At 46.4% G+C, this 500,344-nt stretch overlaps 1 protein-coding gene across 5 annotated transcripts; it reads right to left on the reverse strand.

The window, feature by feature from the left end:
* Nucleotides 1-21,752: 21,752 nt before the first annotated feature.
* Nucleotides 21,753-458,388, reverse strand: foxn3 (forkhead box N3). Of its 5 annotated transcripts, XM_072493781.1 has the most exons (8): nucleotides 458,194-458,388; nucleotides 457,994-458,081; nucleotides 297,938-298,503; nucleotides 225,241-225,377; nucleotides 161,844-161,905; nucleotides 41,887-41,955; nucleotides 33,522-33,630; nucleotides 21,753-24,660 (listed from the first exon to the last, which is right to left on the reverse strand). In XM_072493781.1, the coding sequence occupies exons 3-8, from the start codon at nucleotides 298,487-298,489 to the stop codon at nucleotides 24,114-24,116; spliced, it is 1,476 nt and encodes a 491-aa protein (XP_072349882.1). In that variant the 5' UTR covers nucleotides 298,490-298,503; nucleotides 457,994-458,081; nucleotides 458,194-458,388; the 3' UTR covers nucleotides 21,753-24,113. The 5 variants fall into 5 exon arrangements, with proteins under 5 accessions (XP_072349882.1, XP_072349874.1, XP_072349900.1 ...); XM_072493773.1 differs by lacking the exons at nucleotides 457,994-458,081; nucleotides 458,194-458,388 and adding an exon at nucleotides 420,368-420,531; XM_072493799.1 differs by lacking the exons at nucleotides 457,994-458,081; nucleotides 458,194-458,388 and adding an exon at nucleotides 411,188-411,356.
* Nucleotides 458,389-500,344: the final 41,956 nt, after the last annotated feature.

Consider the following 500,344-nt stretch of genomic DNA (forward strand, 5'->3'; position numbering starts at 1 on the left):
AAACCAACCAAACTTTCAATAAAAAGCACATCACAAAACTTTGCCTCAGAACATTTAAAAAGAATGTTGCCTTATTTCCCAAACTGTGAGACTGAAAAAAAAAAATCACATATACAAGTATGCGGCTTATTAAAGCTTCATCAGCAGTTTGGCAATTAGCACCATCAGGGAATGCAATTAATAATAATCTAATAATCTTTATTGGTGTCACAAGTAGGCTTACATGAACACTGCAATGAATATCCAATTCGCCTAACAAGCATGTCTTTCAGGACTTGTGGGAGGAAACCGGAGCACCCGGAGGAAACCCACGCAGACACGGAGAGAATGTGTAGACTCCGCACAGGCAGTGACCCAAGCTGAGAATCGAACCCGGGACCCTGGCGCTGTGCAGCAACAGTGCTAACCACAGTCCAAAGATGTGCAGGTTAGGTGGATTGGCCATGCTGAATTACCCCTTGGTGTATAAAACGTTAGGTGGGGTTACTGGGTGGAGGTATGGGCATAAGCAGGGTGCTCTTTCCAAGGGCCGGTGCAGATGGGCCAAATGGCCTCCTTCTGCATTGTAAATTCTATTATTTTATAATTCAACACGGACATGGACAAAGCTTCCTGTGCTCCTCCCCATGAATTTGGACACAAAACTATATTCACTTCAGACTGTAGTCAATACCTTGGGTTAATCTGATCCCATTCTTTCTCCTTCCCCCATCTCTCTCTAAAAAGCTTGGAGTACTTATTCAGGAGAAACCTATTTACACAGTGTGGTTAACATGGAGTGGTTGAAATAAATGGGATAGGTACATTCGGGAGAAAGCTAGTTAATTGTGTGAGGACGAATGATATGTAGAAATAGGGGGCAAGAGTATTCTGTGGGGAATAAACACTAGCATCGAGCAGTTTGTCTGAATGACCTGGTTCTGTGCTGTACGGGTACATTATTTCACCGCCTCGGTGTTAAAGGAGTTCAGGAAATGATGTTCTTTGAGTTTGCACATTCTCCCCATGTCTGCGTGGGTCTCACCCCCACAACCCAAAGATATTAAAAATTTAAAAAAAATTAGTGTACCCAATTCATTTTTTTCCAATTAAGGGGAAATTTAGCGTGTTCAATCCACCCACCCTGCACATCTTTGGGTTGTGGGGGCCCACGCAGACAAGGGGAGAACGTGCAAACTCCACACGGACAGTGAACCAGAGCCGGGATCGAACCTGCGACCTCGGCACTGTGAGGCAGCAGCTGGCCTCTACCACCATGCCTGAGCAACCTTACTGTCAAAGGTCACCAAGTAGGACTCATTATCTGATTTTATGCACGTCAATGATGTAACAAAAGACCCTCTTGTGATCTGACCAAACTAGACACTGTATCTTTTGCACAGCTCCATCATGTGAGCTTATCCAATCTTTTCAAAGGCAGCCTGAAACGATAAAGACAAATGTAAATCATTAAGCAGCATAACTTGCAAGTTAACATATAGAGTAACAAATGTGATCAAAGCTCACCCTCGACCAATGTACAGAACCTGAACTTTTCCTGGTCAGTCTTCTGATTAGCTCTGGGCTCCCCGTTGCTCGACCAGCTTCGTCCCCAGTTCCGGTTGTGCGTGCCCCTTACTGGGTTCCCAATATTGGGAGCGGAAAGCTCCGAGTTCACCAGTGGGGCTTGTCAATAAAACTTGCTTGTGTATCAAAATGCTATTCTCAATCAGAATATTCTCTTGGAAAGAGTCAATTTGCTCATTTTTATGCTCTATTCCTTCTTTTGTTCATAGGTTTCAGTCTCCAATTTTGCAAACCTGCGCAAAGCCATTGTTTGAACCTAACTCCTTCCCAAATCATCTCAAGGAATGTCCATAATTTTTTTTTAAGTCTCAGAAAGACAGATTTGAAGAGACAAAGCGTTTTAATTTGGGGGATATAGTGGCTCACAATTCAGCTGCTGATTGCAGAGTGAAGGAGGTGACCAGTGTTGGAAGGGTGCGAGCAGTCAGACAAAAATGAAGGCGTTGCACTTAGGAAACAGTGAGGTGTGGAGGGATTTGAAGCTAATGTACTAGGGAGTTAGAGAGTAGTGAAAGTGGCACATGGGATAGGATTCAGGCACTGCAATCTTCGCTTAGGCCAATATTCAACAGATTGACAATAAAACCCAATACATGTAGCATAGCACCACAAATTCAGAATACTAACAGTATTTTAATTTTTACTAGAGGGAGACATCAGGAAACTGGGTCCAGAAATGGGATTGAAGATGTAGAAGGCAATTTAGGAGTTAAAGAGACTGAGGGAAGATCTGCTAGCACGGTGTCAGAGGGATATGCCCACATTATCCCATTCAGACTTCAACTCGTGGGAATACACAGGATGCCCCTGTTCAGCAAGGGTGATTCACTCGAGATCCATTGTCCTTCAGGACACTCCTGTCTGACCAGCTATTGGCCCATTACAGAGTCTGATCGTCTCTTTGTCAGTCATAGGGAGGTTAGTTGCATATCAATAGCTTGGCTCTGTTCTTTTGTATAAACGGGAGTGGGGAATCAAACAGCCAAGATAACGCTGATGGGTTCAAGTCTGGACACCCCAGGAGACTACCTTTGTTTCAGGGTTTGGGTGGAGTGGAGAGAAAGAAATAATCTGTTTTGAAAAGGTGAGAAGGATTTGAAAAGCCACCAAGAGAGGTCATGAAACAATTGTCCCAGTGACAGCCTTTTGAAAAGGGTTCTAAAGGAACTTGGCTGACAGCAAACAAAAAGTATCATCTATGCCTGCCTATATAAGTGGAATGAGAGTTGTATGTTCATTTCAAGCGATATTTAATGGGAACTCGTGTTATGGTTAAGAAACTACCTGAAATCTGTTATTGTTTAGGTTTGGAAGTTTAAATATTATTTTTCTTCTGTTTTAATAAAGTGTGCTTAGAAATTAATCAAGCCCCATTTCTTACGATATCAATCCTGGAACGAATCGATCTTTCCGCATGTCATGATAAGGAGACATTACGAACTTGGATCTAGAATCGGAGTCCAAGATCTAGAAGGCAATTTAGGGGTTAGAAAGACGGAGAATGAGTGAGAGTGAGAGAGAAAGAATGAGAGAGAAAGAGTGTGTGAGAGAGAGCAAGAGAGAGAGAGGAGTGAGTGAGAGGAGTGAGAGAGGGAAGTGACAGAACTGAGAGGAGAGAGAGAGTCCGTAACATAATCTCAACATCTCACAAATTAATAAAAATCACTTAGATGATCTTATGAAACTTCACTTTCAACACGGAGCAGTTTCACGCTGGATTAAGAATCTTTTCATCAATTTAACAAAATACACATCCAGAACTTACTACCAGTTATTTCATAAAACAGCATAACTTTACTCATTGTTTTACCTCACTTATTTTCCACTTTTAATCATTGTAATTGCTCCTCCTCATCATTGCTGACTCCTATAAATCCAGTTTACTATCAGGTTGTTCCAAAGATTGATCGAAACTTGAGGACTCTGTTGATTTGATTAAGAAACTATCAAGGTAGTTAAACATTTTGATATCATGCACATTATTACAATCCTGTTACCGAGTTACCCCGAGTGTCCTAATTTAAGATAGAACTTTCATCTTGGTGGTCACTGTTGGTGTCGTACCAAGCCAATCTTAAATGTGCAATGGCCCTGCAAATATTAATTGAATCAGTTTAATGGTGGAAGTCAGTTTTGTTCTGGAATGACTAGGGAGCTTGACATATGAAACAATTGGCCACTGCCTTGCATTCAATTCACTTTCTTCCTGATTTAAACATGAGCTGGTGTTCAAAACCTTACCGAGAACTATACTGCAAGCCTGGGCATTTTTCCAAACAAAATATTATGAATAAATCAATACTAAGTGATTTTTAAATGGAAAGTATTATATTTTTTACAGGAGAATTTATGAGGCACAGACCAACTCAACTCTCAGTAACCTGGGTTATTGATCCAACTCTCCCTGTCCCCCCAACCCAAACACTTTCCTTATTTCTAATTATGTGAAGTATTTCTGGCTTGTATCCTCATTGGTGTCCAAATTACTGGTTTGATGTTCTAGAAGGGATCATAATTTAAAATGACCCTTGTTCAATCAAGTTTCACACAGTCTGTTAAACTGCTGGTGTGGCTTCTCTCCTCCAGGGTGTGGGTTATAAAAGGGTGAAATATTGACGAGGAGTATATCCTAATGTGGGCAAAACCCAGGCAGACTTGCGACTGAGAGGGACACGACATTCATGTCTCCCAGGACATTGGGGCCGCCCTGGCTAAATGCCGAGCAGAGTTTTACAAAGCTAGGACGGCACTTTTCAAAAGCAAAGTACGATTCGGCATGCTGTACCCGGCAAAACTTTGGGTCACTTATAACAACAGGGACCATTTCTTTAACACGCTGGAGGAGGTAAAGGACTTTTGTATAAAAGAATGGTCTGGGAGCAGAGGGCACATGGCCAGGGTAGTTTTTCCATGCTCTTGTTTTCCTTTTCTTTGTGTGTACGTCTTGTGTCGGAATGTGTTCTGGTATCTTTCCTGCAGATAATGTTGGTTTCTGTAGTCTGAGGTTACAGGGCTGGACCGTACAGTTATCGGGGTCAATCCATTGGGGAGAATGGGGATGTGGCACTCCTCCTTTGGCTTCTTGTTTATTCCTCGGCCAACATGGGCAACTTTAAATGTGGAGAGAGGGGTTATGGAGCGGTTGGGGATCAGCTGGGTCTGGGTTATTGCTTAGTTTCCAGGGGGCACCATACTAGTGAGCTTGCTAGTAAACTAGTGTAATGTGAGAGATGGGGCCGCAACAGGTCTCCTGAAGGGGAGGGAGTGTCTGGCAGGGCTGGGGGGGTAAGTCAGCGGGCTGGGGCAGATTGGTGCCCTGGGGAACAAGGGGGATTGGGGGGTAGGCTGTATGGGCGAAGGGGGACAAAGGGGGCAGCGGATGGTGAGGGTGGAATGCTCGTCACACAGATTTTGTGGCTACACAGTTTGAATGGGGATGGTGGCCATCTTAGACAGACTGAGGACAAAGGCAAGCCCAGGTGTGACCCCAAGGTGATCATAGCTGACCCTAAAGAGAGAGGGTACAGAGGACCCCATCAGGATAGTCTCCTGGAACGTGAGGGGACTCAACGGCCCAGTCAAAAGATCCCGAGTTTCTCCCACCTGAAAAATCTGAGGGCTAACGTAATCTTTCTACAAGAGACACACCAGAGGACCAAGGACCAGATAAGGGTAAGGAAGGGCTGGGTGGGACGAGCGTTATCAATCAAACTTTGACTCAAGGGCATGAGGCGTGGCAATCCTATTTAATAAGTGAGTAAACCTTTACGGCGACCAACCCCATGACGGGCCCGGGGGGACGGTACATAATGTTGAATGGGGTTCTGGAGAGGGCTCCGGTGGTACTGGAGAACACGTACCCCCTGAACTGGGAAGACGCAGAGTTTATTAAGAAAACACTGACGGTGATCCCTGACCTCGACTCCCACCAACTGATCATGGGGTGGGGTGACTTCAACTGTGTCCTGGGCCGAGGGCGGATAGGTCAAATCGCAGGTCAACTGCAAGGGCAGGGAAATGGGGAAGGAAGTGACCATCTTCATGGCACAGATGGAGGGGGTGGACCCCTGGAGGAGGTTCAGGCTCGCAGGGGACAAGGAGCTTTCCTTCTCACATGTTCACAGGGCTTACTCACAAAGTGACATTTTGTAGTGGGGAAAATTGGAGCTTCCAGGGGTAGTAGGGACGGAATACTGAGCATTAGAGATTTCAGACCTGTTACCACACCCTGGGCGAGTGCACTGTCAGTTCCAGCGTCACAGATCCTGGAGGAGTCCCTACACAAGTGAATTAATGTGTGAATTTCCCTGAGATCTTTAACTCTTGACTGCTCCAATGCATTGCAGGCACCAGATTTATAAGAAAAACATTAACAAACTGTTTATTTAATAATAATCTTTATTAGTGTCACAAGTAGGCTTACATTAACATGGCAATGAAGTTGCTGTGATTATAACAAGAGTAAAAGATGACCATATAATGGAACAATGGTCTACTAGTCTAACCATTCCCAAAATCTCATCCCACCCTCTGCCCAGAAGCCAAACATACAGTAGGGGGGGGGTCATTCAGACAGGGGATTAAACTGTTATCGACCAGGTGGGAGAACCTGCTCGTAGCCTATCAAACCGGTAGTTCCCTTCACAGGTCTGGCTGGGAGCCTCTTAAATCGCCCGGTCAAGAGAAAGCTGACAGAGAGTGCCTTTAAGCTTCTTCCTGCCTGAATCTTGACAGAACGGAACAAAATGGGGCTTGCTTCTGCTGTTCCAGAAGTTTCTGAGAAGCTCCACCAATCCCAAATGAGAATCGGCCAAAACCTGTATTGCAAACAAGCTGATTGGTTGCTTGCCAAGTCCATCAGCATGATATCAAAAGCTATGCCACAGAGCATACTAAATCAGAGGGGATCTGCCAGATCAGTCCACATAGCAGCTTGCAGTTTTTGGGGGGGGGGGGGGGGGGCGGGGGGGTCAGTTCAAAACCAGAATTCGAAGATTTTAAAACCAGCCAGCAGGATAGGAAATAAACAAGAAACAGAGAAGGATTTTAAAAAGTTAACATGTTTTTTACAGATCATACACCACACTATGTGGATGTGAGGTTGGAGACAGGCCGGGCCTAGTGCGCCCCTCCCCCCCCCCCCCCCCCCCGGAGGTTGGACCCGGCCCCTTTCGCTGTCAAGACTAAACAGTGGTTGATTGACTCCATACTGGAGGTAAATCAGCAGTACTCCGCGGCCCCGATTTTGGAGTTGCTAGCGGAGAGGAAAAGACTACAAATGGAATTTGAGTTGATCTCAGCTGAGATAGCGGTGAGGCAGCTCTGCCGGGCACGGGGGACCTTTTATAAGTATGGGGACAAGGCCAGACGCTTGCTGGCCCACCATCTGAGGAAGCAGGCAGACGCTCAGAAGATAGCACAGATCAGGGATGATGGGGGGGGGCGGGAAACGGGTGGTCACAGCTCCAAAGGAGATCACTGGTGCCATTGGAACCTTCTATCGAGGGCTGTACACATCTGAGCCCCTGGAGGACTCGAAGATGAAGCAATTTCTGGATGGACTAGACTTCTTGGTGGTCGGAAAGGGGGGAGGGACTGGAAGCACCGTTGGGTCTGTAGGAGGACTTGGAGCATTATTAACAATATGAGCAGAGGGATCTAGGTGTCCATGTACATAGATCCCTGAAAGTTGCTACCCAGGTTGATAGGGTTGTGAAGAAGGCCTATGGAGTGTTGGCCTTTATTGGTAGAGGGATTGAGTTCCGGAGTCGGGAGGTCATGTTGCAGCTGTACAGAACTCTGGTACGGCCGCATTTGGAGTATTGCGTACAGTTCTGGTCACCGCATTATAGGAAGGACGTGGAGGCTTTGGAGCGGGTGCAGAGGAGATTTACCAGGATGTTGCCTGGTATGGAGGGAAAATCTTATGAGGAAAGGCTGATGGACTTGAGGTTGTTTTCGTTGGAGAGAAGAAGGTTAAGAGGAGACTTAATAGAGGCATACAAAATGATCAGGGGGTTGGATAGGGTGGACAGTGAGAGCCTTCTCCCGCGGATGGAAATGGCTGGCACGAGGGGACATAACTTTAAACTGAGGGGTAATAGATATAGGACAGAGGTCAGAGGTAGGTTCTTTATGCAAAGAGTAGTGAGGCCGTGGAATGCCCTACCTGCTACAGTAGTGAACTCGCCAACTTTGAGGGCATTTAAAAGTTTATTGGATAAACATATGGATGATAATGGCATAGTGTAGGTTAGATGGCTTTTGTTTCGGTGCAACATCGTGGGCCGAAGGGCCTGTACTGCGCTGTATTGTTCTATGTTCTAACTCCATGCCAATCCAGGAAGGTGCTGGGACCAGATAGGTTCCCGGTGGACTTGTACAAAACGTTTGCGGAGGTGCTGGCTCCGCACCTGCTGGGGATGTTCAACAACTCGCTGTCGAGGGGGCCTTGCCGCCCATATTTACACAGGCTTCGATCTCATTGATACCAAAGAAAGACAAGGACCCGGTGGAATGTGGGTGATTCAGACTTATCTCACTCCTGAACACCAACGCAAAGGTTCTAGTGAAGGTTCTGGCAAGATGATGATTGGAGAGCCTTGCTGCCAGAAGTGATTGTGGAGGATCAAACCAGGTTTGTCAAAGGCCGACAGCTGTCAGTTAACATGAGATGACTGTTGAGCGTGGTCATGCCCCACCCAGGGAGGAGACACCAGAGGTGGTCATCTCCTTGGATGCAGAGGCCTCTGACTGGGTGGAGTGGTTCGAGTTACTGGAATGGTTTGGGTTTCACCTCATGGGTGAAACAGCTGTGCAGTGCTCCCATGGCGAGAGTCCAGATCACCTCCGCAAGCTCGGAATACTTCGGGTTGCACAGAGACATGGGACAGAGATGGCTGTTGGCCCCGCTGCTGTTCGCTCTGGCAATTGATTCATTAGCTATCGCACATAGCTTTTCCACTCACTCTGATGGCCTTTGAGAGGAGGCAGGGCGCATAGAGTCTCTCTCTATGCGGATGACGTGATGCTCTGGGCCTCAGACCCTCTAGCCAGCATGGAAAAGATAATGGAGCTCCTGAGGGAGTTTGGAGCCTTTTCAGGTTACAAACTAAACCTGAGTAAGGGCAAAATCTCCCTGGTCAACCCCCAGGGAGAGGCTGGGAGTGCTGCCGTTCAAATTGGCCAAACTAACTTTGGGTACCTGGGGATCCAGATAGGCCACACCTGGGCCCGGCTCCACAAATTGAACCTACCCAGTTTGGTGAAACGGGTGAAGGGGGCTCAAGACGTTGGGACTCACTCCCCAGCAGGCAGAGTGCACACGATAATGATGAACGTCCGGCTGAGGATCTGTTTCAGTCTATCCCGATCTTCCTCCCCAAACCATTCTTCACCAAGATAGACAAGCTGATCGTTGCCTTTGTATGGTTGGGGAAGATCCCCAGGATAGAACCATCTTGCAGAGGGGACGACGCTTGGGAGGCCTGACACTGCTAAACCTCCTGTACTACTATTGGGCAGCAAATGTGGAAAGGGTGTGGGGTTGGTTTGGGGAGCCGGAGGGGGAGTGGGTGCAAATGGAGGAAGCATCGTCCCACTTCAAGCTAAGGGACATGTCAGTCTTGGTATCAATCTGTAACCACCACAGATTCAGACCAGCAGGAATGGACACAATCTACAAGACGGAGGGGGTAATTATGTTTAAGGACACGTACATGGACGGCAGGTTGGCAAACCTGGAGGAACTAACGGATAAGTTTCAACTGCCGAAAGGAAGAGTTCAAATACCTCCAGGTACAGGACTTTCTCCGCATGGAGGCCCCCTCGCATCCTCAGCTGCCTAAGCACAGTTTCCAGACAGACCGATATCGCAGGATGAGTTGGGCGAGGGAAAGAGTGCAGACATTTCTGGGCAACTGCCGGAGGAAGTAAGGGCCCCACTGGACGAAACAAGGGAGAGGTAGGTGGAGGAACTGGGCCTCGAGCTAGAGGGAGGACTCTGGAGCGAGATTCTGCACATAGTGAACTCCACCTCCTTGTGCGCCAGGCTGGACCTGATGCAACTGAAGGTGATACTCAGGGCATACCTGACCAAAGTGCATGAGTGGACTGGGGTGGAAGATAAATGCGAGAGGTGCCAGAATGAAATGAAAATTGAAAATCGCTTATTGTCACAAGTAGGCTTCAATGAAGTTACTGTGAAAAGCCCCTAGTCGCCGCATTCCGGCACCTGTTCGGGGAGGCTGGTACGGGAATTGAACCGTGCTGCTGGCCTGCCTTGGTCTGCTTTAAAAGCCAGCGATTTAGCCCAGTGTGCTAAACCAGCCCCCGAGGGGGCCGGCAAATCACTCCCACATGTTCTGGTCCTGCCCAAGATTGGTCAAACTCTGGGCCACCTTCTTCGAGACCATAGCACTGTGGGTAACAGCACCCCAAGCACAAATATGGTGTTCATGATCAATAAGGGGATTATTTGATTAAAATGAGGATCGGGGTTATGGGGAAAAGGCAGGAGAATAGGAATGAGAAACATATCAGCCATGATCGATTAGCAGAGTAGACTCAACGGGCCAAAATGCCTAATTCTTCTCCTATATTTAATTAACTGATGAACTGTGGGTGACACGGTGGTGCAGTGGTTAGCACTACCACCTCATGGCAGTGAGGACCTGGGTTCAACCCCAGGCTGGGTCACTGTCTGAGGGTAGTTTGCACCTTCTCTTCGTGTCCGCGTGGGTCTCAGCCCACAGCCCAAAAGATGTGCAGGGAAGGTAGATTGGCCATGCTAAATAACCCTTCAATTAAAAGAATTAAGAATAATTTTTTTTTCTAAAATGAACTTGTGCCCAAGGTCGTGGGGTTTAAGATCAATCCATGTCCGCTGGTGGCTATCTTCAGGGTGCCGGACCAACTGGAGCTTTTTGAGGAGAAGGGGACTGACATCTTGGCCTTCACCTCCCTGGCAGCCTGGCAACAAATGGTACTTGGGTGGAGATCGGCAGCATCACCTCGGGCCTCAGACTGGCTGGCGGGCCTGCCAGAATTCCGAAAAGTAGAAAAAAAGTCAAATTTACTATCAGGGGGTCGGAGGAAGGGTTCCGCTCCAAGTGGAGGAAGTTCATCACCATCTTCAAGGACCTGATCGTGAGGGGGGCTGGTTGATGCTGCTAAACTAAAAACTACAACTGTTTGCACTACATGTGCCTGTTTTATTGATGCCCAAGAGTTGTATTTTTTTAAATTTAGAGTACCCAATTAATTTTTTTTTCCAATTAAGGGGCAATTTAGCGTGGCCAATCCACCTACCCCACATGTTTGGGTTGTGGGGGCAAAACCCACGCAAACACGGGGAGAATGTGCAAACTCCACACGGACAGTGACCCAGAGCCGGGATCGAACCCGGTTCCTCAGCGCCGTAGGCAGCAGTGCTAACCACTTCGCCACTGTTGTGCCCTTATGGACTATAATCCTAACCGACTCAATCTCTCCTCATACGTCAGTCCCGCCATCCCAGGAATCAGTCTGGTAAACCTTCGCTGCACTCCCTCTGGAGCAAGAACATGCTTCCTCAGATAAGGAGACTAAAACTGCACACGATATTCCAGGTGTGGCCTCACCGAGGCCCAGTATAATGCAGCAAAACACCGCTGCTCCTCGAATCCTCTCGCAATGAAGACCAACATATCATTTGCTTGGGGCTTGGCGGCTCACTTGAACCCACCACCTTCTGGCTCAGAGATATAAGTGCAGCACTTGCCTGAAACAAAAGACTGAGAAATCTATAACAATAACTTACATTTATATAGCACCCAGTAAAATGTTCATGTTCCATAGGAATGGTGATCAAACAAAATTTAATACCGAGCTAACTGAGGAGACATCAGGACAGGTGGCCAAACGTTTGGTTGTAGAGGTAGGTTAAAAGGAGCATCTTGAACGAGGTGGTGAAGTGGAGTTAAGGAGTGAACTCCAGAGTTTGGAGTGTGGCTGGTTGAAGGCACAGTCACCAATAATAGAGGGAAATAACAACTCTAAAATTGAGACACACGGAATTTTAAAAATAGACATAGGGAACTAATATTTTAAAAATAACTATTTCTTACCTTATTTGATGTTTCCCAACAGTTAGTGCTCGGACCACTGTTCTTTTATATATACATATAAATAAATAACTTGGATATAGAATTGCAGAATTTCAAATTTGCCTATGACACCAAACATGAAGACAATACCAAGCGACTGAAATAGACAGGTGACAGATGGAATTTAACACAAGAGAAATGAGGTGATGCATTCTGGCAGATGGAATATGGAGAGGCAACATAGACTTAATGGCAAAGTTGTGAAGAGTGTGCTGGAATAGAACCCGAGGGTGCATGCACCTATTAGTGAAAGGTGACAGGACATATTGAGGGCATGGTTAGCAAAGCATATAGGGTCTTGGGCTTCATAAATAGAGAGATCGAGTCCACAAGCAGGGAAATTATAAAGCTCTGTTTTGGCCCCAATTCCTGTGCACCAGACTTAAGGATGTGAGGATCTTTGCGACGGTGCAGGGGAGATTTCCCAGAATCGTTCCAGGGATGTTTTTTTTTAGCTACACAATTAGGGTTGAAAAACTGGGATAGCTCCCCTTGGAGCAAATGAGATTGATCGGAGATTTGATAAAGATAAATAAGATTATGATACCTATAGAGTAGGTAAATCAGGGAAAACTGCTCCCGCCAGCTCAACATACAAGGACTAGGAGGCATGATAGGTTTTTAGCAAGGGTTGTGGGAGGAATATTTTTGCGCAGAGTAGTAATGACCTGGAACTTGCTGCCTATAAGGGTTGTAGAGGTGGGAAAAAACAATGATTGCAAAGGGAATTAGATGGCCAGTCAGAAATAAACCTGCTTGGCTGTGGAGGTAGAGCAGAGAGTGAGGCGGACTGCATCACTCTCCAGAGAGCTGTATGTACCCAATGGCTGTAAACGACTCTGACAACTAAAATAAAAGGAAATGCTGCGGATGCTGAAAATCTGAAACAAAATAGAAACTGCTGGAAAGCCTGAGCAGGTCTGGCAACATCTGTAGAAAGAGAAACAGATCGCATCTCGGCCTTTTGGCAAAGATCGAGCGTGAGGTAATGCCTGGATCAGGTATGTCTCTCTTGTGGGGACCATGAATTGGATTAAATTTGAATTGTTTTTTTGGAGCAGGCAAGGGGTTAGGGGTTCGCCCCTGACCACACCTGAGCCCTGGCTTTGTAGCTCTGCGAAAGGAATAAAACAAGAGAAACAAGAGTTAACATTTTGAGTCTATGACTCTTTGATTAATCTTTAATCCTTCCGACCTGCTCTTGTAGCCACAGTGTTTATATGGTTCACCCAGTTTAGTTTCTGGTCAACAGTAACGTCCAGGATATTGATTGTGGAAGATTCATCAATGGTAATACAATTGAATGCGGAGGGCAATGGTTAGAATGTCTCTTTAGAGATGGTCAATGCCTGGCACTTATGTGGTGCAAATGTTATTTGCCACTTGTGAGCACAAGTCTGGATATTGTGCAGGACACACTGCATTTGGACATGGATTCGTGAATGGTGCTGATATAGAATTCCGACAGTGCAGAAGGAAGTCATTTGGCCCATTTGAGTCTGCACCAACCCTCTGAAAAAGCACCCTATTTAGACCCACTCCTCCGCCCTATCCCCGTATCTTGGGAGTCCTTGTTCACGGTTCTCTTAAGGTTAACGTTCAGGGCAGCACGGTGACGCAGTGGTTAGCACTGCTGCCTCATGGCACCGAGGTCCCAGGTTCGTTCCCAGCTCTGGGTCACTGTCCATGTGGAGTTTGCATATTCTCGCCGTGTTTGTGTGGGTTTCGCCCCCACAACCCAAAGATGTGCAGGGAAGGCGGATTGGCCACACTAAATTGCCCCTTAATTGGAAAAAATGAATTGGGTACTCTAAATTTATTTTAAAAAGTTAACGTGCAGGTTCAGTCGGCAGTAGAAAGACAAATGCAATGTTAGCATTCATGTCGAGAGGGCTAGAATACAAGACCAGGGATGTTTCACCCCCACAATCTAAAGATGTGCCTTTATTAGCCGAGGCATAGCGTTGAAGAGCAGGGCGGTTATATATATTTTTTAATTTAGAGTACCCAATAATTTTTTTTCCAATTTTAGGGGCAATTTAGCATGGCCAATCCACCTAACCTGCACATCTTTGGGTTATGGGGATGAAACCCACGCAGACATGGGGAGAATGTGCAAACTCCACACGGACGGTGACCCAGGGCCGGGATTCAAACCCAGGTCCTCAGCGCCGCAGTCCCAGTGCGAACCACATGCTGCCCTAAAAGCAGGGAGATTATGCTGGAACTTTATAAAACATTGGTTAGGCCACAGCTGGAGTATTGTGTGCAGTTCTGGAATCCACATTAAAGGAGGGATGTGATAGCACTGGAAAGGGTGCAGAGGAGATTTACCAGGATGTGCCTGAGCTGGAGTGTTAGTTATGAAGAGAGATTGGATAGATGTCGGTTATTTTCCTTGGAGCAGAGGAGACTTGATTGAGATGTATAAAATCATGAGGGGCATAGAGCGGACAGGAAGAAACCTTTCCCCTTGGTGGAGGGATCAATGACCAGGGGCAGAGATTTAAGGTAAGGGGCAGAAGGTTTAGAGGGGATGTGAGGGAAAACCTTTTCACCCAAAGGGTGGTGGGAGTTTAGAACTCACTGCCTGAAAGGGTGGTGGAGGCAGAGACCCTCATAACATTTAAGTAGTATTTAGATGGGCACGTGTGATGCCAAGGCATACAAGGCTATGGGCCAAGCACTGGAAAATGGGTTTAGAACAGTTGGCTCTTTTTGACCAGCACAGATGGGCCGAAGGGTCTGTTCTGTCCGGTAGATCTCTATGACTCTACGGTTGGGTCTCGGACATTACCCTGAGGGACTCCTGCAGTAATGCCCTGGAGCCAAGACGATAGACCTCCAACAACCGCAAGCATCTTGTGGGGTGGCAGTGGTTAGCACTGCTGCCTCAGTGCCAGAGTTCATTCCAACCTTAGGTGACTGTTTGTGTGGAGTTTGCATATTCTCCACATGTCTGCATGTGTTTCCTCCGGGTGCTCTGGTTTCCTCCCACACACTAAAAATGTGATGGTTAGCTAGATTGGCCATGCCAAATTGCCCCCTAGTCTCCAAAGGTTAAGTGGTGTTACAGGGCTAGGGGAAGGGGGCCTAGCTAAGGTGCAATTTTGGATGGTCAGACGCAGGCTCGATAGACTGAATGGCCTCCTTCTGCACTGTTCTATTCTATGATTTTCCTTTGTGCCATGTACGACTCCAGCCAGCAGAGAGATTTCCCTCGGATTCCCATTGACTCCAGTTTAGCTAGAGCTCCTTGATGCCACACTCGGTCAAATGCTGCCTTGATGTCAAGGACAGTCACTCTCACGAGTTAAGTTCTTTGTCGATGTTTGAACCAAGGTTGTAATGAAGTCAGGAACTGAGTGATCCTTGACGGAACCCAAATTGCAAATTGGAAAATGATCGTTATGTTCAAGCTGGAACTCTCAATTTTAATTGCACTTTGGGAAACGATAGTGGTATTGAAATGAAATGAAATGAAAATTGCTTATTGTCACAAGTAGGCTTCAAATGAAGTTACTGTGAAAAGCCCCTAGTCGCCACATTCCAGCGCCTGTCCGGGGAGGCTAGTACGGGAATTGAACCGTGCTGCTGGCCTTCCTTGATCTGCTCAGGGAACCCGGGTTCGAATCCCACCTCAGTAGATGGTGTAATTTTAACTCAATAAAAAGCTAAAAAAGACTAACAATGATCACAAAACCATTGTTGATTGTCGTAAAAACCCATCTGGTTCACGAATGCCCATTATGGAAGGAAATCTGTCATCCTTACCTGGTGTGGCCTACATATGACGCTTAAATGCCCCCTCAGTTGTACCCCCTACAACTAGGGATGGGCAATAAATGCTGGCCCAGCCAGCGACACCCAGGTGCCATGAAAGAATAAAAAAATACAATTTGATGCTATCTTTTTGGTTCCATCTCAGGGTACTGGCAATGCGGCATTTCCACCTCACCAGCAAATCTTTGGGTTGTGAGGAGGAAACCTATGCAGACACAGGCGAATGCACAAACTCCACACTGACAGTCACCCAGGGGGAATCGAACCTGGGACCTCGGCGTTGTGAGGCAGCAGTGTTAACCACTGCGCCACCGTGCCGCCCTGGCATTCCATTTTTCCCACCCTTAGCAGCTCTGTCAAAGACTCGAAGGATATAAATACCTAGCTGTGTTTCGGTTTCATGGTAACTGCGCAACTGAATTGACTTGGAGGACATGATGAACCAGATACAAAAGATGAGTCACCATGTGAGGGCAGCAGGTTCTCATCTGCGAAGGATTTTGGTGAACTACTTGTTGTGGCTGACAATTTGGCAGCTTGCATCGTAATTTCCTGGTTGTAGCCCAGAAAATGAAAAAGTTGCCTGGTGGGGCTTAAATTCAAGGTTACTTGTTCAGTACCATCCATAGCAGACACCATCCCGTCTTTGTGTGTAGGAAAGAGTTTCAATTGTGATTCATGCCCAAGATTTTAAAGCAAGTGGAATTGTGGCATTTTTCTCAGAAAATTAGGTAAGGTTATACATCGGATTCAGCCCGTGTCCAATTAAGGAAGGTAAGACTGTTTGCAGCAATTTTAATTTCCTGAAGTGATCATATTTTGCTTGTATTGCATCCATTCATTTAAAGAGGGAGTGAACTTTCGCAGTGGTTTCTCTTCTGTGGCTTTAATGAAACCTGAGAAAGTTAAAGTGAAGACCAAAGACATTGCTTTAAATCAGCAATACACGCATGTTCAATCCAACCGGAATGGAAACAAATTGAACAAAGAAAAAGGGTTGTCAAACATATTAACAATATAGTTGTTTCAGAATTACGCCCTGACCCATTAGTTCTATTGTATTTAATCACGTATAAAAAATAAATTTGTTTTATTTTATTCGGAATATGGTGCTCCTACCACCTTCACTGAGACATGTATTTCAGTTCAACATTTAACACTTCAAATCTTCAACCTTTTCAATATTACCCATCAAGTTTAAATGCGCTTACAATGTCGATCCCTCCTCTCCTGTCCAACTGAATTTAGTTTAACACTCATGACATCTTCAATCATATTCAATTGCTCCTCATAATTGCCATGCGTCTTTTGGCCAATTTCAAAATCCAACAATGTATAGCCCCATTTATTAAATATATCTGGTACTTGGCCAAACTAAAGATACCATTCAGTACCTGCCAGGTCAATTCTGACAGCAGTCACTATCGAACTGGTTCGGAAGACTGGACAACACAATTCAAAGAGCCATTTGTTTTTTCAATTGATGCAACTTGTAATTTTTTATTGCAACTGGAAGACAATTACATCACAGAAACTTTATGGTAGGTTCAAGAAAAGTTTTTTTTTCATATATGGACAAGTGATATTTACAATTGATGATTTTTTTTGTCTTTGGCAAAATGATTAAACATCAAGGAAATGTAGAATGCAAGTATGCCTCTTGTGTTGACTCTGTCATATTTCTTGAAGGTTGGTTGATTGCCTGTGCCTTCTGACTGCTCACATTGTGAAAAGAAAACTATTAAAAAATTCAACATACTTCTTGCAAAACAAGAAAATGGCAGTTTATAGATCATTAAATATCAAAGTAAACAAACTTGGCCTCTGATGTAACTATTAAGGTAGACCACTTGCCTTGGATGTAGCACTCTTCAATCTTTTAAAGGTGCAACAATCATACAAACACCTATAGGTGACGGTTTGGTACCACTAAATTCCACCTTGCCTATTCTATACAGTAGCTTCTTGTTATTTGATCATTTTCCATCATCTTTATTCCAAAGTCATCAGTGTATCAGGTATTTGATCCAAATTCATCTCCCCCATAATTTTAAGCATACTCACAGAACCACATTATGCTGTTGCATTATTAACCTAATTCAATAGTGTAAATGCTGAATTTCAGCCTCCCAGTTGGTAGCCCACATGACCTAGAATCTGATTTCAGAGGAAGATAGAATATATGGAATGCCAAAGATAACTTCACTAAAAGAAAACGCCAGAAAAAGGCTGAAATCTACATTCCATTTGTTTTTATTTAAAATACATTCTATGGGATATCCTCCTTCCATCAACAAAATCACTGGAGAAAGAGGGCTTAGTCTCTTATTACAAAAAGCAGAAGCCAGCATTGATCTCGCTGGGGAAGCTTGAAGGTTACTCCATGGGGTTACCCTGTAATTATCAAACAGATGTCTAAAGATAGCCGACATGGGAGCAATTAGCTGCACAAAAGGGCCTCATCAGGGTTAACCACTTCAATTAGCTGGGAGCAAGCTCTTCTCCACTATAGGTGCATTCATACCCTGCTTTGGATGTGGAACTTAGTTCAACGAGATACTGAACAGGTTTTGAAGTTTCTTGGTGTCTGATGCTTTTGGGGGCAGGGGTTTCCATCCTCAATTGGTTCCGGGTAGGGAGAGGAGGTCAAAACTGCAGATATCACAACCATCCTAGTGCTGCTATAAGTCCTGCTATCACTTTTGGCAAAGACTCAAATGGCAATCTCCTCATACCAGACAAACACGAACAGTGTCTATAGCTTCTTGTGCTCCTGATGCATGATCAATCACTACTGAAGCGAGATTGTAGTCAGTCATTCTGTACCGCAGCTGTTGGGGTAACTACTTGTTCATTAAATTGATGCACGATCAATCACTACTGAAGCGAGATTGTAGTCCAATTGAAGGCTTTAATGAACAAGTAGTTACCCCAGCAGCTCCGGTACAGAATGACTGCTGTGGGTGAAACACAGACTCTTATGCTCCGTCTGCTGGGCGGAACCAGCAGCAAGTTTTACCACTCATACTACAATATAAGGTACATCCCACCTAGGCACCGCGATGCCCCTAATATAGCCTACCACAGCTCCCAGCCTACATCACAATTTATTTTGGGAAGTTCAACTGTGGAAATTGGATGAAAATCTAATCAAGGAGACTATCAGCTGAAAGATCTTGCTATGTAGCTCTGTGTACACAAGTCTTGCAATAATATTTTTAACAAGGATAATTGTGAAAGGTTTTACAAGCTTTATACTTCCCATTCCCAATGTAGCAAGTTTCTGCTGCTAACTGTGCTGTTTGCGGTAGTGTGTATTTGATGGCAGTGAGGCAAAAAGATTGGAGATGGAGGTTTGGGAATATGCAAAATAATTGAGTGTAACACAGCCTGCACCTTTGCATCTCCATGAAACCACATAATTTATATGAGACATCAAAGAGCCAGGTAGCCCCCCCCCCCCCCGCCCCTGTGCAGTATTTGATCTGTTACCATTACTCCTTTATCAAGGTATCTGAAGATTTGAAAGGCACAATTTTAATTGTTTCCTTTTACCTCTCCTGCGCTGAAGGTAGTGATTCACACTGAAGCAAACCTCAAATGAGGAGTACCTTTCCCAGTGGGTGTTTGACAGAGCTGGCTAATTTTGGCAGGTTTCATGGAGTCAGTACATGTAAATAATTCCAATTGGAGTTGTTGGTTAGTGATTAGTACTGGGATTCTATACCAGATTTACTTCTCACAAAGCTGGGTGCAGGAAAACTAACGGTACCATTCTTGGTAAAGTTGGATGGATGCTTTAAGTTGGCAGGAAAGGAGCAGTTTCTCATGTGCAAGGATGAGCCTGATACAGTTTAAGGTGGTGCACAGGGTGCATATGATTCGGGCGAGAATGAGTGGGTTCTTTCAGGGGGTAGCAGCTGAGTGTGAGAGGTGTGGGCGGGGGCCAGCAAATCACGCGCATATGTTTTGCGGTTGCGGAAAATTGGGAAGATTCTGGGCGGGAGTGTTCGCGGTCTTAGCCAGGGTAGTGGAGGAGGAGGTGGACCCGGACCCTTTGGTGGTGATATTTGGGGCCTCAGAGAAGCTGGAGCTCATGGAGAGGAGGAAGGCCGATGTCTTCGCCATCGCCTCTCTGATTGCACGGTGGCGAATTTTGCTGGAGTGGCTGTCGGCAGCGCCACCGGGGGTAGCGGCTTGGTTGGGTGACCTGTACGACTTCCTGCGATTAGAGAAGATAAAGTATGAGTTAAGGGCCTCTGCAGAGGGGTTTGAGGAAAGGTGGGGGATGTCTGTGACCGTGTTTGAGGGGCTGTTCGTCACGGGGGCAGGGGGTGAAAAAGAAGAAAAATCTGTACAATTGTATAGTTGATTGTTGGGAAGTATGTTTCGCAGGGTGGTTGTTCGCTCTAACCTGTTTTGATACATGTTTGTAATAAAATACATTTTTTTTTAAAAGGAAAGGAGCAGTTTATGGCTTGGTTTAATGTTTAAAGCTTTGCTCTTGTGCTGCACCTTTTGCCAATTTAATGGTTCTGTCTTGCTCGTGCTCAATGGCCTCTTTCCAGTTAAAGGCAAACATACCAGCTTGTTCTGAACATCATTCAGCTGTGGCCTTCAGTTTTACAGACTAGCCTGACCCCTACCCATATCTATTAATCATAGTGCAGCCACCTTTTCACAGAATGACATTTCGGCTCACTGAGCAAAAGGTGCCTTCTCTGCCAGATGATTTGAGCTCTGAAGAACCACTATAATGCTCTGTTGGCGAATTAGAGAGGTTAGCCAGCAGAACTGGTGCATGCCCACTGGAGCCTTGAAGATGTTAGCTTGAGTTGGTGCACTTAATAACTTAACATTTCCAATCCGCTTTCAAGGGCGGTTGTCTTTGCTCAGCTTCACTGGCTTTGCTGTGGCAAGAAAATCAACTCCATAACTGGGCTCCATCAGCACTGACTGATAACACTGCGGCAAGGAGGAGGTGTTGTTTCTCAAGGCAACTGTGCAGAGATTGACATTATTGAAACAGGCCCATTGGCTGCTACCCCATCCAAATCAAAGATTTCAAAGCCCAGTGAAAAAGTGTGCTGGCTATTTATTCTGAGTTGATAGAGTCATGAATACCTCAATAATGATTAGCATTGTTAAAATAACAGAAAAATGGTGAAACATACACTTCAGTCAAAATCTGGGAGAGAAACAGATTCACATTTCGGCGAGGCCATTTCATTTAGCCTCTCTCTACAAACGTCACTCTAGTTGTCTTTCCTAAATACTGACTGACCTACAACTGTCCATCTTCAACCTTTAACTGTTTGCTTTTAAATGCCTTGCTCTCGCGGTTTTATAATCATCCCTACTCGTGCTACCAAATCTCGATATCAACTCGTGTGCACCACAATCCAGGGGCCCTTGATGAACGTCAATCCTCAGCATTTAACAATTTACAAGCAGCACTCTTTTCTCTGGGATTTCAATGTAAGGTGGGTGGAGAGAACCAAGCTCCCCAGTGGATTGAATCTTTAACCATTTTCCCCAATCTCTGCTTCAGAGTCTAGCTCAACAGAGACATCATATTATCCATTTCCTTTACGCATTTCAATAAGGAGGAGTGCTTAGGGATATGTGCCTACCTCAACCGTAAGCAGGGGAATGATTTTGACTTGTGCTTCGCTTTACCAAGATTTTGCTTTCACCGTTTCACTTTGGGTTAACCTCTGCTTTTTGTATATAGGAAGCTAGAATCCCAATGTTTTCCAGTTCTATGGCTTGCTTTACCCTATAGGATGTAATAGCTAACCAAAGGAGGATTATAGATTTGCTTGGTTGGTTTTGGTCACATGAGTGTTCAATTTCAACATGTCACCCTGGAGGTTTGAACCAGTCTTGGTTAGCAATTTTATCCCCTAATTTCAAGTCTTTCGCCTCCTCAACCTTGCGGGGGTTTTGCCTTTCATGGAATATTAATGCACATGATTTCTAAAGCCTTCAGAGTAAAGATCAAATATTTGCACAAAATAATCCATCATTGTAGTAATTTACCCAGTTAAAAAGGCAGTGTCCCCTTTGCCAAATGAGGCAATTAAAAAAAAATCAAAACCACAACACCCTGGTCACAAAGTGTTCACTATGTTACATAAACATAGCCCAGATGACAATAGTTTTGCAAAATCCAGTTGCACTGTTCTCCTTTGTATGCCTACGAATAACTACAATAAGAATTCCAAATGGATTTTTTCCAACCCCCCCCCCCCCTCCCGCCCCAAACAATGGCTATTGTCATTCAACCCAGCATGTTCAGGAATAATTAATATCAGTCTACAATTTTAAACTCTGGCATACATGGGCCAAAAAAAAATTAAATAAATTGACTGGATTTGGATTTGGTCTCCTGGTTGACAAGTTTTCAGAAGGAAGATGTTGAGGAGTGAGTGTGAATGAACACCTTTATTTCTGCCAGGGTAGCGTCACTTGCGAGAATGTCCGTCAGGCTGCCCAATCTCGGAGGCAAATTACAGAATGTCGGAGCAAGTTCCTCAACAGCCAGCGCCACCTGGCCATCACACTGGCAGGCCGCGTTTTTCATTCTTGATCTCCAACACGCACAAAGTTTAAATTAAATAAAAAAATTAGGAATCCAATGATTGCCCAAAATGGCGCGAGTTAATCAGTTACTCTCCAGGGCCACCCTTTATCAAATTTGAAAATAAAACTGACAAAACTGTTGAAAAAAAAAACAATAAAGGAGGTGGTTTAATTTTCTTCTGTTAGTTCTAACAAGCAGCACTGCTAGGTGCCTTTTTGTGACATATTGCCAATATATGATATTGATATTCAATACATCACTCCACCCCAAATATTTAAGATAAATTTGAGGAGATTAGATAAATCATGCACACTCACTACTGACTAGCTGAGAACAGTCTTATCCCCCCCGCCCCCCCCCCCCTTCCCAATCTATACTTGGGGACAGTGTTATATATTACCTGTCACTGTTCTTCATATCTTACAAGCCTGTATTGGGGCCCAAATGTGTAGACAAGGCAGTGCACTCAACCATCCAAGCCCTATCAGAAATGTGAAGTCTTCATATTGCAGAGTAAGTTCCCCAACAGTCAGTTTTTTTTTCCCTGAAAAAAAGGTTAAACCTTATCACCTGCTTCAAAAAAAAAATCTAGGCCTAAGGGCTTAAAAATTAGAGGCATAGCCTTTTCTCTATTTTCTATATTTATATGAAAATAATTCATGCTCATGCTAAATACATTATTTACCTTACATGAACTCTTTTTTTCATCTTTGAATAAAAAGCAAAGTTTTTGTTCAAAGAACCCATGCAACATGGATTGGAAAATCCTGCTGGCTACGTAGGTTATATTCCAAAATCAATGGTCTTTTTTATCATACACGTATCCTGACTGAGAGAGAAACTGCTTACTCCAGTTCCAGGGCAGTGGAGGAGCTCACCGATATCACTGTTAAGCAATTCTGTTTCAGAATAATACTAATGGCAGGCGTTAGAGCTTTTATTCTCTTTTTTTTGTGTGTTTTGTTGTCTTCCTCATCATGGCCAGATCAATCGCTTTGATCGGTCAGGATGGATTCGCATCGCTATCTTGTTATCGCTTGATTATGAATTTCTTTGCAAGACTTGATTGCTTTCACATCACTCAGGCAGTTTCGAAGGCGGTGTGTTTTCTTTCTCTTTGCACGCAGTGCCATCCATCAGGCCTATGGCTTTGAACATGTGTGTGTGCGCGTGGGGTTTAAGAAGACAGAAATTTGTGGAACTGACCAATGGCAGGACTTTTTTTTCTACTTTAAATAGACTGTTTCTTTCCCTGTTTCGCTTTTCCCCAATAATAATGGCGGTTGTCTGCTATACTGTTAAAGATCCAGAGCTCTGGGACTTAAGTGCAGTTGCCTCCAACAAATCCATCACAGTCTTGAGCAGCACATTAATTTTCGTCCTTTTGTCCAGATGCCTGGAGATGGCTCTCGGCCATAGTGCTATTCAGGCTGGCTGTCGTTCAGCATGGCTGGATCAGAACGGTCCATCACTGACCCATCTTTTCACATTAGAACATCGCGGGATTCAAAATGCAAACTCAATACGTGTCAGTGTAATGCATCCTGTGTGCACCTGCACAGTCAGGCTGAAATAATTAAGAGAGAGGGGGGGGGGAGAGAGAGAGAGAGAGAGAGAGAGAGGGAGAGGGAGGGGGAGAGGGAGGGGGAGAGGGACAGAGAGAGAAACAGAAACAGTGAGAGAAGAGAGGGAGAGTGAAAGAGGGGTAAAAAGAGAGGGAGAAAAAGAGAGCAAGAGCACGAGAGTGAGAGAGAAAGAGAGAGACAGAGAGAGAAAAGGTGCAGTGATTTTGGCTTTTGTTGTCAGTCAATGAAAAGCTTTTGCAAATTAGCTGAGTGTCAGTAAAAGTTCTGCTATGGCTTCAATCTCCTTAAACGAAAATTACTTTTCATATTTAAAAAAAAACTCAAGGGGGCTTAAAATAGGAAAACAAAGTGATTGCTGATATTGCCACAAATCATTATAATTCACCTGACGTGCTGAAAGAAAATAAATTTCTGCCAACAATCTTAAAGAGGCTGTGCATTACTGTCTTAATTTTTTGCTGAATGTTGCTGCTCTTTCTGCCCTTTTGAAGTGCGGTTTGTGATGTTGTCCAAACAGGACCGAATCCCCGCCAAGTGCAGGAGTGAACCCGCTGCCTCTTTCATTTCCTCATCATCACTTTCTGGTGGTTTCTCTGTGCGCCTCTTTTTAAGCGGCAGTGTCTCAGTTGCATTTTTTTTTGCCTTTGTCAGGTGTTGCCGTTTCGTGTGCTGAGATAAGTACCCGCTGTCAGCCAAGGAATCCTTGGTTTCCTTTTTGTTTTTTTTCTCCTCATCCTCCGTCTCACTGTAGCTCTCGTGGCTGCGGTAACTCCCTTCGCTGGCCTCGCTCCCGTCGTGGCTGCCCTTTGTGGCAAACTCGTAATGGTCGTCGGCAGAGGAAGAGGACGTTGAGTCGCTGGTAGGGGATGTGCTCCTGTGATCGGAGGATTTTGCCACGCTGTAGTTGTGATCCTCTTTAGGGTCACTGCTGACCACCGGGGAGCCACAGGACTGTTCGCTGTCATTCCGCATCCGACAGTTGGCAATTCCATTCCTGAAAGGGAAAAGAAACGCCAGGTCAATTCAGTTATTCGCCACACGATACTCTCCTCAATAATGGTGCCCTGCAGAAAAATGCAATGAGGAAATGAATGCACATATAGGAGCACTCGACTACATTTTCTGTAGGGGAGTGCCTTTGATTCCTTCATGTAGGAATTGGAAGTTTTGGCTTTTTAATCGTTCTTTTCTTCTTTCACAGAAACGTTCTATTTAAGGATTATGTTTTATAGCAAAACATACCGTACTTACACATGTTTTGACATCAAAGCAGCAGATTGATGCTGAAGCTGCCTCCTCAATGACAACAAGCAATGTGTTTGTGAAACAAGATTTGCCTCATTGAGTTAAGAGATCTCTAGACTCGGGTGTTCCGCAAGACTTGCCTGGCCTCAGCCCCGTCTCTCTCTCTGGCTGTGGTCAAAGCGAGATAAATATTCTACAGGTTCCCCCTTTGTCCTTTTTCTTTTGGGTGAAATAAAGAAGAAAGTATCCGAAGGTTTTGCTGCTGGGTGAGATGGAGTGGCTGAAGGTTACTCCTGAGCATAACCTCTGGAATAACCATTTGGAATGACATTTTCTTTTGCTTTAATTTCTGGGAACAGTGTCATGCTGGCAAGACCAACATTTACTGCTCATCCCCAACTGCCGTGAGAAGGTGGTGGTGAGCTGTCTTTGTCAACCGCTGTAGTCCCTGTGGTGTAGGTACATCCAGTGTGCGCTTAGGGAGAGTTCCAGGATTTTGACCCAGCGACAGTGAAGGGACAGCGATATATTTCCAAGTTGGGAGTTGGAGAGGAGTTTGCAGGAAGTGGTATTCCGTCACGTGTTGCCCTTTTCTAGGCAGTAGAGTACTTTGGTTTGGAAGATGCTGTGAACGGAACCTTGGGCAAGTTGTGCCACTGAAACTGGGTGCTGGTACACACTGTTACCTCTGTGTGTTGGTTATTGAGGGGGTGAATGTTTAAGGTGGTGTATGGGGGGGTGCCAATCAAGCAGTTGCTTAGTACTGGACGGTATGAAGCTTAATTAAGCTTCTAGAGTGTTGTTGAAGCCGCACTCATCCAAACAAGCACCAACCTTCTCTTGTAGTCACAGTAATTTATATAGCTAGTTCAGTTAATTTGCACCCCCCCCCCCCAACAATGTGAAGTGAACCCCTGCTATGGGGCTACCAAAGGCCCCACTCCCTGGCAGTGCCCTGCCAGGAGGCACCTTCTGCCATGTCTCTGACAACCTGGGGGCTACATCGGCCTCTGAGAACCCATCGTGGGTATCGCGTCTAGCCTCCGTTTTTGGAGACCACTATTGATTCCCACCAGTGTCACGTCACACTGGCGGATGGGAACATCTCATGTTCCCGGGGGATTTGGCATTAAGCCGATTTTGAATGCCAAAATATATTTAAATCGCTATTAATCAGGTTCACGCCCCCGCTGGGCATGAACCCGGTTACGTTGCCGGTGGGGGAGATTTGTAGCAATAACAGGGTCTGCGCTTGCACCAAATGGGGGTGAAAAATCGCCCCCTCTTTCACCTTCCCAAAGTGATCAAGCAAGATTTGTTTTTTAAAAAAAGGTTCAGCAAATAACAACGGACATGCTAATATTTAAAACAGAGAGGGAAAAGAATCAGGACCTGGCAACAAGAGTAATCTGCTGTGCCAAGCAGCTCCCTCTGATCCGCTGATAAGGCCTCCAATCACAATTCTGTGTGTCACTCAGGGAAATTAGTGTAGTTGTGTGGTAAATTCGAAAAACAAACATCGAATTTACAGCACACACTCGGACCGTTTGGTCTAACTGGTCCGTTCCTGTGCTTACCCTCGACATCAGCCTCTCCATGCTCTATTTCATCTTGCTCTTCTACTTCTTTCCCTCCTGTGCACTTATCGAGCTTCCCCTGAAAGGCAACTCAACCAACCCATGTGGGAGCAAATCCCACATTCTATGAAATCGGTTTCCCCTGAGTTCTTCACTGGGTATATTAGCAGCTGCCTTACATTTGGTCCATATTGTAAATAAAATCAGTCTGCCAAAACCAGGACTGTCACAGTCTAATTGTCAGCTTAACAATTGCATCCATTTATTGGCACCATGTTGTCAATACCGTGATACTCAAACCCACTTGGTTCACCAAGGTTAACCCGCAGGTCTTTTAGATTTAATTGTTTAGGACCAAATCCGGTTTGACAGGTTATATTGGTAAACAGTGCTCATAACCAGCAGAGAGAGAGTTTGGCTCCAAGTTATTGAAACTTTGACTTGAGCAACAATGCTGAGCACCATTAATAGCACAGTGGTTAGCACTGTTGCTTCACAGCGGCAGGGTTCCAGGTTCCCGTCTTGGGACACTGTCTGTGCGGAGTCTGCACGTTCTCCCCGCTGCGTGGGTTTCCTCCGGGTGCTCCGGTTTCCATCCACAAGTCCCGAAAGATGTGCTGTTAGGTGAATTTGACATTCTGAATTCTCCCTCTGTGTATCCGAACAGGCGCCGGAATGCAGCAACTGGGGGCTTGTCACAGTAACTTCATTGCAGTGTTAATGTAAGCCTACTTGTGACAATAATAAAGATTTTTTAAAAATATTAAGCTTAACACCCACTAGCACCGACAACAATGCTCTGTTCACACGAGTACAGATTTATTCTGTATGAAATTCTAAGAAAAATTTATTAGGAACACGTTTGTACAAGTAGAGCTGCATTGATATAATGGCTTTAAGAAAGCAAAACAGATTGAGAATATAACAAGATGAGATTGATAATGAGAATGTGAAAAATGATAACGCCTTTGCCTTTGCACATTGTACATTATACCAACTTGTCAGCTTTAAATATCTGGACAAATTTAAGGTTATTCCCATTATGCAGGCAGTTTAGGTCAGTAATTACATATTGTAGCCTTCTTATTAATTTAAATATAGAGAGCTGTTGTAACGTAAAATATTAAAAAGGTTAGAGTTGCACTTTGCATGACAACTAATACTTTAAAAAATGGATTATGTTGACTAAAAAGCATTTTTAGCTGAGATTTTCAATAAAGAATAAGCGATTTACAACAGTAATAAATCACGAAAGGGTGTTTTCAATGAGATGTTGGTACACAGCTAAATTACTAAAAGTGTTAAATAAATTCCAGCAAGAGTAGACATTGAAATCTAATGAGGCTCAATTAATAAAAATAAATCTCTTTCTATATTTAACACCTGATAAACCCACTCAAGTTCCGTGTAAATATTACAGGTTTATTGCAAATTATTATTTTAAAAGTCCTCACAAAACCAACCACCAACATGAGGATAGGAGCAATCTGCTGCCTCTGGAAGGGGTTATAAAATAAAAGGACAGCACTGTGCTCCCAACATTTACTCAGTCAGAATTGAAAGGGGGCAATGGGCTGGATTCTCCGTTTGGTTCCCCCGCCAGAACTGAATTGCTTCGGGTTTGCGCTGGTGGTAAGAGTGGCACGCAGGAGATTCACACTCTCCCTAGCCGTTCAGATTTACACAGGGACCTCAAGGGATGCTGTTCGGAATCCCGTTATCGGGCAGCCATTTTGAACTGGTGTCCAACAGCGAGGTCCAGCGGCTGCTGTCCCCCCCACACCCCAATAAGGGCATCCTACCCTGCACCCCCCATGGTACATACATGACGGTGACCTGACCCCCCCCCCCCTCCCCAAACACCCATTAACAGACACCCCAGCCTGGAAGCTAAAGATCAGTGCAGACAGAAACAGTGAAAACTTTAAAAGAAAAAATTTAGAGGAGCCAATTATTTTCTTCCCAATTAAGGGGAAATTTAGCGCTGTCAATCCACCTAACCTGCACATCTTTCGGTTATGGGGCTGAGACCCACGCAGACAAGGGGAGAATGTGCAAACTCCACATGGACAGTTACCCGGGTCTGGGATCAAACCCAGGTCCTCAGCTTAATAGGCAGCAGTGCTAACCAGCGTGTCACTGTGCCGACCCAGGAAACAGTGAAAACAATGACTGCTTTTTCACACCTGTCCCTTACACCTGCTGCGTCAGACAGCTGTCCAGAAAACAACAGCTCATTCTTCATAGAAAGCCAAAACCCTATCATAAGGCTTTAAACACCCCTCAGATTCATTGATCTGCAAGGCTTCTTTTCACTTCCAAAGAGGAAAAGCTTTTCGTAGGCTGTAACGGACAGCTTCCAGACAGCCAGATGTCTGGATTGCTTATGTTCATTTCCATTCACGCTTGAATGCATCTTAAACAGCTAGCTTTGAACCTAACTGCAATTTAGAAACATTTAGGTGTTAAGTGTTTTCACTTCCTCTTTCTTAGCAGAAAGCACTTAAATGCATTTGTTGTAGTCAGAAGCTGTCAATCACGGGCAGCACAGTGGCACAGTGGGTTGCACTGCTGCATCATGGTGCCGAAGTCCCAGGTTCGATCCCGGCTCTGGGTCACTGTCAATGTGGAATTTGCACATTCTCCCCGTGTTAGCATGGGTTTTGCCCCCACAACCCAAAGATGTGCAAGATAGGTCGATTGGACACGCTAAATTGCCCCTTAATTGGAAAAATGAATTCGGTACACTAAATTTATTTTAAAAAAGAAGCTATTATAGCTAGATGTTTATAAATGCTGTGGTTAGGTTCACAGCAGGGTACATGAGATGTACTGTTATGGGAGGGGAAGGTTCTTGATATTGGAGGGAAGGATGCTGGGGAGGATTTGCATTGGGTGGGGAGGGGGGTCTTCCGATGCACTATGGAGGCACCTACCTTAAATACCTTGCCCCAGGCCCGAGGTCCACGGTGTCAGGGCCACTCTGGCAAATACTTGCACCAATGCAACCCATGTGAATCCCGGCCAAGAGGGCTGGAGAATCACTGAGGCGTGGAGAATCTGATGTCCAGCCCGGAGGATGCAAATAGGTCAGTTTGAGACATTTGCATCCTCCGGCTGGCACAGGGTGCGAATTTGGAAGCCGCCGTCAGAGGGGGACTGAAGCATCACAAAGAGTTTTGCGCACTTTCCCCTGACACTGGAGTCTCAGTGCATCGGGAACTCCACTACTGGTGTGGATTTTGAAGAATCCCCCCCCCAGTACTTAGATTGTGTTGACACACTTTAAACATTTAAATACAATTACATATATTAAGTCAGTTCCATTGTTGATGAAAATGCAGGAACAAAGAGGGGTAGGTTACATTCAGGCTGTCAAAAAGTATGGGATCCTCACCTTTATGATCAGATAATAATCTTCATTGTCACAAGTAGGCTTACATTAACACTGCAGTGAAGTTACTGTGAAAATCCCCTAGTTGCCACACTCTGGCGCCTGCTCGGGTACGCAGAGGGAGAATTCAGAATGTCCAATTCACCTAACAGCTCGTCTTTCAGGATTTGTGGGAGGAAACCGGAGCGCCCGGAGGAAACCCACGCAGACACGGGGAGAACGTGCAGACTCCGCACAGACAGTGACCCAAGCCGGCACTCGAACCTGGGACCCTGGCGCTGTGAAGCAACAGTGCTACCCACTGTGAGATGCACAGGGTTTAAAGGACGAATGTTAAATCTTTATAATCATTAGTTGGGCTGCAGCTGGAGTCGGGTGTCCAATTCGGGAGAGGCAACTTGAGAAATAATGTCAAGGCCACGGAGAACATAGAGGAGATTTAAGGAAATGGTACCAAGGATGCAGAAGCATGGAAGACTAGAGAAGCTGGGACAGTTTTCTTTACAGCAGAGAATTAATAAGTACAGCAAATCTTGAAGGGTTGTAACAGAGGAGAAACTCTTTCCACCGGCTGGATCAGTGATCAGATTTAAGATAATTGACAAAAAGGACCAGAGTTGAGACCAGTGAGTTTAGATGACCTGGAATGAAGTGTCTGAAAAAGAGGAAACTTTTGCAGGGTTACAAGCAGAGAGGGGATAACAGAACTAACCGGATAACTCTTTTGAAAGTGTTGCACAGGCCCAGTAAGCCAAATGGCTTTGTATCAGCCAAGGACACAATACTAATTTAGCAAACAGACCATACTGGGTTTAGAAAAAGTCATTCTGAAACAAGATGGATGACGGAGATGACGGAGTAATCACTTGCTGAATGTTCGCACGCAGTTTAATTCTTGGAGCAGCAAACACAGCTGGCTCAATGCATTTCTAATATTTTACATATAGGTGCAAGGTCATGTGAACGCTATTCTCATCAATACAAAGGGTAACGCCATGGAGGCACTAGTTTGCCAGCAACGAAAATGCTTGCATCATTAAGATCACAAGAAATAAATGGACTCGGCCATTTGGCCTCTCTAACCTGCTCTGCCATTCAGTAAGAACATGGCTGATTTGATTGTGGCCTGAACTCTATTTTCCTGCCTGTCCCCCGTAACCCTCGACTCCCTTGTCGATCAAAGATTTAACTCAGCTATGTTTATATTCAATGACCTGGTCTCCAAGGCTCCCTGGGGAATGGAATCTAAAGACTAACGAACCTCTGAGAAAATTCTTCTTCATCACAGTCTTAAATGGGAAACCATCTTGTTTTAAAATTGGACCCCAGGGCTAAATGGTAAGAAGTTACACTGTGAATTACAGCATTATTTTTCTAAAATATACCATGTGGGAAAACGGTGAAATAATGCTGGACGTGGGAGGGCAAAACTACGAACTTGGCATAAAATTGTTATTTCAATCCCTGAAGAGTTGTAACACAAATATTTTTTGTTTACAAAAGGAGAATGTTTGGTAAATTACCAAACTCCATATATATTTGGATGGTGCCATTCATTCCACACATGTAGGTTATAAGCAACACCAGATTAAACTTGCCGCATCTGTAAAAGCCAGAAGCCACAAACTGGGGCTTCCTAGCAGTCAACCTTGGTGAAGGTGCCACGTTTTTGTGGCCAGGAGCTGGCAGCATCAATACTGTATAACCACAAGGCAATGCAGCACAACTTTACTTGATTCTGCCCTACTGAAAACTAAGAAACACTTACCAGTATGGTTGCACTCAAGACTTAATTTCATGTAACTGACTAAAACAAGCTAAACAAGGAATGAAAATCATTGTACTCCATGTTTAATGGCTGGTAACACAGGGAATACCAACAAGACTAAGGGTGCGGCGTTCCTTATTTTTCTTCCGATTCTTGCCTGGCTGCCAGCCAAATTAGCTGGCAGGCAGGAATCCGCGATCAGGGACAGTTCCAGATAATCAGGAAGGGAAGGAGCAAGAAATCGGGGCTTGCAGGTGGATAGACCGTCGTGATCTTCAGTGTTGATGGAGAAGAGATTGTCACTGGAGGGAGTGAGCGGAAGGCTGGGGCTGGGGGCGAGGAGAAGGCAAAGTTCAGCACAGGAGAATAGGGTTGAAAGATTGGGTGGAGGAGGTTTGCGATCGCAGCGAGGCAGAGATGAGAGACTGCAGCAGGCAGAGGGGAGACCGGAGACGTCCTGAGGGACCGGAGAAACACTCCTGTTTCTCTTGGTCCACAAGGTGTGCTGTAAAATCACTTGTCTTCTTGAACTGGCAGCTCCCATTTCCTTGTTGCTGCCATGTTCCACCAACCTCGGAAAACCCACCACAGCCTCTGCTAAATTTAAATTAAGACTCCCACCTGCACTGTGGGACCACAATATAAACATGTTAATGGACTCTCCCACTTCACAAGGGCAAATCATGAAAATCAATCATTCCAATATAGCATCAGGTGCTTCCATGGTAGGTTGGGGACATGTTCCCATTTTATAATTTTTAAACCACATCCCAACCCTCTTCTTTCCATTTTGTGGGGGAAATGGGGTTAATTGGGGCACTGTCAGAGCAACTGAAATAGTCACCAATTTTCATCTGTTCAGTGGATCTGCAGTGGAGGGGGGGGGGGGGGGTATTTTCGACCTGTTCTTTCAGTAATTTCAAACTTATGTTAGTCAAAGTGGAAAATACAAAGTAATTTAGCTGGAATTCAAATTTACGTATCTAAAAGTTTCAGGAGATTTCATTACATTGCATTAAATGAAAAGATAATAATTGGAACTCTTGTAAGACACAAACATAGATAAGTGGCTGACTTGAAACTCAGATGCGAGTGTATTATAGTTGACATAATTGTGACTTGCCAAGCACAAAATGAGACTCTCTTTCTGTTTGTAGGTATGGGAGAGATTGACATGGATCTATTTCCAAAGCATGCTCCTCCAAATTCTATCTTTTACTATAATAATAATAATCTTTATTAGTGTCACAAGTAGGCTTATATTAACACTGCAATTAAGTTACTGTGAAAATCCCCTAGTCGCCACATTCCGGCGCCTGTTCGGGTACAGAGGGAGAATTCAGAATGTCCAAATTACCTAACAAGCACGTCTTTCGTGACATGTGGGAGGAAACCGGAGCACCCGGAGGAAGCCCACGCAGACACCAAAGATGTGCAGGTAGGTGGGTTGGCCATGCTAAATTGCCCTTAGTGTCCAAAAAGGTTAGGTAGGGTTAAGGGGATAGGGTGGGGGTGTGGGCTTAATTGGGGTTGTCTTTCTAAGGGCCGGAGCAGACTTGATGGGCCACATGGCCTCCTTCTGCACTGTAAATTCTATGATTTTATGACACAGGGAGAACGTGCAGACTCCACACAGACAGTGACCCAGCCAGGAATCGAACCTGGGTCCCTGACGCCGTGAAGCAACAGTGCTAACCACTGTGCTACCGTGCCGCCCCTCATTGTACAACATTATAAAATTTACATCCAGAATGCTGGATGGCTTCATTAGAAGTCACATGGCCAGCTTTGGCACCAATAGCGAGCTAAGGCAGCTGAATACTTCAATTGCAACATTTGTAATTAACGTGAGATAAGTGCTAACTCTTTACCTTACGGCAGCAGCCATACTCCCAATGCTGTTGATGGGCAGTGGCTTGATCCCCATGAAAGGCCCTCGATTGTATGCTCGACCTCCATTTGGCATAACTCCCACAGCATCTGGACCAGAGAGAACTACAATGTCAGAGGAATCCACAGTTACACAACTCAAATCGTAAAGCAACATGTCTAGAAATTAAAATAAACCCATTTAAGTAAAATACATCAAGAGTCTGCTTCAATATTGTGGCTAAAACTCATGATACCCGGGCTGTTTTTTGACCTTGACCAAGTATAACGCATGAATCAATAGCAAAAGTGGATGCTTTTTTAAAAAAACCTTTGCTTGCATTGGATTGCAGTTATGAATGCCATTATTACTTTCAAATTTGAGTAAGCATGGTGTTTTCCGGGAGTAATATTTTGAGAATGCTCCTGTTTGAGTTTCTACCGGATTATTTACTTTGTATTATATCGAAACCTCAATAAAATGTCTATAGTCATGTCTATCCATTAATTCTTGTAAGGGTATTCTAAAAAGAAATCAAATATCCACCACTGAGTTGTTTCATTTTGAGTTTCTGCCACAGTATTAGAGCTGGACATACATGTTGGCTTTCTCTGCTTTGTTAACAACTTCATGGTCAGTCCCATCGTTTTCGTATTGCACACTGGTACAGTTTTTAAAAAAAACACATTTTAATATTCGATACACTTAATTCATCGCCCCAAATTGCTCCCACAGTCAGCACTTCAACTTTCTGCTCAATGCTGGATGTTCTTTCTAGATCAATACTTGAAAGTACATGGTGTATAATTTTAATGCTGGACGTTCTCTACAGACAGATGAAAACTTCACAGACCGAGATAGCGTAGCTTTTTTTTTTAACAAGTCAACACTACTCATTATCCATAGTTACTTACACTCCAGCAATAATCGTATGCTCGGCTCATCAGAAAGAGTTAAGCTGGCCTTGGACAGGTACTAGAACACAACAGTGCACAACTAGAATTGGTTTTCTTCTTCTGCTCACGAGTACTGACTGGATTGTTGTTTAACCCTCCTAGACCACAGTAAGTCTGTGGTGACTTGATTGATTATTAGTACGGCCACAAATTTCCTCTTGTGCAGCGTTTCAATGACAGCTTGTGCTATGAAGGGAGGGTGGGGTGGAATCTTCATCTGATAGTGCAGGGGCGGGGTGGTTCCAGGCATTAAATAGGACGACCTTTATTATAACTTGGTATTTAAAACAGTACAAGCTTTTCTTTAAAATAAGACTCCTCATTCGTATACTTCAGCAGTTACATTTTTCCAGAAAGAAAATGTTTCTCAAGGAGGGTAAATACGTATTAAAAAAAAAATTAACCCTTCTAAGGGGGTTTGAAATTTCATGAGTAACATTTCTGTCGCTGGACATGAATACCCAATTCTCCACGAGCCAGAGAACAGAATGAATGCTTCAATTCAACAGATACAAATATGGACAAAAGTACCAACTTATCAAATTTCGATTAGTTACCTTTCAACCTATAGAAATGTAAGTATTTTCTTGAGAGATTGTTGAATATGTCTGTTCTAGCACATTTTTAAAAGGTGTGCTTTTTAAAAAAAATCTGCCCGATTGCCTCCCTCGAATTAAATTTGCCTTTAACCAAAGTTCATTGCTAAACATGCCTCATTTATCCATTGCCAACTTGTGCACGGAGGACTCCAATCTACTGGAGCTGGATTGAAACAAATCACAATACGCATTTCACTGAGTGTTATTGGCAACCACTAATGGAAGGAGGCAGCCTCCTCCTCTGGGGCTGGATTTTAATCCATGTCCCAAAGGTGCGACAACATCGTTCTCGTACAGTTCGCCATAAATATTCCCGAGACTACAATTTTCCGCTTTGACGGAGAGTGCCCTTTGAGTCATCAGTTCTCCCGGAAATAAAACCAGAACAAATATTTAGTGGGGAAAATAAACATAAAAACGAAATCTGTAACAGATGTCTGAAACACGATGGAGAAAGAACATGCTCAGAAGAGAAGAAGTTGTCGGCCCCTAGAGATGAAGTACAACATGCTTTCTAGAGGTGGACCAAGGAAAGGGCAAGGGATTCCTATCTGAGGTAAATACCCCATCACGAAATTAATGTACAGGTGTCATAAATCTGAAGTCGAATTTCCTTCTGTTAATCCGGCTCTAAAATACCATTTTCAATTATTTGACAGCATGAATTTCAAAGCGCAAGGTGCACTGAATGCCTCCATGCCCGTAGATGCAAATTAGAAAGGAGCTTGGTGCCGACCAACCCTTATAAAATGTATTCGCGTGCATTGGTACAAGCTGTCTACTTTCAAAAACTATCAAATTACATTTGCAGCAATGTTGGCATCTTAAAAGTGCTCAACTAGTTTCTGAAACAAACAGGAGTTTATTTACAGCCCATTGCTCAAGAGAGTATAAAAGGAGAAAGTCCCTTTCTCCCATTCACAGCTCAGCTGCACATTTCAGGAAACAAAACTACAATTTAGGAAAATGCCAATTTGCTTCCAGATGACATAGGGCAAGAAAATCTGACATTCAAGTGCGCTGGGTGACACCCGAGATGATGTAAGTGCTGCGGGATGCTGGAAATCGGAAATGATCTCTGAACAGTCGAAAGGTGAAACACTTTTCTCTCTCCACTGACGCTGCCAGACTTGCTGAGCTTTTCCAGCATTTTCTATTTTTATTACTGGCAACCATGCGCTCAATGATGCATCCAAAGTATATCAGTAAGCTGCAATTTCTTTGTAAAATGGCAAGTTACTATTTATTTCCGGTTGGGTTTGACTCTTTATTTTTTAAATCTGGGAGATGAAAATGTCACCGAGATAATTCTTGGGTTTTGACTGAAAAATTCTGCACTGCATATAAACTTATTGGACTGTAACATTAATCAGTTGATCCACAGCTCTACATTTTGATTACCTGATGATACTCTCGTGCAAAACTAAAAGCTTGCACAAAGTTAACAGTCAGTCAGTCACCTAGCCCCATTTACACATCACAATCAATGGACTGTAACAAGTCACACAATAAATCAGCTAAAATCTCGGAACTTCTACCGAGCTGTGAAATTAGAAGAGTGAGCAGCACTTGCTTTGGAAAACGTTGGTTGAGAAGGTTACGAGAATCATTCCAAACGCAGCCAATACCAGGAGAAACAAACACCAAAGCAAACTAATATGATCAGAATAAATGCAGTTTCGGGACTGTCATTTTACAGTATGTCCGGCTTGCATTGCAACTCGCATCTCAACAAGCAGTATCAAGTGACACAATACACATCTATAAATATATTGAAAACATTCCATTGTCTCAGTTTAGTAAGTATAACTGGATTTATTTATCTTTCCACACATTACTCTTTTTGATTTGTATAACAAAAACAAGTAGGAGCGACTTTTGATTAAAAAACAGCATTCCCCTCTCCTCCACCCTCAAACCCATGTAGCATATTTATTCTCCTGTATTACAATAACTGCAAGCCAAAGGTTCTTCATTCACTATGAAGCACTTAGGGATGCCCTAAGAACTTGCAAGGTTCTATATAAATGTACGTTCTTCCATCTTTAAGGTAGTAAATGAAAGTCCACTCTTGAATTTGTACTGTTGGGTGTTCCTTGGTGGTACATCCATAGATATTTTCTGACTTTCTTGGTCTACATGTGTCCTGTCTGTCAATGAATGGCCAAATGGTGCAAATACAAATGCAATTTATTCTGCTAGTTTGCCACATTCATTGTTTTCCTCCCTGACATGTTTTTCTTTAATGCTCTCCTCCTGAAGACAATGATGTCTTGCTGAGGTACCTTTTAAATTTTTTTTTTTTTTTTTTAAAAGATGTTGAGTACCCAATTAATTTTTTCCGATTAAGGTGCAATTTAGCGTGGCCAATCCAGCTACCCTGCACATTTTTGGGTTGTGGAAGCGAAACCCACACAAACATGAGGCGAATGTGCAAACGCCGCATGGACAGTGACCCAGAGCCGGGATCGAACCTGAGATCTCGGCACCGTGAGGCAGCAGCGCTAACCACCGCACCACCGTGTTGCCCTTTGCTGAGGTACCTTTGAGTGCCTAAACCAAGTTGTCTTTGGCAGCAGGTAGACAGGTTATTCAATATCAATGGAACTTGGGCGGACTAGAGAACATAGAACATAGAAAAATGTGGACTGCATCCACATTTCCAGCCATTGACTGGAGGAGTGGACTGGAGGAGTGGGAACACACCTTGATTTTCCTCCATGCCTCGTAGCAATAAAGTCAATTCTCAGAATTCTACCACTGTTGTGAGAGATTGGTTGCCTTAGAGCAAACCAAACTCTTTTGCCCGTTTGATCACAAACCTTGCCATTAAACTCAACATCCATCCATGTTACCTTAAATATGCTTTGGCTGCAGCATGTACTGTCTACAAAAGGCACGGGTCAACTCGTAAAGTTGACTTTGCCAACACATCCCGGTAACGTAACCTCGATCAAGGACATGAGAAACAATGTCGTGGGAGCACCATTACCTCCAGGCCACATATTACCTTGACTTGATAGGTCAACACTCATTCAGTTCAATGGTTATGGCACTGGATGAGCAACCAGAAACCATGAATGCAAAGCTCAAGTTATGAAATTTGGCAATTGTAAAACTGAATTACAAGTGGTAATTTGCCATAAGACCATCAAACTCAAACACCAATGCCCTTTGAGGAAGTCCTACTTGGTCTTGTGACTCCACTCCCAAATTTACATGGTGAATTCTTAATACTCTTCAGGACAATTTAAGGTAAAGCATAGTTTATTTGATTCAATTTCCAATCAGGATGTTGTTTATTTGAATCATTTTTTAAATGCACACATGCACTCCCCAGCCACTACCTCAGATTGAAACAGGCTGTTCATAATATCAGCATCAACCCTGGGCTGTGCTTCGCATCCTACAGTCTCGCCATCAAAATGGCTGCCAGCTTCCATTTCTTTTTTTGTTTTGTTTCTTAAATGTTTTTATTAGGGGCATAACATATCATAACATGCTTTAAACAAGACAAGATCAAGTCATGTATTTACAAGAATTTTAAAACCACTATACTTTTAACTATTATACATTGGGTGTATCATCACGGGGCCTGTCATACAAAGTTGAGTAGTCGAGGTTGCTAGGTGACCGAGACAGATACAGAAAGAAGTGGCTTACACAACAAGAAAATCTGCTGTTGAGCACTGACTGGGCCAGGCCATGGCCCGGTCCAATCGGTCATGTGGGGGCCAGTGACTGACTCTGCTCCTCACAAGAGGGAGAGGGGGGGAGAGAGAGGAAAGAAGGGGGGTGGCCCCCACGCAGCTATGGAAGGTCCCTGCGAGAGAGCCCCCGGTTGTCGACCATTGCTGCTGTGTGGCCTGCCCCCTACATAGCAGCCATGTTTTGGGCTGGGGGGGAGAAAGGGGGAGGAGAGTGTTGGACAGCTAGTGTGCAGCCTTGGGTGGTGCTGCCAATCACTAGCCGAGCAGGGGTCTCCGCCGGGCGATCAGGGAGGCAAAGGCCAGGGCATCTGCCCCCTCTCCCCATGAAGAGCTCTGGCTGTTCTGATACCCCAAAGACCGCCACCAGCGGGCAGAGCTCCACTCTTACCCCCACAACCCTGGGCATGGCGTCGAAGAAGGACATCCAGTACCTGAGAAGTCTAGTGCAGGCCCAGAACATGTGGGTGCAGTAAGCCGGGCCCTCCCTGGCAATTGTTTACACTTACAGCTTTCATTTCTTTTTTTTTTTAATTTAGAGTACCCAATTAGTTTTTAAAAATTAAGGTACAATTTAGCGTGTCCAATCCACCTACTCTGCACATCTTTGTGTTGTGGGGGCGAAACCCACGCAAACACGGGGAGAATGTGCAAACTCCACACGGACAGTGACCCAGAGCCGGGATCGAACCTGGGACCTCGGCGCTGTGAGGCAGTAGAGATAACCCACTGTGCCACCGTGCTGCCCTTCATTTCTTTCTTTAAAAAAAAAATTTAGAGTACCCAATTCAGATTTTCCAATTAAGGGGCAATTTTAGCATGTCCAATCCACCTACCTTGCACATCTTTTAGGGTTGTGGGGGCGAAACCCATGCAAACACGGGGAGAATATGCAAACTCCACACGGACAATGACCCAGAGCCGGGATCGAACCTGGGACCTCGGCGTCGTGAGGCAGCAATGCTAACCACTGCGCCACCGTGCTGCCCAGCTGCCCCTCATTTCTAACTTAATCTGCTGCCGAAATCCTCATCTCCAGACTTGACTATTCCAACAGTCTCCAAGGTTGCCCGCCACACCCCCAACACAAATGTACCCCACCGCCCATCACCACTCCCTTCCCTCCATAATCAGCTGTTCAAATCTTTCTCCGTTTAATTCATTACTTTTTTTAATTCAAGCTTGCGTCTCGATCAAAATCCTTTCTGAACCTCAGTGGTGGCCTGCAATATTTGCCTTGATTCACAAAAGATTCTTCTAAAAAGCACCAATCCCTTAAGTTCACACTTTCATGGCACCAGAAAGAAACTGTGATCTGCGAAACTGAAAAATGTGGATTTACAATTGCTCACAAAAAATGTAGTTGTCAGCAATAGACAATAAGATAAACAGGCTCTTCCCATACAACCTGTTTGTCCAGTGAATAGCTCACCCACGTATACTAAGAAAGGCAAATGTTTGATCTCAGTTTGCAGCCACTTAGCTGAACTTAGCAGCAAATGGGACAAGACAATTTGCTTCAGAACCCAGTGGTGAGGAGGTACCCGCAAACCGAGAGCACTGCTCTGGGGTCCTTGGCTCCAATCCCCACCACGGGAGGTGGCAAAATAGTCCTGTGGAAGGCACGGGTACCAGAAAGCTAAGTGCAACCTAGGAAGGAATTTGAGTCAACACTCGAAAGAGGGAAGAAAACGGACCAGAAAAATACACCCGCTTACAATGTTCCTTCTTCTAAAATACCAAAAGTAATCGCTCTCAACATGTAATCCTGTCACCTTCACATGAATTAGCCACTGTCTGTTTCCCAGCAAGGCTAGAAGGCAATAAACGCCCACAAATGGTTTGAACACAGACATCATTTATTATGTAGGCGTTAGTCAAAAGATGTTCTCAGTCAAAACAAATTTACAGCATCACAACTGCGGAACGCTGGATTTCAAATGACTTTCTTCACAGAGGCGTAGGACAAGATATGTGCACGCTCCATTGAAACTACTGTGGGTTAATAAATTAAATAAATTCTTTGTCAAAATATATAATCGCAATAACTTAATAAATGCACATAAAACCAGAGATAGAATCTGTTCCAAACTTGCCATGATCATGAACAGACCTGATGTATCAGGTTTCCCCATATATATAGTACCGTTACTAAAACTACTTTCTTTTAGGAAATGATTGCCAAGCACAAAGATGAAGCAGCCTGGGATTTATATCCAGACGACTTTGCCTTGAATATGTCAACTTCATGAAATACTAAAGCAAGAAGTAGATGATTTTCCCAGCTTTCCCAACACAACATACATTTTTGCCGTCTTTAAAGAGTTAGGAATGATTTACTGCTTCTTTTTGCTGGGTACTACACGAGTTTAATCAATCCATGAACAACAGATGTTTCTCAACACTGGTTGAAGCTCCAATAGAGACAGAAGCACATCTCAAGCCTTGATGAGATGACCTGCTGACGAGATGTTTTTATACGCATGTTTCAGTAGCTTTGAATTATTGAAATCAAGACAAAGCTTTATGCAGCGCCACATGTGCCACAATTATACAATCTCTACCTTTCACCTTTACCACATCAATCGAGAAGGATTATGAAGAGAGATAAGTCAACTGCAGAGGTGTACAAGTGGGAGGCTACCAGAAGATTCTGTCAAGTGGTTGAAGAGTGTCACAGTTGAAGCCACAAAATTCGAAAAATGAGGCAAGGACAAGTGAGGGTTAGAAATTCCTCCTGAGTGAAAATGACTATACCGAATGCTTAAATGTGGTACTCGTTCCCAATTTCAAAACAGACACCCTTGCTTAATGCATACGTTAACTTGGACCACACAAATTGCACAACCCTGGTAGATTGAATTGGCAGAAAGGTGGGAAACTTGGCAGACTGATATTGAATCCAACCGTGGAAAAATCCACAGGTTGGTCCACTTCCCAACTGAGGAATACACAAGTGCACAGGAAGAAGCGGGGCAAGATAAAAAAAAGCGGAAGAGGTGTAATAAATGTCGAGGACTTGCATCACAACAGAACAATATCTGGAGGAGGCCGCACTGCAATAAAAACCTTTCTCTTTCTATTGCAATGTACTGTGTACTCACATTCTGCTCCTTTCACCTCAGGGGAAGAATTCAGCAGCATCATTGCAGTGGCTGCATCAATATCAGAATCTGAAATGAGAAAAAAAATCTGCATTTATTTTTGACAAATATGTAAGAAAACGTTGCCGGCCATTGGAAGTGGGAAGTGACCAATGTTCAGGAGAGACCATCTTCATAAGCTACAGCAGGTGAGCTTGTTTCGAGCTTTCTTTCATTGTGTTGTTGATCAAAATTTAACACTGTTGTCCAAATTAAATATTCAGAAGATGCACAAAGCATCACAGTGTGACGAATGCTTTGTCAAGGCAGCCAAATTTGTCTTCCCTTCCAGTTTCTGAAATAATAGGAATATTGACATGCAACAAAGCAGTGTTTGTCGCCTTCATATAGAACCACGGCCAGGGCAGGTGAAACTGTAAAATCTCGTCCAGCTCTGGGGAAAGCTGCAGGTCTGATCACAGGCATTTCTCCTCTCCTCAATTCTCTGGATGGGACGCCAGATTACTTCCCTTGCTATGCCTTTGCAAATGTGGCCAAATATTCTTGAAATTTAAATAAATTTAAACAAGGACCGTCACTCACTTTTCCTCAGCGTGCTATTTAAGGGCTTCCAATTGTGAGATTTTCACCAGTGTTTGCCAGTCAAGCAATCACATTTCAAGTTCCAGACAGACACTGGAGAGGCAGGAATAGCGGTGTTCATGAAGTGTTTTGATTAAGTAAATAAGTAGAAGCAGCTTCAAAAGTCAGGAGGGTCAGCGACTAAAGGACCCAGATTTAAGGTAATGGATAGAAAAAGATGGAGGTTTTTTTTAAGTGCAAGTTTGGATGAAAAAGAATTGGATAAATACTGAAAAAGTAGAAATTTGGAGGTTTATGGGAAAGAGCAGGGGAGAGAAACTAATTGGATAGCTCTTTAGAACAATGGGTTGAATGGCCTCTGGTGTGCTATTCTATAGCCAGAAGCTGCAAACGCCACAATAGGTTGTCTACCTATTTGTTTCCACCTCCCAATGGAGAAACAACCATCTTCTACATCTACCTCCCATGACAGCCAATGTAGATAAAACTGGGAGCTTGCAGACATGAACCCCAGAGTTTGTGTATCAAAGTAATGCACGAGAAAATTGGAAATTCACAGAGTAATGGTTTTAAATCCTTTCGGATCAAGCATTGATACTGTACTGCTGTGGCTTCTTGCTGCAAAATGACCCATCAACACCCTTTACTATTAAACTAAATATTTGTGTAGGTAAGTGATTTACCAAAAATAAAGTAAACCCAAAAGAAGCTGGCATTTTACCATGTGTTCAAGTAGCAGGGTTTTAAACGTTAAGCAGTGCTCGCAAGAGTCATTCAGACTCGAAACATTAACTCTGTTTCTCTCTCCACATATGCTGCCAGACCTGCCGAGTCTTCCAAAGCATTTTCTGTTTTTATTTGCTGAGAATTGAGGGAAATTAGGATTAAAAAATGAAATTGAGATGAAAGAAAATAGAACAGGGAGATGTCGGAGATGTTGAGATGCGAATTAGAATATCAGTGAGAAAAGCAAGACTGGAGGAAAACATCGAGGATAGCAAGATAAGGAAATTGGCATGCAAAAACCAAAAGCTGACCCCACAGGGTCGACAATATCAAAGGGCAAGACCGGTATATCCGTAGCATGATGACTGGGCGTAAAGGGAGACAAACACAGACACAGCTACGATCAGCCATGTCCAGCTGCAGAAACAGTCTCCCGAAAAGGGGCAGCCAGTTATCAGAACTCGAACCAGGCAGATTTTGCCTTCGCCTTCCCCAAACGTGGCCCCATAATCTGTGTGGGGCAATTATTTGCTGGACTTAGCTTGTAGATTTATAGAACATTGAATTTTTTTTGGGGGGGGGGGGGGGGGGGAACCAAGGGGTGTCTCAGAGTTCAGGGAAAGTAGGAAGTTAGGAACCAAGAGGAAATTTCATGTAATACTGTGTGTGTCTAGCCATCAATGTGCTTGAGTGTTGTACTGTATTATAGTCCTTCTTTTCCTGTGTTTTAAAAAAAAGTTAATAAACATTATTTATAATTGTTCACACAACGACTGAATTATTCCCCCCCCCCACATATTTTCCGTCCTTGGTTCACATATTTTTCTCAGAAAGTACAGGACAGCACGGTGGCACAAGTGGTTAGCACAGTTGCCTCACGGCGCCGAAGTCCCAGGTTCGATCCCGGCTCTGGGTCACTGTCCATGTGGAGTTTGCACATTCTCCCTGTGTTTGCGTGGGTTTCACCCCCACAACCCAAAGATGTGCAGGGTAGGTGGATTGGCCACGCTAAATTGCCCCTTCATTGGAAAAAATGAATTGGATACTCTAAATTAAATTTTAAAAATAATAAATTGAAAGTATACCCCACTAAGAACCGGTGTTCAACGTGACCGTTCCAGGTTTTGGGATGTTCTTGCATTTAACATCGAGGCTCTTTCTTTAAACTCAGATCTATGTTACAATATTAATAGTCGATAGGAAATTGAAGTGAAAGTTTATTCCATTCCGCCTCAATGTCCAAAACACTTCTCAACCAATAGTGTAGCCACAAAAACAGCAGATAATGTGCACACAGCAAGATCCCGTAAACAGCAAAATGCCAATGGCCAAATACTGTTTTGTGATGTTGGATGAGGGATAAATATTTCCCAGAACAACTGCTCTTCTTTGAATAAAGCGGAAGGATATATTTTATGCCCATTTGAAAGGTCAGATACGCTTTATATTTTTTTCCTTTTTAAAATTTAGAGTACCCAATTCATTTTTTCCAATTAAGGGACAATTTAGCGTGGTCAATCCACCTACCCTGCACATCTTTAGGTTGTGGGGGCGAAACCCACGCAACACTGGGAGAATGTGCAAACTCCACACGGACAGTGACCCTGGGCCAGGATCGAACCTGGGACCTCGGCGCCGTGAGGCAACAGGGCTAACCCACTGCGCCACCGTGCTGCCCTCAGATACGCTTTATTAATAGGGGCATAGAATACAAGGTCAAGGAGATTATGTTGAACTTGTACAAGACATTAATTCAGCTTTAGCAGGAATACTGCAGTCAGCTCTGGGCACTGTACTTTAGGAAGGATGAATAGAAGAACCAGAAAAGATTCACAAGAATGGTTCCAAGGCTGAAGAACTTCAGAGATGAAGTTAGATTGGAGAAGTTATGACTGTTTTCCTTGAAAAAAAGGCAGCGGAGAGGAAATCTGATGGAGACATTCGAAATCATGAGGGGTCTGGACAGATTAGACAGGGGGAAATTGTTCCCACCTGAGAAAGGATCAAGAATGAGAGGGCATAGATTTAAAGTAATTGGTAAAAGAAACAAAAGCAACGAGGAAAACCTTTTCACGTAGTAAGTTGTTACGGCCTGGAATGCAATGTCCGAGAGTGTGAGATGGAGGCAGCTGTAATTGAATCATTCAACAGGGAATTAGATTGTTATTTGAAAAGGAAGAACGTTCAGGGTCACAGGGAGAGGGTGGGGGAGTGGCACTAAGTGAATTGTTCACTTGACGAGCCGGTGTAGATACGATAGATGGGCTGAATGGCCTCCTTCTGGGATGGACTGAGTTTTAGAATGGAAAAATTCTGCTCCACTGACAATAGATGACTGAATATTTTTTTTCCAACATCTTCCCTTGAAGGGCAGCACGGTGGCGCAGTGGGTTAGCCCTGTTGCCTCACACAGGATCACCAGGCACCGGTGACATTCGTATAGGTCACCTGTGAACCAGGTTATTCATTCTTTGAACTCAGCTCAAGGATATCTTGATCTTTGAGGGAGTACAGCATAGATTTTGCAGAATGCTGCCTGGACCCTAAGGGTTTGATTACAAGAAGAGACTAAACCAATGGGGTGGCAGTGGTGTAGTGGTATTTTCACTTGACGAGTAATTCAGAGACCCAAGGGTCAGGGGTCCCGAGTTGGAATCCCTCCATGGCAGATGGTGAAATTCGATGGTGAAAAATCTGAAATGATAAGTCTAATGATGACCATGAAACCATTACCGATTGCCATAAAACCCATCTGGTTCACTAATGTCCTTCAAGGAAGGAAATCTGCCGTCCTTACCCGGTCTGGCCTACATGTGACTCCAGGTCCATGCAGCGATGCGCTTGACTCTTAACTGCCCCCCCCCCCCCACCCCCTGCGAAATGGCCTAGCAAGCTATTCAGTTCAAGGGCAATTAGGGATCCCAGTGAGATCCATAACCGAGGAACGAATTTTAAAAATATATCTTTGAAATTTAGAAGCTAACCGGTGGTTTGATTGGCAACAGATAGGGTAGATGAACAGAACAATTTTCCCAGTTTGGGACATAGTCTAAAAATTAGAGCCAGATCGTTCAGGAATTAAGCTGAAAAATTTCTACATGCAAACTGGGAGAGGTTTGGAAATCTCTTGCGTAAAGATCAATTAAAAAAAAAAAAATTTAGAGTACCCAATTCATTTATTCCAATTAAGGGACAATTTAACGTGGCTAATCCACCTCCTCTGCACATCTTTGGGTCGTTGGGGTGAAACCCACGCAAACACGGGGAGAATGTGCAAACTGTACACGGACAGTGACCCAGAGCCGGGATCGAACCTGGGACCTCGGCGCCGTGAGGCAGCTGTACTAACCACTGCGCCACCGTGCTGCCCCCCGTCCCCCGTAAATATCAATTGATGCCAGATCTATTGTTATTTAAGGGTGGCACAGATGCAAGCACTGCTGCCTCACAGCGCCAGGGACCCGGGTTCAATTCCGCCCTTGGGTGACTGTGGAGTTTGCACTTTCTCCCTGTGTGCGCGTGGGTTTCCTCCGGGTGCTCCGGTTTCCTCCCACAATCCAAAGATGTGCAGGTTAGGTGGATTGGCCATGCTAAATTGCCCCTTAGTTAAGTTAGGATAGGTGGGGTTACTGGGTTAAGGGGCCAGGGTTCGGGCCTGACCCTAGGTAGGGTACCCTTTCAGAGGGCCAGTGCAGCCTCGGTGGGCAGAATGGCCTCCTCCTGCACTGTAGGGATTCTATGGTTCTCATTATAAATCAATCAAGATTTAAATGAACTAGATATGAGACAAAGGCATGAATACAGAGCCAAGATCTCATTGAATACTAGCACAGGGGGCACAAGAGGCTGAACGGCTGATTCCTGTTTCCATGTTATGACCCCAATCCTTTACTCATTCGATATCCATACAAATGGGAGCTGAAATCTGTCTCCGGTAATAGATCAAAACAAGCAGCATAATCCTCGACTGACATTCACTCTGTTAATCAAACAGGCGCAAGCGTATACTGGGGAAATCGCTGCCATATCACCTGTTTGCACTATCCCATCATTTACATTTCTACTCCATGAGGTTTTTTTTTTACATGGAAATTTAAAATGGCTAAATGATTTCTCCCAAGCCCATGAGGACTGAGTTCAATTTCGATTGCCGAAACTGAAATCTACAAGCCAGTGATTGAGCCTGGGCCCTTCAAAGAAAGGTTCAGCTCCACACTGGTCACACTGTCACCATGTGATGGGCTTCTAAAGACGTAAAGAAAAGATTCAGTGATAGCGACAGGATACGTTGCCATCGCCGAAGAAATGCAAATTTAGCGCATGTTGCTGTTTTGGGTCCAGCTACCTCCTACTCCATTCCCACTTCCCCCAAATTCTTCCACCTCTGCTAAAGCATTCAATAAGCAAACGATCCACTTGGTGAAAATGTTCCCGATCTTCTCTATTCTTCTTCTTCAAGTGACCATCCTCAGTATGTTCCCTTGTTACTGGTTTGCTCATCAGCAATACAAACTACCTTCACTACTTACCTTCGTAAAACCAGTACAAAATCTTCAACACTCAGTTAATCCCCATAGCTTTCCATTTTGGGGAAGTGTTTTGAAAGCATTCCACGATCTTGGTATCCCCCAGCTGCTGTTATTTTTACCAATACCTTTCCCATAATGAGGGGTCTAGTCCCACTCTTGATACTCCAGCTGTGGCCCAATTAATGTCCTACACAAGTCAAAAGCGCATTCCTCATGTTTACATTCAATCCCTGTGGATAAAACCTGGGATCATCACTGCCCGAACATTTTCCCAGATAAGATCCTGGTTCCTAATATTTCATTTCACAGTTTTGCACAGAAACTCAGCCTGCACAATATTGATTTGCAGCGCCCTATTCCCAGCTCAGATTGGAGCTGATGTGCTAGGATGCCCTGCTCACCATCACTGCTGTCCCTCTCCATACAAATGCTTTGCTGGAGAGTCCTGTAAATGCACACATGCTCTTATTATTTGCCTGTCAGCGCCAGTGGGAACAGCCTTTCAAAGAGCCAGTGATAATGTTAGCATTCAGACCGCGGAAACAAAAAAAGGAAGTTAATCCGCACAACAAATTCTGCATCAGCACCTGTTAATTCTACATTCAGCTGAAACAGTCACGTCCATGTCGGCCTGTGAGACAATGTGAGGCTTCTTTACATGCACTGCTCTGCCAGTTCACAAATAATCTGAAACAGATGGTACATTCAGGGAAGAGGAAAAATTATCTTTTTATAACCATATTCCACGTCACTTATTAAGGAGCAGCGTCGCCGTGACAACAGAGGCTGCCATAGCAACAGTAAACAAGCTTCCGACCACCAGTGAACGAGCTGAATGGAACATCTGCCCTGACAGAGACCATCTCAGCTGCCCCGGGCGCAGTGATGCTGGATGACAGCCCGGCTCACTCTGAACAAATGAAGTGCACAATCGTCACTGGCACACAGACGCCAACTTGCTCAGATTTCAACCTTGGCTTGGCTTAGACTAACGACCGCTCCTGCAGCAAACTAATGACAAGGTTCATTCACAAACATTCCCGCCCAAGAACTGAGGCTGAAATTGACCAGATTGGAAATTACACACTGCGGATGAAACGACATTCACCCATCAACCATTGCCGCAGCAGATTATCAAATCTGCTTGGCGGAAAAGATTTAAATAATAGTTCCAGCCCTTTAATCAAGTAACCTTTGCTTTGCTCATCCACAATTGCATTTTACCAGTTCAAAATGCTGCTGGGTTTAGAGCAGGGAAATAGGACAGACTTATCAGAATAAATCTTTGACTGATTAAATATCTCGTGCCCAGCCGCAGCATAACTATTTTTAAGATAACCCTTCAACTCTAATAGTATCCTGAAATCTAAAACCAGACGGTCACCAAAAATCCATGAATTTATTTCAACAGTCAAGCTTACTGACTCTAACCAGCCACTAGATGGGGCAATGTCTTTGTGTACTAGCGTTTACGGTTGTTTGGAATAAAGCAGCAAAATGCATGTGACTACCTCTGCATTGCAAGGGACCATCTGCTCTGGGGCAATTATTAAACATTAGTATGGGGCACGATCATGCTACTCCACCACAGGTTTGATAATAAACTGTTACCCAGCTAGAAGGTGCTTTGGAGATGTCCTGAAGTCAAGAAAGATGCAACCTATCTAAATGTGTGTACCATCTACAAAATGCACCGCAGGAACCCACGACCCCGACTTGGAAACATAATCGCTGTGCTTTCACTGTAGCTGGGTCAAAATCCTGGAACTCCCTCCCTAACATCACTGTGGGTGTACCTGCACCTCAAGGGCTGCAGCGGTTCAAGAAGGCAGCTCACCACCACCTTCTGAAGGGCAACTCGGGATGGGCAATAAATGCTGGCTGAATCAGCGATGCCCACATACCATAAGTGAATAAATTAAAAAGGCAAACATTCTTTCACTCAAACGCAAACAGAAAATGCTGGAAATGCTCAGCAGGTCTGGCAGTACCTCACCACATATATTGCCAGGCCTGCTGAGTATTTCCAGTGCATTGTTTCATTCAGATTTCCAGCATCCGCAATACTACCCTTTCTTGTACTCTGTTTAAAGCACACAGCATGTAGGGAGTGAGAGAATCAGGCAATGAAAAGTTTGAATATCTTTCCAAATAAGGTGGACTAATTGACTTCTCTCTCATGTAGCACACACCACACTTGATGTGTTTAGAATATGTTCAGCAGCTACCCCTTTTTTATTTTTCATCACCGATTATGTGCTCTTTGTTGTAGCCGCAAAGAGATAGAATCAGAGGTGGCTCGGGTCGGGTTTGTACAACACAGTGCGAGAGGTTTATTTACAAGATGTTGCTCAAACAGGGCACAATGGTGAACTCCACAAAAGCCTGTGAACGCTCCGATGATGTCGTTGTGTAACATGTGACATTACACCAGCCAATGGTGTTACTCTGATACACAACACCACCTACCTGTTCTCCATTAAAAGATGGCACCAAATGCAGGTCCTCTAATTCTAGCCTCTTGTGCATTCCCAATCAAAGCTGTTCCACCATTGGTAGCCTTGCCTTCAGGTGTCACGGACTCAAGCTCCAATATCCCTCCCTACACCTCTCCACCTTTCAGCCTTAATTTCCACTTTTTTTTTTGTTATAAAAATTTTGAGTACCCAATTCATTTTTTCCAATTAAGAGGCAATTTAGGGTGGCCAGTCCACCTACCCTGCACATCTTTGGGTTGTGGGGGCGAAACCCACGCAAACACGGGGAGAATGTGCAAACTCCACACGGTCAGTGACCCAGAGCCGGGATCGAACCTGGGACCTCGGCGCCGTGAGGCTGCAGGGCTAACCACTGCGCCACCGTGCTACCGACTTACCTTCCGCTTTTAAGACACTTCATGAAACCTATCAACTCTTTGACCAACCTTTTGGATACCTGACACCTCCTGTGTGTCTCGGTCTGATACCCTGTTTTATAATGTACTTGTGAAATTTTCATTCTGTTAAGGGTCCTATATAAAGTTGTTGTTGATCTCAGTTCAGTGGTTCAGAGTAGCACATCATGCAAGTGTTCTGCATGTGGGACTTATCAGACGGGGGAGCAGACGAGAGTTAGGTTAGAATCACGAGTCCAACCACCCAGTGTGTACACATTTATCTTTATATTTCATAAGCAGATTTCCACAGCGATTATTGTCATGAGGTGCACTGCAGCCCTACTTACAAGTAACTAATACATCTCGTTAACATTTGAAAAGGATGTTCCCAAGAAAAGCTTCTAAAAGATGGTGTGAATTATATTAACCCATGTAGGCAGAAGAACTAGGGTTCAGACTAGAGCACAGGAAAGGCCATTCAGTCCCGTTAATGCTGATGTTTCTGCTCCATATGAATGACCTTCCATCCCACTTCACCCAATGCCCCGTCAGACCATTGCAGTGCTATCAGACGTATGGAGCCGGGGAATCAGCAGGTGTGTCAATGGTAGCCAAGCTCTTGCAAGGCCTGGCCTTCGGAAGGAGGGGAAATGTTTAAGTTGCATAGTCTGCATAATTAATCTCGGACGCGGAGTCTCAGACTTCAAGTCCCAGCAAGCACAAGTTTTTGTTGCCATAGGAACAATCAACTCTCTCGGGGCAGAAATCTAAACAGTGCGCAGCACTAAAATAAATTGCGAAATATTGAGGGCGCTCTTGTCGCAAAATGACTCCAACATAACCGAGTGCATTAAATGGACAGCTTTATGCTGTGGACCACAGGCCGCAAGTGAGCTGGTCCAAACGTATCTCACATACAGACTTGTAGACAGTAAACTTGTCCGAGATTCAAACTTGCTTCCAAAAAAAAAAAAATGAAAGGAATTGCACACTGACCGAATGACTCGAAACATTCTTACTCACCTGTGCACGTGCTCAGGTCACTGATACATCATCTTGGTTAAAACTACGCAAATGTTTTATGTTAGTTTTATTTGAAAATGATTAAAAGTTACATGGTTGTTAACATTATGAGAATGGGGGGACTTCCGGGTGCGGCGATGACCAGCTAAGTCGCACGTTTCGGCAGCTCCCGGTGGAACGGACTTTTGGGCTCTTAATAGGAGCCCCATCAGCAATTTTAACGGCAAATAACACTGTGCGGTAATCCAGAAGGGAATCCCCCCTGGACACGGATGGAAAAAAGAGAGGAAAGTAGCCGGATTGCGGTGGATCCTCTAGAGCAGCGGCCAGGAAGGCAGGCACAAAGCAAGATGGCGTCGGAAGGATGCAGTTTAATATGGGGCCCTGACCAACAAGAGTTCCTGCGGCGTTGCGTAGATGAACTCAAAAAGGAGATGAAGAAGGAGCTGTTGGCCCCGATATTACAAGCGATTGAAGGGCTAAAGGAGGAGCAAAAGACCCAGGAACAGGAGCTTCGGGTCGTGAAGGCAAAGGCTGCTGAGAATGAGGACGACATACAGGGCCTGGTGGTGAAAACGGAGATCCACGAGGCACAACACAAAAGATGTGTGGAAAGGCTGGAGGTGCTGGAGAATAATGCGAGGAGGAAGAACCTAAGGATTCTTGGTCTTCCCGAAGGTGCAGAAGGGGCGGACGTCGGGGCATATGTGAGCACGATGCTGCACTCGTTAATGGGATCGGAGGCCCCGACGGGTCCGCTGGAGGTGGAGGGAGCCTATCGGGTTATGGCGCGAAGACCGAGGGCTTGAGAAATTCCTCAAGCAATAGTGGTGAGATTTCGCCGATACAAGGACAGAGAGATGGTCCTCAGATGGGCAAAGAAAACTCGGAGCAGTAGGTGGGAGAACGCGGTGATCCGCGTATATCAAGATTGGAGTGCGGAGGTGGCGAGAAGGAGGGCAAGCTTTAATCGGGCCAAGGAGGTGTTGCATAAAAGGAAGGTCAAATTCGGAATGCTGCAACTGGCAAGACTGTGGGTCAGACGTCTAGGGAAACACCACTACTTCGAAACGGCAGATGAGGCGTGGACATTATTGTCGAGGAGAAGCTGGAGTGAGCGGGCCAGAAAAAGAACGTTTGGGACAAAAGTGGGGGGGTGAATATGTGGGATGAAGGGGGGAAAAGAGGGAAGAGATGACTTCCCAAGTTGTTAAACCTGCGACCCTGTAACTTCCCTCTCTTCCCCATGTCGTGGGGGAGGGGGGGAGGGAGGATGAGGAGCTGAGGGCGCCGGCCATTGGGGGCGGGGCCAAAAGGGAAGCGCGGGCTTTGTTCCCGCGCTATGGTAATCATGGCGGGAACAGGGAAGCAGGAAGGAGGGGGCCTCGCACAGTGTGTGAGCCGAGGTCACGGGGGGAAGCCGAGGTCGGCCAGAGTTCACTGACTTCTGGGAGCAACATGGGGGGTGCAATTACAGGCGCAGCAATTTTGGGTCCCGGCCACCGCTGTCCCCGGAGAACAAGGAGTCCTGCGCGTTCTAAACGCTCCCCAACCCCCCAGCGCCCCATGTGCGACCCGCAGGCGCCGCCATTTTGGGTCCCGGTCACCACGAGGGGAGGAGGGGCGCCGCCATCTTGGGACCCCCCAGCCCTGTGCGACGCATGGGGGTGGCCATTTTGTCCACCCCCGCCGCCATCTTGTGACCCCCCAGCCATGTGCGATGCATGGGGGCGGCCATTTTGTTCACCCCCGCCGCCATCTTGGACGGCAACAATGGACCCCAGCATCGACGCTTCAACGGAGTTCGAGGAAGACGCTGAAGCACTATGACCACGTCTGGCCTCAATGATGCTGGACCAAGCACGGCCCCGGACGCTCCAGACGACGACAACAACGGTGCTGATCAACGGGCACGAGACACCATGCCTGCTTGACTCCGGGAGCACAAAGCTTCATCCACCCTGACACGGTAAGACACTGTTTTTTCACCATCCGACCCAGTGCGCAAAAGATTTCCCTAGCTGCAGGATCCCACTCCGTACAGATCAAAGGCTACTGCATAGTGACCCTAACGGTGCAAGGGAGGGAGTTTAAAAACTACAGGCTCTACGTCCTTCCCCAACTCTGCGCGCCCACATTACTGGGATTAGACTTCCAGTGCAACCTGCAGAGCCTAACTTTCAAATTCGGCGGCCCAATACCCCCACTCACTATCTGCAGCCTCGCAACCCTCAAGGTTGAGCCCCCATCCTTGTTTGCAAACCTCACCCCGGATTGCAAACCCGTCGCCACTAGGAGCAGACGGTACAGCGCCCAGGACCGGACATTCATTCGGTCCGAAGTCCAGCGGCTACTGAAGGAAGGCATAATCCAGGCCAGCAATAGTCCCTGGAGAGCACAGGTGGTAGTAGTAAAGACAGGGGAGAAGCAAAGGATGGTCATAGACTATAGCCAGACCATCAACAGGTACACACAGCTAGATGCGTACCCTCTCCCCCGCATATCCGACATGGTCAATAGGATTGCCCAATATAAGGTCTTCTCCACCGTGGACCTCAAGTCCGCCTACCATCAGCTCCCCATCCGCCCAAGTGACCGCAAGTACACAGCCTTCGAGGCAGACGGGCGATTATACCACTTCCTAAGGGTCCCATTTGGCGTCACAAACGGGGTCTCGGTCTTCCAACGAGAGATGGACCGAATGGTTGATCAACACGGGTTGCAGGCCACGTTCCCGCATCTCGACAATGTAACCATCTGCGGCCACGATCAGCAGGACCACGACGCCAACTTCCAAAAATTCCTCCAGACCGCTAAAGCCTTGAACCTCCATACAACGAGGACAAGTGCGTTTTTAGCACAAACCGGCTAGCCATTTTGGGATATGTAGTGCGCAATGGGATAATAGGCCCCGACCCCGAACGTATACGCCCCCTCATGGAATTTCCCCTCCCTCACTGCTCAAAAGCCCTAAAACGCTGCCTGGGGTTCTTTTCATATTACGCCCAGTGGGTCCCCCAGTACGCAGTCAAGGCCTGCCCCCTAATACAGACCACGACCTTTCCTCTGTCGACAGAGGCTTGCCAGGCCTTCAGCCGCATCAAAGCGGATATCGCAAAGGCCACGATGCGCGCCATCGACGGGTCCCTCCCCTTCCAGGTCGAGAGCGACGCCTCCGATGTAGCTCTAGCGGCCACCCTTAACCAAGCGGGCAGACCCGTGGCCTTCTTCTCCCGAACCCTCCACGTCTCAGAAATCCGCCACTCCTCAGTGGAAAAGGAAGCCCAAGCCATAGTAGAAGCTGTGCGACATTGGAGGCATTACCTGGCCGGCAGGAGATTCACTCTCCTCACTGACCAACGGTCAGTAGCTTTCATGTTCGATAATGCACAGCGGGGCAAAATTAAAAATGACAAGATCTTAAGGTGGAGGATCGAGCTCTCCACCTTCAACTACGCGATCTTGTACCGTCCCGGAAAGCTGAACGAGCCGTCCGATGCCCTATCCCGCAGCACATGTGCCAACACACAAATCGACCGTCTCCAAGCCCTCCACGAGGACCCCTGCCACCCGGGGGTCACTCGGTTCTACCATTTTATAAAGTCCCGCAACCTCCCCTACTCTGTGGAGGAGGTCCGTACAGTCACCAGGAACTGCCACATTTGCACAGAGTGCAAACCGCACTTTTTCAGGCCAGATAGAGCGCACCTGATCAAGGCTTCCCGTCCCTTTGAACGCCTCAGTCTGGATTTCAAAGGGCCCCTCCCCTCCACCGACCGCAACGCATACTTCCTGAACGTGGTGGACGAGTACTCCCGTTTCCCCTTCGCCATCCCCTGCTCTGACATGACAGCGGCCACAGTCATTAAAGCCCTTAACACCATATTCACACTGTTCGGTTGCCCCGCATACGTCCATAGCGACAGGGGGTCCTCCTTCATGAGTGACGAGCTGCGCCAGTTCCTGCTCAGCAAGGGGATAGCCTCGAGCAGGACGACCAGCTACAACCCCTGGGGGAACGGGCAAGTAGAGAGGGAGAACGGCACGGTCTGGAAGACCGTCCCACTGGCCCTACGGTCCAGGGATCTCCCAGTTTCACGGTGGCAGGAGGTCCTCCCGGACGCCCTCCACTCCATCCGGTCGCTACTGTGTACCACTACTAACCAAATGCCTCATGAGCGCCTCCTTGTCTTCCCCAGGAAGTCCTCCTCTGGAACGTCGCTGCCAACCTGGCTGGCGGCCCCAGGACCCATCTTGCTCCGGAAACATGTGCGGGCGCACAAGTCGGACCCGTTGGTCGAGAGGATTCACCTCCTCCACGCGAACCCGCAGTACGCCGACGTGGAGTACCCCGACGGCCGACAGGACACGGTCTCCCTGCGAGATCTGGTGCCCGCCGGCAACACGCACACAGCCCCCTTCCCGGGAGGATCGGTCCTCCTCCCAGGTCCGACCAGAAGTGAAGCTGAAGCAGAAACCGTAAAGCTCCCGGAGGCGACAACACTGGAACAAGCACCACCACCACCAGGGCTGAGGCGATCGACAAGGACGACCAGACCGCCCGACCGACTTGTGGCATCTGTGTAACACTAGAATGTTGTGGACTTTAACGAGAATTTTTTTTTTACCCTTTTCCCTCTTACGAAGACTGTAAATAGTTCAAAACAAAAAAATACCCTGTACATACTGTGATGACATGCAAAAGTTTTTCCTCCCAGGACCAGCCTTGTAAACCTCTACCACCATGCGAAGCACCACCCCGCCGGGTTCATTTTTAACAAGGGGTGAATGTGGTAGTATACATTAGGGGTCATGTGGGACTGTGAAGCCGTGATGTCATTGGCTGACAGATCCCGGGTCCTGGTTGGCTGTTGACCTCTAGCTCCGCCCTGAAGGCGGAGTATAAGAACCAGGAGTTCTCCCCCGCAGGCCAGTCTGTTACTGAACTGCAGGGAACAAGTCACGCTTAATAAAGCCTCATCGACTTCACCTCTATTCGTCTCTCGGGAGTCTTTGTGCGCTACACTTGGGATCTAGCGGGGGGGGGGGTTAACTGGGTTGCTGCTGCTGGGGAGAAGGGGGAGCTGGTATGGGAGGGGGGGTCGGGGCGGGGGGGGGGGGCGCCGCCTGGGGGGATACAGCTACGTGGGAACCGGGTGAGGAGCTGGATTGAAAAAGGAAATGGCTAGTCGTCGAGGGGGGGGGGGGGGGGGGGGGGGGGTAAAAGAGCCCCCCAACCTGGTTGATCACGTGGAATGTGAGAGGGCTGAACGGGCGATTAAGAGGGCACGGGTACTCGCACACCTAAAGAAACTTAAGGCAGATGTGGTTATGCTTCAGGAGACACATCTGAAGCTGATAGACCAGGTTAGACTACGCAAAGGATGGGTGGGGTTGGTGTTTCATTCGGGGCTAGACGCAAAAAACAGGGGGGTGGCCATACTAGTGGGGAAGCGGGTAATGTTTGAGGCAAAGACTATAGTGGCGGATAGTGGGGGCAGATACGTGATGGTGAGTGGCAAACTGCAAGGGGAGGCGGTGGTATTAGTGAACGTGTATGCCCCGAACTGGGATGATGCCAATTTTATGAGGCGTATGTTAGGACGAATCCCGGACCTAGAAGTGGGGAAGTTGGTAATGGGTGGAGACTTTAATACGGTGCTGGACCCAGGGCTGGACAGATCGAGGTCCAGGACCGGAAGGAGGCTGGCTGTAGCTAGGGTGCTTAAGGATTTTATGGAGCAGATGGGAGGAGTAGATCCCTGGAGATTTAGTAGACGTAGGAGTAAGGAGTTTTCGTTTTTCTCCTATGTACACAAAGTATTTTCACGAATAGATTTTTTTGTTTTGGGAAGGGCACTGATCCCAAAGGTGACGGGGACGGATCATGCTCCACACTGGGTGGACCTGAAGATAGGGGAAGAAAAACAACAGCTTCCACCCTGGAGAATGGACATGGGATTATTGGCAGATGAGGGGGTGTGTTTAAGGGTGAGGGGGTGTATTGAAAGGTACTTGGAACTTAATGATAATGGGGAGGTACAGGTGGGAGTGGTCTGGGAGGCGCTAAAGGCAGTGGTTAGAGGGGAGCTGATATCTATTAGGGCACATAAAGGAAAGCAGGAGGGTAGGGAAAGGGAGCGGGTGTTGAAAGAACTTCTGAGGGTGGACAGACAATACGCGGAGGCACCGGAGGAGGGACTGTACAGGGAAAGGCAAAGGCTACATGTAGAATTTGACTTGTTGACTACGGGTAATGCAGAGGCACAATGGAGGAAGGCACAGGGTGTACAGTACGAATATGGGGAGAAGGCGAGTAGGTTGTTGGCCCACCAACTGAGGAAAAGGGGAGCAGCGAGGGAGATAGGGGGGGGGGTGAGAGATGAGGAGGGAGAGATGGAGCGGGGAACGGAGAGAGTGAATGGAGTGTTCAAGGCATTTTACGAAAGACTATATGAAGCTCAGCTCCCGGACGGGAAGGCGAGAATGATGTGCTTTCTGGATCAGCTGGAATTTCCTAAGGTGGAGGAGCAGGAGAGAGTGGGGCTGGGAGCACAGATTGAGACGGAGGAAGTAGTGAAAGGGATTGGGAGCATGCAGGCGGGGAAGGCCCCGGGACCAGACGGATTCCCAGTTGAATTCTATAAGAAATATTTGGACTTGCTGGCCCCGCTACTGATGAGAACCTTTAATGAGGCGAGGGAAAGGGGGCAGCTGCCCCCGACTATGTCAGAGGCAACAATATCGCTCCTCCTAAAGAAGGAAAAAGACCCACTGCAATGCGGGTCATACAGGCCCATTTCCCTCCTGAATGTGGATGCTAAGATTCTGGCCAAGGTAATGGCAATGAGGATAGAGGATTGTGTCCCGAGGGTGGTTCATGAGGACCAAACTGGGTTTGTGAAGGGGAGACAGCTAAATACAAATATACGTAGGCTGCTAGGGGTAATGATGATGCCCCCACCAGAGGGGGAAGCGGAGATAGTGGTGGCGATGGATGCCGAGAAAGCATTTGATAGAGTGGAGTGGGATTATTTGTGGGAGGTGTTGAGGAGATTTGGCTTTGGGGACGGGTATATCAGGTGGGTACAGTTGCTGTATAGGGCCCCGATGGCGAGCGTGGTCACGAATGGACGGGGGTCTGACTATTTTCAGCTCCATAGAGGGACGAGGCAGGGATGTCCTCTGTCCCCGTTATTGTTTGCACTGGCGATTGAACCCCTGGCCATAGCACTGAGGGGTTCCAGGAAGTGGAGGGGAGTACTTGGGGGGGGGGGGGGAGAGAAGAACACCGGGTATCTCTGTATGCGGATGATTTGTTGCTATATGTGGCGGACCCGACGGAGGGGATGCCAGAGATAATGCGGATACTTGGGGAGTTTGGGGATTTTTCAGGGTATAAACTGAACATGGGGAAAAGTGAGTTTTTTGTGGTGCATCCGGGGGAGCAGAGCAGAGAGATAGAGGATTTACCGTTGAGGAAGGTAACAAGAGACTTCCGGTACCTGGGGATCCAGATAGCCAAGAATTGGGGTACATTACATAGGCTTAATTTAACACGGTTGGTGGAACAGATGGAGGAGGATTTCAAGAGATGGGACATGGTGTCCCTGTCATTGGCAGGTAGGGTGCAGGCGGTTAAAATGGTGGTCCTCCCGAGATTCCTTTTTGTGTTCCAGTGCCTCCCGGTGGTGATCACGAAGGCTTTTTTCAAAAGAATTGAGAAGAGCATTATGAGTTTTGTGTGGGCTGGGAAGACCCCGAGAGTGAGGCGGGGATTCTTGCAGCGTAGTAGGGACAGGGGGGGACTGGCACTACCGAGCCTAAGTGAGTACTATTGGGCCGCCAATGTTTCAATGGTGTGTAAGTGGATGGGAGAAGGGGAGGGAGCGGCGTGGAAGAGATTGGAGAGGGCGTCCTGCAGGGGGACTAGCCTGCAAGCAATGGTGACGGTGCCGTTGCCGTTCTCACCAAAGAAATACACCACAAGCCCGGTGGTGGTGGCTACATTGAGAATTTGGGGGCAGTGGAGACGGCATAGGGGAGGGACGGGAGCTTCGGTGCGGTCCCCGATAAGAAACAATCATAGGTTCGTTCCGGGGAGAATGGATGGGGGATTTGGAGCATGGCAAAGAGCTGGGGTAGTACAACTAAGAGATCTATTTGTAGATGGGACGTTTGCGAGTCTGGGAGCGCTGACGGAGAAATATGGGTTGCCCCAAGGGAATGCATTTCGGTATATGCAAGTGAGGGCTTTTGCGAGGCAACAGGTGAGGGAATTCCCGCAGCTCCCGACGCAGGAAGTGCAGGATAGAGTGATCTCAGAGACATGGGTGGGGGACGGTAAGGTGGCGGACATATACAGGGAGATGAGGGACGAGGGGGAGATCATGGTAGATGAGCTGAAAGGGAAATGGGAAGAACTGGGGGAGGAGATTGAGGAGGGGCTGTGGGCTGATGCCCTACATAGGGTAAACTCATCGTCCTCGTGTGCCAGGCTAAGCCTGATACAATTTAAGGTGCTACACAGGGCGCATATGACTGGAGCACGGCTTAGTACATTTTTTGGGGTAGAGGATAGGTGTGCGAGATACTCGAGAGGCCCAGTGAATCACACCCACATGTTCTGGTCATGCCCAGCACTACAGGGGTTCTGGGTGGGGGTGGCAAAGGTGCTTTCGAAGGTGGTGGGGGTCCGGGTCGAGCCAAGCTGGGGGTTGGCTATATTTGGGGTTGCAGAAGAGCCGGGAGTGCAGGAGGCGAGAGAGGCTGACGTGTTGGCCTTTGCGTCCCTTGTAGCCCGGCGCAGGATATTGTTAATGTGGAAGGAAACCAAACCCCCGGGTGTGGCGACCTGGATAAACGATATGGCAGGGTTTATAAAGTTAGAACGGATTAAGTTCGTGTTAAGCGGTTCGGCTCAGGGGTTCACCAGGCGGTGGCAACCGTTCGTCGACTACCTCACAGAAAGATAGAGGGAATGGAAAAGAAGTAGACAACAGCAGCAACCCAGGGGGGAGGGGGGGGGGAAGGGGGGGGAAGGGCGGGGGGGGGGGGGGGGAAAATCGGACGGACTCTCAGGGATGTTATTGTATATGTATAGGTATTTGGTATATGTAATTGTATATTGGATTGCTGGATTGTATTTTTGGAGAGTATTTATTTTGGACAAGGCAGTTGCCATTTAGTTTTGTTTTTGTTTATATATTACTTATTTATTTGTTTAAAACTGGCCACAGTTATTTATATTGCTTTATTGTCGTGTAAAAGAAACACTACGTATTGTTATGTTTGGCCAAAAAACTTGAATAAAATATATTTTTTTAAAAACATTCCGAGAATGGATATGGCGGATGCGTTACCTGCCAGCTGACCATTTAATGCCACCTGTCTGGCAGTAAGTGTGACTTCTGAACTATATCTGCCGTTACAAAACGCTGCATTAGCCAAGTGTTGCGAACTGTCAGTCATTGTCGGAATGGGAACTCTTATCGGGCATTAATGCTTGCTGCCTCATCCCAGCACATCGCTGGTTTGAATTAATCCCTGGCTCAGAAATCACATTGAAATGAAATGAAATGAAAATCGCTGATTGTCACAAGTAGGCTTCAAATGAAGTTACTGTGAAAAGCCCCTAGTCGCCACATTCCGGCGCCTGTTCGGGGAGGCTGGTACGGGACCATGTGAGGGAAAATATGTTCTTATGCATTAGAAAGATACAGCACAAACAGCAAAGGATCTAAGATCGACAAAACGTTAACCCATTTGCTTGTGGCGACTGAGCAAAGTTTTATTTCACTATTTATAGAATGAAACAGGTTTGGCCACCGACTCCCCCCCCCCCCCCCCCCGCCGCCGGGAAGAATCTGCATAAATGGAAAGGCCTCGCTGTTAGAAGCTCTTATTTATAACAGAGAGATTTCCGAGCTGTCATGCGCTGGACTTTCTACTGTTGCCAAGTTGGCCGACCCACCGATTTCTTTAAAGGAAGCCCTGGGTCAGCAGTTCTATTCCATGAATCTGGGCACAGCTCAAATGAGGTTAACAATAATGTATACATTCAGGAAGCTCGACATTGTTCCCGTCAAATTTACCTGCACACCGTAGCAACCGCAACCAGAATTATTGTTAGGGAACTAAACAATAACTACCAACCAATTACGGCCGTGTGCGTATAGACTACCGTTCTTGAAAGACACAGTGAGACACATCAACCAGCTGCTCTAACCTTCACTTTATGGACTGTAAAATGGGGGTGGGAGCACAGGCCTAAGTAAACGTGCAATATCCATCTGCGTTAAGAGTGAAAAAGCGACTTTCACCTGGAATTGGCCCCTCCAAAAATGATGTTTAAAAAAACCAATATCCTATTATTATTATTCCACGGTCTTTTATGCTTTATAAAAATTATTTTTTTTCCAATTAGGCGACAATTTAGTGTGGCCAATCCACCTAACCTGCACATCTTTGCCCAGTCTGTTAAACTTGATATCAATTTCTCACAAAATACATTGCTGATCCTGGTAGACTGAGAATCACATCCAACACGAGGAATTAATTCTCTTAATTAATTTAGTCCCTTTATGTTTGGGAAGGAATACAATAGGGGGGGGATAAGATTATATTTCAGCTCCCATTACTGACATCCAATGCGGCACACTTCTGCTTCCACAGTACATAAAAATGCAGTCAATGGAGTTTAATTATTGTTTTCTCCGATCATATGACAATCTGCTTCTGGATAAATAGAACAGATGACATTTTAAACCTCAGCAGATTTTTTTAAAAATGCAAATACGTACACGAGTGAAAATATGTTCAATCTTTTGTATGAAAATTGAATTAATACAGAAATAATCAGAAACAAGGAGAACAACAAAGAGGCCAGGACAGCCTCTGGGAATGTGCCACAGATGGCACAACTGCATTATGACTGGCTCCCATTAAGAGACCGCTGTGCTGTTTACAATCAGCTATCCTGATAATGTTTGGATGGAATCAGTTAGGCAGCTGAAAGTGCAGCTCCCTATTCACCTCTCTCTAGAGATGGAGAGACGCTCCGCGACCTCCTGGAAACAGACGCTGGAGGAACAGTAAACGACAGGGACAGGTCCCAATAGTGCACTCGATAATCTGCTCTTGTCTCATCGCAGACAATGAGACTTGCTTGTGTACACGCAGAAGCTAAAGACTTTGGGCTGCCCTACGGGAGGGCTGTTGTATGTGATCTGTGGAGAGTGCTGCAGCACTGCTAGGGTGCAAAGCCCTTTCCAAACTCGAGCGCATTAAGAGGTCAGTGCTTTTCACAGTAACTTCATTTGAAGCCTACTTGTGACAATAAGCGATTTTCATTTCATTTCATTCAGATGGCTGCAGTAAGCCAATGGCTGCATAATAAAATGCTATACGGACCAGCCTTTCATGTTTAACGTTACACTCCCCCAGTTCACTGAGCCTTCTTTCAAGAGGGCCATATTCCCCAAAGTAAAAAAATGAGAGAATGACCCAACCATCAAAAAGGTTTGCTCCTGTGCTTTTAGAGTACCCAATTCCTTTTTTCCAATTAAGGGTCAATTTAGCGTGGCCAATCCACCTATCCTGCACACCTTTGGGTTGTAGGGGTGAGACACACGCAGACACGGGGAGAATGCAAACTCCACCTGGCAGTGACCCGGAGCTGGGATAGAACCCTCGGTGCCGCAAGGCAGCAGTGCTAACCACTGTGCCATGCTCCTGTGCTTTTAATGGCAGACGTCACGCTGAGCGTACATACACAGAAACCTTTAAACTGGCCCTCAAAAATATATCCATACTGTTTGTGACAAATGTACAAGGGCATTGCTGAATCACATAGCACACCTGTCATTTCCTAGTTTAGAACAAAACCTCAGCAAGACTATTTCCTCTTGCAATAAGCATTGAACTTAAAATGATCAAATTGGGCTCTGAATGAGCATGTGCAGCTTTCCCTCGACACCCAGAAGGATGAGGCCATTTTGTCCCTATTGATGCAGTTAGCATTAGAATAATTGAAACAAGTAACAATGCTCAGATCTTAGTTGAGGATTTTTAGCGTTTTAATAACCGCCAACATTAAGATTGCAGGCTTTATTTAGGAGGTCCAGGAGAGAACCAGAACTTAAGTTATAAAAAGTGACTTTGTCTAACTTAAGTGCTTGCTAATTTTATCCTCCAGAATCCAGCATATCTGCCTGCTTCTTTCACACACAATATTAGTGGATTAAGCTCCATTACCAGTGCATTTCCTGTGCTGCTGCATACGGCGAGTGAGGTAGTGGTATAGTAGTTTTCAGCTGAGAAGGCAGGACCAAGTTACACAGCAGTAATTCAGTTCCCATTCTAAATTCTATCACCGGCCATTTTTGAAACACGTTGACTGTTTTATAATTTTTAATTAAATAGAAAACATACAGCAATTTGGGCTGCACACTTGTTGAAGCTTAGGAGTTCCTCTGCAGAATTGAAGAGCTGGAAGGTGAAGAACTGTCACACTTCAAAATGATTGCAAATTACAGTATGTAACTACAGTGTGACAAGTTACATTGTGCTTATTACAAATGCTGATACCAAAGTTTGACATTTGATGGCAGGCAGCAAAGTTTCATAGGTAGAAAACGTGTGCAGATACAGATTTATAACAAGTAACATTCTCGCTACACATCTTCCAGGCAATGACCATCCCAACAAGAGAGAATCTAACCATCGCCCCTTGACATTCCATGGCATCACCATCACTGAATCTCCCACTATCAATATTCTGAGGGTTAGCATTGACCAGAAACTCAACTGAATTAGCCATATAAATACAAGGGCAGCAGACATCTGGAAATTCCATCCAAGCCACATACCACTGTAACGTGGAAATACATATCGTTACTTCACTGTGATTGGATCAGAATCCTGGAACTCACTCCCTAACAGCACTGTGGGCGTACCTACACCACACAGACAGCAGCGGATCAAGAAGACAGCTCACCACCACCAAGGGGGATGAATGCTGGCCTAGGCAGTGAAGCCCATATCATTTATGGAAAGGGGCCAGAGAGGTTTCATTCATGGTGATAATATTAATAATTTAATTTGGTGTTTGATTTTCACAGTGCATCAACTCAAGGATTGTAGAATAATTATGCAGTAAGATTGCCAAATACACATAAGTGCAACAGCATTCAAAGATCACGGAGAAGCGGTGGTATAGTGGTATTGTCACGGGACTATTCAACCAGAAACCCAGGGTCATGGTCTGCGGACACCGGTTCGAATACCGCCACTGCAGATGGTGAAATCTGAATTCAATTTTTTAAAAACTGGAATATTTTCCTTTATTTTTTTGAATTTAGAATACCCGATTATTTTGTTTATATTAAGGGGCAATTTAGTGTGGCCGATCCACCTAACCAGCACATCTTTGGGTTGTGGGGGTGAGACCCACGCAGACACGGGGAGAATGTGCAAACACCACATGGACAGTGACCCGGGGTTGGGATCAAACTCAGGTCCTCAGCGCCATAGGCAGCAGTGCTAACCAATGTACCACCATGCTGCCCTTAAAAATCTGGAATTATAAGTCTAATGATGACCGTGCAATTGTCATAAAAATCCATCTGGTTCACTAATGTCCTTTAGGGAAGGAAATCTGCCGTCCTTACCCGGTCTGGCCTACATGTGACTCCAGACCCACAGCAATGTGGTTGACTCTTAACTGCCCCCTCAAGGGTAATTAGGGATGGGCAATAAATGCTGGCACAGCCTGTCACGTCCACGTCCCATGTACGAATTTAAAAAAATCTGAATCTCCAACAGTTATTTGCTGGCATTTTAAATGACAATGGCATTTGGATCAGGCAGAAGAGAGTTCTGCTCCAGTATGTAACTAAAATATGCAGAGTTCCGCACTCTCTGACCTGAAACCAATGTAGAACTCCAGTGTAATTCTGTGTTCATGACTTGGACTATTCCAAAGCAGATATATGCATTGCTATAAGGAACATTAACACCATCCAACTGCTCTCATTTGTTCACACTCAGCAACCACGGTTTTAAAAATAATCTGGATTATAAACGAGAAGATTCTGTACTTGAACTAAATAAACTAATGATGTGGAGATGCCGGCGCTGGACTGGGGTGAGCACAGTAAGTAGTCTTACAACACCAGGTTAATGTCCAACAGGTTTGTTTCGACGTCACTAACTTTCGGAGCGCTGCTCCTTCCTCAGGTGAATGAAGAGGTATGTTCCAGAAACATATATATATATAGACAGATTCAAAGATGCCAGACAATGCTTGGAATGCGAGCATTAGCAGGTGATTAAATCTTTACAGATCCAGAGATGGGGTAACCCCAGGTTAGAGAGGTGTGAATTGTGTCAAGCCAGGACAGTTGGTAGGATTTCGCAGGCCAGATGGTGGGGGCTGAATGTAATGCGACATGAATCCCAGGTCCCGGTTGAGGCCGCACTCATGTGTGCGGCACTTGGCTATAAGCTTCTGCTCGGCAATTCTGCGTTGTTGCGCGTCCTGAAGGCCGCCTTGGAGAACGCTTACCCGGAGATCAGAGGCTGAATGCTCTTGAATTCTGAAGTGTTCCCCGACCAGGGGAACTAGGAACATTCCTCGTCACAATGGACGTCTCGGCACTCTATACCAGCATCCCCCATGACGACGGCATTGCTGCAACAGCCTCAGTACTCAACACCGACAACTGCCAATCTCCAGATGCAATTCTGCAACTCATCCGCTTCATTCTGGATCACAACGTCTTTACCTTCGACAACAAGTTCTTCATCCAGACGCACGGAACAGCCATGGGGACCAAATTCGCACCCCAATACGCCAACATCTTCATGCACAAGTTTGCGCAAGACCTTCAACCGACGTTATACACCAGATACATAGATGACATTTTTTTCCTTTGGACCCACGACGAAGAATCACTGAAACGGCTACACGATGACATCAATAAGTTCCATCCAACCATCAGACTCACCATGGACTACTCTCAAAAATCAGTTGCATTCTTGGATACACTCGTCTCCATCAAGAACGGTCATCTCAGCACTTCGCTTTACCGCAAACCCGCGGATAACCTCACGATGCTCCACTTCTCCAGCTTCCACCCTAAACACATTAAAGAAGCCATCCCCTATGGACAAGCTCTCCGTATACACAGGATCTGCTCAGACGAGGAGGAGCGTAATAGACATCTACAGACGTTGAAAGATGCCCTCGTACGAACGGGATATGGCGCTTGACTCATCGATCGACAGTTCCAACGCGCCACAGCAAAAAACCGCACCGACCTCCTCAGAAGACAAACACGGGACACAACTGACAGAATACCCTTCGTCGCCCAGTACTTTCCCGGAGCGAAGAAACTACGACATCTTCTTCACAGCCTTCAACACGTCATCCCCACACCCCCATTTCTTGCCTTCAAACAACCGCGCAACCTCAAACAAACCATTGTTTGCAGCAAACTACCCAGCCTTCAGAACAGTGACCACGACACCACACAACCCTGCCATGGCAATCTCTGCAAGACGTGCCAGATCATCGACATGGATACCACCATTACACGTGAGAACACCACCCACCAGGTACGCGGTACATACTCGTGCGACTCGGCCAACGTTGTCTACCTCATACGCTGCAGGAAAGGATGTCCCGAAGCGTGGTACATTGGCGAGACCATGCAGACGCTGCGACAACGAATGAACGGACATCGTGCGACAATCACCAGGCAGGAATGTTCCCTTCCAGTCGGGGAACACTTCAGCATTCAAGAGCATTCAGCCTCTGATCTCCGGGTAAGCGTTCTCCAAGGCGGCCTTCAGGACGTGCAACAACGCAGAATCGCCGAGCAGAAGCTTATAGCCAAGTTCCGCACACATGAGTGCGGCCTCAACCGGGACCTGGGATTCATGTCGCATTACATTCAGCCCCCACCATCTGGCCTGCAAAATCCTACCAACTGTCCTGGCTTGACACAATTCACACCTCTTTAACCTGGGGTTACCCCATCTCTGGATCTGTAAAGATTTAATCACCTGCTAATGCTCGCATTCCAAGTATTGTCTGGCATCTTTGAATCTGTCTATATATATGTTTCTGGAGCATACCTTTTCATTCACCTGAGGAAGGAGCAGCGCTCCAAAAGCTAGTGACATCGAAACAAACCTGTTGGACTTTAACCTGGTGTTGTAAAACTTCTTACTGTAAAAAAACTACCTAATCTTAAGCCAAAATGGTAACTTCCCTCATTTTGATTCCACGAGATACTTTGTAACAATCAGCATCGGTACATACTACTGAGAAAGGATGTACCATCTGCGGATAATTGGTAATGGGCCGAAGGGTTCAGAGGAACAGGCGAGAAAGTGGAGTTCAGGCCGATGAGATCAGCCATGATGGTATTGCATGGCGGAGCAGGCTTGAGGGGTTGAATGGCCCACTCTTGCTCCTCGTTCTCATGTTTTTAACTGTGGATAACTAAGAAACTATTCACAGTGAAAGAAAAAGCATAGAATTTCATAAGATGACTGGCATCAGAAGAGAACAGCAAATAGTGACTAAAAGGTGGGGGAAATTAGAGGACAAGAAAAAACAGCTGGGAATATAAAAACAGGAAGTGAGAGTTTCTACAGGTATTTAAAAAAGGAACAAGTAATTAACGTGAGCATTGCTCCTCTGGAGAATTAATATCGTAAAATAAGGAAATGGCAGATGAACAGATATTTTGCATTTGTCTTCAATGTAAGGATACAATTAACATCCCAGAAATAAGTGTGTATCAAAAGGTGAAAGGGAGGAGGGAATAACTAAAAGCTATTACAATCATCAGGGAAAGAGAAAACTAATAGAACTAAAAGCTGAGGAGTCCCCAGGTCCTGATGGACTTCATCCTTGGGACTCAAAGGAAATAGTACTGAGGCACCAGGTGCACTGGTTTTAATTTTCCAGAATTTCCTAGGTTCCAGAAAGGTCCCTTGAGGTTGGAAAATAGCAAATGAAGCTGTTCAGGAAACTACAGGCCAGTTAGCCTAACATGGTTTGTAGAGAAATTGCTGGAATCTGTTGTCAAAGAGTTTACAGCGGAACACTTTGAAAATCACAACGCAATCAGGTCCGGTCAATATGGTTTTGTGAACTGGGGTGGTAAAGAGCCCGGAGGTGGCAATCTTTGGGGTTTCGGAGGACCCGGGAGTCCAGGAAGAGAGAGAGGCCGACGTTCTGGCTTTTGCTTCCCTGGTAGCCCGGCGACGAATACTGTTAGCATGGAGGGACTCAAAGCCCCCGAAGGCTATCGGACAGGGCGAGCTTTCTGGGCCCAGAGAAAGTCAAGTTCGCCTTGAGTGGTTCGATACTAGGGTTTTCCCGAGGGTGACAGCCATTTATTGACTTGTCGCAGGAGTAAGCGACAGCAAGGGGGAGGGGCTCACGGGTAGAGTAGAGTAGAATAGGGAGATATTGAGGCAGGTCCGTGGTTGAACAGAGCTGTGGTTTGCACTATGTTCAATTTGTAATTTGTGTCTTAACTTCTTTTTTTTTGTACTGTACAATGTCACTTTTTCTATATGCCTAAAATACCTCAATAAAATTGTTCGTTTAAAAAAAAAAATGGTTTTGTGAAAGGGAAGTCACCGTTGACTATTCATTAGAGTTCTTTGAGGGAGTAACAAGCAACAAGGGGAACCTTTGGGCGTGATGCACTTAGATTTCCAAAAGACATTTGACAAGGTGCCACATGGGTGCGGGGAGTAACACTAGCATAGATAAAGGATTGGTTAGCTAGCAGGAAACAGTATGGCTAACTGGGCATTTTGGGTTGACAAGATGTAATGAATGGAGTGTAAGGGGGTCAGTGCTGGGGCCTCACAATTTACTATCTATATTAATAACTTGGATGACAGGACCGAATGTATGGTTGCCACATTTGCTGATGACACAAAGATGGATAGAAAAGTAGGTTGTGAAGACATAAGGAACATAGAACATCGAATATTACAGCGCAGTGCAGGCCCTTCGGCCCTCGATGTTGCGCCGACCTGTGAAACCACTCTAAAGCCCATCTACACTATAGAACTAAGGAGTCTCCAAAGGGATGTAGGTAAGTTAAGTGAGTGAGCAAAAAATTTGGCAGATGGAGTATAATGTGGGAAAATGTAAAATTGTCTACTTCAGCAGGAAGAATAAAAAGGCAGCATATTACTTAAAAAGGGAGAGATTGCAGAATTCTGCAGTACAGAGGGAGCTGGGTATCCTGGTACATGAATCACAAAAAGTTAGAATGCAAGCACAGCAAGTGATTAGGAAGACAAATGGAATGTTGCAGTTTATTGCAAGCAGAATGGAATATAAAAAGCAGGGATGTTTTGATATAGTTGTGCGGATAGTGGTGAGACCACATCTGGAATAAGTGCACAATTTTGGTCTCCTCATTGAAGAAATAATCAGTCCAGAGAAGGTTCCCTTTTATTGCCTCCTGGGATGAGGAAGGTTATCCTCTGAGGAACGATTGGACAGGTTGGACCTGTATCTATTGGTGTTTAGAAGAATGAGAACAGTGAAAGGTGGAATATCCTGAGGAGGTTTGCCTGGGTGGAGGCAGAGAGAATGTTTCCCCTTGTGAGACAGAGTAGAACTAGAACAGTTTAACGATGAAGCCGAGGAGAATCAGTTTCACTCACGAGGGAGAGTGGAAGATGGGGGTCATTAAATATTTTTAAGGCAGGAGTTAGGCAGATTCCTAATTAACAAGGGAGTCAAAGATAGGGGAAGGAACATGGAGTTGAGGCCACAATCACATCAGCCATAATTTTATTGAATTGCAAAGCATGTTCGAGGAGCCGGTGTGTCTTCATGTCAGTTTGATCCCATCACCCACACCCTTCCACTTATAAAAGGTGTTTGCCACATCTCCCAATGACACGCCTCAGTTCTGCCAGTAGGTACACGGTAAATATCAAACCAATTTAGGGGATGGTGTAGTGGTAAAGTCACTGGACTAGTAATCCTGAGGCCCATGCGGATGCTCTGGGGGACATGGGTTCGAATCCCACCATGGCAGTGCTGGAATTTTAATTAAATTAAGGATTTGGAACTGAAAAGTTAGGGTGGGGATTTTCCATCAAGATCGTCCAGTCCCGCCGAAATTCGGGAAAGTTTTGGGCAGCACGGTAGCATTGTGGATAGCACAATTGCTTCACAGCTCCAGGGGTCCCAGGTTCAATTCCCGGCTTGGGTCACTGTGCGAAAAAAAAGCAGGGGCTGGTTTAGCACACTGGGCTAAATCGCTGGCTTTTAAAGCAGACCAAGGCAGGCCAGCAGCACGATTCGATTCCCGTACCAGCCTCCCCGAACAGGCGCCGGAATGTGGCGACTAGGGGGTTTTCACAGTAACTTCATTTGAAGCCTACTTGTGACAATAAGCGATTTTCATTCATTTTCATATGCAGTTAGTTTACAACCATGCCCCGAGCATCATGCTGGTGAATCCCCAATCAGGCTGCGGGAGCTGACAGTTTTTTAGCTATGAGGAGCGGTTGAATAAACCCGGTTTGCTCTCACTGGAACGAAGGAGGTTGAGGGGAGACCTGATAGAGGTATACAAAATTATGAGGGGCATAGACAGAGTGGATAGTCAGAGGCTTTTCCCCAGGGTAGAGGGGTCAATTACTCGGGGGCATAGGTTTAAGGTGAGAGGGGCAAGGTTTAGAGTAGATGTACGAGGCAAGTTTTTTACGCAGAGGGTAGTGGGTGCCTGGAACTCGCTACCGGAGGAGGTAGTGGAAGCAGGGACGATAGGGACATTTAAGGGGCATCTTGACAAATATATGAATAGGATGGGAATAGAAGGATACGGACCCAGGAAGTGTAGAAGATTGTAGTTTAGTCGGGCAGCATGGTCGGCACGGGCTTGGAGGGCCGAAGGGCCTGTTCCTGTGCTGTCCATTTCTTTGTTCTTTGGTATGCCTCAGAGGCATTCTGTAAATGGTTGGAAGGAAGAGCACTCCCTTTCTGCGAGCAGATTATCAGAGAATTCAACATGTAGAATACACAAACTAAATTCCTCCCAATGTGGTGGGTAAGTGCAATCAGTAGCTGTGCCAGAGCGTTGCATTCCAAATTTGTCATTAAATCTGTTTTTATCCATCGTGACAAAACTTTCAAGAGTCCATCTGTGAATGGAAAAGGTGTGGGCTGTTAACAAAAGGGATGTTCTCAACACACTCAGGACTACAGATGAGAATACTAACTTGTAGAACTATTCTGTTGCAGCTATAGAACAGGGGCCCCTGATATCCTCAATTAGAGATCTTAGTTTGTGCACAGTTAACTGCTTCAGATTACAACTGACGTTATGTTCTGATCGTTCCAATCCTTAGTTCCTGCTGAAGTCAAGCGATGGGCATTTGGTCAGAGTAGTTTTAATCTGGTCTGCACCTCCATACTTGCCTCAGAGAGCTGACAAATTAAAGGTCAAGATTACACGCTCAGGAGTGCAGCACGATGGCACAGTGGGTTAACACTGTTGCCTCACGGTGCCGAGGTCCCAGGTTCGATCCCGGCTCTGGGTCACTGTCCGTGTGCAGTTTGCACATTCTCCCCGTGTTTGCGTGGGTTTCGCCCCCATAACCCATAGATGTGCAGAGTAGGTGGATTGGCCACGCTAAATTGCGCCTTAATTGGAAAAAATGAATTGGGTACTCTAAATTATTATTTTTTAAAATTACACGCACAGTACCAAATATGGTGCAGCCATTGTACAAGTGAAGTCTTCCATTTCTATGACTTTTGAAGAACTTAACTGGCTTTATTTAAAGAGTCTCGAATGATATTTATATGCATATATGCACAGCAGTAGGGTGTTTTCCACTGTGTTCAACAACTCCAGTTCCAGAGCACAAGACATTAAATATAAAACAAAGTGCCATTCTACTCAGACTCCGAGTTCCAGCGGCACTAAAATGGCCAAGAATACTCCATCACTGTCGTAACAGAAATAAAAAAGGAAAAATGTTGGAGAAGAGTTAAATTCAACACGAGGGAATGGAACATTTTCAGTTTGGTCAAGTGCCTGCATCAAACATTTTGGGACAGGGGGGCCTTCTGTCTTTTTTAATTAAGTTATGTGGACGTCACTGGCAAGGCCAGCGTTTGATGTCCATACCAAATTGGCCTTGAACGGAGCAGCTCGCTAGGCAATTTCAGAGGCAGTTAAGCGTTGACCACATTGCTCTGGGTCGAGGCATATGTCGGTCAGACCAGGAAAGGACGGATTTCCTTCCTGAAGGACATTGCTGAACCGGGTGGGGTTTTATGACAATCGCTGATAGTTTCATGGTCACCATTACTGCGATTTGCTTTCTATCCTAGATTTGTTCATTTAACTTAAATTCCACCACCGCCAACTTCTCAAGGGCAATTAGGGGTGGGCAATAAACTCTGCTCACAGCCCACAAATAAAAACAAAGCCCACAATTTCTTTACCACCGGTTTAAACTTTCATCCAAAAGAGGCATTCCCAACAGTCTAGAGAGCGCTGCCGCAGCTGTCACTACAGGTGGACACCACAGTTCAACCCCACCCCCTCCCAAACAGCTGGAACAGTCCTGCACCCCTTACTAATCTGACTTGAGGCCTTTATAGTTAAACTCATGTGAAGGAAAATAGCCCAATGTTGTTCTTCCTTCTCGGAGTTGAAACAGAGTTATACACATAACAATCATTCTGCAAAATCACTTCATCAACCATGAGGGGCATCACAACGGAGATGAATCCTGCTCTTACTCGATGACTGCACCCATATAGTTTCCAGTATGGAGTACATGCAGAGTAATCGGAAGAAGCCTTGGCTGTTTTCACTCCGACCTCATCGGGGGAGCACTGAGCCCAATTGAAACAACCCGTCCATTTCCCCTCCACCTCCACCCTGTCTCGGTCCATCTATGAGCATGGCCATGAACTGGAGACCTTCCAAATCCAGGTGTCTCAGTTACTCAATGGGTAAATGAAGCCCTTTGGGAGAGACAAATCATTTTTTAAAGTTTCTGTACATTTCTGTGCGCCTCCCTCCTTCTTTTAAAGCGGATTTTAAATTCTGTTTTCTGAACATAAATTCCCACAACTAATACTGCATCTTCAGAGTGCTGTTGCGACCAGCTCGCAATCATGTTATAATAAACACTCAAGGGACCACAGCATTTTCACAAGTGGCTACAATAACAACTTGCGTTTACACAGCACCATTAATGTAATCACACATCCCAGAAACATTATCAGACAAAATTAGACATCGAAGCACAGGGGGGGGGGGGGGGGGCTAGCCCTCCCAGACCTGCAACATTTACACTGGGCAGCGACTGAGGAGAGAGTAAAGGGGTGGATAAAGGAGCCAGAAGCCGACTGGGTGCTTTTGGAGGAGGGCTCCTGCAGAGGGACCTCCCTCCGGGCCCTAGCCATGGCGGCACTCCCATCCCCACCTAACAAATACTCAACAAGCCCAGTGATTGGAGCAACGCTCCGGTCGTGGAACCAGCTGCAACAGCATTTTGGGTTAACCAAAATGTCTGATAAAGCCCCCACCTGCAACCACCACAGGTTCACCCCGGCGACTATGGACGCCACCTTCAAAAGGTGGAATCAGGACAGGATGGGGGTGGGGGGGCAACGTTCGAAGAACTGACAGAAAGATTCCAGCTGACGGGGGGAAATGATCTAGGTATCTACAACTCAAAAACTTCCTACAAAGGGAAACAAGGACGTACCCACGACCATCATGACAATCCCTGCTGGAGGACCTGCTGGACGCGGACATCTTAGCGAAAGGGAACTGTGGTGACATGTACGGTCGACTGTTAAGGAGGGGCCAATACCCAACTGGATGAGACGAGGGAGAAGTAGGAGGAGGACTTGAGGTTTGAAATAGGTGGGGCCTCTGGAGCGAAGCACTGCACAGTTAATTCCACCTCCACATGCGCAAGTCTAAGCCTAATACAGCGAAAAGTGCTACACAGAGCCCACTTAACCAGAACCCGAATGAGCAGGTTCTTCCCAGAGTGGAGGATAGGTGTCAAGGAAGCCCGGCCAACCACGCCCACATGTTCTGGTCTTGTTCTAGACTCGCTGGGTTCTGGGCAGCCGTCTTCAAGGCAATGTCCAAGGTTGTGGGGATGAGGGTGGGGGTGAGGGTGGAGCCGTGCCCGAAAGTGGCGGTCTTCAGGGTATCAGAACAGCCAGAACGCTTCAAGAGGAGGAGGGCCGATGCCCTTGCCTTTGCCTCCCTGATCACCCGCCGGAGAATCCTGCTTGGCTGGCGGTCAGCAGCACCACCCAAAGCTGCAGACTAGCTGTCTGACCAATCGGTATTCCTCCAAACGGCGAAAATTAAATTCGCCATCCGAGGGTAGGAGGAGGAGGGCTTCCCCAAAACGTGGGAGCCATTCACTTGGTTGTTCCATGACCTGTTCGTAGCCAACAGCTAAGAATCCAAAGAAGAGGATGGAGTAGCCATGACACAGCAAGGGGGGGGGGGAAGAGCAGGAAACATGGGACCCAACCATGCCCAACAAAAGAAGCATGGTAAACAAGGGGGAGGGGGCAGGAAATGAGAAGGGGGGGGCAGGGCCAACAACCTGAACCAAAGGGGAAAAAACGAAAACCGGTGGGGAACGAAACGCAGGAAACCACAAACACCACTGCAAATAATGTGAGAGAAAACACTACGATGTATCTTTGTAAATAGTTGTAACCGGCCGATGTGTAAATATTTTTCTTTTTCCTCTGTCATGTTTGTCCATATTTGATTTACCAGGATGCTGCCTGGGTTGGAGGGTAGGACTTATGAGGAAAGGTTGAGGGAGCGAGGGCGTTTCTCATTGGAGCGAAGGAGGATGAGAGGTGACTTAATTGAGGTGTACAGGATGATGAGAGGGATTGATAGAGTGAACGTCCAGCGACTTTTTCCTCGGGTGGATGCAGCTGTTACAAGGGGGCATAGCTATAAGGTTCATGGTGGAAGATATAGGAGGGATGTCAGAGGTCGGTTCTTTACTCAGAGAGTGGTTGGGGCGTGGAACGCACTCCCAGCTATAGTGGAGTTGAACACTTCAGGAACTTTCAAGCGGTTATTGGATAGGCACGTGGAGTGAACTAGAATGATTGGGAGTAGGTTGATTTGATCTTAGTTTCAGACTAGTTGGGCACAACATCGTGGGCCGAAGGGCCTGTACTGTGCTGTACAGTTCTATGTATGCAACATTTATCCTCGCTTTGTGTCTCACAAAAAAATCAATAAAAACATTGAAACAAAAATATTAAGACAGATGACCAAAAGTCCAAGATTTTAAGGAGCAACTTTAAGGATCAAAGAGGGGCATAGTCAGAAGAGGTGTAGAGGGAATATTTCCTAACTAACAAAATGTATCCTTTTTAGGGAGGGACTGGTAAAGCATATGCTCTGTTATAATTATAGCTGAGATATCAATATTCTCGGTGGAGTGACACTGGTGCCAAACTTCAGTGTTCCCAGAAACCACAAAGTGAAACAAGCCATAATGAACCCATTTTGTAATGTGGAAAATAAGCAACAGTATTTACACAGAACAGAATTTATTCTTCCTCAAGGAGTTACAGTCAGGTCAAATTCTGGTGACTAGGATAATGGAAAATAAAAGCTTCCTTTCAGGACGCAGTAGCTCTGTGTTTCCATCCTTTTAACACAGACATGCACAAATCTACACTACCAGAGCCCCAGTCAGCTGGTTAAAAAAAATACATCCTTCGTGTCATAAATAAACTGCACAGCCCTCACCCTGAATGGCGAGGGAGAGAGACTGGCTAAAAGTGGAGCTAAAACCAATGAAAACCATTGTGCAATTAAACTAAAAGAAAGGCACTTAGGATAGAGGCGTGGATTGGAACAACGTTGGCTGAAGGTGCTTCTGACCGGCCCATTCACCCAGTTTGCTGACGTCCTGCAGTTTCAACATCACAAAGGACAACGGGAAGACTTCCTTCGCTGTCTCTTTTTTAAAAAAAAAGGATTGTGCACGAATCCCTGCAAGTGGACATATAAGCAACAAGAGGCAAATGGAACAATGTCCTGCATACACCTTTCATTCAGACTTCTTGTCACTGCTTATATTATTTCTAAATGAGAGCATCTTGAAAGTATGGAAGGAGGAGCATTGATTAAAAATGACATGCAACATTAGGGCATAGATTCAGTTCATTGTCTTTTACTGTTGGGACTTCATTTAGTGGGAGCACAAAAAGGAGAAACTTTGCCATGACAACCAATGATACTGCTCCTTGTTCAGATTAAGAATGGTCAATTGCAAGATGACAGAAGCCCTGCCTCCAGGGAGAAACATTATGGCATCATTTTCTATCACATGGTCGAAGGAATAATGATAAAACTTTGGTAACACTAGCAAGCAGGCTCAAACGGCTCTGAACCCGGAAATATTTGAGGAGCCAAAACCCCTTACACCTCCTTCCAAGAAATACTCCTATTATCACAGAATCATAGAATCCCCACAGTGCAGAAGGAGGCCGCTCGGCCCATCGAGTCTTCACTGACCCTCTGAAAGAGCACCCTACCTAGGCTCAAGCCTCTGCTCTATAACCCTGGGATTTTCACAGTAACTTCATTGCAATGTTAATGTCAGCCTACTTGTGACACTAATAAAGATTATTATTACCTACCCGTTGGACAATTTAGCATGGCCAGTCCATCTAACCTGCACATCCTTGGACTATCAACAGATTCCACTGAAGAAAACACAGCAGCATTCCAAAATAATAGAATCATACAGCACACAGAAGGAAGAGTTTCAGCCCATCATGACGATGTCACTTCTGTGAAGGGGCTATCCAATTGCCCTGCAATTTCAGGTATTTATCCAATCCTCTTTTGAACGTTTCTATTGATTCTGTTTCCATCAGGCAGTGCATTCCAGATCACAACCACTCACTGTGGAAACAGATTTTTCACCCAACCTCCAGACATTTTAGCCAATTGTGCTAATCATGTGGCGTGCCCATTGGTTACCAGCCCTCTTGCTCGTGGAATCAGGGACCATAGATGACATTTGCCGATATGTTTGAAATCCACGGGCGGCACGTGGCACAGTGGTTAGCACTGTTGCTTCACAGCACCAGGGACACGGATTCGATTCCCAGCTTGTCTGTGCGGAGTCTGCACGTTCTTCCCATGTCTGCGTGGGTTTCACCCCCACAACCCAAAGATGTGCAGACTAGGTGGATTGGCCTCGCTAAATTGCCCCTTAATTGGAAAAAGTAATAATTGGGCACTCTAAATGTATATTTAAAAAAATGTTTGAAATCCACAGCGTCGGGTTTCAGATTCATTATTAAATGAATCACAATAGTGACTAACAATTGGACCTCAACAAACATTTTTCTCATCATACAACAACCTGTTAAGTAAAAACTGACCCCACCAAGAGGGTAGTACTTTGCTCAAATGATGGTAAAATATAATAGCGAATGTGTGCCATTCTCTTACTATGGTCATTTGAACCATGGGAGAACAACCAGGAACACTTATGGATTTTGTCACTCTAAAGCTACGTTTGGACTAAAGGTAACTTTGAGTTATTCAGTTAGAGTATTTCTGGTAGAGCGGCAGAGTGGTGTAGTGGTTAGCACAGCTGCCTCAGGGCACCGAGGACCCGGGTTAGATTCCGGCCCGGGGTCACTGCCCGTGTGGAGTTTGCACATTCTCCCCGTGTCTGCACGGGTCTCACCCCCACAACCCAAAGATGTGCAGGGTAGGTGGATTGGCCACACTAACTTGCCCTTATTTGGAAAAAAAATAATTGGATCCTCTAAATTTTAACAAAAAAGAGTATTTCTGGAGTGGAATTTGCAGCTTCACGTGAGCAGCATATGAGCTCAAATGCACTTTTCTTCCCTGTAGTATAATGGGACCCATGTGATTAATAAGTCTTGTGACTAAAGGCAGTGTCCATTAAAATATCTGTACAGTACAGATTAGGGATGTTTTGCAGTGCTGCATCCCCTCCATTATGTACTGCCTCCATCTCAGCTGCATCTTTGGTCTGTGGCTATTCCCCTTAAGATCAAAATAAAATCAGTCAACAACTACGGCACAACAAAACATTCTCACTGATCATCATGAAACAGCTTCAAACTTAATGGCCAATGATTCAGCTGACTTACCTTCTTCCCAACATTGCACGCAGAACTATAGTGCGTGTGTTCATAAGCTACACGTGCTTCATAATAGAATTAAACTGCTGAAAATCCCACAAACTAGTAAAGGCTAAAAACAGCAAATGATTTCACAATGAATCAAAACACCAAAAAGATCTGCAACTGTCCACAAGGTTTCCAACTTTTAAGCTTACTGTTATTTTTTTTTTTTTTAAATGAAATTTGTTTACTCATAGTTTGTGCAAAATATTGAGAACAAGATCAGCTCAGCTATATTTTCTTTTATTCGTCCATGGGATGTGGGCGTCGCAGGCTGTGCCAGCATTTACTGCCCATCCCTAATTGCTCGAGGAGACGGTGAAGAGTCAACCACATTGCTGTGAATCTGGAGTCACATGTAGGCCAGACTTGGTAAGGACGGCAGATTTCCTTCCCTAAAGGATATTAGATGGGGTTTTATGACAATCGACAATGGTTTCATGGTCATCAGTAGACTTTCAATTCCAGATTGCATTGAATTCAAATTTCACCACCTGCAGTGGCGGGATTTGAACCTGTCTTCCCAGAGCATTACGCTGGGTCTCTGGATTACTAGTTCAGTGACAATACCACTAAGCCACCACCTCCCCAATACGTCAATCCAGCACTTTACAGTTCAGAAGTGTCCCCCTGCGGTGTTTCACTCCTCACAGGTGTATTTGTACTTGTAGGTTAACAGCCAGAAGACCTTTTTTGCTTAAACCTGAATTGTGCTGGTAAATGACAACGTGCATTCGATAAATACTAACATCTGGAGTGATTAACATGTGGTTTCCTTAAATGTGTTAAAATGCTCCCAGGCAATTCAGCAGGACTTTTGAACAAAAATGGCCCAATATTCAAATCCTCGTGAAACAGATCAACATTCTCGTATTACTTTTGAATCTCCAAAAAAATACTTTGAGTTGGGTTTGAATACAATCCCAAGTACATAAATATGTTACCATTTTCTCTACAGCAGTAACTAAGGCCCCATTGTGTCTACACAGCATCCAGGATAGGGAAACTCTTTCCATGTATGAACCACAGATGGAAACAACTTCTCAATGTAAAGTAAACTGTGTCTTATCCTATTTCAAAGATGTGCAATGATACTTCCCTCCTAGAACTCTACGTTTCTCTAACTGGTCTTTTGTGCACCCCCCATATCCTGTCATTACCGGCCTCCTTACTGTCAACCATCAAGGCCATAAACTCTGGCATTCCCTCACTAAGCTTCTCTGCCTCTCCTCCTTTAAGATACTCAGCTCGCTGGCCAAGATTTTATTCACCTGCAGTAATATTTAATCTGACCTGGTGTCAAAATTTGTTCGAAGTATTCCCAACTTGGTTTTAAAAGACTAATCAGGAGGGCAGCACGGTGGCGCAGTGGGTTAGCCCTGCTGCCTCACGGCGCCGAGGTCCAAGGTTCGATCCCGGCTCTGGGTCACTGTCCGTGTGGAGTTTGCACATTCTCCCCGTGTTTGCGTGGGTTTCGCCCCCACAACCCAAAGACGTGCAGGGTAGGTGGATTGGCCACGCTAAATTGCCCCTTAATTGGAAAAAAATGAATTGGGTACTCTAAATTTATTTTTAAAAGATTAATCAGAATTGGAGTACACCCTCAGAGTTGAGGGATACACACTCGGGATTTTATGATACAACATGGCTGCAGGATTCCACATATAAAACAAATATCAAAGAATACATATTTTCAAACTAACAGCATGACACCAACAGCTCACTGAAGAGGGGGGGGGTGGAGGGGAGTGTGGGGGAGAGGAGGGTGGTGGAGATGTGGAGTGGAGGGTGGGGAGGGGAGGGTGAGGTGGGAGAGGAGGGTGGTGGAGAAGTAGAGTGGGAGGGGAGGGGGCGGAGGGAGGAGTGGGAGGTGGTGGAGGAGTGGGAGGAGATGGAGGGTGGGGTGGGAGGAGATGGAGGGTGGGGTGGGAGGAGATGGAGGGTGGGGTGGGAGGGGAGGGTGGGGTGGGAGGGGAGGTAGAGGGTGGGAGGGGAGGTGGAGATGGTGATGTGGAGTAGGAGGGGGGTGGAGGGAGGGGAGGTGGTGGGGGAGTGGGAGGTGGTGGAGGGTGGGGTGGGAGGGGAGGTGGAGGGTGGGAGGGGAGCTGGAGGGTGGGTTGGGAGGGGAGATGGAGGGTGCGGTGGGAGGGGAGGTGGAGGGTGGGTTGGGAGGGGAGATGGTGGAGGGAGGAGTGGGAGGTGATGGGGAGGGTGAGGTGGGAGAGGAGGGTGCTGGAGATGTGGAGTGGGAGGAGAGGTGGTGGAGGGAGGAGTGGGAGGTGGTGGAGGAGTGGGAGGTGGTGGAGGAGTGGGAGGTGGTTGGGTAGGAGGGGAGGTAGAGGGTGGAGGGGAGGTGGAGGTTGGGAGGGGTGGTGGAGGGTGGAGATGTGAAGTGGGAGGGGAGGTGGTGGAGGGAGGAGTGGGAGGTGGTGGAGGAGTGGGAGGAGGTGGAGGGTGGCGTGGGTGTGGAGGGTGGGGTGGGAGGGGAGGTAGAGGGTGGGAGGGGAGGTGGAGATGGTGATGTGGAGTAGGAGGGGGGTGGAGTAAGGGGGGGTGGAGGGAGGGGAGGTGGTGGAGGAGTGGGAGGTGGTGGAGGGTGGGGTGGGAGGGGAGGTGGAGGGTGGGAGGGGAGCTGGAGGGTGGGTTGGGAGGGGAGATGGAAGGTGCAGTAGGAGGGGAGGTGGAGGGTGGGCTGGGAGGGGAGATGGTGGAGGGAGGAGTGGGAGGTGATGAGGATGGGGAGGGTGAGGTGGGAGAGGAGGGTGCTGGAGATGTGGAGTGGGAGGAGAGGTGGTGGAGGGAGGAGTGGGAGGTGGTGGAGGAGTGGGAGGTGGTGGAGTAGGAGGGGAGGTAGAGGGTGGGAGGGGAGGTGGAGGTTGGGAGGGGAGGTGGAGGGTGGAGATGTGGAGTGGGAGGGGAGGTGGTGGAGGGAGTAGTGGGAGGTGGTGGAGAGTGGGGTGGGAGGAAAGTGGAGGGTGGGTTGGAGATGGCCGATGATGGAGGGTAGTCTGAAATGAACAGAGTTTCAACATCTATCCTGGAATGGGATTCTTAATTTTAAAGTTATTACTCTGACCGCCCAAAAGAGTGCGACCCCCCCCACCCACCCCCGCCCCGAGTATAAAGGAAGAGTTCGCCATATGTTCACTCTCTTTTGGCCTTGGTACCCCGGTCACGGCCATTGCCAACTGCAGCAACACCAGAAGCAAGTTTGAGTTCAACGCCCACTACCAGACGGATGAGCCCAGCCGAGCAGCAGTTACCACTTTGAACCCCAGAGATCCTGAACAGCGGCCACTGTTTCCTGACCTAAGCCGGGTGCCCGAAGTTAAGTACAGGTTGTCTTAGTAACAGGTGTAGTTGACTAGTATGATGCATGACTGATTGTATGTAAATAAAGTATCCTTGACCTTGAACTAACTAACTGGTGTTTGGCTCTTTGATCGATAGCCGGTTGAACCTTGTGGTGGTATCATTTGATACCTAGAACATTACAGCACAGTACAGGCCCTTCGGCCCTCAATGTTGCGCCGACCTGTGAAACCACTCTAAAGCCCATCTACACTATTCCCTTATCGTCCATATGTCTATCCAATGACCATTTGAATGCCCTTAGTGTTGGCGAGTCCACTACTGTTGCAGGCAGGGCATTCCAAGTGCTTATTACTCTCTGAGTAAAGAACCTACCTCTGACATCTGTCCTATATCTATCTCCCCTCAATTTAAAGCTATGTCCCCTCGTGCTAGACATCACCATCCGAGGAAAAAGGCTCTCACTGTCCACCCTATTTAATCCTCTGATCATCTTGTATGCCTCAATTAAGTCACTTCTTAACCTTCTTCTCTCTAACGTAAACAGCCTCAAGTCCCTCAGCCTTCCCTCATAAGATCCTCACTCCATACCAGGCAACATTCTGGTAAATCTCCTCTGCACCCTTTCCAATGCTTCCACATCCTTCCTATAATGCGGCGACCAGAATTGCACGCAATACTTCAAATGCGGCCACACCAGAGTGTTGTATAGCTGCAACATGACCTCATGGCTCCGAAACTCAATCCCTCTACCAATAAAAGCTAACACACCGTATGCCTTTTTAACAACCCTCTCAACCTGGGTGGCAACTTTCAGGGATCTATGTACATGGACACCGAGATCTCTCTGCTCATCCACACTACCAAGAATCTTACCATTGGCCCAGTACTCGGTCTTCCTGTTATTCCTTCCAAAATGAATCACCTCACAGTTTTCTGCATTAAACTCCATTTGCCACCTCTCAGCCCAGCTCTGCAGCTTATCTGTGTCCCACTGTAACTTGTAACATCCTTCTGCTCTGTCCACAGCTCCACTGACTTTAGTGTCATCTGCAAATTTACTCATCTTCTACGCCCTCCTGCAGGTCATTTATAAAAATGACAAACAGCAGTGGCCCCAACACAGATCCTTGTGGTACACCACTAGTAACTGGACTCCAGGTTGAACATTTCCCATCAACCACCACCCTTTGTCTTCTTCCAGCTAGCCAATTTCTGATCCAAACTGCTAAAGCACTCTGAATCCCATGCCTCCGTATTTTCTGCAATAGCCTACCGTGGGGAACCTTATCAAACGCTTTACTGAAATCCATATACACCACATCAACTGCTTTACCCTCATCCACCTGCTTGGTCACCTTCTCAAAGAACTCCAAAAGGTTTGTGATGCACGACCTATCCTTCACAAAACCGTGTTGACTATCTCTAATCAAATTATTCCTTTTCAGATGATTATACATCCTATCTCTTATAAACCTTTCCAAGACAGAAGTAAGGCTCACTGGTCTATAGTTACCAGGGTTGTCCCTACTCCCCTTCTTGAACAAGGGGACAACATTTGCTATCCTCCAGTCTTCTGGCACTATTCCTGTAGACAAAGATGACTGAAAGATCAAAGCCAAAGGCTCAGCAATCTCCTCCCTAGCTTCCCAGAGAATCCTAGGATAAATCCCATCCGGCCCAGGGGACTTATCTATTTTCACACTTTCCAGAATTGCTAACACTTCCTCCTTATGAACCTCAAGCCTTTCTAGTCTAGTAGCCTGGATCTCAGTATTCTCCTCGACAACATTGTCTTTTTCCTGTGTGAATACTGACGAAAAATATTCATTTTGCACCTCTCCCATCTCCTCGGACTCCACGCACAACTTCCCACTACTGTCCTTGACTGGCCCTACTCTTACCTTAGTCATTATTTTATTCCTGACATATCTATAGAAAGCTTTAGGGTTATCCTTGATCCTACCTGCCAAAGACTTCTCATGTCCCCTCCTGGCTCTTCTTAGCTCTCTCTTTAGGTCCTTTCTAGCTAACTTGTAACTCTCGAGCGCCCTAACTGAACCTTCACGTCTCATCTTTACATAAGTCTCCTTCTTCCTCTTGACAAGTGTTTCAACTGCTTCAGTAAACCACGGTTCCCTCGCTCGACCACCTCCTCCCCCGCCTGACAGGTACATACTTATCAAGGACACGCAGAAGCTGTTCCTTGACCAAGCTCCACATTTCCATTGTGCCCATCCCCTGCAGTTTTCCCCTCCATCCAATGCATCCTAAGTCTTGCCTCATCACATCATAATTGCCTTTCCCCCAGATATAACTCTTGCCCTGCGGTATATACCTATCCCTTTCCATCAGTAAAGTTGTTTTAAAAAAAAAAATTTAGAGTACCCAATTCATTTTTTCCAATTAAGGGGCAATTTAGCGTGTTCAATCCACCTACCCTGCACATCTTTGGGTTGTGGGGGCGAAACCCACGCAAACACGGGGAGAATGTGCAAACTCCACACGGACAGTGACCCAGAGCCGGGATCGAACCTGGGACCTCGGCGCCGTGAGACTGCAGTGCTACCACTGCGCCATCGTGCTGCCCTTTCCATCACTAAAGTAAACGTAATCGAATTGTGGGGTCACTATCACCAAAGTGCTCACCTACCTCCAAAGCTAACACCTGTCCTGGTTCATTACCCAGTATCAAATCCAATATGGCTTTGCCTCTCGTTGGCCGATCTACATACTGTGTCAGGAAACCCTCCTGCACACATTGGACAAAAATGGACCATCTAAAGTACTAGAACTACAGCGTTTCCAGTCAATATTTGTAAAGTTAAAGTCCCCCATAACAACTACCCTGTTACTTTCTCTCCTATCCAGAATCATCTTTGCAATCCTTTCCTTTACATCTCTGGAACTTTTCGGAGGCCTATAGAAAACCCCTAACAGGGTAATCTCTCCTTTCCGGTTTCTAATCTCAGCCCATACTACCTCAGTAGATGAGTCCTCATCAAACGTCCTTTCTGCCACCGTAATACTGTCCTTGACTAACAATGCCACCCCTCCCCCTCTTTTATCGCCTCCCTGAGCTTACTGACATATCTAAACCCCGGCACCTGCAACAACCGTTCTTGTCCCTGCTCTATCCAGGTCTCCGAAATGGCCACAACATCGAAGTCCCAGGTACCAACCCATGCCGCGTGTTCACCCACCTTATTCCGGATGCTCCTGGCATTGAAGTAGACACACTTTAAACCACCTTCCTGCCTGCCGGTACACTCCTGCAACTTTGAAACCTTACTCATGACCTCACTACTCTCAACCTCCTGTATACTGGAGCTACAATTCAGGTTCCCAAGCCCCTGCTGAACTAGTTTAAACCCTCCCGAAGAGAATTAGCAAATTTCCCCAGCCCCTCCCAGGATATTGGTACCCCTCTGGTCCAGGTGTAGACCATCCCGTTTGTAAAGGTCCCACCTACCCCAGACTGAACCCCAATTATCCAGGAATCTGAAACCCTGGCGACTCTAAGCACTCGGACACAGACAATATAGAAAGAAGGCAAATCTACTGATTGCCCTAATTGGAACAGAGCCACAGAAAAGACCAAGTAGTAGAGAAAACGCACAACATTCTGAGTCCCTTATTAACCTCCATTCCTTACTACACTGATTTAGTGAAATAAATCAAAACCTCAAGATTTAATGTCTCGTGAATAATGATTGAATTTCTACTGCAGCAAAATTTGGTCCCATGGTTTGAAGCTGAATAAGCTGAAACTATGGGCATTGCAGGAGTAGATTAAATGATTAGAAAAGTAAAATATTTGGTCTCTTACGAGCTTTTGTTCTATTGATCTGTCTTAAAGACAGCCCACAGGGCAGCACGGTGGCGCAGTGGTTAGCACTGCTGCCTCACAGCACCGAGGTCCCAGGTTCGATCCCGGCTATGGGTCTTGCTCATTCTCCCCGTGTTTGTGTGGGTTTCGCCCCCACAACCCAAAGATGTGCAGGGTAGGTGGATTGGCCACGCTAAATTGCCCCTTAATTGGAAAAAATAAATTGGGTACTCTAAATGTATCAAAAAAAAATAACAAAAAAATAAAAGGACAGCCCACAATTACTCACGAGGCGACTTGGGGTGAGCAATAAATGGTGACATTGCTCGCAATGTTCATATGCCAGGTATGAATCTTTTAAAAATCAGAAACTGGGCACACAACATAACACACAAGCTAACATACCAACACCAACTTTATTACCTCTCCTGGCCCAGCTGTCAGATAGTGTGGTCACAGGTCTAGTGCTTCCCAAGTAAGAAACAAGGATGAAAAGAAAAATCACAAAATCTCACTGATCAAAAGGCAGAATCAGAGAGAGAGAGAGAGAGAGAGAGAGAGAGAGAGAGGGACAGAGAGACACACAGAGAGAGAGAGAGACAGAGGGAGAGAGAGACAGAGGGAGAGAGAGACAGAGGGAGAGAGAGACAGAGGGAGAGAGAGACAGAGGGAGAGAGAGACAGAGGGAGAGAGAGAGAGAGAGAGAGAGAGACAGAGGGAGAGACAGAGGGAGAGAGAGAGGGAGAGACAGAGGGAGAGACAGAGGGAGAGACAGAGGGAGAGACAGAGGGAGAGACAGAGGGAGAGTCAGAGGGAGAGTCAGAGGGAGAGTCAGAGGGAGAGTCAGAGGGAGAGTCAGAGGGAGAGTCAGAGGGAGAGAGAGAGAGAGAGAGAGAGAGAGAGAAAGAGAGAGAGAGAGACAGAGAGAGAGAGACAGAGAGAGAGAGACAGAGAGAGAGAGAGACAGAGAGAGAGAGACAGAGAGAGGCAGAGAGAGAGAGAGAGAGAGACAGAGAGAGACAGAGACAGAGAGATGTGGATAGGTGGATTGGCCGTGCTAAAATGCCGCTTAGTGTCCAAAAGGCGTGGGCTTAACTAGTGTGCTCTTTCCAAATGCTGGTGCAGACTTGATGGGCTGAATGGCCTCCTTCTGCACTGTAAATTCTATGATTCTATGTGCAGGGTAGGTGGATTGGCCATGCTAAATTGCCACTTAATTGGGAGAAAAAAAAGAATAGTGGAGATTGCAGCGTGATTTGAAAGAAGGAATGAGAGAGGGGGCAGATTAACACAGCCTACTTCCAGTTGCCGATGGATTCTAGGAAAATTGGACATCGAGTAGAGTATGAGATTTTAAAATATATACCATATATAGAATGAGACACCCTGGAAGACACTACAGGAGCTAGCGATTAAATCAAATACCATGCCAGCATATATATAATAGCTGAGATCAGGGTTTTTCAAACTGCAGTGCATGACCCACGGGTGGGTTGTGGGTGGCTGTTGGGAGGCTTGCAGAGCGATTGGTCGAGGCATTCCCAATCCCAGGAGAAGCGCCCAACGGCCACGACCAGCTTTTAAGAATGCCGGCCACCCCATGAATGCACGTCCCCTCAGGGAGTGCAACAGCCCGGGATCTGTGTCCGTCCCCCTCCTGTCTCCATTCACCCAGCAGCCTGTCCCGGCCCGGCTCCACTCTCCGAGCCCCAATTCCACTCACCACGGCTCACATGCCACAACCTGGAGAGCGGTCCGAAACCCGGCAGAGCCAACCACCTCCTCCTGACATCAGCGTGCTGTCCCAGGACCTAATTTTTTAAAAATACATATAATGTCGGCCATGACCGGCCTTAAACAATGGAATCTGCCTGCCAGAAGCAGCGGCAGGGTGGTCACGTGCCTGGCACGTACATGCGCCTTGTATGTCTATGCTTTGGCCGCGATATTACGGAGGACAGATTCCTCCATTTTGTAGCTGCCAGCTAGACAGGCAACAGTTGAAGGTAGATCATTTTGTAATAAGGAAGAGAGTGCCAGAAATACAAAGAGGCCAGGATCTCTCAACTGAATCGACTGGAGAGAGTTGTACAGGAGAGTCCGCGGCAGGACAGAACAATGCTAGTGTGAGCTCCAGGGCCTCTGGTGAACAACTCATTAAAGCAAAACTGAAATCAGGAACAAAGCGGTATGAAGACCATTTTTTGAGGTATGGCTTTGTTAATTGTGCCAATGCAAATCGGGATGCAAAGCCCATCTGTGTTACATGCAGGGAAGTACTGGAAAATGAAAGCTTAAAATCCTCAAAGCTTCAAGGCATTTGAAGACTAAGTCTGGGTCTGGTTAGTTTGAGGTCAAACCTCTTGATTTTTTTCAAAGGATGCTGCGAGAACTGTCAGCTGTAGTTTGTAGCAGAAATTATATATTGAATGACAAAGCACAATTAACCTCTTACATGGTAGCGTAACGTGTTGCTAAAGAGAAAATGCCCCACACTGTAGCCAAGAGGTGAATTTTTCCTGCAACATTAGACATGGTTCGTATGGTCCAAGATGAGACGTCAGCTGAAAAACTGAAATGCACGTTGTGATATCACAATGGCTGGCTGAATTTGTGACATTGCTGAGAATTTAGAAGCCCAGCTTATTTTTTGTGTAAAGTCAGCACAGGAATTCTCAATACAACTGGATGAAAGTAAAGATGTTTCAGATTGCGCAACCTTGCTGGCTTACGTTAGGTCTGTTTAGCATAATTAATTTGTTGAGGATTTGCAGTGCTGCCTGACATTACTAACCAACACGACTGGTGCAGAGATTTGGCAGATCGCTCCATACATAAAAAACATAGGACATACAATATAAACACATAGATATGGTCATTTGCAAAGCAAATGCAGTATAGCGCCACAACATTAGAGAGAGTGCGTAGAGAGATCAGTTCAGTCCATAAGCGGGCAATTCAGGAGTCTGGTAACAGTGGGGCAGAAGCTGTTTTTGAATCTGTTTGTGCGTGATTTCAGAGTTTTGTACCTTCTGCCCGATGGAAGAGATTGGAAGAGAGAATAACCCGGGTGGGAAGGGTCTTAGATTCTTCTGCCCACTTTCCCAAGGCAGCAGGAGGTGTGGACAGAGTCAATGGATGGGAGACAGGTTTGTGAGATGGAATTTTCACGACTCTTTGTAGTTTCTTACGGTCTTGGGCCAAGCAGTTGCCATACCAGGCTGTGATGCAGCCCGATAGGATGCTTCCTATGGTGCATCTGTAAAAGTTGGTAAGAGTCAATGTGGACATGCCGGATTTCCTTAGTTTCCCGAGGAAGTATAGGCGCTGTTGTGCTTTCTTGGTCGTAGCGCCAACGTGGGTGGACCAGGACAGATTGTTGGTGATGTGCACACCGAGGAATTTGAAGCAGTCAACCATCTCCACCTCGGCCCCGTTGATGCTGACAGGGGTGCGTACGACACTTTACTTCCTGAAGTCAATGACCAGCTCCTTGGTTTTGCTGACATTGAGGGAAGAGATTGTTGTTGTTGCACCACGTCACTAGGTTCTTTATCTCCCTCCTGTACTCTGACTCATCGTTGTTTGAGATCTGATCCACTGTGGTCGTGGTGCCTCATGGTGTCTCAAAAGCACACAAATATTACCTGAATTTTTAGGAGAAATGAGCCACTTTAGATATGTCTAACTTTACAGTCTAACACAACAAGTTCTGGCAAGATTTTGTGACATTCCAAACCAGTTACTGATTCCTAGTATGGTAAATCTATACAGTCGACATTAATTCAGCTTTAATGCTCATCAGCTAAGGTCATCAGTGAAGCTTACAGCCACTTCAGTGAGAACCTTTAGCAAAACTGAAGTCTGTAGGATTAAAGGAACGGGGGCAGCATGGCTATGAAATTGGTTAAGCAGAAAGTAACAGGAAACAGCCCATCTTTTTTAAACTGAAGGGAGGATTACAGCGAGGCACCCACAGGGGTCCATGCAGGGGCCACCGATTCTTTTGATATATAGTCATAACTTGACCAATATACAGGGCACCATACAAAAGCTTGCAGAAACATAGAACAGTGAGGAGAACAGTAACAGACGCAGGCAACCGGCTGAAATGGGCAGACACGCGACAGGTAAAATTTAAAACCAAGGTGTGAACTGATGCAATTGGTTGGATAAAATGAGGCAATAGAAGCTAAATGGCACAATTTTAAAGATTTCCGGACAGAGACGGAGGGGCGTATGCACACAAATCTTTGAGGGCTAGCCATGAAGGCCTTTTTAAAAAAACATACAGGATCCTTGCCTTTATAACTAAAGGCATGAATTACAAAAGTAAGGAAGTTGGCCCAAATGCTTATTAAAAAAACACTTGACTAGGACTTAGCTTGAGTACTGAAACCAATTCTGTTTTTAAAAAAAATTTAGACTACCCAATTCTTATTGTTTTCCAATTAACGGGCAATTTAGTGTGGCCAATTCATGTACCCTGTGTAATGATATGTATAGTCCAAGTATAGAAAAGGGTTAACAAGATGATGTTCATGTATATAAACACTAGATGGCATCACTGAGTAGTCTTATAAAAGGCTACGTTTCTAGGCACGCTGGGAGAAGCTGATGTGAGGTTGAGTTAGAGTGTAGTTTATATATTAGAGAGATTATTAATTGCTGTATCACAGATTCAGTACTATTATTTTGTTAACTGTTACTCAGTAGAGTGGGCGAACCAAATCACGTTAAGTCGTGTAAAATAAATTAGTTCTGATTTAAACATACAGTTTTATATTCTTTGTCAACACTACATCTTCGGCTATCTTGGAGAACAAAACAAGGAACATAACACCCTGCACATCTTTGGGTTGTGGGGGTAAGGCCCACACAGACACAGGGAGAATGTGCAAACTCTACACGGGCAGTGAGCCGGGGCCGGGATCGAACCAGAGTCCTCGGTGCCGTGAGGCAGCAGTGTTGACCACGGCGACACTGTGCTGCCCAGCGAAACCAACTCTGAACACCATTCTTCAGTTTGTCAAAGCCTTATGGAGGACGCAGAAGATTTATTAGAATAGTTAGCAAACATGAGGGGGGGGGGGGGGGAATTCAGTTACATGGGGAGGTGGGAGAAACTGGAGTTGTTCTCCTTACAGCTCAGAAGGTTAAAAGGAGTCTTATAGGGGTGCTCAATCATGAATAGCTTTGATAGAGTCAATAAATAGAAACTTGCCCGTGGCAAGAAGATAGGTATTTACAGAATGAACCAGAGGTGACACGAGGAGTGAAATGAATTGTGATGATCTGGAATGCAGCACCTGCAGCTGGAAGCTGATTCACTAATAACTTTCAAAAGAGAATTGGATAAATACTGGAAGTGGAAAGAGCAGCAAAGTGGGGCTCTTCTAAAAGGCCTGCATCGGCATGATGGGTTGAATGGTCTCCTCCTTTGCTAATAGGATTTACCATTCCCTATATGATGCTCTGCCCCCTTGTTCCACACAGACCCCTTTAAATGGACAACAAAAGTCCCCAAACTTACTGCACGCATTACAACATTGAAATACCCAGTTAAGAGTATTTATTTTCTATTGTTATCATTTTTGATTTTCAAATTCTAAGCTGAAAATTTTCAGATCACTGAATTTAAATGCTAACGTATTCACAACCAAGAATTTCCACAAAACCATTATATGCATCTTATGAGTGAAGCTAACCACCTACTCACGCCTGGCCATCCTCCCACAATCTAGTTTATGTAAACTTGAAGTCAACCAAAACTCTACAAACCGCATCCTGACACACACCAATTTGCCCATCACCTCAGTGTTCATTGGCTCCTGGCTAATTAATGTCACGCAACTCACATTTTCAAATCCCACCATGACCACCCATAGAACCCCCCCACTCCACCCCCTCCACCCCCCCACCCACCTCCCTAATCTTCTCCAGCCCCACAATCCTGATATCGCTGTGCGCCTCGGACCTCTAAAGCACCCCAATTTCAATCGCTCTACCCTGTTGGTCGTGCATTCAGCTGCCAAGGACCCAAGCTCTGGAACATGTTTGTAAATCTCTACATCCCTCCTGAAGCACTTTGGGACATTCAATTAGGTTTAAAGGCATTTTGTAAATAGGGATGTTGTTATTAATGTACAATTGTTTTTCTAATTAGAATTCATTAAAATCTATGACTCTATTCTGTGCTTCTATGACGTATTAGTTATCCTTCAGCGCAGTGAAACATGAGACTTTGGGATGAAATGTGCTACACAAATGCACGCCCTTGCTTCAAAAAGGCAACGGAACTACATTATAGGAGGGCAACATGGTGGCACAGTGGTTAGCACTGCTGCATCACAGCGCCAGGGTCCCGGGTTCACTTCTGGCCTTGCGTGACTTGTGTAGAGTTTGTATCTTCATCCTGTATCTGCGTGGGTTTCCTCCGGATGCTTTGGTTTCCTCCCACAGTCCAAAGATGTGCAGGTTAGATAGACTGGTCCCTTAGTGTCTAAAGATTTGTAGGTTAGGTGGGGTTACAGGGACAGGGTGGGGGCCTAGGTAGGGTGCTCTTGCAAAGGGTCGATACAGACTCGATGGGCCAAATGACCTCCTTCTGCACTGTAGGGGTTCTATGATGGCTTCTAAATGTCCCACAATTTGTGCACACTTTTCTGAAAGTCAAGAGTGATGACTATTTACCACCATTTAAATTGTTTGCCCACAGTGAGGCTGTTCCTCCCCTATGGTTAATGGCAGAGAAGATTACACCCCTACCATATTCGTACTACTTTTCACAGCGGGAAACCTCTTTTTATCCGCTAAGGTTTGATAGATGCACTGAAGAGCTGAGTTATTAGGACGGTAATATAGGAAACATGTTAGGAATGCCTTTTTTCTAGATCACTGTTGATATAACAACACTAGAGATTTGAAAACTTTTACACTTAAAAGATAAAGAAATGAAAGCAGCTCAAAATGTTTGGGCGAGTTTATTTCTCAACCATTGTACCTTTAAAATTTTTTTTTTTTTTTTTTTTTAAAAAGAGTACCCAATTATTTTTTCCCAATTTAGCGTGGCCAATCCACCTAGCCTGCACATCTTTTTGGTTGTGGGGGGTGAGACCCACGCAAACACGGGGAGAATGTGCAGACTCCCACTGTTTTTTTTATACAATCAAGATTACACCAGTAATTTCCAAGCCACTTTTAATACAGAACCTCTGCTGAAAACAGCACAACACTAGTCCCTTAACTATGGAACATAAAAGCAATGGTAGGCTATATATCTGTTTAACTGATATTTTACATTTTCAGCATGGTGGCAGAGATGAAGGACCTCTGTTATGTGGAAACTGGGAAGCTGAAATTGCTCTCGTTGGAGCAGGGGAAGCTGTGGGCATTTGATAAAGGTGTTCAAATTTATTAACACCCCTACAATAAATCAGGCGAAACAAGCTTCTAGTGGCAGGTGGTCAGTAATCAAATGCCATAGATTTAAGATAATTGGTAAAACAATCAGAAGGCAGATGGTGGGTAAAGCTTTCTTTTAAAATACAGCGGGGTTAAAAACTGGAATTACCTGCCCGAAAATTGGTATAGAATTGAAAAGGAAAAAATTAGAAGGCCTATAAAGAGAGAGCGGGGAGTAGGGGAGTCAATTAAATGATTAGCTCTTTGAAAAAACATGTACAGTAGAGAGGAAAATAATTGGGAAGAGAAAATCAGGAGGCATCAAAAGGATATATAGATAGGTTAGGTGAGTGGGCAGAAATGTGGTAAATGTGAGTATAATGTGAGAAAATGTGAAATTGTCCATTTTGGCAGGAAAAATAAAAGAGAAGCAAATGATCTTAATGGTGAGGGGTGGCAGAGTGCTGGGATGCAGAGGGATCTGGGTGACCCAATACATGAATCATAAAAGTTTAGTATACAGATAAAGCAAGTAATCAGAAAAGCAGGGGGGGGGGGGTGCAGCATGTGGCGCAGTGGTTAGCATTGCTGCCTATGACGCTGAGGACCTGGGTTCGAATCCCGGCCCTGGGTCACTGTCCATGTGGAGTTTGCATATGAAATGAAATGAAAACCGCTTATTGTCACAAGTAGGCTTCAAATGAAGTTACTGTGAAAAGCCCCTAGTTGCCACATTCCGGCGCCTGTTCAGGGAGGCTGATACAGGAATTGAACCGTGCTGCTGGCCTGCCTTGGTCTGCTTTAAAAGCCAGCGATTTAGCCCAGTGTGCTAAATGGCAGCACGGTGGTGCAGTGGGTTAGCCCTGCAGCTTCACGACGCCAAGTTCCCAGGTTCGATCCTGGCTCTGGGTCACTGTCCGTGTGGAGTTTGCACATTCTCCCCGTGTCTGCGTGGGTTTCACCCCCACAACCCAAAATGTGCAGATTAGGTGGATTGGCCACGCTAAATTGCCGCTCAATTGGAAAATAAAATCAAAAAAAATAATTGAGTACTCTAAATTTAAAAAAAAGAAAAGCAGAGGCAGCACTGCTGCCCTCATGGCGCCGAGGACCCAGATTCGAACCCGACCCGGGGTCACTGTGGAGTTTGCATAGTCTCCCTGTATCTGCGTGGGTCTCACTCCTACAACCCAAAGGTGTGCAAAGTAGATGGATTGGCCACGCTAAATTGGCCCCTTAATTGGAAAAAAATAATTTCATAGAATTTACAGTACAGAAGGAGGCCATTCGGCCCATCGAGTCTGCACCGGCTCTTGGAAAGAGCACCCAAGGACAACACCTCCACCCTCGCCCCATAACCCAGTAACCCCACCCAACCCCAAGGGCAATTTTGGACACTAAGGGCAATTTATCATGGCCAATCCACCTAACCTGCACATCTTTGGACTGTGGGAGGAAACCGGAGCACCCGGAGGAAACCCACGCACACACAGGGAGGATGTGCAGACTCCACACAGACAGTTGGGTACTCTATATTTTTTTTTAAGTATCAGAAAAGTTAATAGATTGTTAAGATTTATTGGAAGGGGAATTGAATATAAAGTCGGGAGGTTATGCTTCAATTGTACAGGGCATTGGTGAGAACACATCTGGAGTACTGTGTACAGTATTGGTCTCCTTATTTAAGGAAGGATGTAAAAGCATTGGAATCAGTTCAAAGGAAGTTTACTGCACTAATACCAGGAAGTAGTGGGTTGTCTCACCAGGAAAGTCTGGACAGGCTAGGTTTGTATCCATTGGTTTTAGAAGAGTTTAGAAGAGCAAGAGGTGACTTGATTGAGATGTACGGGTTTAGCACACTGGGCTAAATCGCTGGCTTTTAAAGCAGACGAAGGCAGGCCAGCAGGACGGTTCAATTCCTGTACCAGCCTCCCCGAACAGGCGCCGGAATGTGACGACTAGGGGTTTTCACAGTAACTTCATTGAAGCCTACTCGTGACAATAAGCGATTTTCATTTTCATTACAATATCCCAGGGGAACTTGACTGAATGGATGTGGGAAGGATGCTTCTTCTTGGAGGACAATCTAGAACTAGGAGTGATGTGGAGATGCCGGCGTTGGACTGGGGTGGGCACAGTAAGAAGTCTTACAACACCAGGTTGAAGTCCAACAGGTTTGTTTCCTCAGGAGGAAGGAGCAGTGCTCTGAAAGCAAGTGTTTGAGACAAACCTTTTGGACTTTAACCTGGTGTTGTAAGACTTCTTACTAGAACTAGGGGGGGGTCACTGTTCAAAAATATGAGGTCGTCGGTTTAAGAGCGAGATGAGGAGAATGTTTTTCTCTCAGAGGGTCTTTGGAACTCTTTCTCAAAAGGCAGTGGATACAGAATCTTTGAATATTTTTCAGGCAGAGGTGGATAGATTCTTTTTTTTTTTTTATAAATGTTTTATTGAAAATTTTTTCCCAAACAACAATTTTTCCCCTCTTACAAAGCAAACGCAACAATAACAATACAGAAATTTTAAACAATACACAAGTAACAAAAACCCCTTTATCTTTGACCTAAACTAAACCCCCCCTCCCCCCCCCCCCCCCCCCTCCCCCTGGGTTGCTGCTGCTGGTCATCTGTCTTCCCTCTAACGTTCCCCTAGGTAGTCGAGAAATGGCTGCCACCGCCTGGTGAACCCTTGAGCCGATCCTCTCAGGGCAAACTTTATCTGCTCCAGTTTAATGAACCCCGCCATATCATTTACCCAGGCCTCCAGTCCGGGGGGTTTCGCCTCCTTCCACATGAGTAGGATCCTGCGCCGGGCTACTAGGGACGCAAAGGCCACAACGTCGGCCTCTTTCGCCTCCTGCACTCCCGACTCTTCCGCAACTCCAAATAGAGCTAACCCCCAGCCTGGTTTGACCCGGGCCCTCACCACCCGCGAAATCACTCCCGTCACTCCCTTCCAATACCCTTCCAGTGCCGGGCATGCCCAAAACATATGTGCGTGGTTTGCCGGGCTCCCGCCACACCTCCCACATTTGTCCTCCACTCCAAAGAACCTGCTCAATCTTGCTCCCGTTATGTGTGCTCTATGTAGCACGTTAAATTGAATCAGGCTAAGCCTGGCGCATGAGGAAGAGGAATTTACCCTGCTTAGGGCATCAGCCCACATACCCTCCTCTATCTCCTCCCCTAGTTCTTCTTCCCACTTTCCTTTTAGTTCGCCCACCGACTCCTCCCCCTCTTCCCTCATCTCTCGGTAAATCTCTGACACCTTGCCCTCTCCGACCCACACCCCTGAAAGCACCCTGTCCTGTATCCCCTGTGTCGGGAGCAATGGAAATTCCCTCACCTGTTGTCTAGTAAATGCCCTCACCTGCATATATCTCAAGAAATTTCCCCGGGGCAACTTATACTTTTCCTCCAATGCTCCCAAGCTCGCAAAAGTCCCATCTATAAATAAATCTCCCACCCTCCTAATTCCCAACTGGAACCAGCTCTGAAATCCTCCATCCATTCTTCCTGGGGCGAACCTATGGTTGTTCCTGATTGGGGGCCCCACCAGGGCTCCCCGCACCCCTCTCTGTCGCCTCCACTGTCCCCAGATATTCAATGTTGCCGCCACCACCGGGTTCGTGGTAAACTTTTTAGGTGAGATCGGTAGCGGCGCCGTCACCAGCGCCTCTAAACTCGTCCCTTTACAGGACTTTCTCTCCAGTCTTTCCCACGCTGCTCCCTCACCCTCCATCATCCATTTACGTATCATTGCCACATTGGCGGCCCAATAGTAATCGCCCAAGTTCGGTAGTGCCAATCCTCCTCTGTCCCTACTACGCTGAAGGAACCCCCTCCTTACTCTCGGAACTTTCCCTGCCCACACGAAGCTCGTGATGCTCCAGTCTATTTTATTAAAAAAGGTCTTAGTGATTAGTATAGGGAGACATTGAAATACAAATAAGAACCTCGGGAGGACCATCATCTTAATTGCTTGCACCCTGCCCGCCAGCGATAGAGGCTGCATGTCCCACCTCTTGAAGTCCTCCTCCATTTGTTCTACCAACCGTGTCAGATTAAGTCTGTGCAAGGTTCCCCAGCTCCTAGCGATCTGAATCCCCAGGTATCGGAAGTTTCTTTCCACTTTCCTTAGAGGCAAGCCTTCTATCTCTCTACTCTGGTCCCCTGGATGTATCACAAATAATTCACTCTTCCCCATGTTTAGCCTATACCCCGAGAAATCCCCGAACCCCCTCAAAATTCGCATAACCTCTATCATTCCCCCCGCTGGGTCCGACACGTATAACAATAGGTCATCCGCATATAACGAGACTCGGTGTTCTTCTCCCCCTCTAATCACCCCTCTCCATTTCCTGGAGTCTCTCAACGCCATGGCCAGAGGTTCAATTGCCAACGCGAACAACAATGGAGACAGCGGGCATCCCTGTCTTGTTCCCCTATATAGTCGGAAATACTCCGATCTATGTCGACCTGTAACTACGCTTGCCGTTGGAGCCCCATAAAGAAGTCTAACCCAGCTAATAAACCCGTTCCCAAACCCAAACCTCCTTAACACTTCCCATAAATACTCCCACTCCACCCTATCAAATGCCTTCTCTGCGTCCATTGCCGCCACTATCTCTGCCTCCCCCTCCACTGGGGGCATCATTATCACCCCTAATAGTCGTCGCACGTTAACATTCAGTTGTCTCCCTTTTACGAACCCTGTCTGGTCTTCGTGCACCACCCCCGGGACACAGTCCTCTATCCTCGATGCCAGTACCTTTGCCAACAATTTGGCGTCCACGTTCAACAATGAAATGGGTCTATAGGACCCGCACTGCAACGGATCTTTATCCCTCTTCAAAATTAACGATATCGTCGCCTCCGACATCGTCGGGGGTAGAGTCCCCCCTTTCCTGGCCTCATTGAACGTCCTCACCATCAACGGGGCCAACAAGTCCACATATTTTCTGTAATACTCCACCGGGAACCCGTCTGGTCCTGGGGCCTTCCCTGCTTGCATGCTTCCCAGTCCCTTAATAACCTCGTCCACCCCAATCGGTGCCCCCAGGCCTACCACCCCCCGCTCCTCCACTTTCGGGAACCTCAATTGGTCCAGGAACTGCCGCATCCCCTCCTCTCCCTCTGGGGGTTGAGACCTATACAGTTCCTCATAGAAGGTCTTGAACACCTCATTTATCTTTCCTGCCCTTCGCACCGTGTCTCCCCTTTCGTCTCTAATTCCTCCTATTTCCCTCGCTGCTGCCCTCTTTCGCAATTGATGAGCCAACAGGCGACTCGCCTTTTCCCCATATTCATACCTCCTCCCCTGTGCCTTCCTCCACAGTACCTCCGCCTTTCTGGTGGTCAGAAGGTCAAATTCCGTCTGGAGTCGTCTCCTCTCCCTGTACAATTCCTCCTCCGGGGTCTCTGCAAATTCCCTATCCACCCTTAAAATCTCCCCCAGTAATCTTTCCCTTTCCTTGGCCTCTGTTTTCCTTTTGTGGGCCCCAATGGAGATCAGCTCTCCTCTGACCACCGCTTTTAGTGCTTCCCATACCACTCCCACAGGGACCTCGCCGTCGTCATTGACCTCCAGGTATCTCTCAATACACCCCCGCACTCTTGCACACACTCCCTCATCCGCCATCAGTCCCACATCTAATCGCCAGAGTGTTCTCTGCTCCCTTTCCTCTCCTAATTCCAGGTCCACCCAATGTGGGGCATGATCCGAAACCGCTATGGCTGAGTACTCAGCTTCTTCCACCCTAGAGATCAACGACCTTCCCAAAACAAAAAAATCTATCCGGGAGTACACTTTATGGACATGGGAGAAGAAGGAATACTCCCTAGCCCTAGGTCTAAGAAATCGCCATGGATCCACTCCCCCCATTTGGTCCATAAACCCCTTAAGTACCTTGGCCGCTGCCGGCCTTCTTCCGGTCCTTGAGCTGGATCTATCTAGCCCCGGGTCCAGCACCGTATTAAAGTCCCCTCCTAAAATCAAGTTTCCTACCTCCAGGTCCGGTATACGCCCCAGCATCCGTCTCATAAATCCCGCATCGTCCCAGTTTGGGGCATACACGTTAACCAACACGACCTCCATTCCCTCCAGCCTGCCACTCACCATTACATATCTACCTCCGCTATCTGCTACGATGTTCTTTGCTTCAAATGCGACCTGTTTCCCCACCAAAATGGCCACCCCTCTATTCTTTGCGTCCAGTCCTGAGTGGAACACCTGTCCCACCCATCCTTTCCTTAGCCTAACTTGGTCCGCCACCTTTAGGTGCGTCTCTTGGAGCATAACCACGTCTGCCCTTAGTCCTTTCAAATGCGCGAGCACTCGGGCCCTTTTTATCGGTCCGTTCAGGCCTCTCACGTTCCACGTGATCAGCCTCACTAGGGGGCTACCTGCCCCCCTCCCGTGTCGACTAGCCATTACCTTCTCTAGGCCAGTCCCATATCCCGCCTCCGCGCTCCCGCTCGCTCCCCCAGCGTCGCACACCATCCCCGCCCACCCACTCTTTAGCCATTTCCTTTTGGATTTCCGCAGCAGCAACCCAGTTGTCCCCCCCCCCCTTCTCCCTCCCTCCTCCCCTCCCCGCTAGATCTCTTTCTAGCTTGATTGCTCCCCCCATATTACTTCCGTAAGTCAGCTGACTTCAACTGACCCCGGCTACTCCTGCTCACTCCTCGACCCCCCCCATGTGGGGAACTCCCATCCGCCTTGCGCCTGTCTTCCCGCCTTATTCTTTCTGGTGCGGGAACATCCCTTTACCTGACCCGCCTCTTATGGCGCAGCTCCCTTTCCCCTCCCCCTCCCCTTCACCATTCTCCAACTATGTCCCGTCTTTCCCCCCTCACCGGCGCCCACATTTCCCCAATGTCTCCCCCCTTCCCTGTTTACTTCTCAATTAACTTCCACCGTAACATTAACAATAACATTTCCTGCAGCATCAGTCCCTCAGTTCCGATCCAATTTCTCTTCTTTGATGAAGGTCCATGCTTCCTCCGCCGTCTCGAAATAATGGTGTCTCTCCTGATACGTGACCCATAGTCTTGCCGGCTGCAGCATCCCGAACTTCACCTTCCTTTTATGCAACACCTCTTTGGCTCGGTTGAAGCTCGCCCTCCTTCTCGCCACCTCCGCACTCCAATCCTGGTATACCCGTACCACTGCATTCTCCCATCTGCTACTCCGCACCTTTTTAGCCCATCTCAGGACCTCTTCTCTATCCTTAAGGCGGTAAAATCGCACGATTATCGCCCTGGGTGGTTCTCCCGCTTTTGGTCTTCTCGCCGGAATCCGATTTGCCCACTCCACCTCCAAGGGGCCCGTAGGGGCCTCAGCACCCATCAGTGAGCTCAGCATCGTACTTGCGTACGCTCCACAGTCCACTCCTTCCACACCCTCAGGGAGACCCAGTATCCGAAGGTTCTTCCTTCGCGCTCCATTTTCTAGGGCTTCGATCCTTTCAGTACACTTTTTATGAAGTGCCTCGTGCGTCTGTGTCTTAACCGCCAGGCCCAGGATCTCGTCCTCAATATCTGTCACCTTCTGCTCCACCACACGGAGCTCTGTCTCCTGGGTCTTTAATGTCTCCTTGAGCCCCTCAATTGCCTGTAGCAACGGGGTCAGCACCTCCCTCTTCAGCAGCTCCACGCACCGTCTCACAATTTCATGCTCAGGCCCCCATGTCGCCTGCGCTTTCTCCGCCGCCATCTTGTACTTCTCTCTTTCTGACCCTTTGGTCGACGATTCCTCGCGCTGCAGCCGCCGCCGCCGGTTTTTTCCTCCTTCGTTTGGGGGGGACTCCCTTCTCACACGCCCCACACCGGGTTGCGTCGTCGAAAAATTCCCCGTTGAGGCTCTTAAAAGAGCCCGAAGGTCCGTCGGAGCTGGAGCCGCCGAAGCGTGCGGCTAGCTAGGCATCACCGCAACCGGAAGTCCCTTCAGTGGCCTTGATGAGGTCTTTTCACAGTTGTTCCCTCTGCTGCTAGAATTCACCTTTGATACAGGCCCTCAGGTCAGCTTGCAGCTTTAAGCTTGCCCTTCCCCCGCCTGCATGCTGGAAGAGGCCCTGTTTATCCTGTAGTTGCAGCCAAATCTTTCACTGTTTCTGTGTGTGTCTGGCAACCAAGAGACATACCCTTCCTGGGGGACACTGTCGGGGGAATATTGCCGCCTTCTTCCCACACCGGGAAATGTCAAACAAATGCCGTGGGGGCCCTGTAAAAGAGCCCAAAAGTCCGTTCCAAGCAGGAGCTGCCGAATATGCGACCTAGCTCTGCATAGCCGCACCCGGAAGTTCCAGGTGGATAGATTCTTGATAAGCAAGGGGGTGAAAGATTATCGGGTCACAGGCAAAAAATGTGGAGTTGAGGTTAAAATCAACCATGAATTTCCTGAATGTTGGAATTAGGAAGGAAAGCTAAGTGGCCTCCTCCTGCTGCTAATTCGCAATTCCGTATGCACGGCCTCTTTCTACTGTATGTTTCATGCTATGATTCTGTCCTCGTGCTGCTCTCTTCTTCCATGCAGTTCTACAGGTATTAGTCCTCAGCCAACTTGGCATTCTTAGTGCCTCATTAATAGCAATGAGCAACGTTAGTCAGAACCCAGTGCACCAAGGCTGACTGCTGTGTCAAAGAACAAAGAGAACAAAGAAAAATTACAGCACAGGAACAGGCCCCTCGGCCCTCCAAGCCTGTGGTGATCCAGATCCTCTATCTAAAACTGTCGCTTATTTTCTAAGGATCTGTATCCCTCTGCTCCCTGCCCATTCATGTATCTGTCTAGATTCATCTTAAATGCCGCTATCGTGCCCGTCTCTACCACCTCCGCCGGCAATACATTCCAGGCTCCCGCCACCCTCTGCGTAAAGAACTTTCCACGCATATCTCCCTTAAACTTTTCCCCTCTCACCTTGAACTCATGACCCCTAGTAATTGAGTCCCCCACTCTAGGAAAAAGCTTCTTGCTATCCACCCTGTCTATACCTCTCATGATTTTGTAGACCTCAATGAGGTCCCCCCTCAACCTCCGTCTTTCTAATGAAAATATTCCTAATCTACTCAATCTCGCTTCATTGCTAGCGTCCTCCATACCAGGCAACATCCTGGTGAACCTCCTCTGCTCCTTCTCCAAAGCATCCACATCCTTTTGGTAATGTGGCGACCAGAACTGTACGCAGTATTCCAAATGTGGCCAAACCAAAGTCTTATGCAACTGTAACATGACCTGCCAACTCTTGTACTCAATACCCCTTCCGATGCAGGTGAGGGCGTTTACTAGACAACAGGTGAGGGAATTTCCGCGGCTCCCGACACAGGGGATACAGGACAGAGTGCTTTCAGGGGTGTGGGTCGGAGAGGGCAAGGTGTCAGAGATTTATAGAGAGATGAGGGAAGAGGGGGAGGAGTCGGTGGGCGAACTAAAAAGAAAGTGGGAAGAAGAATTAGGGGAGGAGATAGAGGAGGGTATGTGGGCTGATGCCCTAAGCAGGGTAAATTCCTCTTCCTCATGCGCCAGGCTTAGCCTGATTCAATTTAAGGTGCTACATTGAGCACACATAACGGGGGCAAGATTGAGCAGGTTCTTTGGAGTGGAGGACAAATGTGGGAGGTGTGGCGGGAGCCCGGCAAACCACGCACATATGTTTTGGGCGTGCCCGGTACTGGAAGGGTATTGGAAGGGAGTGACGGGAGTGATTTCGCAGGTGGTGAAGGCCCGGGTCAAACCAGGCTGGGGGTTAGCTCTATTTGGAGTTGCGGAAGAGCCGGGAGTGCAGGAGGCGAAAGAGGCCGATGTCGTGGCCTTTGCGTCCCTAGTAGCCCGGCGTAGGATCCTACTCATGTGGAAGGAGGCGAAACCCCCCGGACTGGAGGCCTGGGTAAACGATATGGCGGGGTTTATTAAACTGGAGCAGATAAAGTTTGCCCTGAGAGGATCGGCTCAAGGGTTCACCAGGCGGTGGCAGCCATTTCTCGACTACCTAGGGGAACGTTAGAGGGATGACAGGTGACCAGCAGCAGCAACCCAGGGGGGAGGGGCTTAGTTGAGTATAGGTCAATAGAGAATGAGGTTTTGTTACATGTATATTATTATTATTATTATTATTGTTAAAAAGTTTTTTAAAAATCTGTTTTGTTATTGCTATCGTTTCGTTTGTTTTGTAAGCAGGAAAAATGTTGCTCAGGGAAAAAAAAAATTTCAATAAAATATATATATTTTTTAAAATACCCCTTCCGATGAAGGAAAGCATGCCGTATGCCTTCTTGACCACTCTATCGACCTGCGCAGCCACCTTCAGGACCTGAACACCCAGATCTCTCTCATCAATTTTCCATAGGGCTTTTTCATTTACCGTATAGTTCGCTCTTGAATTGGATCTTCCAAAATGCATCACCTCGCATTTGCCCGGATTGAACTCCATCTGCCATTTCTCCGCCCAACTCTCCAATCTATCTATATTCTGCTGTATTCTCTGACAGTCCCCTTCACTATCTGCTACTCCATCAATCTTAGTGTCATCTGCAAACTTGCTAATCAGACCACCTATATCTCCCTCCAGATCATTTATGTACATCACAAACAACAGCATGGATCCCTGTGGAACACCACTGGTCACAGTTCTCCATTTTGAGAAACTCCCTTCCACTACGACTCTCTGTCTCCTGTTGCCCAGCCAGTTCTTTATCCATCTAACTAGGACACCCTGGACCCCATGAGACTTCACTTTCTCCATGTTGCAGGTGCTCATCTGGTTTAGATCAGCAAACTCTATCTGCAGACTGAAATGAATGAAAAAGTCAGACTCAAAATTCTGCTCTGTGGCTTAGAACCACGTTGCCCGAGACCTTTATCCAGGAGGCAAGCAGGAACGTTACAAACCTATGTTTGTGTACTTATGGTGCTAACCTGTTCTCCATTCTCCTCATTTTTGTTAGCAACTTGCAGGAAAAAGGGAAAGACGAGACAAAGAGCAATGCCAGCACTTCATGCGTACACAAGCCATGTTTCACTCCTTAATCTTCCCTTTTATAGACCCGAGAACGCCTTTTAAAAAATATCACATCAAGAATAAGCAGCTTTCCTCTTGCCCTCACCTAGAGCAGTGGTTCCCAACCTTTCCAGTAACACGGCACACTTCAATGGAACAAACAATTCCATGGCACATTTATTTTTTTTCCAGCTGAATCAATTGCTCATAAATGTCCCATTTACTATGGTTACCATCTGACTGAAGAGGGTTGCAACATAGTGCACACAGCAAGCTAAATGAGGATCAAATGCATTCATGTTTCAAATCCACCACGACAGAGAGCACAGACACGTTTTCAAAAGCTGCTCAACTCCACTATTTCGAACTATTCCTAGCCCTAAATCTGTTTGCCAACTTTCCTCTGCAGATGAGACATTCAGGGTAAAGGGGAAAGTGGCATCTCCTGCCCATGAAAATTCAAAGGCCAGATAGCTCTCATTATACTCTCTCTGACTATTTTGCTTGGGATTCGGGTGTTTCAGCAAGGATTGAAATAAGCGGAGGAATCAACTGGATCCATTTCTTCTTCGTCAGGGGATATAAAATAGATCCGGCAAAGAAGAACGGGGACAGTCAATTTTGCTGCGTCTGCTAGCTTGTTTTGACTTGTTATGCTATCTTTATAAAAAGAACCTCGCGAACACCGTTGCTTGGTTTCTATGGTGATTAGTAAAAACTATCACACCTTCTCAATTCCACCTTTTGGCCACCGGCATTTAGAATGTTCACATTTTAGAAGCGAAAAACCAATTCCTCGCTTTTAGTATCATAGAATCCCCCAGGCAGGAGGCCGCCATTCGGCCGATCCAGTCAGAACCGACCCTTAAAAAGACCACCTTACCTAGGTCCAATCCCTTGACCTATTCCAGCGACCTCACCCTGAGGGGCAATTTAGCGTGATCAATCCACCTAACCTGCACATCTCTGGACCATGGGAGGAAACCGAAGCACTCGGAGGAAACCCTCGCAGACACGGGAGAATGTGCAGACTCCGCACAGTCACCCGAGGCCGGAATTGAACCTGGGACCCTGGCGCTGTGAGGCAGCAGTGCTAACCGCCGTGCCGCCCCTTAAATACTTTTAAAGTATTTGCTGATTATTTTTCATGAGTTTTATGAGTTGCAATTTAGGTCGGGTTGAATATTATTTACGATGGAACAACATGTTTGTTTTACATTGATCTTCATTATCTTGGTACAAAATTTCACAGCACACTTGTTGAAAACCACTGCTCTAGAGAAGGAAAAATACAAATATGCTGTACTGTATCTTTAAATGAAGCCTGTGGCTAGGGTGCTTACTTTATATCCTGCAGAGGCACGAGGAACAGATAAGATTACAAAGACAAGTTGAAGCAGAATGCAGGAAGGAACGGAATGGGAGATCAGACTCTGCTCACAGCAAACACAAGTGTTCTTGATACAGTGCCTGGTTCTTTGGATATATTTATACCGTTACCATGTGAACAGAATAGCAAAGACTACTGCACTTCATTCAGCAGTTCCAAAGACAGAAGAAATGCCCAGTTGTGCGTTTCTCTTTGCCTTTCCAGTTGAATAAGAGCTGGTGGTTCAAAAAGGCTAATGAAACACAAACAGGAAGCCTGTTTTACAGGGGTAGCTGTTTTCTTCATCAATTACAGTCGTGAAGGACCAGAAGTGCGAGGTGGTCATGATTAAGGGTTTACGGCACCATTTATCACTGCTTTCAAAGCCTTTCTGTAGTGCATTAGTCCTTGTCACAAAACAAAGAATCACAAAAATCATGACTTCATTTAAACTGGAGCTGAAAAATATGCAGCCTTGTAGAATCCCATCGTATTTTAATCTGAAAAACGGGGTGGCAGTTGTGTGGAAGAAGTGTCACCAAGCCCAGCATTTTCTCAGCTAACTAATGTGAATAGAAAAGTGGAAGGTCACCATTAAAATACTTTTCTGAAAGACGGTATTTGCCAAGTCAGGAATCCGTCACCATAGAACATACAGTGCAGAAGGAGGCCATTCAGCCCATCGAGTCTGCACCGGCCCTCTTAAGCCCTCACTTCCACCCTATCCCCGTAACCCAGTAACCCCTCCTAACCTTTTTGGACACTAAGGGCAATTTAGCATTGCCAATCCACCTAACCTGCACGTCTTTGGACTGTGGGAGGAAACCGGAGCACCCGGAGGAAACCCACGCAGACACGGGGAAAACGTGCAGACTCCGCACAGACAGTGACCCAAGCCGGGAATTGAACCTGGGACCCTGGTGCTGTGAAGCCACTGTGCTATCCACTTGTGCTCCCATGCTGTCCATATCATGGAGGATCCAATCATTTGAAACAGATTAAAATATATACTGTACTTTCCAAAGTTATCAAAGACACAAGTTTGGGTCAGTATCACATAGCATCAGTGGCATCGAACAAAAGCGAAGCAGAAATGGAGTCCCTTCTGATAACACGCGCGTCCTGACACAAGAAATTTAATCGTCTCAGCTGTTTGCAGCACGGGCACAGCATCTTAATCTGATGGCGACTAAATAATGCTGAAATTAAAAACAGTGGCGGTGATTTCGTAAACTTAGGACAGCAACAAGTCGGAAGAAGTCTCTTAGCTGCACCGAATGGGATGTTCAGTTAAGCAAATTGTAACACCAAGAATTCAAGAATCATTAACATTCCCTTTTTCCACTGAAAAGGAATTTTAAAAAAGCATTCAAAAGGTCCAATAGGATTCGATTTGGATTTGTTTATTGTCACACGTACCAAGGTACAGTGAAAAGTATTTTGCTGCGATCATTTAGTATATGAAAAGAAAAGGAAATAAAAGAAAATACATAATAGGGCATAATAGGATCATGAAGTGGCTAAGCAGTAGGAGACCACTTGACCCGTCAAGCCCAGGCAACCTCTGCAGGACGAATTTAGCTCGTCCCATTATACACCCTTTACCCTCTGGTTATTTTGCCAAGTGATCAACCAATTCTTTTCTGGAAACCACATTTAAATCTGCCTCTGGCTCATTTCCAGATTCTCCTTTGCTCTCCTTAGCAGTGCATCCCAGATCCCAACCATTCACTGGGTAAAAAAAAGTTCTCTCTCATGTCACCTTTGGTGGGTGTGATTGCAGGATTGTGGTGCTGCCTCCCTGGTGCCTGGGTCAGAGGTATCACTGAGTGACTGCAGAGGGTGTGTGTGTGTGTGTGTGTGTGTGTGTGTGTGAATAGCCCACGAGACACCATCCACATCAGTACATAGGAGGGAGGGATTAGCTCCTGCAGGCAGATTCTGGGGAGCTGGGAAGCAAACAAGACCCTAAATTCCTGGAATACTCCCGATGCCTCATGCTAGTGAGTAAAGAAATAGGAAGATAGAGCATATGAATGCGGAGCTGATGCATGATGGAGGGTTCTAGGTTCCAGTGATATTGCTCTGGGGAAGGTGGAACACGCTAGGCGAGTTGCACCTCAGAGCCAGAATCAATGTCCGCTTCGGGGAGTTCGCTGGTGCTCCTGTGGAGGGTTTAAACTAATTTGGCACTGGGGTTAGAACCAGCATTAGAAAGGAGATACACGGCGCACAAAGGATTGATCGAGTCAGACAGCACTAGAGTAAAAAAATTCTAAAGTATTAGGTGGGTCAGAGTAAAAGATACTGCAATGTAGGTTTACTGTGCATTCATGTAAACGCACAATGTAGGGTAATTAAGGTTGGTGAGCTGCAGATAACCACATGGGAATATGATGTTGTGGAGATAACTTAGTCTTCACTTAAGACAGGGAGGACTGGATCCTATACATTTCTGAATACAGTGCCTCAGGAGAGATAGGGAAGGAAGGAAAGGGGAAGGATTGGCAGCAGCATTGATTAAGGAGAATACTACAATGCTGGTGGGAGAAGATGTCCTGGAGGGAATGGAAAACAAAATCTACTTGGTTAGAGTTAAGAACCAATAAAGTTACTATTGCACTAATGGGTCTATTCTATAGGACAACTACTGGGAAAGCTACAGAGACACAAATTTGCAAGAAAATTAGAGAGTTGCAAAATCTATAGAGGAGTTAGATTGGGGATTTCAGTTATCCTAATATAGACTCGGATACCAATATTGTAAAGGGCAGAGAGGAAAGGGTTTCTCAAGGAAGCTTTTCTTGGTCAGTATGTTTCCGCTCCAGCGTGGAAGGAGACATTGATGGATCTGGTTCAGGGAAATGAGGTGGGTCAAGGGGATCAAGTATCAGTAGGGGAAGCTCCGGGGAAACAGTGATCCCAGTATCATAAGATTTTGATCAGCCATGGAAAAGAACAAGAGTGAAAACACTAATTGGAGGAGGGCCATTTTCAGTGGGGTAAGAATGGATCTACCCCAGGTAAATTGGAATCAAAGATTGGCAGTCACAACTGTAAAGGAACAATGGGTTGCCAGTGTTGTAACCTGCCTGCTTACCATTGGCTGGGGACTAATGACAACCCCACAATCCTGTGGGAGTATGAGCTTCCCCAATGAGGGGGCGGAGAAACCATTAGTAAACTCCATGTATAAATAAAGCTGGCCAGTTTGGAACCAGCAGGAAGGAGTGTGCAGCAAGGGAAGTTGCTGCTGCTGTTTTATATATATGTTATTGTAAATAAATGTTATTACTTTATATCCTTAAAACTCGTGCTGGATTCTTTGTGGCCCTCACAAAAGCCGGACAAACTGAACTTGTGTTTTGAATATCTGCAATAACTGTAAAGTGAATAAAGTTGATGAGACATAGAATTCAACATCAATGCTCACCAGGATGAGGTTTTCGTTTTGTGATGTATTAAAAGCCGAGGAGGAACCTCTGACATTAATAATTGGCTGGCATCTTGAAGATACGTCAATAAAAGGGAGGTGAAGTTCCTCCACTGATCTCTGCGTTGGAGCTTTTAGTCTGACCATGCCCACTCCAGATAATCGCTTCCGTCACACATTCATCAATAAAGGTAGCATAGCAGCAGGTCAATATGATGACAGGAAAACTGTGCATAAGCATGTCTTGAGTGTTGAAAAATGCGAACCCAAACCTCTCTCAGCAGCTGCATTCGTCAATGATCAGGTTAGACTTGAATTGTGCAAACCAGCTTGCTTCCTGTTCAACAGACCTGCTCTATTGCTGATAAAGATATCAAACTATTGCCGTGGTAACAGGGCAATTACCTACCTTCCTTGTGTAACTGGCATCCTCAACTCCACACAAAGTACACACGTTCGAACTTAGCAAGCCAAGAATCATTTGCAATCTACACTTCATGACTTAAGGCAATTGTGTTGCTCTGTTCATTGTTTTCACTGAGGAAACCCTAATCCAGCTGTTGTAAACCAACCTGAAGTTGATGCGATAATGATCTAAGTTTACAGATTTTATTGGGAAAACAAAAACTGGTGCACTCCTTCAGTGAAAATGCTGCTGCAAAGCCTATGAGCTATTAAGATGTAATTGATTTCCACAAAATGGTGGAGGAAAACAAACCACAGTAGGTTTTTAGCTGTCGCCCCAGGGCTGTCATTATAGTTACTCAAGCAAAAATCAACACAGCATTTGCATTCAATCTGCTACAAGTCCACCAATCGCGGTTACTCTAATTCACAGTTCCACGCCAAACTGTTCTTACGCACAGTACCAACAAGCCATCTGAGTAAAACAAAAATCAATTCATCAAATTAGTTAAGTTCTGCTGTGTTTCTTATTTCATTGTTGGTCGAAGTTTGAATGGGAAAGTCAACTTCTTTTTGGCAACAGGAACAATTAGAACTGGTCTCTTTTGTTTTAGAGTTCCTCCTCCAGTGTTGATGCATCACAAAAGAAATCCTCAGCCAGATAAGCACTGACGTCAGATTCTCTCTCCTACCAGCTATAGTTACCTTACAGTCATTACAAATATTGAAAAGGACAAGTTCACGTTTTCCTGCCCCAGTGTGGATTTGCTGGTGAGACTGTCAAACCTCATCATCTGAAGACTGAGGAAATAGTCGGAATGAAGGCTTTCCCTCAGCAATGATTCCTCCATCTGCACATTAATGGAATTGTGAGGGGGGGGGGGGGGGGAGGAGAGACAGAGAGAGACAGAGACAGAGAGAAGAAAATACATAGTTCACTGTAGTCAGCCTGGACTATTATCAACCACTAAGCAATTGCTGATAGAAAAATCTGCAGTTTTTAAGTTGTTTAATCGTTGATTTAGTGATCACTTATCAAGATTTACTCAAGCAAGGGAATAAAAAGGATAAGATCTTTTTAACTAAAAAAATTTTTTTACTGAAGCAAGTGGCATGTTTTTCATAGAATTTACAGTGCAGAAGGAGGCCATTCGGCCCATCGAGTCTGCACCGGCTCTTGGAAAGAGCACCCTACCCAAGGTCAACACCTCCACCCAATCCCCATAACCCAGTAACCCCACCCAACACTAAGGGCAATTTTGGACACTAAGGGCAATTTATCATGGCCAATCCACCTAACTTGCACATCTTTGGACTGTGGGAGGAAACCGGAGCACCCGGAGGAAACCCACGCACACACGGGGAGGATGTGCAGACTCCGCACAGACAGTGACCCAAGCCGGAATCGAACCTGGGACCCTGGAGCTGTGAAGCAATTGTGCTATCCACAAGGCTACCGTGCTGCCCCTTGTCTTGAACACATTCCTCATTAGAACCTTCCTTTCCAGCTCTGATTTTAACTAATGACTCCATGGTAAAATAACTCGCAGACCAGCAGTCACCTGATCTGTCTGCTCCATTAGCTACAGAAACAGATGGCGCAATAATTTAATTTAAACAAAAGAGCTTCTAAGCACTATTTTGCTTGCGTTCCCATGTCACATTGCTCACATGTATCTTTCCGCAGCAGTAAAAGGCTAGCATTAATCTCAGAATAGGTTGGCAGAATGGTGTATGGTATGAAGGGACCCAAAAAAGGGAATAGAAATGGGATCGGGGTTGGGGGGTCGGAAGATGAGGGCTTATTTTAGATGTTCCTGTTGATGCCATTTAGACAGAAAAAAATCTCTGCTCTCCTCCTGGGGAGGTAGAAAAAGTCAGAGAGGGACTGAGCTATCACGGCAGTGGTAGAAGCCTCACTTCTAAATTAGGAGACCATTAATTCGAACTTCATCCCATCACCAGCCCCAGGGAGTGAAGGTGAATTTCAGTTTCTGAATACCGAGGAATACATTCCCCCCCCCAATCAGAGGTCCAGTGAAGCAGGTCATCAGTGGAGCCTCATCTCTGATGGTAATGGAATTGGCACTGCACTGCATTGAGTCTGGTCATGCAGGTGGAAGGCTAAGCCAGACAGACCACCTACTCAATTGGAAACAATCCTGAAAACAATGGGCGGAACTGTCCCAAAATTGGTCGGGCTCACACTGAAAACCGGTGTGCACCTCGCCAGATTCTCTGCTACTTAGCGCAGAGAGAATCTGGGAGTGTAGTTTGCGTCATCACTTTGGCGGGGCCTCGGGTGCCATCTTTAAAAAGATGGCCACTAAATCGCAGCTAATATTTGACCTGCTGAATGCAAAAAGAATCGTGGAGAAAATGGCTCGTCTCATGTGCCACTTGGTTGGCTGTGAGTTTCATCTTTCTCTTCTGAACCAAGTGGCAAGTGACCAGGAAACCTCCAGGACCCACTGATTATTTTCAAAGATAATTCATTCTCATCTTACACATGGTCTGACCACTCGTTTTCAAGAAGTCCAGCTGGAGCTTACTTGAAACCTTGATTACTTAATCTGGAATCCTGTTCATAGGTTGATAATTCTCTGGGAAAAGCAACATTTCTGAACATTCAACTGCATCCCTCCTTCCTCAGTTTATATGGATGGTTCTCAGTACTCCCTGACACCATCATTTCAAACACACTCACGACATGTATGGTGTCCATGTCTTTAATAAACACCTAGTTCAGATCCCCATTACCTATTACTGCTGCCTCACTTGTATTGAACCTGTATGAAATTATTTTCCTCCTACAGTTCTGAACAAGAACCATGAAGGTTTTATATGAACATATTTTGTACACTAAAATGAAGAAGTTTTTAACTTCAATTAGTAAGAGCACAATTCTCTCCTACTCTCAAAACAAAAATCAATGAAATGTATTCACCATCAGATCTTAACTAAGTGGTGGAGTCCGTCTATGGGTATTTCTAATTACAAAGTTATTGAACAAATTTGGTGAAGCATGACCATCTCAACAGGTACCAGCATTTTAAAATAATTCAGTACATGAATTCGAAAAGTAAAAAGACTTCATTTCTTTCCCAGCACAACGGATGTAACAGTCTCTTGGGTGAAATTTGTTCAGCCTAATGGTAGTTGTGCATCATATTAATAAAATATACATTAGACGTCCAACGCTAGCCTGGATAAGTGACAGCTACACTCGAGGTTAAGGGTATCGCAGTACCATGGATTTTTTTTCCCTCTGCATATCCTTAATCAGGAGCATCACCAGGATTGTCTGGAGTAGTTGGTGGTGTAACAGCCAATCCTTTGCTTGGAAGAATTAACTCTACAACAGGTTCCCTGCTAATAGTACATCATTCTTCATTTTGAAAACATGCTTTTAGCAATAACTTGTAACGTTAAACATGAAAGCTACAAGATGTTTCAGGGTATTCTTAAAGTATGAGATTCATAATCATTAACACCTTTGTTAATGTAAGGTTAATCATTTTAATAGCCTGCACTGGGCTAACTGTTTGGTAAGGATACCGCACACATAGGCTGTGATTTTCTCCGATGGTAATAACGGCTTTCTCTGCCATATTGTGCGGCACTTAGAAACAAAAACTTGAAGTCACAGGTTCCACAACGTATCGCTGGTGGGCAGCCTCCGATTCGCCAGCCCTGCCATCAAACCAGACACTCCACGATCTGGGCACCATTTTAAAGGCCGTCCCAGTGCACAGCTAGCAGACCAGGAAACAAACCTCCCTATTATTGGGGGGAGGGGTATTATTCCGGCATATGGGCGTAGGAGATGTGGCCGGGGGAGGCGACAATCCCTTCCTGTTTTGACGTGGTCGTGAAACGTGACTTTGGCCGTCTCGCAATATTTTTTAGCTTCCATTGCCAAATGTGAACGGGAGGGAAAAATCCCCGCCTTAAAAGTGAACTTGATGTTTGGATGGACAACATAATATTTTTTGTAAAGACTTTATTGAAAAAGAAACAAAATCATTAGCCTCAGTTTGCACTGCATTTCCTAATGCCAGGTGTTATTGTGGAAATAGACATCCTGCCTGGTCCATGACGTTGATGCACAATTTTGCAACTGAAGGATACATTTTTTTTAAAATTTAAAGTACCCAATTATTTTTCTTTTCCAATTAAGTGGCAATTTAGCGTGGCTAATTCACCTAATCTGCACATCTTTGGGTTATGATAGGCAGCACGGTGGCGCAGTGGGTTAGCACTGCGGCCTCACGGCGCCGAGGGCCCAGGTTCGATCCTGGCTCTGGGTCACTGTCAGTGTGGAGTTTGCACATTCTCCCTGTGCTTGCGTGGGTTTTGCCCCCACAACCCAAAGATGTGCAGGGTAGGTGGATTGGCCACGCTAAATTGCCCCTTAATGGGAAAAAATGAATTGGGTACTCTAAATTTATATTTAAAAAATCGTTGAGTTGTGGGGGTGAGACCAAGGCATACATGGGGAGAATGTGCAAACTCCACACGGACAGTGGCCGGGATTGAACCCGGGTCCTCGGCGCCATGAGGCAGCAGTGCTAACCACCGTGCTGCGCGCAGACTGAAGGATTAATTACTGCAAAGCAATTGTAGCACATTTATCAAGTTCTGCGAATAAAGCAGTAAAGTTTTTTTACACTCCAATTCTGCTTGTTGCCTCACGTTTCCTGCTCTTCTCAATTATTTCTTTACAGGGCTTTTTTCCTCTCGATGAGCAGAACTAGTTTGGAGGCTTTCATTATAACTCGCGGGCCATTATTTCCTTTTAGTAAAAAAAATTCGCTCTCTATGCCAACAGGCACCCCGTGTGCCATCTACAAGATGCATCGCAGCAACTCACCACGCCTCCTCCGACAGTATCTTGCAAAACCCTTGATATCTACCGCCTAAAGAACAAGGATAGCAGGTACATGGGAACACCAACACCTGCAAATTCCCTCCAAGTGTTGGAAACATATTGTTGTTCCTTCGCTTGTCGCTGAGTCCCAAATCCTGAAACTCCGTACTGTTTGAGTGGTTATACAACATGTGCTGCAACAGTCCAAGAAGGCGATTCGCCACCACCTCCTCAAGGGCAGTAAACAGCTTTGCTAATTAATCCTATATTCCATGAACAAATACAATTTATATATACACACACTTACATCATTTTGACTGGATATCACTAAGTAGGTTAGAAACCGTGCCCAAGCACAGAACAAAACACAGGAAAAATATATAATTTTGAGAAAAGTAGCATTAGTAAAGAAATATTTAGGAGTTTGCTCCCATTTAAACGATTCACCCATGTGCACAGGAGTGCCAGCCAACACAGCAATGTGGGTTTACACCCTGATCATCCTGCAATTAAATTAAAAATTAGAAATTAAGGAAATAGCAAGAGGTTTCATTGCTGATGGGTTAATTTGATTATTTTGAACAAATATTTTTGACTGAGGAAATCTTGAAATTCTTTAAAGCAAGGTTAGCTCTGCAGTCTCGGAGAGATCAACGCACACAACCTCCCTGAAACGGGAGCAATTGTCACTTACTGATTATTCAGTTCCTCTAACTAAATGAAACTCCATTCTAGCTGGCAGGGACTCGACTGGCCGAATGGTCCCCTTTGCTGTGATGATTCTACAAATAATAAAAGGCATGTCAAGCGGAAGGGAGGGGTGGGGGAAAAGGATATTGCACTCATTCACTGTCTTACACAATTCGTAACTTCAGACAGCTACCACCAAATTCTGGGGGGGGGGGGTCATTGTGTAGCACAGTGCAGGCAAAACCCATTAAAAATCAAACAGCTCGTTCTGAATACAACCTGAAATTGGCTTGCTTCAATTTGTAGGAAGAGGAGGACGTGCATGTTCTTCCCAATAACTGCAAAGTTTTGCTAAACAGCGCTGACATTTTCATCTTCTGCAAAGCACATTTCTAGGTTAGGTTCTTTAACCCAGCCTACATCAGGTGCTTTTGTCCTCTCACAATTGCACCCAGGACCCATTTCATGCATAAGCTTCAAAGTATTTTTTCCAGGAATAACAGTGACTCAACACTCTTGGATTATAAAAAGACTTTTCTCCCTTTTACCAAGTACAGATAACGTTAAAAATATTTGGCACATGAAAGGGGTGTGAAGAATCATCTAAACTGTTCTAAAATAGTTTATTCAGAGAAAGATGGGAAGTTGCTGTGCTGCACTTAACTCTGCAAGACACCTGATGCAGGAAAAGGAAATTATACGCTGGTGCAGCAAAGGGTGTTTTGCTGGTATTGGGGCTAAGGCATGGTGTGGACACACCAGCAGTTCGTTCGCTCTGCAGTTGCGTGTGCTGTACCTGTCCCGAGAACCAGGAATGGGAAAGAGTTCCACTCGCCTGCAGCCGTACCCGTCACCTTGATGAGCACAAAAATGTTGCAGACACATTGCTTCAGAAAGATGTTCAACATTTCTGAAAAGAAAGATCCTGAAATCTTCTGAAGGCCAATTAAGGATGGTCAATAAACCCTGATCTTTCCCAGCAATGCTGGCATCCCATTAACAAGTTTTACAAAATTAAAATAGCACGAGACAGGTTTCTTAAACGTTTGCAGAACAATTACATGGGTGTGCACCTTTACCATCCTCCAGGACTGGTTCAATCTACTCAGGTTTGTGCAGTATGACGGCAGACTGTTGCAAAGCCAATGTTTTATATTTCATTTTAGCTGGGGGCCAATAAACACAACTGGGAATACGGAGTTCTACACTACACTACCCAAGCTGGGAACTGGCTCAGTTGGTGCAGGTTTGAGATTGTGGATTGCCAATGCTAGGAGGCTCTACAAATATCCCCATCCTCAATGCTGGAGGAGTCCGGCACATCCGTGAAAAAGACAAGAAGCATTCGCAACAAAATTCAGCTGGAAGTGCTGAGGGGATGATCCAGCTCGGTTTCCTCCGGAGGTCCCAGCATCACAGATTTCAGTCTACAGCCAATACGATTCACCCCGCGTGATGTCAAGAAATGGGTGAAGGCAAAGGCTCTGGGCCCTGACAATATCCCAGAATTTGCACTGAAAACTTGTGTTCCAGAGCTTGCCCCGCTTCTAGCCAAGCTGTTCCAGTACAGCTCCACTGGCATCTACCCAGCAATGTGCAAAATTGCCCAGGTGTGTCGAGTATAAATGAAACAGGACAAATCCAACCCAGCCAATTACCACCCTCTCAGTCTACTCCCCATCAGCAAAGTGATGGAAGGAGTCATCAACAGTGCTACCAAGTGGCACTTACTTAGCGATAACCTGCTCACGGACGCTCAGTTTGAGTTCCGCCAGGGTCATTCAGCTCCTGACCTCATGATAGCTTTGGTTCAAACATGGACTAAAGAGTTGAATGCCAGAGGTGAGGTGAGTGACTGCCCTTCACATCAAGGCAGCATTTGACAGATTATGGAATCAAGGAGCCCTAGCAAAACTGGAGTCAATGGGAATCAAGGAGAAAACTCTCCACTGGCTGGAGTCATACCAGGCAAGAAGGAAGATGGCTGCCGTGGTTGGAGGTCAATCATCTCAGCTCCAGGACATCACTGCATGAGTTCCTCAGGGTGGTTTCCTTGACCCAACCATCTTCAGCGGCTTCTCCAATGACCTCCCTTCCATCACAAGGTCAGACGTGGGGATATTTAGGGCAGCCCAGTGGCGCAGTGGGTTAGCCCTGCTGCCTCACGGCGCCAAAGTCCCAGGTTCGATCCCAGCTCTGGGTCACTGTCCGTGTGGAGTTTGCACATCCTCCCCGTGTTTGCGTGGGTTTCGCCCCCACAAGCCAAAGATGTGCAGGCTCGGTGGACTGGCCACGTTAAATTGCCCCTTAATTGGAAAAAATGAATTGGGTACTCTAAATTTATTTATTTATTTTTTAAAAGAAACAAAAAGAAGTGGGGATATTTGCAGATGACTGCACAATGTTCAGCACCATTCGCGACTCCTCAGATAATGAAGCAGTCCATGTCCAAATGCAGCAAGACCTTGAAAATATCCAGGTTTGGGCTGACAAATGGCAAATTACATTCACGCCACACAAGTGCCAGATAATGATCATCTCCTACAAAAGAGGATCTAATCATCATCCCTTGACATTCAATGGCAAGGGACGGCACGGTAGCACAGTGATTAGCACTATTGCTTCACAGCTCCAGGGCCCTCAGTTCTCGGCTTGCGTCACCTGTGCGGAGTTTGCACGTTCTGCCTGTGTCTGCGTGAGTTTCCTCTGGGTGCTCCAGTTTCCTCCCACAAGTCCCGAAAGACGTGCTATTAGATAATTTGGACTTTCTGAATTCTCCCTCTGTGTATCCGAACAGGCGCCGGAATGTGGCGACTGGGTGCTTTTCACAGTAACTTCCTTGCAGTGTTAATGTAAACCTGCTTGTGACAATAAAGATTATTATTATTACCATCGCTGAATCCCCCACAATCAATATCCTGGTGGTTATCATACTGTGGCTACCAGAGCAGGTCAAAGGCTAGGAATCTTACGGCGATTAACTCACCTCTTGACCATTCCTCCTGCCCCCCCACCAAAAGCCTTTCCACCATGTACAAGGCACAAGTCAGGAGTGTAATGGAATACGCTCCACTTGCCTGGGTGAGTGCAGCTCCAACAACACTCAAGAAGCTCGACACCATCCAGAACAAAGCAGCCCGCTTGATTGCTCCCCCTTCCATAAACGTTCAAACCCCCTACCACCGACAAACAATGGCAGCCGTGTGTACCATCTACAAGATGCACTGCAGTAACTCGCCAAGGCTCCTTAGGCAGCACCTTCCAAACCCACGACCTCTACCATCTAGAAGGACAAGAGCAGCAGATACCTGGGAACCCACCCCCCACCCTGGATGTTCCCCTTCAAGTCACTCACCACCCCGACTTGGAAAGATATCGCCGTTCCTTCACTGTCGCTGGGTCAAAATCCTGGAACTTCTTTCCTCACAGCACTGTAGGTGTACCTACACTTCAGGGACTGCAACATTTCAAGAAGGCAGCTCACCACCACCCACTGAAGGGCAACTAGGGATGGGCAATAAATGCTGGCTTAACTAGCGATGCCCACATCCCATAAATGAATTTTTTTAAAACTCCTTGGCCTCAAAAGAGTCCTTCTAAATATATAAATCATAAATTGTGCACCAAAGCAAACAATGCAGGCTTTGAATTCTCAGTGAATTAATTTTTTTAAAATTTAAAGTGCCCAATTCATTTTTTCCAATTAAGGGACAATTTAGCGCGGCCAATCCACCTACCCTGCACATCTTTGGGTTGTGGGTGCGAAACCCACGCAAACACGGGGAGAATGTGCAAACTCCACACGGACAGTGACCCAGAGCCAGGATCGAACCTGGGACCTCGGCACCGTGAGGCAATAGGGCTAGCCCACTGCACCACCGTGCTGCCCACAGTGAATTAATTTCAAACTAAAGCTCCACAATGGAACTGAATGTACATGATCTAACAAAGCAAAGGTTTCTGCTAAGCAATTAAACACTAGCTTCTTTTCTCTGCTTTGCAAACTAAAAAGAAAATCCACGGAAACCATTACTTACACAGTGCTGATTTGCTTCACAGTCTAGTGATTACTGGCTTAGTTACAATTGCACCAGTTTTCCACTAACAAAATGCTCCCGTGTTAAAGAGGAATTGAGTAACATTGGTTAATTGGTGGAAAGAAAAGTTGAATAATGAGGTTATCAAAGAGATTTGTTACTCTCCCCAAAAGGCTTTAATTGCCGTTATGTTAGAAAAGGATAAGGTATGTACGATCATGGCATGGTACGGTCACTGGACTGGTAACTCAAAGGTCTGGACTAAATCCAGAGAATGAAAATTCAAAGGATCACACCACAGGGGTGAGAGACTTTGGATTCAGTTTTCAAACAAGACACAAGAGGCTGCTATCAGTGAAACCTGATCATAAAGCTGTCAATTGCCGTAAAAAATTACTGACCAGTGTCCTTGAGGAAATCGGCTCTGCCGATATGCAACTCTAATTCCATGCTACTCAGCTCTACAGTCAGATTTTCAGGACAACTGGGATGAGCGTTAAAATTCTGGCCTTGCCAATAACACCTGTAGCCAGATGAATAATTTAAAAGAATGCTTTCTTCTGACAATAGCAACTTGAACAAGAACTTAAGTCTTTTATTTCTCTTCAAAGCAGACTCTCAAAAACTCTTGGTTGCCTACAGTCACTGCATCGCAAAAACAATTAAACTTAAAAGGCTGTTTTAAAACATTACAACGGGTACTGTATGAACAAGGGAATCCTTCAATAACAAATAAAAGCTATTTTTAAAAATAGGAGCCCTAACATGAGGGAGAAGCTGTAAAATTGCCCAGGGTTACATTAAGTGTTAGGCTCATTAGTTACTCTTTCGTATTTGATACTGAACTTCTATCAATCATGTTGCAAATTGTACTTTGAGAAATGGCCCAAATTATTTCAAGGTCACTTGGGTCAGCTTCAATGTCAAAAGTAGTTGTCTTATCAGGTTTCACACTAAACTCCTGTTTTCTAGTATGCTGGCCAACCTTGGTCATGAATGCTCAGAGGCAACAATGTCAATTACAACTCCTGGGCACAATAGTAATCTGTTTTAAAATATCTGTTTTCTGGTGATGTCTTCTGCTCAGAAGGAACTCCACTAAACAATACAAACAGTTTTATTTTAGGTCAGCAGTAGTTGTAGACAATGTACATTTATTTTGTACTATCAATGCTAAAGCTTTGTCAAGACACCTAACCCTTTGTTCGGTTAAGGATATCAAAGGGTGATGGAGTCGAGGCAGGTAAAAGGAATTGAGGTACACATCTACCATGATTGAGCAGAAGGGCAGGGAAGGCTCGAAGGGTTGGATGAACTGCTGCCACACTCTTAGAGGGGAAAAGGAATGTGGGACAAGAGTTAGAGGGAGAAGGCCAAAAGGCAGGAATGAAACATAGGTTTTCAGGAATTTTGTTAAAGGCAGGATAGAAGTAACATGACAATACAACATGGAGAAATGCTGTTAAACAGACAGACAGCTCTGCCGCCAGTAATAGGTGAAAGAGGGGCAAGAGGGAGAAAGTTTGAGTTAGCCGGGATTGTCACCTCGGTGTCGTCAGTAACACTATTGAGGAGCGTAACAGACATTGAAAGATGCCCTCGTACGAACGGGATATGGCGCTCGACTCATCGACCGACAGTTCCAACGCGCCACAGCAAAAAACTGCACCGACCTCCTCAGAAGACAAACATGGGACACAACCGACAGAATACCCTTTGTCGTCCAGTACTTTCCCGGACCGGAGAAACTACGACATCTTCTTCACAGCCTTCAACACGTCATCGATGAAGATAAACATCTTGCCAAGGTCATCCCCACACACCCACTACTTGCCTTCAAACAACCGCGCAACCTCAAACAAACCATTGTTTGCAGCAAACTACCCAGCCTTCAGGACAGTGACCACGACACCACACAACCCTGCCATGGCAATCTCTGCAAGACGTGCCAGATCATCGACATGGATACCACCATTACACGTGAGAACACCCACCAGGTACACGGTACATACTCGTGCGACTCAGCCAACGTTGTCTACCTCATACGCTGCAGGAAAGGATGTCCCGAAGCGTGGTACATTGGCGAGACCATGCAGACTCTGCGACAACGAATGAACGGACATCACGCGATAATCACCAGGCAGGAATGTTCCCTTCCAGTCAGAGAACACTTCAGCAGTCAAGGGCATTCAGCCCCTGATCTACGGGTAGGCGTTCTCCAAGGCGGCCTTCAGGACGCGCAACAACGCAGAATCGCCAAGCAGAAGCTTATAGCCAAATTCTACACACATGAGTGCGGCCTCAACCGGGACCTGGGATTCATGTCGTATTACATTCATCCCCCACCATCTGGCCTGCGAAATCCTACAAACTGTCCTGGCTTGACACCATTCACACCTCTTTAACCTGGGGTTACCCCATCTCTGGATCTGTAAAGATTTAATCACCTGCTAATGCACACATTCCAAGTATTGTCTGGCATCTTTGAATCTGTCGATATATATATGTTTCTGGAACATACCTCTGCATTCACCTGAGGAAGGAGCAGCGCTCTGAAAGCTAGTGACATCGAAACAAACCTGTTGGGCTTTAATCTGGTGTTGTAAGACTTCTTGCTATTTTAAAAGACACATCTCCCTCATCAGCAGCCAGCTTGCCAACGCGTCCCACCAGAAACATTCAATTCCTGGCCTTGTCATAGCACTGGACATGGATCCAAGAGCTGATTGACAGACGAGATGTGAAATACTCTGCCCCAACTTCAAAGCAACATCTGACTGAGTGTGAAGGTGAAGGCCAGGGCTCAGGAGGAGGAGGGGTGCAAAAAGTGCCACACACGAGGGTTTGTGGAGCCTGGGCTCAAAGCTGTTACTACACAGGACAGGTCAATGTTAGACCAGCGTACACAGCTGTGATCACACTCTGTTCAAGGCTCACAAGTACCACTTTAACCCTCATGATGCTGAATTTAATTTTTAAAACGTTACATGGTGCCATTATATTTTCTGTTATAGTCTGAAATGCTGATTGGGAAAAATAACGATGTTTATATAATTCAACATATCGGAACAGTTTCCAATGGGGATAAGGTTTGAATGAAAGATAATTGGGGCAGGCAGCACTTGGCGTAGTGGTTAGCACTGGGACTGCGGCGCTGAGGACCCGGGTTTGAATCCCGGCCCTGGGTCACTTGTGGAGTTTGCACATTCTCTGTGTCTGCGTGGGTTTGAAATGAAATGAAAATCGCTTATTGTCACGAGTAGGCTTCAATGAAGTTACTGTGAAAAGCCCCTAGTCGCCACATTCCGGCACCTGTTCGGGGAGGCTGGTACGGGAATTGAACCGTGCTGCTGGCCTGCCTGTGTCTGCTTTAAAAGCCAGCGATTTAGCCCAGTGAGCTAAACCAGCCCCTGGGTTTCACCCCCACAACCCAAAGATGTGCAGGCTAGGTGGATTGGTCACGCTAAATTGCCCCTTATTTGGACAAAAAAACAATTGGGTACTCTAAATTTATTTTTTAAAAAAGATAATCAGGACTATATATGCTAATCATTACGATAAGGCCATACACTGGGAAACACTCCTCTTGGTAAAATGTGTAATCCATCATTGTCCACTTCCATCGAAAACACCTTCCGAAGACTCTCTGGACGGGATTATTTGGCCGTTCACCCCAGTGCAGTCTTCCGGTACCGACGACAATGCACCCCTCCCTGCCTCGCGTTTCTCAGCGGCGAGGGGTGCATTCAATGGAAAGCCCTGCTGACAATAGCGGGAGCAGGAGATCCCACCGCCAGCTAATTACAGGCCGTCTCCCGGCACCAGGAAAGATGTGGGGGGTTGCTGGGTAAATCCCGCCCATCAAATAAGACAGGACGAGTGGTACAAAATGAGTTGCAGCCCACTCAGTTCACACTGGTACACAGACTCCAGTAGTCCTGGGATTAATTTCACTAAGATCGACATAGAGATGATAACTGCAGTTGAGACACCTCTCTTTCACACACAATCCACCTCAACCCTCCAACAAAAACTTAAAGTTGGTAATCGTGAATTTGATGTTTTGGGTAGGAGCAATGTTACCTTTTGTCTCAAAACTAGAAGGAACACTACAAATGTACAAAAGACGAAGTAGGGCGGGACGATGGTGCAGTGGTTAGCACTGCTGCCTCACGGCACCGAGGAACGTGCAAACTCCGCAGTCACCCAAGTTTGGAATCAAACCCGGGTCCCTGGCACCTTGAGGCAGCAGTGCTCACCACTGTGCCACCCCACCCATGACAAAGAAATCGCCGTGCGATTTGGTAGATGAGACAATGGGCTGAATGGCCATCTTCTATGCTGAAAACCTTTATGGTTCTAGTTTAACTGGTGGCAGGATTGCAGGCTTACTCCGGGTCCCTTAAGTTGCAATATGTTCAAAGACGCGTTTGCAAATAGTCGAAGTTAAAATGTTCTGGACTTAAACTCATTAATTCATAGATCAATAATTAGTGCTCTACAAATCTCCAAATAGCCATTGAAGAGTTGAGCAGTCCACATTTATACTTGTTGTTTACTATTTGCTCACAGCCTTCAGAAAGTTTTTTTGAAAATCTCTGAAAGTCTCATGACTGGAGTATTTCCTTCCGTAGATCATGCTGGCTTTGCAGTTCCCATAGCAACCAGTCACATTTTACATACCACAACATAGTGCAACAGGAAATGCCAATATATATTTATAGCTGCCTTTTAAGACAATCGCAACACTGCACCTGCTGGTGGCTGAAGGCAACACAAGCACAGATTTAACGCAAAACAATAAAAGCACTGATTAATAGGGACGGCGGGCATTTTCACCAAAGGCATTTTTAAAAGTTGTATGGTATTCTTTTGCGCATTGAGGTTATTACGATTATAAAAAGTCTTTCACTCGATGCTGCCAAGTGAACCAATTCAGAGTACATGTTTCCTTATTCAGCTGGGGCTCTGCACGGATTCATTCCCGAATGGAAACTACATTAGAGAATCCAGCACAATTGATAAGAGGAGCAATTTTCATCTTTTAATGACAGGGGAATCTCACAAAGAGTAAATCCTTGCAAGTACTTGAGAGTTCAGACCCTTAATTGTCCTGAAGATATACAAGTAACAGCCGTCTAATAAAGTAATCAGTGTCTTGTTATGAAATACAGTTTTAATTTTCTCTCTTTCGGAGAATCCGGTAAGCAGTAGAATTAAAGGGTTGAACTGGGGTCAGGTACTGAACTCAACATAAATCTGGCGGGTTTACTTGAAAGCTAAATTTCTTAAGCTATAAAGCCTTCCTATAATGTACTGTCTTGTGGCAAACTGCAGGATTTAAAGGCACATGGCAGTTACTGAACAGGAATCAATGGGGCTCGTCCAAATACTCAGCTTTTGTCTTTCTCCAGGATTACAGCCGAGAAAGAGTTTCAAGACTGCAAGCCCCATCAGACATTAGAGCATGGTATCACAACATGATACCTTCTCGTGTGCCAAGTATTTTTTTAATAGAAATTTAGAGTACCCAATTCATTTTTTTCCAATTAAGGGGCAATTTAGCGTGGCCAATCCACTTAGCACATTTTTGGGTTGTGGGGGTGAGACCTACGCAAACACGGGGAGAACGTGCAAACTCCACACGGACAGTGACCCAGAGCCGGGATCGAACTTGGGACCTCGGCGCCGTGAGGCAGCAGTGCTAACCACTGCGCCTCCGTGCTGCCCTGTGCAACCTTTTCATTAAGGAGGAAGGAGTGTAACAGCACCCTTGTAGCTGTTTGTGTATGTATGTATGTATATAAGCAAACTGGAATAAACCAGTTTTCATTGGGCACTTTCCATGTAGCACACCATCTCTCCCTGCAAAGGTATCACAGATACCATTTCGATTGTGCTGAACATTGGAGCCGTGATATCAATGAAAAGGTTGCACAGGGCAGCACGGAGGCGCAGTGGTTAGCACTGCTGCCTCACGGCGCCGAGGTCCCAGGTTTGATCCCAGCTCTGGGTCACTGTCCGTGTGGAGTTTGCACATTTTCCCCATAACCCAAAGATGTGCAGGCTAGGTGATTGACCAAGCTAAATTGCCCCTTAATTGGGGGGAAAAAAGTTTAATTGTAAATAAATGAGAAAATATTATTTATACATACATTAGACAGCATGGAATTTAAACTTTTGCGCAACCTTTTCATTTTTTTTTTGTTTAAATAAATTTAGAGTACCCAATTCATTTTTCCCGATGCCGGTATTGAACCCGGGTCCTCGGTGCGATTTACAATTAAACCTAACCATTGGTTTCCCACTCCAGAACTTGGCGAAGGACCTTGACCCATTTGGGCCACAGTTTGAGGAGAGGTTTTCTCCAACAAAGACTGATTTTGACCTTGACCTTCAATTTAATTTTCCACTTCATCAGACATGTTTGTCTGATTCGGACTTGAATCTGAACTGGTTTCAAGCACAATTTATGTTGGGGTAGCGACTGGTATTCTACTTGTATCCCAACTATCCAATTCATTGACTCATTTGATTCTTCCCAACTCCTTTCTTCTTCGTTAACGTCAAGGTAAAACATAGCCGAGACATACAGACCGAACCTTTCCAGTACCAAACATCTTGACCAAATATGCGCCAGGACCACATACTGTTCTTGACAGCCACTTATGATAATGTTCTTTCACCTTAACACCTTTTGGTTCAATTAACCAAAGTTGAACTTATTCTCTCCCGATCATGGCTCTTTCTGCCTGTATTATTTCTTCTCTACAGATTGTGCCAAATGTGGCTTCAGCGATGAAAACCTTATTCTAAGCTATCTTCAAACAGTACAGCTGGTGTTCTCTCAGTAGTAGTGTGATGTGTGCAATGATAAGTAAACACAAAAGGAATCACCAATTTGTGATTTAATGACAACTGACATTTCTTCCAATTTGTATCTAGCATACAAGAGGATGCTGAACAATCTGTGGACACTGAAATGTGTGGTGACTTCTGGGTACTGACGTCAGATGTTTTAATCCTTCTCAAGTCAGTGACAGCTGAGAAAGCAGGTAGCTGAAATGTAGTTTCAAGGTGAGTTAGAAAGTGACTGGTAGTTCTATTAATATCCCAGGAATTTAAGATGCAGTCAATAGAGGGTGTAGAGTGAGTGCCGCTTATTAGTACTGTTGATGACCCCTTCCATCAATTTACCGATGATCTTATAGTAATTGATGTGGTGGTTATTGGTGGAGTTGCATTTCTCCTCCCACTCCTGACATTGCCCTTTGGGCAGCACGGTAGCACAATGGTTAGCACTGTTGCTTCACAGCTCCAAGGTCCCAGGTTCGATTCCCGGCTTGGGTCACTGTCTGTGCGGAGTCTACATTTTCTCCCCATGTCTGCAGGGGTTTCCTCCGGGTGCTCCGGTTTCCTCCCACAGTCCAAAGATGTGCAGGGTAGGTGGATTGGCCAAGATAAATTGCCCCTTAGTGTCCAAAAAAGGTTGGGTGGGGTTACTGGGTTAAGGGGAAGGGGTGGAGGCGTGGGCTTGAATGGGGTGCTCGTTCCATGGCCCGGTGCAGGCTCAATGGGCCGAGTGGCCTCCTTCTGCACTGTAAATTCTATGATCTATGATTGTGTACAGGACAAACTTGGGATCTTTTCCACATTGCCGGGTAGATGCCAATGTTGTAGCTGTACTGGAACAGCTTGGTTGGGGTGCAGCAGGTTGTGGAGCACTTCAGTACTATTGCTGGGATATTGTCAGGCCCATCGTCTGTAGTATAAGTGCCTTCAGCCGTTTCTTGATATCATGTGGAGTGAAATCAAGTGGAGTGACCTGACTACCTGTGATGCTGGGATCCTCCGGAAGAGGCCAAGATGGATCATCCACTTGGCATTTTCATCTGAAGATTGCTGAAAATGCTTCAGCCTTCTCCTTAGCACTAATGTGCTGGGCATCCCCATCGTTGAGGTTGAGGATATTTGTGGAGCTTCCTCCTCCAGAGAGCTGTTTAGTTGTCCACCACCATTCACGACCGGACGTGGCAGAACTGCAGAACTTAGGTCTGATCTGTTGGTTGTGGAATTGCTTAACTCGGTCTATTGCTTGATGCTTATAATGTTTGGCTGACATGGAGTCCTGTGTTCACCAGATTGGTACCTGTGAAAATGGATTTTTTAATACTTTTGGGAGGATGGTGGTTATCTGCAAAGATGGCTGTGCATTTGTGTACATGATTTAATTCAACTGGGGAGATTAATAGAGACAGCTCGTCTGTGAGAGGTGAGAGATAAAAGGAGTAAGGTTGTGAGGTGTACGCATTTGGAATGAGCGACCAAGTAAATAGATGAGGGGCTGGATTCTCCGCACCCCGACGCCAAAATTGCGTTCGGCGACAGGGGGGCGAATCCATTTTCCTGCACGAAATCGGGACCGGTTCCGCTATTCTCCGCCCCCGCCCCGCCACCCCCCCACCCCCCCCCGAAAAGCGGCGAGTATCCACCACCTCAGGCCATTGCCCGAGGCCCGTCCAGCTATTCTCTGTTCCCAAGCCACTTTTGGCGATGTACATTGAAGGCCCCCACCCAGAATACATTCTGTGCCCTTGCCACCCTCGGTGCTTCCTCCAAGTGGTGGAGGAGCACTGATTCAGCAGCTGAGGGAAGGCGGTACATGGCAATCAACAGGAGGTTTCTGTGCCCATGTTTGACCTTACCTAATTGCAACAGGACATGAAATTCATGCAGCTCTAGGTTAACATAGCAGGGCATGGAAATGATAAGTTGAGAATACAAAGGTCAAGAAGGATTGTCTGGGGGGGATAATGTTCAAAAACTAGCAGACTGAAGAATTTTAGAAGAAATCTATCTTTTAACAAAGCTTAAATCTCCTCTTCAGTCCTTTATTCATTAGAGTTTGTGCGGTGTTGAAGATCTTTTTTAGTGAAGGTGGTAAGGAAATTAAATGTGGCGTGGGGGGGTGGGGAAGAGACACAAAAATTTAGACGGGTGCATTTCGAAATAAAGAAACAAATTGTTTCATCTGAAACGGTCCAACTCTGGTTGAAATTAGGATAGATTTTGGTCATATTTAATGGCTGAGTCAGTGAGTAATGAACAAAAATTACAAGTGATAAAAGAAAAATATAACTTTTTCTCCAAAAGAATTTAATGTGCCCCAAAGGTGTGCCAAGATTAGCTTTTTTCTTTAATCCAAGAGATCCACTAAAACCCATTTGTAGCACACAGCGTGCAAAGTCCAGCCCACCATGGACCCTATTTAATCAGCTTAGTCAAATTTCTTTGAAACTTCTCTCAAAATTCATCACGTGAAACTCCCGACGATCAATTATTCAGAAGCAAACCCCTGGTCTACCAGCCGCAAAAAGCTGTTGTTTCTCATATAATTTGATCACTCGTCTATACTTGTCCCTCAACTACAATCTCATTACTAACCAAATTTATACCCAACCCTTATTAAAAATGAGTTAATTTTCAAAACATTAGCTGTCTCTGCCAAGAGGAAGTCCTCCTTATAGCCCCTATTTTACATGTTAGTGGAGCGGATAGTAAAAATGGGGGCATGTTTGGGGAAAGGGGGCAGGGGGGGGTGGTGACTGCTTCGACTAACCTCCATCCAGTCTCTGCGATTTGTTAATTTTCCACTTCCGCCCCTTCATTCTGAACTTGAAATCCAAATTAAATTGTCTGTTAACATCTGCATCACCGTGCCTCCGAGCTACTTACAGAACTGAGCACCACCCCCCCCCCCCCCCCCAATAAGAAATTAGGTCAATTTTCTGAGCCTTGAGCTCCAGGACCATCGCCACATTCACGCCAGGACATTCAAGTGGTTGTTGCGAAAGTGCAGTGCCCAAAGTCAGATGCAATATTTTGATGTGCCCTCACAAATAGTCTAGTGAAAATTCAACACATTTTTTGTTTGCTCAAACCGGCCAAGCTTTCAAATCCCCCAGCAAGACAGTGAACATTTCACTCTTTTCAATTAATATCCTACCAGCCAATCTCAACATCAAAGACAGAGATACACTGGTACATATTTAACATGGAGAAGGAACAAAATGACAACAGGGGAAGTTTTACCCAGCAGGAAACTGACATGAGGAGTTTGGGCATCTGTTTTATACCTTGCCTGGCTTTCATCAAAGTTTTTTGGGGGGGAGAGGGGCGGTAAAACCCCCAATCCGTCACATTCCCACCAGACTGGTCTGCTTCAAATTACGTCTGAAAATCAATTCTGCTGAACATGAAGCACAAGTTGAAAATGCTGGAATGACTCAGGAGTCAGTCAATGAAATGTAAATCAAGGGACACCCCGCCATCTAGACCCTTGCTCGCTCACCCTCTTCATCAAGTCCATCAAGGGAAGTGCTGGTGTAATGTGGAAAGACAGAGTACATTAGAGGGAGACATGCGAGAGAGTTAGTGAAAGCAAGTGAGAGAGCGTGCAACATGGCGAGAAAGCAGTTGTAAACAATGTTCAATCACCTGACTACCCAAATGATCAAATTCTTTAACAGAAATGAATAATTGAAGAATAGAAATGCTAATTGGAGTATATGATGTCCACCAATGTATTCTTCGCATGGAACAAGGTCAGTGTTGAGAGGTCCTTCAAAAAATGAGTTCTCAGTCTGAATTATTAGAAGAGTCACAAAGCAGAAGCAAAGAGATTATTTTGACATGGGATTAATGGATGGATGTGACGGAGAGGAAGGGGGGGGGGAAATGCAGAGATGAATCAACAGCAGCAGATACATTAGCCCCAGTCACAGTGGCACATCTCGTTGGAACAGGTTAATGGCCGCAACCTTCCCATTCTTCAAGCAGGGATCAATGTCCCGCACAGTGAGATGGGCAAAGAGGTGAAGGTTACGGAGGCTTTTTAGCAAACCATAGGTAGGAGGAAGCAATTTTCCACAGACTGCAGGGCGCAAATCCGAATTTGCTGAAGACGGGACCTCAAAGACAGTTTCTTGCTTCAGCGATTTGATTAATTCAACAATTAACATGACTCACATAACAAATTAATAAACTGAATACAAAGGCAGATGTGTTTCCAGCAAAGCATGGAAAATAAATCACATGCAGCTGCAGTCAACTTGTGGAAAAATCTGCATCAGCAAAGTTATGAAGCCCAGGTGTTAACAGAACAGGAATGCAAATAATAGGGGCAGCACGGTGGCGCAGTATTGCTGCCTCACGGCACCGAGGTCACCAAGGGACACCCCGCCATCTAGACCCTTGCTTGCTCACCCTCTCATCAAGTCCATCAAGGGACGTTCAATCCCGGCTCTGGGTCACTGTCCGTGTGGAGTTTGCCACATTCTCCCCGTGTCTGCGTGGGTTTCGCCTCCACAACCCAAAGATGTGCAGGTTAGGTGGATTGGCCACACTAAATTGCCCCTTAATTGGAAAAAATGAATTGGGCACTCTAAATTTATTTTAAAAAAGGAATGCAAATATTACAATCCCGTTGATTTCAGTTTAAAACCTCCCCCTTCCATCATCAGTTTTATTTATTTTGTTTGATAAGGACCAGAGAATAATATCACCATGACTCAAGTATTATTAGAGGGGAAGGAAATCAAAGAATCTGCCACACATCAGCAGTTTCCAAAATAGACCCAATTGTTTTTATATAACAAACATTGGGACATACAGGGCAGTCAGCATCTTAACTAGAAATACGCATACATAAAATGTGTTTGTGAATGCATATCAAGCTGTACAATTTTTTTTTCCCTTTATAAATTTAGAGTACCCAATTCATTTTTTCCAATTAAGGGCAATTTAGCGTGGCCAATCCTCCTACCTTGCACATCTTTGGGTTGTGGGGGTGAAACCCACGCAAACACGGGGAGAATGTGCAGACTCCACACGGACAGTGACCCAGAGCCGGGATCGAACCCGGGACATCGGCGCCGTGAGACTTCAGTGTTATCACTGCGCCACCGTGCTGCTCATCAAGCTGTACAATGACCTCAAAACACATACAGATACAGTAAATTTTACAACTGTTTCCCAATATCGGAGTAAGTGTGCAGGCAGTGCGCGCGCTCATTGTGTGCATGCACTTTGAGGATCTAATAAAGATGGGACAGAAACAGACCTCAGTTCAGTCCTAGTGCCATTGGCTCCATGTGTTTCAATGCAGAAATAACTACATTACTTTTACTTTCAAATAGGATTTTGTTCCAAAAATAGGGGGGAAAAAAATCAACTTATATAACCTAACTGAGTAATACATGCAGCTCAAGGGACACAGTCTCTAAAGATTAATTAAATAATAACTTTATCCCTCACTCTTCTGGATTCTGGGAGATTAGTTCAGGGAAAGGTTCAAATTCGCAATACTCTTACAGATTTATTCCAATGGAGGATTGCGACTGGTAGACAGGTTGAGCTGGGTTGCAAAGATGAGAAAAAAAAATGCATGTGTGATCAGCAAAAATTAAGTCTTTACACTGAAAATTAAGCATTCTTGTCCAAATTTATGCCTCCTAATAAACATCTGCTGCTTTATTCTTAGTGCTGTGCGTCATGTGCAAATGCCAGTTTGGAAGTTAAATAAAATAAATGCATTTCAGTGACAGGGTGGCACAAGGCACCACAACACTGTAGGGTTCAGGATCACAGCTGACTGTTTGATGTACTATTTATATTGTAAATCTGCCTTACTTGATTTTGCAATACCAGCTGGTGCTTTGGATTCATACGGCTCACACTGCAGGAGAACATTCAGACCACCAGCCGCCAACAAAGGGTGCACATGTACAGTTATAATCGTGGCTACCTTTCTGGCTGCAGCACGCAGAACAGGCCAAAAAGGGCTAAAACGACTTAGCTTTCAACAGGGGCCCTCTGTGCCCAGCTCACTTTTAAACTGAAAGAAAGCTGTACGTTACTCTCCAACTGCAGAACTGCTTGTTTTAGGGGAAGCTTTTAAAAAATCACCCTGAGATGGTCATGTCTCTATAGGAGGTAGCAAGATTGCCTCATTTACGTGACAGCACCGCCAACATAGTCAACACTCCTGTCGAAAATAACATGACAAGATAATGGGAGGAGGACAGGCCCATTTCAACAGGAGCCTTGTGGGTGATGAGGAACAAAAGCGAAATTGTTTGAAGGGAGTGGGACGTAAATGGTGCTGCAGTAATGTTTGTACTGGGAATTGCTTCTTGAAGAACGGAAAAGGCTGCACAGAAAACATACAGTGACTAATCCTATTTTTAAAATACATTTCTGCCTATCTTGGTATTTCCATTCTGCCACGGCAAGTCTGGGAAGTCACACGGCTGCTTCCTGTTGGGTCAGTTAAGTTTATCCATGGCGAGTGAGCCATGAAAACCAGGAAAATCCCAGGTCTAATTGATGACCTTTGCCGTTGACTGATCTTTCCTGAGGTGGTGACAGGAACTTTACAATCTTGTCTGGATTACAAAAACAGTCGGCAGTATAACATCGCTGAAAGGAACGATGGACAGGAGAGGATCAGATTTGGCTCCCTCTTCCTGCCAAATAGTACGCCGACACTGGAACCTCGAGGTTTTACACATGAACAACACACACTTGGGGTGACAACATAATGCAGGTGGCCTGTAGCTCAAAAAATCACCAGCTTTAGCACAGAAAAGGGCAAAATAAAATTAATAATAGAATAAAGAATATTCAAACTGAAGAACCACCACAATCCACACAACTCGAGCCAGAATCAGAATGTCTGGCTTACATTTGTAGGAATTCATACACTATCAGCTGTAAACAGAAAGAAAGATGCTCAGATTAGTCGCAAAGTAATAAAGCAGCATCGGTATTTGCTATCAGGGAGGTACAGCAGCAGCTCCAATCAGCAGCCAACAGCATAGTTCAAGCTACTGTTAAAATTCTTCTAACATATTTTGAGAGCATTAAAAAAAGTATTGGATTGTAAGATTTCTCGTGAAGACCAAGAGACAATGTTGCTATTTTCTTTTGAAGTTTGATTGGCAGTGTTACGGACACCTGCTCAGTTCTCAACAGTGGCTAAGCGATTGGACCAGAACCATAACTTTAAAAACGTTTTTAAGGCAGAGCGGAAAATCGATTCATTCCAGGAGCGATACCAAGTAGGGCTTGGTTATATTATAATCAAATTTAATTGTAACAAAAATAAACAATATTTAAACTTTTACACTTCGACCATGACAATAATAGATTGCAGGTCGTTTCTTAACCTTAGCACATGAGTTCCCATTAAACATCACTTCTAATGATGTTTAACACACTGGGCTAAATCGCTGGCTTTTAAAGCAGACCAAGGCAGGCCAGCAGCACGGTTCGATTCCCGTACCAGCCTCCCCAAACAGGCGCCGGAATGTGGCGAGTAGGGGCTTTTCACAGTAACTTCATTGAAGCCTACTCGTGACAATAAGCGATTTTCGTTTTTTCATGAACACACAGCGTTCATTCCACTTACATCGGCAGGCAAAGATGATACATGTTTATGAAGCAATTTTCGACAGTTAGCCAAGTTCCTTTAGAACCCTTTTAATACTCAACACGCCCACAGCTAGCTATGGCGTTAGAAATTATCTTGAGGATATTTGCTAACCCCACTTTACAACGGGACACTGCCACTGTCAGAGCTTCTGTCAGTAGCAGTGGGCATCGTAGTTCCCTATCGGTGTAAAGAAATGTATACAGAGCACCTTAAACAGAAGAAAATAAAAGATTGCTGAGAAATACCTTCAGGTCAATTTCATGTAGCATTGCTTACATTAACATTTTTATAAACTGTGCATCATTCCATGCCTGCCCGACTGCTCCGATCTACAATTTATTTACTTGCAGTCTTCCATTTCATTTTCTCACACACGTGCCCTCGAAAGTGGCTGAACAAGTCACTCAGTTCAAAGGACTAACAAACGCTGACCTTGCCAGCAGTTCCCACATCCCATGAAAGAATAGAGAAAAAGAAAGATACTTTCTCACGTTTAAGTCTCATTCTCTTTTATTTAAAACCAGTGTCTCCTTCCCTCTTCTGTATGTCATGCACACGTCATTTTAATTATGATCCTGGACCAGACCAATATTTTCTAGGATACTGCACAAGAACCCCAATCACTTTCTTTAAATTTGTAAAACGATGAGGAAAGGATACTTAGCTCCAGGAATGATCACACGCACAAATAGGGATATGATATATTAAAACATACTTTATTAACACAGTATTAAACTATCTTAATATCACAGAAATAGAGCTTACAATTACCAGTTAAACAATACTTAGCAATAAATTAAAATACAAACTCTTAACTGCTGCCTTCTTTATCTCCAATCAAGCAAAACCCATCACTGGTCGAAACCCACATTTAAATAAAGTTAACACACACAGGATTACTTCCCTGTCTTTGGGCAGAAAGATCTTTTGAGAAACTTCTTGAAGAGAGAGAGACAGAGATCCTGTAAGATTAATGCTAAATCTCTGACAGCCTTTTGCAGAAACTTGTTCAATTCACAGCTTCCAGCAACATTAACTCAAAACTGACTGCCATAGACCTGGTCCCTCCCGTTACTACATCATCATTATCCCACTCAAATACCATGACCTAATTCCTTAAGTTTAAACACAATGCCGCTCACTATCTACTCCCCAGCAATCATAACAAAAAGCCATAGGCCTCTGTTTGTAAACATAAGCATGACCTGAAAAAACAATGATCTTGCCTTTTACGACATCTTAATTTCTTAATTGCACTTTTTGCAGCCACGGTGTCTGTCTTTCTTTTAAGCCAGTATTTAAAATACCAAATTACGGCAGCAGATATATATACACACCCTAACCCAGGCTCTGGAAAGCCCCTTTACTCCGATCTGGAGGGTATATATTTGTTGTCATCTTGTGAATTTTGAAGCATTGCTTCAACCTGTACAGACATATCCGGAAGCAACTAGGGAGGTGGGGTGGGGGGGGAGAATCACTCACTGAACAAAATGGCATAATTCCCCAAACAATAACCAGGATGCAAATGATCACATGAATCATATTACATTATATTATTATATTACATTACATACATAGGATATATGGCACGGAAACAAGCCATTTGGTCTAACACTGGCATTTATGCTTCACCCAAGTTTTCTCCCATTTTCCCTGATATAAATCTACCATCATAACCCTCCATTGCATTTCCTCCGATACGTCTGCCTAGCTTCCCCTTCGATGCATTTATACTGATCATCTCAACCACTCCATTCTCACCACTCTTTGGGTGAAGAAGGTTTTTCTAAATTCTCTATGGGATATTTTGCTGACTATTTTACACTGATGGTTTTTAGTAATGCTCTTCTCCATTGGTTGTGAAAATCAAATTGAGATAAATTTGGTTCCATGATAACACAGTTGGAGCGTATTTAATCAGGCAGACGAGACCACAGCACTCATTTTTTTAAAAACATTACATGTTGATTGTTTAATTAGGAACATGGACTAAGAAGAATTAGCAGACATCTTTCCAAGTGCTCTTTCCAAGAGCCGGTGCAGACTCGATGGGCCGAATGGCCTCCTTCTGCACTGTAAATTCTATGATGCATCTCAATTAAAATGCATAATTTGACTGCTGAAGCACCTAATTTTTTATTTTTTTTACATGGTATCACCACATAATAATTCAGCTCTCTCACATGATCTACACCCAGTAACTCCTCCAAGCCAAGAGAGGGGATTTTGACAAAAGGAAAATCATTTCTAAATTTATTCTTTCATGGGATGCAGGTCCCATTGGCAAGGCCAGAATTTGTCACCCACCCTGAATTGATTGATCGATTGATTGATTTGATTTATTGTCACATGTACCGAAGTACAGTGAAAAGTATTTTTCTGCGGCCGAGAAACGTACACAGTAGACACAAGAATAATCAACAGAGAACATTGACAAATGGTACTTGGACAAAACAGTGATTGGTTACAGTGTGGAACAAGGGGCCAAACAAAGCAAATACATGAGCAAGAGCAGCATAGGGCGTCGTGAATCGTGTTCTTACAGGGATCAGATCAGTCCGAGATGGAGTCGTTGAGGAGTCTTGTAGCTATGGGGAAGAAGCTGTTCCTATGTCTGAATGTGCGAGTCTTCAAGCTTCTGTGCCTACTGCCTGATGGAAGGGTCTGGAAGAAAGCAATTATGGGAGGGATCTCTGATAATGCTGTCTGCCTTCCTGAGGCAGCGGGAGGTGTATACAGAATCAATGTGGGGGTGGCAAGTTTGTGTGATGCGTTGGGCTGTGTTCACCACAGTCTGCAGCTGTGCCCATTGCCCATGAACTGAGTGGCATGTCGCACCATTTCAGAGGGCAGCTAAGAGTAAACCACATTGCTGTGGGTCTGGAGTCACATGTAGGCCAGACCGGGTCAGGACGTCAGATTTTCCTTCCCTGAAGGGCATCAGTGAACCAGGTGGATTATTCCGACAATCGACAATAATTTCATGGTCACCATTACTGAGACTAGCTTCTCAATTCCAGATTATTAATTGATTTTAAATATCACCAGCTGTGGTAGGGTTTGCACCCTTGTCCCTAGAACATTAGCCTGGGCCTCTGGATTACCCATCCAAAGATATTATTGCTATGCCACCATCATCAATCACACTTACCCATCATCAAATTCTTCGCCATGAGTTAAAGATTAAGGCGAGATTAAACAAATACTGATTGAATGATCCCAATCCTACACTAAACTGTGAAGTAGAATAAGCACTCAGGCAGTGCCTAGGCCAGGATTTTCCGCTTCATTTTCGCAACTATTTGCTTCTAATTTATCTGTTGCATCCAGAGTATTACTGAATAAGAGTTAGTATGGAATTGATCCTACGTGCAGCTGCCTTTAGTGGTGCAGCTCAGTGCAAGCAGAACAAGATAAACCTCTATTTTTATTTATGGATAATAGATCTGTTGCCAGTCTTGCAAAGTATTCAGGAAACACAAGCCATCTGCTCCCTGAAAATATGGTGATCGCGGAATTTCATTAGTTGTTGAAAACCGGTGGAATATTTTAGGTATTCACTGTATTTCTGCTATTCCTATTTATATTTACACTCTGACAATTACCCAGCAATGTAAGATTTGTTCAGTAACCCATCAATTACAGTGTTAAATGGTGCGTACCATAGCCTCCCTGGGGTCAAACCAAGCTTGGAAATAGAAGACGGACAGTTTTTACTCTATCTACCATGGAACAGCATCATGCTGCACAGTTAAGATGGGTCCCACGTGTGATTTCCATCAAGTTAATTGCTTCTTGGAACACACCTGGCCTCGCATTTGGGATATCATTAGTTTCAGACAATATGTCCATCTGCCAAGGGATAAACTGTTTCACCGAAGGGAAGCTTGCAAACCGTCCTCTCCTGAAGATGCAGATTCTGCTTGGACTCCTTGGGGCACTCAAGATAATATAAAGTCTAGACTGGTGCCTTGGCCAACATTCCTCCCTCATGCAATCTTCATTATTGTCACAAGTAGGCTTACATTAACACCGCAATGACGTTACTGTGAAAATCAAGCACCACCACCACCTCCAGAAACAAATTAAGCGTTCATTCCGATACTTCAAAAATACTTCAGTGGCTGTAAAACGCAGACAATCGACGGTTATGAAGAGCACTATAAAAATGCAAGTGTTTATTTCCTTTCATTCCTTTTGCTATTTGTGGAAGCTTAGTAAGCACAAACTGGCTGTTGCATCTGCCTGCATAATAATAATAACAATCGCTTATTGTCACAAGTAGGCTTCAATGCAGTTACTGTGAAAAGCCCCTAGTCGCCACATTCCGACGCCTGTTCAGGGAGGCCGGTATGTGAATTGAGCCCGCGCTGCTGGCTTTGTTCTGCATTACAAGCCAGCTGTCTATCCCACTTTGCTCCTGGTTAACCATAGTGATTACAGTTTTAAAGTGTTTGGGTCACGCTGAGGACATAGGTGCAATATAAATATATGTTCTTTCACAAATGTTGCTGATTTCAACACTGCATTCAAATAAGAAGCTTATTATTTCTGATAAGGTTACCTCTACCAAGCTGTACACCAAGAATTAATTAAATATAAACTTAAGAGCAGTTTACACCGATTCTCTGTCCTCCCCCCATTTCTACCACTGGGGACTGTAATGATTTAATAATAACTATAATGCACGCTGAAGTGTTTTGAACTATGCATTGTTTCCAATTTAAGGAACGGTTTAGAAGATCACTGCAACTCCTTCAGCGATATTCTGAAGCTATGATGTTCTCTCACTGATGCCAACGTTATAAGCCCAAATCATTTTCTCAGTTTGAAGGGCTGGATAGCCTAGTCAAGAGTTCCTAAGTATTGTTAAACCAGTCCCAAAGAACTCGAGTGGTCAATCCACCTAGCCGGCATATCTTTGGGTTGTGGGGGCGAAAACCACACAGACACGGGGAGAATGCACAAACTCCACACGGACAGTAACCCAGAGCCAGGATCGAACCTGGGACCTTGGCGTCGTGAGGCAGCAGGGATAACCCACTGTGCTACCATGCTGCCCCGGCTTATCCTACCTATTGATGTCAAATCGCAGATTCCAGTGTAGCGATGAGATACAGTTTGTTGTTCAGACTTGCAAAACATTCTCCTAAGGAAGAAACAGTGCTGTGTTATAAGACTGTTTAGCTGATATTCAGTATTGGATGAGCAGAGGTTTCCTCCAATTTAATATTGGGAAGAGTGAAGCCATTCTTTTTGTTTCCTGCTCCAGATTCCCTAGCTACCGACTCCATCTCTCTCCTTGGCAAGTGTCTGAAGCTACCTTAACCTGTTCACAATCTCGAATGACATATTTGATCCCAAGATGGGCTTCCAGCTACATATTCATGCCATCACCATTTCCACCTCATTAACATTTCCCAACTTCATTGCTTTCATTGAGATGGCAGGGCCATGAAGAAATTTGAAAACAAGGTTGAGAATTTTAGAATCACAATGTTGCTTACCTGGGAGCTAATGTAGGTCAGAGAGGGGACGGGAGGCACATTGGCGCTGAGGACCCGGGTTCGATCCCGGCCCCGGGTCACTGTCCGTGTGGAGTTTGCACATTCTCCCCATGTCTGCGTGGGTCTCACCCCCACAACCCAAAGATGTGTAAGGTAAATGTGTAAGCCACACTAAATTGCTCCTTAATTGAGACCCACTCAGGTACAGGGAGAATGTGCAAACTCCACACAGACAGTGACCCCGGAGACGGGATCGAACCCGGGTCCTCGGCATCGTGAGGCAGCAGTGCTGACCACTACACCACCGTGCCGCCCTCCACAGTGAAGAAACACGCACAATATAAGTTCTATTCATCTGCCATATCCTTACTTTCGATTATTAATTCCCCAGACACACTCTACAGGACCAATGCTCACTTTAATTACTCTTTTTTCTTTTTAAATATCTGTAGAAGCTCTTACTCTCTATTTTTATATGTCTAGCTGGTTTCTCTAATTTTTCGCTCCTTATTAATCCTTTAGTCACTCTTTGCTGTTCTTTACATTCTGTCCAGCCGCTCATCTTTGCAGAATTATACACGTTTTCTTTCAATATGATACTTTCTTAGTTATCCACAAAGGTACATCCTTCCCCTAATCTTTCTTTCTCACCGGCATCGTTTCGGAGTGTTCTGAAATATGCTCTTAAATGCCTGCCGCTTCATCTCCACTGACCTATTACAACCTCATTTTCCAGTTCACTTTAGCTAGCTCTGCCTTCCTAACTGCCCTTAATTAAGTTTCAAACACTGGTCATAGATCCACTCCTCTCTCCCTTAAACTGAATGTGAAATTCAATCATATTATGATCACTACTACGTCAGGGTACCTTCACTATACGTTGCTGTTGTTGCACCTGACGTCAGGTGGTTTGACAAACCAGGGTGAAGTAGTTCCCAGGGAGAAGGCAAAACAAATGCTGTGCAATACTTAGTCAAGGCTAAGCTGCAATGACTGGTTTGGTCGAGGCAGCACGGTGGCGCGGTGGGTTAGCCTCACGGCGCCGAGGTCCCAGGTTCAATCCCGGCTCTGGGTCACTGTCCGTGTGGAGTTTGCACATTCTCCCCGTGTCTGCGTGGGTTTCACCCCCACAACCCAAAGATGTGCAGGCTAGGTGGATTGGCCACGCTAAATTGCCCCTTAATTGGAAAAAATGAATTGGGTACTCTAAATTTATATTAAAAATAAATAAATGACTGGTTTGGTCGTGCAAGTAAATTCTGCCAATTATAACAAGGCAAAGTACCTCCACATTAAATTATCAAAGACTCAGGTGGTGAAACCAATTTGCAGGCAAATCAGACACAGGCACTTCTACTTACTGGAGTTGAAGAAACAGCTCTCATTGGAAAAATTCAGATGCAGATATTTTGGGGGTTAAAATTACATTAACATTTATGCTTTGTATAAAATGCAGCTTCAAAACGGCGTCACACTAGAAATCAATTCACAATTTCAAAATGATCAGGTTTTGGAAGTCACTGAAGAATCTGTCTCAGCCTGAAAACATCATTAAAGTTCACTATAACCCAAGAATTTTATGCAATTGGTTTCCAAACATGAAGAAAATTGGGCGGAAAACATACTATACTTAATTAGGCAGTAACGTTTACATTATAATTAAGCTTATTATACTTTCCCATTTTTATAACAATATTTACAAAGGCACACTATTCCTTTGTACAGCCTGATTGCTTCCCTCAGTTCTTGCAAAAGGTACTGTACTGTACAAACTTCAGTAGGTATTCACTGATGCGTGTGCTCATAGCCTTGTCATTTCTTCAGAATCAGAACGTATGGGCAGTAAATCTCTTCCCAGTAATGGAAGTTTGCAATGGAAGTTCTGGAAAATTAATGGGCTTTTTGGGGAGGGGGGAAAATAATTAATTTGCAATGGGCAGAATGGGAGTGGGAAGTATCATCTCAAGAACCGAACTTACCTTAATTGTGATGACTCAATGGAGATGTGACACATTAGATGGAAGTAAGTTTCATTGTTTGAGACAACTTGGTAACGGTGATTCATAAGGATGCACCTATCATGAACTTCTGCTGTTTTAACACTGCACAAAGCAAAGTCTAAAATTGATGCTTCAGCTTTAGAGCCAAGATTAAATTCTCACCTTCTGAGTTCATGTAATCGGGGATGCTTTATTATGGAGAGAGTTTGGACAGCTTATTGCTTTATGATAGATTTTCAGGTTAATGCTGTTTAGAAACATAAATAGGTCATGCATCATAGTTGCTGGGTGCATAGTTGCTGCTGGATGATTTTTGATAGCTATTACATTTATTTGAGAGGATTCGTGGCTCCCCTGGGAATGGTAGCAGCAATTCTGTGGAGTGAAACAGCATTGGCAGAAGTGTCCATGGAGAGGGAGATTAGGTCAGGGCAGACTGCAGTTTATTGCCACCGCAATGAGCGGCAGCTATTATCAATTTTAAAATAATGTCAATTAATTTCAAAAACATTAAGAGGAAAAATAATCTTACAGCAAATAGGAAGGTTTTACCAAGACGCTCTCCCCCCTCCACCACCCCCACTTCCCCATCACTCTTCATTTTTAGTTCTGATTTGCTAAATCTGCCCTCCCCAATTAGAAGATGTCATGGGAGTGTCCCTTTAAGAAATGTTTTGTCTTATCACATGGATTCAGTGATGTCATTGTGTGGGTGGAGCTGGGCTGTGGCTCGGAGTTTTACTTTCGCTTTGGTTTGGGGCTTGTTTTGTTGCTTTTGTTTTCACATTTGGCTGTTGGATTCAGACAGAGAAGTCTTGTCTCTCTCTGCAATTTAAAAGCTGTTTCCAGGTTATTTGATAACTTGAAATGAAATGATTGTTTTCTGGAAGAAGTTCAAACCTGCTGTTTTGGAAAGGACACTTGAGCATCTAAACCAGGTCTTGAGTGCTGTGTGCTGGGTCACACCTTTGAAAAGGGTTTTCTGGTTTATGGGATCTTGTTATTAAATTGGAACAGTTTAAGGGTGAAATTTATTAAGGGTTATATATAGAGGACTGTAGCTGTGTGGGGTATTTATGTTGTAGTTGATAAAAATGCCTACTGTGTGTGTTTATATTAATGTTAACTCAATTTGTAGAATAACTTTATTTTGATTAAAGCGCTTAAGGCCTCTGTTGAATCACACCGGAAAGGTAGGCCTTTGTGCGCCTCATAAGCAAAATTAATAAACAGTTGTAGGTCAGGTGAACTCCATGATATACTGGAGTTTCCTAAACCCTGACCCATAACAAAGGCTACATCTGAAGTTGCAGGATTCCAATGATATTAGACCTCTGGTACCTCGCCCAAATCATCACTGTGGGTAGACAAGCCTGGTGAGTGGGCAATTCAATAGAGGCCTGCCACAACTCAGCGTGATCTCATCTTCATAAACAGACGCTGTGAACATGTCCAAAGCAGGAGATGCTGGTTAGGATCTGGGAACAAACGTATAGGCCAAGAATATCAATGATGACTGCAACATTCTCCTCCCAGTTCCAGCCGCATAGTTCAAGTTGGTTAACACAGTTTAAACTCTTGGATTGTTCCCAAAACACTTGGGTCTATATGCCAGTATTATTGCACCTATCACATTTCTCCACTCAGCCAGCGTCCTGACTGCTCCCTCCCCTGGTCAGTTCTGAATTTGTCCGTCAGGTTGTGTCGATACAAATTATGGCCCAAGTAAAAAGCTTAATTTTTAAAAATTCTTTCAGGGGATGTATTGCCAATCCCTTTTTAAAAATAAATTTAGAGTACCCAATTATTTTTTCCAATTAGGGGGCAATTTAGGGTGGCCAATCCACCTACCCTGCACATCTTTGGGTTGTGGGGGTGAAGCCCACGCAGACACGGGGAGAACGTGCAAACTTCACACGGACAGTGGGAGTTTGCACACGGCCCCGGGTCACTGTCCGTGTGGAGTTTGCACATTCTCCCCCTGTCTGCGTGGGTCTCACCCCCACGACCCAAAGATGTGCAGGGCCGGTGGATTGGCCACGCTAAATTGCCCCTTAATATAAAAAAAAAAGAATTGGGTATTCTAGATTTAAAAAAACACAGCATGTAGGAAATAGAAGCAGGAGTAAACCATTCAATAGGATCATGGCTGTTCTGATTGTGGCCTTAACTCCACTTTCCTGTCTGCCGTTCTCTCCCGCCCACCCCTCGCCCATAGCCATGACCTTCCCAAAGGCAATGAGCAATCAATTTGTTAAAACTAAATGCCCATTCCAGAGTTGTCGGATAAGAGTAGAAAGGACGACGATATTGGTGCCACAATAATCTCAAATTGCCTTGGTTAGAAGGTGGAGATGCAGGAGGTGGGGAATGTCAGCAAATATTTTCACCTGACGTTTTCTCGTGATTTCTGCTGGAAGTGGACGCATTTCCATGGTCCTGGAATCTTTTTCCTCTTCAGACAATCCTCCAATTCCCTTTTGAAAAGCACCACTGAATCTGCCTCAATTACGCTGTCAGAAAGATCATTCCAGATCCTAACCGTTCACCCTGTCAGTAAGGTTTTCCCCGTATGTTGCTGTTACCTCCTTTGCCAATCATCTTAAATTAGCGCCCTCTGGTTCTCCACCTTTCTGCCAATGGAAACAATGTGGGAACATTCACCAACTGGCTGGGCTGCCTCATGAGGAATGTTCGGCTGGGGAGAGATGGAGGGCTAACCAGAAGGTGTCTGAAGAATTCCAGCTCACTGTAGTCAAGGTTTCGGGGCACACAGCCTTTTTTTTTTGGGGGGGGGGGGGTTGTTGGCAGACAGGGAAGAATGCAATCTCCACCAGAGTTTAGATTTCTAAATCCTCACTACAGCAATCAATCCAATAAATCAGAAAATTGAACAAATCCAGTTATTACAATTCCAATTAATGAAGTGGGAAGAATTTGAGTAACACACCATATCAAATACTCAGATTCAGCAGATTACAAGTGAAACAGTCATCTTTCTGGTTGCAGCAAATTAATTTAGACAATCTTCTTGCCTCCTACGCAAATGCTCATTGCCTTGTCTCTGCTCTGTTTTTCAACCTGTTTCTTCAAGTAACCAAAGCTGCCACATTTAGCTATGTAAATCAAGTCAAGGAGGTTCCAAGTAGGTAGATACTTGCACAGGGGGCCCTGTGTTGGGAGGAGGGGGCTGTGCTGGGAGGACAGGGCTGCGCTGAGAGGAGGGGGCTGCGCTGGGAGGATGGGGCAGTGCTGGGAAGGGGAGTGACAATCTTTATAACGTCAAGTCTATCTTTCTCCCTATTTTGTGCTGCTTTCATTTGTGCCCAAAGAACAATACAGCACAGGAACAGGCCCTTCGGCCCTCCAAGCCTGTACCAGTCAGGATACCAACCTTTGCCAAAACCCTCAGCACTTCCTTGTGTCGTATCCCTCTATACCCATCCCATCCAGGTGTTTGTCAAGATGCCTTTTGAACGGCGTTAATGTATCTGCTTCCATAACTTACCCTGGCAACGTGTTCCAGGTACTCATCACCCTCTGCGTAAAAAGCCTGCCTTGCACATCTCCTCTGAACTTTGCCCCACGGACCTTAAACCTATACTCCCTGGTGACTGACCCCTCCACCCTGGGAGAGAGTGCCTGCCCATTCACCCTATCCATGCCCCTCATAATCTTGTAGACCTCTATCAGGTCACCCTTCAACCTCTGGCTTTCTAGAATGCAGAAATAAGTCTTCAGTTAACCACCTCGAGTCTGGTTCTGCTCTCCAATCACAATTAGTAAAGGGGGAAGACACATGTGATATTAAAACTACTTTATACAAAGCGGATATAAAGTCACGGGGATGCAGGTAACAACCTGTGTTAATGTCTTCTCTATGTTGTGTGCTCCGGTCACTGCTCCCTGTTTGTTTCACTGATCCTGTATTTCGGATATTTTACTCTATAATCTGCTCTGCTGCAGAGATTATTCATTCATTCTGTTGAAGAATGGAAGTACTCTGAGCAGAGGGGTGCTCAAGGTCAGGTTGCACGTGCCTGAAGATCAGGAGCAATGAAAAAAAGGCATGAAGTTATATGAGAGGAGCACAATGGAGAGGACTGGGTAAGATAGCAGGTATGCGCAGCGTAGAGAATGATCAAATCAATACTGGATGCTGCAAAAGATTGTCGATATATAAAGAATAGCCTCTGACTAAATGAACAGGCGGAAAGCTCAAGTGAAAAAACACCTAAAAGGCGAGGACAAAAAAAATGTTGAAGGCTTCATTTACGCAGAAAGCGGTGGGAACGTGGAGGACATTAGAAGGTCGGTTTATGATTTTAGAAGTAGCTATTGAACTTTGTCTTAATGTCACAATGGCTATTTTCGTGGCTGCATACATTTCTGAAACAACATCCCGATTGTTACTGATGCGCTGTGTACCATTGGACCCAAATGACTGAAGCTGCTTGTGAACTGCATGGTGTACTGTACTTTACTGCACAGTTTGGCTCGCTGCCCGGACAGGATTACATAACATATCTATACAGCTGGGTCAGCAATTGAGGTGGCAGCTCAGCCACTGGAGAAATAAATTGACCGTGGAATGCCCAAAATTGCAGTAATTGGTTAGATTTCTATGGACTAGTTGCTGATCTACATTTTAGCAAAGTCGTAAAGTTATGTTGCTGACTGGAGCAGCGAGAAAAAGCACGTTTCCAGTTTCACTATGATTCAGCATGCCTTTCTCTGCTTAACTGTGAGGCTTAATCATCCAGATAGATGGTTATCGCCACTAACATTCCAGACAGTGCGCTTGAGAATAATTACCTAGTAACTAAATATTATCGGTGTTGCTATGTTATTCACGGGTGTCACTAATTGATCGCATTGTCCCAAAGTGGAACTTCTAATTCGAGTGCAATGTTAAATGCTGTGCTGTGTTAAGTTGGATTTTCAACAGGTGTGTCCAGTGATGTATTCCTCTGAACTTCATTGTGATTGATGACACTTTCTCAAAGAAACTATGTTTCTGCAGCATGAGCAACAAAAAAATACATCTACATCAGCAGCACACTTTAATCAGGACGTGGGTATATTATGTTTGCTCTTTACTGGCAGGTCATGGGTATGTTGTCCACCATCAGGATGGCAATAAAGAAAACAAACTTTAAAAAAATAAAATTTGAGTACTCTCAATTCTTTTTCCCCAATTAAGGGACAATTTAGCATGGCCTACCCTGCACATCTTTGGATTGTGGGGGTGAGACCCACGCGGACACGGGGAGAATATGCAAACTCCACAGCGATAGTGACCCGGGGCCGGGATCGGACCCGGGGCCTTGGCACCGTGAGGCAGCGGTGCTAACCACTGTGCCGCCCTAACCTTTTGTTTTTACACACACAAGTAGTGTTACTCTTGGAGAGATTCAACTGCCAATGAACTTATGTTTTTTGAAACCTACCAGCTGTTATTATTAAATCACGGGAATGCAGGTAAGAAATCCATCAACTCGGTCATTGGCAATTCCCAGAGCCGGGATTGAACCTGGGACCTTGGCGCGTGAGGCAACAGGGCTAACCCACTGCGCCAACGTGCTGCCCCCAAAAAGGAAACACTGTTGAGGAACAATTCCAAAACACTTCAAGTCTGCAGTCCATGGCTTTCCGTCTTTAAAATACTTCTGACAGCAGTCAGGATATGACTGTCCCTGGAAATTAAAATGACCCTCTAACATAGTACCCCTAGGCAGCACGGTGGCGCAGTGGGTTAGCCCTGCTGCCTCATGGCACCGGGGTCACAGGTTCGATCCCGGCTCTGGGTCACTGTCCAGGTGGAGGTTGCGCATTCTCCCCGTGTTTGCGTGGGTTTCGCCCCCATAACCCAAAAATGTGCAGGGTAGGTGAATTGGCCGCACTAAATTGCCCCTTAATTGGAAAAAAATAATTGGATATTCTAAATTTTTTTTTTTTTTTTTTAAAACATAGTACTCTTAGTTCACTAAGGCGACATACAACGAAGAAGCTATTCACGCAATAGCAGTCGTAGCCGATTCAAAAGCGTGTATAGTGTAAAACAAATCGCAGGTAATTGACTGTGAAGTGACAAGGTTCAACAGTATTTTATGCATTGATACATCTTTACTGTGATGGCGTGAGCAAACAATTGTCTGACTGGGCCGGGGAGGGGGATTTATTCGATAGAACTTCGTTTTACAGCGCCTCAAATCAAGCCATATCCCATTAAATACTGCAGACTTGTTCTGTATCGTCCCAAAATATCTTGACAGATACTGCAATTGATAAATATTGCACTCTCATCTTCTGAATTGCTTTTCCTATAGCTCAGGGACTTTGTAAAATCCGTCCAATCTCGGAGGCACTGTTTCAGGTCAGCTAAACTGACACTGTCTGGTCCCATTGAATGGTAAAATCTTGGCACCTGGATTCACAATGTCTATTCTCTTTTTAAAAAAATGTATTTTATTACAAACATTTATCAAAACAGGTTACAGCGAGCAAACACCCCGGGAAACATGCTTGTCTACAATCAACTAGTCTGTGTGATTTTTCCTCTTTTTCACCCCCCTCCCCTCCCCCTGCGACGAACAGCCCCTCAAACACTGTCACAAACATCCCCCGCCTTTCCTCAAACTCCACTTCCCATTTCTCCTTGATCTTCACCACCCGCTCGCCTCCCTGCTCCCCCAGCCACTGGTATATATCCCCAATTCTTCCCTCCCCTTCCACATCCGGAAGCAGCAGTCGCTCCAATAGGGTGTATCCCGGCAACCTAGGGAACCCCCTCCAGACCTTTTGCGCAAAGTCCCTAACCTGCAGATACCTGAACTCACTCCCACTCGGCAGCTCTACCCTCTCCCTTAGCTCCTCCAGACTGGCGAACCCTTCCTCCAAGTACAAATCCGTCACCTTGACCAGCCCTACTTCCCTCCACCTCCTGCAGACACTATCCATCCTCCCCGGCTCAAACTCATGATTCACAATGTCTATTCTCAATGCAAATTCTTGACGTGACCCAGGAGCTAAATTGATGAGAAAAATAAGAATGTGAATCATCCAGAAGTATTCTCACGTTGTTGTTATCTTCTGTTCCAAAAGCACGTCGGTAAACACACAAGAAGCCACAAGCCACACGTCAGCGTGTTCATAAAACGGGAAATGGCACTTACCACTTTGTGTGGGAAGGAAAGCCTTAGGGAAAAAAAATCCTTCAAATGCGCAGAAATAGGCTTGCAAAATCTTTCTTTTTAACCTTGCCAGTGACAAAGGTTCAACCTACATGGCCAATAGAAAAACATTTAGCTGTACCTGAGAAGTGGCAATGCTTTTCAATATACAACTCTATTTAAAAGATTTTTTTCCCCCCCAATTAGGGGGCAATTTTTAGCGTAGCCAAACCACCCACCCTGCGCATCTTTGGGTTGTGGGGGTGAGACTCACACAGGCACGGGGAGAATGTGCAAACTCCACACGGACAGTTACCCGGGGCCGGGATCGAACCCGGGTCCTCGCCGCTGTGGTGTACATTTTTATATGACTCATAAGGGCAGCTGTCCCTCTTATTGCACACCTGAAAGATCAACGTGCGTTTTTTTATTTGATGCCAATGGCCTTGCTATGTATTTTTGGTCCTCTTTCCATGTTCCTAATGAACCGTAAAACCATAAAATTCCTTCAGTGCAGGAGGGGACAATTGGGCCCATCGACTCTGCACCGACCCTCTGAAAGAGCACCCTATCGAGGCCCATCTCCCCCTCCCCCCCAAAAAAAATAATCCCTGTAACCCCATAACCCCACCTAACCTGCACATCTTTGGACACTAAAGAGCAATTGATCATGGCCAATCCACCGAACCTGTCTTTTGGGATGTGGGAAAAAACCAGAGCACCCGCAGGAAACCCACATAGACACAGGGAGAAAGTACAAACTCCACACAGTCACCCAAAGTTGGAATTCAACCCGGGTCCCTGGTGCTGTGAGGCAGCAGTGCTAACCATCGTGCTGCCTAATGCTTTGAACAATTATGGCTGAACATCATCACGCTTCCCAATTTAATTGTTGGCCATGGGAACTATAACCTCAACCTCCTATTTGAAAAATGTTGTGTCCAGTTTTTTTTTTAAAGTATGTCAAATGGGACCAGAGGTACAACGTAATGCATCAAAAGAAAGTCAACAATCAAAATAAATAGGAGAGGACTGAGTGGTTCTTTTACACTGAATGTGAATATTTTCCAAAGTTACAAAGAAATTAGTGATGAGTATTGTTTTAGTTTCCCAAACTAGATTACAGAATCTTCTCAAACATATTGGCCGAGGACAAACATACACGCTCAAAAACATAACGTACATTGCTCAATCACCATCATTTTAAAAAAAATGTATTTAAATATAAATTTAGAGTACCCAATTAATTTTTTCCTATTAAGGGGCAATTTAGTGTGGCCAATCCATCTATCCTGCACATCTTTGGATTGTGGGGGTGAGACCCACGCAAACACGGGGAGAATGTGCAAACTACACACGGACATGTGCAAACTACACACGGTAATGCTGTGGTTAGCACTGCTGCCTCACGACGCCGAGGTCCCAGGTTCGAACCTGGGACCTCGGCGTCGTGAGGCAGCAGTGCTAACCACAGCATTACCGTGCTGCCTTCTCAATCACCATCATAATGGCTTCAGCAAAAGCATCAAGGTCAGAACACTGATTAAAATTACTTGACTTTTCCTTGTTCCGTCAGTCAACTGTTCAACATTTTAACACAAAAACATTCTGCAAGATTTGATGCAAATATTTTATAGAGGGCATAGAACGAGTGCATAAGGTGTAATTTGCCACTTCCACATGTCCCTCTGCTGTAACTAATGTTAAACTACAAATTTCAGTGGGCAGATTGGGTTATTTCTGTCACCCAATCCAAGGGGCCATTCTCCACGTGTGAGGCTAAACCGTGAGCAATCAACACTTATTTGGAGGGTGAGGGATGGAGGACACCTCAACAGAAGCACCAGTCATTGGGTAGCAATTGGTAGTGGCAGGATTGCTGTACCCTCCCCCATCATGCTTCTTGCCCAGGATATTGAGGACTTCCAATCGCAGCAGAAGTCAATAAACAGCGTTCTGTTCTCCAAAGCTCTGTACTGCGCTCTGGGAAGCATATTTACCAGTCAAACCAGTCAGTTTTGCAACCTTCAGAAGCAATTGTGCACTATTCATTTGCGTAGTACATCATAGGGAATTCTCTTATAACTTGCAATTAACAACCCTTTTCCTCGGCTTCAAGAACAATCAATGCTGCCCAGAAAGTATTTAACTCTGGCACACCCTGTTTCTCTTGATTGAAAATCTCCCCAGATGCTGGCTGTACAATTTTGAAAATATACTTCAGAAATCCCTTGTGTTTTAAGACTGAAGATACATTCCACTGTACATTATGAACTGAATTGAAAGTTACTAATCAGGTTCGGTAAAATCACACTCACATAATTTTTATTCCATTCGGTTATGTGGGAATTGAAGTCTTGACATACGGCATTAAAGAAAATGCAATGCTTCTTTCATTTTGTGTAAGTATTAAGGAACAGGAAAACCATGAAATCGTAACAAGCCTAACCTTTATTGATACCTTGGCCACCATAGGTAACCTTACCTATTACCTAAACTCCTCTTCACAGAAACTCATATCTAGGTGAAAACACCTGCCTAATTTTCCTTTTTAAAATAATTCACATTTGAATAGTACTTTAGGTATTCCAACATCTTAGCTTACTTAATGTAAAAAAAATGCCAATATCCCACAAATGTAGAATTTAAAGAAAGATGCCAAGCCCAAGCTGGGGAAATTAGTAAGTGTCCAAAAGATTGGCCAAAGATGTGGGCTTTATGGGTGGCACGGTGGTGCATGGTTAGCACTGCTGCCTCACGGCATCGAGAACCCGGGTTAGATCCCGGCTCCGGGTCACTGTCCGTGTGGAGTTTGCACATTCTCCCCGTGTCTGCATGGGTCTTACCTCCCCCACAAACCCAATGATGTGCAGGGTCGGTAGCTCGGCCATGCTAACTTGCCCCGTAATTGGAAGAAAAAAGAATTGGGTACTCCAAATTTATATATAAAAAAGATGATGGTTTTAAGGCAGGTTAAAGGAGAAAAATGAAGGGGTGGGAGAAAATTCAACAGCAACAGGCCAAGCTGGCATAAAGTAAGACCACCAATGGTGGGCATAGGGGGCATGCACAAGAGGCTGGAATCAGAGGAATTTGTTTAGGAGGAGGGGAGGAAGTTGCAGCAATATGGTAGGACGAAGATAGGAAGGGATCTAAACGAGTAATGGAACATTTTAAAATGTGATGCTCCTCAGAAGGAACAGGTAGTCAAAACACAAAAGCAAATTTGTAAGAAGTGAGGTCCACAAACAGCAACTTTTGAATGACTGGGTAAGCAGTTTTGGCAGGCTAAGGTGGAAGAGATGGGCAGAACTCTTAACAGCATCATGGGATCTGATGTGTTTACCTTTTTGTAAAAAATAAATTTAGAGTACCCAATTCGTTTTGTCCAATTAAGGGGCAATTTAGCGTGGCCAATCCACCAAGCCCCTGAGTTTACCTGAGCGTGAAGCTACTGCACTGGGACAGGAAATGTGTTTGCCGGGTATCTGTCCATCACATTTTGGTAGGAATAACAGAAAAAAGGATTATCATTTAAATGATAAAATATTAAAACATGCTGCTGTGCAGAGAGACCTGGGTGTGCTAGTGCATGAGTCGCAAAAAGTTGGTTTACAGGTGCAACAGGTGATTAAGAAGGCAAATGGAATTTTGTCCTTCATTGCTAGAGGGATGGAGTTTAAGACTAGGGAGGTTATGCTGCAATTGTATAAGTGAGGCCACACCTGGAGTATTGTGTTCAGTTTTGGTCTCCTTACTTGAGAAAGGACGTACTGGCGCTGGATGGTGTAGATTCACTAGGTTAATCCCAGAGCTGAAGGGGTTGGATTACGAGGAGAGGTTGAGTAGACTGGGACTGTACTCGTTAGAATTTAGAAGGATATGGGGGGGATATTATAGAAACATAGAAAATTATGAAGGGAATAGATAGGATAGATGCGGGCAGGTTGTTTCCACTGGCGGGTGAAAGCAGAACTAGGGGGCATAGCCTCAAAATAAGGGGGGGGGGGGGGGGAGAAGTAGATTTAGGACTGAGTTTAGGAGGAACTTCTTCACCCAAAGGGTTGTGAATCTATGGAATTCCTTGCCCAGTGAAGCAGTAGAGGCTCCTTCATTAAATGTTTTAAAGATAAAGATAGATAGTTTTTTGAAGAATAAAGGGATTAAGGGTTATGGTGTTCAGGCCTTAAAGTGGAGCTGAGTCCACAAAAGATCAGCCATGATCTCATTGAATGGCGGAGCAGGCTCGAGGGGCCAGATGGCCTACTCCTGCTCCTAGTTCTTGTGTTCTTACATACTGTTCAATGTTCTTTTTCAGTGATGTCAGAATAGATCAATTTTAGGCGTCAGCTAACACTATCTGCTCAAATCCACAGCCCACTGACTGAAAGACAACAGTGTTACAAGATGACAACACTCCTATCTTTTCTGTGCCCATTGCCATTTGAACACTTCAACATAAATGAACATTTTGCCTGGATCAACTTTTCATGCAAAGTACCGATAGGATGGCAAGCTGAACTACTTTAATTGAGTCTCATTTTAAATTCCTAACATCTGGAATTATCTTTGCGGCATACCTTTCCAGCCTCTCGAGTGCAATTCTTGTGGTTGGGCAGTCAGAACAACACAGGAGTGAAGGATTGTTCTGAACAATATCTTGTACAGCAAGAGGAGTACCTCATGTGATTTGTATTTCCCCCACTGTTAATGCAACCCAGTATTTTGTTCTTGCATTTTTGACTGTAGTTAAAGGGTGTGTTGATATGTTCACAACAACGCCAACATTTATTTTCTAATCACCACTTGCAACCACGATTGCATTCATCAGGTACTTCCTGTTTTGGACCAAGAAACATATAACTGATACCTATTGGCCCAATTACCCAAAAGATCCAAATCATTCAGACTAGTGACACCGCTCCATGTTATTTACTTCGGCCGAGAGCTTGGCTTAACCTGCAAAAACATCAAACTGATTTTACCGACTATATCTTTGTTGTAAGCTGGGAATGCATAACTAAAAAAATGCCAAGACTTTCTATTGCCATATTCAGAACTTGCCCTAACCTGAAAACATACAGTTTTATTAATATTTTTTTTTGCTGCAGCAACTGTTTTTAATGCCAATTATTATTCCATTATCACGTTTCGCCACCACCCAACGCTTTCTCTCAGCATTTTGTAATGTCGAAAGTTTGTTTTGCGGTTTTGTTTTACGGGGACTGAAAAAGTAAGAGTGCTGCAAATTGTTCTATCAGACATCATGCCCGAGCTATACAGCCGTGAGTTAGTTTGCTTTTTAAAAATGGAGGCTGCTCTTAAATCACCTTCCCTTCACCTCCACTTTTGACGTTGCTTGCTTTCTATTTGTATCATGGAAGAATGGTTGCAATAAGAAGGCTGTGAAAAAAAAAATTCTGCTTGTCATCAGTATCAAAGGACACGGGTATCTTGAAACTGGTGGTGAGTTGCTGCGGAGATTCTTGCATGCTGCTGGCTGACCTTCTCAGATCACACCCATTTGTCACTATGACAACCAAACAAGCCTTTGTAAACTTCATGCTGCTTTTGGTTTACAGGTGGATTAAATTTGTGTTCAACACGCACAAGCTGAATGTGGTTTTTTTTTTTAAATCACCCCCCAGGAATTTTTTATTTAAAATTTCCAATTAAGGGGCAATTTAGAGTTGCCAATCCACCTACCCTGTACATCTTCGGGTTGTGGGGGTGAGGCCCACGCGGACACGGGGAGAATGTGCAAACTCCACAGGGACAGTGACCCGGGGCCAGGACCGAACCCGGGTCCTGGGCACCGTGAGGCAGCAATGCTCACCACTGTGCCACCGTGCTGCCCTCATTCATCCCTGTTATATTAAGCAGCTGGACAATTACAATTCAGAGGTACTTCAAAAGTCAATTTAGCCCTAAAGGGAAACGGAAGCAGTACCAGACACAACATTCCCATATCATCATGCAAACTTGTTAAACACAGAACTTGCTTTGAGTGGGGCATGAGAAGGAAAATAGCAACACTGTCAACTAATAGAGATTTATGGTTTTTGTTATTTTTGAGTTGAAAAATTGCTCTGTTATGCTTCCAAAATGGAACTGCAGGCTGTGTAGAAAGTTAAATGACACCAGAACCACATTGAGAATTTGAAACATATGTAATTGATCATATTTTTTATTCAACAAACTATCTGGGAACCTTTTCACTTAAGGGTCGGGTAAAGGAAAATAATCAAGGATTTTTTTTTTTTAAATTTAGAGTACCCAATTATTTTTTTTCCAATTAAGGGGCAATTTAGCGTGGCCAACCCACGTAACCTGCACATCTTTGGGTTGTGGGGGTGAGACCCACGCAGACACGGGGAGAATGTGCAAACTCCACACAGGCAGTGACCCAGGACCGGGATTCAAACCCGGGTCCTCAGCGCCTTAGGCAGCAGTGCTAACCACTGTGCCACGTGTCGCCCCCCCTAAACTCGGCAAAGTTGAGACAATGGACTCTCACTCACAGTTCGGCCATTGAAAAGAGGAAACAGCTCCTCTCAGGATTTTGGAAAGTAAATTTAGGCTCGGAAATAAGAGTTTGAAATTGCAATTATAATTTTGGCTAAACATGGAACAGTGAAATTTAAAGAATTTAGACAATGGAATCTTTGAATTTGCAAGTGATTATTTGAATTATCCACCCTTCATTTTACATAGTTAAAATGAAAGCCCCCAAAACTTAGCAAATTCCCAACTTTATGAGACAGAAGCAGCCCAATGCACTCTTTTGCCTCTCCTGAACTATTCCTTATGGCTAAATAAGAGCAAAGGAAAGGCCAGCAGTTCACTTATTTTTGTTCCCCCAAATATGGGGGAATTTAGCGTGGCCAATCTATCTACCCTGCACATCTTTGGGTTGAGGGGGTGTGACCCATGTGGATACGGGGTGAATGTGCAAACGCCATTCAGACAGTGACCTGGGATCGAACCCGGGTCCTAGGTGCCGTGAGGCAGCAGTGCTAACCACTGCGCCACCATGTCACCACAGCAGTGCGCTTATCTCTAATCACACAGGAAAATTTTCATTGAACACTTACAGAGCTCCACACAATGGGCAGCACCTCCTGCCATCCCAGCAACAGCATTGTTCCAACAATGCTTTGGCAGAATACAAATGACACACACTGAAGCCATTTCTGCTCCCATCTACTCTCACATGCACAATGTTACAGAACCAGACATGCTACCACCAGAGAATGTCACCCAAGTGATACTATGATACCAATGATACTGTGATACCAAGTGATACTAGGGGGCAGCACGGTAGCATTGTGGATAGCACAATTGCTTCACAACTCCAGGGTCCCAGGTTCGATTCCGGCTTGGGTCATTGTCTGTGCGGAGTCTGCACGTCCTCCCCGTGTCTGCGTGGGTTTCCTCCAGGTGCTCCGGTTTCCTCCCACAGTCCAAAGATGTGCAGGTTAGGTGGATTGGCCGTGATAAATTGCCCTTAGTGTCCAAAATGGCCCTTAGTGTTGGGTGGGGTTGCTGGGTTGTGGGGATAGGGTGGAGGTGTTGACCTTGGGTAGGGAGCTCTTTCCAAGAGCCGGTGCAAACTCGATGGGCCGAATGGCCTCCTTCTGCACTGTAAATTCTATGATGACATTTAATTAATCCCTGAAGTTTAACAGGAACATTAGGTAATGACCACCATAACATTGAAAATGCCAACAAGTGTTTCAAAAAGTGCAATTAAAGCATGGTAGCCAAGTTGAAGATGATGATATTAAGAGGGATGACTAAAACTATGATCAAACTGATGTTTTAGAAGTGGATTCTTAAATGAGAGGGAAACAAATCGAGAGCTAGAGGTAAAAACTGAAAATGTTGATAAACTCAGCAGGTCTAACAAGCATCTGTGGAGAGAGAAACAGAGTTAACATTTTGAGTCCGTATGACTCTTCTCTTAATCCATCATTTTTTGTTTTTATTTTAGATTTCCAGCATCTGCAATATTTTGTTTTTATTATGGAGAGCTAGAGGTGTGTGAGATGTGAATTCCAGAATGTGAAATGGTGGTCAATATAAAGCACGTTGACCGAGGGCTCAGTGGAGGTAGCAGAATCAGTAGAAGTAGGGTCAGTGAAAGTGAGATCTGAGGGCGAGGGCAGTGTAGGGCTTGGACTGATCATTGAATTGAGGAAGGGCGAGTGTGCCATGGAATCCAAAAGATGAATATTCTAAATTTAAATTTGGGGACAGAGTGCCAATGCAGGTCGACAATGTTGGGAAGGAGAGTGGGACTTGTAGCAAAGGTAGAGCTGGGCAGCACAGTTTCAGATGAGCTGCAGTTTATGGAACTTGGAGGACGGGTATGACTGGGAAACCATTGGAATAGTCAAGCCTGGCGGTGACAACTGCTTTGAAGAGGGTTTCAACAGATAAGCTGTGACTAGAGAGTAGGTATGTGACATTCCAGGGATGGAGGGAGCCTGTCTGTGATGCTAAGGGTAATGTATATGGTGGCCAGCTCAGCCTGGGGTTGAACAGGACACGGAGTTTGCAAACAGGTTGCTGCAGCCTGAGATAACGGGCATATCAGTGTTGAGTGAATTGAGTTTGAGGCCCAGGGCAATAGTCTCTGACTTTGCAATGTTTTTTTTTTTAAACTACACTTGATCTTAGCCAAAAGGCCGAGAAGCAATGCAATGTTTTAAAAATAAATTGAGAGTACCCAATTCATTTTTTCCAATTAACGGGCAATTTAGCATGACCAATCCATCTATGCTGCACATCTTTGGGTTGTGGGGACAAACACGGGGAGAATGTGCAAACTTCACATGGACAGTGACCCAGAGCAGGGATTGAACCTGGGACCTCGGCGCCGTGAGGCAGCAGGGCTAACCCACTGCGTTACCGTGCTGCCCGACTTTGCAATGTTTTGCTAGAGGAAAGTACAGCTCATCCAGAACCGCATATTGGACCAGCAATGACAAACAGAGAGGGAGAAGTAAAACAAATGCAAGTCACTGAGCTACAAAGAATGAATCTTTCTTCAATAATAAATCTAAATAATTTTAAAGGTTCTTATTTTTCTTCGTGAAATGTTCAACACGATTATTGCTCACGGGACAGAATACACAAAGTATCCTTGCATGCAATTTTCACGTTTTTAAAAAAGGACGAAGGCTCTCCATCTTAACAATGTACAATGTTGGGCAGCACGGTGGCGCAGTGGGTTAGCCCTGCTGCCTCACGGCGCCAAGGTCCCAAGTTTGATCCCGGCTCTGGGTCAATGTCCATGTGGAAACAGTTTGCACATTCCCCCAGTGTTTGCGTGGGTTTCGCCCCCACAACCCAAAGATGTGCAGGTTAGGTGGATTGGACACGCTTAATTGTCCCTTAATTGGAAAAAATGAATTGGGTACTCTAAATTTAAAAAAAAAAAAAAATTTTTTTTAAACCAATGTACAATGTTTTAAATTGAATAATACTTTTTTTTAAAAAGAAATTTAGAGTACCCAATTATTTTTTCCAATTAAGGGGCAATTTAACGTGGCCAATCCACCGACCCTGCACATCTTTGGGTTGTGGGGGCGAGACCCACGCAGACTCGGGGAGAATGTGCAAACTCCACACAGGCAGTGACCCAGGACTGGGATTCGAACCCGGGTCCTCAGCGCCCTAGGCAGCAATGCTAACCACTGTGCCATCGTGCCGCCCAAATTGAATAATACTTAACATATGCCGCAACACAGATGTACACATGCACTGTTTAAGGAAAATCAATAACGCAACACAGCAAAGGTATGCTCTGCACTGGAGGTACTTTCCAGTTTATCAGACTAATGGTTTTGTTGAGATGTTGACCTAATTACCTTGGTTACTATCTTCAATACAGATATACAACTCAATCTGAAACTCAAATCACAAAAGCATTCTTTAAAGATTACGAGGGTAAATAAATTCAGGAATAATTTCAATTTCTAGTCACCTCAATACCATCTCTTCCATAGCACCCAACGTTTTGTTGTGATGTAATTCCACAAGACCCTCCAATGCTTCCCTTTTGTGGTCATTATTCATGCAAGTTTCCACACTAAGAGTTAGCAGGCTATTTGCTGTCGGCGAACATTGAAAGATCACCACCTTGCATTTACCCCCCACGCGTGCAGCAGATTTCTGGATACCAATTAGGCTCGTGCCTGGACTGGGATCAGCTCACCCAACAGGGGCTGACTCACCTGGTTCATGTGGCTCAGTCCTGCAAAGAAGAAACGTGCACCCACCAACCACTAATTTGATTTTATTCTTTGCTCACTCGCATATTCGTACTTCTGCACATTGCAACCATTATTTCAGATCAATGTTCCAGTCCAACTGCTGTACAGAGACATAACCCACAGAAAAACAGACGGTGCTGCAGTTTGAGAATTGGATACCCACGAAACAGGCCCTGGTTGCAAAAGTAGCTCTCAGTTTTCGATACCTCATTGCATGCTTTGGCATATATTGCTGGCATAGACGGCATACATTGTGGAGATCCACAGCTAGCAGAATTAGATAGCTACTGCACAGCAAAGACACTAACGCATATGAATACAAAGAAAACAGGATTACAAGTTTAACTGTGTTAAAAATTATTCGGGTCACAAAATACCAGGCACAAATTCTGCTGATGATTTGCAACATTCATCAGGAATGCACAATAGTTACCATAAAAACTCCATTTCAAAACGGCCACACATGGCAAAAATATCAGCTTAATCGAAATGGCTATTATAATGTGTTAATGATGGCCTTTTGATCATCAAGTGGCCATCAAAACATTCACCTCGGTGGACAGCTGACCTGTCATAAAATACAAGAACTATTCATCAGCCACCATGTCAATTGATCATCATGTTCTGTCAGATAACTAGACAGCTGACCTTATGTTTTCTTGTTCAGCACAAAAATTTCCATCGACAACACCCTAATTCAGCTAACAAGGTGAGCAATTTGGGGGATCAAAGTGCTTTGTCCACTAACCCAGTAAGACAGCAAGCTAAAAACTCAAATGACTGAACAGACTATAATTCTCAACAGAAGGGAGTTGAGATGCTCAATCTGCCAAGCAGCATCTATGAAGAGAGAAACAGAGTAAACGTTTCAGGTCGATGACGTTTCTGTTTCTACCTCGAGTATATGTAGGGGTGCAGAAAGGGGGAAATTACTGTCTGTTGAAAAGGTGGATTTTTTTTTTCTTTTTTAAAATAAATTTAGAGTACCCAATTATTTTTTTCCAATTAAGGGGCAATTTAGCGTGGCCAATCCACCTACCCTGCACATTTTTGGGTTGTGGGGGTGAAACCCAAAAATGTCTCTTGCCATTGTAATTCTCAATCCCACTCTGTCGTCAGTCATTTCCATGGTCAAGATGCACATTTAAAGGGGAGGATAGTAGGAGGGGGAAGGAAATTGAGGGTTATGGAGGTGGACAAGGATAGAAATATATTTTCTTTCTAGACGATGAAGGATGGGAGGAAACAAGTGGAGTGTAAATGTCAGCATGGATTGATTGGGCCGGTCTGCACTATATTCTATTTAACGCTACAAAACTGTACCAATAAAGTTCATTTCTCAACTAAGTACTTCACAGGACGGCACGGTGGAGCAACGATTAACACTGCTGCCTCATGGCGCCGAGGACCCGGGTTCGATCTCAGCCCCGGGTTACTGTCCGTGTGGAGTTTGCACATCCTCCCTGTGTCCGAGTGGGTCTCACCCCCACACCCAAAAACATGTGCAGAGTAGGTGGATTGGGCATTATAAATTGCCCGTTAATTGCAAAAAAGAATTGGGTACTCTAAATTTATTTTTTTTAAAAGGGGGGGGGGGAAATCAATTAATTACTTCACAATCTTCACACACCATAAATTCAGTAATTTTAGATCATAATCTTTGATCCTATTTATTTTGGGCATCAGATACTGGTAAGAATTCTGTTGTTCATTTAATTCCTCCTGCATTCCACTCTACTATAGACATTCCCATTTGTTCCTCCCGCCCCTTCATTGTACTGTACTTTCTAAGCCCGTTACATCTGTAACATTTACAATTTCTAATGGCAGGCAACACATAAACTCAGTTTGTCTCCCATCAGATGCGGCCTGACCTGCTGGGTGTTTCCAGAATTTTCACCATCCACAGCATTTTGCCTTTAGACTAACATTCCAATCTGGCCTCTACTTCTAAAGAAGCAGAGTCATGAACTGTTCTTCCTCAGACTCGAGAGAAGACTACAATGGTACTCTCCAGAGATTAGGTATTTGAACCTCTGCTCTGATATATGTTAATGAACTGGATTTGGCAGGGCAAGGCACGATTTCAAAGTTTGCAGAAGATACAAAACTTTCAAAATATAGCAAACAACTAGGTGGGCGTAAATTGCTAAAATGGGCGGACATGCGGCAAATGAAATGTAACCATTAAGGGTGAAGTGATACATTTTGGTAGAATTCCTTGCTTGGGTCACTGTCTGTGCAGAGTCTGCACATTCTCCCCGTGTGTGCATGGGTTTCCTCCGGGTGCTCCGGTTTCCTCCCACAGTCCAAAGATGTGCAGGTTAGGTGGATTGACCATGCTAAATTGCCCTTCGTGTCCAAAAAAGGTTAGGTGGGGTTACTGGGACAGGGTGGAATTGTGGGCTTAAGTGTGGTGCTCTTTACTAGGGCTGGCGCAGACTCGATGGGCCGAATGGCCTCTCCTGCACTCTACATTCTATGAGGGGGGGGGGGGGGGAAATATTCTGGCAGGTAATGATAGGCAATGTGAACATGATGGGCCAAAATGTCACCTCCTGCACTTCGACGATTCTGAAATTCTATGCTATAAATGTAATATGTCAGGAGCCAAAAAGCAAATTATTAATCGCTCCAAGACATCTACTAGGCTCATCGTGCATTGCAAAGCTCCATTATCAGTTTACCCCCGTTTCTAGCTATTCTACCCATTGGATCGTGTATATACCTGCTGAGAAAGCATCTAGCCCCCTAGACATTAGACTCAAAATCAGTTGGGACAATTATCTGAATTTAGTTTCCTATTTCTGAATGGGGTAGCACCAGCTTTGGACTGTTGAAGGTGGAAACTGCAGCTTTGAACTGGTGTTCCTAATGTTTTGATTTCATGTCGGAGATCTTGCTGCTCCCACAATAGACGCTGCCCTTCCCGCAGACTTTGAATATCCATACAGTCATTTGCATTTAGCTGACTAACTCTTGGTAGGTTAGCAAACAAAACATACAAAACAACTGTACTTTCAGTCATTCCAGCACACAAGTTAGGAACTCCAACGATGTAAACAGTCTTGAAGTTAGTTCAAGAGGCATTAAGAGACAAAAAAAAGTCACCAATCGCTGATCAATATACACCAAAGATCCTGGAGTGTTTTCTCTTACCTTGGAGTGCTCCATTCTTCTTGAAGAAAGCACTTCCCGGCCAACGGGGTGGACTTGATGTGCTACAAAGCAAAGAAACATTGTTTGAGGAATGTTTTTCTTAACACATTTCAGGACAAAGCAGTTCAAGTTAACTAAGGTAACACTTGTGCAAGGTTGGAAAAGAAATGAACGATTAAGTTGCTCACATGCTTTTCAGAATTTCATTCCACCCAATTGGAAATTCCAAACTTTCCAACAATTGAAAACAATCCTCTGTTCACCGATCGGACCCTTTTGAATAAGGGTTAACCAACATCCGGAGACCAAACTAATAGCAGAGGAACATCCAGAGGGGAACCTATATATAAGGGAACTGAAAGCGTTGCCAAATGTCTAAGACTCTGCCACAAGAGCAAACTGTAGCCATAACAACAGAAAAATACAAACAGCACACATCCAACCTGGGAAGGAAGGAGGAGAAACACTATCATAATGAAAGACAACCCTGAAGTTTGAAAAACAAAGAAACTTTGCTGCAACAGAACTAAATGATAAGTTAATTACAAACAAAGAACAGCCCCTCCAGAGCTTGTTTGATCGACTTGTTTCATCTTATTGCCCAGTTGTTGAAACAATCCCAAAATAAAGACTAAAGCTAGTTCAACCCCTTTCTTAGTCACACATTCAATCCCTAATCCAAAAACTATTTATCACAGGAAAGTGCAGAATGATGTATCGCAATCTATAAAGAAACCAATTGGAAAGTCAAAGGAGAGAGGAGACTATTGTCTTCCATTGTTCATCTGGAGATCAAACTTTTCCTCTCCTCGGTGAGATCTATTCAGCCTGTCGTAAAAAATAAATCAATAACCAACCAAGTTAGTGTACCCAATTCATTTTGTCCACTTAAGGACAATTTAGCATGGCCAATCCACCTACCCTGCACATCTTTGGGTTGTGGGGGTGAAACCCACGCAACACGGGGAGAATGTGCAGACTCCACGCGGACAGTGACCCGGAGCCAGGATCGAAACTGGGACCTCGGCACCGTGAGGCAGCAGTGCTATCCACTGCGCCACCGTGCTGCCCTGGCATATTTGTGCCTACAATCTATTTAGCCCTATGTTCATCAAATAAATTATCTTGTTCAGGTGACATTGAACGACATGATCAGGTTGTGCAGAAATGCAATCGTCTCAAGTCTCGCAACCATGAATCTTACTTCTCCCGGTTCCAGGTTTAGTGTCAAGTGAAAATTTCCCTTCAAGCTTTTTGAGGGAGCAGGTGCGGTGGTTTCAGTGATATTTAAAAATTAATGATTTGCCATTCAGGGTGTTCAGTAGCAGGAAGACTATCAGAGACAAAGAGGCACTGAAACAATGTAGGCAGAAGTGCCAGAAAGAATGGCAGCACGGTGGCGCAGTGGGTTAGCCCTGCTGCCTCACGGCGCTGAGGTCCCAGGTTTGATCCCGGCTCTGGGTCACTGTCCGTGTAGAATTTGCACATAATTATGATCATCTTTATTGTCACAGGTAGGCTTACATTACAATGAAGTTACTGCGAAAAGCACCTAGTCGCCACATACCGGCGCCTGATTGGGTACAGAGAGGGAGAATTCAGAATGTCCAATTCACCTAACAGCAGGTCTTTCAGGACTAGTGGGAGGAAACCGGAGCACCCGGAGGAAACCCACACAGACACGGGAAGAACGTGCAGACTCCGCACAGACAGTGACCCGGCCGGGAATCAAACCTTGGACCCTGGAGCTGTGAAGCCACAGTGCTAACCACTGTGCTACCGTACAGCACATTCTCCCCGTGTTGCGTGGGTGTTGCCCCCACAACCCAAAGATGTGCAGGGTAGGTGGATTGGCCACGTTAAATTGCCCCTTAATTGGAAAAAAATGAATTGGACACGCTAAATTTATACTTCAAAATTGTTTTTAAAAAATCTCCCACCAAGGTTACAGTTGGAGGGAGAATCGATGTGATAATTACAGTCCTGAAGGGATTCTGCATAAAAGAAGTTGAAATTATTTCCGTCAGTCTTTATATTTTGTAGCATGACCCTTGCTGCTGTTTTGTGCACAACGACTTGGGTATGTTCTCTGAATTCAAAAATGTATTTTGCCAGATAGACTTATTTCGATCAGTTGCATTTTTCTGAAGGATTTTCTTTGGTGAACCCCTTCTATACTGCACTGAGCACTCCATGGATTTATTTTATTTTCTACGCACGAACTCTGCTCCAGCTAATGCCACAGATTTGGGCATTTTTCTGCCCCCAAGCACTCGGTGCAAGCTCAAGTCAAATCACCGCTTTCCACAAGTGTAAACTACTGTTGATCATCGAGCCACGTTTGAAGATAGTGGCCAACTACAGCAGCTCCTCAAAACTGAGTTTAACTCAATAAACTAACGCAGGCATTACTTTGGGATTGAGAAAGTATACTCCTTTAAATGTAGTGGGCTATTGCCATTAACACCTCTTTAAATGACCCATGCTCACAGTTTGCCATTGCAGCTGAAAGTTGAGGCCTTGAGATTAGCACTGCATTTTGTAACTATTTGACACAAATTCTCTCCCTTTGTTTTACAGCGTTGGACTGGGGTGAGCACAGTAAGAAGTCTTACAACACCAGGTTAAAGTCCAACAGGTTTGTTTCGAATCACTAGCTTTCGGAGCGCTGCTCCTTCCTCAGGTGAATGAAGAGGTGAGTTCCAGAAACATATATATAGACAGATTCAAAGATGCCAGACAATACTTGGAATGCGAGCATTAGCAGGTGATTAAATCTTTACAGATCCAGACATGGGGTAACCCCAGGTTAAAGAGGTGTGAATTGTGTCAAGCCAGGACAGTTGGTAGGATTTCGCAGGCCAGATGGTGGGGTCCCGGTTGAGGTCGCACTCGTGTGCGGAATTTGGCTATAAGTTTCTGCTCAGCCAAGTTCCGCACACGAGTGCGGCCTCAACCGGGACCTGGGATTCATGTCGCATTACATTCATCCCCCACCATCTGGCCTGCGAAATCCTACCAACTGTCCTGGCTTGACACAATTCACACCTCTCTAACCTGGGGTTACCCCATCTCTGGATGTGTAAAGATTTAATCACCTGCGAATGCTCGCATTCCAAGCATTGTCTGGCATCTTTGAATTTGTCTATATATGTGTTTCTGGAACATACCTCTTCATTCACCTGAGGAAGGAGCAGCGCTCCGAAAGCTAGTGACATCGAAACAAACCTGTTGGACTTTAACCTGGTGTTATAAAACTTCTTACTGTGCTCACCCCAGTCCAACGCCGGCATCTCTACATCATGGCTACCATCGACACCGCAAACTGTCGGCTCAAAGTGGAGAGGATCGCCAGGACAATCGCGCATATAGACACTGACATTAAGTTTCTACAAAGGTGCAAGAAAGCAGACAAGATCCCGAAAGGGCTACAGATCACAAACCCTCTCAAATCGACCTACAACACAGACTATGCTGGGAGACTCTGCCGTCGCACCTCTCTCACACTCCTCAACCACCTCGTACGCCAGCTCTGCAGCAGACGACGCAACCTGGAAACCAAGATAGAGGCCATATTCGCAACTTGCGCTCAGGATGCAGCAGACCAGCTGCAGGACACCGCCAAACAGATGAGACAACAATACTATGCCACCTATATGCACACCAAGACCAGGAAGTTTGAAAAACTCGGTATCACCACCAGCAGCAACCAAGCCACCCCCAGTACCACAGTAGAAAATACTGGGAAATCTATTGACAACTTGTCGGACTACACCCTTCAACCAGACGAAATCAAAGTCCTCAGCAGAGGGCTCAATTTCTGCACCACCACCAAAATGGACCCCATCAGTCTCGCGGCAGACACGGAGGGATTCATCAGGCGAATAAGGCTCCGGGAATTCTTCCACAGGCCCCAAGAGGCCAACAGCGAACCCAAGCAGACTATCAATGAACCAGAACAGCAGACCGAGAGATCTGCGGTGCGGCAACCGAAGAGGAAAGAATCGAATTGGACCCCTCCGGAAGGCCGCTGCCCTAGACTTGACATGTATGCTCAAGCCGTCAGGGGTCGCGTCAATGCCAGATTCATCAGTCGCATTCACAAGACAGCCCCGAACGTCACCCAAGCACAACGCAACGCCATCCGCCCTCTCGACCAACCGCAGCATCGTCATCAAACCAGCAGACAAAGGAGGGGCCACTGTCATACTGAACAGAACGGACTACTGCAAAGAAGTATACCGACAACTCAACAACCAAGAACACTACAGTTACCCGCAGATCCGACCAAGGAACACATCCGCCAACTTAACAGACTGATCAAGACCTTGGATCCAGATCTTCAGAGCATCCTACGTGCTCTCATCCCATGTTCTTCCCGCATTGGAGATCTCTACTGCCTCCCGAAAATACACAAGGCCAACACACCAGGCCGTCCTATTGTTTCAGGCAATGGGACCCTGTGTGAGAACCTCTCTGGCTAAATCGAGGGCATATTGAAACCCATCGTACAAGGTACGCCCAGCTTCTGTCGCGACACAACGAACTTCCGACAGAAACTCAGCACCCATGGACCAGTTGAACCAGGAACATTCCTCGTCACAATGGACGTCTCGGCACTCTACACCAGCATCCCCCATGACGACAGCATTGCTGCAACAGCCTCAGTACTCAACACCGACAACTGCCAATCTCCAGACGCAATTCTGCAACTCATCCGCTTCATTCTGGATCACAACGTCTTCACTTTTGACAACAAGTTCTTCATCCAGACGCACGGAACAGCCATGGGGACCAAATTCGCACCCCAATACGCCAACATCTTCATGCACAAGTTTGAACAAGACCTACTCACCGCACAGGACCTTCAACCGACGTTATACACCAGATACATCAATGACATTTTTTTCCTTTGGACTCAAGGCGAAGAATCACTGAAACAACTACACGATGACATCAATAAGTTCCATCCAACCATCAGATTCACCATGGACTACTCTCCAAAATCAGTTGCATTCTTGGACACAATCGTCTGCATCAAGGATGGTCACCTCAGCACTTCACTTTACCGCAAGCCCACGGATAACATCACAATGCTCCACTTCTCCAGCTACAGACGTTGAAAGATGCCCTCGTACGAACGGAATATGGCGCTCGACTCATCGAACGACAGTTCCAACGTACCACAGCAAAAAACCGCACCGACCTCCTCAGACGACAAACATGGGACACAACTGACAGAATACCCTTCGTCGTCCAGTACTTTCCCGGAGCGGAGAAACTACGACATCTTCTTCACAGCCTTCAACACGTCATCGATGAAGATGAACATCTTGCCAAGATCATCCCCACACCCCCACTACTTGCCTTCAAACAACCGCACAGCCTCAAACAAACCATTGTTTGCAGAAAACTACCCAGCCTTCAGAACAGTGACCATGACACCACACAACCCTGCCATGGCAATCTCTGCAAGACGCGCCAGATCATCGACATGGATACCACTATTACACGTGAGAACACCACCCACCAGGTACGCAGTACATATTCGTGCAACTCGGCCAACGTTGTCTACCTCATACGCTGCAGGAAAGGATGTCCCGAAGCGTGGTACATTGGCGAGACCGTGCAGACGCTGCGACAACGAATGAATGGACATCGCGCGACAATCACCAGGCAGGAATGTTCCCTTCCAGTCGGGGAACACTTCAGCAGTCAAGGGCATTCAGCCTCTGATCTCCGGGTAAGCGTTCTCCAAGGCAGCCTTCAGGACGTGCGACAACGTAGAATCGCCGAGCAGAAACTTATAGCCAAGTTCTGCACACGAGTGCGGCCTCAAAAGGACCTGGGATTCATGTCGCATTACATTTATCCACCACCGTCTGGCCTGCAAAATTCTACTAACTGTCCTGGCTTGACACAATTCACACCTCTTTAACCTGGGGTTACCCCATCTCTGGATCTGTAAAGATTTAATCACCTGCTAATGCTCACATTCCAAGCATTGTCTGGCATCTTTGAATCTGGCTATATATGTGTTTCTGGAACATACCTCTTCATTCACCTGAGGAAGGAGCAGTGCTTCGAAAGCTAGTGATTCGAAACAAACCTGTTGGACTTTAATCTGGTGTTGTAAGACTTCTTACTTTGTTTTACAGGACTGGATCACCCTTGGAAAGTCTTGCAATAGAGAAATTCTTGTTTTTTGTGTACCCGTAATTTTTTTCAGGCTGAATTTCTGAAGCGTCACAAAATGGTTCTATAATGCCGCCCGTTTTCTCACTCGTTTCTTCTTTTTGAAAAAAATAAATTTAGAGTACCCAATTCATTTTTTTTCCAATTAAGAGGCAATTTAGCATTGCCAATCCACATAACCTGGACTATGGGAGGAAACCCAGGCAGACACCAGGGGCTGGTTTAGCTCACTGGGCTAAATCGCTGGCTTTTAAAGCAGACCAATGCAGGCCAGCAGGACAGTTCAATTCCCGTACCAGCCTCCCCGAACAGGCGTTGGAATGTGGCGATTAGGGGGCTTTTCACAGTAACTTCATTTGAAGCCTACTCGTGACAATAAGTGATTTTCATTTCATTTCATTTTCAGAGACAGGGAGAATGTGCAGACTTCGCACAGACAGTGACTAAGCAGGGAATCGAACCTGGGACACTGGCGCCGTGAAGCCACAGTGCTAACCACTATGCTACCGTGCTGCCAAGATCAAGACGTTCAGAGGTACTGTACATTCAAATCAATAATTGAAACCTGTAATTACAAAGAAAAATTAAAATATTTTAAAAACTTCACACTATGAATTATGACCATCACCAGGCACATAAATTTTTTAAAAACTCTGCAACCTTTATTTCTGCGTGAATTTCCCAGCGAACGCAGCAGCTGATAAAGATGTGGCACAGCATGGAGGAGGCATTAAAACAAGGCCCCAGGTGAACGTAAAAGATTTCACTGCGCTCTTCTAAAGAGCGGGGGAGTTTACCCTGCTGGCTTGGCGAACATTTATTCCTCAGCCAACACCACGAAACAGATTATCTGGTTGTCGAAGTATGGTTGTTTGTGGGAGTTTGTTGTGCACAAATTGGCTGCTGCGTTTTCCATATCACAAGTGGCTACACTTCAGCAAGTAGTTAATTGGCTGTGAAGTGCTTTGGGACATCCTGAGGTGATGAAAGGCACCATATAATTGCAGGTCTTTCTTTTTGAATGGAAAGTAGAATCAAAGTACACATGGTCATTGCCTGTCCCTCAATTCGCGGATATCGTCTGTTCAGGATCACGAGTTTCTACCAATGGTCTTCATGTGACTGAATAGGCCGATCCTCCGATCTCGGAGTCATGGGATCCGGAATGCATGGGATCCGGAATGCATGGGATCCGGAATGCATGGGATCCGGAATGCATGGGATCCGGAATACAGTACTCGTTTCCTTTTCTTTGCTTCCTTGCCACCACTCTGCCTCATCATTAAGACTTTGTGACTCAAAGAACGATACAGCTGACATTACCGGTGACAACAAGCACCCCGACCACCCCCAAGAGTGGCCAAAATTAAATATCCTTCAGTATTGTTATCGTTTAATCTGACTTTTCTCTCCCACATTTTCACTGATGCTTCCCTGAAGCACCAACACTTGCCAGGTTATAGTTCCATCAGTGCCTCTACCAAGTTACCACCAACACGTCACCTGTTCCACCAGAGGCCCAAACATCCTGGACCACTGCTACACAAATATCAAACATGCCTACCGCTCTATCGCCCGCCCACACTTTAGCAAATCTGACCACAAGGCTGTGCTCCTGCTCCCGGCTTATAAGCAAAAACTGAAGCGGGAGAACCGTCAAAGAAAGTTGTGCATTGTTGGTCTGAGGAATCGGATGATCTCCTACGGGACTGCACAGAGTCAGTGGACTGGTCAGTATTTAAAAACTCTGCGACCAGCCTGAACGAGTACGCCACTACAGTAACTGACTTCATTAGTAAGTGTGTAGAAGACTATGTGCCAAAGAAGCAAATTTGCGTGTTTCCCAACCGGAAACCCTGGATGAACAGGGATATCCACGGCTTGCTGAAGTCTAGGTCTGAGGGGTTCAAGTCAGGCGACCCTGACCTCTACAAGGAAGCCAGATATGATCTAAAGGAATCCATCAAAGATGCCAAAAGACAGTACCGGACCAAACTCGAGTCCCAGGCTAGCCACACGGATCCCCGCCCTCTATGGCAAGGTCAGCAAGATGAAGGCATGTAAAATCGTCGGCTCCAATGCACCACTCCCTGAAGAGCTCAACGCATTCTATGCCCGCTTTGAGCAAGAGGTCAGCGAGAGGGAGCCCTCCACCCCAGAAGCCGTGGATGAACTTGTATCTGAGATCACCACTGCAGACGTCAGAGCAGCCTTCTCGAAGGTCAACCCACGGAAAGTCACCGGCCCGGATGGGGTACCCAGACGAGCACTCAGGTCTTGCTCGGATCAGTTGGCGGGGGTATTCGCAGATATCTTCAACCTCTCTTTACAATAATCTGAGGTCCCTGTCTGCTTCAAGAAGACGACCATCATCCCTGTACCAAAAAAAAGTCAAGCAGCATGTCTTAATGACTATCGTCCAGTGGCTCTGACATCCATCATAATGAGGTGCTTCGAAAGGTTAGTCATGGCACGAATGAACTCCAGCCTCCCAGATTGCCTTGATCCACTACAGTTCGCCTACCGCTGCAATAGGTCCACAGCAGACGCCATCTCCATGGCCCTGCACTCTACCCTGGAACACCTAGATAACAAAGACACCTATTTATCGACTACATCTCAGCCTTCAACACCTCCAACGAAACTCATCTCCAAACTCCGTGGTCTTGGCCTCGGCTCCTCCCTCTACGACTGGATCCTGAACTTTCTAACCCACAGGCCACAATCAGTAAAGATAGGGAACAACACCTCCTCCACGATCATCCTCTACACCAGCGCCCCACACGGCTGTGTCCTCAGCCCCCTACTTTACTCCTTATACACCTATGACTGTGTGGCCAAATTCCCCTCCAACTCGATTTTCAAATTTGCTGATGACACGACCGTAGTGGGTCGGAATTCAAACAATGATGAGACAGAGTACAGGAATGAGATAGAAAATCTGGTGAACTGGTGCGACGACAATAATCTCTCCCTCAATGTCAACAAAACGAAGGAGATTGTCATCGACTTCAGGAAGCGTAGTGGAGAACATGCCCCTGTCTACATCAATGGGATCCAAGTAGAAAGGGTCGAGAGCTTCAGATTTTTAGGTGTACAGATCACCAACAGCCTGTCCTGGCCCCCCATGCCGACACTATAGTTAAGAAAGCCCACCAACGACTCTACTTTCTCAGGAGACTAAGGAAATTTGGCATGTCAGCTACGACCCTCACCAACTTCTACAGATGCACCATAGAAAGCATTCTTTCTGGTTATATTCTTGGTGTGGAACCTGCTCTGCCCAAGACCGCAGGAAACTACAAAAGGTTGTGAATGTAGCCCAGTCCATCACGCAAACCAGCCTCCCATCCATTGACTCTATCTATAATTCCCGCTGCCTCAGAAAGGCAGCCAGCATAATTAAGGAGCCCACACACCCCAGACATACTCTCTTCCATCTTCTTGTCAGGAAAAAGATACCAAAGTTTGAGGTCACGTACCAACTGACTCAAGAACAGCTTCTTCCCTACTGCCATCAGACTTTTGAATGGACCGACCGCACCACCCTCCCCGAACAGGCGCCGGAATGTGGTGACTAGGGGCTTTTCACAGTAACTTCATTTGAAGTCTACTTGTGACAATGAGCAGTTTTCATTTCATTTTTTCATCTACCTCGTATTAAGTTGATCTTTTCTCTACACCTTGCTATAACTGTAACATTATATTCTGCAGTCTCTCCTTCCTTCCCTATGTACGGTATGCGTTGTCTGTACAGCATGCAAGAAACAACACTTTTCACTGTATACTAATACATGTGACAATAATAAATCAAATCAAATCTACCCAGCTGCTATTCAAGTTTGAGTTTAGGCCCAGGAGCACCACCAAGGCAATTCAGCTGCATACAGCATCACAACTTGAACGTTAAATACATTTCCTACATCTGCACATTATAACTGTGAATATCTACATTTGGTCTGTAATAGTGGTGGCTAACAATCACAGCAACATCACTGAACCTTTTCTTTTATATTTAGAGTTCCCAATTATTCTTTTCCCCCCCAACTGAGGGGCAATTTAGCGTGGCCAATCCACCTAACCAGCACACCCTTGGGTTGTGGGGGTGAAACCCACGCAGGCACGGGGAGAATGTGCAAACCCCACACAGACAGTGACCCGGAGTCGAGATTCGAACCCGGGTCCTCAGCGCCGCAGTCCCAGTGCTAACCACTGCGCCACTTGCTGCCCCATCGCTGAACTTTTATAGTGGATTTTTACAGAATGAAAATGAAAATGCAAGCAGAGTCTGTGCCAGTTATTAAAAAAGAAAATGCTAAATTTGTGTTATCTCAAATATTTTGCACAATATTACTGCCGTAAATAATTAAACTGCAAGTGGATATTCCTAAGAGTTTAGTGGTGCATGATTCAACGCGTTAAACAACTTTAATTTTCAGGTTACACATTGCACAATACCCGAGACAGTGGATGTGTTACTAATTTAATGCTCCAATACTAATGCAGAGTATTGCACTGAAAATAATAAACAGCAACTAATTAATTTTCTTCCCTTCCTTCTTTAACAAAAGGTTCACTGAGTGACACTTAAAGTTGCATCACTGAAGCAAAGAAAAATTACATGAGACAATAGCGAAACATGAAATATAGGGCTTCCCACATTTTCAAGAATGGATTTGCTGGCATGCTTACTACAGTTTTTCTAACTGCCTCTATAATATATCAAAATTACTTAACACTCAATAGGCAGAAAAAAATGTTTCCAACATGGAAATAGAAGCAGGCATTTCAAAAGTATACGTTTCAAATAGTTTTAATTTCTAGTGATACGCGCAAAAGAAACCACGGCTGTGAAAATAACCAGAGGCGTATTTTTAAACAATGCACCTTGCTTGTTTCCGCAAACTTCACTTTTCACTTGTTTGCAGGATTATGGGGTGCCTCGCTGGTGAGGCCAGCATTTACTCCTCAATGTCATCAACAACATTGAGAAAGTCCACGTTACGATCAGTGGAGGGGAGTGGTCCTTTGAAATCCATACTGAGGCATTCAAAAGGGCGGGAAGGCCTTCACCAGGTGGGCCTTGTCTGGCCGATAGAAGTGCGGCTTGCACTCCGCACAGACTTGGCTGTCCCTGGCCATGGCCCTGACCTGCCCTGTGGAGTAGGGCAGGTTGCGGGCCTTGACAAAGTGGAGAAGCCGGGTGACAGAGGACATTGTGGATAGCCCATAACCGGTCAGCCTGCGCGTTGGCGCTGGTGCCACGGGACAGGGCATCTGGGAGCTTATTGAGCTTCCCAGGACGATATAAGATGTCGTAGTTATAGGTGGAGAGCTTGACCCTCCACCGCAAAATCTTGTTGTTCTTAATTTTGCCCCGCTGCGTGTTGTTGAACATGAAGGCAAGAGTTGGTCTGTGAGGAGAGTGAATCTCCTGCCGGCCAGGTAATGCCTCCAGTGCCGCACAGCTTCCACAATGGCTTGCGCCTCCTTTTCAACAGAGGAGTGTCGAATTTCGGTGGCATGGAGGGTACGGGGAAAAAAAGCGACAGGCATCCCTGCCTGGTTAAGAGTGGCTTCTCTGCCTTTTGGCTAAGATGAAGTGTACTGTAGATTGAGCCTTTTGGCTCAGATCTGGTATGTCTCTCTTGTGGGGACAATGAATTGGATTCAATTTGAATTGGTTTTTGGAGCAGGCGAGGAGCTGGATTAGGGGTTCGCCCCTGACCCACACTCTGAGCCCTGGCTTTGTAACTCTGAAAAAGTTTTTTAAAAAAAAAGAGTGGCTGCCAGGGCAAAGTCAGACGCATCGCTTTCCACCTGGAACGGGATGGATTCGTCCACGGCGTGCATCGTGGCCTTGGCAATTTCGGATCTGATGCGGTTGAAGGCCAGGCGGTCCTCAGCCGTCGGGGGAAAGGTGGTGGACTTAATGAGTGGGCGGGCTTGGTCCGCGTAGTTGGGGACCCACTGGGCATAGTAGGAGAAGAACCCCAAGCACCTTTTCAGGGCCTTGGGGCAGTGGGTGTTTCAGGAGGGGGCGCATGAGTTCGGGGTCAGGTACTAGGACTCCGTTTTCCACGACATAGCCGAGGATGGCTAGCCGGGTTGTGCGGAAAACGCATTTCTCCTTATTATATGTCAAATTAAGGAGTCGGGCGGTGCGGAGGAATTTCTGAAGGTTGGCGTCGTGGTCCTGCAGGTCATGGCCACAGATGGTAATATTATCCAAGTACGGGAATGTGGCCCGCAGCCCGTACTGGTCGACCATTCGGTCCATCGTTCATTGGAAGACCGAAACCCTGTTGGTGACGCCGAAGGGGATCCTGAGGAAATGGAAGAGACGGCCATCTGCCTCAAAGACAGTGTATTGGCGGTCCTCCCGCCGGAATGGGAGCTGTTGGTACGCGGACTTCAAGTCCACCGTAGAGCAGACTCGATACTGCGCAATCTGATTGGCCATGTCAAGATATGCGCGGGAGGGGGTACGCATCGAGCTGCGTGTACCGGTTGATCGTCTGACTGTAGTCGATGACCATCCGATGTTGCTCCCCGGCCCTGATGACCACCACTTGTGCTCTCCAGGGGCTATTACGGGCCTCAATGATCCCTTCCCTCAGGAGTCGCTGGACCTCTGACCTGATGAAGGCCTTGTCACGAGCACTGTACCGTCTGCTCCGGGTGGCGACGGGCTTACAGTCTGGGGTGAGGTTCGCGAAGAGCGAGGGAGGGGTGACCTTCAGGGTCGTGAGGCTACAGACGGTGAGAGGGGCAGGGGTCCCCCGAATTTCAGGGTTAGACTATGGAGGTTGCATTGAAAGTCTAAACCCAGTAGGAGAGGGGTGCAGAGATGGGGGAGGACATAGAGTTTGAAATTGGCGTATTAGACACCCTGTATTGCCAGGTTGGCGGTGCAGTACCCCCAGATCTGCACGGTGTGAGATCCGGAAGCTAGGGATATGACTTGTGAGACGGGGAGGACCAGGAGGGAACAGCGCCTTACCATGTCCGGGTGGACGAAGCTATCTGTGCTTGGCAAGGCTGGGACTGGTCAAGTTGAATGGAGCTGAGTTGATGGCGATGAATGTCGTGCTGGTCGCAAAATGGCATTGTCGACAAAGTCGGCCAAAATGGCGGCCCCCATGGATCGCACGTGGTGGGCGGAGTCGACGACATCAGCCAAGATGGCTGCCCCCACGGGTCGCACGTGGCGAATGACGCGTCAGCAGAGGGCGCTCCGGGCAGGCACGATGACACGCTGCGGGGTCGGAGAGTCTCAGACCGGGCTTGACAGGCTTTTGGTTTTTATGCTTAGCTAGGCATACCTTAGCGTAGTGCCCTTTCTTGCCACAATCGTTACATATGGAGTTGTGAGCCAGGCAACGCTCCCTGGGGTGCTGGCCCTGACCGCAGAAGTAACAGCATGGTCCTCCGGAGCTCGGCGGCTGCCACGCAGCGCAGGAATGAGGCACGCCTGGGTTCGGTGATGGCTGCACCTCCGACGTCCCCGAGGATGCCGCGTGGTCGGATGTGAAGGCATTCAGGCTCTGGAAGGCCACTTCCAGCGAGGTAGCCGGCTTCACAGTTTCCTCGAGGTCGAGGGCCCCCTTTTCTAGAAGCCGCTGCCGGATGTAGCTGGACCGGACACCTGCCACAGAGGTGTCCCGGACCATCAGCTCCGCGTGCTTGACCGCTGTGACAGTCCTGCAGTTACAACTGCGGACGAGTACTCTCAGTTCACGCAGCTATTCAGCCAAAGACACACCCTGGCGCTGATGCCGCGTGGTCAGGAGGTGTCGAGCGAGTACCTCGTTCACCGGCCTCATGAACTGCCTCCGTGTATGGGACCACGTCTCTGATGAGTTGGAAAATCCTGTGGCTCACCCGGGCATTGAGGAGACGCTGTTTAATTTCCGGGGAGACCTCGGCAGCGAAGCAACTGAGGAAGGACTCAAAGCAATTGAGCCAATGCTCAAATACTGCCGGAGCCTCCGCGCCTGCGGGTCAAGTTCGAGGCGTCTGGTTTTAAAACGGCTTCCATCGTAAAAAAAATCTAGCTGATTAAATTGATATCAATCAATCCAGTCGAAACAGTAGTTAACAAGAACTGTGGTTTTAATCAGCTAGAATGTGCCCACCAGTAGCTCCTCCCGCACTGAGAGGCTGTCCCGGATCGATGGGTTATATACCTTCTCAGAGGGGCGGAGCCAACAACATCATCAACACAACAGTAACAGTGAGTAAATACAATAATGTATACAACAGCCATACGTGGCTCACCACAGCCCTCAAGAAGGTGGCGGTGAACGGACCTCTTGAACCACCGCAGCCCATGTGTTGTTGGTGCACCCACCGTAATGTCAGCAGTTCCAGGCCTGTGACCAGTGACAATGGAGGAACGGTGATATAGTTCAAATCAGGATGTGTGGGGCTTGGAGGGGATTTAGCAGGTGGCGGTGCTCCCGTGCATCTGCTGCCCTTGTCCCAGATGGTAGAGGTGTGGGTTTGGAAGGTGCTGTCTAGGAGCCTTGGTGAGTTCCTGCAGTGCATCTAAAAGATGATTCACACGGCTGCCACTGTGCATCAGTGGAGGAGGGAGTGAATGTTTAAGATGATTGGGGGGGGGGGGGTGAGACAGCAAGGTGGCACAGTTGTTAGCACAGCTGCCTCACGGCGCCGAGGTCCCAGGTTCGATCCCAGCTCTGGGTCACTGTCCGTGTGGAGTTTGCACATTCTCCCTGTGTTTGCGTGGGTTTCACCCCCACAACCCAAAGATGTGCAGGGTAGGTGGATTGGCCTTGCTAAATTGCCCCTTAATTGGAAAAAATGAATTGGGTACTCGAATTGTATAAAAATCTAAGATGATTGGGGGCTGTGAATCAAGCAGGTTCTGTCCTGGGATTATGCCAGGGAAAACACAAGAGATTTATCTCCTTAAATTAGTTTTGCTCAGGTGATGATCCCAACTCAGACTGAACTTTATGGTCATCCAGCACATTCATTCTGTATGTCCTGACAGCTATGCATCAAGCGGTGCAATTTTAAAGAGGATGCAAGAACAAAAAGAACTGCAGCAATATGTAGCAGTCAAATGTTTTTGTAAAATAAATTTAGAGTTCCAATTAAGGGGCAATTTAGTGTGGCCAATCCACCCCCCCCCCCCCCCCCCCCCCCCCCGGCCCTGCACATCTTTGGGTTGTGGGGGCGAAACCCACGCAAACACGGGGCGAATGTGCAAACTCCACACGGACAGTGGCCCAGAGCTGGGGTCGATCCTGGGACCTCGGCGCCATGAGGCAATGTGGCAGTCAAATGTTTGATGGCGGCAGGGCAAGTTGAGACGGCTGTTTAAAATGCATGTGGGATCCTTGGCTTTATAAACAGAAACGTAGAGTGCAGAAGCAAAAACGTTATGCTAAACAATGGTTGAGTCCCAGTTGGAGCATTTGCAGAGCAGTGGGAAGTGTCATGATATACATCAGCATATCCTGGTGCAATCACACACACACTGACGGACATACAGTAGGACCAACCAGCATACACATCGCAGCCAATCACCAGTGAGAGCACACGCACTATAAAGACAGGGGACACCAGAGTTCCCGCTCATTCTAGCTGCAGCCAGCTCAGAGCACAGAGCTCACAGCCTGCCTCTCAGGCATTCACCATGTGCTGAGTGCCTAACCTAGATAGTGATAGGACAGGGTCCACAGATAAGCTGGTAATGCACGTACCCAAGCTTACAGTATGTTATTACAGTTGAGTTGTTAATAAAATAGAGTTACACCATCTCCAGCCGTGTTGACCTGTTTGTAGACCAGAACACCCAACACGACATGGTTCCAGGAGTGGACGCATACTAGCCCGTGAGACCTACCTGCAACTTAGCAGCAATCCGCCATCCTGCAGCATGGAGAACATCAACCCGCCGCCGCCGCTACGCATCGCTGGCAATCTCGGGGTGAATTGGAAGCTGTTTAAACAGCGCTTCCAGCTCTTCCTAGAGGACACAGACGGGGAGAATGCATCGGACACCAGGAAGATTGCCCTTCTTCTCTCCACGGCAAGGCAACACGCCATCCACATCTTTAACTCCCTTACATTCGCGGACGGCAAGGACAAAACCAAATACAAGACGGTGCTCCTAAAATTTGATGAACACTTCAGCGTTGAAGTTAACGAAAGCTTCGAAAGGTACCTGTTCCAGCAGTGCCTGCAGGGTAAGGACGAGCCTTTTCAGTCTTATTTAACGCACCTCCGCATCGTCGCGCAGTCCTGCGGCTATGGGCCCACCTCTGACTCCATGATACGCGACCAGATAGTTTTTGGGTTCATGTCGGACACCCTGCGCCAGCAGCTCCTTAAAATCAAGTAACTCACCCTAGCAACGGCCATCGAGACCTGCATGAGAACACCACCAGCCGGTACTCACACATCCAGGTGGCTGAAACGGTGCGGCAGGGGCCCCACGGGCCGGAGCAGGTCCAGACGATCGGGTACCTCCCGGCCCGCGGCCCGGAGGAGGGCGGCCGTTTCGCGCGCTTTCCAAGGCCTCCCACGCTTGTACGTGCCAAAAGAGGGGACGTTGACGCGGAGGAACGCGATGCGCAGGCGCGCACTACGCAAGACTGCACCGCGCATGCACAGTGGCGCAACGAACGCACTGACGTCGTGACGTGCAGCAACTGTGGCTCTGCCCATTTAAAGCGGCAATGTCCTGCCAAAGCGCCACAATGCCTACGCTGTGGCAGGTTGGGCCACTATGCAGCCTGCTGTCGAGCACCTCAGCCTGCCAACTCGCAACAGTTTAACCAGCCTCGCAGAAATGTTCGGGCAATTCTACCCACGTTTACCGAGTCCGATCCTGACATCATACAGACCAGTGACACTGAGGACAGGGAGCCTTTCCGCATTGCTGTCATCAACAAGAACAAGTTGTCCCGAGTCAAACGCTGTCGGTGCACAGCATTGATCCGGACGACGAGTGGTGTGCCACCCTGACGGTCAACCGACCCCAGATCACATTCCGCCTGGACACGGGTTCTTCTGCAAATCTCCTCGCATGGTCAGCACTTCAAACCCTGAGGGTCAAGCCAGCAATTCTTCCATCCATCTGTTAACTGGTCGATTATAATGGCAACGTCATCCCCGTCACAGGGTCGTGCCAACTCGAAGTGACGCGCAACTCGCGTAAAGCCATCCTACCCTTTGAGATCGTGGGCTCTTCAAAGGACTCTCTGCTAGGCGCACAGGCGTGCAAACTCCTCCACCTCGTTCAGCGAGTACACTCTCTCTCTCCAGAAGGCACGTCTGACTTCCAAGATGCGGAATTCAGGGCGCAACTAAACTCAATCCTCTCTCACAACCAGGATGCTTTCGAGGGCATGGGTACACTGCTCTACACATACAAAATCCTGCTCAAACAGGATGCCACCCCGGTAGTTCATGCACCTCGCAGAGTCCCAGCACCCCTCAAGCAGCAGCTGCAGGACCTTTAGGACTAAGGAGTGCTTTCCCGGGTGATGGAGCCAACTGCATGGGTCAGCTCCATGGTGTGCGTCAAGAAGCCTTCCGGCGAGCTCCGGATCTGTATAGACCCGAAAGACTTATAGAACATAGAACAATACAGCGCAGTACAGGCCCTTCGGCCCACGATGTTGCACCGAAACAAAAGCCATCTAACCTACACTATGCCATTATCATCCATATGTTTATCCAATAAACTTTTTAATGCCCACAATGTTGGCGAGTTCACTACTGTAGCAGGTAGGGCATTCCATGGCCTCACTACTCTTTGCGTAAAGAACCTACCTCTGACCTCTGTCCTATATCTATTACCCCTCAGTTTAAAGTTATGTCCCCTCGTGCCAGCCATTTCCATCCGCGGGAGAAGGCTCTCATTGTCCACCCTATCCAACCCCCTGATCATTTTGTATGCCTCTATTAAGTCTCCTCTTAACCTTCTTCTCTCCAACGAAAACAACCTCAAGTCCATCAGCCTTTCCTCATAAGATTTTCCCTCCATACCAGGCAACATCCTGGTAAATCTCCTCTGCACCCGCTCCAAAGCCTCCACGTCCTTCCTATAATGCGGTGACCAGATCTGTACGCAATACTCCAAATGCGGCCGTACCAGAGTTCTGTACAGCTGCAATATGACCTCCCGACTCCGGAACTCAATCCCTCTACCAATAAAGGCCAACACTCCATAGGCCTTCTTCACAACCCTCTCAACCTGGGTGGCAACTTTCAGGGATCTATGTACATGGACACCCAGATCCCTCTGCTCATCCACACTTTCAAGAACTTTACCATTAGCCAAATATTCCGCATTCCTGTTATTCCTTCCAAAGTGAATCACCTCACACTTCTCTACGTTAAACTCCATTTGCCACCTCTCAGCCTAGCTCTGCAGCTTATCTATATCCCTCTGTAACCTGCTACATCCTTCCACACTATCGACAACACCACCGACTTTAGTATCGTCTGCAAATTTACTCACCCACCCTTCTGCGCCTTCCTCTAGGTCATTGATAAAAATGACAAACAGCAACGGCCCCAGAACAGATCCTTGTGGTACTCCACTTGTGACTGTACTCCATTCTGAACATTTCCCATCAACCACCACCCTCTGTCTTCTTTCAGCTAGCCAATTTCTGATCCACATCTCTAAATCACCCTCAATCCCCAGCCTCCGTATTTTCTGCAATAGTCTACCGTGGGGAACCTTATCAAACGCTTTGCTGAAATCCATATACACCACATCAACTGCTCTACCCTCATCTACCTGTTCAGTCACCTTCTCAAAGAACTCAATAAGGTTTGTGAGGCATGACCTACCCTTCACAAAGCCATGCTGACTATCCCTGATCATATTATTCCTATCTAGATGATTATAAATCTTGTCTCTTATAATCCCCTCCAAGACTTTACCCACTACAGACGTGAGGCTCCCGGTCTATAGTTGCCGGGGTTGTCTCTGCTCCCCTTTTTGAACAAAGGGACCACATTTGCTGTCCTCCAGTCCTCTGGCACTATTCCTGTAGCCAATGACGACATAAAAATCAAAGCCAAAGGTCCAGCAATCTCTTCCCTGGCCTCCCAGAGAATCCTAGGATAAATCCCATCAGGTCCCAGGGACTTATCTATTTTCAGCCTGTCCAGAATTGCCAACACCTCTTCCCTACGTACCTCAGTGCCATCTATTCTATTAGCCTGGGACTCAGCATTCTCCTCCACAACATTATCTTTTTCCTGAGTGAATACTGACGAAAAATATTCATTTAGTATCTCGCCTATCTCTTCAGACTCCACACACAATTTCCCATCCCTTTCCTTGACTGGTCCTACTCTTTCCCTAGTCATTCGCTTATTCCTGACATACCTATAGAAAGCTTTTGGGTTTTCCTTGCTCCTTCCTGCCAAATACTTCTCATGTCCCCTCCTTGCTCGTCTTAGCTCTCTCTTTAGATCCTTCCTCGCTACCTTGTAACTATCCAGCACCCCAACTGAAACTTCACACCTCATCTTCACATAGGCCTCCTTCTTCCTCTTAACAAGAGATTCCACTTCCTTGGTAAACCACAGTTCCCTCGCTCGACGCCTTCCTCCCTGCCTGACCGGTAACATACTTATCAAGAACACGCAGTAGCTGATCCTTGAACAAGCCCCACTTATCCAGTGTGCCCAACACTTGCAGCCGACGTCTCCACCTCATCCCCCCCAAGTCACGTCTAATGGCATTATAATTGCCCTTCCCCCAGCTATAACTCTTGCCCTGCGGTGTATACTTATCCCTTTCCATCATTAACGTAAACGTCACCGAATTGTGGTCACTGTCCCCAAAGTGCTCTCCTACCTCCAAATCCAACACCTGGCCTGGTTCATTACCCAAAACCAAATCCAACGTGGCCTCGCCTCTTGTTGGCCTGTCAACATATTGTTTCAGGAAACCCTCCTGCACACACTGTACAAAAAACGACCCATCTATTGTACTCGAACTATATCTTTTCCAGTCAATATTTGGAAAGTTAAAGTCTCCCATAATAACTACCCTGTTATTTTCGCTCTTATCCAGAATCATCTTCGCCATCCTTTCCTCTACATCCCTAGAACTATTAGGAGGCCTATAAAAAACTCCCAACAGGGTGACCTCTCCTTTCCTGTTTCTAACTTCAGCCCATACTACCTCGGAAGAAGAGTCCCCATCTAGCATCCTCTCCGCCACCGTAATACTGCTCTTGACTAGCAGCGCCACACCTCCCCCTCTTTTGCCTCCTTCTCTGAGCTTACTAAAACACCTAAACCCCGGAACCTGCAACATCCATTCCTGTCCCTGCTCTATCCATGTCTCCGAAATGGCCACAACATTAAAGTCCCAGGTACCAACCCATGCTGCCAGTTCCCCTACCTTGTTTCGTATACTCCTGGCATTGAAGTAGACACACTTCAAACCACCTACCTGAACACTGGCCCCCTCCTGCGACGTCAAATTTGTGCTCCTGACCTCTATACTCTCATTCTCCCTTACCCTAAAACTACAATCCAGGTTCCCATGCCCCTGCTGCATTAGTTTAAACCCCCCCAAAGAGCACTAACAAATCTCCCTCCCAGGATATTTGTGTTCCTCAGGTTCAGATGTAGACCATCCTGTCTGTAGAGGTCCCACCTTCCCCAGAAAGAGCCCCAGTTATCCAGAAATCTGAATCCCTCCCGCCTGCACCATCCCTGTAGCCACGTGTTTAAATGCTCTCTCTCCCTATTCCTCATCTCACTATCACGTGGCACAGGCAACAACCCAGAGATAACAACTCTGTTTGTTCTAGTTCTGAGCTTCCATCCTAGCTCCCTGAAAGCCTGCCTGACATCCTTGTCCCCTTTCCTACCTATGTCGTTAGTGCCAATGTGGACCACGACTTGGGGCTGCTCCCCCTCCCCCCTAAGGACCCGGAAAACACGATCCGAGACATCACGTTCCCTTGCACCTGGGAGGCAACATACCAAACGTGAGTCTCTCACGCTCCCACAAAATCTCCTATCTGTGCCCCCGACTATAGAGTCCCCAATTACTAATGCTCTGCTCCTCTCCCCCTTCCCTTCTGAGCAACAGGGACAGACTCCGTGCCAGAGGCCCGTACCCCATGGCTTACCCCTGGTAAGTCCCCCCCCCCCCCAAGTATCCAAAGCGGTATACTTGTTTCTCAGGGGAACGACCGCAGGGGATCTCTGCACTGACTGCTTTTTCCCCAGCCCCTCTTACAGTTATCCACCTATCTCCAATCTTTGGTGTAACTAATTCCCTGAAGCTGCTATCTATGACCCCTTCTGCCTCCCGAATGATCCGAAGTTCTTCCAACTCCAGCTCCAGTTCCCTAACTCGGTCTTGGAGGAGCTGGAGATGGCAGCACTTCCTGCAGGTAAAATCAGCAGGGACACTAACTGCATCCCTCACCTCAAGCATCCTGCAGGAGGAACTTAAATTGCAATAAAATGAGGGAACATTACCCTATACCCAAACGTGAGGAGATCACGTGCGAGATGGCTCGGGCAAAAATATTCACCAAGCTTGATGCCTCAAAGGGCTTCTGGCAGATTCAATTGGATCAGTCCAGCAGGAAGCTGTGTACCTTCAACACTCCATTTGGCAGATACTGCTACAAGAGGATGCCATTTGGAATCATATCGGCCTCTGAAGTTTTCCATCGCATCATGGAACAGATGATGGAGGGCATCGAAGGGGTGCGCGTCTATGTGGACGATATCATTATTTGGTCTACCACACCGCATATCAGTCGCCTCCAACGCGTCTTTCAACGGATACGGGACCAGGGCCTGCGCCTTAACAGAGCTAAATGTTCTTTTGGCCAAACCGAGCTCAAGTTCTTGGGGGACCACATCTCCCGATTGGGTGTGCGGCCGGATGCCGACAAGGTGGCAGCCATCACGGCCATGCAGAAGCCCAAGATGGCGGTGCTACGCTTCCTAGGAATGGTCAACTTCCTGGGAAAATTCATCCCTTTTTAAAAAAATATATTTTATTTAAAATTTTGTGGCCAAACATAACAGTACATAGTTTTTCTTTTGAACAACAACAAAGCAATATAAATAACCGTGGCCAATTTTAAACAAATAAATAAATAATATATAGACAAAAACAAAACCAAGTGGCAACTGCCTTGTCAAAAATAGTTACTCTCCAAAGATACAATCCAACAATCCAATATACATTACCTATAACAAGTGTCTATACATATACAATGACATCCCTGAGTCCGTCCGGTTCCTCCCCCCCCCCCCCCCCCCCCCCCCCCCCCGGGTTGCTGCTGCTGTCTTCTTCTTTTCCATTCCCTCTATCTTTCTGTGAGGTAGTCGACGAATGGTTGCCACCGCCTGGTGAACCCTTGAGCCGAACCTCTTAATACGAACTTGATCCGTTCTAACTTTATAAACCCTGCCATGTCGTTTACCTAGGTCTCCACACCCGGGGGTTTGGCTTCCTTCCACATTAACAATATCCTGCGCCGGGCTACAAGGGACGCAAAGGCCAAAACATCAGCCTCTCTCGCCTCCTGCACTCCCGGCTCTTCTGCAACCCCAAATATAGCCAACCCCCAGCTTGGTTCGACCCGGACCCCAACCACCTTTGAAAGCACCTTTGCCACCCCCACCCAGAACCCCTGTAGTGCCGAGCATGACCAGAATATGTGGGTGTGATTCGCTGGGCTTCTCGAGCATCTCCCACACCTATCCTCTACCCCAAAAACTCTACTGAGCCGTGCTCCAGTCAAATGCGCCCTGTGTAGAACCTTGAATTGTATCAGGCTTAGCCTGGCACACAAGGACGATGAGTTTACCCTACGTAGGGAGTCAGCCCACAGCCCCTCCTCAATCTCCTCCCCCAGTTCTTCTTCCCATTTCCCTTTCAGCTCATCTACCATGATCTCCCCCTCGTCCCTCATTTCCCTATATATGTCCGACACATTACCATCCCCCACCCATGTCTCTGAGATCACTCTTTCCTGCACCTCCTGCGTCGGGAGCTGCGGAAATTCCCTCATCTGTTGCCTCGCGAAAGCCCTCAGTTGCATATACAGAAATGCATTCCCTTGGGGCAACCCATATTTTTCCGTCAGCACACCCAGACTCGCAAACGTCCCATCCACGAACAGATCTCTCAACTGTCCTACCCCAGCTCTTTGCCATGCTCCAAATCCCCCATCCATTCTCCCCGGAACAAACCTATGGTTATTTCTTATCGGGGACCGCACCGAGGCTCCAGTCTTTCCCCTATGCCGTCTCCACTGCCCCCAAATTTTCAATGTAGCCACCACCACCGGGCTTGTGGTGTATTTCTTTGGTGAGAACGGCAACGGCGCCGTCACCATTGCTTGCAGGCTAGTCCCCCTGCAGGACGCCCTCTCCAATCTCTTCCACGCCGCTCCCTCCCCTTCTCCCATCCACTTACACACCATTGAAACATTGGCGGCCCAGTAATAGTCGTTTAGGCTCGGTAGTGCCCTCACTCTCGGGGTCTTCCCGGCCCACACAAAACTCATAATACTCTTCTCGATTCTCTTGAAAAAAGCCTTCGTGACCACCACCGGGAGGCACTGAAACTCATAAAGGAATCTCGGGATGACCACCATTTTAACCGCCTGCACCCTACCTGCCAGTGACAGGGACACCATGTCCCATCTCTTAAAGTCCTCCTCCATCTGTTCCACCAACTGCGTTAAATTAATCCTGTGTAATATACCCCAATTCTTGGCTATCTGGATCCCCAAGTACCGAAAGCCCTTGTTACCTTCCTCAACGGTAAATCCTCTATTTCCCTGCTCTGCTCCCCTGGATGCACCACGAACAACTCACTTTTCCCCATGTTCAATTTATACCCTGAAAAATCCTCAAACTCCCCAAGTATCCGCATTATCTCTGGGATCCCCTCCGCCGGGTTCGCCACATACAACAACAAATCATCCGCATACAGAGATACCCGGTGTTCTTCTCCTCCTGAGTATTCCCCTCCACTTCCTGGAACCCCTCAATGCTATGGCCAGGGGCTCAATCGCCAGTGCAAACAATAACAGGGACAGAGGACATCCCTGCCTCGTCCCTCTATGGAGCCGAAAATAATCAGACCCCCGTCCATTCGTGACCACGCTCGCCATCGGGGCCCTATACAGCAACTGTACCCATCTAATATACTCATCTCCAAAGCCAAATATCCTCAACACCTCCCACAAATAATCCCACTCCACTCTATTAAATGCTTTCTCGGCATCCATCGCCACCACTATCTCCGCTTCCCCCTCTGGTGGGGGCATCATCATTACCCCTAGCAGCCTCCGCATATTTGTGTTCAGCTGTCTCCCCTTCACAAACCCAGTTTAGTCCTCATGAACCACCCCGGGACACAATGCCCTATCCTCGTTGCCATTACCTTGGCCAGAATCTTAGCATCCACATTCAGGAGGGAAATGGGCCTATAGGACCCGCATTGTCTTTTTCCTTCTTTAGGAGGAGCGATATCGATGCCTCTGACATAGTCGGGGGCAGCTGGCCCCTTTCCCTCGCCTCATTAAAGGTTCTCATCAGTAGCGGGGCCAGCAAGTCCATATATTTCCTATAAAATTCCACTGGGAATCCGTCTGGTCCCGGGGTCTTCCCCGCCTGCATACTTCCAATCCCTTTCACTACTTCCTCCGTCTCAATCTGTGCTCCCAGTCCCGCCCTCACCTGCTCCTCCACCTGAGGAAGTTCCAGCTGATCCAGAAAGCACATCATTCTCTCCTTCCCTTCCGAGGGCTGAGCGTCATATAATCTTTCATAAAATGCCTTGAACACTCCATTCAGTCTCTCCGCTCCCCGCTCCATCTCTCCCTCCTCATCTCTCACCCCCCCTATCTCCCTCGCTGCTCCCCTTTTCCTCAGTTGGTGGGCCAGCAACCTTCTCGCCTTCTCCCCATATTCGTACTGTACACCCTGTGCTTCCTCCATTGTGCCTCTGCATTACCCGTAGTCAACAAGTCAAATTCTACATGTACAGTCCCTCCTCCGGTGCCTCCGCATATTGTCTGTCCACCCTCAAAAGTTCTTTCAACAACCGCTCCCTTTCCCTACCCTCCTGCTTTCCTTTATGTGCCCTGATAGATATCAGCTCCCCTCTAACCACAGCCTTCAACGCCTCCCAGACCACTCCCACCTGAACCTCCCCATTGTCATTGAGTTCCAAGTACCTTTCAATACACCCCCTCACCCTTAAACACACCCCCTCATCTGCCAATAATCCCATGTCCATTCTCCAGGGTGGGTGCTGTTCTTTTTCCTCCCCTATCTCCAGGTCCACCCAATGTGGAGCGTGGTCCGAAATAGCTATAGCCGTGTACTCCGTCCCCGTCACCTTCGGGATCAGTGCCCTTCCCAAAACAAAAAAGTCTATCCGTGAATAGACTTTGTGGACATAGGAGAAAAAGGAAAACTCCTTACTCCTAGGTCTACTAAATCGCCAGGGGTCTACTCCTCCCATCTGCTCCATAAAGTCCTTGAGCACCCTAGCTGCAGTCGGCCTCCTTCCGGTCCTGGACCTCGATCTGTCCAGCCCTGGGTCCAGCACCGTATTAAAATCTCCACCCATTACCAACTTTCCCGCCTCTAGGTCCGGGATGCGTCCCAACAAACGCCTCATAAAATTGGCATCATCCCAGTTCGGGGCATATACGTTCACTAAAACCACCGCCTCCCCTTGCAATCTGCCACTCACCATCACGTATCTGCCCCCACTATCCGCCACTATGGTCTTTGCCTCAAACATTACCCGCTTCCCCACTAATATAGCCACCCCCCTGTTTTTTGCGTCGAGCCCCGAATGAAACACCTGCCCCACCCATCCTTTGCGAAGTCTGACCTGGTCTATCAATTTCAGATGCGTCTCCTGCAGCATAGCCACATCTGCTTAAGTTATTTTAGGTGTGCAAGTACCCGACCACCCCACCCCATACCAGCTCCCCCTTCTCCCCAGCAGCAGCAACCCAGTTAACCCCCCCCCCGCCTCGCTAGATCCCTTTCTAGCGTAATTGCACCCCCCATGTTGCTCCCAGAAGTCAGCAAACTCTGGCCGACCTCGGCTTCCCCCAGTGACCTCGGCCCCCACTGTGCGAGGCCCCCTCCTTCCTGCTTCCCTGTTCCCGCCATGATTACCATAGCGCGGGAACAAAGCCCGCGCTTCCCATTTGGCCCCGCCCTCAATGGCCGGCGCCTCCAGCTCCTCATCCTCCCTCCCCCCCTCCCCCACGACATGGGGAAGAGAGAAAAGTTACAGGGTCGCTGGATTAACAACTTGCGAAATCATCTCTTCCCCCATTTCCCCCCCCTTCATCCCACGTAGTCACCCCACCACTTTGTCCCAAACGTTCTTTTTCTAGCCCGCTTATTCCAGATTCTCCTCGACAATAAATGTCCACGCCTCTTCTGCCGTTTCAAAGTAGTGGTGCTTCCCTTGATGTGTGACCCACAGTCTTGCCGGCTGCAGCATTCCAAATTTAACCTTCCTTTTGTGCAGCACCGCCTTGGCCCATTTAAAGCTTGCTATCCTTCTCGCCACCTCCGCACTCCAATCTTGATATACGCGGATCACCGCGTTCTCCCACCTACTGCTCCGGGTTTTCTTTGCCCATCTGAGGACCATCTCTCTGTCCTTATATCGGAGAAATCTCACCACTATGGCTCGAGGAATTTCTCCAGCCCTCGGTCTTCGCGCCATAACACGATAAGCTCCCTCCACCTCCAACGGGCCCGTTGGGGCCTCCGATCCCATTAACGAGTGAAGCATCGTGCTCACATATGCCCAGACGTCCGCCCCTTCGGGAAGACCAAGAATCCTTAAATTCTTCCTCCTCGCATTATTCTCCAGCACCTCCAGCCTTTCCACACACCTTTTGTGTTGTGCCTCGTGCATCTCTGTCTTCACCACCAGGCCCTGTATTTCGTCTTCATTCTCAGCAGCCTTTGCCTTCACGACCCGAAGCTCCTGCTCCTGGGTCATTTGCTCCTCCTTTAGCCCTTCAATCGCCTGTAATATCGGGGCCAACAGCTCCTTCTTCATCTCCTTTTTAAGTTCTTCCACGCAGCGCCGCAGGAACTCTTGTTGGTCTGGGCCCCATATTAAACTGTCACCTTCCGACGCCATCTTGCTTTGTGCTTGCCTTCCTAGCCGCTGCTCTAGAGGATCCACCGCAATCCGGCCACTTTCCTCTCCTTTTTCCATCCGTGTCCAGGGGGGATTCTCTTTTGGTTTACCGCACAGTGTTTTTAGCCGTTAAAATTGCCGTTGGGGCTCCTATCAAGAGCCCAAAAGTCCGTTCCACCGGGAGCTGCCGAAACGTGCGACTTAGCTGGTCATCGCCGCACCCGGAAGTCGGAAAATTCATCCCTAACCTCACTTCCCACACCACAGCTCTCCGGCACCTTGTCAGGCAGACAACTGAATTCCAGTGGCTTCCCACCCACCAGCGTGAATGGGAGGAGCTCAAGGTCAAGCTCACCACCACCCCGGTACTGGCGTTTTTCGATCCTGCAAGGGAGACGAAGATCTCGACTGACGCCAGCCAGTCCGGCATTGGGGCGGTCCTCCTGCAACGAGATGACGCCTCATCATGGGCCCTTGTCGCCTACTCGTCACTGCCATGACCCCCACAGAGCAGCGCTATGCGCAAATTGAGAAGGATGGCCTAGGCCTGTTGACTGGCGTTGACAAGTTCCACGACTATGTGTATGGCCTTCCCCAGTTCACTGCGGAGACTGACCATCGCCTGCTAGTTGGCATCATCCAAAAGGACCTTAATGACATGACCCTTCGCCTCCAGCGCATTCTGCTCAAACTCCGGAGGTACGACTTCCAACTTGTATACACCCCGGGTAAGGACCTGATCATAGCAGACGCTCTATCCAGGGCAGTCGACACTCCGTCCGACCCAGAGGGGTTCATTGGCCAAGTCGGCGCACATGTAGCCTTCACTTCTGCCAATCTGCCGGCCACTGATGCACGCCTGGCCCACATTCGCTGTGAGACTGCGGCTGACCCCCTTCTGCAACGTGTGATGCGCCACATGACGGATGGGTGGCTCACGGCACAATGCCCACAGTTTTACAACATTCGGGACAACTTGGCAGTCGTGGATGGTGTCCTCCTGAAGCTGGACCGCATTGTGATCCCACACAGCATGCACCGGCTGGTCTTAGAACAGTTGCACGAAGGCCATCTTGGCGTTGAGAAGTGCCGACGGAGGGCCCGAGAGGCTATATACTGGCTGGGAATAAATGAGGACATTGCCAACACTGTGCTCAATTGCCCCACCTGTCAGCGGTTCCAGCCGGCACAACCACTTGAGACCCTTCAGCCCCATGAGTTGGTCACGTCCCCCTGGTCGAAGGTGGGCGTGGACCTATTCCATGCGCTCGGCAGGGACTATATCATCATCATCATCATCATCGACTACTTTTCCAGCTATCCTGAGGTCATATGCCTGCACGACACCACGTCATCGGCTGTCATCCGGGCCTGTAAGGAGACCTTTGCTCGCCACGGCATTCCGCTCACCGTGATGTCAGACAATGGCCCCTGCTTCGCGAGTCAGGAATGGTTTTCCTTCGCTAGTGCATACAACTTTGCACATGTGACGTCCAGTCCCCTGCACCCTCAGTCAAATGGCAAGGCAGAGAAGGGCGTCCACATTGTAAAAAGGCTCCTCTGCAAGGCTGCTAATGCAGGAACTGACTTCTGCCTCGCCTTGCTGGCCTATCGCTCGGCCCAACTGTCCATGGGCCTATTGCCGGCCCAACTGCTTATGGGTCGCACCCTCAGGACCACTGTGCCGTCCATTCACGTCCCACACCTCGACCATGCTCCGGTACTTCGGCGGATGCAACAAGAGCGTGAGCAACACAAGGCGGCTCATGATGCTCGGGCGACTGATCTTCCTGCCCTGGTGCCTGGAGATCATGACCGCATACATCTTCCAGAGGGTGGCTGGTCGGCAACCGCTGAGGTTCTTAGACAGGTGGCTCCCCACTCGTTTCTGGTTTGTTTGCCTGATGGCTCAATTCGCCGCCGCAATCGGCGTGCCTGTCGTCTGGTTCCACGTTCGCTACGAAATTCTGCACCGGTGCCACGCCCTCCTGTTATTCCTGACATGGACTTTGTTGAGCTTCCGGATATCCTGCCTCCTCCTCACTCGACCGTGGCCCAGCCCATTCCTCAGGCGGTGGATCCTGAACCACCCTTGAGGCGGTCAACCAGAATTCGATGCCCACCCCAAAGACTTGATTTATAAACCTTGCACTATTGGACTCACTGACTTGTTCTGCCGTACTGTTTAAGAGTTTTTCATCGTTTGTTAATAGCATTTGTTTCGTTCTTGGTGTAACATAGGTTTCCTCTGCACCTGGCACCTTCCCGTGTATATAGCATAGCCACATGTACATATTGATGTAAATAATGCACACACATGATCAGACACACTCACTACACTTTATTTATTCTCATGTAGGCACACATTCTTTGCGAAAAGGGGGGGATGTCATGATATACATCAGCATATCATGGGTGCAATCACACACACACTGACACAATGACGGACATACAGTAGGACCAACCAGCATACACAACATCGCAGCCAATCACCAGTGAGAGCACACGCACTATAAAGACAGGGGACACCAGAGTTCCCGCTCATTCTAGCAGCAGCCAGCTCAGAGCACAGAGCTCACAGCCTGCCTCTCAGACATTCACCATGTGCTGAGTGCCTAACCTAGATAGTGATGGGACATGGTCCACAGATAAGCTGGTAATGCACGTACCCAAGCTTACAGTATGTTATTACAGTTGGGTTGCTAATAAAATAGAGTTACAGCATCTCCAGTCGTGTTGACCTGTTTGTAGACCAGAACACCCAACACGACAGGAAGGAGCACGGTTGTGGGACAATAAGGATACCCCTCGCTAGCACCTCTGGCTGAGTGGCCTCCTTCTGTGCTGCCGGATGCTACTGAATTACTACTTTGTGCTCATCACTTGCAAAGATCACTACATTAGCATGAACTGGAATGCAGTGGATTAAAGTAGATTTTGCATGCGAGTCCACTTAACAGCAGTGAATGCAAAATTCTGATCTACAATAAATACACTGGACATGCACAATATCTGGCAGCTTATTCCCAAATCAGAATGAGCACAGTTCATACATTTCAGATTCGCCGTATCAAGCCATTTAACGAAACAGCTCTGATTAAGGCAAACTGTCTCATTAAATCAGACAAATACGATTTCGACCAGTTTGGGCTGCCGCCCTTAATGGCACAAAGGAGGCAGCAAATTTAATTAAGCAGAGCCCACAATCTCTATTTGCAGTCAGGGTTGTCATTAAGAGTCAAATGAAACAAAATCAGATCGTAGCAAACTGTGATAGTGTATGAATTATTAAGGTGAAATGAAAATATAATTGTGCTACCTCTTAGCTGCATGGATTATTTTTTTTTGCAAACCCGCACACTGCAATTTGACAAGCTGTTCAATAATTATTGCAAATTGCGGTTCTTTTCAATTTGAGCATTTTGGTTTGTAAAAAGGGGATGACATTTCTAACAGGAGGGGAGAGTTGAGCATAGTCTACATAATAAGTAAATCACTATTTTCCAGCAACTTTAGATTTGTGCAGCAGTCACCCGTTGGCTGAGTGCACAACGAGTTTAGTAAAAGCATGAAGTGCCTCTGCTCTCAGCGAATCATTGTTGAACTCCACAATTGAATTCACTTGATGTAATGCTTGTATCTCTGATTACATTCAGAGCCCTACGCAAACAGAAAATGTCACACAAATATTTGCGGCAATATCTTTGAAAGAAAATTCACAAATTACTTTATAAAACAGCGGAGCGATTGAACAAATGGCTCAACGGTTCAACCCTCCCAGAATTGCAGTTGCTCTTGGAAAAAGGAAAGATGGCATTTCCCAACAGTGCGAATGCGTCCGACATTCTATTCTTTTTAAAAATAAATTTAGAGTACTCAATTCATTTTTTCCAATTAAGGGGCAATTTAGCATGGCCAATCCGCCTACCCTGCACATCTTTGGGTTGTGGGGGTGAAACCCACGCAAACACGGGAAGAATGTGCAAACTCCACATGGACAGTGATCCAGAGCCGGGATCGAACCTGGGACCTCGGCGCCGCAAGGCATCAGGTGGCAACCCACTGCGCCACCATGCTGCCTCCCGACATTCTACTCTGCTTGATATCTCAAGTTGCCACGCTCAGAAGTTTTTGTGCATTTGATGTTGTGCGCTGACATCCTGCGCATATTTAAATGAAGACAGTTTTAGAGTTTTGACAATTTGGAAGTGGGTTCTTTGCATTCCAGACACACACAGGCCCAAATGAAGTCTGTTCCTTATTACTCCTACTCAACACTTTTTTTTATAAAAAAAGAGAAAGGACAAACAACCTTTGTTCTTCGACACAAAGCATTGCTTGGCCCCTTTCATTTAAAAAAAAATAAGCATGCCCCAAAATAATAAGATGCACGTTAAAGCAATGTTAGGGCCGATACAATGTCAGGTAAATTGCACATTAATACACACGGCGAAATGAGCTTTGTACAGAAACTGCAGAGGCGTGCGTCTGCTGAGCAGATACACAAGGCAATTATTGAGGTTATGTAGTTCGTCGACAGTATCTTTATTTGCAGTGACGAACAAGACAAAGAATTTATAGTGCGGTCGGCAACAGCTCAAGGGCATGGTGGCGACATGATTACCATATCTGCTGCCTAGCAACGGCAAAGCTCACATCTACGAAGCAAGAGTCAGTTTGTTAGAAGTGCATACAGCTGCTGGGAAGAGGTCAATGTGTGGTTTCCACTAAAATAGAAAGCATTTGCGAGGCCAAAAAAATACTGCTTTTATGGCTTCAAGGGTGTGGCACAGAGAGGCTTGGATCACTGGACTTCGCTGGCAACGGACTGGCGGCCGAAGGTTCTGTTTACAACTGAGTCAGACACATGTTTTGCATCATGTTACAGTTATGGTATGTATCGCCATGGCAACCGCTGGCTTGCGATAGACAGGAACAATCCTTTGCAGCAGCTGAATGCAGCAAAAAAAAGGACAAAGTTGATGAGAAGAGGAACAGAACTGGCCATTTTGAAACTGAAATTTGAGACAATGCAGCGTTGGTTTATACTGACATTAAATCTTTTCCTGTTGAATATGCTACTGTTTAAAAAGGCCTATTTATTAACTCCCTTTAGGAGTGCAGCTAAAGTACAACATATTGTTTTGCACATTAATCTATCATAGAATCCCTCCGGTGCAGAAGGGGGCCATTCAGCCCATCGAGTCTGAACCGAACCTCTGAAACAGTACTCTTGGCCCACTCCTGCCCTATCCCTATAACTCCACCTCACCTTTGGGCACTAAGGGGCAATTTAGCATGGCCAATCTACCCAAGCTGCAATTCTTTGCACTGTGGTAGGAAACCGGAGGCAACCCACGCAGACACAGGGAGAACGTGCATACTCCAGACAGACAGTTACCCGAGGTCGGAATCGAACCCAGGTCTCTGGCGCTGCGAGGCAGCAGTGCTGACCACTGTGTCACCCTTTATCAATATCGGTTCAGTGGAATTCTGACTATCCTACTACTAATGGTGTTTTGGAACAAACAGAATTGGACACAGGATTTATGGATTGGATCCTGCAAACTACTGGGTTGTAACTTTGGGTGCAGCTTATGCACACCCCATAGAAAGTTCATGTGCAGTTTAAATCAAGCGTGCTTTTGGGCTATACAAAATCCATTCATAATTGAAAACATAAGTCAGGACTTATGCAGGATTTCATCTAACCCCCTGATTCGCAAACACTCCGGAGCAGTTCAGCTCTTAAGTGGATATCCATTAGTCACCAAAAGGCCTGCTCTATTGTGTCACCGTTATACCACTGCCCATTCAGACCAACTCCGTTTTCACTCAACTTGCACCACAACCTCAGGAAGACATTGTTGTCGAAGTGTTATACAAGTTTTAAAGAAACATTCTTGGTTTCTAGTTGCACAATGCCTTCTTCCATGGAGGAGAGGCCTGAAAAGCCTTGGAAAACTACGGGGAGCTGCCCATCTGCTCATTTCCATTCTGTTCTGTGAGATGATGCAGCTCATCTCCATTCAGCACCTCCCCACTTTACCACGAATGAAATGGGGATAACGGAGAACACAAATTAATGGCTCAACAGTCTGTGGTAGCATGAGAGAATTAAAATACCTTCTCTCTGGTCACTTAGCATCACAAAGCTGGAAGATAAGGATCAAATAAACATGGCTCCACTATTCTCCACAAAGACTTGCATTTAGATAGCATTTTCCACAAATATTTCAAAAGTATCTTAGAGTAATTTAAGCAATTTTGAACTGTAGTCATTGTAATGTATGAAAAGCAACAGCCCGTTAACTCATGGCAAAGACCCACAAACTGCAATGAGAAACGATCAGTTCACGTCTGTGCCGTTGGTTAAGGGATAACTATTGGACAGGGCACATGTGGCTTCGTGGTCACCTGCTCTTTCCAGAATGGTGCAATAGGATCCATAATGCCCACTGGAGGTAGCAAGTTAGGGCCCTCCGTTTCAGGCTTCATCCCAAGTACTGCCCTGTCAGGTTGCATTATTTGCTCAAGTTTCTACAGTGGGACTTGAACCTCTGACTCAGGTGCAATATTGTGACCACAAAGTCAAAGCTGACACCGAAGGTGCCCGTAAGATCAGCCATGATAACTTCAGTTTTCCCTCCCTTTCTGCACTGAATACCTGTTCAACCGTGAAGGTTGTGCCCACAGCCAATCAGAATCTCAAGCCTACATTTGTGTCATCTCTAACGTTTCATGTAGCTTGCTCGATGTGCTCTACTAAGTTTGCACAGTTGTGATCCAACTTGCCAAATATTTTATGCAGGCAATCGTGCATCAGGTTCAAAATAAATATTTCCTTCTTTTGGCTTTACCAATAATCTTTCGCTGAATCGTAACACACATACTTAGCTGTGAACATCACAACGACTCAAAACGTTCACAACAGTATTACCATAAAGCAAGATAATCACAGGGAGTAAACTCGCAACTCTACCCAATCTTGGCTTCCAGTTTGTTGTGGGCTCAGATAAGTCTCATACCAGCCGGACTGAAATACAACTCGAGCCTTGAATCACAACGCTTCAAGGAACAGTTTCTTTCATTCTCAACATACATTCCTAATGTACAGGATGGGAAACAGTTCAATATTTACATTTACTTTTGAACTATGCGTGTTCTTTAACAAACTTCCAGGGAAGGGTCCCCTTTTGTCCTTGCCATTCTGAAACTCATGCCAGGCTAACACTTCACTTCTCAAACAGGATTGTTTCTGCAGCTCAAGTGGAACTGTAGCATTCTTCACAAACAAAGGAGAGGCTCCTTCAGATTTCATAATCTCATTTCAAACCCTTTTGCCCACTCCTCGCTCTTTTTATCCTTGAAATTACAATCCTCTTTTAGTAATCGTCGGACTAATTGCTGCCAGCATTCAGTCTCTCATGCCATTTTCATTTGCATCACTCAGACACACAAGAGTGGGAAGCCTGCCAGCAACTTGGATGCTTACAATGAGCCTTTTCTCGCTGCAAAGTGCAAGGGACACAGCTAACAATTAGCAGAAGTATTTTTGGACGAATGCTCACAGCTGGAAGAGAGAGATTCCACAAATACATAGAGGAATTAAAGTTTTCATCAGAAGCAGCACTCTTCTGACATTCAATTATTTAAACTCAAAACGGTTTGTGATTGCTAAAACACGGATGCACCCCCAAACTGAACACAAACAATATTAATCTTAAACCCCATGGCTCGGACATCATCCATCCCCCTTCCCAGCTACTCACTCACGCAATAACATTCTATGCACAATCTGAGCATTCTGTTCAATGCTGAATGACCTTTACATTTTGTATCCTACCCATGGACAAAATTTCCACTGAAATTCTTTAAAAAGTAGTTAATTCTCTGTAAAGTACATTAGCACAGTGGCTAGCACTGGGGCTTCACAGCTCCAGGGTCCCAGGTTCGATTCCCGGCTTGGGTCACTGTGTGGAGTTTGCACGTTCTCCCCGTGTCTGCGTGGGTTTCCTCCGGATACTCCGGTTTCCTCCCACAAGTCCCGAAAGACGTGCAGGTTAGGTGAATTGGACATTCTGGATTCTCTCTCTGTGTACCCGAACAGGTGCCGGAATGTGGCTAGGGGCTTTCCACAGTAACTCCATTGCCGTGTTAATGTGAGCCTACTTGTGACAATAAAGATTATTATTATTAAGTAGCTTGGGGTGTCTCATGGCCACAAAAGAAGATATAAATGCAAGTCTTTCTTTTCTTTGAACTATTTAACCTGACCACAAAGCTGTCACAGAATCCATCAAGTTCAATACTTATATCAAACAATATATCTGCCCTTCTTATACCTATCCTCCAGTCAGAATCCTGTCCTTCATCAAGATCGGTTCATCCTTAATCCACCTTTGCTGGCTCATTGTTCCTCAATTTTAAATCTTTCCATGGGCTTTCCTAACCCCATCTCTGCAAGCTCCTCCAGCCCTCTACTTTCTCGGAAACCTTCCTGTCCTTCTAAGGAACCCTCATTCCATTTGCTTCAACCTTCCTCAGCCCTACTCCGTGCCTCCTCATGAAACACTCATCCATTCTTTATGGCCGTTTTAAACTGTCTGTCACCCTCCTAAACATTTTCTTCCCGGGGCTCATCAGATGTCTTTGTTTATTTCTATTTTTGATGTTCTAGGGATTTTTCTTATTACCAAAAAAATAATCTTTTAAAAAAATATATATATTTATTAAAGTTATTAATACAATTTTTCACCCTTACAAACAAACCCCCCCCCCATAACAAAATAGAACGAAAATGCACATAGCAAGACATAAACATGGTAAAACGATATGTTACAGAACTTTGTACATTGGATTCCTCCCGTACATGCCAGTTTTCCAGATCTTTCATGTATTATCTTGCTCAAATACCCCCCAGGCAGACCCCCCCTTCCCCCTCCTTCCTCCCCCCCCGCCCAGGTTGCTGCTGCGGCTGACCGACCTTCCTCTAACGCTCCGCGAGATAGTCGAGGAACAGTTGCCACCGCCTGAAGAACCCCTGCGCAGACCCTCTCAGGGCAAACTTTATCCTCTCCAACTTTATGAACCCAGCCATATCATTTATCCAGGCCTCCACGCTGGGGGACTTCGCCTCCTTCCACATTAGCAAGATCCTTCGCCGGGCTACTAGGGACGCAAAGGCCAGAATGCCGGCCTCTTTCGCCTCCTGCACTCCCGGCTCGTCCACTGCTCCAAATATTGCTAGCCCCTAGCTTGGCTTGACCCGGGCTTTCACCACCTTAGATATTGTTCCTGCCACTCCCCTCCAGAACCACTCCAGCGCCGGGCATGACCAAAACATATTGACATGGTTCGCCGGACTACCTGAGCACCTCCCACATCTGTCCTCTACCCCAAAGAACCTACTCAGCCTCGCCCCCGTCATGTGCGCTCTGTGAACCACCTTAAATTGTATCAGGCTAAGCCTGGCACACGAGGAAGAGGAATTAACCCGACCTAGGGCATCAGCCCATAGCCCCTCTTCAATCTCCTCCCCCAACTCCTCCTCCCATTTACCCTTCAGCTCCTCTACCAACGCCTCCCCTCTTCTTTCATCTCCTGGTATATCGCCGACACCTTGCCCTCTCCAACCCATACGCCTGAGATCACCCTGTCTTGAATTTCCTGTGCCGGGAGCAATGGGAATTCCCTCACCTGCCGCCTCACAAACGCCCTCACCTGCATGTATCTGAAAGCATTTCCCGGGGGTAGCCCAAACTTCTCCTCTAGTGCCCCTAGGTTCGCAAACATCCCATCAATGAACAGGTCCCCCATTCTTCTAATCCCCACTCGATGCCAGCTCTGAAACCCCCCGTCCATCCTCCCCGGGACAAACCGGTGGTTACCCCTGATCGGGGACCACACCGAGGCTCCCATTGCACCCTTGTGCCGTCTCCACTGGCCCCATATCTTTAGCGTTGCCGCCACCACCGGACTCATGGTGTATCTTGTCGGCGAGAGCGGCAGCGGTGCCGTCACCAGCGCCCCCAGGCTCGTTCCTTTGCAGGACGCCATCTCCATCCTCTTCCATGCCGCCCCCTCTTCCTCCATCACCCACTTACGGATCATCGCCACATTTGCTGCCCAGTAGTAGCTCCCCAGATTCGGCAGCACCAACCCTCCTCGGTCCCTACTGCGCTCCAAAAACCCTCTCCTTACCCTCGGGGTCTTATTCGCCCACACAAACCCCATAATGCTCCTGCCTACCCTCTTAAAAAAGGCCTTGGTGATCACGATGGGAAGGCACTGAAACACAAACAGAAACCTCGGGAGGACCACCATTTTGACTGACTGCACTCTACCCGCTAGCGAGAGCGGTAACATGTCCCATCTTTTGAAGTCCTCCTCCATCTGCTCCACCAACCTCGTCAGATTCAGTTTATGTAGGGCCCCCCAACTCCTAGCTATTTGGATCCCCAGGTACCGAAAGCTCCTTTCCGCCCTCCTCAGCGGTAGATCGTCTATCCCCCTTTCTTGGTCTCCTGCCTGTACTACAAAGAGCTCACTCTTCCCTACATTAAGCTTATAGCCCGAGAAATCTCCAAACTCCCTTAGAGTCTGCATGACCTCCACCATCCCCTCCACTGGATCCGCCACATACAGCAACAGGTTATCTGCATAGAGCGACACCCGATGCTCCACTCCCCCTCGGACCACCCCCCTCCATTTCCTAGACTGCCCTTAATGACATGGCCAAGGGTTCAATTGCTAATGCAAACAACATGGGGGACAGGGGGCACCCCTGCCTCGACCCACGGTACAAACGAAAATACTCCGACCTCCGCCGATTCGTAACCACACTCGCCACCGTTGCTCTGTAAAGGAGCTTAACCCAACTAATAAACCCTCCCCCGAACCCAAACCTACGCAGCACTTCCCAGAGGTACTCCCACTCTACTCGGTCAAAGGCCTTCTCCGCGTCTATAGCTGCCACTATCTCCGCCTCTCCCTCCACCGATGGCATCATTATCACGTTTAGGAGCCGCCGCACATTGTTGTTTAGCTGCCTGCCCTTTACAAATCCCGTCTGGTCCTCATGAATCACCCCCGGGACACAGTCCTCGATCCTCGTGGCCAGCACTTTTGCCAGCAACTTAGCATCCACGTTGAGGAGCGCGATTGGCCTGTACGACCCACATTGCAGTGAGTCCTTGTCCCGCTTCAGGATCAAAGAGATCGTCGCCTCCGACATTGTCGGGGGCAGGGTCCCTCCCTCCCTTGCCTCATTAAAAGTCTCACTAGCAGCGGGGCCAACAGGTCTACGTACTTCCTGTAGAACTCAACCGGGAACCCGTCCGGTCCCGGGGCCTTCCCTGCCTGCATACTCCCCAAACCTTTGCTCAGCTCCTCCAACCCAATTGGTGCCCCCAAACCAGCCACCTCCTGCTCCTCCACCCTCGGGAACCTCAGTTGGTCTAGGAATCGTCTCATCCCCTCTTCCCCCGCTGGGGGCTGAGATCTGTACAGCTCCTCATAGAAGGCTTTGTATGCCTCATTTACTTTCGTCGCACTCCGCACCGTAGCTCCCCTTCCATCCTTGACTCCACCTATTTCCCTCGCTGCCATCCTCTTACGGAGCTGGTGTGCCAGCATCCGACTCGCCTTCTCCCCATACTCGTATGTCGCCCCCTGCGTTTTCCTCCACTGTGCCTCTGCCTTCCCTGTGGTCAATTGGTCAAACTCCGTCTGGAGACATCGCCTTTCCCTAAGTAATCCCTCCTCAGGGGCCTCTGCGTATCTCCTGTCCACTCTTAAAATCTCACCCACTAACCTCTCCCTTTCCATGCCCTCGGTCTTCTCCCCATGAGCCCTAATGGAGATTAGCTCTCCCCTGATCACTGCCTTCAGCGCCTCCCATACCACCCCCACCCGCACCTCCCCGTTGTCGTTGGCCTCCAAGTACCTTTCGATACACCCCCTCACCCTCCCACACACTGCCTCATCTGCCAGCAGCCCCACATCCAACCGCCACAACGGGCGTTGGTCCCTCTCCTCTCCCAACTCCAGTTCCACCCAATGCGGGGCATGATCTGAAATTGGTATGGCCGAATACTCCGTTCCCTCCACTTTCGGGATCAGCGCCCTGCCCAGGACAAAAAAATCTATCCGGGAGTAGGCTTTGTGCACGTGGGAGAAAAAAGAAAATTCCCTGGCCTGCAGCCTGGCAAACCTCCACGGGTCCACTCCCCCCATCTGATCCATAAACCCCCTAAGCACCTTGGCCGCCGCCGGCCTCTTTCCGGTCCTAGATCTGGAGCGATCCAGTGCTGGGTCCAACACCGTATTAAAATCCCCACCCGTTATCAAGCTTCCTACCACCAGGTCCGGAATGCGCCCCAACATGCGCTTCATGAATCCTGCATCATCCCAGATCGGGGCGTATACATTTACCAATACCACCCATGTCCCCTGCAACTTACCGCTCACCATCACGTATCGACCTCCATTGTCAACTACGATATTCTTGGCCTCAAACGACACCCGCTTCCCCACAAATATTGCCACCCCTCTGTTCTTCGCATCCAGCCCCGAATGGAATACCTGTCCTACCCATCCCTTTCTTAACCTGACCTGATCCGCCACCTTCAAATGTGTCTCCTGGAGCATGACCATGTCTGCCTTCAGTCCCTTTAAGTGCGCGGACACTCGGGCCCTCTTTACCGGCCCATTCAGGCCCCGCACATTCCACGTTATCAGCCGGATTGGGGGGCCTCCCTCCCACCCCACCCCACCCCACCCCCCCACCGACTAGCCATCTCCTTTTCTAGGCCAGTCCCGTGCCCGCGTCGCCCTCACCCTCCAGTCCCCCAGACGGGAGACACTCACCCCCATCCCCCCCCAAAAAAAGAAGAATCTTACAAATACAAATTGCTGGGCAGCATGGTGGCACAGTAGTTAGCACTGCTGCCTCACAGCATCGAGGTCCCAGGTTCGATCACGGCTCTGGTCACTGTCCGTGTGGAGTTTGCACATTCTCCCCTTGTCTGCGTGGGTTTCACCCCCACAACCCAAAGATGTGCAGAGTAGGTGGATTGGCCACGCTAAATTGCCCCTTAATTGGAAAAAGTGAATTGGATACTCTAAATTTAAAAAAAAATACAAATTGCTTAGCTATTTTATATATCATACACACACATACCACCTTCCAAGCCTGAAATAGTTTCAAATACACAATTATTCTTCCTCAAATTTTAATTTATTCCAAAGAAGTTGCAACTTAAAAATAAGAACAGCCTAACAGGTATGTAAATCCATCTTGCTCTTTTTGATCATAAATCTACAAACATCTCATCTGATGGTTGCATCGCTGCACTACATAGACGATAATTGATAATGTGGGATTATATCTGGTGTGCGTGACCAATAAATGTACAACATACAAAGCTGTGAGCAGGATCCTAGCCTTTGAAGAGAGCAAGCATTCTGCTCAAAGTTCACTAATCTCAAAGAATCTGAGCTCAGGAAAACGGGCAACTTTACAACAGCAACTCAAGCCCCACAATTATACAAATTATTACTTTCTTAATTCACATTTTTAAAATGGAACGGTTTGTTTGGGAGAGATCCATTCTGCCCCATTGATAAGGAATTCACTAAGCGTCAAAGTTATGGATCTTGAATACATTTAGTGTTCTCCAAACTGCAAGAACAGTAGACTGAAACCTTTTACCCAATTCCACGGTAGGCAGAGGGAGACAACTAATCTAATTCCTCCATCTAATCCTAAAATGGGATGGTTTGCATATTAATGTTTACACAGCAGGGTGGCACAGTGGTTAGCACTGTTGCTTCACAGTTCCAGGGTCCCAGGTTCGATTCCTGGCTTGGGTCACTGTCTGTGCAGAGCAACAAACAAAGAACAAAGAAAAGTACAGCACAGGAACAGGCCCTTCGGCCCTCCAAGCCTGTGCCGACCATGCTGCCCACCTAAACTAAAATCTTCTACACTTCCTGGGTCCGTATCCCTCTATTCCCATCCTATTCATGTATTTGTCAAGATGCCCATCAAATGTCACTATCGTCCCTGCTTCCACCACCTCCTCCGGTAGCGAGTTCCAGGCACCCACTACCCTCGTGTAAAAAACTTGCCTCGTACATCTCCTCTAAACCTTGCCCCTCGCACCTTAAACCTAAACCCCTCTAGTAATTGACCCCTCTACAATGGGAAAAAGCCAGAGTCTACACATTCTCCCCGTGGCTGCGCGGGTTTCCTCCAGGTGCTCCGGTTTCCGCCCAACAGTCCCGAAAGACATGGTTAGGTGAATTGGACATTCTGAATTCTCCCTCGGAGTACCCGAACAGGCGCCGGTATGTGGCGACTAGGGGATTTTCACAGTAACTTCATTGCAATGTTAATGTAAGCCTACTTGTGACACTAATAAAGATTATTATTACAAGCCTTCCTCTCTGCTGTAGTGAGCAATGGGTCCAGCAGTTCAATGCTATCTTGCAACTTGCTAACGAGGGCAGAGGCTTTAATAAAATGCAACTACGGGCGCGATTGTGCCACTGCTGTGCCCAGCACCGATCCCGTTGTGTCAGGAGCATCTTATGAGGCGCCCAAATTGGGCAGCTCTTCAGGTGCAAAGTGGCACATGAGTTACCCAACGTGCGATGGCTGGCACAAACTGGATCACACCCAGTGATATTGAAATGAGTTATTAGCCTCATTTAAATATACGCGGCTGGGTTGAGGCCGTATTCTTGCGACGCCCGGGAGTCACAGCCGCATCGGCGAGGCCTCCCCCGGAAGCTGATTAGTACTTGTCTCCACAAACGGAGACTGAGCATGATGGCTACTCCAGGGTTTTGTAGGCCATTGGAGGCCCCTCGATGGTCGGGTTCAGGGCATGAATTGTGTGCCCTGGCACTGCCTGTGTGCCCAGCTGGCAGGGTCAGGAGCATTGCCTGTATGGCAGGCTGGAAGTGCAAGGGTGGCAGTGCCAATGGCCAGGGTCTGAAGGGGTCACGCCCATGAAAGTGGAGGGTATGAAGGGTTTGGGAGTGAAGGTTAGGTGGGTGCCCATGTCTGCAGGGGGCCGCATTGTCCGCTGGTGGGGGGTGTGGGAGACCCTGAAGCTCACTTAAAGATTGGGGCACCCTTTCAAAATGGTGTTGTGATCTCTGAGGAGCCGGTCTGGCCCCCACTGCTGAAAAAATTTCTAAGTGTGGGCTAGGCCAGTGAGAAATTCCCCAAGCCCCCCAAAAATGTGTGAACACAGATCTGGATCTCACCATAAAAGCTGACAGGAAACACCCCACCAAACGTGCCCAAAATGACACAAGTCATTTTTGGGAGAATAGCGTCATACATTTATTCATAGTTCATTTTTAATAGCCTCCATCTTTCAAATTTGAATTCCAATTACATTTTTAAATGTTCCAGCCATTGTCTCCCCTCCTGACTGTGGTAATTCATGGCCAAGTGCAACTACATAATTATCATACATGAGCACATACATGAGCTGATATGACCATAAGGCAGCGATTTTCAAACCTACCTTCATCTCTCGTCAATTTTACGGAAGTGACTTGATGGTTAAAGATAGAAACAATGTTGACTTTATTCTCATTCTAATCCCAAGGGCAGAGATTACAGTGTACCAGAGAGAAACATTTATCTACTGACTCAATTATCATTTTTTCCAGATTACTTATTTTCTTTTATAATGGAGTGAAATTATAGGATTGTGCAATTTAATAAAAATCAAATATGGAATTGTGAACTTCGTACATCCACCTCTACAACGCTGCCTACGTCCGCCCCTGTTTCAGCTCATCTCCTGCCAAAACTTCCATCCCTGTACTTACCACCCTCAAAACTGACTATTTTACTCCATTCCTGACAGGTCGTCCACCTTCCATCAAATCAAGATCGTCCAACCATGTCTTAACTCACACCAAATCCCATTCATCCTTTGTGCTCACTGACCGAAGATGGCTCCAATTTTAAATTTTTCGTCCTCTTGTTTTCAAATGCCACCGTGACCATGTCCCTCCCTACCCCATCTCTGTCCCTCAAAATCTGGCCTGCTTCAGCATCCTCGATTTCAATCACTCCACCACTGCCAGCTACGCCCGCAGTTGCCTCGGCTCCAATTCAGAAATATTATCCCTACGCCAAGGTCCCAGGTTCAATCCCGACTCTGGGTCACTGTCTGTGCGGAGTTTGCACATTCTCCCCGTGCTTACGTGGGTTTCGCCCCCACAACCCAAAGATGTGCAGGCTAGGTGGATTGGCTGCGCTAAATTTTTTTTAATTATACATTTAGAGTACCCAATTATTTTTCTTTTCCAATTAAGGGGCAATTTAGTGTGGCCAATCCACCTAGCCTGCACATCTTTGTGTTGTGGGGGTGAAACATGAGAGAATGCGCAAACTCCACACGGACAGTGACCCAGGGCCGGGATTTGAACCCGGGTCCTCAGCGCTGCAGTCCCAGTGCTATCCACTGCGCCACATGCTGCCTTGGCCGTGCTAAATTGCCCCTTAATTGGAAAAAATGAATTGGGTACTCTAAATTTATTTTTAAAAAAAGAAATATCATCCCTACAACGGACTCTCCACTTCACTTCCCTCCTATACGACACGTCTTAAAACCTACCTCTTGAACCAAGGTTTTGGTCATCTGACCCAATATCCTCTTGTGTGACCCGGTGTCATATTATGCTTTGTAATGCTCGTGTGAAGGGCCCTAGTCAATTTACGTCAAACGTGCCATATAAACACACGATGATTGTTAAGTGGATTTAGTTTATGGTGAATAATACTTGCTTCAAACACACTTATTTATGGGTTCTATTAAAATGGCTCCTATTAAAATGGGTAGGAAGATGAAAATATCAAACTGAAAAGCATGCTAGAATCCAGGATAGCTAAACCCTTTACACAAAGGCATTAATTTCTAATAGTGATTTTTTTTTTTTTATTGCACTGAGCATCCACAATTCCTGGATTAAATATTTTTAATGTGAAGTATCTTGCCTTAATGGGTCGCAAGCGGTTAGTAAACATCTTTACTTATGAAATGACTAGGAAAAGAGCTCTTCAGTGCACTTCACATGACTCTACACTTCATTGAAGCATGCACTCTGCAGGCGTATTAATACAGAGGATTTGCATTAAGGGCATGAATTCTCACCAAAGACAGGAAAGTTCCAAATCAACAGCAGCCTGTCATTCAAACTTATTTCGCGAACTACCTATTGGTGACACAAAGCTTCCTGATACATATAGAAATTGTGAAAATTTAAAGACAACCCTTTCTGTTGTTCGAAGTAATCCTGTGCCCTACATTATTCCTCAACCAGATTGATGACTGGTTGATAAGCCAATTGGGGCAAGGTGGCACAGTGGCTAGCACTGCTGCCTCATGGCACTGAGGACTCGGGTTCGATCCTGGCCCCAGGTCACTATCTTGTAACAATGAAAATCTTTATTCTTGTCACAAGTACGCTTACATTAACACTGCAGTGAATTTACTGTGAAAATCCCCTAGTCTCCACATTCCGGCGCCTGTTCTGGTACACAGAGGGAGAATTCAGAATGTCCAATTCACCTAACAGCACGTCTTTCGGGACTTGTGGGAGGAAACCGGAGCACCCGGAGGAAACCCACGCAGACACGGGGAGAACGTGCAGACTCCGCACAGACAGTGACCCAAGCCAGGAATCGAACCTGGGACTCTGGCGCTGTGAAACAACAGTGCTAACCACTGTGCCACTTGTATGGAGTTTGCACATTCTCCCCATGTTTGAGTGGGTGTCACCCCCACAACCCAAAGATGTGAAGGTCAGGTGGATTGGCCACGCTAAATTGCCCCTTAATTGGAAAAAAAATAATTGGGTACTCTAAATTTATTAAAAATAAATAAATAAAAAGATAAGCCAACTGGAATGATGTAGCCATCAGTTTCAATTCAAGGCAACTTTCTAAGTGACAATATTTTTTTAAAATTTAGAATACCCAATTCTTTTTTTCCAATTAAGGGGCAATTTTAGCGTGGCCAATCCACCTACCCTGCACATCTTTGGGTTGTGGGGGTGAGACCCACGCAGACATGGGGAGAATGTGCAAACTCCACAGGGACAATGACCCGGAGCCGGGATTGAACCTGGGACCTCGGTGCTGTGAGACAGCAGTGCTACCCACTGTGCCACCGTGCTGCCCTTTCTAAGTGACAATTAATGCCAAAATGTATTTGTACAATCACGAAGGATATTTTGCATGTTTGCCTCATTATCAATTCTGAAACCACATTTGCTATATTACAAATGACTACATTTAAAAAAAGATAATTGGCTGTGAAATGCTTTGGGATGTCTTGTGATTTGAAATGTGTTGATCTGATTGCAAGTTTGTTCATTCTTTCTCAGTCCTACAATCTGCACATATGGCTGTGGCAACAAGTTAGATGGTCCCAACCCACCTTCCTTTTGCCACTTCTTCAATCCTGCGCCCATTGGAGCCAATATCCATGTAGGGTAGGGACAACCTGAAGGCAATCTATGCCTTCACTGTCGCTGGGTCAAAATCTTGGAACTCTCTCCCTTACATCACTGTGGGTGGACCTACATCATATGAAATCAGTGATTCAAGAAGGTGGATCACCACCACCTTTCAATATTTTTTGTGTTAAAGTGTTTCCTAATTTAACTAAGGTCTGACTAATTTTTTGACTGGCCTGGAGTCTGAGATTCCCCAACATGTTCTCCCCAAGTACCCACCCATTGCCTTTAGTATCTTGAAAACTTTGATCAAGTCACTCCTCAACTTTCTACATCCAGGAAACATGGCCCTAGCATCTGCAATCTCTCCTCCTCTGTAACTCAGACTCCAGGTACCATTCTGGTAAACGAAACGCTGCACTCTTTTCTAGAACATCACACAAAAGGATAAACAAAATTTACCCCAATCCTAACCTTTTCCTCCCCTACTGTTACTTCCCTAACCGTCACCCCAAATAATCCTAACCTTTTCCTCCACCATTACTTGAGAATAAAGCATAAAACAGTAAAGCTTTGCTTAGGTTTGTAGGGTTAAAATTTAAGCTTTGTTTCACTCTTACCCATAACTCTCGCCCTAAATGTACTGCTCGGTCTGCTCCCGTAAATGAAAGAATAGTGTCATCTGCGTACTACTCCAAGTTGCTGAGTACAGGGCTAAAGGCAGGACTCTTGGAAGTGTGGAGGAACAGAGGGTTCTTGGGGCCCACGTACATAGATCCCTCAAAGTTGCCACCCAGGTTGATAGGGTTGTTAAGAAGGCGTATGGAGTGTTGGCTTTCATTAACAGGGGTTTTGAGTTTAAGAGCCGCGAGGTTTTGCTGCAGCTTTTAAAACCCTAGTTAGACCACACTTGGAATATTGTGTCCAGTTCTGGGTGCCTCATTATAGGAAGAATGTGGATACTTTGGAGAGGGTGCAGAGGAGATTTACCAGGATGCTGCCTGGACTGGAGGGCATGTCTTATGAAGAAAGATTGAGGGAGCTAGGGCTTTTCTCACTGGAGCGAAGAAGGCAGAGAGGTGACTTGATAGAGGTGCACAAGGTGATGAGAGGCATGGATAGAGTGGATAGCCAGAGACTTTTCCCCAGGGTGGAAATGGCTGTCACGAGGGGACATAATTTTGAGGTGATTGGAGGAAAGTATAGGGAAGATGTCAGAGGTAGGTTCTTAACACAGACAGTGGTGGGTGTGTGGAATGCACTGCCAGCAGAGGTGGGGAATCAGAGTCATTAGGGACATTTAAGCGACTCTTGGACAGGCACATGGACAGCAGTAAATTGAAGGGGTGTAGGTTAGATTGATGTTAGATTCGGATAAATGGTCGGCACAACACCGTGGACCGAAGGGCCTGTACTGTGCTGTTCTATGTTCTGTTATTGTACGGTCGGTGTCTTGCTAAACTTAAAAACCATTCCTGGTGCAATCAGCTGATTGATAATTCCCTTCAATTAATTAGTGTGTGAGATTTCAGGCTACTGAACAATTACTGGATTAGTACAAACATCAATACAAGAGAACAGTGCAGTAGAATTCAAAAGGTTGACCACCAATTTACAGAACAACCATCTCCTAAAACTGCACAGGGTCGGAGACAGTTGCTTAACAATAGGACACAAAAGCATAGAGGTTGATGATAAAAGGTTACAAAGTGAACCATTAATTCTTTCTCTATCCACAGATGTTGCCACATCAGAGTGCTGCCGCATTTTCCATTTTTATTTCACATTTTCAGCGCCTGCAATACTTTGCTTTTGTATTTGGAGGTAGAACTGTTTAATCTGAAAGTTCATACTTCATTAGCATACAAGCCATTCTTAGTCACCAGGTTAGAATTCAGCTTGTGTGTTCTTTGGGCAACCAACAGGTGAGCATCAAAATGAGAGTCTCTTCTTTTCTCCTCACCCAGCAGTTAATGTCATTTTGAAGATGCAGCATTATAATGGTGCAATTAATGGTGCAGCATTACGATGGTGCAATTAATGGTGCAGCATTACAATGGTGCAATTAATAGTGCAGCATTACGATGGTGCAATTAATGGTGCAGCCTTACAATGGTGCAATTAATGGTGCAGCAGTACGATGGTGCAATTAATGGTGCAGCATTACGATGGTGCAATTAATGGTGCAGCATTATAATGGTGCAATTAATGGTGCAGCATTATAATGGTGCAATTAATGGTGCAGCAGTACGATGGTGCAATTAATGGTGCAGCATTACGATGGTGCAATTAATGGTGCAGCATTATAATGGTGCAATTAATGGTGCAGCATTATAATGGTGCAATTAATGGTGCAGCCTTACAATGGTGCAATTAATGGTGCAGCATTACGATGGTAATTAATGGTGCAGCATTATAATGGTGCAATTAATAGTGCAGCATTACGATGGTGCAATTAATGGTGCAGCATTACGATGGTGCAATTAATGGTGCAGCATTACGATGGTGCAATTAATGGTGCTGCATTACGATAGTGCAATTAATGGTACTGCATTATGATGGTGCAATTAATGGTACTGCATTATGATGGTGCAAATAATGGTGCAGCATTATAATGGTGCAATTAATGGTGCAGCATTACAATGGTGCAATTAATGGTACTGCATTACGATGGTGCAATTAATGGTACGGCATTACGATGGTGCAATTAATGGTACTGCATTATGATGGTGCAATTAATGGTGCAGCATTATAATGGTGCAATTAATGGTGCTGCATTACGATGGTGCAATTAATGGTGCTGCATTACAATGGTGCAATTAATGGTGCAGCATTGTAATGGTGCAATTAATGGTGTTGCATTACGATGGTGCAATTAATGGTGCAGCATTACAATGGTGCAATTAATGGTACTGCATTACGATGGTGCAATTAATGGTGCAGCATTACAATGGTGCAATTAATGGTGCAGTATTACAATGGTGCAATTAATGGTACAGCATTACAATGGTGCAATTAATGGTGTAGCATTACAATGGTGCAAATAATGGTCCAGTATTACAATGGTGCAATTAATGGTACTGCATTACGATGGTGTAATTAATGGTGCAGCATTATAATGGTGCAATTAATGGTGCTGCATTATGATGGTGCAATTAATGGTGCTGCATTACAATTGTGCAATTAATGGCGCAGCATTACAATGGTGCAATTAATGGTGCAGTATTACAATGGTGCAATTAATGGTACAGCATTACAATGGTGCAATTAATGGTGTAGCATTACAATGGTGCAATTAATGGTGCAGTATTACAATGGTGCAATTAATGGTACTGCATTACGATGGTGCAATTAATGGTGCAGCATTATAATGGTGCAATTAATGGTGCTGCATTATGATGGTGCAATTAATGGTGCTGCATTACAATGGTGCAATTAATGGTGCAGCATTGTAATGGTGCAATTAATGGTGCTGCATTACGATGGTGCAATTAATGGTGCAGCATTACAATGGTGCAATTAATGGTACTGCATTACGATGGTGCAATTAATGGTGCAGCATTACAATGGTGCAATTAATGGTGCAGCATTACAATGGTGCAATTACTGGTGCAGTATTCCAATGGTGCAATTAATGGTGCAGCATTACAATGGTGCAATTAATGGTACTGCATTACGATGGTGCAATTAATGGTGCAGCATTACAATGGTGCAATTAATGGTGCAGCATTACAATGGTGCAATTACTGGTGCAGTATTCCAATGGTGCAATTAATGGTACAGCATTACAATGGTGCAATTAATGGTGCTGCATTACAATGGTGCAATTAATGGTGCAGCATTACAATGGTGCAATTAATGGTGTAGCATTACAATGGTGCAATTAATGGTGCAGCATTACAATAAGTTACAATGATTTCAAAATATTCAAAGCTTCAAAATTCATCACCTTATTTTATAGAACAGAACAGAATCCCAACAGTGCAGGAGGTGGCCATTTGGCCCATCGAGTCTGCACCGACCCTCTGAAATAGCACCCTACACCCAGGGTCAAGGCTCCCACCCTATCCCGTAACACAGTAACCCTATCTAACCTTTTAGACGCGAAGGGACAATTTAGCATGGCCAATTCACCGAACCTGCACATCTTTGGACTGTGGGAGGAAACTGGAGCACCCGGAGCAAACCCCCACAGACACTGGGAGAAAGTGCAAACTCCACACAGTCACCTGAGGCCGGAATTGAAACCGGGTCCCTCGTGCTGTGAGGCAGCAGTGCTAACCATGAGCAGTACTCATTCTTTTCAAGCATCATCTTCAAAATGCATTGTTCACTTATTTCTTTTTAAAAGCTCCATATGCATGTATTCCTTAGACAGCACCTTCCAAATCCATGGTCGCTACCATCCAGAAGATAAAGGGCAGCAGACACATGGGAACACCACCCAATGGAATCTCCCCTCCAAGGCACTCACCATCCTTACTTGGAAATATATCGGCCTTCCCTTCACCATCGCTGGGTCAAAATCCTGGAACTCCCTCCCTAACAGCACTGTGGGTGGACCTACACCACACAGACTGAAGCCACCCAAGAAGGCAGTTCACCGCCACTTTCTCCTGGGCAATTAGGGATGGGAAATAAATGCTGGCTTAAACAACAACACCCACATCCCTTGAGTAAATAAAAAAAGAAAATGATACACTAATGCAATTTTATGCCTCATACCGGAATATAAAGAAACAAAAGGCAGATATTGTCAGTACAGGCAAAATATTCAGCAACAGATGACACCACTGCGTATGAAACTATCCAGTGTTTACTTACCGATTGAATTTAGTAGCCATACATGGCTGCAGACCCTCACTTTAGCTACAGGAAAATGTGCGTTTTCTTTGGTATAATATTGCCGGCCTTGTAACAAAGCATAACCATGGGTTTCCTATGAGCAGCACCTGGGATTCACTACAGGTAGTGTCTCAAAACCAGTAACCTCGCAATCGAGGTCCTGCTGGACTTTTGACCGCGTCGGTTTTTGGTTTGCCACGAGGTTGGGTCAGATCAAGGGTCACTCAGACCACTCGTCAAGTGGGAGAAGACCAGCGCGTGGAGTTGGCGTACAACTGCACTAACGTAGCAGCTAGCCCATCAAGCCCGTGCGTTATTTTACTTTTCTAATAATGATACAAATTCATACATGGCTGCTTAAAAAAGTCAGATTTGGGACACATAGAACATACAGTGCAGAAGGAGGCCATTCGGCCCATCAAGTCTGCACCGATCCACTTAAGCCCTTACTTCCACCCTATCCCCGTAACCCAATAACCCCTCCTGACCTTTTCTGGACACTAAAGGCAGTTTAGCATGGCCAATCCACCTAACCTGCACGTCTTTGGACTGTGGGAGGAAACCGGAGCACCCGGAGGAAACCCACGCAGACATGGGGAGAACATGCAGACTCCGCACAGACAGTGACCCAACGGGGAATCGCGAACCTGGGACCCTGGTGCTGTGAAGCCACAGTGCTAGCCACTTGTGCTACACTTCTACCATAAGTGGATGGTGGATGAGGATGGAGGATGGTGAAAACTTCCCCAAATAATACCCTGGAATCTTTTACGTTCTATAAATGGGGAGGCATCTTGGTTTAACACCTCATCCAAATGATTGGTTTTGTCCCCTCCCAACATTCCCATACACACACACACCTGAACGGGAAGAAACGTTCAAACAAAAAACAATTAACGGATAAACAGTAAAAAAATACATTCTAAAATATGTCGATGTAAAACTGACAGAAGTTGGTTTTCAAATTTTTTTTTTCTAAATTTAGAGTACCCAATTATTTTTTCCAATTAAGGGGCAATTTAGCGTGGCCAATCCACCTACCCTGCACTTCTTTGGGTTGTGGGGGCGAAACCCACGCAGACACAGGAAGAATGTGCAAACTCCACACGGACAGTGACCCAGGGCCAGGATTCGAACCCGGGTCCTCAGCGTCGTAGGCAGCAATGTTAACCACTGTGCCACCATGCTGCCCTGGTTTTCAAATCTAACCCTCCTTTGATGTTGAAACTGTGGGTGGGTTTACACTGAGCATGTGAATATTGTTTCCACCTCCTGGCATCAAAAAGTTTGAGATTATGGTTTAATTCACCCACATATAGGCAATCTTGAAGTGGAAAGTTAACAGGAAATAGCTGGATAACATTTGAAAAGTTTGCTAAAATAAACCACAAAATGAAACAAAAACATAATCAAATCAACGACAAGAGTTTTCCTGTTTGTGGAACATACATATTTCCAAGACTTCGTGAAACTTCTGTTGATATATAACAATAAATTGTCTGTGGGAAACTACAGATCCTATTATTTTCCCACTTCCCTAATCATTTAAGCAGATATACAGTCATTCGACAAGGGCTGTTGACTGCATTGTTCTTGTATTGTCATTGCCAACAACACTCGCTGTAATGATTCCTAATAAAACAGATCTATTTATGGTTCTCAATGAAAATATTACTGCTGAGTTGCGTAAATAAAAGTAGCTCCCTATAATTCTAATCTCCCAAAACTATGTATATATAGTTTAAAATTAAATTACAGTCCCCGATATTGAGCAAAATCTATTCCAGTGAAATTAGTTGCATTAGAGCCATCACTCAGTCTCAAGTTACTGGGACTGCAGGCTGCTGTCAGACTGAAGCCTGCAATCTCAGTTACTCCCACACTGTTGATTAACAACTTCAAAGGTAAACAAATGTAAACTTAAACCGCTCATTTCAGTTCTTAAAAGGTGCTGAGATTACCCTGCCCAGTATAAATGATAGCTCAACGATGGTGAATGCAGTCAGCAAATGTATGTACAGGAACATGCGCTCAGACATTCACATATGCGAGTGAGCATTAAAGAGAGAGTGAATAAGCGCTAAAGAGAACATACCTCAAAATATATTTGAATGCACAGGTTAGTTTCATAAACTGTGAATGTACATACAGACAGGCCATTCAGCCCAGTCAATACCAGGGTCTGGTTCCACTCAAGCCTCCTCCCATCTTTTCTCATTTAAATATATTGCTGTAACCCTGCATTCGCTTCTTCTTCATATGCTCGTTTAGCTTCCCTTTAAATGCATCTGCACTATTCTTACTCTTCAACACTCCCTGTGGTAGCAAGTTTCACATTCTTACCACTGTTTGGGTAAAGATGTATCTTCTGAATTTCCAATTCGATTTACTGGTGACTATCTTAGACTAATGATGTGTAATAGCTTCATAAAATGTACTTTTAACATCCAAACATTTTTTATGCAGAATCTAGGGAGATGGTTAGAATATAACCAGCATACAAGGGCAGCACGGTGGCACAATGGTTAGCACTGCTGCCTCCAGGCGCCGAGGACCCGGGTTCGATCCCGGCTTTGGGTTACTGTCCGTGTGGAGTTTGCACATTCTCCCCGTGTTTGCGTGGGTTTCACCCCCACAACCCAAAGATGTGTAGGCTAGGTGGATTGGCCACGTTAAATGACCCCTTAATTGGGAAAAAAAAATAATTGGGTACTCTAAATTTATTTGAAAGATAGAATATAACCAGAAATACCAGCACTACTCGGTCTTCTCCATTGATAATTTACTAATCAGTGACAGGAAATTTTGAGATTGTGGAAGACTTCACATTGGTTTGACAAGCTACAGTCCATGGGCGGGATTCTCTCAGCCCGACGCCGGGCCGGAGAAACCCCGCGACCAGCGCGAATTGTGCCCTGCCGCCGGCATGCGATTCTCCGCCGAGCGGACAATCGGCACCATTGGTGCCAGCGTGATTGGTGCGCCGCCGGTCGGGGGCTGCTCTACACGGCCACCCCTCCGATTCTGGGCCCGGGATGGGCCGAGCGGCCGTCGTAAAACCGGCGAGTCCCGCCGGCGCCGTCCACACCCGCTCTCAGCCGGTGGCACCTCGGTGTGGAAGGGTCGGGGAGCGGCCTGTGGGGAGGGAAGGGGGGCCGACCACACGGAGGCCTCCGATGGCCTGGCCCGTGATCGGGGCCCGCCGATCGACGGGCCAGCCTCTCTGGCTGGGATCCTAGTTTCTTCCGTGCTGGCCCCTGTAGTCCTGCGCCATGTTGCGTCGGGGCCGGCGCTACTGCGCATGGGCGCCAGTGCCACTGTGCATGCGCGGATCCCGCGGTGCCCACTTCACACCGGGATGAGCAGCTGGAGCAGCGTGAACCGCTCCAGTGCTGTGCTGGCCCCTGTAGGGGTCTGAATTGCTGATCCCGAGGCCGTGTTGCCGCCGTCGAGAAACGTGACGGCGTTTCCGACGGCATCAATACTTAGCCTCAGGATCACAGAATCCCGTCCCATATATGGGGAGCACCATAATTTCATATAGTCTGACCGTAAATGTTAAGTACCATTGTTTGAATTGTCACAAAAGAGCAAAGGAATCACATGGCTAAACTGGTGAATTAGATTATTAGATCCATTCTAGAATCAAAATCATTGCAAACATATTCAACAATGCCTTGAGTAATTATTAGCATTTCCTGCATTGAGCAGTAACTCCTCCCAGAATTTCCCTCCATTAAAAAAAGAGGCAGCTGAACAAAGAAACATTTTCTCTCCCTATTTTGTTTCATAAATTTAGAGTACCCAATTCATTTTTTTCCAATTAAGGGGCAATTTAGCGTGGCCAATCCATCTAGCCTGCTCATCTTTGGGTTGTGGGGGCGAAACCCACGCAAACAGGGGCAGAACGTGCAGACTTCACACGGACAGTGACCCAGAGCCGGGATCGAACCTCGGCACTATGAGGCAGCAATCCTAACCACTGCACAACCGTGCTGCCATTCTCTCTCTCTATTTTAATGCCCCATGAGTAAATTCCTCCTCCAATCCATGCCAGTCCCAAGAGCCTTCACCCATGGCTCAGCCACTACCTCCACAATTTCTTTTTAATAAATTTAGAGTACCCAATTCTTTTTTCCCAATTAAGAGACAATTTAGCGTGGCCAATCCACCTAGCCTGCGCATCTTTTGGGTTGTGGAGGCGAAACCCAAGCAGACACGGGGAGAAAGTGGACACTCCACACGGACCATGGCCCCCTCCACAGTTGAGCACAGAGGTGCTCAGCGATTGAAGAGGTCAATGTTCTCCCTCCCTTACACATCAGCATCTCTGCGGTCATGATTGGTGAGTTACCATGTGAGGAATCCAGAGTGCAAAGCTGCATCTGACTCTGTAACACAACACACTGGATCAACAGACCATTTTGTCCTTAGCTAAGTTTTGCACAGACACCCTGCTTGCTCAGTCACATACACGAGAGAAATGACAGGAGAAATGATAGGAGGGATTAGAGAAACAAGAATGGGAGACAACACAATCTAATCTAGATATTAATATTCATTGCTGAATGCAAAATTGGTTAACAATTTTAAGCTAAAATGAGCAATTCTTATCCTCAATATGCACGACTCATCGTTCTCTTGGTACTGCCTCTCAAGAGGATAGATTGTTCCATCTAGTGTACAGATTCTAGCTGAGATCAAGCACAGCAAATCCATGTGGTCCCTCACTAGGACCTCAGAAAACAAATCGAAAGAGTTTTGATAAATTCATGTCAGCAGTAAAATATTAAAAGTTTTAAAAGGCCAGCAGACTACTACAATCAGATACCATTCTGGAAAAAGTAGATTTATCCCCATGATTCACAACACTCGAGCTGCCGATGGGAGTTACTGAACATAGGCTAAGGAAAGAGGCAAAGAGTTCACTGAAAGGTCCAGTTGTGTGAAAATTCATTGCCTTACACTTGATTAGAAAATACTAATGGATGGAGCCTGCCAAGCAAAGCTCATGATCCAATAACATAAAGGCAGCATGCCGAGTTAAGGATAAAGAGTTATGATTTTTAAAAACAACATGGAAGAGGTTTTGGGACGAGGGGTGCAATTGGATTTTAAAAATTTTAAACTAAGATCACCTTTTTAAAAGATCAAGGCAGGTACACTAAGAATCTTACATGTGAAAGTCACTGATGCAGTGGGCTAACAGATAGTCATGGTGCCAATACACTGTCTGTGTTGGTCTCTTTAATATGGAAAAGATTAGGCGCTGGAGGAATTGCGAGAAAGATTACATGGGTGAAACCAAGATGGAGTTGGCACAGCTATCAGCAAAGATTCAACTGGCTGGGGCTCTATTCTCGAGACAAAGTAGAGAGAGATCTTTAAGATTATTAAGCAGTTTGGTGAGGAAGACGGACAGAAGCTGTTTCCACTTGTGTGGGAGTCCCAAAGCAAGAGCCATGAATATGAGACAGTCAATAACAAATCCAATAAGGAAGTCAGGAAAAAAATCTCTTTGCGCAGAAGATGGTTGGAATGTGGAACTCACTACCACATGAAGCAAATAGCATAGGTGCACTTAAAGGAAAGGTAGATGAACACATGAGAAAGAAGATAACGATATTCTGACTGGGTTAGATGAAATGGGGTGCAAGGAGTGGATGGAGTATAAATACTAACCATCACTGTGCTGTAAAACCCAATATAATTCAATCTAACCCAAGAAGCAATTCAGAGCAGCCTCGGAGGTAGAGTTTACCTGCATGTACTCTCAGCCAATGGCTCGTTGACCTTGGGGGCAACAGGATATTTCCTATGCCAATCCAAAGTCACAGGTCCCACTCTCATTGTTGCGGAGAAAAGCTGGAGGTGTCATGTCACCAAAGTTGTCGAGCAAAAAGTAGCGGGACTCAGCGCTAGAGATTGAGGTCTATTTCTCTAACATTTGCCAGTCCGTGACCTATCAGCCGTTAAAGTCAATGGGCAGAAAACCGTGGGCTGTCAGACAGAAATAGGAAACCCTGGCTTGTGCGCTTCTACGGGGAGGAGGAGTAACTGAATTTATCCCATTAATATTGCTACATTAGACCTGCATTCTAAATTCCCTTTAGAATTTTCATTAACGTAACGCAGTGGGATGTTTGAGTACAGCAAGTAAGGCTGGGGAAATTCATAACAATTAAGCGTTTATAGCCTGTATTTATTATAACAACTCAAAAGTAGCAGGAAAGCAAAATAAAGCATATCATTGAATACCATTTAAAACTAGTCTTTTTACTGTGGACCCTGATTATATTAGAATAGCACTTTCGATCCACTCAAAGACTTGAAAAACCGGACAAGAAAGCACCTAAAATCAGCCTGGCCATTCTGAGAACAGCAGCTAATATTCATGCAGTCCATGGCAACCCGCCATCAGGTGGGCAGAATATTGGGGTGCATGCAGCTTTTTAAAAAAGGAGTTCCTCATCACTTACCCAATAGTAGAGATCTCTGGCTTTGGTGTCCATTGAAGACACTCAACCCAATCCACAATGCGGTCACCTGCTCCATAAGTGGAAGATGAACCCAAATGCAATTGAGGCTGTGAGCCCCAAACCATGGAATACACACAGGAACTAATCACCACACAGAATACAGAACAACCAATCACCAGGCAGGACACTACAGGGTACATTACCAGTATAAAACACACGAGGCAAGAAGGCTCGGCCTCTTCGTACTGGTGATAGCTGTAGCAGCAGTCAGGGTGCAATGTACAGTCAGCACCTACTACACGTGGCACATGGCAAGTCTGGGCAAGCCAAACCAAGGTTAGCAAGCTTAGATTGATAGAGTGCCGACTCACAGCGAACTATGTACAATACTCGGCAAGTTCAATTAAAACAGTGTTGAAGCATACACAGCGTTGGAAGCCAGTTTTCAAGTGATACTGCATCGAGTTGCAGTCCGTGTTAATCCAACACAGATAACACATCAGATAACACTTAATGAATTCCCCCTTAGCTGTTCCAATTCAATAACAAAATCCAATTAAACCAAAACCCCTTTTCAAGGGCGTGGCCGAGCACACTGTATTCTCACTCGAATGGGGCTGGTCCTTTCCCTGAGATTCTGATCCAGTTCCAACCAGCAGATTTAAACTACTTCCGGAGAGCAACTACATCTTTGAAGTTACCAAGGCAGTTAGCCACAACCAATGTGCTTTTTACTGGAACAGCTTTTAAAATGAAAACAGAGAAACAGGGAAAACATTTCTTTCTCCTTCTGCAGTCCAAAGCAGTCAAACTGAAACTTTAAAAAAAACCTCTCACCTGACTAAACCTTTCTCAAAGAGACACTTAGATGACACCACGCTAAATTGCCCCTTAATTAGAAAAAACATTTTAAAAAGAAAGAAGAGCGCAATAAAATATTCCAAGGTGCTTCATATGGGCATGATAAACCAAATTTAAAACAATTGGGGAAGGCAGTGTTGTAGTGGTAATGTCACTGGACCTGTAATCGCAAGACCTGGGTGAATACTCTGGACTCTGCCGGAGCAGACTCGATGGGCCGAGTGGCCTAATTCTGCTCCTATGGCTTATGGTCTTATGGACACATGGGACCATAGCAGCTGGTGGAATTTTAAGTCAATTAATAAAAATCGGGAACTAATAGCAACCATGAAACCATTGTCCATCGTCATAAAATCCAATTTGGTTCACTAAAGCACTTTAGGGAATGAAATCTGCTGTCCTTATCTGGGATGGCCTAAATGTGACCCCCAGGCTCACAGAAATATGACTGCCACTTAAATGCACTCTGAAATAGCCTAGCAAGTCACTCAGCTGTATCACACCATTACAAAGTCAACAAATGTAATTAAAGTGTATGAACCACCTGGTATCAACCAAGGCACCAGAATCGATGATGGCAAACGTGGCTGCATTGACCCTGCTAAGTCCCCCTCACTATCATCTGGGGGCTTGTGCCACAATTGGGAGAACTTTCCTGCAGAATAGTCATGCAACAGTCTGAGAATTTCTGTACGATAGAATTCCGTGAAAATGACTACATTCCAGTGCTTTCCATCACCGTCCCTGGTTTGTCCTGTACCACTGGCAGGCCCACCAGGGGTGGCAGGACAGCGGTACAAAGTTGGGAGGGAGCTGCCCTGTGAGTCCTCAACAACCTACTCTGGACCCGTGAAGTCTCACTGCACCAGGTCAAACATGGGCAAGGAAACCTCCTGCTGATTACCATGTACTGTCCACCATCAGCTGGTGAAACAGCACTCCTCCATGTTGAACACCACTTGGAGGAAGCACTGAGGGTGGCAAGGGCCTAGAACGTACTCTGGGTGCAGGAGTTCAAAGAGTGGTTCGGTCGCACCACTACTGACCAAGCTGGCCGAGTCCAAAAGGACATAGCTGCTAGACTGGTCTATGACAGGTGGTGACGGAACCAATACGAGGGAAAAACATACTAGACCTCAACCTCACCAATCTACCTGCCGCAGGTGCATCAGTCCATGACAGGGTCGGTAGGAGTGACCACTGCAGAGATCTTGTGGAGATGAAGTCTTGCCTTCACAATGAGGACAACCTCCGCCGTGTAGATTACGACCGTGCTAAATTGATAGATTCAGAACATATCTAACAACTCAAGATTGGGCATCCATGAGGCGCTGTGGGCCTTCAGCAGCAGCAGAATTGTATTCAACCTCAATCTGTAACCTCATGGCCCGGCATATCCCCCATTCTACATTACACAAAGCTGGGGGATCAACACTGGTTCAAAGAAGAGTGCAGGAGAGCATGCCAAGGGTAGCACCAGATATACCGAAAAATGAGGTGTCAACCTAAAGCTACAACACAGGACAAACTGCATGCCAAAGAACATAAGCAGCAAGTGATAGACAGAGCTTTTGTTTTTTTTAAATAAATTTAAAGTACCCAACTTTTTTTTTCTAATTAAGGGGCAATTTAGTGTGGCCAATCCAGCTAACCTGCACATAGTTTTGCATTGTGGGGTGAAGCCCACGGGGAGAATGTGCAAACTCCACACAGACTCTGGGCCAGGGTCGAACCCAGGTCCTCGGCGCCATGAGGGAACAGTATTAACCACGGCGCCACTGTGCTACCCTAAGGTGATAGACATAGCCAAGCGTTCTTATAACCAATAGATCAGATCTGAGCTCTGTAATCCTGCCACATCCAGGCATGAATGGTGGTAGACAATGAAACAACACATTGGAGGAGGAGGCTCCCCATCCTCAATGATGGGAAGAGTCCAATACATCAGTGTAAAAGAGAAGCTTGATGCGAAGTACGAAGTGGATCATCCATCTCAATCTCATCCCGAGGTCCCCAGCATCACAGATGGCAGTCTTCAGCCGATTTCATTCACTCCATGTGATAGCAAAGGCTCAAGACACTGGATACTGCAAAGGCTGTGGGCCCTAACAATGTTCCGGTATCGAGAACAAAAGCAAGGAAGGTATGACAAGCCTGTATCAAGCTCTGTTTTGGCCTCAAATGCAGTATTGTGCCCAATCTTGGTACTGTACTTTAGGAAGGATGTGAAGGCATTAGAGAGGGTGGAGAAAAATTCATGTGAATCGTTCCAGGAAAGGGGAACTTGAGTTATGTGGATAGATTGAGAAAAAAAAGGTTCAGACGAGATTTTAAATCATGAGGGTGCAGACAGAGTAGATTTATTTTCAGTTCTTTGTTCACCAGATGTAGGTGCCATTACAAGGCCAGCATTTATTGCCCATCCCTATTTGTCCTCGAGAAGGTGGTGGTGGTGATCCACCTCTTGAACCGCTGCAGTCCATGTGGTGCAGGTACACACCATTAGGATAGAGAGAGAGAAAAGAAAAAGGATTGAGAACCAGAGGACACAGATTTATGCAGATTTGCAAAACAATCAACCCAGCAGGGAACTTCGTTTTTAATCCAGTGAGTTGTTAGATCCGGAATGCACTGCCCGAGTGTGGTGGAGGCTGATTCAATTGCCACTTTCAAAAGCAACCAGCTAAGTAACTGGCGAGAAAACAAATTATGGAGTTACAGCAAAAAGGTAGGGGCGTGGGGCTACCTAAATGGCCCTTGCAGAGAGCTGGGCCAAATGGCCACCTGCGTTGTAACAATTTTACGTAGGACAACATCAAATCTCCGGTTCCAACTCCCTCGAAATATAATAGTATGACGGAGACCAAGCACCAATCCAGTTTCGCACTGGATTTTGTATTTTATAATAATTGAGAATCAAGTTAAAATGGTCATGGAGGGGTGTTTAATTTCAATTGATGTACAGCAGCTGAGATTCAGTCACTGACATGTTTAGCGTATGAGCAACAATTTTATCTGAGTAACTATATGGTTTTGGAGCTTTAAAACCATTCCGAAAGACTCCGGCACGAAAAAGAGGAGACTTTTCCCAAATCGTGCAGTCGGGATTTGGGACACCAGCCAAAAAGGAGGTAGAAGCTTATTCCATAAACAGTTTTAAAAGGGTGGTAGACTGGTATTTGAGGATTAAAAAAAACTTACAAAAAGGAATGTGCGACTAATCACAAATGTTCTTTGAAAGAGTCAGCAGAACCACGATGGGACGAATGGTCGCCTTCTGGGCTGTGTTTCTATGATCCTAACTATTCCCCAGCGCTGAGAAGTAACTACTGCTCAATCAAGCCAGTTTAAATAAGCAAATAATGAGCAAGGTGGTGAATATATGGGTAGCACAGTTGCTTCACAGCGCAAGGGAACCAGGTTCAATTGCCGGCTTGGTTCACTGTCTGTGCGTAGCCTGGACATTTTTCCCGTGTCTGAGTGGGTTTCCTCCAGGTGCTCCGGTTTTCTCCCACAAGCCCTGAAAGACGTGCTGTTAGGTGAATTGGTCATTCTGAATTCTCCCTCTGTGTACCCGAACAGGCGCCGGAATGTGGCGCTTCGGACGTTTTCACAGTAACTTCATTGCAGTGTCAATGTAAGCCTACTTGTGACACTAATAAAGATTATATTATACAGTGTAACCATACAATAGTTATTTTGGAATACAATAGAGCTGACCCAATTACTCAAAATAACAGAATGCTTCTGGTTCATCTAATTAAATCAGACGACAACAGAAAGACAAAATAACCAACAAATTGGATACACAAACTTGACTTTTGATCCATAGCAATCTTTTGTTAAACCAGCAGCATGTAGGCAGAGATGGAAATGGTGGAAGTTGCCTCCAGATACACTGTACTCAACAAGCACATTGGAACTTTACAGCAGTGCAATGTTCAAATGTAAGGGCTGATATCAACGTCAAAGAATTAGTCCTTCTGAAACTGTCTTGGAAAAAAAAAATCCTTGAGCATCTAACGATGTTTACTTGTTCAAGTCGACAGCGCTGCAAACAAGCCATTACAGATATAAACGTCGGTTGCCTTAAACTGACCTGCACAGTTTTGTGACCAGAACCAGACGGGAAATGAACAAAGGCTAGAGGAGTTAAACAGGGTTTGCAAGCTGCCATAGAAAGTGTGACAACCCGAGGCAGGCTGCAGAGGCACAGGTTCGCCGCTCACACTTTGTTATTTGCAAGGTGGGGTATTCAAATGTGGGCTCGTCTACAAATAGACCAATTTGTTGCTAACTGATGTCCAACAGGTCATGACTTCTAGAATCCTTTGTGAGCCCCCTCCCCCAAAATTTGGCTCAATAGTTACGGAAAGGAAATGACTTGTAAAAGACAAATTCCATTACATTGAAACTCCCAATGTTCCAAAGATTATTTGTGGAACCCACAGTGGCCGACTTGTGCAGGAAAATGTTTCAGAAGGGGAGGTCAACACCTCCACTGCTTTAGAGAAACATAACAAAAAGTTCGCACTGTCAAACGCAATATGCCACAAGGACCTTTTGTATTTGATGGTGAGGGTTTGACGATACATTACATTACATCACAGGCGCTCTGCTTTTACAAGCTCTTTTTTTCCCCCTCTCCCCTAGATTACTCTGCCGCTTCACCGAGTCCCATTTTGTTTTAATCTCCCCGAGCTAGCTGACCTCAAGTTGTCATCTCGGATGAAGTACGCTTCTGTGGATATTTATGAAGTCGGGAAAGGGAGGTTGGGGGGGGGGGGGGGGGGGAGGCAGGTACAAAACGCACACATGCTCTCACACAAAAAAACGGCTGGAAGCCAACTGGAGTCACGATGGAGAACGCGTTGTCACGGCAACAGCGTAATTCCACATGCGAACAGCCTGTCCATTTGCCAGGCAACAAAATAGACCTCGTGATGCAACTGCACCTGTCTCAGCTATGCAATTGCTATGGCAACATTCCGGCTTCCATGGCTACCATCACCCTAATCACCTAGCAAGGCAGATGTGCGGCACTTGCCTTCTCAGCCCAGCTGTTCTTCCCAATCTCCCTTTTGACAATTGATGGTCCAGGCATGTGCTGGAATGTGCTTGAACCCTGTAACAAGACAATGCACCTCTCCCCTCACAGGGGAAACATGATATCACTGCATTTAACCTCTGATTTCTTACTTACAAGTGGCATGCACATAAACAAACATTCCCAGCCTCCACCCCTCCCGTTCCAATCCTCAAACAATACATGTCCAATTCATTCTGTCATTAGCTGAGATAATGAGCACCAGGGTAAATGCAACAGCACACACACACTTACCTTTGATATCCCCGTGGGGAAGTGGGAGGCGTGTTAAAAACATGAGAGTAAGGATGGTAGGGCGTCTTTTTCAAAGCCTGAATAAGGTTTTGCCTGTATTCTGGGTCTATACACCACAAGGAGCCCTTCCCAATACTCTGCAGAAAGAAAGAAAACATAGAGTCAAAAAGCAGAAGTTTCAAAATGTCATACATTAGAGAAACGTTTCTCCCCGCTCCTCCACCCCAAAGACAGGTTTAGGTTCAGTGTGGGCAAGTGCCATATCACAAAGATAAATATATTTTGTAAAATAGGGAGTGCATAATATTAAATATTTCCAGATTTGCACAGTAGGCAGGTTGGGGAAATCAAATTGATGCAACTGCACTTTACGCAGGCTGAAACTCTCACTTGTATATCTAGAGCAGCGTGTTGACACCATTTGTTTTATTCTTTTAAAGCAGCCGGATTTTTCATTGCAAATCTAACGCCAGTGGGCAACAGTGACACAGAATTCCTCTGCTCTCCCAAACACAGCGTTATATATAACACAAAGATGGCATAATTATTTCCACTGTGAAAACAACCATCACTGGGAACATCTAAACAGCTGCTTTCGCTTTATTTCAAATTGCCCAACTGGCTGCCAACAAAAGCGGGTGAACTTTGTTACTGTACAATATATTGCTACACTTTCCAAATAGCCATTTTCACTATCACAGCTGACTAACTTCAGCATTTGTTTTCCCTACATCTAAACTTCAAACTTTCTTTGAAAAAGCAGCATTTTAGTCAGTATCAAGTAAAAGGACTTGGTGTTCAGCAACAAAAAACAGTAAACGGTAATAAAAATCACATTCTGTTTAACCAGTCTGGCAATCTTTTGCAATAATTACATTTCACAACAGAGATTGTTTTTCTTTTCTAAACCCTTGATTACTTGACCATAATACATCAACAGTAGTAACAGAGCAATAGCAGGCACTACGTAAATGCAGAAACCCACCTAGCCAAGTGCATGTTCCTTTTAAAAAAATAATAAATTCAGAGTACCCAATTATTTTTTTCCAATTAAGGGGCAGTTTAACGTGGCCAATTCACCTACCATGCACATCTTTGGGTTGTGGGGGCGACACACATGCAGGCACGGGGGTAATGTGCCAACTCCACACGAACACCTGGGTCCTCGGTGCTGTGAGGCAGCAGTGCTAACCACTGCCCCACCGTGCTGCCCTAAGTGGGAGTTCCTGACAAGTGCAGAGGCTACAAGTGAGTGCGAGGACTGGTGAGCTCTTTCAGCTGATGGTACTGCCAGCAATCAGAACATAGATACAGTGCAGAAGGAGGCCATTCGGCTCATCGAGTCTGCAGCGACCCACTTAAGCCCTCGCCCACCCTATCCCCGTAACCCAATAACCTCTCCTAACCTTTTTGGACACTAAGGGCAATTTAGCATGGCCAATCCACCTAACCTGCATGTCTTTGAAGGAAACCGGAGCACCCCGGAGGAAACCCACGCAGACACGGGGAGAATGTGCAGACTCCGCACAGACAGTGACCCAAGCCGGGAATCGAACCCGGGACCCTGGCGCTGTGAAGCCACAGTGCTAACTAACTGTGCTACCGTGCTGCCCAGCAATCAGACAGCAATGAGGTCTCATAACCAGGAGAGAAGATACATGAAGCCAGAGTGACTAAATGATCAGCTTCCAATCATGTCAAAATAAGAGGGAGCAGTCCAGAGTCAGAGGGGTGAAAATTGTTGGGCTCAATAAAGGGTTATGTTGTTTATAATGTCACTAAACCCCTGTAAATAGTATTCTCTGTGCTTAGGTGTCTAACATAGATATCTCAACTAACGGTGACCATAACCAGCAGAATGGGCAGCACGGTGGCGCAATGGGTTAACACTGCAGTCTCATGGCGCCGAGGTCCCAGGTTCGATCCCGGCTCTGGGTCACTGTCCGTGTGGAGTTTGCACATTCTCCCCGTGTTTGCGTGGGTTTCACCCTCACAACCCAAAGATGTGCAGGGTAGGTGGATTGGCCACACTAAATTGCCCCTTAATTGGAAAAAAGGAATTGGGTACTCTAAATTAAAAAAAAAATAACCAGCAGAACAATGTTGTCGACCTGTTTTTTTAAAAAATCATTTATGGAATGTTGGCGTCGCCGACTCGACCAGCATTTATTGCCCAATCCAAGTTGCTCTTGATAAGGTGGTGGTGAGCCGCCTTCTTGAACCACTGCAGACCGGGAGGTGTAGCTACACCCATTGTGCTGTTAGGGAGTGAGTTCTAGAATTTTTCCCCAGCGACCCTGAAGGAACGACGATATATTTCTGAGTCGGGATAGTGAGTGACTTGGAGGGGAACCTCCAGGTGGTGGGGTTCCCGGGTATCTGCTGCTCTTGTCCTTCTAGATGGTAGTGGTCGTGGGTTTGGAAGGTGCTGCCGAAGGAACCTTGGTGAGTTCCTGCTGTGCATCTTGTACATGGTGTATACAGTTGCCACTGTTCATCAGTAGTGGAGGGATTGAATGTTTGTGGCAGAGATGGCCCTTTAACTGGAACCAAATAAGTGGTTGGAATCAGTCATTACCTCACCTTTTATGACTTTAATTACAGCTTTAGCAGGCACATAGTTTGGGTACCTGAACCTAGGTTCTTTAACATTGCAACAAAGAATTTCTGCATTCATCATACACTAAGAAGCTTGACACTATCTGGAACAAAGTGGCCCTCTTGAATGCCATCTCTTCCACAAACATTCAATCCCCTGGCTTGGTGGTAACAGTAGAGTGGGAGATATGCCTGCCCATGGGATTACAGATTTAGTCAAGTACAATTCTGCTGCTGCTAATGGCCCACAGCACCTCATGGGTGTACAGTTTTGAGCTGCTCGACCTGTTCAAAGTCTATCTCATTTAGCACAGTGGTACGCCACACAACACGATGGAGGGTACTTGACTCCACAAGGTGGTCACTCCTACCAATACGGTTATGGACAGTTGCCTCTGCGGCAGGCAGTTTGGTGAGGACAAGGTCAAATATGTTTTTCTCTCTTGTTCGCTCCTTCCGCAGATCCAGTCTAGCAGCGATGTCCTTTCGGACCTTGCCAGCTAGGTCTGTGGTCGCACTACCGAGCCACTCTTGGTGATGGACACTGAAGTCCCTCAGCCAAAGTACATTCTCCATCCTTTCCATCTTCAGTGCTTCCTCCAAGTGGTGTTCAACATGGAGGAGTACTGACTCATCACTAGTCTGTGAGACAGCTGTCCCAAGTTTGGCACAAGCCCTCAAGTGTTAGTAAGGAAGACTTTGCAGGATGGACAGGGCTGGTTTTGCCGTGGTCGTTTCCGGTGCCTAGGTCAATGCCAGGTGGTTTGTCCGGTTTCATTCCTTTGTTCCATTTGCAGCAGTTGAATACAAATACAGGGGCAGCACGGTAGCACTGTGGATAGCACAATTGCTTCACAGCTCCAGGGTCCCAGGTTCAATTCCGGCTTGGGTCACTGTCTGTGCGGAGTCTGCACATCCTCTCCGTGACTGCATGGGTTTCCTCCGGGTGCTCCGGTTTCCTCCCACAGTCCAAAGAAGTGCAGGTTAGGTGGATTGGCCATGATAAATTGCCCTTAGTGTCCAAAATTGCCCTTAGTGTTGGGTGGGGTTATGGGGATAGGGTGGAGGTGTGGACCTTAGGTAGGGTGCTTTTTCCAAGAGCCAGTGCAGACTCGATGGGCCGAATGGCCTCCTTCCGCACTGTAAATTCTATGAAACTGAATGGCTTGCTCAACCATTTCACAGAGCATTTAAAAATAAACCACATTGCTGTGGTTTCAAGTCATATGTTGGTCAGACTGGGTGAATACAGCAGGTTTCTTTCTCTCAAGGACATTAGTGAACCAGATGGGTTTTTACAACAATGGATTTTGTTCGAATTTTAATTCCAAATATTTTATTACCTTTTTAAATTCCACCATCTGCTGTGGTGGGATTCGAACCTGGGCCCCCTGAGCATTACCCTGGGTCTAAGCACTGTGAAAATGCCTCTCCCGAAACATTGCGATTCTATAACCATCAGGTGCCAGATACTGTGGTCATTAAACATGTGCCTCCCTTATATTCACAGACCAAAAGGAGTTCCACAATGGCTCCGTAGACTGATTAAGTACCATTGGTGTCAGCAAGCGTGCTCCTTATTCCCTTAATTTCTCAGTAGTATAAAAAGAATTCCGCCACTTGTACTCATTTGTTCTGCTCTTGTCGTTACGCCCGATGGAGAACTGTGAATCGAAACTCAATAGCCGATTAATACTGCAGCTGTAAAGTTAACTTGCAGCTGGATCTGTACTAAACCCCAGATGCAAGCGGACACAAAAACAAATCTGTGCAGTTGGCACAGAGTGAGAACTACTTTCTATCCTCACTCAGACAAGTGAGGGACATTTTTTACAGGGCACAAATGTTCTTTCTATCCTCTGGGGCAACACTCGTTAACAGTCTGACAATGCAGATGCATGAAATGAAATGAAAATCGCTTATTGTCACAAGTAGACTTCAAATGAAGTTGCTGTGAAAAGCCCCTCGTCGCCACATTCCGGCGCCTGTTCAGGGAGGCTGGTACGGGGATTGAACCGTGCTGCTGGCCTGCCTTGGTCTGCTTTAAAAGCCAGCGCTTTAGCCCTGTGCTAAATTCCCAGGCAGCCAAGTTCAAACTACAGACAAGGCTGTGGATTCAAATCTGTTCTTCTGCAATTCAGAGTCTAACCCCAACCTTTGGGCTGGGTTGCCAGATTTATCCCTTTTTAAAAAAAATAAATTGCTTGAGGGCTTGGGCTCATGTAAGGGGACGGTGCTGCGGCCATTGGCAGCAGCCTCGCTGTTGTTCTGTCCAGGGGAGTATTAGGTAATTTGGTGGTGGTCGCAACGTTGAAAATTTCAGCAGCATTTTAAATTAGGTAGGATGTCGAAGCAGGCACTGATTTGTAATAATTATATGTTTGAGCCGGCAAAACTGGATGCCAGGTTTTGGGGTTGGGTGGATAAGGGGGTGGACGGTATAGGGGGCTTGTTTTGTGAGGGGGGGGGGGGGGTTGGGGTTCGCAAGCCTGGAGGAGCTGTCAGAGAAGTTCGGGAATTCACAGGCAGAAAACTTTACATATCTGCAGGTGAGGGATTTCGTGAGGAAAGTTTTCCCGTCGCGCCGCCATTCTCGCTGCTGGAAAAGGTTTTTAGACGCTTGCGGGGCTGAAAGAGGCGAGTCCCTCGGGAATTTACGGGAGGATCATGGCGCAAGATACTGCTTCCCTGGTGGGGACTAAAGCAAAGTGGGAGGAGCAATTCGGGGGTGGCATAGGAAGAGGGGGTGTGGTGTGAGGCCTTGCGTAGTGTGAACGCCACTTTGTCATGCAGGGGACTGGGGTTGATAGAGTTGAAGGTACACTTAACGAGGGCGGGGTTGAGTCAGTGGTTTGAGGGATTGGAAGATAAGTGTGAGCGCTGTGGGAGGGGCCCGGCAAACCATGTGCATATGTTCTTTATGTGTCCTGAGCTGGTGAAATTTTGGGTCTCCTTCTTCAGCACCATATCGGAGATTTTACAGATGGATTTGGAGCCCAGTTCCCTTGTGGCCAGATGGGGAGCGTCAGACCTTACAGACGGGTGCGGGGCTGGATGTCTTAGTGTTCACCTCATTGATCACTTGCAGGCGGGTTCAGTTGGAGTGGAGGTCAGCTTCTCCACCCAGTGCCTCAAAACAGGTGCTTTGTAGGGCAGCACCGTGGCGCAGTGGGTTAGCACTGCGGCTTCACGGCGCCGAGGTCCCAGGTTCAATCCTGGCTCTGGGTCACTGTCCGTGTGGAGTTTGCACATTCTCCCCGTGTCTGCGTGGGTTTGGCCCCCACAACCCAAAGATGTGTGCAAGCGAGGTGGATTGGCCACGCTAAATTGCCCCTTAATTAGAAAAAATGAATTGGGTACTCTAAATTTATAAAAAATGTGCTTTGTGGCTTTAAAGCAGATTAGGACATCCAGAGACCTTGAAAGGCACTGTATCAATTCAAGTCTTACTCTCTTCCTTTATTTCACACTTTTCAAGATATATAATAGAACTGTGCACTCCACGTTTACTCAGCATCATAATAAATCCTCATTTGCATCCCTGAAAAGTGCAACTTCAACAGAAACCGCCTGAGGTGAATCGTATTTTCCCATTAATCATAGAATTTACAGTGCAGAAGGAGGTCATTTGGCCCATCGAGTCTGCACCGGCCCTTGGAAAGAGCATCCTCCTTAAGCCAATGTAAAAGTTGTAATTTGGTTTTGCCGGAACATTCTCATCAGAAGAAACATTATTTATACCCTCCGAGTTAAAATACTTTATGCTGCTATATTCCTACACTGGTAAATTGAATAACTGTAAAGTAAAATAAATTTAAAAATATAAAATAAATATGCTGACTCTCTACTTCCCTTCCGCTTCACCGCTCCTGCTCGCTACATCCTGCGCCCTGACCCTCCCCGTCACTGCGGACACTTTCTCTTGCATGCCCTGTGGTCCACAGTGTCCAGTGCGCCCTGACCCTCCCTCTTGCCGATGACCTTCTAGCTTGTGGTCTCCCTGCAGCCCACGCTTCTTGCCAAACCTCTCTGTACCTCTTACACTTACTTCCTACTTCCTGAACCCTCGCTAAGCATGAGTGTGCTGGAAATGAGCAGCAAGAGGCAGGAAAAGCAGCTTTGACTTGCAAGAGGTAAGCGGGGCACTGGAGGTTCAGCAACGAGATGGAGGGAGGTCATGGAGCAACACAGGTCAGGAACGAGAGGGTGGCAATGAGTGGAAGGGTCAGGGCACGAATGAGGCTGCTCCAAAATGGAGATAAATGCAAACATGGGCACCACTGACTGGCCACAGCACAACCTAAAACGGGGATTAAATGTACATTTTGTACTGCACCGTATGAATTTTTAGAAGATGCAATGCTTTAAATTCCATTATTGCTGCAACTGCACAGGCTTCCAGTAAAACCTTTACATCGAATATTAAAACAACTGTATCAGCAACATAAATGTGAACCTTTTGTCAGGGTCCACACCTGCGATATAAACGTCTCTGCGCTCCCCAAAGGTGATTCCTGATCTGCTGTATTGTGTTGTGGATTCAGATTTCCAACCTCGCATTGCTTTTGCTGTTTGTTTACATTACTAACATGGTCAATTCATGTGGTCGGCAGTAAAGCAACCATGCTGTTGATCTATTTTTAGCAGTTCTGAAAATTCTAGCTATGAACAAGGTCAAATTTTCTCACTTAAAAATGCTTCTAGGGGGCAGCTGCACGAGAGAAAGAACTTTTCTGAAGAGTCATCCAGCAAAGGGCTTCCTCCTCTGGCTGCTTCTTTATTCGGGAACTCACTGATAGGCCTGTCAATAAAATCACAATTTGCCGTTCGGAAAGTGGTGGGAGCCTCAAGGAACCGTAGCTTGAGCATCTCCTAACATGATTCGGGGCCTTCCTGGCTCAATGGGCACTGGAGTCATCGTCTGACTCGGGTGTTTGCATTTGAAATAGGCGGAGAGTTGTGACGTTTCACTCGCTGGTCCCTCTAGCTTCAGGGCACATCTTCAATGTCTGCTGCCGAAAGCTTTTTTCATAAAACAAAAGTCCGCATGAATTCACTTTGCTTTAAAACACAAAAGCAATTTTCAAATCTTGCCTGAAAAGGAAAAAAGATCAAAAACCCCAATAATCAAACACAAGGCAAAGTGGGCAAGGGCAAATAAATTTAAAAATCATTCGCGCTTTCATATAAAACGTAGGATTAGGCTTACGGATGATCCTAGAATCTTGCACTTTCTTTCTTTTTGCACATTTAGAGTATCCAATTATTTTGTTCCTCAATTAAGGAGCAATTTTAGTCTGGCCAATCCACCCAATCTACACATCTTTGGGTTGTGGCGGCAAGACGCAAGCAGACATGGGGAGAATGTGCAAACTCCACACGGACAGTGACCCGGGGCGGGATTCGAACCTGGGTCCTCGGCGCTGTGAGGCAGCAGTGCTAACCACTGCACCACCGTGCCATCCAACAATAGGGCACGTATTATCTCACTATTATTAGCTCACAAGGTCTCCCAACATAAACAATTTCAATAATGAATCCCATCTGAAATAGGATTTCAGAAAAGCTGTGTGCGCTCTTTAAACTGTGTGCATTTGAACTTTGGAAAATAGCACAATAGGATAAAATATAGCTTCCTTCTTGCTTGGGTAGTGACTAGAGACGTTTTGGGGTGCATTAAACTCATGCAACACATCAGTGGTGGTTACAGTCGGGAACAATTTAAAACAATAAAGTACACAATCTTAACATATGCTAGTTTAAGTACAATTCCTGCAGTATCTTAGCATCAGTATGATAAATCAAGCTAATGATAACAATGGAGTGCAAGGTTGATCAGAATGTAATCTGTCGTAGTGAAAGTGGAAATTACAAAACAAATACCATTTGCAAGTATTAAATTCTTCCTTTTGCATAACTGAGTTTATTGGTACAATGACTTGCTAAGCCACCCAGGGTGCTGAGATGAATGTCATTAAGCAGCAGATTGCAACCACAATTAAAGCAATAATTCTAAGCTTATTACTACAGATGGAAGGTATAAATCATTCACATAGAACATCAAAATAGGCTAAAGAGCTGGCTTTGAAAGCAGACCAAGGCAAGCCAGCAGCACGGTTCAATTCCCGTACCAGCATCCCCGAACAGGCGCCGGAATGTGGCGACTAGGGGTTTTTCACAGTAACTTCATTTGAAGCCTACTTGTGACAATAAGCGATTTTCATTTCATTTCATTTCAAAAATATAGCGCGAGACCAGCTAGATGCTGCAGCTCAAAATAGGAACCAACTCAAAACAGACTTGATCATTTAAACATTTCTAATGTCAGGCATAGCATATACACAGGCTAAGATGCACCACAGAAAGCATCCTATCTGGCTGCATCACAGCCTGGTATTGAAATTGCTCAGCCCAAGACTGCACGAAACTTCAGAGTGGTGAAGTCCGCCCCCCATCCGTTGACTCCATCTACACCTCTCGCTGCCTGGGGAAAGCGGGCAGCATAATCAAAGACCCCTCCCACCCGGCTTACTCACTCTTCCAACTTCTGCCATCGGGCAGGAGATACAAAAGTCTGAGAACACGCATGATCAGACTCAAAAACAGCTTTGTTCCCGCTGTTACCAGACTCCTAAATGGCCCTCTTATGGACTGACGTCATTAACACTACACCTCTGTGTGCTTCACCCGATGCCGATGTTATGTAGTTACATTGTGTACCTTGTGTTGCCCTATCAGGTATTTTCTTTTCTTTTCATGTACTTAATGATCTGTTGAGCTGCTCGCAGAATAATACTTTTCACTGTACCTCAGTGAACGTGATAATAAACAAAATCTAATCCAATCTGAGGCAAAAATTACAACAGCCGATTTATATTTCCAAGTGCACTCCAACACAGGGGTCCAGGTGGGTGGGGAAATCAGTGGTGTTTACGGCCTCTTTCTTAATGATTCCCGTCCATGATATGACAGTACAAGCTCCTTCAACTCCCCAAGCTCCTTCAACTCCCAAGTCAATAATCATCAGGGGGGTTTAAAAGGAGACTTGCATCTGTTTCCACAGTAACTAGTAACAGTGCCAAGTCGAAAGATGCACTTCTCGCTCGTCTCACTACCCAACTCTCAAACTCCGAACGCAACTTCCATACATTCCACTTAGCTGCCGTCTTAATCACAACATATTTCCAAATTAGTTATTACTAAATTTCAGACACAACTTGCATTCAGTCCACAAGTCAACACATTACGGAAATGAAATATTGTTCAGTATTTAGAATTTACAGCTGAGAAATAGGCCATTCAATCCAACTGGACAATTGTGCACGTCACTCTGAAATTTAGCAAAAGAGACAAAAATAAACTAACAAATTATAGTTAGTCTCACATTTATTGTCAGGAAATCACGTGTGTCTATAATTAAGGATAGGTTAGCTAAACTCTTCAAGAATATTCATCTGATTAAAGGGAGCCAGTGTAAACGTGTAAAGGGTAAGTCTTGCCTGGCGACCCTTTGAGTGTATTTTTTTGAAGAGGTGACTGACTTAGTAGGCAAGGGAATGTCTATGTTTATTATTTATATGGACTGACAGAAGGCATTTAAAATAAAGTTATTCTGAAGAACGTGTCAGCTAAGTTGAAGCGCATGGAACTGAAGTCAAATTATTGACCTGGTTAAGAACTCAGTTGAGCTCTAGAAGACAGTAGGGATAATCGGCAGATTCTCTAACTAACAGGATGTGAGTAATGCTGTCTCGCAAGCATCTATATTGGGACCTCACTTAGACATTGTATTAATGACTGAGATCATGGAACAGATGACACAAATAAAGGTGACCCACAGCTTGATCGCACACATTCCAGTGCAGTAGTGAGGGAGTACTGCACTGCCTGAGGTGCCATCTTTCAGTTGAGATGTTAAACAGAGGCCCCACCTTTCCTCTCAAATGGGGATAAAAGGTCCCACGGCCATTAGTCAGGGAACAGGTGAGTTTTCCCAGGTGTTATGACAAAACTGATCCCTCAATCAACTTCACTAAACTAGACTGATCATTATCAAATTGCTGCTTGTGGAAACTTGCTCTGTGCAAAATGACTGGCACTGTTCATACGTTCCAACAGTAGCTTCACTACAAAAGTACTTGATTGACTATAAAAGTACTTTGCAAAGTCCTACTATCATGTAAGATGCCTGCATAAATACAAGTCTGTCTTTCTTTTGGGATGATGTGGAGATGCTGGCGTTGGACTGGGGTGAGCACAGTAAGAAGTCTTACAACACCAGGTTAAAGTCCAACAGGTTTGTTTCGATGTCACTAGCTTTTGGAGCGCTGCTCCTTCCTCAGGTGTTTTGTGAGTTGTTCAATTGTATTTCACCTCTGCTTTTAGCTGAAATCAACACACAAGTGCATAGTTTCTCTTTGCGGAGCCTCCAATTAGCTGTATTGCTACTATAATCTGACAGAGATAACAATACCTGCTCTCTGGTGTGTGGAAACAGAGTTTGTCCTTGCTCTTTTATTTGATACAATGCATTCTTTAGTGCTTACTGAGCTGCTTATACCTGCTATATACATCTAATATTCAAACACTGATCACTCATTGTCTGCTGGTTAAAGTCAATGGGTCACTGATATTTAACTTCTGCTACCCAAGTTTCATACACCAATTTGCATTTGCCACTAAGTGCATGGTAAATACTTCTCGTATTTTCAATAATTTAACTACAAAATTCCACACAAAAATACATTAAATGCAAGTACCTGAATTCCTAGTTACCAAATAAACATTTATTAAATTGCCAGCAAAAGACAGTTTAGACTGTTTTTTTTAAGAAAGCTCAGAAATGCCCACAGTAACTCCAGTCCAAGTTATTTGCCTGGATCTAAAGGAGCATGTGGTACAGTTTTAAGAAGTGAGGGCTTGGGCAGCACGGTGGCGCAGTGGGTTAGCCCTGCTGCCTCACGACGCTGAGGTCTCAGGTTCAATCCCGGCTCTGGGTCACTGTCCGTGTAGAGTTTGCACATTCTCCCCGTGTTTGCGTGGGTTTCGCCCCCACAACCCAAAGATGTGCAGGGTAGGTGGATTGACCACGCTAAATTGCCCCTTAATTGGAAAAAAATTAATTGGGTACTCTAAAAAAACTTTTTTTTAAAAAGTGAGGGCTTAAGTGGATCGGTGCAGACTCGATGGGCCAAATGGCCTCCTTCTGCACGGTATGTTCTATGTCTCACAACACCAGGTTAAAGTCCAACAGGTTTGTTTCGAATCAAATGCTTTCGGAGCGCAGCTCCTTCATCAGGTGACCCACTCACCTGAGGAAGGATCTGCACTCCAAAAGCTAGTGATTCCAAATAAACCTTTTGGACTTTAACCTGGTGTTGTAAGGCTTCTTACTGTGCCCACCCCAGTCCAATGCCTGCATCTGCATACCATATTTTTAAGAAGATACTTAGATTGGATCACTGTCTGTGCAGAGTCTGCACGTTCTCCCAGTGTCTGCATGGGTTTCCTCCGGGTGCTCCGGTTTCTTCCCACAAGTCCCCAAAGACGTGCTTGTTAGGTGAATTGGAATTCTGAATGCTCCCTCTGTGTACCCAAACAGGCGCCGGAGTGTGGCGACTAGGGGCTTTTCACAGTAACTTCATTGCAGTGATAATGTAAGCCTACTTGTGACAATAATAAAGTTTACATATCTGCTGACTGCTTTGGAAATCTTTCCGTACGAGTACAATTGTGAGATTCTAGAGATAAGAAAAAGGTTTCCCATACCAGCTTGACTATTTAAGTAGAAAGAAGGTCTGTGAGATCCAGAGATACAATGATTTCAATAAAATGTACAGTCCATATGGAAATAAAAATTACTTTACATACAGAGAAAAAAAATAGAGACGTGGGATGCCTGGTTTAAAAAGGAAGCAAGGAAGAGCATTAGTCCGAGACGAGAGCTGGAGGGATGGCAGCTGCGAGGGAGAAGGGACAGAAAGGTTGAGGTGGGAGGGGGAGGATCCAGTGGTTGTGATCCATATAGGTACCAGCGACATGGGTAGAACGAGGCAGGAGGTTCGGTGTAGGTGGTTTGAGGAGCTAGGCGCTAAATTGAAGAACAGAACCTCCCCGGTTATAATCTCTGGATTACCTGAGCTAAGTGCAAATTCGCAAAGGGCACATAAAATTAGAGAGATGAATACGTGGCTCAAGGACTGGTGTGGGAGAAGTGGGTATCTGTTTGTAGGACATCGGCATCAGTACTGAGGAAAAGTGGGGGCTGTACTATTGTGATGGCCTACATCTCAACCATGCTGGGACCAGTGTTCTTGTGGACCGTATAACTAGGGATGTAGAGAGGATTTTAAACTAGTGGAGTGAAGGTTCAGTGGCTTGTAAAATTAGGAAGTCAAAGTTAAGGGTAGGAAGACAGGTTAGTGATCTGTTTGAGTGTCAACAAAAAACAACAGGCAAGGACAGATCATATGAACATTGTATTGAACAAGGACTCTTACAAGAGTCCTAACTGGGAGGGGACGGGGTTTCAAGAATGGAAAGTTTAAAAATAAATCAGGGGTATATCAGAGAGCAGAGGCACAGTGTAGTGAGGGGAAATTTGACTGTCATAGTGTGACAGGCCGGGTTAGGAAACAAAAACAAAAAAAAAACACAACACAGAGAAAATTCAGAGGTGTAAACAACTGTAAAAAAAAAGCTAAATGTTGTTTATCTGAATACACGAAGCATTTGCAACGAGATAGATGAGTTAATAGCGCAGACTGCAACATCTGAGTATGATGTATTCGCTATTACAAAACATGGTTGCAGGGTGACCAGGATTGGGTGCTCAACATTCCAGAATATACAATGGTTAAAAAAAAACAGGCCAAAGGGGAAAGGAGGTGGGGTAGCGTTGTTAATCAAAGGAGGTTTCAAAGCAGTGCTGAGCCGTGTTATAAAGACGGCGGATAGTGATGTAGAATCGGTTTGGGCTGAAATCATAAATAGCCGAGGAAGGAAGACAACGGTGAGAATGGCCTAAAGACCCCCAAAATGTAACCTCTCAGGAGGTCAGGGCATAAATGGAGAAATATCAAGGGCATGTTTGTAGGGAACTGCAATCATCATGGGAGATTTTAATCTGCATATTAATTGAACAAACCAAACCGGCACGGGTGGCATCGAAGAATTTGTGGAGTGCATCAGGGATTGCTTTTTAAAGCAGTACTTTGTGGAACCTACCTAGGAATGAGCTATTTTACTTTTGGCCTACTCCTGCTTCTATTTCTTGCGTTCTTGTGTTTGGTGCTGATGCCAGAAAGGTGGCAACAACATGGCATCAATGCTACCCAAGAGTACAATGATTGGACAATGTAGCAGGGCCCCTTTTGGTGCACACAAGAGTGTCTGAGTAGGAAATACTGTGCCCACCTGTGCAGTTGTTAGGTGGCCCCTCCATTGTCTCACTGTGACCTCCTCCAATTGGACAACGTTCTGGGAGCTCTGGACTCCCATTCTAATTTTGCGCACATCCCTAATTTCCTTCAAGCCCACCAATGGTTGTATCTTCAGTTGACTAGGTCCGAATTTCTGAAGTTCTCTCCCAAACCCCTATATTAACATATCTCTTTGACAATCTTTTAGTCATCTACCAGAGTAGGTCCTTGCTTAGCTCACTGTCAAAAATTGTCTCATAGCATCCCTGTGAAGCACTTTGGTACATTATACTGTATTAAAGGCCCAAATAAATGTAGGTTGTTGATCTTGTGCAGTTCACTCTGGTTTCTTGGTGGCTCAGATGTTGGCTTACCGTCATTGACTAGTATTGGAATGTATAGACATAGATTTGAGCTTTTGGTGGCAATACATAATAATAATAATAATCTTTATTGTCACAAGTAGGCTTACATTGACACTGAAATTATGTTACTGTGAAAATCCCCTAGTCGCTACACTCCGGCGCCTGTTCGGGTACACGGAGGGAGAATTCAGAATGTCCAATTCACCTAACACCACGTCTTTTGGGACTTGTGGGAGGAAACCGGAGCACCCGGAGGAAACCCACGCAGACACGGGGAGAAGGTGCAGACTTCGCACAAACAGAGATCCAAGCCGGGAATCGAACCTGGGACCCTGGTGCTGTGAAGCAACAGTGCTAACCACTGTGCTACTGTGGCCCATGTACATTGAGCCAAACCCATGAGTATCTCACTCAATACAGGACCATTTTTCTAGCTCTGGAGAACAGCACTGTACCAAGGGAATGCTCTATGTAAATGCTTCACAAACATACCAGGTCAGGCAAAATATTGCCATTTGTACCAAAGTCTGCATTTGCTTGGTTGCACCCATTCCACCTGAATGCAGCGTCAGATCAAATAACAGCACACCCAGTAAAGGCTATAAATCTGACCAGAGTTAGACCAGAGAAGGTTTAGAGCTTCATGAGAAGGTGGTGGTAAACAAAACCAGAGCACAAGAGAGCAATATTGAAAAGATTGGTGTCGTGTTAGGCACACTGATCTAACTCTGGCTGCAACTGGATGCAGCTTAGATCAGAAAGATACTCCAGACCTTGAAGTTAGTTCAATCAGGTTTATTGAACTAATAGCACAGTTAGCACAGTTCTCTGTGAGTTCGACTCTCTGCTAACTTAAGTGTGGTTACTCTGTCTGACTGAACCAGACTAGCTCTTGGCCAACATCTGAGCCACCAAGAAACCAGAGTGAACTGCACAAGATCAACAACCTACATTTATTTGGGCCTTTAATACAGTATAATGTACCAAAGTGCTTCACAGGGATGCTATGAGACAATTTTTGACAGTGAGCTAAGCAAGGACCTACTCTGGTAGATGACTAAAAGGTGGAGGTGTGAGATTGTAACAACACCCTTGACAGACTCTCTAGATGTTCATCAGTGGGAAGAGGCAGAGTGCGAGTGCCTCTTGTCTTTTATAGTCGGATCCCACCCCTGAGTGTCCTGCCTGCTTATTGGTCATGTCCTGTTCACTGTGTCCAATAGCTGCTTGTCTGTATATCATTATGTGTGTGTCTGCATATTATGACAATTGAAACACCCACAAATCAGCAAAGACTGCTCCCATTTCACTCAACTCAACTCAATTTTATAGTTTTGTATAAAAAGTGTTCAAGGCAAATAGTTGAGGTTTCGGATTTGTCAACACATTTGATTAACTTGTCAAAAACAGAAGTTTCTACCTATTCCAGTTGCACAATAATGCGTTTTGGCGATTCGAATTTGCCACATGGTAAACAGATGTTCACAGGAGCTTTTGTATTATCCAACCTGACTCTAGATACAAGGGTTTGAGGCTCGTCTAAAAAAAGAATTAATTGCATGCATGGACCAGGAGTAAATGGCGACAACATGCGTTACATATGAATTGGGTTTGAAATAATGCAATCTGCATATAAGTGCTTCAGTAAAGCTGGAAAAACCAAGTACCGTAAACATTCCTCTGCTGAATACATGTTTTGCTGCAATACAGTCAGTATGAATGTAGAAATAACTATACGAAAGTAGGTCTGTCAGAATCATGCTGTCCCTCTATTCGTTGCCCAGATCAGAAGAAAACATTGCAAGCAGAAAGGATAATCTAAATGCACAGTTTAATCACTGGTACAAAGACCATGATTGCAAAGTGCCAACTGAACTAGAAATAAACGGTGCAAGACTAAAAGCATCTGGGGACCTCCAGGTTGAATTTTGCATCATCAGCTTGCCCGTATTATACTTTACATACTGTCAAATTTGAACTGTTGTGTAAGTATACTTTCACTAATTTTGTGAATGTAATTTTTCAAAAATATAGACTTATGATTTATTAATTCCAATGACTATTACTATTCCCAAAATCTATCCTGTACTAAACCAATAACAATAGCATAAAAACAGTCCAAATTCTGGTGCTATGGTATAATTTGCCCCATTAGCAACAAATTATTTGTTCACTGACCTTTGTGCTTCCCCTCTAAAAGGGCATTATGGAAATACTTGCCCTCTTAAGTACCAACATATGTAGTCCACACTTGAAATGTACGGCCACAATCAAAGCAAATCTTCTCAATTCGGTCCGACAGGGGAGCACAAGGCAAAAGAAAGGGATGGTTTGTTCCCCTCCTGCCCCTTATTGAACAGAGTGTGAGATCAGCTTGTTATTAGTAAACATGTTTGTATGGTTGAAACAGAACAATGCTAAAGGGGCGGCATGCTTACAATCTGCAAAACCATGCGGTTAAAAAAGAAATGGAGATTTTCTGTTCAAAAGGAGAGGTTTGTCATTTTGTGTGGAAAATACAGTCTTCGAATACCGGGTTATTTGGTCTTCAGAGGAGAAGGATGCAGGCAGCCTGCATTTTGAGGTTGCTGCCCATAATTTCTCTTCACTGCAATAGATCCAGACACAAGACGAGCACACAGGTGATACTCTTGACTCGGCCATTCCTCTAAATGCATGCAGGGAGCACAGGGCAACAAACACACTCGCATGGCTGAGATTCGCAGCATCTTTATTGGATAAAAGGTTTAATAATTGCAGGTGTCAAGTTAGGTAGTAATTAGGTCAGCGGGCCTGATTATCTCAATGACCAATTTACAGTGCAGTAGCCTAGTGGTTACGGTACTTGACTAGCAACCCAGCCCTGGGTGAAATCATACTCGACAACAGCAAGCTGTGAAACTTCATTCAGAAAATCCGGAACTTAAATTTGCCAGTACCAGATTGTAAGCGAAGGAAAAGCCATTACTGGCTCGCTTTAGCAAAGGAAGCCCAATACCTTTACGCAGCCTGGCCTTCATGTGAGTACAACCGCACACTACAAAATGCCCTCCATACAGCCGGTTAAGCCGCTAACTTGTAAACAATTGGTTGAAGAGAGAGAGAAAAAATAACCGACCCTATCAGCAAAGATCCAGGCATTGTTTCAGGATGTGCAAAATCATTTTGGTGGATGTGGCTGACAAACATATCTGTGAACAAGCAACTATTTTCTCACCTTGGTGTGTGAAGCTTTCAAGTCCTGTTTAGGAATGGTTCCATGTCTGGTACCTCATCGGAGCAGCCACTTAAGCATAGGCACAGCATTGGATACCTCCTGGCTCCATGGTTCTTACATCCACACCCAATCTTGTCTTAGTACGCACCATATGCATATTCGTAGCAGTGCTCAATCAATAGCAGACAGTGGGAACTGAGACTGATTTTCCACTGCCTTAACTCCAGCAGAAACCAGGAATCCACCATGGAAACTTGCTAGGCTGCAGGCCTACATGTTTCCTTTACCAACTGAGCCATTGCGTGTGGTACTTAAACTGTCTCGCCTGGAGGAAGCAAGAGTCATAACCAGGTTTATTGAGCTGGAATTCATTATAGAATGATCTGCTGTGAACAAAGTTTTATGTAATTAAAGGATGATGCGTCAAATAATCCATCAAACAATTTCCACAGTATTGAGTGGCAATGGCAAACTGTCCTCTTGGGTTGACTACAGTCACCAATGTTCTTTTTAAAAATAGATTTAGAGTACCCAATTATTTGTTTCCAATTAAGGGGCAATTTAGCGTGGCCAATCCACCTACCCTGCACTTCTTTGGGTTGTGGGGGTGAAATGCACGCAGACACGGAGAGAATGGTCAATCTCCAGTATGCGGCCAACAAGTCCTGGCATTGGACTGGAATCTGGAACTTCTGACCCACAGGTAGGGTCCAGGACTTGAATCTGGAGCGTCTGACCCACAGGTAGGGACGCCACCATTGTGCCCCAAGACCTTCTAACTCCTAAATGGACTGCAGCAATTCAAGACGCTTCCCACCACCTTCTCAAGGGCAATCGGACATTCACATCCATGAAAGAATAGCAGAATCTTGATGTATGAACTGGAGGCAAGTTTTTTTTTTTTAATAACTGTCTTGAAATTGTAAGAAGGCCCTAGACTCCCTTCTCCAATTGAATAATTAAAAAAAAAAAAATTTAAAGTACCCAATTCATCTTTTCCAATTAAGGGGCAAATTAGCGTGGCCAATCCACCTACCCTACACATCTTTGGGTTATGGGGGCGAAACCTACGCAGACACGGGGAGAATGTGCAAACTCCACATGGACAGTGACCCAGAGCCGGGATCGAACCTGAGACCTCGGCGCCGTGAGGCAGCAGTGCTAACCACTGCGCCACCGTGCTGCCCATACAATTGAATAATTTAATAAGGAAATGGGAAGTTATTTTCAACAATTAATTTTTAATTGGTAAAATTGTACTTGAGACCTGCAATAATGACACATGTTCACTGGTGTCTTTGCATACAGTAATCAGCTGTTAACGGATAGGCAATGTGAAAAGGCGGCAGCAGAGAGTGAGATTCCACCGTGCACTTTCAACTGCAAAAAGACTGAATGCCTAATGCTCTTTTCTTGGTACACATTGATTTTTTTTAGAAATGTAGTCAAATTTAATATGGCTAAGAAACTACAGTTTTGTATTGCGAAAGAACTCACGTACTTCTCAGTTCGCCGGTGACAATAATATGCTATTCTTAGCTTTCTACGGGATAATAACGCCTTGTTCAGTTCCTAGAGATCACCATGAAAGCCTGGTAATATATACATATATTCTATATGTAGTCTATACTTAGACTCTTGCCATAGAATCCCTACAATGCTGAGGCCCATCGAGTCTGCACCGACCTACTGAAAGAGCACGCTACCTAAGCCCACTCCCATGCCCTATCCACATAACCCCACCTAACCGGCACATCTTTGGACTGAGGGAGGAAACCGGAGCACCGAGAGAAAACCCACGCAGACACGGGGAGAATGTGTAAACACCACCCAGACTGGAATCAAACCCGGGTCCCTGGCACTGTGCAACAGCAGTGCTAAACACCCTATCAGCGTGCTGCCACAAGAAGAGGCATAAAGGCAGACATACTCATGTATAGAGTAGATGTACGAGGCAAGTTTTTTTACACAAAGCGCAGTGAGTGCCTGGATCTCGGTACCGGAGGAGATGGTGGAAGCAGGGACGATAGTGACATTTAAGGGGCATCTTGACAAATACATGAGTAGGATGGGAATAGAGGGATACGGACCCAGGAAGTGTAGAAGATTGTAGTTTAGTCGGGCAGCATGGTCGGCACGGGCTTGGAGGGCCGAAGGGCCTGTCCCTGTGCTGTACTTTTCTTTGTTCTTTGTTTAGGACTGGAAAAGGACATTTCGGGATTCCCGGTGACGTATGTAATGGGGTAGCACACACGGAGAGTCTCTCGCCAAAAAAGAAAATGCTTTTTTTTTTTTTAAAAAGCGTAATGGCCAGTTTAAACACAGTAAAAACCGAACGATTTTGCGTGAGAAGATACAGACCTCAAAAGAAAGTCCAGGAAAGAGAAAGGAAAAAATGATTCGGGACACAGTACGTCAGGCACCAAAACTTCACAGGGCCCCAGTGCTCGGTAAGGCGGCGAGAGCGGGTTGTTTTTCTCCCACAGTATCCACGCCGCTGATGCTCGACAACCTCGGCGGCATAATGGCAGGAGGTGGAAAAACATCGCCAGAGTCTAGCGATAGACCTAAATTGGTCAGTTGATGATATTCTGACCCACATCAATTCAAGGCTGGAAAAAATGAGTAAAACTACCGAGGCATGCGGTGTCACACTGAAGATATTCAAATGGTCCTGGGTTATAGCAACCGAAACATGTCTTTGGAAGTGGGCCTAACCTCAGTGGTTCAGTGCACTAAAATTCAACGACCAAGATAAGTGGCCTAAGGGCAGCATGGTGGCGCAGTGGTTAGCTCTGCTGCCTCACGGCGCTGAGGTCCCAGGTTCGATCCCGGCTCTGGGTCACTGTCCATGTGAATTTTGTACATTCTCCCAGTGTCTGCGTGGGTTTTGCCCCCACATCCCAAAGATGTGCAGGGTAGGCGGATTGGCCATGCTAAATTGCCCCTTAATTGGAAAAAAGAAATTGGGTACACTAAATTCATTTTTAAAAAAAAGATAAGTGACCTTGAAAACCGTTCAAGATAGCAAAACATCCGCCTAGTTGGGATTACCAGAGGGGATAGAGGACTGCGCCCCTACTGGGTATTTTGCAGACATGCTGCATGATACCAATCAATCCAGTCGAAATGGTCGTTAACAAGAAGTGTGGTTTTAGTCAGCTAGAATGTGCCCACCAGTAGCTTCTCCTGCACTGAGAGGCTGTCCCGGATCGATGGGTTATATACTTTCTCAGAGGGGCGGAGCCAACAACAACATCAACACAACAACAGTAACGCTGAGTAAATACAATAATATATACAACAGCCATACGTGGCTCACCACACTGCACAAGGTGGTGGGTGAGGGTTCATTCGCAACTCCCACACCGAATAGAGGGTCGCGCCCATACTGGCTGCTTTAGAGACATGCTGCACAAGATAGTGGACCCAGGTTTGATTCCGACCTCAGGTGACCGTGTGGAGTTTGCACTTTCTCCCCATGTCTGCGTGGGTTTCCTCCCACAGTCCAAAGATGTGCAGATGAGGTTGGCTATGCTAAATTGGCCCGAGGTGGGGTTATTGGGATAGTGTGGGGTTTGGGCCGAGGTAGGGTGCCCTTTCAAAGGGTCTGTGCAGACTCGATGGGCCAAATGGCCTCCTTCTGCCCTGTAGGCATTCTATGATTCTATAATTCTAAGTATCATGCTTGAATTACAACTGCTGCACTCAGAACTCGATAACACCTTGGACAGCAGCAGGTGGAGGGTCATCCGTCATTCACACAAACACACTTAAAAGTAGGACAGCAACTAAGGACTGAACCACGGCTGAACACTTTTATCCTCCCTAATCAACAGTTGCTGAGGCCAATCATAACACCTCTTGCACAGTCCCTGCTAACAGCAACAGACTATCAAACCTGCAAACAGCTGAAATATATTGCATCAGATTCAAACATATTTCAGAGAATTTCCATCTCCCTAATAATCCTGATTTCTTAATCTCTGGTTTAAGTAGAAACCTATAGTCCACAAGTATGTACAATACAACTAATGCGATTGAATATGTTAGCACATGCTCTGAAATTATTATTCAGAATCTCTTCACTGATTCTAATTCAAAGGTCAAATGACGAGCCATGTAGCATTAAGAGCAAGACAGATGAAAGATCTATGGGAGGGATTGGATTTATGATCAGCAATTATATAAATCAAGCATGTTCTCACAGGGAAAAAGGGTTGAGAAGTAATACGTGATAGTTTTCTTTTAGATAAAAAGGGACGAGATAGTGTGGACCACGAAAAGCTATTCCCCCTGGTCAGCAACAGCAAAATGGAATGTGTGGGGCCTATGCAGAATTGTCAAAGCATTCAACCACTGGGGTTTCCTCACGCCATGTCTGGGTAAGTGGAAGACCATCTGATACCTTGCAGCTATCAGATGTTAGATGAACTAGCTGATCCTTGGTCTTTCTCCAGCAATTCCCATGTTAGCGAGGAATCTAGCAGGAATCAAATACTCCATTCTTTTGCTGTGAATCAGATGTGATGCCTCCATGCGGGCAAACGCCTGGGTACCAGGGGCTACATTATTATTGGATACAACTTGGGGCAGCACGGTGGCGCAGTGATTCACGGCGCTGAGGTCCCAGTTCGATCCCGGCTCTGGGTCACTGTCCGTGTGGAGTTCGCACATTCTCCCCGTGTTTGCGTGGGTTTCGCCCCCAACTCACAGGTGTGCAGGGTAGGTGGATTGGCCACGCTAAATTGCTCCTTAATTAGAAAAAATGAATTGGATACTCTAAAATTTTTTTTTTAATTATTGGATTCAACTTGAGCAGTCAAGCCAAAGTCACTGAGAACATAATGTTACTTTCAGATATCGAAGGGGATAGCATTCCAAAGACGGCAGAACACTAGAACTGGGGGACAGCTCGGTGGCACAGTGGTTAGCACTCAGCCTCACAGCGCTGAGGTCCCAGGTTCGATCCCGGATCTGGGTCACTGTCCGTGTGGAGTTTGCACATTCTCCCCGTGTTTGCGTGGGTTTCGTCCCCACAACTGAAAGATGTGCAGGGTGGGTGGATTGGCCACGCCAAATTGCCCCTTAATTGGAAAAAATGCATTGGATACTCTTTTTTAAAATTTTAAAAGGAAAAAAAAGAAAACGAGAACTGGGTCAACTGTACAGCCAGAGTAGGATAATTAGTAAACATCAAATACCAACTTAATTAAAAATAAGACACGCAACTGCAACAAGAAAGGTATATCCCCAGATTCAAAGGAATTGGTCACATGCAAGGTCAAATCATATAAAAGCAAAAATATATTTACAGATAAAAAGAAAATATCTGTTGAGCATATAGAGCTCAGATATGGGCGCAATGCCAAGTATTGGTTTAAATATTTAGCAGCTTCCTGGTCATGATTTCGTCCTCCATGGACCAGAAGACGGCTTCTGTTAAAATCCAGAAAGAGCAGCAACTCTGTACTGGAACTGAAACCATCCTCTCCAAGGCCACCATGATGTAAGCAAATTTTATTTGGCAAAAACAGACTTAGCTGGTTTGGATGACAGCAGGTTGAGAGATCCTTTTTAAGAATAAAAATCATCAGCACTCAAGCGGCATCTATGTAAAACGTTCGAATGTCTATTAGGGGCTGGTTTAGCACACTGCGCTAAATCGCTGGCTTTGAAAGGGCAGGCCAGCAGCACGGTTCGATTCCTGTACCAGCCTCCCCGAACAGGCGCCGGAATGTGGCGACTAGGGGCTTTTCACAGTAACTTCATTTGAAGCCTACTTGTGACAATAAGCCATTTTCATTTCATTTTATCACAAAATTAATCGCTGAACGCTTACAAGGAAATTAAGGTGAAGAATCAATGCAGCAAGATATTGTGGCTACTTGGGACATGAATATATTCAAGACAATCCTTGTTAGAGTTCAGCAAACTCAGTCAGACATCAAACTCCAAAATATCACCTGGCTGGTTGATGCTTTTTTTCAGTAATGGAAATTAGTAAAACTAGAGGTCCCCTATTAGCGTGTAGCTTACTTTTAAGATACAAAACATAGCCCATGAATCAGTGTTCGCAGAATCAGTAAATGCTTTTACAATCGAAGTGAATATATTTGTGTGGCAGCCTTGGCTCATTTAGTGGTGTTCTTACCTCCAGGTCTTGAGAGACCAGGTTTGAGCCCCACCCCAGGGCTTGAGCACAGAAATATACGCTGACACTCCAGTGCAGTGGAGGGAATGTTGTCAAAGGTGCCATCACCCCCGCATGAGCAGTTAGACTGAGGTCCTATCTTCCTGCTTGGGTGGATATAAAATATCCCATAGCGCTATTTTGAAGAATTGGGGAATGGTTTCCAGTGCACTGGCCAACATTTATCCGTCAATCAACATCCCTTTTTTTCCTGAAAACATGTGCTTGTAACATCACCTTCCTTCTCTAACTGCCGGGAGGATTCATTGACCGTGTATTCCAACAGTAATTTTGATCACCTCATGTCCAGATGTTAACCAAAACAAACCGTAACACACCACATGAAAGATATAATTTGAGATCCGATCCTTGGGTAGCACAGTGGGTAACACGGTTGCTTCACAGTACCAGGGTCCCAGGTTCGATTCCCAGCTTGGGTCACTATCTGTGTGGAGTCTGCACATTCTCCCTGTGTCTGCGTGGGTTTCCTCCGGCTGCTCCGGTTTCCTCCCACAAGTCCCCATAGACATGCTGTTAGGTGAATTGGATATTCTGAATTCTCCCTCAGTGTACCCGAACAGGCGCCAGAGTGTGGCGGCTAGGTGAATTCCACAGTAACTTCATTGCAGTGTTAATGTAAGCCTACTTGTGACAATAATAAAGATTATCTATCAAATCTCCTCTTGACTTTCTCCGCTCTGAAGAGAATAACTCCAGTTTCTCCAATCTATCCAAATAACTGAAGCTCCTCATCCTTGGAATCACTCTTGTAAATGTTTTGAATTCCGGTTCATTCCGAATTCTAAACTGCTCCCTGTGGAATAGTTCTTCCTCAAGTCGCCGCTGCTTCTTTTCCCAATCGGCGTTTGTTGGCTCTTGACTCTACTGCCAATTCTCCGTCTACTTTGTCAAAACCCTTTTGATTTTGAGTACCTCAAGCATCTACTCTCAATCTGCCTTGAGAATAAGCTTTGTTTAGAAACACAGAAAATAGGAGTAGGCCACTCGGTCCCTCGAGTCTGCTCCGCCATTCTTTTTTTTAAATAAATGTTTTTTATTGGGTTTTTGAACAAAGTATATTTACCGTTATGCACACAGGATAAGAAACATAATATATACATATATATATTATATATATACACATATATATATTATATATATACACATATATAGAAGAGAAGGGCACACACAAACATACCAAAGAAAAGAAAGCAATAAATAATTTTTTTAAAAATAAAAAATAAAATAGAATAACTGGTAGGGTATTGTGTACCAGCTCAACAACAGCAACTCTGTACACCAGGCAAAATAATTTACAACACATAGGTAGGCGACTGTTTGTTTGGGGTGGGGGGGGTGGGGGACGTGGTGGAGACTGGGGAGGTAGATATAAATTCGGGTGCCGGAGAAACAATTACAGTGGGCAATATTCGAATGGGTCTGGTGTTGTTGTCGCTTCTCCCGGATGGATCTCGCTGCCGTCTCGCGCTCACCTCCGCTTCTGTCGTTCCTCCAGTCTTTCGTCTTTATTTTCCTCGTTCCCTGCTCCTGGAGATGCCAAGTTCGTTATTATATCCCATGCCTTCCTTCCGGCTCTCATTTCCCTGCCCCCCCCCACCTCCCTGGTTCTCCTCTTTTGTTCCCCATCTCTTCCCTCTCCCCGCCCTCCTGTGGTTCGCCTTTCTTTCGTCTTAGGTTTAGCTGTCCGTCCGTTCCCCTCTCCCGGTCTATCTCTCCCTCTCATGCTTTGGCTACTTTCCCCTGATTCTTGGCTACCTGGCTATTCATCCGCTTGTTCGTTGTCCACAAACAGGTCCGGAACAATTGCGTGAATGGCTCCCACGTTCTGTGGAAGCCGTTGTCTGACCCTCTGCCATTCATTATGATCATGGCTGATCATCCAACTCCGTAACTAGTTTTCGCCTTTCCCTTGTATACTTTAACCCCAAGAGCTAATTCTATAGGCTCATCACTCTGGATGAAGACATTTCTTCTCATCTCAGTCCTAAATCTGTGACCTCTCATTCTGGACTCCTCCACCATCTGGACTCCTCCACCATCAGGAACATCCTTCCTGCATCTACCCTGTACAGCCCTCCTACAATTTTATAGGCTTCTACGAAATCTCCCCTCATTCTTCTGAATTCCACCAAATATAATCCTGAACCGAGTCCATCTCTCCTCATGCATCAGACCTGCCACCCCACGAATCAGCCTGGTAAACCTGTGCTGTGCTCCCTTATAGTAAGAACATCCTTCCTCAGATAAGGCGACCAAAACTGCACACAATATTCCAGGTGTGTTCTCACCAAGGTCAGTATAATTGCACAGTAAGAAGTCTTACAACACCAGGTTAAAGTCCAAACGATGTCACTAGCTTTCGGAGCGCTGCTCCTTCCTCAGGTGAATCATCACCCGAGGAAGGAGCAGCGCTCCAAAAGCTAGTGATATCGAAACAAACCTGTTGGACTTTAACCTGGTGTTGTAAGACTTCTTACTGTGCTCACCCCAGTCCAATGCCGGCATCTCCACATCAAGTATAATTGCAGCAAGACATCCCTGCACTTGTATTTGAATCCCTTTGCTATGAAGGCCAACATACAATTTGTCTTCTTTACCAGCTGCTGCGCCTGCATGTTTGTTTGGAGCGATTGGCGTAAAAGGACACCCAGATCTCGTTGCACATTCCCCTCTCTCAATCTATAGCTATTCAGATAATAATCTGCCTTTGTGTTTTTGCTACCAAAGTGGATAACCTCACATGGACTGGTTTAGCACAGTGGGCTAGACTGCTGGTTTGTGATGCAAAACAAGGCCAGCAACGCGGGTTCAATTCCTGTACCAGCTTACCCGAACAGGCGCCGGAATGTGGCGACTAGGGGCTTTTCACTTCATACTTGTGACAATAAAAGGTTATTATTATTTATCCACATTATATTCCATCTGCCATGCATTGCCCACTCACTCAGCTTGTCCAAATCACACTGAAGCATCTCTCAAATCTCCTCACCGCTCACCCTCCCACCCAGCTTTCTGTCACCTGCAAATTTGGAGATTTTACAGTTCTCTAAATCCTGGATGTATATATTGTGTATAGCTGGGGTTCCAGCATCGATCCCTGTGCTACCTCACTAGTCACTGCCTGCCATTCCTATTCTTTGTTTGCTGTCTGCTAACCAGTTTTCTATCCATCCCAATACACTACCCCCAACCCCATGCACTTGAGTCTCTTGTGAGATTGCCGAAAGCCTTCTGAAAGTTCAAATAAACCACATCCACTGGCTCCCCCTCGTAATCGTTTCAACTTTGAAGATTTCCAGTAGATTTGTCAAGCACGATTTGTTTTTGTAAATCCATGCTCACTCTGTCCGATCCTGCCACTGTCTTCCAAGTGCTCTGCAATAAAATCTTTGAAAATATACTCGAGCATTTTCCCCACAGCCGCCGTCAGGCTTATTGATCTATAATTCCATTTTTTCTCTTTGCCTCCCTTTTTAAATAGTGGAGTGTTAGCTATCCTCCAATATGCAGGAACTGTTTCGGAGTCTATAGATGCCCACCAATCATACATACAATCATACAATATACAGTGCAGGAGGCCATTCGGCCCATCGAGTCTGCACCGACCCTTGGAAAGAGCACCCGACCGAAGCCCACACCTCCATCCTATCCCCATAACCCTACCTAGCCTTTTTAGCAATTTATCATGGCCAATCTACCCAACCCGCACATCTTTGGACTGTGGGAGGAAACCGAAGCACCTGGAGGAAACCCACGCACACACGGGGAGAATGTGCAGACTCCACACAGACAGTCACCCAGCTGGGAATCGAACCAGGGTCCCCCGACGCTGTGAATCAACAGTGCTAACAACTGTGCTGCCCACGACTGTGCTACCATGCTGGTTTCTCCAATCTATCCATGTACCTGTAGTTCCAAATTCCTGGAACTATGCTCACAAATCTTTTCTGCATCCTTCACATGCTTCATAAAGTGCTCAGAAGCGGACCCAATACTCCAGTTGAAGCCAAACCAGTGTTTCATAAAAGTTCATCAGAATTTCCTTTTGTACTGTTTACCTCTGTAGGCCAGGATTCCACTTCCTCAACCAGTCACCAGCGATTTGTGTACATATATATTCCTGCACCTTTTCTTAGAATCGTAAACTTTTATATTGCCTCACCTCGTGCTTCCCACCAGTATCATTTCAAACTTCTCTGCCTGAATTCCAGCTGCTACATGTCTGTCCTCCTCCCAGCCTATATCGTTTAGCGTATATCACATTCTCTCTCTCATGGTTCACTTATACTTCCACATTTTGTCTCATCTGCAAGTTCTGAAATTGTGCACTGCATCCCCCAACTCTATGTCATGAATGTACGAGTGGTGCTCATGCCAACCCCTGGGCAACCCCTACTGTACATCTCTTTAACTTGTTCACTGGCAAGACCAGAATTTATTGCCCCTGGCTAATGAGCTTCCTCCAGTGATAGAATGGTTACAGCACAAGAGGCTATTCAGTCAATCGAGTCTGTGCCAGCTTCGTTACAAGAATAGCTAATTCAGCCCCATTTCCTTGCACTCTCCCTTTAGACTTGCATCATTTTCTCCTTCAGGTGTTCATTGAATTCCCTTTTGAAAGTTACAACTAAATCTGCCTCCATCCACCAGATTCTCAAGCAGTGCCCATCTCTTGCTGTTTGTGCCACCTTGCCACATGCCACTGGACTGCTGCATTACCCGACATTGCAACACTGGCTACACTTCGAAGGCACTTCAATGCCTGTGACGCTCTTTGGGATGAGTTCGTTCTGTGAGAGACAGCCGTCATTAGAGATTAGAATGGAGAGAGTAAATAAAAAGCCATTTGGATTACGAGTGATGGTAATTTTAACAGCATAATGAATGCTCTGTAGAAGCCAAAGTACTCCAATATGTGTGGAACATATAGCCTGTTCCATCTTCTTTACAGTCCCTGAAATGAAGAGACAGCTGGAACACAATCATGGGGCACACAGCACTTAAGTCACTTGCCTTTAGGACATGCTACAGTGCACTTCAATAAAATTTTCACAAGTCACTTCCATCCTGCTGAAATATAACATGCATCACGGTGGCCAAATGAAAAACGTACCATGCTTCACCTCACCTCTTCATTAAACTCCTCCTCCGAAAACGCAAAAAGCCCCTACAGCTCAGCATACTGGGACATGGATTAATTTTCAGATTCCATTTCCGAACATTTTTAAATCTTTTTTTATATAAATTTAGAGTGCCCAATTCATTTTTTCCAATTAAGGGGCAATGTAGCGTGGCCAATCCACCTACCCTGCACATCTTTGGGTTGTGGGGGCGAAACCCACGCAGACACGGGGAGAATGTGCAAACTCCACACGGACAGTGATCCAGAGCCGGGATCGAACCTGGGACCTCGGCGCGTGATGCAGCAGTGCTCACCACTGCACCACCGTGCTTCCCTCATTTTATAAATCGTTTGCTGAAGATCCCTTTGTTAGTAAAGGCTCTGCACAAAGTGAAAGTGAGTCACACTGTGGCAGTGGGGAACATTAAAATTAGCTCCAGCAATAAGGGGCCAGGATACAAGCTGGCATTCCACACCTCATAACTAGTGATTATTACTCAACATCACAAGACCAGGCTAAAACAGCACCACTCTGAAAATCTAGGCACTACTGTCCAGGTCCACATTTGTATCAAAGTTTAGCAAGCTAACTCACTGGCCTCTGGAACTACAATACAACACAGCTAAGTGGATGGGGGAGGAATGGGGTTCTAACACCAAGCCAGCCACAATGGAAATCAGTGCAGAACTGTGCAAACATTTGCTTGGGTCATTGAGATTTTGTGTACACAAGAATGCTAACACTTCACCAACACAATGAGCAATGAGCACGCTGGTCTATCATTTGCAAGTTGGTTAATTGAGATGTATTTGTTTGAAAACCAAAATTGAAATGAGGAAATGACTCAGTGTGATGTTAACCATTATTATGCCACAAACAATTAATGAGCAGTCTCACGCCGAGGACCTTTATTTTTTAAAAAGTAAGACAGTAATCAGGAAATTCTCCAAGAATAAAGATCAATATTCTGTGTTTTTAAATCTCTCTAATTTCACGTGTATTTTTGAATATGTGTACTTAAAACAGTGCAACAATGGTACCCCACCTCAAGAATGACAACTCAAGTGTGAGAATGAATTAGTCCGACCCATTTGATGTCAAATCACTGGCAGGGTTTCTTACCGACATTACCCAAATGTGATAATGACACATTAACTCTTGTCAGCCAGTTCCCCAAGCTTCCATTACTGTAAATGTTTTGGAGGACGTGCACATGCGTGCACTATCTAACCCACAGAGAAAGAGGACAGGGAAAACCAGAACGTTACATTGTTAAGTAAATCATTCGTTTCGATTCATGTTGTGACACACAATGGAAAATACAGCATTTGTTAATGCTAATTCTGCTGCTGTTCTTTCATCATTTAACACCATCTTGGACAGATCCCGAAGACAGCCCAATGACATCTAACAGCTCCATGGCATGATTTTCAGGACAAATTTACATTTCTACATTCAAAGATTCACAATCACTGAAGTATCTGACTATCATAGAATTTACAGTGCAGGAGGCCATTCGGCCCATCGAGTCTGCACTGGCCCTTGGAATGCGCACCCTACTTACGCCCACACCTCCACCCCGTAAACCAGTAACTGTGTACGTTCCCTTGGCCGCAGAACAATACTTTTCACTGTACTTCAGTACATGAGACAATAAATATCAATATCAGTGAGCCCCACCTCATCTTTTTGACACTAGGGAGCAATTTATCATGGCCAATCCACGTATCCCGTACATCTTTGGACTGTGGGAGGAAGCTGGAGCACCCGGAGGAAACCCACGCAGACACGGGGAGAACATGCAGACTCCATACAGGCAGTCATCAGAGGTTGGAATTGAACCTGGGATCCTGGCAGCAGTGATAACCACTGTGCCGGCCTCATTGCTCCTATTTCTAAGTCCACTCAGATTTAGACTCCGTAACTTCTTCGAGCCTATACCCCCAAACTGCTTTTGTGTCTTTAAGCATCAGTAACCATACGTAACAACCAGAGTGGCTGATTCATGACCCAGGTCACAATTATGGGAAAGTAAGAGCAGGTTTGGGTCAAGCTGTTTTCAGAGGTCACCTCAATGCAAGGCCGGTAATTCTACTGTACATGACTTTTCCACACCCCTGGATAATGCCTGTTCACCTCAATATCCACTGTACCCTTCTGGTGTTGAAATTTTTACTGTTTGAAAGTGGTATTTCTAAATCATGATTGGATGAATTTTTTACAAATTCTCATCTGCAACCCTATTGGATATGGGGATGACTGAGTGAGGGGATGATGTCGGAGCACCAGAGATCGATCTACTGCCGTGCAAAGAAACCTCACATCACCAAACCCAGTCTCAACAAACATCTTTGAGTGTAATCGGCTGAACAAGAGGAGGTTAACCATAATTACTTCAGGATTGTTAAGGGGTTCTGATAGTAAGACTCTCTATAACAGACCACTTTCATGGCTGTAGGATTATTAAATTGATATCGCAACTATCAAGTAGCTGCCATTTGCCCAGAGACAATAGGAACTTCCCCCTATATGGAATAATTGATCTGGAATGAAGTACGATTTTGTTGCCCCTTCCCACTGCCCGCACCTCCCCACACCCCCACCCAACCAAACATAAAACTACCCAAACACAACAATTCCATAAAACATATGAGCAGCAAAAGTAGGCAGCACTGAATATAAAAAATGAAAACATCCAAAGTTCCTCACCCCTTAGGCAGAGGGATTTCATTTTTGACAAACTGGGATTGAGCTTCTCAACAAACTAATTAAAATAACATAATCCAAATAGTCGTTTGGTACCACAGAACTTGAGTATTGCCAAAAAAGGTCGTTTGTCAAAGCTTTTTGTCTAGGACTGTCATCAGGACAATTCACAAGCATGCCAAAACGTAAAGAGAACAATTTATACTTGGTGTACTCAATATAATTTGTTGTATTCTCTCCATATGTCTCACGCCCACAACCCAAGGATGTGCAGGGTAGGTGGATTGTGTCATAATATCCACGCATGTATATAATGAAGTGCAGACAGGCAGTGATTGACACACAGGATGACCAATAAGCACACACAATAGAGCAGCCAATCACCAGACAGGACACCACCATAAAGCCAGAGGGCACTAGGTTCCCCGCTCTCTCTGGACCCAGCCACTGAGACAGTCAGAGTCCATGAGCTAGCAAGTGCAAACACCATGCAGTAGCTAGTAAGTCTGGCCAGGCTAGTACAAGGTCTCCAGTCAGTTCCGTATAGTGTCAACCCACAGTTAAATATATATGTTAGTTCTATCGTTCAATAAAACTTCAATGGATCTTCTACAGTGTTAGAGGTCTGTTTCTCGCATCGCTGCATCAAGTGCAGTCCACACCGAACCGACCTGCCTAACACATCATGGTACCACGGAGTGATACTGAAAATTGACGGACCTACCTCGAGTGAATCAGCATTGACCAGCAAGCAGCCATCCGGTGACATGGAAAACATCCAGCCTCCTCCGCAGCTCCGGCAACCTCTGCGCAAATTGGATGCTCTTCAAGCAAATGTTCCTCTGGTACATCGAGGCCTCCGACCTCGAAGCAGCATCGGATGCCAGGAAGATCGCACTATTTCTCTCCACCGCGGGGGAACCACGACATCCACATCTATAACTCCCTCACGTTCGCTGACGGCGAAGGCAAAACAAAATTCAAAACAGTCCTGCTGAAGTTTGACAGCCACTGCAACATTGAGGTGAATGAGAGCTTTGAACGGTACGTTTTCCAGCAGAGGCTTCAGGGTAAGGATGAACCTTTTCAGTCCTTCGTAGTCATGTAGTCATGCAACTATGACTCGATGGCTGATTCCATGATCCGGGATCAGATCGTTTTCGGGGTCCACTCCGACTCCCTTCGGCGGCAGCTCCTGAAAGTCAAACAGTTGACCCTCTCTGTCGCTATCGAGACGTGCGTTGTCCATGAGCATGCTAAGAATCGTTACTCCCACATCAGGGCAGCAGAAACTGCAAAGCTGGCCTCCCACGAGGCGGAACCGGTGCAGGCCATTGCACAAATGCAGGGCCTGAGCATCGAGGAGAGTGGCCGTTTCGCGCGCTTTTCCCAGGGCCCTGCGCATGCGCGCCACGACCGAGTGGACGACGAGCCCGACAACCCAACGGAATGGGCACGCTCCCATACCAATACAAAATCCTGCTCAAGCCGAACGCCACCCCTGTAATTCATGCACCTCGCCGGGTGCCGGCGCCCCTCAAGGATCGTCTGAAGAAGCAATTACAGGACCTCCAAGACCAGGGCATCATATCAAAGGTTACAGAGCCCACAGACTGGGTCAGCTCCGTGGTCTGCGTCAAGAAGTCGTCAGGGGAGCTTCGCATTTGCATTGACCCCAAGGATCTAAACCGCAATATCATGAGGGAGCATTACCCGATACCGAAAGGAGAAGAGTTGACCAGTGAAATGGCTCATGCCAAATTCTTTGCTAAGCTCGACGCCTCCAAGGGTTTTTGACAAATACGACTGGACGCGTCCAGTCGCATGTTGTGCACTTTCAACACCCCGTTTGGTCGTTACTGCTACAACCAGATGCCTTTTGGCAACATATCTGCCTCCGAAGTATTTCATCACATCATGGAACAGATGATGAGGCATCGAGGGGGTGCGAGTGTATGTTGACGATGTCATTATCTGGTCCACAACGCCCCAGGGACACATCGCTCGCCTCAAAAAGGTATTCCAAAGAATCCATGAACATGGTCTTCAGCTCAACAGGGCCAAGTGCTCATTTGGTCAATTGGAGATCAAATTCCTAGGACCACATCTCGCAGCAGGGCGTACGGCCAGACGCCGAAAAGGTCTCGGCGATCAACGCCATGAAGTCCCCGGAGGACAAAAAGGCAGTCCTCCACTTTCTCGGAATGGTCAACTTCCTCGGGAAATTCATTCCCAATATGGCCCACGGCCCTCCGCCACCTCGTCAAAAAGTCGACGGAATTCCAGTGGCTGCCCATGCATGAAGAGGAATGGCGCGAGCTGAAAGCTAAACTCACGACAGCCCCGGTCCTAGCGTTCTTCGACCCAACCAAGGAAACCAAGATATCAACTAATGCAAGCCAGGACGGCATTGGGGCGTTGCTCCTCCAGCGGGATGACTCCGCGTCCAGGGCTCCAGTGGCATATGGCGCCCACTGAGCAACAGTATGCTCAGATTGAGAAGGTGTGTCTGGGCCTCCTAACAGGGATAGTCAAGTTCCACGACTATGTCTACGGCCTGCCGAAATTCACGGTAGAGACGGACCACAGGCCTCTAGTCCACATAATCCAGAAGGATTTAAACGACGTGACATCTCGGTTCCAGCGTATTCTTCTAAAGCTAAGCCGCTACAACTTCGAACTGGTCTACATGCCAGGTAAAGAGCTGATCGTTGCAGATGCCCTGTCCAGGTCCATTACCACACCGCATGAACAAAGTGACTTCATCTGCCACATAGACGCCCAAGTGCAGTTGTGTGCCTCGAACCTTCCAGCCTCCGACGAACGGGTGGTCCAAATTCGGGAGGAGACAGCCAAGGATCCTATGCTGCAGCGTGTGATGCAGCACCTTACCAATGGCTGGCAGAAGGGACAATGTTCTCAGTTCTATAAAGTAAAAGACGACCTGACGGTGGTGGTGGGAATCCTTCTGAAACTCGACAGAATCGTCATTCCTCAGAGTATGCGTGCTATGGTGCTGGGCCAACTCCATGAGAGTCACCTTGGGGTCGAGAAATGCCGACGCAGAGCACGGGAGGCGGTCTATTGGCTGGGCATCAGCCAGGACATTGCCGACACAATCCTCAATTGCCCTACCGGTCAGAAGTTTCAGCCAGCTCAACCCAAAGAAACATTGCAGCAGCACGAGATTGTGACCTCTCCGTGGTCCAAAGTCGGTGTAGACCTTTTCTACGCCAAGGGGCGTGACTACGCACTCCTGGTCGACTACTTCTCCAGTTACCCAGAAGTAGTGAAACTGTCCGACCTCACGTCGAAGGCGGTAATCAAAGCCTGCAAAGAAACGTTCGCCAGGCATGGGATACCGCTCACGCTAATGAGCGACAACGGTCCTTGCTTTTACAGCCAGGAATGGTCTGATTTCGCACAGTCCTACAACTTCCGTCACGTTACCTCCAGTCCCCACTACCCACAGTCAAACGGGAACGCCGAAAAAGGGGTCCCCATTGTGAAGCGGCTGCTGTGTAAAGCTGCAGATTCAGGCTCCGATTTTAACCTGGCGATGCTGGCGTACAGGGCGACCCCACTGTCCACTGGATTGTCTCCAGCCCAGATGCTCATGAATTGCACTCTAAGGACCACAGTTCCAGCCATCCACGTTCCCAACATTGACCACCTCACGGTCCGCCAGAAAACGCAACAGTCACGGGCCCAACAGAAAGCCACGTACGATGCCCATGCCACGTATCTGCCCGAGTTGGCCCCAACTGATCATGTTCGCGTACAGTTGCCTGAGGGCAGCTGGTCAGCCACAGCTGTTGTGGTCAAACAAGTGGCCCCAAGGTCATTCCTTGTCGCAAGGCTGATGGCTCCCTGCTACGGCGCAACAGACGGGCACTGCGAAGAGTTCCACACCTGCTACCTGACCGGCGTGCCCCGCCGCCTACGATGCCTCCTCCGGACGTACCCTACCACGAGGCCACCGATCTACCAGCAATCCTGCCGGCCCACACGCCCACCGCGATGCCAGAGATCCCGCCTCCCCAAGCGCAGGCGGCTCCTAATCCGCCTCTGCGGCGATCAACAAGAATTTGTCGCCCACCACAAAGACTAAATCTATAGACTGAGCTTTTGTACATTTTTGTGACTTCACCAATTGGACCTCTGTACATATCTTTTCGTTTGCCATGTATCTGCACTATCACAACCTTCCTATGTATATACATTTGTTTAGACATCTTTCTGTAAATAGTCAGGCACATATATATCCATATTTATAAGCACCCACACCTTAGTTTTTTTTTTTTTAAAAAGGGGCGGGGGGGAGATGTCATAATATCCACGTATGTATATAATGAAGTGCAGACAGGCAGTGATTGACACACAGGATGACCAGTCAGCACACAGCACAGTGCAGCCAATCACCAGACAGGACACCACCACTATAAAGCCAGAGGGTACTAGGTCTCCCGCTCTCTCTGGACCCAGCCACTGAGACAGTCAGAGTCCACGAGCTAGCACAGTGCAAACACCATGCGGTAGTTAGTAAGTCTGGTCAGGCTAGTACAAGGTCTCCAGTCAGTTCAGTATAGTGTCGACCCACAGTTAAATATGTATGTTAGTTCTATCGTTCAATAAAACCGTGTTGGATCTTCTACAATGTTAGAGGTCTGTTTCTCGCAACGCTGCATGAAGTGCAGTCCACACCGAACCGACCTGCCTAACACATCAGATTGGACATCCTGCAGTTGGAGAGGATGAAGTATGAGTTAAAGGGCTCTGCAGAGGGGGTTTTGAGAAAAGGTGGGGCATGTTTGTGACCATATTTGAGGAACTGTTCGTCGCCGGGGAGGGGGGGGGGATGAATGCTTCCCGGGGTATTCATGAGTTGTAACCTGTTTTGATACATGTCTGTAATAAAATACATTTTCTAAAAAAGGGTAGGTGGATTGGCCACGCTCAATTGTTCTTTAATTGGAAATTTAAAAAATATATACATAAAAAACACTGAAGTTAACCCAGTAAGAGATTTGCGGATACACCTGAAATCTGCTCTTTGTTGGGTTACATTATTGTGACAATCAATTCTTTAAATATTTTAAAACTACATATCTCCATATTTCAGCTTTCAAATCAATAACAATACTTCTAATGAAACCAGTCAGCTGCATTAATCATACCGGTAAAGACTGAGCAAAATGACTTTCAAACCATAGTTCATAATTAATAAAGCAGAGGCTGGGTGTTAGGTTAAATTAAATAAAGTTGGCAAGTCAGAATGCCAGTGGGCACACTGTGCTTTTATCAGGATTTTTCAAATGTTTATTTGGCAATTCAGAAATATATGGAAGGCTTCCTTAAAAAGTAGCAACTGACTTTAAATCAGAGCCAGCAACATTAAATAACTCTTCAACAAAGCAACTACTAGACTAGAATGGAACATTCAACTGTTCTAATACACAGTGGCAGCTAAAAAAAAAAAGGCAAACCTTGAGAAACCACTGGTTAGCCCTCAGCTGGAGTACTTTCTGGGCATCACACTTTAGGTAGGTTGACGAGGCCTTGGAGAGGATGCAAAGGAGGTTTACTAGTATGATGGCCGGAATGATGGGCTTCAGTTGTATGGAGAGGTTTTCCTCCTTTGAGCAGAGAATGTGTTTTGAGAGAGAGGAGAGGAGAGGAGAGAGCGAGACGCACTCCATTGGAAGTTACGTAATCAGAGGACAATTTTAAGTTAACTGGAAAAAGAATGGTGGGGGTGGGGACTTTTAAAAAATAATAAATACAGCATGTTGTGATAATATATTGAACATTCAATATTAATGTTCAAAACAGATTGACTGTCCTCCCATGATGTGGAGAATCCGTCTCAGGCAGTGTTGATGGTATCTCTCCAGGGCCTTGTGTCGTTTTGTGTTTGGATTTCAACCAGATACTCGGTGCCGTGAGGCAGCAGTGCTAACCACTGCGCCATCGTGTCGCCCTCAAACTCCTTTCTTTCTGATGGTTCCTTTCCAGATTTGGGAGTCCGATCCAACCCTGGCATTGAATTCCACAAGGAGGATCATCTTCTTTGGAACTCTTGGAGAGTATGGGGTCCAGGGTGGAACAGGAACCTTCTTTGGACTCATCGCTTCATAGATTTCATAGAATTTACAGTGCAGAAGGAGGCCATTCGGCCCATCGAATCTGCACCAGCTCTTGGAAAGAGCACCCTACCCAAGCCCACATCTCCACCCTGTCCCCATAACCCAGTAGCCCCACCTAACACAAAGGACAATTTTGGAAACTACGGGCAATTTATCATGGCCAATCCACCTAACCTGTACATCTTTGGAATGTGGGAGGAAACCGGAGCACCCGGAAGAAACCCACGCACACAGGGAGAATGTGCAGACTCCGCACAGTGACCCAAGCCGGGTATCGAACCTGGGACTCTGGAGCTGTGAATCATTTGTGCTATCCACAATGCTACCATGCTTCCCTTTGCCTGCTATGCGGGTCTCTTGCAGGGCAGCGACATGGATCTGGTCCAGATTGGTCCAGTTCCAGTGGCAAAGGAACCTCGATGACTGGGGTTTTCCTACTGCTGCAACCTTCATCCGCCATCACAACCATTGATACAAGCATCTTCTGCCTGATTCGCCGTTGACGACTTGTTTTGGATTGTGCTTTGCCTGGTTCCTCCCCTCCGACCTGACCGTCATGGGCGACCCTGCTGAGAGCTAAGACTCCTGATGGCATTGCTTCTGGAATCAATGGAATGTTCAAGCCTCTCCTCCACAGCAAGGTGGCAATCCAAGGAAAGGGGCACAATAAAGTGCATCACAAAACATTCACAATATCCAAGATTTTGTGGTGTTTCCGCACAACCGAGGACAAGTTTCAATCAAGGGTTTATTCTAGGCTCCAAGCCCAAAGTTTAATGACATTTTTCTCCCACTTTATGTGGAGGTTTGATTTCCTTTGCCTTTTTCAAAGCTCTAGTACTTTTGCATTGTTCGGCAACTAAGCCAAGCAAAGTCTGGAGACTTTCGTGAATGAACTTTCCAGTATCTCCAGCTACACATCTCTGCTGACTCTGTTGCTGATCTTTACACATCGACCACTACAAAACTATCATTACCCAAAGGGATTTAAGCGAATTTTGGACTTTATAATCTCCGTAGATCAGGCAGTGCACCACATAAGATAACTAAATTAAACAATGAATGACATGACAGGCTCACAGAAATACAATATAGAAGTAATCTCTGGGAATAAATGCGGAATAAAAAACTGGAGAAACATAATTATTTTTTCCTTACGAGAAGTAACACAAAGTGATCAAATCATAGTTGAAACAACTGGTAAAAACTTGAGCGCATCAGGAAATAGTTTAGCCCTGCATGTCAATACTGATTATACCTCATGAGAGGTTTCAACACTCGTCCCATTTTCCTTCTCTGTCCTAGAAGTTTGGATTTTTCTTTTTTTAAATTTCTCCATTTCTCTTTTGTCAACGGTGGTTCATTTGAAGCACAACATAGTAGGGTCAAGTACCACTCGAGTAAGAGAGAGAAAAATATCAAGACTGGCACCCCAAGTGTAGTACACCATTTCAAAAGAGCAGAGAGGTTATGTTGTGTGTTCTGGTCATCAATATTTCTCTCTCAATGTCACAAAATAAACGTGGCCATGGTCCAACATTGCTGTTCATGGGAGCTTGCTGTGTGCAAATTGGCTGCAGCATTGCCTACATTACAACAATGACGGCACTAAAAGTGCTTCATTGGACGTGTGGGCTGCACGGTAGCACGGCGGTTAGCACTGTTGCTTCACAGCTCCAGGGTCCCAGGTTCGATTCCCGGCTTGGGTCACTGTCTGTGCGGAGTCTGCACGTTCTCCCCGTGCCTGTGTGGGTTTCTTCCGGGTGCTCCGGTTTCCTCCTACAGTCCAAAGATGTGCAGGTTCGGTGGATTGGCCACGCTAAATTGTCCTTAGTGTCTAAAAGAAGTTAGGTGGGGTTACAGGGTGGAGGTGTGAGCTTAAGTGGGGTGCTCTTTCCAAGGGCCGGTGCAGACTCGATGGGCTGAATGGCCTCCTTCTGCACTGTAAGTTCTGTGATTGGCTGCAAAGTGCTTTGGGAGGCAGGTTTTTATCTTCTTGAATATTGATGGCTTCAAATCACTGTAGAAACTGATTCTATTGATACAAGGAATAAGTTTAAATATTTAACCTTTTGCATTTAAAAAATCCTTTAAGATGTGCTGCGAGTTCTACATAAAATCTAACTTCAGGCATACTGAAAATTTGGTTTGCAGATGTACATCAAGCAACTGGAGCCTGTCAATGCTTGTAGATTATTCAAGTCACAGTTAACTCTCAGATATGACAGTGAAACCAAACCCCATGTGCCTGTTTCAGGGCTGAGGGCTTTAAGACAGATCTTTCTTTATGATTTGTAGCCTTAGAACACCTGCCAACAATTTTATTAGTTTGGGTTTACCAGCGCTGAATAATCACAAGTCATTGCATATATTTTCCCACTGGGTCGATCCTTCTGTAGTATGAGAGACGACGGATTTCCCTTTCTTTAAAAAAAATAGGCCTTCACAGGCCTTTGATGCACATCAAAAAGAAAAAATCCTTTAATAACAATCTCCATTTACTAACACAGTGGCACAGCTGTCAAAAAAGCAAATATATTTCACAAAATATTGGATTTGCCCACAGCAGTCTCAGCTGTGCAGTCAGACAGAGACCAGACGTATGTGCATGTGAAGATAATGTTACTCTTGTGCGTTAGTCATTGACAGAATGCCATTAACAAATTCACCTGCCTGCCCATGGAATTGGGAGGAGAAATGCAGGCAGACCAAACAACGTACATCATGCTCTAACCCTTGGTAACAAAGACTAAGAGTGAGGAAGTCTTGCAACAGTTACATAGCATCTTGATGGAATACAGTTTTGGTTTCCACACCTTGGGGAGGATATACTTGCCTTGGAAGGCACACATGGAGGGTTTAACCAAACTAATCCCTGGGATGAGGTCCTTCACCTATTAAGAGAGAGCGAGTTGGGCCAATATGGTGAGCTGTCTTCTTCAACCACTACGGTCTATGTGGTAGGGAGAGTGTTACAGGATTTTGATCCAGTGACAGTGAAGAAGGGGCGATGTATTTCCAAGTCCAAATGATGTGTGGCTTGGATGGGAACTTCCAGATGGTGGTTTTCCCATGAATCTGCTGCCTTTGTCCTTCTTGGTGGTGGACGTCACGGATTTGTAAAGTTTGGCGAGTTGCAGGAGTGCACTTGTAGATGCTGCCACTGTGTGGTGGCGGTGGTGGTGGAGTGAATTAATGTTCAATTTGATGGCTGAGGTGCAAATCAGGTGGGCTGTTTTGTCCTGGATGGTGTTGGTTTCCTGAGCTGCAATTATCCAGACAACGGGACAGTACCATCAGACTACAGAATTGTGCCTTGGAGGTGGTGGTGAGGTCTTCTGTGGGGGGTGGATGGGGCTTGTGTGGTCACAGTTATTTTCCACAGCTAGTCCAGTTTAGTTTCTACATAAAAAAAATAAGAACTAGGAGGAGGAGTAGGCCATCTGGCCCTCGAGCCTGCTCCGCCATTCAATGAGATCATGGCTGATCTTTTGTGGACTCAGCTCCACTTTCCCGCCCGAACACCATAACCCTTTATGGTCAATGGTAACTCACAGAACGTTGAAAGTGCGAGATTCAAAAGTGGTACAGTGGTTAAACTGCTGCCTACGGCAAAGAGGATCCGGGTTCAATCCCGGCCCTGGGACACTGTCCATGTGGAGTTTGCACATTCTCCCTGTGTTTTCGTGGGTCTCACCCCCACGACCCATAGATGCGCAGGTTAGATGGATTGGCCACGCTAAATTGCCCCCTAATTGGAAAAAATAATTGGGTACTCTAAATTAAATATTTTTAAAAAGGAAGTGGGGGATTCAGGAGTGGTAATGCATGGCGAGATAGTGAGGTTCTGTCCTAAGTGGCACGAATGTTACTCGTCACTTAGCAGCCCAAGATTAAATGTTATCTGGGTCCTGCTGAATATGGGCACTAACTGCTTCAGTTTCTGAAGAGTCACGAATGATGCTGTGCAATCGTTCGTGAGCATCCCCATTTATGATCTTCTGCTGGAGGGAAGGTCACCGATGTACCAGCTACAGATGGTTGGGCCAGAGGACACTACCCTGAGGTAGTCCGCAGTGATGTCCTGAGATGTTTGATCTCGAACAACCACAAGGATCTTCCTTTCCGCTCATGATGATTTCAACCAGCAGTGGGTTTAGCCCCCATTACCACTGACTCCAGTTTTACAGAGATCCTTAGTACCACACTCGGTAAAATGCTGCCTTGCTGTAAAGGGCAGTCACTCTCACCTAGAGTACTTCTCTTTTGTCCATGTTCAGACCAAGGCTGTCATGAGGTCAGAAGCTAAGTGACCCCAGCGGAACCCTAACTAAGCAGGTTGCTGCTGTGTAAAGTGCTGCTTAGCAGCACTGTCGATATCCTTTTCCATCAATTTGCTGATGATTGAGAACAGACTCAGCAGATTGAGGCAACAAATGGCCAGATTGAATTTGCCCTGCTTTTTGCGAACATGACATAGCTGGGAAATTTTCCACTTTGCTGGACAGACGCCAGTGTTTCAGCTGTATTGAAACTGCTTGGCCAGCATCATGGCTAGTTCTGGAGCACAAGAATGCTGTTGGGGCCAATAGCCTTTGCAGTACCCCGTGTCTCCAGCCATTTCTTGATAGCACGTGGAGTGAATTGCATTGGCCAAAAACTGGCACCTGTGATGCTGCGAAGCTCAGGAGGGGCCCAAGATGGATCACCCACTCAGCAGTTCTGGCTCAAGATGTTTGCAAATGCTTCAGCCTCGGCCTTTGCACTGATGTGCTGGGACCTCCCATCATTATGGATGAGGATATTTGTGGAGCCTCTTTCCCCCGGTTAGTTGTGAACGAGACAACAAAAGTGTTATCATTACTCCACTGAAACGTCAGGAGTCTGATTCATGCACAAAATAACATGGACATCCAGAAATTACTGCCACCAATTCTGTGCTCCTCCACAGCATGAATATTTGAGGTTCCCGACACCCACCCCTTTCCAAAAATATTATCCCTGAGCAGTTAATTCACAAATAAAAAAAACAATTTTTTCACTATTAGCCTGAAAACATTATAACTTGTTGAATGAGGTGCAACGAGGCAAACAACATACTGTTATGGGCCAGGGCTTAGAAACTCCAAAGTGTGTTATGAAGTTCACCTGACCTATAACCTTTGGCTAGGATGAGCACAAAAGCCTTCACTTGAGACGGGATCAGAATCTCAGGGAAAGGACCAATCCCATTCGAGTGAGAATACAGTGTGCTGGGCCACGCCCTTGAAAAGAGGTTTGGTTTATTAGATTTTGTTATTGAATTGCAACAGTTGAGGGGGTGATTCATCAGACTTCCTGGACACTTTAATCAAAACAGGGGCTGTTTAGCACAGGGCTAAATCGCTGGCTTTGAAAGCAGGCCAAGGCAGGCCAGCAGCACGGTTCAATTCCCGTAACAGCCTATCCGAACAGGCGCCGGAATGTGGCGACTAGGGGTGTTTCACAGTAACTTCATTTGAAGCCTACTTGTGACAATAAGCGATTTTCATTTTTATTTCTAAGAATGTAGTTAACACATAACTATAAACACAGGAAGAATTTTTATCAATTACAAACATAAAGACAGCTCACAGCTACAATAATCTATGTATATAACACTTAATGAATTCCCCCTCAACTGTTCCCATAAATGACATCAAGGCACTTGATAAGAGACTAAACCTTTCTTAAAGGGACACTCACATGGCAATACTAATTTCCTAACTATTGCTAAACACCCTCACTGGCACCTCAATGCTAATTTTATGCTTGTTGAATATCCAATCCCTCCTATGAGAAAAAAAGGCACATTTTAATTTTTGACTGTTTATTATTGATATTCTAATTTTCCTACAAAGATAATCATAATCATTTCTTTAGTTATCTGAAAGAAAGTTCCACTTTTTTTCTTTATTTGCTCGTGGGATGTGGGCATTGCTGGCTGGGACAGCATTTCTTGCCCATCCCTGGCTGGGACAGCATTTCTTGCCCATCCCTGAGGGCATATAAGTGTCAACCACTTTGCTGTGGGTCTGGAGTCACATGTAGGCCAGACCAGATAAGGATGGCAGATTTCCTTCCCTAAAGGACATTAATGAACCAGATGGCTTTTTACAGCAATCGACAATGGTTTCATGGTCGTCATTAGACTTTTAATTCAGATTTTGCTTTATTGAATTCAAATTCCACCATCTGCCCTGGTGGGATTTGAACCCGGGTCCCCAGAGCATTAATTACCCTGGCTCTCTGGATTACTAGTCCAGTGGCAATACCACAAGGCTACTGCCTTCCCTGCCTGGCTTCCAGTCTGAGAGAATACATCGAAGCAATTGGCTGGTTACGCTGCTGCTAACATCACAGTTGCTGCACACTTGAGGAGGCTGCCTTGATCTGGATCCATCTTTAAAATACCCTCCGTAACGGGGAAGTCTTCCACAGGGTGCTAGGTCATCAAGGGCAGTTTTCTTCAAGGTCATTGCTGCTGCCTTTCCACTTACCTCAAAACTTAGCCCATAAAACTTTTTTTTTTTAGAAAATATTTTATTGAGGCATTTATTTGAACACTTTTCAACAATAACATCCAACAGAACACACAACAAAATAACCATCATTTCCCCCCCAAACACAAACACCAAGCCCATAAAAGTCTTAACGGGCCTGACAGGTTGGATGCTGCGAGGAAGTTTCCCCTGGTTTGGGAGTGAATCAAGGCTCAAAGTTTCAGAATAAGGTGTCAACCATTTTGGACTGAAACAAGGCGAAACATATCGACAATCTTTGGAATGCGCTACCTCCAATTTTGAATGCTCAGTCACTGAGTATAATCAAGACAGCGACTGGTCAGTTTTTGAATAAATAAACAAATGAAGAGATATGGGGACGCTGTAGGAAGGTAGTTTGAGGGAGATGATCAGGTATGAGTTACAGAATGGTGGAGCAGAGAAAGGCCGAATGATCTTCAGCTCCTTTTTCTCATATTATGTTAAGAATAGATAATTACATGCAAGCCACCAAGTAGGAGTCCACCGGAGGTGTTTTATCCTCACAATTTATATCAGCACATTCACACACAATTGTATCCCAATCTCAGATAGCAATGTGTGAAGGAATAATAATAATAATAATAATAATAGCTTATTGTCACAAGTAGGCTTCAATGAAGTTATTGTGAAAAGCACCTAGTCGCCACATTCCAGCACCTGTTCGGGGAGGCCGGTACGGGAATTGAGCCCGCGCTGCTGGCCTTGTTCTGCATTACAAGCCAGCTGTCTTAGCCCACTGTGCTAAACCAGCCCCTAAAAGGGGGGGGGCTGTAGAATTTCACTATGGTGCAAAAACACTGACAAAGATCCTGGAGCAGTAATAACTTCTGGTGGGAACAAAAGATCAGGGGTAGGCCATTCAGCCCATCATGCCTGTCCCAATATTAAATGAGATAATTACTGATCTGTATCTTAACTCCTTACCTCCTTTTAAACATTTGTTCAGCAAAACTCTATTGATCTCAGATTAAAATTACCAAAACAAGCATCCGCTGCTTTTTAAGGGAAGACTGTTCTACACTACACCCGCCTATTGTACGATGGAGAAAAATATCTACAAAGCAGGAAGTGTTTTGTTTCAACGAATGAAAGAAAGTGGAGAGAAATATAATTTTGATACAATAGCGTGCAATTATCAAAACATAACAGTCAAAAGTAGGGGAAACATTTGACTCAAACCATACTTTCGACAGATCGTTTATATCAATTCGTTCTGTACACCATCCCACTTATTTATCCAGACCCTTAGAATGAAGCAATCGTGCAGATTATTTATCTCGAGCCACTATTTAACCATGGCTATTGCTTTCCACGGAACCTCTCTGGTCCAGTAGGGCAGGAACTCAAGGGCACATTTGATAATCTCTGCTCAACTAACTTCAATTCCCAGGGGCAGCACTGCTGCCTCACGGTGCCGAGGACCCGGGTTCGACCCCAGCCCATGTCTGCGTGGGTCTCACCCCCACAACCCACGCTAAATTGCCCCTTAATTGGAAAATAAAAAGAATTGGGTGCTCCAAATTTTTTTTTTTTTTTTTTTAAACTAACTTCAATCCCACTTCAATCAGCTCCTTTTGGAAGAACCGCTTTGGCTCCATGTTTGCTACCAAACACAGGAGAAAATTCTCTTCTAGCACCCAACACAGATATGCGGCAATATCATTTTGGATCCTTTCAGAGATACTGCCCAAATTAAACCGCTCAATGCTTCTTTTTTTACCTCAAGATTATAGTTGTTCAGGAACAAACGCGAGTTCCATTCTAGAAGTGTATGTTCATAATGTAAAGCGTAAGAATCCTCTTAAATATGGTCCAACAGACCGTAAAATAGCCACAGCAAATTTTTAAAAAATCATGCTTTGAATTCTCCAGACCACGGGACAACAGAGTTTCAAGATGCCAGCTCACTACCAGCTTCTCAAGGGTAAGCCTTGTCAGTGATGTGTAGATCCTTTGAACAAATACAAACTTTTAAAAATCTAGGCAGTAACTACTGGCATCAATTTATGATTTCCGGATCTCGAATAACGATGAGTCAGAATACAGGAGGGAGTTAGAGAACCTAGTAGAGTGGTACAGCGACAACAATCTCTCCCTCAATGCCAGCAAAACTAAAGAGCGTCATTGAATTCAGGAAGCAAAGTACTGTACACACCCCTGTCAGCATCAATGGGGCCGAGGTGGAGATGGTTAGCAGTTTCAAATCCCTAGGGGTGCACATCTCCAAAAATCTGTCCTGGTCCACCCACGTCGACGCTACCACCAAGAAAGCAGAACAGCGCCTATACTTCCTCAGGAAAATAAGGAAATTCGGTGTGTCCACATCAACTCTTACTAACTTTTACCGATGCACCATAGAAAGCATCCTATCGGGCTGCATCACAGACTGGTATGGCAACTGCTCGGCCCAGGACCGCAAGAGACTTCAGAGAGTCGTGAACACAGCCCAGTCCATCACACGGACCTGCCTCACATCCATTGACTCCATCTATACCTCCCGCTGCTTGGGGAAAACGGGCAGCATAATCAAAGACCCCTCCCACCCGGCTTACTCACTCTTCCAACTTCTTTCATCGGGCAGGAGATACAGAAGTCTGAGAACACACAAGAACAGATTCAAAAACAGCTTCTTCCCCGCTGCTACCAGACTCCTAAATGACCCTCTTATGGACTGACCTCATTAACACTACACCCCTGTATGCTTCATCCAATGCCGGTGCTTATGTAGTTACATTGTGTACCTTGTGTTGCCCTATTATGTATTTTCTTTTATTTCCTTTTCTTTTCATGTACTTAATGACCTGTTGAGCTGTTCGCAGAAAAATGCTTTTTATTGTACCTCGGTACACGTGACAATAAACAAAATCCAATCCAATCCAAATGATCAATCCCACGTAAATTCTTTTTTTTTTTATTTAGAGTGCCCAATTCATTTTTTTCAATTGAGGGGCAATTTAACATGGCCAATCCACCTACCCTGCACATCTTTTTGGGTTGTGGGGGTGAAACCCACGCAACACGGGGAGAATGTGCAAACTCCACATGGACAGTGACCCAGAGTCGGGATCGAACCTGGGACCTCGGCGCCGTGAGGCAGCAGTGCTATCCACTGCACCACCGTGCTGCCCTCAATCCCACGTGAATTCAACGCTCTGGGTCACAATGAGATCAATCAAAAATTGAGCACCAACACTGCACAATTCATTTCAAAACATTATTACTCGCGTGATACAAAAACAGGGTTTCAACTTGGCACAGCGAATTAAGATTGCCATGCAGTACTGAGCACAATTCCTACAATAATCACTCACAAATTCCCACTACTGTTTTAAACATTATTTAAAACAAGGAGGAATTCCTTCGACTATGTTTCCCAAGCAGCATTAACACACTGGGGAAGTGCAGTGGAAACAGTTCCTGTTGAGTGGGCCCAGTCAATACCAGCCATTGCTGTGCATCTCCTTACTAGACTGCGAAGCACCAGCTGTGTCAAGCACGTGGGGCTCTCTCGATCAGGGAAGGATAGGTTGCGAAGGGAGTCTATTTTTTTTCCATTCAAATGGCAGGAGAAAAAGTACTCCTTTGGAAGCCAAGTCGTTAAAATAAAATCATTTATGATGGGATATTTTGAATCAAATGTTCATCATTTTTAAATGTTATTTTAAATCTCACATTGATTTCACAGGTTGGAAATGCATCTGAAGAATATCAAACTATCATAGAAAATAGAATTGGAACCTTAAATACGTACACATTTATTCCTTCATCATCTGTGGACTAGTACCCCAGAATTCCCAATCCAATCTAGAATTCCCAATCTAATATAATCATGGAGCACCATCATATGGAACTTAGATATTCAAGGAAAAGGTCCATTGTATGATCTCAACAACATTGTCAAAATCCCCAAACCAAACATACAAAATCCTGTGCTTGGGGGATTTGCCCAGTACAGACATACTTAAAAGAATCATGGAGATAATTTTCCATATTCTCAAATTGTGGGAAGACCAAGATTTATTGCCCATTCCCAGTCACCCTCGAGAATATGGCGGTGGGCCTTTTACTCAAACCACTGCTATCCAAGTGGGGGAAATGCTCTCAGCATTCTTGTAGGTGTGGAGTTTCGGGAACTTAACCCAACAACAGTGAAATACCTCCCAGTCAGAATAGAGAGAGACTTGGGAAGGGAACCCAGAGGTGATGGTTCTGGAGAGTCATACTAGACTTAAAATATTAACACTTTTCCTCGCTCCACAGATGCTGCCAAAGCTGCTAGGTTTTTCCAGTACTTTGTTTTTATCACTAGAAGCGATGGATATTTCCATTCGTCACTGTCACCAGTTTGGGAGAAACTTCAGAGGGAGCCTCGGTAAGTATATCCCGACAGATACTACACATGACAGCAATGATGAGCGGCACGTAGCAGTGGTTAGCACCGTTGCTTCACAGCGCCAGGGTCCCAGGCTCGATTCCCGGCTTGGGTCACTGTCTGTGCAGAGTCTGCGGAGGTTTATGGCAGATAGAGGGATCAAAATAGCAGAAGCTCCAGGAGAGTTTAGAATGCGGAAGAAGGAACTTAAAAAGGAAACTACTAGAGAAAAAAGGGACATAATAATAATAATAGCTTCTGTCACGAGTAGGCTTCAATGAAATTACTGTGAAAAGCCCCTACTGTGAAAAGACATGAAAGGATACGGCAAGTAGTTTTACAAGTACATTAAGGGGAAAAGGATAACAAGGCTGTGCGGAGGCTTATGGCAGATATCGGGATCAAAAGGATAACTAGGGAAAAAGGAGGGCCCATTAAGGACCACAGGGTTAATTTGGGTAGAGAGCCAGAGGATGCAGGTAGTGCTCTAAATGAATACTTTGTGTTGGTGTTCACTGCTGAGAGGGATGATGTGGGTATAGAAATCAGGAAGAAGGTTAAAGAAATTAACATAGAGAGGAGGTTTTGAATGGGTCTGGTAGGTTTAAAAGTAGATACATTTCCAGGCACAGATGAAATGTATCCCAGGCTGCTGAGGGAGGCAAGGGAGGAAATAGCAGGGGTGCTGGTAATAATTTTCAATTCCTCTCTGGCCACAGCAGAGGTGCCAGAGGACTGGAGGATAGTCAACGTGGTTCCATTATTCAAGAAGGGAGGAAGGGAGAAACCAGGGCACTACAGGCCGGTCAGTCTAACCTCAGTGGTGGGGAAACTATTGGAACCAATTCTGAGACCCCAAATTAATCTGCATTAGGAGATGCAGGGATGAATTCTTTTGAATTCGTTTACGTGGGTTAGCCCTGCTGCCTCACGGCGCCGAGGTCCCAGGTTCGATCCCGGCTCTGGGTCACTGTCCGTGTGGAGTTTGCACATTCTCCCCGTGTCTGCGTGGGTTTCGCCCCCACAACCCAAAAATGTGCAGGGTAGGTGGTTTGGCAATGCTAAATTGCCCCTTAATTAGAAAAAATGAATTGAGTACTCTAAATTTATTTTTTATAAATTAATTTACGGGATGTGGGTGGCACTGGTTAGGGCAGCATTTATTGCCCATCCTTAGTTGCCCTTCAGAAGGTGGTGAGTTGCGTTCCTGAACTACTGCAGTCCTTGAGGTGTAGGCACACCCACTGTGCTGTTAAGGAAAGAATTCCAGGATTTTGCCCCAGTGACAGTGATATACTTCAAAGTCAAAGAATCAAGAACAGTCAGCATGGTTTTGTTAAGGGGCAGTCTGGCCAATTTGATTGAATTTTGAGGCGGCACGGTGGCACAGTGGTTGGTACCGGCGCAGAGGACTCGGGTTCACTCCCGATCCGTGTGGAGTTTGCACATTCTCTCAGTGGCTGTGTGGTTCTCACCCTTGCATCCCAAAGATGTGCAGGGTAGACGGATTGGCCACGCTAAATTGCCCTACAATTGGAAAAATGAATTGGGCATTTTAAATTATAAAACAAAATTTTAAAGTTGGATTGAATTTTTCGAAGAGGTGACCAGGTATGTAGATGAGGGAAATGCATTTGACGTAGTCTACTTGGACTTCAGCAAGGCTTTTGATAAGGTGCCACATGGCAGACTGATAGCGAATGTAAGAACCCATGGGATCCAAAGAAATCTGGCAATTTGGGTCCAGAATTGGCTGAGTGGCAGGAAGCAGAGGATGATGGCCGAGGGGTGTTTTTCTCAGTGGAAGTCCAGTGGGGTCTCACAGGGATCAGCGTCAGGGCCCTTGCTGTTTGTGATTCATAAAAATAATTTAGCATGGGCAGCACGGTGGCACAGGGGTAGCACTGCAGTCTCACGGCATAGAGTTTAAAAGCAGGAAGGTTATGCTGGAAATGTCTCAAACATTGGTTAAGTCGTGTGTGCAGTTTGGGAATCCACATTATAGGAGGGATTTGATAGCACTGGAAAGGGTGCAGAGATTTACCAGGATGTTGCCTGGAGATTTAGTTATGAAGAGAGAATGGATGGACTGGGGTTGTTTTCCTTGGAGCAGAGGAGACTGAGGGGAGACATGATTGAGATGTATAAAATTATATGGGGCATGGATAGAATAGACAGGTGGAGGGGGGTCAATGACCAGGGGAAGAGATTTACGGTAAGGGGCCAGAGGTTTAGAGGGGCTATGAGGAAAAACATTTTCACCCAGAGGGTGGTGGGAGTTTGGCACTCGCTGCCTGAAAGGGTGGAGGAGGCAGAGACCCTCAGAACATTTAAGATGTATTTAGATGTGCACTTGTGATGCCAAGGTCTACAAGGCTATGTGCCAAGTGCTGGGAAATGGCATCAGAATAGTTAGGTGTTGTTTTTGAACAGCAATAAGCCAAAGGGCCTTTTCTTTTTTTACATAAATTTAGAGTACCCAATTCATTTTTTCCAAATTAAGGGGCTAAATTTAGCGAGGCCAATCCACCTCGCCTGCACATCTTTGGGTTGTGGGGGCGAAACCCACGCAAACACGGGGAGAATGTGCAAACTCCACACGGACAGTGACCCAGAGCCGGGATCGAACCTGGGACCTCGGCGCCGTGAGGCAACAGGGCTAGCCCACTGCGCCACCGTGCTCGAAGGGCCTTTTCTGTGCTGCAGGCCTCTATGACTACATGACTCTAAACCAAAGAAAGATTGTTCAACTTGGCACTGCAACAAAATTTGAAAATCAGTTTGAAAAAATCTGAGAATAAAAGAGCAGACATCAGTGTGACCAGGAAGTAGCCAGATTGTTATTAAAAAAAAACCATCCAATCCACGAGCATCCCATCAGGAAACATGTTGCGTTTACTCAATCTGAATTAAACATGACTCCATTCCAACACTAACTGCCGTTTGTAACGTTTTTGTAAGCCAATCAGTTATATTAAGCAAGCTCACCTGGCATTGCTGCCTCACGGCGCCAAGGTCCCAGGTTCGATCCTGGCTCTGGGTCACTGTCCGCGTGGAGTTTGCACATTCTCCCCCTGTTTAGAACATAGAACATACAGTGCAGAAGGAGGCCATTCAGCCCATCGAGTCTGCACCGACCCACTTAAGCCCTGACTTCCACCATATCCTCATAACCCAATAACCCCTCCAAACCTTTTTGGACACTAAAGGCAATTTAGCATCCCCAATCCACCTCACCTGCACGTCTTTAGAGTGTGGGAGGAAACCGCAGCTCCCGGAGGAAACCCACGCAGATACGGGGAGAACGTGCAGACTCCGCACAGACAGTGACCCAGCAGGGGAATCGAACCAGGGACCCTGGCACTGTGAAGTCACAGTGCTAACCACTTGTGCTACCGTGCTGCCCACGTTTGCATGGGTCTCACTCCCACAACCCAAAAAGATGTGCAGGGTAAGCGGTTTGGCCACGCTAAATTGCCCCTTAATTGGAAAAAAAGAATTGGGTGCGCTAAATTTAGATTTTAAAAATAAACAAGCTAAACTAGGGATCCACATTGAGGTGTCGCCTGTAACGTCCACATTGAGGAGAATGAGGAAAAAAACAGCCCATCAAATAAATCGGAAAACAATTACCTCCTGCTGTGAATTTTGAGTGGTAAATCAGGAAATAAATCACCTTTTAGCCAAGTTAGAAATACTATTCAAAATGTTGGCAATAAAAACAGAACAAAATTATCACTTGCACTGAGCTCCTGCTGACAGGCAGTCAGAATATCATACTAGGTTGCTGTCTCCCATTGATTGCAGCCACTACTCACCGAGCAGACATTGTTTATGGAATGCTACATTTGCCAACAAATTTATCAGCTCCCTATATTTCACAAATGATTTATGTTGTGTATATATGCCTGTTGCCATGCCTTCATGGATCCTATTCCCATTAGGCACTAACAGACTGAAAAGGCACAACCACGTTAGCAAATGGGAGAGAAATGAAAAGAGGGTTGGTCAATTGACTCCAGTGTTCCCCCCGCTCTGTTCATAATCAGCCAGTGATGCAATGTTTATATTAATAAACAAGTCTAATTTTAGATTTTTCCCTTACTAGCTTAACTAATCCTTCTTTTAGTTCATCTTGAAAAGCACACAGACAGATTTTCACAAAGCGCGCTGAGTTGGAAGAACTGAGAGTGGAGGAGGGAATGAAACTCACACGATTCCCTGTACCGACAGTTTTCATAATCCTTCTAGCTTGTTTTAGGACACGGTGAGCCTTAGCTTTGATGCCTCTCGTCTGTTTAATAGTCTGCCAACGCTCTCTATCACGGCTCACAGGCAAAAAGGCAATTCAGCAAGGTGCTGGAATGCTACCTGTCATCGTGCAACCATGAGTCATGCTTTTCAGAAGTGGCAAGGACAAGAGAAGAGAACACTGAAAAAATAAAGTTGCTGTGGTCCTCCGCCACTGCCAAATGTAGCAATACTTGGAGACAGATTTCAGACATCAAATCCAAATCTAATATGGTCCTCAGCCAACAGTCAAATGTACAACAAGGAGCGAGAATGTAGAGGTCAACTGAGGTCCCTTATCACCAATCTGGATGAAACTAGCCACCTCTTTCGGGGGGTCAGTGCAGACTTAATGGGCTGAATGGCCTCCTTCTGCACTCTAGAGATTCTATGATCTGCTGCCACTGGAAATAATTTCTCATTAAAACCACTTCTGAGGAGCGCAACAAAAAATAGAAGAAACTTAATAGTGTGCACTTCCTAAACTATAACAAATTCACTCCTCTTTTTGTTCCATACTGGTTTACAAAAATAATTTCTTTCCACGTTGCTTAATTTACATTGAAGAATTGTGAGGGCAAAGTACCGGTTAAATAAGTTGGTGCCTAGGGCAGCACGATGGTGCAGTGGTTCGTACTGCTGCCTCACGGCGCCGAGGGCCCGGGTTCGATCCCGACCCCGGATCACTGTCCATGTGGTGTTTGCACGTTCTCCCCGTGTCTGCGTGGGTCTCACCCCCACAACCCAAAAAGATGCACTGGGGAGGTGGATTGGCCGTTAAATAGCCCCGTAATTGGGAAAAAATAATTGGGTACTCTAAAAAAAATTTTTTTAATAGGCTGTCGTAGAAAGCTCAGTGCACCATCTATATAATTATCATTGCTGCTATGACAGAAATTATTGCACATTTTATCTACATTGGTTGCATGTCTTGTGGAACTAACGATTGTTCAACTGCAGCTAAGTAAATCATTGTCCACAGATTGCTCCAATGTTCCATGGTTCATAATCCAAAGCATTTTACATTTGAGACGCAAGTCTCCCAACACATAAATGTTCACAGCAATTTTCCAGTGGAACAGAAGGAGAAATAATCATTTATTTGTCAAAGCCATCTTATTTTTTTTGCTTGACTACATCATTATTTCAAGGATGAAATCATGAGAAAAAACATAGCCTGATAAGAACAAAGAGGCCAAAATAAAATACTGGATGTGAAGCTTCGGAGTTTGTCTTTAATGACTTCAAGTAAGCACCAACTATGCTGAGCGAATTTATCTCACTGACAGCCCACCTCCTAATCTGTGTCAGTGTACAGAACAATGATAGGTCCAAAACATCAAGACTTGATCAAATGAAATTCTCATGAGTGCCTTCCAACCAAAAATGACTAAAATCTAAACAGTTGGCCTGTATCTCGTGGTTTGTCCAGTCACAGTTTCCAAGAAGATGCAACAAAGTGCCAGCAAGTAAGAGTCATTTCTAAAGGATGATGCTGCAGCAACTTCTCAAATGGAAATAAATGCCCGGTTGGAGTTAGGTATCATCAATTTCACTGCATGCCGGACTTTATTTATCAGGGTTTTTTGAAGATGAAGATGTATTCTTGGAACATTCCAACATTTATACTGAATCTAATACTGGAAACAAAACCTACAAGTTTTATTAAACAAGGCACAGAATTAAATGTTGTCCAGGATTCTTGCAGTCAGGTCTGGAGTTTTCAGAAAATCCTTCAATTGTCTACATGCTTAAATTCTTGCCATTGGTCACTCCCCAGTCTGCCAAAATCAAAAGGTGATGTGAATAATAATAATAATCTTTATTATTGTCACAATAGGCTGGTTTAGCTCAGTGGGCTGGTTTGTAATGCAGAAAAAGGCCAGCAGCGCGGGTTCAATTCCCGTACCAGCTTACCCGAACAGGCGCCGGAATGTGGCAACTAGGGGCTTTTCACAGTAACTTCGTACTTGTGACACTAAAAGATTATTATTATTAGAAGTAGGCTTATATTAACACTGCAATTAAGTTACTGTGAAAATCCCCAAGTCGCCACATTCCGGCACCTGTTCAGCTACATGGAGGGAGAATTCAGAATGTCCAATTCACCCAACAAGCACGTCTTTCGGGACTTGTGGGAGGAAACCGGAGCACCCGGAGGAAACCCACTCATACACGGGGAGAACATGCAGACTCCGTACAGACAGTGACCCAAGCCGGGAATCGAACCTGGGACCCTGGCGCTGTGAAACAACTGTGCTAACCACTGGATTACCATGAATTCTTTTCTAAAAATTAATTAATTAAAGTACTCAATTGTTTTTTTCCAATTAAGGGGCAATTTAATGTGGCCAATCCAACTCGCCTACACATCTTTTTGGGTTGTGGGGGCGAGACCCATGCAAACATGGGACGAATGTGCAAACTCCACAGGAACAGTGACCCGGGGCTGGGATCGAACTTGGGTCCTCGATGCCGTGAGGCAGCAGTGCTAACCACTGTGCCACCGTGCCGCTCATGTGATGGGTATATGAACACCAGAGTTATCTCCTCCAGAGCTGGCAATGCAACTGCTAAAGACAAGAATTCCTGTTATGTTACTCCTGTCGCTGTAACTTCTCGCAGCTGGTTACAACACAAGAAGACACACCATTCCAATCGCGAAGGCAGATAGATACACCTGGCTACAAAATCACTACCTTGCTACAGTCTTCGAAAGATGATTACTCTCAGGTTAGAGCAAAAACCACAACAAATTAAAAATGGTGACTCACATTTCCATTGTCAATTTGATCAAATTCTGTTTGAATTCTTATAATATAGTAGAAAAATTGCAGATCCTGGAATTAAAGGCACAGTGACAGCATGGATACAAAATTGGCTAAGGGACAGAAACCAGGAGTAGTGGTGAATGGTTGTTTTCCAGACTGAAATGAAGTATACAATCAGGCCACCCAGAGATTAGAGTTAAGAACAGTACTCTCTTGCATCAACATTAATAACCAGAAGCAAAAACAGCAAATACTGGAAATCCCAGCAGGTCTGACAACAGATGTGAAGAGAGAAAACAGGGTTAACGCTTCGAGTCCATAAAACGTTAAACTCTATTTCCGGGCGGCACGCGGCGCAGTGGTTAGCACTGGGACTGCGGCGCCGAGGATCCGGGTTCAAATTCCGGCCCTGGGTCACTGCCCGTGTGGAGTTTGCACATTCTCCCAGTGTCTACATGGGTTTCACCCCCACAACCCAAAAATGTGCAGGTTAGGTGGATTGGTCACGTTAAATTGCCCCTTAATTGAAAAAAAAAATTGGGTACTCTAAATTTAAAAAATAACTATTTCCTCTCTCTACAGATGCCGCCAGACCCCTGGGTTTTTCCAGTATTTGCTGTTTTTGTTTCAGATTCCAGCATCCACAGTATTTTGCTTTTATATTAATGACGAGGGCTTGGATATACAATTTCAAAGCTCGAAGATGACGTGAAACTTATTTTTTTATTTTTAAAATTTAGAATGCCCAGTTCTGTTTTTTTTCCAACCGAAGGGCAATTTAGTGTGGCCAATCCACCTAGCCTGCACAGCTTTGGGTTGTGGGGGCAAAACCCACGCAAACACGGGGAGAATGTGCAAACTCCACACGGACAGTGACCCAGAGCCGGGATCGAACCTGGGACCTCAGCGCCGTGAGGCAGCAATGCTAACCACTGCGCCACCATGTTGCCTAGATTTTTTTTAAAAATATATTTTATTCAAGATTTTTTTGGCCAAACATAACAGTACGTAGTGTTTCTTTTAAACAACAATAAAGCAATATAAATAACCGTGGCCAGTTTTAAACAAATAAATAAATAATATATGAACAGAAACAAAAACCAAACTTAATGGCAACTGCCTTGTCAAAAATAAATACTCTCCAAAGATACAATCCAACAGTCCAATATACATTACCTAAAACAAGTGCCTATACATATACAATAACATCCCTGAGAGTCCGTCCGATTCCAACCCCCCCGGGTTGCTGCTGTTGTCTTCTTCTTTTCCATTCCCTCTATCTTTCTGTGAGGTAGTTGACGAACGGTTGCCACCGCCTGGTGAACCCCTGAGCCGAACCCCTTAGTACGAACTTAATCTGTTCTAACTTTATAAACCCTGCCATGTCGTTTATCCAGGTCTCCACACCCGGGGGTTTGGCTTCCTTCCACATTAACAATATCCTGCGCCGGGCTACTAGGGACGCAAAGGCCAAAACATCAGCCTCTCTCGCCTCCTGCACTCCCGGCTCTTCTGCAACCCCAAATATAGCCAACCCCCAGCTTGGTTTGACCTGGACCCCCACCACCTTCGAAAGCACCTTTGCCACCCCCACCCAAAACCCCTGTAGTGCCGGGCATGACCAGAACATGTGGGTGTGACTCGCTGGGCTTCTCGAGCATCTCACACACCTATCCTCTATCCCAAAAAATGTACTGAGCCGTGCTCCAGTCATATGCGCCCTGTGTAACACCTTAAATTGTATCAGGCTTAGCCTGGCACACGAGGACGATGAGTTTACCCTACGTAGGGCATCAGCCTACAGCCCCTCTCAATCTCCTCCCCCAGCTCTTCTTCCCATTTCCCTTTCAGCTCATCTACCATGATCTCCCCCTCGTCCCTCATTTCCCTATATATGTCCGACACCTTACCATTCCCCACCCATGTCTCTAAGATCACTCTATCCTGCACCTCCTGCGTCGGGAGCTGCGGGAATTCCCTCACCTGTTGCCTCGCAAAAGCCCTTAGTTGCACATACCGAAATGCATTCCCTTGGGGCAACCCATATTTTTCCGTCAGCGCTCCCAGACTCGCAAACGTCCCAACTACGAACAGATCTCTCAATTGTGCTACCCCTGCTCTTTGCCATGCTCCAAATCCCCCATCCATTCTCCCCGGAACAAACCTATGGTTATTTCTTATCGGGGACCGCACCGAGGCTCCCGTCCTTCCCCTATGCCGTCTCCACTGCCCCCAAATTTTCAATGTAGCCACCACCACCGGGCTTGTGGTGTATTGCTTCGGTGAGAACGGCAACGGTGCCGTCACCATAGCTTGTAGGCTAGTCCCCCTGCAGGACGCCCTCTCCAATCTCTTCCACGCCGCTCCCTCCTCTTCTCCCATTCACTTACACACCATTGAAACATTGGCGGCCCATCCCATGCTGCCTAGATGACATGAAACTTGGAACAGTAGTCAGCAACAGTAAGATTTATTCCAGGAAGACTAGATAGGCGGGTAAAATGGGTAGACTCAAGGCGGATTAAATTTCAACACCAAGAACATCAAATTACCCATTTTCATGGGAACATGAGTAGGCCATTCAGCCCATCGAGCCTGCTCCGCTATTCAATATCACAGCTGATCAGACACCTCTATGTCTTTTACCCACATTATCCCCATAGTGGCATTGGGCAGCACGGTAGCACATGGGCAGCACGGTAGTACTGTGGCTTCACAGCGCCAGGGTTCTAGGTTTGATTCCCCGCTGGGTCACTGTCTGTGCGGAGTCTGCACGTTCTCCCCGTGTCTGCGTGGGTTTCCTCCGGGTGCTCCAGTTTCCTCCCACAGTCCAAAGACGTGCAGGTGACGTTGGTTGGCCATGATAAATTGCCCTTAGTGGCCAAAAAGGTTAGGAGGGGTTACTGGGTTACAGGTATAGGGTGGAAGTGAGGGCTTAAGTGGGTCGGTGCAGACTCAATGGGCTGAATGGCCTCCTTCTGCACTGTATTGTCTATGTTCTATGTTATACCCCTTATGTTATTGTTTTTTTAAATATAATTTTAGAGTACCCAATTCATTTTTTCCAATGAAGGGGCAATTTAGCGTGTGCAATTCACCTACCCTGCACATCTTTGGGTTGTGGGAGCGAAACCCACACAAACACAGGGAGAACATGTAAACTCCACACGGAGTGTGACCCAGGGCCAGGATCGAACCTGGGACCTCGGCACCGTGAGGCAGCAGTGCTAACCACTGTGCCCCCACGCTGCCACTTTATGTTATTGTTAATCAATCCCTACCTTAAAGGTACTCAATGACAGATCTTCCACGGCCCCCCAGGGTAGATCATTCCAAAGATTCACAGTCCTCTGTGTAAAGAAATGCCTCCTCATCTAGGACCTAAGTGGCTTCTCCCCTTATTTTGGAGTTGTGCCCCCGGGTTCTAGACTCCTCAGCCAAGGGAAGCATCTTACCTGTCTATTTCTTCAAAGTATTTTGCAGGTTTCAATGAGATCATCCCTCATTCTTCATTCTTCAAAACTCAAAAAATACACGCCCAATTGGCCCAATTTCTCTTCAGAAGACAGTCCGTCTCCCCCCCGCCCAATCACCGGAACAAGTCTGGTGCACCCAAGGTACGGGGCCCAAAACGTCACACAGTACTACAGGTGCGGGCTAACCAAGAGTAAGGTTGAACAACCTGGGCCCTACACTTTAGGAGGTATGTCATGGGATTAGGGTAGCGAGAGATTTACTAGAATGATACCAAGAATGAGGATTTCAGTTATATTTGACTAGAGAAGCTCGGATTGTACTCAGGAGTAAAGGAGACTAAGAAAATCTGACAGAAATGTTGAAAATCATGTCAGATTTTGATATGGTAGCACTGCTGCTTCATAGCGGCAGAGTCCCAGGTTCGATTCTCGGCTTGGGTCACTGTCTGTGCGGAATCTGCACGATCTCCCCATGTCTGCGTGGGTTTGCTCCGGACGCAAGTCCCGAAAGATGTACTTGTTAGGTGAATTGGACATTCTGAATTCTCCCTCAGTGTACCCGAACAGGTGCCGGGATGTGCTACCCACTGCACCACCGTGCCGTCCACAGTTTTTGGTAAAGTTTAATAAAGAGAAACTGCTTCCACTGACAGGTGAGTTGTTACCTGAAAGGGGGTGGAAGCAGATTCAATTATAAAACCTTCAAATGGGAATTGAATAAATACTTGGGAGAACAAATTCACGGCAGTACATGAAAGATGCTATTCACTGAGGGAGGTGGTGGCGTAGTGGTATTGTCACTGGACTAGCAAACCAGAGACCCAGAGTAATGCTCGGGGGACCTAGGTTCAAATCCTGCCACTGCAGGTGGTGAAATTTGAATTCAATAAAAATCTGGAATTAGAAGTCTAATGATGACCGTGAAACCATTGTCACTAATGTCCTTCAGGGGTGGAAATCTGCCGTACTTACGTGGTCTGGCCTACATGTGACTCCAGACCCACAGCAATGTGGTTGACTCTTAACTGTCCCCTCAAGGGCAATAAATGCTGGCACAGCCCACGTCTCCCACGTCCCATGAACGGATTTTTTAAAAAGCAGGGAATGGGACACATTGGATCGCTTTCTCAAAGAGTTAGCACAAGCACAACGTGTTGAATGGCCTCCTTACATACAGTATCTTTCAATGATTCCACGAAATGTTAACTAATGCTATCCTGAAAAAACGAACATCGATCTGTCAGGAGGTTAAGTCAACTTCTGTCCAACTAAGTGTAACATAAGGATGAATGGGATGGCTTTGCTACTGGGATAATATTCACTGAGACTGGTCCATTTCAAAAGCCAGGAGCCGGGGACTGCATGGCAGGTAACGAAAGAGGAAACCTACTAGTGACTACTGATGCTGCAAGCCCAACCCAATTCCCTACACACAGCGAGTTCACTAGTTACCAACAGGAGAACACAGATTTAGACATGACCCAAGTCTATGTTGGCATCTTTGCTGAAATCAGCATGCACGTCAGTGACACAGTGATGGGTCAGGCTGACCTTTAGCGGGAGTACGGGGACAGAGAGCTGACAGAGATTTTGCAAGGCTATACATGTTCAAAGGCAACTCGGGGGTTTAAAACATTCAGAAATTTGCGTACATGGCTGACCCACCAATGTAACAGTTTTTAAAAATTTTGTTCATCTGAACTTGCTATTACTGCCCAGAAAATGACCGTAAAGATGTACGTCCACCTTTAAATGAATGTCGCTTAGTTCATGTTGCTCTATCCAAGAGTCAATCCACTGGAGCATTTATAATAAGACTCTTAAACAGGGAAGTCGGGTTTTCGACCATTATGTTTGGCCGCATCTTACAGAGCCTGATGGAACAGAAATAGAGCAAGTTATAGCTTCAGTTAGATTCCGTGAACTGGATGAACTCCGGCTCGAAGGACATTTTCTTTAAGATAAAGATAGATAGTTTTTTGAAGAATAAAGGGATTAAGGGTTATGGTGTTCGGTGGAGCTGAGTCCACAAAAGATCAGCCATGATCTCATTGAATGGTGGAGCAGGCTCGAGGGGCCAGATGGCCTACTCCTGCTCCTAGTTCTTATGTTCTTATGATGAAGCACATGTCAAGTTCAAGTCAAGATTGAGATGCCAAACTAGCTGGATACTTTACAAAAAGACTGTGATCCCAAGATTAACCACTTACTGCAGCTGAACAGGAGTTGATGCTTTTAAAAAGAGCAATTAGGTAACTCAGACTGTGAGCAGACATTAAGTGCTTTATGACTGGAGGCAAATTCCCGACTAAGAAGTAGTGGTTTAAATTTTGTGAGGGGGCAGGATTTTTCATTACAGCATTAGTCCACTAGGTAAATGAATTAGTATGCTGGATTTTTCCATGAGAGATACCAATGCTCATTATTTAAGTGGTTCCACGGTACAGTGCAAATATACTTCTGTAAACCAGCTCGTACAGCTGTATCTGATTTAGTGAGTAAACACTTACCTACAATCAAGATATACTTTACAGCAAATCTGAATAGATTTGTTTCAGGATAAACCTAATCTATCTTTTCGTCCATTCACGTAACATAATAGCATCGTAATCACACATCTTAATGTGCACCTCATACATAGAATCCAGCAGTAGTTCTAATGATGCTTCATTGCATTGTTTCCTTATTAAACTGTTTCTTTGACTCATAGCATTCATTCCCCAGTAGCCAGGCAATTAGGAAAGGATGGTCAAGCCAAGACTGTTCAATGCGGCGATGGGACGGGAGGTTTATTTAAAGTAGCAACTGATGAGATGCTTTTCCTTTCTCAAGGTTGGAGAGAATAGAGCGGGAAATGCTTTTCTCCAGAGAGCAAGGCTGCTGTTAAAACCAGTGTCTCAGTTCAAAAGAGATTGCAAAGCGAGTCCTTTTTCAATGCCAATCTTAAAATTGGCATAATTTGGACACAACGATAAGGCTTTGGATAAAGCTGCATTTCCGAGCACACTGGAAGCCAGGTTGGAAAATCCAAGTCCAACACAGAAGAGAGTTGCCAAAAGTTAACAGCATTATTGAAATCCAAAGATCAAATAAAGATCTTAGATCCCTTCTCCCCATCTGAAAATGCTATTTTATTATGGTCTTTGTTGCCTTCTCTTCCCCCTTCAGAGTAGACAACAAGCTCTAACCAATGGACAAGGTCACTTCCCAATCTCTGACCACTCTTCAGGAAGTAGGTACGCTTTGTGCTTCTTCCACCACTCTCCAGACAACGTGACCAAGCTTGGGAAATCATGGCCACACATCTGTTTCCTACTCCCAAGTGCCACAATTCAGTAATATAGCACAATGCATTTTTTTTAAAGAAAAATCTTGCAATTTGCATTGCCAGATTCTGAGTGTGTTCAGTGGCCTGTTGCGATTAGACAGTAGCTGGAGAAGTCATGCTAGAATTACAGTCCTCCCTAGTTCGGCCAAATCGACAGGATCTAATGAGTTCACGGAGATATCCTACTGTTTATATTGAAACCTCAGCCATAGAAATGACGTTTACACAACAAATATATTTTTCTGCAGTACATAGTTTCAACCATGGCCATAGTTTGTTAGCACAGTACGAAGTCTTACAACACCAGGTTAAAGTCCAACAAGTTTGTTTCGATGTCACTAGCTTTCGGAGCGCTGCTCCTTCCTCAGGTGAGGAAGGAGCAGCGCTCCGAAAGCTAGTGACATCGAAACAAACCTGTTGGACTTTAACCTGGTGTTGTAAGACTTCGTACTGTGCTCACCCCAGTCCAACGCCGGCATCTCCACATCATAGTTTGTTAGCAAATAGGTTCCCTTCCCATTTTGCTAACAGTGTTATGACGTTGATTTGTGTGGAGTAATTCCGCCACAAGACGGGAAGAGGAAAAAGAGGGAAACCTGGAGTGCTTCGTATACAATTTACACACACTGTAGAAATTCAGAATGTAGTCATTGAACAGAACACAGAGAACTTTCATTTGTATAGCCCACATAAAGAGCAAAGTTTTAAAGAGCACAGCAATGGGGAACAGTGGGTGCTGAGTGGGACAGAAAACAAAGAAGAGGAGAATCCCGAAGTGCAGGCGGCCATTCGGCCCATCGGGTCAGCACTGACCCTCCCAAGACTGAAGGATGGGGAGAGGGAGTGAACATTCAGTCAAAGAACACCCTGTGTTTGCATGGGTTTCGTCCCCACAACCAAGAGATGTGCAGGCTAGGTGGATTGGCCTCGCGAAATTGCCCCTTAATTGGAAAAAATGAACTTTTAAGGCAACAAAGACCATAATAAAATAGCATTTTCAGATGGGGAGAAGGGATCTAAGATCTTTATTTGATCTTTGGATTTCAATAATGCTGTTAACTTTTGGCAACTCTCTTCTGTGTTGGACTTGGATTTTCCAACCTGGCTTCCAGTGTGCTCGGAAATGCAGCTTTATCCAAAGCCTTATCGTTGTGTCCAAATTATGCCAATTTTAAGATTGGCATTGAAAAAGGACTCGCTTTGCAATCTCTTTTGAACTGAGACACTGGTTAAAATGAATTCATTTTAAAAAAGAACAAAGAAGAATACAGCACAAGAACAGGCTCTTCGGCCTTCCAAGCCTGTACTGGTCATAATACCAACCTTTGCCAAAACCCTCCGCACTTCCTTGTGCCGTATCCCTCTGTACCCATCCTACCCATGTGTTTGTCAAGATGCCATTTGAACGTTGTTAATATATCTGCTTCCATAACCTACCCTGGCAACGCGTTCCAGGCACTCACCACCCTCTGCGTAAAAAACCTGCCTCGCAAATCTCCTCTAAACTTTGCCCCACGGACCTTAAACCTTTGCCCCCTGGTGATTGACCCTTCCACCCTGGGAAAGAGTGCCTGCCCATCCACTCTATCCATGCCCCTCATAATCTTGTAGATCTCTATCGGGTCACCCCTCAACCTCTGTCTTTCGAATGAAAACAGACCGAGTCTATTCAGCCTCTCCACATAGCTAACACCCTCCAGACCAGGCAACATCCTGGTAAACCTCCTCTGCACCCTCTCCAAAGCCTCCACATACTTCTGGTGGTGTGGCGATCAGAATTGTGCGCAATATTCCAAATGCGGCCGTACCAAGGTTCTATACAACTGCAGCCTGACTTGCCAGTTTTTATACTCGTCAGTTTTAAGGTAGCCTTTAAAAATAGACAGTGGATAACTGAAATTTCCATTTAGGGGATAATGGCTGAAAGGGTGACCACTGGCTATTAGGGAGGACAACGGACAGTATGTTCAGGTGTATTTGTCTCCAAGCATTGCTGCTGCAGGCGAGCGGAGACAGTTTTTGACCAGTTCACCAAATGCAGCACCTTTCTACAAGTCAGTCGGCAAGCCACGGCATCTATTCTGCTCTCCCAACAAGTGTCCTGCAACAATCTGCAGGTCAATGATACTCGCCCAGCTGGAAGAAATAAACACAAAAATAAAAGCCCCCAAAAACCTGAAAGGTCACTGTCACTTTTTTTTAGTGTGTTACATCAAATACATTAGGGCATGGTCACCTACATCATAAATACTGGATATAAAAACACGCCAAGTACCACCAATCGGAAATGCAGAATGTGAATGAACTAGCTCCGACGGCCATCTCCTTTATGAAGAAGAGATAGACTGTCAGATCATTAGTTAATCACTATGGCAACCATTTGCTTTTCTGGCTCAACTGAACTGCATTGCTATGGCAATACATATACAAGAAAGAAATTCTTCTCCAAGGCCAAGTAACAGATGGCAATGAATTTAAAGTCACATGCACAGGTTTAATGAATGCTTGCCTCGTGCTGTAAGGCAGGCTGACTCCTCAACACATGCTTCCCATGGCTGCAGGGGGAGGGGGGGGCTGCCACTAGGCACAGGCTTACAGACAGAAGACTGGTCTTTTTGGGACTGGCATGAGAGAAATGCTCAACGCTACTGGCATGCTGCCATTTTGTCAATTCAATGCTGAAATAGATCATTTAACACCACAGCACTAAAATGGTCACCCCACTCATACAAAAGACGGTGCCTCCCTGTCAATAGGCCAAAGTGATCGTCTGATGCTGCATTAGCATGGTACTGGCTCCTGATAGCAGACTTAATTCAATATCCAAGAGAATAGTTGGAAACCAGTCAATCGACTTCCTGGCACATGTTAGAACTCATTAAGCCACAGATTCGCACCACTAGACAAATTTTACTTAATCAGTTGAAATAGACAGGACTTAATTTCCTCTGAATAACACAGTTAATTCATTATACAGGCAAAATAGATATATTCCGATTGAAGGAAGGTAACCGACCCAAAGCGCTAGCTGTTCCTCTCCCCACGGATGTTACCTGACCTGCTTACCAACGTTGCCCATTTTTATTTCAGATTTCCAGCACCCGCAATATTTTGTTTTTGTGCACAAATGCATGGTGGACTTTGAATAAAAGTCAGATGGCCAAGGCAACAGATACCTATATTCCATCGACAGAAGGCAGCATTGATAATGGACCTCAATTGGGCAGCTCCCATTATAAACAACTGTACAAGTTGGTATCCAACTATAAAAAAGGGCAGCACAGTAGCACTGTTGCTTCACTACACCAGGGTCCCAGGTTCGATTCCTGGCTTGGGTCACTGTCTGTGTGGAGTCTGCATGTTCTCCCTGTGCCTGCGTGGGATTCCTTCCTTCCAACAGTGCTACTGTGCTCCGGTTTCCTCCCACAAGTCCCAAAAGACGTGCTAGTTAGGTTAATTGGACATTCTGAATTCTCCGTTTGTGTATTGCAGTGTAAGCCTACTTGTGACAATGAAGATTATTAAATTATCACTCCAACCTCAACCTTTCCAACACAAGCCTTCACTTTTAAGACTTTAAAAAAGAATCTCTAGACGGTCCAATCAATAAGTTATAGAAAGCCATAATTAAACCATAATTAAACAGCAAGTACGAGGCGCTTTCTATAGTAGTGTTCCACCCAGCCAACTTAAATCCAAAATTACACTGTGGTGCGACTTGAGTCAACATAAAGCTGAAACCACTTTCCACGAACACAAACTCCATGTTAGGGATAGTCTCAACCAGGCTCACAAGATACTTGCTAGAATACTTGGCACTAATTGCCAAAACGGCAGTCTGCCTCAACGAGATTACAAGGATGTGTGCAGTGTGCTCGATGAAAACTTCTTGTGCTACAGTAGGCAGCACTCTTCAGGTTCCAGGTATCAATAAGGAAATATGGAAGAAAAAAATGTAAATGGCCATTCTTCGCACACTATTCTTGCTCTGGTCCACATGCAGCTTCACCCCATCACAAAGTAACTGATCTGCTGAAAGAAATCTCAAACCACTGGTAAAACTTCCAGCTCGAAGTTCAGGCACGTTTCCATAAAATATACCAAGGAACTATCAAGCTAAGTTACAAATTATACGATTAGATGGATTTACAGATGAAATTTACAAGTTCCAACAGCGCAATAATCGCTTGAGTGTGCCAATTGTTTATCAATGTGTCCAATTCTTTTATCCATCATCTTTACAACTTCTCCACTCAACAGCAGATGCATTTGATAGCCTTGTAGCCACTACTATGGTGAAACAAACTACTCATCCCCCGGCTCTTTAGAACTTCTATTCTGTCAAATTTCTACACTCGGCCTCCAATTAGGTGCAGCACGGTAGCACAGTGGCTAGCACAATTGCTTCAGAGCTCCAGGGTCCCAGGTTCGATTCCGGCTTGGGTCACTGTCTGTGCGGAGTCTGCACGTTCTCCCCGTGTCTGCGTGGGTTTCCTCCGGGTGCTCCGGTTTCCTCCCACAGTCCAAAGATGTGCAGGTTAGGTGGATTGGCCATGATAAATTGCCAGTGTCCAAAAAAAAAGGTTAGGTGGGGTTCCTGGGATAGGGTAGAGGCGTGGGCGTTCTTTCCAAGAGCCGGTGCAGACTCGATGGGCTGAATGGCCTCTACCTGCACTGTAAATTCTATGATAATTACAATTTAAGTAAATAAAACCTCACACATTCACAGTAAGACTTCAACAGATAAAGAGACTGAAATGGATGTTAAGATTAATAGCATGTAAGTGTTGAAGTAGTGATCCTACAATCCACAATGCTACCTACACTCTGCTTCAATCAGAAGTTAGTGGCCGGGGGCAAGTTTTTTTTAACGTAAATCTGGTTTGTCAAACATGACAAACATGAAAAGCAAACTCTCTCAGCTACACCGATTTTCATTTTGCTTTCTTTCCCGTGCAATTAATTTAGCATGCTGCTCCTTGGGGCAGGAATGGGGGGAAAAACCACGCCCCCAGTGAGGTGAAGTTATCCTATCCAACTCCCGACAATAAGGAAGCAGATTCATGGGCAAGAGTTGGGAAGTAGCCAGGGCATGCTTCAAATCAATAACTAGCCACGTGTTCAGACATGGGATGTGGACATCGCTGGCAAGGCCAGAATATGGTGCCAATCCCAAACTGACTTTCAGAGGGTAGTTAAGAGTAAACCACGTTGCTGTGTGTTTGGATTTGCGTGAAGGCCGGACTGGGTAAGGATGGCAAATTTCCTTCCCTGAAAGTACATCTGATAGGTTTTTCTGACAATGATAGTTTTATGGCGACCATTGCTGAGACCGGCTTTCAATTCCAGATTTATTAATGGAATTTAAATACCAACAGCTGTCACGGTGGGATTTGAATTGTTGTCCCCCAAAAATTAGTCTGGGCCTCTGGATTAAGCAGCAATACCACTACTATACTCCACCCCCTCCCCTCATTCTTCAAAGTGATTTCTCCAATTTTCTCTACTGAACCAACCATGACATCACCCGCATCACAGTGATGTTCAACCAGCTCTTCTGCTGTGTCTGTCGAATGTCAGGATTTAGTAAGTGGGAGTCTGTCTCAAGTGGCCGGTAAAATTTAATTGCTGAAATTAAGCCAGAACTGCACATGTCTCAGCTGTCAATTTTCCAGCAGCAAAGATTGCTGCAGCAGATTGGGAGAAAGGATAGAAACATCACCGCGTGATTGGAAACTGGGAGTCGCAATTCCACAATATTCCATATCTATAGCTGGGGCTTCAAACTGGGGTCTGTGAAATCATGGTATTTCGATACTTGCATTCATTCCCACATGTGCAATGTCCAGAGAATTTTGTGTCATATATTTTTGCTACTAGCAGTATATTTCTGATATTAAAAATACATGTTACAGAGCATTTATAGTTATAGTTTGGGGGGGGGGGGGGGGGGCTAAGCACAAAGTTTGAAAACCACAGGTCTAGTCTAGTCAATTTCTTTCAGTGACCTACAATTCAAAAAGAGGATTTACACAGTGATAGTTTGTTCATTTAAGGTGCACCCAAATATTTGCTCAAGGAGTTCAATTGTGGCTGCAAACATTAAAACATACGCCGATGCATGTACAGTTGTTTTAAAGTTAATTGGACTGTTGGAGAAACAGCCTGGCGATATCAGTGGGGTGGCTTTCACAGCAGCTGGACTGACCGCCAGCACAGGAAATCGCTCCATGATCATAAACAGACCCTAAATAGGTTTCAGGGTCCAATCCCAACACCCACAGCTTCATTTACCTTGCTTATTTCTAACTCCAAATGACTGAACCAGAGCATATGGGAGATTCCTCGCTATTTCATGAATTGTTGAACGATCAATAAATGGCCACCAAGGGCTGCACGGTGGCGCAGTGGGTTAGCCCTGCTGCCTCACTGCGCCGAGGTCCCAGGTTCGATCCCGGCTCTGGGTCACTGTCCGTGTGGAGTTTGCACATTCTCCCCATGTTTGCATGGGTCTCACTCCCACAACCCAAAGATGTGCAAGGTAGGTGGATTGAACACGCTAAATTGCCCCTTAATTCAAAAAAATGAATGGAGTACTCTAAATTTATTTTTTTTAAATGGCCACCAGTTTGCACTGACGTAACATCCAACATAAAGGATGTAATTTTAAAATATAAAGACATGAAAACCGTGATGTTCTCCACAGATGCAGGAATAATGATTGAAATACCTATTTCCTGTTGGCATCCACATCCAACAACCCAACAATGAATCAGAGAACAAATCTGGTATGACATTGCAATTACTTACCGGGGACAGCATGCTCTCAGTCACCTGGCTGTGCGCATACTCCTTTGTCAATTTTTGTTCCTACTTTTGAAGCTAGTGCTGTTCAAATAAATACTTTGACTGTTTAACTGAATGTTTAACATAAAACGATTTCACGTAAGGAACAGTCGGGAGAAATGGAATTGTTACTAATTCAATTGTGCTCTGAAGTGTGCTTAACTGTTTTGCTCCTCTACTGTGCCAGAGAGACACTTCTTTTTTTTAAAAAACGGACCCACCTTGCGAAAACATGCACTCAAGCCACTGCAGGGGAATTGAGCGAAAAACATTTTGATGCTCCACCTTGAGCAATCCATGCGATTACCATATCAAAGCATTGCACAGAGCAACTATACAGGTAGCAAAAGAAATGGTGCTTACTAATCACCGTCAGACAGGCAGCTTTAGAGTACTTTCTTGCCATTGGAAAGAAAAGCTTTATCCAAAATCACATTTTTGCACAATGAAACATTCTAAAGATATTCTAGCAGCGAGTGTCTTTGCTCAAAATTGGCCCTTCCATAAATACATGATATATGGATTGCAGTTGGGAGTAGGTCCAAAACATACATGTATACTGAAACATTTCAATGTTGACCCGTGCTTAATCCACACAAAGTCAAAGTAAACAGGTTTACAAAGCAAGCCTTTCCTCAAACTCCTAAATAGCTTTTTATTCATTAATCTATCAACACAACATTACACCAAAAAAAAGGGGCAAATTTAGTAAGGCCGATTTAGTGAAATATTAGCTGAAACAATAAACATAATTGTACCAACCACTTAAAGGTCACATAATTATTTTGTTACTAACTGCGGCTGCAGCATTTTTGAGATACAATAGTGAGATGTTGCAATTGTTATTTTATAAAAAGCACACAGACTGCGCAAGACCAATTGTTTCAAAGCATAGATTATCATAGAATTTACAGTGCAGAAGGAGGTCATTCGGCCCATCGAGTCTGCACCGGCTCTTGGAAAGAGCACCCTACTCAAGGTCAACACCTCCACCCTATCCCCACAACCCAGTAACCCCACACAACACTAAGGGCAATTTTGGACACTAAGGGCAATTTATCATGGCCAATGCACCTAACCTGCACATCTTTGGACTGTGGGAGGAAACCGGAGCACCCAGAGGAAACCCACTCACACACGGGGAGGATGTGCAGACTCCGCACAGACAGAGACCCAAGCCGGAATCGAACCTGGGACCCTAGAGCTGTGAAGCAATTGTGCTATCCACAATGCTACCGTGCTGCCCTGATTTCCATAAGAATTTGGTTTCAAAGGGGTAGATTTGACCTTTTGCACGATAGTGTAAAGGGGTGGCAGAGGGTCCGTGGCCTACTTGAAATGAAATTAAATTTAATGAAAATCGCTTATTGTCACAAGTAGGCTTCAAATTAAGTTACTGTGAAAAGCCCCCAGTCACCACATTCCGGCACCTGTTCGGGGAGGCTGGTACAGGAATTGAACCGTGCTGCTGGCCTGCCTTGGTCTGCTTTAAAAGCCAGCGATTTAGTTCATCTCTTCAGATTCTTACTGCTATTCACTTAGGAGGGATTTAAAACAGGCTGCCGATTCACACCACCAAGATCCATCCAAGTGAGTTAATTTTAAAATAATTTTTCAATCCCATTCTTAAAGGTACAAAGCCAATGAGCAAAGCGAACAGGGCAAACACACAATCCATCGCTTTGCTTACTCCAAAAAACAATTCAAATTCAAATTGACGCCAATTCATGGTCTCCACGAGACGTACAAGATCCAATCTGATAAGAAAAGGCATCACACCTCACCTTGGGCTTGACCTGACACTTGATTTTAGCCAAAAGGCCAGAAACGATTCCAAGTGTGATTACATCGCACTCAATCACCTGAAGCTGAAGTTCACAATTTACGATTGACACACAGACACATTTGCTGGAATTGAAACCCTATTTATGCCATAAGACACTAGCACATGCGGGATGTGCACCGCCTTAAATGGGATTTGCACTTCCACTTAGCTTTGAGAACAGTGGAACTACACATATGGCTAATACCGTAACATCTGCAGCTTCACTGTTCTTTTGGCAGGTAATCCGCACAACAGAAAATGCACATCAGCTATGAGAAAAAAATCCAGCCAATCCGACAACTTTTTTCCATCTCTCGGTCTTTGGACTCCAAAGATGGATCAACAGCTACTTGTTTTTATATCGCATTTTTACGTCAGAAAACTTCCCAAGTCACTTCACAGGAGTGCAATCAGACTAAACAATGAATCAAAATAATTTTCCCTGCAGTGGTGTTTCTTGCCTCTGGACTTGTCTGTTGTTTCATTTATATTACAGTGCTATCTCCAGAGGTAGTACAAAAACATAAAATGAAACATTAGTACTTCATTCATTTTAGTGCGTTGACCAAGGCACCCAAGTATAACAGAGGCAACACGCAGACATTGCAATGATGCCAGGCGGTGGGTGGGTTCTGCAGCCACTATTTTGGTTCTGGTTACAGTAGCACTTTACTCACAGCCGACCCTACAGTACAGAAAATTGCTGGTCTTTATGAGCAAGAGAGCAAAGGGGAGCGAGTGAGAGTGAGAGGCAGGATATAAAGGTGAAAGCAGGCCTGCTAAATGGAAAGACAGAATGTGAAAAGGATTGCAAAAGAGTGAGATAAAATAAAAGGCAGAAAGGGTGTGTGTGTCAGAGTGAGCTAAAATGTAAAAAAAAGAACCAGAGAAGGAATGTAAAGAGTGCGTAAAGGGCATGGGGACAATTCACAGAGATGAGGGGGTGCAAGAAATAGAGAATGACAGCGACGATGCGAGGAGGAGAGTTTGCGAAAGAAAAGCACAAAAGTTGCTTTTCCCACCATTGTGACACTTCGTGAGTTTTTTTTGTCAAAGAAAAGTTAAACACAATCACAATACTGTGTCATCCCTAACTTAGAAATTAGATGCCAAAGCACAGCAGGTATCGAGGGAATATCCTACTGTGCATCACCTTCCAAAGACACAGAAACCAGCATGACTAGTTGGCTTTGATTTATCTCAATTCTATTAGCCTGAACCTTTAACTATGAAGATTAAACACTTTCATTTGCAGATACACAGCAGTTTTGTGCTCTTTCATATTGGACCACTTAAGAAATGGACACTTGCAATATCTGGTGGCTCAAACAGTTAAAACCATACACGCGTTTGCTTTTTGAGGGAGGTTAATGTCATCTGTCAAAGTGGTTTGTTCAATGAAATAAAGGAAACAAACATTGCGAATGGAAAGCTCACCTGACTCCTGTCCTTGTCTACTTTCTTGAAACATTTATTCAGCGATAGATTGTGTCTAACAGAGTTTTTCCACCCAGTTGGAGCATTTGCAAAGTAAGGGAAATGTTCTAGGATCCAGTTGTATATATCCTTAACAGGTAAGCGTTTGCTGGGTGAGTCTTCAATAGCCATAAATATGAGGCAGCTGAAAGAATAAGGGGGTTTGCAGTTAGGGTTCTGCTTGGCATCGTAGGGCTGATCAGAATGAGCAGGAGAAGGAGGGGTGTCCTCGTCAACATCCTGGACCGGACTGACGCTGCGAAGCACAGTATCTCCAAAACTTTTAAGTAGGTTCTTGCTCTCGTGCAGCCAGTTCAGGTTTGTCAACTCTTCATCCTCCATGGCTACCTTTTCCAAACGGATGGCAGGCAAGTAACTGCTTGTAATGTCCAACTCCTCGACTTCCTGGAGTGCCTTAGTTAGCGAGCTCCTCGGGTAACACTGGCTCAGACCACTCGAAACACTAATTCCTGAGCCTTCTGGCTTCTTACTAGGAGGCATGACTGGACCCATTTAGACCGAGGCTCCTAATGAGGCAAAACAAAAAGAAAAGTTAGGCCAGATGTGTACATCATCAGTAAATTGATTTCACTCACTCTCTCTCCCTCCGTCTTCTATGCCAATGAGCCAAAATAACTTTGGCTGCAAATGCAACTTCAAGTCCCTTATGCCTCCAAGCAGGAAAATTATATCGTAGCTGACAGTAAAGAAATTTAGTTGCAACGTTGCTATAGAAACCGCTGTTCTGTTTGTGCTTAATTTGCTTATTGCTGGCCTAGTCCACAGGGATTTGACTAGCACTGTACTGCTTTTTTTTCTGCACTTTGCAACCAACTTTCCACAGAACATTTCCTGCAGCCTTAACTCAGTATTCAAAACATTGGAATCTGAGGCAGGGAAAGGAAAACAAAAACACATGAAATAAGAGGGAAACAGAACATTGCTTTCAGCAGTTTTACACAGCTGAACTTTACTTACTGGGCACAATTCATTTGGAGGAGGGAAAACATACACTTTTGTGCTCAGAGATATTTGTGCTCTCGCAATGTTGCAATTTAATTTGATCAAATATTTGACGATGAAAGCAGAACTTCAGTAATAGTTGTAAATTCTACAAAAGTATGCAGCTCCCCTAGTTGGTGAGTTCCTGACACAAGGTCCTCGTCTCAATGTTGTTTGTGCAGATGAACAGATTTCAAACAACATGGCTAAATTCCTCAGCTCCACGTGAGCGTCTGAATCGTGTGCATGTGCAGGTGAATAACAGAATATGGCTCATCTGTAATGCCCCTGAAGCCAAATGTTCTGGCAACACAGTTTTCATTTGAATCTGGCTTCGGACAAGATACCGGTGTAATTTATAGGGTGGGGGAAACAGAAAAACTGGGAAAGAAAACTGAAGATCTTTTTCATTAACTTTGCTTCTAATGCAGGGCGGCACGGTGACGCAAGTGGTTAGCACTGCTGCGTTGCAGCGCCGAGGACCTGGGTTCGATCCCAGCCCCGGGTCACAGTCCGTGTGGAGTTTGCACATTCTCCCAGTGTCTGCGTTGGTCTCACCCCCACAACCCAAAAGGATGTGCAAGATAGGTGGATTGGCCACACTAAATTGCCCCTTAATTGGGGGAAAAAATATAATTGGGTAGTCCAAATTTTTTTTAAAACTTTGCTGCTAATCCAAAACGAGAAAAAAACTGACCCCCAATCTCGGAAAATGTTCCCAACTTGCAACGAGCCAACCTTCATGCTTATTCCACACAATAACCATCACAGAACAGCGTCCTGAGTAACAAAGTGAACAGTTCCCATCATAGGCCCTGCTCCAGTGCTGCTGGGTGAATGTTCAACTTGTTTAAGCTAATATCAGTTGATGCTTTGTACCAAAAATAATTATTCATTTTTGAGACCTTGGTTTGTGGAAGTTCATAAACAACAGACTAGTATAAAACAGAACTTCATTTTGTGCAATTACTTTGATGTGAAGGACATGTCCAAGCACATTTTCTGGGTTAGGTGCACCTACTGAGGGGGGGGAACTGAAAACGGAAGTTTACAAATTACTCCATCGCAGCCCATGAACTGAGCAACACGTGAAGCAGTCGCAAAACCAACCACTTCCCCAGAAATTCAACATTTTGTCCAGCACTACAAAAAGGCTAAAATTCCAACCTCCTCTCATGGCTACATTTAGTCTTTCCTCAGACACCAGCTGCGTATTCAGTGATGTTCCAACTCTGCACACTCTTTAACATTCCTTTTTAAAAAAATAAATTTAGTGTACCCAATTTTTACCTTCATTTTCCAATTAAGGGGCAATTTAGCGTGTCCAATCTACCTACCCTGCACATCTTTGGGTTGTGGGGGGGTGAAACCCACGCAAACACGGGGAGAAAGTGCAAACTGCACACGGACCTTGACCCAAGGCCGGGATCGAACCTGGGACCTCGGCGCGGTGAGGCAGCGGTGCTAACCACTGTGCCACGTGCTGCCCTCTCTTTAACATTCCTGACTTCTTGCAATTAAGAGTGACACTTTCAGAGGCAGCTGACATCAACTACAAGTCGCTAAAGAAGTGGCAATGGTGGTAAAGTATGGGATGTGGTTTGAATGCTACAATAGGCTTCCATATTCCTGCACGAGGAAGAGTGGTAAATATGAGGGTGAAGTTGATCTGTGTTGGAGAAGTGGATGCTGGCAGCCTGATTTACAACATGGCTACTTTTCCTCCCCCCCCCGCCCCCCCCCCCCCCCCCCCGCCCCCCCCCCCCCCCCCCCCCCCCCCCCAGCTTCAATGGTAAAGAAAATCAGGTGGAGTGTAAAAGGGTCACTGTTTCACCATCAATCCTTCATGTGCTATGGACATCGACTATCCCACTTTCAAATCGTCAGTCGGGGTAGGACGGATAATTATCTTGCAGCTCCTGCTTACAAGAGCATGTAGCAAAGACAATATCTGAATCAGCTGCAGTCAACCCCTTTATAGTTGAACAGACTGTCAAGAACTCGTACATGAAGAGTGTTAGTGTTGACATAGTGGGAACACACTCACCAGAGTTATTCAAATGCAGCGGACCAGATTTTGAGCGGGGTCTTAATGGAGAACTTGCTGAAACTGCCCGAAACGTCAGGAGATAGCGCATGCACAGATGAGCACAGAAATCCTGACCCTTCAGTGCGTCGTTCAAGGTGAACCCCAGCCCAAGCTGGCAATCACTGAAATCAGCACAAATTTCAACTTTCCCACTCACGGATTTGAAACCCCTTAAAAAGCTGAACCTCGTTCAATCAGGTGAAACAGTGCATTTTGATTGGTGGTGATTATTAAAATTAGATGAACGACAGAACTGGCTTGGAAAGAGTAATCGTATATTCATTAACGGATTAATTTGTAGATTTTTAGCCAACTTTTTTTGGGGGGGGGGGGGCGGCAGATGGCGCAGTGGTTAGCACTGGGACTGCGCCGCTGAGGACCCGGGTTCGAATCCCGGCCCCGGGTCACTGTCCGTGTGGAGTTTGCACATTCTCCCCGTGCCTGCGTGGGTTTCGCCCCCACAACCCAAAGATGTGCAGGGTAGGTGGATTGGCCACGCTAAATTGCCCTTCAATTATATTTAAAAAAATAATTGGGTACTCTTTTTTAAAAAATGTTTTAAACTTTTTTTTAAATGTTTTTCAGAAGGGTTTAGCTTCTATCTTCACCGTGTGTATGTCCCAATATTTAATTTGCTCTATGTAAAAACAAAAAATTACTGACTGCGTCCTGACTGTGCCTGTGAAAATTATTTAATACAATGGTGGTTTGGGCAGCTGATGACATTGCATCAGCCCCACATTGTGAATGCCCAGCAAAGAATAATGCACTCGATGATAGAGGTGACATTCCCACCAGATCTCAGACTTACTTCAAGACTGCAAACTCTGGGCCACTCGCTGGCCGTTTCCACACTGCTGTTTGCGGGATCTTACAAGAAGTAAATTGGTTGCCACATTTCTTTTTTTTTTTTATAAATTAGGAGTAACCCAATTCTTTCTTTTCCAATTAAGGGACCATTTAGAGTGGCCAATTCACCTATCCTCCAAATCTATTTCTGTTGTGGGGGTGTGGCCCACGCAGACACGGGGAGAATGTGCAAACTCCACCTGGACAGTGATCCGGGGCCAGGATCGAACCCGGGTCTTCGGCGCCGAGAGGCAACAGTGCTAACCACTGTGCTGCCATGCTGCTCCAGGCTGCCACATTTCCTCCAGGAAAATAATGCTGCATTTCAAAAATGCTTTTTAGGCGATTATGCACTTTGAACTTGAAAGTGTGCTGTACAGGACAGCACGATTGTGCAGTGGTTAGCACTGCTGCCTCATGGCACCGAGGTTCGATCCTGGCCCCGGGTCACTGTCCGTGTGGACATTCTCCCAGTGTCTGCATGGGTCTCACCCCCACCACCCAAAGATGTTCAGGGTAGGCGGATTGGCCACGTTAATTGGAATTTTAAAAAATATATATATTTAAAGTCCACCGTACAAATATCAGTATTTCATTTTGGACAAGAGGGCAGTTAGCACATGTGCCAATGGACATGCAACCTAGTTTGGGACACATATTCAGAAGTGAAGCGCAAGAGAAAAAAAACTGGAAGGGAATCAGAGAACCTAGGTAAGGTACAAAGGACAATCAGTTTGCAAAAGCCAAGGAGCGAGGCACCTCCCTTCCATCACAAGATCAGAAGTGGGGATGTTTGCAGGTGACCGCACAATGTCACGACTCCTCAGATAACGAAGCAGTCCATGTCCAAACGCAGCAAGACCTGGACAATATCCAGGCTTGGGCTGACAAGTGGCAAATAACATTCGCACCACACAAGTGACAGGCAATGACCATCTCAAATTAGAGAGAATTAAACAATAGCCCCATGACATTCAATGGCATTATCACTGAAACCCCACTATCAACATCCTGGGGGATACCACTGACCAGACACTGAACTAGCCATGGGCATACTGTGGTTCCCAAAGCAGGTCAAAGGCTTGGAATCCTGCAGCGAGTAACTCACCTCCTGACCCCCCAAAGCCTGTCCACCATCTGCAAGGCACAAGTCAGGAGTGCAGTGGAATAATCTCCACCTGCCTGGACAAATGCAGCGTCAACAACATGCAAGAAGCTCGACATCATCCTGGACAAAGCAGCCCGCTTGATTGCTACCCCTTCCACAAACATTCAAACCCTCTACTGTCAACAAATAGTGGCAGCTGTGTGTACCATGTACAAGATGCACTGCAGGAACTCACCAAGGTTCCTTAGACAGCACCTTCCAAACCCACGATTACCACCACAGAGAAGGACAAGAGCAGCAGATACCTGGGAACACCGCCACCTGGAGGTTCCCCTCCAAGTCACTCACCATCCTGACTTGGAAATATATCGCTAGATCCTTCACTGTCGCTGGATCAAAATCCTGGAATTCCCTCCCTAACAGCATAGTGAGTGTACCTACACCTCAGGAACTGCAGCGATTCCAGGAGCCAGGTCACTACCACCTTCTGAAGGGCAACCAGAGAGAAATGCTGGCCTCATCAGCGATGCCCACATCCCGTAAATGAATAAGTAAACACACGTAGAGGCACACACAATTGATATTTACATAAAGTACATTTCTACGCACCATCTTTACTCATAAATGGCAGACAGTCGAATAAACCTAACCAGTAAAGAGACAAGCTTCATTCCTCATCATTCGGCTATTGTTTTCTGCATTATTGCACCATCTGAAACAGTGATTGAAATATGGAAGCGGAAGAGCAATGTCTACCAGTTCCAGATTTTCTGCTAACTCAAGCAGCTGTGTGCCACACAACTAACCACAACTTTCCCATTTGGGTCACAAGGCTACAGGTCGCTGCCACCTCTCCAGCGTCTGCTGGCAAATGCTTTTCCACCACTGTTTCTAGCCAAGGTACTCAATTTACAGTGCACTCCTTTTAATCACTTCTGTCATGCATCGTGCATGTAGTATAGACTGACCCATAGTTGAAACCTGCAACTCAAGCTACCACCATCATTGTCACACCAAAAGCTGCTCCACTGGAATTGGAGTGGACAAGAAGATTTAAGATGCATCTATGAAAGAGAGCACGTGTGCACGCAGACACAGGCAAACATCCAACTAGGAGTTATACAATATGGCACACATACACATCTGGCACCAAAAATTAAAAGGCCAATATCAAATCATTAAGTATAACACTGCTCTAAAACACAAAATCATGTATTTTAACTCATGTAATTAATTATTTAAAATACTTAATGGGATTTCTTTTTATACAAGTTGTAATGACCTCCAATTGGCATTATTGGTTGGCCAATTGGAATATGAGCTCCCTCAATGATAGCTCATTGAGGGGGCTCATATAAGCACCTGTGTAGGCTTTGTGAGACAGTCTTAAGTTGACTGGAATGCTAGCAGCACTGTTTGGAGCTGCTCGTGTATATAGTTATCGCAAATAAATACTGGTGTAGTGACTCCTGTGTATTATTACACAAGTCCTTCACGTGTGAAAGATGGCCAATATGATCACAGGTGTTTTCCATTCTAACTTGGGGATTTACAGATGTAGCAAAGCAGTCAGTACCTAAGGTTTGGAGAGGCGGCAAGGAGGCACAGTGGTTAGCACTGCTGCCTCACGGTGCCGAGGACTCGATTCAATACAGGCCCTGGGTCACTGTCCATGTGGAGTTTGCACATAATCTTTATTACTATCACAAGTAGGCTTACATTAACACTGCAATGAAGTTACTCCGAAAAGTCCCAGTCGCCACGCTCTGGGCGCCTGTTCGGATTTACGGAGGGAGAATTCAAAATGTACAATTCACCTAACAGTACATCTTTCGGGATTTGTGGGGGGAAACCAGAGCGCCCAGAGGAAACCCACGCAGACACGGGGAGAAGGTGCAGACTCCGCACAGACAGTGACAAGCGGGAATCGAACCGTGGTCCGTGGCACTGAAGCAGCGGTGCTAACCATTGTGCTACCGTGCCACCGACATTCTCCCCGACATGTGTGGGTCTCACCCCCACAACCCAAAATGTGCAGGGTAGGTGGCCTGGCCACACTAAACTGCCCCTTAATTGGAAAAATAAAGAATTGGGCACTTTAAATTTATCCAAAAAGAAAGTTGGACTCTTGCTGTTTTACAGCTCTACAGGTCCAGCAGCTCTCTGGTATGCTCAGTCAAGTGTCCATCCTCCACTTGAGCAGACAGCATTGTCAGGCTGGTGCATAGTGATGGAGATGCTGGAAGAATGCGAATGTCACAGACCCAGCCAAATTTTTCCACGACTCAGGATATTACAGAATGTGGCCAGCCGAGAAACACCACGCTATCGACCGGGACTCGGTCGATTCGGAGTCTTAGCAGGGATCTCCCCAACGTGGCCGAATTTAGTCTTGTTTCCTGCACTGAGGAGATTAATGTGACCTCTCAACACCCCCCCCCCCTCCAACAAGCTCCAGCTCACCCATTAGGGGGTCCTCAGGGCCCCCCACATCCCACCCACGCAGGGCACCCCCGGGTGCCAGGTTGGCTATGCCAGGGTGACTGAGCCAAGGTGCCACCTTGTGTAGAGGGCAAGCACCAGGGGCCCCACGAGTGCCGTTACATCTGGTCCCCGTTTGTGGAGACCAGCACTGAATGGCGCCCGCCCGAGATCTCCAAGGTGAAGGAGTTGAGTCCTAACGCCTTAGGTGCCTCAAGGAAATGCATATAAAAGTGACTAGCTGCCTGCTCCAATATGCAAATGTGCTAAATAGTGAGATCGCAACATCTCGCGACATGGCATTAGATCTCGCGAGTCGTGTCGAGCCAGATAGATTCTGGAAGAGGGTTCTCCTGGAACCTACTGGCTGTGCCGTCTCTTGCGTGCAACACGGCCAGTAGATCGCACCCTATGCAGCATTATTTCAAAGAGTAAAGGCTTTCTCCCTGGTGCACGGCCAATATTCATCTCCCAAAATTCTGAACAACAAATTAAGGACATTTATCTCATGACTTTCGTGGCCGCGTTTCCTCCCTTACAACAGTGACTACATTTCAAAAGATATTCCATCGTAAAGTGTATGGAGACAAACTGGGGGCACCACATAAATTCAGGTTTTTTTTGATCTTCATACACCTGGCTTGAATCAACTATATTTCAACAACTGATTTACAGACAGAGCATCTTTTACATTGAAGATTTAGTTTTGCACAGAAAGATTTCCAGAATATCTTTACTTTAATATTCTAAAATGTGCAAAAGGATATTTATTGGTAATTTATAGTCACAGTGTCTCTCCCCCCCAATCCCAGTGCTCAGAAAATTATTTAATTAAAATAAATAACACCTCATCATGCAAACAAAATAACTAATGGTTAAGTTTCAAACATTTCATCCAGCCGCTTTGTGTCCAATCGATCACTTCTGTCAGAAAGTAATCCATGTCCTGTCACGTAATAACTACAGAGTCTATTCTCCCCGACACTGGAGAAAGGTAAACAAGAAAGACTGTCCAATACATTCCTGTGAGACAACTTACAAAGTTTTTCGTACTTACTGTGGCAGTGGTCTTTTGGTGCTGTGAAGCAAAGAGGGTTGTTGGGGCAAGGGCAGCTTAGCTGTACATTCTGAAACAATCTCAGCAAAACATAGCAGCAAATCCTGGAATGAAAGGAGGCAGGCAGCCCCTGTTACAAGCAAGGACACTGCCAAACTGTCACATCAGCCGAACAGAAGGCTCGCGTAATGACAACCACAAAACTCATTTAAACTCTGAAAAGGCAACTAATGAGCCCATTCATGGCCGCGATAAATTATTCACCACCGGCACTGATCCCACTGGGGATCAGAAAAGTAAACTTTAAACAAGGGACGCCAAGCCCTCACTTTGGAGAGAAAAGAAAGCCCTGTGTGCTTCGAACTCCATTCAGCTGTGACTTGCTCGAGGACTTTGCTACTTAAACATGAAGTTAACTGGTTAGCCTCTGCGATTTATTTTAAAAGCTAACCCTTTCAGCTCAGGCCCGTGGAGCAATTTTCCTAATTGCCTCAATTTTAAACAGGGCAAGGGAAATTCATACAAATAGAAAACAGATATCAAACGCATTCCGGCGAGCTGCCATTTCGTCGGCCAGCTGGATTGCACCACCTTGTCGCTCGAGGGTGTTGGCAACAAACCTGCCCCCACAGGATCGCGTCTGTCTCCGGTAACCTGTTTAACAAGCAGGCTCATCCTCCGAGGGACTGGGGTGAAAATCTTTCCCTTCCTGCAACATCCCTCTCTTTCTCCAAACTTGATTTTAGCAACACCCAGCGTGATGTCAGTATCACCTCAGGACACGATTCGAGCACAAACAAACCCTGCCCACTGTGCAGTGGGGAATTAGAATAAACAAAACAACTCTGGCAACAACTGCTGCAATGAATGACAGCTCGACAAAGAGGTAAACTACCCAGTCTGGCCCAAGTGTGACTCCACAGATCTCCAGCAATACGGCTCACGCCTAATTGCCCTGTTCTTTTGATTAATCTATCATCAACTTGCAACAAAAAAAAACACAGGGTCCTTATAAATAGATTCAATTTTTCCCCTAATGACGATCATGTACGATAAGCTTAGAAGGTTTTAACTGGGCCACAAAACATGTACATATGAATATGCAGCTATAGGCATCCCATATTCAAGTTTGAAAAATAAACCTTCAGCACAACAGAAACAAGTTACATCATATCCTGGATCAATTTAGTCATTGACTTAACTCCTTCAATACTGGGAAGTCAATTAACATTTGCTGTCCATCCACAATTGCCCTTGAGGTGAAGGTAGTTCTGGACTTTCTAGTCAGGGGAGCAACGTCCCATCCTCTGTATACTCCAGTCCGATACAAGAAATCCAGATATGACCTCCACAAAGCCCTATCAGGGGCGCCAAGAGACAATACCAGCCTAAGCTAGACTAACGACACGGACTCTCACCGGTTGTGTCAAGGCTTAAAACATCACAACGGGCTACAAAGCAAAGCCAAGTGGAATCTCCGGCAGCAGCCCACCCCTCCCCGATGAACTCAATGAGTTCTATGCTTGGTTAGAGCAAGAATCCACTGCCAACTGCCCCAGCAGCCTCGGACATACCCATACCTACCGTCACAACTTCCAAAGTCAGACTGGCCTTCTTGAAAGTGATCCCTAGGAAAGCAATGGGTCCTGACGGAGCCCCTGGTCGTGTACTCAGATAAGCTGCGCGTACCAATTGGCAAGTGTGTTCATGGACATCTTCAACCTCTCCCTACGCCGTTCCAAAGTTCCCACCTGCTTCAAGAAGACCATCATCATACTGGTGCCAAAGAAGAATCAGGCAACGTGCCTCAATGACTACCGCCCGGTGGCCTTGAAATCTATCATTATGAAGAACCTCAAGAGGCACATCAATACTCCCAGAATGCATAGATCCACTGCATTTCGCATACCGCCGCAATCGGTCCACAGCAGACGCCATCTCCCTGGCCCTATACGCATCCCTGGAGCATTGCAACAACAAGGACTCCAACTTCAGACTCCTATTCATTGACTACAGCTCCGCCTGCTCTGCCCTCAACACCATAATCCCAGCCAAGCAGATATCAAAGCTCCAAAACCTAGGGCTTGGCTTCTCACTCTGCAACTGGATCCTCAACTTCTGACCCACAGACCACAATCAGTAAAAATAAACAACAACACCTCCTCCACGATAGTCCTCAATACCGGGTGCCCGCAAGGCTGTACTTAGCCCCCTTCTATACACGACTGTGTGGCAAAATTTGGCTTCATCTGCATCTACAAGTTTGCTGACGACACAACCATAGTGGGTCGGATCTGGGGGCAGCACAGTGGCACAGTGGTTAGCACTGCTGTCTCACGCCACCGAGGTCTCAGGTTCGATCCCGGCTCTGGGTCACTGTCCGTGTGGAGTTTGCACATTCTCCCAGTGTTTGTGTGGGTTTTGCCCTCACAACCCAAAAATGTGCAGGGTAGGTGGATTGGCCGCGCTAAATTGCCCCTTAATTGGAAAAAAATGAATTGGGCACTCTAAATTTGTTTTATTTTTTAAATAGTGGGTCGGATCTTGAACAATGATGAGTCAGAGTACAGGAGGGAGATAGAGAACCTAGTGGCGTGGTGCAAAGACAACAATGTCTCCCTCAATGTGAGCACGACACCACACAACCCTGCCATGGCAATCTCTGCGAGACGTGCCAGATCATCGACATGGATACCACCATTACACGCGAGAACACCACCCACCAGGTACGCGGTACATACTCGTGCGACTCGGCCAACGTTGTCTACCTCATACGCTGCAGGAAAGGATGTCCCGAAGCGTGGTACATTGGCGAGACCATGCAGACGCTGCGACAATGAATGAACGGACATCGCGCGACAATCACCAGGCAGGAATGTTCCCTTCCAGTCAGGGAACACTTCAGCAGTCAAGGGCATTCAGCCTCTGATCTCCGGGTAAGCGTTCTCCAAGGCGGCCTTCAGGACGTGCGACAACGCAGAATCGCCGAGCAGGAACGTATAGCCAAGTTCCGCACACATGAGTGCGGCCTCAACCGGGACCTGGGATTCATGTCGCACTACATTCATCCCCCACCATCTGGCCTGCGAAATCCTACCAACTGTCCTGGCTTGACACAATTCACACCTCTTTAACCTGGGGGTTACCCCATCTCTGGATCTGTAAAGATTTAATCACCTGTTAATGCTCACATTCCAAGCATTGTCTGGCATCTTTGAATTTGTCTATATTTATGTTTCTGGAACATACCTCTTCATTCACCTGAGGAAGGAGCAGCGCTCCGAAAGCTAGTGACATCGAAACAAACCTGTTGGACTTTAACCTGGTGTTGTAAGACTTCGTACTGTGCTCACCCCAGTCCAACGCCAGCATCGCCACATCACAGCAAAACTAAAGAGCTGGTCATTGACTTCAGGAAGCAAAGTATCGTACGCACCCGTCTGCATCAACGGGACCGAGGTGGAGATGGTTGACAGCTTCAAATTCCTAGGTGTGCACATCACCAACAATCTGTCCTGGTCCACCGGCATCAATGCTACGACCACGAAAGCGCCTATGCTACCTCAGGAAACTAAGGAAATTTGGCATGTCCACATTGACTCTTACCAACATTTACAGATGCACCATAGAGAGAATTCTATCTGGTTGCATCACAGCCTGGTATGGCAACTGCTCGGCCCAAGACCACAAGAAACTACAGAGTCGTGAACACATCCCAGTCCATCATGCGAGCCTGCCTCCCATCTATTAACTCTGTCTATACTTCCCGCAGCCTTGGGAAAGCGGGCAGCATAATCAAAGACCCCCTCCCACCCAGGTTATTCTCGCTTCCAACTTCTACCATTGGGCAGGAGATACAAAAGTATGAGAACACGCACAAACAGGTTCAAAAACAGTTTCTTCCCCACTGATACCAGGCTCCTAAACAACCCTCTTATAGACTGAACCAATCTCTTCACACATCGTCTCTACTGAATAATACTGCACCCCGTATGCTTCACTCGATGCCTGTGCATTTACATTGTGTATTTATGCATGTCCTATGTTTTTTTTCATGGATCGAACAATCCGTCTGGACTGTCTGCAGAACAAGATCTTTTACTGTACACGTGACAATAAATCAAATTCAATTCAGTCCATCCAAGCCTCTGCTGCCCATATCAAAATTCACACCGCCCTATTTATTCATCCTCGCTTTGCTTGTTGACTTCCACTATCCCGCTGCCACTCAATCAGCAACACCTCAAAATTCAAATTGTGTTTCCAATTACTCCATGGCCTTCTGCAATCCCATCTCAGTGGTCACCTCCAGCCCGAAAAACCTCATGCATTTCCCAACTCTGATCCTCTTATGCGTCCCCAATTCCCAATGTTGCACCATCAGTGATCTTCTACTGGCAGCATTAATTCACAGGCACAGGGCTTAAAGTCTTTATTAAATTCTCTCTCTCCTCAAAGTTGCTCCTTAAAACCTCTCTCTCCTCAAAGTTGCTCCTTAAAACCTCCCTCTGACTATCTGCTGTTGAAGCTCCTGTGAAGTGCCTTTCAACACTTAACGACACACTGAATGCAAGCTGTAGTTGTTGAACTTCCCATGTTTTTACATCACTGGACCAGGCAGTAAGGGCCTTCGTTTAACATCACAGTTAATACTGCAATTCCTCAGTTTTGTACTTCAGTGACAACCTAGATTATGTGCACAAGTCCAGGAGTGGTACTTGAAGTTACAGCTTTTTGATTAATTTGATATAATGGCTAATAATCAATTTCGTGAAGGAAATCTGCCATCAGTATGTTACCAGTCTAGCATAAATCTGACTCCAATTTCTCAGCAATATCGCTGACTCTTAACTGCCCTCGGAAACGCTGTCAAGGCAGCAGCTCACCACCACCTTCTCAAGGGCAATTAGGGCGGGCAATAATTGTCGGCCCAGCCAGCAACACTTGCATCCTATGAATGAAACGGTAGCATTGTGGATAGCACAATTGTTTCACAGCTCCAGGGTCCCAGGTTCGATTCCGGCTTGGGTCACTGTCTGTGCGGAGTCTGCACATCCTCCCCGTGTGTGCGTGGGTTTCCTCCGGGTGCTCCGGTTTCCTCCCACAGTCCAAAGATGTGCAGGTTAGGTGGATTGGCCGTGATAAATTGCCCTTAGTGTCCACAATTGCCCTTAGTGTTGGGTGGGGTTACTGGGTTATGGGGATAGGGTGGAGGTGTTGACGTTGGGTAGGGTGCTCTTTCCAAGAGCTGGTGCAGACTCGATGGGCCGAATCGCCTCCTTCTGCACTGCAAATTCTATGAAAAACCTGTAAACCAATCTTCCTGGATAGAAATGTATTTAGTCGCTCATTCACTGGCGTTTTGCAGCTTATCGCTTTGCCCAGATTGGATGAATTTATAAACTAAGCTCTAATTCAAATTAAAGATTGAGGGAATGATCTGGAAGAAGGTACTGAAGGCACTGTTTCTAAGTTTACAGATGACACAAAGATCTGTAGAGGGACAGGTAGTATTGAGGAAGCAAGGGGCCTGCAGAAGGACTTGGACAAGCTAGGAGAGTGGGCAAAGAAGTGGCAGATGAAATACAATGTGGAGAAGTGTGAGGTTGTGCACTTTGGAAGGAGGAATTTAGGCATAGACTATTTTCTAAATGGGGAAATGCTTCGGAAAGCAGAAACACAAAGGGACTTAGGAGTCCTTGTTCATGATTCCCTTAAGGTTAATGTGCAGGTTCAGTCGGTAGTTAAGAAGGCAAATGCAATGTTAGCATTCATGTCAAGAGGGCTAGAATAGAAGTCCAGGGATTTACTTCTGAAGCTGTATAAGGCTCTGGTCAGACCCCATTTGGAGTATTGTAAGCAGTTTCGGGCCCCGTATCTCAGGAAGGATGTGCTGGCCTTGGAGAGTGTCCAGAGGAGGTTCACAAGAATGATCCCTGGAATGAAGAGCTTGTCGTATGAGGAACGGTTGATGACTCTGGGTCATCGTTGGAGTTTAGAAGGATGAGGGGGGATCTTATTGAAACTTACAGGATACTGCGAGGCCTGGATAGAGTGGACATGGAGAGGATGTTTTCACTTGTAGGAAAAACTAGAACCAGAGGAGATTTTAGTTTAGACGGGCAGCATGGTCTGCACGGACTTGGAGGGCCGAAGGGCCTGTTCCTGTGCTGTACTTTTCTTCAGGACGCGCGACAACGCAGAATCGCCGAGCAGAAACTTATAGCCAAGTTCCGCACACATGAGTGCGGCCTCAACCGGGACCTGGGATTCATGTCGCATTACATTCATCCCCCAACATCTGGCCTGCGAAATCCTACCAACTGTCCTGGCTTGACACAATTCACACCTCTTTAGCTTGGGGTTACCCCATCTCTGGATCTGTAAAGATTTAATCACCTGCTAATGGTCGCATTCCAAGCATTGTTTGGCATCTTTGAATTTGTCTATATATATGTTTCTGGAACAGACCTCTTCATTCACTTGAGGAAGGAGCAGCGCTCCGAAAGCTAGTGACATCGAAACAAACCTGTTGGACTTTAACCTGGTGTTGTAAGACTTCGTACTGTGCTCACCCCAGTCCAACGCCGGCATCGCCACATCATGTACTTTTCTATGTTCTTTTAAAAAAAATTTAAATAAATTTAGAGTACCCGATTCATTTTTTCCAATTAATGGGCAATTTAGCGTGGCCAATTCACCTACCCAGCACATCTTTGGGTTGTGGGGGCGAAACCCACGCAAACACAGGGAGATTGTGCAAACTCCACACAGACAGTGACCCAGAACAAGGATCGAACCTCAGCGCCGTGAGGCAACTGGGCTAACCCACTGCGCCACTGTGCTGCCCGTGTTCTTTGTTCTTTGACACCATCTCAGACTAAAGGGACGATCATTTAGAACAGAGGTGAGGAGGAATTTCTTCAGTCAGAGGGTGGTGAATCTGTGGAACTCTTTGCCGCAGAAGGCTGTGGAGGCCAATTTACTGAGTGTCTTTAAGGCAGAGATAGATAGGTTCTTGATTAATAAGGGGATCAGGGGTTATGGGGAGAAGGCAGGAGAATGGGGATAAGAAAATATCAGCCATGATATGGCCTAATTCTGCTCCTATGTCTTATGGAATGCTGCATTGTCATGTGCATCATCCTCGTCTCTCTCTTGCTAGACATTAAAAATTCCACAGGCCTAATCATAGAGCAAGGAGCTCAACCAGTTCCCTGGCCAACCTTCCTCCCCCAAACCCAACACTATAAGCAGATTTGCTGACCATGCATCTCAGTGTTACTTATGTCTTACTTTGTAGATGAATTATGGACTCATTTCCAAGTAACTTATTGCACATGGAGCGTCCTAGAAGTGATTAATAAATGCTATTTTTATTTACTGTCATCAAGACCTTCATATGCTGGTTCCAACATGTCGTGGACTACACTTCAAAGTACTGCAAGGCATTTTGGACATGCTAAGATTGTGAAAGGTAATTCAGAAATATAAGAAATTTCTGTGAAAAATATATTGAAATGATTTTACAAAGCAATACCATCACTGGGGTTTGCTGGACTGTGGAGAACTGTGCAGCATTTTAAGTGCAAGGTACAACAAAATAACCATTTGAAACTTTTGTCCCTGGGTTACAGAAGTGCTCAGGTGAATGAAGAAAGAATGGTTTAATTGTCTCTAAACCATTTGGATGGCAGTTTATTGCCACAACTCAAGCTCACATCTGCGTTGTGCGTCCTGTAGCCTCGTAAGCAAAGACTTCATTTGTGTGTCTCAGCTCTGACTTGATGTTGCATTTGACCATTTCAGTCAATCAAACTAAAGAGACACAGAGCGCAAATCATCCCACCTAATTTTGTAAAGAAATAGTGTCAATCTTGATTAAGCGCAGCATTTAAGGAAATTGGGTGTTCCCCTTCTGATAATGGGCTCAAGTCGATATATAAATCAGGTACACGGGGTAAAATAGAAATCACAATAGCGCCTATACTGCCTCAGGAAACTAAGGAAATTCGGCATGTCCACATTAACCCTCACCAACTTTTACAGATGCACCATAGAAAGCATCCTATCTGGCTGCATCACAGCCTGGTATGGCAACAGCTCGGCCCAGGACCGCAAGAAACCTCAGAGAGTCGTGAACACCGCCCAGTCCATCACACAAACCTGCCTCCTATCCATTGACTCCATCTATACCTCCCGCTGCCTGGGGAAAGTGGGCAGCATAATCAAAGACCCCTCCCACCCGGCTTACTCACTCTTCCAACTTCTTCCATCAGGCAGGAGATACAGAAGTCTGAGAACACGCACGAATAGACTCAAAAACAGCTTCTTCCCCACTGTTACCAGACTCCTAAATTACCCTCTTATGGACTGACCTCATCAACACTACACCCTGTATGCTTCACCCGATGCTGGTGCTTATGTAGTTACATTGTATATGTTGTGTTGCCCTATTATGTATTTTCTTTTATTTCCTTTTCATTTCATGTACTTAATGATCTGTTGAGCTGCTCGCAGACAAATACTTTTAACTGTACCTTGGTACACGTGACAATAAACAAATCCAATCCAATCCAATATCTGATCTCGGAGCACAATGCTCGTCCAATACTGGTGGGTTCAAACATTACGGTGACATCTCAGAATACAATTGAAATCAGCTCAAGTTTTTAACATATTAAATACTGCAGGTCTATGCTAATGTCAAGACATCCCAAGATAGGGCGGCATGCGGCGCAGTGGATAGCACTGGGACTGCGGACCCAGGTTCGAATCCTGGCCCTGGGTCACTGTCTGTGTGGAGTTTGCACATTCTCCCCGTGCCTGCATGGGTTTCACCCCCACAACCCAAAAGATGTGCGGGTTAGGTGGATTGGCCACGCTAAATTGCCCCTTAATTGGAAAAAATATATTATTGGGGACACCAAATTTATATAAAGAAAAAAAACGATATTTCAAGATTGCGAAGGGCACTACAGATGTGAGATCAAAAGCAGTTTATAAATAAAAAAATTACAATTCAAATGAACTTTACATTCGCACAGCAGTGTCACCACCATGATTGTTTGGTAGCCCTGCAAGGAAGGTGCCACACTGTCTCGTTTAGCTCCCCCATCTCTTCCTCAACTGAACAATCAAATGTGAATACAGTCAAACAGCTCCAATGCAAATGCTGGACTGCAGATGAAATACTTGGTCGTGGCAATGGAAGTTTAACTTCACTCTGCAAAAACAGCTTGTGTTATGTAGAATTGTTTTACTCAAACCACTACCCAAGTGTCCAACACTCCCAGCAAGAAGGAAGGTGAAAAGACAATAGCAACGCAGCAAAGAAAAAAGGAAAAAGCTTTGCTACCCTCACAAATCACCAGTGCCAAAGAAGCTCAGAGGTTAACTGTGCTGCCAAGGCATCAGCCTCACAGAAACTATGAACAATCTCCTAAACTTTCAGCATGTCTTGAAGCTCACTGGCCAAAGTAATTCCCACCCATAACATTTGCCGAATCGTATGTGCTATTACTGCCCGGTGAACACCGAGAAGGTTCAGTGCTCAGGTCGGGAACCAGATATAGTGTGGATGCAAATGGCGAAAGGGGCAAGTAAGGGGTCAGGGCTATGGGTGCTGGCACCGTGGAAATACTCAAAGACCCCGGTTGTGGCGGCAGCATTAAAGGTGTGGAAGCAGTTTCACAAATATTTTAAGTTAGGGGCAGGGTCGAAACTGATGCCAGTCCAAGAAAACCATCTGTTTGAAGCAGCAAAAATCGACGCTAGGTTCCAAGATGGGGCGGGAAAAGGTGTGATCACATTGAAAGACTCGTTCCAGGAAGGATGTTGTGCAACATTTGAAGGATTGAGGGAAAAATACGAACTCCCGAGGAGGGAGGCCTTTAGATATATGCAGGTACGGGCTTTCGTAAAGAAGACCTTTCCTACATTCCCAGTTACCCCTTTCTTCTTTGTTGCAGGAAGTGTTAAGGTGTTGGGGATAGAGCGGGGGAGCTACCTCGTCTATTTACGGGAAAATTATGAAAGCTGGATCAGAATCCCTGGAAGGGGTAATGGCCAAATTGAAGGAGGAATTGGGGGAAACGTTGGAGGAAGGTCTGTGATGTAAAACTTTATGGATGATAAATGCATTGATTGACCTTGTGCACAAGGTTAGCACATTAATAACAATAACTTTTTTAAAAATTTAGAGTACCCAATTAATTTTTTCCAATTAAGGGACAATTTAGCGTGGCCAATCCACCTACCCTGCATATCTTTGGGTTGTGGGGGCGAAACCCACGCAAACACAGGGAGAATGTGCAAACTCCACACGGACAGTGACCCAGAGCCGGGATCGAACCTGGGACCTCGATTCCGCGAGGCAGCAGGGCTAACCCACTGCGCCATTATGCTGCCCTATTAATAACAATAATCATAAGAATCGTTATTAGTGTCACAAGTAGGCTTACATTAACACTGCAATGAAGTTACTGTGAAAATCCCCTAGTCGCCACATTCTGGTGCCTGCTCGGGTACACAGGGGAAGAATTCAGAATGTCCAATTCACCGATCAAGCACTTGTGGGAGGAAACCGGAGCAAACTCACGCAGACACGGAGAGAACATGCAGACTCCACACAGACAATGACCCAAGCCGGGAATCGATCCTGGGACCCTGGCGCTGTGAAGCAACAGTGCTAACCACTGTGCTACCACGCCGCCCCTACAATTGAAGGTAGTTCACAGAACACATGTGACGAGGTCGGGAATGAGTCACCGTTCAAAAGGGTTGAGGAAATTGTTGAAAGGGGCGGGAGGGAATTGGCCAATCATGTGCACATTTTGTTCGTGCCTAAAATGGAGGAAGTTCTGGAGCACCTTCTTTAGCACCATATCGACAGTGTTACAGTTGGATCTAGATCCCAGTTCCTTGGGGGCCATATTTGTGGTGTCAGACTTGCCGGAGCTCCAGATAGGGGCGGGGGCAGATGTCTTAGCCTTTGCCTCGCTGGTGTCCTCACGGATCCTATTGAGATGGAAGTCAGTTGCTCCACCCTGTGCATCAGGATGGCTGGGAGACTTAATGGAGTTTCTGAGCCCGTGGAAGGTTAAATTTAGTTTAAGAGGGAATGAGATGGGGTTTTACAAGAGATGGCGTCCATTCATATCTCACTTTAAGGAATTAGCCTCAAGTCAGCAGCATAAAAGGGAGAGTAGTTAGTTAGTTGATGAACTGTTTTCGGGTTGGGGGAGGGATTGTTAAATGTTAGTTAAATGTGTACAATGTAAATTATGTAAAAACAAAATTGAAAAAGCTGATAAAAATATTTATTTAAAAAACATTTGTTAAAATTTTGCTGTACTCATTTGTTTAACAGTTTTGAAAGAATCTTACACTCTGGAAGAAATTTGCTCAGTGCACCGTGTGGAGCAACATTTGTAAACATCATCTTTGGAAATTTATCTACCGTTTTGTTTGCATTTTTGCAGCCTAAAACTGTCAATCTGGTTCAGTCGATTGCATTGTGTCACCAGTGCGAGCACAATAATCTGAATTAACACCAGTGCAGTATTGAGGAAGTGCTACATTGTCACAACAACAACAACTTGTATTTATATAATGTCTTTCATGTAATAAAAGATTCCAAGGCCTTCAGAGATATTATAAACCAAAGTCACGAAGTGTGGTAGATCACTGTAAAGGTGCTCTCATGGCCACGGTAAGAGCTACATGAGGCAAGTGACTCAGAGGCGCCCTTGAAGTAGATGAATCACTGGAGTGACATTCCTGTGCCACCAACTGTATTAACAAATATAAATCCCAAGACCTGCCCCAGTAGACCCACTTACTTGTGGGTCTCATAAATTGCTACTGAATTACGTGACTCCCATCTTTTCCACCAAATGTGTAGAACCCACCTTTCACACATGTGCTTGCAACGTAACCACAAAAGCAGCACAAAACTGGTGCCACGTCCATTCCCAGATTCCCTGTCTTGACACTTGCACCAAAGATTGCAACTTATAAAAGTAACCTAACCACTGACCCAGCTCTACATCTATTCTCAGGCGTACCATGCCTACAATGGGCATGTGGCGTGATTCCACATCCGTTCAGTACGTCCATGAAGCTGCAAGCAAAGAGATTTGGAGCTTTCACTGAAAGCAGAGAGAATCCTCTAATCCCAGGCAATAAAAAAAAAATCAGAATTTATCTTGTGCAGTAATAAGGAACTGGCAGACTAATTCTAAACAGAGAGTCGTGGAATCAATCCCCAAAACATTAGCAACATTTCCAAAATTATGTAATAAAAATGGAATTAAACTTACTCAGTTTCGCACAACGATGATGGTACCAGACAAATATTAAGGCCCTGTTGGTTTTCTCCCAAAAAGTACAAATTCTCTTTTCTTAAAAACAGTATCACACAGATAAATAACAGAAGACAACTGGTCACCTCGTGTGGTGCGAAGGACATGCGATGCTTGCTACATAAAGTAAAGTGAGCTTCAATGGGGAAATCTTCAATTCCTGCAAATGGTTCGTGATGGTTCCTTATCCACCTAGTTAAAGGACTCCACGTTCACTAATTTAGGATGACTGGAACTATGGATGTACTGAGAGAGGGTGTGAGAGACTGCGAGGGTCAGAGTGATCGAGAACTAACTTCCTCTACCATGTAACAGATGTTAAGTTTATTTAACTGATCACAAGTCACATCATTGATCTAGAATTCCTACATTCCATTCGGCCCATCGGGTCTGCACCGACCCTCTGAAAGAGCACCTACCCTACCGAGGACTACTCCCCGTCCCAATTCCGTAACCCCGGGTGCTCCGGTTTCCTCCCACAAGTCCTGAAAGACGTGCTGTTAGGTAATTTGGACATTCTCCCTTTGTGTACCCAAACAGGCGCTGGAGTGTGGCGACTAAGGGCTTTTCACAGTAACTTCATTGCAATGTTCATGTAAGTCTACTTGTGACAATAAAGATTACTTTTATTATTAACCCTAGAACCCCATCTAACCTGCACATCTTTGAACACTAAGGGGCAACTTAGCATGGCCAATCCACCTACCGGCACATCCTTTTTGGACTGTGGGTGGAAACCAGAGCACCCGGAGGAAACCCACGCAGACACAAGGAGAAAGTGCAAACTCCACACAGGCAGTCACCCAAGGCCGGAATTGAACCCGGGGCCCTGGCGCTGAGAGGCAGCAGTGCTAACTACTGTGGCACCGTGCCGCCCCAAGGCAACAGCAACTTATTTGTACCACGGAGTGGTTTCAACAAAGGGGAAAATAATCAATGCAAGTCCATCCACCTGCCCATTCAAACTCATGCTTTGTAAAAGAAAAGATGGTGCACGTTGCACAAATGTAAACCAACGTTTAGTTCTGACGTAGATTCCTCTTTTCTCCATTTAAATGGGATTTAAAAGTGGCCAAAACAGAAAATTCCAGCAAAAAGAACAGTTAAAATTTCTGGGTGAAAAAACAGAGACCAATGAATTGGTAACTGGCAGCTTTTTAAAAATCACTGCCGGTTGTGCTTAACTACAAACAAGAGCCAAATTGCAAAGATATTATTTGGCAGCAAGCCAGGTTCACTGCATCGTACATCAAGTGATCATACCGGTCGAGATGTAAACTGGGGACAAAGAATCTACCATGATAATTGTATTTCTGTTATTTTTAAATGATATTACTGTCCCAAAAATGGTGTGCGCCAGCCCAGGGTTGGGGGAAGGGACACGCGTTTCACAGATTCCGAGCAGATTCCTTGATCGCCTCGCGACTGCCGTTGTGGCAAAGACTTGTTCTGAAAACCCGTATATGATCAGAGGGAGGCACAAAACAAATAACTCATCTGACCCTTTGCCAGGAAGAAAATACTGCCCAAATATGTTGTATTAGGAACTCCCCTGTCCAAGAGACATTAGAGGCAAATATATCCAGAAAAGTACATCAACTAAAAATGACTTCAAGTGTATTTGATTTTAAAGTTGTCAGGCTATTGAAAGAGGTCCTGAGAACCGTACACCAAATCTGGAACTTTACCTGCATTTGAAATGAAATGAAAATCGCTTATTGTCACAAGTAGGCTTCAAATGAAGTTACTGTGAAAAGCCCCTAGTCGCCACATTCAGGCGCCTGTTCGGGGAGGCTGGTACGGGAATTGAACCGGGCTGCTGGCCTGCCTTGGTCTGCTTTCAAAGCCCGCTCTTTAGCCCTGTGCTAAACCAGCTAGACCCTCTCTGCTCAGGATCAGCTTTACGGTGCCTAAGTAAGGCAGATGATGAATAAGCAGTTGGCTGTGGGCGGCACAGTAGCACAGTGGTTAGCACTGCTGCTTCACAGCGCCAGTGTCCCAGGTTCGATTCCTGGCTTGGGTCACTGTCTGTGCGGAGTATGCCCGTTCTCCCCATGTCTGCGTTGGGTTTCCCCTGGGTGCTCCGGTTTCCTCCCACAAGTCCCGAAAGACGTGCTTGTTAGGTGAATTAGACATTCTGAATTCTCCCTCTGTGTACCCGAACAAGTGCCGGAATGTGGTGACTAGAGGATTTTCACAGTAACTTCATTGCAGTGTCAATGCAAGCCTACTTGTGACAATAAAGATTATTATTAACATTCTTCGCTGGTCACACTGATCTTGTGTATGAGGTTGAAGCAGAGCCAGAGCCATTCGCAATAGATGGCTGCACAACAAAATGTACACGCAATCTAACAGTAGCCCAAACAAACGTACCTCTGTACAAGGTCACCAGATGAAACAAGGCGAGAACACAGAATAAATCAGCCAACAGTGATCAAGCCTGCACTCAACTTAGCAGATATTTAAGTTCCTAAATTTCAATTATTCCTTGGTAGTGATCTAGCTCTCATGTTGAACGCCCAGGTCCAGTTTTTCAGTCTCGCTAAACCAAAGTGAGGTGATTATGAACAATAAACTGCGAAATACAATAGGTTGGTAATGATACTTCATACATAAAAACCAGGTGAGCATTAAAATCAGAATGCTTCACCTCCACAATGTCTTTTTTTAAAGTAAATTTAAAGTACCCAATTCATTTTTTCCAATTAAGGGGCAACTTAACGTGGCCAATCCACCTACCCTGCGCATCTTTGGGTTGTGGGGGCGAACCCCATGCTGACACGGGGAGAACGTGCATCTTTGCAATGGCAATCATGGCATGCAGTCAGTTGTCATTAACTTGCACGAGTATGGGGGCAGCACAGTGGTGCGGTCGTTAGCACTGCTGCCTCAAGGCGCTCAGGTCCCAGGTTCAATGCCGGCCCCGGGTCACTGTCCATGTGGAGTTTGCACATTCTCCCCGTGGCTGCGTGGGTCTCACCCCCACAACCCATTGTGGGTAGCGCAATTGCTTCACAGCTCCAGGGTCCCAAGTTCGATTCCGGCTTGGGTCACTGCCTGTGTGAAGTCTGTACATCCTCCCCATGTGTGCGTGGGTTTCCTCCGGGTGCTCCGGTTTCCTCCCACAGTCCAAAGATGTGCGGGTTAGGTGGATTGGCCATGATAAATTGCCCTTAGTGTCCAAAATTGCCCTTAGTGTTGGGTGAGGTTATTGGGTTCTGGGGATAGAATGGAGGTGTTGACCTTGGGTAGGGTGCTCTTTCCAAGAGCCGGTGCAGACTCGATGGGCCGAATGGCCTCCTTCTGCACTGTAAATTCTATGATAATCTATGAAAACCCAAAGATGTGCAGGGTAGGTGGACCGGCCATGCTAAATTGCCCCTTAATTGGAAAAAAATAATTGGGCACTCTAAATGTATTTTTAAAATCTTGCAAGAGTAAAACCTGAAAAGTCTTGGAACAACAGTTGTTCAATTTTGGTGACAACAGTTGCTATTTTTGACATGAAACAATAGGCAGGAATGTCAAAATTGCAGTGAAAATAAAGTACCTGATAAAACTCATGCTCATTCTTCAAAAAGATTATGGGAGGGGAAAGAGAGAAAGAGAGAGAGATAGAGACAGAGCACGAATGGGAAAGAGAAAACGGTGAAGAAAACACTAAACAGCAATTTTCTGACAGTGAACCCCAAGCAAAACTGATCAGTGAGATGAGAAATTGCATTTCATGGGAACTGAAGTTTCCAGAAACTTCCATAATTTTTCACTCCCCAACATTTTGTAAGGCTAGAGCGGAAAGGTCAATATTCCAGATCATCGGCAGCACAGTGGCGCAGTGGATTAGCCCTGCTGCCTCGTGGCGCTGAGGTCCCAGGTTCGATCCCGGCTCTGGGTCACTGTCCGTGTGGAGTTTGCACATTCTCCCCGTGTTTGCGTGGGTTTCGCCCCCGCAACCCAAAAATGTGCAGGGTAAATGGATTGGCCACGCTAAATTGCCCCTTAATTGGAAAAAATGAATTGGGTACTCTAAATTTATTTTTATTTTTAAAAATAATAATCCAGATCATATACATAATTTTCTTTAAAAAAAAAGAAATCAGCATTGCAAACACCACTCTGCCTGGGACATCAAATACCTCAAGTTGTTGCCCCACTGAACAGTGAATTGGCAGAATGCAATGCTGGTTTGATCGCCAAATAACAGGTCTGCCAAATAACAAAACCAATTGTGTGCACGCAGAAAATGCCTCTTAAAATTCCCCCTGTTTTCAATTGGCTGAGTTCTCCCTCTGAGGAAACACTGCGGCAAAGTGTCAAAACTCCTATCTTTCATATGGAGGCATTTCTCCAAACCGCTTTCCTCCGCTTTAAACTCATCACCGATTCCCTAATGAGAGGAAATTGTCTTTTCCTCTTCACCCTATCAATATCTTGCGTAATTTTAAAGATCTGGTATGAAATCCACTAGCTTTTTCCTTTCCAGTAGAAAGCTTCACTATCTCCTCTTCACTCATTACTTGTTTCATCCTGATAAATCTATGCTGTAGATTGATTGACGTCAATGACTTTTTCACACACAAACACAAGGCCAGAACTGAACCCCGGTCCCCGGTGCTGTGAGGCAGCAGTGCTAACTAACCACTGTGCCACCATATATATATATATATATAAATAAAAAACTTTGTCTGATTATTCACATTTTTAGGACATTACATATTTGATCCTCAAATCTTTCCATTGAGGGGACATTCTCATTCCTCGTCATTTCTTTTTTAAAAAAATATATTTATTAAAGTTTTTCAACAAAACAATTTTTTCCCCTTACAAACAATAACCCCCCCCCCCCCACACCCCCGTAACAAAATAACACAAAATCGCCCTGAGCAAGGTATATACATGGTAAGATGATATATTTACATAGCTTTATACACTGGCTCTCACCCATTCGTGCCAGTTTCCCCCACCCTCCATGTTATCCCCCGCTCCTCCGTCCCCTCAAGCAATCTCACGTCCCCGTCCCCCCCAGGGTTGCTGCTGCTGCTGATCGACCTTCCTCTAACGCTCCGCGAGATAGTCTAGGAACGGTTGCCACCGCCTGTAGAACCCCTGCGCAGACCCCCTTAAGGCAAACTTAATCCACTCCAACTTTATGAACCCAGCCATGTCGTTTGTCCAGGCCTCCACGCTAGGGGGCTTCGCCTCCTTCCACATTAGCAAGATCCTTCGCCGGGCTACCAGGGACGCAAAGGCCAGAATGCCGGCCTCTTTCGCCTCCTGCACTCCCGGTTCGTCCACTACTCCAAATATTGCTAGCCCCCAGCTTGGCTTGACCCGGACTTTCACCACCTGAGATATTGCTCCCGCCACTCCTCTCCAGAACCCCTCCAGTGCCGGACATGTCCAGAAAATGTGGACATGGTTCGCCGGGCTCCCTGAACATCTTCCGCATCTGTCCTCTACCCCAAAGAACCTACTCAACCTCGCCCCCGTCAGGTGCGCTCTGTGAACCACCTTAAATTGTATCAGGCTGAGCCTGGCACATGAGGAGGAGGAATTAACCCTACCCAGGGCGTCAGCCCACAAACCTTCCTTGATCTCCTCCCCCAGCTCCTCCTCCCATTTACTCTTCAACTCTTCTGTTAGCGCTTCCCCCTCTTCTTTCATCTCTTGTTGTATTGCCGAAACCTTGCCCTCCCCGACCCATACACCCGAGATCACCCTGTCTTGAATATCCTGTGTCGGGAGCAGCGGGAATTCCCTGACCTGTCGCCTCACAAAGGCTCTCACCTGCATATCTCTGAATGCATTTCCCGGGGGTAGCTCAAACTTCTCCTCCAGTGCCCCTAGGCTCGCAAATGTCCCGTCGATGAACAGGTCCCCCATTCTTCTAATCCCCGCCCGGTGCCAGCCCTGGAACCCCCCGTCCATCTTCCCCGGGACAAACCGGTGGTTACCCCTGATCGGGGACCACACCGAGGCTCCCACTGCACCCCTATGCAGTCTCCACTGGCCCCAGATCCTTAACGTTGCCGCCACCACCGGGCTCGTGGTGTACTTTGATGGCGAGAGCGGCAGCGGTGCCGTCACCAGCGCCCCCAAGCTCGTTCCTTTGCAGGACGCCATCTCCATCCTCTTCCATGCCGCCCCCTCTCCCTCCATAACCCACTTACGGATCATCGCCACGTTTGCTGCCCAGTAATAGCTCCCTAGGTTTGGCAGCGCCAACCCTCCTCGGTCCCTCCTGCGCTCCAGGAACCCTCTCCTTACCCTCGGGGTTTTGTTCGCCCACACGAACCCCATAATACTCCTACCTACTCTCTTGAAAAAGCCCTTGGTAATCACGATGGGGAGGCACTGGAACACAAACAAAAACCTCGGCAGGACCACCATTTTTACCGACTGCACTCTACCCGCCAACGAAAGCGGCAACATGTCCCATCTTTTGAAGTCCAACTCCATTTGGTCCACCAACCTCATCAGATTCAATTTGTGTAGGGCCCCCCAGCTCCTGACTATCTGGATCCCTAGATACCGAAAACTCCCCTCCGCCCTCCTCAGCGGGAGGTCCCCTATCCCTCTTTCTTGGTCCCCTGCCTGTAGTACAAAAAGCTTGCTCTTCCCTACATTGAGCTTGTAGCCCGAGAACTCCCCAAACTCCCTCAAAGTCTGCATGACCTGCACCATCCCCTCCATTGGGTCTGCCACGTACAGCAGCAGGTCATCCGCGTATAGCGACACCCGATGCTCTTCTCCCCCGCGGACCACCCCCCTCCATTTTTTTTTAATATAAATATTTTATTGAAAATTTTTGGTCAACCAACACAGTACATTGTGCATCCTTTACACAATATTATAACAACACAAATAACAATGACCTATTTTATAAACAAAAAATGAATAAATAATAAATAACAAAAATGAAAACTAATCCTAATTGGCAACTGCCTTATCACAAGTAACACTCTCCAAAAATATAATTTAACAGTCCAATATATAATTATCTGTCGCAACGACCTATACATATTATACAGTATATATTAACAACCCTGAGAGTCCTTCTGGTTCCTCCTCCCCCCACCCCCTCCCCCCCCCCCCCCCCCCCCCCCGATCGATCCTGGGCTGCTGCTGCTGCCCTCTTTTTTCCATTCCATCTATCTTTCTGCGAGGTATTCGACGAACGGTTGCCACCGCCTGGTGAACCCTTGAGCCGACCCCCTTAGAACGAACTTAATCCGCTCTAGCTTTATAAACCTTGCCATGTCATTTATCCAGGTCTCCACCCCCGGGGGCTTGGCTTCTTTCCACATTAACAATATCCTGCGCCGGGCTACTAGGGACGCAAAGGCCAAAACATCGGCCTCTCTCGCCTCCTGCACTCCCGGCTCTTGTGCTACCCCAAATATAGCCAACCCCCAGCTTGGTTCGACCCGGACCCCCACTACTTTTGAAAGCACCTTTGTCACCCCCATCCAAAACCCCTGTAGTGCCAGGCATGACCAAAACATATGGGTATGATTCCCTGGGCTTCTCGAGCACCTCGCACACCTATCCTCCACCCCAAAAAATTTACTGAGCCGTGCTCCAGTCATATGCGCCCTGTGTAATACCTTAAACTGAATCAGGCTTAGCCTGGCACACGAGGACGACGAGTTTACCCTGCTTAGGGCATCTGCCCACAGCCCCTCCTCGATCTCCTCCCCCAGCTCTTCTTCCCATTTCCCTTTTAGTTCATCTACCATAGTCTCCCCCTCGTCCCTCATTTCCCTATATATATCTGACACCTTACCATCCCCCACCCATGTCTTTGAGATCACTCTGTCCTGCACCTCTTGTGTCGGGAGCTGCGGGAATTCCCTCACCTGTTGCCTCGCAAAAGCCCTCAGTTGCATATACCTGAATGCATTCCCTTGGGGCAACCCATATTTCTCGGTCAGCGCTCCCAGACTCGCGAACTTCCCATCCACAAACAGATCTTTCAGTTGCGTTATTCCTGCTCTTTGCCACATTCCATATCCCCCATCCATTCCCCCCGGGGCAAACCTATGGTTGTTTCTTATCGGGGACCCCCCCAAGGCTCCAGTCTTTCCCCTATGCCGTCTGCACTGTCCCCAAATCTTCAGTGTAGCCACCACCACCGGGCTTGTGGTGTAGTTCCTCGGTGAGAATGGCAATGGGGCTGTCACCATAGCCTGTAGGCTAGTCCCCCTACAGGACGCCCTCTCTAATCTCTTCCACGCCGCTCCCTCCTCCTCTCCCATCCACTTACTCACCATTGAAATATTAGCGGCCCAATAATACTCACTTAGGCTCGGTAGTGCCAGCCCCCCCCCCCATCCCTGCTACGCTGTAAGAATCCCTTCCTCACTCTCGGGGTCTTCCCGGCCCACACAAAACCCATGATGCTCTTTTCAATCCTTTTAAAAAAAGCCTTCGTGATCACCACCGGGAGGCACTGAAACACAAAGAGGAATCTCGGGAGGACCACCATCTTAACCGCCTGCATCCTCCCTGCCAGTGACAGGGATACCATATCCCATCTCTTGAAATCCTCCTCCATTTGTTCCACCAACCGCGTTAAATTTAACCTATGCAATGTGCCCCAATTCTTGGCTATCTGGATCCCCAGGTAACGAAAGTCCCTTGTTACCTTTCTCAACGGTAGGTCCTCTATTTCTCTACTCTGCTCCCCTGGATGCACCACAAACAACTCACTTTTCCCCATGTTCAATTTATACCCTGAAAAATCCCCAAACTCCCCAAGTATCCGCATTATTTCTGGCATCCCCTCCGCCGGGTCTGCCACATATAGTAGCAAATCGTCCGCATACAAAGATACCCGGTGTTCTTCTCCTCCCCTAAGTACTCCCCTCCACTTCTTGGAACCCCTCAACGCTATCGCCAGGGGCTCAATCGCCAGTGCAAACAATAATGGGGACAGAGGCATCCCTGCCTTGTCCCTCTATGGAGCCGAAAATATGCAGTTCCCCGTCCATTCGTGACCACGCTCGTCATCGGGGCCCTATACAACAGCTGCACCCATCTAACATACCCCTCTCCAAAACCAAATCTCCTCAACACCTCCCACAAATAATCCCACTCCACTCTATCAAATGCTTTCTCGGCATCCATCGCCACTACTATCTCCGTTTCCCCCTCTGGTGGGGGCATCATCATTACCCCTAACAGCCTCCGTATATTCGTGTTCAGCTGTCTCCCCTTCACAAACCCAGTTTGGTCCTCGTGGACCACCCCCGAGACACATTCCTCTATTCTCATTGTCATTACCTTGGCCAGGATCTTGGCATCTACATTTAGGAGGGAAATAGGTCTATAGGACCCGCATTGTAGTGGGTCCTTTTCCTTCTTTAAGAGAAGCGATATCGTTGCTTCAGACATAGCCGGGGGCAGTTGTCCCCTTTCCTTTGCCTCATTAAAGGTCCTCGTCAATACCGGGGCGAGCAAGTCCACATATTTTCTATAGAATTCGACTGGGAATCCATCCGGTCCCGGGGCCTTTCCCGCCTGCATGCTCCTAATTCCTTTCACCACTTCTTCTACCTCGATCTGTGCTCCCAGTCCCACCCTTTCCTGCTCTTCCACCTTGGGAAATACCAGCCGATCCAAGAAGCCCATCATTCTCTCCCTCCCATCCGGGGGTTGAGCTTCATATAATTTTTTATAAAATGTCTTGAACACTCCATTCACTCTCTCCGCTCCATCTCTCCTTCCTCATCCCTCACTCCCCCTATTTCCCTCGCTGCTCCCCTTTTCCTCAATTGGTGTGCCAGCAACCTGCTCGCCTTCTCCCCATATTCGTACTGTACACCCTGTGCCTTCCTCCATTGTGCCTCTGCAGTGCCCGTAGTCAGCAAGTCAAATTCTACATGTAGCCTTTGCCTTTCCCTGTACAGTCCCTCCTCCGGTGCTTCCGCATATTGTCTGTCCACCCTCAAAAGTTCTTGCAGCAACCGCTCCCGTTCCTTACTCTCCTGCTTCCCTTTATGTGCCCTTATTGATATCAGCTCCCCTCTAACCACCGCCTTCAACGCCTCCCAGACCACTCCCACCTGGACCTCCCCATTATCATTGAGTTCCAAGTACTTTTCAATGCACCCCCTCACCCTTAGACACACCCCCTCATCTGCCATTAGTACCATGTCCATTCTCCAGGGTGGGCGCCCTCCTGTTTCCTCCCCTATCTCCAAGTCCACCCAGTGTGGAGCGTGATCCGAAATGGCTATAGCCGTATACTCCGTTCCCCTCACCTTCGGGATCAACGCCCTTCCCAGCACAAAATAGTCTATTCGCGAGTAGACTTTATGGACATAGGAGAAAAACGAGAACTCCTTACTCCTAGGTCTGCTAAATCTCCACGGGTCTACACCTCCCATCTGCTCCACAAAATCTTTAAGTACCTTGGCTGCTGCCGGCCTCTTTCCAGTCCTGGACTTCGACCTATCCAGCCCTGGTTCCAACACCGTATTAAAATCTCCCTCCATTATCAGCTTTCCCATCTCTAGGTCCGGAATGCGTCCTAGCATCCGCCTCATAAAATTGGCATCATCCCAGTTCGGGGCATATACGTTTACCAAAACCACCGTCTCCCCCTGTAGTTTGCCACTCACCATCACGTATCTGCCCCCGTTATCCGCCACTATAGTCTTTGCCTCGAACATTACCCGCTTCCCCACTAATATAGCCACCCCCCTGTTTTTCGCATCTAGCCCCGAATGGAACACCTGCCCCACCCATCCTTTGCGTAGCCTAACCTGGTCTATCAGTTTCAGGTGCGTTTCCTGTAACATAACCACATCTGCCTTAAGTTTCTTAAGGTGTGCGAGTACCCGTGCCCTCTTTATCGGCCCGTTCAGCCCTCTCACGTTCCACGTGATCAGCCGGGTTGGGGGGCTTCCTACCCCCCCTCCCTTGTCGATTAGCCATCCCCTTTTTCCAGCTCCTCACCCGGTTCCCACGCAGCTGTATCTCCCTCAGGCGGTGCCCCCCCGCCCATCCCCTCCCATACCAGCTCCCCCCTCTCCCCAGCAGCAGCAACCCAGTAATTCCCCCCTCCCACCCCCCCGCTAGATCCCCCGCTAGCGTAATTACTCCCCCCATGTTGCTCCCAGAAGTCAGCAAACTCTGGCCGACCTCGGCTTCCCCCCGTGACCTCGGCTCGCACCATGCGACGTCCCCTCCTTCCTGCTTCTCTATTCCCGCCATGATTATCATAGCGCGGGAACCAAGCCCGCGCTTCTCCCTTGGCCTCGCCCCCAATGGCCAACGCCCCATCTCCTCCACCTCCCCTCCACCCCCCCATCACCACCTGTGGAAGAGAGAAAAGTTACCACATCGCAGGATTAGTACATAAAACTCCTCTTTCCCCCCTCTTTAACCCCCCTCTTCGCCCCCCACATTCGCCCCACCACTTTGTTCAAACGTTCTTTTTAATAACCCGCTCATTCCAGTTTTTCTTCCACAATAAAAGTCCACGCTTCATCCGCCGTCTCAAAGTAGTGGTGCCTCCCTCGATATGTGACCCACAGTCTTGCCAGTTGCAGCATTCCAAATTTCATCTTCTTTTTATGAAGCACCGCCTTGGCCCGATTAAAGCTCGCCCTCCTTCTCGCCACCTCCGCACTCCAGTCTTGATAAACGCTGATCACCGCGTTCTCCCATTTACTGCTCCGAGTTTTCTTTGCCCATCTAAGGACCATTTCTCTATCCTTAAAACGGAGGAATCTCACCACTATGGCTCTGGGAATTTCTCCTGCTCTCGGTCCTCGCTCGGTATGCTCCCTCCACCTCCAACGGACCCGCCGGGGCCTCCGCTCCCATTAACGAGTGCAGCATCGTGCTCACATATGCCCCGACGTCCGCTCCCTCCGCACCTTCAGGAAGACCAAGAAGCCTCAGGTTGTTCCTCCTTGCGTTGTTCTCCAGTGCCTCCAACCTTTCCACACATCGTTTCTGATGTGCCTCATGCGTCTCCGTCTTCACCACCAGGCCCTGTATGTCGTCCTCATTCTCGGCTGCCTTTGCCTTCACGACCCGAAGCTCCCGCTCCTGGGTCTTTTGTTCCTCCTTTAGCCCTTCGATCGCCTGTAGTATCGGGGCCAACAGCTCTTTCTTCATTTCCTTTTTGAGCTCTTCCACACAGCATTTCAAGAACTCTTGTTGTTCAGGGCCCCATGTTAAATTGCCACCTTCCGACGCCATCTTGGTTTTTGCTTGCCTTCCTTGCCGCTGTTCTAAAGGATCCACTGCAATCCGGCCACTTTCTCCTCCTTTTTTCATCCGTATCCAGGGGGGATTCCCTTCTGGTTTACCGCACAGTGTTTTTAGCCGTCAAAATTGCCGTTGGGGCTCCTATCAAGAGCCCAAAAGTCCGTTTCACCGGGAGCTGCCGAAACGTGCGACTCAGCTGGTCATCGCCGCACCCCGGAAGTCCACCCCCCTCCATTTATTAGACTCCCTCAGTGATATGGCCAAGGGTTTGATCGCCAACGCAAACAACAGGGGGAACCCCTGCCTCGTTCCTCGGTACAGCCGAAAGTACTCCGACCGCCGCCGGTTCGTCACCACACTTGACATCGGGGCACTGTAAAGGAGCTTAACACAGCTAATAAACCCTCCCCCAAACCCAAACCTACGCAACACCTCCCAGAGGTACTCCCACTCTACTCGGTCAAAGGCCTTTTCCGCGTCCATGGCTGCCACTATCTCCGCCTCTCCCTCCTCTGATGGCATCATTATCACATTCATATTTAATTGCCTGCCCTTTACAAATCCCGTCTGGTCCTCATGTATCACCCCCGGGACACAGTCCTCAATCCTAGTGGCCAGTACTTTTGCCAATAACTTAGCGTCCACATTAAGGAGCAAAATCGGCCTGTACGATCCACATTGCAGTGGGTCCTTGTCTCGCTTCAGAATCAAGGAAGTTGTCGCCTCCGACATTGTCGGGGGCAGAGTCCCCTCCTCTCTTGCCTCGTTAAAGGTCCTCACTAGTAGCGGGGCAACAGGTCCGCATACTTTCTATAGAACTCCACCGGGAACCCGTCCGGCCACGGGGCCTTCCCCGCCTGCATGCTCCCCAAACCCTTACTCAGCTCCTCCAACCCGATTGGTGCCCCCAAACCAGCCACCTCTTGCTCCTCCACCCTCGGGAACCGCAGTTGGTCCAGGAATCTTCTCATTTCCCCCGCCCTGGCTGGGATCTGGAAAGCTCTTCGTAGAAGGCCTTGAATACCTTGTTTATTTCCATTGCACTCTGGGCCATGGCTCCCCCACCATCTTTGACTCCCCCTATTTCCCTCGCCGCCGCCCTCTTATGGAGCTGGTGTGCCAGCATCCAACTGGCCTTTTCCCCGTACTCGTAGGTCGCCCCCTGCGCCTTCCTCCACTGTGCCTCCGCCTTCCCCGTGGTCAACAGGTCAAACTCCGTCTGCAGCCGTCGCCTTTCCCCAAGTAATCTTTCCTTTGGGGCCTCTGCGTATCTCCTGTCCACTCGCAAAATCTCCCCCACTAACCTCTCCCTCTCCCTGCCCTCTGTCTTCTCCCTATGAGCCCCGATGGAGATTAGCTCTCCCCTGATCACCGCCTTCAACGCCTCCCATACTACCCCTACCCGCACCTCCCCGTTGTCGTTGGCCTCCAGGTACCTTTCAATACACCCCCTTACCTTCCCACACACCACCTCATCTGCCAGCAGTCCCACATCCAACCGTTGGTCCCTCTCCTCTCCCAGCCCCACTTCCACCCAGTGCGGGGCATGGTCCGAAACGGCTATGGCCGAATACTCCGTCCCCTCCACCCTCGGGATGAGCGCCCTGCCCAGAACAAAGAAATCTATCCGGGAGTATGCCTTGTGCACGTGGGAAAAGAAAGAAAATTCCCTGGCCTGCGGTCTTGCAAACCTCCATGGGTCCACTCCCCCCATCTGGTCCATAAACCCCCTGAGCACCCTGGCCGCCGCCGGCCTCTTTCCTGTCCTTGATCTGGAGCAGTCTAGTGCTGGATCCAGCACTGTATTAAAGTCCCCTCACATTATCAGTCCTCCTACCTCCAGGTCCGGGATGTGCCCCAACATGCGCTTCATGAATCCAGCATCATCCCAGTTTGGGGCGTATACATTTACCAACACCACCCACGTCCCTTGCAGCCTACCACTCACCATCACCTATCTCCCTCCATTGTCCGCTATGATAGTCTTGGCCTCAAATGACATATGTTTTCCCACCAGAATTGCCACCCCTCTATTTTTCGCGTCCAGGCCCGAGTGAAATACCTGTCCTACCCATCCCCTTCTTAACCTAACCTGGTCCACCACCTTCAGGTGTGTCTCTTGGAGCATAGATACGTCTACCTTCAGTCCCTTCAAGTGCGCAGCCATCTCCTTTTCTGGGCCAGTCCCGTGTCCGCGTCTCCCTCACCCTCCAGGCCCCCAACTGGGGGACCTCCGTCCCGGCCACCTCTTCTGTGTCCCATTCCCTTTCGGCCAGTGCAGCAGCAACCCTGTTTCCTTGTCATTTCTCAGGATTAAATGACCAACTTTTGTACATTCTCCTGAAAGTTTTCAAAGTATTCCTCACTATTTGCCAAATCCCCTTTGGTGCTCTCAGTATATTTTGATATCTGCCACCACAGGCCCAAGTTAATGTTTTATATACACCAATAATCTTTACTAGTGTCACAAATAGGCTTACATTTACACTGCAATGAAGTTACTGTGAAAATCCCCGAGTCGCCACATTCTGGCGCCTGTTCAGGTACACGGAGGGAGAATCGAGAATGTCCAATTCACCTAACAAGCGTGTCTTTCGAGGCTTGTGGGAGGAAACCGGAGCACCCGAAGGAAACCCACGTAGACATGGGGAGAATGTGCAGACTCCGCGCAAATCGAACCTGGGACCCTGGCGCTGTGAAGCAACAGTGCTAACCACTGTGCTGCCATGCCGCCCAATGACTTGCCGGTCAGCAAAGAATGCCCCACTTGCAACCTTTCTCCAAACAAAATCATAACCAGTCTAACCCTTTGTTTCCCAGTTCATAAACAAATTGTTATCTACGCTGCTTACACCAAGTGTCTGAATTTTTATAACAAGCATCTTGAAGGTTTAGCAAACACCTTCTGAAAATCCATATGCACGTCTTTCAAACCGTTAAAATTTGTCCGCCATGACTTGCATTTAACGAATTTGTGCTACCTGTCCCTGATTAACCTAATGTTCTCTAAATGGTCTCTCAGTTTATCTTAAATGATGGGTTTGAAGAGCTTGCTCACAACCGTTATTAGATTAACTGGTCTCTAATGTATTGGCTTGTCCTTCTGTCACTTCTTTACTTTGGCTTGCCTCCAGTCCCATGGCACAATTTTAAAATGGTTGTTTAGTGATACCGTCCAGTGTAATTAACAAGATTTTGTATTGGCACCAATTAAATAACCCTAGCTGCACACAGTATGGCCAGGATATAAAATGCGTAATTTAGCAAATCAGAAACGTTGCAATAGTAGAGCAATTTTTTAAAACGGAAAAGAGGCTGCAAGTGGCTGGGAGGTCTTAAATGCTCAAAATAAAATGCAACGCGTTAACCTGCACTTTATTAACTCTCAACAGTCACAGCTGCAATAAAGCCAGACAACAGGTCTCCCGACCACCAAGCCTGCAGGATAACACTGCGAAAAGAACGAAAGTAAACTAACCCTGCCCCCCTCCTCCCCAGCAAACCAAAGTAAATTGAACTTGGATTGTCTTAAACTAGTTTGAACTGGGCATAAGCCAAACTTAATAATAATCACTTATTGTCACAAGTAGGCTTCAATGAAGTTACTGTGGAAAGCCCCTAGTCACCATATTCCGGTGCCTGTTTGGGGAGGCCGGTCGACAGGAATTGAACCTGCGCTGCTGGCATTGTTTTGCATTACAAGCCAGCTGTTTAGCCCATTGTGCTAAACCTGAACGCGTGTGAAAGAGAGAAATACAGAACAGCTAATAAGATTTTGATCAGTCTGATTTCAATGGAATGAGGCAGATATTGTCCACAGTCAACTAGGCAAATCACTTGGTGGGTAAAATGCCCAAAGATCTGACTTAACACGGCTCGAGGAGCAAAGATTCTAGCAGCAAAGCATGACGGCTCTGAAGGAACACCCTGTGGAACAAGACCAGGGGGCCGCAGGGCAGGATCAGGAGCCGGAGGCTGCACCACCACGCAGGGGGTACAAAGGTGCCGAAGGAGGCCATGGTCTATCGGACCCATGTGTCCTTCATGGAGTTATCAGAGACCATGTGCTAATGGAGGTTCCACTTTACGAAGGAGATTGTGTGGCATCTGTGCCATGTCATTGTGGACTTAGCGCCATGTGGTGGCAGAGGGCACCCCCCCCCCCCCCCCCACCCCACCCACTGTGGCAGTCAAGGTCATGGCAGCCCACAACCTCTTCACCTTGGGGTCCATCCAGAGCTCCACAGGGAACCTCTAGTATTTCACAGGCATCCGCCCTTTAGTGCATCCGTGATGTGATTGATGCACTGTATGCAAAGGCTCTGAACTACATCCACTTTGACCTGCACCAGGTTCGAGAGCCCCCGAGAGAGCTACAGGGATTAGGCACCTAGCTGGTCATGTCACAAGTGCAGGGGACAATAGTCTGCACTCATGTTGCTCGCTTCACTTCATGGCACAAGAGTATGTTCCCTTCATCAACCAGAAGGGATTCCATTCCTCAACATCTAGCTGGTGTGTGACCACCAGATGAATTTGATGCACATGGGCGCTCATTTTCCAGGGAGTGTGAATGATAGCTACATCCTCGCCCAGTCACAGATGCCTGGAATCTTCGAGGAACACCCCAGGCTCCTTGGGAACAAAACATCTCCCTTTGGGTTTTGGCTGATGATGCCAGTGAGGAGACCACTGCGGAGACCAGGTACGATGGCCGCACATTGCAACCCAAGCTCTGATCAAGCGGTGCATCGGCCTGTTGACGATACGGTTCCACTGCCTTGATATGTCCAGTGGGCCCGACAATACAATCCTCAGAGGGTCTACCGCCATGCAGTGGTTTGCTGTGCCTTTCAAAACGAGCTCTGCAGCGGGAACTCCCCAAGGATGACCTCGAGGAACGGCACATGTCCTCTGATGAGGAGGACATACAGGAGGGTGTCAAGAAAAAGCCTGCTGAGGATGACCCCCCCCACCCGCAACCAGGACGTTGTAACTCCTCTACGAGCGGGGATGAAGGTAGCAGAGATGTCAGTCATCAGGGTGCTGGGGCTGAGGAGTCCTCGAGTGCCTGCTGCTCATTCAATGCAGTGGGGAGATGACAACTCCCAGTGAGGAATAGTCCATGATGCTCCTCAGTTACTGCTCATGCCTGTCTGCAGTCAGCGCGCTGATTCCCTGGTTCATGTCTGTGTGAGGTTCTGCGATAAATTCCTTTGCCCGAGAGGGGGATTAGGGGCTAAGGTCTAAGGTTCACTGAATCATGCTGGAGTGCTATCACTGCGAATGAAGTATTCATACAGAGAGGACGTAACATTCTGGCAGGCATAGAGGACAGCTCCTTCAGTGTTGGACATTCTCTTGGAAGCTGACTAAACTGACGTTCTACATGTGCGATTCATAACAGTGAGCTCTGGTTACTTTTGTTTTTTTATAAATTTAGAGTACCCAATTCATTTTTTCCAATTAAGGGGCAATTTAGCATGGCCAATCCACCTAGCCTGCACATGTTTGGGTTGTGGGGGCGAAACCCACGCTAACACGGGGAGACTGAACAAACTCCACACGGACAGTGACCCAGAGCCAGGATCAAACCTGGGACCTCGGCGCCGTGAGGCAGCAGTGCTAACCACTGAAATGAAATGAAATGAAATGAAAATCGCTTATTGTCAAAAGTAGGCTTCAAATCAAGTTACTATGAAAAGCCCCTAGTCGCCACATTCCGGCGCCTGTTCGGAGAGGCTGGTACGGGAATTGAACCGTGCTGCTGGCTTGCCTTGGTCTGCTTTAAAAGCCAGCGATTTAGCCCTGTGCTAAACTGTGCCACCATGCTGCCCCAAGCTCTAGTTATTTGACAATGAGGTGCATCAGTGCCAAACCCAATACAGCCATGGGCCCAACAGTTTGGCTCAGCTAATCACTGTTCAAACCCAGTGGGGCTTTCCAGAGAACTTACTATGGCTTTATGGAAAGTGGAAACTCGATACCAGTGCAACTGAAAATGCGGAGAGAGAAGAGGGAGAGCTTTATCTCGCCTTCACATGAGATAACTGTTTCAACAGAAGTAATTCTACAACAGATTTCTGACTAAAGCATCCCCTCCATTTCACATTGCAGAGCACATTCTCCAGCTGGGGTGGCAACAGCACAAAAGAAATAAAATGCCGGTTTAAGCACATTGATGTGGCACAATGTGAATTTAAATTAAGGCGACCATATTTTACGAACTGAACTCAGGAATGTGCAATCAAACATTGACCCACGTCTCCTGAAGCCACAGGACACGTTCTGACCCTGTTTCAGCCTGGCTTCAGCCGCTGTTCACTAGTTCGGTTGCCAGTGCGTCCCGGCCCAACACTGTTGGGGGCAGTGTTTTTCCTGGGACACACTGTCTGACTGTCCTCAGAAAACAGGGACATTATTAATAATAATAATAATAATAATAATAATAATAATAATAATAATAATAATAATCGCTTATTGTCACAAGTAGGCTTCAATGAAGTTACTGTGAAAGCCCCTAGTCACCATATTCCGGCGCCTGTTCGGGGAGGCCGTTACGGGAACTGAACTCGCGCTGCTGGCCTTGTTCTGCATTACAAGCCAGCTGTTTAGCCCACTGTGCTGAACCAGCCCCAATGGCAACCCTAGTTATCGGGTTATATGGTAACCCTAGAGGGTTACATGGTAGCCCTAGTTATAGCCTTAGCATAAATAAAAGCAATGCTGAATTAATATCCCAAGCATTATCCTTAGGTTTGAAATGCTGCACTTCATTGGCTAAACTTGACCTGCAATCATATTAAAGTGTACAACACCATCCTCAAAGCATAATGCTGAGAGAGGAGCAGCATACTGCACCTACAGAACTACAACACGTGGGCAGAATCCATCCCAGTAGCACAGAACACTAGTTAGATCTTGATTAAAGCCAAGTACAGGTTTGGAAATAAGCAATGACTCATTTGTTTTCTTCAAATATTAGCCAAATGACTAAGAATTGAGTCAGCCAGTGTCAGGACAAACTTTCAATACATATTATTTTACATCATCATTGCTTATAATCTGCTCACGGATGCTCAGTTTGGGTCTCACTCAGTTACTGGCCTTACTGCAGCCTTGGTTCAATCACGGACTAAAGAGCTTAACTCCCAGAGGTGAGGCGAGAGTGACTGCCCTCGACATCAAGGTAGCATTTGACCAAGGGTGGCATCAAGGAGCCCGAGCTAGACTGGAGTCCATGGGAGTCAGGTTGGAGTCATACCTGGCACAAAGGAAGATGGTTGGCTCAGCTCCAGGACATCACTGCAGGACTTCCTCAGATAGTGTCCTGGGCCCAATCATGTGCAGCTGCTCCAGCAATTACTTTCCTTCCATCAGGAGGTCAGAAGTGGGGATGTTCGCTGATGTTCACACAATTTTCAGCACCATTCGGGATTCCACAGATACTGAAGCAGTCATTGCCCAAATGCAGCAAGACCTGGGCTGACAAATGCCAAGTTACATTCGCACCACACAAGTGCCAGACAATGACCATCTCCTACGAGAGAATCTAACCATCGCCCCCGAATATTCAATGGCACAACTAAGTCATCTCCCGACTCCCCAAAGCCTGTCCAACATCTAAAGGCACAAAGTCAGGAGTGTGATGGAATACTCTCCACTTGCCTGGATGAGTGCAGCACCGACAACACTCAGGAAGCTTGACACCATCCAGGACAACGCAGCCTGCCTAATTGGCACCCCTTCCACAAATCTTCACTTCCTCCATCACTGACGAAAAATGGCAGCCGTGTGTACCATCTACAAAATGCACTGCAGGAACTCACCAAGGCTCTTTAGACAGCATCTTCCAAACTCTACAACTGCGACCACCTAGAAGAACCACGGCAGCAGAGGGAACACCACCACCTGGAAGTTCCCCTGTGGTGTTGTTCCCCTGTTAGTCACTCACAATCCTGACTTGGAAATATATCGCCATTCCTTCACTGTCGCTGGGTCAAACTCCTGGAACTCTGTCCCTAAAAGCACTGTGTGGGTGTACATACATCGTGGTTCAAGAAGGCGACTCACCACCACTTTCGAAAGGACAATTAGGATAGGCAACAAATGCTGGCCGAGCCCACATCCAGTAAATGTATATATATTTTTTAAATTACCCATTACTTTCTATTTTAAATTTTATAAAGAGTACCCAATTCTTTTTTTTCCAAATTGAGGGGCAATTTAGGTGGCCAATCCACCACCTATCCTGCACATCTTTGGGTTGTGGGGGCGAGACTCACGCAGACATGGGGAGAACGTGCAAACTCCACACGGACATGACCCAAGGCCGGGATCGAACCCGGGTCCTCGGCTCTGTGAGGCAGCAGTGCTAACCACTGCGCCACCCAGATGTCCTGTTCAATATTTATCCCTCAACCAACGCCACAACAGGTTATCCGGTCGGCATCATATTGCTGTTGGTGGGAGCTTGCAAATTGGCTTGTACATTTTCCACATGACAACAGTGACTTCATTTCAAAAGTGCTTTGAAATATCCTGAGATCACAAAAGGTACCATACAAAAATAACAGTTTTCTTTTAGTAGTCACGAAAGGTATCATCTGCTGTTAATTTACCACAGTCCCCCCCCCCCCCCCTTTTGTAGATATTTCAAACAATATCTTCTCCAGTTCTCTCCGTCACTAGAGACCCAGCTCTACCACTGCTCTCCTCTCCATCACACTATCTTTGTGCTGCGAGACTGTTTAATTTGAAACAGTGGATGAGCTCCTTCCAACTGACCATTGGGAAGGCTAAAACCAGCAATCTCGTGGACACAGGAATCTTGACCAGTCCCAGATGCTGCTCAAACCAAACCTGCATTGCATCATCTCCGGGTCCACCACTGCGCCACCGTGCCGCCCCCTGGAGCTGCTCTTGTAGGAGACTTGGTGAATTGCCGCAGAGCAGTCTGTAGACGGTACAGGACACAGCCAAGGTTCAAATATAGATTAAGGGTGGGGGATGAAGTGCTGAACAAGCCGGCTGCTTCATGCTGGACAGTACATACTGCAATGGCATTAATCCATCACAGTTATTGCAATGGCATTAATCCATCACTGCACCTGGGAGGCACTAGCTGATGAGAAGAAATTAGCAATATTTCCTGTAGGCTGGAGCACACCATCACAATAACCAATGGATAACAGTGGCTTGGTAACAGACAGCAATAATGAAAAAAACATTTCGACACTCAATAGCTTCACACGCGGCACTTGTGGCAGAACCTGCTTCTCAAGTGCCGCCGTGGGCAGCACGGTAGCATAGTGGCTAGCACAATTGCTTCACATCTCCAGGGTCCCAGGTTTGATTCCCGGCTTTGTCTGTGCGGAGTCTGCACGTTCTCCCCGTGTGTGTGTGGGATTCCTCCGGGTGCTCCGGTTTCCTCCCACAGTCCAAAGATGTGCAGGTTAGGAGGATTGGCCATGCTAAATTGCCCATAGTGTCTGAAATTGCCCATAGTGTTGGGTGGGGTTACTGGGTTATGGGGATGGTGGAGGTGTGGTCTTGGGTGGGGTGCTCTTTCCAAGAGCCGGTGCTGACCCAATGGGCCGAATGGCCTCCTTCTGCACTGTAAATTCTATGATAAATGAATCCAAGGCAAATTGCCCAGCTTAATCTGGCGAACAAGTACATTACAACACCAGACTGTGCGGCTGTCACATCATACTGCAGTTGCTTTCTCAAGTGTATTTAAAGGATTATAATTGTTATTGTTGGATTGCCATTGGGACTCTCAAGCAGGTGTACTCATTATCTTAACCAGCAACCTGAATAAATGCCTTCTTTAGTGAGTGATGCTATGACAACAGGAGTCACAAAAGGCTTGCTGAATTATTTGGGGCTGCATGGTAGGGGGTTTTGAAAAAAATACAGCAGTATTTATTTTTTAAATTTAGAGTACCCAATTATTTTCTCTCCCCCCCCCCCCCCAATTAAGGGGCAATTTAGCTTGGTCAATCCATCGACCCTGCACATCTTTGGGTTGTGGGGGTGAGACCCACGCAGACACGGGGAGCATGTGCAAACTCCACAGGGACAGTGACCCAGGGCCGGGATCGAACCCGGGTCCTCGGCGCCGGGAGGCAGCAGTGCTAACCACTGCACCACCGTGCCGCCCTGTACAGCAGTAGTTCTGAGAAAAACATTTCTGGGAACTTATTACACAAAGGTAAAACTTTGTTATTTTTATTTTTTCCATTAAGGGGCAATTTAGCGTAGCTAATCCACCTACCCTGCACATCTTTGGATTGTGGGGGTGAAACCCACGCAGACATGGGGATAATGTGCAAACTCCACACGGACAGTGACCCGGGGCCGGGACCGAACCTGGCTAACCACTGCACCACCATGTTGCCCTAAACATTGTATTTTTACTATAATCAAGAAAACCACAGCTGTGTTTTACACATTCTGAAAGAGCTGCTTCTGGGGAACCAAACGTTTAGGATTAGCTAAGATCGATGTGCGTGGTTACAGGATAGGTTGGGGTAGTGGGCCTAGGGTGGATGCTCTTTGAGGGTCGGTGCAGACTTGATGGGCTGGTCGACCCCCTTCTGTATTGCAGGAATTCTATGGATTCTAAATATTGCTATTCAGTTACATGACAGCTTCACAGCTAGTTATCATCAATGATCTCAAGGTATAACTATAAAAAGATACATACATTAATAATATAATTACTTAAAAAAAAAAATTTTGAGTACACAATTCTTTTTGTTTCGAATTAAGGGGCAATTTAGCGTGGCCAATCTGCCTACACTGTACATCTTTGGGTTGTGGGGTCGAGACCCACGCAGACACAGGGAGAATGCGCAAACTCCGCACGAGCAGTGACCCAGGGCCGGAATCAAACCCGAGTCCTCGACGCCATGAGGCAGCAGTGCTAACCACTGCCCCACCCTGCCGTCCTACTAATATAATAATGATAACTGAAGTGCAAGCTAATCTAGAAATCAAAGTGCAAACAAACAAGGAACCTGGGAAACGGTGGCACAGTGGGTTCGATCCCGGCTCTGGGTCACAGTCCGTGTGGAGTTTGCACATTCTCCCCGTGTTTGCGTGGGTTTCGCCCCACAACCCAAAAGATGTGCAGGGTAGGTGGATTGGCCACGCTAAATTGCCCCTTAATTGGAAAAAAATGAATTGGGTACTCTAAATTTATTTTAGAAAAAAGAAAGCAAACACCTCATTGTGGATCAAACTAATTTCCATCAAATTAATGCAAATTTTACAGTAAGCGTGATATAAATCATCACAAACACTGAACAGAGTTAGCCCTTTGAAACTATCCTCCTAAAAAGCTAGAGCTCAGAGTGCGCCTTCCGGAACAAGATCATGTGATCAATCTCTGAGAACCCGATTCACACACCTCCTTTCACAACACATCTGACCGTCTAGTATCAGTCTTGCCTTAGTGGGTAGCACCCTTGCCTCAAATCACACGTTGCGGGTTCAAGTCTGGGCTGACACTCCAGTGCAGTACTGAGGGAGTTCTCCCCTGGCGTTACATCAGTTACATCATAATTTTCCAGGAACAGATATAGCGATTGGAAACAAACATGACAAAGCATAACCAAGACTGTCCCTCCCTTTGTAATAAAAGCTCTGAACAGGAGTTATACGCTAACTGTGTTTCTCTCTCTTTCTCTCTCTCTCCCACAGATGCGACCAGACCTGCTGAATCTTGCAGCATTTTCTGTTTTTATTATGACCCTCTCTTTATGCTGTATCGGATACTGAATGGATTTAGCAAAGAAGAAACAAGCAATAGAAGCTTCAAAGTTTGAACCTTTTTGTTTCTCCTAACAAGAGCAGAAATATTCTTACTGCTCAGAAACGCTGCCTGCAGACTACAAATAGGAATTCTATTGTGTGTTTTATTTCTGTTATGGTGTCAAATAAGAAATACTCAGTCCAGGCTGTAAACTTAAGTCTAAATCTTCAAATCAGTGCCGCTGGTTCCAGACTGTTCATTTATGTATCACTGAGAATGCAACACCATGCCTCTGGAATCAAGTAGCTCAGGAGAGGCAACAGTGGATCAGATAGTCCATCAAAGTGCACAATATCCAGTAGCTCACTGCAGCTTGCAGCTTACAGGGCAAATCATATATTTATCGGGAAAAACTACATGAAACATCCTGTGGATACATTGGATCCAATCTCGCTGCTTTGAGCTGGAGTTTACCCGTTCCAGAAGTTCCCTTATAGTCTTCACAAATCAGAATCCGGCACTAAAAGTCCACAAATAAATCTAAAATGTCATCACTGCAACACAAGTGCCGACATTTTACAAACGTTGCTGGTCACTGGACCCGCTTCTTTCTGTACCTGGGTGTGTTCGGGCAGAGCAGAGAAAGATGTTTCAAACATAATAAAGTGCACACTAAGGAACCCGGCCTGACTTTCAAAATGAATACATTCAGCTGGGTTCCTTGTGACCATTCATTTCTCCCCCATTTGATTTCCCTCAATGCATTTGTCGTATGCACCCAGTTACAGGAACAAACAAATTCTGCCTGAACTCTTATGAAACTTTGGGTTGGATTCTCCACCACAATGGGAAACCCCATTGACCAGCCGGCATAACGGAGCATCCCGCTGGCGTGCTGTGCCCGAAATGTGGCGCAGCGGGGCAGAGAATCCAGCCTTTTATGTTTTGAGTAATATTATAATCTCAACCAGCAACCTAAAGCAAACGAGAACAGCAGCAACCCTGCTGCCAGATGACATGAAGCCACACCAGATACTCAGAATCTCAGTAATAGGAAGGCCACTAGCCCAGTTTCCCCACCGCTGGATTGAGTTGCTTGAACACAGCTCCAATCCCACTTCCTGACACAATTCTGCACATTCTTTTTCAAATCTTCAGCCAATTTGCTTTTACACAACCCCACAATCTGTATGAGAATGCCGTTTCTTGCGTCAAGTTTTCCACCGGAATGTGGCGACTAGGGGCTTTTCACAGTAATTTCATTTGAAGCCTACTTGTGACAAGGAATTTTCATTTCATTTTCTTGTCAACACATCTTTTACTTTTAATTTTTAAAATCCCCAAAGCGCTATTGGACTTTTTGCTACTGAAATGAGTGTCTTTAATCCCAGACTGGACCTCAACTTTCGTTAGGATACCGGAAAAGGGGGGGGGGCAGCACGGTGGCGCAGTGGTTAGCATTGCTGCCTCACGGCGCTGAGGTCCCAGGTTCGACTCTGGGTCACTGTCCGTGTGGAGTTTGCACATTCTTCTCGTGTTTGCGTGGTTTTCGCCCCCACAGCCCAAAGATGTGCAGGGGAGGTGGATTGGCCACACTAAAGTGCCCCTTAATTGGAAAAAATGAATTGGGTACTCTAAATTTATTTTTTAAAAAGGATACCGGAACCACTTTTTCTTTGATTTGTAAAACTGTGAGGAACGGATACTTAGCTCCAGGAGTGATTCCACTGACGAATTGGTATACTTTATAGTAAAATAATTTTTATTCTAAACACAGAATTAAACATATTAACATCACAGAAGATAGCCTACAATTAACATTTAAACAATCCTTAAAATAAAAGGAAACCCTTTTAACTACTAACTTATACCTTCTCTCTGTCCAAAATTAAGCAAAGCATATTTCAGGTTAAAAGCCACTTATAAATAAAGTTCGCAAACTCAGGGTTACTTGCTCTACACTTGCAGAGATTTCTTGGAAATACTGCTTGAAAAGAATTCTCTTTCAAGAAACAACCTGTAGATCTTTCTGTCTGTGTCAGACCAATACTTAACCTGGCAACCTTTGGCAAAAACTCCTGATCAGCTAAAAGCACTTAGCAGACTAAAAGTTAAACTGTCTGCTACAGACAGGGCTCCTCCCACTAATTACATCATCTTTATCCAGCTCAGGTGTCCTGACCTACTTACCAAGTCTAACACATGTCTCAAAATATCTACTCTCCAGGGAATCTTCTTCCTATAAACAAAAGTCCATTAGGCCTCTCTTGGTTGGAATAAATTATGATCATACTTTTACTACATCTTAATTGCACTTTGTGCAGCCACAGAGTCTGGATACCTTAACCTAGATTACTTAATATTACTCGAACAGAAATAAATATCTATATATATATAAAATTCAGGCTTTTTAAAACATTACTGCAACAGATATAAAATACAATATAGATAAGAAATTCCTACATTCAGCACAATACAAAAAAGGGTGTAGCCTGTATAGCAGGTTTCTCTCTAGGATTTGGTTCAGCAATTAACATCTGTTGTGGTCATAATAAGTCACTGGTGGCAAAGTTCTAATAACCCTCCAGCATGAGAATATTCTTCATTTTCCCCATGCATTCTTCTAGCAATTAACTATCTTCTAGTGGAAACTATCAACACCTTTCCTAATGTTTAAAATGTTATCAGACCCCTTTAAACCAAGTGTGTTTCAGCTAAAGTTTTTCTTCATATCCTGCCATTCCTGATCAGCTTCAAGTCAATCTTTGCTGTACCATTTGCAATACTCAAAATATCCTTCCTCTGTCGAGAAATGGATGTAATATAGTGTACTCAATATAATGCACAAATTCATTATCACTTGATTGTAGTACCTGTGTGAATAAAACCTAGAATCGCACTGTGGCTTTACAGCCTTTTCTGTCTGCAATACCATTTATCCACATCTTGATCTTGCTATTTACCCTCTTCTGTTAAGAACTTAATGATTTACTGTATACGTACAGTCACCATTTTGGTAGTTATAATAGCTGCCTATGCTAAACTTAGATACAGCTAAAAATCAGTAATATCTTCCTGCGTTCTTCAGTTTTTTATATACTCTAATTAATACAATTCTGTATTCATTCTCTTCTGCCAATATCCAAATCATTCACATAGACAAAAAAAAAACAGAGCTCCAGGCACATATCTCTGAAGCACATTATTGTGCACATCCATTCATCACTGCTCTCTGCTCCTGGGCTATCTGTAGCTATGCAGGCAAATGTCCTTCAGCAAATTTTAATTTCCATTACTGGTTGCTTGCATGTCAACTTACCAGATTCCTGCTGAAACCCATATACATACACACAGCATCTATAATATTCCCCTTATCCAAGTAAAGTTTCCATAGTCCCAGATGGCCATAGGCTACTTTCCCCTTTGAGGGGGGAGAGCTGACTGGTGGTGATTTAACCTGAGGGTCACCACACCTCAGACAAAGGGCAAGGTTGAGAAGGCGGGGCCTTCATGAAAAACGTCAGCCGGTACGGGAATTGAACCCGTGATGTTGGCCTCGCTCTGCACCACGAAACAGCTGTCCTGCCAACTGAGCTGAACCGGTCCCATATTTGCACACTGCTATCTCACAAAATTTAAATTAGTTAAACATAGCCTTCACTTCATGAATCCCTTGGGCGATACGGTGGCGCAGTGTTTAGCACTGCTGCCCTGGGTCACTGTCTGTGTGGAGTTTGTACATCCCCCCTGTGTCTGCGTAGGTCTCACCCCCACAACCCAAATGATGTGCAGGGTAGGTGGATTGGCCACGCTAAATTGCCCCTTAACTGGGAAAAAATAATTGGGTACTCTAAATTTTTTTTTTTTAACTCCTTGAATCCCTATCATGCCCCTAATTTGCTTATGAATTTTTATGAAATTAACCCCATATTTTGAACTACACCCCCAATTTAGGGTAGGTAACCCAGTTTCTTATTTCCATTTCCTAATTAGAGGTGGAACCTTTGTCCTTTTGTCACAACACACTCTCGGTGCCGCTGCTATTTCCTCTCCATTCTCCTTTAGTTATTCAGGATGCACGGCATCAGGGTCTGGTGGTTCTGGTGATTTTTCTGCTTTTAGTCACATCAGCAATTTTTTTAAATCCTTGCATTTTTAAGCTCCAAAACCAGTTCTTCAACATCTTCTTCGTTACTTCAACTGACCCACTTTCAATTACCTTGGTTCAAAACAAATGTAGCACGTACCGAAAACGAAGGATAAATTAGATGTTACAAATTTCCACCCATAATTATTTGGCACAAAAGCTGCAAAAGCAATCTGATACAAATAGGAGCAGAAATAGATCACTAAAATGATTAAAGTAATCATTACACAGAAAATAGATTTAATAAAAATGATTTATTCTTGTCCATCATGAAAGGGGGTGGGGGGGGGATAGAAGGTATCATAGGCCGAGGCAGAAGGCGGCAAAATGTATCTGAAGTTAATTGAAGGAAAGACAGGATAAACCTTTCTGTACAATAGAGTAAATCAACGCGGTTAAGAAAAGTGTGTATATCCAAAAATTGTTTATAATTATGGACAATACCAAGAAAAAGATTTTTTTTTAAACATCATGAAAGGACTAAGAAACTCTGGTATTACTCTTGATTTCATTAAGGTATCCCATGCAGATTTAAAATTTGCACAAAAAATAGGTGGGTTCACCCTTCATGCCGCATCAGAAATTAGTTTTATCAACATTTTGCATTTTTATACATTTTAAGTGTTTTATTTTCCACTCATTTTGAAGACTGTGACTGGAATTTTCTGCTTCAGTGCTCGTCGGGCAGCAATTTTCCACCCATTAAAACAAATTCAACCAAGTGGAAAATGCCAGCCGATGATTCGTGCCACTCACTTGTCTAAGTGGTCATTCTTCCCCAAGCGAGCCTATGCCAGTCATCAGGCTATTCAGCCATGAGAGTACAACTGCCAAGCCCAATTCTGCTGTCAATCACGCACTTACAGCACAGGTCAGTGGAGTCGGACCCCGACTCTATTCTATTTCTGCAGCCACTCCACGCACCCCCCCCCCCCAAACCAACCCCACAATTCAACAAAACGCTGACTGTAAGTGTAGAACATCTATGACTGACATGAGCTAATGGAGCACAGAATACAGCAAGCCTGTCTACTAGAATCAGAAATGTGCAGTGCAATTAATTCATCAATCATCTTTTCTTGGAAGCAGTTAAGGATGATGCTTTTTTGGGAGGTGGGGGTCGAAGAGAGAGAGAGAAAGAGCGAGGAGAACCACAGTGGAACTTACACGGACATAGTAAAAGACTTCTCAATCACCTAACTACATGGTTGGTTGCTAACAGAAATAGCAGGTTCAATAACTGGCTGATTAAGCACTTGCCATTGAAAGGTTGCTCAGTGCACTAGCTAATCTTTTCAGCAAGCAACATGGTGTCAGGAAAGTTCACATACATGTGTGGGTCATCTACCATGGATCAGCCCCTCAATCCCATTGCTCTTCACCCCACCTTGCCACTCTCGATAGCAATCAGCTAGACACAAGACATATCGTTAGAAACCGACCGGTCTAAAACCGGGGATCGCTCCGTTTTCCATCTCAGTGGCAGAAAAAAAACCCTACAATTTTCCTCCTGCATGGTTGCTTAGCAACTAGCGAGCTTCTGCATGACAGCAGATGCCATTGAACTAAAAGTCTGTAGCACAGCAGGTTTTATATTGCTGCAAATTTGAATTTGATCTTTTCAGATTAAGCAGCTATAAATTCTCCAGTGCTATACGATACAGATCGTACACCATTCGACCTTCTCGAATGCACCTGAAAAACTACTGCAGCAAATTGACCATCATTGTTCAGGAAATGACATTTGCTATCACCTTTGGAGGAGGAAACTTGTCTGCAGTACATTTAATTAACCTCAAAGGCTTTGAAAATATAAATATTGACTTGGGCAATCTGAAATTCAGAGACTATTCGATATTCCCCAACAAAGATGCTAGATGCCACTCATATCAGTAACCTTTCACAGGGCGGCAAGGTGGTGGAGTGGTTAGCATTGCTACCTACGGCGCCGAGGACCCAGGTTCGATTCCGGCCCCGGGTCATTGTCCGTGTGGAGTTTGCACATTCTCCCTGTGCCTGCGTGGATTTCACCCCCACAACCCAAAGATGTGCAGGGTAGGTCGATTGGTCACGCTAAAATTGCCCCTTAATTGGGTACGGTAAAAAAAAATTAAATCAGTAACCTTCTACAGTCAGGGTGGTGTCAATATATCAACTCTGGACGTCATCTGAGTAATAAGATCAACTTTTATTCCAAATATTCAAATGACTTTAAACCAAACTTCCAAAAACATACCCTGGAAGCTAATTAAAATCTACACCTTCAAAGATCAGCATTGCAATGTAGCACACAAGTTTTCGTTTGGGGAGGTTGGAGGCTGGGGGAAAAAAGAGAGACATTGGAGAAAGAGAAAGAAGGGAGAGAAAAAGAGAGAACAAAAAAAGGTAAGGCAAGAGAATCACAGAATCTACAGTGCAGAAGGAGGCCATTCGGCCCATCGAGTCTGCACCGGCTCTTGGAAAGAGCTCTCCACTTAAGCCCACGCCTCCACCCTATTCCCACAATCCCACCTCACCCTTTTTTGGACTAAGGGCTATTTAACATGGCCAATCCATCTAACCTGGACTGTGGGAGGAAACCGGAGCACCCGGAGGAAACCCCACAGACACGGGGAGAACTTGCACACTCCGCACAGACAGTGACCCAAGCTGGGAATCGAACCTTGGACCCTGGAGCTGTGAAGCAACTGTGCTTACCACTGAGCTACCGTGCTGTCCAGAGGAGAGGAGAGGAATTGATCGGATGGCAACTTTCACCGTACTAGTACCGGAAGGTTTGTGTTCCGTCAGCAGTGCGATTAATTCATCACTCGTCTTTTCTTGGAGACTGTGAAGGAATATCAGGATAAAAACCACAGTGGAACTTGCATGGATAGAGACACTGTAAAAGACTTCTCTATCACCAAATTACACGATTGGCTGCTAACAGAAATTACAGGTTCCATTCAAGCAATTTGGTCCTATTTCAGGTTTTGAAATTAATCGGAAAAAAGCGAATTGTTTCTCATGAACTAACCTTCTTTCTCCCCTCCCCTTCACGATCTCTAAACAGTTTCAAGTTTTGGGAATTGTAATTACTCAATCCCTTCGAGACATGTTTGGACTCAACATTGACCGTTAGTTGAAACATATGAAGCAGGACTTGGCACATTGGTCTAATTGGCCGATCATATAAATTCTGGAAAGATGAACATATTGCCAAAATGTCTACACTTATTTCAGTGCAGCCCACTGTTTATCCCCAAGCGTTTTTTTGTTGCAACAGACCAACTAATTTCTTCCTTCACTTGGAATAAGAAAACGCCCAGAATTCAAAAAGTTTCCACTAAGATCCATGCATTTAGGTGTTTGTCCCGGCCAGTCTTTCAGTTTTAATATTGGTCTGCTAATATCTGTAATATTTCTTTTTTGTTTCATTCGGAGCAGGCTAGTTTACCGCTGTGCAATTGGAGGCAGCCTCCTGTCAATCTACATCTCTGCCTGCTGTGTTGTGCTCCTCCACTCCCTTTTTCAACCAGTCAATTTTCTCCAAACCCCATTGTTAGACACCTCGGACCCAGGTTACAAGACCCTTTCGGCTACAGGGGAGTAGGCCTAGGTGGGGTGCTCTTTCGGAGGGTCAGTGCAGACTCAATGTGCCGAATGGCCTCCTGCACTGTGGGGATTTCTATGGATCTACAATCACTCATTACACTGCCCTATTGGTGCAAATCATTTATGTCCACCTTCATAGGAATCATTGAATTTACAGTGCAAAAGGAGGCCATTTGGTCCATTGAGTCTGCAACGGCCCTTGGAAAGAGCAACCTACCTAAGCCCACACCTCCACCCCATCCCCGTAACCCAGCAACCCCACTCAACCTTTCCGGACACTAAGGGCAATTTAGCATGGCCAATCTACCTAACCAACACATCTTTGGAATTGTGGGAGGAAACCGGAGCAACCGGAGGAAACCCACACAGACATGGGGAGAATGTGCAGACTCCACACAGACAGTGTCCCAAGCCGGGAATCGAACCTGGGACCCTGGAGCTGTGAAGCAACTGTGCTATCGTGACCCCCTTCATTTGGAGATTCTGTCATTCAGATCTGGCGTGCAAGAGGCAGCAAAACCCTTGCTAACTTGCATATTATATTGATAATACTTTTGCTTCCATTGACTCTCTCGGGAATAAGATCTGCTCAGTGGGCTAGACAGCAGAACAAGGCCAGCAGCGCGGGTTCAATTCCCATACCAGCTGAGAAATCTGAATTCTCCCTCTGTGTACCCGAACAGGGGCCGGAATATGGCGACTAGGGGCTTTTCACAGTAACTTTATTGCAGTGTTAATGTAAGCCTACTTGTGACAATAAAGGTTGTCACCTTTATTTATTTTATTGACGTTCCTCTAATTACAAATCAGAGATTTTGTGTGCACACAAATAAGGAAGTGGGGGGGAAAATCGCTGTTTCCTTTATTGCCACCTAAATCACGGATAGATAGATATTACATTAGAACTAAATCTTTTTGTTATGGGGCTCATTTTCAAATTATATTCTCTAAACTTTACACAACCTAGCCCTTCGCTTTCTGCCATAAAAACTTTGGGAGCAACATTTTGATTCAGACTTGCAGAAGATAACTGGAAATCTATTCTCTCTCGTGTACATTCCTCATCTGTATGTGAACAATATGGGTTGTTACAACTTAAAATCTGACATCGTATCCATCTAATTACCTCATATTTACCCTAATTTTGACACCACCTGCAATAGATGCCATACTGCCCCGCTTCTCTAATGTGGTGGAACTGTGGTGTCCTAAATTGGCTTTGCTTTGGACAAAAACTTTTACATCATACATCTTTTTAGGAGTAGGTGTTGAACCTTGTCCGATTACACCACTCTTTGGAGTGGAACCAAATGGCATCCCTCTTACAAAAATTCAGACTGCTGCACTCGCCTTTTCAACAGGACAGTGGATGGCTACAATTTATTATTGGCAATTTATTATTGATCGATTTGCAAAATGAGATACTGTATTTGGTACTTGAGGACTTCCTAGCTTTTGAATCTTTGTGGGCCAAAGTATTTGTCTTTGGAGCCTTAATTGTCCCATGGAATCAGTTTTTCCATTAATTTGCATGCATCTCAAGTTACCGATTTCCCTTATAGTTCTCAACGTCCTCAGACAGCACGCCGGCACAGTGGTTAGTCCTGCAGTCTCACAGCGCCAGGGACCAGGGTTCAATTCTAGCCTCGGGTGACTGTGGAGTTTTCACATTCTCCCCGTGTGTGCGTGGGTTTCCTCCGGCTGCTCCCGTTTCCTCCCACAGTCCAAAGATGTGCTGGTTAGGTGGATTGGCCACGCTTATTTGCCCATTAGTGTCCAAAAGGTTAGGTGGAGTTATGAGGATAGGGTGGGGGAGTGGGATCAATGGGCCGAATGGCCTCAATCTGCACTGAAGGGATTCTGATTCTATGATTATTGGATAGATATATTATACTATTAAATTGGAAGCAGTCTGCACTGCCCCGTTTTACTAATTGGCTCAGTGATCTTAAGCAGAATCTCAAACTTGAGAAAATGAAGTACCCTTTGAAGAGCAGACGGGTTTGTGAAGGGTAGGTGCTTGTCATCCAATGTGAGGCGACTTTTGAATGTTGTATTGTCCCCAGTGGAAGGGAGGGAGCCGGAGGCCATTGTGGCATTGGATGCCGAGAATGCCTTTGTTAGGGTATTAAAGGGATATTTGTTCACAGTGCTCGAACGGTTGGGATAGGGCCCAAGTTTGTGGCATCGGTTTGGTTATTATATAAGGCACCTACGGCCAGCGTTCGTACAAACAATGTGAGCTGGGGATATTTTCAGGCTGCATAGAGGAACGAGGCAGGGGTGCCAATGAGCCCCCTCCCCCCACCCCCTCTATTGTTCGCATTGCAATTGAGCAGGTCATTGCCTTGAGGGCTTTGGATAGCTGGACAGGGATACTTTTGGGGGGGGGAGGGAGGAGAGAGAGAGAATGTTGAACACAGGGTGTCCTTGTACACTGATGATCTTCATAGATTATCATAGAATTTACAGTGCAGAAGGAGGCCATTGGGCCCATCGAGTCTGCACCAGCTCTTGGAAAGAGCACCCTACCCAAGGTCAACACCTCCACCCTATCCCCATAACCCAGTAACCCCACCCAACACTAAGGGCAATTTTGGACACTAAGGGCAATTTATCATGGCCAATCCACCTAACCCGCACATCTTTGGACTGTGGATGGAAACCGGAGCACCCGGAGGAAGCCCATGCACACACGGGGAGGATGTGCAGACTCCGCACAGACAGTGACCAAGCCTGAATCGAACCTGGGACCCTGGAGCTGGGAAACAATTGTGCTATCCACAATGCTACCGTACTGCCCTTCCTTTGAATGTAAAGGATCCGATCCCCACAATGGGGGATATCACGGCACTGCAGAACAATTTAGGACTTTATCGGGGTACAAGTTGAATTGGGGTAACAGTGAATATTTCCTGGTAACTCAGCCGGGGAGAGAGGTCAATTTGAGGGCATTGTCGATGGGTCTTACGGGTTCCCATTTTAGATGTTTCGGGGTGCAGGTGGCCTGGGATTGGGCCCGGCTTCGGAAATATAATTTTCCGAGCCTGGTGCACAGGGTGAAAGCGGGCTTACTGAGGTGGAACAGCCTCACTCCGTCCTTAGCTGGCAGAGTTCAGCTGATGAAAATAATGTCCTGCCACTTTTATTTTTTATTATTTGCCTTTACCATTTTTTTTTAGCGTTCGTGGCGGCGTCTCTACCTTTTGCTCCAAGCAAGTACTCACGGATCCAGTGGTGCCCTCCGCACTCAAGATATGAGACAATTTTGGCAGCACTTCCAAGTTGGGGGCGGTATCAAAGTTGGTGCCGGTTTGTGCAAACCACATATTGGAGTTGGACCAGCAGGAAGGCTAGGTTCAGGGGATGGGAGGAGAAGGGGGTTGCCGTGGTGAAGGATGCGTTTTCGGTGGGCTGATTTGCGGGTTTTGAGGAGTTGGCAGAGAGATTTGGACTTTCACAGGCAGATAGATTTAGATATTTACAAGTGCGGGACTTTGCGAAGAAGATCTTTCCGACGTTCCCTGTGGTGCCCCCTTCCTCGTTGCTGGAGAGGGTTTGTCACTGGCAGGTACGGAGGGGGGGAGCATCTCGGGGGTTTATGGGAGGCTTATAGCAAAGGAGGCAGTATCCTTGGAGGGGGTTACAGCCAAGTGGGAGGAGTAGTTGGGGTCCGGGGGGGTGGGGGGGCTGGGGGTGGAGTGGTGCAAGATTCTGTGTCGGGTGAATGCAACGTCATCTTGTGCGAGGTTAGGGCTGATATAGTTGAAGGTAGTGAATTGGGCCCATTTGACCAAATCCAGGATGAGCAGGGGTGGACGATGAGTGTGGGCATTGCGGGAGGGGTCCGGCTAACTGTGTACACATGTTCTGACCATGTCCTAAGCTCGTGGGGTTCTGGGTCTCCTTCTTTGGCACCGTGTCGGCGATCCTCCAAATGGAACTGAAGCCCTGTCCCCTCGGGGCCACATTCAGGGTGTCGGACCTGCCGACTGGGGCGGGGTGCTGATGTCCTGGCCTTCACTTCGCTGATGGTTCGAAGGTGGCCGCCGATGAGCTGGAGGTCAGCTTCTCGGTATGGCTGGGGAATCTGGGAAATTTTGTATCTCGAGAACGTTAAGTACACCGTGAGGAGCGCAATTGAAGATGCAGCTTGCATCTTCCACACCATACTACCTCAGCGCTTCATTCAGTTTCTCTCACCCCAACCTTTCCAACTTGTGGTATGACATTTTTTTCTACTTATTGATTCAGAAGATCAGCTCAATTGGTAGAAATTGTGCCCCTTAACTCTTGGATTCAGCCCCAATTAAAGATTTAAGTACATAACATAGGCTGACAATAAACTCGGAATGCCTCTTGAAACAAGGTGTTTGTTCAGGTGGACACAAAGGTCCGACAGCACTAAGGTGAGCAGGGGTGTTCGCCAACATTTATCCTTGACCAATGTCAGCAAGAACAGATTAACCGACAATTCCATTCGTGGGATTTCATTATCATAGAATTTACAGTGCTGAAAGAGGCCATTCGGCCCATCGAGTCTGCACCGGCTCTTGGAACGAGCACCCTACCCAAGGTCAACACCGCCACCCTATACCCATAACCCAGTAACCCCACCCAACACTAAGGGCAATTTTGGACACTAAGGGCAATTTATCATGGCCAGGCCACCTAACCTGCACATCTTTGGACTGTGGGAGGAAACCGGAGCACCCGGAGGAAACCCATGCACACACGGGGAGGATGTGCAGACTCCGCACAGACAGTGACCCAAGCCGGAATCGAACCTGGGACCCTGAAGCTGTGAAGCAATTGTGCTATCCACAATGCTACCGTGCTGCCCACGGTAGCATTGAAACTGACTGTCTTACTTTGCATAAATACAGCAACTGTACACAGAAAAGTAACTGGATGTGAAATGGAATAACTCTCCAGCATTCCTCATTACTTTCTCTCAGTACGAGCACTGTAGTAACTTATCTCTACTACAACCAACATGGCAGGTTGAACGCAACTGTACAGCAAGGCACCCTCATTCAATAGAAACCCAAGATGTAGCCTCCCCTCTGTGATGGAAATCTCCTAAAGCTAAAGGTTTATCCATTTGGCCTTTCAAGTTGGCTGAAATAGACAATATAAATTTGCATTTTCATTGATTTTATTCAAACCTCCGAAGGGAACTGAATAACCTTAAGCTAAACAGTAAGAAGTAATCAGGATAATCCCCTCTTTCACTCTCTAGTGATTCCCAGGTGTGTTGGTCAATGCTTAGAACATTTGATGCCAAGCTTGCAAGAATCTGGAGTTGTGGGCGCCCCACTGATCATCTGGCTCCAGTTACCTCACCATACGGAAGGTTCTTGGATATGCAATTGCCTTCCATCCTGTGGACGTGCCGATCCATTGAAGCCGCCTCCGATTAGTGCTGACATGTTTGGGAGCCCTGCCTTTAAGACAACTGCCATATCTGCAATTTTATCCTGTTAGCACCTTTCCTTAAGTGTGTCACAGCTAGTGAAGATGGAAATTGAGCTTTTTTCCCCTCGTCATTGCAGTCGCTCATGTTTCCCCAACAGCAACATGCTGAGAAAACATCAGCTCGGCCAGACGGTCAGCTTTGTATTATTCCATGCACGTTTTGCAAGCCGGCCGAAGGTGATGGCCGCTTTCCCCATGCACGCATCAAGCTCTGCATCGAGGAACCGATTGTCGTAGACCCACGGGAGCAGAATATGCTAACCTTTACCATTGGTTACCACTGTTATTTAGTGTCATCAGGGGTAGAGGCGCAACACCGTGACCCATGACTGCTGGCTAAGATGCTGTGGTTCCAAGAATCACGTTCATCCAACTAATGTTTTTAGAAAGGTATCAAACATTTGCGTATGTGGTTGAGGGAGAGGTCGGCTAAATTGAAGTTAATAGCGCATTCATTTTGTACTTGATCATTAAGTCAACTTATCTCTTCAGGTCTGCATTTAAATTTCTAAATCATATCCCCTTTGACCCAGTTCTTTCCCTTTAAAATGTACACAGGAGTTCGGAGAAAATTTAGATGGATGATTCCAGGATTAAATTATGACAGAAACCCACAATTTGGTTTCACTGGAGAAAATGGAGAAAAGGGAACAGACAGTACAGGGGTAAAGATGGTTATACGAACCAGAAGCCTGAACTAGAAGTCACGGATACAAAATAAACAAACTTCAATCATTACTTAGGATTCAAACAAAAATTCTCCTACTTCCACAACCCCATAACCCCCCCGCCCGAATTCCAGAGTAAAGGATATATGGCTGCAATTCCTACAAAAGGCAACTTATTCTTTTTTTTTTTTAAATAATTTTTATTGAAGGTTTTCATAAAATATCAATAACAAAATGAAAAAGAAACCCAACAGGGTTAAGTACAAAACACAGTCCAGGAAAACAACCCTTAATACCCCCCTCCCCGTACATTAATAATAAATTAACATTAACACCCCGACTTAATACAAGTATGTACACCCCCTCAGACCCTCCAGTGTAAATAACAAAAACAAAAAAATAAAGTGACCCCCCCCCCCCCCCTCGAGTTGCTGCTGCCATTGACCAATGTCTACTGCTCTGCCAGGAAGTCTAAGAACGGTTGCCACCGCCTAAAGAACCCTTGTACCGACCCTCTCAAGGCGAATTTCACCCTCTCCAACTTAATACACCCCGCCATATCGCTGATCCAGGATTCCACGCTTGGGGCCTCGCATCTTTCCACTGAAGAAGAATCCTTCGCCGGGCTACCAGGGACGCAAAGGCCAGAATTCCGGCCTCTTTCGCCTCCTGCACACCCGGCTCCTCTGCCACCCAAAATATTGCGAGCCCCCATCCCGGCTTGACCCTGGATTCTACACCACCCTCGACACCGTCCTCGCTACGCCCTTCCAAAATTCCTCCAGCGCTGGGCATGCCCAGAACATATGGGTGTGGTTTGCTGGGCTCCCTGAGCACCTAACACACCTGTCCTCACCCCCAAAAAACCGACTCATCCTTGTCCAGGTCATGTGTGCCCTATGCAGCATCTTAACTGTATGAGGCTGAGCCTCGCGCACAATGAGGAAGAGTTCACCCTCCCCAGGGCATCTGCCCACATCCCTTCCTTAATTTCCTCTCCCAACTCCTCCTCCCACTTACCTTTTACCTCCACCAGCGAGGCCTCCTCCTGCATCACCTGGTATGCCGTTGTCAGTGCCCCCAGACTCGTACCCACACAAGACGCCGTCTCCAGCCTCTTCCATGCAGTCCCCTCCCCCTCCATCACCCACATGCGCACCATCGTTGCATTGGCGGCCCAGTAGTATCCACAGAGGTTGGGCAGCGCAGTCCCCTCCTATCACTACTCCGCTCCAGGACCACCCTTCTCACCCTCGGAGTCCCTTGCGCCCACACAAACCCCATTATACTCCTGTTAACCCGCCTGAAAAAAGCCTTCGGGATAAACACGGGGAGGCACTGGAACAGGAACAAAATCATTGGGAGCACCGTCACTTTGAGTGACTGCACCCTACCCGCCAAGGACAGCGGCAACGTGTCCCACCTCTTGAATTCCTCCTCCATTTGCTCCACCAGCCTTGTAAAATTAAGCCTATGCCGGGCCCCGCAGCTCCTGGCCACCTGGACTCCCAGATACCTGAAGCTCCTCTCCGCCTTTTTTAGTGGGAGCTCGCCAATCCCGCTCTCCTGGTCCCCTGAACTACGAACAGCTCGCTCTTCCCCATGTTGAGCTTATACCCCAAAAAGTCCCCGAATTCCCTAAGAATCCTCATTACCTCCGGCATTCCTCCCACCGGGTCCGCCACATACAGCAGCAGGTCATCCGCATAAAGCGACACCCTGTGCTCCTCCCCACCCCGCACCAACCCCCTCCAGTTCCTCGACTCTCTGTGCCACAGCCAGGGGTTCAATCGCCAGTGCGAAGAGCAGGAGGGATAAGGTCCCTCGGTGCAACCGCAAGTACTCGGACCTCCTCCTGTTTGTGGCCACACTCGCCATCGGGACCTCATACAACAGCCTAACCCACCTGACAAACCCCTCCCCAAACCCGAACCTCTTCAGCACCTCCCACAGGAACCCCCACTCTACCCTATCGAAGGCTTTCTCAGCGTCCATTGCCACCATTATCGCCGCCTCCCCCTCCCTCGCTGGCATCATGATAACGTTCAAAAGCCTCTGCACATTCGCGTTCAACTGCCTCCCCTTCACAAACCCAGTCTGGTCTTCATGGATGATCTGCGGCACACAATCCTCAATCCTCGTGGCTAAAACCTTCGCCAGCACCTTGGCATCTAAATTTAGCAAGGAAATCGGTCTGTAAGACCCACACTGCAGGGGATCCTTGACCCGCTTCAGGATCAAGGAGATCAGTGCCCGGGACATTGTCGGGGGCAAGGCCCCCCCTTGCCTCATGGAAGGTCCTAACTTACCGCGGACTCAACAGGTCCATATATTTTTTTATAGAATTCGACCGGGAAACCATCCGGCCCCGGTGTCTTCCCCGCCTGCATGCTTCCTATCCCTTTGATCAGCTCCTCCAGCCCAATCGGGGCTCCCAATCCCACCACCAGTCCCTCTTCCACCTTTGGAAACCTCAATTGGTCCAGGAAGCGGCCCATCCCTCCCTCCTCCCGTGGAGGCTCGGATCGGTACAATTCCTCGTAGAAGTCCCTGAAGACCCCATTGATGCCACTCTGCACCGCACTCCCTCCCCTGTCCTTAACTCCCCCGATCTCGAGGACTTCCGGTGACGGCGGGCGGGAGGCAGCCGCGCGGTGGAGGGCTCCTGTTCGGGAACGGCATTGTTGGGGAGTAACGCCCGGCCCTAGGGCCAGCGACGGCAGTAAAAGTCGGGAGACAGCGCACTGAGAAGAAGGATGTCAAAAATCAGCAAAACAACGGCCGTGAAAAAAGCGGCTGAAAGTCCATTGGGGAGTGGAAAGGTCACCGCGGGGTCAGCAAAGAAAATGGAGGCTGGAGCACCATGGAAGGCCGCACTGCTTACGGCTGAAGAAATGACTACGGTGATGGCTGCGGAATTTGAAAAGCAGTTGGCGCAGATTGCGAAATGCATGGAGACGGTGAGGAAGGAGATGAGGGAGGTTTTGAGTGTGCTGGTGGAGGAGGCGGTTTCCCCGGTGACGACGGCGGTGGCGAGCGCAGTGGCGGAGGTGCGGGAGCAAGGGGAGGCGCTGAAGGAAGTGGAGGAGACATTATTGCAGCACGGTGATCAACTTGCCTCGATGGGGAAGGAGATGCGGAAGGTGATGGACACTAACAAGGATCTGCGAGGAAAAATGGAAGACCTGGAACACAGATCCAGGCGACAGAATTTGAGGATTGTGGGGCTGCCCGAAGGAGTTGAAGGACCGAAGCCGACTGAGTATTTTGCCGCGATGCTGGCAAAACTATTGGGGGAGGGGGGAGGATCCCTCCCGATATGAACTGGATCAGGCTCATCGGTCGTGGAGGCCTGTACCAAGGGCAAGTGAGCCGCCAAGGGCAGTGACTCTGTGCTTCCGTAGGTACAGTGTGAAGGAGAAGGTCCTGAGCTGGGCCAAGCAGAAGCAGGTGGTGCAGTGGGCTGGAGCTGGTATACGTGTATACCAGGACTTTACGGTGGAGCTGGCGAGGAGGCGGGCTGCCTTCAACCGGGTGAAGAAGGCACTGTACATTAACAAAATACAATGCGGCATTGTATATCCAGCGAAACTAAAAATAACTTACAAGGTCAGGGACTTTTATTTTGGAACGGCGGGAGCAGCGGAGGAGTTTGCGAAGGCAGAAGGACTGTGGCAGAACTGAAAAATTGAGGAATGGTCATGTGCCGATGTAACCTCATGACTGTATTTTCTTCTTTTTTTTGTTTCACTGTGTGCGGGTGTAGAGGCTAAAGGAGCCAATGTTGTATATATTTGGACAAGGGAAGGGACGGGACTTTCACTTGAAATGAGGGCTCTTGGGGTGTAGGTGGATATGTGGGGTTTGTGAGCTAAAAGGGGATCTTTGGGCTTTCCTAGGGCCGGGCAAGGGGGAAAGAGACCCGGACGGGGGTCTCCACGCTGGCCGATTTAAGCCGGCCAGTGAACAGAGGTTGGGAGGAGGGGTTTTACAAGAGGCAGTGGACGGGAGGAGCTGGAGACTGGGGGGGAGGGGGTACAACTCTGGGGTATTATGTACGGTACTCTCTCAGAGGCTGGACGGCGTTGGTTGGGGGGGTGGGTGGGGGGGGTGGGGAGCTGTGTAGATTAAGGGTGACTACGGGTAATCCCGGATTCCTTTTTACCATTTGTTTATGTAAACATGCGGGTTGAGATTTTGGGGTTGGTGGGCGGATGGGATCGTTGTTATTATGGGGATTGACATATCTCGCTGATAATTGTTTATTGTTGTTGGATGTAAATGTGGGAGAAAATGTGAAAAAGGAGAATTTAAAAAAAAAAAATTTTTTTTTTTTAAACTCCCCCGATCTCCCTAGCTGCGTCCTGCTTCCGAAGCTGATGCGCCAGCATCCGACTTGCCTTTTCCCCATACTCTTAAATCGCCCCCTGGGCCTTCCTCCACTGCACCTCCGCCTTCCTGGTGGTCACCAGGTCGAATTCGGCCTGGAGGCTACGCCTCTTCCTCAACAATTCTTCCTCGGGCTCCTCCGCATACCTCCCGTCTACCCTCACCATCTCCCCCACCAGCCTCTCCCTCTCCCCCCGCGCCCTAATGGAGATCAGCTCTCCCCTCACCACCGTCTTCAGTGCCTCCCAGACCATCCCCACTCGGACCTCCCCGTTGTTGTTGGTCTCCAGGTACCTCTCTATACTTCCTCGGACCCGCTCACTCACCTCCTTGTCCGCCAACAGCCCCACCTCAAAGCGCCACAGCGGGTGCTGGTCCATCTCCTCCCCCATCTGCAAGTCCACCCAATGCGGGGCGTGGTCCGAAATGGCTATTGCCGAATACTCAGTATCTTCTACTCTCGCAATCAGCGCCCTACTCAAGATGAAAAAGTCGATTCGGGAATAAGCCTTATGGACATGTGAGAAGAATGAAAATTCCCTAGCCCCCAGCCTTGCAAATCTCCAAGGGTCCACCCCTCCCATCTGGTCCATAAACCCCCTCAGCACTCTAGCCGCCGCCGGCTTCCTACCCGTCCTAGACCTGGAGCAATCCAGTGCCGGATCCAGCACCGTGTTAAAGTCTCCCCCCATTATCAGGCCTCCCACTTCCAAGTCTGGGATCCGACCCAACATACGCCTCATAAAACCCGCATCGTCCCAGTTCAGGGCATACACTCTCTCCCTGCAACTTACCACTTACCATTATGTACCTGCCGCCATTATCTGTCACAATGCTCGACGCCTCAAACGACACCTTCTTTCTCACCAAGATCGCCACCCCTCAATTTTTGGCATCCAGCCCCGAGTGAAACACCTGACCTACCCACCCTTTCCTCAATCTTACTTGGTCTGCCACTTTCAGGTGTGTCTCCTGAAGCATAACCACATCCGCCTTGAGCCCCTTCAGGTGCGCGAACACGCGGGCCCGCTTAACCGGCCCATTCAGTCCCCTTACATTCCAGGTTATCAACTGGATCAGGGGGCTACCCGCCCCCCTCCCTCACCGACTAGCCATGACCCCTCCTCGGCCAGCCACGCGCCCGCACCCCACACCCGGCCCGTTCACCACAGCGGCATACCCCCGTCTCGACGCCCCCCCACTCGCTCCAGCTCCTCCTTGACCATAGCAGCAGCAACTCCATTCCCCCCCACCCCGGCTAGGACCCATCCTAGCTGATTTACTCCCCCCATTGCACTTCCGCAAGTCAGATGACTCCTGCTGACCCCGGCCACTCCCGCCTCTCCTTCGACTCCTCCCATTGTGTGGAACACCCTCCTCTCCCGTCCCCATCCATAGGCTCTCCCCCTCCCCCTTCTGTTCTAAGCGCGCGAAACAACCCTCGCTTTCCCCGCCCTGGCCCCGCCCCCTCCAGTCTTCAGCGTGGGAAAAAGCCCGTGCTTTCCACCTACCAGGCCCCGCCACCTCTGACGCAGCTCCTTTTACAGGCCCGGTCCCCTCACCCCTGACTCGGGGCTCCCCCTCCCCCGCGGGGCCCCATCTCACCTCCAAGAGCCCCCCCCGACCAACCCAACCAAAACAGTGCCCAACCCGCCCCAGCCACCCTCACCGACCCAAAAGAGAAAAAACACAAAGAAAAAGAAACCCGGAGCAATACAAAGGCCACCCCCTCGAAACAAAAATAAACATAGCATATCAACCGCAGTCCCCAATCGCCCGTCCCGACCCTAAATCTGTGTCCAACTTCTCGGCCTGAACAAAGGCCCATGCCTCCTGCGGAGACTCAAAATAATGGTGCCGGTCCTTGTAGGTAACCCACAGTCGCGCCGGCTGCAACATGCCAACTTCACCCTCTTCCTGTGCAGCACCGCCTTCGCTCGATTGTACCTGGCCCTCCTCTTCGTCACCTCCGCACTCCAGTCCTGATATATCCGAACCTCCGCGTTCTCCCACCTGCTGCTCCTCTCCTTCTTGGCCCACCTGAGCAGACACTCCCGATCGACGAACCGATGGAACCTCATCAGCACCGCCCGCGGAGGCTCGTTAGCCTTGGGCCTCCTCGCCAGCACTCTATGGGCCCCTTCCAGCTCCAGGAGCCCCTGGAAGGACCCCGCTCCCATCAGCGAGTTCAACATGGTGACCACATAGACCCCCACGTCCGGCCCCTCCAGCCCCTCCGGGAGGCCCAGAATCCGCAGATTCTTCCGCCTCGACCGATTCTCCATGTCCTCGAACCGCTCCTGCAATTTCTTGTGGAGCGCCTCGTGCGCCTCCACCTTTACCGCCAGGCCTAAGATCTCGTCCTCATTGTCAGAGATCGTTTGTCGAGCCTCGCAGATCGCCACTCCCTGGGCCGTCTGTGTCTCCAGCAGCTTATCAATAAACGCCTTCATCGGCTCTAGCAGGTCCGTTTTAATCTCTCTGAAGCAGTGCTGGATACCCGCCCGCTGCTCTTCCGCCCACTGCATCCACGCTGCCTGGTCTCCGCCCGCCGCCATTTTGTCCTTCTTCCCTCGCAGCTTCTTCGGGTCCACCACCACCTTTTTTGTCACCCCGCTCTTAGTTGAAGCCATATACTGACGTGGAGCTGTTGTAGACTCCTTCCCACACCGGGTAACGTCGAAGAAGTGCAGTTGGAGGCCCTCAAAAGAGCCCAAAAGTCCGTTTTTGCGGGAGCCACCGAATGTGCGACTTAGCTCCGCATAGCCGCAACCGGAAATCAACTTATTCTTTTTAATCAACTCCTAATTAAAAAGGAGTCAATGCTACTCGCTTAACAATTTAAGGTTGGAAGTTCAAAGAGAGAGAGGGAGACAGATTGAATTCTGCACAGGGCTCCTGTACCACTGGAGCAATGAAATAAGTCATCTCGGCAATGCAATTGGTCTGTCAAACCACGGAAACTGGAAGGCTGATTGATATTACAGAGCTTTAATCAATTATACTTCAGGAGGCAGGAAGAAGTCTCAAGGAGCTTTCTTATCTGGGAGATTTAGTTCCTGTGGTTAGATTACTCCTTCAGGCAATTGGATACCTTGGGTGGCATAAATGATAGGATAACCTTTGCATGGTCTTTTCCAGTTCCATGGCCTGTGTCCTTACAGTCTATATCATTGACAAAGTATTTCGACACATCAAGAAACCTAAAATATCACCCATTATTCATCTGGGAACTGTTACATTGGAGCAATACCCGCAAGATGGTTTGGATGTAGCACCAGGGGCTTACCCTACAACTTTAGCTGTTCTCGGAGCTGTAAATGGCTAATGCGGACACTGGGTCCATTCCCAGCACCGGAAACCCTATATTAAGCACAAATGCATTGTTTGGGAGGAGGGTGGTGATGCAGATTAAAACAAAAAGTTAATGATAGGTCAGGTTTCCAGCGCCCGTATTGCAATCATTGTCAGCTGTCACTTGATGAGCATGATGTCAAGCCAGGGTCGCATGTTTCTGCTAATGAGTCTTCGGACTGTGCAAGTTAAGTTTGAACCAGATCTTTGGGCACAAAGGGCATGACATCCCACAAGGTAATGGGATCGTTTTCCTTCATTGTCGACTGTCGATCTGCTGCATGATCAAGACTCGAGACTTATTCAGCTGGATGGACAAGTTGATGCCATTCTGGGTGATTGCTTGCAAACTCCTCTCAGTCATTAAGGTCAATGATGCCATGCTTCAAGAAGAGCTTCAGAATATCTTTGATGTTTTTTGCTTTTAGAAAATATTTAATTATTATCCCTTATTGTCACAAGTAGGCTTCAATGAAGTTACTGTGAAAAGCCTCTTGTCGCCACATTCCGGCGCGTGTTCGTGGAGGCCGCTACGGGAATTGAACCCGCGCTGCTGGCACTGTTTCTGAATTACAAGCCAACTATTTAGCCCACTGTGCTAAACCAGCAGGCATTTGTAAATATTCACACTTTTAAACGGAAAGAGCCAACAAAGTTTTTTTAAAAAAACACAATAACATAGCCATCTCCCCCCAAACACGGATGCCAACTGTCATGGTCCATGTAACTTTTCCATCTCATGGTCCTCCCTTCATTGATTTCCCTACCTTATTCATCACTTCCATACCACCCCCCATTTCCACCCTCACCCCTCATTCCCACCCCCCTTGCTGACAGACTAATTTTCCTTGAAGAAGTTGATGAACGGCTGCCACCTCCGAGCGAACCCCTGAAGGCAAATTTGATTTTCTCCAGCCTGAGAAACCCCGCCATGTCGCTGACCCAAACCCCCGACTTCAGGGGCTCCGAATCCCTCCATCCCAGCAGGATCGTCTCCAGGCCACCAGGGGGCAAAGGCCAGGACGTTGGCCTCTCTTTCTCTCTCCCTCCCTTCCCCCCCCCTCCTCCTCCCCCTTCCCCCCCTCCTCCTCCCCCCCTCCTCCTCCCCCCCCCTCCTCCTCCCCCTTCCCCCCCCTCCTCCTCCCCCCCCCCTCCTCCCCTTCCCCCCCCCTCCTCCTCCTCCCCCCTCCTCCTCCCCCCCTCCTCCCCCTTCCCCCCCCTCCTCCTCCCCCCCCTCCTCCCCTTCCCCCCCCTCCTCCTCCCCCCTCCTCCCTCCCCCCCCCTCCCCCCCTCCTCCTCCCCCCTCCTCCTCCCCCTTCCCCCCCCTCCTCCTCCCCCTTCCCCCCACTCCCCCTCCCCCCACTGGCTCCCAGATCTTCTGACACTCCAAAAATCACCACCTCTGTACTCGGAGTTATCCTCCCTTCCAGGACCTCAGGTATGTGCCCATGATTCGCAGGACACCACCCACATCGCCCACACCTGTCCTCCCCCTCCTCAAAAATCTGCTCATCCGGGCCACAGTCATATGAGCCCTGTGGACCACCTTAAATTGGATCAGGCTGAGCCTGGCACATGACGAGGACACGTTAACTCTCCACAGGGCCTCCTCCTATACCCCAACCTCCAGCTCCCCTCCCAACTCTTCCTCCCACTTCCTCTTCCCCTCCCCTATTGGAACACCTCCCCGCTCCATAAGCTCCTTATATATTTCCGAGACCTTCCCCTCCCCAACTTTTGTGTTTGCCATCACATTATTCTGTAGCCCTCTTAGTGGGAGGCACAGGAAACGCGGGACCTGTGTCCGAACAAAGTCCCGCACATGCAAGTACCGGAACTATTGTGGGCCAGGGTTTAGAGAACACCAAAGTATATCATGAAGTTCACCTGACCCACAATTTTGAATAGATTTTGGTTATGGGGAGCACAAGGGCCCACTTTACAGGTGTGGTGCAACAGAGAACTAAAATATTTTTAAACAAAAACAATGTTTATTCTATGAACCCAGTTAACATTTTATAAACCCACAGTAAACATCTTACCAACTACCAACACTGATAATCCCTCCAAATGATACAGTACTCTAAGGGTAATCCTTAGTAACTTTCCTAACAACATCCATAAGCCAAAACACTTTTTAACAAAGACAGTAGGTTTGAATTCTCTACAGAAACAGGTGTTACTTTGAAATCATCAAGTGATCTGGAGACATTCTTTAGAGAGAGAGAGATATACACCTTCTCGTTTGAATGCAGCTCTCCAACAGAAAGTGAAACTAACACACAGAGCCAAAAAGAGCTCAAAACGAAAATAAAAATCAGAATCACATTCCAGCTCCACTCTCACAATGACATCACTGCAACCAACTGATAAAACACACTTTTCTTAAAGGGACATTCACATGACAGAACCCATTTCCACCTGGCAACTCAAACTCCTCTTTCAGCTCCCCCAAACTCGGAAAGCCCTCATCAATAAAAACATCTCCGAATCTCTCACCTCTGCCCGCTGCCACCTCCTAAAGCCCCCCCCTCCGGAGCGAACCTGTGGTTGTCGCAGATCGGGGACCACACCAACCCTCCACCAACTCTATGTGCTGCCTCCACTGTCCCCACACCCTCAGGGTCACCACTACCACCGGGCTTGTGGAGTACCGAGCCGGCAAGAATCGCAGAGGTGCCGTCAACAAAGCCCTCAGGCGCCTGCCCTTGCAAGGTGCTGCCTCTACCTGCTCCCACACTGACCCCTCCCTCACTATCCACTTCCTAACCATTGATATGTTAGCTGCCCAGTAATAGTTGATAAAGTTCGGAAGAGCCAGCCCCCCGTGCCCGGACCCCCGTTCAAATAGGACCTTCTTCACCCGCGGGGTTTTCCCGGCCCAAATAAAACCCGAGCTCGCCGCATCACTGGCTTTGAAAGCAGACTAAGGCAGGCAGCACGGTTCAATTCTCGTACCAGCCTCCCCCCGAACAGGCGCCGGAATGTGGCGACTAGGGGCTTTTCACAGCGACTTCATTTGAAGCCTACTTGTGACAATAAGCGATTTTCATTTCATTTCATCTTCTGAAAAAACGCCTTAGGGATGAAAAACGCCTTCATTGCAGTGTTAATGTAAGCCTACCTGTGACAATAACGATTATTATTATTTGAATACACCCAGTTTCCTCAACCTCTCTTCATAAGGCAATTCAGCCATTGCAGGAATCAGTCTGGTGAAACTTCGCCGCCCACCTTCTCCAGCAAGTATATTCTTCCTTAGGTAAAGGGACCAAAACAGTACACAATACTCCAGATGCAGTCTCACCAAGATGTCTTTACTCCTGCACTCAAAAACCTCTTGCAATGAAGGCCAACATACCATTTGCCTTTCCAATTGCTTGCTGCACCTGCAATTCAACTTTCAGAGACTCATGAAGAAGACTCAAGAACAAGTCCCTTTGGACATCAACACTTCTTCCCAATCCCTCACCATTTAAAAAACTCTTAAATTCTGCATTACACACCAAAGCAAGTGCTTCACATTTTTCCACATTATAATCCATCTGCCATTTTCTTGCCCACTCCCCCAATAAGCCTGTCTGAATTACCTTGAAGCGTCTTTTTGCATGCCCCTCAGAAGTTGCATTTCCAACTAATTTTGAATCATCAACTAACGTGGAACTATTAAATTTGGTCCCAACATGCAAATCATTGATATAGATTGTGAATTGCTGGGGCCTAAGCACTGATCCTTGCAGTACCCGCACTAGCCATAGCCTGCCAACCTGAAAATGCCCTGATTAGGGCAGCACAGTGGCACAGTGGTTAGCATTGCTGCCTACGGCGCTGAGGATCCGGGTTCGAAGCCCGGCCCTGGGTCACTGTCTGTGTGGAGTTTGCACATTCTCCCCTTGTCTGCGTGGGTTTCACCCCCACAACCCAAAAATGTGCAGGATAGGTAGATTGGCCACAATAAATTGCCCCTTAATTGGAAAACATAATTGGGTACTCTTAAAAAAATTTTTTTTTTTTTTTTTTTTTTTTTAAATGCCCTGATTATTCCTACTCTGCATTAACCAATTCTCAACCCATGCCAGTATATTACCCCCTATCCCATGTGCTATAATTTTGCTTGTGTGCTACCAGATCATCGAATTACAGCACATCCATTGGTTCTACCTTAGTTGGTTAGCCCCTCAAATAAAAAACAGGTTTGTCAAACACTATTTTCCTTTGTAAACTGTACCCAATCCTATTATTTTCTAAGTGTCCAGTTATCAACTCCTTTCTAATAAATTCTAGCATTTTCCCAACAACTGATGTCAGGCTAACAGGTCTGTAGTTGCGTTATCTTTCTCCCTCCATTCTATAAAAATAGTATGGTTACCTTTGCTACTTTCAAATGTGAATCATTCTCGAATCTGTAGAATTTTGGAAGGTGACCACCAATATCTTTAAAGCCATCTCTTTCAACACTATGATCATCAGGTCCAGGAGATTTATCAACTTTCAATTCCATTAATTTCTCCAGCAATACTTTTGTTACCAATTCTAAAATCCTCATGCTCATTGGTCCCTTGGTGCTCTAGTATTTTTGGGCCAACTTCTGTTTCTTCCTCTGTGAATACAGACACTAAATATTTGTTTTGCTTCTCTGCCATTTCCTTATTCCCCATTGTTGGGGATTTTCACGGTAACTTCATTGCAGTGTAATTAATGTAAGCCTACTTGTGACAATAATAAAGATTATCATTATTGAATTCTCCTGTCTCTGCCGAAAATGGCCCCACATTTGCCTTTCATGGTCCAGGTCTCACTGCAGTACAGGAGCGCCGTGACGAAAACCGTTCTGCACATGAAGGCTTTCTTTGACTTGCAGATGCCTTTATTGTCAAACACTCACTGCCATGAGCTGGCACAGCTGATCCAGTGTTGGTTCCCTCATCAATGGTGGTCTTCTAAGAGAAGTGACTGCTGAGGTATGGGAACTACTCAACATATTCCAGAGTGTTTCATGTCACATCATAGAATTTACAGTGCAGGAGGCCATTTGGCCCATCGAGCCTGCACCGGCCCTTGGAAAGAGCACTAAGCACACACCTCCACCCTATCCCTGTAACCCAGTAACCCCATCTAACCTTTTTTGAACACGAAGGGCAATTTAGCATGGCCAATCCACCTAACCTGCACATCTTTGGACTGTGGGAGGAAACCGGAGCACCCGGAGGAAACCCACGCAGACACGGGAAGGATGTGCTAGACTCCGCACAGGTAGTGACCCAAGCCAGGAATTGAACCTGGGTCCCTGGAGCTGTGAAACAACAGTGCTAACCACTATGCTACCGTGCCACCCACATATATTGGGGGGGGGGGGGGGGGGGGTACTATTTGGCTGACCAGGTGTGGGTTGATACTTGTTTTGTTTTGGCAACATTCAAGGACAAGCAAATTTCTTTTGTGCATAGTCAGAGAAGGTGCACTGGGTAATGACATTGTCGTCATCCACAAACTGTAGATGGATATCTGAGATGGTAGACGAGTGAGTCAAAGAGTTTTCCACCTAGATGGTACTTAATACTCATGTCAGTAGTTGATCTATGTATGTTCTACATATTCAGTATGGCAGCTATCACATGGGCCTTCCATGACACCGGTCCGTATTTTGATGGTATGAGTTTCAGATCAACCATTCTACACCGATGCAGCCATATCATCATGAAGCAACTGCAGAGAAATTTATTGGTCTCCCAAATCTTTATAGCACCAATCCTCAAAGCCTTGTGACTTACGGAGTTAAATACTTTGATCAGTTCAATGAAAACAATGAAGCATTCCTGGAGTTGTTCAGTACGTTTCTTCAAACAAAGGCCAAAAGCCATAGTGTCTTTCTGGGAGGATATCCTCAGCCACAGGAAGGAGTCGATTCAAGAGGTCTGCGCCAGGATTTTCCCAGCTATGGATAAGGAGGAAATAGCTCGATAATTTCCAGAACATGGTTTGTCTCTCTCTTTAAGGTAGTTACAATTATCACATTCCTTTTATAAAAAAAAATAAATGTAGAGTACCCAATTCATTTTTCTTTCCAATTAAGGGGCAATTTAGCGAGGCCAATCCACCTGCTCTGCACATCTTTGGGTTGTGGGGGCAAAACCCACGCAAACACGGGGAGAATGTGCCGACTCCACACGGGCAGTGACCCAGGGCTGGGATCGAACCTGGGACCTCAGCGCCGTGAGGCAGCAATGCTTTTAAAAAATTTTTTTTTTTAATTTTCTATTTAGTGTACGCAATTAAGGGACAATTTTAGCATGGCCAATCGACCTAGCCTGCACATCTTTGGGTTGTGGGGGAGAGACCCACGCAAACACGGGGAGAATGTGTAAACTTCACACGGACAGTGACCCAGAGCCGGGATCGAACCTGGGACCTCGGCGCCGTGAGGCTGCAGGGCTAACCCACTGCGCCACCGTGCTGCCCGATGAGGCAGCAATGCTAACCACTGCGCCACCGTGTTGCCCACAATTATCACATTCCTGAAGTTGGGGTGAGGGAAGGAAGTTATTGTTTCTCCCAAATCTGCGTGGAGTCTTAATATGAGCAACGGTCCATCAGCTTTGAAGATCGCAGATGAAATGTCACCAGGCTAACGTGCTTTACATTTGTTTCATTGCTTGCTGCTGCCCTTCCACAGATAGTGGTGCCCCCATGGATTCTACCCGAAACAAGTTGAAATGTTCTTTTCAACAATGACTTGACATGACAACCTTATCAACTTTACGAGGGGAAACACCACCTCGCGAGCATAGAGGATTTTGTCCATTTAACCTCGCTACATTAATTATCCACATCGCTCTGGTGCTCCAAAGAAGATTTGCATGGCATGATGGTCAGCATACTGTTGAATTTCCCCTCCCACCACGTCTTTTATCTTTGAACATCAGCCTCCTTGAGCTGCAGGTATGCTGCCTGGCGTTGCCACCTTGGGTTGTTCTACCAAGCAATAAAGGCTGCTCAGATTTTGTTCTACGAGGTCGTCTATTTTGTCAAATCAGCCCTGATAACAAAGGTGCCCAAACCCAATAATAATAATAATCTGGGCACAGGAGTCCTGACCAGCTGACTTTATTGGATTCCACTGTACACTTTCAACTCCGCTGTAGAAAACAAATTCCAGATTGGAGGTAAACTGCACTTGGAATTCCCCTTTCCAATCGAATTGTTTTAAGGCTGAGACATTGATCTGCTTGCTCTTGAACTCTTCCGCCTTGGTGCTAAGTGGATGTTCATAATCGATCAAACATGTCAATGTTCTATCCAGTAGGTATCCCCCAGCCCTACACATGAATCAAGTGATGCAGACATCACTTAGATCTTTGAACATTGGCATAATCCAGGAGACGCAAATTCTTTGATCCAGGATACTTCCATGTGGATTCGAATGTGTCTTTCTGGACAAATACTGTGTTAGTTCATGACAGTAATAAAGGTGAGTTCAGACACTGTAGTCAAGCAGTTTAACTGTAGTTTCATGTTCATATTTTTAAAAAATGTACGCTCTGACAGCACAGTCACACTGTATTCAGCAAACTCCCCATTCCGTATAGTTCCAAATTGGTGGAACCTGGCATGAATAGAGGAAACAAAAGCAGTGTTCTCTCGTTCTCCATTAAGCATGAAGAATGGCGACCTGGCCAAGTTAGTGACATACACGGAATTGTAGACCTCCCCTTCGGGATAGGGGGAAAAAAAGCATGTTGCTGCACACTCGGCAAGAAAATAAACACCATGCAACAGATAACGAGGATAAAATCAGAGCAGAAATATAGTTTCTAATACATTCATTCAGATTAACTATGATAGTTGCAATGTTTGTTCCGCATCAATGATATAAAACAAACTGCAATTAACACTATCAGATGAAAACGCATCCACAATAAAAAACAATTTAGAATAATTTAAAATATGCATTTTCAATACAACTATATTCAAACATTCATATTCAAACATTTAATAAATATTCTGATTTCTCGTACAGTTTCAATGGCTAATTTATATATATGTTACGACGCCTGGCCAGCTATCAACAGTAGCTAAGAAACTGGAACAGAACCATAACTTCTTCAAGTCTTAAGATGGTGCAGAAAGATTGATCTGTTCCAGGAGTGATAATAAGAAATCGAGCTTGTTTATTTTATAAACAAGCTTTATTGAAACAAAAGAAAACAATATTTAAATTTAGGCTTCAACCCGAACAATAACAGGTTAAATGTAGTTTCTTAAACTTAACATATTAGTTCCCCATTAAACAATACGTTTAACAGAACATGCAGCTCTCGTGCCACTTAGACAGACAACGGCAATGCTTGCATTTACGAAGCAACTTTTCTTCTGTTTTTTGTAATGAATTTAGAGTACCCTATTCTTTTTCCAATTAAGGGACAATTTAGCATGACCAAGCCTCTTTTGCATATTTTTGGATTGTGGAGGTGAGACCCACACAGACACAAGGAGAATGTGCAATCTCCACACGGACAGTGACCAGGGCTGGAATTGAACCTGGGTCCTTGGCACAATGGGGCAGCAGTGCTCACCACTGTGCCACCGTGCCACCCTACTAATATAATAATAACTGAAGTGCAAGCTAAACTAGAAATCTTCCCAACTCCAGCTGAGTATTCTGACTCCAGAGAATACAAACTCACGATATTTAATAAATTGCTACCAATACTCATACTGAAACTGTACAAACAAGGACTTTAGGCAAGATTAGGGGTTATGGGGAGGAGGCAGGAGACTGGGAATGAGACAAATATCAGCCATGATTGAATGGCAGAGGAGATTTGATAGGCCGAGTGGCCTAATTCTGCTCCTATGTCTTATGCTCAACTGCTAAAATGATGTCTCCCGTGGTTGATTAGTGTACCAACACAAACTAGATAGACACAAAATAACACCCAATTTCACATAATGCCACAAAAAAAAAAAAATCAACCCCTTCATAAAAGGGGAGAATATTGACAGAAAAGGAGATTCTGGATTAAAAAAGAATTGAGCATTAGCAACAAAGCAATGAATTCCAAATGCTTTAATCAAAATGACAACCTAGTCTGAGGAAGGTACCACTCACTAACTAACATAGCAACTATTGTTAAAAATATGGAAATCCACAGAGAATATAAAACCTCAGCATTACCAAACAGACTTTCAAACATGCAACTAAATGTCAAAACAACACATTTTCTACTCAAGTTAAACATTCTTCCAGTGGAGGAAACTTTGACAGATTATTTTAGTCGTTCGACCTTGAACTTTTCTAAAACTGACCAATTGCAATCCAGCTCCAGCCCGTCAGTAAAAGCACCAATCAAAAATTAGGTTTACGGGCACAAAGAATAAATTGAAGTTGATCCAGTACAAATGTTCACTGGAATGTTGGTAGTTAAAAAGGGAACTCCGATGGATTTTTGTGGAACAAGCTGTAAAGAAAGCCCTCACTAAAGTGAGGGATTTTGCAAGAAAACAGTTAGGCAGGTCTTAGCTAAAAGGGATGGGCTACCTGGCCTTTTGTTGCTCCTAAACATTTGCATGTTCACATACCTTGCAGTCTAAGCTCGAGCTCATCCCATATCCTAATGTATGTTAAGACCAGTCAAGCCATCAATATTTCTCACCATCTCCCAGTGCAGCAAAACATTCATTTTGTCACTTGTACATCCCAGATTTTCATTGCCCAGTGTCTTTAGCTGTCCTCTCGACTATTTTAAAACCTACCTTCTCAGCCAAGCTCTTGGCCACTGCTCCTAATATTTCTTATCTAGCTCGATGTCAATTTTGTTTGCTAGGTCACTGTCCGTGTGGAGTTTGGTCACTGTCCGTGTGGAGTTTGCGAATTCTCCCCGTGTTTGCGTGAGTTTCACCCCCACAATCCAAAGATGTGCAGGGTAGGTGGATTGGCCACGCTAAATTGCCCCTTAATTGGAAAAAATGAATTGGGTACTCCAAATATATATTTTTTAAATTTGTTTGCTAGTGTTCCTGCAGAGAGCCTGGGAACATTTTACGACATCTATGATGGCATTAAAGGTTTTATATAAATGGAAGTTATGGAATACAGGCCACACAACACCCAACACTTCCTGAGCAAGATTGAAACTGTGCAAAGAGCGCATGCTAAAATGTTTAAAAGGCTTGACCTTGTAGAGACTGGTAGAGTCGGGCAGACTTACCAACGCCTTGTGACATTAGCCCCAATACCCCCACCACCACATTGGCAACTTAAATATAGGTTAGAATAAAAGACCAACAAGTCGTGAAGTTAACATTACAACAAAGAAGCGTTCACAGATTTAAAAACCCGGGTATGACAACTTTACAAGTCAGAAGCCAATTCCACCTCAAAGCCGAAAGATATTTGGGCAAACCCATATAAAATGGTAATTGTGTTTACCAATCTGATCTTGCAACAGAGGCGGCTCAAAGTGATCCAATGTTCTTGCCAAATGTGCTACAATGATTGTGCTTACAGAAGACTTTGTTGCAAATAAGATGGCTTACAGATTTGGTGACTGTATCCAATTTACTCCAATTATAATGGATGGGTAGGTGACCAAGCTGGTAGAGATTAAAGTTTTTAAGGGCAGCACTATGAAACAATTACTGAACTAAGGGAGAAATGAAAGTGAATTAAACACGAGAACCACGGGTATTACGTTTCCAAGTGACCAGTACTTAAAAGGTAAGTGGCTCATTAATTACCCAGACAGCAGCTCATGGAACAATACTTTGATAATCTTCATGAACAATCAGACAAGTAGACCAAAATTAACTCGGTTTCTCTCTCCTCAGACACTGCCAGACCTGCTGTGCTTTTCCAGCCTTTTGAGTTTTTATTTGGGAACAGTTGTTGGCCAACATTTAAAATCAGGGGTTTTCAAAGTGCGGGTCGCAGACGGGTGTCCGAAGGGGCACAGAGCGATTGATCCAGGTGTTTCCTGATCCTGAAAGCACCCAACAGCCACTACAGGCATTTAAAATGAGAATGGATGCGTTATCAGCCATGCAGTTTTCCGACCATAAGAGACAACAGTGAACAGGTAACACATCCAGCTCGTATACTTGATGCCAACTGCACTATACGTACATGCTTTTGGCGCACAATCCTGGAGGTGAGCTTCTTCCATTTTCTAGCTGCTTGCAAGCAAGAGGACTGCGACGATCAATTGTTTTGTTACAAGAAAGAGAAGGCCAGAGCCACAAATAGGCAGAGTACCTACTGGCCAGAAACTCACTTTTTTTCACATTAACTTCATTGCAGTGTTAATGCAAGCCTACTTGTGATAAAGATTATCTGATGGACAGACCTGCGCAGGAGAGTCCACGACAGGACACGAGTAGTGCTAGCTCGGTGAGTGTACGGAGCTCCAGGGCCTCTGGTGAACAGCATAGAAAGAATTTTGACAAATGCAAGTACAAAGTCAAAACTACTACATGTTCCCCATACTGCTATGGCACATCAAAGAAAACAGTGTTAGCATGGGAACTGTCAATAATAATCATCTTTATTAGTGTCACAAGTAGGCTTACATTAACACTACAATGACGTTACTGTAAAAATCCCCTAGTCGCCACACTCCGGCACCTGTTTGGGTACACCAAGGGGGAATTCAGAGTGTCCAATTCACCCAATAAGCACATCTTTTCGGATTTTGTGGGAGCACCCGAAGGAAACCCATGCATTCTGGCAAGCCTTATTCAGTCGCATCTAGCTGCCCTGATCAACAGCTTTTGTCGCTACTTTCCAGAGAAGCAGTTTCAGATTTTGAAAGAGAAGAGGTGGGTGAAAATTCCCTTTGTGTTTAAACAGTGCTGAGTTTTATTGCTTTTGCCCTTCACGACGACCTACATGTGCGAGGTTGGATTTTCCTTCCTCACAAAGATGAAGACGACCCAAAGGAACCGGCTGAACTCTGCACCTAAGATGCGCATTACCCTCTCCTCCTGTGATAAGGAGTGAGATTGTAAGGACCAAGCAGGCTCACCTGTCGCATTAAAGGTAAGCAAACGTGGCGGATCACGCAACGATTGGCTGTCATGGTTGGGGGGGGGGGGGGGGGGGGGATGGAAAATACTGATTTAAATTGTTCTGGCAATGCTGGACGTCTTCAAGTCAGTCAAATGGAATGCTAGTGTGCCTCTTGTTGCCAGAAGCATGTAGTACATGTCAATGGATGTGAAAATATCCATAAGTCCTCAGTTACAGGTCTAGGGCCAGCACAGTTCAGATACTATTGACTTCAATCAATAAGTATTAATGCATTCACATGATTACTATTGGACATCTGATCCCATTTTCTACATTCCGACGAGAACTTCTCCGTTTCTTTTTACGCTGTGCTCACAGGTTGACCTTGGCCCAAAATCTTTAACGTTTTAAGCTAAATTAAAAAGTACTCAAATTTAACCCTGCTGATCTTCCTCACTCCACCTCACCAAAAATGAAATCCTGTGTACTAAATAAACAAATAAGCAAATTCAGGCCCGTGAACCTGCTCCGCTTTGCAAAGAGGGGACTGAGGGTTGGGGAACGGCAGTGCATACTTGTTTTTTTAAATTATAAATTTAGAGTACCCAATTATTTTTTTTCCAATTGAGGGGCAATTTAGCGTGGCCAATCTATTCTGCACATCCTTTTGAGTTGTGGGGTTGTGAGGCCCATGCAGACAAAGGGAGAATGTGCAAACTCCACACAGACAGTGACCCAGGGCCGGGATCGAACCCGGGTCCTCAGTGCCGTGGGGCAGCAGTGCTAACCACTACACCACCCTTGCATCCTTGGTTACCACAAAAGGCATCAGATATCTCACCACTGACCCAAACGTGCTGTCAAGCAGTAGGTGCATGTTTTAACAAACTTGCTCATTGCAAACCATCTCGCTTGGGAAAACACTGCAGCAGACTAGTCTCAAGTGGAGGCAAGCATTGAAAGTTAGTTCAGCATATTTTAAAGACCAGCTACACCAAACTTGGTGGGGGGGGGGGGGGGGGGGGGGGGGGGGGGGGGAGAGAAGAGGGCATGCCAATCCCTCAATGCACACTTCAGTCATGAGTGGACCCACGGAAGACAATGAAATACTTTTTCTTGGGTAATTCCCAGGAATGAGGAAGGCGGGCAGCACGATGGCGCAGTGGTAGCACTGCAGTCTCACGGCGCCCAGGTCCCAAGTTCGATCCTGGCCCTGGGTCACTGTCCGTGAGGAGTTTGCACATGCTCCCCGTGTCTGCGTGGGTTTCGCCCCCACAACCCAAAGATGAGCAGGTTAGGCGGATTGGCCACGCTAAATTGCCCCTTAATTGGAAAAAATGAATTGGGTACTCCCACTTCATCTCCATTTTGCTCATATTCCTTTATACCCTCATCTAACAGAATCCCATCAGTGGATAAGGAGGCCATTTAGCCCATCAAGTCTGCACTGACTCTGCGAAAGACCCTAACTCTAACTCCCCATCCACCCCGCCCTATCCCTGTAACCCCATTACCTAATTTGCACATTCCTGGACACTAAGAGGCAATTTATCATGGACAATTCACCTAACCCGCACATCTTTGAACTGTGGGAGGAAACCGGAGCACTCGTAGGAAACCCACGCAGACACGGGGAGAGCGTGCAGACTCCGCACAGACAGTGACCCAAGATCGGGTTGAACTCGGGTCCCTGGCGCTGTGAGGCAGCAGTGCTAACCACTGTGCCGCCGGAAATTCTATCACTCAGTCTTTAAAGCCCCAATTGGCCAAGCAGCCACATCCTTCTAAGGGAGAAGAATGTCCGATTTCTACTAACCATGGTATGGAAAAAGTGTTTTGAATTTCCCTCCTAAATGGCCATATTCTAATGTTGTTCCATTCTTCGTCTGTTGAGACAGGAAGAATTACTTTCCAATCTCAAAATTTGAGGACTTAGACGTGATACGAGCAAGGATAACTCAGTTTAATACTGCTTTGTGCTGTGCATTTGCTTCTTTGAGTTTGTTCTATATTCAGTCGTGGGATGTGGGTGATTAAGCCGTTAGTTATTGCCCAATCGAAGTTGCCCTCGGGATGATATGCTGAGAATTTGAACTATATTGCCATTCTCTCATCATTCTGGGTCAGAATTCTGCAACTCCATTCCTGAAGCGCAGTAGATGTATCTACATCACATGGACTGCAGCGGTGCAAGAAGGTGGCTCACCACCACCTTCTCAAGGGTATTTAGGGATGAGCAATAAATGCTGGCCTAGCCAATGTTGACTACATCTCGCAAAAAACAATTAAAAAAATTATTCAACTCTTTTAACCTGCCCGGATTCAATTGGTTGGAGATAACTGATTCCCCATGGTTCTTGGGAAATAGGAGCTTCCCCCACTGAGGGGAGGGGGGGGTTGGAGAAGAGAGGCAATCACTAGTAGTTGCAGCTGTATAAATAGAGCTGACCAGTGTGGTACCAGCTCGAGAAGGAGCAGCCTTGAACGACTGCTACTGTGTACATATTTGTTGTAAATAAAGTTACTTTCGACAAACTCGCGCTGGATTCATCGGGGCCCTCACAAAATCAATTTAAAAACTCACCATTTCTACTGGTCAGCAGATGCTAGTTCAAAGCAAAAAGCATGCAGGTCAATTAAGAAGTGTTTTGGGGGGGGATGCCTGAAAGCATGTGGAAGTGTCCATTGTGGTTGGGAAAATCCCAAGCTAGATCCATTACAAGCTCTTGAATTTAAAAAAAAAAATTTAGAGTACCCAATCCATTTTTTCCAATTAAGGGCCAATTTAGCGTGGCCAATCCACCTACCCTGCACATCTTTGGGTGGTGGGGGCGAAACCCACGCAGACATGGGGAGAATGTGCAAACTCCACACGGACAGTGACCAGAGCCGTGATCGAACCTGGGCCCTCGACGCCGTGAGGCAACAGTGCTAACCCACTGCGCCACCGTGCTGACCTACAAGCTCTTGAATTGACCTCATTTGCCCATCCAGATCAAACAAATTTAAGTCCACTCGTGCTTGTTATCTAGTCATCACTTCTTCAAAGATGATTGTGAGCAAGGACATGTACATGATTTTCAAACCTGTGTGTGTGTGTGTGGGGGGTGGCTGAAAATGATGACACATCTAAGGACACCTGCTGGAAGGAAAATCATGCACACAATTCTAATAACTCATCATACAATAGATTTGACACACCTGTGGTGAAGTAGATTTCTTCAAAAATATTTTTCAAAAAAAAAAAAGTTAGATGGCGTTGACTGTCAAAATAACCACGTAGCATTGTATCAAGCTGTCCCACAATAAATGCTTCATGAAGCCCAAATCTTCAACTTTCACACAAATAAAACAAATCACAGCAATTCAGGTCCTCAATATTCACTGATATGAACATTTATTAGACATACCATACTATGGTGATGATTTAAAAGGTGAGAAATTATTGCATTGTGGCCCCTTTATAAAGAAATAAATTAATTTCAGGCAAATCAACAATTGTGTGGTGGACATTCATTCTTGGGCTGAATGACAAAGTTCCTTTAATTAGTTCTGGTGCTTGACAACAACAAAAAAATCTAAAATTGTTAGTTTAGTTCTTCTCTAACCACATAACAGAATATTGTATTGGGCAAAGAGAAAGCTAGGAATCCTTCTGGATCTAAATATGGTAAATCCATGTCTTTCCAAATTCTTAAACAGATCCTGTAACTTTTTATGCATCAATGAGACTGCACAGGCCAACTGCAACTTTAGTCACATCTCTTTAGGAACACTGATAATTCATTGGGAAGAGAACAGGATTTTAAGAAATGGGTTCTCCAGTAACAGGACAATGATACGCAGAGCCTAGATCAGAGACAATCAGGAGAACTGTGCTCAGACTGGACACCAAACCACAGGAAGGAAGAACCATGGCCGGGATTCTCCAAACTACCGCGCCACGATCACGCTCAGGGCGGGTGCGGAGAATGGGGCTTCAGACCCGCGATCGGGTCCGATGCCTTCCCTCGATAGAATCGCCGCCAGTCATGTGGTTGGCGTGGCGCCGGTCGGGGGCCATTGAAAGAGGACCCCACAGTGATTCTCCGCCGACAATTGGCCGAGTTCCCGCCGGCGTGGTTCACTCATGGTTCCACCCAGCGGGAGCTCGGAGTGGCGGGTGCGGATTCAGTCCGCAGCCGTCCTGGGGGTGGTGGGTGGGGAAGGGGGGGTCCGTCTCCGGGGAGGAGCCTCCAGGACGGGCAGACTCGCGATTGGGGGTCACCGATTGGCGGGTGCGCACAATCTGGGGGGGGGGGGGGGGTGCCTATATTGTGGGGGCCTTGCACTTCCGCCACGGGGCCGCCGCACATGCATGGACCTGCGGCCGGAATTGCAGGGCCCAGTATCGTCGGCAGCCGGAGCTGCGAGGACTACTCCAGGGTCCTGCTGGCCCTCTTCAAAACGGAGAATCACTCTGGACTTTCTCCAGGAAAGTCCAGAGTGATTTGCACCCTTTTTCTCGCGGGCTTGGAGAATTCCGCCCCATAACAATACCAGGGCACAAAGGGCAAATTAAGAGGGTGGTTTACAAAAACTTGTCCCGTACTCCCTTGACTTTAAAAGATGACAGGTGATCGAATTGAGGTGTTTAAGACAATAAACGGATTAAACATGGCAGCCATACAAACTATTTCCTCGGAGGAGAATCCTGAACGAATGACCATATCCACAGGTGATTTAACACTGAAATCAGGAATTACTTCTTCACACAATTGGGGAGCAGAACTCATTCCCCAAAAAGATGTGGAACTTTAATTTTCAAGACAGGGACACAATAGATTTTTTTGTTAGGTGAAGGTGTAACAGGAATTATTACAAAGGTGAGGGAATGGAGCGGAGGTGCAGATTGGTCAGTTTGTTAAAATCCACAGAATCCCTACAGTGCTGAAGGAGGCCATTCGGCCCATCGATCTGCACCAACCGTCTGAAAGAGCACCCTACCTATGCCCTATCCCCCCCAACCCCACCTCCTGCACATCTTTGAACTGTGCGAGGAAACCGGAGCACCCGGAAGAAACCCTCGCAGACACGGAGAACGTGCAAACCCCACACAGTCATCCAAGGCTGGAATTGAATCCAGGTCCCTGGCACAGTGAAACAGCAGGGCTAACCACTGTGCCGTCCTTGAAGGAACTGAATGGGCCACCACTGTACCTATGATTTAAGAAAGTGGTGGTGGGGGGGGGGGGATTTTTAGACTAGGAGCAAATAGCACAGAACTATCAATCAATCTTGATTGTTCAGTTTATGACAAGAAAATGATTCTCAAGATTAAGCTACGGTCTGGGAAACACTCGAGATGAGACAATCAATTTCTGGTACAGATAAGGTCAAGTTTGAGGGGCTTTTTGTATTTTCCTCGTTGGATGAACAATAATGAGATTGAGACGATAACAGGAATCATAATTTGAAGTTGGGGTGGAACAAAATCAGGAAATTCAAATTTAATGGAAAGTGAGCTCAAGTTACCCAAGAGTTATATAAATTTGGAACACAGCACTTCAAACACACTGTTGGAAACCAAAAAAGTTCCATTACACTTAAGTCAGTCAGGTAATGTTGTTGACAAGCCACACAGAAGTACATCATACCTGGGGATTGAAAGCGAGACAGTTCTTTCCCAAATCATTGATCTGTCCATCCCCAGTTCAACGGAATACTACATTAGCGGGGCGACACGGTGGCGCAGTGGTTAGCACTGCTGCCTCACGGCGCCAAGGGCCCGGGTTTGATCCCGGCCCCAGGTCACCGTCCATGTCGAGTTTTCACATTCTTCCTGTGTCTACATGGGTCTCACCCCCACAACCCAAAATGTGCAGGGTAGGTGGATTGCCCATGCTAAATTGTCCCTTAATTGGAAAAAAAATGAATTGGGTGCTCTAAAAAAAAATTTTTTTTAATCATGAACCTGTTTGTAGTTATGATTGACATGGGAGTCCTACAGGGAGTAGGAAGGAACTTGGAGTTAAGGCCTCAGTCAGGTCAGGCATGATCTTGTGGAATGGTGGAGCAGGCTCATATGGCCTCCCTCCAGACCCTAATTCCTGTGTTCCTATGTATGCATTCCCTCCAGTTTAAAATCAGCCCAAGCACACAGAACACACCTGGATCAGATATTGTATCAGAGTACTTATAAGTACTCTTGTACAATAGGGGGCAAGGGGGGAGATTAGCTCATTTGGCTAGATAACTGGTTAGTGGTGTAGAGCTGGTTCAATTCCTGTAGTGGCTGAGGTCAGTTGTGAAGTCCCCACCTTCTCAACCTTGCCCCTCGCCTGAGGTGTGGTGATCTTCAGGTTAAATCGCCACTAGGCAGCTCTCCCCCCTCAAAGGGGAAAGCAGCCTGTGCTCATCTGGGACTATGGCGACTTTACCTATACTTGCAAGGATTAAAGCAGTAACCAAAATTGACAACGGTCACCGACTCAAAACCTCAACTCTGTTTCGCTCACCACAGATGCTACCTGGCCTGATTGTTTTTTTTCTCTTTTTTCTTTTTTTAAATTTAGTGTACCCAATTCATTTTTTCCAATTAAGGGGCAATTTAGCGTGTTGGGCTGTGGGGGTGAAACCCACGCAAACACGGGGAGTATGTGCAAACTCCACACGGACAGTGACCCAGAGCCGGGATCGAACCTGGCACCTCGGCGCCGTGAGGCAACAGGGCTAACACACTGCGCCACTGTGCTGGCCTGATTGTTGAGCCATTTTCTTTTAATGTAAAGATTCCCGGCATCAGCCATATTTATTAAATAAATTATTTCCTCAGAGTTCTAAAGGTTAAATGCGGTAAAGGTTTCTCAGTCACAATCTTCAGTTGACACGAGTTGTATCACAGTAGTTTTACAGCTAAATGCGTTGCTAGAACCGGGGAAGAGCTAATGTACACTCAGCTACCTTCCTGACCACAAACAGATCTGCAGTAATCTGTCAGCAGCTGAAGTTTGTGGTTACTGTCAACACCATGGCAACAGAAAATACAATCAGCAATTTTATAAGCATAACGACCAGCACACACCCAATACTTTTAAGGCGGCACTGTTCAGTTTATGAGGATGTTTTAAATTTGGTAATTGGATTTGGTTCAGTTATTCCGGTGATCAATGCTTTTTCTCTCCCCTCACAGTCCCCTCAATCTGAAATTGAGCCTAAACTTACAGCAAAGAAAAATGATGCGCGTCTTACTGCATTACTACAGCAATAATACAGGACACCAAGACAGTCAAAAAAATAAGAGGGAGAAGATAAAACTTTGAGGGTAAACTAGCAAGTAATGTAAAAATGGACAGCAATAGCTTTTTTTGAATACATAAAAAGGAAGAGAGAGGCCAAAATGAACATCGGCGCCTTTAGAGGATAAGAGTGGGTAAATAATAATGGGGAACCAGGAAATAGCAGAGGTGTTGAACAAATACTTTGCAACAATCTCCACAGTCGACAGGGCAGCACGGTGGCGCAGTGGTTAGCACTGCTGCCTCACGCCGCCGAGGTCCCAGGTTTGATCCCGGCTCTGGGTCACTGTCCGTGTGGAGTTTGCACAGTCTCCCCGTGTTACGTGGGTCTCACCCCCCACAACCTAAAGATGTGCAGGTTAGGTGGATTGGCCACGCTAAGTTGCCCCTCAATTGGAAAAGAAATATTTTTTAATAAAAATTTTAAATTTTTAAATTTTAAAAATCTTCACGGTGGAAGACACGAATAACATCCCAAAAATATGAAGTAACCAAGGGCCAGAAGGGGGTGTGAGAATAAATATCATAACAATCAGTAGGGAAAACGTACTCGCGAAACTAAATGGAGCTAAAAGGCGGAGGGCATTTAAGATTCAACCATATTGCTGTAGACCTGGAGTCACATATAGGGCCAGTCCAGGTAAGGACAGCAGACTTCCTTCCCTGAAAAAAGGACGTTAATGGACCAGATGGGTTTTTACGACAAATCAACAATGGTTTCTTTTGTGAGGGCAATAACATATATATATATATATATATATATATAACAGCAGCAGCAACCTCCCTTGCTGCACACTCCTTCCTGCTGTTTCCAAACTGGCCAGCTTTATTTATACTTGGAGTTTACTAATGGTTTCTCCGCACCCCCCCATTGGGGAAGCTCATACTCCCACAGGATTGTGGGATTGTCATTAGTCCCCAGCCAATGGTAAGCAGGCAGGTTATAACATCCCTCCCCCCCCCCCCCAAAGTCCAAGGAATCCACCGAAGACCCTGGCGAAGGAGGGCGTCGGACTCGTTTTGCCGCAGGCCGGACACCATTTGCACGCGGCGCTGGATCAGGCGGCGTGTAACGAGACGGAGACCGGCGCTTCCGTGATGAACGGCGCAGCGGTTGTACATCCACGGCCCGTGAACCCGAGGATTCCCCCTCTGATGCATCCTGTGTCTCCATCTCGGAGTCAGAGTCTGCTGCCTCCGTCATGTCAGCGTCTCTATCTCCATTCGGTTCTGTAACGACCTGCACAGGCTTCGAGTGAGGCACCAGTGGAAGATTGTGAGGACTACCTTCCCTTGTCTCTGGTCTCTACGGCTGTAGAAATTAGCTCCGGGGGCAGGGAATCTTTTGAGGGGATAGTCTACTGGACCGAACGTGGTCTACATGTTTGCGCTGGAGACGGCCCTGGGCTTGCACCTGATAAGATATAGGGCCCGTTTGGCGAAAGATTACACCAGGAACCCACTGGGCACCACCAGCAAAATTCCGAACGAACACTGGGTCACCGGGCGCAAACTGCCGAATCAGCCGATGCCGAGAAAATCCCATCCTCGTCACCAGTTTTGTGAGGGCCATGAAGAATCCAGCACGAGTTTTAAGGATACAAAGTAATAACATTTATTTACAATAACATATATATATATATATATATATATATAACAGCAGCAGCAACTTCCCTTGCTGCACACTCCTTCCTGCTGTTTCCAAACTGGCCAGCTTTATTTATACTTGGAGTTTACTAATGGTTTCTCCGCTCTCCTCATTGGGGAAGCTCATACTCCCACAGGATTGTGGGATTGTCATTAGTCCCCAGCCAATGGTAAGTAGGCAGGTTATAACAGTTTCATGGTTAATTCCAGATTTTTCCTGAATTCAGATTTCACGATCTGCCATGGAGGTAACCTTGGTCCCCAGAGCATTTCCCTGGATCACTCGTCCAGTAACAATACCACTATGCCACTGCCACCCCTCAGCCCAACAGAGCAATTTGGGTCCAAGCCCGATTTGGCTTGCACAAGGGCCTATGGGCTGAATCAAGCAGGCATTCCAGCAGCTGGCCCTTCTAAAGACGGACATAGCCAATTGAGACAGGGCAATGAGCTTTTCCCCACTACTTCAGTGGCACGATTATCCGGTTTCCACTATCTCATACAGTAAGCTTGGCTCTATGGCAACACTCGGTTTAAGCCCTAGTCCAGAACTTGAGCAGATAATCTAGGTTGACATTCCTGTATTGGGAGTTCTGTATTGTTAGATACAACATCTTTCATGTTGAACTGAGAGCCCACATGTCAGTTTTGGACAGATGAAACAGATCCTGATCAATATTATGTTCTTGTAACATGAAAGGTGTGATATAAAAGTAATTTTGACTTTCAGGTCAACTATCATGGGAGAGGGGATCCAGGAATCACTAACAATTTAGATTAATTTGGCGGCTTTAACACAATAAAATATCCCATGGCACAGAAACATTATAAGCAAAATTTGATGTTAGGGCTGATGGCCGATGTTTGGTCAAGGAGGTAGTTTTTACAGGGCATCTTAAAAGGACCAGAGAGACAGAGGGATTTAGGGCTGGAATTCCAGAGCTCTGGGCCCAGGTAGCTGAAGACATAGTCATTGTTGGTGGAGCAATTAAAATCAGTGGTGCTCAAGAGGCTAGAATTAAAGGAGTGCAGGTTTTTGACTGCAATGGAGCCGGATAAGATGAGTGATAGGGAGAGACGAGCTCATGGAAGGATTTGAAAACAATGATGAGGATATTGAAAGTCAGGGCGGTTCTTAACCAGGCACCAATATATGTCGGCGAGCACAGCTGTGATGGCGAGGGGGATTTGGTGCGAGTGAGCTCACTGGAGCAGAATTTTACATTATCTCAAGTTTATGGAGGGTAGAATGTTGTTCGAAAATGTCTGAAGTAACATTTGGTTTAAAACAATGGAAGTGCCAAATCAGTAGCAATATCTCTAAAGGTGAAGGGTTGAAAAGGGTGCAGTGATTTCTTAAATTTCACACCAGGAGGGCAGCACAGTGGTGCAGTGGTTAGCCCTGTTGCCTCACGGCGCCGAGGTCCCAGGTTCGATCCTGGCTCTGGGTCACTGTCCGTGTGGAGTTTGCACATTCTCCCCGTGTTTGCGTGGGTTTCACCCCCACAACCCAAAGATGTGCAGGGTAGGTGGATTGGCCACGCTAAATTGCCCCTTAATTGGAAAAATTAATTGGGTGCTCTAAAAAAAAATTTTTTTTTTTTTTTTTTTTTTTTAATTTTAATTCACACCAGGGCAACAATAAAAGATGTTACATTCAGCCATAGAACAAGAAACATCAAATCAGTTTAGGGCTTTATATGATTGATGGGAACCACTGCTTTTTGTGCGCATGATTCTAACTGCACTGCAGCTTTGACAATAATATTTACACCCAAAAATATAAATGCACATTTGCTGGATATAACCCTCACCTGCTGGGCCTTTCATTGTCAATTTATAGATTAATACCAGTGGCTGTGCTGCTTTCCCACTTGCCCATTTGGGGGAAAAATACATCCGAACAAGCAACGTTCTTGCAAAACACTGGCAAGCAAAGAAAGGAACCAGCAGCTGAAAATAAAAACAAAAGACTAAACGAGTAGCAAAAGTTGGGAATAGTCAGCCGGTCAGGCGGCAGCTGTGGAGACACAAACAGGTCAGTGACCCCCAAATGTCCGGCATGGCGGCACAGCGGTTAGCACTGCTGCCTAACAGCACCAGGGATCGCTGTTCAACCCCGGCCTTTTGTATCATTGTCTGTGTGGAGATTGCGCTTTCTCCCCGTGTGTGCGTGGGTTTCCTCCGGGTGCTCCGGTTTCGTCCCACAAGTCCAAAGATGCGCAGGTTCAGTGGATTGGCCATGATAAAATTGCCCCTCGGTGTGTGGGTTAGGTGGGGTTGCAGGGATAGGGCAGGGGAATGGGCCTGGGGTGGGGTGCTCTTTCAAAGGGTCGGTACAGACCCAATGGGCCGAACAGCCTCCTCCTACACTGTAGAGATTCTATGATTCCATATTAGCTTCTTTTCTGTCTCCACAGATGCTGCCTGAACATTTCCAGCAGTTTTTGTTTTCATTTCAATTTCCATCAGTAGCATTTTGTTCTTGTAAAGAAAGCCAGCAAATTTCTGCCACAAATTGAGAACAACAGGAAGGGTCAGCAGAAGTATCACTGTCATTTATAATCAATATTCTGCCCGGAACCATTATGTACTGATTTTTTAAATTGGACTTCCGCAACTAAAGTCTGAAGCTTGTGCTTCAGTTACAGTATAATTGTCTTGACAGACAGCTGACACCTCCAATAGATTTTTTAGAAAGAGTTCAAGTTTTATAGATCAGAGATCCGTTATATTAACAGAACTAAAGGCTTGTGTAGAAATGCTGGACTGCCATTAACCTTTAAAGTCACTAAGAGGCAAACTTAGCAATTCCATATTCGGAGGGTTGGTGAGAAAGAAACTCAACAGGTTTTCAAAGTTTTGGAACCTGGAGTAGAAGAACTGGGACTATCAATTGATTTGTTTTCCGCGTGGAGTTTGCACATTCTCCCCGTGTCTGCATGGGTCTCAACCCAAAACGATGTGCAGGGCAGGTGAATTGGCCACACTAAATTGCCCCTTCATTGGAAAAAAAGAATTGGGTACTCCGAATTTAAAAAAAAGTCTAATGATCATTAAACCATTGTCAGAAAAACCCACCTGGCCCTTTAGGGAAGGAAATCTGCCATCTTTACCTGGTCTGACCTACATGTGACTCCAGACCCACAGCAACGTGGTTGACTCTCAAATGTCCTCTGAAATGGAGGACAGTCGGGGACAAGCAATCAATGTTGGCCTAGCCAGCGTCGCAGACGTCCCGAAAAATTAATTTTTAAAAAAGATCTCGGGCGATGCCTTTTGAGGGGAAAAGAAATCTTTTTAAAAAAAAATAAATTTAGAGTACCCAATTCATTTTTTTTTTCCCCAATTAAGGGGCAATTTACGCGTAGCCAATTACCTACCCTGCACATCTTTGGGTTGTGGGTGGTGAGACCCATGCAGACACGGGGAGAATGTGCAAAGTGGGGGGGAGAAATCTAAGATCTTATTCTCTGGCACTTCTTTTAGTACCCCAATTCCCCTTCTGCCTCTCGTGGCCATGGTATTTAATCTTTCAAATGCTTAATTGCAGATGGTTTAAAAGCGGATTTCAAATGGATGCTGGCTGGATTACTTGTCCAGTGATCATAACCACCACACTTTGTTTAAAACCTGAACAGTAATGGTGAGTAACCCAGTCCCACAGTGTGGGGCAGGGAGAAACAGGATACCCAGGATAGTTTGGATGCCTCTTAATAATCAGTCCTTGAGACATATGCTTTGTTTGACTATCCCCAATATTCATAGGATGCCAGTTGCTACAGTAGTAGTGTACAGGCAGTGCTAGGATTTCTAATACAAGGTGACCCTTGTTAATAGACATCCGTGACCTCCTTGGAGGAATCAGATGTAATCTTTCTTTAATCTATGAAGAATTTGGCACCAGTCTGTGGAGACTTATCGCTGTTTTCTTTGTGCCAGTGAACTCTTGGCATCCAAGGGCTTTAAAGGTATCCTCAGCACTGTCGTGGTGTCAATTCAAATTGCCAAGGCCTCAGCGCAATGCAGTGACGATGCTCTCTCTCAGCACTTTTCCAGTGCTGACGTGCACTCTGCAATACCCAACTGGGGTGACTAGATCTCTTAAGATCAGCCGTGGTTGTTTATCATGTTGACTGATGCTAGAAACACAAGGCTATTTTTTTTCTCCGGCTGCACCTCATGCACAGGGCAAACTTGGCAAGTTGAAATGACATGCTGCAGGATCAGCATTTTATGCAACAATTGAGAGTGCCTGCAACGTGACTCACCTACTGCATTTTGCAGTGTTTCATAATTCTGGTGGAAGCTTGTGCTGACGTACTGACCCAACGCAAGTTTATTTTGAATACGGGCAACGTGCAACAGGAAAGCAGGATGGGGCAATCAGTCCCTCGAGTGCAAAGTTGCGGTATGCACCCCAATATGATACTCATCTTGTTCAGCTATCGTCTGCTTTACTTTGCTTGCTCTGACTGTCTAAGGATTAAGTACCAATATTTTATAAGCAAAAGAACATGGTTTTACTTTTCTTCTAACTGCCTGTCCCGTAGCGAGCAGTGTAATAATTAATTTGTTGGCCTAAATCAACTGAAATATTCCCCCCCCCACCCCCGCACCTCCCCAAGAAACCTGAAAAAGAAATGCAAAAATCTGGACCGGCCAGATTACATAACAGAATACCTGAAGTCTGACTAATCTCAGCAACCCGTGGTGACTGAAGACTTCATGCCATCCTTTGCTCCACACATCATATATCTTGTGAACCCTTAGCAAACACAAACAAACTGCCATGATGACCAGCGGTCTCCAGGCTTTCCACGAGGCAAATGTGGTATCTGCAACCTTGCAGTGCTTCAATAGAACTTACAGTGCAGAAGGAGGCCATTCAGCCCATCGAGTCTGCACCTGCTCTTGGAAAGAGCACCCTACCCAAGGTCAACACCTCCACCCTATCCCCATAACCCAGTAACCCCACCCAACACGAAGGGCAATTTTGGACACTAGGGGCAATTTATCATGGCCAATCCACCTAACTTGCACATCTTTGGACTGTGGGAGGAAACCGGAGCACCCGGAGGAAACCCACGCACACACGGGGAGGATGTGCAGACTCCGCACAGACAGTGACCCAAGCTGGAATCGAACCTGGGACCCTGGAGCTGTGAAGCAATTGTGCTATCTACAAGGCTACCGTGCTGTATTTTATTATTTTCCCAGAACCCATAGAGATAAGCTGTACCCTCTGGTGTGTGGAACCAACAATTTAATTTACAAGCAAAGAAAGCCCGACGTGGATTATCAAGAGTATTTCAAATTTAATTTACACCATGCATTTTGTTTGACAGGGCTGCCAAGGAAAATGAGAATACTAAGCTGGTACTGTCATGATTTAATGTGCCACCTTGGGAAAGGCGTTGAAAGATAATACTTTCTTTTTAAAAAGAAAAAGGAAAATTGAACAAAGAATTACTGTGCAAAGTTAGATGGCCAAATCAACTGGGAATGCATATTTAAATGAACAAGATGACGAGCTCAGATAGGGCCCACCAGCAACAAATCTTCACCAGTTTTTTAAATCTAAATTCTCGAGCAGTGAAAGGAAACAAACGATTCTGTAAGCCTCTTACAACCAGGTGTAAACATACACCTGATTCCATAACATAGATTTGGACACCAGATCAACACATTCACTCATGTATACAACATTAACTCCATGTTCAACATTTAAACATAAAATCCTTACGATTCGATCCCGTCCCCTGGTCACTGTCCGTGTGGAGTTTGCACATTCTCCCTGTGTCCGCGTGGGTCTCATCCCCACAACCCAAAAAGATGTGCAGGGTAGGTGGATTGGCCACGCTAAATTGCCCCTTAATTGGGAAAAAAGAATTGGGTACTCTGAATTAATTTGTGGTTTTTTCAAAAAAATTTTAGTTGATTTGAAATGTTAGTTTTAAAAAAGATCTGAATTAAAATGTTTAGTAGCTGATCTCCAAAGCTACTGTTCACCATAACACAAAAACTTCTTCAGATTTCATAACTGCCTCTTAAATTAGGTTTATTGACATACTTATCTTTGAATGAAAGGTTATCAGCTTGAAACATTCCACTCCACAGATGCTGCCTGGCCTGCTGAGCATTTCCAACATTTTCTGTTATTAATTGAGATTTCCAGCAACCACGGTATATTGCTTTTGTGCCACACAGATATTGATCGGTTTATTATTCATTAACAGGAATCCTTCACTCGTTCCAAAGGGGGGAGGGAAAATAAATGGGCAGATGTTTCGTTTTAAAACTAATCTGACAAACCTATCCATGAGGAGCTAGGATTGAAATCAAATCTGCAATAAGATCACAATGAAGATCATTCCACAAACTATTCACAAATGTTATTTCCTTTGATCCCATTCCAGAATATTTTCCTTATGAGCCAGGCTGAGGAATTTTCTATCAAAAAAGACACCAGGGAGCAGACAATTTCCTTTTTACTTTGTGTTTGCTTTTTTGCAAGGAAAGAAATTGTTTAAGGTGTGGGCTAAAGGCTGTCAAGAGAGAAGGATTGAACCATCAGGTAGGTCACTAATCAGTCTCAAAATAAGCTAAAACAGCTTAATATTTTATTTGATTCCATTTTTTATTTATATATATTCCATGTTATAATAAAGTTTCATTTATATAGCATCCATCACCATATAAGTGCTTTACAGCCTATTAAATATAGTCACTATGATCATATAGGATCATATTTGGGCAGCACGGTAGCACAAGTGGATAGCACTGTGGCTTCACAGCTTCAGGGTCCCAGGTTCGATTCCCCGCTAGGTCACTGTCTGTGCGGAGTCTGCGCGTTCTCCCCGTGTCTGCGTGGGTTTCCTCCGGGTGCTCCGGTTTCCTCCCACAGTCCAAAGACGTGCAGGTTAGGTGAATTGGCCATGATAAATTGCCCTTAGTGACCAAAGAAAAAGGTTAGATGGGGTTGGGTTACGGGGATAGGGTGGAAGTGAGGGCTTAAGTGGGTTGGTGCAGGCTCGATGGGCCGAATGGCCTCCTTCTGCACTGTATGATCGATGTTCAACTGTCTAGCCAGCTGACAGCAAGTACAAACAGCAATGAAATAATGATCAGATAATCTGTTACTGATCTTGTTTGGGGGATACATTTTTCCAGGGTACTCCCCTGCTCTTCTGAATATTGCTCTGGGATTTTAGGACCTGCTGAGAACAAAGATGGGGCCTCAGTTTAATGTCTCATCCAAAAGACAGCACCTTAAGACAGTACAGCGCTGAAACGTCAACCTAGACTTTGTGCTCCAGACTTTCGTTTTCCCAGTACATTCTGAAGCTTTACTTGGGAGCTGGTGCACTTGGTCACAGTGTTTTGTCGAGCAGTTTGTTTGGACAGCTTCCAGCACCCTGCGGTTTGGATTTCACAGGAGCGGACGGTGTGGCATATTTTGTAATTGACCAGGCGAGAGGTGCTATGCACGATCAGTTCCAAAAAATCTTCCACAAAGGAGTTTGTGATGCTCCTGACCATAAAAGGAGATGAGTGTTGAGGTAACCAGAGAATGCAGTAACTCTTCATCTCTCGCTGCTTCTTGCACAGGGCTAAAGAGCTGGCTTTGAAAGCAGACCAAGGCAGGCCAGCTGCACAGTTCAAATCCCCCAACAGCCTCCCCGAACAGGCGCCGGAATGTGGCGACTAGGGGCTTTTCACAGTAACTTCATTGATGCCTACTTGTGACAATAAGCGATTTTCATTTCATTTACCCTTCTCTGGCATCTCATTGAAGGTTTGTTGTTGCCCTTCGTGGGAGTGGCTCTCTCCACCTCGGGTATTTTCAAACTCCATTTCAAAAAAAAAATCTCCAACCATCCAGCTCGAAGTCAAAAGAGGGCACAGCTGATGACCTTCAACCAGCAAAATTTTCTCAACACTTTAGGCTTAATTTCCCCCAATCTTTGCATTCACTGAAGTGAGCGATGTTACGGCAGGGAAATAGAATACTTAGTTCAGGTATTCGGTGTTGGCAACAGGCACATCCAGATCATTCCATTTTTTTTTTTAAATGCAAACAGATCTGCCGAGACAGATCACATCACGTTGGAGGATATACTTATGCTCAAAAAGACAACAGCATTACACCACCATAAAACACAAATTGTACTAACCTGCTACTAATGTAGAGCTGTGCCTCTGTCAGGGCACAAAGTCTAATTGTTGTTAAGTACATACAGTTTCGTGTCAGAATTCAATTGCTGTTTTGGTATGACAACTTTGAAAATTGAAAAGCGTTTGTGAATTCTAGGTCAAATTTCAAGCACCCGGCATTAAATGATTACCTTTTCTTTCCATCTGTTGCTCAGTGTGACACTCTGTAATGCATACATGTTAAGAGCAAGGTTTTGATGAGTGGGTATTACAAGGTCACAATAAACAAGTTTTCTCTGTACTTACATGAACTTAAAGGCAGTTTTTACCATTTCATTTTCTCCAAGTTGCAATCAGCTTTAAAAGATGCCCTAATCCCTTGTTCAAAAACCGAGTGAATAAATACCTTACAAGGTGTAATGTTCCATCTACATTTAGCATAAAGCTGGCCACGGTAAACATAGACAACCTTGAGAAACTGTATTGTAACCCTTTGTAAAAAAATAAGCAACCCCACTGTAAACCAGTATCTCAGCTCTCAAGTAAAGTTTTCACAAAAAGTACAATAGCCACATGCACAATAGCTGCAGAAGGCCTCCAAATCCACCCTGCAGAATAAGCGAGTTGGATTCAACGTGTGAACCGGGTTCAGAATAATCTAGCTATCTAACAAACAAACGGCTCCACCAACATATCCTCCCAAAATGCAGAATCTACTGTTACTTTTGCTAGAAAGGAAAGTACAGTGTGGTGAGAACTTAAGTACAATAAGTAGGATTGGCAGTTACCCAAAGTTCCTGGATACCAACATTAGACAGTCATAAACTTATAATGTTGTAATATCATTCAGCGGACTGACAAGCTACTCATGTGGAATATACTATCCCATTGAATAGCAGCTTTCCTCATCAAAAATGGCAGTGCAACCAAAGGCAAAACAGATTCAATGAGAAGTGGAATTCATGAAGGGAGATAGGTGACACAAATAACCTGCAAGATTCTAGATAACCCTACACCTTTAAAGGCAAGGGCAGCTTGAAAGATGTCTTCAGTGGAAAAGTATGGGTCAGCCACAGAATCAGAATACTACATCTAGATGTCAAGTTTAACAGGCGCACCAGCATGTAACTATACAAAATGGGTATAATTAGACAGAGGCCATGTATCCTACATTATGTATCTTACATTACAATATTCTGCATGGAGATGTTGTGACAAAATATTAAAACCATCTCATGCTTTATTTATACACACATTATTTAAACAACTCAACTGAATAACTCAATACTTCCCAGCATTATTTATATTTCACTCTGCTGATGCAATGTAGCATTATCAGAAATATGAAGGCTTATTGCTCACGTAAACACAGAACAAGGGGACAGCAATTCAAACTCCAGGTTTACACAAGTCTATAACAAACCTTACAAATATTATTACATGATCGTTAGGGGCTGGTTTAGCACAGGGCTAAATCACTGGCTTTGAAAGCAGACCAAAGCAGGCCAGCAGCACGGTTCGATTCCCGTAACAGCCTCCCCGAACAGGCGCCGGAATGTGGCGACTAGGGGCTTTTCACAGTAACTTCATTTGAAGCCTACTTGTGACAATAAGCAATTTTCATTTCATTTCAAAACAGATGTACTCTATATATTAGAATTGTAGTCAATCCGCAGCTCAGCATACAAACCATCCATATTTTAAACTGCTTTGCATTATACTAAACTTATACCTTCAGTAATGTCAACCCATATTTCCATGTACTGTTTTTTAAACAGAGGAGTTGCACTGTTCGGACTTTTAACAAACCCATCAAACTATATCGAGCAGTGGGCAACCTGTGGCCCAGGGGCCTCATGTGACCCACCTGGGTTCTGAGTGCGGCCCACGGGACATTTTGTTAACCATTGCCCCAAACGCAGGGTTGCACATTCCACTGATTTTCATCAGTGTAATTTTTTTTCTCTACCGGTATGACTAAAGTGATACGCATGTAAAAAGGTACATGCTGATTGCACTGACTGTGAGAGTTTACTTCTGTTCGACATAGAGTTTATTAATTTAGAACCACAGAGACCATGAAATAATTTCAATTTCTTTCCTCTCTCTCATCTTAGTCAAAGCAACAAATTAATCTCCCACATGCAAAGAATCTCTTACAAGGAAATTGCAGAACTGATGGATTTACTTAATCTCTCCCATCTCCAGAACCATTTTATTTTGTGATTCCATTGTACTTGGGTAGCGTGCTAAGTAACATTAAGCATTAATGGAGGCTGTACTTGTTTCACACCTTGGTAGGTGGAATTTACACAGAAACATAGAAACTAAGAACATGAGGAGGCCATTCGGCCCTTTGAGGCTGCTCCACTATTCATTATGATCATGGCTGATCATCCAACTCAATAGCCTAATCCTGTCTCTCCCCCCCCGCCCCCCCCCCCCCCCCCCCCGCCCCCGCTCCATTCGCCCCAAGAGCTATGTCTAACTGCTTCTTGAAAAAACACAATGTTTTGGCCACAATTACTTCCTGTGATAATGAATTCCACAGCCTGCCCATTCTCTGGGTGAAGAAATTTCTCTTCATCTCTGTCCTAAATGGTCTACCCTGTATCCTCAAACTTTGACTCCTGGGTCAAGACAACCCACCATCAGGAACATCTTTTCTTGCATCTACCCAGTCTAGTCCTATTAGAATTTTATAGGTTTTCAATGAGATTCCCCCTCTCATTCTTCTGAACACCAGTGAATACAATCCCTAACCAACTCAATCTCTCCTCATACATCAGTCCCGCCATCCCAGGAATCAGTCTGGTAAACCGTCGCTGCACTCCCTCGAGAGCAAGAACATCCTTCCTCAGATAAGGAGACCAAAACTGCACTCGAATCCTCTCACTATGAAGGCCAATATGCCATTTGCCTTTTTGCTGTATCTGCATGCTTACCTTCAGCGACTGGTGTACCAGGCCACCCAGATCTCGTTTCACATTCCCCTCTCCTAATTTATGGCCATTCACATGATACTCTGCCTTCCCATTTTTGCAACCAAAGTGGATAACCTCGCATTTATCCACATTATACTAAATCTGCCATTCATTTGCCCACTCACTCAAGTTGCCCAAATCACACTGCATCCTCCTCACAGCTCACCCTCCCACCCAACTTTGTGTCGTCAGCAAATTTGGAGATATTGCATTTTGTACCCATTTTGTGGATTGGCGATGCTAAATTGCCCCTTATTTGGAAAAAAAATAATAATTGGGTACTCTAAATTTATTTTTTAAAACTCTACTAGTCACATACTCAACGAATTCCCCTTCACAAATCTACGCTGACTCTATCCAATCCTGCCACTGTTTTCCAAGCGCTCTGCTATAAACTCTTTGATAATGGATTGTAGAATTTTCCCCACTGCCAATGTCAGGCTTACTGGTCTATAAGTCCCTGTTTTCAGTAATATAGGGGGGTCACATTAACTACCCCCCATTCTGTCGGAGCTGTTCCAGAGTCGGTAGAATCTTGGAAGATGACCATCAATGCATCCACTATTTCTGGAGCCACTTCTGTATGTACTCTTGGATGCAGATTTGCTATGTGACATCTGTTTCGTACCGAACCTTTTTTAAAAAAGTTATAGAGTACCCAATTATTTTTTCCAATTAAGGGGCAATTTAGCGTGGCCAAACCACCTATCATGCACATCTTTGGGTTGTGGGGTTGAAACCCACGCAGACACGGGGAGAACGAGCAAACTCAACACGGACAGTGACCCAGGACCGGGATTCGAACCCGGGTCCTCAGCGCCATAGGCAGCAATGCTAATCATTGTGCCACCGTGCTGCCCCTTCGTACCGAACTGTGACAATTAATGTGGTCTATCAGATGACACGTGAAATTCAGGTCTTCACCCCACCTTTCTACTCAAGAGGATGTCTCCCTCCACATTCTTCCCTCAACCAAGAGGGAAATGATTCGCTAACCATTCATCGAATTTCAGGATCTCGCTGTGCGTAAATCGGCTGCTGTGTGTTTACACAATACCAGAACAACACTTCAAGAGTTGGATGTGATATGCGCCAGAACATCCTGAAATTCGAAAGATGCAATAGAAATGAGAGTTTCTTTTAAGCAATAATCAGATGCACGAAAGAGATGGCTAGTGACCAGGTCATTTATTTTGACTTTAACCAGGATTGTTTCCAAGATTCAATTAAAAGGCAAGTTTCAATGTTTGGATGAATTAATCAGAAAGAGTACAGTGATCAAAGATTTATTTTGCTATCAATGCCCAAAGCAACATGTTGAACAGTGGATGGCTATCACAGAGAGGCAGCAGATGGATATACTATTTACTGCTCATTTAAAAAGTTAACAACTGCATCACCAACTGGAAATTAGGGTAAAAAATACCATTTACGGGTCTACAAACACAAACTAAACGTGCTCGATTGACAGCTTTTTGCCGTTTTGTTAATGCATTTGCAATAAAACATACCAAAAGTGGTATGAGTAACCACTTTTATACCATGGAGTGTTACCAAAAAAAAACTTTCATTTTTGTCCAAACTCTTTGCGCCACGGATAAGTAACTAGTAATTACAAATAACTATTTATACAAAAGCTTTTAGAATGAACACGCAACAGAATTGTTCAATCACTGTAACAACCCCTTTTGCGCAAGTGCCTGAACAGATTATTTGTTAGCAATTCCGCTGCATTCCCAAACAAGTAATTAACATATAGAATGGGAAAATAGGAAACTATACTCACAGGGTAGCGAAATATCTTACAAAGAACAAAGAAAATACAGCACAGGAACAGGCCCTTGGGCCCTCCAAGCCTGTGCCAACTGTGCTGCCCGTCTAAAATAAAATCTTCTGCACTTCCGGGGTCCGTATCCCTCTATTCCCATCCTATTCATGTATTTGTCAAGATGCCCCTTAAACGTCACTATCGTCCCTGCTTCCACCACCTCCTCTGGCAGCGAGTTCCAGGCACCCACTACCCTCTGTGTAAAAGACTTGCCTCGTACATCTCCTCTAATCCATGCCCCTCGCACCTTAAACCTATGGCCCTAATAATTGACCCCTCTACCCTGGGAAAAAGCCTCTGACTATCCACTCTGTCTATGCCCCTCATTTTGTAGACCTCTATCAGGTCGCCCCTCAACCTCCATTGTTCCAGTGAGAACAAACCAAGTTTATTCAACCTCTCCTCATAGCTAATGCCCTCCATACCAGGTGATATCCTGGTAAATCTTTTCTGCACCCTCTCTAAAGCCTGCACATCCTTCTGGTAATGTGGCGACCAGAATTGAACACTATACTCCAAGTGTGGCCTAACTAAGGTTCTATACAGCTGCAACATGACTTGCCAATTTTTCTACTCAATGCCCCGGCCAATGAAGGCAAGCATGCCCTATGCCTTCTTGACTACCTTACCCACCTGTGTTGCCTCTTTCCGTGACCTGTGGACCTGTACACCTATATCTCTCTGTCAATACTCTTGAGGGTTCTACCATTCACTGTATATTCCCTACCTGCATTAGACCTTCCAAAATGCATTACCTCACATTTGTCCGGTTAAACTCCATCTGCCATCTCTCCGCCCAAGTCTCCAAACAATCTAAATCCTGCTGTATCCTCTTCCAGGGTTTAACGGTTAAATTTTGCTTCCAAATTCAAAATGACTGCTAGCAAACTCAAGATGGATGTTGAGATCATATATTTTGAAGAATTCCGTGCAGGACTTTGTATAACTTTTCTGGTGGCATTTTAAAGCTGAAACCTGTTCAGTTACTCAAGATCAATTGATAAATGTGCAGATCCATCAAGCCTACACCCAGACAATAGCTTCAGGTTGATGCTGGAATCCACCAACCTTGAAAACGTGAAGTGGGATGCGGTGGTGGATAGCAAAGAAAGTGAAAGTGAAAATCGCTTATTGTCACAAGTAGGCTTCAAATGAAGTTACTGTGAAAAGAAAGAGAAAGGTTCTGCTATTTTTCTCTCAGGGTGCAGAGGTGTCACAGGCTATGCCTGCATTTATTGCCCATCCCTAATTGCCCTGGCGAAGGCGGGGGTCTGCTTTCTCGAACCACTGCAGGCCATGTGGTATAAGTGCACCAACAGTGCTGTCAGGGAGGGAGTTCCAGGATTCTGAACCAGCAACAGTGATCAGGCCTGTTTTAAGGATGGCGTGTGACTTGCAGGGATATTTGCAGGTAATGCTGTTTTTATGCATCTGCTAACCTTGTCCTTCCAAGCGGTAGCAGTGGGGGTTTGGAAGCTGTTGCTGAAGGGGCCTTGGTGAGTTGCTGTCGTGCATTTCATACAAAGTACACACAGTTACCACTACACCAGTGGTGGAGGGAGTGAATATTTAAGGTAGTACATGAGATGCCAATTCATGCAGGCTGCTTTGTCTTGGATGTTGCCAAGCTTCTCGAGTATAGAAAATCAAAATGTTAATAATTTACTGCAGAATGAGGACCAACTCCTCAAAACTCAATCATGTCAATCTTTGGGGCTACAATATAACATTCTGTGATTCAATGAGAAAGTCCAACATTTCCATGTCCTCACTGTGATTTAACAAGTAGCTTTTCTCATTCTTTGCCACCTTTAACAAGATGAAAGTTTTATCTCAAGGGCAAGGTAGCTTTGATGCCTGACTTAACATGTTGCGATTGTCCAGAGTGCATTAAAGTATCTATTCTGTTGAGGTGGGGTTTATTTCTCCCTGCAGGTCTATAAAAATAAAAAGTACAGGGGGAAATAAAAATCTCATGATTTGGTAAAACTGATTTTTATAACTATACAATTACTGCTCATGGATAAGTGTTATGTAACCACACAGACTCAATGGCACCTACTTGCAATCTCAATGTGTTATGTGGAAGTTCCTATAATTTTGTACAGTTTATTTTCTTCAAACATTTTCATTCGACAAAAGGAAAACAACTCCAACTCTTAAAATTTCAAGATTAAAACTTGAAAAATAATTGCATTGTTTGGCACTTGGCATTCACCAATGCATTAATGCCAAGGCTTCCATAGAAGCCCAACATCAGGCTGCATTTCTAATAGAAATTTAGCAGTCCTCAAATATATCATAGACTTATCAAAGTAAATAAGGCCTGAATATTCTGCATAATATCAGCAGACTCAAAGGAGATAAAAGCAGAGTATACAGGGGATTGGTGGGGCCACATCTCAAATACAGTGTGCAGTTTTGGTCTAATTTTTTAATAAATTATGAGTACCCAATTATTTTTTTTCTCCCCAGTTAAGGGGCAATTTAGCGTGGCCAGTCCACCTACCCTGCACATCTTTGGGTTATGGGGGTGAGACCCACGCAGACATAGGGAGAATGTGCAAACTCCACACAGACAGTGACCCGGGGCCGGGATCAAACCCGGGTCTTCAAAGCTGTGAGGCAGCAGTGCTAACAAATTGGTCTCCTTATTTAAAGGAGGATTTAAATGTATTGGAGGCGGTTCAGAAGAGGTGTTCTAGATTGATACCTGATTATGAGTCTTATGAGGAAAGGTTGGCAAGACTGGGCTTGTTTCAAAGAGTGAGGGGTAACTTGATTGAAGTATACAAGATCCTGAATGGTCTTGACAAGATGGACATTGAAAGGATGTTTCCTCTTGTGGGCGAGTCCAGAATTAGGGGTCACTGTTTTAAAATTAGGAGTCGCCCTTTTTGGACAGAGATTAAGATCTTTTTTTCTCTCTAACAGATTTGTAACTTTGGAACTTGAAGCAAGATCTTTGAATATTTTTAAGGCAGAGGGAGGCATATGGATTTTTGTTCTGCAACGGAATAAAAGGCTGCCCGGTTCATAGATGGGAATGTGGAACTCGAAACACAAACAGATCGACAGAGCAAGCTCGAGGGGCCGAATGACCTACTTATGCGTCGAAAAAGTGTCACGTTGGACTCAAACCGTTAACTGCTTCTCTCTCCACAGATGTTGCCAGACCTGCTGAGTTTATTCAGCATTTTCTGTTTTTATACACTCATTTCACAACTGACTTTTAATAGCAAGGATTTGAGAATGGCATGTTCAGCTGGGTTCTAGGAAAATGATTTGGGAATAGAGTGTAAGTAAACATAAAATGATTAAAAGCAAAAAGGCTGACTTCCGGTTGCGGCTATGCCTAGGTAGGTCGCACGTTCGGCAGCTCCCGCCGGGAACGGACTTTTGGGCTCTTCAGAGGGGGCCCAACGGCAATTGTTCGACGGCTTCCAGTGTGGGATGGTGACAGCAAGGTTCCCCCGACACTATATGGATTGGACCAGGAGTGGAGCGGTTAAAAACGGGATCCTGGTGCAGCGGAAAGTGCAAGGGAGGAAAAGCAAGATGGCGGCAGGTGGAGACCCAGCAGCGTGGGCGCAGTGATCGCAAGAGCAGCAGGAGTTTCTTAAACGCTGCTTCGAGGAGCTGAGGACAGAAATGCTGGCGCCAATGAAGGCGGCGATTGAGAAGCTTGTGGAGACCCAGAAGGCCCAAGGGGCGGCGATCCGGGAGGTGCGGCAAAAAGCCTCGGAGAACGAGGACGAGATCTTGGGCCTGGCGGTGAAGGTGGAGGCGCACGAGGCGCTGCACAAGAGGTGGCAGGAAAAATTTGAGGACCTGGAGAATAGGTCGAGGAGGAAGAATCTTCGGATTCTGGGTCTCCCTGAAGGAATGGAGGGGCCCGATGCCGGGGCATATATGAGCACGATTCTCAATTTGCTGATGGGCACGGGAGCTTTCCCGAGGCCCCTGGAGCTGGATGGGGCTCATCAGGTCCTGGCAAGGAGACCCAAAGCCAATGAGCCGCCAAGGGCTGTAGTGGTGAGGTTCCACCGCTTTATGGACAGAGAGTGTGTCCTGAGATGGGCCAAAAAAGAGCAGAGCAGCAGGTGGGAGAACACGGAATTCCGAATTTACCAGGACTGGAGTGCGGAGGTGGCTAAGAAGAGAGCTGGTTTTAACCGGGCTAAGGCGGTGCTCCATCGGAAGGGGGTGAAGTTCGGGATGCTGCAGCCAGCGCGATTGTGGGTCACGTTCCAATATCGGCACCACTATTTTGAAACGCCTGATGGGGCATGGAACTTTATACAGACTGAAAAGTTGGACTCAAACTGAGGGTTTGTCGTGGGGGGATGTTTACTGTGTTTACTGCGTTTGGGGAATGTTCTTTCTGTTTTGGTGCTGGGTGGGGATGGGTGAATGGATTTGATGTGGGGGCTGTGGGAGTGTGTGGGCGTCGGTGTTGGAGGGGCAGGGTCCCGCAGAGGAAGAGCGGGGGTGGAGGACTGGGGATGGGGAGTTGGGGTAAGGCCGCAAAAAGGAGCTGCGCCAGAGGGGGCGGGGCAAGCTCAGGAAAGCGCAGGCTTTTTTCCAGCGTTAGGGAAGGATGGGGGCGGGTCCGGAGGGGGGTGGGGGGGGGGGGGGGGATGCTGGAGAGGAGCACACTGACTGCCAAGGGGTGGGGGTGGGGATTCTCACACTGGGGGGCCGATGGAATGGCGGGAGGCGCCGGGGTCAGCTGACTTATGGGAGTGTCATGGGGGAGCAAAATGGCTAGATGAGGATCTAGCGGGGGGGGGGGGGGGGGGGGGGAGGAGACTGGGTTGCTGCTGCATTGGCCAAAGGGGAGCTGGAAGTAGGAGAGGTAGTCGGGGCGGGAGTCCGCCGCCTGGGGGACCGGAGGGTGCGGGAGGCGCGGGCACATGGCTGGCCTAGAAATGGATATGGCTATATTGTAGTGGATAATGGAGGTCGATATGTGATGGTGAGTGGTAGGTTGCAGGGGGTGCGGGTGGTACTGGTTAAAGTATATGTCCCGAATTGGGACGATGCCAGATTTGTGAAACGCATGCTGGGTCGGATTCCGGATCTGGACCGTGCTGGGTCCAGGACGGGTAAGAGGCCGGCTGCGGCCAAGGTGCTCAGGGGGTTTATGGACCAGATGGGGGGAGTGGGTCCATGGAGGTTTTCCAGGCCACAGGCCAGGGAATTTTCCTTCTTTCCCCATGTCCATAGAGCCTACTCCCGGATACACTTTTTCATTTTGAGTAGGGCGCTAATCTCGAAAGTGGAGGGAACGGAATACTTGGCCATAGCCATCTCGGACCACGCCCCGCATTGGGTGGAGTTGGAGTTGGGGGAGGAGAGGGACCAGCGCCCGCTGTGGTGCCTCGATGTGGGACTGTTGGCGGATGAGGGGGTTTGTGGGCGGGTGGCGGGGGTGTATTGAAAGATACTTGGAGGCCAACGACAACGGGGTGGTGCAGGTGTGGGTAGTTTGGGAGGCGTTGAAGGCGGTGGTCAGGAGAGAGCTAATCTCCAGTAGGGCCCACAGGGAGAAGAGAGAAGGGAGGGAGAGGGAGAAGTTGGTGGGGGAGATTTTAAGGGTGGACAGGAGGTATGCAGAGGCCCCCGAGGAGGAGCTACTTAGAGAGCAACGGAACCTCCAGATGGAATTCAGCCTGTTGACCACGGGGAAAGCAGAAGCACAGTGGAGGAATGCGCAGGGGGCGGTGTACGAGTATGGGGAGAAGGCGAGTCGGATGTTGGCACATCAGCTTCATAAGAGGGAGGCAGCGAGGGAGATTGGTGGAGTCAAGGATAGAGGAGGGAATACGGTGCGGAGTGCGGTGAGAATAAACAAGGTATTTAGGGACTTCTATGGGGATCTGTACAGGTCTGAGCCCCCAGCGGGGAAGATGGGGATGCGACGATTCCTGGATCAGCTGAGGTTCCCGAGGGTGGAGGAGGAGGAGATGGCTGGTTTGGGGGCGCCGATTGGGCTGGAGGAGCTGGTTAAAGGATTGGGGAGCATGCAGGCGGGGAAGGCCCTGGGGCCAGATGGGTTCCCGGTTGAATTTTACAGGAAATACGTGGACCTGCGGGCCCGTTGCTAGTGAGGACTTATAATAAGGCTAGGCAGGAGGGGGACCTTGCTGCCGACAGGTAGTGGCAGGTATGGATACGGAGAAGGCCTTTGATCGTGTGGAGTGGGAGTATCTTTGGGAAGTGTTGCGGAGGTTTGGGTTCGGGGAGGGGTTCATCAGTTGGGTCAGGCTGCTATATAAAGCCCCGGTGGCGAGTGTGGCTACGAACCGGTGGAGGTCGGAGTACCTTCGGCTGGACCGGGGATGATGCAGGGGTGCCCCCTATCCCCCTTGTTGTTTGCACTGGCAATTGAGCCGCTGGCCATGGCACTGAGAGAATCTAGGAAATGGAGGGGATTGGTCGGGGGGGGGGGGGGGGGGGGGGGGGGGGGGGGCTGTCGTTGTATGCCGATGACCGACTTTTCGGGGTATAAACTCAACGTTGGGAAGAGTGAGCTCTTTGTCGTGCATTCAGGGGACCAGGGAAGGGGGATAGACGAGCTACTGCTCAAGAGGGCGGAGAAGAGGTTTTGGTACCTAGGGATCCAAGTAGCTGGGGGGCCCAGCACAAGCTCAATTTGACGCGGTTGGTGGAGCAGATAGAGGAGGATTTTAAAAGATGGGATATGCTGCCACTCTCACTAGCAGGTAGGGTGCAGTTGGTCAAAATGACGGTCCTCCAGAGGTTCCTCTTTGTGTTCCAGTGCCTTCCCATTTTGATCCCCAAGGCCTTTTTCAAACGGGTAAGCAGGAGCATCATGGGATTTGTGTGGGCGAATAAGTCCCCGAGGGTGAAGAGTGTGTTTCTGGAGCGTAGCAGGGACAGGGGGGGGGGGGGGGGGGGGGGGGCTGGCGCTGCCGAATTTGTGTGGCTATTATTGGGCTGCCAATGTGGCGATGATCCATAAGTGGGTAATGAAGGGAGAGGGGGCGGTGTGGAAGAGGCTAGAGATGGCGCCCTGTGTGGGCACGAGCCTGAGGGCGCTGGTGACTGCACCGCTGCTGCTCTCGCCGACAAGGTACACCACGAGTCCGGTGGTGGCGGTGACGCTGAAGATCTGGGGGCAGTGGCCACGACACACGGGCGAGGTGGGAGTCTCGGTTTGGTCCCCGATCCGGGAGAATCATCGGTTCGTCCCGGGAAGGATGGATGGGGGGTTTCGGAGCTGGCATCGGGCAGGGATTAGAAGAATGGGGGACCTGTTCATTGATGGGACGTTTGCGAGCCTAGGGGCGCTGGCTGAGAAGGTTGGGCTACCCCCGGGAAACACCTTCAGGTACATGCAAGGAGGGCGTTTGTGAGGCCTCAGGTGAGGGAATTCCCGCTGCTTCCGGCACGTGGGATTCAGGACAGGGTGATTTTGGGTGTATGGGTTGGAGAAGGCAAGGTTTTGGCGATTTACCAGGAGCTGAAGGAAGAGGAGGAGGCCTCGGTGGAGGAGTTGAAGGTAAATGGGAGGAGGAGCTTGGGGAGGAGATAGATGAGGGTCTGTGGGCTGATGCCCTGTGTAGGGTTAATTCTTCCTCCTCTTGAGCCAGGCTCAGCCTAATACAGTTCAAAGTTACTCACAGAGCGCATATGACAGGGGCGAGGTTCAGTAGGTTCTTTGGGGTGGAGGACAGATGTGGGAGGTGCTCGGGGAGCCCGGCAAATCACGTCCATATGTTCTGGTCGTGCCCGGCGCTGGATGGGTTTTAGAGGGGTGTTGCGAGGACTATGTCCAAGGTGGTGAACACCCGGATCAAGCCGAGCTGGGGATTGGCATTATTTGGGGTATCGGACGAGCCGGGAGTGCAGGAGGCGAAAGAGGCCGGTATTCTGGCCTTTGCGACCCTGGTAGCCCGGCGGAGGATTTTGCTACTATGGAAAGATGCGAAGCCCCCTAGTGTGGAAGCTTGGATCAATGACATGGCAGGGTTCATCAAGCTGGAGAGGATAAAGTTTGCCTTGCGAGAGTCTGTGCAAGGGTTCTCCAGGCGGTGGCAACCGTTCCTAGACTATCTCACGGAGCGTTAGGAGGAGGTCAGCAGCAACAGCCCAGGGGCGGTGGGGGGGGGGTTCTTTTGGGGTGGTGTTTGGGTGAAGGTGGGGGGGTTCCCTATTTTGTGCTTTTAAACGTTATATGGGGGGTTATTGTATCTGGGGGAAATCCAATGTATAATTTCTGATTGTTGTGTTTTTGCTTCTTTTTTCTTGTTGGGGGGGGGGGGCGGTTTGTTGAAAATTTGTTGGAAAATTTGAATAAATATATTTTATTTTTTTAAACAAAAAGTCTTATTATTATTCATTCAATGGCCTAACGGTAAAAGTTACTCCTGCAGTGCGATTTAGTTGATGCTTTCTGAAGGCGCAGAATGGGAATTTAAGGCATGTGAGCAAACGCCCATCTGACATAAATAGCTCTCAGATAGATTCACATCTGAAACAGTGAAGCTAGTGTCTTGTGATAAATACAAGACACATATAATAAAAACAATTCTTAAATTTAGTAACTACTCAGCTAAGGAAGTTAAATGCGACACGATCCAGAGAAATATACAGAACTAAACACATCAGCGCAAGTGTGTCATCAAAACGGTATTAAAAGCAACACTGCAATGAGATAAATAAAATTGCATTATTAAAAATAGGCAATAAGAACGTAACTACTTGTATCCTGTGGATAGTCTAATCACTATTTAAAAATAATCATGAATGCCAGCCCTGAAAGATACATTTCGAAAAACATTTTCTCCTTTTATCATTCAGCATTGGTTACACTGAAACAGGTTGGAGAAGAAGTTTACGCTTTTTGAAAACGAATAGGACACTGCCCCTGCATGACCCCTAACCTTCCCTCTGATAATTTTTGAGAAATGTTTACTGTCAATCAAGTTACACAACAAATCAACTTTATAATCTAAGCCAATGTCTGTGGCTATACTGGCATGGATGTTGGTTGTCCTTTCTCACAAATAGTATACATTATCAGATTCAATACCTACCCTTTAATGTCTTCCCTTCTTATTGTCCAAGACTGCAAACACTTCCGGGTAAAACAGCGATTTACTGGTACTTTCAATCTAATATACTGCACCCATTGCTCCGGATGTGGTCTCACACAGACTCCATAGTGCAGAATGCCATTCAGCCCATCGAGTCTGCACTGACCCTCCGAAAGAGACCCCACCCTATCCCGATAACCCATCCTGATTTTGATTTTTTTTAAAATAAATTTAGAGTACCCAATTCATTTTTTCCAATTAAGGGGCAATTTAGCGTGGCCAATCCACCTTCATCTTTGGGTTGTGGGGGCGAAACCCACACAAACACGGGGAGAATGTGCAAACTCCACATGGACAGTGACCCAGAGCCGGGATCGAACCTGGGACCTCGGCGCCATGAGGCTGCAGGGCGAACCCACTGCACCATCGTGCTGCCCCTTCCATAACCCATCCTAACCGGTTGGGCAATAAAGGGCAATTTGTCATGGCCAATCCACCTGGCCTGCACATCTTTGGACTGTGGGAGGAAACCAGAGCACCCGGAGGAAACCCACATTTCTAGATAACAGCTATTGATTCTACCAATCCTATTTGCTAGCCCAACCAATCCCCATCCACCACAATTCTCATCCCCACCTGGTTGAACATCTTTGCACGTTGAACAACTTCTGCTTTGACTCCACTCACTTTATCCAAATAAAAGGTGCTGCTATGGTGTACACATGGATACTAGGCGTGCCTGCCTTTTAGTAGAATATGTGGAACATTTCTTATTCCAGTTCTACTCAGATCCCCACTTTCACCATTTTTCTGTTCCATTGATGACCACCTTAGTGCCACTTTGTGCTCTTGTCCTTAACCGGAAAGTTCCAATGACTTTGCTTCCAATTTCCACTCTTCCCTCACCTTCACCTGCTCCAACCAAGACTCCTCTCTTCCCTTTGTTCATTTCTCAGAGGCTGCCAACCAATAGTCATGGACACCCACGCCTACCTCAACTATATTTCCTCACACTCCACTTCTTGTATGGACTCCATTTCATTCTTTGAGTTTCTCCATCACATCTGCTCAGACTGTACAAACCTCCATGATAGCACATCCAAAATGTCTTCCTTTTCCCCCAACAGTGGATCCCGCAACCCTCGATGGTGTCCATTTCCATCCCCCTCAGAGCAATCTTGTCCTCACCTTCCACCAGTCTCCACATCCAATAGATCATTCTCCGTTTTTTCTGCCACCTCCAGCCCTGGGGGGGGCAGGGTGGCTCAGTGGCTAGTCCTGCTGCCTCAATGCACCGAGGACCCAGGTTCGATCCCAGCTCCGGGTCATTGTCAGTATGTAGTTTGCACATTCTCCCCATATCTGCGTGGGTCTCACCCCTACAACCCAAATATGTGCAGGTGGATTGGCCACTCTAAATTGCCCCTTAATTGGAAAGAGAGAGAATTGGGTACTCTTAAATTATAAATTAAAAACAAATCTTCCTTCCCATCCCCTTTCAGAATTATGAAGGGACCATTCCATTCATTCTCTGCGATACACCGATCTACTCCTCAGCTACCAATATGTCTCCTTTTCTTACGACAAGCGCAAGAGATACACCACCTATTATTTTACCTCATTCCTCGTTCACCCTACCCCATCCCTAATTGCCCTCGAGGAGGTGGGAGGTGGCAGTGAGCTGCCTTCTTGACCTGCTGCAGTCCATGTTGTGTAGGTACACTGTTAGGGAGGGTGTTTCAAGATTTGGACCCAGCAATAGTGAAGGAATGACGATATATTTCCAAGTCAGGATTTTGGGTGGCTTGGAGGGGAACTTGCAGGTGGTGTCCCCAGGCATCTGCTTCTCTGGTTCTTCTAGATGGCAGTGGCTGTGGGCTTGAAAGGTGCTGGCTGAGGTGCCTTGATGAGTTCCTGCAGTGCATCTTTAGATGGTACACACAGCTGCCACTGTGCACCTGTGGTGGAGGTTGTGAGAGTTTGTGGAGTGGACTGCTTTGTCCTCACCACCCAAAGTCTCACCCCTTCCAAGCGAAAAACCATAACAGCAATTTAGTTTTCTTTCTTTTAATTTAGTATACTGTATTTGCTACTCACGATCTGGTCTCATCTACATTGGGGGAGACCAAACACAGATTGGGGGACTGCTTTATAAAGAGTATCTCCAATCAGTAGAGTGTGACCCCGAGCTCCTGTCACCTGTTATTTCAATTCCCACTCTGACCTGCTGCAGTGTTCCAATGAAGCTCATTCCAAGCTCGAGGAACAGCATTTCACCTTTTGACTGGGCACCTCACAGTCTTTTGGACTCAATGTGGAGTTTAACTATTTTAGATTATGATTTCTCGTCCCATTTTGCTTACTTTTATTGTTAACTTGGTTTTTTATTCCTTTCTTGATCACCTTACTTTGCACTGAGACAGTGGCTATCCTGCCATTCACACCTCGTATAGACACCTTCTGTTTGTTTTTCTACTACAACTTTGAAACGTTAAATCTTCCGCTATTTAACCTCACCTGCCCTTGACCCTATCACGGACATTCCCTTGTATTCTTCTTCCCACCTCCCGAATTTCTATTTTTAAAATTTAGAGTACCCTTAGCCCTGCTGCCTCATGGCGCCGAGGTCCCAGGTTCGATCCCAGATCTGGGTCACTGTCCGTGTGGAGTTTGCACATTCTCCCCGTGTCTGCGTGGGTTTCGCCCCCACAACCCAAAGATGTGCAGAGTTGGTGGATTGGCCAAGCTAAATTGCCCCTTAATTGGAAAAAATTAATTGGGTACACTTAAATTTATATAATAAAAAAAAAATTTAGAGTACCCAATTATTGTTTTTCCAATTAAGGGGCAATTTAGCGTGGCCAATCCACCTACCCTGCACATCTTTGGTTTGTGGAGGTGAAACCCACGCAGACACGGGGAGAATGTGCAAACTCCACAAGGACAGTGACCCAGGGCTGGGATTCGAACTCGGGTCCTCAGCGCCTTAGTCCCAGTGCTAACCACTGCGTCACCGTGCTGCCCTACCTCCTGCATTTCTAACTATACTCAGCTCTGATGAAAGGTCATCATCGACCTGAAACATTAACTCCATATTTCTCTTTCCCTGGGATGCTGCCAGGCTCGAATACTTTGTGCATGTTTTTACTTCACATTTCCACTTCACATTTCCAGGGTCTGTAGATTTTTGTTTCAGTCTACAGAGTCTACTTTTTCCCCCAAACAAGAAAACACTTTTGTACACTAGAAACTGGAAGGTTATCGTGATAAAAAAGTCAAACTAATTAATATCACTAATCAGCTCATCCCAAAGCCTGTGCACAAAATGCTCTTTGAAAATAAAGAACATCCTGAAGTATGAAGGCTTCAGAAGAAACATAAGTTGTTTATATAAACCACAGTACTGCTCAGGCAGCTACTGCCAACATATGGCTGCTGTGCAGACTACTGAGCAGCAGCGGCTTGGAGCTGGAGACAGTGAAGTATATGTCTTCCCAATCATTAACAGCCAAGTATGCAAACCGGCCACACTCAAATACGCTTTTGCACAGCTGCTTCGACGTTGATTGTTCAATTATTTCCAGAATGTCAAATACTGAGGCAAACAAGGACCTTTGACAGTGGCCACAGTTCAACGTACTTTCAGTTTGAAGACACCGAAACACTGAGACTTCAATACCTCTCAAGAAAATGGCATCACTTTCTCCAAGTATAGTTCCCGCAACTCCAGGTTCAGATGTGAAGAACAAAGCTACTGACTTTTCTTTTTGTCAGTGCTTTGAAAACAGAAGAGAATGAACTGCACATAGTCAGCAAGTTACCGAATCCTTTTCACTTCCTTCAGTTCAAGAAAACAAGCGACTGACACATTTCCTGCCAACAGACCTTCCCTCAGATAAAAAACAGCTCCCACCAACAGGAAATCCTTGAACTTACACATGCCGCCGTGAGACTCTTGTGCGTTCGGTTTTAAACACGATTAAAACCTTTCCAAATGTTTTAAATTGCTGCACGTAACTTAACAGTTATTTTTTACCAGGTTTACCAAAATACTCTTATTGTGGTTTTTTTTAATTGTTTTAAAAGGGAGTTGATTTTGCTCATTTTTAATTTACTTCGAACGTATGCTGTGTACGTGCAGCTGATCATTATTCAACCAATTGTACATCAATAGACAAATAAACAAAGCCAAATCACCGACCATGCTCTCCCATGGAAAAAAAAGCCTAAGCTGCAGGTTTCAAAGAGCAGGTCAGAACTGAGCAAACACAACCTTTGCTTTTGGGATTTCAGCTGTGGTGCATTCACACAAAGTGGACAGACCGTTAGACCCAGTCTGGATAGCTGCCCAAAATGGATTTCTCCATGCAAATGTCTTGCAGCAAGTTTCACGCTTAGATCAGTTTACTTTCTGCGACAACCCCGTTAACCATCGTCAGGAGAAAATAAGCCCGGTTCTTCGGTGTCGTATTACTTGCATTTTCTTTTTAACATGTAACATTTATAACAAAATGTTTCTTACGATTAAAAAGGGGGGAAACCTTGCTGACTAAAGTTGTGGCACCACGTCAGCAATTGATTAAATGACCTTCGTTTGACAGGCAGATACTCGGGTTTCAACAGATGACATGAGAAAGTGAGCAGAGGCTAATGCTTCATGCATCTGAACAGAAATACAGATATCCTTTTTAAGGTGGGAGTGTCTTATCTTAATCTCCATGGTAACTGTGCCTCTGGTCGGTTATTGGACACCCTGAACTTCCTGTGCCAGCACGAATGAGCAAATCCGAACACGTCTTTTACAGCCAGACAAGCCTCTCGACAACAGTGTCTCTTCCACAAGAGGGCACGGTTTAAATTTTGGTAAAGGAGCAAACTGTTTTGGATCAAAAACATCAGACAATCTTTTGTAAGAATTCAAGCCGCAGCAGACTTTTGTCTCATGCTCTGTTTTGTATGGGGCTGATTTAGCACCGTGGGCTAAACAGCTGTCTTGTAATGCAGAACAAGGCTAGCAGCGCGGCTTCAATTCCCGTACCAGCCTTCCCGAACAGGCGCCGGAATGCGGCGACTAGGGGCTTTTCACAGTAACTTAATTGAACCCTACTTGTGACAATAAGCTATTATTATTATTGGTTTGAAAGGAATCTGATCTAGGAGAAATGCCCATTAAGTCAGGAGCACGCCTTATTAAGAGTGCTCTGTGGAAGTCATAATTTTACAGATGGTATAAACGTTGAGCACAATGTGGATTTCAGTATTTCCAGTAAAAGGCTTTGTGACAAAGGAGGGAGAAGGGTTACAACAGCTGAGCATCATACACAATTACATCATACACAATTACACCACAAGCAAAACTCCTCAACTAAAGCACACAATCACACCAAGTATTCATCAAACAGAAGTAAAAACTACATAAAGCACTAGTTCATTCCAAGTTGGAATATTCTGCTCAATGCAAGGCACCAACTTTAGGGATGAAGCTTTGGAGAAAGTACAGAAGACATTTACTAAAACGGTCCTGGGCGTGAGGACTTTTTTTTTTTTTAAATTTAGAGTACCCAATTATTTTTTTCCAATTAAAAGGCAATTTTGCGTGGCCAATCCACCTACCCTGCACATCTTTGGATTGCGGGGATGAAACCCACGCAGACACGGGGAGAATGTGCAAACTCCACACGGACAGTGATCCAGGGCCGGGATTCAAACCCGGATCCTCAGCACCATAGGCAGCAGTGCTAACCACTGTGCCACCGTGCTGCCCGGACGTGAGGATTTAAGGTTATGTACTAAGACTGGGCTGAAGAAGCTGGGGTTATTCTTCTTGGAACAGAGAAAGTCAAGAGATTTGATACAGAGGCTATTAAAATCCTGAACGGTCAGACAGAGTAAATAAAGATGAATCGTTTCCAATTGCCAAAGGGTCAATAACCAGAGGGCACAGCTTTGAGCTGAATGACAAAAGAACGAGAAGCAACTCGAGAAAAAACTTTAATGCACCAATCCACCACCAGATAAGGTGATGGATACAAATTCAATAATTCAATAAACGTGAATTAGATAAATATTAGAAGACGACGTGGGACATGAGGAGAGTAGCAGAGTGGACAAAGGAACTGGCACATACTTAATGAACCAAATGGCCTCTTTCAACACTGTGCTATTTTACAATTCAATAACCTTAAGGCATGAAGAAAACAAAATTCGGCTCAGGCGGACTGCTAGTGGAGCGGCGCGGTGGCGCAGTCCTCATTAAGCAGAGGACCCGGATTCGAATCCGGCCCACTGTCCGTGTGAAATTTGCACATTCTCCCTGTGTCTGCATGGGTCTCACCCCCACAACCCAAAGATGTGCAGGGTAGATGGATTGGCCATGCTAAATTGCCCCTTAATTGGGAAAAAAAAGAATGAGGTACTTTAAATTTATTTTTAAGAAGTTTTTCAAAAAATATATCACAGTGGGGAACCCACTCTGCCAAACTCAGTGACTGAATTCACCGGCAAATCGTACATTACAAAAATACTGGGCGGGATTCTCCACTCCCGCGCCGAAGTGGCCGTGCCATCGTGAACGCCGTCGAGGTTCACGACGGCGCGGAACAGCCCCGATCCCGACCGATTCAGGCCCTGACAATGGGCCAGGATCGGGGCCGCGTCATCTACACGCGCCAGGCCTTGTCGCCCGCGTAAAGGCGGCGCCGCATAAATGACGCGGCCGGTGCCGCATAACGGGCGTCATCCACGCATGCGCGGGTTGGCCGGCGGCAACCCACGCATGCGTGGTTGCCATCCTCTCTAAGTCCGCCCCGCAAGAAGATGTCTGACAGATCTTGAGGGGCCGCGGAAGGAAGGAGGTCCTCCTTCAGAGAGGACGGCCCGACGATCGGTGGGCACCGATCGCGGGCCACCCCACATTTGAGGTACCCCCCGGTGCAGGATCCCCCCTCGCCCCTCCCCCCCCTTGCCCGCCGCCCCCCCCCCCTTGCCCGCCGCCCGCCGCCCCCCCCCCCAGCGTTCACGCACCGTTCACGACGGCAGCGGCCAGGTGTGGACGACGCCAGGGGGAACCCACCGTTTTGGCCTGGCCGCTCGGCCCATCCTGGCCTGAGAATAGCGGGGGTGCCGGAGAATCGCCATTTTGGGTGTCTCCGGCGATTCTCCGGCCTGCGAAACTCAACCGGGCTGTTCCCACCGGGAAATTTTGGCGGCCCAGGCGATTCTCCCAACCGGCGCGGGAGTGGAGAATCTCGCCCACTATCTAGCAGCTTAATTATAATATCCTCTCGTTTCAAGAAATGCAAAAAAAATCTTCAAAACTCAAGACAGCCATTAGTTTTCAATAGTATCACTCCTTAAATCACCCCTTAACCCAATAATCCCTCTTTTGGAAGCGTCATTGGTTAGTAGTCAATAAATTATATTAAAATACACTCATTGCTGTCTTAGGAACTGGGACAAGTCAAGAACTTCTGTTCAAGACCACCTCTGTTCTGAGTCCATTGAACCCAAAGTTTAAAAGCAGCGTGCATTCCGACATATTGGTTTGACTTCAGTGAAAAAGTTCAGCAATTTATCCCTATCTGTTTAATCCAGAGTTTATTCAAACAGGGTCTACTGGCAAGTACTGATGCTGGTTTGAAGTAGCAGTAAAGTAATGTGTGTATCCACCATTCTTCATGTGTTTCTCTCCCACTATTTGTTACCCCGTTCCCAATTAGCACATCAAACTCCTGAATGGTCCTAACTGCTCCTCCCAAAACCTTAACAGAAGTTATCACTGAATTGCAAATTAAAATGGAGAAAACATTAAACAAGTTTCAATTTTAGTGAACGAACGTCAAAGTGACAAAAGTAAACAAGACCACAACTTGAGTAGCATCAAATTGTTAGCAGTTAGAAGTTAAATAACACAATGCCAGGGGGCTTTTGCTCAAAGTAGAGTATTTGGCCAAATCAAAAACACAAAAATTGCTGTTTGCTATGAGTTTTTGCTAAGGTTTATTATAGTGGCACCAGGAATGCAGAAGTTCACTTATATAAAATCACTTGACAACCTAAAGTTGTTCTCCTTTGACCAAAGAATGGTAAACAGATTCTTAATAGAAACCCTGTGTTAGACTGACTAGTGAAGTCGCCATCGTCGCTGATGACCAAAATCTGCTTTCCTCTTTAAGGGGGAAATCAGCTGACTGGTGGTGGTTTAACCCGAGGATCACCACACCTCAGGTGAACAGCAAGGTTGAGAAGGTGGGGCCTTCATGAATAACCTCAGCAGGTACGGGAATTGAACCCTGGCTGCTGCCTTGATCTGCATCACAAACCAACTGAGCTAAATCAGTACATAACAAGTGACTACCCTTTAAAAGTAGTTAATTGGCTGTGAAGCACCTTGGGATATTCTGAAGACTTCATCCTAGGGACTTAAAATAAGTGACTGCTGAGACAGTAGATGCATTTGTTTTAGTTTTCCAAAATTCCCGAGATTCGGGAAATTTCCCATCTAATTGGAAAATAGCAAATGTGATTCCTCTATTTAAGAAAGGAGGCAGACAGAAATCAGGGAACTACAGGCCAGTTAGCCTAACATCGGTCGTAGGGAAAATGCCAGAATCTGTTGTTAAGGGGGTTACAGCAGGGCACTTAGAAAATCTCAATGCAATCAGGTAGAATCAACATAGCTTTGCAAAAGGGCAATCATGTTTGACTAATTTATTAGATTTCTTTGGGGAGCTAACTTGCAACGTGGATAAAGGGGAACCTGAAGATGTGGTTTACTTCAATTTCCAATAGATATTTCACCAGGTGCTGCATCAAAGGTCAAATGGTCTCCCATTTAAGATGGAGATGCGGAGAACCTTTCCTCTCGGAGGGCTGTTAGTCTGAGAGGTGGGGTCATTGAATATTTTTAAGGGAGAATTAGACTGACTCCCTGGTCATCAAGAATCTACTGGTAAATGGGAGTAGACAGGAAAGCAGAAGCCCCAGTCAGATCAGTCATGATCTCAGCAGATGGTGGAGCAGGCTCAAGAGGCCAAATCTCCTACTTGTACTCCAAATTTGTTCTGGTCAAATGAGGGTGTGAAAGGTGCCATGAAAATTATCTGGTGTAAATCTGTTAACTGGAACAGCAATATTCATTTAAATTGCATTATGCCAATTTCCGGTAAAATTGAACTGGAGTGAAAATTGTATCTGTCTGCAACCTAATACATCCTTTGCAAACAATACAAAATAGCATTTCTTCAAATTATCTTCAATATAATTTCCATTGACAATGGAGATAGTCAGTTCCTTTCTCTTCCCCCCCCCCCCCCACCCCCCTTCGGTTGCAACCCAGACCAAAATAAAATACAAATATCATAAACCTGGTTAACAAGAGTTTTGCCTATCAGCTGTAAACTACATTTTGCAGATTTCATTGCAAGACACTCGGTTTCATTAGATGGTCTCTTTCCAGTGTTCATCATAGAATCCCTAAAGTGCAGGAGGCCATTCAACCCATCGAGTCTGCACCGACGACCCTCCGAAAGACCGAAAGAGCATCCTATCTAGGCCCATGCCCCCAACCTATCCCCGTAACCCAGTAAACCCACCTAACCTTTTGGACACTAAAGGGCAATTTAACATGACCAACCCACCCAACCTGCACACCTGTGGGAAGAAACCGGAGGACACCCACACAGAGAACGTGCAAACTCCACACAGAACGTTTCTAAATTTGCTTTTTTCTGAAACAGCACTTCTAAATAATGGAGCCTTGGTAATCGCATCAGATGTACAAACTAAAAAGGAAATGTCACTCATGCATCATGTACTCAAAATATTGACCTTGGTACAATGTCAATAAAGGTATGGATCTTAGTATTTTAAAAGCAGTCATTAGAAAATGTCCTGCAACATGCAAGTCAGCTTTTGAGGGGTTAATCGCAGGTGGCAAGGTGGCACACTGGATAGCACTGCTGCCTCACGGCACTGAGGACCTGGGTTCAATCCCTGTCCCGGGCCATGTTCATGTGGAGTTTGCACATTCTCCGTGTCTGCGTGGGTCTCACCCCCACGACCCAAAGATGTGCAGGGCAGGTGCAATGGCCATGCTAAATTGCCCCTTAATTGGAAAAAAAAAATTAAATGAGGGGTTAATGACCAGAGGCAGCACATCCCACACTCTACTGATACATAATCCCATTCTCAAAAGAAGTGTGCATTAGTGCGCGTTTCTGACACAGCCTTTATCAACAACATTCAGTGATTGTACAGCCCCAGTTATGAATGGAGAAAGTCACCCTGGATGCTTCAATAAAACCTCAGTGTACCAAAGAGCTAAATTGCTTTGAACTGAGAAACAAAAAGAAAAGTCAAAACTAACAAGCCAGTCAATAAGATTGAAAATTGTTGCACAGAGGGCAAGATAAATCAAGAGACAGCAATTAGGTGTCACCCAGTTTGGTTTTAAAATCTCCCATGATGCAAGAGGACGCAAGGTCAGAGACATGGAGTTCCACATTTTCGAATTAGTGAGAAACAATGAACCTTGGTCTCAGGTACTTTTAAGCATACATGTTATAATGGAGCACCATATTGGCAGGAGTTATTTATTTTGATTGTCTTAATGCACTCTGGATTTGGATTTTGTTTATTGTACCGAGGTACAGTGAAAAGTATTTTTTTTGCAAGCAGCTCAACAGATCATTAGGTACATGAAAAGAAAGGAAATAAAAGAAAATACATAACAGGGCAACACAGGTATGCAATGTAACTACATAACACCGGCATCGGGTGAAGCACACAGGGGTGTAGTGTTAATCAGGTCAGTCCATAAGAGGGTCGTTTAGGAGTCTGGTGACAGCAGGGAAGAAGCTGTTTTTGAGTCTGTTCGTGCGTGTTCTGACTTTTGTATCTCCTGCCCGATGGAAGAAGTTGGAAGAGTGAGTAAGCCAGGTGGGAGGGGTCTTTGATTATGCTGCCCACTCAAGACAAACTCATGCTTTTTTTAAAAATCCTAGGAAATTTGGCACCAATTTCCCACAGCCGGGAGATGAAGGGCGGTTCAAATGTTTGTTGGCTGGCTTGAGCAGGCAAAGAGCTCGTCTTCATTTGGTCCCACAAGATCTTGACATGTGATTGCGACCTGACCCATGACAACAGGGAGATGGGACCTCCGTTTAAACATCTCAGCTGATTACAAATAAGGGATTCAACTTTCTGAACTGTTCAGAATTTGCACAATAATATATATTTTTTTAAACGGCAAGAGACAAAGATGACCGGAGGAAGACAACCGGAGGCATTGCAGTTCGACAGCAAGTACTTCGCTCACTTCATACGGTGCGATAGCGTCTTCCCACCATTTGCAAATATGCTTCAAGGCATGAAAAACACTCAATTCCTCAGTGTAAAAAAAATCAAAACCGAATGAAGGAAGCTGCAAATCGATCACGATCTGTATGTATTTAACCCTCCCCCACTGGGTTACAAACACTCCAACTAATACAATCCAATAACCTATTGCTTCTTCAGTAACCTACTGTAAAGTTAGGAGGCGTTAAATAAAAAAACATCCCCGGCCCAAACAAGCTTAAAGCTTGTATTCAGCCTTCTGAAAAAGGGAAAGTGGGCACCACCGTCCCGATAAGGTGAATTGGGCGAATCTACAAAATCATCTTTATTATTGTCACAAATAGGTTTACATTAACACCGCAATGAAGTTACGGTGAAAATTCCCTCATCACCACACTCTGGGGCCTGTTCGGGTACATTGAGGGAAAATTCAGAATGACCAATTCACCAAACAAGCACGTCTTTCGGGACTTGTGGGAGGAAACCGGAGCACCCGGAGGAAACCCACGCAGACACGGGGAGAACATGCAGACTCCGCAGTCAGTGACCCAAGCCGGGAATCGGACCCGGGTCCCTGTAACAATGTAGAGGATGGGGGGAGGAGGAGAGGAGCGGGCGGTTAATTTAATAAATGCAAATCGCGAGGGGGACAGACAAGGGAAGAGCCCGTCCCTCACGGATTTTACACACACACACCATTGCAACAAATAGAGAGTGAAAGAGCCTAGGCTGGCCAGAGAGAGCCTGGTCTGCCCTGCGTGCTCTGCCCAGCCTGCCTGCTGTGCCTTGCTCTGCTCTGCCCTGCCTTGCTTGCCTGCTCTGCCTTCTATGCCCTGCTTTGCCTTCCCTGCCCGCTCTGTCCATCCTGCCTTGCTTTGCCCACCCTGCCTTGCCTTCCCTGCCCGCTCTGTCCATCCTGCCTTGCCTTGCCTGCCCGCTGTCCATCCTGCCTTGCTTTGCCCACCCTGCCTTGCCTTCCCTGCCCGCTCTGTCCATCCTGCCTTGCTTTGCCCACCCTGCCTTGCCTTCCCTACCCGCTCTGTCCACCCTGCCTTGCTTTGCCCACCCTGCCTTGCTTGATCTGCTCTGCCTTCCCTGCCCGCTCTGTCCATCCTGCCTTGCTTTGCCCACCCTGCCTTGCCTTCCCTGCCCGCTCTGTCCATCCTGCCTTGCTTTGCCCACCCTGCCTTGCCTTCCCTGCCCGCTCTGTCCATCCTGCCTTGCCCACCCTGCCCGCTCTGTCCATCCTGCCTTGCTTTGCCCACCCTGCCTTGCTCTGCCCACCCTGCCTTGCTCTGCCTGTGCAGCACAGGGTCACCCAGAAGTAGGCAGCCGCCGCTGCGGCCCCAGCTCCCCCCACCTTCTCCTTTCTCTCCTTGGATCGGATCGATGTGGAAATATTCCCAAAGCATCGCTCGGGTGATGTGTTGAATAAAAATGTTTTAAATTCTGTGCAGTGCAGGCGACAGGGTGAGTGAGATCAGCAGCAAAGATTAAACGCTCCAGTGAGTGATTGAGTAACCTTGTTAATGCCGGCTCTGTGTCTGCTCCGCTCCTGCCGCTGCTGCTCCGGCCGCTGCCGCTCCGCTGCCGCCCCGGCTCCGGCTCCACCACACCGCTCTGCAGCTCATCCTCCTCCCGGTAATCCACACACGCTGCTGCTTTCCGCCACACAATGCTCTTCCCCCCCCCCCCCCCCCTTAAATCCTTCCCGAGTTGTAAAATAATATCCCCCCACACACCAACAACGAAAAAAAACCAGAGGAGAAATAAAAAATCACAGCCCGCACGCTGAAGGCATCCTCGATTCCCCTCCTGTCCTTTTCCAACTCATCGCACCACACCGAGCACAGATATCCTCCGGGTCCTAACGCTCCCTTCAACAATCAAACGTCACCACCAGTGACTCCCAATGCTCACTAACCTTTCCCTAGGTCGTTCTGTCCACAACTAGTGGGGGACCCCAGGGATCTATGCTAAGGACCGCCAACTGTTCACATTTATATATTAATCATTTGGACCAGGGAACTAAATGTGTTATCTCCCAAACTTGCAAATGCTACTAAGTTGGGTGGGAGGGTGAGCTGGCGGTGAGGAGGATGCAGAGATGCTTCTGCTGGTTCGGACAGGCTTGAGCGAGTAGGCACATGCATGGCAGATACATAGATACATAGAAGATAGGAGCAGGAGGAGGCCTTTTGGCCCTTCAATCATGCTCCGCCATTTATCACGATCATGGCTGATCATCCAACTCTAATCCTGCTTTCTCCCCATAGCCTTTGATCCCATTCTCCCCAAGTGCTATATCCAGCTGCCTCTTGAATATATTCAAAGTTTTAGCATCAACTACTTTCTGTGGTAATGAATTCCACAGGCTCACCACTCTTTGTGTGAAGAAATGTCTCCTTATCTCTGTCCGAAATGGTTTACCCTGAATCCTCAGACTGTGACCCCTGGTTCTGGACACACCTATCATTGGTAACATCTTCCCTGCATCTACCCTGTCTAGTCCTGTTAGAATTTTATAAGTCTCTATGAGATCCCCCCTCATTCTTCTGAACTCCAGCGAGAACAATCCCAACCTAGTCAATCTCTCCTCATATGACAGTCCCGCCATCCCTGGAATCAGTCTGGTAAACCTTCGCTGCATAATGTGGATAAATGTGAGGTTGTCCGCTTCAGTAGCAAAAATATGAAGGCAGATTATTATTTGAATAATTCAATAATTCAAGGACGGGGTGGGAATCTATGTGTGGAGCCAGAGGAAATGGGCACGGTATTAAGTGAGTATTTTGTGTCAGTGTTCACCAAAGACAAGGACTTGGTGGATGATGAGTCTGGGGAAGGGTGTGTAGATAGTTTGGGTCATATTGAGATCCAAAAAGGAGGTATTGGGGGTCTTGAAAAGAGCCTGATGGGATATACCCCAGAATACTGAGGGCGACAAAGGAGGAAATTGCTGGGGCCTGGAGAGAAATCTTTGTATCACCACTGACTATAGGGGATGTTCCAAAGGATTGGAGAATAGCCAATGTTGTTCTTTTATTTAAGAAGGGTAGCAAGGATAAATTACAGGCCTGAGCCATATGTCAATGGTAGGGAAATTATTGGAGCGGATTCTTCGAAACAGGATTTGCTCCCACTTGGAAATAAGTGGTCATATTCACGAGAGGCAGCATGGGTTTTGTGAAGAGGGGGGTTGTGTCTCACTAACCTGATCAAGTTTTTCAAGGAGGTGAGAAGATGACTGATGTGGGTAGGGCAGTGGATGCTGTCTACCTGGACTTCGGTCTTAAAGACAGATGGTAGCAGTGGAAGGGTGCATTTCCGAATGGAGGGCTGTGACTAGTGGCGTTCCTCAGGGATCAGTGCTGGGACTTTTGCTGTTTGTTATATATAATATATACACAGTAAATGGCAGAACCCTTAAGAGTATTGATAGGTACAGGGATCTGGGTGTACAGGTACACAGGTCACGGAGAGTGGCAATGCAGGTGGAGAAGGTAGTCAAAAAGGCATATGCATGCTTGCCTTCATCGGCTGTGGCATTGAGTTTAAAAATTGGCAAGTCATGTTGCAGCTTTATAAAACCTTAGTTATGCCCACTTGGAATATAGTGTTCAATTCTGATCGTCATACTACCAGAAGGGTCTGGAGGCTTTGGAGGGGGTACAGAAAAGATTTACCAGGATGTTGCCTGGTATGGAGGGCATTAGCTATGAGGAGAGGTTGGAGAAACTTGATCTGTTCTCACTGGAACGACGGAGGTTGAGGGGCGACCTGATATAAGTCTAAAAGATTATGAGGGGCATGGACAGAGTGGATAGTCAGAAGTTTTTCCCAGGGTGGAAGAGTCAATGACTAGGGGGCAAGGTTTAAAGGAAATTTACGAGACAAATTCTTTTTTACACCGAGGGTGATGGGAGCCTGGAACCCGAGCTGCCGGGGGAGATAGTGGAAGCAGATACAATAGTGACATTTAAGAGACGTCTTGACAAATACATGAATAGAGTGGGAATAGAGGGATACAGACCCCGGAAGGGTAGGTTTTTTTAGTTCAGACGGGCAGCATGGTCGATGCTGGCTTGGAGGGCCAAAGGGCTTATTCCTGCGCTGAAATTTTCTTTGTTCTTTATTTTTGAGAGAGGTAGATGCTCAGCGAGACCTTGGTGTCCTTGTGCATTAGTCGCTGAAACCAAGTGCGCAGGTACAGCAGGCAGTAAAGAAGGCAAATGGTATGTTGGCCTTCATAGCGAGAGGATTTGAGTATAGGAATAGACATGTTTTACTGCAATTGTATGGGGCATTGGTGAGGCCACACCTGGAGTATTGTGTGCAGGTTTGGTGTCCTTATCTGAGGAAGGAGGTTCTTGCTATGGAAGCAGTGCAGCAAAGGTTTGCCAGACTGATTCCTGGGATGGCGGGACTGTCATATGGGGGCAGTCTAAGTCGGTTAGGATTATATTAATTGGAGTTTAGAAGAGTGAGAGGGGAACTCATAGAAAATTTCAAAATTCTAACAGGATTAGACAGGATGGGTTCAGAGAATGTTCCCGATGGTGGGGAAGTCCTGAACTAGGGGTCATAGTTTGAGGACAGTTTTTTCGACTGAGGTGAGGAGAAATCTCTTCACCAAGAGAGTGGTGAATCTGTGGAATTTGCTACCACAAAAAGTAGTTAAAGCCAAAACGTTGTGCAACTTGAAGAAGGAACTAGATATAGTTCTTGGGCTAAAGGGATCGAGGGATATGAGGGGGACAGCGGGATCAGGGTATTGAACTTGATGATCAGCCATGATCATAATGAATGGTGGAGCAGGTTCAAAGGGCCGAATGGGCTCAACCTGCTTCTATTTTCTATGTATCTATGTAATGCATTAGGAAAAATGTTCCTCACTTCCAACAGCTCAAGTAACAGAATTTGCATATTTTAAAAAGGGGAAGGTGGAAAAAACCAGTCCCCTCCATAGGACAGTAGACTTTTTTATATTATCATGTGCCATCCAACTCAATAGCATGAATACGCCTTCCATGGCACCCCAATATCCTTTGATTCTCTTTGGCCTGTAGCCACTTAAAATGGCCAACTCCCGATTCAAAATGGCGAATGGCAAAGGCTGATGGGAAAGTCAGCCAACAAGACAAAAACCAGCAGCTGCAGGTTGGCTGTGTATTTACCTCTGGAAAGGCCAGACACTATCGATACCAGCAACCATCAGCACAACAAAACAACAGCCATCTGCATACTAATGAGCAATCCCCGGGAACAATAAGCAACATTTAGACACATAAAGCAAAACCAGACTCTTCGGCGCCAGCAGGAGCCTACACAAAAGGAGGTGAACGAGCACCTCAAGACCGCCCATCGATCAGGGAACCGCTCCAGCATTGGAGAAAATCAAACCAAGCAATTGGGACAAAGTCCAATCACTTGGGACCAGGTACAGGGTCCGCCCCGAAAGGCGGGAAGCCCCTGGGGACTATAAGAATTGAGCCCAAAGTTCAAATCGTTCTTCTCTTCACTCTTCAGCAGCTCCTCTTCAGCTCTCCTTCCTGTCCGGGTCACCCAGCAACAACGAACCAACATTGACCGTGACCGGAGCAGTGAAGATCGAACTCGTAAGTTTAATTCAACGCTCGCTACGAGATAGGCGCTCCTAGCTACCAATCTGTACCAACTTCGAATCCCGCAGGCTCAGAACCCGAACGAAAGACCATTTGTTTCCCTGACCTGGTAGGCCAGTTCCAAGTTAAGCATAGGCCTGTTAGTTGTAGAAGTAGCTTAGACGTAGAATTTGTGCATGAGTAGTGATTACTGTGTATAATAAATGTGCTTTGATTTAAACCTTACTAATCGGTGTATTGGATTATTGATCATTACTCGGACTTGAACCACGTGGCGGTATCATAAAGATACCTGGCGACTCAAGAGCAAAGGTAATAAAACAGAGCAATTGAACAAGTACCACAAGTGCCCCTCCACCCAACGATGAGTCCAAACCCTTCACAGATTTCTCACTTCTCGCAAGATGCCTTCTCTACTCTGGAGGTTTGGTGGCTAAAGCTTTCCTAGCTGGGTACAGGTGGATATAGAAGATCGCCGACAATGCGCCCACCCTAGTCCGCCCCCAACAGTGCACCCACTCTAGTCTATCACATGATCTAACCACCACCTGTTTTTGTTACTCTCTTATCAACATGTGCTAGTTCAAGGACCTTGATTAGTCATTTCCCCAGTCCATAATTCAAAAAAGTTAATGTTGCTACCGCATTCTTACATTCAAGGCCTAGTTTTCACATCGCTACTATGCAGTCAACCACACGCCACTTAACATTTTACAATGGCTGTGTGTTGTTCGAGATCTCCTTTACGGTCAAGATTGTTCTGGTATGCCTTTTCCCCCTCATCCCCCAGGTTGCATTATATTTCAAACTGGATTTGTTTTGCCCACGATCAATCGAGAATCAAAACAAATTACTGATTTGGGCAAAATTTGATGCAACATGCTCCATCCACGTTTTCAAAAACAAACCTTGACATTCATTTGCATGAAACATTTTGGATGTAACAGGCAATTCTGACTCCATGTATAAACCTGAAGGTTCCTAATTTGGGATAAAAGAGAAAACAAAAACAAAAAAGGTTTCCAAAGACAGGGTATCTGGCATTGATGTGTCACACTCAGCACCAGTTATTATTCATCACTGACTGTGCAGCTACATCCTCATTTGTGCACTCCATTCACCCGGACAACACTAGCGATCTGTCACAAAGGAAAACATGAATGAAAAAATGGTTCGTATATTTTGTACACAATAACAGATGGTCAAGGGATGAATTACAGACATGTGGAGGGTCAGTCCTTGGTTCTGTATTGCATGTACACTTGAGGCTTCTGCACTCGTGCAAATCAGCCCAGGAACAACTCGTCACTCACCCCGACTAGCCCTTCTGCTACAAAGAATTAATAGATTATGGTTGGAACTTTTGGTACTGGGCAAAAGCTATTCAAAAAGCAATCTTTGAGCCATGAAGGATGGAAGCAGATTTTGTACTATACCTCAATCCTCCTTGAAGAAATCAATGAACGGTTTCCACCTCCGGATGAGCCCCTCTACCGACCCCCGCAAAGCAAACTTGACCGTCTCCAGCCACAGGAACCCCTGCCAGAACCCCCTCAGTCTTGGACTGGACATGCCCCAAAACATGTGGACATGATTCACGGACCCCCCCCCCCCCCCCCCGCCCCCCCCCCCCCCCCCCCCCCCCCCCCCCGCCTCCCCTGCACACCCCCACACCGGTCTTCCACCCCCGCAAAGAAACTGCTCATCCTCACTATCGTCCCGTGGGCCTGAGGGTTGAGGCTTAACCTCACACACGACAAGGACAAGTTTACCCTCCGCAAGGCCACCCCTGCCAGCTCTACCTCCCACTTGCACTCAATTTCCTCCACCGAAGTGCCCTCCCTCTCCATCAATTCCTTGAAAATATCCAAAATCTTCCCCTCCCCTATATCGTCCTCTGACAACAGTTTGTCCTGCAACATCGGAGATGGCAGCCCCGGGAAGGACAGCACCTCTTTCCTCACGAAATCCCTCACCTGCAGGTACCGAAAGCAGTTCCCCTTGGGCAACTCATGCAATTCCTCCAACCCAGCAAACTCGCCCAATATAAATAAGTCCCTAAGGTATTCTATCCCCACCTGCCGCCACCCCCGGAACCCTGCATCCAGCCCTGCTGGCACCAACCTATGGTTGGCACATATTGGCGTCCACAACGACATGCCCTCCAGCCCAACATGTTGCCTGCACTGACTCCACACCCAACGCCAAAACCACCATCAGGCTCACCGGCGAGAATGGAAGAGGTGCCAAAAACAGTGCCTTCAAACTCGTTCCCCTACACGACGCCGCCTCCATTCGCCAGAAACTGATCTCTCCTTCACAGCCCATTTCCTCACCATTGCAATGTTAACCGCCCAATAATAATTAATCAGATTCTACCAAGTTCAATTTGTGCAGCTGCGCCATCTGGATTCCTAAATATCTAAAACTTGCCCCCTCCACCCTGAACGGTGTAGCCACCTAAAATGGCTGATTTCCGATTAATTTGGCCAAACCCCGATGTAAAATGGCGAACTGAAAAGGCTGATGGGAAAATCAGCCAACAGGACTCAAACGGACAGCTGCAGACAGAACAGTATATTCGGCTCTGGGGAAGTCGGCCCAGACCGCGATACCTGTAACCATTAGCAGCACATCAACCCAGCCATCTGCAGTTTAATCGGCTATCCCCGGGAACAATTGCTACAAATTAGCAATTGAAAGCCGATCCAGACCTCTCGGCGCCAGCAGTGGCCGAGACAAAGAAAGGTGAACGACCACCCCCCCGATCAAGGAATCGCCCCATTATTGGAGCATATCGAAACCAGTGATTGGGACCAAGTCCAATCACTTGGGACCAGGGTCACGGTCCGCCCCGAGAGGCGGGAAGCCCCTGGGAACTATAAAGATAGGGGCCAAGTTCAGATCGACCCTTCTTCTCCTACTCGCAACCTTCGAGACCCTTCGACGAAAGAACAAGTAAGTCTTATTCCAGCGATTGCTACCCGATAGGTATTCAAGATTATTGACCCGTTCCAGCCTTTTTGAATCCCGCAGGCCAGACCCAATTCGATAAGCCATTTGTTTCCCTGACCTGGTGGGCCATCACCAAAGTTAAGTATTGGCCTTTAGTGATAGGTAATAGTCTAGAGGTAGTATTATTGTGTAAGTATTTATTGCTGTATATAATAAATGATCGTTGATTTAACATTTACTAAGCGGTGTGCTGTATTATTAATCATTACTTGAGCTTAAACCACGTGGCGGTATCAGAAAGGTACCTGGCGACTCGTGAGCAAAGGTGACAGAATTAGAGCTAATAAAACTAAGGCTAATAAGAGCAACATTTTGGCGACATCCTGACGGGACCCGATCTAGAAGTGGAAAACCACTCCGGGAGAACCCAAGAAGTCTTGAATTAGAATCCAATTGGAAACAAAAAAAAAAACACAAGTGTTCAAGCGGTTCTGATTCATAATTCACAATTCGGAAGTGTGTGTATGCATGCGAAACTAACAGGGCTATAAGGTAAAACTGATAGATTTTTGTTGCGTCAAAACTGTCGGAAGTCTGTATTTTCGGAAATTAGCGCAAGCCGTACCCGCATCTACGACACCACCTTAGCGCCCTGTTCCAAATTTAACCGAAGCAAGCAGATAGGAGAGATGGCCATGCAGGCAATGCAACGCCTCATGAACCCGGAGGAATTTGCGGTCGTAGTGATCAGCAGCAGTAGAGTGGGACAGGGCCCCACTTGGGAAGAGGAAATTCGGAAGTACCTCAAGGGCAAAGGATGGCCATGTGGAATGATTTCTGTAATAATGACGACTCAGGTCCCGGAAGTATAGGGCATACTTGGTGGGAGAACATGAGTGAAATTCATTAGAAAAGCTTAGCAAAAGCGCGCAAGCCGGTGGCAATCGTGTCCTGTCTGGCACAATTGCGAGGCACAGAGGAGGTTGTCAGGACGCTCCGCAAAGAAGTAGAGGGCATACATCGTATGAGAAAAGTCGATGTATGCGGGGTGGAGAAAGAGAATCTAGAGTTAAGGCGGAAATTAGTAGCAAAGGGCGAAGAGGTGGCTGACGCCAAACGGGGTCACCAGTCTTGTCTGGCGCATTTGAGTTTCCAGTCCCAGTACGAAAAGGCTTATCAGGACACGCAGCGTGCAGTCCTGGTAAAGAAAGAGACAGAGAAGCAGGTGGATACGCTACAGAAGCAATGTAATGATCTCAAGGCAGCCTTGAGAGCGCTCCACGCTGCAACCACGGAACAAAGGCAGAGTACCATAGACCATGCGAAGTGCCAGGAGCAAATTGCAGACCTGCAATCACTGCTTTCTGTCCAAAAGGGATTCCAAGAAACCTTTGGGGAAAGTTTAGAACAGGAAGACGACCCGGATTGGGAAGAATTGCAGGAAACAGCGCAGACGGGGTGACCCCGTAGATGGCCTAAATAAGTGTAGGCAGAAGAAGTCTGAGCACCCCACAGCGTTCGCAGGACGCTTGTGGATTCACTTTGAAGCCGTTTTCGGAAACGTAGACCGTGCCCATTTGTCCCCAGACAATATGGCCAAATGGACCCGCACCCTTATCTCCCATGCCACAGAGGCAGGACAGAATGCCTGTAGTAGTTATGATCCCTCGGAGGAGGCTCATAATGAGAAGTGGGTGGTTAAAAGATTGTCCCGCGTTTGGGAGCAGTCTGTTCACAATCGACCAGCCGCTAAAACCACAGAGGAAAAGCAAGCCGCCGCAGACATGCAGGCAGTAAAAGCCACACCTCACAACCCCGCCTGGGTAAATGAAGGAAAGAACAGCACCCCAACAAAACCGCAAGAATGTTACAACTGCGGACAGTTGGGACATTTTGCAAAAGAGTGCAATGCCCCTAAAAAGCCACAGAGAACCCAACAGACAGGCACTATCAATAAGAAAAAGGCAGAGCCCATACATAGCGTTAGCGCCCGTTCGGATCAGACGGACTTGACCGGAACGGACTGACTGTGTACAGGCTCCCCCAGTTGGGTCTGCGATACCCTTTGGGATAGGTCAGGGCGACCCGTAGTCGCAGCGAAAATTCGGGGACAGCCTATCGAGTTTCTTTGGGACACAGGAGGGTCCCGCACCACCATAAATTCCTCCACCCTTTGTCAGGACACGTGGCCCACTACAGCCACTATCACCCTCAGCGGCTTTACAGGCCACTCACAGCAGGGACACATCACAGCCCTGTACCCATTCAAATAGGAAACATTACCACAAAACACCCCGTAGTTTTAGTCAACCTGCCCCACACATCAGAACACATTCTGGGAATCGACTTTATGAATTCCCACCACCTATCTTTCGATCCAGTCAACAAGTGTGTCTGGAAGATGGCGAAATCCGCTAGAGCCCCCGCAACGCTCAACATAGGGGACTATATGAACAGAATTAGCGCAGTAGGCGAGTTTTGGTTCAGCCCCACCACACTCAGCACGGACCGACAGGTTAGGGCAGTCCTGCAAAAGAACAGGGCAGCATTCGCGACCCACAAGCACGACTGTGGACGGATGACTGGCTCCGTACAAATAACAGGACCGGACCCCAGACCCCCAAAACAGTACGGATTCCCCCGAGAAACAGAGGGAGAAATCCTAAAGGTTATAGAGAGCTTATTAGAGCAGGGCGTACTAAGACCGGTAGCCTCTACTAATAATGCCCCGATTTGGCCAGTGAGAAAGCCCGACGGATCATGGCGCTTGACCATTGATTATCGGGAACTCAATAAAGTCACCCCCGCAGCAGCCCCCACTGTAGCAACAAGTCCCGAGACCATGCTCAAACAGGGACTCAATTCCCGATATTTCACGGTTTTAGACGTCAGTAATGCATTCTGGTCCATTCCATTGGCAAAGGCGTGCCAGTATAAATTTGCCTTCACTTTTAAAGCGCAGCAGTACACGTGGACATGCCTGCCACAAGGCTTCCACAACTCCCCCTCCATTTTCCACCGACAGCTGGCAAATGGACTAGCAAAATTTTCTCGCCCCGAATGTCTGGTATGTAGATGATCTACTACTGCAGACAGACACAAAGGAAGAGCACATTGAGCTTCTGTCCGAACTCCTGGAATTGTTACATTCCATTGGCTGTAAAGTAAACCCCAAAAAGGCCCAGATATTGGAAGAAAAAGTGGTATATTTGGGTACTATTATCACACACGGCAAACGAGAGACCGAGCACAAAAGAATTGACTCGATCGCTAAATTGCCCCTTCCCCAGAACGTTTCAGCCCTCCGGTCGTTTTTAGGACTGGTTGGCTACTGCCGAAACCACATCGACGGTTTTGCCAGCAAGGCAGCACCCCTCTCGGACCTCCTAAAGAAAGGAGCCCTCTGGGAATGGCTTCCGCAGCATACGGATGCTGTGGAATCATTAAAACAGGCGCCCCCGCACTACAAGTTCCAGACCCGCTTTCCCCTTATGCCATAGAGGTAGCGACCACAGACCGCACCCTTTCAGCCGTGCTCCTGCAGGAACGGCATGATCAGCTAAGACCCGTGGCTTATGCCTCCCGAATTTTAGATGCTGTGGAGCAGGGATTTTCAGACTGTGAGAGGCACCTGCTCGCAGTTTTCTGGGCAGTCCAGTACTTTTCATACATTATCGGACTGAACCCCATCACCATTCTGACCGAGCACACCCCCACCCAACTTTTACTGGACGGACGACTTAAGGACGGTACCGTCAGCCAAATACACGCAGCTAGGTGGACCCTGCTCTTGCAAGGACGGGACATCACAGTCAAACGGACAAAGACCCACACCTACTTAGCGGACAATTTACAGTACCCCGGAACCCACCATGAGTGTGAAATCATCTCCACACCACAATAGCTTTATTGCTTTATAGCTAAAACACCCCCCAGAAAATTAGCAAATCCATCTCAGAGCCCCCCTCACCCGGACACGTGTGACCCCATTAAGATTTATGTGGATGGATCTTCCACAGTCTTAGATGGGTAACGCATAATAGGTTGCGGGATTTATGTGGAGGACGCGCAGGGACGCGCCCTGGAGGAAATCGCATTAAAATTACCCGGGCACTTAGGCACGCAGGCAGCAGAGCTTGCGGCCATCGCGTACATTGTAGAGCACCCAGATTCCTTCCCCAGCCCAGCCGACATATATTCAGACAGCCTATATGTCTGCAACAACCTCACAGAATTTCTGCCCCTCTGGGAAACAAGAGGATTTGTTTCCGCGGATGGGAAACTCCTCCCCTCAGCCCCATTACTCCGCCATATTTTGCAAAAAGCCAAGGACAGGACTTTTAGGATCATAAAAGTCCGCAGCCACCATCGTTCCTCCCCCCCTGGAAATGTAAAAGCCGACGCACTGGCTAAGACAGGATCCAGGCATGGGTACTTTTGGAAACCCCCCAGAAGCGCGCCAGTGAGTGCAGTTCAGGTCACGCAGACTAGGATCGAAGATCTAGTAGAGAACCAGAAGCAGGATAGCGCTCTCACTGAGATCGTGAAAGGGAAGTTTCCAGTCTCATACGAGAGGTTCAGAAATACGCTGACCACACATGACGGTGTGGTGTTAAAGGACACCCTTTATGTAGTTCCTGAGCAGGATAGGAACCAATTAATCTGTTTATTCCATGATGGTCATGGACACCAGGGAATCGATCCCACCACAGCCCACCTCAAACAGCTTTGTTAGTGGCCAAATCTCAAGGAAGATGTAAGCCATTACATTGAGAATTGCCTTATCTGTGCGCAGAACAACCCCGATAGATATGCAAAAAAGGCCCAACTCAGCCACACCCGACCCGTTAACGGCTCCTGGACTAACCTCCAGATTGATTTTATAGGTCCATTGCCCCCTTGCAGGAATGGCTATAAATATGTTCTGGTGGTCATAGACACTTTTACAAAGTGGGTGGAAGCATTTCCGGCCCGCACCAACACCGCGAAAACCACAGCCAAGATCCTAACCCACCACATCTTTACAAGATGGGGACTCCCCCGCAGTATTGAATCGGACCAAGGTTCTCACTTTACGGGGCAGGTCATGCAGAACGTCCTCACGATATTTGGCATAACCCAAAAATTCCACATTGTGTACCACCCACAGTCGAGTGGTATAGTGGAGCGCATGAATCGGACCCTAAAAACCACCCTCCGAAAAATGGTCCAGCAGAACACCACCACTTGGGACTCAGTCCTCCCTTTTGCGCTGATGTTTTTGCGTAACACTGTTTCCACCTCCACAGGTTACACCCCACACACTCTCATGACCGGACGCCCCATGAAAGGGACAGAATACTTGTTAGGTTTAGACCTGACCAGACCTGAAGTTACGGCCCTCACCCACGAGAAAGCCGTGGAGCAATTAGTTGCGAATGTAAAAACGGCTCAGTTTGCAGCCGCAGTTAAATTGGGCACCAAAAAGAAACAGAGCAAGGCCTGTTTTGATAAGGCAGTGCATGCTACGGAGTATGATGTAGGACAGCAAGTGATGTTGTCTGTATATAACCCCAGCACATTCCTGTCTCCGAAATACTCGGGTCCGTACTCCATTACGGATAAAGTAAGCCCATCGGTATATAAAATAAAATACACAAATGGTAAGACTGCGTGGTTTCATATCAACCAGTTAAAGGCTTATGGATCACAGTCAAACCACGCCCACCACGTCATGCTTGACGCAGCAGACCACACCCCGCCCACAGCCAACGTAACCAGACCAACCCCCACCACGTCCAGCCCAGCCACAGACTTGCCCTCGACTCCACCCCCAAAATCTACACTCCGCCCCAGAACACCCACAGACTGCAGCAGCAGAGACAGCGACTGTGACTCGGACGATAGCCACAGCACGCCTCCCTCCTATCCCCATACAACCGGACCTACACCCAGCGACTCCGATTTTGACTCCAGTGATCCCGTCATGATCACTTTTCTAAACAAATCCCACCACCGACCACCGAACCACACGGACGACCCCGACTTTGTCCCCACACAACTCGACACAACTCATTGGCACCACGACAATTCCTACAGACTCGTCCGCAACGCCGAAAGCAACCCCAACTCACGCCACGCAGCCCTCTCAGCGCTAATTCACTCCAGAGTTTGGCACCCGGGAGAAGGGGACGACCTTGAGTCGGACTCCCAAGCCGCCAATCCCTTTGCACCCTGTTCGCAACAGAGAACTGAGGTGTCCACATGATATTTAAAGGAAACACTTGGGAGAAGTGTTGTCCTTCCTGATGGAACCTGCAGGATGTTTTATGTTGTTCGTACATTTGTTTTATGTTGTTCGTCCTACAGTAAATTTTTCAAGCCGCTTGTTCAGCGGTACCAACTTGTCTACAGATACCTGGTCAACAGACCAGACGCTTGTTCAGTGGAACTAGCTTTTCAGCAGATACCTGCTCACCAGACGCCCGATCGTAGCTGCTCTTGTGATTCGAGGATAGAATCACTGTAGCAACCCCACCACGATGACTACATTTTTGCCCGTTCTTGTCGGTTGCTCAGGCAGTGGAGAAACGGCGTGAGACCCGCCCTGCCTGGGGACCCCCCCGTTGGTCAAACACGCTCGGGTAGGGGAGATACGGCATTGGTAGCCGTCCTACCCGGGGACTCCATCCAAATCTTACCCGTCGCGGCCCATACGCACCTCATTTGACATTTTCATTTCAAAAAGTTTTTATTTTGTTTAGGCGCCCTTTAGGTTGCTGCCATCTGCTATTTACATCCTGGAACATTTGGATGGTAAATCAGCACTGGTCCGTCATTGGGAAGTGTGCCGTGTCCTAACATTTGTTTTTGGAAAAAAAATGAGGGAGTCACACAGTGACCAATTATAAGGGTATAATTGGCCCCAAAAAAAGGACAGACACACTAACACACTGGATATTAAACCAAGGTAGTTACAGATACTATGCTTGTTTTCACAGAACTCCAGAGGCTCCAGGACCGGAGAAAACAAAAGAACATCAGAAGGAAAAGGAAAAAGGACAGCTAGGACAGCCATGAGGACTTCTTTCATCGTTCTCAACATCTTTTTTATGAACATTTGGTTGCGCGGGAACGCGGACCCCATTACTCCAAACCTCCCTGCCGTTAATGTTTCACTGCCCCGCAGTACCCAAAGCCCAGTCACCAGCGACACTGCATCTTCCTGGTGTGCCAGATTCATAACCTGGTACTCCCTGTCCTACGTAATTGAAGCACTGTTAGCGTTGGCGATACTCTGCTGTGTAGTGCAGACTATGCACCTCCGCAAATGGAGGAGAGCGTACCGCGCTCGAACTCCGGTATATCGGATCCGATCCCCTATATTCGGTTATGACCAGACCCCCGACCCCCGCGACCTATAACACAATAATAAAGAACATGCACTTGCGTTTTTTCTGGAAATAAAGATGTACAAAACTTCTCATGAACAAAAAATGTATGATCCTGAGCTTGACTGCCAAGCCAGGAAAGAGTATATTAAATGTTGTGATTGTTGTCGTATGTTTTAGGAAGATAGGATAATGCAATGTTTAGTGAGTATAGTGTATTTAGGTAAAATTAGAGGTTCCAAGTTTTTGTATTTTGTAAATGCATGCCCCTGCCTGACATAGCACCCTTAGAAATGTTTAGGTAAAAAAAATTTGTGCATAGCTAGGGTCAGAGCAGTGGCCATGTAGGAGGTGTCCCCCCCCGGTCAGGGAATGGAAAGAACAAAATTAATGTGATCCTTCACGCTTCGCGTCAGGATCACAAGGAGGGCATGTAGCTACCTAAAATGGCTGATACCCGATTAATTTGGCCAAACCCCAATGTAAAATGGCGAACTGAAAAGGCTGATTGGAAAATCAGCCAACAGGACTCCAACGGACATCTGCAGACAGAACAGTATATTCGGCTCTGGGGAAGTCGGCCCAGACCGATACCTGCAACCATTAGCAGCACATCAACCCAGCCATCTGCAGTTTAATCGGCTATCCCCGGGAACAATTGCTACAAATTAGCAATTGAAAGCCGATCCAGACCTCTCGGCGCCAGCAGTGGCCGAGACAAAGAAAGGTGAACGACCACCCCCCGATCAAGGAATCGCTCCATTATTGGAGCATATCGAACCCAGTGATTGGGACCAAGTCCAATCACTTGGGACCAGGGTCACGGTCCGCCCCGAGAGGCGGGAAGCCCCTGGGAACTATAAAGATAGGGGCCAAGTTCAGATCGACCCTTCTTCTCCTACTCGCAACCTTCGAGACCCTTCGACGAAAGAACAAGTAAGTCTTACTCCAGCGATCGCTACCCGATAGGTATTCAAGACTATTGACCCGTACCAGCCTTTTTGAATCCCGCAGGCCAGACCCAATTCGATAAGCCATTCGTTTCCCTGACCTGGTGGGCCATCACCAAAGTTAAGTATTGGCCTTTAGTGGTAGGTAATAGTCTAGAGGTAGTATTATTGTGTAAGTATTTATTGCTGTATATAATAAATGATCGTTGATTTAACATTTACTAAGCGGTGTGCTGTATTATTAATCATTACTTGAGCTTGAACCACGTAGCGGTATCAGAAAGATACCTGGCGACTCGTGAGCAAAGGTGACAGAATTAGAGCTAATAAAACTAAGGCTAATAAGAGCAACAACGGCAACTCCCATAACCTCCTTTCTTGCCCTCTAGCATTGATCGGGAAAATCTCGCTCTTTCCCATGTTCAATTTGTACCCCAGAAACCAGTCAAATTCCCTCAAAATCTCCATAACCCCTCCAAGAGTCCAAGATATATATATATATTTTATAATTTAAAGTACCCAATTCCTTTTTTCCTCAATTAAGGGGCAATTTAGCGTGGCCAATTCACCTACCCTGCACAGCTTTGGGTTGTGGTGGTGAGACCTACGCAAACATGGGGAGAACGTGCTAACTCTACACGGACAGTGACCTGGGGCCAGGATCAAACCAGGGTCCTCAGCGTTGTGAGGCAGCAGTGTTAACCACTGTGCCGCCTTTGGGTCCGAGGTATATAATAACAGATAAAATAAATAATCTTTACTGTCACAAGTAGACTTACATTAACAATGCAATGAAGTTACTGTGAAAACCCCTTGGTCGCCACATTCCGGCGACTAGATGCTTAAAGAAATAAAGCACAGTGTAAATTAAACATCGTGACACTAACATTCTATACAAAGTAGAGATCAAATTACATTTACACATATTATCTGAATTATTTGAAGACAAATTGCACCATGAAAACTATAGAAAGGCATTTTATTAAAAAATAAATTTTGTGTGCCCAATTCATTTTTTCCAATTAAGGGGCAATTTAGTGTGGCCAATCCACCTGGCCTGCATATATTTGGGTTGTGGGGGTGAAACCCACGCAAACACGGGGAGAATGTGCAAACTCCACACGGACAGTGACCCAGAGCCGGGATCGAACCTGGGACCCCGGCGCCATGAGACAGCAGTGCTAACCACTGCGTCACCATGCTGCCCTTAGAAAGGCATTTTAACATATTTGAATAGATAAATTAAGGAACAATTCACTCGGGAACTCAGAGGGAGAGTTCAGAATTATCAGCTGGTACAGGAATTGAACCCATCATGCTGGCCTTGTTCTGCATCACAAACCAGCTGTCTAGCTCACTGAGCTAAACCAGATCATCCACATAAAGTGAAACTCTATGCTCGGCACACACCCCCCTCAATCCCTTTCCAATCCCTCAATACCCTAAGCGCCATTGCCAATGGCTCCATCGCCAAGGCAAAGAGCAACGGGGAGAACAGGCACCCTTGTCTTATCCCACGATGCAACCCAAAGTACCCCAAACTCATCCGGTTCTTCCGGACACTCGCCATCAGCCCTGTACAACAGCCAAACCCAATCAACAAACCCCTGCCCAAACCCGAACCGCCCCAGCACCTCCAGAAAATATGCCCAACCCACCCGATCAAAAGCCTTCTCCGCGTCTATCGCCACCACTACATCTACCTCCTGACCCTCCGAGGACATCATAATTACATTAAGTAGCCTACGCACATTCGCCGACAACTGCCTTCCCTTCACAAATCGCGTCTGGTCCTCCCTCATCACCCCCGGCACACAGCGGCGACTGCGGACACCCTGCCTCGTTCCAATATGCAACCCAAAACGCCGTGAACTCATCTCATTGGTTCATATACTCGCCACCGGGGCCATGTACAGCAGATGCATCCATGCCACAAACTTTGGCCCAAACCCAAACCTTCCCAGGATCTCGAACAGTTACTGCCACTTTCCCTATCAAATGCCTTCTCCATGTCTATTGACACCACCACCTCCGGCGCCTGTCCTCTCGACAGGGCCATGATTACATTCAATCGTTGCCTTATATTACTCGAGAGTTGCCTGCCCTTCACGAAGCCCATTTGATCCTCTGCAACCACCCCCAGAACGCATCCTTCCGTCCTCCCCGCCACTAACTTAGCCAACACTTTCACGTCCATATTTAACAGCGATATGGGCCTGTACGGCCCACATTCTAATGGGACCTTCCCTTTCTTTGTAATTAGCATAATCATCGGCTGTGTTATTGTCTCCGGCAGCTCCCCCTTCTCCGGTGCCTCATTAAATGCCCCAGTAGGTGTGGTGCCAGTTCCGCTGCAAACTCCTGATAAAATTCCGCCGGGTAACCGTCCGGCCCGGGAGCCTTCCCCGACTTCATCCTTCTTATGGTTTCCATTACCTCTCCGAGCTCTGGAGGCTCCTCAAGCGCCTGCCTCCTCTCCTCATCCAACCGTGGAAATTCCAACCCATCTAAGAACCACCCATAATCCCCATCTTCACCCCCCCCGCCTCCCAGATCCGCCACGTACAATTCCTTATAATATTCCCTGAATGCCTCATTTATCTTCCCCGTCTCCGACGCTACCTCCCCCTTCCCTGTCTGTACCCTCACCACCTAGACATCACCTGCCTCCATAGCTGATGGGCTAACATGCAGCTCGCCTTCTTTCCATATTCATACTGCAACCCCCCTCGCCCACCGTAGCTGCCCAACCGCCCTTCCCATCGTCAACCTGTCGAACTACCCCTGTAACTTCCTTCTCTTCACCAATCCCTCCACGGTGGGGGCCCTCGAACACTCCCTTTCCACCTCAACCATCTCGGCCAATAATCGTTCATACTCCCTCTCCTTTTGGGTTGGTGCAGACTTGATGGGCCGAATGGCCTCCTTCTGCACTGTAGGGATTCTAAAACCATCGAGAAACCCTAACAAAACCAAAATAAAAACAGAAAAAGCTGGAAAAACACAGGTCTGGCAGCATCCATGGAGAGAGAAAGAGTTAACATTTAGAGTCCAATATGACTCTTCTTTGGAACCCTAAGAAACCTATTGCCATTCAAAATAAAGATAGAAATGCATTTATGTTGTGCCTTTCACAACCTCAGGACATCCCAGAGCGCTTCACAGCCAAAGTACTTGGGAAGATGCTCATTATTGCAATGTACAAACTCAGGGGTGACGATCTGAAACGATGCAGTACTCTATACGTCAGAAAGAAAAGTCTGTGCTGCCTCATCAGTAGCCAATAAAAGATAACCGCTTGCGACAACATTTAGATGTGCCCTAGACTAACTACTGACAGTAATTGTTTGACTGATATTGTGGTTTAACTTACAATACATTCTACCCACTGAATGAAGTCCAGAATCACTAAACATAAAAGGAAGCAGTTATTTCAGCCAGATTAATTGTTTTGTACCTTGCCATATTCTGACCTTGGCTGAAAATGGCCAAGTTTAATTTGCACACATTCGAACCACAAAAACAAACTTCTCAGTAAATACATTTAGGCCATCAAAACATAAGTACCATCAGTGTAAAGCTTTGAGATTTACTGTAAACCCTTGTAACGGAGAATTTAAAAAAAAAAAATTTAGAATACCCAATTCATTTTTTCCAATTAAAGGGCAATTTAGCGTGACCAATCCACCTATCCTGCACATCTTTGGGTTGCGGGGGAAAAACCCACACAAAACACGGGGAGAATGTGCAAACTCCAGACGGACAGTGACCCAGAGCCGGGATCAAACCTGTGACCTTGGTGCCGTGAGGCAACAGGGCTAACCCACTGCGCCACCATGCTGCCCCGGAATGGAGAAATATATAGTATTTTCACAGTAACTTTTCACAGTAACTTCATTGTAGTGTTTTTTAAATAAATTTAGAGTACCCAATTCATTTTTCCAATTAAGGGGCAATTTAGCGTGTTCAATCCACCTAGCCTGCACATCTTTGGGTTGTGGGGAGAAACCCATGCAAACACGAGGAGAATGTGCAAACTCCACACAGTGACCCAAAGCCGGGATCGAACCTGGAACCTCGTCGCCGTGAGACAGCAGGGTTAACCGTGCTGCCCCAACTTCATTGCAGTGATAATGTAAGCCTACTTGTGATAATAAAGATTATTCTTTTTTTAATATGATTGTTAGGAGAAAACAAGTTTCCTATATGCATGATCGGAAAGCGGGAAGAGGTGTTGGAACCGTTAATGTTTAGAATTTTACAGACTCAGAAACTCAATGCACAATAGTCAAATGTGTATCTGACACCAAACTAGAAAAGAGAGACAGCAGAATTGGAGATGGTTACAAACACTTCAGCCTCGTCTTTTGCATTCACAATCGAGGATGGAAATATATGTGCAGCCACCTCCCATTATTTATCGTTGTTTAATTGTCCACCACTATTCATAACTGGATGTGGCAGGACTGCAGAGTTTTGATCTGATCTTTTAGTTGTGGGATTGCATGGTTTTGAGTCTAGCAGTCCTGTGTTGTCGCTTCACCAGATAGTCACCTAATTTTTAGATATGCCTGCCACTACTGCTATAATGCTCTCCTCACTGCCTTATAGAACCAGGGCTGGCTTCATGGAAATTGTAGATTGATGGATATATCAAGCCAGATTGTATTGGAACACAATTCTGCTATTGCCCACAGCATTTCATTGGTGCCTAGTTTTTTGAGCTATTAGATCTGTTGAGTCTATCCAATTTAGCACCATGGTAGTGCCACACAACATGATAGTGCCACACAACATGATGGAGGGTGTCCTCAATGTGAAGATAGGGCTTTGTCCCCATAAGAACCATGCAGTGGTCACTCCTACCAATAGGGTCATGGACAGATGCATCTACAACAGGGGCAAGGATAAAGCCAAGTAGATTTTCCCCTCATGTTCGCTCTCTCACCGCTCTGTCATAGGTACAGCCAGGCAGCAAAGATCACCATGACTTGGCCAAAAGTAGCTATACCAAACCACTCTTGAAGATGGACATGGAAATCTTTCACTCAAGAGCACATTCTGGACCTTTGGAGCTCTCAGCCTTTCTTCCAAGTGATGTTCTCCCTTAAGAACCAGAAAATTTAAATCAACTACTTTTTTAATGCCACTGGATTAGTTTCCCTGATGCTAATGCTCTCATCTGCTTGCTCCTCAATTCCATAGCATTAACCCATGAACACTCCAAATCCAAGATCTCTTTTTGTTTTGGAAGAATGGGTGGGTTGGCTTATGTACTTCAAGAGTCTCCAAGCCTAAACCGGGAACATTGAAAACTTCTGACATTTGGAAGCTCAGGCCCACGTGTAGATTGATGAAGCTGACTAGTCTCGATGCCGGGGATAGGCTAACGGCCTCACTCCCAACAGTACAAAGACCACCACTTCAGATTGGTACTATCCAGCTTTCCCATAATTAACATTGCAGGACAGAGTTCCTCCCCCTAATTAATTAATTATGAAATGGAAGAGATGGAGAAATCAATCCCACGTAATCCAGTACGGTGCACAAGAGGCACTGATTTTTGTTTGGCTGAAGGGAGGATCGTAAAATGGAGGGAATAATCAGAAGCGTAGCAAACATTAAAAGAGTTATATGCTGCATGAGTGACTGAACAGTTTGCCTCATTGTCGATGGGCAATAATTTATAGTTTTACAATAATTTATATTTGCCTAGCATTAAAAACTTTGCCAAAAAGTAGCTTTTATGAAGTGTCTGAAAGGAGGAAAGGGTAGAGGGGCAGAGAGGTGCAGTGAGGGGAATTCAGCTTAAACCTAGGCAACTAAATAGTCAAAAGGCCATCATTAGATAAGCACCGATGTGAGGATTGTAGGACTGGAAGAGATAGGGCGGGATCGGAAAACAAATATAAGAATTTTAAACTTCAAGATGTTTTGGGCAGCACAAGTAGATAGCACTGTGGCCTCACAGCTCCAGGGTCCCAGGTTCGATTCCCGGCTTGGGTCACTGTCTGTGCGGAGTCTGCACGTTCTCCCCGTGTCTGCGTGGGTTTCCTCCGGGTGCTCCGGTTTCCTCCCACAGTCCAAAGATGTGCAGGTTAGGTGGATTGGCCATGATAAATTGCCCTTAGTGACCAAAAAGATTAGGAGGGGTTATTGGGTTACGGGGATAGGGTGGAAGTGAGGGGGTCGGTGCAGATTTGATGGGCCGAATGGCCTCCTTCTGCACTCTTTGTTCTACGTTGCATGTCTGAGAGCCAATCTAGGTCAGCGAGAACTGGGGCAATAGGGAAACAGCACTTGCTGAGAGTCGAGACACAGGATTGTTTTGGTTTTTGAATGACTTCAAGTTTCCAGACAGTCGAATTTGAGAGATCAGCCAGAAGTGCATCAGAACTGTCGGGTCTAGAGGTAACAAAGGCACATATGAGGGTTCCAGCAGCAGATGAGCCCAGACAGGGGCAAAGTCGGGCAATGTTACAGAGGTAGAAATATGCAGTCTAAGCAATAGCACAAATATATGATCAGAAGCTCATCGTGGGGTCAAATATAATCTTTATTATTACTGTCACAAGTAGGCTTACATTAACACTGCAATTAAGTTATTGTGAAAAGCCCCCAGTCGCCACATTCCGGCACCTGTTCGGGTATACAGAGGGAGAACTCAGAATGTCCAATTCACCTAACAGCACATCTTTCAGGACTTGTGGGTGGAAACCAAGGCGCCCGGAGGAAACCCACGCAGACACGGGGAGAACGTGTAGATCCCACACAGACAGTGACCTAAGATGGGAATCGAACCCGGGTCCCTGGCACTGTGAAGCAACTGTGCTAACCACGGTGCTACCGTGCCACCAGACACCAAGGCTGTGAACAGACCATTTAGGTTCAGACTGTTGCCAAAGAAGAATGGAGTTGGTAGCTAGGGAAGAGAGTTTGGACTCGGGACTGAAAACAATGGCTTCAGTCTTGCCAATATTTAATTGCAAGAAATCTTTTCTCATCCAGTTCTTGGTGTCAAATAAGTGAATGTGGAGGATTTGAGAGAGGTGGTGATGAGACAGAGTTGTGTGTCATCAGCATACCTGTGAAAATGGTGCTGGAGCAGAAGGAGAACCCATTGCAAATTATACTGTGGGTAAAATAATAATAATCTTTATTATTGTTACAAGTAGGCTTACATTAACACTGCAATGAAGTTACTGTGAAAATCCCCTGTGAAAGTCGCCACATTCCGGCGCCTGTTCGGGTACAGTGAGGGAGAATTCAGAATGTCCAATTCACCTGACAGCAGGTCTTCCAGGACTTGTGGGAGGAAACCGGAGCACCCGGAGGAAATCCACGCAGACACGGGGAGAACGGGCAGACTCCGCACAGAAAGTGACCCGAACGGGAATCAAACCCGCGACCCTGGCGCTGTGAAGCAACAGTGCTACTGTGCTACCAAATAAGAATGGAATTAGGGGAGAGCAGTCACGCCTAGCGAGATGGTGGAGTGGCTTTGGACAAAGATCGTGTGGTCTACTATGTGAAAGGCAGCAGACAGATCAAAAAGGGCGAGGAGGGAAAGTTTACCTTTGTTACAGTCACATAGGTTGCCCATGTGACTTTTCTTTTTGTAGATAACTTGTACTTTAAACTACAAAAAGAAATAGTCCCCTTTATATTTAGCACCAATTGCTGTAAAGACTAATTCTGTCCTCAAACAGTCCTCAAGTACTCCCAGTCGGCTCCCACATACCTGCTTTGCTGTGTAGTAACTTTGAGTGACCATCTCCAGGTGCTTTCCTGTTCTTGGGGAACTCCATAAGTCCACCACCAGCAGTACAGCCTTCGCTGATTATTTTCTTCCCCCTGTTCATGCCAGGACAAATCTCCTGGAATCCGTAGAAGGCTACAAGAGGTGTCTCTTTGACTAGAGAGCGTTACCCTCCTGCATCTGGCTGTAGTAGCTCGCAAAGTCAAGCAGCCATTTCTCTCTGCTGACCACACAACCTCTGCTACATGTCTGCAATATTCATTGATTTGTAACTACAAATAGGGAACCTGTAAACTGATCTCAAAAACGGCTTCCTCTGCCCTTTTCCCCATGGCAACATGAAAACACATTAACGTTGCATTCAGGTAGAAATGGTAATTAGTTGTCCTTGATCCCCTCTCTTTCATCTTAGAAGTATACGGTCAGTTCACAGCACGACTGTTTAGAACCTGATACCTAGAACATCTTTCTGGTATCTTGGGAGATTAAAAGTTTACTTTTTACAAACTCAAAGCATAAACAACTTGCACTCTCTCAGTAAAACAATATAAGCCTTCCTTTGATTAATTTTTTTAAATTTAGAGTACCCAATTCATTTTTTCCAATTAAGGGGCAATTTAACGTGGCCAATCCACCTAGCCTGCACATCTTTGGGTTGTGGGGGGCAGCACGGTGGCGCAGAGGGTTAACCCTGTAGTCTCACGGCACCAAGGTCACAGGTTCGATCCCGGCTCTGGGTCACTGTCTGTGTGGAGTTTGCACATTCTCCCCGTGTTTGCATGGGTTTCACCCCCACAACCCAAAGATGTGCAGGCTAGGTGGATTGGCCACGCTAAATTGCCCCTTAATTGGAAAAAATGAATTGGGTACTCTAAATTTTTTTATTTTTAAAAAGATCTTTGGGTTGTGGGGGTGAAACTCACGCAAACACAGGGAGAACGTGCAAACTCCACACGGACAGTGACCCAGAGCCGGGATCGAAATGCGCCGTGAGGCAGCAGCACTAACCACTGCTCCACCGTGCTGCCCCTTGCTTTGATTTCTAACAATCAAACCAGCCAGGCTTACTGTCAGACTGACTTCAGAATAGTGTGATCATTGATCACAAAGTTAAAGAAAGTGCCAAAACATTCTTAAACACCATGATTGCAACAAAAATGGGATTGAAAGAGATTTCAGTCACCAAATAGGTGTTTGCATACAAATAAAAAATTGGAATGAGTTAATTTGTGTGCACAAAACTGAGATTACAAAATGCGTGTAAGAATGCTACAGGAAGGTTCCTGTAGCATCAGAGAAGCATTCTAATCAAAATCTAATCATTCTAATCAAATCTACCAAAATTAATTCAGAATTTTTTAAAAATAAGAGAAATGCACTGTTCACAGTGGCCTCAATACACCAAATACTAAGATAATGCATTTGCCTTTACTGCACTGACAATCTGAACTTCAGCCTACAGAAAAAGAAACAATTTAAAACTGACAGGTGCCAGGTTCCAATTTCACAGCTTGAAAGACTCAAAATACTGCAGCATTATTGCACAGTAAACGTATACTTTTTTGGTCAAAAACTATGGCCTGCAGAACAAAACATGGTAATACTGCAGCACCTGCCATAGAATATCCTTCAGATAGAATGACACATTATAATATGCCAGAGAATTTCCTGCAGCATTTCTCACAGCACTAACATTGGGAAAAAGCAAGCTGGGTGATGTGGTTGGGGAAGGGGTGGGGACTTTCAGGCTCTAGACTGTCAGCACAGTACTGGGCAGTGCTTTGGTGACAGAGGCCTCCGTTGGAGTACTAAGAAGCAGGATAAAAGGGTGAGACTGGATTACTGGGACTGGCCTTGGTAGTAAAGGGAGCTGGATTACTCAAGGTGGACAGGTAGGTAAACAACAATGCGCTTTGCAGGAATGGGTCAGTAATAGAGCTGGACAATAGAGGAAGCAAAGGTCAGGAGGACTGGAGGGTTGATAGCAGGAAAAACAGGGAACAAAGTGACCAAAAATATAGTAGTTTTCTCTCAAACACCAATCAGGTTTTTCTCATTTTAGCACAGACGATGTCAGGATGCAAACAATTTATGGTGTCACACTGAGTAATCAGAATCACAAACTGACTATCTTATAAGCACTTCACAAAAAAGGAAAAGAAATGGGACATGTAGCAAGAGGGAAGAATGAGTAGAATTGAGTTATGCATGGAGGGAACAGGAAAGTTATTCAGTCTTTTGAAAACAGGAAGGGGAAAAGTCAGGGCAGAGGGATTTTGTGAGAGGGGTCCAGAGGGCAGGGGTGCAGAGTGAGCAGCAAGCAAGTCGCAGGCCAGTATCAGAAAAGCAAAAAGGTACAAGGAAGAACATAGGAATGGGATACATTAAGTAGAGCGAGTAGAGGCTGAGGAGGATGGTAAGGAGACAGCCTTGGTGATGAAGGAAACGGCTTGGGGTCAACCAACACTAAGGTTCTGCATTCAGTCTTGCCTAAGCTAATGGTAAATTTCATCCTTCAAAGACAATGGCAGACATGCAATCCAAGTTTTGAGTGGCAAAACCGGAATCAGGAGGAGAAGCAGAAACGTAACACTGGGGGTATCATCAGCACACATATGGAACCTCGTGGCTCTGGTTTATATCACCAAATGAAAGCATTAGTTAAAGAGTAAAGGGCCAAAGATAGCGACCAGAAAATACCAGTGATCATATGGACAAAGTGAGAAGAAATCTGTTGGATATATAGCAGCCCACAAAGAACATTAAGTACATGCTCCGCCGCACCATTCACTACATGAAAACACTGCCTATAATTTAAGTTCACTCAGGGCAACCAGAGGTTGACTTGCTGTGTGACACTTTTTGCCCCACCATTAACAGTTAAATGGGCATTTTCCTTAAATTAAGTTTCGCTGTGGAGGTAAACGTTGTTGACTCGGTGTCTAACCCAAGTGTACCTATACGTGGTCATCTAGTTTTGGCATCAGGCACTCAACATCCCTCACCTGAAAAGGCAAGACTATATTTTCTATTGAAAAATGCAGCCAGCCTATGTCTCAATCTTTGAAGTGGAGATGCCGGCGTTGGACTGGGGTGAGCACAGTAAGAAGTTTTACAACACCAGGTTAAAGTCCAACAGGTTTGTTTCGATGTCACTAGCTTTCGGAGTGCTGCTCCTTCCTCAGTTCCTTCCTTGTTCTGAGGAAGGAGCAGCGCTCCGAAAGCTAGTGACATCAAAACAAACCTGTTGGACTTTAACCTGGTGTTGTAAAACTTCTTACTGTGCTCAATCTTTGAATTCATTGAACACCACATAACTAAGTATACTCGGAGGTCCAGAATGTCCCATACTGCGCAGCACTACAGCGCAGCACTAACAGTCAGAATCAGACAGTGTAGACACCAGGATGAGACATTCCAGGTGACAAACATTTCTACATGGCCTTAGGTCATATAAAAGGTTTTTTTCCCGGGCTTGCAATTGCTCGCATGCCTTGGGGGTGGGGGGGGAGAGAGAGAGAGAAAAAGAGAGATGAAGGCTGGTAATTCCATACTCGGCAGTGAAATGGGAACATCAAGTCATAGTGAGATTTCAAACCGATAGCCAGAGAACTGGAGGGCTTCAAGAAAATCGTAACTTTGAAACCGAATATTGTAACTATTTCCATTCAAGTGATAAAATGAAAGGAAACATTTGAATCAGGGAGATGTATTCTCACTAAATAAAATCACAAGAAGCAACCTACAAGCAGACTTGACACCCTGTTTAAAATATATGCATGGTGGAATAAAAAGCAAATTTATCCTTCATAGAATCCACAGAATCCCTAGTGCCTAACAAGGCCATTCGGCCCATCAAGTCTGCACCAACCTTCTGAAAGAACACTCTACCCAAGCCCCACTCCCCCGCCCTATCTCTGCAACCCTGTGCATTAATCATAGCCAATCCACCTAATCTGCACATTTTGGCACACTGAGGGGCACATTAGCATGGCCAATCCACCTAACCTGTTTGGACTTCATTGCAAGGTATGGAGATAGCGATACAGATTTGGTCCCTATTCCTGATGACTGGCATTGAAAAAGGCGACATTTTGCATCATTTCATTATTGAGTTTCCTTCGGGCATGGGTGGAGTACGATTGCCTTGCATCCTAATAATCAGCCAAAGAGCATGAACAAAAGGTCGAGGAGAAATCCATCCTCCACTTAAACAGCAAGAGGAGGAGGCCAGGTAGACTGTAAAAATTTAGTTGGGTGAGGAGGAATAATTTACACGCAAAAACTGTATCCAGTCATTCAATCCTATAAGATTGTGAAAATGCACACTTAGTTTCTTTATGTAATAATAATAATCTTTATTACTGTCACAAGTAGGCAAACATTAACAATGCAATGAAGTTACTGTGAAAATAATTCATGCTGCAGTTAAAAGGATGCATCACCTCACAAGGATTACGTTTGCCAACTGCAGGACTTGAAGCCTGGCACATGAAACTTTGGGTGCCACATTTATTTCAGGTGTTATGGCAAAACACCAGACTTCTCCTGACAACGGCTTTCAGTGACCGAGATGCAGCCCCAGCTTCTTTAGTGTTGATGAATTTCTCTCAAGTGATGAACGAACATACTATCGCAGAGTTAACCACAACCATCCACTGTCAAATAGACGTTTGATGGATTTGACACTTGCTTCAATTTTAAACACTACTTCATCTTTTCTACTACTATCAACATTGTGCTGTTCTGCAACATGAATTTTTTCTTTTCCCCAAGGTTTCCCAATTTAAAAAGTTGAACGTTCACTGCACCTTTCACAGCTAATCAGTGTTGCTTTCAAATAATCTGAATTTATCCAAATGTTCATGCGAATGTAGCAGGTCCTCCCACTGGTGTTATTCAATTCTGGAAAATGACACAAACTAATCTTGGTTGATACCAGTCGCTCATTTATTTGAATCATCTGTTCAACACTCCATTGTCTAATCATGCGGAATTATTTACAGCATATTATGCAATTTGACATTTCCCCACATACAAAGCACTCAACATGTTGAGACATTTTAATCAGGCATTCACACAATCCTTTAAAGTCATCAGCTTCTTTTTGCATCAGTTCATGAGTCAAATATTCAAGTCTGCATTATTAAAGTTAACAGCTTCTCTAAAGTACACATTAATTGCTAAAATCCCAATTTCTCAACTGCCTTATCATTCAGTTCTACTAGTCATGAGTAATTTTTCATAGTGCAGTTTATATGAATCAAGGATACTACAATATAATAAAACCTATATTGTACTTCTGTAACAAGTTATGGACTATGGTAGCACAGTGGTTAGCACTGCTGCTTCATAGTGCCAGGGTCCCGGGTTCGATTCCCGCTTGGGTCGCTGTCTGTGTGGAGTCTGCACGTTCTCCCCGTGTTTGTGTGGGTTTCCTCCAGGTGCTCTGCTTCCTCCCACAAATCCCGAAAGACGTGCTTATTAAGTAAATTGGACATTCTGAATTCTCCCTCAGTGTACCTGAACAGGCGCCGGAGTGTGGTCACCAGGGGATTTTCACATTAACTTCATTGCAGTATTAATTTAAGCCTACTTGTGACACTAATAGAACATGGAACATACAGTGCAGAAGGGGCCGATCGAGTCTGCACCCACCCACTTAAGCCCTCACTTCCACCCTATCCCCGTAACCCAACAACCCCTCCTAACCTTTTTGGTCACGAAGGGCAATTTATCATGGCCAGGCCACCTCACCTGCATGTCTTTGGACTGTGGGAGGAAACCGGAGCACCCGGAGGAAACCCACGCAGACACGGGGAGAACGTGCCGTCTCCTCACAGATAGTGACCCAGCAGGGAATGGAACCTGGGACCCTGGCGCTGTGAAGCCACAGTGCTAGCCACTTGTGCTACCGTGCTGCCCTAATAAAGATTATTATCAAGCACAATGATTGTGAGAATCCAAAGTCAGTTTCCAGTACAAGATAATACAACCACAAGGATATTCAATCACTAATTTATATTTAGCGTCTGCACTCCATTGAAACATTACAAAAAAACTGTTACATAAAAATTTACTATGGAAATTCCAAAGTAGAAATGTCTAGACTACCTGTGGTGCTTTAACAGAATTTCTAATGTTGATATCAACAAGGTTCTGTTACAGCTCCCAGTCACATCACTGCAAAGTCGGATATCTTTTCTCACACAAATCTTCATTTTTTAAAAATTGCCCAGTGTAGTTTCTCTTAGTAGGTGTATATATTTCTAGGCATATGTATTTCTAAGAACTTGATGACATTTATCCAAATTGCTTTTAGTGTACTTTTGGTTCAGTTTTTACTTAGAGGCCTCAGTCTCTCCCAAAAGCTAGGACTTCGGACTATACTACCTTTGTCTGAAAATATGATTGTTTTATTTTAAATTTAGAGTACCCAATTATTTTTTTTCCAATTAAGGGGCAATTTAGAGTGGCCAATCCACCTAACCTGTACATCTTTGGGTTGTGGGGTTGAAACCCACGCAGACATGGGAGAATGTGCAAACTCCACACGGACAGTGACCCAGGGCCGGGATTCGAACCCGGGTCCTCAGCGCCGCAGTCCCAGTGCTAACCACTGCCCCACATGCCGCCCTGGAAATGTGATTGTAAACCAACAGCATCAGAAACCCACATTCAATTCCGGCCTTGGGTGACAGTATGGACTTTCTACGTTCCCCCAGTCTGTGTCGGTTTCTTCCGGGTGCCCCAGTTTCCTCCCACAGTCCAAAAATGTGCAGATTAGGTGGGGTTATGGAGATAGGATGGGAGAGTGGGCTGAGATAGAGTGCTCTTTCAGAGGGTTGGCGCAGACTCGATGGGCCAAATGGCTTCCTTTTCCACCGTAGGGATTCTGGGATTCTATAGGGGGTGCAGGAACAGAGGACCTGGGGCACTTGTACACAAACGGACATACAAATTAGGAGAAGGGAGGCCATTTGGTGCCTCAAGACCGCTCTGCTTTTCATCATGGTTGATCTGATTGTGGCCTCACCCCACATTCCACCAACTCTAATAATCTCTTTTTTAAAATAAATTTAGTGCACCCAATTATTTTATTTTATTTATTTTTTCCCCAATTAAGGGGCAATTTAATATGGTCAATCCACCTAACCTGCACATCTTTGGGTTGTGGGGGTGAAACCCACGCAAACACGGGGAGAATGTGGAAACTCCACACGGTCAGTGACCGAGGGCCGGGATTCGAACCTGGGTCCTCAGCGCCGCAGTCCCAGTGCTATCCACTGCGCCACATGCCGCCCTCAACTCTAATAATCTTTGACTTCCATAATCTATCTATCCCCGTCTTAAAAAAATATTGATTGACCCTGCCTCCACCACTCTCTGTGGAGAGCTCCAAAACTTCATGACCCGAGAGAAAAATATCTTCCCATATCAGTATTAAATGGAAGACCTCTTATTTTTGAACTGTTTCCCCTTGTTCTGGTCTCTCCCACAAGACAAAACATCCTTTCAGTGTCCACCCTGTCAAGTCCGCTCAGGATCATGTATGTTTCAATAAGATCACCTTTCAAACTTCAAAAGTCCACCTCTTTTTTAAAATTCTTTACAGGATGTTCGAATTGCTGGTTAGGCCAGCACTTATTCCCCATCCCTAGTTGCCCTTCAGAAGGTGGTGGTGAGTTGCCTTCTTGAACTTCTGCAGTGTAGGTACACCCACTGTGCTGTTAGGGAGTGAGTTCCAGGATATTGCCCTAGCGACAGTGAAGGAATGGAGATATGTTTCCAAGTCAGGATGGTGATTGACTTAGGAATGCAACCTCCAGGTTGGGGGGTGGGGGAGATACCCAGGTATCTGCTGCTCTTGACCTTCTAGATGGTAGTGGTCATGGGTTTGGTAGGTGCTGTCTAAGGAACTTTGGTAAGTTCCTGCAGTGCATCTTGTAGATGTACACATGGCTGCCACTGTTCATTGGTGGTGGAGGGTTTGAATATTTGTGGAAGGGAGAACAATCAAGCGGGCTGCTTTGTCCTGAATGGTGTTTTGAGCTTCTGGAGTGCTGTTGGAGCTGCACCCATCCAGGCAAGTGGAGAGTATTCCATCACACTTGACTTGTGCCTTGTAGATGGCGGACAGGCATTGGGCGGTCAGGAGTTGAGTTAATCGCCATAGGATTCTTACCCTTTGACCTGCTCTGGTAGCCACAGTATTAATATGGCTAGTCGGGCGGCACAGTGGTTAGCGCTGCTGCCAAATGGCGCCGAGGTCCTAGGTTCAATCCTAGTCCTGGGCCACTGTCCGTGTGGAGTTTGCACATTCTCCCCGTGTCTGCAAGGGTCTCACCCCCACAACCCAAAAGATGTGCAGATAGATGGATTGGCCATGCTAAATTGCCCCTCAATTGGAAAAAAATTGGATACTAAATTTATTTTTAAAAAGGGGGAAAAAATTAATATGGCTAGTTTGTCCAGTTCAGGATCAATGGTAACCCGCAGGATGTTGATTGTGGGGATTCAGCGATGGTAATGCCATTGAATGTCAAGGGATGATGGCTAGATCCTCTCTTGTAGGAGAAGGTTATTGCCTGGCACTTTGCAATATAACAGCCACCAATTGTTTCCATTAGCAGGGGAGACTAGGACCCGGGGGCACAGCCTTAGAATAAAAGGGAGTCACTTTAGAACAGAGATGAGGAGAAATTTCTTCAGCCAGAGAGTGGTGGGTCTGTGGAATTCATTGCCACAGAGGGCGGTGGAGGCCGGGACGTTGAGTGTCTTTAAGACAGAAGTTGATAAATTCTTGGTTTCTCGAGGAATTAAGGGCTATGGAGAGAGAGCGGGTAAATGGAGTTGAAATCAGCCATGATTGAATGGTGGAGTGGACTCGATGGGCCGAATGGCCTTACTTCCACTCCTATGTCTTATGGTCTTATGAGTAATTCCAGGTTTCAGATAAGTAATCCTTCTCTGAACTGCTTTGAACGCATTTAAAACTTTTGTTTAATAGGCAGACCAAAATTTTACACAATATTCTAAATATGGTCTCACCGAAACCGTCAACTGCAGCAAAAGATCCCTACTTTTACATTCATAGACTTATAGAATTTACAGTGCAGAAGCAGGCCATTTGGCCCATCGAGTCTACACCAGCCCTTGGAAAGAGCACTCTACCCAAGCCCACACTCTATCCCTGTAACCAGTAACCCCACCCAACCTTCTTGGACACTAACAACAATTTAGCATGGCCAATCCACCTAACCCGCACATCTTTGGACCGTGGGAGGAAACCGGAGCACCTGGGAGGAAGCCCATACAGACACTGGGAGAGCGTGCAGACTCCGCACAGATAGTGATCCAAGCTGGGAATCGAACCTGGGACCCTGGAGCTGTGAAGCAACTGTGCTAACCACTGTGCTACCATGCTGCCCTTTCCCACCATTCCCCTTGCAGTAAATAACAACATTCCATTTGCCTTCCCAATCACTGGCAGAACCGACATGCTACCATTTTCCGATTAATGTGCCAGGACACCCTGGTCCCTCTGTACCGCATAGTTCTGTGATCTCTCAATTTAATATGCTTATTTTTTATTCTTCCTTTCAGAGTGGACAAGTTCACATTTTCCCACATTGTACTCCATCAGCCAAATGTGTGCCCCCTCACTTTTAAAAAAAATTTAGAGTACCCAATTAATTTTTTCCAATGAAGGGGCAATTTGGCGTGGCCAATCCACCTACCCTGCACATCTTTGGGTTGTGGAGGCGAAACCCACGCAAACACGGGGAGAATGTGCAAACTCCACACGGACAGTAACCCAGAGCCAGGATCGAACCTGGGACCTTGGTGCCGTGAGGCTGCAGTGCAAACCCCTCACTTAATCTATGTCCCTTTGGAGGCTCCCTATATTCTCTTCACAACTTACTTTCCTGCCTATCATTGTGTCAACAGGAAGGTTGAAGAACCAGAAGACAGTATTTAAAATGTGACTGGCAAAAAGAACCAGATGGGACATGAGGAAGAGATCTTTTTACAGAGCAAGTGCTTAAGCTCTGGAACGCACTGCCTGACAGTGTGGTGGAGGTAGATTCAATTGCTATTTTCAAAATTGGATAATTAGCAGGAATGATTTGCAGGGCTGTGGCAATAGTTGTTCTTGCTGACAACTGGCACAGACCCGATGGGCTGAGTGGCCTTGTATACTCACCATTCTATTATTTTATGCAAGATTACATTTAAAGAACCTTCCTCCAATGGGAACAGTTTCTCCCCATCTACTTTGTCCAGAGCCCCTCATGATGTTGAGCATTTCTATCAAATCTCCTCTCAACCTTCTCTTCTCCAAGAGAACAACTCCAGCTTCGACAAATGGCAGTGAATAAATACAGTGGACAGGATTCTCCATTTTCCTGGCACCCAGGGGTTTCCCGACGGCATGGGGCTGCCCCACAATGGGAAACCCCATTGACCAGCTGGCATAACGAAGAATCCCGCTGGCAGGTATGGGCAGAAATGTGGCAGGTCGGGGCGGAGAATCCAATCCACTGCTTTTTGGGACGCTTAGCAATACAGACTAAGATTAGTCCACAGATGTTGTTAGACCAGCTGAGCATTTCTAACAGTTTGTTTTTATTTCCGATTTCCAGGATCTTCAGTATTTGCATTTGTAAGATTATTCCACACTTGAGCACTGAGCTGGGTGACCAAGTCCTCCACAAGAACCTCAGTTTGGAAAAGAAAAATAAGAACCAAACAAGATTCCCACTCCTATTCTGTACCCAGTGATTTGGAAAAACAAAAATACATAAAAATGAAAATTCAGTAAGGAACACATCAGCGACAATATCCTGCATACCAAGAGTGTCTAAGCTTAAAAGCAATGCAACAAATAGGGTACAAGCTGATGTTGAAATACTGGGAAACTGGCCAGTGTGTGGCAAATACCCTTCAATGTGGATAAATGAAAGATGATGTTCTTGAATCTGGGTAATTTACATGGTACATATACACCTTGTAAGGATACCTAATTACAGCTGTGGACTGAGAAAGGACCCAACGTCATCGATGTCAAATTCTAAAAGGTCTGTTGCAAATACAGATAGCAAGAAGATATTGAGTGTACAGCTAAGAGAATTCAATATGTACAGCATATAGTATTGGCCCCTTAACAGAGAACGTTCGAAGGGGGGGCAACCAGAACAAAGCCCAGTGTTTGGACTGTTTTTAAAAAAAATTTAGAGTATGCAATTCACTTTTTTCCAATTAAGGGGCAATTTAGCGTGGCCAATCCACCTACCCTGCACATCTTTGGGTTGTTGGGGCAAAACCCACGCAGACACGGGGAGAATGTGCAAACTCCACATGGACAGTGACCCAGAGCCGGGATCGAACCTGGGAACTCGGCGCCATGAGGCAGCAGCACTAACCACTGTGCCACCGTGCTGCCTCAGTGTTTGGACTCTTAGCCATAGGGTCAGGAAATAGATGGAGCGCAATTCACTGGAGAAATATTAACTTGATGACATCTGACATTTTTGGACTGATTAGAAGGAATCGATTCTGTTAGTCAGATTATTTATTTGGCCTGGATACAGTAAACACTCATTTAATACGCCTCATATGTAGGGAAACTTCAAGCACTAATATGTAGCTAAAGGATTTTTTTTTAAAAATCTAGTGATTAATTTCCTTTTGTCAAAACAGTGCTACGACTCCTGATTGAATGTACACCTCCGTACCCATTATTGTCCAATTACTGTATCACTTCATGTAACTAATACAGAGATCACTGCTCTTTTATTCTTCTTTTCATTACAATTTGTATGCAAACAGTTTGAAATTCAAGAGGTCGGATTATGTCACACGGAGCAAGTTACATTAAGGATAAGTAGGTGGAAATAACTAATCCCTCCATGTGAAGTAGTCATTCAGTCCTTTGGAGCTCAATAGTACTTAGTGCACTTTTATTAGATAATTTAAAACACTTAGAAAGTAAAATGTCATTATTTTAATGCCTAGATTTAAGGAGCAAATGATCTTCAACATAATCAGAATTCATGCCACTTTGTTGAAAAACTTGTAAAAAGAATTCTCATCACCCTACTCTGCAACATTATTAATGAAATCCCAAATTATACAAAATAGATTATAATAATTTATCATGCCAAACCCACACATTTTAATTCTAATGTTCTTTTTCAGTCAAAATGTTTTATTGGAAAACAATCAAGTGTAATTCAAAACCATTTGCTTATTACGTTATATAAATGTCAAAATATAAAAGGAAAAACACAGTAAAAAGTTGTGTAGTGGGCATTTCAAGAAGATACATTTTATTGTCAAATATTACAGCGACCCAGTCGCTGAATGCATCCAACTGCAGTCCCGGTACTTAACGAGTGGGTTGATTTTGAATACCTTGTATGCAATTGACCCTAAGTATATATGACTGTCATTTGTAAACAATAGATATGGCTGCTCTGGGAAGGTTTGAGACTTCTGGAATGGACTTTTGTATACATTAAACAGTACAACAAAAACACACTTGGTTATTGTCCAGTTACTTGTAGGAACATGCCTTAAAATTCACAGCACATGCACACACCCGATTGACCCGTTTCCAAATACACCCGCTTTGCAAATGTATTTAGCATGACGCGACAAAAACGCTGGATGTCTTTTTGCTCCGTCCGATTTAACGTTCGTAAGTAAACACGACCATCAAATTTTGTTCCCGTTGCAAAACAAGCATCCAATTTAAGGTTGACAGTCAGTAATCAGATTCCGTGTCTACGAAGTGGGCGTAAGTGATTTCATTGTACACGGTTTGGGCTGCGTGGCAATTCCTCGACACATAGCATCTGGTTTACATTATACTGCAAGAAATCACAGGACTCCTGCCCACAATCCCTTGCCTTCTATTTTTGGAAGAGTGCGAAACTGTTAAAGCATCGGTAGTCTTTAGATAGCATAAGCGATATTTTCAACAGACGACTGTAAACGCATCGACGTTGTTCATCCAGTTTTGCAGTCTTGTACACACAAACAACATCTGCAGGGCGCTGCGAGACTGAAAGGCGCCGCCAAACACTGGCTCAAACGGATTGTGTAAATCATGGGAGCTGTTTGTGAACTTTATAATCCGGGTTAATTGCTGGTACATCTTTTCATTCGATCACCTAAGTGTCAAAAGGTCAAGTGGCAGATCCATGCCTTTGGCATTCGCTGGAGTTGTCTCCACTTGGAAACAGTTGCCTTGTCACCTTGGATTAAGTAGTGTCTGCTGAAGCCAGGGTTTTAGGCAGGGAAATAACCCCGGCGAGACCAAAAAAAAACAGCTTCCGTGGGGAGAGGCCGTGACATTTGCACATCATCGTGCGAAATTTAAAAAAACACGAAGCAGTTATTTCCCCCCCCCCCCCTTTCTACTAGTTGGTTTTGTCCTTGGGTCAGCCAGGGCAAAAACAAAAAAATCCGAGATACACAGAACGATTCACGATGCACATGAGTCGGGATTTTGCACAAATAACACACAATGCCATTTGATAGGAGAATCAATGGATTGGGGATTTGCTCCCAGTATGGGGGGGGGGGGGGGGGGCGTCATCGTACCAGAAAGGACAAGAGGTGGAGGACACTGCGGTGTAACCCACCCGTACTGTATTCAGCAAAACACTAGAGTAGAAGATTGCAATTACATTATACCAGAATGACTGGTGGGGGAGGGAAGTGTGGGAATGTTGCAAAAAGACCGGCCCAAAAAAAACATGTCCCAAAGAGAAAAAGGACAAAAACAAATCTTCGAAAGAATGACTGCGCGCAGCAGGGAGCGGGGGAAATGGGAGTAGTGACAATTACCCAACTAGAAAAACAAACACCGAACTCAGAAGAGTCCACACAAGCGGCGCTCCTTTTCTTTACAGGAAAGAAATATTTATTTAACAGTCTTAATAGAGTGCGAGGCTCGAGTGGGACACGAGGAGGGGGAAAGAGAGGGCTGCATTCAAATGGGACGTGCTAGCCTAACTGTGCAAGTGTTCAAAGCCGCTTCCAGCGAGCAGGGATAATACCAACTCTTGGCAAACGCTCTTTGAAAGATTCAGGAACACCCCCACTCCCTCCCTGCCTGCGGTACTTGGTGCATTCAGACCAAACTTGGGGCTGCAATGTCAAGAGTCCAGGTCCAATGTCCAAGACTTCACATCAATACATGAAAAGGGGGGGGGGGGGGAGAGAAAGTGGAGTGTCCCAAGGACATGATGGATTGGGGGGGGGGGGGGGAAGAGAGAAGGTTTGGGACTTAAAAAAAAAACAGTACAGAAGACAAATTAAACAAGACAAACTATTCAAATGCTCCTCCAGGATTTGTAACTTCAGGGAGTTAGGCCGGGAGAGGAAGGTAAATACACTCTTTAAGTGATAGGAAACAATGTTTTGCAGTGCAGCAATGTCAAATCTAAACACACAGCCGTCTGTTATTTGTCTACTTACACTTCATGTCATGGGGAGATGGCTGTTGACGAACACTCACTCACAGGGTCCTGTTTTCCCGGCACTCGAGGGATTCCCCCCCTACTCCCTAAAATAAAAAGTGTTTATATTAAAAGTGAGGAGAGGGAGGGGGAGGGACGGCTCAGTAACGCCACGATCTCCCCAGCCGTCGCCAAGGAGACAATCCGGCCGCCGCTCACCTCCCGCCGTCGCAGCCTTGCGCCCGGCCGCAGCAGCGGCCGCCGAAAGGCCTCGGCCGCCGGCTGGAGCGGCGGGTGGGGCTGCCCCCCTCCGGGGGTGAAGGCGCCGCTGCCCCGTCTGCCCGGGCACCCCGCCCCGCCCCGCCGAGCGCCCGCCGGACGGCTGGGCCCGGCGGGAGGGGGGCAGGCTGGCGGGAATGGCCAGGTGGCGGCCGGCGCCATCTTAGCCGTGCGCGCGCTCCGGTCGGCTGCGTGCGTCGTGACGCTGCCCGTTACACAGAGTGAGTCACAGCGCCGCCTGCGTCCAGGCTCCAAACTGCACGCAGAGCGCAGTCAGTGTACATAATCCTCACTGTGTACAGCACACAATGTAAATGATCCACACTGTATACAGCATCCACACACAGTCAGTGTAAATTATCCAGACTGTATACAGAACACACACAGTCAGTGTAAATTATCTACACTTTATACAGCACACACACAGTCAGTGTAAATTATCCACACTGTATACAGAACACACAGTCAGTGTAAATTATCCACACTGTATACAGAACACACACAGTCAGTGTAAATTATCCACACTGTATACAGAACACACACACAGTCAGTGTAAATTATCCACACTGTATACAGAACACACACAGTCAGTGTAAATTATCCACACTGTATACGGAACACACACAGTCAGTGTAAATTATCCACACTGTATACAGAACACACACAGTCAGTGTAAATTATCCACACTGTATACAGAACACACACACAGTCAGTGTAAATTATCCACACTGTATACAGAACACACACAGTCAGTGTAAATTATCCACACTGTATACGGAACACACACAGTCAGTGTAAATTATCCACACTGTATACAGAACACACACAGTCAGTGTAAATTATCCACACTGTATACAGAACACACACACAGTCAGTGTAAATTATCCACACTGTATACAGAACACACACACAGTCAGTGTAAATTATCCACACTGTATACAGCACACACACAGTGTAAATTATCCAGACTGTATACAGAACACACACACAGTCAGTGTAAATTATCCACACTGTATACAGAACACACACACAGTCAGTATAAATGATCCACACTGTATACAGCACACACACAGTCAGTGTAAATTATCCAGACTGTATACAAAACGCACACACAGTCAGTGTAAATTATCTACACTTTATACAGCACACGCACAGTCAGTGTAAATTATCCACACTGTATACAGCACACACACAGTCAGTGTAAATTATCCAGACTGTATACAAAACGCACACACCGTCAGTGTAAATTATCTACACTTTATACAGCACACACACAGTCAGTGTAAATTATCCAGACTGTATACAAAACGCACACAGTCAGTGTAAATTATCCAGACTGTATACAGCATCCACACACAGTGTAAATTATCCAGACTGTATACAAAACACACACACAGTCAGTGTAAATTATCTACACTTTATACAGCACACAGTCAGTGTAAATTATTCAGACTGTATACAGAACACACACACCGCCAGTGTAAATTATGAAGACTGCATGCACTAAAAACACAGAGTCAGTGTAAAATATCCAGACTGCCTAGAGTGCACAAAGGGCATGATTAAATGGGAAAAAAACAGAGTCCCGTTTTGGGCATGATTAGTACGTGTTTTTCGTAGCCTGCAGCACCAAGAACGACCTGCTGTCAAACGAGCTCAGCTCGTCAGTGCAGGACGAGATCGGGGCACCATTTTTAAATGCCTCCCTGATCTTTCGATTCCCTCAGCCACCCCGCCTCGTCCTACAGACCCCCTCCCCATCTTACCTCTTAGGCGGTCCTCAAGCCTCCCCTCGCCCCACCTTTTTAAGGCCGGGCACCCGGGTCCGATCCCTGGCATGGTCAACCTGCCACGGTGGCACTGTCAAGGTGCCAGGCTGGCAATCCAATGGTGCATGATTTGCAGCGGGAGTGCCAGGGTACCACCTTGCCCAAAGTCCAACCATCCAGGGGACTCCGATGGCCTGGGAGACCGCCCCCAGGATGCCTGGTCCACGATTGTGTGGACAAGAGGTAAATGACGCCCAGAGAGGCCTCGCTGGGGAGGCCGTTCGTTCCCGGGTGCTGGGATAATCCAATGCATATTTAAATAAGCCCAATGGCCCAGCGAGGGCAAACTCCAGATCACAAAGTCTCGCGGGAGCCCGTTAGATCTCGTGAGGTGTTCCGAGTGTTGCAAAAATGTCACCGAGTCAGGTGTGAGGAACCCCACACAGACACGGGGAGAACGTGCAGACTCCGCACAGACAGTGACCAAGCCGGAAATCAAACCTTGGACCCTGATGCAGTGAAGCAGCAGTGCTAACCACTATGCTATTATGCCATCCTTAACGCCGTTGTCACTTTCTTCCGCAATGCGGGCTGACCGCCGATCCCTTGGCCCATCTCTCCAGACATCTCCCCCTTCCCCTGGCACCCACCCACCCTCCAGCCGTGGTCATCTCCCTGGAGCTGTGTTCCATCCCCTGGGTGTTCGGACGTGAGCTGCTGCGAGTGTGGTGTTGCCTCAAATGTTATAACCAAACCCACATCACTCACAGCAAATGTTACATAAAACCAACATAGCCAAAATCCAACCAACCATACACAAAGAGAAGAGAAACCTGCTTCTTCATGGTTGGCTTTACGATAGCAAGTCTGAATTGCTACGACCCTTTCAGGTAAGAGAAGATGAGTTAAGTTGTGAGGACAGTGTATTATTGCAGGGAACTAGGGTGGTCATTTCCACCCCCACTCGAAAGCTATAGTTACAGAAGCGACACTGCGCCCATCCTGGGTTGATGAAGGTAAAGGTGCTCCAATACAATTACGTGTGGTGGCCTGGGATGGGCGTCAACACAGAGAATCGGTTGCGAGCAGCACAGTGGCTCAGTGGTTAGCACTGCTGCCTCATGGTGCCGAGGACCCGTGTTCAATAAAGGGCCTGGGTCACTGTCCATGTGGAGTTTGCACATTCTCCCCGTGTCCGCATGGGTCTCACCTCCACAACCTAAATTGATGTGCAGGTTGGTGAATTGGCCACGTTAAATTACCCTTCAATTGGAAAAAAAGAATTGGGTGCTCTAAATTTATTTTAAAAAACAAAAATACAGTGAATCGGTCAAACAATGTGACCAGTATCAAATCCAGCAACATGTGCCTTCTGTGGTCCTGCTGCATCATTGGGAGTGGCCAGGTCAACCTTGGGTCCGACTGCACATTGTCCGCGTGGAGATTGCACGTTCTCCCCGTGTCTGCGTGGGTTTCCTCTGGGTGTCCAGTTTCCTCCCACAGTCCAAAGATGTGCAGGTTGGGTTGATTGGTGGAGTGGGCCTGGATATGGTGCTCTTTCAGAGGGTCGGTGTGGATTCGATGGGCTGAATGGCCTCCTTCTATGGCTGGCCCATTGATGGGCTCCATGATCTTGCCTATCATTGATGCTCACTTGGTTGGTAATACATAAATGAAGACCTCAACAATTACGGTAGATACATTACGACAGGCATTTGCCACTCATGGGTTGCCCGAGGTTCTGGTCTCAGATAATGGGACTGTTTTTACAAATGATGATTTCCAACATGTTATGAGGACCAACAGAATCCAACATATTTAAACTGCTCCCTATCCCCCTGCTTCAAATGGATTGGCTGAGAGAACCGGCCAAACATTCAAGGCCGCCATGAAAAAGCCGCCTTCAGCCCCTTTGAAGCTCAGGCTAGTCCAGGCTAGCGTACTACTCACACCCCCCCAGCTGTCACACCCGCCGAGCTGCTGTTCGGCAGACACATTAGAATGCGATTGGACCTTATATTTCCCAAGTTGGCGATGAGAGTGGTGGCTAATCAAAACAAACAGAAAAGGCGCCACGGTGGGTGGCACAGTGGTTAGCACTGCTGCCTCACAGCGCCAGGAACCCAGCTCAATTCTGGCCTCGGGTGACTCTCTGTGGGGTGTTTGCACTTTCTCCCTGTGACTGTGTGAGATTCCTCCGGGTGCTCCGGTTTCTTCCACATTTCAAATGTTTGCAAGTGACGTAGAATTGGCCATGCTAAATTGCCCCTTAGTGCCCAAAGGTGTGCAGGTTAGGTGGGGTTACGTGGCTAGGGCGGGGAGTGGGTCTAAGTAGGATGCTCTTTCAGAGGGTCGGTGCAGACTCAATGGGTCGAGTGGCCTCTTTGTGTGCTATAGGAATTCCATGGTTCTATGATTCAAAGAGAGTTGAAAGAATGTTTGTGGTGGTGATCTAGTCTACATGAAGAATTTCGGTGCTGGCCCTAATTGAGTCCCAGGAACTCTTGTGACCAAAACAGGTCCTGTAACATGCGAGACAGGAGTACAAGGGAGAAGGTTAAAAAAACCACATGGATCACTTAAGGAAAAGAAAATTCCACACTGGATGAGCGGGAGAACCTAGCCCTTCTGGACTTGTCAGTGAGATAGATGCGGATGAAAGTAATGGCGCAGCAAGCTACCCTGAGGCCGAACCTAGTGTTGTTTCCAGGGAACTGAGGAAACTACCTGTATGGATACACCTACGCCTATCGAGAGCCAGCCCATTGAGGGCCACCCATCACCTCTACGCTGAAGCACCCGTCAGTGAATTGTGTCACTCAAAGAATTATGAAGTCCCCTCTCCGACTGGCCCTATAAGAGACTGTTTTGAGAGTGTCATAACCCAGACGGGCAACGATTAAACTCCCTCTGAGCTGAGCGGCACGGTGGGGCAGTGGTTAGCACTGCTGCCTCGCGGCACTGAGGACCTGGGTTCGAATCCCGGCCCTGGGTCACTGGCCATGTGGAGTTTGCACATTCTCCCCGTGTCTGCATGGGTTTCACCCCCACAACCCAAAGATGTGCTGGTTAGGTGGATTGCCACGCTAAATTGCCCCTTACTGGGAGAAAAAAAATGTTTTTAAACTCCCTGTGAGCCTTGCCAAATGCAAGCTCCCTCGTTAAAAGGGACACTTACCTTCTGTTTAAAATTGGCCAGTTTCATTACCAACTGGAGAGACCAGGCTGGGATATTACGTGCTGGGTAAATAATAGTTACCGTAATAAACCTTTATTTCCTTTTAACAACTCGATGTGGGCACCTTAATGGTCTATAAAAGAGAGGCACTTGTACATTTCTTGTAAATAGTTCCTTTGTTATTTGAGAAAGTTTATCAGGGATTTACAGGGTTAGGGATGTGGTAGCTTGCCTCTTTCAGTGGGGGGGGGGGGGGGGGAATGACCCAATCAGCCAATGGGGCCGGAGCGTACGAACCCTGGCGGGGCGGAGCGCGGCTTCCCAGCTACTTGGGAGTTTGGAGTCTTGGAAGGGGGTAGCTTCTATCTCACTCTCTGTAAATAGTTTTTCACTTTAATAAATTGTTCATTTGCAAATCCATCTGGTGATCATCCGTCTGTCATTATATTACATACCCCTAAATAATTATGAGGGCACACTTGATTTGAGAGAGTTCTTATTTTAGAACTAATTCCTAGGGAGGCAAGGTGGAGCACTGCTGCCTCACGGCGCTGAGGACCCGGGTTCGAATCCCGGCCCCGGGTCACCGTCCGCATGGATTCCCCGGTCTGCGTGCAGGGTAGGTGGATTGGCCACGCTACATTGACCCTTAATTGGAAAAAAAATAATTGGGCTCTCTAAATGCATAAAGAAAAAGAAAAAAAAGAACTAATTCCTACACCTGACGGTGTTGAGATCTTCCTGACCTAAATAGCCAGTGGGAAGTTCATGCAGGTGCAGTGTGGCCCCTGGAAACTGCCGTCTGATTACTTTGCTGACACGTGATGTCGCTATGCAGCAATGATGAGGGCGGACACATCTGTAACTATAAACCTTATGGTAGCCTTCATAAAAGCCTCTGAAATCAATAGGCCTTCATTAACTGGAACACAATGCTTGACCATAAGCTGGGAACATGTTCCTTAAAGGTTTGTACCACATGAACAGCAGAGGAAGAATGAATATAGGACGCTTATTCCATTTGACGCTTCGAGGCAGTTACAGAAAATGTACTGCCCAGAAACTGGTCGTTTAATAATAATAATAATAATAATAATAATCTTTATTGTCACAAGTAGGCTTGCATTAACACTGCAATGAAGTTACTGCGAAAAGCCCCGAGTCGCCACATTCCGACTGCTGTTCGGGTACACGGAGGGAGAATTCAGAATGTCCAATTCACCTCTTTGGCACAACTGCTTTGTGCTGGTGTTTCTGCTCCACACAAACCACCTCCCCCCGTACTTCATCTCGCCCTATCAGCACATCATTTTATTCCTTTCTTCCTCATGCACTTATATAGTTTCCCCTTAAATGTATTATTTGTCTCAAGTACTTCTTGTGACTGCAACATCCATATTCAAACCAGCAAAATGAATTTCGCCTGAATTTACGTTGAGATTTATTTGTGACTATCATTTATTCATTGCTTTTAGGTCTCGATGTCTACTCGAACAAAATCCTTTTTTTTGTTGTTTTTAAAAATTTAGAGTACCCAATTATTTTTTCCAATTCAGGGACAATTTAGCGTGGCCAATCCACCTATCCTGCACATCTTTGGGTTGTGGGGGTGAAACCCACGCAGACACAGCGAGAATGTGCAAACTCCACACGGACAGTGACCCGGGGCCGGGATTTTAAACAGGGTCCTCAGCGCTGTAGGCAGCTGTGCTAACCACTGTGCCACCGTGCTGCCCCACAAAATCCTTTATGACTGGAGTTTCCAGGGGCAGCACTGTGGACCAGTGGTTAGCACTGCTGCCTACGACACTGAGGACCCGGGTTCGAATCCGGCCCTGGGTCACTGTCTGTGTGGAGTTTCCACATAATAATCTTTCTTGTCACAAGTAGGTTTACATTAAAACTGCAATGAAGATACTGTGAAAATCCCCTGGTCGCCACACTCCGGCGCCTGTTCGGATACACAGAGGGAGAATTCAAAATGTCCAAGTTACCCAACAAGCACGTCTTTTGGAACTTGTGGGAGGAAACTGGAGCACCCGGAGGAACCCCAGGCAGGCACGGGGAGAACGTGCAGACGCCACACAGATAGTGACACAAGCCGGGAATCGAACCTGGGACCCTGGAGCTGTGAAGCAACAGTACTAACCACTGTGATACCGTGCCACCCACAATTCCCCCTGTTTTCTGCGAGGGTCTCACTCACACAACTTCAAAGATGCGCAGGTTAGGTGGATTGGCCTTGCTAAATTGCCCCAGAATTGGAAAAAAATAATTGGGTTCTCTAAATGAAAAAAACCCACAAATAACTGGGGCCACCGGTGACGGCATGTATTGTAGAGAGCAGTCGCACACGAGGTAGCTCCCGCCAGGGTACTTCGATTTTCGGGACTATAAATGGGAGGGACCATGCCATTAATCTCTACCAGGATGTGGGAGCGGAACTGGCTAAGAGGCGGGCAGCATTCGACAAGGTCAAGGCCGCATTGTACAGGAGCAATGTTAGATTTGGTGTGGTATACCACGCAAGCCTCAGGGTGACTTATGACCCGAAAGATTGCTACTTTGATCCACCAGAGGAGGCTGGTGCGTTTGTGAAGCTGGGGTCAGGCTAACTGTAAATTGTATTTACTGTGAGATCTCTATTTGGGGAGAGGGCATTCGATTTTTGGGATTTGTTGGAGGGTTTTCTGGCCATTTCTGGGAGAGAGTTTGCACTGCTGCTTGTGAAGAAATGGTCCTTACCATCAACCCCTGAATGACCCAAGTCCTTGTTTCAGACTCCCCTCACTGTCCATCCATTGATTATCTTAAATGCGGGTTTAATTAGATCATTGCTTAATCTCATACAGGCCTCCTCAAGGCAACCTGTGCTCATAATTCAATCCATAAAACTCTGGTGTAATTCTGATGAACCTGCAGCCCCCCCCCCCCCCCCCAACCACCACTCACTCCTGCCAAGGCCCACACTGAAAGAAATAATTTGAATTTATATAGCGCCTTTCACAATCTTGGGGTGTCCCAAGGAAGTACTTTATGAAGTGTAGTCACGACTGTAATGTTGGAAACATGGCAGCCAATTCGCATCCAGCTGCCACACAGGAATGTGACCGGATAATAGGATTTTGTACATTTTGATGATTATTGGCTAGCACACTGGTTAGAACTACTCTGCCCTTCAAAATAGTGTCACTGGATCTTTCACATCACAGAATCACGTCACTCGGAGGCCATTCGGTCCATTGTGTTTGTACCGACTCTCCAAACAAGCATCATGACTTACTGCCATTCCCCTGCCTTTTCCCTTGTACATTCTTTCTTTTCAAATAATCAACTAATGCCCACTTGAGTGCCTCAATTGAACCTGCCTCCACCACACTTCCAGACAGTGCATTCCAGACCCCAATCATTCGCTGTGTGAAAATCACATTTGCTTCTTTTCCAAATCACCTGAAATCTATGACCTCTTGTTCTTGATCATTTTTCAAGCGGGAACAGTTTCTCCCCGTCTACTCTGTCCAGCACCCTCATGATTTTGAACATCCCTATCAAATCTCCTCTTCGCCTTCCTCTCTCCAAAGGAGAACATTCCAACCTCTCCAATCCCATCCTCATAACGGAAGTTTCTCACCCCTGGAACCATTCTTGGAAACCTCTTCCTCACTCTCTCCAATAAATTCACATCCTTCCAGAACTGTACACAATATTCCAACTAGTATTTTGTATAAGTTCAACAGAACCTCCTTGCTCTGGTACTCTGTGCCCCGATTAGTAAAGCCCAGAATACTCTCTGCTTTATTAACTGCTCTCTCCACCTGTCCTGTGTAGCCACTTAAAATGGCCAACTCCCGATTCAAAATGGCGAACGGCAAAGGCTGATGGGAAAGTCAGGCAACAGGACAAAAACGAGCAGCTGCAGGTTGGCTGTGTATTTACCTCTGGAAAGGCCAGACAAGATCGATACTAGCAACCATCAGCATAACAAAACACCAGCCATCTGCATACTAATGAGCAATTCCCCGGGAACAATGAGCAACATTTAGACACACAAAGCAAAACCAGACTCTCCGGCGCCAGCAGAAGCCTACACAAAAGGAGATAAACGAGCACCTCAAGACCACCCATCGATCAGGGAACCGCTCCAGCATTGGAGAAAATCGAACCAAGCGATTGGGACAAAGTCTAATCACTTGGGACCAGGTACAGAGTCCGCCCCGAAAGGTGGGAAGCCCCTGGGGACTATAAGAATTGTGCCCCAAGTTCAAATCGCTCTCTTCTCCAGCTCTTCACTCTTCAGCAGCTCCTCTTCAGCTCTTCTTCCTGCCCGGGTCACCCAGCAACAACAAACCAACATTGACCGTGACCGGAGCAGTGAAGATCGAACTCGTAAGTCTTAATTCAACGCTCGCTACGAGATAGGCGCTCCTAGCTACCAATCTGTACCAACTTCGAATCCCGCAGGCTCAGCACCCGAACAAAAGGCCATTTGTTTCCCTGACCTGGTAGGCCAGTTCCCAGTTAAGTATAGGCCTGTTAGTTGTAGAAGTAGCTTAGACGTAGAATTTGTGCATGAGTAGCGATTACTGTGTATAATAAATGTGCTTTGATTTAAATCTTACTAATCGGTGTATTGGATTATTGATCATTACTCGGACTTGAACCACGTGGCGGTATCATAAAGATACCTGGCGACTCAAGAGCAAAGGTAATAAAACAGAGCAATTGAACTAAGGCAAAGTTAGCAACACCTGCCACCTTCAATGTTCTCTGCACATATATTCCCAGGTCCCTCTACTCTTGCACCCCTTTGAGAATTTTACCCCCTGTCTTATATTATTATTGTAAATCGGGCTTAAAATCTCATGCAAAAGGCGGCACTTCCAACAATGCAGCACTCTCTCAGTACTGCAGTGTCAGCCTGTGTTATGTGTCAAAGTTTCTTTAAAGCCATATAGAAAAACCACAGCAGGTTACCCTTGGTTCTTGCTCTGGTTCTCCCAAAGCACAGACGATAGCAATGCACTGCAGTCACTGGCATGGACGGGTTAGTCTTTGCTTTGAAAAGCTTCTCACCGATTGTTTCCACACACCTCTCCACTTGTGTTTAATCTGACCAACATAGCAATTACAATCCAAGGAGTTTAAGTCCAAGGCTGCCACATACATCCATTCAAGAGGCAAAGTAACAATAGGCGTTGGTAGCGCAGTTATACAGTAATTAGTGATCTGAGACTAGTAGTTACAAAATTAGGGCCAGGGATAAGTACCTGTTTTTCTCTCCATAGCTCCAAATTCAAATATTACACCTGAGAGAGTGAGAGCTCGGAGACTCTAATCCGGTTGGCAAATATAAAGTTTTGTTAAGAGCACCGGGGGGGGGTTGTTGGGCGGTATCTGTGTGTGTGTGTGTTGAAAGAGCGCACCTAAGATCCTTGGGTTCACTTTTAAAACCTTGGTGTTAATTGACGTGAGACTCTGGTGTCAGATTGCACCTGATTGAGGAGTTATCCTGTCAACCTTGAGTCGTCAGCCTTACCTCAAGGGGTGTTGCTGTTGCCTCCGAGATAGGAGGTTGTGGGTTCAAAACCCACTGTTCCAATCCCAGTCGATGTTATAACTGGACGGGAAGATCCCAGAATGGAACCCTGCCTCAAAATGCCGTAACTTTTACTTTTCTAAATAAAATGTGGAGGAACAGAGTCACTGGACCGCTAATTAGTTTTGACAACACAAGAATCAACATTTATTAAACATGAAAAAGGGACGACACGGTGGCACCTTATTAATCAGGAACCTATCTATCTCTGTCTGAAAGACACTCAGTGATTTGTCCTCCACAGCCTTCTGCGGTAAAAGGTTCCACTGATTCACCACCCTCTGGCTGAAGAAATTCCTCCTCATCTGTGTTTTAAAGGACCATCCCATCAGTGTGAGGCTGTGCCCTCGGGTTCCAGTCTCTCCTACCAGTGGAAACATCTGCTCCATGTTCATTCTAGGCCTCTCAATATTCTATGAGGGCGATTCTCCGAGCCGGGCCGGAGAATCGGCGCAACCGCGTCCCGACGCTGGTGCGCGATTCTCCGAGGTGCGGAGAATCGGGGCCATTTGCGCCGGTGCGTTTGACGCGGCGCCGGCCACGGGCAGCTGGAATTGGCGGGGCCACCGATTCTCTGGCCCGGATGGGCCGAGCGGCCGCGCGGATAGGACAGAGTCCCGCCGACGCCGTTCACCCCTGGTCGCAGCCGGCAGGAACTCTGCGCGAAGGGTCAGGGGGCAGCCTGTGGGGGGGGGGGGGGGTCAGGGGGGCTCCGTCCCTGGAGGGGGGCCTCCGATGGGGTCTGGCCTGCGATCGGGGCCCACCGATCGGCGGGCCGGTCTCCCCCCCCCCGGGCCTACTTTCTGGCACGGCCGGCCCCTGAACACCGACACCATGTTGAGTCGGGTCCCCCGCGCATGCGCGGGTTGGTGCGATGCCCATTTGGCACCGGGAAGGGAGGCTGGAGCAGCGTGAACTGCTCCAGCGCCATTCTGGCCCCCTATGGGGGACAGAATCGGTCGTCCCCGTGCCCGTTTTGTGCCGTTTCACGACGGCGTGAACACTTGGGCTCCATTTTGAAGAATCCCCCCTATAAGTTTCAATGAGAAACTCCATCCAGTAGGGCGGCACGGTGGCACAGTGGTTAGCACTGCTGCCTCACAGCGCCAAGGACCCGGGTTCGATCCCGGCCCCGGGTCACTGTCCGTGTGGAGTTTGCACATTCTCCCCGTATCTGCGTGGGTTTCACCCCCACAACCCAAAGATGTGCAGGTAGGTGGATTGGCCACGCTAAATTGCCCCTTAATTGGAAAAAAAAGAATTAGGCATGTAAATTTTTTAAAAATAAATAAACTCCATTGAGTACATACCCAGAGTTCTCAACTGCTCCTCGTATGACAAGCCCTTAATTCCCGGGATTCACTGATTCGGGGCACAAAACTGCTCACAAAATATTCCAAATTCTACAGCCTCAGCAGTATATCCCTGCTTATGTATTCTAGCCTTCTCCTAATGAATGCTAACACTGCATTTGCCTTCCTAACTGCCAACTGAACCTGCATGTTAACCTTAAGAGAATCCTGAACTAGGACTTCTAAGTCCCTTGTGCTTTTGTTTTCCGATGCCTTTTCCCATTTAGAAAATAGTCTATGCCTCTATTCTTCCTACAAAGTGCATAACCTCACCCTTTTCCACATTGTATTCTATCTGCCACTTCTTTACCCACTCTCCTAACCTGTCCAAGTCCTTCTGCAGCCCCCCCCCCGCTTCCTCAATGCTACCTGTCCCTTTACAAATCTTTTCATCATCTGCAAACTTAGCAACAATGCCCTCAGTTCCTTCTTTTTAAAAAAAATATATTTTATTCAAAATTTTGTGGCCAAACATAACAGTACATAGTTTTTCTTTTGAACAACAACAAAGCAATATAAATAACAGTGGCCAATTTTAAACAAATAAATAAATAATATATAAACAAAAACAAAAACAAAACCAAGTGGCAACTGCCTTGTCAAAAATAGTTACTCTCCAAAGATACAATCCAACAATCCAATATACATTACCTATAACAAGTGTCTATACATATACAATGACATCCCTGAGAGTCCGTCCGGTTCCTCCCCCGCCCCCCCCCCTCCCCCTCACCCCTGGGTTGCTGCTGTTGTCTTCTACTTTTCCATTCCCTCTATCTTTCTGTGAGGTAGTCGACGAACGGTTGCCACCGCTTGGTGAACCCTTGAGCCGAACCCCTTAACACGAACTTGATCCGTTCTAACATTATAAACCCTGCCATATCGTTTATCCAGGTCTCCACACCCGGGGGTTTGGCTTCCTTCCACATTAACAATATCCTGCGCCGGGCTACTAGGGACGCAAAGGCCAAAACATCAGCCTCTCTCGCCTCCTGCACTCCCGGCTCTTCTGCAACCCCGAATATAGCCAACCCCCAGCTTGGTTCGACCCGGACCCCCACCACCTTCGAAAGCACCTTTGCCACCCCCACCCAGAACCCCTGTAGTGCCGGGCATGACCAGAACATGTGGGTGTGATTCGCTGGGCTTCGCGAGCATCTCCCACACCTATCCTCTACCCCAAAAAATCTACTGTGCCGTGCTCCAGTCAAATGCGCCCTGTGTAGAACCTTGAATTGTATCAGGCTTAGCCTGGCACACGAGGACGATGAGTTTACCCTACGTAGGGCGTCAGCCCACAGCCCCTCCTCAATCTCCTCCCCCAGCTCTTCTTCCCATTTCCCTTTCAGCTCATCTACCATGATCTCCCACTCGTCCCTCATTTCCCTATATACGTCCGACACCTTACCATCCCCCACCCATACCTCTGAGATCACTCTATCCTGCACCTCCTGCGACGGGAGCTGCGGGAATTCCCTCACCTGTTGCCTCGCGAAAGCCCTCAGTTGCATATACCGAAATGCATTCCCTTGGGGCAACCCATATTTTTCCGTCAGCGCACCCAGACTCGCAAACGTCCCATCTACGAACAGATCTCTCAATTGTACTACCCCAGCTCTTTGCCATGCTCCAAATCCCCCATCCATTCTCCCCGGAACAAACCTATGGTTATTTCTTATCGGGGACCGCACCGAGGCTCCCGTCTTTCCCCTATGCCGTCTCCACTGCCCCCAAATTTTCAATGTAGCCACCACCACCGGGCTTGTGGTGTATTTCTTCGGTGAGAACGGCAACGGTGCCGTCACCATTGCTTGTAGGCTAGTCCCCCTGCAGGACGCCCTCTCCAATCTCTTCCACACCGCTCCCTCCCCTTCTCCCATCCACTTACACACCATTGAAACATTGGCGGCCCAGTAATAGTCGTTTAGGCTCGGTAGTGCCAACCCCCCCCTGTCCCTGCTACGCTGCAAAAATCCCCTCCTCACTCTCGGGGTCTTCCCGGCCCACACAAAACTCATAATACTCTTCTCGATTCTCTTGAAAAAAGCCTTCGTGACCACCACCGGGAGGCACTGAAACACAAAAAGGAATCTCGGGAGGACCACCATTTTAACCGCCTGCACCCTACCTGCCAGTGACAGGGACACCATGTCCCATCTCTTAAAGTCCTCCTCCATCTGTTCCACCAACCGCGTTAAATTAAGCCTGTGTAATGTACCCCAATTCTTGGCTATCTGGATCCCCAAGTACCGAAAGTCCCTTGTTACCTTCCTCAACGGTAAATCCTCTATTTCCCTGCTCTGCTCCCCTGGATGCACCACGAACAACTCACTTTTCCCCATGTTCAATTTATACCCTGAAAAATCCCCAAACTCCCCAAGTATCCGCATTATCTCTGGGATCCCCTCCGCCGGGTCCGCCACATACAACAACAAATCATCCGCATACAGAGATACCCGGTGTTCTTCTCCTCCCCTCCACTTCCTGGAACCCCTCAATGCTATGGCCAGGGGCTCAATCACCAGTGCAAACAATAACGGGGACAGAGGACATCCCTGCCTTGTCCCTCTATGGAGCCGAAAATAATCAGACCCCCATCCATTCGTGACCACGATCCATCTCTCCCTCCTCATCTCTCACCCCCCTTATCTCCCTCGCTGCTCCCCTTTTCCTCAGTTGGTGGGACAGCTACCTGCTCGCTTTCTCCCCATATTCGTACTGTACACCCTGTGCCTTCCTCCATTGTGCCTCTGCATTACCCGTAGTCAACAAGTCAAATTCTACATGTAGCCTTTGCCTTTCCCTGTACAGTCCCTCCTCCGGTGCCTCCGCATATTGTCTGTCCACCCTCAAAAGTTCTTTCAACAACCGCTCCCTTTCCCTACCCTCCTGCTTTCCTTTATGTGCCCTGATAGATATCACCTCCCCTCTAACCACAGCCTTCAACGCCTCCCAGACCACTCCCACCTGGACCTCCCCATTGTCATTGAGTTCCAAGTACCTTTCAACACACCCCCTCATCTGCCAATAATCCCAGGTCCATTCTCCAGGGTGGGTGCTGTTCTTTTTCCTCCCCTACCTCCAGGTCCACCCAATGTGGAGCGTGGTCCGAAATAGCTGTAGCCGTGTACTCCGTCCCCGTCACCTTCGGGATCAGTGCCCTTCCCAAAACAAAAAAGTCTATCCGTGAATAGACTTTGTGGACATAGGAGAAAAACTCCTTACTCCTAGGTCTACTAAATCTCCATGGGTCTACTCCACCCATCTGCTCCATAAAGTCCTTAAGCACCCTAGCTGCAGTCAGCCTCCTTCCGGTCCTGGACCTCGATCTGTCCAGCCCTGGGTCCAGCACCGTATTAAAATCTCCACCCATTACCAACTTTCCCGCCTCTAGGTCCGGGATGCGTCCCAACATACGCCTCATAAAATCGGCATCATCCCAGTTCGGGGCATATACGTTCACTAAAACCACTGCCTCCCCTTGCAATCTGCCACTCACCATCACGTATCTTCCCCCACTATCCGCCACTATGGTCTTTGCCTCAAACATTACCCGCTTCCCCACTCATATAGCCACCCCCCTGTTTTTTGCGTCTAGCCCCGAATGAAACACCTGCCCCACCCATCCTTTGCGAAGTCTGACCTGGTCTATCAGTTTCAACTGCGTCTCCTGCAGCATAGCCACATCTGCCTTAAGTTTCTTTAGGTGTGCGAGTACCCGTGCCCTCTTTATCGGCCCGTTCAGCCTCTCACATTCCACGTGATCAGCCGGGTTGGGGGGCTCTTTACCCCCCCCCCCCCCCTTGTCGACTAGCCATCTCCTTTTTCAATCCAGCTCCTCACCCTGTTCCCACGTAGCCGTATCTCCCCCCAACGGCACCCTCCCGCCCCAACCACCCCACCCCATACCAGCTTCCCCTTCTCCCCAGCAGCAGCAACCCAGTTATCCCCCCCCCCCCCCCGCTAGATCTCTTTCTAGCGTAATTGCACCCCCCATGTTGCTCCCAGAAGTCAGCAAACTCTGGCCGACCTCGGCTTCTCCCCGTGACCTCGGCCCCCACTGTGCGAGGCCCCCTCCTTCCTGCTTCCCTGTTCCCGCCATGATTACCATAGCGCAGGAACAAAGCCCGCGCTTCCCATTTGGCCCCACCCTCAATGGCCGGCGCCCCCAGCTCCTCATCCTCCCTCCCCCCCTCCCCCGCGACATGGGGAAGAGAGAAAAGTTACAGGATCGCAGGATTAACAACTTGGGAAATCATCTCTTCCCCCATTTCCCCCCCCTTCACCCCACGTAGTCACCCCACCACTTTGTCCCAAACGTTCTTTTTCTAGCCCACTTATTCCAGATTCTCCTCAACAATATATGTCCACGCATCTTCTGCCGTTTCAAAGTAGTGGTGTTTCCCTTGATGTGTGGCCCACAGTCTTGCCGGCTGCAGCATTCCAAATTTAACCTTCCTTTTGTGCAGCACCGCCTTGGCCCGATTAAAGCTTGCCCTCCTTCTCGCCACCTCCGCACTCCAATCTTGATATACGCGGATCTCCGCGTTCTCCCACCTCCTGCTCCGGGTTTTCTTTGCCCATCTGAGGACCATCTCTCTGTCCTTATATCGGAGAAATCTCACCACTATGGCTCGAGGAATTTCTCCAGCCCTCGGTCTTCGCGCCATAACTCGATAAGCTCCCTCCACCTCCAACGGGCCCGTCGGAGCCTCCGATCCCATTAACGAGTGCAGCATCGTGCTCACATATGCCCCGACGTCCGCCCCTTCTGCACCTTCGGGAAGACCAAGAATCCTTAAATTCTTCCTCCTCGCATTATTCTCCAGCACCTCCAACCTTTCCACACACCTTTTGTGTTGTGCCTCGTGCATCTCTGTCTTCACCACCAGGCCCTGTATTTCGTCCTCATTCTCAGCAGCCTTTGCCTTCACGACCCGAAGCTCCTGCTCCTGGGTCTTTTGCTCCTCCTTTAGCCCTTCAATCGCCTGTAATATCGGGGCCAACAGCTCCTTCTTCATCTCCTTTTTAAGTTCTTCCACGCAGCGCCGCAGGAACTCTTGTTGGTCAGGGCCCCATATTAAACTGCCACCTTCCGACGCCATCTTGCTTTGTGCTAGCCGCTGCTCTAGAGGATCCACTGCAATCCGGCCACTTTCCTCTCCTTTTTCCATCCGTGTCCAGGGGGGATTCCCTTCTGGTTTACCGCAGTGTTTTTAGCCGTTAAAATTGCCATTGGGGCTCCTATTAAGAGCCCAAAAGTCCGTTCCACCGAAAGCTGCCGAAACGTGCGACTTAGCTGGTCATTGCCGCACCCGGAACCCCTCAGTTCCTTCTGTTAGACCGTAAATGTATATCTTGAATAGTTGCGGTCCCAACACTGGCCCCTGAGGTACACCACTAGTCACCGGCTGCCATTCTGAAAAGGACCCCTTTAGCCCCACTCTCTGGCTTCTACCAGTCAGCCAATCCTCTATCCATGCCAGTACCTTGCCCCTAACACCATGGGCTCTTATCTTATTTAGCAGCCTCCTGTACATCTCCTTGTCAAAGGCCTTCTGGAAATCCAAATAGATCACGTCCACTGGTTCTCCTTTGTCTAACTTCCTCAATACCTCCTCAAAGAATTCTAACAGATTTGTCAGGCATGACCTCCTCTTGAAGAAGCCGTGCTGAATCAGCCCTATTTTACCATGCACTTGCAAGTACCCTGCAATCTTTTTTTCAATAAATTTAGAGTGGCCAATTCTTCTTTTCCAATTAAGGTGCATTTAGAGTGGCCAATTCACCTACCCTGCACATCTTTGGGTTGTGAGGGTGAGACCCATGCAGACACGGGGAGAATGTGCAAATGCCACACGAACAGTGACCCAGAGCCAGGATCGAACCCGGGTCCTCGGCGCCATGAGGCAGCAATGCTAACCACTGCGCTATCATACCACCCATGTACCCTGCAATCTTATCCTTAATAATAGACTCTAAAATCTTACCAGCTACTAAAGTCAGGCTAACCGGCCTACAATTTCCCGTCTTCTGCCTCCATCCCTTCGTAAACAGCGGTGTTACATTTCCAGTCCTCTGGGACCCTTCCTGCCTCCAGTGACTCCTGAAAGATCACCACCAAGGTCTCCACAATCTCTTCAGCTGTCTCCTTTAGAACCCTGGGGTGTAGTCCATCCGGTCCTGGTGATTTATCCAACTTCACACCTTTCAGTTTCCCCAGAACCTCCTCCTTAGTGATGGCCCCTACACTCACCTCTGCCCATCTGATTCAAAGTTTTGTTATGCCACTGTGAAGACTGATGCAAAGTATAATTTCAGTTCTTCTGCCATTTCTTTGTTCCCCGTTACTACCTCTCCAACCTCATTTTCCAATGTGGTCCAATGTCCATTCTTGCCCCTCTCTTACCTTTTATATATCGAAAAAAAACTCGAGCAATCTTCTTTTATATTACTAGCTAGCTTACATTCATATTTAATCTTCTTCCCTCGTATAGTTTTTTTTAGTTGTCCTCTGCTCGCTTTTAAAGGCTTCCCAGTCCTCTGGTTTCTCACTAATCCTTGCCACTTTGTATTCTTTTACTTTAATTCTGTCCCTGACTTCCCTTTTCAGCCATGGTTTCCTCGTCCTCCCTTAGCATATTTCCTCTTCCTTGGAATGAATTTCTGTTGTGCCTCCTGGATAACCCCCCAAAATTCCTGCCATTGCTGTTCCACTGTCTTCCCTGCTAGGCTCCCTTTCCAATCAACTCTGGCCAGCTCCTCCCTCAAGTCTTTGTAGTTACCATTATTCAATTGTTAAACCATTACATCTGATTGCAGCTTCTCTCTCTCAAACTGCTGGGTGAATTCTATTATATTGTGGTCACTGCTCCCTAAGAGTTCCTTCACCTTAAGTTCCCTAATCAAGTCTGCCTCATTACACATCACCAAATCTAGAATTGCCTGTTCCCTAGTCGGCTCTACCACAAGCTGCTCCAAAAAACCATCTCTCAGACATGCCACAGATTACTTTCCTTGGGATCCACTATCAACCTGATTTTCCCAGTCCACCTGCATATTGAAGTCCCCCATGAGTATTGTAATATTGCCTTTCTTTTATGCCTTTTCTATCTCCTGATTTATTTATGTCCCACATCCTGACTACTGCTAGGGGGCCTGTACATAACTTCCATCAGGGTCATTTTTCCTTTGCGATTCCTCAACTCTGCCCCGACAGAGTCTACGGCTTCTAACCTTATATCGCTTCTTGCTATCGATTTAATTTCTTACAAACAAGGCAACCAACCCCTTCTGCCCATTTACCTGTCCTTTCGATAGGACACATATCCTTGTATATTAAGATCCCAGCCCTGATCCCCTTGCAGCCACCTCTCTGTGATGCCCACAACATTGAACCGGCCAATTTCAATGTGCGCAACCAGCTCATTTACCTTGATCCATATACTGCGTGCATTTAGGTACAACACCCTCAATCCTATGGTTTTAAAAATAAATTTAAAGTACTCAATTATTTTTTTTTCCAATTAAGGGGCAATTTAGCGTGGCCAATCCACCTAACCTGCACATCTTTGGGTTGTAGGGGTGAAACCCACGCAGACACGGGGAGAATGTGCAAATTCCACATGGACAGTGATTCGAACCCAGGTCCTCAGCGCTGCAGTCCCAGTGCTAACCACTACGCCATATGCCGCCCCCCCCTCAATCCTCTGTTGACCGCCCCCCTTCTCAGTTATCCCCTTATCTGCTGTGCCTGAAGTTAGATTCCTGCCATGTTCCATACTCTGTCCTATTACCTGATCTGGAAACTTTACTAACGTCTCCTGAGCCCTCGGTTCCTTTAACTAGTTTAATGTCCTGAAAGTCCACCATTAACCCGCACTCCTACCTTCTCCTTTAACTTAGATTTTCAAATTTTCCATCCAACTGAACCCTCCTCCCAACTATTTAGTTAAATCTCTAGTTGTGCGATTCACCGTGACTCTGGTCGAGCATCAGGTGAAGACCGTCCCATCAGAACAGGCTCCTCCTTCCCCAGCCAGTGTGACATGAATTCAAACCCATTTCTCCCACACCAACCTTTGAGCCACACATTCACCTCTTTAATCTTATTGACCCTGCGCCAATTAACCCAGGGCTCAAGTAGTAAGCTGGAGGTTAGTTGGGATGTCCATAAGATAGCTGGAGGGGAATGGAATCATATCGTGGGAGGCACAGTGGTTAGCACTGCTACCTCACAGCACAGCGCCAGAGACCCGGGTTCGATTCCGACCTTGGGTGACTGTGCGGAGGCTGCATGTTCTCCCCGTGTCTGTGTGGGTTTCCTCCGGGTGCTCCGGTTTCCTCCCAAGTCCAAAGATGTGCGGGTGAGGTGGATTGGCCACATTGTCCATGATTACCATTTATCTCTATGAGGGATAAAATGAAAACCTGCTATAATTTTACAGCAAATCCAGGGTGGTGGAAATATATCCAATATTTACCGACAGTGACCCGGGGCCGGGATCGAACCCGGGTCTTCGGCGCCGCGAGGCAGCAGTGCTAACCACTGCGCCACCGTGCCATCGGAAACAGCTCTAGTAGTAACTTTCAAGAAAGAATTGGATAAATATTTGAAAGGGAAAAAAAAACTGCAGGACAATGGAGAGAACAGGAGGTTTTTTTTAATTGGATAACCCTCTCAGTGCGGCGCCGTCACAAGCACGATGGGCTGAAGGGCCTCTTTCTCAGCTGTATGGTTCTATTCTATAACAATAGGCAGGGGTGCTGATGTCTGGGCAGAGAGGTAGCTAATGGGGTTTAAGCAAAACAAGACAGAAAAATATTAAAATTATCGATGAGCTTTAATGCTTCAGCTTAATCCAAATCTACTTGTTGCAAACTATGAGTGGGGCAATTCGACCACCTTTTTAAAAAATAAATTTAGAGTGCCCAATTCATTTTTTTCCAATTAAGGGGTAATTTAGCGTGGCCAATCCACCTAGCCTGCACATCTTTGGGTTGTGGGGACGAAACCCACGCAAGCACGGGGAGAATGTGCAAACTCCACACGGGCAGTGACCCAGAGCCGGGATCGAACCTGGGACCTCGGCCCCGTGAGGCAGCAGGCTAACAGCTGTGCCACCGTGCTGCCCTAATTCGACCACCTTAACACATCTCAAAGCTGCCTGTGTCTCTCGCTTGTACTCCATCTCCTTGCCTGGATGGAGAAAGAACAATTTGCATTTATATAGCGCCTTTCACAGTGACGCTCCAAAGAGCTTTATCACATTGAAGGGCAGCACGGTAGCACAAGTGATTAGCACTGTGGCTTCACAGCACCAGGGTCCCAGGTTCGATTCCCTGCTGGGTCACTGTCTGTGCGGAGTCTGCACGTTCTCCCCGTGTCTGCGTGGGTTTCCTCCGGGTGCTCCGGTTTCCTCCCACAGTCCAAAGACGTGCAGGTTAGGTGGATTGGCCGTGATAAATTGCCCTTAGTGACCAAAAAGGTTAGGAGGGGTTATTGGGTTACGGGGATTGGGTGGAAGTGAGGGCTTAAGTTGGTCGGTGAAGACTCGATGGGCCAAATGGCCTCCTTCTGCACTGTATGTTCTATGTTCTAGTGGAGTATTTCTTGAAGTGTAGTGGCTGAAAATTAAGCAGCCAATTGATGTACAGCAAACTCATATTCACCAGTTAATCAGTTTTCGGTGTTGACTGAGGGGTACATATTGATCAGGGCACCGAGGAAAACTGCCCTGCTCTCCTTGAAATTAGTGTCCCAGGATCTTTCCATCCCCCTGATCGGTTTAACATCCCATCCAAAAAACAGCACTTCTAAAGTGCAGCAGACCATCAGTACTGCAGTGGGGGCAGCACCATAGATTATGTGCTGAGGTTTCAGGAGTGGCATTTGCACCCAAAACCTTCAGAGGCAGGAGGCTACCCACTAAACCATGGCTGAAGGAACAGGAAGTGCCTGGTGCACCTGAGGCCGTCTACGGCCGTTGGGCACCGCAAGGGAAAGAATGTCACGTCGACACAGACAATAAAGTTGTTGTTTAAACTGGGAGCTTATTTTAATCAGATTTCACATTTAAGAATATATCAGTTTGCGGAGGCCTTCGTGATGCCTTTTCCCTTGGTGACACCCAGCATTTTTTCTATTGGTTAATTTTAAAAAAGGGACCTAACATTTTGCTGCAAATTTCTCCACTTGCCCACCAACTAACACAGCTGAGCGATGTCATTTATTTTTGGGGAGTTGGCATTGGAATGAGGTTCTGCAGATACAGACACAATGTGCATCATGAATATGCCTTAAGGGCTCCTTCATTGATCCAGCTTTCACTGTCACTATATGTGTGACAAATTGAATAACTCCACCTATCTGGAATAACACTATCCATCTTTACAAATTAGGCGCAACACTAAAATGTTGTGATTTTCAACAGCGTCTCAATGTAGTTGCGTTTTAATTAACATTTGCTGATTGAGCTGGAGACTGTACTGAGATTGAAGACATCACAAGACAAGAGGTTCAGATTCTATAAACTAGTCTTAATGGAGTGCTTGATTAAGTGCTGTAAACACAGTCTAATAACTAAGTGGACATTGTCTTTGTGTCATCACACATAATGAAACTTTAGAGACTGACTCATGCATTTAGAGTACACAGTTACTTTTTTCAAGGTGATGTGAAAAAAATTGTTTACTGTTGCAACTGTGTCAGCAAAACACGTGTGCTGGTAACTCAGAATCTTGGGCTTTGGAATCTGCCAATGTATAAATGCTCCACTAGCCGAGTAGTAATAATGTGCTGCAAAAGAGGCTCCCTTGCCGGCCCCCCCTCACCGAGCCTGGGAACAGAAAAACCATTCAGAGCTTCTGCTCCCGATTTGTTCTTTTATTGCAAAAATATATTTTATTCATAAAAAATCTGGAGCATTTCAAACTGGCCATCACACAAGGTGCAATAATATTCAGGTTCTCTGCACACATCATGTTGCATTCTTGAGGTGTTTCAATACAGTCATAGAAACATTACAGACTTTTCAAAACGGTCATTACAAATGGTGCAAAGGCATTTAAGTTGTCCACATTGATCAAGTTGCACTCTGAGGCGCTCCAATACAATTGTGACACATGTAATATTCACTGTACACATTCAACGTGAGCCAGACAGCCCGAGGGGATTCTGTACAATTCCCGGCCCTCAGTCCGCTCTGGCCAAACGGTCTGAGACAGTGACCTTTGCCATTGCTCCTTTGCGGCAGCCAACCCCAGCTTTAGTGCCTCCCTCAGCACGTAGTCCTGGGCTTTGGAATGTGCCCGCCTGTCACACTCGGTCAAGGACAACTCTACGCACTGGAAGACCAACAAGGTGTTCCTGATCTCCGTCTAGACTCTCAAGGCTCCTGCAGCGTTGTGAGTGGTCTGGGGCACGCTCTCTGTTTGATGCTCACTTTTCAGGCTCAAATACGAATAATAACATCCTTGGGGAGTAACTGGAGTGACAGTAAAGAAAGGCTTGCATTTATATAGCACCTTTCACAACTTCAGGATGTCCCAAGGCACTTTGCAGCAAATTTAGTACTGTTTTTTAAAAAAAAATTTAGAGTACCCAATTCAGTTTTTCCAATTAAGGGCCAATTTAGCGTGGCCAATCCACCTAGCTTGCACATCTTTGGGTTGTGGGGGCGAAACACACGCAAACACGGGGAGAATGTGCAAACTCCACACGGACAGTGACCCAGAGCCGGGATCGAACCTGGGATCCCTGCGCCACCGTGCTGTCCTAAATTTAGTACTGTTTTTTGAAGAATAGTCACCATTGTAATGTAGGAAACACAGCAGCCAATTTGCATAGAGCAAGCTCCCACAAAAAGCAATGTGATAATGACCAGGTAATATGCTTTAGTTATGTTGGTCAAGGAAAAAATATTGGCTTGATCACCCCAGTGCTTCTTTGCAAAACACTCTACCCTCTCAGTTAGATATAAGAGATTCCAAGGCACTATGTCGAAAAACAATAGGGGGTTCTTGTTGGTGTCTAGTATTTGTCATGATATTCAGCTAAACATCATGGTGCAAACATACATACTGATGGACAGATCAACGGACCAATCAATACACACAACACCACAGCCAATCACAGGAAAGAGCATACACACTATAAAACGGGGAACATGACACTTCCCGGGCATTCCAGCAGGAGACAGCTCAGGGCACAGAGCTCACAGCAAGCCACTCAGACATCCACCATGTGCTGAGTGCCACTACAAGATAGTGTTAGGAATAGGTCCACAGATTTAAGGGTTATGATCGAACCTCAGTAACCAGTTTACCACTGTAAATATATGTTAGTAATAAAACTGAGTTGTACCATCCACAACCGTGTTGGTTCGTCTGTGTAGCAGAGCACCCAACACATCAGTAATGATCCCTTAAAAAACATTAATTCTGGGCACAGGGTAGCACTGCTGCCTCACGGCACCGAGGTCCTAGATTCGATCCTGGCTCTGGGTCACTGTCCGTGTGGAGTTTGCACATACTCTCTGTGTTTGCGTGGGTTTCGTCCCCACAAACCAAAGATGTGCAGGATAGGTGGATTGGCCACGCTAAATTGCCCCTAAATTGGAAAAGATGAATTGGGTACTCTAAATTTTACAAAAAACAACCCAAAAAATATTAATTCCTTTAAAAAATGGTTTCCTCCCACAAGTCCCAAAAGACGTGCTTGCAGGGTGAAATGGACATTCTGAATTCTCCCTCTGTGTACCCGAAAAGGCGCCGGAATATGGCGACTAGGGGATTTTCACAGTAACTTCATTACAGTGTTAATGTAAGCCCGCTTATGACAATAAAGATTATTATTATTACATAATTAAAAAATACAGGTTATCTGGTCATTGGGCGCGATCTTCCCAAAAGGGAACAAGGTCCCCAAGCGAGCGTGTTTAGCCATGTGTTTCCCGACACTCGCAATGGCGGGAAACACACGGCTATTCAACGCGACTCGTGTTGAATAAGGGGCCTGAACGGGGAACATGCGGCCGAGGCTGCACATTGTCTGTGTGGAGTTTGCACATACTCTCTGTGTTTGCGTGGGTTTCCCGTTTTTTACAATGGGGCATTCTGGCGGAACTCCCCTTTACAGCAAGAGATCGGGATGCCATTTTTAAATGGGGTCCCGACCTCCAAGTGGGGGCACAGTAGCACTGTGGTTAGCACTGTTGCTTCACAGCGCCAGGGTCCCCGGTTCGATTCCCAGCTTGGGTCACTGTCTGTGCGGAGTCTGCATGTTTTCTGCCTCGCTCTAATATGCGGATTTGCCGCGGTGAGCTGCTTTTCCGCAGCAGTGTGGCCGGAGGATCGCAGCCATTATCTCATTGCTGTTTTTGGGACCATCCTTGTGTATATATTGGTGCTGCAGTTTCCTACATTACAACAGTGCCTGCACTTCCAAACCCTCGTTGCCTTTACATTCTGAGGTTGTGAAAGGCCTTTATCTAACCTTTGAAATTCTCTTCGCAGGTGCTTGTTTTGAGAAAGAACTTATGAAGAAACAGGGAATAAGCAACAACCCGTGTAATGTACAGAAGATACCACTTTGAAAGCTTTTATGCCTTCAATATTCTAATTCACACCAAGTCCTGTGCACCCTGTGACCGCTGACTTACATTGTCTCCCAGTTGAGCTGAATATTTATTTTAAAATCTGCATCCTTTTTTTTCATACATGGGAAGACAGGATTTCATACGTAGGAACATGGTAGGAATGGACCATGCATCCCTCCGAGCCAACTCCGCCATTCAATATCATGGCTAATCTGCGGCTCCAATTCAACTTTCCTGTCTGCCCCCCCACTAAACCTTGGCCAGAGTTGTCCGGCTCTTCACACCGTCGGGATCATCCAGTCCGGCCGAGGGCACACTCCAGTCACGGGTTTCCTGGGAAATCCTGCCCCTTAACTCTCCATTTAAAACTCTGTCTAACTTGGCCTTGAACAAATTCAATCATAGAATCATAGAATTTACAGTGCAGAAGGTGGCCATTCAGCCCATCGAGTCTGCAACGGCCCTTGGAAAGAGCACACTACTTAAGCCCCACGCCTCCACCCTATCACCCTTTATCCCCGTAGCCCAGTAGCCCCACCCAACCCCTTTGGACACTCAGGGTAATTTATCATGGCCAATCCACCTAACTTGCACATCTTTGGACTGTGGGAGGAAACCGGAGCACCCGGAGGAAACCCACGCAGACACGGGGCGAACGTGCAGACTCCGCACAGATAGTGACCCAAGCCGGGAATCAAAACTAGGACCCTGGAGCTGTGAAGTAACTGTGCTAACCACTGTGCTATCGTGCTGCCCAGGCCCCATTCCTCTCTGAGGAAGAGAATTCCACATGCTACCGATCCTCTGAGGGGAAAAAAAATCCCCTCATCACCATCTTAAAAGGAAGACCTCTTATTCTTAAAATGTGTCCCTTAGTTAAAGTCTCCCCCACAAGATATCCATCTTGTCACATTCCCTCAGGATCTTTTATGTTTTGATAAGATCACCCTCTCATTCTTCAAAACTACAATGGATGTAGGCCCAATCTGACCAAATTTTCTGCATAAAGTATGCCTCTCATAGAATGAACAATGCAGAAGAAGGCCATTCATCCCATCGAGTCTGCACCGGCCCTTGGAAAGAGCACCCTATCCAAGCCCACACCTCAACCCTATCCCCGTAAGCCAGTGTAGCCATCAAAGATGGCCACCTGCAAAGGACCATGGGAAAGGACTCAGACAGATACAGAGCCTATGTGCATTTAAAACACAGGTAACCAGACCTGATCGTAACCCTCCCCCCCGCTCAATGGCCCATTTCCCCAGGACAATAGAACTCCAATCAAGGAACCGGTACGGCCACAGACTGATCGGCGCCACTTCCTTTCCTCAGAAAGCCCAACTGCCAAGGTCAATGGCCGCTAAGGACCCGCCCAGCTACCAAGGCATCTGCCCCTTTATTGGCCGAAATCGGAGACAGTGATCAGAGCCCTGTCGACCTATTGGGTCCAAGGTTAAGGACCGCCCCAACGAGCGTGAAATCCCAGAGGGATAAAAGAGAGCACAGCCATGTGCTCTGTCTCTTTTGGATCCGGCCTGTGCCAACCCAACTGCAGCAGGAATAGCCAGCTAAGATCAAGACCAACGATCGCTACCTGACGGAAGAGCCCAGCAGAGACAGAGCCACTTTCTTCGAACCAGCCAAGTGAAATCCAGATAAAGGAATTATCCAATTGCACAGTGCCGGTCACTCTGAAGTTAAGTATAGGTTATTGTAGCTGATAGGTGTAGTTTAACTCGTAGTAGATATTGTGTTTGCATGTCGAGGTAACTCTTGTGTATTTAAATAAACCATCTTTTGAACTAACTAACTGGTTGTGTAGTCATTTGATCGATATAAAGGAAGGCTTGTAGTTCACCAACATTATCATTAATATTAGCAACAGTATTGGCAACGCTGTTGGGATCGAAAACGAGCAACACCAGTAACCCCACCCAATCTTTTTGAACACTAAGGGCAATTTATCATGGCCAGTCCACCTAACCGGCACATCTTTGTAGCGTGGGAGGAAACCGGAGCACCCGGAGGAAACCCAAGCAGACACGGAAAGAACGTGCAGACTCCGCACAGACAGTGACCCAAGCCGGGAAATCGAACCTGGGACCCTGGAGCTGTGAAGCACCTGTGCTAACCACTATGCTACAGTGCTGCCCACCTGAGCAATTCTCCCCTGAGAAATAGGTTGAATGAGCCCTCTCTGAATTGCTTCTAACGTAATTTTTTAAATATATAAATTTAGAGTGCCCAATTCTTTTTTTTTCAATTAAGGGGCAATTTAACGTGGTCAATCCACCTACCCTGCACATCTTTGGGTTGCAAAGGTGACGGGGAGAATGTGCAAACCCCACACGGACAGTGACCTGGGGCCAGGATCGAACCCAGGTCCTCGGCGCTGTGAGGCAGCAGTGCTAACCACCGTGCCACCCTGTCTTCTAACACAATGATATATTAGTCAATTATATTCCAGTTTTGGTCCTCTTATTTAAAAAAACAATATAAAGTCACAGTTAGGCAATTCTTTGACAGGTAAGGGAGTCACGGTTTATCTATTTGGCGAAGAGGCAGCTTGTAGATAAAGAAAAATGTCTTCAAAATAAAACAGTATTCTTTTAGTTACTAACAATAGTGCGTGAAAGCTGTAAGTGGCAGCTTGTCTCAGGAGGTGGCCCGGTTAGTTTCTGAGTCCGACGTTTGTGGGTTCCAGCCCACTCCAGAGATAAGCACAAAGTCGAAACACCAGGACAGCACCGCTGGAGTGCAGTCCTGGCAGACGTCCCATCTTTGGCAAGGCAAGGCACTGTCCACCCTCTCAGGTGGATCAAAGAATCCCTGCAGTGCAGAAGGAGGCTATTTGACCCATTGAGTCTGCACCGACCGACTGAAAGAGCACCATACTTAGGCCCACTCTCATTCCCTATCCCTGTAACCCCACTGTTATAACCTGCCTGCTTACCATTGGCTGGGGACTAATGACAATCCCACAATCCTGTGGGAGTATGAGCTTCCCCAATGAGGGGGGGCGGAGAAATCATTAGCAGACTGCCTGTATAAATAAAGCTGGCCAGTTTGGAACCACCAGGAAGAAGTGTGCAGCAAGGGAAGTTGCTGCTGTTGTTGTATATATATATGTTATTGTAAATAAATGTTATTTCTTTGTATCCTGAAAACCCGTGCTGGATTCTTCGTGGCCCTCACAAAACTGGCTACGAGGGTTAAAGCTGTCTACACTGCTGAAGCCACCTCCCTGGATTTTTGTTGGACACAGGTTGGAAGTTGTTTTCTGTTACACCATGCCTCTGTACGGACGTTTGGATGTTTTTGATGCTGCGCTTGAAAGCTGGTACCAGTACGCACAACGGATGCGTTACTACTTCCGGGCAACCAATATCACCGAAAACGAGCGCCAGGTGTCATATTGCTCACCGCCTGCGGCCCGCATACGTTTGGGGTGATTAGGAGCCTTACGTATCCAGCTGCGCCGGACACCAAAACGTTTGATGAACCTGTGAATTTAGAGGGGCAACATTTTAACCAAACCCCGTCCATGATAGTCCAATGTTACTGTTTAATACCGCTGAGAGGACCCCAGGAGAATCCCTTGCCAACTTTCTATCCAGGCTACGCAGGATTTTGGAGTACTGTGACTATGGTGAGACCTTGTCAGAAATGTTACGCGACCGTTTGGTTTGTGGTATTAACAATGCGGCCACCCAGAGAAAATTGTTAGCTGAGCCAACATTGACTTTTCAACAGGCCATTCAAATAGTATTGTCCCGAGAGAGCGCAGAACGAGGAGTGCAGGAGCTACAGGGAATGGAGGTGCATGCCTTGGGGCGCAACTCCTTCCGTCCAAAAACATCCCCCCGCACACCTGTGGTACCTTGGGCGAGACGACGTCCGGATCGACGCCAGTGGCCATCGGACATTCCTCCCCGAAGGGAGCCTTCTCCAGAACAAATGTATGAGGAGCCATGTCCGTGTCAGACTTGTAGGCGCCGACCCCGTTGTGGACGCTGGTCCTGGGGGCACCAGAGGCGCCGTTGTTCCGACCGAAACTGGAACCAGCCCAGGGGCCATACCTTCCATGTGGATGAACCTGCGGCGACTACTCCTGAGGACGTGGAGACGGAGGACAACTGCCTGCAGCTGCATTGTGTGGCAGCACCCCGTGTGGCCCCCATTAAGGTGACAATATGGGTCAATGGTCACCCGCTTGAGATGAGTGGCTATAGCCCGTATCCAAGTCGAACCAGGAGCCACGGCGCGCCCAGTGCCTTACGCCTTGCTCGCGAAGATAGAAGGGGAGCTCACTCGTTTGGAGACTTTGGGTATCATCAGGCCCGTCCGTTTCGCTGACTGGGCAACACCAATTGTACCTGTAATGAAGCCAGATGCCACAGTTCGCTTGTGCAGTGACTATAAACTTACAGTGAATACGGCTTCCCGACTCGACCGATATCCAATGCCTCGCATAGAGGATCTCTACGCAAAGCGTGCAGGTGATCTCTCGTTCACAAAATTAGATATGAGTCATGCCTACCTACAGTTGGAGCTGGACCCTGCCTCCCGACCATATGTAACGATTAATACACACCGGGGCCTGTATGAAAATACACGTTTGCCCTTTGGAGTATCCTCTGCCTGCGCCATTTTTCAACGCGTTATGGAGGGCATTTTGTGAGGTTTACCGCGTGTCGCTGTCTACTTAGATGACGTTATGATCACAGGGACGTCGGAGCAGGAACATTTGGAAAATCTGGAGGCTGTCCTTAGACGCTTTTTGGAGGCTGGAGTCCGTTTACATCGCACAAAGTGCGTCTTTCAGGCGAAGAAAGTAGTCTACCTGGGTTATCAGGTGGACCGCGAAGGTTTGCACCCCGTTGCAGAGAAGGTGCGCGCGATTCAACAGGCCCCTCCCCGACTGACACTTCGCATCTTCGTTCTTTTCTCGGCCTCGTAAACTATTACGGGAAGTTCCTCCCCAATCTGGCAACTACGCTGGCCCCGTTGCACCTTCTGCTAAAGCAAAGTCACACCTGGGTTTGGGGTCAGCCGCAAGAAACCGCTTTCCGGCGGGTAAAACACCAATTGTCGTTGTCTGGGTTACTAACCCACTATGATCCTGGAAAGCCTTTGCTCGTCATATGTGATGCATCCCCATATGGTATTGGGGCTGTCCTGTCCCACAAGATGGAGAACGGGGCCGAGCGGCCGATAGCTTTCGCCTCCCGCACATTGACTGCAGCGGAGAAAAAGTACGCGCAGATCGAGAAGGAGGGCCTGGCAGTGGTTTTCGCGGTGAAACGTTTCTACCAGTACGTGTACGGCCACCATTTCACTATCGTGACTGATCATAAGCCTCTGCTGGGACTTTTCAGAGAGGATAAGCCAATACCGCCCATTGCTTCCGCACGGATCCCGCGCTGGTCTTTGTTGCTTGCTGCATACGAGTATTCTCTGGAGCACAAACCAGAAACGCAGATAGCGAATGCCGACGCACTGAGCCGATTGCCTTTATCAACCGGCCCCATGTCGACCCCCACGACCGGTGAGGTGGTTGCAACCCTAAATTTTATGGACACCTTGCCTGTCACGGCATCACAGATCCGTGAGTGGACCCAGACGGAGCCAGTCCTGTCAAAGGTTCGGCACATAGTCCTGTATGGTGGGCAGCATAGACAGCTCCCAGGCGAGTTGTGGTCATTTTCCTCCAAGCTGTCAGAATTCAGCGTGGAAGACGGCATCCTCTTGTGGGGGACGCGTGTGATTGTCCCGGAAAAAGGACAGGAGCTGATACTAAGAGACTTGCACAATGGGCATCCAGGTGTGACCAAAATGAAAATGTTGGCCCGGAGTTATGTCTGGTGGCCAGGCCTCGACACCGACATTGAGAAGGTGGCCCAAAACTGCTCCATTTGCCAGGAGCATCAGAAGCTTCCGTCGGTCGCGCCCCTACATCACTGGGAATGGTCAGGGCGGTCTTGGGCACGCTTGCATGCAAATTTCGCCGGCCCTTTTCAAGGATCCATGTTCCTTCTATTAATCGACGCCCAGTCTAAATGGCTAGAGGTGCATAAGATGCAGGGGAAAACGTCCTGCGCAACAATTGAGAAGATGCGTTTGTCTTTTAGTACGCATGGCCTCCCCGAGGTGCTGGTCACAGATAACGGCACTCCATTCACGAGTGAGGAGTTTGCCAGGTTCATGAAGATGAACGGCATACGCCATATCCGCACTGCCCCTGACCGGCATTCGCTATCTGCGTTTCTGGTTTGTGCTCCAGAGAATACTCGTATGCAGCGAGCAACAAAGCCCAGCGCTGGATCCGTGCGGAAGCAATGGGCGGTATGCGTTGGCGGAGCGCGCAGTGCAGACATTCAAACGAGGCCTAAAGAAGCAGTCTTCCGGGTCAATGGACACGAGACTGGCTCGCATTTTGTTTTCGGATAGGACCACCCACCATGCGGTGACTGGAATAGCTCCCACAGAACTCCTAATGGGCCGGAGACTTCGCACCCGCCTTAGCATGGTTTTCCCGGACATTGGCGCAGAAGTACGCCGCACACAAGAACGGCTGGGACAGGGATTTTCTCGGCATCGGCCGATTCGTCAATTTGCACCCGGTGACCCAGTGTTCGTTCGGAATTTTTCTGGTGGTGCCCAGTGGGTCCCTGGCGTAATCTTTCGCCAAACGGGCCCTATATCTTACCAGGTGCAAGCCCAGGATCGTCTCCAGCGCAAACATGTAGACCACGTTCGGTCCAGAAGACTATCCCTTCCAAAAGTTCCCCACCCCCGGAGCTAATTTCTACAGCCACAGAGACCAGAGACAATGGAAAGTAGTCCTCACAATCTTCCGATGGTGCCTCACTCAAAGCCTGCGCAGGTCGTTACAGAACCGCGCGGAGATAGAGACGCCGAGATGACGGAGGCAGCAGACTCTGACTCCGAGATGGAGACACAGGACGCATCAGAGGGGGAATCCTTGGGCCCATAGCCATGGATGTACAACCGTTACGCCGTTCATCACGGAAGCACCGGTCTCCGTCTCGTTACACGCCACCCGATCCAGCGCCGCGTGCAAATGGTGTCCGGCCTGCGGCAAAACGAGTCCGATGCCCTCCTTTGCCAGGGTCTTTGGTGGATTCCTTGGTCTTTGGGGAGGAGGGATGTTATAACCTGCCTGCTTACCATTGGCTGGGGACTAATGACAATCCCACAATCCTGTGGGAGTATGAGTTTCCCCAGTGAGGGGGGCGGAGAAATCATTAGCAGACTGCCTGTATAAATAAAGCTGGCCAGTTTGGAACCAGCAGGAAGGAGTGAGCAGCAAGCAAAGTTGCTGCTGCTGCTGTTGTATATATATGTTATTGTAAATAAATCTTATTTCTTTGTATCCTTAAGACTCGTGCTGGATTCTTCGTGGCCCTCACAAAACCCACCTAACCTGCACATCTTTGAACACTAAGAGGCAAGTTTAGCATTGGCCAATCCACCTTACCTGCACATCTTTGGACACCAAGAAGCAAGTTTAGCGTGGCCAATCAACCTTACCTGCACATCTTTGGACACCAAGAAGCAAGTTTAGCATGGCCAATCCACCTAAATTGGACATCTTTGGATGTAAAAGGTCTTGTGGTGCTATTTTGAAGAACAGTCGGGGAGTTCTCCCCAGTGTCCTGGCTAATACTTATCTCTCAGTCAACATTATTAAAAAGCAGATTATCTGGTTCTTCTCAAATTGCTGACTGTGGAAGCTTGCTGTGCATAAATTGGCTGCCATATTTCCTGCATTGCAACATTGGCTACATTTTAAAAGTACTTCACTGACTATGAAACATTTGGGATGTCCAAGGTAAAGGTGCTATAAAAATGCAGGTCTGTAAATAGCTAAATTCTTTAAGTTCACATGGATAGATTCTTTTTTTAATAAACATTTTATTGAGGTATTTATGGTTTTATAACAGTAACAGAAGAAACAGTGTAAATATAATTATAAACATAGTGCAAAAGCCGTCTTCCTCTCTCACAGGTCCCACCTTTTCTAACCCCCTACTGTGCACGAAACTAACCCGACAGCAACCCCCCTCTCCCTCCCCCGCTGACGGTTAATTTACCCGAAAGAAGTCGATGAACGGCTGCCACCTCCGGGTGAACCCTAACAGTGACCCTCTCAAGGCGAACTTGATTTTCTCCAGGCAGAGAAAGCTAGCCGTCAATTAGCCAGGTCTCCGACTTCGGGGGCTTTGAGTCCCTCCAAGCTAATAATATCCATCTCCGGGCTACCAGAGAGGAAAAGACTAGAACGTCTGCCTCTTTCTCCTCCTGGATCTTCCCACACTCCGAAAATCGCCACCTCCGGGCTCGGCGCCACCCTTGTTTTCAACACTTTGGACATGACGTCCGCAAACCCCAGCCAAAGTCCCCTGAGCTTCGGGCATGCCCAGAACATGTGGACATGGTTCGCTGGTCCTCCCGCACACCTTGCACACATATCTTCTACCCCAAAGAACCTGCTCATCCGGGCCACTGTCACGTGGGCCCGGTGAACGACCTTAAACTGTATCAGGCTGAGCCTGGCACATGATGTGGACACGTTGACTCTGCTCAACGCGTCCGCCCAGAGACCATCCTCTATCTCTCCTCCTAACTCCTCTTTCCATTTGTGTTTCAGCTCCTCGGTCTGTGTTTCCTCTGACTCCATAAGCACCTTAAACATATCCGAAACCCTCCCTTCTCCCACCCACACTCTGGAAACTACCCTGTCCTGTATCCCCATTGGTGGTAGGAGCGGGAAGGTTGAGACCTGCCTGCGTAGGAAGTCTCGTGCCTGCAGGGACCTAAACTCATTCCCTCCCGTCAGTTCAAACTTCACCTCCAGGTCCCTCAAGCTAGAAAAGCTCTCCTCTTTAAACATATCGCCCATCCTCTCGACCCCTGCTCTCTGCCAGATGGAACCCTCCATCTAACCTCCCCGGGGCAAACCGGTGATTATTGCAAATTGGAGACCAGATCGATGCTCCCTCTGCTCACACATGTCTTCTCCATTCCCCCAAGACTCTCAGGGCCAAGACCACCACGGGGCTGGTGGAGTACCGTGCCAGCGGGAACGGCAGAGGCGCCATTACCAATGCCCCCAAACTAGTGCCCTTACAAGATGCCGCCTCTACTCGCGCCCACACCGACCCCCCCCCCAACCACCACCAACTTCCTAATCATGGCTATATTCGCCCCCAGTAATAATTACTAACGTTTGGGAGTGCCAGCCCGCCCTCCCCCCCCCCCCCGGCTGCGCTCCAACAGCCCCTTTTTAACTCGCGGGGTCTTACCCGCCCATACGAAGCCCGAAAGCACCTTGTTGACCCTTTTAAAAAAGGACCGACACACGGATAGAATCTGAGGTGATGTAATAGCCACAATTCCCACTGTTAGAAAATTGACTCAATGTTAACACCTTGGGGATGCCTTATTGCGCCCTAAGTGCGGTATAAATGCAAGGTGTTGTTCTTACTGTTGTAATTATTTGGTGTATTGTCGCTAGTTCACACGGGCTCTGGTGGTCACAGGTCTAATCTTTGGACTGGGTGGATTTACCCCATCATTGTGGCACACACACTGTTTAAACCCACGTGCGAAGGTTGACCACTGAGGTTTGGATTGGTTTCATAGAATCCCTATTGCACAGAAGGAGGCCATTCGGCCATCAAGTCTGCACTGACCCTCCGAAAGAGCACTCTACCTGGGTTCAATCCCCCACCCTATCCTCTTAACCTAATCTTTTTTTAAAATAAATTTAGAGTGCCCAATTCATTTTTTCCAATTAAGGGGCAATTTAGCGCGGCCAATCCACCTAGCCTGCACATCTTTAGGTTGTGGGGGCGAAACCCACGCAGACACGAGGAGAATGTGCAAACTCCTCACGGACAGTGACCCAGAGCCGGCCTCGAACCTGGGGCCTCAGCACCGTGAGGCAGCAGGGCTAACCCACTGCGCCACCGTGCTGCCCTCTCTTAACCTAACCTTTGCATCCTTGGACAATTTATCATGGCCAAATCCACCTAACCTGCACATCTTTGGATTGTGGGAGGAAACCGGAGCACCCGGAGGAAACCCACGCAGACACGGGGAAGAACGTGCAAACTCCACGCAGCCCAAAATCGAACCTGGGTCCCTGGAACTGTGAGGCAGAAGTACGAACCACTGGATCATTATGTTTCAGGGCCATATTATAAAGTGTTGTTATGAAGCTGGTGTTTAGTAATTGTAGCATTTATTGTAGCCAGGTTGTAAACTGAACTCAAAAGGAATTTAACACCTAGGTGATAATCTGTGAACTCTCCAGTTACCTGTACTCAGAGCTATCTGTTGACTGTTATTTGTTTTTAGTTCGGAATTTGCTGGTTCTTTTGATCCATGTCTTTGTTACCCCCAGACTTGACTGCTGATACACTCTCGGCTGGCTTCATGCCAAATCCCATTAACTCTCTGCTTGCTGAAACACACTGGCTTCTGGTTTCAGCAATGACTCAATTTTAAAACTATCATCCTTGTTTTCTAATCCCCCCCTGTGGCCCACCCCCTTCTCAACTCTGTAATCCCCTCCAGCCCCACAACCCTCCGGGATCTCTGCACTCATTGAATTCTGACATCCTGAGCATTCTCGATCTTCATCACTCCATCATTGGTCACTGTGCCTCCAGCTGTCTGGGCCAAGTTCTGGCATTACTTTCCTTATACCTCTCCACCTCTCTAATTCTCCCTCCTCCTATACGACACTCCTCAAAACCGGGAAACTATTGGGGAAAATCCGGAAGGAGAGATTCTATCTCCACTTGGAGAGGCAAGGTTTGAGCAGGGATAGTCAGCATGACTTTGGCAGAGGGAGGTCATGCCTAACAAATGTGATTGAAATTTTTGAGGTGACAAGGAGTGTAGATGAGGGTAGTGTAGTTGATGTAGTTTATATGGATTTCAGCAAAGCCTTTGACAAGGTCCCACATGGGAGATTAATAAAGAAGGCAAATGCACATGGGGTACAAGGAAATTTGATAAGGTGGATTCAAAATTGGCTTAGTTGTAGGAGACAGAGGGTGATGACAGACGGCTGCTTTAGTGATTTGGAAGCCAGTGTCCAGTGGCGTACCACAGGGATCTGTGTTGGGTCCCCTATTATTCGCCATGTATATAAACAAGTCATATTAATGACTATGTGGGAGGCAGGATCAGTATGTTTGCGGATGTCACAAAGATTGGCCGGGTGGTTAACGGTGAGGTTGAGTGTCTTGGGGTACAGGAAGATATAGACAGGATGGTCAAATGGGCAGATAAGTGGCAGATGGAATTTAACCCTGAAAAGTGTGAGTTGATACACTTTACAAGGAGTAATGTGACAAGGACATATTCAATGAATGGCCTGACACTGGGAAGTTCCGAGGAACAAAGGGACCTTGGCATGTTTGTCCACAGATCTCTGAAGGCAGGAGGGCAGGTTAATAGGGTGGTGAAAGGGGCAGCACGGTGGCACAATGCTTAGCACTGCTGCCTCACGGCGGCGAGGTCCCAGGTTCGATCCCGCCCCTGGGTCACTGTCCGTGTGGAGTTTGCATATTCTCCCTGTGTTTGCGTGGGTTTCGCCGCCACAACCCAAAGATGTACAGGGTAGGTGGATTGGCCGCGCTAAATTGTCCCTTAATTGGAAAAATGAAATGGGTACTCTAAATTTATTTTCAAAAAATATGGTGGTGAAAAAGGCATATGGTACACTTGCCTTTATCAATCGGGGCATAGAGTACAAAAGCAGGGAGGTCATGTTGGACTTGTATAGGACGTTGGTGAGGCCACAATTGGAGTACTGTGTGCAATTCTGGTCGCTACATTATAATAATAATCGCTTATTGTCACAAGTAGGCATTGTAGCGCACAATGACTTACGCGACACGAGAAGCGATGAAGTCTATCTAGGCTTTATTAAGCGAGACTTGTTCCCCAGCAGCTCAGTAACAGAATGAGGCTGCGGGGAGAACTCAAGCTCTTATACTCCGCCTTCAGGGCGGAGCCAGAAGTCGGCAATCCAACCAGGACCCAGGACCTGTCAGCCAATAGCCTCTCGGCTTCACAGGTACCATATTACCCCTAATACATACCACCACATTCACCCCTTGTTAAAAAGGAACCCGGCGGGGTGGTGGTTCGCATGGTGGTAGGGGTTGACAAGGCTGGCCCTGGAACAAATTTCGAACTGTGGCTATACATATTTAGCCCAACATTTACAAGTTTGTCAGAACTATTTACAATAAGGAAAAAAAAAATTATTTTACAACAAAATTCTTGCTTTCTTGGTGTCACGCGGATTCCACGAGTCGAGCGGGCCGTCTGGTCTTTCTCGTCGATCGCCTCAGCCCCGGTGGTGGTGCAGGTGCTGGCTCGGGCGCTGTCGTCTCCGGGAGCGTTGCGCTGTCATGTCGGGGCAGGGGATGGCGAAGGGGAAACGGTAGTACTCGTCCACCACGTTTAGGAAGTATGCGTTGCGGTCGGTGGAGGGGAGGGGCCCTTTGAAATCCAAACTGAGGCGTTCAAAGGGGCGGGAAGCCTTGATCAGGTGCGCTCTATCCGGCCTGAAAGTGCGGTTTGCACTCTGTGCAGATGTGGCAGTTCCTGGTGACTGTACGGACCTCCTCAACAGTGTAGGGGAGGTTGCGGGACTTTACGAAATGGTAGAATCGAGTGACCCCCAGGTGGCAGAGGTCCTCGTGGAGGGTTTGGAGGCGGTCTATTTGTGCGTTGGCACATGTGCCGCGGGATAGGGCATCGGACGGCTCGTTCAGCTTTCCGGGACGATACAAGATCTCATAGTTATAGGTGGAGAGCTCGATCCTCCACCTTAAGATCTTGTCATTCTTAATTTTGCCCCGCTGTGCATTATCGAACATAAAGGCTACCGACCGTTGGTCGGTGAGGAGAGTGAATCTCCTGCCGGCCAGGTAATGCCTCCAATGTCGCACAGCTTCCACTATGGCTTGGGCTTCCTTTTCCACTGAGGAGTGGCGGATTTCTGAGGCGTGGAGGGTCCGGGAGAAAAAGGCCACGGGTCTGCCCGCTTGGTTAAGAGTGGCCGCCAGAGCTACATCGGATGCGTCGCTCTCGACCTGGAAGGGGAGGGACTCGTCGATGGCGCGCATCGTGGCCTTTGCGATATCCGCTTTGATGCGGCTGAAAGCCTGGCGGGCCTCTGTCGACAGGGGGAAGGTAGTGGACTGTATTAGCGGGCGGGCCTTGTCTGCGTACTGGGGGACCCACTGGGCGTAATATGAAAATAAGCCCAGGCAACGCTTCAGGGGTTTGGAGCTGTGGGGGAGGGGAAATTCCATAAGGGGGCGCATGCGTTCGGGGTCGGGGCCTATCACTCCATTGCGCACTACGTATTCCAGGATTGCCAAACGGTTTGTGCTAAAAACGCACTTTTCCTCGTTGTATGTGAGGTTCAGGGCGTTAGCGGTCTGGAGGAACTTTTGGAGGTTGGAGTCGTGGTCCTGCTGATCGTGGCTGCAGATGGTTACGTTGTCGAGATACGGGAACGTGGCCTGCAACCCGTGCTGGTCAACCATTCGGTCCATCTCCCGTTGGAAGACCGAGACCCCGTTCGTGACGCCAAATGGGACCCCTTAGGAAATGGTATAGCCGCCCGTCTGCCTCGAAGGCGGTGTACTTGCGGTCACCTGGGCGGATGGGGAGTTGGTGGTATGCGGACTTGAGGTCCACGGTGGAAAAGACCTTGTACTGTTCAATCCGATTGACCATGTCGGATATGCGGGGGAGAGGGTACGCATCTAGCTGCGTGTACCTGTTGATGGTCTGACTATAGTCTACGACCATCCTTTGCTTCTCCCCAGTCTTCATGACTACCACCTGGGCTCTCCAGAGACTATTGCTGGCCTGGATTATGCCTTCCTTGAGCAACCGCTGGACTTCAGACCGGATAAACGTCCGGTCCTGGGCGCTGTACCGTCTGCTCCTAGTGGCGACGGGTTTGCAATCCGGGGTGAGGTTTGCAAACAAGGACGGCGGTTCAACCTTGAGGGTTGCGAGGCCGCAGATAGTGAGTGGGGGTATTGGGCCGCCGAATTGGAATGTTAGGCTCCGGAGGTTACACTGGAAGTCTAATCCCAGTAATGTGGGCGCGCAGAGTTGGGGAAGGACGTAGAGCCTGTAGTTCTTAAACTCCCTCCCTTGCACCGTTAGGTTTGCGATGCAGAACCCTTTGATCTCCACTGAGTGGGATCCTGCAGCTAGGGAAATCTTTTGCGTGCTTGGATGGATGGACAGAAAACAGCGTCTTACCGTATCTGGGTGAATAAAACTTTCCGTGCTCCTGGAGTCGATCAAGCATGGCGTCTCGTATCCATTGACCAGCACCGTTGTTGTCGTCGTTTGGAGCGTCCGGGGCCGCGATTGATCCAGTGTCACCGAAGCCAGTCGTGGCAGTAGTGTCGTGGCGTTTTCTTCGGACCCCGTGGAGCCGTCTATGCTGGGGTCCTTTGTTGTCAACCAAGGTGGCGGCATCCATGAATCGCATGCGGTCGGGGGTGGACAAAATGGCCGCCCCCATGAATCGCACACGGTCGGGGGTGGACAAAATGGCTGCCCCCATGAATCGCACGTGGCTGGGGGGTTTCGCCTGCCCGCAAAAGTAGCAGCGGGCTCCTCCGGGATGGTCTGCCGCTCTAACTGCGCAAGCTGGTGGGGGGTGCCGGGGAGTCAGTCGTGATGGGGGTCCATGGAGCCCAAGGGGCTGCCACGCGGTCGGGTCCGTAGGCGCGGGCGTTTTGGGAGGCCACATCAAGGGAGGCCGCCAAGGCCCGTGCCTCTGAGAGTCCTAGCGACTCTCTTTCTAAAAGTCTCTGACGAATTTGGGGAGAGTTCATACCTGCCACGAATGCATCTCGAATTAGCAGGTCCGTGTGCTCGATCGCGTTCACCGGCGGGCAGTTGCAGTTTTGTCCCAAAATCAGCAGCGCGCCGTAGAATTCGTCGAGCGATTCTCCGGGAATTTGCCGTCTCGTCGCGAGTTGGTGGCGTGCGTAGATCTGGTTTACGGGCCGAATGTAGATGCCCTTCAGCAACGCGAGCGCCGTCGGGAAATCCTCCGCGTCTTCTATAAGCGAGTAAATCTCCGGGCTTACCCTCGAATGCAGGACCTGCATTTTCTGCTCTTCCGTGATCCGGCCGGGGGCCGTTCGAAGGTAGCCTTCGAAGCATGCTAGCCAGTGTTTGAACTTCCCCCCCCCCCTCCCCCTCACTTACCTAGATCTCAAGAATTTAGACATGGGTTGATGCTGTCAAATCGCTAAGTGATTTAAAAAAAAAAAAAAAAAATTCCAATTAAGGGGCAATTTAGCATGGCCAATCCAGCTACCCTGAACATCTTCTGGGTTGTGGGGGTGAAACCCACGCAAACACGGGGAGAATGTGCAAACTCCACACGGACAGTGACCCAGAACCGGGTTTGAAACTGGGACCTCGGCGCCGTGAGGCAGCAGCGCTAACCCAGTGCACCACCGTGCTGCCCTGCTAAGTGATTTTTAAGTACACTGTCAAATTCACATCTTCCAGCTGATCAAAATGACAGTGGATTTTTTTTTGTTTTTGGCAGTTGCATTTCAGAGGAATAGCACGTTGTCCTTTTTCCATGCTGTAACTGTTCCAGCTTGCTGTGAGTCAGTTTGTGGCCAGTGACTAAAGCACTACCACCTTGTCCGCAGGCTCCTCATTATCCCACCAATCCTAAATCCAAATAATAGCAATTGGGGCCTTGAAGCACAGTGTGTTGCTGTCACAGGTGGTCAATAAAACCTTAATGTTTGGACATATCAAATGCCCCAGTCAATGTGCAAGTCAGTTCTGTTTTAGTTACCCTTCCTGCATAATCCTTCTTTTCTTCCTCCCTCGTGTCTCTGTATCCCTGAGTAACCTAAAGCATTGGTCAATAAATTGCCTCACGACTTCCAGCAACAATGCTTGGCATTTATATACAGTGCCCTTAACGTCATAAAACATCCCAAGCTGCTCCATGAGAGTGACACCACATTGGAGAATATTAGGACGGATGATCAGATGTTTGGTCAAACAGGTGTGACGGGGTGTCTTAAAGGTTAAAAGCAAGGTAGAAAGGCAGAGAGGTTTCGGGAGGGGATTCCAGAGTTTATGGCCTGTTAGGAAGGGAGTTCCAGGATGATTGCTTAGAGCCAGTGCAGGAACGGTGATATAGTTCCGAGCCAGGATGATGTGTGAGTTGGAAGGTACCTTGCAGGGTATTTGCTGCCCCCCTTCTTTTGGATGTTGTGGGTTGCAGGTGCTGATGAAGGAGACTTGGAGCCCTGGTGCAGTGCATTGCGACTGCACGCATCCCGGTGATGCCAGTCTGGAGGGGGTGGCGCATCGCCAGCCGGCATCAAACCGGCGCTGGCTCCGATCCCAGCGTTGGTATCGATTCTCCACCAGAACGCCGATCTGGGGCGAAATTCTCCTACCCGCCCCGCCACATTTCTGCTCCGACCGGCCGGCGGGAGTCTCTGTAACACCGGCCGGTCAATGGGGTTTCC

The sequence above is a fragment of the Scyliorhinus torazame genome, chromosome 2, assembly GCF_047496885.1.
Source record: "Scyliorhinus torazame isolate Kashiwa2021f chromosome 2, sScyTor2.1, whole genome shotgun sequence".
In the NCBI taxonomy this organism is placed as follows: domain Eukaryota; kingdom Metazoa; phylum Chordata; class Chondrichthyes; order Carcharhiniformes; family Scyliorhinidae; genus Scyliorhinus; species Scyliorhinus torazame.

Excerpts from the sequence above, each read along its gene's own strand:
- foxn3 (XM_072493781.1), bottom strand. The coding sequence starts at position 298,489 with ATGGGTCCAGTCATGCCTCCTAGTAAGAAGCCAGAAGGCTCAGGAATT. Across the intron at positions 41,956-161,843 it reads GAAGAATGGAGCACTCCAAG|ATTCTGATATTGATGCAGCC; the intron begins GTAAGAGAAAAC and ends TTCTCATTTCAG. Across the intron at positions 33,631-41,886 it reads TGAGGTGAAAGGAGCAGAAT|ATGCTGTGGGAGTTATGCCA; the intron begins GTGAGTACACAG and ends TCTCTGGTCCAG.